Source organism: Mugil cephalus, chromosome 7, assembly GCF_022458985.1.
Source record: "Mugil cephalus isolate CIBA_MC_2020 chromosome 7, CIBA_Mcephalus_1.1, whole genome shotgun sequence".
Taxonomy (NCBI): domain Eukaryota; kingdom Metazoa; phylum Chordata; class Actinopteri; order Mugiliformes; family Mugilidae; genus Mugil; species Mugil cephalus.
Window position 1 is genome coordinate 20,616,962 of NC_061776.1, and position 562,566 is coordinate 21,179,527.

Below are 562,566 nucleotides of genomic sequence, written 5' to 3' on the forward strand. Positions count from 1 at the left end.
TAAATATAACCGTCTGATGTTATGTTGCTAAATTCTAAACGCCTCTGTATAGATATCTGCATTTAAATATGCAGCATCCGTAAGAAAGGGACGACATTGTGGTGCCGGAAGCTTCACGATTTCCTTTTGTGAAACGTCTGGAAGGAGATGTGAAGAGAAAGAAAGCAAACACTTGACTTTAATGCAGGCGTGCCAGACATATGACTTCAAATGAATTCTAACATTGCTCCCATCATACCAGGGCGACAAGCACGCGAACACGTTACACAAACAGCTCAAATGAAGCTAGTGTATTCATTTTAAACTGTTAACTGAGTGTAAAGCGTCTTGTCTCTTAACAAATTTCCACTCTCACAACTGAGGTATTTCAAACTGTGAGCAACGACCAAGCGCACAGAGCAGAAAGTCTTGAGGCAAACATCCAACATACTTTAAATATAACACATTTTTACATTTTGCTGGAGGTCACGTCAGTGCAAACATTAAAAATAAATTGCACAGGCCACTTAAAGAAGCAGTGTTTTTCCAAAGAGATAAAGGTGAGGCTGTTGTTACCTTGAATGCTCCCACCCAGAAACTATATTTGTTTAGTCATTACGTAATAATGCATATAGTCATTTTACATTTGTCTCACTTTCTCTCTATGAACTCTAACTGTGAGTTACAGTTCCTTCTAGTGTGAGAACTATCCGGGAAGGAAATTGCATTTTCTCGGTTAATAGAAACGTTGCCAAAGGGCCACAGTTAATCAACCACAAGGATCTCGCTGGGCTGCAAATTGCATTTCGTCTGATCAGTGAGATGTTTAAGTGGATCTTTAAGGGTAGTCAGGTGTTTCAAAAGGGGAAGTATCTGTAATACTGCAAATGCCCTGGCCCCTCATGTAGCATCTTGCGCTTAGTATCTCATGTTATCAACACAGCCTGCGTCAGAGGTGACAGTAGAATATGTCATCAGAGTAAATACACAGGTAGCTGCTGCTCCTATAGCCTTGGTGATAATTAATCCATTTTACATGTTATATTTATAGTGCTTTCTCAACTGACAGCTGCACCGTGAACCTCTTGAGGCTGCACAGAGTAACATGGGGCCAGTGGATGTTTGTTCTGTTTGCAATAACAGATAAAAGAAAGTGATGAAGTTAGTGAATTGTTACTACAATCAAAGGAGTCTGTGGTGAGGCCTTGTAAAGGCTTGTCTTCCCATTGTGTCCATGCCTTGCCCTTTTATTTGTAATGTAATCCTCTTCTCTCCCCTGATCTCTTCATAGTAGCAAGGAATAATAAGCGAAATAGCCCTGAGATAATTCCACCACATGTACGTATGGCCAGCATTAAAGCCAGTATTATTACAAATGCGTTTTCACCTCATGCAATGGTTTCTTCCCTCGCCTGTACCCTGACAGAGGAATGTGATCCCTCAATCCACCCGGATCTCCTGTGGACTGGGACTCTAAACTGCGCGTGAACCGTCTGACCTGAATCAGCTCTGTCAAGCCAGACGCGGACGTCCCACGCGGTGAGCAACGCAACGCGTTTGCTCGCGAAACATCCGACGGAAGTGGTAACCCTATCTGTTGAAAAAATCAGCTTTGCAAGTGATTATGTGATTCTGTGCTGAACCTGTGCTGATGTTCAGTCTGGTGAACGGGAAAAAGTTGGCCGATCGCACATTTTGTAACAGACCGCTCGACACGGCACTGAACAGTGTGGATTACGTGGGAAGTTATTGTGTTTCCTCCTCCCCGTTTGTTTGTGCGTGTTACCGCGCCTCTGAGCAAACTGATCCAAGCAGCGGACGCCGAGCTGTCCTGGAAGTCTGTCACCTGCAGGTGTCAAATGCAGAGCCGAGACCGCAGTCCCGAATAACCCCGATGATGTGTCTCATGTACTGCACTGCCCCCTTTCACACCTCCCCGCTGCTCCCGTGTGGAGCAGTTGTTTACCTCCAGCTCAGGTTACACTTGAGGTTGAGCCTCGGCGAGTCTTGTGAAACCAAAGAGATGACCTGGAATTCTATTCTTTGACCCCTGTGAGAAGGAGGAGGCACTCACATGATTGCTTTCTTTCTTGCTTTCCTCTCTTTGTTTTTAGCAATTCACCGGGCTTTAAAATATTACAAAACACGCACACACCTTCAGTAATCAATACCACAAACGCCATGAACGTTGCTAGGAACTTTCCATTCAAGGCTCTGAGCATAAACACGGCTGCCCGTAGCGCACGGTATCATATTTCAGATCACACTCCTCAAACTGGATTTACCACCTCGGAGTATAACTCGACCTTGAATGTTGGGAATGTGAGCCAGAGCTGACACAATGGAGACCGAGCAACTATCGCTCAAAAACACAGAGCAATGGGTTATTACAGCTTGTTTACAGCATAATAAACAACCCCCTAGTGGGTTCAGTTCAGGTAGCAGTTGAGCAGCAGATCAAACATTTTTAAATCCTTATGGCCACAGTAAAAGTGGCAATAACGGCCTGTTGCTTTCACTTCACAGGGAAATAAGCGTGGACTGTGGCTCTTTCCAGTGTGAGCAGGAACCACTATGGGTAAAGTTACAACAACAACAAAAGTCAAACAACCCAAGGTTATATATATATACAGCTTAAGGTCTATATATATATTGATATATATTTTGGGAATATATATATATATATATATTCCCCAAATAAATATGCTTAAATGAGATCCACCTCTTGAGGAATAATTTCTAACTGCAGGTAAATTTCCAAACTATTTCATGGCCGATGCATTCTAATCCAACCGAATCCAAGCTGTTGGAGCACAAGTCGAATTTTTTTGGTCAACTTTTGCTTCACTGAGGTTTTAGCCTGCTGGGATCCAATTCCTGTGCTGTGATTTCCCTGGATTTTACGGCCCTCATTTAAATCTTCGTGCAGAGATGTAAATCATACTGACATGATTGTTATTTTGGCTTTCAGAACGACTGGTCACATTGCTGTAAAATAACTTCCAGGCTGGAACTAAGGCGATGAATGTTTGAATGTGACAAAAGAAAACCTAGAAAAGAGAAAAGAAGAGAAGAGAAGGAGTTCAACTGCACCTCAAAACAGCATGTGCAGGGGAATAGCTCAGCATTTTTGGTACTGCAATATTCTTTGTGTTTTTGGTGAGAATATTGATACCGCTCTCGTGTTTGTATTGTGAAATATGAACACAGACAGCTGCTACCAAGCTTTTGGACTGAAATAATAAAATCTGCACCATAACCTGTGATGACAAAGGTTTTCCTCATTTTAATTGATGTATAGAAATCAGCCTAATCATGGCAACTAAATAAGAACTTTAGCACAGAGCCAAGCTAGCTGTTTCTCAGTCTTAGTGAAGCTAAGCTAAGCTGAGCTAAGGTAAGCTAATATGTGACTTAGCTCCGGCTACATGTTCACTGTTTAGATACAAGATGAAATCTTGCATTAATATGACAACAGAAGACAATGAACTGTTAATTAAACTCTGTAAGTTGTAGTAATTATAATCTATAATTATTACAACTTACTGAATTTAATCTATATCTATAACGTCTATAATTTAGATGTAAACAAACCTCTAGCGAAGTTGGCGTTTGCCAAGTTGAAAAGGAAACAAACTTTGGTTCTCACCAACAAATCCTCAATGCTAATAGTGGGCTTGCTGCGTCATGTGAATCCAGAGGGAGCGGTGGCATCATTCATGGTATTTTTGTGATCTGCTTGTTTCAGTCAGATATATTTGGGGAAATATTCAAGAGTGTTACCTGGGCAACCAGAGCCTGGAACTTTCACCAGAGCCCAACAGTCACGCAGGAAGCAATGAGCGACGGTGTATTGCTTTAATTAATTTAATTGCTGCTGGACTTTTTGGCCAACAGAGAACATGTTTGTTCGCCAGTTCCACAAGTCACTCCGGCAAAACTTTGGTTAAACTGTGAGTTTGAGTTTCAGCAAAGTCTGCATTCACTTCTCCTAGGACAATCACTCAACACGCCTCACATTTGTTTTTGCAAACAAATTTAGCACATGATGCAGAGGTTGTTGCCAATCCGACTGGCAGCTGGTTCACACTAGGCACCTGGATTTCAGGACCATAGCAGGCCTGTGTTGGTAAAAATGCCAAGAACAGTTTGAGGCACAACTGGAATAGTCAGTTTTCTAACGTATGCATTCAACTGAAAAGATGTAACATATGAAGTTAGCCTTTGAGGTGCTGGTAGGTGGTTTGTTAGGGGGGGGAAAAAAAGGTAGGTGGTTTCCCAACCTTTGGACAGACTCGGGTCTGTTGTTTTCCAGTCTTCATCCTTTTCACATGCCGGCTGTAGCTTCACTTTATGTTACACAGGTATGACCGTGAATCACCTTGGCTCAGCCTTAGATAATGTACAACTTTATCTCATATTTATAAATAAAAATATATAAAACAAAACACTACAGACAATTTTACTTTATAAACACAGTAACTTAATATTTTCTTGGTGAATCGAGTTGGCAGATTCTGCACTGTTCTCGGAGAATAACACAGTGGCATTTGCTGTTAATGTAAGAATCCAAGTACTAAAACATCAAACGCTTTGGTGCAATAAAAATGATTCAAAGTGTAACATCTGCCCTGAGTAACTGACACTCCCTTTTTTCCATGTTGCACCAGCATTCCTCCAACAGCGCATATATTTTAGCTGTCAGACACAAACCGAGCCTCGTGCATCTCCCACTCAGCCACGCAGAGAGGGACGGACGTGCTCGGCTGAGGGATATCGTATTTTCTATCTAGCAGTTGAAACATTTAAAATGACCATCTGTCTGAAATTAACAAGGGTTACACATTAACCTTGTTTTCAAGTGTCTTCACTGCAGCACAGCATTGCGTAGATGTTTCTCTTTTATAACGCACAGTAAATTATAAACGGTTGGAGACATGGAAAAGGATGAACAGCAAAAAGTGTATTTCATTAGATGGAGACCGCCAGCTCTTCTTTAAGGTGCTGACACTGCAGGATGAGGCGGTGATACAAACAAGCCGACAGTAAAGAGCTGAAGACGGCTCTGCTCGCTGTGAGGGATTTTAAGGGTTTTGTTTTCTCAATAAATAATTTCCTTGCGCTGCAGCAGCAACAGGTCATTTGGCGCTTTGAGCAGCAGCTCTACGATTACACTGGGGTCGATGTCAACAGATGTAACTAAGAGATAGCCCTAATGAAGCATTTGTCCGCCATTAGCATGCGGCAGGGCTGATCTCCTGGAGACATCTAATGACATTCATTTGATTTCTTGGTAATGATCAGCATGCATTAATATTGTTTGACTCATGTTCACACTAGGTCCAGTGTGTATCTGGGGCATGAACATGCATAGAATACTTTCCTTCAGTTACTGGGGAGCAAGTGGACATATTTGCGTCTCACATGGAGGTAGCACAGAGGAGGTGGTTACTATCCTTAATTCAAAGGTTAATCATTTCAGTTTTCAACACTTCAAAATAAAAGCTGATTATTACGTCATCACACCAATTAAATAAACTGTACTAAAAGTTAATCAGTTAACTCATTAAGTTTACGTTTACTCATTACTCAGGAAGAGAGGGGAATGCCTCATCGTCTGAGACATGTCCTCCGCCTCTGTCTTCCTGTGGCTCCGTCCTTCACTTCTGCAGCTTATTACACAACAGTTGGAATCAGCATATGTTTTTAGACAATTTATTTTTACCACTGCTGTCATAGGTTTTCCGGCTGGTGCCTGGATTTCTGTCCAAATGAACTTGACAACTTTGCTAACTAGACAAAACATCCGGGAAGTGCAAGGCATGTTAAGACAGCTAATATTACCAACTAGGTCAGCAGCAACAGGGCCAGCTCTGCATCTGTCTAGTTTCAGTTTTGTCTTGCCTCTGTCATTCCCTGCACTCTTGTTGGCTTCCTCTGTAAATGTCCTTTTAAGTATCTCTCAAGGCACCGTGTGACAAAGCATTGCACTTGAAGATGTACTGCAGCGTTCAGAAACAAAAAATAAATAAAAAAAAAAATTTAAATTGTCCTTCTTTGAATCTCTTTTGCGTAATATATTACATACATAGTTACATGTGTAATTCAGTGACACTGATTTAACAATAAATATTGGCTGGTATGTGACATACCAGCCAATATTAATAGCATATTAATAGATTTAATAGATAAGCTGTCCCAACAGATCACTACGATCTCTAAGTGCAGGTCTACTTGTGGTTCCTAGAGTTTCTAAAAGTAGAATGGGAGGTAGAGCCTTCAGTTATCAGGCTCCTCTCCTATGGAACCAGCTCCCAGTTTGGGTTCGGGAGGCAGACACAGTCTCTACGTTTAAGGTCAGGCTTAAGACTTTCCTTTTTGAAAAAGCTTATAGCTTAGGGCTGGACTTAACCATCCCTTAGTTATGCTGCTATAGGCCTAGGCTGCAGGGGGACGATGCACTGAGGACATGTCCTCTCCTCTTTCTTCTCTGGCTCCTGTCCTCTAATATCTTATCATTTTATTTTCTATCTCTTATAATTTACTAACCACTGTGTCTTACTCTCCCCCCTCCATCATTTTGTGAGGGTCTCTGGTCTGGAGTGCTGAATATCTGACCTGTGGAGTTCTAAGCTACATCTGCTGCCGTGGCCTCATCAACCAGCCCAGTCTTCATGGTCTGGAGTGCTGTGTATCAGACCTGTGGAGCTCCATAAACTGCATCTGCCCCAGTCATCATGGCCTCCTCCAGTTGTCCACTCCTACCTAGATGAACAATTCACCAACCTGCCCATGATTCCTGTTATACTCACAAACTGTCACAGATCATCAGCTATGTGTTATATTACTAGACCCTACATGTTTCCTTCCGCTTGATGTATGTATCTATGACAGAAGTTTGTTTATCTTGTTTCTCCTGCTCTTCTTTTCTCTCTATCTTCTCTGTTTCTAACCCGGCTGGCCTTCGGCAGATGGGTCCCTCCATATGAGCTGGGTTCTGCTCAAGGTTTCTTCCTGTTAAAAGGGAGTTTTTCCTTGCCACCGTCGCCCTCAGGCTTGCTCTGGAGGTTGCAGGCTGGTTTTTGTGAAGCGTCTTGAGACGATTTGTATTGTTATTGGCGCTATATAAATAAAACTGAATTGAATTGAATTGACATCATTTACATGTTTGTCAGTATTTGCTAAGTGAATGCAGCGCTACTGAAAAGGGAGCAGGCTACTTTGCACACTTTTATTAATTAGCGCAAATAGATTCTACCTGTTAAATAGCCAGCCAACTAAATTAGTTTGAAATATTTGTCAGGGGGTGTGGCCGTACCCCTATTCATCATTCATAATTAATTAATGTTTTCATTCAGTTCCATGTAAATGATCAGCGATGAGATGACGCGGCACTTGAATCAAAAGACTATATATATATATATATATATATATATATAAGTGAACTATATATTTCTAAAGCTGTTCCCATGTCACTCCTTCCTTGATGTCACTAAATTCTCCTCCAGCCAAAGTCATTCAAGTCATGACTGCCTCTCTCACCAGCATGGCATCAGATAAACCTCTGGCTTCTTCTCTAATTCACATATTACATCCAGATAAGCTGTTAATCAATGTGCTGGTCATATGACAAGACCCACAGTGTTTGCAGTTGGCATCCAGACTCCAGCTGACAGCATTAGCTCCATGTCTTCTTTGAACCTCATCATCAATCAGCAGCTTCTCTGACCTTTTCGAAAACGAGTTTACTCACTTCAGACACATTTCTTTTTTGGTCAGATTTTGTGGATCACTATTATTTTTTTTTCCCTGCATCATTCATAAATTCGGCAGTGTAAAAAACATTACATCACTGTGGATAATGATGTTTAATGATGAACGCATGGGCTGCATAAAGGCGTCAAAGGATTTCCTTTCACTTTGAAAATGTATATGTAAATAAAGATGTGTTTGCTCGGCTGAGCTGCTCAGGGATCAGGTACTACAAAACACGTGGATTTGTTTGAATTGGTAACATTATTTGATCTTGAAGATGAGGGCGGCAGCACCACATTTAACTGAAACCCGTCTAAAAACCTTTTCATTTACATGTCACGTTGAACGCATGCAACTTCACCCACGCCCTCTCAAACATTGCTTAGAGACGCCCTGAAATTCAATTGCAATTTCTTTGCTTTATCGTGAGAAAAATTCCACATATTTTTTATTCTTCTGCGTTAACGTTTCAGCTAAACTGTTTACAAAACTTTGAGCAAATGTACACAATAACACCCGGATGCCTTACTACATCATCCAGAGTCTCTGTTTACATTTCAGGGACGTTCACGTAACTTTACTTTGGCAAAGTGCTGGGAAAACACAAGGGAAGAGAAACACATGAGTTTCAATGAGAAGACGGTGTCATTCCTAATTAGAAATCGTCAGCGTAGAGGAGTGAAATTCTGAAACTTGATTGCAGTCGACTGTGTTTGTTCTAAACCTCACTGTAATATACAGAGATCAGACAAAATATTAACCCACTGACAGGAGACAACAATGACACGGACCATCTTCAGTTTTCTGCGGGGGAAACTTTTGGACCTGGCATTTGTGTGGATGTTGCTTAGACATGTACCACCCACCTAGACCAGGTGGCACCCTCTCCCCATAGAAATGACACTCCTTGGCAGCAGCCATCCCCAACCCGATGCAACGTGACACAGACACAAAAACGGTTTAAGAACAACTCAAAAAACATGAAAAACAGCACAAGGTGTTGCCCTGGTCTCCAAATTCACTAGATCCCAAACTGTATCTGTAGGATGATCCACAGAGGCCCCTCCCCTCAACCCACAGGACCCAAAGCCCCCACTAACAATAATCTGTTACCAGACACCACAGGACGCCCTCAGAAGATCCATGTAAATTCTTTGATCTATCACAACTGTTTTGGAGACACAAGAGAGACGTTCACAATATTAGATTCAAGATTCAAGATCACTTTACTGATCCAAGCGGTTAAACAAAAAAGTCCATATACCAGCATCTATATACAGATATTTTTGCTAAGGTGCAGTCGGGAAGGTGGTCATAATGTTATTCTGGTTTGATGTACTATTATCACGCACAGAACAAGCTGGTTTTCATTTTGGGCGAACCTGATGGTTGTGTCCCAGCCGCCATTTCCGTGTTGCTACACAACATAACTGATAAGGACATGTAAAGGTCATGCGAGGTGAGGTATGCATTGAAACCAGACACGCAAAAATGTGCCTGTTGTCTCTTTAAAATATCTAAAGAGATTATTCAATTCGTTAGATGGACTTCTGAATATCACAAACTATAAATGTCTCATGATGCTGAGCTCCACTTTCAGATTTTTTGGGTGCAGCGGTGTCCTGTGAAAAGCACCGTCATTCCTCATTCATTTTGCTCATCCAAACTTCCCCAGCTGGCTTATCGTTAAGATAAACCACTGGAGAGGCACCCAGGATCACATCAATAACTTCTCTCACACATACACATTCAGCTGCATGCTCTCGTGCGCGTGTGCGCGCACACACACTCCTGCGTGCACAGTGTTTCTGTTCAGCCCTTCCCCCCACCTTCCTCCTCCCCGAGGCTTTGCTGTAAAACAACAGGGGAATCTACCATAGCGACACCACATACCTTGGTACTTTTCCACACACAACATGCAGTGAGAGGCTACGTGTCGCAATACGTGTTTATATTGACTTTGCACCTTTATTACCTCACATTCCATGTAGCCAGGGTAGGGTATGTTTAATGCTCCCTTCGTTCTTCTCCTATGAATTGGCTGCCGATCAACCTCTAAAGTTTTCCACTCTCCGAATTGCAATGATCATAGAGCACATACTTAAGACGGAGTTAGGAAATGGTGAGGTTGACACAATTATCCGCAACGCAGATAAAATGTGGATTTCGAGGACAGACGGCGATAATGACGAACACATTCACAGAAAAGGAGAAAAACAAGGCAGATATTGTAGCAATGATAACAAATGGTATATAATTGATTCCTGTTTGCTCCCCACCGGGAGTTCCTGCACGTCTGCATGCATCATTGTGCATATGACTTAACGCAGAGAGGAGTAAAGGTCCTCTTCTGCAAGTACCATCCATTTGATCACTTACAACTGAAGGGGGCATTTGGATTTTGGTGCAACAAAGCCACCATTCATGTATTCCTTTCAAGCATATTATCAGAGGTCGGAGCACGAGGATACGATGTCCTGAAGTGACCCCAAATGAGATGATCCAGATAATGTGATTTATATTTTGGTTAGTGTTGAAAAACATTGTGAAAAACACTCTTAGGATCTCATTGTGTAGAGCTGCTCCTAAATGAGTTTTGAGGCTAGTGAATTATTGTTAATTAGTTAATTAACATTGTTTGCTTCTGCACTCAGCTGAAGCAGGAACCCAAAAAAAATCAAACACTGTAATTACTATAATTGTTGCTTCTGCGAAAGTGACATTTCTATTTTGACCGTCTATCTATCTATATCAAAAAAAAAAAAAAAACCTGAGATAAAACTCAAGGATAAAAAAGGAGATAATGAGACCTAGTAGAAGCATATGCTCTTTTCTCACTTTACTGCTGCTGAGCCAAGCTGACGAAACCACAGACGTGACTGTTATGAAAAGTAGGATTGGCAGCTCAAAAACCTTCATTTTGTCTGCTTTAACGTGAATACTAGTGATGTTTAAATCTAACCTATTCCCTATTTTGTCTTGATAAAAGAATCAGCACTACCAGTCGAGTGGGGTTGGTGCTGAACAAGTTTCATTACTCTACTATGAATCTCTGAAACAACTTGACCACATCAACCAGTCTGAAAACGGCTTTTCCTTTGACTGTTTCCAGTCATAGCTCATAAATAAATGATAATTTTATTAATAATAATAAGAAGAAGAAATTACATTTATATGATGTCTGCTCAAACGTATTCTCAACCAGTGACCCATTTATAGTTAAACATATTCTCTTTTAATAATAATTAATAAAGCAGCCAGGGTTATTGTCCAATTGTCTGGTTCATATACATATTTATTTATATATATATATATATATTATATATATATATATATATATATATATATATATATATATATATATATATATATAATGTGGTGTCATGTGTTGATTTTTGGGTGAGAAAATATACAAGCACTCCCAGTGACATCGGTGTCAGCATACGAGATGGCAGTCAAATTAGGACCTGTCTTATCTGCGCAGGTCAACACATTACCGGCGCTTTGACACAGTGCACTGGATCTGTGGAGTCAATTCAGGTTCAACAAGTATCACAAACCACCACTGCGTGCCACCTACAGTTTCAGTACTCCTCAGTGCGCCCCACACGGACTGCACGAAAGTGGTGCAAAGGTCAGTGCGATCGGACTTTCCACGGTGTTTCATGGGTTTGTCCAGCGCCAGCAGCCGATGCAAAGTAACACAGAACTTTGTGCCACGCACTGTCTTCAATAACCTTTGACATGTTTTTGGGTTTCTTCTGCAGTTTTGTGGATCACATGTTGCAAACACAGGTAGACCTTGTAGGATTTTCTTTTCTCTCGTTCACGCTTCCAAATCCAAGTGCATACTATTTGTTCCAGTTAGTCCCCCCCCCCTCGGGCAATGTGTCTGCCACAACTGAGCTAGTTTCAGAGTCATATTTTACCAGTGTGACCTTTGATCCCTGTCAAGCAACCATGTGCCTGGATCATGTTTTGGGACTGGCACGTTGATATCCGTCTGGGGTCTAGGTCTCAGGTCAGGCAAGTTCACGGGAGGGGGTGGGGAGCACTTGTTAACACACCGCGCAGCCTCTTAAAGGAGGAGGGAGGAACAGCAGAAAATGTGTCCTTAGTAAACCCATGAGCAGTTGTTTTCGTGACATGCATGACATTAGATAAGATACATTAGATCCGCCGTGCGGAAACTGTCTTTTTGACAGAAAAGAAACAATATTTAGCACATGATCAGAAACAAATAACGAGTTTTTTTTATTTTTTTTTCTGTTGCTGACCTTTATTTATTTTATTTTTTATTTATTTATTTTTTTGCATAGCGACTTAATCAATTTCAGTGGCATTTAGACATGGTCATTATTGATCACAGAAGTTATAAAATGTCCTCCTCAGCTCTGGAGGAAACTTAGCCCAGATTGAGGAGAGAATAACTAGATACTGTGTGTTGAAACTTTAGATTGAAGGACATGGGCTGTGGCTGGGGTCTAAAGGGCTGGACATCATACTGCACTGGCACGATGAGTGGCTTCGCCTTTTGTAGCTGTTCACTGCCACTTGGTGGAACAAGACCACCCTTGTTCGTGTCTGTGCAGTCGTTGGTCCTTTAAGTTTGGCCTCAAGGCAGCAGAGACATATAATGTCTTTGTAGGCCTGAGAGGGAGTTTTAATTTTGTTTGTGCTTCTTGGTTTGTCGGGCCTGAAGATATTGCTTCTCTCAAAAGGATGTGAAGGGGAACAACCCACACAAACCTGGGCCACCAAAGATAACCACAGGGGAAAAACATCTCGAGTGAAAACACTAACTAGAAATAGACCACTTTGTTGCCATAGTCACCTGAACAGCTGCACTGCACATTTATTTCAAAGGAAATGATTCCATCTGAGACTTTCCTAATTTATAAAGACACTATTTTCCCTGTTTTATATGTGGAGGGAGGGACGAGAGATCAGCATTTGTATTGTTGCCTGTGCTTCATGTTGGATATTAATTATAACATGTTACTTAACAGTTTTAACAATAATCTTATTCACCAGTCTCACCCTTTCTGATGGAAGCTCAGTTATCAGTATTTCAAAAGAGGGGTTTGTCGCACAAATACGAACATGAAATATGCGTGTTGACAGAGCAGTGTTGATAAAGGGCAGAAGGTAATACTGGCCACACAATAAAAGTGGATAATATACACAATGTTTGAACAAAACTCAAGGCAGTGTGTTTTTACATGTGATCTTCACTAAAGTCAGATTTACGAGCTCAGATTCTCAGTTACTGGAATATTGCTTCCTCCCCGTCAGCGGTCTGCTCTGCATGAATGTTTGCTGCTGCTCACTGGTGAGACTTGCAGAGAGATGATAACTTTGTGTATTCAAAACTACTACCTGCTTTATTTACAAAAAAAAAAAAGGTCATTTTGTACATATTCAAATTACAGAATACACAAAACCCACAAGGACTTACTACTGAATAAAAAACCCCTTTACTTGAATTGAGCCACGCAACTGTATAAAAGAGAGGTAGTAATCAGTAGGAATGACTCATTAGATGTAATTTCACACTGAATCATTAACTCGTCTCCTTAATTATCATACAGTTACATTATTATTATTATTATTTTTTTATTAGTAACTTGCTCAGGAGTTTATTCGGTAACTTCTTGCAGCATGCACATTACAAGATTTGTTGACTCATTTCTTGCTAAGTTTTTGTTGCCTCCTTGTATGTAAGCACCGGATCTATACACAGCTGTGGTAGTTAGACAGGAAGCTGTGGGAACACAGACAACTGCAAGTAGACCTTTTAGAGAGCTGAGGACTTTACACACACGCACACATATTGCTTTCAATAGCCTGTGTGTGACTTTAAAATAGGAATTCACAGCGGTGGCTGTATGCCCAAGGCCACACACTCTCGAAAACCTGAGATTATTTTTGTCCCACAATAAACGTGCAGTGTTGTACAGTTCACATGGGTTAAACAGAAAATAAATAAATGGGCCATATATGTCTAGTAAATCAGTCGAAAGAGATGAAACGTGGGTTCAGAGCAAAACAGAAACTATAGACTACAGTGAAGTCACAAGTCATGCAATTTCACGGAGCAGCATGGCTCAAACACAAGGGGGTGAAAAGTTTCAAATGACCAAACAAACATAACGTTGTGATCTGCGTCAAAATAAGTGACTTTTCGTAAGTCCACATAAAACCCTGACAGTGAACTCAGCGCTCATTTTCCCCATGGTATTTATAACTCAGTCAGGTGACCTTGCACTTGGACTCATCCACTACACGGGGAGATTAACTCACAATAAAAAACAACAACAATCCAACTGCTATAATATTCGACAACCCTCACACAAAATATACAAAAGCGCTTTATCTAAAGTGTTTATTGAACACCTATATGTTACAATTCACAGTAATGGTGACACGGGGCCGAAAAGTTGTAAGTGTCAGTGAGCGACCCCCCCGCTCCCTAGTAGATGGTACGGACCTCTGTTGAAATTCCGAGAATTGAGCCGCTGTGTTTCTTAGAACTGGATTCTCAGAACTGGTGATGCACAGAGTTTCGAGGAAACTTTTACAAGGTGACTTTTTTCCCTTCCTATTTTCTCAGCATTAGGTCAGAAGTGTAGTGGAGTAGCAGATGCTCGTGTGGCTGCCTCTGCTGCCGCAGAGGCTAGACTGTCCCCCCCAGCCCCATATTTTCATTATCTTAAAACATTTTGCAACTCTTAGCTAAAAGTGGAGTAGCAGATTGGGACTGTGGTAGCTGGTTTTGACTGATGCTCGAGTCGGTATCAGACTGGAGCGCGCTCTTAGGCCGTGCGCGGAGTTTATTTGATGATTTTTTTTAATTTTATTTTTTTCTGCGGACAGACTAAAAAAATAGTAGTTATATGGGGTTGACCTTTAACCAAGGCGGCAGTCGTCTCTGTTGTTAGTGGTAGTAGTTGTTAGTTGTTTATGTTTTGTCTCGTTGTTGGTTTTAATAATGCTGTTTACGGTCATTATCGACACACGTTAGAAGCTCAACAGGACCGGTCGGTCTGGTTCAGTCACCTCTTAATTTCCTCCGCGCATTTCCTCATATGTCTTCAACGCACCGCCGGCGACTTTTTCGGCGTCGGTCTGGACCGAGCAAACTGCGTCTAAGCACTTTTAAAGGCGTGATACAATTCTTGGACAATCCTCTTAGAGGCTCGGTAGTGTTTCTAAACCTGATAGGACTTGCGCTGGCCTACTCGGTGTGTCTTAACTTACAGCCGAAGTTACGCAGCGAGAGAACTAACCACTCCTTGAAATCACGTCCTGAAATCATGCCGCCTCGGTTCGAGTGTAAGATTTAGAGGCTCAGAAACAACTTTGCTGTTTAGTTGAGCCGTGGAGGTGTTGTAAATGATTAGATGAGTTCCACTTATCGGGGAACAGGAAACCTCTCTGTGTACTGGCAACCTAATCTGAGCAGCCAGGACGGAATGTGCTCAACGTCAAACACGCTCCCAAACAGCGCAGGCTGCCAGCACAGGCTGCGCTGTTTGTGCGCTGCTGCACGGGGCGACTAGACGAGAAACTGCTGGTTCACTCACTTCACCCCCAGAAACTCAGGATTTATTGTGTTTGCATGCTGTCTAACTTTACAGATTTGTGTTTACCGCTTTGCGTTTTTGTACGCGTTGGCCGAGTGCGAGGCGTTTACAGCCATGACTGATGTGAAAATATCGATCTTGTGTAATCACGCCTTCATTTAGGCCCAATAAGAAGGCACGTCTGAAAAGGTTTAGCGAACCCTCCCTTAAAAATGTTTCTCTTTGCAACAGCGCCGCCTTTTGTGCGAACGGGATCAAGACACTTGTTTGCTTCAAAGTTTGTTTTTGATTAAAAGCCCTGGAGGCAGGTGGCTTATATTATGCAGCAGCGTGAGCCGGAAGTGATAACAACTAATAAGAGTGTTGTTATTTTTTCATTTTACAGTTATCACCAGTGTCTCTTTTATTATTATTATTTTTTAGAAACTTTTACAACACATTTCATTGCATATTAGTGTTTCTATTTTTTTTTTCCCCCACTTGTCTGCTGATCTTGCAGTATGTTCACTACGGTGGCTCATCAATGTAATTTGTTGTTCGCTCTCACGCAGATTGCGACAGCATGGCCACAACCGCCGATGGCTGCATCCAATTCACGCGGCACGCAGGCGACGTCCTGCTCAACTTCAACCGCCTCCGCAGCAGGAACATCCTGACAGATGTCACCATACAGGTGGACCGCCAGCGCTTTCATGCTCACAAGGCCATCCTAGTGGCCTGCAGGTGTGTACATGACATCTGACAAATTGCTTCAGCAACACAGATACCAATTTACCTTCAGTGACGATGACGTTAGTTGAATTTTATTAAAGGGGACCTACACCCGACTGTGGAATTGAATTTAATATCTTCTCTTGCTATTCCACAGTGGCTTCTTTTATTCCGTGTTCATGGATCCTGACAACGCAAGCCTTAGTGCCATCAGCTTAGACCCCAAAGTGGACCCCAAGGGTTTCTCGCTCCTGCTGGACTTCATGTACACGTCCTGTCTGAACCTTAACGACAGCGTAGTTTTGGCCACCATGAACACAGCCGTCTACCTCCAGATGGAACATGTGGTTGACACCTGCAACAGATTCATCAGTTCCAGGTAAAGGAAAATATCCAATGTGAAAGGACACACTTTGTTGACTTGGTGTAAACTGAATGGATCTGACTTGGATTTGAATGTGTTCGTACAGGTGCCAGTCCCTGAATATGCAGAGTAAAGAAATGCAGAACAGCTCATTACATCTGGCTGAGGAACACTCTGCTTTAAGGCCCATAGAGGAAAAAGAGGCAGACTTTAGGAAGAATCGCACGTCAAACACATCTCCAGTCCAGCAGAGCAGGGGATACGTGTCCAATGTTTTCAGGGGGATCAACACCTCCGGCTCCTATCATGTCTACGGTGACCTGCATGTCACTGCTGTGAAGCTGGATGGTTCTCATAAGATCGCATGCTCACAGGTGCCAACCGCCAACATGGCTCACGAGTCCACCACCATCATCTCCCACTCTGTCCCATCCCATCCCAGTTTCCCCCCCACCATCATTCGGCCGCCGGTCGCCCACAGAGGCCTTCAAGGTCCCGCCGCTCCCATGGAAGAAGACGCCATTCATCACCCACAGACCAGCTGTGTGAGGCTATCTCCAGCCTTCAACAAAGGTGTCATTTGCAGCCCTCAGAGCCCCCTCAGATCCGACTGCCAGCCGAACTCGCCCACCGAGTCCAGCAGCAGCAGAAATGCAAGCATGAGCCTCCCACAGCCCTCAGACTCTCCCACAGATGCCAAGGCCCACAACTGGAAAAAGTACAAGTTCATTGTCATGAACCAAACTTCGAAAGACGACGGGAAGGAGACGCCGACGGGCAGCGCTGAAGTTGGACCCATGTCCCCCACACCGAGCCCCTGCAGGAGTGGTGCAGCAGGGGAGCACAGCGACGTGCAGACAGAAGAGGGAGCCAACGAGCACAGAGCAGAAATCCCCACGTCTCACAGCGTCGACAGCTGTGGCAGCAGCACCTGCAGCAGCATTAGGTAAAACTGCAATTCTTGTGTCAGAACTAAAAATACATTTGCATTCATTTCTGAGATTAAACGCTTTGTACTAACTTTGCTGTCTCCTTCCTGTGTGCAGCAGCCAGAGATGCTCGTCCTGTGGCTGTGACAGCCCCCGGCGAATGGAAACAGGTCACCTGTCTCCTGACTCGTACAGCCGGGATGACGCCAAGCTCCACTCGGATTACTCATCCTCCAGTTCTGGTAAGTGAACGCCATAAGCCAATACTATAACAAATGAGTTGGGAGTGTTACAGCAAATAAAGCCAGGGATTTGAAATAAACTCACATTTTGTTTTGTCTTCCCTCTGCAGAAAGCACCACCTTTTTCTGCAACGGGTGTGACTCCAAGTTCATGGAAGAAGATTCCCTGAAAGACCACATGGTCCAGGTTCACAGCGACAAGCCATACAAGTGTGACTGCTGCCAGGCGGCCTTCCGCTACAAAGGCAACCTGGCCAGCCACAAGACCGTTCATACTGGTAAGTTACTGGTGGCCTAACGTGGTTGGCGGTAACATCTGTTTGAATTGTTGGGCGTCGACGTTTATTCACAGCGCAACTTGCTTTTCTTAACGTCCAGGTGCAAAGCCATACCACTGCAACATCTGCGGCGCTCAGTTCAACCGACCAGCCAATCTCAAGACTCACACTCGTATTCATTCTGGAGAAAAGCCGTACAAGTGTGAGACATGCGGCTCACGATTTGTCCAGGTGAGAAGGAAAAAAACAAAAAAACAAAGAAATTTCATCTTTAAGAAAGTTTTGTGATTACCAAACTGTTGGCTGCATGGTTGTGACGCATATTTTTTCTTTTCTTGCAGGTGGCCCATCTTCGCGCCCATGTGTTAATTCACACAGGAGAGAAACCGTACCCTTGTGAGATCTGTGGAACACACTTCCGTCACCTTCAGACGCTCAAGAGCCACATGCGCATTCATACTGGAGAGAAGCCTTATCATGTAAGATGATGATCATCTTTATCCGCCGTGTCTGCTGGCTAAACGGAATAATTCCTTTGCCCATCAGTAGTTGTAATTGAGTACTAAATGTTTTTTCCTTCCTTCCTTTCCTTTAGTGTGAAAAATGCGACCTCCACTTCAGACACAAGAGTCAACTGAGGCTTCACCTCCGACAGAAGCACGGTGCCGTCACCAACACCAAGGCTCAGTACCGCAGATCTGGGAGCAACATCATCACAGGCCTGGGGAACTCCAGCTGAGCCCACCACAGTCCTGCCACGTGGCATTTCTGTTTTCCTTTTTCACCTTGCTGTCAAAAGATTTTATTTTTTCTAAATGCGAACAGAATATAGGCTATTTACTATATGTATTTTTAAGTGCTGCACACTTCTTTATGTAAGCTCTTTGGTATTTCAAAGATCGTAGAAGATTATGCTTTGATTGTGAATGTTTAACAGAATGTACGTTTTGAATGTGAATTTCAGTCTCTGTTTCTCGGAGTGTCTGCGTTGAAGGACAGTCCTTTTAATCGAGAATCACTGTTACACTTTTGCTTCAGATGTCGGTATGAATTTGCCCAGTAATGTGGTCTTACGGAGTTCTGTTTGATAAGGCTGCTTCTGTAAATAAGATAATATATATTTTCAAATTGCCACCTGCTGGCAGAGTACGAACATATTTGCGTTGCGTACGATTTTCTTAAATACGGTAAGCTTCACTGTTATCAGTAACACAAAGGCTTGTTATTTTGCCATGTCATAGCTTGTGGTACATACTGTTATATGTACAGACTTTCATTTATGCTTTTTCATGTTTTTTTTTCTTTAGATTGGGCTCATGTTGGTATTTTGCACATATTGCTGTAATCCATATATTTTCGTACCTTTGAAATATTTCAACTTACGATGTTCTTGAGATGTTGAAACGGCTCGTTAAACCCCATTCCCAACACTTGATATATTTATATTTGAAAAATGTCCTCGGCTGTATTTTCTTAACATTTGGTGCTGCAATGATCCTTTTTTTTCCTCAACAAGCTCATTTTTTTTTTGTATTATAGTGCCCACATACAAACCAGTGTAATCAAAGTGCCTTTCATTCACTCTTCTCTTTTGGTTACCACCCCAGACTATATATGCATTTTTACTTCTGACAATGTGACAACCACAGTAGTTATGAACTGCTTTTATAATGCATTTTGCATATGGTACTTTGTCTTGGAGTCATACACATGACAAGGTACTGTTGTTTTCAAGGCTTATAATCCATTGTGTGTAGCTCTTTGAATGCAGATACGCCAGGACTCAAGCTAAAACACTCAGGAAATGTAAGCAAATGAAATGTAAGCAAATGTCTTTGTACCTGCAAAGTATATATGAGTATATATATACTTACATAATGAAATATAAAATAAAAAGATAATTAAGTAAAATGTGTTCATTATTTTCAAATAAGACAACGTTTCGAATCATCTCAGATTCAGTAAGAACTTGGTGGAGCTCAGATTGTTTCCATTTGTGTTTAAGTGTGATCTGCAGCGGTCATGCTGACATGTAAATCCACTTTTCAAATATTGACAAGCATGACAATATGCTCAAAAATATTTCTTTTCAGTGAATCAAATCAAAAGTAAATAACATTGACCATCTTGTGACAAAGTTCAGTGTTCTGCTGGGAAACTTTTGTGCCTGTTATTCATGTGGATGTTCCTTATATACAGAAGGTGCAGAAAATATTCAGATCCCCTTAAATGTTTCACTTTTAGTTTGCAGCCATTTGCTTTAATAATTTAAGTGGATTTTTCCCTCATTAATGTACGTCCCATTTTGACAGAAAAACAAATGCAGACATTTTTGCAAATTAATTTTTAAAAGTAAATGACATGGCAAGTATTAAGACCCTTTGCTGTGGCACTCATATATATAACTCAGGTGCTGTCCATTTATGAAAAATGAGTCCAGCTGTGTTTTATTAAATTGATTGGACTTGATTAGGAAAGGAACACAACGGCCTATAGAAGACCTTAAAGCTCACAGTGCATGTCAGAGCAAATGAGAATCATGAGGTCAAAGGAAATGCTCAGCGACAGAATTATGGCATGGTCATAGTTACAAAAGACTTTCTCTTGTACTTAAGGTTCCTAAGAGCACAGTGGCCTCCATGATAATTAAATCATAGGTCTTTAACAGGGGGTCCATGACCCCTAGGGACTCCCAGACTATGAGAAGTAAGAATATCTGGTTTGATGGGACCAAGATTAAACTTTTTGGCCTTAACTCTTAGTATGTGTGGAGAAAACCAGACCTGCCCAGTACAATCCCAATAGTGAAGCATGGCGGTGGCGGCATCATGCTATGGGAGTATTTTTCATCTGCAGGGACGGGACACTTTGGTTGCAATTTAAGAAAAGAGGAATGCAGCCAAGTACAGAGATATCCTAGAGGAAAACCTTTTCCAGAGTGCTCAGGACCTCAGACTGGGCTGAAGGTTCACCTTCCAACAAGACAGTGACTCTAAGCACACAGGGGAAATAAAATAGGAGTGGCTTTGGGACAACTCTTTAAATGTATATGAAAAACTTGCATCATTCCCATGAAGGCTACATTAGCTCAAAATGGTGAGTATGTGATATTTAAATTTTTATTCTTTAATAAATTTGCAAAAATATCTACAGTTCTGTTCTTTTCTGTCAAATTGGATGCTGTGTGTACATTGATGAGGAAAAAATGAACCTAAATGATATTAGCAAGTGGCTGCAATATAATAAAGAGTGAATAATTTAAGGGGGTCTGAATACTTTGCCCCTGTATGTACAACCCACCCCATAGCTATAACACCTTTTTGATGACAGCAGTCATCCCCAGCAGGATGCAGCCTGACACACACAGAAACGGTTTAGGAACAACAACAACAACAAAAAAAAGGCTATTTTTGAATTTCTAGTCTTGCTGTGGAATCTACTTAGTGAATAAACTAACAGACGCAATCGCTAAAAGAAAAAATGGATAACCCCACCTTCTCCGAGTAGTAGTCCATATTGTGATGTCAGGCGCCCCCTAGTGGCCCTTTAGGTTGAAACCAGGTTTATGTGAACTGGTGAAAAACTACTCAATAAGTCAAATCACCACATTAATAGTTTTTAAAGAAACACTCCACAAGAGTTTTTTTCTTTATAGTGTTTAGCTTTATCGCATTCCTATAAGCAGATACAGTACACGTTTGACAAAATCTTCTTTTCAATCTTCATTATGACGAGTCACTGTAACAACAAGTGTTCCTTGTTCCTCAGATCTATCACATAAACATATACCTATTAAACACATCATTCAGCAGCAGCCAGTGTAGTCATGTCCCTGCAATACTGTCCATTAAATACAGGACAGGTGTTGTATTTGTTCTATTTGGAGGCCAGACAGGCTATTGGCTGTTGGGAAAAGCTTGTCAGGTCATACAACTATTTGGTCTGAAGCATGGCAGCTGCTTCTAATGACATGATACTGAGGACATTAGTTATGCACGCCATTTTTTTTTTGGAGAGTTCCAGTACTGTTAAGGTCTCTGATTGACAACAGTAGTATCTCCTTAGGCTAATAATACATATTGTTCCAATGCAAAGGCCTCAAACTACAATGTAAGAACAGTGATTCCTTCATTCTAACAACTAGCTGATCACACCACTCACATCTCTACCTCTCATTCATACCGATGCACAGAGTACACTCTCACAAACAAACGGTGTAGCATTTACAAAAGACGCAGGAAACAAAAGTAACCAAATGTAAAAAGTCATATATGCATGAGTGGACATATAAACTCATTGCAGTGTAATTGCAGTTGATAAAAAGAAAAGTAAAAGGTACATGAATGTTGGCATTTGGAGAACTTCAACCCTCTTTGTCCAGGATGGATTTGACATCAGCAAACACCTGCAAGAGAGCAAACAGCAGGGCGTATATATTTACTTATCAAGGGAAGAGACGTTTGAAGACGTTTGTAACATTGATCACAAGTAAAATTACTTTTTTTAAAAATGAAACATTTAGTTTTGAACATTATTTTTTATTGGCTGGGATGACATTTTATTCACTGACTTCATGGCTGTGATTCTGGGTATGAAGGGCAAAGACATTTCCATTTGCAGGAGTAGATTTGAAGAATTTGAATATTATTTTAATTAATCATTATGCGTAAAACAAATGAACACAAAAGGAGAAGAAATACTGCGCTCACGTTAGTGATTACTGTTATTTAATAGGGCCTTTCATTTTCTGTAATCGATTATGAACATGAATACTTATTTTCTCGCAGTATGAAAAGTTAATGTTAACGAGTAACTCTGCACCCTCCCAACTGTGAAGCTCTGTGAGAACTGTAGCACCTGCCTTTGTTTCCACTTTCAGAAAATAGAAAAGTGGATCCGTGCTTGATTTGTTTTGCAGTGTAAATATTGTGCTAGAAAAAAAGTAATTTCAAAACTCATTCAGCTGAATTCAGCATAATAAAGACCTTCGTGCTTGTCTGAGTTATGAGATACAGTCGGGCACTAATCACGTCTAAGGAAGTCCTTTGGATTCAACACTTTACAGATTCATTTTACAGATTAAAACAACTGTTGCATCCTTTTATTCTACCATTTCATCCAGGGCTTGTTGGCCTCGATACACAAGATATCAAACTGAGTTGTGGTCAACCACAGAAACCACCAAATCTAAACTCACTTGCTGGTTCATAAGGTGCACTGGGGGAAAACCAACTCCATTTTAGTCAGTGGGCTGGGCTAAATATAAGAAACACTTTATGATCTAATTCGAGGCAGTTTCACAGTCCCACAAACCTTTCTGTCACTGTTTCAACATAAACTGAACATTATAACAGTTGTGACGGAGGATTTAGACGGCATTCATTCTGATTTGTGCACCTAACGAAGACACAAGTGAGTGTTTGTCCACCATTCACAGGTGTTTCCCTCCAATCGATGCCACATACTCACCTCATCCACGGAACGAGAAGCGTCTACGGTGCGCACCTTGCCCAGTTTCTCATACAGGTCAATGATTGGTCGTGTGGACTGCAGGTAGGTTTGGATTCTGAATCAAAGAAAAGATACGGCTGCTTATTGGGGTCAGATGACACAGGGGACGCAAAGGAGACAAAAATTGGGTCAAAAACACACGTGCAAGTATCCAGCCAGTCGGTTAAATGGGTCGGAGAAATCTACATTGATCGGACACGCTTGTTGTACTTTGTTACACAGAGGAGGGTGCAAGTGAATGACTGAAAAGACTGCGCTCACTGAAAAACAAAATACATGCAGCTTCTAAAGTTCAAGTAGTTTGTTTGTGACAGAAAACTGCACCTTTTCTCCAGGCTTTCTCTGTTGTCATCTGTGCGTCCACTGCTCTTGCCTCTTTCTAAACATCTATCGATGCAAACCTGTGCAAAAGAAGAGACGGGTGTCCTCAGCGGGAAAACAGGATGTCAGCTTAGAAGTGTGTGGCTAAAAACAGTAATTGGGTTTGTAGCTCTCGAGTCTCGGCGACGTACCTCTTCGCCACAGTCAAAGAAAAGCACAAATTTGACATCAGCTTTGCCATCCATGACATCGTTCCACCCCTTCAGGTTGTCCTCGTTGCGGGGGAAACCATCTATAAGGAAACGAAACTTTTTCTCGTCTTTCTGCATAGTCTCCTCCATGGCCTAAGGAAACACAAACAACAACGAGGGAAGTTGAATATTTCGTTTGACAATTCGCTCAGGGTTTGCACGAGTCGACCATTTCATCAACTTCATCATCTACTGTATACAAGAGGTCTGGAAATGTTACCAAAAAACTCTGATCTTATGAAGTTTCATTTTATTTGAATGTTAACACATTTTAATCAGATCACAGTTGATCGGATCCTAAAGTGATGTCTTCAATTATTTCTGAATAACAGCCCCAAACCCCAAATCAAAGTTATATTAATCAGAAAGAAATACTCATATTTGCAAGAGTGGGAGAAAAAAAAAATGCATGATCACTGTTTTATATTGAGCTTAGTTGTTGCAGCACTGAATAAAAGGTGTTTTTCACTAATTGAGATCAAACTGAAATGTATTTGTGAATATCGTGTTACTCAAATACTTCTCAGATCCTGTGAACTGTGACAATATGGGAGTGGTGAACACATCCTGAATTAAGTGGCTCATTCATTGTGGCCCACGTCAGTATTTTCCTCCTTCTGGACAAACCTGATTTACTACTTGCTTCTGGCACATACCATCCTGAGTAAGTTGATGGTGATCTGCACTGGGACGATTTTTCCTTCCTTGATGTAGTTGTCAATGAGCTGTCCGGACTCCGATCCCTCTCTGGCTCGCTCAGCCCGAAGTAAATCCCCAGCTGACAAATGGGTGTAGCTGTAGTTCTGAGAGACACACACAAAAAAACTTTTAATCTTGTGTACTGAATATGACAACTGCAAGGAAATCCCATAAAAACTAATCATCAGGAGATGATTTCAGGTGATGAGAATGAATTGAAACTTCACAGTGAGGAGGACAGAATTTACAGACAGGCAGAATCCTCCTCACACAGGGGACAGGAAGATACCAGTCGCTGGGTAGCGAATGAAAGGAGTGTCTGTGCCTGACTGCCACACAGGCCTAACCACTGCACACGAAGCACGTTGGCCAACACCCAGAAACATCCACAAACAGTAGTAATTAGAAAGTCTCCCAGAGAGGCTCTCTCTGGCCAACACACACTAGGGTTCTTGGTTTCTTGGCAAACTACCATAACTTTTTGTCCATCCTGGCCCAGAGTGGTTTTACCACTGGAATCTTTTTCTCCCTGCGTTGTGGCAGCCACGCTCTCTGGGCCCTCCCTGATTACAGGCTGACCTTTCTCTATATTATATAAAGACTATTAATGAAAACATGGAATATGAGTAATAAGGCTGAATGCACAGTTGTGTGAGGGCAGAAACCTAAAATGAGAAGATCATTTCTTTTCATGACCAGTCATTAAGCGCCTTGATGTTATGAATAGAAACTGTAAAGATGTTATTTTTGCTTTTACAGACCATGCTCATTAAGTCACAACCACTGACCAGGCACAACATTACGACCATTGACGGGAGAAGTGAATAACACTGACCATCTCGTGACAATATTGAAGAATGACTTATCACTCAGGACACCTGAGTGAGGTTATCAGCTCCTCAACTAATAAATTGTCTGCGTGTCTGTTTGTACAAAGTCAATGGAGAAGTAGCAAAGTGCACTCCAGACTCACATTGACCATTACACAACAGCATCTGAACAGAGGTTACAACTGAGTTAATGTCAACATGCCATCTCCTGCTGGCTCTGTTTACACTGTTAAGTTCATAGACACACAATACTTCAGCCCATTCATTCAACAGCAGGAAATAAGACTGAGGCCTAACTTATGCTTTGCTACCTTTTTGTCAGAAAGCAATGTCTGTAAAGTCTCTGTACCCCCACCCCATAACATCGCCAATATTGTACTTTATATTTATTATATGCTTGCTCCTGGCAGCATATCAGCAGCCTGAACTCTACACATCTCCTGTGTGCTAGCTAGCTAGCTAGCACACAGGTTAATGTGTAGAGGACAACCGGAAGTCAATTAAATTTAGCCCTTACCTCATTTAAAATACACTACAAAGACGCGGATTCGTTCAATAATAGACACTATTTTCATAACGACATTGTCAACCTTAAGGATAAAAAAAAAATGGGGCCTTTCATTGTCCTTCCTCTCGTACCTCCACGATTCTGGAGCATTGGGTCCCTTTGCCGGCGCCAGGCCCGCCCAGCACGAACACAACCTGCGGCTTCATTATTAGCGACATCCGGTACAACAAGCTCGGCACCCTCTGAGACACGTTCCCAAACAGACGGCCGATCATAAACCAGCACCACCAGCTGCAAATGTGAACCGGCGGGGAGGGAGCATAAAATAATAAGCCGAGTTGTACGGTGAGTGTCAGAGTCACTCGACGAAGTGCACTACAGTCGCCACTTCCCCTGTTGACTCAGGCGACCAATGGGCTTCGTTCGCGGGCGTGACGCGGTGCCGTGGCCACGCCCGCTTGCACTTGTTATTTTTTTCAATGCAGAGGTCGGGTGACGCCCCTCCCCTGCCTCTACAGCATCAGCACCTCCAAACCGAACACGGCGACCCGCTGCTGGAAGAGGATGCTCTCCGGATGCTCGAGGAAACGTAACAACGCGACGGCAAACCGAGAGACTGACGGTACCGTCATTTTTCTGCTCTATCCTGCCTCGCTGCCTCCATTCATGATGCACCATTCATGCATCCCCAAGAATGGAAGCACGTCGAGAGGAAAACATTAAATTAGCCCGTTACAGCCCCGCTGCCAAGGCTTTGCAAGACACAATCTCGCTCGTTTGAAGACGCTCCTTTTCATGTAGGTCAAAGTGATGAGGACCCCGATTTTGTCTTTTGAGGGCGCCGCGCGGATGCAGGGCTAATATACAGGAAAGCCAGGCAAACAAAAGGCATCCAGCCCCCCTCCTCTGACGCACCTGGCTGCCCTGTCGCCACTTGACATGACAGCGCAGAGCCGGGAGCAGAGCAGCAGGATCAAGGGGCACCGACGTGCAGCCGGACGTGCGGACTCGACTAGGAACAGAGGAGCCTGCGGACGCTCGGCGGAGAAGCAGCAACAGCCCAGGGGAGGCCGGATTGCAGTTTCTGGGGACGAGCGCCAAGGGCAGTGCGGCAGTCAGCAGGCAGACCGGGGGGAGGAGGCTGCGGAGATCTGTGATACTTCCCCCCAATTGAACACTGCGATCTCACCTCCATATCATCCTGAATATATGTTGGTGGATGCTTTTGGGTTTGATCAGTGGTGACTGTGGTACTCACTGTTGTCTTCCTCTCCTTTTTCTTCCCTACCAATCACTGATGATGTGCAGTTGAAAGATTAGATCTGCTCTTCAGGCAAGGGTGGAACCCTGAGGGGACTGATGTGCATACTGGCCAGGTATCATTTGAACCCTTCTTCTTCTGTGGTTTTGCTCATTTTGCTTGCCGCCTGCACTATGGGCTGTATTCAGAGCATCGCATGCAAGCCCCGCATCAGGCGGGAGAACATTGTGGTGTATGAGGTGTCTGCCTCTATTGACCAGTGTCCCACCATCATTGAGGAGAACTCGCCGATTGTGCTCCGTTACAAGACGCCTTACTTCAGGGCCTCGGCAGGAGTCGTGATGCCACCAGTGCCCCGCAATGAAACCTGGGTGGTGGGCTGGATCCAAGCTTGTACGCAGATGGAGTTCTACAACACCTATGGTGATATTGGCATGTAAGTGGTCAGAGGACACCATCAGACATTTTGCTCAGTGTCAGGTCTCTAGGTGTGTAAGTGTTTGGAAGTTAACCTCTGCTTCACCCCGCGCAACATCTCGACCACAGGCCTGCACCTGGCACTGTCAGAAAAAAGTCTCTCATCCTCTCTGTGTTTTTCTCCCCTGTCCTCGTCCAATGCCGCAGGTCCAGCTGGGAGTTGCCAGAACTGCGAGAGGGTCGGGTCAAGGCCATCAGCGACTCAGATGGCGTCAGCTACCCCTGGTACGGCAACACCACAGAGACGGTCACGCTGACCGGCCCCACGTCCAAACCGTCCCGACTTACGGTCAGCATGAACGACAACTTCTACCCCAGCGTGACCTGGGCAGTACCCATCAGCAACAGCAACACACCGATGCTGACCCACATCACCAGAGACCAGAGTTTCATCACCTGGCTGGTGGCGATGAACTCCGTCACCAAGGTAGGATGGAAACGCGGAGAGCACGCCTCTCAAGTCTGCTTTTGTTTTCTTTCGCTTGTATCCACAAATCAAAGATGTGTTTTGGCCACAGTTTATAATGAGGAAGACTCATACATCTTTAGGAGCGAATCTCGTATTTCACACAGACTGAGTGCAATATAATCTGCTCCTGCTGGACCTTTCTTTTCGGGTGTAAAGTTACATGTTACCTCATCACTGGCTCCTGAATATAACCCCTGCAATGTTTATCAAAATCAGGCCCAGCATTAAAATGGATACAGAGTTCATGTGGAATTGATCTATGTTTCCTTAGGAGGCATGTTTCCTTCATTGTTGCTCATTTAGTTAAGAACACGAGCATCCCTGCGTTAGTTTTGCCTTGACTACTCACTGTAGATATGAATGTTTTGGGATCATCTTAGTGGAATGTTTCCCCTGACAGCTCAGATTAAGTGATAGTTAATAATCATTGCATATTAACTACACATCTATTGAAAGTAGAGCATATGCAGCACAATCAAATGAGGCTTGAACCGGACACTCTCACAGACCGCATCACCCACACACACACACACATACACAAGGTCTCTCACATCGACATTTTGCCTCCGTCCTCTTCCAGGAGCGTATTGTGTTGCAGACGGTGCGGTGGCGGATGCGGGTGGATATTGCTGTGGAGCCAGACATGCCCCTGGGCTCCCGGGCTTCGCTGGTGGGGCGACCCTACCAGGAGCAACCGCACATCCTCAACTACCAGGAGCCCATTCCCCCCAACGCGCTAGGGAGGCCCAACGCCAACGACGCCCAAGTGCTAATGTGGAGGCCACGGAGAGGGGCACCTCTTGTGGTCATACCACCAAAATAAGAGTCCCAAAAAAGTTGCACAAAAAAAAGGTAAAATTGTTCTTTTTTTGCAGAACAGGGGTAATTAGAGAGAGGAGATCAAGTCATGAAGCCTGATGGTTCCTCTGCAGCTCCTGGCATCTGGAAGTGGACCGTTATAATACACCAGAGTGGTATCACATCTCGGACATGACACAGAACAACAAACTAGTGTCAAGGACCCGGAGATGCATCTAGACTTGTTTGACCCCCCCCCAACAAATTTTGGACTGTGACAAAGAGTTCTGCCACTTTTTGCGGAGAAGGAACACTATTTTTAGACGTACCGCAGAGGTATTAGACCCCGACAAGAACTGCATCCTGCATCCCTTAAGTAGACCTTATTGCATGAGAGTGAGAGGGAGACAAAAAAAAAAAAAACGGTCCTTGAAGAGACGTTGAAGAAGTTTAAGAATAGCATTTGTTTTGTATAACTTGATACCTGAAGACATTTTGATTGAAAAGTCAGCCAAAAAAAAAAAAAAAAACTAACAAAAAACTACAGGCTGGTGAAACTTCGTCAGTGCCAACTAAGGCCTTCAGCACACTCAGTACCAGAGTTTAAGGATGTATTCAGATCATTTAAAAAGAGTATTATATAAATCTTTTTAGGTTAAGAACTCATACATCGACCCGATTGTATTAAGAGCACCCACTTGACATAAAAGTCTGGAAGAAGAAAAAAAAACAACCTGTAGTTTTCACTGGAGTTTTGCTAATACACCGAACTTATGCACCAACATATTTTTCCAACTCACCCGCCTCTGTTGTGCAGCTGATATTCAGATTGTTCACATTCAGATTGTTGGATCCTTTGCTACATTAAATAAATAACGTCAGCCATGCTTTCAATAAGTGCGGTATAAAATGACTTGGACTACAGCAAAGGGAGTGGTAGCAGTCAGGGCACATATATCAGAACTGGAATGGGGCCAAAGTGCTCTCAGACTAAAGGTAGATGCGATGTAGCACTAATCAGGTCATGTTACTCGTGTTACTCTACAAAGTTACATGAATCCTCTTTTAATCAAGGCATCTAAATGTACTCTTATTAATTTCCTTGGAGTGGAATCAAACCAGACACCCCTTTGAAGAGGGCTCCTTTATATCAGTGCCAACGCTAGTTCCGTGAGATCATATGGTGATTATTTGGCAGTGAATTCCTGCGGATAAACATAGATGATCCTGTGTCATGGCTTCACGTCCAGCGGCTCCTCCTGAGCTCTGTCCCAGTCCCTGCCTGCCACTCCACTCCACTCCACACACACACATACACACATACGTCACATGACTCATCCTCCTCCATCTGCGCCTCTCTCCAGGTTCACAGCTCACCTTCCCAACATGCCTTATCTTTTCCTCTCCTGTCCGTCCATCACCATCTCCACGTCCTCATCACCATCTCCTCTGCCAACTATGCAAATATTATCTGTATTTAAAATGTATCTGCTTAAAGCAACGTGAAGGAAAACAAAACAGGCGAGCTGTATTTCTTTGGTTATTTTCTTTTCTCTATCCTTTTTTTTTTCTCGTCTGCTTTACTTCTGCTTTTAATTGTCAGGGTCAATGTTGAATAAAAAATGATTCTTACCGACATTTAAAATCGGTTAAAATAGGTCATATTAATTCCACGTTTGTCACTGCACCTTGGCTCATCTGACCATCTGTTGCTATGGAGACAGGTTTTGTGTTCCTGAGTGGACTGAAACAAAACAACAAAATATTCATGGGTGTGCCTTTCTCTGTGCATACGCATTAGTATGTGTGTGTGTGTTCGTGTGCTCGCAAACACACACACTTTGATGTAAGAAAGATCAAGGGTAGGCTGGTTGTTTCAGCATAAAAGATATTTTAATTTATTTATGCCTCGTTACGTAGAGGTCTTGGTTTTGCACTTAAATAATTATGAAAACACACTCTTCATAAACAATAATCTGTGAGCAGCAACATCTCTAAGAGAGATATAATATAAGAGATTTTGTCATATAAAAACAGATATGAGTGTAGGTAACCCCTCCTCTCTGCAGCAAGCTGGCTCCTCATTCCACCACTAGGTGGAGGCTGTGTCACAGATAAAAGTTTTTTTTTTTTTTGGTCAATGCCCCGTCCCCATTTATCCCACATCCCACGTAAACACACAATTTAAACACATGAGATATCAGCTTGGAAACATCTGTGAGGCCGTAGCTTGATCACGGTCTCCTTCTGGCTCCTTTAAATTGCACCGTCGGTTCGTTTTGCTGCGCCAGTGTGTGTTGACTTGGCAACTTAGCTCCTCTGCACTTCTCTTAGTATTTTATGAGAAAGACTTTAGCAAGCAAATGTATTTCACAGTATTTGCCCCATCTTTTGTGCAAAGCAGCATTTTTTTCCCCAGAGACGCATCAGGGCCCGATCTCACACAACCGTTTGGCAGCTCTTGATGACTTTTGTATTTCCTCGCATCCTGCAATCTCTTCTGTCAGGCGCCACGGTCCACGGAAGGCTCCGGCTACATTTTGGCGGTGCTGACACCAGCAGGTTTGCTCTCGTAGCCGTAAAGAAATGTGGCAGCAACAACCAGCACGGCTCCGAAGAAAAATAGCCTGTGGTAAAGGAAGGAGAGGGTGTTCAGTTGAGTTGATCGAACAACAGGCCGTGCATTCAGTTCAGTTCATGTGAACAAGATTGAGTCCACAGCCGCGCTAACACAAATCACAGCTGAGGCTGAAATGATTCATTCCAGTAGGATGGCATCTGACACTGAACTGATTTGAATTGTGACCTCAAACATGGCACAGGAGGATAATTCACAGAAAGATTTCATCAACACAAAACCTCCTGACAGTCAATCCAGTAGTTTCCTCACTCATAAATGCCAAGAAAGATGTTGATGTACAGCCTGGAACAAAGTCAAGGCTGCTGATAACGTACTTCCAAGTCTAAACTTTGGCAGAGCCTGCACGAGCGTGAATGCATTTACCCAGTGGGGTTGAAGTCCTTCAGCACGAAATACGAAATCACCGTTGACACGATGATTGACAGAGAGGTGGCAAATCCTTTGAGGATGTTGTCTGCATATTTAATGACTACGGCGATGATCAGCCCGCCCATAGCCTGTAGACAAAGAGGACCACTGTGTTTGAAAGTACTCAAATACACACAAACATGAAGATCAACCTGTGCAAGAACAGAAATATAGTTAGGTCCACGTGTCTAGTTCATACACACTGCCCTATATTCAGGAGCTCAGGTGTGAATGAACCTAATCTAAAATAAAATGTTTATTTCAATCGCCAAAGAATGTCCGTCTTTAGCTGTTGTTTGCTCACAGATCTTCCTGCCTTTAGTGTTTGTCTTGAACATGGACCGGGTTCAGATCAGGTGACTACATTTGCTTGGTAAACAGCAAAAATAACAAAAATTGAGTCAGTGTTCAAAAATATATGCGCTCAACTGTACAAAACAATCAGTGATAGCACTTTATTTCAATGACACAAAGGGTGAGGTGTGAATGAAGTGAAACTCAAGGATCAAACCTGTAGGACAACAACTGTGCAGGCAACAAGGTTGTAGCCCTGAAACATTCCTGCCTCTCTCACTGCCTCGCCATCATACACCATCATTCCCACGAAGCCAAACACAAAGCTGAACACACCTGAGAGAGATGAAAACAAATGTGCAAGATGACGCAGCCGTGTTTTAATCGTTGGAAGGAGGCAACAATAAAATGAAAACTGACAGGAATGCACTTAATGAGCTCTATGATACTGAACTTCAGGGCTGGTGCTCTAACGTGTAATTTCACTACACCTAATTACCTCTAGAGGTCACATTGACAAAAGGAAAATGGAATCCTTCATTTTCACTTTGATACATATCCAGCCCTTTCCAGCAAGCTATTAGTTCTAAGTCCAGCCTTTAACTCCTCCCTTCCTCCTTGCGACAGACAATCTTAACAGATCATTGCATTGTAGTAACACAGTGGCACACACACCAGGAAGCACCAGGAAAAAGGCATAGTTACAGTCAGGCAGTTAAGGCTATAAAGCTCGTTCAATGATTTATGAACAGCCTTATTTAGAGTGAAACCTCATCAGTGAGATCATCTAACTCATCGGTGTTGTTCTTTATTTTGTCGATAGGGTAGATGTGCTAAGAGGAAATAAAACACTGTTAAGTTTGATAAACCAGATTATTTCTCATATAATTACAGCATAACAACACAGGGAGAACATTTCAGATAACAGATAACAAAGTATCTACCTAATCTAACTGTGAGTCAGGTGTGGATGTTAATACTGGGGCATATTGTTCAATGATTTGCTCAGACACACAGGAAATGTATCTTGATAGTTTGTCTGTTAAAGTCGAAGACAAAACTATGAACAAAATAAATTATAAGAAAATGTCTAATGATTCCCTAATTCTGCTGCAGGTGACACCAGGTTTTACTTCAAGGGAAGACGGAACCCAGACAGTTTCCAAAAGCCCAGCGATAAGGCTGCCTGTGTTGGATTTATTCTGCCGTGAAATGGAAGGAAGGTGCCTTTTCTGCATTGTATATGGTTCCAGTTTTAGTTGGTGATAAGAAACTGAAAACTGACGCCTGATTCTTGTTATCAACATTTTCATCTCTGCAAAGATACGGTGAGGCAACCTTACACTTCCACTCTCGCTTCATTAACGAATTATTTAGATTCTTTTGATTTCAGGATCAACGGCTAAAATCCAAAAGAGAAAAATGTACCGAATGTTTGTGGAGCCAGAGCTTTCCTCTCAGAATCTGTTACTGAAGTGTCCTTGAGTAAGACACCTAACCGCCTGAGCTCGCCCATGCTGCAAAATCTTTGGTTGATTAGACATTTTTATTTCCCCTGACCAATCATGGAACCAGGCCACAGTAGCTCACCTAGCTGTATGTTCCGAAGCCACACACTCTGTTTAGTCTCCTTGAGGATCTTCTCAAAGTAAACCCCAGCAAAACCACTGGACACACAGGCCACCAGCACGGCCATCAGCCCCACAAACTGGGAGCTTGCAGACAGGACTTTTTTCTCAGAGTCACCTTCCGACTCTGTCGGCCACTGCGCAGGGTAAAAACATAGCTGATCGCATACAGAACCGAAGACAGAGCACAAACAACAACGTGGCTGAACTCATTTATTATGAAAGCGTTGAACGGATCATTAAAATCCAGTGGATCCAATTCAATTTAACGCCTTACTACAACACAAGAATTCATAAAGCGGTAAACAGGTTTGTAAACGGCTCGAGGGCTTGTACCTGCACCAGGACGATTCCAGCCATGAGTAAAAGCAGAGAGATCCACTGGTAGGAGCCCAACCTCTTCCCCAGCATGGAGACGGAGAACAGAGCCGTGGTGAGGATCTTCAGCTGGTACGTGACCTTCGTGGAGCAAGTGAAACGTGAATGAGACTGGTCAAGACAGGACAACAACAGTGACATCTAACACAATCTGTTTAACTCACTGCTCCACCACACAGTCAGCCATGTCTGATGAGAGCGGCCCATGAACAATACCGATGTTGTTTTTTTGTTTTGTTTTTTAAACCTGGCTCCATTTTGATGTCACGCAGGGTGAATTAATATTAGAACGAATGAAATGACCACAGGCTCTGAAAGAATACATTGTGGGAGGTACATTTGTTCCTTTTCCTGGCTAAATGAAAGTGATGCAGCATGGATCACTTAAAGTTGAACTGGATCAGAAATCAGCAGAACAAAGCAGCTATTATGAGCAAATCAGGAAATCAGGAAATAGAGAACATTTGTAATTTCAGGACAACATCGTGAGAAATTAAAAATAATAATAATGATAATAATAAAATAAAAATGGAGGATTATTAGACCATGGCGCACACACCCACACACATGCCTGCACACGCACCAGCAGTGAACCTGAACCAGCACGTTAAGTTCAGTCATGTGTAACCTGATAGGTGGCGGCGTCCAGGTTGGATAAGGCAACATAGAGCAGATTGTTCTGCAGTGTGTAGATCCCTGCAGGAACAGCCAGCTTCATGGTCTCCATGGGCTTGTTCACAATCTCCTCCCGTAGCAGCTGGTTCATTTCCCGCAGCCTGAAATCTGACAGACAAAGACAGCGTTGTCAGTAATTCAACCCTAGGACCACCAACACAGAATATGAAGAGTGACTTCTAAGTAATATCTTGGTCCCATCAGTGCCAAGTCTACACATGCTGTTAGATGAGGAAGAGAGAGCTGAACGCGTAGCTTCCCACTCACTGTTGTCCCTGAAGACCAGGAGGGTGCAGGTGAAAATCTTGAGCAGCTCAGCCGACACGACAGCAGAGGAGGCCAGGTAGCGGGGGCCGTCTTCCTTCAGGGTTCGGGAGAAGCGCATGGTGAGCACCAGCGAGGCGGTCTGCACCACCAGCACCCCCAGGGACATGTACTTCAGCCACGGGGAGTTTGGTGAGGACACCATAGTGGAGGACTCTTTGTGCGGCTACGCGGACGACGAAAGGAGAAGGACACAAAGAAAATGGGGCAGCATGAAATTAAAGCAGGTTTCTGTAAAAGTAGACACGTTGCTCTTTGTGTCCGATTTTACGAAGCTCAGGTACAAAAAAAAGTGAGAGCACGTCCGCTGGAGCGTCCTAGAGAAAAGATCCAGCAAGGATCAGCACGGAGGTAGCAGAAAATTAAGAGAAAAAAAAAATAAAATACAAGAAACCAGCATGACTGAATACTGGAATATATGGAGAATAAATATACATAAGAGAAAGTGAAGAGTCTGAGCAAAGAGAGTGTTAGAGGAGAACAATCAAGATCTGGAAAAGGCTGTTACTAAGCAGGCAGTTCAACAGAAAGCAGCCAGAGGTTGTGTCACTTATTGCTGTCTTGTACATTCCTGTCATGAACACATCCTGTGTTAGTTCTTCACATTTTCATGATATGTTAATGACAAGGTAATTATTTCCCCTCAGGTATTAAAGTTAAGATGGTTGACGCAGGTGTCGCTGCCCCCTGAAAGACTTTTTCACACATGGTTGTGGAAGGATCTATTTTAACACCAAGCATGAACTTTGTTTGAATTTCAATCTAACTGATAACAAAAAAAAAAAAAGCTCAAATAAAATTACAACTGGAGTTTCAGCTTCAAACTGGACACAGGCCCAGTCCACCCTAAAGCTCTGGGTGTCACCAGTCGTAACTTGGCCATATAACTGTTTTTATCCGGATATAAATGGACATAAAAGGGACCATAAAGTTACACAACACTAATTCTGAGAGCCAGGCCTTTACTTGTGCGGGCGTTGTGTTACATTGTTGTACTGGTGTTCTTTGTAAGGGATCGAATTAGTGACACAAACACACACTCAGTAGCACAACACATCAAGACTGGTGTGCTGCAAAGTAAAAATGTCATTTCCACTGCTGTGGTTTGTATCTACTCTTTTAGCTTCCAGGTGAGCAAGAAAGCACACAACCTCCCCTCCAACAGTATCTGTAGCGTTTCAATGCTTGAGCAGCTTATCTGTCACAACCAAATCTTCATTCACTTGGGTACAATTATGAAAAAAAACACATGAGCAAAGTAATTAGGCAAATTTATACAATGCAATGTCACAGAGAGTCAGACTCTCAGACCTCATAAAGAGGAACAGATGAGGAACAGACGGATGTTCTCTGGTGTTTACAAAGTAAAGGTTGTGGGATTGGCTCAGGTGGCTTGTTTGCTCTGTGCGGTTGTCTCCGGATCTCCAGAGGTCTATAGCTCCTGGATTTGACTTCACCTGCAAATTCATGTTGACACTCTCAAGCTTTGTCGTTCTCAGCGTGAACACACAAATCCACTTATTAGATGTAAGTAACATGAAAGTCCACTGAGCCACGTTAATAATGGGTCATTCTACCATGCGCTCCGTTTCAGTAAAAGAAGCCACGAAGGCCGAAGCCATGTTGACAGAACCAGAGGTGTGGCGTGTTCAACACTGACCTCCTTATGCTGCAGCTCTGCTGAGCAGAGTAGCCTCACAATCCCTCTCTGTTAGTGTGTGCGCCCCCTTCTCTAAACTCAGAAAGCTGTCCTTACTCCCTAAGCAAGTTTTAAGTCGCCCTCTAAGCTGTTGCTTAAACATTTATTTGCTATATTAGCAAATAATGGCTCACGACAGCTGCAAGAATGTGCGTCTCAAAAAGCTCAGTGGGAACGCGATATGACTTCAGTTTAGAGCTAGAAAAGCCGACGTCCACGGTACCTGGAGCAGATGTGGGGCCAGCACGCCCATTCCTGGAAGCGTAAAGAGCCGAGCAAGAAACTGCGGTGGATGGGGTGTGCAGGGAGAACTGAAAACAAGTCTGTGCTTTATTTAATCACTTTCACACACCTTTATCTTGGTGTCAGACAGACAGACAAGCTCTTGCTTCCCTCTTGTCAAGGCCACCAGACTCCATTGACAAAAATAGCCATTTTAGCTCGCAGTGCACGGGAGTGCACTCATTCAAAAGCGAAATGAGAAATAACCGTGGGAACTGTTAAGAAAGACGGAAAGGGAAATGATTTGAATTTACAACTTGAAGAAATTACACAACAATCCACAACAGTCGAGGAAGGAAATACATTATTAACATTTGCCTAAAATATCTGAAAAGGAAGGTGTTCGTCATACTGCTACTGAAGAGTATCTTCCACATATAACAGTACATATATCACAGTAATCTGAAAGACACACTGACACAGTATTTGGACCATAGTTGTTCAACTGTTGTGAGAGTAAAGTTTTTCATTGGATTATTTAAAAAGTGCGCTTGAAGCCGACTTGATCTATGTTATGATATGCTGATATATGTGCACAGCAAATTGAGAAGAGTTGAATTCTTGGTGTTAAACTAGACATACACCAGTAGAGTTAATTATACTCTGGGTAGAGTTAAACCATTATAATTAACTCTCAGTCGATAAATAGTTGTCGTTAAAACCGAGTGTAAAAAGGAAGTGTCACTAAATCAAATCTCTAGGTGTAAATGTTGAAATATTAACTCTGAACTTCTTACTCTAAACTCTGATCCTGTATTTAACACCTCAAGTGTTAACACCTTTTAAGTGTTATGGGGTAACACTAGTGTAGTTAAGAAATAGTCCTCTGAGAGAGTTAATTGCTAACACTACATAAAAGTGTTAAAAAAAATAACACTGGTTGGTGTTAGGCAGTGTGTTAAATTCAACTACAAGAAGAGTCAAATTTACACTAACATAGTGTAAAGGTACAAACACTCGAAAAAGTGTTAAATTAACACACTGAGGTGTGGACCCACATAGACACTTTAAAAGTGTTAAGATCAACTCTTAAAGTGTTATCTGGGTATGCTGGTTTTACTGTGTCGTAACCACAAGCAGAGCAAGAGAGTTGTTTATTAGGGTTGATAGTGAAATTATGATTAAGAGTATGAGTAATAATGACTTATTTAATCTTTAATTAAGCTATTAGTCATTAACTATTAGCAGCGGTGTATTCAGATATTTGTTAAAGTAAAGGTAGTAATATTACATCACACTGCAAATTCTCTGCCAGTATTAAAATGAATGTACTGAAAATATTAAGTAAAAGAACTAAAAGAAAAGTGTGACTGACGTATGTATATTAGTATATATCAATAGATTATTATTATTACTCATGTCTTAATATAAAAGACACATTTTCCTGCTGTACCTCACTATGATCTAGTTTATAAAACAGTGGTTTATACACCAATCGGCCACAACATTAAAACCACTAACTGGACAAGTAAATAACATCGACCATGTTGTGACAATTCAATGTTCTGCTGGGAAACTTTTGGACCTGGCATTCATGTGGATAGACATGTAGCACCCACATAGACCAGACCAGGGACCCCCCACCCCATAGTAATGACACACACACACACACGCACACAAAAAACGGTTTAGGTACAACTAAAAAATCATGAAGAACAGCACAAGGTGTTGACCTGGCCTCCAAATTCACTAGATCTCAAACTGATCAAGTGTCTGGGGGATGATCCACAGAGGCCCCTCCTCTCAACCCATAGGACCCAAAGACCTCCACTAACAACATGGTATCTTCAGACACCAAAGGACACCCTCAGAAGACCCATGTCCATTCTCTGATACTGTTTTGGATGCACAAGGGAGACCTACACAATATTAGGAAGGTGGTCGTAATGTTATGCCTGATCTGTGTAATGCCACCACAGTCGCCCAGACTCCAAGGTTTTTGTCAGTATCAGTCTAATAATAATAATAATAATTATTATTATTATTTTTCCATTTCAGGAGAAACTTGATGAAACAGGGGAAAGGGATCAATGTGGTGGTAACACATATTTAAATATATGGGCTTTATTCTTTAATACAATAAAAGTTATAATCCAGATTTCAACCATCAAACAAAACACAAATCAAACAAAGAAACTGTCTTCCAATTTACAGTCGCTGATGAACTTCAACCACTTATCTACAACCCAGGGTTGTAAACATGGATGTGGACTGACCCTTAACCTGTCCTCCTGCTCTGGTCTCCACTAGGATGCCTCTTCTTCTTCTGCCTCTTATGTCAACATGTTAAAATATGTAAAGATCAAGTGATGCAAGTGTCTATCATGCTTTGGAGGACTGATGAACTGTTCACTTGTTATTTAAAAAAAAGTGTGAATAAGATGGTTCTTCTTGCTCAATTTTTGACAAGGCTGAAATAAAATATATGGAGATAACGTGTTGTCCAGATTTAACACAAAGAGGAGAAGAAGAAAAAAGAAAGCAGGCATGTTGAGGTGAGTAGTAAAAGGTAATCTCCTCAGACAACAATTCAGAATTGAATCCGGCCATCGCCCTGAATGTTATTACGGTGAGCATGTCAAGATTTGTAGTAGCAACTTTGAGAACAGAAATTCTTTAAAACACGATCACCAAAACTAGTGGCTCATTCAGGACTAAGACTGAAGTTCAAACTGAAAAGTAAGTCTGTGTCTCTGCTGAAGGTGTGGCCGCTACCTTTGGGACATTTTAGGACAAGTTGGCTATTCTGGGTATTTGGCACAGAGGACAAAGTAACTCAGCATTAGTGAGACAAGCAGGTCACACCGCATCACACTTGAGGCCAAATTACATCCTGTGTCTGACAAACCATCTGTAGAGACTTTCTGCTGGTGATGTGGATATAATCAGTACTGCTACAAGCACAGCTGATTTCCTGGTTTGTTTAATGGGAGTTGACTTGGGTAAATATTAGACAGAATTATCATCATTATCAGGATATGGATTGGCATATATAGCCTGCTACTCAAAGGTTACTTTTTCATAACTGGTTATTAGATATTGGCCGCTGCTTAGGCTATAACATCGCATCTGAATAAAGCGCCTCTGAAGGAATCTTAACAGGCTGATGAATGACAGAGCAGCAAACTTATCATAAATGTATGTCCCAGAAGACACTTTAAATCCTATATTTATGTAGTTGACAGAGCTGAAAGAGTCATATCACACAACTTACCTGTGGGACCAGGTCTCAGCAGAGGACGTGGATGGAAGTCATCAGACACTTCTTCACTGGATAGTCTTCTCCGTCTCTGCACTTGTATTCACAATCTTACGCTGATCCTGCTGCTAATTTTCAGGCAGTGTAGCAAAAAAAAAAAAAGGAAAGAAAGAAAAGGTGTTTCAGTAATATTTAAGAATAAAATTCAGTGTTGAGTCTTCGCGATCAGGACGGAGTCTGCTTTCCTCCGTGCTGAATGAATGAAGCCATGCGACGGATGCAGAGAGACTACGGAAGTTCAGCGACACCTGCTGGCAGAAGTAGCGACTGTGCTAAAAAAAGACTGCTCCTGGAAATCGATCACTTTCGACCAAAATAAGCTAAAAATAAATAAATAAATAAATAAATCACAAAAAAATATAATACAACTTATTTAAATATTCTATCCAAAGGCAATGGTACCTAGACATGTTATGCAAAAACGGTGACGCATATACTGTTTAGGTTACTTTGGTCTATCATATACAATGAACTGTAATGTGTTATGTATTTATTTATTTATTTGTTTGTTTGTTTATTTTTATTAACTAGAAATATGCTAGTGTTCCATTGTTGGTACAAAAATAAAACTTTACATTTTTATTCATATATTTATTTATTTTCATCAAAGTCGTAAGAAATAATTGTAGATTACAACGATACAACCAAATATTAGGAATGAATTAGAGAATGATAATGATGACAAGTCAATAGTAAACAGGTATTTTCATAAATTCTGCTTATACATTAAATGACTCAAAGCATCAGCTGATTTTCACATAAGTACTGAAACCCCAATCCAAAGAATGAATACTACAATATTTGTTTATTTGGGAAAATAAGTCAATATTACATATCTGTCAAACTGGAGTCGGCACATTAGTTGTCGTTCAGTGACCTGTTTTGTTTAGAAAATCGGGGATTTGTCAGAGTTTGATCTTCACAACACTTGTTCGTGAGCAAATGAGCTTAACAAGAACTTAGAAGAAAATGTTCAGTGGATAAGAAATGAGAACAAAGATGTTTGGTTTAAATAAGAGGTTCATGTCTGGAGATGAAACATTGAATTCGAGCATCAGAGCCTCATTCTGTCTGTGAAACATGGGGGTGGTAATGTCCTTGTGGGTCTGTTTTGCTGCATCTTGGCCAGTATGGCTTGTCATCATTGATGAACCAGTGGATTCTGAATCTTACCAGCAAAATGCAAAAGACAATGTCAGGACATCTGTCTGTGAGAATAGAATAGAATGTCCTTTATTGTCATTATACAGTGTGCAACAAGACTGGAGAGTAGTGCATACAGTATATGCATATATATGTATATGTGTGTGTGTGTGTGTGTGTGTGTGTGTGTGTGTGTGTGTGTGTATTGCAAAGAAGGTACTATATATACGAAATTATAAAATAAAATATATATTTTATTATTGCAGCAGTGGCAAAAGTGGTGAAACTGAGCCATGCAACAAGAAAACAACATCAACACACGTTGTTATACCGAAGAATAATTAATAATTAAAGAAATACAAAATGATTTTTTTGGAAAGTCCAAGTCAAATTCCTGATCTAAATCCAGCAGAAATGTAGAAATGTTGTGAAGTATATTATACATGTGAGGAAACCTACCAACACCTGACAGGCAGATCTAGACTGTGTTTGTTATTTTATTTTTATTTTATTTATGTTATTCCTGGTTTCTGTTGTATCAGCCATATTTGCGAAATTAAAACAGTGAAAAAATATGATATTTCAACATTTAAGGGGGAAAACGGGAAAACGCATACGCACTAGTGGGTTCACGATAGATGGCGCTGTGACCCGCGGTGACCCGACACTTCATCTTTCATTGTCACCGAAGAAGAAGACGAACACGTGTTTCCTGTTTCTCCAGTAGCCTGCATGGTAAAGAGTCATCTTTGTAAATAAGTCAGTAATAAACAGCGAAAATGGTTCGTAAATTAAAGTATCACGAGCAGAAGTTGTTGAAGAAGGTGGACTTCATCAACTGGGAGGTGGACAACAACCTGCATGAAGTGAAAGTGTTGCGGAGGTTTCACATCGAGAAGAGGGAAGACTACACCAAGTGAGTCTCAGCATCAGTGAGGCCACCGCTGGCTGCTATCACTCAGTGTCCATGCTGCTGGGATTGAGATCATATTTTAGCTCAAATCATTCATACAGAAATGTGTTACAATTATTTTCGATTAGATTATTCTTGTTATCTATTGTACGTAAGACATTAGCTGAGCTAGCCGAGCCCAAAAGCTGTGGCTTCAGATCTGATGGCAGGAACTTATTTGAATGTGATTATTTGGATGAACCAGCCCTTAAACAATCACACTGAGTCTAAAGCAAATCTATTGTGGTACTTGTTGTTTCCAGATTACATTCATTTAAGGAATGATAGGAAACTTTTGATATAGCGTCAACAGCATTGTGTTTTCTTCTGTTGTCTCAGGTACAACAAGTTGAGTCGTAACATCAGAGATCTGGCCCAGAAAATCAGAGACCTGGACGAGAAAGATGGCTTCAGAGCGCAGAGCACACATCAACTGCTAGAAAAGCTGTGAGTTCAATATGTTTACAAAAAAAAATCCCTTTGGACTTCTCCATTCTAACTCAAAATCCACAAACCTCTTGCACAACAAAACAGCCTTCACTGTTCTCTCACAACTGATTCCTTCAAAACTATACAGACATAGAGCTATGTGCCTATGTTGTTGTCACTTGCCAAAATATTAGGTACAATAGCGGAGAAAAGAGCCCTGCACAAAATCTGAAAGTTATAATGTTCAAGCAATTTCACCTCTGTAAAATGAGAAACACTACAAAGAAAATCAGTGCACAGGTATGAAAGGGTAATGAAACAGTTATTATTTATTTATTTATTTTTTACTACAGAAGAAAGATGAACTGATTCATGATTGAAATGTCCTTCCGATGGAGTGTTATCCGTTGCAGCTCATTCTAAATCTTCACTGATGTGTTTCTTCTCATAAGGTACAGCATCGGTCTCATCCCCACCAAACAGAATCTGTCCCTCACAGAGAAAGTCACGGCGTCTTCGTTCTGCAGGTAAATCCTTTTTAAACTCAGACCAGGTGCAACAGTTGATCGTCCGTCTGTCCATTTCCCTGATGTCTGTGTGTCTCCTGCAGGAGGCGGCTGCCCTGCATCATGCTGAGCCTCCGTATGGCTCAGAACCTGAAAACAGCCATCACCTTCATTGAACAAGGACGTATCCTTCAGTGCCAACTGATTTGATCTCATTGTTTAATTCACTTGATTAACTCTGAGACTAGATTTGTCTCCACCCAACGATAGAAATAGTTTTGCGCTGTTGTCCTTGACTCAGTAACAGATGTTCGTGTTGGTCCAGACATCGTCACAGACCCAGCATTTCTAGTCACAAGGTTGGCGTCAACATGTTGTTTTGTCTTCTCAAATTTGTTATCGAGGAACACTTCAAACAGCAACGACCAATTCACACATTCACACATGCTCTTGCATTTTTTTTTTTTAGGAATATGGAAGATTTCGTCACATGGGTGGACTCCTCGAAGATCAAGCTCCATGTCATGAATTATAATGATGAGGTGAGTCACTTTTTACAATTTAACTACATATCACTCTATTGACTGACAGGAGAGCCGTAAAAAATTAAACACGTGTTTTAGCAAGTATATGAATCTTCCATATGAACAGCTCTCCTGATTTTTTCATATTTCACATATTTTTTCATTTATATCCCTTTATTTGTCCCTGTACTCCTTCCTGTTACTCTTTCTTTTTGACCATGAGGATCAGCTTGACAATAATTCTGAGTTATGTAAATGACCGCTGCTGTGCTTCTTTTGCAGAGGGACGACTTTGACCTGGTGGCTTAAGAATATTCACCCCCATCCAACGTCCATCAACCTGGAAAACATGAACTCTGCTCTTTTAACTGTTCCTCTATGGAAAATAATAAATGCTCCAACCACTTAAAAAAACAGAAGTTATTCCAGCAACAACAGGGGGGCCTCATTTCCTGGTTTTACAATGTCCTGTTTTTTTTCTTTTTCTGGCCACTGAAGTCTGATCTTCTGGCAGTTGACCCAGTATATAAAGACTGGACTTATTAATGGTGAGCATATTGAATAGGTGTGTGATTGTGGAGCTGACTGCTCTGAGTTTGGATGCCTACATGTCAGACCCACCAGTGATACAAGAACAGGGTCTGGTTGCTTCCTTTTCATTTCTCCAGCAGAACCACTGATCAGCTGTAACCAGTTGTTAAGCTGTGTAACTTCTCACTGTTGCTTCCTCTGAACTCTGAACTGCTGGGTTCAGTGTGTGTGTTTCTGTAAGGGTCTGTTCAGACCTGGCATGTACCATGAAGAGAAGAGCTGTTGCTGAGAGCTCGTAAAACAACCAACATCTGTCAGACATGGAGATTTAAAGCAGAAACTGAGAATTTGATAAATATTTAATAATTTCCCTAAGACTTTTTACAATTGTGTCAACTATGTAAACAATAAACATTCTTTTTATCACAGTATTAAGACTTATGACTCTGAACCGAGCTCCAACATCAGTGTGTAAACGTAGGAATTAGTCTTGCATTTAAATTTTCCAGTAAACAGAGTAACATGAACTCACTGTAAAACATTTGCTTCCACATGTAGAGAGGTCCCATTATAGGGTCAGTCCATACTGAATAAAGCACAGAAAGAATATCCTAACTTGAACATTTAGAGTATAAGACAACTTGAAGGCACCCTGGTGTGCAACAGAAATATAACCGGATTAGTTAACGGTAAGTGCCTTCTTTTTGTCCAGGTCTTCGCCTGAGCGTCCGTCAGAGCCACCAGAATCGCACATAGATGATGAGTGTGATGAAGAACACTGACACAGCGGCCACCTTAGCATAGGTGGAGCGGGTGTTGAGGTACTTGGCGTCGCTGCGGTACTTTTTTGACAGGGCGGACAGGTTGATGGCTTTTGTGTCGAGAGCTGAGGAAACGACGACAGACAGATGAGTAACGACACAAAGCAGCTAAAGATAACACCACAAACTATCAAACGGCAATGTAATATGAACCGGTTGGCATTATACTGCATTTAACAAGAGTTCTTAGTATTGTGTGAGGTGCAGGTATGCTAGCGAGGACCAACTATACCTACCAGAAAGAGCTTCTCCTCTTTGTAGTACTTCCTCGATATTTGCCACCATAATTCTCTGCACATCCTGCAGCTCTGTGTTAATGCTCCCAAAGTTCCTCCGGGCCCTGCTGTCAACATACGACTTCTTTGTTTTCTGGATGTATGTGTCTGGAACAATATATGAAATGCGGTCAAGTTTTTCACGAAAAGTTCTGATGCAAGTCACCATTGCAGTTTTAGGGACACAGAGGGGGTCTATCTGTATTTGGCAGTTTAATGGCGTGGCTAATCACTGTCTCTACTTAAAAGTCTTTCTTCAGTGTTCCATAAAAAGCAGGACCAGTCTTACCAAACTCAATGAAATAATACGGCCTCGTTACTGTGGGAACTCTTCTTCCGTACTGGTCATAGAACTCGTTGTGGAGGTCTTCAAGGTAACCAAACACTAACTTTTTGGGGAAAGAAACTTCACACAGGGCCAGGTAGCATACACCCTGGGCTATTAAAAAGCTGTGGAAAAAAAAAAAAAAAGATTATTTAGAATGAATCTGACGCGTGGCGTTACATGCATCAAATAAAACCTCACCTTAACTGTACAAGAGAACATATTCTGTTTTCTCTCTAAGATATGAACAGTGGTACTAGTGTTATCTTACTGAAAGCTCACGTCTCCGGCCTCCAGGGTACAGCGGTCCGGACTCTGAGCGTTCAGTTTACGGCACAGCTGCTTGGCCTGAGTCTGGTATTGCTGGAGATCTCTTCCTGACTGGGGAAAACACACGACAGTTTACAGTAAAAATAAAAGGGTCGGACTGGTCTTTCCACAATCCAGACCTGTCATCCACTGGAAATATTTATCAAACAACACATACTGAAATCGGTGAGAAGTTGAAACAAGAAAATGCTTTGCAGCAATTATCCACTTCAGTTGTCCAATACTTTGCACTAAAAGAAAAAGCGAAGCCCCTCTTATAATATCGAGTTCAAATTTCAACAGCTGAAAATTTGTCTTTGTATCATTTTCAGATAAATATAGCATTTACATGATTTTGAACATTTTACAGAGTTTTTGCTGATGGTCTGTAAATACTATATAACTTGTGGATGTCTTATGTTGTCAGTATTATAGAAATCAACTTTTCTAAATGTTCACACCTAAAAGGGATGAAAAAATAAATAGAAAGATAGCAAGTTAAGTTGTTTTGCTAAAGCACCTGTATTATATCCATCCTAAATCCCCTTACAACCTTTCAATGCATTTCGTACAAGAAAACTTCCTCAAATTTCCTCATGGGTCTTCTGAGGGTGTCCTGTGGTGTCTGGTAACACAATGTTGTTAGTGGGGACCTTTGGGTCCTATGGGTTGAGAGGAGGGGCCTCTGTGGACCATCCCACAGATACTTGATCAGTTTGGGATCTAGTGAATCTGGAGGCCAGGTCAACACCTTGTGCTGTTCTTCATGTTTTTTGAGTTGTTCTTAAACCGTTTTTGGGTGTGTGTGTGTGTGTGTGTGTGTGTGTGTGTGTGTGTGTCTGTGTCAGGCTGCATCCTGCTGGGGATGTCTGCTGCCATCAAGGAGTGTCTTTGCTATGGGGTGGGGGTGCCTGGTCTGGTCTAGGTGGGTGGTACATGTCTAAGTAACGTCCACATGAATGCCAGGTCCAAAAGTTCCACAGCACTTCTCCTGTCAGTGGTTTTAATGTTGCGGCTGATCAGTGTATGTCCGCTCAGCTCTCACCTGAAAAACTCTGTCTGTAATGTTCTTTTAATTCACATCAAGTGTGAGCACACTCCCTCTCCCGCTCCTTTAATTATACCCTTCCCCTTCAAGTTAAACTGGTCAGTCAGCTCCTGCTTTCCTAATACCGGTATCTACGCCATTAATCACACTTAGATCACTCCCCTGTCAACTATGCCAGCTAAATGTACATTTCCACTGAGATGTCTCCAGCATGTCATGTTCCTCAGGACACTCTCAGTGGGAGTGCCTTAATCTGGGGGAGTTTCTTCTGGGGTGTTTTTTTAAATAACAGACTGCATTTCTGACATCAATTTCTAACACCAAACTATGATTTTATATTTAGCTCATCTTTGAATCTGTTATTTGAGTCTAACAACTTATTTTCCAGTGAAATAATTCAAGTACACAAACGCACAATATTGTAACTGGCTATAACATTTAAATGTTAAATTGTAGTCGCTATCTGCTATTTGTTTTTCCAGAATAAACCGCAAAAAATGCAAAAGGTTCTTAATGTGACAGATCTTGAATGGAGTTTGGTGTGCAGTTGGACTCCTACATGGCGGAGCAGGCGTTCATACCTGTTCATCCTCCTGTATGGACGCAGCGAGCGGAAGTCCGTCCGCTACACGGGCGACCATCGTTAACAAAATCATCCTGGTGCAGGTCAGACAGTGGCCGACTGGTTTAGTCGGAAAACGTGAACCAGTAAAACTTTGAATAACTTGAAATGCTTGTTATGGTTAACTTCGATGACGCAGAACGAATGCGTTGCACGGAAATGTTTGGTGCGCCGATGAATTAGGTCCGAGTAGCAACATACACCTCCGTAGTCGTTTTTCCATCGAGGTATGTTGCGCTCCTAAAATGGGCCGAATTATTTGGGATTTTCTCTGAAATAACGTCTTTGTAGAAACTCGCGTTTGATTTGATTTGTTTCCGTATTGTATAACCAAACCGTGGTGTTTGTATTTTATTTTGGCAGAGGGGAGCAGACTATGATCTCCAGCGGTCCGACCAGACAGCTGGCAGACGGACCGACTGCGTCTCTGCTGAGATGCCTGTATTGAGCCGAGAGATGCAGATGCGGTCTGACTGGTTCCTCTGTCTGGACTAAAGCCTCTCTGAACTAAAACCAGGGGACGGATCCCTGAACTATGGACACACCTGAAAGGTATTTTTACACTGGCATTGTAGCTCTGCTTTAATGTTTATCCATTTGCTTCCGTCTGATCGGCGTCTCTTGATGTCCCCGGAATGGCTGCTCTTTCTCATCTTTTGTTATTATTTGTACAAACACCTCGAGCATTAGCCCGTCGTCCCGACGTTGTTACATTAAAAGATGGATGAGATTCTGCAGCTTTAAACGCGATGCGTTCCTTGTTTATTTTCATGCACGCAGCCGCTGTAAATTGCAGTGATGCAGCGTTTACGGGATGCATCTGCAGCTTTCATCTGTTTAAAAGCCCAAATGAAAGTCAACTGTGAGGAAGGGTCTTTAACAACCTCTGCAGCTGCACTCTGCTGAGCGTTTAGCGTGCTGTATGCAGATTATTCACTCCTCGTTTACCAGAGCCTAACGCAGATCATGTAGTCGTTTGCTCTGGCACTGTTGTTTTTAGCCATATTGCTGAGGCTTTAATATCCACGTATAACGCAGGGGATGGGAACACTTGCGCGCAGCCGCTTTAATCCCCCGAGCGCCGCAGAAAACCCCCCATTCACTAATAAAAACGACCCGGCGGCTTGGCACGGTGGCACCCTGACATCCTGAAAGGCCTCATTGTTGTTGGGGTGCAGCTGGCACCGCCGTGCTCACGTTGTGATTGGTGTTTCCCAGACCGGCGAGTCCGTGACTCACAGCCAGGCTCCACCATCTATTTTACTGTCTTTTTTTTCAGAAGAGAACCCCGTGTGTTTAATGCAAGGGTGGGGTGTCTCATGACTAATTGATTATGAAAATAGCAATTCCCATGATGGAGTCCAAGGGATTTCTTCAGTTTATATACAAAGGGGTTAGTCCCTTTGGGTATGATGAATGTAGTGATCCACACCTATGCGCTATCCTTTATCAGGAGAACCTCCTCTGCCTGTTCAACCATACCAGTTAACAACTCATAACTCACAACTGTCCCCAGGTGTTCCTGTCATGCTCAGGGCTGAGGAGGAGAGCTGTTGAGGAGAAGGAGATGGGCTGCACCTCTGCTAAGCAGGTGTCTGCCGTGCCCAACGGTGAGGAGGGCCAGAATAAAGCCTACAGCAACGGAGACCTCCTCTCTGGTCAGTATGTCTATTAGTCTCTTGGACCTCTCTGTTCTTGTGAGCCTCCTTCACACGAATTAGAGTGGCCAGTTTAAAGACATTATTTTTGTGTAATGATTAGGTCATATTAACAACTGGTATATGACAGTTATTGTTTGTTAAATGCAATGCGACTTTTTTTTGTTGGAAAAGTGTTAGCGTCGGCCCCTGATGGCTCTGGTCTGATCTTATTAAGTGTTTGATTAAACAAGTCAAACTGCAGCTAACAAATCATTTTAATACTGGAGAATACACTGAGAACATTCTGGTAAATGTTTGCCAGCTTATTCTCACTCTATAGGTGTGTGAACTATTAAATGGAAAAGCAACTCAACTAATAATCAAAACTGCTGCAGATTTTTTTGAATCATTCTAAACAGTGGCAGCTCTTTGAATATACGCCCAGCACAGGAACGCTTACTAATACCAGGCTTCTGCTCTTACAAGCATTTCTTGGTGTCATGAATTCTGTGAAAATGTCTGAAACGCTGCTTTTAGATCCTCCTTCACGCGCCCAGGATTTTCGTCAGATACATTCTGCACATTTGTCAGCTGCTCTCTCCTGCCGTGAATCTTCCAGAGCGTCCCGCTGGACGCAGATCTGGTGGGCGGAGAGGTCATTTGAGTCCGCCGAACTCTCTGGTCGTGTTCCTGTGAGCAGTTTAAGATGACATTTGCTTTGTGATGAGATGTCGCGCATCATCCCGCTGGAAGCAGCCACTGTGAGAAGGAGCAGTGAGCTGTGTGGAGGGTCAGCAACAATAGTCGGATAGGCTGTGGCATTCAAACCAGGACCGATGCATTTTGAGGCTTCTCGTGAGCCTGGTCTCACTGATTCTGCTGCTAAAACCCCAAATTTCTGCTCTTGGCTGATGCGAGTGGACCCCCACGTTGTCTTCTGCTGTTGTAGCCCATCTGCTAAAACAGCAATTCTACAAAACTCACACCAGCCCATCTGGCACTAATGATCATGCCATGGTTAAAGTTCCTCCGATCACTTTTTATTTTCCACTTTCCTAAATGAACTAAAACTTTAAACCCATGTATAAAGGATGTGTTGCATTTAATCGCATGGATAAGCTGGTGGTTTCTTCATATCAACTGGAAACCAGAGTGAAGATGCGCTTTAAATAATAATGCAGCACAGATCAAGTGAAACCTAATACGATCCACTGTATTAATCTGACCTGTTATAGTGGCATCCGCATCATATTTGTGTTTTTATTTCCTCGTTTTGTAACGTGTGGGAGGTGGATGGATGCGGGTGGGTTGTCCATGTGTGAGAGAGAGGCACCGAGAAGAGGAAAATGAGGCTGACAGCTCATGTGTTTGCAGCTTGCCAAGCATTGTCGGGCGAGGATTTAGTCTGGAGCGTGAGAATTCAAGCACATAATTACTTTGCCGACCACCGAGCGGTGAGAACTATTAACCTCGGAGAGCCGGGCTGATCAGAGTGGCTGTGAGTGGGTCGTCCTCTGCGTGCCTGCCGCTCCTGTCGCGTATTAATAAGAGGAGACGTGCTCCTCTCTGCTTCTCTGTCTCCCACTCTGTCACAGATGAGTACAAGATGAAAGGAGTGGAGAAAGTCAAGTACATCAATGGAGAAGAGGCAGGAGTGGACGGCCAGGACAGCACAGTGCGTGAATCCATTTTATTCTTTTTGTCTATAATGTGACATATCATCATCTTCAATGTTTATTTCTGTGTTTGTATGAGAGAGAAATTATGACATGAACATCAGATTCAGATCCATTTGACCACTGTGCATCCCTAGCGATAACCTGTGGTTGTTGGTTGCGTAGGGAAATATCAGCACCAAATAAACAGACGTTAGTCTAGCTAGTTTCTGACGGGCTACACCCACAGATGTTCCTGTTTAAACCCTCAAGTCCCCACCAGTGCCTTAGAACTGAAGAACTACTTGGATGAGTGGGAAAACGTCTTCAGTAAACTCTACAAAGTCCAGTTGCCTTTCTTTAGACATTTTGGACGTACCATGACCTGGATGACTGACAACCTGCACAGACAGCACCAAATAAACATGTAAACGTGTGAATTAGTTCTCTCTGGGTGAGATGAACTACTTCTCCTCCTTCTGTGATATTTCAGGCAGATTCGAGGCTCAGCAGCCACTTGTCAGAACAGTTCTTTATTTCTATTGAAACACGCATATATCAGTTTATTTAGCGTCCAGATGAACAGTGACGTTTAAATCTCTAGCAATAATTTAAATCTTGTCTGTGTAAACACGACCAACACCACCTTTGACATTGCCGGCCCGTTCCCTGGCAGAAGTATGACAGCTGCTCCATGGATCATGAGTGACTAGCTGTGCACAGCTTGTCTTTTTCTGTGCGGGAATGTCACCCAGACCCAAATTCTGTTAATGAAAGGACTTTCATAGAATTTCATCATCGGGCCATAAGCTCTAACATCATTCTGTTACTGCATTTGTGACAGATTGTTAAAGATGTAAAGAACTGCTTAGTTTAATTGATCTTTATTATGATGAGTTGTCCAGGAGCTCAGGCAGCACCTATTTGGATGTGTATGATTCATGCTGCTTTTGACAACTATTTATTTATTTATATTTACTTGTGTGTGTGTTAGGAGAAAAGTGCTCTCCTTGGTAAAGGTCAATACACAGATGACACAGGATCAAATGGAAATGGAAAGATTCTGTAAGTATGGCCAAGTATCAGTACCGGTATCATTAACTATCTATTTCCAATGCTTAATCTCAGGCTAAATTGTTTGTCTCTAACCAGCTGCATTGTCTTCCTTGCAGAAGCATCCACTCCTCAGAGAGTCAACAAGAATTCTTCAGGATGCTGGATGAGAAAATTGAAAAGGTAAATAAGGACAAATCATCGCTGGAGCATCACTTAGTGGTTTTACAAAAAAAAACAGAAAAAAGAAAAAACCTAAATGACATAGTAATCCTACCTCAAATCTGCAGCCTAATACAACAGATGACATAATGACATCTGCCAGGACTAGTAAACTCCGCCAGTGTGGTTATTTAAAGTAATGTTCTCACTAGCTAAGAGTTGTCTGAGCAGCCAAATCCTTATACGTCTGTGCCATGATGCTCCACTGTGGTCCCAAACGCTATTAAAAAAAAATAATGCAACAGTGAGTCACACTGTTTCGTCGGCACTGCAGTTTATTTTGAAACAATCCCACAGACACCATCCTGCCACCGGAAATACTCACCAGAGCCCCAAATGTGTCTTAATCCACGGCTAAAAATAGTCACAACAATGTTATCGCTTCTGCTTTTGGGTCTCTCTTCAGTTACATATTGTTCTCAGAATGCCTTTCAATGGCCCTGACACAAAATGTCTTATTTTCAGCTACACACATCATGAGGCGTACCTGTGTGGGAGTGTGTGTGTACACGTATTAGGCAAATGCAATGACAGAGTGAAGAGTTGCGGAACAATGTCACTTTGGTTTAAAATTGCGTAAAGCAACATGTCCTCTTTCACAATGGTCCAGGAATACTTTCTTTACTTTGAAGACAACTACAGAAACGAAATCTTCATTGTGTTTCACTACATCATTGATTGTATTAACATCACTCCTTTGTTGAAAACCTTTTTTGAAGCCTCAAGTTTGAAATTTGTCTGTTGCAGTCTTGTTTTGTTTTTGTCAAAAACAAAATTGTTCTTGTTTTTTATTTTTTTGAGCCAGAAATAACCATGTTTAGATGAGAGGGAGGAGCTGGGGCAGAGCGATGGGTGGATCTGATGCACAACCTGGAAAGACGACTTGTCTTTAATAAGACCCGTTTTTTTCCACACACACACACACAAAAAGAAGTACACCGATGTACATAGTTGTGGAAAGAAATCATTGATTGAGTATCTCTAACTAATATGATATTTTAGTCGGGATATTCTGGAGCAAGCCCCTAGTGGCTGTTAGTGGCATTGCATTTTAAGCCACTTCTGGCTTTTCTTTTCTGTCCTTTAGTTAATCCCCCATAGTGCAGTTCACCTCTACACCTCTGGCTTTAACTTCAAACATTAACAGCAAAACTAGTCCAACAGCAAATAGGCCAGCTCAGCATTTGTCCTGCAGCTCTTATTTTTTTATTTTTTTATTTTTTTAAAACAAACTAATGTTTTATGCATTTAAGATTGTGGAGCACAATTCAGTATATTTGTTGCTGCTCATTCTGATTACCTTTTTATGATGCATACTGGAAACATTGACACTGGGCTAATCCTTCTACATCTCTATGCAGGGCCGGGACTACTGCTCAGAGGAGGAGGAGGATATGACATAGCCCTCTGGTCCCGTATCCATCATTCCCAGCGTTATGGACAAAGCGTAGAATGTGACACCATGTCCCAGGCGACCCCAGCCTGTTTTGACTGTCCCATGTATGTACACACCTGAGAAGAATGGATTGCTGGCTTCAAAAAGCACATTTTTCCCTCCCGCTCACAACCTGCGCGTCTGATCAACTCCAACAAAGATTACAACCAAAATTTATTTCAAGGTTCCCCAAAGGGAGAGGAGATTTAAGTTTTCTTCGTTAACGAAGCCATTTCTGAGGTCGGAGATCTGGGGATCTAACCCTTTTCTTTCCCAGCTGGGAAGACTCCTGAAAGGTTAGTAGAGAACATGGCTGCCGCTGAGAAACATGAGGACTGCTGTCAGTGTAGATTTCTTACAGCTGAAGCCACCAGTGCTCTCGAGGACACTGACTCATGATGAAAATAACGTCTTTGCGTCGTTTTTGAATCGTTCGTCCCTGAATGCCTCCCTGACAAGTCAATGGGCCGGAAACTTCCTGCATTCCAAGACACAGTATGAACCTCTTTTCTACAGTACGTCGGCCAGTACGTTGTGCTCGTCTGTCCATGTCCGTTTCTGTTACGATGTAGAGTATTTATGTTGAATAAGGCTCAGGGTTGAAGTGTTGTAATCATTGTCTCATGTAGTAAAGTCCCTCCTCTCATTAAGACACTGTTAACACTTTTAAAAAGACACACATGCACTCACGCGCCGGGGTTACTGATGTCAGTCCCTGCGTCAGTATCTGTCCCATGTAACCCTATAAAGGTGGACACTACTACGTCACATATACGTCTGATTATATCATTTGTTCACCAGTGTTATCTCATTGTGTTCAGTTTCTATGTTGAATTTTTTTGTTTTTTTAGGAAAATAAAAAGTGTTTTGAGTAATATATCCCCAAAGCATTAACTATTGTGCAGTTTCTAAAGAACTGGCAAGACATTTGCCAATGGTATACGTCAAGGTTCTTCAACGTTTTTCGGGCCTAGGACCCTAAACTGATGGAGAGATTAAGTAGGGACCTACCCCCTATATGTGTTCTATATTAAACTCAGCCTTGTGCTATTTATAAATATACATTATTATTATCAGCTTGCATTCAATATTAAGATATATAAATATAAGTTTTAACTTTAAGCATAGCTTCAAACATAGCTACATGTAATAGGGACAGTGAATCACCAAGACTTCTGATGGCACAGATAGTCCCAAATTAGCCAGATATCTGAACCTGATAAGTAAAACACAACTTCTAACCCTGGATGAATGGATTTTGATGGGAGATAGCTACACTGTTAGCTTGTCTTCTGCTAATTTTGCACCTGGGGACTGAATGGGCTCTGGGCCAGTTGCGGGGACCTGACAGAGCCGTCATGTAATATGTGGCCTCGTGATTGGCTCAGCAGCGATGGGGGCAGGGCTGACTACGTACAGGAGGCTTAGATTGACAGGTCTAGTGTAGCGCTCTGTGCTGTATCGCTGAATGAGTGAAATGCTGGCCGAAAGATGACGTCATCTGCCTCCATTTAGAAAGTATGTTGGATTCATGTTAATGTTTATTTAAGGAAATCTGTGGGGGAAAATAAAAAAAAATATATATATATATATATATATATATATTTGAAAAATGACTAATCAACCAAAGATTTTGCGACCCCCCCCTCCCGCATAGTACCTCCACAGAGCCTCTGTTGAAGACTTATGGTATGTGATTTATAATCTGTAGAACAAACTTGCACTGGAAAGCTGAACTACACTAAATGGAATTAGAAACTACAGCCTGAATGACCCCACTATGGATCATATTATTCTACTGCACTGCTGCATCGGTTAAAGATGGAATCTTCCAATCACTTGGCTTTTGTATATTTAATATGGAAGAAGTCAATAAAGCCACTTAATATCACATGAAGGAGCAACATGCATTAGTGTTGACGCTATCTTCCATTTATCTCCCACATCTTCCCAAGTTTCTGTCATTGTCAATAAACGTCCAAAGCAGGGGAACTGTGAAAAGACAGGTGTCACATCTGAGACGACAGGTGATCAACCTTCCTGTGAGGAGACAGCCAAAGGTCCTTGAAGTCGCCAGTCCTCTCATCTCCTGCTCTTGTATACAGGCGATGATGGATGTCACAGTGTCTCCTCCTGCAAACTTGAAGTCACGACAGCCATGTCTGAGAGGACGCCACAGAAACACATCCGCGTGTCATGAGGTCATCAGCAGCTCTTTCTGCACATTTCATCTCTCATTGTCTCAACCCGCTGCTCAGCGCTGCTGCCGTCTCTTCCGGTGCTTCCGACGTCCCACATCCTCGAAGGGCCCAACAGGAGGGTCTGGTGTCACAAGCCCATCAGTCATCCTCTGGTAGACCAGCGTGGAGTCAGATGCCACCGCACACAACAGCATAGGAAAGCCTCTGTCCAGCACGTGTCGTATGCTGCACAGCAAATAGGAGGAAGCTTTAAGTTTTGGGGAAAGTCGGTGAAAGCAGAGGAAGCGTGTTAGCTTCTGAAGTGTCCTATTACCTTCTGTGGCTCAGAGTTTGGTGAGAGGGAAGGGGAAGGACGGTCTGAACGGGTCCACCTTCCTTCTCCCTCACTTCCAGCAAAACCGCCTGCAGATCAGGAATCTTGACACAGGACACCTCTGTCCACCGACGCACTGCAGAGAAGGAGACTAGCCTATTGCTAATGGCTTTTTTTCTACATGTGTACAACAATTCTTGTCTGTTTGAATTTTAATCTTCATCCAGCGGACACAAATTTTAGGATTGAAGTTAGATATTATATATACAGAGCTGCTTAAAAGTTTTTTCCCACTTCTAAACACTAACAATTACTCCACACATCAGCAGGTTTTCACACAAGTCCTGAAAGTAGACAGTCACACAAATGAGAGCAACACACAGAAGTCGTTCCACAACAGAATGGAGACGACTGATCAGCAGTTACCGAAAATGTTTGGTTGCTGTTAAAGCTGCACGAGGAGGTCACAACAGATACCGAAAACAACTGTTCACTTACTTCTGCACCTCACAGTTATGTTCAAATGATTAGTCTTTTCAAATAAACAAATGCAGAAATATAGAAAAGACTGAGGTGAAAATACCTTTAAGCATCACTGTACGTTACTTGTCTGCTAACTTATCAAAAGAAACTCAGTTAAATTTGTCATGACTTCCATCGTCCATCCATCGCTCCACACTTTCTCTCCAAATATTGGATTTAGTTTTTTTCATGTAGAGAAATATTGAAAGTGAGAAAAAGCTGGGTCACTAAACTTTAAAATACCCCCCAAAATTTTCTTTGCCATCCCCAAAACTGTCCCTGCATGGCACACAGACAAATAAAAAGCACAGGTTCCTGTCCAGGTTAGAGAGTAATTCTCACCTTCAGTAAGATCCATGTACACGAGAAAAGCTGCATGAACCTGCGCACTGTCCCCGACCTCCAGGTCCTTCATCTGCTGGTACTGGGACAAGAAGACAGGCTGGTCGCTGCAGGTCGTAGTACATAACTGACAGAGACACAAACACATCCTGTAACACCACTCACCACTGGGTGCTGCAGGATCCAGTTCTGAGGTGGAGGCTTCTCACACACATCTGTTCTGTCTGACGCTTCCTCCATTGTCACTGCTACACGTGTAGATCATTTATCACTAGCCACGGTCTAATGTCAGGACTGTCTGACTGACTGGCTGCTAGTGATGCTGCTGTCACGGCATGCATGCCAGAGCCGTGTTTTCAGGTTTTGCCGGCGTGCACAGTTAAAAGTCGTCCGGATGGAAACATGAGTAATTTTTCGATTCCGCGCAGACCGAGACAAGAGAGCTACTTAAAGACTAAGGTTAGGGCGACATGACTGTATATTAATTCAGTTTTTCAGTTTATATAATTACTTTATAGATTTACTAAATGTTGTTTCAAATTAAAAACTACTACTACTACTACTAACAATAACAATAACAATAATAACACTAAGAAGAACAACAACACCAATAATAATAAGCAATAATAATAATGAATAAGAAGGCAAATGGTAACTTTTATCATGTCTGTGTACACTGTGGCACTGAGACTCTCTCTCTCTCTCTCTCTCTCTCTCTCCCTCTCTGTCTCTCTCTCTCTCTCTATATGTATCTGTGCGAGTCTGTCTCTCGCCCTCAGTTCCACTAGTCTGAGGCCACAGAGACACATCTGTCCTGCTGGCTGAAATATGGCTTCTGAATTAGCGGGACTCCAATTTTGTTTTGTGATTTTAGCAGGAAACCTCTTCCTCCATACCAACTCGGAGGGTCTGTCGGCTGATCAGACTCTCCAACCGGCCCTGCAGGAGTCCTCGCTGATGAAGCCCAAGGTGCTGATCGCCATCCTGGCACGCAATGCCCAGCACAGCCTGCCTTATTTCTTGGGATGCATCGACAGACTGGACTATCCAAAGGACCGCATCGCCATCTGGTAAAATGACTTCTATTCATTGCACTGGTCGTGTCAGTTATAAGTGTGTTCATTTTTCTGTAGATGACACTCATACCAGTCACTGGCACTGTAGACATTATACAACACTAGAGAAAACTAATCATTCCTAGACAAGAAAGAAAGAAAGAAGTTGAAAGCAGTAATCTGATGAACTGATCTGATCTCAGGGCAGCCTCTGACCACAATGTGGACAACAGCACAGTTGTGCTTCAGGAGTGGCTCAGAGGAGTTCAGCACCTGTACCACTCTGTGGAGTGGAGACCCTCAGAAGGACCCAGGTGAATTACCACCACAGAATTAAAAGGAAAAAGTGTCTGAAGCTGCAGATCTTTTCATTATGCACCACCAGAGCTCTGTGTAATTTGATGTACCCTCCTCCTCTGATCCTGAAATCTTTCTTTCCCCCTCTCAGTGCTTATGCAGACGAGGAGGGACCAAAACACTGGCCCACCTCTCGGTTCACCCATGTGATGAAGTTAAAGCAGGCAGCACTCAGAGCCGCCAGACGAGCTTGGACAGATTACATATTGGTGAGACACAACAAATTAGACAAGACTAGACAAACTATTCAGAGGTATCCACGATGTCATATCACCATTCTGTCATCTACTTATGTCACTCCGTTGTCTGACAGTTTGTTGACAGCGATAATTTGTTGACAAACCGCCACACGCTCACTGACCTGATAGCACAGAACCTGACCATCGTGGCGCCCATGCTGGAATCAAAAAACCTTTATTCCAACTTCTGGTGTGGCATAACTCCTCAGGTAACCACAGTGCAGCGTGGCGCATTGATGATGCAGAATATTCACTGAAAGCCGCAGGAAAGTCACTGATCTTGGTCTGCAGGGCTACTACAGACGAACCCCAGAGTACATCCCCATCAGGAAGTGGAAGCGGCGCGGCTGCTTCGCTGTCCCCATGGTCCACTCCACTTACCTGCTGGACCTGCGGCGCAGATCCAGCCAAGAACTGGCCTTCTACCCTCCTCACCCCGAGTACCCTTACCACCTAGATGACATCATGGCCCTCGCCTTCTCCGCCCGCCAAGCAGGTTAGACCTTTGTCAGACTGAGTCAAGTGTGTGCTGCACGGCAAAAGAAATCCACAGATGTTTAAGTTACATAAATTAATATTAAGATTATAAAGATTACCTTTTTTAGGCCAACGTGAGCAAAAGAATGCAATATTTGAACTGTATTTTGAGGGAAAGCTCCTCGACTTTTCTAAAGTACATCTTTATCTGCACAAGCCTTCACATGACAGTTGCTATTGACGCAAAGTGTTGTGGAAATGTCACAGGTTTTATTATAGACACCAGTGTAGAAACAGACACAAGTATTCATTAATTAAGCGTGCATGTTAGTACCTGAATTAAATACTGTTACTGTATTATCTATCTACTAACTGCATATATATGCTGGGTTTAATATGAGGGCAGACTGTTCTTTTCTCGGTGTTGACTGATTTGCATCACTGCAGGGGTTCAGATGTACGTGTGCAACCAGGAGCACTACGGATATTTACCAGTGCCTCTTGACCCAGACCAGACTCTGGAGGAGGAGCAGCAGAGTTTTACCCACACGCTGACCGAGGCACTGAGTAGGTGCTCACTGTGATTTTGTATATAACGTGGTTGTCTTTATAACTAAACGCAGGAAGAAATGTAGGTCTCTCTGATTTCAGTCTTTGCTCTGGAGCGTATTCTGTCTTTGCCTCACACATCCCTGACACATTCCTCTCTCCCGTGTTAAACCCCGCTGCCCCTCAATTCACCTCCTTGGCCCTTTTTATTTGAGAATTTGACACCAGCTATTGAACATCTCCAACAGAGAACCTTGAGACCAAAGCCTTGTAAGTACGTTTCTTATATTTCATGTGAAATATGAATGTGTGACCTACATTTCCAGTCGACTACACAATGGAGCCTTCACAGCACGTGCACACTGCACCTAAAGAAGCCGGGAAGATGGGGTTTGATGAGGTACAGATGCATTTTTAATAGCTGAGGAGATATTTTCCGGTTACGGAGTTCACGACCACAACCAACACTTTATTCTTCCACCGCGTCTAGGTCTTTCTGATCAACCTGAAGCGGCGCTCAGACAGAAGGGAGAGGATGCAACGCTCTCTGGTCGTCCTCGGCATTAATGCCACGCTGACAGAAGCTGTGGATGGCAAGTATGACAACCTGTAACAGTTCTTTTAATTCAGCATTCAAACTTGAATGAGAAATGAGAAAATACTTGCTCATTTCTGAACGTTGTAGTCATAGTTTAAAGCCCTTTCAGGGCGTCTTGTGTGTTTATTACTGAAGCATAATTACAGTATGTTTTTCAACGCTTTTTATAAATATGTTTGTATTTAATTTGGGAATCTGTGGCACATTTGAGTATTCATACCGCACATGTTTGCAACCTTCTTAGACTTGAAAGCTGGAAGTAGTTACTGCGCAGATCCAAGTTGTATGTACAAAACAAACAGTTTGTTTAAAGTATCTCCAGCTCAACTAACTGTAACAGTAAAACGGTGCCAACAATAAATCACATATAAATACTGTGGATTGGGAAACACGTAAAGTAAACTGTATGAACTATGAATACTCTAGCACAAATACCTCCAAATTATAATTAAATGATTACAAATATGACAGAATTACTAACCATGTGTCGTTGCTTTGTACCATAAGGATTACATATTTGGAAGTGGAAGGTTTTGTTGGGAAACACAAACTAAGTTGTTTTTTTTTCCTTTAAATGTGAGATTTATTTTTATGATCATGAGCAGACGTATTCCCTCGCACTGTCCACAGAGCCTTGAACTCCTCTCAGCTACAGTCCATGGGTATAGACATGCTGCCTGGTTACAAAGACCCCTATTCAGGCCGCGTGCTGACTAGAGGGGAGGTGGGCTGCTTCCTCAGCCACTACAACATCTGGAGGCAGGTAAGGACTGACCTCTTCAGATGAATCAGGGAAGTGTTATGCAATGACTGCGATCTGGCAGATACGGCCAGGCTTTGGTGAAGGTTGGTCTCGACTGCTATTATGTGTCGCCCCCTAGGCGGTGGAGCAGGAACTACAGCAGGTGCTTGTTTTGGAGGATGATGTGAGATTCGAGCCTGGATTTCACGGCCGGGTGGTGGCCGTTATGGACGACGTGGTGAGAGCAGGCCTCGACTGGGACCTCATGTAAGGGGATACCTCTTTACATTTGATTAAACCGGTGCACGTCCACGTAACAGTCACAACAACCCTGTTTGCTTAAAGTTATGTAGGCCGTAAGCGACTACAGGTGAAGGAGCCAGAGCTCTGGGTGAAGGGCGTCCGTAACTTGGTGCATCCAGACTACTCCTACTGGACCTTGGGTTACGTCCTGTCACTGAACGGGGCCAAGAAGCTCCTGCAGGCGAACCCCCTAAACAAAATGCTGCCTGTCGATGAGTTCCTACCGGTCATGTTCAACAAGCACCCCAAGTGAGTCTCACTGAACGCAAATGTTCTACTTTAAACACCAGCTATAGCCCTTTGCGATCAGTCTAAAGTCATTCTGTCAACCTCCCCTGTCCCCTCAGTGATGAGTACATGCAGTATTTCGAGCAAAGGGACCTGAAAGCATTTTCAGTGGAGCCTCTGCTGCTCTTCCCCACACACTACACCGGCGAGCCAGGCTACATCAGCGACACGGAAACGTCGACCATCTGGGACGACGAGGCCAAAGAAACAGACTGGGACAGAAAGGGAACTAAACAGAGCCGCGAGCAACAACATGAGGAAGTGGGATTTCGACACGCGGCCCACAGTGAGGTGCCCCCGCTGTCTGTCAGGGGCAACAAAGATGAACTCTGAGAAACAACAAGTCTTGTCATGTGACATGTGTCATGTGTACGGAGCCCCTATTAAACTCTGTCCCACTTCTTATTTGTCTTTCCAACACAGATCAATGTCTGGTCCCAGATTTAGACGATAGCATGAATTGAAATACTGTATACACTATCAGCCATAACATTAAAACCACTGACAGGCAGAGTAAATAACACTGACCATCTTGTGACAATACAATGTTCTGCTGGGAAACTTTTTACCTGGCATTCATTCATGTGGATGTTACTTAGACATGAAACGCCCTCATAGCAATGACACTCTTTGATGACAGTTTAAATTACTGGAATATTACTGGAAATGAAGCAGGCGTTTAGCCATGGTTCCAACAGTATGCAAGTACAATGTGCTTGAAGCCATCCGGTTAGAATTAATAATAAACTTTGTATTTATTTTATTAAGGCTGACGGCCACATCATCGCACAGAAAAAAAACACACGCACACTAATAGATGACCAACCATCTTAAGAATTTTTATTTAAAAAAAAAGAAAAGAAAAAAAGCACTGGTCAAGCAAACATAGGAACCAATTAATATTAGTACTGTTCCATATCACAAAATGAAATTATTATTATTATGACAAGAATAATTAAACCACACAAATGATACGTTTCTGATATGTAATAAATTAATCAGGATAACAAAAGAAATAAAAACATGCTTGTACTTCGGTGTTGCACAGGAAATACTAAACTCCAATGCTGAAAATTTAAGACACCTGAGAATATAAATATCAAAACAGCTTGCTGCAGCAATAATTTAGTTCCACAGTTCCTCCCATTTACCTCAACTAAAGCTTTGACAGGAGGAGTTTAAAAATTACATTAATGTAAAAATTAGGCATCAATTTAAAAAACATCCACGTCTGTACAATGTGCATATTTGAATTATTGTGGGTGACGAGGAGAAAGGATTTTCCCAGCGAGGCAGCGCAGCAAAAATTAAATCCGGGGTCGGACAATGCTCTGCTGTCATCCAGCCACATTCAGTGATATGAACAAATACATTTGGACTGAGCTTTTTTTTGCCATCATTGTTTTCAGTGAATTGACAGGCTGTGGGTATTTTTTCTTTAATTTTGTGTTTGGATAAAGCCTTTTCAGCCTCAGCTTTAGACAGCAGTGGGGGTTCCCTCTTGGTACGTAAGGAGAAGCTGGGCATTAATGACAGAATGTATCCAGTAGGTTTGTTTACTATCGTCTGTCAGCGACAGACGTTCATTGAGGCATGGTAAGAAAAAAAATTAAAATTAAAAAAATAAAACAAAAGAGAAAGTTATTCTGCTGCTACACAGGTAGTAATCACGTTGCATATAGAGTCAGTAAGGGCGAGGGTACATAACAGACCATCTCGTTTCTGAAATCCAAGGCTCAATGGCTTTATAGGACTTTTCTGAAAGACATGTTGGATGGATTTTGGATTTTGTACAGACACTGTTAAAAAAAAGTGAGGTATGTTGTTCTTGTGATATTATAGCTTTGAGAGTCTGTATAAGATGATGCTTCCATCAGTGAGGAGGGATGGAAGTCATTATTCCCGTTATTACATGAAAAAAAAAGCAGGTATATTGTGTTTGTTGCTTTGTTAAACAGTCCATGTGTTCGTGGCCGCTGCCAGCAGCAACCAAAAACCTTCAACAGATCGAACCTCCGGAGAAGAGACGCGTACGAAGTGTACAAGCATTGCATTCACTTCAATGAGTGCTGCTCCCATTAAAATGAAACCAACAGTGAACTGGTATATGAAGATGGCTTGACGTACAAGAGGAAGACATCTGTTCTGTTTGATCAATGTCAACACAGCTGGGAGTGACAATGAAGAGTATTCTAGCAAGGAAAAAAAAACACAAATTCCACAACAAGAGGTGGCCAAGAGACGACTAAGCAGACACTAAATAAACAGAAACAACCCAGTTCTTGTGTCACGCTTTCTAAAGCACTTGGAAAAGGCAGTTTTTTTTCTCTCTTCAAACCATTGGTTATCAACACATTAGCAAAGTTCTACAGTGCTTGCTTGTCTACACTTTAGTGCAAGCCATTACACTATCCAGCCAAAAACACCTGTAAGAAAAAAGTGCCATATTGCATAATGAGTTTCTGTGATACGCCCGCAAGAGGGCACATAAACCTACACAATGATCTGACTGTAAACATGGTGCAAAGTAGTTATGACATAGTTTAAGGCTTTCAGAGTTTCCTGAAGAAGTGTTGTTCACTGAGTTAAAAGGAATATGTCCGTGGTCGGGACAAACAGTGTGGGAAAGAAATCCTCTCTATAATCAGACCTGGAGACTGTGTGCACTGTTTTTTAAACAGTTAAATTACTTGAGATTTGCTGGATTTGTTACTGTTTGAACAAAAGTTCCTGAAATTCCATAAATTAGTTTACGCATTTTGGCAGGAAAGGAATATTTGGGTGCCATTATGATTAAATGTACTAACACAGGTACAAAGGTTTGGTTTTAAAACAGGGGTGGAACTAATAACATTATTAACGGCTGCGTCCCGTTTAGTAGTGCCAGCGTCAGCGACACGTCTCCACAGAAAAGAGCCAGCGTTCATGTCATTAAGCGTCGCCTGTGTTTTTGCTTCGCGGATGAGTTAAACCGGCCGGCAGGCTAATTTTAACCACGTCTGATTTCCACAACAACGGTTGTCGTGGCAACAGTTTATCACCTGGTACCCCTGATCCATAAATGTATTCTGCCACCTGGCTCCACATCCCTGATGAGCGAATGCTTTTACTTTGAAGGCAGCAGGCTGAGAAAAAAAATGAAAAAACTAAAAAAAAAAAATATCAAGCTCAACTCATGTCACCTGTTTCCCCCTTAAAAAAAAAATCTGATACCATTGCATACATACTTTTCTCAGTTCTGTCACTAACAAAAAAAGTTAATTAAAAAATAAACATACACACCAACACTCACAGGCAATGCCCTCCTATCAAGCGTATAATGTTACCCCTAATATAAGGACTACAATTCATCACATGTATTAATTCTGCTGCTAGTAGCATTACAATTTTTCTACATTAAAAGCTTAACGCTTATATACATTTGCATCAATATTAGACATAATACTGCTGCGTATTATGTGTCAGCATTTCATGGATGATAACTGATCTAGCCTTAAGGATGGCGTGCAAACAGCTCTTCTACAGTGAAATTTGATCCACTTTCTGGCAAAATTAGTATTTGATCTATAGTTAAACTGGATACACAGGAAAAATAAAATTGACAGAATTGTTTCAATAATGATGGTTACCAATGCAATTTAAAAATAAATGAAGGAATGTGTCACCTCTAAAACTTAGAATCAGCAAAGCTAAAACAAACAAAAAAAGGTAAAAGCTAAAATGCCTCTAGTCACCGCCTCGCTACCTATTATCACAATATTGTGCTACTATTGTAGTAAATAAATGGTACTGAAAAAGCACAACAACGATCTACAAATTAACCACAAGAAACCAGAGGATTTTTTGGCTGATGATGAATGTGCAGTTTTAGTTTTTACAGAAAAGTGTGAAAAAATCCCTGCAATTTTGTGAAAGTGTTTCAGTTTGGGAGAACGAGGTTTACGTCCAGGGTTGGGTTCATTTTATCGAGTGAAATCTGCTTCGTGATTCTGGTTCTTATCAAATCCTAAAAAAGGAAACAAAGTATCTTCAAAGAAAAGAAAAAAAATCAACAATATTTATTTCCACAAGATATATGCTGCCATAGACAATGAGGTATTTTGAGATTTGCTTTTTTTTTTGTTAAAAGACGAAAAAAATCACCTGTATTATAGTGTAGTGTGAGTTTTTACTGATATGGCAATAACATTGTACTATTGAGCAATCTTGTAAATCATTGATCAGTTTCCAGACTTTTGTTTTCAATGCGATGAAGTACATTGACTTATCTTGCCTTTAATTTGGTGAAATAACTCAAGGAATGAATTACCTTATCCCATTTATAAAAAATGTTTCATGATTTAATCACGACTATTAACACAGGACAGAAAGTCCAGCAGTCTTAACCCATTTTGCAGTAAAAGTATTTTTATATTTACATACTTGCGTTTATTCAGCGACTACATATCACTGCATCGTTCTGGTCTTCTGTGAAGCAACATTTTTGAGGGCTAGCTCTGCTCTGCCATACTGTGAACACATGCTTTGCTACATGTGCAGCTGGCGACATAAATGGAAGTGCAGTAGGTCCAAACTCTTGCTCTCAGGAAATGAGAACTGGAATCAAAAAGCATATTTCTTAACAAATCCACAGTTTTTGAACATGGAACGTTTTATAACCCAACCCTGGTTATGTAGAGCAGGTGGATAGTGGTCACATGACTCGTCTTGTGTTGATGATGGAAAGGTGAGGCTACTTCCCCCTAACATCCAGCTCTGTGTGTGACGGCTTGTGTACGTGCACGTTTTTTGAGTACAACACAGCAATGCTAAATCCTAATCGGTGGATCTGATCGTGGTCGGTTAACCTGAAACCAACGTGACCATCTGTGTCGACCCCAGTACGCGGGAGCACCCCGAGCCAACCGTGCTAATAGTGCAGGTTGGAAGCGGAGGCTGCGCCCTTGTTGCGCCCGAGCATGGAGGGCACGAAGTCGGGGTGGCGGCGGGCGTGCTTGATCAGGTGGTCGCTGCGCATGAAGCGCTTGTCGCACAGCGGGCACAGGAAGCGTTTCTCCCCCGTGTGGGTGCGGGTGTGGCGGGCGAGCTCGTCAGAACGGGCGAACTTCTTCTCGCAGTCAGGCCAGGTGCACGGGAAGGGCCTCTCACCTGAAACATGGAGGCAAAACAAAGCAGACGCAGTCTAAGTTGAAGTCAGCCTGGTAAATATCTGTTTAATGACCACTTATGGCAGCAGCAGTTCAGAGTGGCGTTTTCTCGAATACTTACTCTCATTTTCACACACAGTGATTAAAGCAGTACTATTCTATAAAATAAAATCTATAAAATAAAATATCAGTAGGAAATGTGTGACTAAAGCAAATAAACATCTACTACCTAGTGGCTTCCACTGAATATGTTGAAGGGAAAAAATTATATTTCTATAAATATCTACACCATTAAATGCGTGATAACACATTTAGATACTTCAGATTAGTCTTCCCACACTAGTGCGAGCCTTAATCTCGTGCAGGCAGCACGAGTCAAACCCCAGGCTAAGCCAGTGGGATGCTCGGTGCCATTTCAAGATCACAAAGCCTGGCCACGTTGTTGTTACAGAGCTTCTCTGTGGGCGTTCCCACCACAGTTTCTTTGAGCCGTTTCCTGCCCTTAATCCATTTGCGCCTGCTCAGTGACTCTGGATACACAGATTCACCTCATTTGCGAGAAAAAACCTGAAGCACATTTCAACTCCTGCGCACGGTCCCCACCGCCGATCTGACTGGGTGGGACTGTTTACAAGCAAACCCAGCTTTTTTTTTTTTTTTTTTTTTTTTTACACACAGTGACGACGCAACAAAATGCGTAATTAGACAGGGAGGTGGCGCATCCATTATCGGACGGACCTCTCTTCCTGCAGCTTCTTCAATAATTCACACCTTGCAGAGAATAAAGTACATTTCATCTAGTCAGCAGCAGATGTGAGGGAGAGGAGGTGATGTGCGGAAAGGAACCGAGCTGCACTTGCAGCGTCCGGACAATGTGTCCGACTATGAACTCCACGCAGCAGACGCGAAGGTTTCGTCTTACGTTCATTTCATATGCAAATCCGGTAGGGAGGAAGACTTTCGTCACAGGTTTTAACGTCCAGCCCAGTTCTTTTGTTACTTTACTTCTTTGTCAGAGTGTCTGAGGGGAGTTTGCCGTTTTCCCTCTTTGTATGACCACGTTTATTTATCAGGTCGGCGGAAAAACACGGAAATAAAATTGCCACCATCATTGCCATCATTGCTGATCCCTCAAAGTAAAAAGACCTCCGCCCCCCTCCCCACATTAATCTAGTGTAACAGTGATATCATGTGCGTGTAATAAAGAAAAGCAGAGCCACGGACAAAGTTTAGCTACACTGAGGGTGGCTGGTGTTATATAAACACAGTATGCGGACTACTGGTTCAACCACACTGTTTTTGTTGTCGTCGTCGTCTCGTACCTGTGTGTGTCCGGATGTGTGCCTTCAGGTGGGACGATTTCCCGTAAACTCTGTCGCATCCGTCAAAAGTGCACTGATGTCGCTTCACCGGGGACCGCGGGGTCCCCACGCCTCCGCCCCCTCCTGCCCCCCTGAACTGCTGCTGCTGTCCGGGCACCGGGGTGGCGGAGGGGGTCATGGTTGGGGTGGTGGGGTCGGACAACGTGGTGTAGCCGCTCTCCCCACCACACGAGGAGTTGCTGCTCTCCGAGTAGGCCGACATGGGGCGGAACTTGCCGTGCAGGTCGGTGAGGATACCGGCCACCGCCATCATGTTGGCCCCCTCCAGCCTCAGCGTCTCCCGCACTTCCCTGTCCTCGCTCGACCCGTCGGGCTCCCCGGGGACCAGGCCCACCTCGGAGGGCTGGCTGGCCGGGGCGACCGGGGTGGGTCTGTGCAAAACAGGACCGCTAGATATCGACACCAGACACTCGGCAGCGAAATAATCAGACGATGCAGTCAGCGACATCGTTATCTGCTGCGTTTTGTTGTCTTTAGTTAGTTAAAAAAAAAAAAAAAAAAAAAAAAAACACAGAGAAAATCCGCCAGGAGGGGCTAACGGTAACGTTGGTTTGATCCCGACCTCGTTTTCATCAAACTCGACGAACCAACCGCTTCCAGTTGAGCTTTGTTACCGCCATACAGTGTATCACTAGCTTCGGAATAACAACGTAAAGCAATGGAAAGGCACAACAGAGAGCAATAATGTGCTAAAATCGTGCGAAAGCCTCGGGCTCAACATGCGTGCCCCTCACTGTCTGACGGTTCATTGTGTCTGAGAGAAGCCGGTCAAACCTACGCCCCCTGGTCCGGACTAATGATGCCTTCAGGGCCCGTCGGCTAACACGTCTCGCTGGTTTCTGCCATTGACTGTTTCTGGAAACGTCGGAGCACAACTTGTACTTTGTTGGTAGTTACTTGAGTATCTTTTCATACATGTAACTCAGTGTCCCACGTCACATCAACAACCAAATCATCCAACACAATCGGCGACGATAGACTCTAACGGCGTTTGTTCTTTATTTCGCTTATTCTTAGATGTAATTACATTTAGAAAATCTTGCATCAATCATAATTAGTCACGCGTTACATCAAAAGCTCAATAAATACACGACAATATCTTTAGTTGTCCCACATTTTGGATCGAAATACAGTTGACCGTGTTTTTTTTTAAAGAAAGTTTCTAAAAACAATTTTTCTTCTGTGCCTTGAACGCACCGTGACCAGCAACGCGCAGTGACTTAACGTCGCAGATCGGGCGTGGACCGCGGCGGGAGCATCGTGGAAAGTAGGTGGCACTGGAAAGCAGTTTATGAAATGATGGGGGGAAGGAGACGGGGATAGAAGGCGTGCTGGGTAATTCAGTTTTGGCTCCGTCGCAGAGTGGAAAAACGTGGCTGAGTTATGGAGGTGGAAACAGTTCTACAACTCGCAATCATGACACCCTCAGTCTTTTGTTTTTCGCCCTTTATATCCACCAGACACAGACACTAGATGTCCCTCTTTTCATATGTTCACCCCCTGGCAGTCTGTAGAGAAGTTTGTGAAATCAACTTTTAACTGATAAGAACCCACAGTGGTTGTGTGGCTTATTGACTATGGTCATATTGACTGTGTGTGTGCGTGTGTGTGTATGGTGCGTGTGCGTGTGTGTGTGTTGGACGGTTTATCCTCAATTAATCTCCAGGCAAACACAATAGCAATAGCTCTTAATCTTTGTTCTGCACTGTTCTCTACGAGGTGTTGCTTTGTCCCATCACTTTTTCATGTCATCACGCCTGTCTGGTAAAAATGTGAGACCAAACAGACTGTAAGCTTTGAGATTATTAAAATTTCTTGCAATAAACTAATATTTCTCTCCTTGTGTGGCTCATGTATGTCCAAGTCATTGGGGTTGCAAGGAAACTTCATGTTTTGTGAGGCCCGCTGCCGCTGTGTCAGGTGATTGGCCCTGTGAATGTTTGTAGCTTCAGCCTGGAAGGTATTTCCTGATTGGTCGCTGTGAGCAGTATGGGTCACTGTGGAGGACCACGTACAAGCCTGGTCATTCAGCCGCCGTGAACAGTGCTTGGTTTTCATCTCACTTACATGTGGAGGCTCGGAGGCAGCCAGACCTGCAGTGACTCTGGGTTGCTATGGCCGTGTCGCTGTTACTGTTTAATTGTGTTCATGTTGTACTGATTTTCCTGCTGCTACGTGGTGAGTTTCATTGTTTGAGTTTCTTGTTTTAATCCTTGGTAAACTGTTTAATTTCCCATTTAAACAGAATTGAGTCATGCGGCGTGAGATGTTGGACCCCCTCGGAAACGAGATGGTTCATCTCAAGGGGCTTTCCATGAATGCATTTGTTATGATAGCAGATGTTCATTATAGAAGTTGTGACAAGGTGATAAGGTGACAAGGTGGCTACGTGATTTTATTTATTTATTATTTTAGATAGTATATCTTAAATTTTCTCTTCAACAGGGAGTTGCCTTGAGGTAGAACCAAATCTTTGTGATTCAAGCTGTACTGGTGAGTGTTTTGTTTGTTGCTTGCAGTGTAATTATTTAATGGAGAAAGTTCCTTGCATAGTAAGAATACCTTTCTAACAGATCTTAGCATTATCTGCATTTAAACATTTTAAATGTTTGTTTCCAACTTATTTTATGTCCAAAGGATTCCCTCCCTCTGACTTGTCCTATCGGAAAGGAGTGAGATATACTTACAGGTATAGCACGACGATTACCACTACTCTTCATGGATCCAGTGCTGGCAGGAATGGACTGGCGTTGGATTGTGTGGTTGATATCGATGTGGTCTCCAAGTGTCACCTAATGATGCAGGTCAGCTTTATTCATATTGCTTGTGCAGTATTGCAAGAAGCGTCCGAAGTGGTGATTTCAGTCGTGAATTGTTTGTCCAACAGATTAGGAATCCACAAATAAAGCGACTTTCTCCCCAGAAGGAACACTCTGTGCAGCGTTTAAAAAGTTTGAGGTAATACCCAGTCATGCAGTATATCTTCATTGTGGATAGAGAGGATATAACTGCATAATTCATCCTGTTCCTGGCATAAAACATGTGCACATGTGGCTCTCTGTGGTGTCTGTTATCTGTTTGAAAGCGTATTCCCAGCTAATTTTGGAATGCTACAACTGTTTATTCTATGAATGTGATACTCTGTTCAGATGCTCCACTTGTCTGTGTTCTCCGGTCTCGGGGGGGGCGGGGTTCATCTGGTGTTTTTGTTTCCCAGGGAGTCGCTGGAGAGAACGCGCCTCAAGTTCTCGCTCCAGGGGGGAAAGGTCACGGCCCTCTGTCTCCAGGAGGGGGAGCAGGTGTGGGCTCTCAACATTAAAAGGGCTCTACTGAGCATGCTACAGACTTCCCCCTTGGCCTCCAAACTGGGATTAGTAAAGGAGGTGGGTTGATGGAGGCCCCATTCTATTCAATGCATTATGCACACATACAGTATCTAGAAATTTGTTTTTGCAACACCTCCTCAGATTTCATGAGGTTTCAGAATAATACAGTCTTAATTACCAATTCTACACCAACTACAAACTATAACCGCTGTTAATATCCTCGTGTCATATACCAGATACACTGAATGACTAATTAACCGATTTTTAATGCGTCTTCCTTAGACGGATGTGTACGGTACCTGCACCAGCAAGTATGAGAGGCGAGGCCCTGTACTACTTAAGACCAGGGATCTAAAACAGTGCCAGCAGTCCAGGCTGGCAAACTTCTGGCCTCATTCAGTGCCTCTTACTGAAGACACAGTGAGTTTAGGCCTCTTATGCCTTTAAAAATGTTTGGAAATGTGAAAACGTCCCACATTAGTGGGAGACATGTCTCAAAGCTGAGAACATGTTGAGAAATGTATATAAAATAGTTATGTTAGGATATTTTAGATTTTTTTTTTTCCAGAAATGACTGTCTAATTCTGTGTACGGATAAAAATGCTTATTTCTGTGGTGCTTTTATTCACAGTTTTCCTGCACGACTAGTACTAGTTTTTTCTTATTTCCAGTGTCTGGGGTCAAGAAAAGTGGAAGTTGAAATGGCATAATACTTTCACTTGAGCTTTCGGCACCATTTAGTAAGAGGAAGTCTGTGTTCATTCGATACACACTTTTATGACAGGAAAAGCATTTCTTTCTTTGACAGTCAGTCCAGATGGAGCTACGCTGCACTCAGCGCCAAGGATCAACAGTCATGGAGGAGGTTAACTGCACTGAAGTTGTTTCCTTAACAACATGGTCCAATACTACAGGGCTGGTAAAGACCCAAACAGTGTCTTCACTGCTCCTGCTCAGGGCCCAGCCAGGGACTCTTTCAGGAGCAGGTCAGAGTGGCATTGACACAGTTGTCGTTACCTCTTAGCAACTCTATTCTTTAACAAACATCGACCCTGATGCCCAGTCTCGTCATTGCCCCTGCAGACTCCTTAGGGACTGGTACACGCACTGACTTACCCTTTGAGGATGAAGGAGCTGCGAGGCCGGGAAAATCCAGACCACCGACTCCACAGAAAGTTGGTCAGACTGTCAGGATGTTGTGCAGCCTTACCTCAGACCCACAACTGGTAGGCCACAAATGCAACACGTCCCAATTCAATATTAATTATATTTACCTTTAACTTTAGCTGTGTGTTTCACTTTACCTGCCTTATACTTAAAGAGCAGAAATCCTTTTCAGCATACATAAATAATAGTGCATCTCATCAAAGTCTGTTTACAAAAGAGGCATTTAAAAGCATCTTGTTTAGACCCAAAACCTGGCATGCTATTACATACTTAGGGTGCAGGGATCAACTTACTGCATTAAAAAGAATTTGCAGGTAATTCACATTCATTTTATGATGCCGACATCACAAGTCCTTATATGTGTTTGTTTTGGATCTGTTCCCAGGTATCGCAGGAGTTCCTTCAACTGGTCTTCCAGGTGAAAGATCTGACTCTCTCTCAACTCAAGACACTTTGGCAAGAAGCATCTTTCAAGTGTCGCAATGACTGGTGGGTATTTACCCAGTGTTTGACTAGTTCCTTCAGCATGACTGTTGCACATTTCCACATTCTGGATTAAAGCTAAGAAGATACATTGTGCTTAGCTACCAGTAATTGTATTAAAGCTGGAAGGCCTCTTGTTTATCGGTTCTAATATGAAAACCATACAGCTCCTGGCTATGTCTACAAGTAAACAAAGGACAGTCTGTGTTGGACAGTAGCTGAACAAGGCTGCCTAGTTAAATGAAAAGCGGTAGTATTGAGGAAAAAATGGGAATACAATGTATTCATTAAATTCGTTAGCAGAAGCTTTAGCTTTAGGCACTGTTTCGCTACAATTTCTAGTCTTAATGCTATGCTAAGCCACGTTTTGACAAAACCTTTGACATTTTAAGTCAAAATATAAGAGAATGACAAGGACAATTTAGACTGTCTGTTACACGGTAAATGTTAGGCCCTTTAGCTTCTCTTAGCATAAAAAATAAGCCTTGCACCTTCATGTTAATTCACAAACTTTCATTTTAAAAGCAGTTTTCTATCATTGAACTAGGGCAATATATAACATGTTTATTAGTGAGATATAGCTTTTGATACCTTTACCCAGAGCCGGGCTAGCTTCCCTCTGTTTTGTGCTAATCTGCTAGTCTCTGCTGGCTGTAGCTTCATATTTACTGTCATTACATGATATTCTCAGCAGTTTGACACCAGTGTCAATTTACTGTTTGGACAGGCAGCCTCTTTTGGATGCATTGCCAGCATGTGGATCTGAAAACTGCATTACACTACTGACTGACCTGATGAGGAACAAAGAGCTGGAGGAAGAGCAGGCTCACTCCTTTCTTACCACCATGGCTCTAATCCCGCATCCATCGCCACAGATCATTGGCTCCATCAATGTAGGAACTTCTACATGCCACTGGTGATATGTTAAATTTCAACACTCCTCTATTTACTTGTATTTATAGATATATTGATCAAATTGGTGTCTGCTGTTTGTGTTAGGCCTTACTGGAGGTCCCAGAGCTGCGGCACAAGGCACTGTTGGTTGGATCATCTCTGGCCTATCAGCTGTGCCAACGCTCTCAAACGTCATGCGGTAAACTTCCTCAGGTCCAGACATTCATACAGACACTTGAGAAGACCCTGAGGGAGGGCTGTGGAGGAGAAGAACCCACTCGAGTGAGAGAGGTATGGTGCTGCCCTTGGAGATGGTAGCGCTGATGATTGAATGATTGAATCTATATGTCATGTGCCCACATGGTTGAATTATAAAAGACTTTGAATAAGCAATGCCTGATTTTGGTTTATTATTGTTTGCTGTCCAACAGCTTTTCTATGCACTGAAATCAGTGGGAAATACTGGTTTGTCTCCTTCTACCTTCATCCCTCTGCTAAATCGCTGCATGCTTGGTGACTCAGCAGCACAGGATTTGAGACTTGCTGCCATCCAAGCCTTCAGACGCTTTCCCTGCTCAATGGACGTGAGTTGATTCTGGAACTACTATTCTCTATTTGTTCGTTGATGGGCTTCTTTAGTATGTTTTTGTGCTAATTTCGTGCACATCAGCCCAAGGACAGGCTAAATGGCTCGAATGAAAACTCAGTGTGTTTTCATAGGTCTCCATAAGCTGCATGTCTAATGATAATTGATTCATGATGAGCTGAGGTGGCGGTGAAGAGGTGAGGAGGTGAGCGGGTATCTTGCATCAGTCATTGACAGAAGTTTCCTTCCATCAGAGGTCTATGCTGTTGCAGCTGTATAGCTCTTCCCAGGAGGATACTGAGGTCAGAATCACTGCATACCAGCAGCTCATGCGCTGCCCTGACCAAGACGTGTTTGAAGTGGTGAAGACAACGCTGAGGCACGAGGCCTCCAGTCAAGGTCTGATTTAAACCTCTGTGGGGTGGACAAGAGAATATTCTCAGTGATAATGTTAACCGGTGGAGACGGGTACCACTGAAGTGACAGATGATTCCTGGTCAGTCTTGTCCAAGTCGTTTTTAAGTGTCTCCACAATGATCCTTGGCTTGTTCTGTTTTTCTAGTGGGCTCGTTTGTGTGGAGTCATCTGACTAATGTCCTGTGGAGTGAGGACCCCATGAAGCAGGCCCTAATCGAGTCACTGCCTGATGACATTATCAGCAGAGAATTTGAGGCTGAGTTTTTGAAATACTCCTCCTATTCAGACTATACTGTTTCCACAGGTAATGAGGCCTTAGGCTTACAGGAATTAAGATTAATGTCTTTAAATGCAGTAATTCTAAAGAAAGTGGAGATAATGTAATAATAATAATGATAACATACAGGTGTCAGTTCATAAGCTACAATAGTAAAACAAGTTGATTCTAATTCAAGACTTCTGCATGAAATCTTAGTTTAAGCTATAGTTTTCAATATTTGTTTAAAATAACTGAGAGAGCTGCTAATTGAACCTGTATTGTTGTGGATCGACACATGTTTCTATTATTTTGACAACTCCATTTTAGTCAGTGGTCTAGGCTAAATAAGAGAAACCCCTTAGTGTTTAATTCAGTCCAGTTGAACTACCACATGTTTAGACACAACCTGAACATTATAACAGTTTTGTAAGAGGATGCAAGGCAAGTGTACCTGATGTTTACATGACATGAAGAGCTTGTAGCGTTACTCCTGTATTTGAGGGTGATCATAGACAACGTGGTGGGAGGTCGTCATGCATTTAAAGGACTAAGCAGCCAGCAGCTGTGTTTCTTTTTCTGTATTTGTTCCAGGTATTGGAATCAAAAATGTGGAAACCTCCTTGATTTTCTCCCCAAAATCGTTCATACCCAGCTCTGCCTCTGCAAACCTAACGGTGTATTTTCATGGCCGAGCCCACAACCTTCTGGAAGTGAGTTGCAAGTCAGGAGAGCATGTCAGTGTTATGACTTAAAATGATTCATACATTTTGTTTCCAAACCAAGGTGGACGTTCACGTTGAAAATGCTGAGCCCCTGTTGAAGAACGTATTTGGTCACAAGACAGAGAGAGAGTCCACCGCTCAGAATGGAAAAGATGAGACGAGAAGGACAAGAAGAAAAACGGATGATACAAGAGAAAAAGAGACGTGTTTAACCAGCACCAACAGCTACCTGAACCAGGCCAGGGCGATGGTGAGGTCTCTGTGATTGTTAGAAGACAGTCACCTCTCTGTTAGTAGCAGTACTGCCAGGGCAATCGAAACATATGTGGAGATGGACAGTTGTAATGGGGACGTAGTCATACACAGAGGTGATTCAAGAGTCTATTGGGGCCCAAGGCACACATTACCACACTAGACTTAGTGACAGAAAACAGAGCTGGATGTGAGGTTATTTTATCCAGATGTCTCTCTGTCATAGTTAAACCAAAGCTACGAGTATTCAGTTAAATATTTTGTATTATTATTATTAATCGTCATGATCTGCTTCTCTTAACACTGTCTTACTCGTGTCACTTTTATCACTCACAGAACGATAACATTTAAAGTTTTGGGTGCCATTATCAAACTTTGCTGCTGAGTGTGCAGACTAGTGTCATGGTCGAGGCCCTTTAGTAAGGTAGAAAACGTAGCACAGTGCCACTGGTGTAGTTTAAAGTTTGTAAGCCTTCAGGTCACCCCTGCTCTAGCCTGTGCCTCGGGATGAATTTGTTTCCAACACACTGGCTGTAAGACTGCTGATTGGTTGTAAGATGATCCAGTTGTGTGCAGAGTTATTTTTTCTCTGTGTCAGTTGAAACATTTTTCAGATTTAGATTTTTCATGTCTAATTACCAAATGTTATAATGAGTATAATAAGCCATTCAGTAAGTTTAAACAGAGCGCTCTAACAATAAAAGTAAAATTCACAGAAATGTCAAATCCACTGTTAACAATTTATGTTATTTCATGGGTCGCTGTTTTTGACTAGGAGTAGGCAGTAACTATAGATTATAATGTATGTTTTTAACTGAGAGAGCAAGAAGAACATAACTTGATAACAAAATATTCTTCTTATTGGATATTTGTTATGTGTAAACTACTTTTCAACATTATGAATGTCTTTTGACTCACATACATTTATCAAACCCAGATTTATAAACACTTATAGCATATATAATATATATAGCATAATGACACTGCAGGGATTTCTCCACTATTAGAAATCAGTCTGTTCCACATGTTGTATGTTTTGCAGTTGTTTGGAAGAAGGAAAGTGGAGGAGAGGCCCAAGTGTTGGGTTGGTGTGAAGGTCTTTGGGAATGAGCTCAGTGTGTTTACATGTGAGGATCTCTACAATCAAATGGACCGGGTGTCTCTGAGCGTGGCTGGCCTGGCTGTCAAACTGCTCAAGGTAACAAAGTCTGTGACACCGTTGTCCTTTGACTCCCTGCCAAGCCTCTCACTCTCCCTTCATTCCTCTTTGTCTTCCAGGGCCAGGAGGTTCAGCTGAACCACAGGGCCGTGCTGATGACAGAGGAGCTGGTTTTACCGTCTCTGTCTGGCGTACCTCTCAAACTGGGCGTCAACATGACTTCCCTTCTGTCCCTGCGTCTGAAGGGCAACATAAGCTACAGGGATACTTCTCACTTCTCCCTGAGTGGATACATCAAACCTAAGTACTTCCATTTTTCCAAACGTGACAAGTGATCAAGTGATACTGTACATCTTAGATGTTTCTGTTTCCAGTCTTGATCTTGTATCAATGTCTTTATTTTCAGTGCGTATGTGGCCTTGTCGGCCAGGATGGGAGTTGGCAGTGCTTTGGGTCAGGCTGCGGTGGAGTGGGCTGCTGAGCTGAGGAGCTCCACCAGTCTGGATGGCAGCATTCAGCTGCAGGAGGGTCGGGATGTCAGGGTCACTCTCAACACACCTGAGGACTTCATGGACATCATGTCTCTCAGGTATCCCATCTTAAATGTATTATGAGAGTGATACCCCAAAGGACGGACATCAATTTACTATATGTAACGGTGAAGCTAACAAAACACACGTAAACGTCTGCCTTAGTTTAGCATGTTCAGTGTTGCAGTGTTGAGATTCAGTTGAGGTTTATTTGATGACATGTTTGTGTCCACCAGCTCCAGAGTATTTCAGCTCAGCGGGGATCAGAGAGAGGAGTTAAAGGGGTCAAAGAGTCGAGTCCAAAACACCACCTGCACACCAAAAACCTGTGAGTCCTGCTGCACTTTGAGTCTTTGTATGTCTCTGTACAGTATGCGTATTGTAGATTTTTAACTCTGAATATCTGCCTGAATAACTGAGGCTCTTCTGTTTAGGCATCATCTTTCCGAAAGTGAATGGAAAGTGCCAGAATACATCTCATTTGTTGCATTGATCATCACAATATGACGCTAATCTCTCCTTCTCGCAGGGTCCAAACTGATCGGGTGGCAGCTGTGCTCGAACGCCTCTTACCCGTCTTCTGCCACTGGTATTACGTTCCCTCCATCTGGACCTGCCCACGTCTCCCTCAGGCTACTGAAGCTGGACAGAGGACTCCATTATTATCTACTGGAGGCAGCTTACTCACTTCGTCATCAGGTGCAAGAACTCATGAAGATGTAGATTTTTCTCTGAAGTTATCGCCGCAAATGTTCTTCAGAAGCTGCACCGAGAAACTTTCTTCACTCATTCTCACACTGATTGTGACACCTTGTGTTTCAGAGAGGTGTCTGGCTTCCCAGAGAGGCCTCCCTCCACCTCCTTCTGGCCACTCCTCAGTCCTCCATTCCCAGAGACATGTCTTTGGACTTCACATTCAACCATCACAGACTGCTGCTGAGGATCACACATCCTCTGAAAACCATCCACATGCAAGGTAAGTCTCAGAGGAACACTAGAAACACTTTACTAGCTTCCCTTAGCTTCCCTCGCTGAAAATGTGTTTTTTTTTTCTCAGGACAATTTGAACAAGAGAAGAATATCAAGTCTGGAAAGCTGGAGCTCTTCATTGACAGTGCTCAATATTATATAATGGTAGTATTATTATACTGGAGTCATTTTGACATTTTGTGATATATTTCAATTCATTTCCCAGAGACCATTGAGGATAATTATGCTGTCCATTACAGGGTCTGGTCGACACTCAGACCTTCCTGTCTGAGCAAAGGACGCGTTACCACTTTGAAGTCAAGATGGCCGCTGATGGTCTTCCCATGATCCTCTCCGCTAACATTACCCGTGGACTGGGCAGGAAGACCAGCTTTTCTGCTACTGTGAAGAATGTGTTCAGAGACACTGCATCACTGTCAGGTATCTAACTTTATTTTCTTTATTTTAATGATCACCTAAACCTAGTTTTGTCCTCTGTGGACACATAGCTGATGTCTGTGTTCAGTTGTTCTGGAGCGAGGACGAGACGGCAGCAGCAGGCAATACTCTGTGGAGGCGGAGCTCCTCCTACCTGGCCTGGTCGGCAGCAGGATGCTGGGACTGATGGAGCAGAGGGGGTCGTTATGGAGCTCTGTGCTCAGGCTGAAATATGGCCTGGGAGGTGAGTGAAGAAAAAAAGTTTATGATGTAATTCTACCAGACAGTTTGAGGTGCCTTTCCTAGTGTAAACTATTAAAAGAAATTGAGGAACTGCTTCCACAAAAACAGACTTACATGTCTTCACATTGGTCTGTTCATTGATATTTCCTCACTTGTCATTTGTGGAGGTTACTGTGGTGGCCAAGAGAGCTCAAACCACTGCAGTCCAAGAAACACAAAATAAGATCTTAATCAATTTGAATAACAGATTAACTGCAAATACTTGTTGGAATAATAAAAAAAATATTATCAGTGCCGTCAATCTGCAAATGAATGTAGTTAGCAAGCTAATAATAAGTGAGAGTCTAATAATGAGTCATGTGATCAGGATGTTAAAACAATTTTTTTTAAAAAAGATATATTCCAGGTTCATCACTCTTTGGGGTTCCCTGGAAACTATTGTGCTGCATTGATTTTCTGTATTTGCTGGTGTTGTATTTGCAGAGATTACAGTTCACTCAATTTCCCTTCTTTAAAAAAAAAAAAAATATCTGAAACCCTCTGTCCTCATATGGGGACATTAAGTTTGAGGTTTATAGCAGCTTATTCTGCTTCATTTAGACCTGTTGTCCTCATACGTGGACACTTTCGTCTTCCATCTGTAGGTAGCAAAGGGTCAATACACTGGTCGGTGTAAGAACATGATAGCAGGCTGATTTGTTCTATAAAAGATCACGGGACAAAAGTAGATCTAATTTTACAATTGAAACTTGTTTATTTATGCTTATTTACCTATTTACTAGTTCGATAGTTCAGGAATGGAAATAAATAGTTTTATTCATTTATAATTTTATTTCTTAAACACTGGTGACTTAATCATATCACACAGAAAAATAATCACTGTGTCCACATATGAGGACATTTAAAAAACAAAACAAAAAAGAAAACTACTTCTTGTTCAAAGATGATGGTTAGTGGTTGTACTTCTTAGGTCCTACTAATACCAAATACCTTGGAGAAATGAAAAATGCATAGCAAACAAGAACTTGGACCTCAGGGGGTTAAACCACAAACCAAATGCACATCCGTCTATAAATAAAGTCAGAAGCGCGAATCACTGCCTCCAATTTCACACACCCCTCCTCTGGGTTTCATAACAGTGCTATTGCATTAGCCATGGTGAGACGTTTTTCCATCATACCACGCAATATCTGGATGTACAGTTGCTGCTACAATGTCACATTTCTGTTATATGCCCTGGTGACGCTTTATTCAGCAACATTTAACCTAAATCAAAACGGGGCCTCTAATTAAGAACTTTTGCATTTTGTGATAATTCGTATGGAAACTTTTCTGCCCACAGGAAGTGACTCACGCAAGAAAATGCAAAACTGTTTGCACTACAGCGTGAACATGTTCACATTAGAGCTTCCTCTTCCTTTGGTGTTGCTGCTGAAGCATGCACAAGTCACTGTTAATCAAGACACACCACATTGATTTTAGTAACAGATGCCACGACAAATCACCATCATCTCTCTCTGCCATTTAGAACAGGCAGCATGCACAGGAGCCTCAGGGCAGCTCGGAAGAAATGGAGTGACCTAATCAATGAGTAGTAAACAGTGTGTAGTGGACAATTATTACATTATTTTTTAATGGTCTGGTGTTTGGCCTCCTCACAGGAGATGCCCGGCACCTGCGTCAGGAGTGCTTCACGTCACAGAGACTGAAGAGTGAGAGAGACTCAAACCTCACATACATCATGAGAGCTGATCATGAGTTCTACTGCACCAACACTGCTCCAGTCAACCATAAGGTATCTGCAGACATGTATGACGCATGTAACATTTGGCCGTATTTCACACACACTTTAAATTGACTGTGGACTTTAGCTGAGCCGGAGCAGCAGAGGGTATGTTTTAAAGCCTCATGGTGTCCTTCTCAGATCCACCTCAAGCATGAAGAAAGCCCCAGCCACATTAAATCAGTCCTGGACGTGAGCTACGGCAAACACTGGGACGAAATAAACAACAAGCGCAAGCTTCTCCTGAGCCAGTCCTTCAAAAACCAGTCCACGTATAATTACACCAGCTACACACTGGAGGTAAACCCACCTGCATCAGTGATGGTCTGTCATACATTCTTGTAATTATGTTTTCCAGGTGCTATGTTAATATTTCTGTTTCCTCTCTCGTGTTATTCCAGTTTAATCTCCAGGTACCAGAGAAAAATTTAAACTACAGGACTCAGCTCCTGCACTCTCACCTGACCCACCTTGGCTCTGAGAGCAGAACTCACTTAAAAATCAATTACAACGACGTGATGCCACTAGTGGCTGGATTACACTGGAAAAGCCCTCCCGAAAATGCCCTGCAGAAGAAGTGGGAAGGTAAAAAAAAAACACTCTCATTGAGAGTTTATTGTCTCAAATTCCTATGATTATCCAACATCATTAGATGTTTAATACCCTTTTTTCTTTTCTTAACACCGTGAAGCTGCTTTTATCGTTTTCCAGGCACATTTAATATGGACACGCCATGGCTGTACATTTACACCGCCCACAAGCTGAACCAGCTCCAGCGCCACACATTCCAGCTCAACACGGAGCTGACAGCCAGCAAGTGGGTGACCATCCGTAACCTCATCCTGGAGGGTTTCTACAGGGACAGGGGCAGAAAAAAGGAGGCCCGTCTGGAGCTCTATACACCAGCTGTCCACTACCTCAAAGTAGGGAGAAACGAGAGACGAGAAAGAGTCACAATGCACAACAGTCACAATATCAAATCATGATTTTATTATTTGTTGGCCCACAAAATCATTACACTCACATACTCTTAGGTCAAATCCAACAAATACCATGTATGTACACCAATGAGCCACAACATTAAAACCACTCACAGGTGAAGTAAATAACGTTGACCATCTTGAGATAATACATGTTCTGCTGGGAAATGTTTGGACCTGGCATTCATCATGTGGATGTTACTTAGACATGTAGCACCCACCTAGACCAGACCAGACACCCCCACCTCATAGCTTCTTGATGACAGCAGCCCTCCCCAGCCGGATGTAGCGTGACACAGACACACATAAACGGTTTAGGAATAACTCAAAAAACAAGAAGAACAGCACAAGGTGTTGATCCACTGAGGCCCCTCCCCTCAACCCATAGGCCCCGAAGACCCCCACTAACAACATTATGTTACCAGACACCACAGGACACCCTCAGAAGACCCATGTCCATTCTCTGACGAGTCTCAACTGACACAAGGGAGACCTACACAGTATTAGGACATAATGTTATGTTCAACCAGTCTTTACAACGTCAAGATCACTACAAATATTGTAACATTTTTATCTCACCCTCCCCAGGCAGGTGGGTGGGGTGTGGTGGGGAAGCGGAGTGTGAAGGCCTCTGCCTCCTTAAGCTCGCGGTGGACTCTTCCCCTGAGAGGGGACATCTCTCTGGAGGCCTCTAAATTCAGCCACACCCTGCAGATTGCCTCCACCTATGGCAAGCAAAATGTCAGCTTCACTGCTGCCCTGAACACTGCAGATAAGGTGGGTGGAGGCACGTGGCTGCATCTGAAGAATGGATGTGTTAAATGTTTCTTCTGTTGTTTTACTGTGTCGTTCTGACAAGCTGCTACTTATGGGTTTAAGAACTTGAAAAAGAGGCAAGCGGTTTTGAAGATGACCTTCTCAAAGCCAAAGAGCCCGTCCACTGAACTGGAGTTTGAGGGTGTGGTGGAAGAGCTGAGGAGGGACAAGAAGATGTATCAGAAAACTGCGATGCTCCAGCTTAGGTCTGTATCCCAGCCTGAGTGAGTCTGTTGGTGTAGTTTAGTTTCATGTGTAGTTTTTTTGGCAGCGAGGGCGCTGTTGACTTTAACAGCAACCATCTCGCACAGACAGCCCCTGCAGACCTTCCCTCCGACCCTCCTCCTGAGGGAGACTTTCACCATCGACCTCCTCAAAGGCCTCTACATTCTGCAGTCTAAAGCAGGTTTCCATGACGACAGAGAGGTCATCCACACCCTGACTCTTGGCTACCAGCCACCGAGCCCTTTTGTAAGTCGAGAGCAGAATTATACATCATTGTATAAGAGAAAGAGGAGGAGGAGTTATTGACAGTGGTCTTCATTTTTCAACATCTCATTTTTAGGTTTGTTCTGCACTGGTCCATCCGTTCAGTTCTGACACTTTTCCATCGGACTCAGAAATCTGTGTGAACATAACCAACAACCAGGTAAAACGCTGACATAAAGGACAACGCAAAATGCAAGTCTTATCCAGAATGACTGTCTCTCAAAGTGTTTCAAATATTGCACACACACTTCTCGTATGAATCAATCTGGGGATTCAATTCCAGTCAAATGACCCCATGTTTCTAAAGATACCCAGCATGTGATTGTGAGTGAGATACTGTATGTATGTACAATAGTTTATGCTAAGTTTCACAACAATTTCCTCCCAAAACACGCGTCGAAAGTATCATCTATCCATTTCCATTTCCATTTTCTCTTGGTCAGACTCACAAAGACGTACATGGGAGGTTACGTGTTGGGAGCAAGGAGAGACTGACTTTTTTTGGGCAAGTTCAGATGAACCCTTCGCATTCACATCACCAGGAAATAAAGCTTAAAGCCAACTTTATCCAACAGCTCCAGGTAAAAGACTCTATCAAACATTTAAGTGATTGAACAACATGTGGTTAAACACTTAAACACTTACATGTGCTGATTAACATGATGCACTGTGACAAACTATGCCTAACCCAGAGACTGATGAGTAGGGATGTCCCATTCAATCTTTTGCCCCAATCAGATTCAAGTCCCTAACTGATTATTTATTGCATGTTTTCTGCATGCTCAATTCAATATGAGCCAATCATTTTAAAAGTGCTTTCATAGGCGCGTATACTATTCAGAACATCTCTAGTCTGCCTCCACTGTACAGGATAGTTTACAGTAGAAAAGGCCAAATTTGTGACCACTTCATGTGATGTTGCTGTTCCAGCTGCAGCTCCCCTCCTCTGCTATAATGGAGGGAGATGTATATTGGAACCCAAAAAACAACAAAGACTTTGATTATCAGGCCAGAGGGAAACTGAGAATAGAGCGCCAGGAGAGCCAAGTGAGTAAAACAAACACGGTATGCCTTTTAGCAGCGTCTCTGGGTAGCGTCTGGTTTATGTGTGTTGTTTCTCTTTTCAGCTCTCCATACGACTGAATGGAACGTCAGGCCGAGTCGGCTTGTATTCGTCTCTCAGTCATCCCTTCAAATCAAAGCTTCCCAAAACTTTAGAGGTGGACTGAGTTTGTCTCACAAGTCTCAACAACACATTGAAGTTATAGAAAACATTTCAAATAATCAAGTTGTTTGTCTTTAAGGGCCTTTTAGTTGTTTATCAGTCCACTCTTTGCTCTGTCAAGGTGAAGGCCACTGCAGACATCTCTACGGCGCCTGGCAAAGGGAGCAGCTCAGTGTGTGTGAAGGCTGATGGGAAGGACAGAGTGATGCTGAAGGCCCAGATGTCCCACTCCCTCCAGGGGGGAGACAAAGCCGTGGGACTGAGGCTGAACTTATCCCAGAGCCTGCTTCCTGCAGCTACTGACCTGCATTTAGACATGGCCGCCAACATGTCCTCAGACAGGTTTGATTGCTGTTATTCGTCTATTTTAACCTGCGAGCAGAGTCTGTAATTATGCCTCCAGCAATACACTGGCAATAATGTGTCAGTGTCAAACAATGCGGATGTGTTTTTGTGGACTTTTGGAGCATTTTGCATGACTGTGTTCCTTGTGTTTCCTCCAGTGTGTTTCTGCGTGGTTCCTGTACACAGGGACAGGAGGCACTGCTGGTCCAGGTCAAAGGGTCTGTGAAAAACTCTCAGGGTTTCCAGCTGGCTGGGTCAGGGGACTTGAGGAACTCCATGAGTTACCTCAGTATTCTGCCTCCAGTCCTGGGATTGGACGGAGCTTTGGGGCTATCAGAGAATTTCATTGAAGGTAGAGCTTCATACGAAAGTGTTATCATCATTTAGTGCAGGGGTCTTCAACGTTTTTCAGGGCAAGGACCCCGAAACTGATGGAGAGATTAAGTAGGAACCCCCTACCTACTATATGTGTAATATATTAAACTCACCCTATAGCTTTATATAAATATATCATTTTACATTCAATATTAAACTATCCCCAATCCCTTTACTAAAATATATTTTATTCATGTTATTGTGTATTTAAAAAAAATAAATTAGTGGGGGAAAATTAAAAAAAATAATAATAATATATATATATGTGTGTATATATATATATAAAATCAACCAAAGAAATTGCAACCCCTCTGCAGCTCCCCACGTACCCACGAGGGGTGGAGACCTGTTGGAGACCTATGATTTAGTGGAAACAAATTGTCATGTATGAATTCACTAGTATTAGACCATCCAAGCTTAATAAACATTAAATTTCCCATGTATAATTCAAGTGTGTTGTTGCAGGACAGCTGAGAGTCAGAGTGATGGAGATCATGTACAGTGTGGAGCTGAGACATGAACTGAATCCTGGACTTTTGGACACAAATGATGAAGAAGGCATGATGGGGAAAAAGTCCTGTGAGGCCAGTTATTGGATGTGTGTTTGGTCTGGTGTGGAGTATATGTGTGTGAATGTGAGCCGCCAGCTGGGAAATCCAGAGAAGGGAGAGGTCTACGCGCGACTTTCTCATTCTTTCCAACTGCTCAATGCCACAGGTGATCATTTCAATGTCCATTTAATATGTACTATATATTCTAGACGTGTTTGTATCACTGTGCCCCTCAGTGTCTCCGTCTTCTGGATACAGGTGTACCTGGCAACAGCAGTGCTCAGGTGAAGTGGACCAAGGAGGGTGGTCGACTCTCAGTCCAGGCAGAGCTACAGGCTGGAACTGAGCGTTTTGATGCCGAGTTTCACGGAGGCAGGACAGAAAGTGTCATCCCCCGATGGCAATACATCACCAGGTGGCAGCATCAAGTCAAAGCCCTGCTGAAAAGAGGCCTGTCAAGCTCCTTTCAAGCCAAAGCACATTACCAGGTGCACAACCATTATTTTCCATGATTAAATACTGAACTCGAATGGACTAATATGTTATGTTATCTTATCATGATACAGACACATTATTTGCTTTTCCTGTATTTTTGTGTCGTTCTTTCATCTGTTAGCTAGAAGCCGAAGGACTGGACACGGGATTGGTCCTTTCCATGGAAGACATGAGAATGGCTGACATCCTTTTTAATGTTGGATCAAAACAAAACAAAACAGCTTTTTTGCTAGTGTCTCTATGGCAACAAATAAAGCTGCTCCAGGGATTCATACCCGCCTCTTTGCAGGTATATTTCTCATTTCTCATTTTACAAATGTGCGTTTGCAGTGAACTACGAATGAAAGTGAAACTTCTGAGTGTATCTTTCTTTATATTTACCCAGGAATTATAAATCAACGTCTAACAGTACAAAGAAATATCAAATATCATATATATTATTATTATTGTATATATTTTCAACCAAAAAGGGCCCAAATATTGATCCCTGAGGGATGTCACACCTTCATCACCCAAGTTTACAGATATAATTTTACTCTGCTTGGAGTAACTGAGACATTTAAAACAATACCTACACATTTTTTCCTGGTTTACACTTATTTACTTTTTGCACAGTATATTTTATTTTGGATGCTTACAGTGTACTTACTTACTCTTCTAACTCAGCGTATCAGTGTATTTCACAAATCTGTTAAAATACTATTTTAAATAAGTCACCTAACTCTTGCGGTATGTCCAGCAGCACCCTGTAATCACCTCTAATCACATCTATAATCACATGTGTTCTGTAATATGTGCTCAGAATAGCATGTTATGTTTCCACAATATTGAGGAGACTGGCCTTAAGTAATTCCTCAAAAATGCTTCCATCTCCTCCTTCAGAAAAAAACAAACTTTGCTAACAGGAGGTTTTGTTTACACAGATGAACTGCACAGGGGACACCACCGCAGACCGACTCTCAGCTCACTGCTATGGAAATGTGGCAGACCGCCCTATGGAGGTACGAGCCTTTCGCTCCTATAGACCACACAGCAGGCTCTGCTATGGCCTGTCGCTCTCTCACTATAGCCTCACTGCTCAAGCTAAAGGATGCTACAGTTCCAATGGTCAGAGGGAGCTCAGAGCTAACCTCACTCATTCCTCTGTGCTCCTGCTGACCTATTTGGGCGTGCCCACCAAAACTGGTGTTAGACTCCTCCTCCGGCCTGGTCCTCAGAGGTGGGTCTTGGGGATCGGAGTTGTTGTTGGCCCTTGGACAGCAGACTTGAATGTGGGGCTAAGGCTGGAGAGACCCAGGCTGTACGGTTGGCATGGGCAACTTGAGTATGGGACTCGCAGCAAAAGACACAAAGCTGCCACGACAGGTCGGATGAGGCTGGAAAACTGGTGTCACATCTGGGCAGATGTCAGTGTTGCATGGGACTCCCTCAGCTCTAGTTTGTTGGTGTCTGTCCGATGCCCAGGGGTGTGGAGGTTGATGTGGGTGCAGGTTAGGAGCGCTGAAGGGAGTGTACCACATAAATCTTCATTAACTGTACATGGACAAGCAGGAAATGATGGACTCAAAGCATCTCTGAGTGTTGAAAATCAGCAGGACTCGCTGCAGTGCCTCATGTCTGTACTACTGAAGGGCAGTAAAGCTGAAGTAGGTTGGAGACTCCAGCACAACTGGGCCTCTCTTGCCTCAATGATCCCAAACAGAGTGGACCTCCTGGGGTCAGGTCAACTCCATGATACCTCCCTGTCTGGAAGCGCTCGAGTGTCTTTCAACACTGACTCGGTTCAGATGAACATTACTTCTGACTGGGGGCCCTCCGCCTCCTTCACAGCCGTTCTTTGGCAGAACCTGGCTGCAGCTAGTTTACAAGATGTGCTTTCTGTTAGCGTGTCGTCCACAGCAAGTCAAGCTCAGTTTGAGATCAAAAGTGACGTGTGCTCGATGCTTCTCCTTGCAAATCAACACAAGGGAGAAAGGGAAAGCAGGACAAGCTGGGATTTCTTTGTCCATCAGCGATGTGTCTTACTGAAGGTCAGAGAGGAAACAAAAAAACCTGTTTCCCACCAGATGGAAAGCAAAAGAAACATCTCATCCTGGAGATGACTCTTGCCTTTGCATTGTGGCACACGTTTCATTGATACTAATACTGTCTGAAAAAAAGTAGCAACAAGCTTAGATTCTATTAGAATTTAGTTGAAACAGACCTATTCATTATAAATATTAGTAATTCATTAATATGAAAAAACCTGATACTTCAAGCTCAAAACAAAAGGTGTTAATTTTTGACAACACAGCCTAATATGTGAATTTAATGCCTGGTTGTAATGTTTCTTTGTTTTTTTTTCCTCCTCTCCAGACTCTGCTGTCACCACAGACCTCTGTTAACATCTCCATAACCCATTCTGGCACTTTCACAAATGTCAGTGCTGTTCTCCATGCTGAGGGGGTGCAGAAAGGCAATATTAGTCTGTTCCTAACTTGCCATCCCTACCTTAGTCTGAGGGCATCTGTAGAACACTCTATAGAGGCAATAAAGAAGCTGAGATTTCCTAGCCACGGAGCGTTACTCCTGAATGTCTCGACTGCACATCTGCCTGCTGTGCAGGCTGACCTGGAAATTGGGCATTGTTATTTCCATGGTAATCTGGGGAAAATCAAAGCTTCGCAGGCAGAGGCTGAGCAGTCTACTTACACTGTCAATGTGACCAACTACTGTCCTTCGTTACAGGTAAATGAGACAGTTTTAATATAATACTCATTGTAGAAAGCTGCTTAAAGTAATATGCTTGAGAAAATATACCTCTAAATGTGACAATACATTCTCATTTCTTTCATCACAGTTAGAAGAGACTTGCTATATGAAGAGTCTGTGTTTATGTTAACAGAGCCTCCTTTGAAATACAGTTTCCGGGCCATTAGAAGGTCAAACTATAGCTCATTTGACAGAGCAAACAGAGCAGAATGACACCACAGATCATACCACTGCTAGGCCTGTCTCTTTATGCCCAGATATGCTGGACAGTACCTTAAAATAGCCTTTTGAAACTAATGAAAACTCTGTGCCTGTGTTTGCATCACAGGAAACGATCTTCCCTGTGTCCCTGGCCTTTCAGGGTCTCCTGTCGGTTGTCCCCTGTCAGCTGACTGTGTCCTCCTCTCTGAGGGCAGACAGCCAGAACCTCTCTCTAGAGCTGAGCCAGTCATGCAGGACCCCACATCTCTCTGGGACGGTCACTCACTCCTTCCTTGGGCTGAAGAGTCAGGGTTTACCACAGACCATCACCGTACAGGCCTCTGCTCCTAGAGGCCCTGAGCAGGCCGGGGTTGTGTTCATCAAAGTGGGGACATGCAACATAAGAGCCAGTAGAGTCAAAGAGACCAGAGGACGGACACAGTGGCTGTGGGCTCTAGAGTCTATTTGCCCAGTGTTACAGGTAGAGCTTTTTGGAGGGCTGCACAAAGAAATGTCTTTGTCTGTATGTCCATCAAAATAAACTATTCTTATTTGCATAACTACTGTAGAGAAACTTTGTGGAGGGTATTTGCAATTTGTTTTACTTGCGACTGCTCTGACAACAAATGTCTTCTCCATTAAAGGGTCATTTGAATGGATCAGTGTGGCAGAACCCTCAGGGTATCTGGACAGCCTCGTTGGATGCTGATCTGGAGGGCAAAAAGGGTTACCTGAGGCTTAATGCAACAACCTGGCCGGAGCTGAGTGTGGACGCTGAGCTCAGCCACGACCTTCCTGCTCTCAAAGGTCTACCAAAGAACAGCAGGCTGAAAGTAACCAGGAGGTCTGCGAAACTCGATATCACGGCTGAAGCCCTCTTTCAGATGGAGGAGTGTTCTGTTGGAGCCAGTGGAGCTGTAATGTCACAGCGTGGCCTGCAGGGTTCGCTGGTGTATCACAATAACTGTACAGTGATTCAGGTACGGACACTGCTGCCAATGCAAGCTTTCATTACTCACTTGGATTGCTATTACTAATCTAAGCTATTATCCATAATCATTTCCTGTAATCTGTGTTTCTAGGAGTGGGGAAGTCCAGACAGGATGGAGGCTTCTGGGTCCCTGGTTCTTTCCACAGACTTTATTGAATCTCTGGTCTCCGTGGTGACAGACAACACAGAGTTACAGACTTTAATGTCGCTTAAGAAAACTAAAGTATGGACATTTGTTGCATTTCAAAAATGTGAATTAACTGAATTTAAAATGATTATATGTGAAATAGATGTCACCTTGTTTTTTTTTATGTTTTTCATTTTCTGCAGGATAAAAACGAAGCATCTCTTAACCTAAACCACTCCTTGCCCCTTTTGAAGAAACTGGGCCTCCCTGTGAATGCTGAACTAGCAATGGATTTTTGGGGTCACAGCAATGGTTCATACTTTTACATATTCAACAGCAGCGCAGGAAATCAAAAGGTGGGAGTGATGTTAGAGGATCAAAAATATGTTTCAGGCAAATCTTTATAATACACTTGACCCTGAAGCCTGGGTGCACAAAAATACAAATAATAGCACAAAGGCTAAAAGCACTAACACTGAAATATAAAGAATTTGTGCTTTCAATTATCATATCTGTGATGAATGCCGTTGTTCACATTGAATCTTTTTCAGATGAGTCAACAGATGGCAGTAACAAAGATGTCAGAGACAGTGAGAGTGAAGAGTCATTTTAAACACACGATGAATCATCTGAAGAAACTGGGAGTTCCTGCAAACAACAGCATCCAGGTAAGAAACTGGCAAATGGACAATATATAAAGCCAATTATTGACTGACTCATGGCACCTCACTTAGCCAAGGCTGTTAAACCCTGTACCCCACTGTACCCTGTACCCTGGTGTGTGTGCAGATAGATTTTGGTTCTGCTGTGGGAAAGGCCTTGACCTTAGAGTCCCAGTTTGGAGGTCAGCAGGCAGGGCTGAGACTTAAGATGAAAAGCTTCACAGGGATCAAAGAAATAAGAGGAACCATGTGGCACGGCTCTTCATGGCTACACAACAGGGGACTGCCACTAAGTATCGAGGTATTCTCGTTGTAGTGTCTAATTATGTTGATCCTGGTATTTAGCAAACCATGTAACTAAGATACAAACATTTCTGTTTTTTTTTTTTTTCTCCAGGGTCTATGTTCTATCCAAGGAGTCTTATCTCAGCTTCAGTCCAGGGCTCATCTCACTGTTGACGGACACAAGCTTCTCAGCTCTGGCTTGAATGTCAGTGTCAGTGATGGACATCTAGCTCTACTACTCTCCTACTCTCCACAAGCTTTCAACCAAACGACGCCTCACAATCTGGACGGTTTTCTGACCGCTCAGTTCAAAGGTTAGATTGTACAAACATTGTGCTGCAAGTAGTCCGTGTTTAATATCGTTTCCAGAAGCCTGGGATGTCTGCATAATTCTGTAGTTGTTTATGTGTACCTTTCAGTGGCAAATACAAGCAAAGAGGACATGATAATATGGATTTTTTTTTTCTTAAATCAGAAGAAATTACAGGATCCGTGTAACCAACCGTGCTATTATTATTTTATTTAGTCTATTTGTATTTTTTACATTCACTTCCATTCATTTTATGCAACATTTGCTCAATAGTTCCTCTATTTAATTCAATTATTTTGCCTTTAGTTTTAGAAATACTAAAAACTGACCAGCAGATGTCGTTCTTTTGTAAATTACTTTATAGTACTATATTAAAATATACTATTTTCACATTTGATTTAAAGTGTCTTTACAGCTGTAAGTTGTAAGACTGTCCTGGATGTTGCTGATGAGTTTCACATTGATGATTTGATCCCATCTGCAGGTCCTCTGCGGAGCGCCTCTTTAGACCTTCACGGTCACGACCAGAGGGTCCGAGTGATGGGGGACATTGGAGGGTGGGGGACACATGGAGGGACCAGGGAGGCCAGAGTCACACTAAAACACACCGTACAAGGACAAGCTAGCCCTGCCTTGCAGGTAAGATCTGCGTGCACATTCAGTTGCCAGAACGTTGTATTTCTGTGCTAACAGCCTCACTGATGTAGGTCGAGGCCTGGGGAAGACTTACCGAATCACAGCTCAGGTGCTCTATGGCCGTGAACCCTGAACTCAGCTCGTCACTCGCTCTGATCGTCCAGGGACACCATGTACCTCATAGGTACTGTTACGACACACAAACTACAACAGCATCACTCATGCACTACTGCATCAGACGTTATCTTTTGTCTTGGCATTCAGAAAACATCTGAAAAACACGGGCACACACACACACATATATTAGAGACAGATATTCTTTTCTCCAGCAAAGACCTGATGGTGAAGGTGGTCCAGAATATCCCCAAGGTGTTGGTCTACCTGCCCTCTCAGCTCAATGTCCGCTCTCAGGTGAGTTATCAAAGACAGCCCTGCAAAATCTTCAAATCAGCTAATGCCACCAACACAAATACAGGGTGTGATTTTCTCTCTTCCAGTTGAACCAGTCTCAGTCCAGTGTGGCAGGTTTGCTGGAGGTGATGTCAGGCAGGAGGAGGCTCTGGACTCTGGGGGAGCTGGCAGCCATCGAGAGCGGGTACCGGCAGACTGTAGAGATCAAGCACTCGTACCCACAGGTGCGCCTGGGCTGAGATATTTCTTCAGTGTGAATACAGGATATAGTGACATCTAGACTATGGGTGCGCTGTCTATAAAATAAGAAATGAAGCTGCCTGTTAATAAGCTGTTTGGTTCGGACCTTACATAAGTCAAACTAGAGCACATTTAGGTAATATTTAGTAATATTTGCATGTCTTTTTATTCTTTCCACACTCTGATCATTAAGATATATCAACATCCTAAACGTGTCACGATTGTCTTGTTCTGCAGTTGAAGCCTGTCCCCAGGACCGTTGCAGTGAGAACAATATATGAGGCCAGGAAATGGAGCTATCAAGTTCAGCATGCAGCTGTGTGGGGCAGTCAGGAGTTCAGCTTGTCTGGTCTGTACTCTGCTCCTCCAGCGCTGGTGATGGGGAACCAGACACTGAAGGGTGAATTATTCCGCTCTGACTTTGCGGAGCCATTTTTTATTTTATCTCAAACTTAAACATCAAGCTGCTGTTGGATAAAGGTCTCTTATCGTGATGTTTGCTAACTAGGTGTTATACTGGTTCTCTAATGACTGTTGAAGTCTTTGTCTTGTCCTTGGCATCAGTTCAGATCACCAGTATTCCCAGGCTGACCAATTTGGAGGTGACACTGGAGCGTTCCTTACACGGAAGAGAGGACAGTGTTTTACTGGGCTGGACGAGGCACGGACAACTGGAGCAGGTCAGCCTCTACAAAGTGTGTTATGACCCTGAACAAATGAAGTGCTTCACTCAGGTCATATGGGTTCCTTTTGTGATATCTGCTTTTGTCCCCAACCCATTCTTTTGTGTCCTTTTGTGTCCCTTAGACTCTTAGATCGTCATTAAATTTTCGTGGCTCAGGAGTAAAAGTTGACTGGGTTTAAAGCAGAGAGATGGAAACATTTGCAGAATAATATGAACTGAATGCAACACTGATGCTCAGTTCCACAATATTAACCATTAATACCACCAGCAAACATATGCTACTTCAGTGACAGGCATCACAACAGGGAATAGAAAACAAAACATATTTAATAGTTTGGCAAAAACAAAATGAGCATTAGCAGCCTGTTAAAGTTCTGGTAATATTAACAGTCCTCAGATTGCTTCAGTTTATCATTTTAAATGGAAAGAATTCTTTCTTCATGGTGCCAATGTCAAGTAACTCATCCTGATACAAGCAAAGTATCACTACAGCTTGTGTTTATAGTGTGTAGCCGTCAGGTCAATATGACGCACTCTGTAAGAAATAACATATATTGCGCCAATTTAGAACAGAGCTCATGCAGAAAAAGCTTTACATTTAATGGACCTCAGTGTAAAGTGTATTTTGAAAGGGATGCAATACACCGAAAATAATCCCCTGACCTTTGTTTGTCCAAAGATCCGGGCTCTCAGCTCGTGGAGTCGCTCAGAGGAGAAGAATGAGACCAGCCTGGAGCTGAAGCAGCCCTTCTCGTCCACACTGGGTCAGCTCTCCCTGCACACACTGTCACACAGCTCACAAAGGGAACAGCGCAGCAGCCACCAGGTGAATAATATCCATCACACTGTCTCTATCTGTCTCAACAAGATCATTAATCAAGAAATTAACCTCGACACCTTTGTAACACATTCTGTAACAAATATTATACACTTTGCTACCTGAAATACATAGTTTCTTAGAAGCAACTAAACTATATATATATGTAGATTTTCTTATTTTAAACACGTCACATATCTACCCCCTCTGCTGGATTCAGTGAAATAAAAATCTACTATGTTGCTTCCTCAAATTAAATATTTTAATTATCATTTCTACTTTGTTGTTTATTCATCACCACATCCTTTTATCCAGACCCATCTGTCCTGGGACAGTGTCGTCCCCGTCAACGTCTCTCTCAGCCTGAACAAACAGTGGCAGACCAACTCCAGCAGGGGACAGGCGTGTGCTCTGTTGTCAGCGCAGCAGGTCGTTGGATCCTCAGCGTTTCTCTAAACATGAAGGGGTTGCAAGTGTGGAGAATACGAGTTTGTGCTGCATCCAGTTTTTTAATCTGTGTGCGTTCGTGTGTGCAGATGCCGGTGTCTTCCATCAAAGGCTGTGTCTCTATGAGCCAGGAGAGAAATTCATATTCACAAAATGCAGAATTAAGATGGGACGACAAGAGCGTCAAGCAAGGCATGAAGTATCAGGTATTCTGCTTTAAGCTGAATATAATGTCGTTCCACCATCAGTGGCTGATGTGTCCTTGTTGTTTCTAGAAAGGTCCGAAGGGAATGCACAGTCTTCAGCTTAACATTGGCCTGGACCAAGTGTCTCCTGCTCCCTGTCCTTCACACACACTCCTTGCCAAAGTTCAGACCAACCTCAGGGACCGTTTGGAGCACACGGTCCTGCTGGGCCTGTGTCCACCACAGCCTGTAGGTCCACACATCTCTCCGTTCCGTCTTATGCATCGGTTAATACAGTAGCCTTGGTTTCTTTCATGTTTTGGTGACATTTTGAGAGAGTTGTGACTCTGGTGTTTAATTAGTAAGAATCCGAATGTGTGTGGTTGTAGCCTTCTTCTTCTTATATTCAGCTAGTCACTTTCGGTCTGTCTCTCCTTACTTCCTGTGTGTCTCTCAGGCTCTGTCATGGTCAGGATCCCACAGAGTGAACTCAGGAGAGGATCTGTTTTTCACTCGGTCCCGTCTGTCAGTGACAGGACGACCGTACCAGTGCAGCTTCACCCTCTTCCTCACCAACTCCTCTACAGCTGAGGGGACCAACATGTCTCTGGTCTCTGAGGTAAACACCTGCCATGACCGCATGGTGTATACACAATGGTAGCATTTTAGAATTCACAAGCAAAATTTATACCGTTAGCCAATAGCATAACCGCCTAAGTCATATTTGAGTCATATTTAAGTTATATTTGTTTTTTTTTTTTATTGATATTGTAACAATCTGTCAAAACATGACTTAATTAATTAATTATGCTATTAGGCTAATGATATATATATATATACACACACACACACACACACACACATTTATTATTCAGAGATGTGAATTTATTATTTATTATTCAGAGATGTGAATTTTTATAATGAAAACAATAAATACAACAATAATACTTCTGTTATGTAATATCGTCATGATAAAATATTACAATTTGTCAGTCAACATTTTATGATACATATCTTTTAGTCGACTGACAAAGCAGTTGCTTTAATTATTCCACTATAAAAATATTTCAGTTATATACAATAAAAAATACTGTGCCTTAACACAATGTTGTCATGCAGATTATTGCTATCGTTACACTTTGATGAGTGGTAGAAGTAACTATCCTGGTTTTGTCTGAAGGTAACAACATACACTTAAAGTATTTTTAATATTTGCTAATAAACAGTGTTTAACCTCTAGTGCAAAGTATAAAAATGAGAAGTTTTTCTGTAGTTTTTTTTACCCCAGTCTGTTGAACAAGTAACGTTCTCCAGGATATTTCTGCACTTGACAAAGGCATCGTACCATCTACAACACTATAAAACCCCAAGAATGTTTTTTTTTTTCTTTCACAGTCTAGGATGGGTAATTGGAGCGTGGAGGTTGGGGGAAAGGCCCTGTCTTGGCCTCGGGGGGCCGCTCTCCAGACGCACGTCACACTGGACCACACAGAGAAGATCTGGCTGAATGGGACGGTAGAGGGACGATGTCTTCAGACCACAGGAGGTTATATGAACGGTAAGAGTAAAAGAACGTTTGGCACAAAAACAACAAAAAAATATATTAACGCTGCAATGATGCTGAATTCCGTCTGTTTTTGTTCAGGCCTAGAGAGCAGTGAGGATCTCACTCTAACAGCTTGTGTGGCAACAAATCATAGTTTGATGCTGGAGATGCAGGGACGTGTTGGCAGCAGCAAAGAAACTCTGAGCAGTGTAACACTGGGAATGTCCAGACAGCGGCTAATCCTGAGAGCAAACGGCTGTTTGAGAGGTTTAAAAGCAGCAGAGGTATCGCTTATAGCATCAACGTGTCCCAGTTTTGTCTTCGGTTCAGTATTACACTCTTGATGGATGTTTGCTTCTGTTTCTTTGACAGGAACGATTTCACTTTGTGAGCTCTCGGGTACGGAATAAGCTTCTGCAGAGGATTAAGACATTACAGCATCTCCTCATAGAATTCAGACAACAGGTAACCACAGCACACGAACTAGAATAATTCATCTACAAAAAGCATGCGGTGGTTTAGTTCTTAGCTAAGTTGCGAAGGGATCTAACGTAGTTTAATGATGTGACTGCTTCTGATTTCCTTGTTTATTTCTCTCCAGTCCAGAGACAGCCTGCTGCTCCAGGAGTTGAGTGGTGTGACTTTTCATATTTCACAGCGAGCTGAGGCTCTGCTGGGGCAAAGAGGCGTAGGTCTTTTGACCCTGTGGAAGGGCAGCGCCCTTCGTCACCTCTTGGCCGACCGCCTGCCTCACTTCCTCAGTCAGCTGCAGCACGCCTCGCTGCTTGCACAGCAGGAACTCAGACGTGAGTGCAACAACAATACTGACGAGAAAACAACACTTATGTTATTCAAAGAAATAGAGCACCCTTTGCTGCACCAGCATCTGCACTTCTCATGTAATAAAATCATATATATATATTTTTTTTTTTAGTACAGCAGGTACATGAGCTACAGAGCCAGAGTGATGTGCTGCAGAGTGAATTTAATTAAAAAAAAGTCTCCTCTGATTTAAACAGTTTTCCCTGACTTTCCCAAAAGACTGAAATGTAATTTTACTTTCAGAAAATCATAAGCTAATCCTATCTTCCCTTAATTGTCTGAAACACAAACGCCTTCATTCTGACTCCAGGATGTTTTGGTCAAAGATCACTTTGGCTTCACAAAATGAATCAAGAGCACATGCAAAACCGTGACAAAGAATCAAATGAGCCAAAAAGTTCAAGGCCAACTTCACTGCGTCTCCTGACCCCTGACAATTTGTCTCCTTTAACTTCAAACGTGTGAAAAATGTCATTAATCAGCGTGCTCCCTGTTTTAATTCTCTCTGGAAGCCTGTGTGAAACTGTGAAAAAATATAACTCAATCCCAGACGTTATTTGGCTTCCTGTCTGCAGGGCCCCTGGCCACGATGGCAGGTGTGTACCAGGATGTGAAGGGCCAGAGGCTGGAGGCGTTGTGGAGGGAGGCTGTTTTCTTGTGGACCGACGGACTGGTTGAGGTTCTCCCTGCGCTGCTGGAGAACCCTCGGCTGAGGTCACTCTCACAGGCCGGCGTCACCACACTCCGCGTCTCCCTGGATGTGGTAAGGAGTCAGCACAGCCTTATTTACTTTAATAATATATGCTTTGGCTCATCTTATAGATATCTTTGCAACGTGTGCATACGGACTCAATCACCCCAGTTGTGGTTCAGTTTTGTATATAGCCTGATCAAGCTCAGTCCTTATCCTGTAGCCTAGATGTTCTACAAACTGGTGCCAGCTATTTAAAAGGAGTCTGATTAGATTTTAGACATCAGACTGGCTTGTGCAAATCAGCCTTGGTTGTGATGTGGATCAAACCTCAAAGCTTTTTAGTAGAGCTGCAACACCTGAGCCAGAACATCAGGGTTATCCTGAACCCTGTGGATTCAGGGTGGATTCCACCAACAAAATTTAATAAAACTTCATTAAAGATATGTAACGTGTAGTTGGCAATATGATCTACCTTATTTATGTACACGTGACAGTGATAGAATAAATAAAGTAAACATCAGGCTGCATATTAAGAGTTTCATTACAGCAGTGTAGAAAGAAAGATTCTGCTTCTGTGAAAGAATTCTCCAAACGGCTGTCAATAAAACAAAAGCAGGTTTCATTTTAATGTACTCTGACCTGATCTTGTTCTTTGCATAGATTTGTGGTACTGTATGTAGTACCATTCAGAGGACTGCTTGTCTGGATTTTGTACTGTTGAAATGTTTGTATCGGGAGCACGTGCACGTTCACACACTAGTGCCGAGCACTGGGAGCTGCTCGGAGGTCAGTGCTTTGCTCAACGAGGTTCACATGACGGGGATGAAACACCCCTCTTGTTTGTTGACAACATGCCCTGTCTGCTAAATATTTACCGTGAATTAATCCTGTTTCAGAATCCTTTATTTATTTATTTTTTTAATATGATCCGATGCTACAGCCAGAATCTAATCAGGTCTGCTGGGTTTGCCCATGAATCATTAAGTTAAGTTGCATCATATTTAATCAGTAAAACATAAAATATGATAACAAACTTGTAAATATTATGATCAAGAACTGCTGAGAAGACTCCTGGATCAGACTCAACAACAGGCTACATACCGTGGAAGTATTCTCATTAAAGCTGGTTTTCTGTGTCAATCAGGCGGGCCAACAAACCTACCACTGGATTGAAACCAGGCTGGCCATGGCTCTGTCTGGACTCAGGAAACGACTTTCCTCTGTCTACAAATTCTCCCCCAGGTACTGCACGTATCCGAGACTAACATGGGGAAAAGCTCTTTATCCCCCGTCCTCTCATAAAGCAGCTTGAACATGCGAGGGAAGGGATATATTCTTCATTAGTTTATATCATAATTCAACCGTCCTGGAAAAAACTGCCCAAAAACCTTTTTAGAAGTCTACAGTAAACTACACGACTCAAGCAGCGCTTTAGTGGCTTTATTTTGAGTCACAGGAAGTAACTCAAAGAATCTTGAAACTGGAATTATATGTATGTATATGTTCATACAAAATGTGAGTTCATAAAGTTTTAACCTGGATGCCTGCAAATTAGCAAATACGTCCTTACTTTACTTTTGCATTCACTGTTAAATTACCAAATACTAATCTGGAGCAAACAATATTTTGGTGAAAAATCTCCTGTTTTTCTAGTGAATGCTCGGCGACTGTGTCGCTGCCGCTGCCATCGCTCCCCTGGTCGAGGATGGCCGGAGCCAGTCTGATAGAGGTCCTTCTGGAGGAATGGCTCCTGAGGCCTCTGCAGACCCTCGCCTCCGTCAGGCCTACTGCTGAACTTTATAGACTCAAGAGGAGGATCATGGACAGCCCCTTCATACGTAAGAAGAAACTTTAACGGGGTGGCTTTTAAAGTTCTGTCACTCTGCAGATTTTCTTTCTTTTTAACTAAATTCCATGTAAGACAAAGGCAAGCCGCCCCAGTAAATTCATATCAAGCTTGTATGAGTTTATCCAAACCCCTTAGATAACTGATGAACACGGTTTGACAGAATGTCTTTCTGTGAAGTTCTTCAGTTCTCTACCTAAAAAACAAGGCGACTGGAGTTGTAGAGTTTCCTGAAGATGTTTCGCACCTCATCCGAGGAGCTTCTGCTGCGTGGATGAGTGGCACAATGTCTTTAAGAAAGCCCAGTTAGGCTGGTTTCAGCTTGTTTTTTAGATGTGTTGTAAAACTGCCTCACTGCTTTACTGCAGCCACATTGGAGGGATTGTTAGCGTGAGCTGCTCTTTTCAGGGGCCTCATTTATCAACCGTGCGTACGCACTGATGTGTGCGTAAAGAGGGCGTAAGCACATTCCAACAAAGTATGGAATTTATGAATTTGTACTTGTGCTTAGAAGTGTGTAAATTTACGCACAACTCTGACCGTGCGCTCACACAAAATCTAGTGGTAGAACAGTGAAACTACACATAGAACCCATTAACAGAGTCACGGTGTTGAGCAGCTCTCAAACTTCACACGTTACCACTTACGGCCGGTGTCCTCTATAAAAATGTCCAGTCAGTAATGAAGCGTGTGACAAGCTATAAAAGACAACCTGAAAAGAAAAGTTGTGGTACGAGCACCATTACTTGTCTTGTGCTATTGGAGGATTTTGAGAAGCGTGCGCTCTACAGGGAGTGAGTTTTCAAAGAGCATGTGATTTGTTCAACATGCTTCATCAAAAACGTACTGATGGATTTATGTCGTGATTTAAAACTCTTGTTGGAGTGAGACAAAACGCAACAAAGCTGTCCAGTGCACATCGAAGCTCCTGTCCACCCTGGGATGCTTGGCCACCGGAGCATTTCAGCGAGAGTTTGGAGACATGTGCGGCATCTCACAGCCGACTCTAAGGAGAATCATCATCACAATTTCTCTGGGCTCAGTTTAAATCCAGTTCCCATACAGACATCACCAACAGTCCCTAATTAAACAAGGATTTCAGGCTACTGCCGGATTCCCAAACATAATTAGGAGCCATAGATTTCACTCGCAATTGCAATAAAACCACACAATGAATTCCAGTTACATGAATGGGAAAGGATTTCATTCAGTCAACACACAAATAACGTCAGATGCAACTACTCTAAAAAAAACAAAAAAAAATGATATTGATAAAATGTCCTCTACAACATGTTGGGATAATAAGACCAAATACCAGGACAAGATATTTCACATCACACAGTTTGTCAGCTGAGAAACCGAAGGAAATAATAATATCTAATAATGTCTGTTAAGTGTCTCCTTTAAGGACTCCCCTAAGTGGAATGCAGCCGTCATTAAAACATTTCTGCTTTATCTGCTGTGACAAGTCAAAGCGGATTTGTTTTTGGTTAATACGTCTTTTCACACAGGCCCAGTTAGTTTTCTATAATCTCCAAATAGTACAACTGTGATACACACACGGGTAGCCTCTGTTTTGTATAAGGGATACTAAGTATTAATCAGGAAGGGCTCAAATCATTTATCAAAGCTCTTATACACCGATCAGTCGCAACATTAAAATCACTGACAGAAGAAGTAACATTGACCATCTTGTGACATTTCAATGTTCTGCTGGGAAACCCTCTGACCTGGCATTTATATCGATGTTACTTAGATATGCACCACCCACCTAGACCAGACCAGGCACCTCCACCTTATAGCAATGACACTCCTTCATGGCAACAGCCAACCCCCCGGACACACAAAAACAGTTCAGGAACAAGTCAGAAAACAACACGAGGTGTTGACCTGGCCTCTAAATTCACTAGATCACAAACTGATCAAGTATCTGTGGGATGATCCACAGAGGACCCTCCCCTCAACCCACAGGACCCAAAGACCCTGACTACAAAAACATGTTACCAGACCCCACAGGACACCCTCAGAAGACCCATGTCCATTCTCTGATCCGTCACAACTGTTTTGGAGGCACAAAAGAGACCTACACAATATTAGGAAGGTGGTCATAATGTTGTGGCTGGTCTGTGTTTTTACTAATAATTTCTGAGACAGAGTTTTATAGTTTCAGTTTTTACTCCAGGTATTGTCTTCCAGAGAAATTCAAGCATCACTTTGTTTGTTAGACTTGTAACACAGGCAACATGCTTTTGCTTTGGACTGTGGGTTGATGTTGTAATACCTCCCAGCAACCGTCCAACAAACAATCTTCAGAGATTTATTCAGTGGCAAAATAATATGTATGTTTTGGAATCATTCATGTTTAACATATGGTCATGTACGTTATAAACCCGATCTGTTTGAAGTAATTACACTGGAGTCATTGTGTTGCATCTGTCCGTGTTAAACGTAGCATTAAACGTTCCAACTTTAGGCAGGAAAAGTCCCATTGGTGGTGGAAAAAAAAAAAGATGTATGGCGGAGACTGGATATATACAATCCACTCATGTTTTGCTGTTGACAAGAAACATCAAAATGGTCAAACCACCAGTCTCTGGAGACCTGTTGCATTTTGTGAAACTGGAAACTATTACAAAACGTAATCAGTCCAGATGTGCACAAAAAGCATGTTGCATGTTGAAAAGCGGATAGGCCAGTGTTTTTTTGCTTTTTTTTTTAAAAAATTGATGTTTGGCTTGTTTTGGAAGAACGAGCAGAGCTACATATGGTGTAAAAAAAAAAAAAGCACTGCATACCAACATGAAAGCTTCACCACAGCAGTGAGGTGCAGCCAAGATAAGGGACTATCTTGTTTCCCCATGGCCTTGACAGCTCACTGATATTGACAGGAAAATGAATTTCCAATTTCGTCAAAGTGTCTTTCTCTGTAGTGGGACTGTCCAGCCAAAGCTATGTAGAAACTTATACAGATGGAGTTACACGCAGATATGATCCTGCGATTACATTCTGTTTGAAGGACACGTGTTGAGGATTAACTTCGCCTTTGGTCTCTCTCCGAACAGACCAAGCTCTAGTTGTGGCAGATCAGTTTGTAGTGACGTTCGACGGTCACTTGTACGAGCTGCCGGGTTCGTGCCCGCTCCTCCTCGCCCAGGATGTCAGTGCTGATCCCTCGTTCGCTCTGCTGCTCGGCACAGATCCACACAGCTTCCTCCTCATCCAGATGAATAACAGCACTGTCCACATTCAGCGCAATGGGCAGGTACCGTATAAGCCATAAAGTCTGTTTACCAGTTAAACTGAGCTCTGGCTCCCATCAGTCCCAACAGTTTAGTGCATAGCATCAACAGAGGGTCCGTGGAGGAAAAATCTTAGGTTGATTAGACATTTTTTATACAGTATTTTTAATTTTCCCCCACAAATTTAAATTTCTTTAAATACACATCAACATGAATCCAACGTATTTTAGTAAAGGGATAAGGAATAGCTTAATATCGAATGTAAAATGATAATAATTAATAATGTATATGTATAAATAGCACTAGTTTAATATAGAGCACATGTATTAGGTAGGGGGTCCCTGCTTAATCTCTCCATCAGTTTTGTTCCTTGGCCTGAAAAACGCTGAAGACCCCTGGGTTAGTCCATAGGAATGTTTGTGTTACAGGTGAAGGCCGACTGCAAGGCTGTCGCACACACATTTCACGGCCGCAACGGACTGACCGTCAGGACAGGTTCGAACGCTGTGCAGGTGTCCAATCAGAATGGAGGCTCGGTGTCTTGTGATCTGTCGCTCGAGCTGTGCAGCTTCACTCTGGATGGATGGCTGCACGGTAGGAAAGATTCAGTTCGCCGCAAACACGCCTACAGTCACAGGAGTATTTGCTTCCTCACGTATGTCGTGCACCTCGTTCTTTCCTGCACAGGTGCATCCACTGGTCTGCTGGGAACCAACGACTATGAGGCAGGGAACGATTTCCCGCTCCGTGATGGATCTCAAGCAAACAACGTGGAAGAATTCTTCTACAGCTGGCAGGTGAGATGTGTGAGAGACTCAACTGACGTGGGATTTTTCCAGCCAAGCGTTCACACTCTTCACCGTCTGCCTGCTTCTTTAGATGAAACCAAAGTGTATTAAAGCTACGGCGGAGCACTTCTCTAAAGCAGCCGCAAGCCCAGTGAGCTGTGGCTTTCTCTTCTCTTCTCCCGATTCCCCGCTGAGTGCCTGTTTCAGGGTGGTAAGTGGAAAACAACGCTGACATCCATCCCGTCATTTGCTCTTTAGCTTCCTAACTGTAATTATCTTGGCCACTGTCCTACAGTGTCCTACATTCCCGTGTAGTAAGCTAAACCTGATGCATTATGTGGATATACATCGATCAGCCACAACATTAAAACAACACTGACCGACTTGTGACAGTTAAATGTTCTGCTTGGAAACTTTTGAACCTGGTATTCATGTGGACGTTTCTTAGACATGTAGCCCCCACCTAGACCAGACCAGACGCCCCCAACCCGTAACAATGACACTCCAGGATGTCAGCAGACATCCTCAGCAGGATGCAGCCTGACACACACACACACACACAAAAGCTGATCCACAGAGGCCCCTCCCCTCAACCCATGGGACCCAAAGGCCTCCACAGGAGACCTACACAATATTATGAAGGTGGTCATAATGTCATGCCTGATCAGTGTAGGACATTGAAAACACACACCTGTCATAGGGCTCACCAGCTGAGATGAGACATTTATCAACTGGAGAAATGTAATAACAATGAGATAAGCACATGTGCAGTAAGTAGAACCATGACACGCACTGCATCAGGGCAGAGGACAGACTGGTCCATGAAAAAAACAAACATGGCACTTTGGGTTCTGCCAAAAACAAAAACACTTAATAAATATGAAAATATTGAAAATAATGGTGGAACAGTTCAGCTGAAGGAGAAAGTCGTGACTCCTTCTCCACACTCGTTTGTGTTTCTGCGCTTCATGTTTAAGACAGTGTGTGTGTGTGTTTGTGTGTGTGTGTGTGTGTGTGTGTCACTAGGTGGATCCCGGTCAGTTCTTAATGGTGTGTGAGTCGAGTTCCTCCAGAGCACCCTGCAGATTAGCATCTGCTTTTGTTCATCTCTGCCAGCAGAACTACATACCACTGGCGGTCCCTGTCCAGTGCAGTAAGTCCGACTCATTGCACAATATGTGTACGATTAGACTCACGCTGCGTCCAGGTGCTGTTGGGATGTGGCAGTATATTAAATTTATACATGCAGCAAAACAGTTTTATGTTTTTCACATCTTCTTTTTCTTTTTTTTTCTCTGTTTCAGAGAGAGCTTGAAGGAAGGACGAGCTAACGAAGAGCCAAGATAAGCAATTTATGACCTCTGATAGCTGCTAAACTGGACACATTCAAACTCACACACCACTGGCTGTGCCACATTACTTAGCTTTTATACATCATTGTATAGTTAATATTTGTTATACCTCCTGTAATTTACACTTTTGTCCTGTTTGGCCGTGTAGGGATTATCCCGATGATGCGAGTGTGAACACACTAACTATAGCTAGTAGCTTTTTCTGTGGTCTGTAGTACAAACACTGAAGATGCTAAAAAACGGACTTTAGTGCAACCACAGCAGCTAATCCTCACAAACATACAAATATTTTTATACCGTCTGATGAAGTGCATTTAATACATTCTTGTCAACTATGTGTATTAATGCATCTGTGCCTCTTCATTGCTCGATTGATTTGCCCATGTGGATGGGTATGTAGTTGTGGATCTTGGACTTCTGTCTCTGTGTGACGCACTCGGCGATCCAGACGATGTTGCGATTCTCCTGCTCCTTGAGTTTGATGTAGGCGTAAAATACCCCAAAGTGGAACTGCTGCAGGAAAGCGAGAACGTTCAGCTTGACCTGGGGGAATAACAGAACTGATGGTTTAGATACATCTAGAGAGAATCATCTTCAGAGCTGCACGTATTTTTTTGTGTCTGTGTCTGTTACAAATATTTTATTTTTCTGAACAGAAACCATGTGGACGCTCAGTTCATGAGACTCTACACTCTTAGTGATAGACATGTAGGTTATATTACCTCTTGTTCAAAGAATCTGTCCTCAAGAGACTTAAAGTCTGATCCTGGTTCGGCGTCATCAAAAATAGTTTTGTAGTCCTGCAGGGAGGGTTTAAGTTAAAGTTAACCACATGTTAGCGGCGCAGCAGCAGAGGCTCTCATCAAAACAGTTCGCGGAGAGGAGATCCGACTCACTGGGTAACAGTCGGCCACAGCTTTGACCTGTTCATGGTCCTCGGCTTTAGCAAGGAGTCGCAGCCCCTCTGGGAAAAGTCTGCCACAAGTGGGATACAGCTCGGTCCTGTCCACAGCGCTCAGATCGGTCCCAAAGGAGTTCACCGTGATGATGAACGCCCGCCTGTCTGCCTCAAACTGCACACAAAAGCATTTACAGTGGGACAAATGAACTGTTTGTCAAACATCGCTCAAACCAGCTCGTTGTGGTGGATTTCCAGCATACCTCTAGGACAGGACACATTATTTCCTTTGTGACACCTCCCATGTCCTTGCAGAGAGAGTGGAAAGACTCCAAATATGCCTTTTGAGAAAGAAAAAAAAAGGAGCATGACGATCAGACCACAAACACATTGTGTGAAGATTTAGACGCCAGAAAAAACAGAAAAAACAAAAAACCAAAACAATGGTAGTTTAGGTGCCAGAAAACTGACTGGCCAGGCGTTTGATTTTTTTATGGGCGGACCCAGACAGTTTTGTTGGGATCCATATTGAGTAGTTTAATATGCACCAGCACCATGGACAGCACTAACATGCAAAACTACAGCACCATGAAGCTCAGGGGACATTTCACTGTCTGTCAGATGTGTTGCTTAACTCTGGCAAACAAACACTGACCCAATACTTTTAAGACTTTCCAGGAAAATAACACATTTAATAAGGTCTGACTGTGGGTTACATACCACACATCAGTGGCTAACAAAGCCGCAGATGCCGCGTTATCTTGCATTTCTTGGTTAGGTCAAAAGCAACCTCAGCCCCTTAAAGGAACTTTCAGTGAATTTGACTTTTTTTTTTTTACATGGCTTTATTGCAGTTTTGCAAGCATATTAATTTTTACTGTGGTTATACTCAACCCTGAAGTGAATAGTTTCGCCAGATCTGGAGAAATGTTCTCCAGATATGTCCAGAAAAGACAATGGCTCCAATTAAAAACATGTCAATTTATTTTAGACTTTTATCCCACAATAAAAATACAACGTAGAAAGTATTTGATCAACAGTTCTAATAACTTTAAAACTATTAACTGCAATCAGGCTGCTCTCCCCACCAACAGCATGTCTGGGTGGACATGGCCCATAACTCCAGGTCTGCCCCTGAGGTTGTAAAACCTGTCTACAGCAGTAAAAGGTATTATAGGGGGATTTGTATGATAACAAGCTCTAACAAAACTCATCAATATGAGTTATGGTCTCCTTGTCATTTCATGCCACCTTATACAGCTTGTTTCTGAGGATCTCAGCTTCCATTTCGTCCAGGCTGGACTCCGATATGGCATCCTGGAAAAACTGACCTACAACACAAAGAAACAACACAAATTTTCTCAGTTCGGTAATGAAAGTGTAGTGATTATTTTATGGTTTTTGGCAGACCTAAAATATGGAAACATGTTTCTGACAAAAAATATTGAAAGTGATGGGAATTAATGTATGTGTAGCAAAACCCGAACCTCAAAATCTACAGGTGGATTCGCTTCCCGTGGGAAATCAGTGGTAATTTCAGTGTTGGTCACTCAGTGTTGGGAAGTTATCGGTTGTTTCACCAAAACTCCCCTCCAACTATTCCACACATCACCATGACACCACCTTCAGTGAAATGTTTTACTTTAAAGTTAAGTTATGAGTGAAATGTTTTACTCATAGGTTCATGGAGCAAAAATCTGCATTGATGTTCAGAGCAAATTAAATTGGTTCATTCTGCCAGTGTAAGCTTGACATTTATTTATGTTATGTGAAGGACATAGGAGTGTTGCTATAGGGTGGGGGTGTCTGGTCTCGTCTAGGTGGGTGCTACATGTCTGAGTAACATCCACATGAATGCCAGGTCCAAACGTTTCCCAGCAAAATACTGAATTGTCACAAGATGGTCAATATTATTTACTCCTCCTTTCAGTGGCTCTTTTTTTAATATATTTCCTTGTATATTAGTAACTGCACATTAGTGAAAGCTTTACATTCTACTAATTCTCTTTATTAAAAACACAAATCGTTTTATAGCATTAATCAGGTGTTTCCTGCAGCCTCCGTTCCTACTGTGAGCTGCTAATAGACTGTCTCTGACCACATTTACTGAATGTGAGGATGGAAGGATAATAATCCTTTAATATTATTTAAACACGGTCACCCTTGGGAATGAAAAAAGCAAACAGATTACCTAGTGGCGTGTCCACCAGGATGGTTGAATAGAGCTCGGTTGGGGTGCGAGCGATGCCCACGGCTGCCATTTGGTCAAAAGCTCCCAGTGGGTGACACCGCGGCAGCAGCTCCTCCACGTCTCTCTGTTTCAGGGCCCCGGTGATCAGCATCACCACATTGTCGATCATGTAGCTGTAGCTATGGCAACACAGAGGATACGCTAAATGGATTTTCTCTTTTTGTGTGCATGTTATTTTGACATTTCTCCTTTTAGAGTCATGTTTCTACACAGAAATGGATTTAGTTTTCACAAAACTGCGTAGGTTTAGTGAAAGTAGTGTTTCATTTGATGTCATGTAAAGATTACTCTTCAACAGGATTCATCTAGCCACAGAAAAAAGCTATTGTAAGCTTATGAATGTTATCTCTCTGGCTTTCCGGGATCTCTAATAAAGCCCGCGTAGTGACGGAGCATACGTTATATAGTCGAGGAAAGTAGAGAGCGGTGGCAAGGCGTGGGAGCGCAGGCAGTTGAATTCAGTCACCAGGTTCTCCCTGAGCTTGTTGTACATCAGAGACACAGTCACGTCCTCGTCGGACGAGGACAGCAGTTTGCCATAGTCCGTGCTCTGAAGGTGAAGCTTCATGTCTGAGGGGCAGAGAGGAGAGACGGCTGTGAACCCTGCGCTAACATCAGCAGGGCTCGCTGCTGCACAAATATCAGGAGGAGGTGAATCAGAACAGTTCACATGAGGTTGTTCCTGACATTTCTCAAGACGGCTTAGAGCCGATGAGGCTCAAATGACTGAGACATGTTTCGACATGTCTGTGTATTGTCCTGAAAGTTCCTTCTGGGATTTTGTTAAGACAGAACTGTTGAGTGTGAGTATAAATTGTACGAACACGTCACTCTCTGTATCTTTACTGACGCACACGGAAAGGAAGTCCCGGATAGTAAGCTTTACCATCTCAGCTCCTTGATAACAAAGAAATTTGACAGATAAGGATTCCCTCTGCTCTGCTTCTAAAACACCCATATTCACAAGATTTTTTGTAGCGTGGCTCTTACCCTCGAGTGTGTCACACTGGGCTAGGCTGTGATAGTCGGTCTGAGTCAGAATCCCGGCCTTCATTCCTCGAACCAAACCCTCCAGATATCCATGATCCACGTTAAAACCGAGCTCCGCTGCCATGATGCCAAATGAGCCAGTCAGCCCGTCGGTAACGCAGTTCTAGATGTGGTGACTTCTGCATTATTCCCTCTCTGACTAACGTTCATGCAGTTATTTTTCCTTCCTCTTTGACACCAGAAATTCCATAGCTGTGTTTGCTATCTCAGTTCCTGCTCTTAAGTGCGTTGAGTTGGCCTGTGCCGTACCTGTTCTCCTCCGCTTTGAGGATAGTTATTTCTTTTAGAAGATGGATTTCCCATATAAAACCACATGATGGTCTTTGGCTTGTGTCACAGGAGGGAGGAGACGTCTACTTCACAGCTCTGCTGTCATGCAATATCAATATTTAGTTAATCCCAGTATGCAAAGTGCTGCTTAAAAGCACGACTTCAAAATGACTCCAAACAGGAACTACACTTTTCTGGTAGCTGACTTTGACTTTGACTTGGCCATTGGTAAACATCCGTTTTGTTCTTCTTTGACCATCTCTTGCAGCATGACACAGTTTCTGTTAAGATTCAGTGGAATAAACGGCACAGACATTTTATAATAGGAATAAATCAGCAGAATGGCAGAGGGTGAATCAGGAAGTTCATGGATGAACATAAAATGTTTTCCATTCATCGTGTTCCATGGCAGACAGATTTATGCCACTCATAAACCTGTGATAGCATGTCATGTGTTCCTCTTTAAATGTGTGACTTGGCATAAGCCTCACATAAGACACGGTACATATTTTCTGCTTTTCAAACCTATATGAGTTACACCATCATGGAAGCAGCTCTGCTCTTTATTAACGCTGATCATCGAGAGGACGTATAAACATGAAACAGGTTGAATGGCATTAAATGTCAATCTTCTCAGTAGGAGGCAGTGACCCAGACAAGATGATATAGTAAGGAGAGCACGGGTTTCCCGGATGGAATTTAAAAGATGCAAAGTAACTTTATTTTGGAATTCACACAGAAATCAACATGTGTCTATGAACGTCTCCGAGGGATCATTGTCTTTTTGCCTCTCATATAAATGCCCTGGAAAATACTACCAAGACGCAGTTTTCAGAATAACTTCTTAAACTTAACATTTACTGCCTTAAATCGACGAGTACGTGACTTACAATGTGTATTATTCAATAGCAAAACTACAACTTAACTACAAGTCACCAATTAGAACATAAGTAAGTGAGGACCCAAAGTCTTCAAAGAATAGCTGACACGAGTTCACAACAAATATCTTTTTTTTTTTCCACATTTAATCTGTAGAGCAAAAAATTTGTCTGTGTAAATCCTGTCACTGTGGTCCCCATGTGATTAACATGAAATTTAAAAGTTACATGAAAGCAGCGGGAAGAGCCCGAAACACAACAAACAGTTAACAAGCGATTGTCTATTTACATGACAAAGTATATGCCACACAGCGCGTGTTACACCTGAATACTGTATGTTGGGATATTTTGTGAGCCTTTCATAGTCAGGAGAGTGAAGGTAGAGAAACATCCCTTCATTCCTTTCTTTCCCACCTCCCCTGCTGTCGCTTAAGTGATGCTTCTCGTTTACCCTGGATTCACTCTGGACACCAGCGCAACCCAAGACGACAACACTCAGAGGGCAGTGAATGCGAAAATATCCGTTTCTGTGTTGTTTGTGTGTTTAAAAAAAAAAATCTGTGTGTGGTTGCCGTCTCTAGCTCCTCTTTAAGCACAGGGAGTTCGTCCTCCAGCAGTGGCAGATGGTATTAAAGAGTCGACAGCGGCAGGAGGCGCAGGGGTCGCAGCAGGGTACATACGAGGAGCAGTTTTCCATCAGGTGGCTGCAGCGACGCGCAGGGGTGAAGTTTGGCTTCTGTTTCTAAAACCACACAAAACGTTATTCATATCCCCGCAAACACTCTGACTCATGCTTCCTGGAAAAGCGTGGACCTAAGTTTTAAAGCATGCCATGCTTTGTCTTTTTACATTAGCTGGTACTGTTAAACTAGTCTATACTAGTCCTGTGACCATGATCAGTTCATAAAAAAAATGAAATTAAATTATTAAAATTAAAGTAATTAAAGAAGGCGTGTGACACACACAACACAGATGGCTCAGGAAGGACACTGAAAACTCACAAGATTGCAACTTTGCTGAGGCGGAGAAATCTTTTGCCTTGCAAACAGTCGTCTGGTCTTCGGTTGGCTCCAAACTGGGATTAGAAATAACAGAAGAAGAGTTATTTATTGTCAATAAATGTCTTGTTTTAACCACCTCTGTACACCAAATAGAGAATAACTGGCTAAGAAGTAAACACCACAACACTAGTCCCAGAAGGGTGAGCACCTAGGCTCTACCCTGGTTGATCCTCTTTGATACCTCTTCCAGGTATGTTTTCAGGAGGGAGACGTCAGACGTCCACATTACTTTAGCTTGGCCGTTTTCCAAATAGGTCATCGTCCACAGGGAGGGAGGGAGGTGAAGGGTCGCTGCAAACATCCCATTCAAAGCTACAATAGGTGCACTTTTTTGTTTCTAAACAAGGAAAGAAAAGGCGGCTTCACCAGCAAAAAAAACAAAACAAAAACAGGCATCCTTCCATGAAGAGAGGACAATTAGTCTGTCGGGAGGGGGGTTGACCTTTGTGAGCATTGTCCTCCACCAGACAATCTGTCTTTTCTTTACTAGAAAGATGCTTACAAGTGTTTTTGTCCAGCTGGAAAGCATTTTTACAACTTCATCAACTCTGGTTTCACGTTTTTTTGGGACCCCTCCATTATCCTTCCTTTCCGCCGTTATTTATTGCCCAGTAGAAAGGCTCATTTACTTATTACTTATTAGCTGAGCACATGTTCTGTCTCATTCTCACTGGATAATGACAAGAATATTTCAGTAATGGGTATAAAATTAAAACAAATTTAAAAAATAAAAATATTACTCCTTTACTTATTTAAATTCAACATTACGCATTGGTTTCTGTATTTAACGAATTATGATAAAAAGTTGACCTACGTGTTATATTAGTTTTCTCTGCTCAGTAAGGAACGTTTCCCCTAGGCCTCCATTCTGTTCTGTGCCCTATATAAAAAACTTTGGTCAGTGTCCAAAAATGACCAAAAAAAAAAAGATGAACATGGCAATCAGAATTCCTGCCACACATCAGCATAGGGTCCAGATGTTTGTGTGTTGCCTCACCAGCATACGTGTAGACACTCAGTTTGGTTTTACCACCTACTATGGTACTATGGTTTGATCATAATCAAAACAACATTTGTCAGTGGCAAGCAGCTCACCGTCAACACACTCACAATTTGAGCCTCTCCTCCTGCTGATTTTGAAGATCTCACTGACACTTTGAACCTCCCTTTTGAGATATTGCTACTAGCAGAAGTGCAGGATTTGGGAGAAACGCCATCAATCTTGTCAGCAAACATGATGAAACACTCTTTCCTCTTCCACATCCATTTCGACATCCAAAATGATTTACACTTACACTAAAATGTAACTGGTTTTCTGATTGCCTGAATCTTGAGCACATTTTCCATCCCTCTGTTGACATAAATGGATCACACCAATCAGCCACAACATTAAAACCACTGACAGAAGTGAATAACATTGACCATTTAATATTCTGAAACTTTTAGTCCTATCATTAGTGGACCCAAAGGACACCACTAGTGTGTTGCCAGATACCATAGGACACCCTCAGAAGACCCATGTCTATTCTCTGATGAGCCACAGCTGTTTTGGAAACATCAAAGTATTTCCCCAATGGTATGGGGCCTTCATTCACCAAGCGATTACAGATAAGACGCAAACGGCAACTTCTGTGTTTTTTCCCCCTTTATAAGCGTCAGTATACACATAGTGTTTGCTTTTCTTTCTTAAGTCTTATTCTTCTCCTGTATTCAATAATTTATATTACAGAGACCTGTGCTTTCATACTGTAGCTGGTCACAGTTGTCTTAAGCCAACAGTCAAATGCACACATGGACATTGGACAAGGCATTGACCTGAATTAAGATATCCCTTCATAACATTCATCCAATGCAAGTGACGTGGGACACTCTCATGTTTATCTGTGTGTTAACATGGGGCTTCAAGTGGATATTTTATCTTTTAAAGCTGCCCTTCCCACTTCCCTAATTGTGTCCTGTAATTTGTTATTACACCCTTGCAACACAAGGTGGCACTACAGAAAAGGATATTAGGTGCTGGGGTTAAAAAGAGTGTGAGAATAAAGAGATTATGGTGAATTTGACAGCCTGTAACTCTGCTCTAACGTTAGTTTTATGTGCAGACAACTGTTGTCTACTATTTCATGACTTTTCACTGCCTTTCACTGCTTTACATTACAGTAATTAATGTTGTTGCAACACTTTTGGAATATGATAATATTTCTATAGGTATAAGTGCTTTAAACACATCTTTCAGTCAATTCTATTTGACGAAGTCTACATTATGTTTGACGACAGTTTATTACAAAAGTTAAAAACGGTTACTCCCTGATGTGAAATTAATTAATAACAATCTATAATTCTGTTTCAGTTGTATTCATTGTTTATATTTTTCTTATCTGCTCTATTTTTGTATCAGCTGAGCATTATTTATCCAGTCCGTTCATTCACATTCAGATCCAGGGTATTTTCGGTGACGACGCAGTCTCAGAAATCCAAAAATAGTAGACCTACTCATACAATCAAACGAGACTAAGAAATTTTAGAATAAAGTAAGATGCAACGCGCCCCCAAGCACCGTGGGCGTCGTTACCTGGGGTGTTCTCAGGCTTCCTCCCGGTTTTCTTCTTGTCCTCTGCCCAGGACAACGGGATGACGAGGAGGAAGAAGCACAACAAGTGTTTGCCGGTGATCTTCGTCATGGTGATGATGCTGGTGAGCTCTGCTGATGACACGGAGAGAGAAAAACATCAGTCCCGCGCCCACGAAACGAAACGTCTGCCATGTGCTATAGGGAGAGGGGAAAATTAATAAATCCACGCGTCACGTACTTCTTCTCCTTCAGGTTTCTTCCTGGCTGTCCGGACGTACATCTGAATTCAACATGGGCTGATGGACGATTAAGATCCAGACGCGCCGCCCCCACATGACGGACAGAACACACGGCAGGAGGTGATGCTTGGAGAAAAGAAGAGTTCACTCACAGAGGATGGAATTTAATACAGCAGATTTGAAAAACCCGGGCGATCAGTTTCTTCTGTATAGGTGGCTAATAAGTAATGTAGTGGTTAGTACTGATGCTTTACAGCCAGAAGGTTCTGTACTTGAATGCACCTGTGTGGAGTTTGCATGTTCTCACTGAGTCTTCTCCCCTCCAAGGACATGCTCTTTAGATTAATCTGGGTACCTCGCATTTAAGATTCTTTTATTATCAAATACTCTGCAACATCACCATACCAATACTGAAATTATTGGTGAATGGGGCCCAGTCAAGAATCAAGTCTTTTGCAGAGACTCTTGTCTGAACAGGCACACATATAACACAAACATATAAAACACCCTTAGAAAAAAAATAGAGAGAGAAAATGTAAGAAGATGTAAATAAAATGCAGCTTAGTGCAATTCTCAGTCTACGGCCACGTTCACACACCGAAACGATCTGGTTTTCCTTGGCCTCCTTTCGAGAATTTCTCCATAAAGATGGATCTATTGCAAAACCACATCTAGTTGTAGAAACGCTGCAGTACATATCCCAGGCCTATGAGTGGCGCTGTTTCTGCTACGGAATTCAGACAAAAATAAAGGAAGAGGAAGAGGCGGAGCACGCGGTAACCCTGCTCGCCATATTGAACCGTGCCTGGAAAAGCTTGTCCTTGCGTTTATCTCCAGTAGGCTTGATGACTGTAACAGCGTCTTCACAGGTCTGTCTAAAAAATCGATATGTCAGCTGCGGCCGATTGAGAACTCTGCTGCTCGGGTCCCACTAGACCAAGACAACAGATGACATCACTCCAGTTCTCAGGTAATTACACTGATTCCCTGTCCATCAGAGGACAGATTTGTAAATACTGCTTCTGGCCTTTAAAGCTTTGAATGGTTTAGGACCAGAGTCAGTACCAAATATGGAGAACGTGTTTTAAGCTTCTATGCTCCACATATCTGGAACAAATCTGTAGATTAGCTGAAAAGTTTAGCACATTTAAATCAAGGCCTCCCATGATTATTGCAAATGCAAATCTACTATATAGAATGGCCCATAGTTTGACCACCCCCATATAACCCTCCTCAACAAAGACATTAACTTAGCATTTATGGTAACTTCTCATCAGTCACTTCTGGTTTCTTCATAGTACCTGTTTGCTTTAGGTCCTTCCACAAAATGCCCTTGATTTGGATCAGGACTTTGATCAGGACTTTCAACTTGTGTTCTTGACTCATTGTTTTGCTACATGGCCCAGTTTTTTTTTTTTTTTTCCGATTCAGTTAAGGACAGATGCTCAGACATTGTCTTTTTCTCCATGATGACAAGCCATCCTGGCCCAGATGCAGCAAAACAGACCCAAACTAGAACACAGACACCTCCTTGTTTCAAAGACTGAATGATGTTCAGGTGTTGGAATGTGTGATGAAAGACATGCTTCTTTGGTTCACTGGTGATTCTAAATTCACCATAGGTGTGAGTGTGAGTGCAAATGGTTGTTTGTATGTGCGTTAGCTCTGCGATAGACTGGTGACCTGTACATGGTGTACCCCGCCTCTTGCCCAATATAATGGATCAGGACCTTGAACTGCTGAAGTTTTGCGTACCTAAGGTAAGTCCATGAGATCTTTCTCTTGTCACCTTGCTCCAATCTAATCTGTGCACATTTCTGACCCATTCCGACTGCGCTCCTGAACCTTCCTCCAACGCTTCCCCAAATGCACCGCGTATACATGTGGATATTTCTTAGCTTTCAGCTGTCATCTTCCTTTAGTTCCTCAAGACTAAATCTCTCTCTCTTTGACAATAATAGCTTTTTGTCATAGTGTAGTGTAGATAATGCTTACCTCATTTTCTTTTATTCATCAAACTTCTGCCACACAGATGTCTGGAAGGCTTGCAGCCACCTGATTCGCATCTTACGAGACTTTCTGTCAGGAGACATTGCTCACGCCACATGAGTGCTCTGGGCTCTGTGGGACGTCTCTTGGCTTGGCTGCTCGTCGAGACCTATGCATTGAGATGCTTGTGTGTCATCTTTCTTTCTTATGTTTCTTCCCACACTCACACTTGTTATTGCTCATCCATGGCTTAAAGTCATTGCCCTTTTAAATATACAAGGGTGGTTTTAACTGGGGGCTTTATCTTGCATCCTTCTGTGGGTCCTTCTTCTCAGAAGGCACACTTGTAAACCCCGTCCTTCACAGTTTGCAGTCCTGATTTTGTGCAGGCTGGCTCACTGTCATGACTTAATGGGATGCTTGAATAGAGTAGAGCATTTGTTAATGTTATTAAAAGTGTCCATGCCTTTTATCAGGTTAGATTTAATTGTTACTTTATTTGTAAACTTGAGTTTTTAAACTTTTATTTTTAGGATGTTCTCCTGGTAGACGTGTACCCGGTCAGTTGGAAGATGGCACATGCCAGTCGTATTCTTGTTATGTCATCTTGAAAAACAAATACCAACATATTTACACAGGCTTAAGGAGGTTTAATTTGTTGTAATTTACAAATCATAACCCATCCACAATTCATCCCATCTCCAAAAGGATTCATTCAGCAGCAAATTCCTAGTAAAACAGAGTCATGCCTTATAAATAGTAGACAGAAAATGTTATCTTGTGACTTATGGCCTGGTACATAAGAAAAAAAGTACCAGACAAGTCCAGTTACAGTACTTGCCTGGTGATTTATAGAGAATATACCACCCACATAGTGGATCCTATAGAATCCATTTAGAATATTGTTAAAAATTAAATTTTTTTAAAGCTCATCTCAGGCAAAAACAAGCACCTCTATATGTGATAGTTTTAGTCTAGTTTTAGTCGCTGAAAACTCAAAAAGGTTTTAGTCAAGTTTTAGTAAAAAAGAGAGAGAGAGAAAATATTAGTCTTTTAATAAATTAATTTACTTCAATAAGTATTGAAATTTGGAATCAAGGTTGACAGGTTGTATCAAGCATTGCAATTCATAAAACAACAGTTAACTTTGACACTTTTGTATAATAACCTACCAGATTTATAGCTCAAGCCTGGACTTTCCCATTGATGGAGATGCAATGCTGCCGTGCTGTACTTCATCGTATAGCAACAATAAATTAATAAACTCAATTGTGTATCTGTGTGTGTGACTAGTGACGGACTGACCGGCTGCATGCGTGTTCTGGGCGTGACCAAACAAAGATAGGATGCAGCACCATTGCTGATAGTTTTTAGCTTTTGACAGACATGGTTACACACACTGTAGGCAGAAATGTCATGCATTTTGAACGTCTGACAGAGCACCCTCTAACATTTACGTTCAATTTCATCTCGTCAACGAGAAATCACACACGCCTCGTTACGTTTTAGTCATCAAAGAGCCACGTTTAGGTCATCGTGTCATTATTGTCATGATAAAAGGGGCATCAATGAAATAATTTCGTCATCGTGATTGCTGGTGAAAAAAACACTGATTTCCAGTGAAGCCAGCAAACCAGATGTAACATGTAGCTGTTTTTGTTCATATGTATAGTATAGCTGATTTGACATCTGGAAAAGTAAAATTTTTTGATGGCTTCAAAGTCAAACAAAAGGTCCTGTCAAAGCTAATATTTCTCCTGGATGTTCTTTCATCGTGGTATTAGCAAACCCCAGCTTAGCATACTGCAAAATGACATAAACATGCATCCAATTATCCTTTTGAATTATGATACTGTATGGATGGGATGGAAAAATAAATGGGCATGTAGCTTCTAAAATATCTTTCCAAGCGCGCTGTAACTCAAACAAATTTAACGTATACAAATGACACATACCCAAAAATAAATATCCAGGGAATTCTTGTTGGCCTGTGTTTGGGAACACGAGAGGTTCTGGGAAAACTGCGAGGAGCAGCAACAACATTATTCAGCTCACCACTGTCCTCTGGGTTTTATTTCAATTTGTCAAGACATGTCAGAGTTGCAAATTCAGGAATCTGAGTTTCTCCGCTATTGCTTTTCTTTAAGCAGCAGCAACAGTGTTTTGTTTGCTGAGAACTTGATGTCTTGTCGCTTGATATATCTTACACTGGCAGAAAGCCACTGTTACAGAACATATCACACACACAAAAATGTAAGAAAAGTAGTTTTCCCTCTGGGAAAAAAGTGATTAATTGTGTGACATCGTAGTACAAGATCACTAATGGACATCTATTATAAAATCTCTTTTGCACAGCTGTCTGGCTGGCTGGCCCCCATTCAAACAGAAGCCTCATTGTTTGACAGGCAGAGGACTCCGTGTCCTTAGAGTGAAATTGTGCATGAAACTGCGGCATACACAAAACCTTGGGTGGATGTAAATGTTTTTAGGGAAAATGGGAACACATAAAAACACTTATATGTTTTGGCTCATCATTACAGACAGCACTCTGTCTGTGCAGTTCACGGTAGATGGCGCCCTACATGGATCATTTCAGAGATCACTCATGCTGACTCTGCCTCAGTAAAAATGCTTAAATTTATAGACTTGAAAAAAGACTCTTGCCCTTTTTGAAACTGTTCCATCAGCCTGGCCACAACCAAAATGACTTGTTACAGGACCGGTCTGAAATAACTTGGCGAAACAAGCCCTTGGCCCCTGGTACAGTTGCTATATTCACTTAAAATCCACATCTGGAAGAAAAGAACAGTGTGCTTTTGATTCCCGTGAATTAGACCAATCGCGTTGCTGGGGTAATTTGGGGTAAAGGCCTCGTAGCTCGCGGCTGAGTTTCTGCTGTAAATTAGTTTGAAAATATAAGCGGCAATGTACAGTTGTGCTCGTAAGTTTATATACCCCAGCAGGATTTATGATTTCTTGCCCATTTTTGAGAGAATATAAATGATAACACAAAAACTTTTCACTCGTGGTTAGTGGTTGAGGGGGGGGGCTTCTCTCTCTACGCTGCAGGACTGAGAGGTTCAGGGTCAGTCCCCCTCTGTCCCCACAGCCATCAGAGTGTACAGCGCCACTGTTTAAATGTTAAAATGCTCCCTTGTAAATATTGTAAAATGTAAAGATGTCCAGTCAAGTGCACATAGTCTTCCATATGTTGATTTTGTCGATTATGTTGGTGTTTTATGTTGATGTCTGTGTTTGTTTGTGTAGAAGCTACAGGGCACTCAAATTTCTCCCAAGGGATGAATAAAGTATTTCTCTATTCTATTCTATTCTATTCTATTCTATTCTATTCTATTCTATTCTATTCTATTCTATATTTCTCCACTCTTGTCAAGGCCTTTTTGAGTTCTTTTTTTTTATTTCTCAGAACGTACCAAACTGATGATGTGGCCACTCCAAACATTTCAGCTATCTCTCTGATGGATTTCGTCTTCCTGTTTTTCAACCTAAGGTCTGTTATACTTTCATTGAAATCTCCTTTGTGGGTTCAAAGCAACAGCTTCCAAATGCAATTGCAACCGTTTGCCGGCTTAAATGATGAAGGATTCATGAGGGAATAACCCAGTCAACTGTCCAATTACTTTTGGTCCCTTAAAAAAGAGGCAGCTACACATTAAAAAGCTTTAACTCCTAGACCCATCCTCCAATGTATGTATGTAAACACACTCAAATTATAGCTGAGAGCCTACAATTTAAGTCCATATTGATTATAAGTCTGTCTTTAACATGTTTTGGTTAACAGCTGATATAAGCTAATAGTGTCCAAATATATGTGAACTTAACTGTATGTCCATATTAAATATTTTATATACAGTATATATTATGTCATATATACTGTAGATTCTTAATTTAGTTTAGGTTCATGGGTTTACTTTTTTTTTCTGGTGCCACGTGGCCAAGCCCACTTTACGGGTGCCCTGTTAGCTCATGTACAGTAAACACTGATCAGCCGCAACATTAAATCCACTGACAGGAGAAGTCAATAACATTGACCATCTCGTGACAATTCGATGTAGCACCCACCTAGACCAGACCAGGCACCCCCATCCCGTAGCAACCCATAGGACCCAAAGGACCCCACCAACTACATCCTGTTGCCACAGGATCAGGTATCTGTGGGATGATCCACAGAGGCCCTTCCTTTCAAACCAATGGACCCAAAGACCCCCACTAACAACATTATGTTCTCAGACACCACAGGACACCCCCAGAAGACCCATGTCCATTCTCTGATGGATAACTGTTCTGGAGGCACAAGGGAGACCTACACAAAATGCCTTATCAGTGCCTTTTTACATTTCTCTTCCTCCACCACGCACCTTAAAAACAGATAAATTTGCAACACAATATCTTCCTCCCAGTCCACATAAGCGTGTGTGTTAAATTGGCTGCAGGTGTGAATGTCGGTGTGAATGGTTTCCTGGCTCCCTCCCGTGAAGGTCCGTGACTCTTCCAGCTGGGACAGGCTCCAGTCCCCGTAACCCTTGGAAAAATAAAGAAGGCATCACTAATAAACATACGGATGAGTGCTAAGAGGCAAGAGGATACAGCACCTTGATGAAAAGAGCGAAGTGGAAAGATGCACACCAGCGGGGGCTCATGGCTCAGTTTAGCCCCGGGGGCTCCTTGGCCTATGGTCTCCACAACCAAAATCATGTGTGTCGGTGACACCGTGTTCTGAAGTGCAGCTTCAAAGTAGCCAAAGAGTATAGGTGGTATTATGGATGTTGTTTCAAGATTTTCTTTTCATATGATAGCACCAAGGCTGATAGAACGCAGACTTTCTCAGGTTTGTATGTGCTGAGTGATGGTTTGAACTTTACCTTCCAGGAAGGTGTTAGGACTCCTGATACTGCAATGTGAGTCGTGTGTGAAACTTTAGAGTCTAAGTTCAGATTAACAAATGCATCAGAGCTCAGTGTGTGTGCATGCATGTGCGCGTTCGTGCGTAAAATTCCCGATTCACCTCCTTCCTAAACCTCAGTGATGAAAAATCCAAATCCACAACGGTGCTCCATCATTCTGACGCTGCTCTGCACTGCACCGCTGTATATGTGGTGGGTCTAGATCCGAGGATGTGATTTTTTCAGTTTTTTCAGTTTCAGTATATGTTTATATATGTGTGTGTATAATACGTACTGTCTGTGAACACGAGGTTGCAGTGGGCTTTTATTACAAGTCTAATCAGGTATGAAATACAGATGTTTGATTAAGCTGAGTATACCTCTAATGGGCAGCTGGTAGTGAAGTACTTGAATGACTCACCATCTGGCTGGTTTCATGAATGATTTCAGAAAGAAAAAAACTTCTGGTCTTAAAGTCATTACATAACATTACATCATCAGCAGACATTTCATCATAAACCAAGTGCTTGACAAATTAACCGAGGAGGTTATCAAAATTAACACTAATGATCACATAAGCAGCTCAAATTACACAGAAACCCTTCCGGGACGGATACCAATTATAAAGCCTTTGAGCCAGCGTTAAGATGGCAGGAAGAAACCTTGAGCAGAACTCAGGACAGAAACAAGAGCGTGAGAAGAGGGAGGGGAGCAGCAGGAGGAAGCATATAAATTGGATCTTGATAAAGCATATACACATGGTACAAACAAGAGTGCAGGATATTGAGTTACACATGATCCCTGGGAGGTAGGTTGCAGATAAGTCTAATGGATACATCATACAGTGTGCCCTTAAAGTCACTCTCGTAAAGCCAAAAGTATCACGTTAATGTTAGCATTAGAGGAAAATTCAGTGGGATACGTGGGGATCAGTGCTCTGACAATCCATCCAGTAGTTTCAAATCAAAGTGTTGGTTAACCTATCAGCACTGCTGTCTGCAGAGCCAAACCATACACTGGAAAACATCTGCATTCAGCAATCAAGAAATACTCTCCCGAAAGAGTGTAAAAAAGTGATTATCCACTTATCACATCAGCCTCACGTCGGTTTTTCACTGATTATCATACTTCAGAAGATTCTCAATCATCCAGATCGCGGAATATCTAAAACAGGTAAAAAATGAAAGCAGATGGAGTTGCTTGAGTTTTTTTTGCAACTCGTTAAAGCTTTATTCCTTTTTTTTTTTTTTTTGTACTGGTTTTTGTGTTTTTGTTATGATGTGGACGTCTCCTGGGGTGTTCTTCTAGTGTGCAGCTCTCATTCAGTTGTTCATACTGTGTGTTGTCATTGCTGGTGCAAATGAATTCAATGGAGCAGTGCACACATCTGTAATTACGCCAGTGATTTAAAAAAAAATTAGTGAAGTGAACCAAAGTGGCTTTTCAGTCTGATAATGCACCTGGCATGAACGAGGTTTCACTTAAATGGGTCTGAAGCTCCCTCTCACACACACAGACCTGTGGCCCTTTCACTGATGCTGAGCTGTGATTCACTACCAGGGAGGGAAGCATCTCTCCTCTGCTCTTTCTGTGCGCTCAAGTTCTTAAAAAGATGCCCTTGAGCAAAACAAGGACATTAGGTTACTGGAGGCCTTTTCAATCACATGCAGATGCTTTTCTTTGAGGAAGTGTTATTGTATTACAGTGCCACCTTCTGGCTGCAGGTTTTTCCTTTTGCAGGCTCATGGTACTTTAAAAAAAACAGGAACAAAGAAACCTCCTCTAAATTATTTCTCTGCAACACTCAAAAATAACCATCTGCAAAGCCTCAAGGGAAAAATAATATACTGGGACAATGTTGGATATTTTGAGGTTCTCATGACTGACATCTTTTAATGAAACACCATAATGCTTCTAGTATCCTTTATCCAAAGCTTATGTCCTTTGATTTCAAGGTGAATCAGCTGTTCCCGTGTTGTCCTCTGGTAAGAACATGGTTAAGACACCAGCTTCAGAGACATCAGCTGCTACAGAGATGTTTACTTTGTCCTTTGTGACAGAATACCCTCTGCTTTCAGCTTTGTCACCATTTGTGTGTTCTTGTTTAAATCCATTCACATCTGTGCGTCCTTCTCTGTGCCTGGCGTCCGTCACCGCTGTCTCACACCTCTCCGAATAAAGTGCCAGGGATCTGCGTGCAAATAAATCTGGTCAGAACAGCGAACAATCCATGTAATACCCTACTGGTTTTCAGCCTGTGCAAAATGAAAAATGATTTTTACTTGACTTTCTTCACCAGCAGGTCATAGCGGTTCTCCGCCTCCTCCACCATCTTCTTCAACGTGTCGGCCTCTCTTTGTTTTTCCAACAGTTCCCTCTGAAGACGGTGGTTGGTTTCATCCAGGGTCTCGCAAAACGCCTGCACTTCAAAAACAGCAGCAGCCGGTGGCTGAACCGGGCCACAGTCTGGACATTTGGCCCTTGAAACAATACTTTTGTGAAAAACATGAACTCACCCGACTTTCCTCCAGACTGTCAAACAGACACGGACGGTCGACCAAGCGCAGAAAGCGTCTCACAGCTTTACTAAGGAACAACAGGATTAACTGAAAGGTCAACAATCAAGCATGGATCAGTGAGATACAACAAAGGTTACAACACACCTTCGGATGACATCTTTGTGTAACGTCAGGTTCTGCAGAAAGTTCTGCAGTCCGATCTGGCGCTCTTCTAGGAACTCCTCATCATAGTTGTCTCTAAACCAGCGCTTGTGGGGCAGTGCTAGGCGAACTCCAGGAAACAGATCTTTAAGCTGCACCAGAGTGATAACCGAAAAAGTGAGAAAGCAGAAAGTAGAATCACCGTGGCAACAGCAGCACAGCAGCAAAAGTCGAATGTGTCGGATGCTCCTCCTGATGCCACAAGTCACAACACAGTGAGGTGTCGATGGACTCGAAAAAGATTGAACGCGTGTTAATGTGTGCGATAAACGGGAGCAGATGTTTTGAAACATCAAACTGTTGTAACCCCGCTGAGGCCCTGAGGCTGTCCACTGAACTTAAAGTGTAAAAAAAAAAAAAGCAAATAATGATCATTTGACTCACAATCTCTATTATTTGTCCTTGTCCAACGTGAAGGCCATCAGCGTCTCTGCTCACAATCTAATAGTGGGTCACTTTACTAAAGTGTTGCTGCTGAGGTGAACAATGGGCTCTCACCTTGTCATTGAGGCTGCAGAAGTCGGTGTATCTTCTGAAGATTACCCAGCTGTCTCCTTGACTTCCAGTAACCAGGATCTTATAAACCTACGACAGAGATCGCTGAGGTGTAAGGTCAGAACAGAGGAACATGTAGCGCGAGCTGCACTCTCACACACTCTCTCCACGACTTAAAGGTGCTGGTGTGTGTGCGCACCAATAATACAGAGTACCCAACCCCCTTCGTCTTCTAATACATCCAATGTGATGACAGTGTGCAGTAGTAGTGTTTACTGGGACAATCTAGCCCAAATTTAAATATTTAACACGCTCTAGTCACTGTGTAATACTTTGTGAAATGAGGTCTAAAACATATGTATTTTATGGTTATTGAAGTCGTCATTATACTCTGCATACGCGACACATTTTACAATAAAAGGCAACTCTGACTTCATGAGATGTTTTTCTAGAAGAACTCACAAATAGCTTTCAACAAGAAAGGCTTTTTAATTTCTCAGCCAGCAAAATAACTCACTGTTTTATTCTTGGCGAACTAAGAACATCACAAAGGAGTACTGAACCGGAACACAGAGGGCAAATTGTGGACGCTAAATCCTTTATTTTGAAATGAAACAGCTGTTTCACCTTCCTTTTTCTCTGCTCTTATTCCTCCTGAAAATGGGGAATTTCAAGTGCAACTGATGTTGCAAAACATGTTCACATGCTCTCACACATGACTGTGACTGAATTGCTTTATTGTGCAGTCAACACACACACACACACGCGTTTGGGATTACTACATCTGTGAGGGCATTCATTAACAAAACACATTCCCGAGCCTCCGTATCCAAACCCCTGATCAACTCAACCAAGTGACTGAACCCTAAAACCAAGTCTTGATCCTGAAGCCAACATCTCCCCAAAACAAGGACTGTTCCTCGCAAATATACAAATGGTTGAGTGTCCTGTGACAGTACACACACACACACACACACACACACACACACACACACACACATGTATGTACAATACTGGTACATTAAACAGCAGTAGAAGGCAGCACACATAATAATATATATACATATATATATATGTGTGTGCTGCCTTCTACTGCTGTAATTGTTCAAGTTCAACTTTGAGCGGTTATACACTCTTAGTTTAATGTACCAGTATTGTCCAGTGAGAAACAAAAGTACAGGTCTCTTAGTGAGGTCTGTAAAACAGGCAGTTTACAGTTTTGTCCTCTATTTAGTGTTTCTAAAGAGATTTTTTTTTAGCCTAAGAAGGATTGTTTCTCAATCCATCGGGGAACAATTAAACCTTCATACACTCAAAATCACCACATTTCGAGGTACGCGGTTTTCTCTGGACCACAGTGGTACGAATAATTGTGATTTGGCATTTGTGTCAGTAAGTGAAGCTGTCGGACAAATGTAGAGGAATTCAATATTTATCTTATTATTGTCTTAGTATGAAGTGACAGTGAATTTGAAAGGTAAAGCACCTTTGTGCACAAGTATAACACTTGTATAACTGTACTAAGTTACATTTCACTACCTAGTATAGTATGTATCCACAACTTCAGAGGACATTATTGGACTTTTCTTTTTCCAGGAGACTTGGTTTGACTCTAATCTTTGATTTAATGATCATGATGTGGATCCTGTTTCCATTTTTCATCAGATTTAGTTCCCCACAATATGAATAATACCTGGATTATGCACACATTTGCATTAAAAACAAGACACTTAAGGTTTACTTAAAATCGTTTTGTGTGTGGTAAAACAACTTTTTTTTTACTACGATAACGCATGAAATACTGTACCAGATTCTTTAAATTCTTACTGTGAACTTTGCCCTCTCCTCCAGGATCTCATGGCCCATCAGTTCAGGAGTGATGGGCCTCTCCTCCCAGTTCTCCACATAGTTCCCCTCACACTCTCTGAGTGTGGGTGACCCTTCCAATGGGCCTCCTCTACTACAGCTCTCATCGAGAGTAGGACTTCCAGCTCCACCACTCCAGCGTCCATGTCCTCTCACCAAAGAATTTCCTTTTGGGGGCGAGGTCTCACGTTTTGTGGATGAGGAGTTAGTAAGTACGGGGGACCGTCTATTGATTTCAAACCGGTCCACTGGAAAGGGGACTGGAACAAAGGGGACTGCCATCTGTGTTGATGAGGAAGACTACAGGCAGTCAGGAGTCACATAAAACGAAATCATACAAACACAGCAACACACAAGGACACACATAGTGTAATATACTCACACCAGATCAGTGCAAAAATATTCCTGTGTGTCAGACCTGCAAAAATGACGAAACCATCAAAACTCAGCCTTACGTCTGACTTTCCTTAACTGCGCTGAAGAGGAACTGTCTTGTTGATATTTTTGCTGGCTCATCAGAAACAGAAGGTAAGTAGTGTAATTTCCACACAGCAGTAGTTACAGCATGCCACCTGATTTGCTGACACCATAGACTATATAGTTGACACCCTCTGCTTTACAAGGGCTTCAGGTTACAACAGTACAAGGCACGGTCATGTGCTTCACAGATTAGTAGCATTAGGTAGCAACTGCTTACTGCTCACTTTATATGTATTTTGTACAGCAAAACTTATGGTCTCACTTGTACATATCTGTACATACTGTCCACATGCTATAAAAACAATTTATACCATACCTCTTATACACCACACTATTTATCCTACTTGCACTTAATGTTTATTGCACTTCTGGTTAGATGCTAAACTGCATTTTGTTGGTCTGTAATGACAATGACAATAAAGTTGAATCCAATCTAATCTAATCTAATCTAATCTAATCTAATCTAATCTAATCTAATCTAATCTAATCTAATCTAATCTGCTTTCAAAAATATAAATAATGATTGTTTATTTTTTATCAGTTTACAAAATGCAAAGTGAGTGAACAAAATAAAAACCTAAATCAAAATACTTGGTGTTACTACCCTTTGCTTTCAAACCTTCATTAATCCTTATAGGTACAGTTGCACAAAGACAGGGATTTTTATAGGATTATAGATGCAGCGGTCAATCAAGAAAACACATAAAGCTTATTTCCCTTCGAGATCGAAAGATGTCCAGAAGAGCCATCAGCTCATAACTCGAAGAAACCAATGGGACCCAGGTACACCCATGTACTGTCTGGAGAAGTCTGGCCAGTGGTCTTCATGGAAGACCACTCCACCGAGTTCCTACAAAAACTGTGTTCAACTGTGTTCAATCACCAAATATTGATTTGATTTAGATTTCTCTTCTGTTTATTCACTGCAATTTCTTAATTCTTGAAAATAAAGTACATTCTCGAAAGTATTATTTTACACTTGCCAAACTGTTGCACAATACTCCGTGTGTGTGTATGGTGTGTGTGTGTGTGCGTGTGTGTACGAGCGCGCGCGTGTGTAAGGTCCTCTAATTCTCCTAATTCATCTCTTCTAACTTTATTTTAAACTATTGACATTGACAAGGAAAGCCCCTGGTTTGGGAAATTCCCACGTGTCGAAACCTCAATGTTTACAACTGAGTTTTTTCAAAGGAGAGATGTCCAGCGAAACTGAAACTAAATGTGGACTCAAGGTTACGACAGATGTTATAGTTATTCAAAAAACATGTGAACTCTCCGTCGTCATTTCAGGTCTCGACTCAGTTACATGTTTAATTCAGAATTTGAATTACATGCATGTGGCTGTCTGGAAAACAAATATCTTATTAAAAAGCGAAATTAACGTGGGTGCCTGAACGCATCACGCAAAACCCGGAAATGTGTCGTCATTAGCAACAACAAACCCACCTGCCTTAAATGACAGCGCAGCTCACCGGCTGTGAGTCAGCTGACAGCCGGTTTTCTAAGAGCATATCAAGATACACGGACGTGAAAGCGCCTACGTTTAACCGGGGTTGCTGGGTGCGCGGCGTTTCATCCTCGCCTCTCTCTCGGTCTCCTCCTCCGCCACATTGACGTTAGCTTAGCTTGCTAGCAGTCAGCGACATTATGGCATGCGTGTAAATGAGAGAGAGTGAGGTTCCTCATTCCGTTGAGCAAAAGAGACAGTTCTGCTTTCAGTAGCTGACCCAGAACACGACAAATCCACGGACGCTCCCAGCAAAAGACTCACAGACTGCTATGGAGCCGCACGCGGCTGTGGGCTGTGTAAACATGGGCAGCCTGACCAGCACCTTGCCGGTGATCCCCTACCAGAAGCTGACGGACCTGTACTACCTGAGCAGAGGGGGCTTCGGCACCGTGTTCAAGGCGCAACACTCCGACTGGAGGACCACCGTGGCCATAAAATGCCTGAAGCTCGACTCTCCTGTGGGGGAAAGGTAACCCGTAACTTCGTGTGGCCATCTATTGTTGTTTAAAGATTACACGCACATTCAGACATTGTATTATTCCAGTAAAATTACACAGAGAACGCATTTCCTCCACAGTGTGACACGTATCTGATACCACATGTCAGCCTGTCTGTAGAGAAGCTGCAGGATCCGTCCGGGGATGACATGATCTCTGTCCTCTGCTGTTTTAGGTAGAGGACAGACTTTTAAACTTGAGTGTTTGTTTTAAATTATAAATACATACACCAATGGAGGATTTCAGAGGGTGTCGGTCACACTTATATATATATCATACTAGAGTTTAAAAAATCAAAAATGGGAAGCGTTCTTTAACACGTGCACTACAAGTCAAACATTTGTCTGGTAGAATATATGCAACATAAGAGCACATCAGTTGAGTTTACGTCAAATTTACTACTTACTGCTCTGTGGTGATAATAACTTTGATATGGAGACAAAGTTTCTTTACAAACGCAAGTTTTGATTCAGTTTAAGCCTTCAGTCTTGAATAGCAGCCACTCAAGATTTCTACATTTTATGAACTATTCTGCAAACTTTCTTTTGGAGTTATTTTAGGTTCTGTGAGCCCTTATTACCCTGTGTAATGATGTGATTATAAGATCATATTATGATATTATGACATCATGTAACCATGCAGTGATCAGTCATTCTGAGCACAGTAGAAGCTGTGGAACGATTTGACCTAGATTTACAGTATCACTGCTGATAAAACACTGATAGCAGTCAACTGTAAAAGGGTTATTCCTTAGGTATGACCCCTTGGTATGACTCACCATCCATGAATATTATCATTGTGTTGTTGTTGTTTTGTATCAGTTGGTCTGAATTTATCACTGGCTGCGTTTCAGAGAGAGGAACTGCCTGCTGAAGGAGGCTGAGGTGCTTCACAAAGCCAGGTTCAACTACATCATCCAGATCTTTGGCATCTGCAACGAGCCCGAGTTCTTCTGCATAGTCACAGAGTTTATGAGCAATGGCTCTCTGGATCTGTTGCTCCACGAGGTAGCCACAAGCAACTTCATGTCACTGATCTGTCACACATATTATAGAGTGGTTTGATTTCCCCTTGCGGGGTAATGTCACAGATTGAAGACTTTCATAGCTTTTGTTTTTGGACTCTAATTGCAGAAATGGGTGAAGTGAAAGCCCCTTTGTTCGTCCGCTGTTTCTATATATGTGCCTTGTGTAGGGAGTTTGCAGAAATGGTTATTGTTCACTGTGTTCCCAAGGAATTCCTGCCAGCGAGCCATGAACCAAAAGTGAAAACTACAAGTATTCACAGGCTGATGAAACTTTAAAACAGTTAGTGAAAGAAAAGCCGAACAGTGAGAGCTGCGGACAGATACGTTACCGGGAAATTCCCACTTGCACTAGCGTTGTTCTCACTAGTTTAGTAACTAACCCTAACCCTAACCCTAGCCCATTTTTTCTACTTACACTGTTGCTTTTAATAATGCTTTTCTGCCTTGTTGGTTGCCTCTGCCTACAGAAGGACATGTACCCAGCACTTGCGTGGCCTCTGCGCCTGAGGATTCTGTATGAGATTGCCCTCGGGGTTAACTTCCTTCATAACATGAACCCACCTCTGTTACATCATGATCTGAAGACACAGAACATACTGCTGGATGGTGAATTTCATGTTAAGGTATGCATCTGAGACAAAGGACCTGTATGAGTGCCAGAGAAACTAGAGCATTTACTGTAAGAGCTTCCTTATATCTAGTTCTCTTATGTCACCTGAAAATGTGTGTGGGCAGGGCAGCAAAAAATAATCTCTGTAATAAAATTAGAAAAAAAATATTTTAAGTGGTTTTGCATACCAGTTCTAAGTCAAATATAAATGGTTTCTTTTATTGCAGTACAGTATGTAATAGGAAAAGTGCTGCCTTTCTGTAGTGTTGCCGCACCACTGAGATTGATGAACCAGTTTGACATCAACTAAATAAAATTTAGATATTAATTATTTAAATAGATTTTAGAATTAAAATAAAATGTAAGCATATGTCATTGTCTACATTCCTCTGACAGTTCGTCGTGCACATGCTTTGCTTTTCACCTCTTCAGATTGCAGACTTTGGTCTTTCAAAGTGGAGGCAGCTGTCTGTGAGTAAAGGCTCAGGGTCCAAGACCACAGAGATGGGGGGCACAGTGATTTACATGCCTCCAGAGGAGTATGAACCGTCCAAGAGCCGCCGGGCCGATGTGAAACATGATATGTACAGGTGAGGCAACAAATGACCGAAACCAGTCATTAAAAATAGGATGGATAGTCTTCATTCATCCTTAGTCAGGGGGAAAGCTTGGTACCAGAAACAAAAGTTTATTTTATTATTTATGAATGTGTTATTTGCAAGTACATGAAGCTCAAATTGTCACGTTGGGAAACTCTTGATGAGAGAAATCAGTGTTGCCGAGAAAAGGTTTTCCTGATTGACAAGGTGAGACAATGTACCAACATGGGGTCGGATTGTTAGCATACCAGAAGAGAACATTGCAGGGGCATGTGCCAAAGACTAAATCTGTTGTACGTGCCAGACAAAACTAGCCTGTAATGGTCTGCTTCTAGGAATCTGTCAGAGAGAGAGGGAGGGAGAGAGGGAGAGTAGCAATAGTTATAAAAGTTTAAAACAAGAAATCCACTTTTCTCTGTGGCCGAGTGTGTGTGAAGGAGCGCCTGGCCTGTGAATCACGTAATCTTTTCAGTTTCTGGGTAAAAGGTATGTATTGTTGCAACAGGTCAATCAGTCATCACCCTTCCTCAAAATGTTCCCTCCGGTTAGCTCGTCTCAAAGTCCCCCAGCTCTGTAGGGGATTACCGGTAGAAAGCAACGATGTACGTCTGATTCCCTTAACAGTTTCTCTCCTTGTCATTGCCATTACAGCTATGCTATCATCATGTGGGAGGTGCTGTCCAGGCAGATACCGTTTGAAGGTAGCTTTTATTTGAATATGTCAAGCTCCTGGCTCTTTAGTATCACTCTCTCTCGCTTGAATTACTGACATGTGTGTGTGTGTGTGTGTGTGTGTGTGTGTCTGTGTGTGTATTCAGAGGTCACCAACCCCATGCAGATCATGTTCAGCGTGCTGCGTGGGATGCGTCCTGACACCAGCGTGGACAGCCTGTCCCCCGACATCCCCAGCAGAGAAACTCTCATCAACTTGATGACCTGCGGCTGGACGTCGAACCCAGATGAACGGCCTTCCTTCCTCAGTAAGCTCATAGAAACATCTGTGCATCGGTTTCTGACACAATATTACAGATTCCACGTACTCAGATGACTAGTCCAACCCTTTTCATAGTATGGGATTACATTCATTGTAAAGAAACTGGAGGCGAGGTTATTGGATTTTCATGAACATCATCATGAACCAACCATAAATCAGTAGATCAGTATGAAAAATGTTTGGTAGACTGTAGTTAAATACAAATCTGATATTTGTTTGAAATCACCAGTTATTGTTCTGGCCTCATCTGCAGTTAAAGTTACAGTGATTGAAACTGAAACAGCTACATGGAAATGTGCTGCATTGTTGACTAGATTTAACAGTGTGATGTGTTTACTGACATTTCAGAGTGTTTGATTGAGCTGGAGCCCATGGTGCGGAAGTTTGACGAGATCGACTTCCTAGAGGCTGTGCTGGAGATCAAGAAGTCAAAGGTCAGTAAGGAGTCTGGTCACGTTCCTTTTTTTACGTTATTTTTCCGGTTATGTTATTATGGAGCCTCCAAAAGATCATGTTGGGGATTTAGAAAGGTTGTGTTGGTTGTGGTAGCTCTAAAGTAGCCAATTGTGTAATATTATATATATGAAAATGCTGATTTAAATATCTTTCTATCTATGGGTCTTGTTTCATATCTATAGCCATATAGTCAATAAATAATAGATCAGTTCCCATCAACTTGAAACACATGGCCAGCTGATGTGACCACAGTACACTACTCCATTACTCCATGTCCAAGCATCATTTCATCATTTCACATCATTTTTATTCATATGTCTGCACAGCACCAGTGCAGTGCAGCTCTTGCCTTGCAAATAACCACATCCTGAAAAGTTAGATCTTTTTGGTTTCTGTTTTCTAGGGGTTCTTTTTTTTTAGTTGAAATTGAAAATGAAATTCGAGCCACTATTTAAAATGGTTTTATTATGTTTAGATCATAATAAAAGAAAAACAACATGTATTTCCATTTTAACTTTCAAAATTAAAACACAAACCACACATTTTTTCCCTGTTTCTGAAAGGAAAAATACCAGAGGATATACTGACTATGACCCTGTGCATTTTCTGGTATTTTAAGCTTATTTTTAAAATCAGAAACGAAAACTATTAAAACAATTGTTACCTTTTTTTTTTTTTTTTTTTTAACTTTTATGTCTTAAACAAAAAAATAAACAAAAAAAAGAAACTCTTCTTTTCTCTGTAGTCTAAAATGAAAAGCAGAAAGTTAATATTGTACTTAACTTTCTTAAATAAAAGTAGAAGAAGTCAAAAAACGAGCAGTATTTTCTTTCAATGAAAGTGGAAGTAGTCCCCATCTGGAAACAAGGCCTCTCTCACAGGCGTGGGCCCGGGGCATGTGATCTTGCCATTACTTGCTGAAAAAACAGGTGCTTCTGCTTTTCTTTTAAACCGAAAATCAAATTCTCTTTTTTTTATGTTATTTTGCAATTTAAAACTGAAATATGAAAATGTACACAGGCCAGACCATACACCCACATTCATAATCAATTAATTCTGTATCTCTGTTACACTCGGTGTGCAGTGATAACAAGTGGATACTGTCAGAGATGTGCCTTTTAAAATGAGGACAGGATCCAGCATCTCTCCTTTCTGTGTCTGCAGAGCAGTTCCCTGAACTGATAGTATTAATATTATTATGATAACCCGACTGGGCAAACCCAGCGCCACACTCATGAGGGCCACAACGAATGCAAAACTAATCAAGGAATGAATTATGAGAATTGGGGGAAACGCAGTCAACAAAGTTTCCTGAGCTAACTCAACCTGGGGATGTTGGTAGAGGCCTCGGTTGAGTCATTTAGAATCAGATGGATTAGCTATTGTTCACATTGATCTAGAAATCCCCCTGTTCAGGAACTAATGCCGAATAAAATAATTGAACACACGACGGGATCTAAAAGTCGAACTGTGTGTAATCTGGGAGAGTCTAAAATTTACCATGACTAAGAGAATTTACCTCATAATGTCCGTCACTTCCTCTTTTCGATTCCGGTGTTATTTGTGTGTGTCTGCACGTGAGTGAGACAAGTGTTTCCAGTTAAAAACTGTTTGAAGAAGAAAACTGTTGTTTGCTAGTTAGATGGGCTCGATTGAGAGGAAAAGGAACAGACAAGTGGTGTGTGAATGATTAATCTAGAAAGTGACCAGTATTTGTTCCTCATTGTTCCGCCAGGCACAAGTACAGTGTAGTGGCACACGCAGAATGACCTTTAAAGGCTTTGATGACAAAAGGAGTGTTTATTTTGTTTCTTAACTGATCGTAGTTGATAGTAGGGCTGTCTCGATATCAGATTTCCACTTCACGATTATACATTATAACAATATTATCGCAGTATCAACGAGCGAAATCCAGGAAATGCATCTTAAACTTTATTCACGTCCTTTTCTCTCTTTAAGGAGATGAATTACACTCAAAATAAGAGTAGAACGGAAGAAAACGGGGGCAGATGATAAACACACTGTGTTCAAGTGGCACCGGATTTATTATCATATGTGGAGTTTTAACATGGTATTAAAATTTCATGTTTTAATACCACAAGTATCATCAATGCCGGTATAATTCAACAACCCTAGTTGGTTATTGTTCTGTTCATGCTATTGTTGTACTCATTACAATAACCGCGTTTGCATGAACTTGTCCTTTTCTACTGAGCCATGACATTATGACTAGGTCTTAACCACTGTTCAGTTGACTGACATTGTTTGTCTCGTTGCTCGTGGAACCTGTTGGTGTTACATTAGGCGGCAGGTGATGATTTTGTCCTCAAGCTGAGAAACAGGTGTGGATTTGAGCAGATAAGACAACAGCTAGACCCTGATGGCTAGTTAATGGGCTCAGAGCATCTCCAACACCACAGCTCCTGTGGGGTGATCCTAGACAGCAGTGGTCACTATCTATCAGTGTCAGTACCAGATACTGATAGATAGTATCATTCTAATCCCTGTCCACTGCTATTGGTGCTTACGATGGATACATGACTAAGTAACTAGTCTAAGTAACGTCCACATCTATAACAGGACACGGGTTTCCTAAAGGAACATTACACTGTAATGAGATCATCTTCATTGTTGTTCACTTCTCCAGTCAGTGGTTTTAATGTTGTGGTTGAAGGATGTGTAAGTGAATATCTGGTGTCGCCCTGTGTCTTCTGCAGTTGATGAGGAGATCCGGCTGTTGTTCGGCTCAGCCGCTGTGTGAGAAGAGGAGTGAGCAGGGATCTCTGAACACCCTGAAGGACAGACCCGGCCCCTGGCAGGTCAGTACCCACTCATCCTCACCCACATTCAGGATAAAGGGGGGCGAAAAGGCTGTCTACTGACAGATGTGCTCAATGTATGTATTCTGAAATGTCTGAAATATGTCTAAGAACTATCAAAGTAAAAGTCACGAAACAAGTCTGAGTAATCTACCTGCCCGGTGAAGATAACCAGTTTCTCTTATTTTAAACTAATTAAATCTAAACTTTCCGATTTGTTTTGTTGCAGGAGAGCTCCGGCTCAGGATCTGGGTCTTGTTCCTCCCAGGACACAGACATATCTCTTCCAGCCGTCCTCACCAGCACCAACACTGCACCCTCTAAAGGTAACGAGACATTTAACGTCACGCCCCCGAGACCAGATTAAAGCACTTATGTGAGTCTCTATGTAGTGTGCGCTTTAATGGACACATCACACTTCTCTGTCTGCCCTCCCGCTGATGTAGATGTGCTTCCATCATCATTCATCGCTCCTTCTCTGGAGGCTCCAGAGTCTCTGAAGGACAACTGCATAGCCAACAATCTGAACGGCTACCAGAGTGCCAGGCCCTTTAATGATTTAAACATACTGCCTGGCACCGAGTGTGAGACCAGGCTGGAAAACATGACGCTCAAGCCGAAGCCTCAACAGCAAGAGCCAAGCAGTCAAGGTACGTGACCGGCATGGACCATAGAGGACGCTGTGTGGTTGACCTGTTTTGGAAGCACTAATGTGTTTCAGGACCCACATAATTCCTGTATTTTTTATTTTTCCTTTATGTGAATCCAAGTTATCTTACAAACACGATAAAGACCGAATTCTTGATTTCTGAATTTGGGTTTAAGTTGTCGAGAATAACAATTGAATCACATGTTTTTAACATATTTCTTCTTTCTTGTAGCAGAGTACTCTCCTCCACTAAGACATTCCCCTCCTATACATGGTCCCATCGCTCAGTGGATCTCGACAAGGCGCGAGGAGATCGTCTCCCAGATGACCGAGGCCTGTCTGAACCAGAGCTTGGACGCCCTGCTGGCCCGCTCCATGCTCATGCGAGAGGATTATGAACTGGTGGTTCACCAGCCCACGCGCACCGCCAAGGTCCGCCAGCTTCTGGACAACTGCCACAGGCACAACGAAGACTTCTGCCGCATCGTCGTCCGCAAGCTGCACGACAACAAGCAGATGGGCCTGCAGCCGTACCCACCTGAAATAACCACGCCAACCGCGGCCCCCGTGCCCAGCTCACCGCCGCTGTCCATGTCCTACAATATCCCCAGGAACGTGTAGCAGCAGTTGCGGCCAAGCAATGGGAACAATCCAGATCACAGACTGCGCCAGCTTTACACTACAGTTTACTCTCACCTGCCGGTTCCGTTGTCGTCGAGACGGTCTCCAAGGTTCATGTCGGCCTTTTACCCCTGAAAGAAGGAGGACGGCTGGTTGAGCAAAAAAAGTGTTAAGGTACAAATTTAAGTTAACATCCACACATCGACTAGAGGTTAAAGGTTTTATTCTGTTGAATCAGAGTCAGTGATTTTATTTAAAATATTATGGATTTAATAAAGTAACTTATTTATATTCTCTCCAGTCTGATCGGATGTGTTGCAGGGTTTCACTTATTTTGCTCCATAGTACCTATTCTCTCCAAATACCGTTGCTTTTATTTAGACCAGTGTTTTGTGTGTAGACATTTTTGAATGCTGACCGCGATGATAAAAAACGAATTTAATTCCCATTACATTAATCTTACTTTTAAGTATTTTGTATTTATTGTTTCACTTGAGTGGTGTTGTTAACTGCCTAAGGGAATTATGCAGCTCTCAGCAACACAGAGAAAGCACACAGCCCGCATTAAATCAACCCCAAAATACAGCTAAGTGTTACTTCAAACAAGTGTTCTTGAGCATTTACAGCTTCATGTAATTCTGCTGAAGTTTTGCAATGAGTGATTTTGGTCATATTGGTCATCATTTGTCATTCTGGTCATGTGAAAGTTTATGTGGAAAGTTTTCGTCAATTTGAGTTCTTTTCCTCCTCCTCCTCTTTTTGTTGCTGAGCTAAAGAGAGACGCCGGGTTATGGTGTAAAGAGGAAGTGGAGACTGTAATGTAATGCAACACCCAGAATGAGAGGGACGTGTGTGTGCGTCTAGATTAAAAGTGGACCAAGATGGCCTGACTTTTGATTTCTTATGGTGACCTCAGTATTGGCCTCTTCTCTCAGTACTCCTAGTAATGTCCACTCCTGACATATCTGAATACTTCCAGAGCTATTTTTCTTCCATGGACTCTGAGCTGATTGCAAAATCATTTTCACACTTCAGCCTACAAACCTGCTCTGCTGCGTCATAAGACGACTGCTGTTCATGAATGGAAATAATCAAACCTGCTTTGTTTCTAGCAAATCACTCCGCTCCAAGTATTACTCCTTATTCGTTAAAGTCTTTACACTGTAGCTGCTTGAAACAGCAGGTCTCCTCTTTCGGAAACACCGACTTATTACATTCAGTAAGGCATAGTACTGTTAAGTACGAGACACAACATGTTCTTATGAGACAGTAGCACCTGTTTATTTATAAAGATAAAAGTGTCTGTCTGATCGAAGGTTCGTTGTTACTTCATTCGCACATATGCAGTGTCACATATATTCGCTCCAAAATACATTGTAGCATTGTATCGACAAATTAATTCAGTTTCATTGTTATGTATGTGTTTGTAACATAGGGTGTATCATAATGATGAGTGTAGCTGCTGAGCCTCCTTGTTAGAAATTGTGTTTTTTCTTTTTTTCCAAAATCGTTCAAATATGACTTAGGCAATTATGCTAAGACACCCCTCGCTGCTCCCCAGCTCTTCCCTCTTCTTTAAATCTGCTAACTTCAGATTAAAACCTAGACAACAACAGCCAAAAACCAGACTGGAGTCCACAAACCAGTGGATGATATAATTGTGGCTGCGTTCATGTCTTATACACAGTCTGTGGTTTGTATGTGGAGTAGAGCTGTATGGTTCTTTTCGATCATTAATTGAGCGATAGAAAAGGGTAAAAGAGGGAGGCAGTTCGTTGTCCCCCGAAGTCCAGTGTAGCATTTTTGATTTTATTTAATCCAAAGATATTCCATTTAAGACACTTTATTTTGACACTCTGATTCATCAACAGGTCATTTTAGCTCTAGCTTATATGTTTGCATGTATCTTTTTATTGTGAGCTTTACTGTCACCCTCATCACTGTCCACCACTTCTTCAAATAGGTGCTTAAATCTGCCATATTGTAGCTGTGGCATATGCTGTCTGCGTTATCTATACATCCACCACAGACGAACCTTCGCCCGGTTCTCTTTTCTATACATGCAGTAAATGCACTCATTGTGTTAATGCACAGGTTCTGTATAATTAAGATTATACCTTGGGAAGTGAGCCACAGCAGGCGCTTCTTACTACGACGCTGTTGTGAAAAATGGTACACATGATAAAGTGTCAGTTAAATATTAACACAAAGGCCGAGCGAGGTCGATATGCTTCCATTTGCTGGGCCTTGTCTTTGAAAACCGTGCCTCATGTTCTGCTTTTGGTCTCAACTCTAGTAACGTACAAAAGCCTTCTAAATGCATATCAAGAGTAAAGTCACATTTGATTGCCTGAATATGTTGTAACATATTTTGTACTGTAGATGATGTTTCATCTTTTTTATATATATACATATATTTTCATCCGTGATCTTATGATGTTGAAAACATTGTTTTTGTGACGTGTTAATTTGATATTGGTAGCAATGCCTTCTTCAGAATACTGGCCTAATTTAGTGCCCATGTCACTATCAGTGTGAGTTTATCAAACAGTAATAATGTGTAACAGAGAGTTCTGTGGATGTGTAGCTGTGATTTCAATGGATTTTTCAAATGTATCAAACTCTTCATTAAAATGGCTACGCTGTTTTTACTTCAGCCTGCTTTCTTCTTGATTTCTTTTAAATCTACAATTATTCAAGGGCTGCATTTTGTCCTTTACAACAGCTGATTCATAAAATGCACCCACATACTATACACGAACATTAAAACCCTTGACAGGGGAAGTAAAAGACATTATCGTCTTGTTAAAAGGCAATGTTCTGCTAGCAAACCTTTGATCCTGACCTTCATGTAATGTACTTAGTCACGTACCACCCATCTAAACATTGTTGTTCACCAGGGACCCCCACCCCATAGCAACAACACTGAAGGCAGTGCCCTCATCCGAAACGTGAAAAATAGCACAAGGTGTTGACCCATCCTCCAACCCACGCAGATCTCAAACAGATCAAGTATTTGCAGGATGTACTGGAACAAACCGGATCCCCTTAGCTCCTGTCCCTCCGCCCAAAGGACCTGAAAGCTCCCTTCCTCTACTAACCTGTTCGGATACTACAGAACCTCAGAGTCAGAACTGTTTTGGGGGCAAAAGGGAGACCTACGCAATATTAGGAAGGTGGTTTTAATGGTGTGACAGATTGGTGGACATAAAGATGATGATGAGCTAATGGCGACAGAAACCAAGAGGACAGGAGGACATGATCTTCAACAATGACATGACCAAAACAGAGGCACAAAAAAAAGGAAGAGATTAAAGAAACTGGGTGTCCTCCTTCTCTTTGCCTTTGGACAAAACCATTCTTAAAAGAGAGCTGCATACTTATTTTACTGCAGTTTTACTGCCAATAGCAACACTGAAGTGATATGAGTAGCCACCTGGACAGGATCACCACTTTATATTAAGAATGCGAAATGTCAGAATAAAATGAGAGATGAAGAATTATTTCAGCTTTTGTTTCCCTCATCACATTCCCAATAGTTCAGAAGTTTACATACCCTTAGTATTTGTTAGCATTGCCTATAAATTCTTAAACCTCCTGAGTCAGGTTTTGCTGTCGTCTTTGCTCCCACACGTTTTGCCCACAAATTTACTGTTCAACCGAGACCAGGGCTTTGTGATGGCCTCTCCGGTACCTCTGCTTTGTGGTCCTTTAGCCATTTTGCTACATAATTGGAAATGTGCTTGTGGTCATTGCCCATTTCCACCAGCTCCTCCAGAAGATTTCCAGGCCCTCCGAACCACCTGAACTGACTCCTCTCGACACTGAGGAGCAGCGGTTCTACTCTGGGCTCCTCCCTTTATGTCCGAGCTCCTGACCCTAGCTCTAAGGCTGCGGACCTTAGAGCGGAGGAAACTCGTTTCGGCTGCTTGTACCAATCTTGTTCTTTCAGTCATTACATAAAGTTCTTAGGTGAATGTTGGAATGTAGATCGTCCGGTAAATTGAGATCTTCGCCTTTTGGCTTAGCTCTCTCTTCACAGACGGTCTCGTTCAGGTTGTGTTGATGTCAGACTAATTTTTGATAGAAGATATTCACAGCGCCCTTTTTAGTGGTGGGGACTTTTACATATCTGTGCCAGGAGGACCATTGTCTCTCAATGCGTCCACGTGCATAACAACCAGTCTGAGGTACTGACAGATAGTGACAGCTGTTGGTCAAATCCCCGCGTATTCAGTATGCTTTACGACAGTTCACATCATAGCACGTGCCACACCGTCTATTAACTGTATCCTGTACATTGGCTCAGAAACAGCCTGGATCTCTCGGTCTTATTTTTTTGAAGGTTTCCAGGGAGCAGGAATGAGGCCTGCTTGTCTCTGAAAATAGCACAGAGGGGAACACGAGAGTGCGATGTGCCTGGTGCTGGAAAAAACACACGTTGTGGTTGTGTTGGCCTGGAGGGATTGCAACACTGACTGTTGCTGCCTCTCCATGTGATCTCACCAGTGTCAGACAGGTCGTCCAGAAGGGAGGCACCGACCTGAGAGAGACTCTACATGTTCAGAGGGACAAACAGACTTATTGATCTTTTTGAAAGCAATGTAAGTTCAGTATTGACCTTTTAAAACACTTGTCTTGCCCTGTGTCTTAAATTAACTATAGTAATTATCTGACTAAAGGGAAGAATGTTGGCAAGTGATTGCTGCATGGACATGACCTTTCCTTGTAACAGTAAGGCTTCAACAATACCTGTGTGCTACTCTAGTGGTACTCTAGTTTTAAGTTTCAGTTTGGACTTGTTTATTTAACATAAATTTTAACAGCCTTGTCTTATTATTTTCCTGTCATGTCCACATCAGCACCACTGGCATAATGGGAGAACTAAGGCAGAAGATTGGGGTAATGTCACAGACGATATGTCCAAGCTCACGGGTTTCGTCTGAGGAAGACTTAAAGGCTCCAAATGGAGTCAAAGAAGAGAAAATGCAGATGAAGAGGGAAATCTCTCTCATCAATGGGATCTGCCTCATCGTTGGCAACATGATTGGCTCTGGGATCTTTGTCTCTCCGAAAGGCGTACTCATGTACAGCGGCTCTTATGGACTGTCGTTGCTTATTTGGGCTCTCGGAGGCATCTTCTCAGTGTTTGGGGCCTTGTGCTACGCTGAACTCGGCACAACCATCACCAAGTCGGGTGCCAGCTACGCCTACATCCTGGAGTCATTCGGCGGCTTCCTGGCTTTCATTCGTCTGTGGACGTCCATCCTGTTGATCGAGCCCGCCAGCCAGGCTGTGATTTCACTGACTTTTGCCAACTATCTTGTGGAGTCTTTCTACCCGACATGCCAGCCGCCGTACGATGCAGTCCGCCTCATTGCTGCAGCCTGCCTCTGTAAGAAACACTCCTGTTTATGAATGACTGTGTGAGAGGAAGTTCAGCATCACCCGCAAAAAATGTATTTGACTGCCTTATAGTGTGGTTTCTTTTAGGCCACAGGTCTTGATATTAGCTTGGCCTGTCTTGAGAATAGTTTCACAGTTGCTCACTGAAAAAGCCTTAAACAAACAGATTAAGATACATTTGATAAAAACATCTCTTCATGACATCACAACCTTTTAAGCTCCGTTTATCGTTTGTGTTGTTGGGCATCAATCCTACACTGATTCAACTTGCGTAACTGCATAAAAGGGACATGATGTATGTCTGTGATCCAGTGTCACCTTCTGAAATCAGACTCTGTATTTAGAGTTTCTTACCGCTAATTTAAACCCAACAAGAAAAGTGATCAAGAAGACATTAGCGCATTCACACATTGTCCACACAGTCTAATACCAAACCCTGTAGACATCCGCTATAGTTAGACTGTCCTGTGAAAAATACCACTGCGGTTTACAGTCTGTCTTTGTCTTTGCTTGCCTGTAGTAAGCAGAAGTGCTATTTAGGTGAGAGAGCAGCAGTGCTTGTGAGATACGAGCTGCTCTCATAAATTTCATTCTCTGTGCCCACGTACTGAATGTGGCCCATGTGTGAGAGCAGTGTGAGAGAGTCTGGGATAGTGTCTAGGGTCTATCAGCAAAGCTGAAGCTACACTTAAAGCCTTGAGTGTATAATTTTACATATGCAAGGATGGCTCAATAATTCAGTTCTGTTTAATCCTGTGGTTTGTCCAGGTATGCTCATCTTCATTAACTGCGCTTATGTGAAGTGGGGTACTCTGGTCCAGGATATTTTCACCTACGCCAAACTTATGGCGCTCTTCCTCATCATTATAATAGGAATCTTGAAAATATCTATTGGTAAGTGTCAATTCAAGAAAAAAATAAAAACCAACACACCCTGTGCTTTAAAATCCGACTGAACTCTTTCCATGTAGGGGAAACGAAGAGCTTTGAGAACACCTTCGAGGGCTCCTCCACAGATCCAGGAGCCATAGCTTTGGCCCTCTACTCAGCTCTCTTCTCCTACTCCGGCTGGGACACACTCAACTTTGTCACTGAGGAGATTCAGAATCCAGAACGGTGACTGATACAGTCATATTTACAGAAACGCTGACTGCTTTTTACTCACTGGTGACAAATCTGCTTACAGTTTATTTTTGACTGATAACATGTAGATTAAGCAAAGACTACCAGTAAAAGTTAGTCACAGTCCTCAAACCTGAAACTGGTCTGGAGAGGTTAGCGTTTGTTGCCTTATTACTAATCACTTCCTGCTACAATTTACATTATTGTTTAATCACGCAGTTCCCCTCTTCCCCGCCTTTTTTTTTTTTTTTTTTTTTTGGCATCTTTCAGCTCACCATTTTGTATCTTTGTTTCCAGATACAGCTGTTGCTTTGAGAAATAGCTAAAACAGCAGACATTTAATTTAGGAGTGGAGTGGACCAAAAAAAAAAAAAGAGCTAAAAATAAACTGCAGTCCTTGGACTATCACTTATGGGGAGTCAAAACGGCATAATGTAAAATAATGATAAATATGTTTTGTGTACGCTGCTTCTTCCACCGAGCTAAAATAACCAATGCTAATACTAATAAATGAAAGTTTAAAATGTAGCTTCAGATTCGTTTACACTCAAAGTGGTACAGCAGATGCAAATGTGACAGAATTAGAAATGTAGTACGAGCTGTGGTTACACTGTGATTCTGTTATCCTATCCACCTGCAAAATCAGCACCTGAGCAAATGGACGTTTGCTGTTTTTTCAGCTCTAGTAAAAGTCATTTGTTTCTGTTTGTTGCAGCCTGTTAGTGAGTCAATAACTGCCCTGCTCGGCTGTTGTTTCTGCAGGAATCTTCCCCTGGCCATCGCCGTCTCCATGCCCATAGTGACCATCATCTACCTGATGACCAACGTGGCGTATTATGTGGTTCTAGACATGCCCTCTCTGCTGGCCAGTGACGCTGTTGCTGTGGTAAGACGCAAACAGTCAAGTGAGCTAGACGACGCACTCTGCTGCTAAATATAGTCCTGTTCTACTTAGAAATGGTTGACCCAAGACGTTTGACCTCGGAGATAAAAACAGGACGGCTGAAATTAAAGGAAACGCAGCACGCATGGTCTGCATGACAATGTAGTGACAGGCTCTGTGATCTGATCAGCCTGCTTTGTGTAGAGTGTAGAAGTTGTAACGAACCCTGTGACCACACAGACATTTGGAAATGCAGTCTTAGGGCCGTTCAAGTGGATCATCCCTGTTTCGGTGGCCATGTCCTGCTATGGAGGACTCAATGCTTCCATCATTGCTGCCTCACGGTAAACAGAAACTACTCAACAGGTGCTGGCTTTATGCTCTCGTACTGATTAGGATGTTTTTAACCATCCACTTTATTGATCAGGCTGTTTTATGTCGGAGCCAGAGAGGGCCACCTCCCCAACAGTCTAAGCCTGATCCACATGGAGCGCTATACGCCCGTCCCTGCACTGCTGTTCAATGTGAGAAACCACCTCCCAAAAGATTTCAAAGAGCTTCACGGTTTGGTAGTGCATGTTCTTGCAACACCTCTCATTGTGCCGCAGGGGTTAATGGGCCTGATCTTCCTGTGTGTGGAGGACGTGTTCCAGCTCATCAACTATTTCAGCTTCAGCTACTGGCTCTACGTGGGTCTCTCTGTGGCCGGCCTCATCTACCTGAGGAAAACTCAGCCGGACAGACACAGGCCAGTCAAGGTCTGATCCTTGTTTTCATCCATTCAGCAAACATGTTATCTTCCCCTGTTCCAACATACAGTTTCAGCTTATTTTTACTGCACGGTCTTCCTCTATTTGCCCACACACCAGACCGCATGGAGTGAAATGGAACCAGAAAAACAAAATAGGTGACTGAATAGTAGTGAATAGATGACTGAGATAAAATGTGGTACATGTTTCAGTGAAAAGATGCTATTGTCACAAGTAAACAGACCGTGCACAGCGGAAGTAAGTGTTTGACTCCAAGCTGATTTTTTGTAAGTTTGCCCCCATGCAAAGAAATGAACCGTCTAGAATTGTTATGGTAGTTTTGTTTTAACTGAGGGAGACCAACAAAGAGATCAACAAAAAGTCCAGACAAAAACACATTGCATAAGGTTTATAAATGGATTGGCGTTTGATCAAGTGAAATAAGTATTTGATCCTCAAACAAAACAAGGCGTAGTACCTGGTGAAGAAACCGTTTTGATCCACTCCTCTTTACACATGATTTATAAATCAATGACGTTTTGAGGCTGTTGCTTGTCAACTCCAAGTTCCACCTCCATTGTATTTTCTATAGGATTAAGGTCTGGAAACTGGCTAGGCCACTTGGGCCACTCCTTTGTTGCCCTGATTTGTATATTTTTGGGTCATTGTGATGAAGCCGATCTATGACCCATCTTCAGTATTCTGGCTGAGGAGGGGAGCATGTCATCCAAGATTATACGGTACATGCCTTACATATCGGCCCCTAAATGTGATGACATCATCTCATGCACTTAGAGGAGAGACAGCCCCAAAGCGTAATGTTTCCATTACGGTGGGGATGGTGTCCTTGTGGTCATAGTCACCATTTCTCTTCCTCCAAACATGGAGAGTTCAGGACAAAGAGATCAATTGTGGTTTCCTCCTAATGCTTCTCTGAATCATTCAAATGGTCCTTGCCAAACTTCAGATAGTCCTTCTCTAGTCCTTCGTTCTAGGTTGATTCCTTTACCTTTCTCCATGATGATCTTGCATGGGGCTCCAGACCCAGTTGTCTCCTTCTCACCAAGCTTCCTGCTGATGCTCTTGTAGCCTATTCCAGCCTTGTGCAGTCCCTGGTGTCCTTTCACAGCTCTTTGGAAGACACTGACTCTGTGGACAGGTTTTTGATCAAACTAACGGTTCAGATTAAGAGTATTTTCTTAAAGTGACAGGACCAATTTGTGTGGCTCAGAGGCACGCAGCCACGGTATGGAAGGCAGAATTCTTGCGGACTGGCAGGAGATGAAATATTTCACTTGATCAAATGTAAATCAGTGTATAACCTTTCATATAACACGCCCTCTTCTGGAGTGTTTTTTGAAATTCTGCCTCTCTCTGTTAAAATGAACCAACCATGAAAATGGCGGACTGCTCTTTTTCTTTGTAAGTGGGCAAACTTACAACATCAGCGTGGGTTCAGATACTTATTTCTCCCACTGTGTGTGAGCAATTTGCGTGCGCTCAACACAATAGGTCTGAGGGGAGAGCTTTGTGAGTTTCCATGTACTCCGCCGATGAGCATAACATGAACATGTCCTGACGTTTAAGTCTGAAACCCAAAGATTCTCAGAGGTACTAACCGTGTGTCTTCTCTCCACAGCTGACCTTGTTCTTCCCCTACATCTACTGTCTGTGCAGCCTGTTCCTAGTGATCGTCCCTCTGTACGGAGACACCATCAATTCCCTCATAGGAATTGGCATCGCCTTGTCGGGAGTGCCGGTTTATTATGTGGCCATTTACTTGCCTGAGGAGAGGAGGCCCAAATTCATACACAAACTAAACAGTAAGAGTTGGACCCAAATGTCCACGTACAGAAATAATAGATCCTGCTGTAACTTATTTCACTATCTGCTACACACTGAACTCTGATTTGTCATCATACTAGATTTATTTTGTGTCTGTTACACAGGTTTTACACCATGTTTCCATGCTGCCTAACATCTGCTCCACTTGATTTTATTTCACTGTCAAATCACCTCATTGATCTTCTTTTATTGTCGGCCCGCTGTAACTAAGCTCTCCACTCCCTCTGTCTGTTCTCACCCCTCCTCCACATCCGCTCCTTTCACCTCCTTCAGCCTTTGCCACCAGGTGCACCCAGAAGTTGCTCTACTGCTGTCTGACTGAGTTCGACCCCGAGGATGAAATACAAGCAGGCACTAAAACACAGTGAGCTGCAGACGAAAAGCCTCGCTTTGACAGAGCGTCGAGCTGGAGGGTGACGACATTTTTGACGTTTACCTCTGTTGGGTCTAGCTAACAAAAAGAAGTCCCAGCAGCTCAAATCACTCTGAGAAGAGTATGGGAAACTGAGAGCGGGAATAAATCTACTGAATAAATATGACACTGAAACTCAGATTTCATTTTTTAGGTGTGTGTGAAGACTTCATTTTGAAGTGATGATGAGCAGTAGTTTGTGCTGCTGCCTGTCTCATGTAGAGAGACACTTTATTCTCAATGAGACATTTTCCTATAAACACCTTTTCCAACAGTAAGTCTGAAATGCTACATGAGTGCAGAACTAACCTGAAGTCACTTTTTTTAGCCTGTAGATGGCGCACCCGGGCCGGCCTTCTTTCAGGCGCTTCCTTTGTGTGTTGCGCGCATGGTGGGATTTTGTCTTTTGACGTTTTCTCTCATTTATTTTGAAGTGAGGGAAGTTCAAAGATCACAATTTCCCCCTCATATGATCATATGAAAAGCAACACTGAAACAAAGCACTTTTGAAATTTTTAGTTACATATTTTTATCGGCTTATCTACATGTTGTTTTTAACTCTCCTCTTAAAACCTGAGCCTTTTTTTTTTTTTTTTTACAGTTATATGACATGTGGCGTGTTTGTGGTTTGTTGTGCAACTGCTACGGACGGACTGTGTTTCTTTATCATTTTGTATTTTGATTAAACTGCAAATATCTTTTGCATCACATTTGTGCATCTCCTTGTATTCAGTAACACACACAGACAGGCAAGTAGAGACAACTGTATATTATTTCGGAAAAAGCTACGGTGCATCAAGGGTTAGAATTTATTCCACTGCATTTGGAATGATTTTAAAGAAAATGTTACTTGAGTTTTATGATTAAATGCTAATACAATTCAAAATTTTAACATAACTTGTAATGGTGCGTGTAGGAATCAGTCTTCACACAACTATTCTTCATCCATTGACATTTGGAGTCAGGAGTATGGACTCTCATCTCAGGACAGGCTGCAGTTTGCAGAATCAAACCCAGGACAGATCCACTTGTTGCTGAACTGCTTGTATCCTTCAGCGTCAACCAGTTTGCTTCCTGAGCAGAGAGAAGCAAATGGACATTGCTGGTATGAATTCATAGCTCCGACATATTCAGAGTCCGCAACAAGATAAAGTACTGTACCATCCATCAGGTTCTGCTGGCTGCAGTAGTTTGTGCTGTTGTCCGCTGGATCTTTGGAGAACTCGGACACGGCGTCTCCCTGTTCGGTGAAAACATCAGGAGGAGGTGATTTTCCGTGAGGAATGTCGACAAGCCAAACCGATTAACCATCACAACTGATGTTCTCCTTTAACTTTCCTTGAAGTAGTGCGGAAAATGGCATTTCTCACACATATTTCTGTCCGCTTATGCAAGCGTGTCATTGAAGCCGTGTCACACGCTCAGTTGAATGTGTTCAAAGCTGATTTGTTCATATCGTTTCACAAAAATTTACACACATTTCACCAGTGTTCAGTTTGACGTATTTGAGGTCCCCTGAATTAAATGATGCGTGAGCTCAAGATATAAAATGAGACTGGTTTCAACTGAAGGTGGCTTTAATGCTGTGCAGAAATCAGAGAGGTCACACACACTTACAGTCACTTTGCAGATGGTGGACTGCTCCAGAAGAAACTCAAGGTCATTCACCTTCTTTGTTGTTGGAGACGTGTGCGTGGCCTTGATCAGGTACGGCTCCGATGACACAAGCTGACAACACGTTTCACACTCAGTCAAGTCTGACAGCAACTCTATACGCAACACGTTTCACTTGATGTAAGAGGAGATGGGCCTAAATATTTATGCCAAGTGGTGTTTTCTGTGCTTCCTGCTTATTTAAATGAAAGTGAACGTTACTTCGTACAAACATGTAATAAATATACAATATTTTACTGTCAATATTAAGCCGACTGAGTTGAATGAGAAGTTTCTGACCTCATAGGAGCACCTCTCTCCTGCGTGCAGACAGCTTTGTCTGATCTGCCAGGCCTTGATCTGGCTCACCAGCTTTTCATAGACGTCGCCGCATGAGATGCCAAACAACCTGCAGAGCAGAGCGGTCGACATTTGTTCACATGTATTTTAAAGTTCATTCAACAGCACAAGAAAATATCCATTAAATATATATTAACTTTAATTAAGAGGTTTAGAGTGGAACTTTCTAGTTCTCTTCACAGATACGACTCCAGACAAAGCATCGTCTTTGTATTCATATATTTAGAATCATATATTATTCATAATCAAATAAGATAGGTTCTCAACAAAACAGTTTAAGTCTTCCATCTGTTTCATGCATAAATAAAAGATGGACATTACCATTTGATTTTGCATTGTGCGGTGCTTGCCGCCAGAGAGATGGATAGTGTGGTTCCCAAAATGAGAGCAGACGCCACAAAGAGGAATCTCACGTCCATGCTGAAGGCAGGTGGTGTTCTGTAGGTGGTCAAGTGTGTGAGTGCTGAATATCTGCTCGATCGGCTTAAAAGAGCAGGGTGTGGGAAAGCGGAAAATTAGACATCACAACCCTGATTGATGCGGAGCGCGGATTGATGCATGTAACGCATGCACAGAGTAATTTTTTACAACAATTAGACACAGTTGTTTTGAGTGAGAGGAGCTCCCGGTGTTTGTTACAGCTGAACATTTTCAGAACATGTGGAAAGACTCTCATCCAGGTATGGCCAGGTATGATTTGTGGTTTGAGCAAAGTAGGGCAGCCGGAAACAGAAATCCATTCACATGTCACATAAGCACGTACATCACTCAGTTTCCACACTTTGGCGTGTGGAGCCATTACTTTGAATCAGAATGAGCTGGATGCAGGGAAGGTGCTCTGTAACAGTTGGAAGTTGCAAAACCACTTCTACGGTTTGGACGAAGATGGCTCAGCTCAACCTCGATCACAAAACTGCCCCTCAAAGAAAACAAAGAAAAGATGCCAGTGGTGTACAACGAACCAACTATACAAATTCATTCACAGATTCACATTTGTATGGTGCTGTCAGTGGATCTGGAAGAGTTTTATGGGGAAGAAAAAGGGGCAAGGCATGGAGCAGGAGCATACTAGGTAGTATACTAAGGAAAAGATTAAGTTAGCCTCATTGTGAGCGGTGAAAAGATGTCACGCCGGAAGGAGCAGCTTCACCGTCAGTATGTGTTGACATCTAGCGGCCGAAAGTGGAACTGCAGCAATAATCTCAGAAATCCACCAATGAACAAAGAGAAGGTGTTATTTTTCTGTTTAAACTTGGCCTCTTCCATTCTCATCGCATCATACTATCTGTACCTGAACTTACACCGACCAGCCACAACATTAAAACCACTGACAGGAGAAGTAAATAACACTGGCCGTCTTGTGACAACTCAATGTTCTGCTGAGAAACTTTTTGACCTGGCATTTGTGTGGATGTTACTTAGACATGTAGCACCCACCTAGACCTTCACAATATTAGGAAGGTTTTCATAATGTTAAAATGTTTAAAACTTAAGCAAAAGACTGGGAGTTGTTGTTATTATCAAGGTTACTAACTGAAAATGTGCAATAACTGATTGTTTTTATTTTGTATGTCCTCTCCTGACATTCATCTTTTGTCTGCTTCCTTCTTTGGTCTCACCTTTGTGTTGTGGTTCTCCCAGGTGGCCCGATGGGGTTCATTTCACAAAGCAGGTTCAGCAAACTCTAATCCTAAACTAGATAGAAAACTCTGAGTTTTCGGTTCCAAAACAGCAGATTTGAGTTAGTTTAATCAACTCAGGGTAGTTTCACCTGAAGTTAAGCGCATGTGCCACAACTATAAAAAGCCAGCATCAATGGAGCAGAGTCACCATGGCAACGGGGAAGTGGAGGGCTACGTTTTTCACTGCCTGGTCCTGAACCTGACAAAAAACCTTTTCATATTCTGTACAACTAATAAGTGGACGTGGCATTTTATACAAATAGTTGCCACTCCCTGTCACTCAACTTTGTACAGTAGCTAATGAAGCTCTGCCTCTGCTGTTGGCCTGGTATTTTTCTGGGAAATTAAACTCTGGTTCAACGTGTTTGAAGGAACAACTATGTGTGAGCTGTGATTCAAATAGTAATAACTCTTATAAAGCTAGAGATTTCTCTGCATCACTTTTATTGAATTTCACAACGCATTGATCCATGACATGTCTGTCAGTTAGCACAGATCTGATTAGAGAATACCTTAGTTACATATTTAGACATGAATTCATAAAGTCTGAATAAAAACATGGAACACCAAAAGCATTAGATAAATACAGAGAAAACATGAGTTTTTCCTCATATGCTGAGCCAGATATCTCCACTTCTCAAATCCTTCTCTACTCACAACTTAGTCACAGATGAGTTTGATCATATCACGTCTGTCTGCTGATTTATTTGACATTTTATTCCCATAAATGTGGCAAAAAGGGATTTTCCTTCCTTTTGCAGTTTTTCTCAGTAGCTTTGGTTCATTTCTCAGATCAGAGTTGAAATTCTCAAAACTACCTGTTCAATCCTCACATTATTGTGTCACTTGTGCACATCAAAAAAAGCAGTTTCTCAGTCCTTTGAACAATGCTTTGGTACATCCATGTAAATGATGTACATTTTTTTTGTTGTTGTTGTTGCTGTTTCCTACATTATCAATTGCTTATGACATGTTGATCAAAATGTATTATAATGTGTCTCTGTTAAATAGTCTCAGCCCCACAAGATTTAGACATTAGTTCATTGTATTCAAGTCTTTTCATGCAAAATGTTTGGACAAGTTGCCATAATATGTCAATCTGTCCTTAATTGCTAAACTGCTGGATTGTGAATCTTGACTTTCTCTAACAAAGGTGCATCTCATGAACCATCAACTAGTTGTCCTATGTTCACATTTCTGCTTCTTTTTTTTTTTCTTTGTGCTATGGAGTGCTGTCTTTTCCTTTCTGTATCGCAATGATATGATCTGTCAACAAACTACAGTACGAACAGTTAAAGCGCAAATGTGAATCTTGTCCAGTCTCTTGTAATCAATTTCCCACATACTCTGTGGTGTAAGTTACAATAACTGTCATTAAAACTTAAGCCATAGTTTACATCATAACTCCACTGTTATATTGACAACATGACTTGCAATCTGACTGTCTAACCCGTACATAGTGGCACAAGGACTTGTCATTCTGATGGCACTGACACGTTCATTGACACAGATATTTACTTTTGAGAGATGGACCGTGGATTTTGAGAAAGAGACAGTTTTTTTGTTTTTTGTTTTTGCTATTTGTATGAATTGTTTTGAAAAAGGCACTTACTGTTTTTGCAAATGTTGAGAATGATTCGAGATATGTACCAAAGTGACTGAGAAACGCTGGATGAGACATCCAAAAAAACTTAGTTTAGCCAACAAAAAATAAAACAATTCAGACCTCCACCACCTGTAGTGTTTTCCCTCAAATTAAGTTTGACCTCAGCTACACGCGTTTCTACTTACCTCTGTCATGGAAACATTATTCCACACAACGACTACAGCGGCACTAGGGGCCGTAACAATATCATTTAGGTATTTTTCTACAACAGGTCCATTCTCAGTTTGTTTTCTTCAAATAAAGACCATTAAATTCACCACCTTGAGAATAATCTAGAAAAGAAAAAAAAAAAGTAAAAATACACAGATGGATTAATTTCTTCAGAGACGACGGTTCTGTAGTCAGAACTGAAGCGTTCAGTGAGAGGCTTGTGAGGCTTCAGACTTTTGTGTGATTTTCTTCACAGACAGAGAGAAGGCGGCCTCTGGTCCGTAAATCTGTAACAGGGCCTCGACCTGAAAGACACGGCACATTAAACTGATTGCATTCAGGTGCTGGACAAAAGCTCGCTGTGAAGACGAGGTCAGAACGTCACCTCGGCCAAGACCGCAGGGAGTGTGGTCTCGTTGAGCTCAAGATAAGACAGGACAGCTGCCTCCAGGATTGCCACAGCTATAAGACAATTAAATGAATTCATGTAAAGCTTCAAGTTGTATCTTATTCTGCAGATTTACAAAAAAAAAAACAAAAAAAAAAAAGAAACACTCACTGTCTAAATTAGGCACGGGCTGTACTGATGTTCCCTCCATGATTGGTGTAGGGGAAGCAGGTGCAAGGGTAGTGGTTGTCGAGGTAGAGAAGGAAGCTGAGGAAACATCACACTGATTTAGACCTCATTGGAAATCTAGACAGTTTAACAGGATACACATTAAAAAGCTTTAAAGTAGCTACTAATGGTTCACTCACTTGTTTGCGCGGCACACGAGGCCAGACACCCGGCAAACAAGACCAGCAGCAGCATGTTGACGTTTTATTCCCAAATAAGAGTGAAATCTATCACGAGAAGAGCTTCCTTCTTCACCTGCTGAGCGTCCGACTGCTTGTTTTCTCCGTGTGAGAAATGGGACCGTCGCACAGAGGGGAGGGCGTGGCGTGTCAGAAACAATGCGAACTTTCTTAGAAGAATTGTCTGAGCCAGAAACACAAGCCGGAGAACAAGGGCAAAACAAACCTGACAGGGAAATTTGAGGAGGCTGTCGAGCATGAAAATTGCGAGGCTGGGCTTTTCGTTAGTGAACTGAAAGTTCGCCACGCTCCAAGAAACCAAGCGGAACTCTGATATAGAGATAGATTCATATCATTTATTACTCTGAGAATCATTCAGTGATCATCTCTGTCAGGAAAGGTAGGAGGTAAAGAGATGTTCTGCTTCTAGTAATAGGTTAATTTAGCTTAACACACTTAAAACCAAATCCCACAGACAAACAATAGCTAGAAGATTTTTTTCTGCTACCAATTATATTTATAAACGAAAAGATTAAAAAAGGAAAAGTGGGAAAAGATTATATCAGACTATATAATGTATACAACTTGATCAGAATTCAGAATGACGCCACACACACAAAGGACCCTGAACTCTGAATCATCTAAATCTTAACTAGATAATCCTCCATCATTTCCTCTGTAGCGTCTTTGACTTTCTGCTGCTGCCACCGCTGCTGGCAGAGCTGGAACATCTGGAGGTGGTGAGAGGTGGGGAGGGCGCAGTCAGATCCAAGCCCAGCTCCACTGTCTTCAGCGTGGGGGAGGGAAGAGCGGAGGCCCTGGGGCTGCTGCTGGCTGAGGACTGAGGAGACCTACAACACAAAATAAAACGTCATATTACGCACAGAGGAAGAGAAGAATGTTAAATATGCTCCATTTTTCACATGAGATAAAATGTGGGAGATAATTCACTTTGAGAACAAACCATTCAGTGATATTTCTCATCACATTTTTACCATCAGACCAGCTACTGCCACTTCAGTCAGAGCGGCGGTCAGCTAAGTGCAGACAAAGCCTAACCTGAGAGAGGCGGAGCTGCAGGCAGAACTTGTCTTTGAGCTGCGGTGACTGGCAGGAGTGGAAGGAGGAGGCGGAAGAGACAGATTGGCCTAAAGGAAAAAGAGCAGACACAACAGTGACGTTAAGGAAACTTCGACAGCGCCGTGCAATCCATCCTGGTTAAACGCCCTTCTAATGTAATGCAGTGTCAGTTGCTCTGCACCTGCAGGAAGTATTTCTCCAGCACCGGTCTGAGTTCAGGTGATTGCTCCATGGCCTCATTCAGCATCCTGTCAATTTTCTTGTTGAACTCTTTCAACTCCCTCAGCTTAATGTCCTTCTCTTCAAAAACCTCCGTGCTGCTGTTCTGTGCTGAGCGGATCTCTTTGGTGAGCTTGGTGCACTGGCAAATACAAGGAAAATACGTGAATGAAATACTATCACGGTAACTGCTTACACAACGTTCCTCTGTAACTTATAGCTGTGTGCAGAAACCGTGTGCAGAAAGTGCGGCGCAGTCGGACGTCACACCTGTTTAGTGGCTCTGTTGATTTTCTCTTGCTGGGCGGAGATTTCTTTCTTCAGATTGCTGATGAGCAGCTCCTTTTGTTTCATCTTATCTTTCTCCAGCTGCTCTTCTTGGAACAGACTCTGCAGGCTATTGTTCATGTCCTAGAAACGGTGAGCATGCCAAAAGAGATGAATCAGATCAGTCGCTGCAGATCAGTGACGAAAGTGCTGAGTTTCACCCAACACCCTCAAAGCTAAACAATGTAGTACAACTCGTAGCATGAGAGATTACTCTGTGGAGAAAAATGATTGCTGAGGGGTCAGATTAACTGTTTCTAATGTGTTGGAGTTTATTGACCAAGTTTAGCATAAATTAAATATAATTGAGACTAACCCTGGAACAGACACATTTATCCATGCATATAGAAAGAGAGATGATTTTTATTTTTTTTTTAAAAAAGCCATTGGCAGTTGGCATTAATCTTAATAAATTGTTATTTTTAATTATTATGTTACATCTCATGGCACCACTGTCATTTACTGTTTACATAGCATGTTTCCTGTTTTCCTGAATCATCCGTTTGAAACTGACAAGCAGTTTCTAATCACACAAACTCAGTGATTTGTTATGATTCATGCGCCGACTGGTAGTTCATCCGAACTCAGTCCGATCATTGCAGTGACATGTTTTTCTTTCAGATTGACATATTGTGATCGAGTGTTTTCCCTGAATATACACGACTCCACTATAAATAGAAGTAACCTGTAAGTCCTGTTGAAGCTCTGCCGCCTGTCGTTTCTTATATTTAAGTGTTTCCTCAACTGCCCTCAGTTGCTCTTCCAGCTTCAGTTTTTCCTGGTACTCTGGACCTAAAGCGAAAACAGTCAGAGAGACGTCGCGATCAGCGCTAGCTGCTTAGTTCATTTCAACAAAAAGGAAAGATACACAGGCACAAGCCACGTCACTTCCACTTGATGAATCCTAATAAGTAGATCGCTGGCTCAGTGGAATTCATACGTACTGGATTCATTTACTTTCTGGAGAGATTTGCGAAACTCAGAGTTACTGTTGTTGAACAGCTGGATGGTGTTCTCCAGAGCTTTGTTTTCCAGAACCATCTTGCGGATTTTGGCGTCCAAGCTATCGCCTTTCCGCTTAAGCTCCTCTTTCTCTTGTGCAGCCTGGTGAGAAGGACGCAGCAGTGATGTAAAGTGAAGGTGTGCAGACTCTGCGTGTGACATGACTGCGTATGACAGTGTGTGACTCTGACAGACGTCTGACCTTTGTGATGTAGTAAGCCTGGGACCTCTCCTCTTCCCCCTCAGGAGCCGCCATTGAAAATGTCACAACCTCGTAGCGTTTCTTCATCAGGTCGATTTTGAGCAGTTTCTCATTGAGTTCAGCGCTTAGAGAAAGTCATCATCGGGTGAAAAAAATAATGTGCGTAGATGATAAAGAGAGAGAGTGAAATTAAAAGTTTTCAGTTACATTGACATTTTGTGGTTGTTTCAAAAAAGGTAAAAACAAAAATTTAATTTATCTCAGTTTTACTAAATTACAATCAGCCATGTTTACAGAGCTCAGAACGGACAAACCCAACACTGAACCTAGAGAGGGCCTTTAGCCCCTACAGGTTCTCTTACAGGCTTAAAATGAGGGTCTGGTGTGAGGGTTATTCAGTTGCCTGCAAACTGCAATCTCACCACTAGATGCTACTAAGTCCAAAAGACTGTTATAAAGTTATAAATAGTTATAACAAATATAAATGTGAATTATATGAAAGAAATCATTTCACTGTGTGGAAAATCCTCTACAAGTGGTTCATATTTTAAATGACTTCCATATCTGGCCGGCAGTCCCAGAAAATCAGCACCAGATTATTTTTGCAAGAATAAGATAAAACTGACGCTGTTTCAGTGGACGCATCTACAATGAGAGAGAAATTCTAAAAGTTTAACCGGCATGTAATTAAATCCCCTTTGGGATAATGTGCCCAAATATGGGCCACAGTAACAACAGGCATGTTCAAAGACAGCTTTCCAGGGGAAGAACCTTGTACCAACTGAGAAGCACAGACTGTGTGCAAAGGAGCATGGTGGTAAAAACAAGTTCTCACACTTTAAAATCTACCAAGGATTGGCTGAGAAAGATGAAATGCAGGGTTATGGTGCAGGGTTTCATGTAGAATACGATATCTATTGATGGAAGCCTTCCACTTGAGGTAGGGTTTAAGTCAGGGGTCTTTTATATTTTTCAGGCCAAGGACGCCCAAACTGACAGAGAGATTAAGGGACCCCCTACCTACTACTATATGTGTCCTATATTAAACTCAACTTAGTGCTATTTCTAATTATATATTATTATTGTAATTTTGCACTCAATATTAAGCTATCCCTTATCCCTTTACTAAAATATGTTGGATTAATGTTCATGTGTATTTAAATAAATTTAAATTTGTGGGGGAAATTTAAAAAGATATATATAAAAAATGTCTAATCAAACACATATTTTGCGATCCCCCTGCAGTACCTCTGGGGACCCCCTGTTGAAGACCTGTGGTTTAAGTACAGTATGTTTCAAAGAGCATCAAGTCACGTTTGCCGCTGTGCATATGATCTGCATTAATCTGTGGAGTCAGAGCTTGGCTTCGTTACCTGAGCCTCTGTCTCTCCTGCTCGCTGATCTTCAGCTGCTGACTGAGCATTTCTTTGTAAATCTTGATTTCGTCCTCTCTCTCTTTTATGGCTTTCTGCATCTCCAGTTTCCTCGTCTCCAAGGACAGCACGCTGTCCGCCTTGTTGTACAGCATGTCCCTGACACGCTTGACCCTCATCTTCATGATTTTGTGCTCCACCATGTTTTCCTTAAACGGAGCACGTGAGATTAACAACACAGCCCATGACATTGTATGCATCTAGTCTTCTCTTTCAGATAAATCACAGACTTTTTAACCACATTTTAGCAAATTTAACCACAACAACTCCAACTGAATTATTGCTCTGCCTCTCTTCGGTTCAGAATGAAACATCTTAAGCCTATTGAGTGGTCACTAATTTAATTCAGATGTGAAATGCAACTGTTAAACTTCTGACTTTTCCTTCAGTGCCATTATCATCTTTTATATATATATAATACATCCAATCTCTGGGGAGGTATATTGCTCATTACAAATAATAGCATGCTAATACAATAATATGCTAACATCGACAGCATATACCAGCTCTCCAGCCTAGTTACCTGCTTCTTCGCTGCGAGGCTCTTCAGCTCCTTTTCATTGGTGTTACAGAGCAGTACGAGCTCCTCCACCTTCCCAGCTAGATCTCCCTTCTTAGCGTTTAACTTCTCCATTTCTTTACGCATATAACGAATATCATCCTGTCAGAGACAAAGACAGAATTATTTCACTGGTTCCACGTGTGTGAAAACTGCACAATGTGACTGACCTCAGATTCCTTGAGCGTGTTGGTAAGCATTTTGGCTGTGTTTTTTTTCTCCTCTAGGACTTTGGTCAGCTCAGCAATCTTCGCGTCCATCACTTGTTTTTCATCTGATTTCAGGTCGCCCTGTAGCCGCGCCAGCTTTCCGCTCAGCTGAGATATCTCCAAGTCCTACACAATGCAGGAGGAAAGCGAAAGGAAAACTGAAACGTATCTGATAACAAAGGGTCATATCTTCGAGTGCGTGTGCTGTCTGGTAAGCGTGCCTGTTTAATCACGGTCTCCTGCTTTTTTCGCAAATCCTTCTCCAGCTTTTCGATCTGGCTGTTCAGGTATTTCAAGGTGGATTTGCTCTTCGACACCTGTGCGATGAAATCCTTCTCCTTCGTCTTAACAGCCTGCAGATACTCTCTGTGTCGAAAGAGCTCCTGCATGTAGTCACGCAACTGGACATCCAACTCCTGCAGCAGAGCACAAGTGAGGTACAATTAGAGAACGTGGCTGTGATTTTGAAAACAATAAAAATGATCAAACTGAAATGTAAATTTGAGGGCCTTTCGAGTGTTTGGAGTTAACATAAAAACAAAGAGTGTATTTAATTTAAGAGTAACCTGCTCAATTGTGGATTTATTGATGTAAATGTATTTGCAGTGATAAACTTTTCACGCTTCCTCTTGTTGCTGTTAATCGCTATAACGTCTCCAGAGACTGCAGCTTAAAATTCATGCAATAGTTGTTATTTCGTTTGTTTCTAAAAGTCATGACCAAAAACCAAATATTTAAAAAGCGTGTGCATTTGCAAACACATCCAGAGCTGAGGACCAGAACAGTTTGCGCTTTAGGCTTGTCAGGGCGTTCACCTTGACGGCCTGCTCCTCCTCCTTGAGCAGCTGCTCCATCTGTGCAGCTCTCTCCTCCTCAGTAAGAGTGGTCTGAGTCACAACCTGCAGCTTCTCCTCCAGCGCAGCATTGTAGGCCCGGGCCTCCTCGAGCCTGTAAACGTGAATTTATGAAGAGAGCGTGCGGATACTAAAACGCCGCGGTGATCAGTCACGGACAGAGACGCGCTGTAATATTTCGCTTACTTTTTATCATTGTCCTGGATGTTCTTCTTCATCAGGGATATGTTGGACGTCAGAGACTCCACATCGTAGGTCGTCCTGTCCAGTGTGCCTTGCAAACTACTCAGCTGCAGAGCACACAGGAATCAGAAACAATATGAAGCAAGATTACTTACTGATACTGCTGATAACCTCTGAGTACACATTCAGCACACTTTAAGAGACTGACCTCATCACGAAGCCTGCTGCAGTCATTCTCCCGCTCCTTCAGGTTCCGCCGCAGTTTCACTGCCTGGCGGTTGGCTACGGCTATCTTCCTCTCAGTTTCCTTGTTGTTGTTCCTCTGGGTTTCGAGCAAATGTTTCTTTTCTGCAACGGTGGCATTCCTTTCCCTGATGTCCTGGTTGGCCTTGGCAAGTTGCTGAAATCATTAAAGAAACAAGATTGATCTGTTGAGGTGTTACTCACTCACTCACTTCGGTGGCTTTTACCGATTCCGTTTTATCGTTTTTTAAACCGGAATTTTGTCATCAGCAGAAATACCACGTATTACCAGTGCACACTGCTGCATCTCAGCGTCTCGCTGCTTCATCTGCTTGATGGTGTTCTCCCATTGGTGGATGAGCTGCTGCGTCTCCAAGTGAGCCTGCTGCAAATTCTCTGTAGTCTTATCCAAAGCAATCTACCAGGACAGCAGAAGAGTTTTCATAAATAGATCACAACTTTATCAGCAGACATCCCTGAGGTCTCACGTTTCATCTTCCTTCTTCATTTCAACTGAGCAGATTTTAATTGTTCCTTATGTGCTCAATTCCCAACGCTGAATACAAACTGGACCAGGCCTCTGGTCACGGTAGCAGTCTGTTCTACGGTGCTAATGTCCTGTTTTTTTTTTTATTTACCTGTGCAGATAGCGTCTCAGTCAACTCTTTGTCAAGCAATTTGCGCTTCTCGTTGACCTCCAGTGTCGTCTTCTCTATAGCCAGAGTGAGTGACTACATCAGGAGAGATTAGAAAGCAGATGAGCAGATGATGTGTCAGGGTTGTAAGCAGTAATTTAATTCGAACCATTTAACTGTTACCATCCTGCTGAAAACATGTTTCATAAAAGAAAATAACTCTCTCTACCTTGATCCTCTGCTCATCTTGCTGAGCATACTTGATGATGGTCATTATGTCCTCATCTTTGCACGCTGACTCCTCCAAAAAGGCATCCATGGTCTGCTGGTCCCATTTCATCTGGTGCTTAAAATCTTCCAGCTTCTGCTTGGCCTTGAAGATGTGGTTCTGAGCATATTAGAGAAAAGGAAAGTTGGGGAACACATTTGGCACCAACAGTCACTGCTGCTTCTCTTTTCTTTTATTTCTAAGGTATATGGGCGATATAAACCTCTAGCATGTCTTTCCTCTCTGCGAAAGATCTGTGTTCATTCTTCATCTTAGCAGTCTCTTGAGCCAGCCGGTTTGCTTCTCTCTCCGTGAGGGCTGTCAGGTGTTTCTCCAACTCTTCCTCTCTTTCCTTTGCCTTGCACAGAGCCTGGGTGCACAAAACCGAAACTGATCACTGGAGAAGAGACACTGATTACTTGACCACAAGAGACACAACTGTTTGACACAGTGTGGTCTAATAAACTTACCTCAGTGCTATTCAACTCTTGCTTCGCTCTTTTGTAGAGTTCTGCCATCAACTCCTTGTGCTCCTTGTTACTTTCAAGTTTGTTTTCCAGCTGCACCAGCTCCTTCTCTTTTTTGCGAATCTGTGGTAAAGGAAGTCGTCACATTACAAGCACAGAACGCAATCAGAAGCGTTTATGTTCATGTCAGCAGTTTTGAAATGTTTTCACACGTTACACAGTTTGAGCTGAGATGGTTCGTGGACAGATTTACCAATACAGCTTACAACTTATAGACTCTATAGGTATCAGTGCCATGTGGGATGCTTACAATGATTACTACACAAATTAACAAGTTGTCTATTCAAATGTTCATACAAATAAAACATAAGATAGTTATTCATGTGAGCCTGCTTAGTAAGATGTTTAGCTTAGAAACGATCAGGTATAACATCATGACCACCTTCCTATCATTGTGTAGGTCTCTCTTGTGCCTCCTAAACAGTTGTAACTTATCAGAGAATGGACATGGACCCTTTAGGTGTATCCTGTGATGTGAGAATATTGTGAGTGGGGTCCTTCAGGTCCTATGGGTTGAGGGAAGGGCCCTCTGTGGATCCTCCCACAGATACCTCATTAGTTTGGGATCTAGTGAAGTTGGAGGCCAGGTCAACACCTTGTGCTCATCTTATTGTGACTTGTTCCTAACCCTTTTTTGTGTGTGTTTGTGTGTGTGTGTCTGTGTGAGGCTGCATCCTGCTGGGGATGGCTGCTGCCTTCAAGGAGTGTCATTGCTATGGGGTGGGGGTGTCTGGTCTGTTCTAGGTGGGTGCTACATGTCTAAGTAACATCCATGTGAATGCCAGGTCCAAATGTTTCAAATATTGTTACAAAATGATCAATGTTTACTCCTCCTGTCAGTGGTTTTATGTACGTTATGTATATTGTGGCTTATAAGTGTAGAGTGAACATACGTATTATACAAGTTTTGAAACACAAATGCGTGAAGCAAGATCCACACTTTAATGGTTAAACTTGAAAGTTAACATTCCAAGGATTTGGCACTTTTTATTATTTTTATTCATCATATTACATTTTTGTTTATGAAAGGGTCTTTTATAGGCCTCTGTGTCAGGCTTATAAACCATTTAATAGTATTTATTTTGGAAAAGGGGTTTTGAAATATAAGTTTACATAATTTATCTTGTGCTAACATTTAGATTCATTTAGCAGTCCGTAGACATTGGATATCAAAACAGTACGACAGGCCAGGCTGATTCACTCTCTCCAACATAAACTCTCCACACTGACCTCCTCCATCAGAGCCTTGTTTTCCGCGTTGAGTTCGGGGATAGCGTAGCGCTCGTCCCAGCCCACATCAGTAATATCCGACATCTTCCTGCGCTGCTTGACTAAAAGCCTCTGTAAAGCAAACTAAACAATAGTGCAAAAATGTTTCCGATACCGTGTTGTGGACTTCGTCTTTGAGCTGGTTGCTATGAAAGCTGTCTGTTGTCGGTCGCCCGTAGCAACCACAAGTGCGTTTAAACGGCGTCGCCACAAGGAGGCAGCGCGAGAGCGGAATGATGACGGCGGATCGGCTCGAGAGCCTCCGTTAAACTTTGACTGTTTTTTTTTTTTTTTTTTTTTTTTTACGAAACAACTTAAAACGCATAACATGCGGATACTGGTTAAAAAAAAGACAAAAATATTACAAAATTAATAAACGTCTCAACGTGAGCAATTACAAATTCTTTCCTTTTGGGGAATTATTTTAAATCAGGTTGGCAAACATAAAACTAGAACCTATTAAAAAACACACGTTTATGATATCCTTACTGCAGTTATTTATATTACAGTAAAGCATAATCATCAGTATCTGCCAAAATTATTTTGTCTACAAAGTTTTATGATACCTTAATATCTGTAACTTTAAGTCATTAATAATAATTAGGGAAAATGATCCATCAGTCACACAACTTCTAAACTAGTACTTGCATTCCCGTGGGAGGAATTACACCTCTTTTGTTTAAGAAGGCATATTGTATTTATTATTCTTTATTTTATCAGTCATGGGGAAAGTTGTTTTCTGCATGTAATTCATCCGCTCATACACACAATGATCACACTTGAAGCAGTGGGGAGGGGTAGGTGCTTGCTCAAGGCGTTTCACCCATGAACATAGTGGGGATTCGAGTCGGCAACATTCAGCCTCAAAACTGCTTCTCCAACCACAGATCTTGCGTTTGAACTTAGTCAACTTACTGAGATGCCTTTTTACAGTCTTTTCTTTTTTTTTTAGCACAAATGTACAAACACTTGGCAACTTTAAAGATACCAAATTGAAACATTTATTTTATCTTTATATGTTTGTGTTTAAACAAACAGCATTATGCTTAAAAAAATTACAATCAATGTTTTATACTGACTTGTCACACAAATGTATCATAAAAGAAAATCAGGAATGCACACTAGTATTAAAATTAAATTGAATATTTAAAGAACAAAGTCCCCTGGTGAACCCTCGTGTTAATGTTACAGTTCAAGTGCATCTATCTGCCTCCTTTTGAGCTCCAACATCTCAATGAACCACAGGGGCCAAGATAGTGACTCCATTTTCCAGTTGGCTTGAGCGCACACAAATGCCCAATACTTTAAATTAACGTTCCAAACCATGACAAGTTGACCAACAAAGAGATATGCCTTTTTATATTTGTAAATACACACATATGTATATAAAGTCTCTGCTGTGTAAAATATTTCAGTCCTGAGGGTTGAAAAGGCAACATAGTTCTCAGCTCAGTGTGGTCTTCTTGTCCTCCACTCATCTACTTCTGCATTTCGTAGAAATCTCACTTTGGGTGTTCCTTCCGTGAGAGCAGCTCTTAAACTGCCGTGCTTTTGGTCCCGATGTGTGGCCGTGCAAACTCTACAAAGTCATCAATAAGAACAGGCCACGCTCCTATTGAAGAAACAAAAAAGTGCTAAATAATTTGATTCTGCACAATATGGTCAAAGGTTGTGAGGAAACATTTATGGGTCTAACACGTTCCCGCAACAGCTGAGTGATTCAAGTTACAAACCTTCCTCATCATAATTGGACATGTCATCTGTGATCATTGTGCTGAAGTCTAGTAAGAGATTCCAAGTGTCCTTAGGAATTGATCTTTTGTGGTGTTCCTGTTAAACGTGTAAAGAAAAGCTCATAAACGTGAAGTTAAATATTTGCATGTTTAGAATAGCCTCATGCGTAACTGTAGACTTACAACTAAAAATTTGTTCCACAAGTCCAAGAACTTGAATCTTCCAGCCAGTACTAAATTCCAATATGCAATTGCCATTTCTAAATCTGTAAGGAAACCAGAAATAGGTCAAGATATATATGTATATATATTCAACAAAGAAAACAAACAGTTGATGAGTAATATGACAAGAATCAAAACGTTCTTACCCAAACCTTTCTGGCCAGGATTCTTTGCAAAATTAAACGTAAACTGGTAAAAGTCCTTAAATTTCCCTTGGTCCTTTAACTCTTGCTCCATCTTTGGCAGCTGGGCTTTTAGTTTCTCTATGCTGTCACAACTGTTGAAGCAAAAAGCATAATCATTGTTTGTACTTTATCTTTCCTATTTTTTTTATACTATTATTTTCATTATTTAGTCCTCCCATATGCGTTCTGTGTGCACTGTCCATGTGATTGCTGAATGTCTCTGCTGCTGTTAACGATGAAAATTTCCCCGTAGTGGGATGAATAAAGGCATATCTTATCTAATCTTAACCATATTGTCTGGTGGACATAAAGGGTATTTGTGTGTGTGTGAATTATATTCACCTTTGCTTAATTAATCAGTAAGATGCAAACCTTCACGGATTAGGCATAACATTATGGCCACCTTCCTATCATTGTGTAGGTCTCCCTTGCGCCTCCTAAAAACTTGTAACTCATCAGAGAATGAACATGGACCTGTTGAGGGTGTCCTGATGTTGTTAGTAGGGACCTTTGTGTCCTATGGGTTGAGGGGAGCGGTGATCAAGTATCTGTGGATCAATCCACAGATACTTGATCAGTTTGGGATCTAGTGAATTTGGAGGTCAGGTTGTTCCTAAACCGTTTTGTGTGTGTGATATAATGCATGATGTTATGCCTAATCAGTGTACATGATGGAGCTGTCAAAAACAAAAGGGACTGTCTAACTGTCTAATATTTAATATCTTCCAAACAAACAATTTTTTACTGGCAAGCCATGTTTTCAGCAAACAGTCCGTGTACATAAAGTTTTACAATTTTACAAATACGTTAGAATCCATCTATAAAGGCTATATGTAAGTAATAAGTGATTATGCTTACAAAGACTGTGTTATTGAAGAAATACCCAAGAAAACATTTCAGATACAATCATGGCAAGCATTTAGAAATGCATGCATAAAAGTACAACACATAACACAATTTATAGGGACATTTCAGATAGAGTTTTTTACAGCAATCCTACTTCATGTTTTATCAACAATTATAAAGCACTTACTTCTTTTAAGTTTTAGTCTGTTAGTGTATAATATCACAACCCCCTTCAGAGAGAACTTGAGGAACAAAGGTTGTCCTCTCTTGCTTGCATCATCTGAAAATACATTCTCACCCCTGTTCTGCCATGCCATCCATGAACTCCTGTTTTGAGAACTCGCACTGTGTCGCTGCCCTGAACTTCCAGGCTATGAGGAGGACACTTATGCTGGCTGGATCCAGTCCCAGGTCATCACAGAACTGCTGGATCCCATCAATGCCTATCTTGTTGTCATCATGAGGATCTGTGTATACACAAACACACAAAGAATTAATAGACTGATTATTCATTTTCAGCCAGATGGAACTGGCATTCAACTTATGTACTTATGTAACACTTTATGCATTGTTGTAATGTGTTAAATTCCAAACTGAAAATCACTACTTTTCCTATTATCCCCTTACCTCTGTATCTGTTGTAAAGCTGCTCGAGCTTCTTCTTGTCTAAAGCTCCCCTTAGATTTGCAACATAGAGCTCTGGATTTTGGAAAAATTTGTCCGTGGCAACATCTAGTTTCCAGTCATTCTGTGACAGGCAGGTCACTGCAGTCTTCTCATTGGATTGAGTGAAAATCATGAACTGACGAACTTTATCCTTCTGTGAGGACTTCAGCTTGTTCTGCACAAAGACAAGCACACAACACACTAGGTCAACACAGTAGCATGAGCAACAGCAAAACAATTGTGTAGTCGAATGGATTAACAACTTCTATCGACCACCGTCGATAGGACACAGACCACGCAAAAACAGGCTCGTTGTAGACTAGATAAACACTGAGAGATGTTGAACCAATTTCAATCACAGCAGTGAAGGAAGTAGCAACATGCTACTCTGACTGCAGTGACCGACTTTCAATGTGTTGAATGGCACTTAGCCGGTGTACGTTGACACTGAAAACACGAAACAAGCAGCATACTCATACAGTCTCATTGATAACAAGAATCCTAGATTGTGCTGTTAAATACTGTGTAGTTCTGCTTGTCAGATGGCTTTAAGGCTAGCCAGCTAACTAGACGAGTTGGCTAGCACAAGCGTGAGCTAGTTGGCTAATGCTAACGTAGGAAGCTACATTTGTTTTCATTATTTAAGGCGGATATAAGGTCACACGAGTAGTTCTGCGTCTATATTAGTCGCCCCAAAAAATGAAATTTGCGTGCATGGTTACTGTATGTGTTCCCGCCACGGAACAAAGATACAATGAGTATTTTCTCACCATGTTTGTCTTCACCAGACTCCTTTTCCTCCCATCCAGCTGGCTAATGCGCGTCAAGGTTTTACCAATCACGTAAAACGCTTCTTCCGGTTGAAGCTTGCTCGTCAAAATAAAACTATACAATAAGAGACTCTCTAAAGGAGCCATCTCGTAAACGGTGGAACATTTCAGTTTGTTATTAAATATCTGATATATTATGCATACATATAGTATAGTTGTGTAAACAAAACGCCCAAGTTTAAATGTCTTCGCACAGATGTTTAAACAGTATCTAGTGCTCTTGTTTATTCTGAAGTAACATACCGGAAGTGAGATAAGGATTGAAGAAAACAACAACTTCTTAATGTCTGACCTCTGAGGCGCCGCTCTGGATGTTCAGAACAGCTCTAAGAAGATTCCAGGACAAATGGAAATCGTACAGACACAGGTTTGTGCCTTGGGTTGTTCTGAACCTGTCAAAAAATGAGAAAACTCTGCGGCAGGTGACGAAGTCCTCTAAAGACAAACTAGTCCCGGATGACGAGGTTTCACAAAGTCTGCTGAAGCTCTTCGGAGACCTGCTAAAGAGTTATGGGGCTAATCGCATGGAGATCCGGGGAGCGCAGGCTCGCTTCTTCCCACAACAAACAAGTGAAGACGATCAGGATGGAAGATATGCAATGTGTGTACATGATGCTATGCTACAGTCTCTGGGATTCTTTATTGAGCGGAAGCCTAGCACTTTACCCTTTGCAGGAACTGGAGTGTTTGTCACCAGGGGATTTGTACCCAAAGGAGTAACAGTTGCCATGTATCCTGGTACAATCTATCAACCATATGAGCCCATTCTCCTTCAGTCTATCAGAAACCCGTTTATATTCAGGTGTATCGACGGTGTGTTGATTGATGGAAATGACAAAGGCATCTCTAAAATGGTGTTCAAGTCATGCAGTGGACGGGACGGAATATTTCCGTTTGTAACGAGTGACACCAGCTGGCTGACAACCTGCCCACAAAACCCACTCGCCGTGGGTCAGTATGTAAACAACTGCTCCAACCACAGGCCTGCTAACGTGTGCTACCAGGAGTATGATGTGCCGGACGGGTTTCCCATCGAGCTCCGCCAGTATCTGCCTAATGTCAACTACAGTCAGGGAACACAGAGACGTCTACGCTGCGTCGTCCTTGTGTCACTCAGAGACATCACAGAAGGAGAGGAACTCTTCTCCAACTACTACACCATCGTGCATTAAAGCCAATTACACTCCATTTTAAAACTGACTTCACTCTGTGTACGCACAGTAATAAACTGGAATACAGGCAAAACATTTCTAGTGCATTTCATGTCCTGTCATGTTTGTCAGAAGCATTTTTTTTTCTTTTTTACAGCAGTCATGTGTAATCTTATGTCATCATTTGGATTATAGCAGCAAATTTACTCATGATCTGTAAAAGCCTGTTGGAAAAATAATAAAGTTTGTGTTCTCTTGTTTGTATCACTTGTACTTTTTTTTTGGATACTTTGAAGTTATGATGAGGGCACCTGTACCGTACCATCTGGGTCCGAATGCAGATTATAGAAAAAGTGATGCTGTTGGAGGTGGAGCTGATAATACTGGGTGGCTTAATGTATAACAATTGATAAATGTGTTGTATGTTTTAAATTGAAACATTAAGTGGCAAAGCAAATTGCTGTAAAAATAAGATGAGACACAGAGGAAGGTGTGATCAAATCGTCACATTTAAGCCATCTTTTAAGTATAAAGACATTTATATCATGCTTGAGTGCTTGATGAGTGGTTATTGTGAAGTTTGTCCAAATCTGGGACCATGGGACAATCTGCAGATTAATTCTCAGTTGAACTGGATCTAAGTTTATTAAGGTGTACACTAGATGTGTTCCATTGCAGATGTGTTTATTAATTGCGGATAAAGATAGAGGAGAGGTCTGTGAATGGTGAAAGTTTCATTAAGTCCACATGTACTACGGACCTCCGATAAGAGGAATTAATTTGTGAAAAAGTGTGCCAAATGAGTGGGACTGCATACTTGTTACTGTTACTTTGTTTGGTCTATTTATTTTACAGTGTGTTTTATTTTTTTTTTAATACTTTTATGCAGTTTTAATTTCGGTATAGATACCACATCTCTAATTTGTAACCCCTAACCCAACCTGGTTCTATTACACAAACCTGCGAATTCCTTTACTGGACTGCAATTCGTTTCCATGTGTTGAACCACGTTGTCTCGGCCTCACACAACCACTCTGTACAAAAATGTTGCGCAACCTTGTCAAGTCGAGTTTTGACCCTTCTGAGCCACTGTGGCAGCCCATGCACCAACTATTACTGCAATATCCTTCCGCCGAGGAAAATAGTCTTTAACATTTTTCACATTTTATCGGTTATTTGAACATATCTATGTATATTCTAAATAGTGGATAGAATACAGTGCGATCCATTCATTAAGTTGGTCAACAGAGACGACACTGACAACGAAAACGAGGATTTCGTCCATCAGCGAAAATAGTCCGGCTGAATAAAGGCAGTTGGCGTCGCCATCAGCGATCTTTCCAGTCGCATGCTGAAGTTGGGAACGGATCATGTCTAGCGATTCTGCTGATTACAACAGGTACAGTTGCATTTCTGGCCGCGTTTTTTAAGAGCACACTCCATATGTAAGTTTACTTCGCCGTGTGACGCAGTTCTAAATCCTGTGTTGCGACTGCTTGATTATTATCTGACCAATATAGGCCCTACTGCTGTGGGGTGGTCTGGCAGCTAACAGTTAGCCACAGTTAGCTTTGTGACGTTAGCTGCGGAGCTACACTGCAGTTCCAAATGGCCGTTAGAGGTAATTTGGCTCAAACGGGCGTCGTTTTCATCAAAATTACTTTAAAAGTAAACCAAAACACCAGATCCTGGCCTCATTCGTGAAACTTAATTTTACTGTCGCGGTCGATGGTTGTCCTGGGTCAGAGGAATCGCCGGGCCGGGCTACAGCTCGGCCTAGGTCGAGACGGAAGCTATCGTCGGCGGCGCAGGCCCAACCGTCCGACATATTGGCTAACGTTGAGAGACGCACCTGGCTCCATGTTGAGCTCTAGCCAACCAGTTCACATTAGATTTCAAACGCGTGTAGTACTTGGAGTGACTTGAAGTTCAGAGGGGGCGTGAGATCATCTTAAACATGGCGTGGTTACATAAGTGGTAATTTAGTGAGGGGCAGGTAGCTGAGCCCTGGACGTGGAATTTGACACGTGCGCCCAGTGGAGCTGTGAAATGAGACACTCTGGGCGTAACCAGGGCCACTGTAGACCTACTCACTACACGTCTGACATGGCCGATATGTCGTGTTTTGTTAAAGCTGTTGCGCTAAAAGGAAGCTTTTTTTGTTTTTTAAGAGCAACGTAGCAGTGTCCACAGACAAACGCCTTCACGTGGCACGTGGTTCAAGCCACTGCTTCGTGCCAGCGTTTAAGAGTCGATCCTTTGTCCCTCTGTTCCTGTGTTTGTCTTTAAACTACTAAAGTTGGCTTAAAGTAGCATTTTTCACATTTATCTCCCATAGCTCAAGAGATAGAGACCATGGGGGGCCAGATGGAATGGAGCCTGATGGTGTCATCGAGGTAAAGTCAGCCCATCAATGTTTGTTAAACAGGTGGAAATGCTGAATTTGTGTGATGTTACTCACAAGCTCCTTTTCCTCCTATAATTCAGAGCAACTGGAACGAGATTACGGACAACTTTGATGATATGAACCTGAAGGAGACTCTTCTTAGGGGAATATATGCGTATGGTTTTGAAAAGCCATCTGCCATTCAACAGAGGGCAATCATTCCTTGCATCAAAGGTACAGAAACTAAATAAACCCAGACACAGTTCATATTTGAGTGAAATGATGCTCTACCATCTTTCGGGACTTACCCAACAATGGGGATATCTTTTTCCTTACTGATCACTCAACGCATTGAAATTTCTTTAATGGTATATACCAGTCAGGTTAATTAAGTTTCATATGTCTTGTACATAGACATTTGTATTAACCTGAGTCCACTTTTTTTTTTTTTTTTTTACTTTCTGTTAAAACTGAGTTCGACTTCAGATAGTAATCTTTGTCCCCTTGCCATTAGGCTATGATGTCATTGCCCAAGCCCAGTCTGGCACTGGCAAGACGGCCACGTTTGCCATCTCTATCTTGCAGCAGCTGGACATTGAGCAAAAAGAGACTCAGGCTCTGGTTTTGGCTCCTACCAGAGAGCTGGCTCAGCAGGTATGCTGTTCCTGAGGTCACGATAACCTGATTCAGACTCTAAGGTACCATCTTTTTGTTTGTCAAAATTTTCTGAACATTTGAAAAATGTCCTCTTACGATTGGTGCAGTCTCTGTCCATGGCTGCATTGGTCTAAAAGGTGATTTGGCTCCACTGAATTTAATGTAGTTTCATATGTTGCTGTGGAAAACTGGGTGATATGATGGCATACCATCTTTCGGGACTGACTCTAAGACTGGAGAGTTCCTTTTACTCTACTGATCACAATGAACAGTTATTCTACACTCCTGAGTTTGCATGTACTGTCTTGCTATTGCTATTATTATCCTGATCTGTTGTTGGTTGGTCTGTCTCCCCTCATTAGATCCAGAAGGTAATTCTCGCTCTTGGCGACTACATGGGGGCAACCTGTCATGCCTGCATCGGAGGGACCAATCTCCGTAGCGAAATCCAGAAGCTCCAAGCTGAGGCCCCTCACATAGTGGTGGGCACACCAGGACGCGTGTATGACATGCTTAACAGGAGACATCTGTGTACGTATCCAATGCCCTGTAGAGCAGAAAATTTGAAAACTACATGCCATTAATACAGAATTTCTCTGCAGCCCCAAAATGGATCAAGATGTTTGTTCTGGATGAAGCTGATGAGATGTTGAGTAGAGGCTTCAAGGATCAGATCTATGAGATCTTCCAGAAGCTGAGCACAAACATTCAAGTAAGTAGTTTGTGTTAATTTTGTATTTATGTTTTTTGTGGAAAATGATGCTTCCGCATCAACAGAAGGCTGCTATAATTGTGTGATCCAGATTTTCTGTTTTATGCAATAATGCTAGCAGAGTATCACGTGGAAGGAGATTAACTATTGTGCACTGCACTGAAAATGAGATGTGGTCGAACCTCTTTCTTAATGTTCATTGGTCACTGTCTCGAGGTGAAGTGCCACATATGGATTTGCATTTAAATGTATTTTTCACTCTATATTTAACTTTGTATTGCCTGATATTTCTTGGCTCTCGTCGTGACGTGTATCCCTCTCCTTCAGGTGGTCCTGCTCTCGGCCACCATGCCAGCAGATGTGTTGGAGGTCACCAAGAAGTTCATGCGAGACCCCATTCGCATCTTGGTGAAGAAAGAAGAGCTTACCCTTGAGGGTATCAAGCAATTCTACATAAATGTGGAGCGAGAGGTTAGTATAACTAAAATTTAGTTAGATACTGATATGTCATGGACTGCACTTCTCTTTAAAGCACCCTGCTGGAACTGCAGGAGCCAAGCCTCACAGGTTTAGCTCATGTGGCCATGTAAGCATGGGTACACCAGGGAAGGAGATCAAAGGCACAGTATTGGAAATGAGACTGGGAGGGACCTCTTTCTTAATGTCCTGTTTCCTTTGTCTCAAGATCCTGTTTTACACCTTAGCTAATCTTTTTAAAAATATAGTCTTCATTGAATTTATCTGCAAGTTTGCTTTATGATTTGTCAGGTGGATGGTACATGACTTGCCATAACCTTGTTTTTCCTTGGTCTCCAGGAGTGGAAGCTGGACACATTGTGTGATCTGTATGAAACTCTGACAATCACCCAGGCTGTCATCTTCCTCAACACGAGGAGAAAAGTGGACTGGTTGACTGAGAAGATGCATGCTAGAGACTTCACAGTCTCTGCTCTGGTACGATATTTTCTCTGCCCACTTGATGGTACAACTCCTACGTTACACAGATCATCTTTGCCTCTCCACGTTGAAGCCGTACAATTTGTTAACTAAAATGATTGTGTGTTCACAGCATGGTGATATGGATCAGAAGGAGCGTGATGTGATCATGAGGGAGTTCAGGTCTGGCTCCAGCAGAGTGTTGATCACCACTGATCTTCTGGTTAGTATGACATGAGATGCACATGAGATGTATGTGGGTGAGCCCAAATGTTTCTAATCCTGCAACAGTCCTCACATGACCAAGCAGTCAAAACGTTTGGGAGATCAGGGCTCGCTCTCCACAATGGTTTCCTCTACTGTAGGAATCTGTTACTTATATGCGGGCGACATTCACAAACAGCCAATATGTTTCTAAGACTTGGAATGTGATAGAAATGCTTTGTTTTCTCCTCAGGCTCGTGGGATTGATGTGCAGCAGGTTTCTCTGGTCATTAATTATGACCTTCCTACAAATCGCGAGAACTACATTCATAGGCAAGTTGGTTTTCATATTGTCTAGATAACCTGTATCTGTGGCCTTTAGTTACTGGAGGCTTAACCTGGTCCATTTTCTTTCTCTCTGCAGAATTGGTCGTGGTGGCCGTTTTGGCAGAAAAGGAGTTGCTATCAACTTTGTCACTGAGGAGGACAAGAGGATTCTTCGGGACATCGAGACGTTTTATAATACTACCGTGGAGGAGATGCCCATGAATGTGGCCGACCTGATTTGAGCCCTGAGATCTTTCTTTTCCTTTTGTTTTTTTTAAACGCAGTGATAGCGATCGTCCACTTGCATTGTGCTTATATTATTCGAGGGGGAAAAACTTCTCAATGCTAAACCTTGGATCAGAATTTTGGTATGTGTTAAAAGCGAGGTGACTTGTATGTGGTCCCTCTCGGACAGTTGTAGTTTCTAACCTCGGCAGACGTTTGGTTGGAGCTACAAAGCCATGGGGTCTGTAAACATTAAAGTCCTTATCAGGTATTTCTTTCCATGTTCAATTAAGATGCGTGTATTCGATGTTCTCCACCATTTAGTAACTTACTTGTGGACTAAAAGGTATAAGTGCTGTATAAAGTCTGCAAATTATGTTATGCTAACATATGTGCGATGTATTGTGGGCCTGCTTAATAGAGGCACTTGTCATGTTATACTGTAGATTCACTTGCTTTTTGTTATCTTTTGTGAATGTGTTTAATTTAAATGTACCATATATTTTTTATCCCACTTGCTATAAAAATTCCTCACTGGTTGGCTCTATTGCTGACATGGTTTTACCCTTCCCAGAGTATATTGCTACCCCCCCACCCTGACTACTTTTCAGATTTCCCCCTCCCCTGGATTGTATGAATGTCTTAATAAACAGAAATTGCTGTAAGTAATCTTGCCTTTCTGTGTGTCGTCAAAGCTCGGTGTAATTCAAGAAGCTGATGTAATTCAACAATCTTAAATGGTGACTATTTAAAACCCGCTGTCGAGAACCTTAAGGAGACATAGCAGAGCCGTATGTTACAGAGAGTCTGGCCAACTCAAATCATGGGCGCCATGTTTGCTACATCAGAGGGAAGAGTACAGCGTAACATGAGGTGGACGTGCTGTGTTGTCTTATTTTCACCATTAACGAGCCTGTAAATGTTGAGCCAACATCTGTCAATATGTAAAAGAGCCCTCCCTTAAATATCCCAGCATCTACTTACTTTAAATATCTGAAATGAGCCCGTATAATGCTTTATAGCCCTATATGACGGTAGCCCCCTAAGCTTTTAGATAACTAGCGTAAGGTTTAATTTAAAACTTAATTTGTAAAGCGGTGTTGGGTGTTTTTGAGAACAAGGTACACATTGATGATGAAATGACTTTATTTTTCCTATATAAAATCTTAACAAACCTCAAAGAGAGACGCTGACATTTCCCTTAACGTAATAGGAAGAAATACGTTGACGTCCAGATCTTCCTTTTAATCCTCTGCTCCCATAAATTTCTCTATTTTTGTTCAATGAGGAGACGGTGGAGTTTCCCTCGTGTTTTCTGATCCTGTGTTGGAGCCGTAGACTGAGCGCTGTGGCATATTTTAACTTTTAATCCAACTTTACTCTCTGTTACTGCCACTTCTCTATGGGTGAATATTTGTTAGATGCACCTAACAAGGCGCCCGCGAGGCACGTGACCAGCTCAGAACCAATCAGCAGAGCGGGATGGCTCAGACGGTCCATCCCCTAGTTGGCCAGACTCTCTGAAATATATGGCTCTGGTTGAGAACGTACTACAGCTCCATCTGTTGGTGACAAAAGGCGATTGTGACAAACCAGGAAAATGTTATGTTGGCCTTCCTTCAACATTAAACTATATATTGACACCCTTTTAAAATAATGGCCAATGTAATTCTTCTGATAATGTGATTTTTAATAACATTATATATTCAAAATTTGGTTCAGTTTTTTGTATCCGGGGAAAAACACAAATGACTTGGGCCATTAGAGGGTGTCAGGGCCGGACTGGGAGACGTTTTCAGGCCAGGAGTCAGTCATGTAACCAGGCCAACCTGGCCTTCACCAAACACACATGTTCACACCCACATCTCCACGTATGCACACACACACACAAGCACACACAGACACACAAAATAGTATGTTTTTGGCTGATTCAAAACAAATATGCACTCCAATATAGGCATAATAGTCAACTACAACACTCACCCTAATGTCACATGGATATTTTAAGGCCTTGACCCATCTGTGGAGGTGTTGACCCACATATCTTGAAGCAAATCATTACCATGTAAAAAGGTATGTTATTCACACTATGGCAAATGGTCAATACAGTATATTCCTGTTTTCAGTCTTCAAACATACTGATGATCAGATGAAATGACACTGCAGACAAGACAGGTGAAGATCACACATACTTCAATGAGACTGAAACACACAACTTCGACTGATCTTCTACATGCAAATTATAATAGTCAAAACAGTATATGGCCTTTTCTGAATCGAAACAAACCAAATTGTCCTGGCCGCCTCACACGCTACTGGCCTGAGTGGCCTCTGGTTGGCCTGGCCTGCCTCTCTGACGTAGAAAAAAAAGTCACATAGTCACATAGAATACTCCCGGTTTGGCCAGTCCGCGCCTGTAGGCTGTCGAGATTATATTTATACTAATTATGTGGCAGATTTAAAAATGTCACTTGCAGCCACAGATACACATCATTTCCATAGCTGCATAATTGAATGAACCTGAGTGCAGACGGACAGACAGACGTAACGGAGTGCTGTAGAAAGTAAAAATAGTTAGATTCAAATTCAGAGCAGTACAAAACAACCCATCTTTTTTTGGGAACAGTACAGGTGATACACAGCTCCTTTTTATGTAATCAAATTAACTGTGTGGGTAAATTTGGGTGTCAACCAAACGCGGCTAACCAGACTGTAAACTTATGTATGTTGTGGTTATGTTTGGAGCTCAAACGCTAATAACCCAGAAAACTACTGTGAATGACATAAAATCACATTTGTAAAATGCACAAATTATATTTGCACTTGAACTTGAAGGGTTAGGATCAGACACTCAGTTGAGATGGCAAGTAACGTCACAAAGATAGCTATATATATATATATATATATATATATATATATTAAAATATATATATATATATATATATATATAGCTATTAATAAAACAACACCAAACTATTTAGCTTAAGAATATTGTAGAAAAACAGGCCTGATGACGCCACTGGCTATATAAACTGTGTACGTGTTCTATCTGACTGACCAGTTTGATGTGAAACAACATCACATGGTGAGTAATTGACACCAGGGTAAAGAGTCTGAAAAAGCTGGTGACTCAATAACTTACTGACATCAAGTCTGATGTCCTCCCATCACAATATAGTACCGTTTGTTGATCTTGTAACCTGCCCGTGGATCAGGATGTCTAAAGCTAGCATGTTTCCCTTTTGAGCAGCGTGAGAATAGAATTACCAGCATACAAATTTCAGTTCACTTCCACTTTAAAGAGCAGAAGAGACTGAACCGCGCAACAGTTTCCTTCCAGTGTGGTCAGAATAAAATGCTTAGTTTAGCAGGGCACATTTTCCGTATATGACACACTCTCAGTCAGACCTCATTTGGGATTACATTACATGAGGCTTTATTTTTAGGAACAGGAATGTAGTTGAATTAGTTAGGATTAGGGTTGAATTAGTTTCATGTTTTCTTTTCTTCCTTTTTGCCTGTTCACATCGCACTGGTATGGTGTGTTTAGTTTTGAATGCAGGCGGCCATGTGATTGCCTGACTTGTGTGAACGCTATAAGGCCTTTCCGCGCAACAGTGACCATATCATATTTCAGCAGGATGTGGTGAAACGAGGAAGTTGTTTCAGCTTAAATGTGGAACCAGCATCAAAGTGTTGCAGAATTTAGTTTCAGTTCTACAACATATGTAAAAGACTGTCTAATCTTAATCCAGCTTCAAATTATTTCAGAGACTTCACGTAGTTTCACGCGTTCTTAAAACTACCAGAAAATGACATCAAGCTCATGCCTTGACGAGTCAGTGGGTGTTGGGCCAACCCTTTTTACGGTTGACCTGGTTTGATATTTTCCTCTGTGCTGCCATCAGGCAACAAACATCAATTTGGGGCTTCACACGAATAAGATCATTCAAAGAAAACGCTACGGGATAAAACAAAAACTCAAGATGACATTGTCAGAGAGGAGAGATGACTGCTTCTAATTTATGATGTTGTCTGCAACTGAGAACAGACTCTTACCTGGAACAATCGTTGAAGGAGTGGTCAGACATTTGCAAGCCAGTACTGCCAGCCTGTGTTTGTCTTGGTATGTCTGGGTTTGTTTTGATTTGTTGCACGCTGGGTGACCCAGCATTTATCCTTCTGTGTGACGTGCCGTTGGGCCTCGCTGCTGTGACTGGTCTGCTTGGTTGTTGCATATTTCTACTTTAGTGTTTCTGGCTGCTTCTCCGTTTTGAGATTTTTGAACTGATTGTAACTTGTGTTCGGCGCAATTCAGACGAAAGGTGTCGAAAGTGATGTAGGAAGCAGAAACTAAATTAACCCGGCTGGTAAAAAGGCCCGGCGCCGACTAGCGTTTGGATAGCATTTTTACAGGGCCAGGCAGACCGACGAGCGCACAAGTGCTCACACTGGAGGAGGGTCCGTGCGTAGGCCAGCGCATCACTGTTAATTAAAATAAAAAGAATTAGGGTTGCCGTTTAGATTCTGTGAGTTGTCATAACACCATTAACACCATTGAAGTGCTAGCAACACATTGGCCACCACGATGCGTGCCTGCTGTCGCAATGGGACGGAGCGTGAAAACGGCAAAAAAGACATTTTCAAACGTGAGGTCTGCTACCGTTTTGTGTGTGGGTGCCCGTGTGTAGTGCCACCCTGGTCCCTACTGCAATTAAGAGGGTGGACGTGCCAGTTCAGTTCAATTTTATTTATATAGCGTCAATAGCAATACAAAGTTGAGCTGGTTCCACTAGAGAGGAGCCTGAGAGCAGAAGGCTCTACCTCCCATTCCACTTTTAGAAACTCTATGAACCACAAGTAGACCTGCACTTTGGGATCAAAGTGGTCTCTTGTGATGGTGTGGTGCTATGAGGTCTTTCAGATATGATGGAGCTAGGCCTTTCGGGGCCTTGTATGTTAGGAGGAGGATTTTAAAGTCAATTCCAGATTTTAAAGGGAGCCAGTGAAGAGTTTTGGATCAGTTGGAGGCTTTTTAAAGGGCTGTTTGCACAGGCAGTAATGAGTTACAATAGTCCAGCCTGAGAGACACAAATGCATGAACTAGTTTTTCAGCGTCACTCTGATAGAGGATGTTCCTAATTTTGTCGCTATTACGCAGGTGAAAGAAAGCGGTCCTGGTCACCCGCTGTATGTGAGAACTAACAGACATATCGCCGTCAAATGTAACACCGAGGTTTTTCACAGTAGCACTGGAGGCCACGGCAGTGCCATTCCAAAGAAACTCTGGCCACGCCACCAGCTCTTACTGCGTCCCACATTCTTGTGTGATTTGGCAAGAACGGACGAGGGAAACGCATATTTTAGAGAATATACTAACACACTCACTCCCCGAGATCCTGAATGTTATTTTAAAAAGTTGACTCTGACTCATGGGAGTATATCTACCTACACTCTCACTCTCCACTCTCACTGGATGGACGACTTGACCAAAGGAGGGGGAGAAGTCTGGACTGTCTTTATCAAGTGAAAGCTTCTCCTATAAACATTTTACAAGAGGTAGGTGGAATCATTGCGGTGGGTAAAGTAGTAAATGCAACTTCTGATTCTTGTCACATTAACATGTGACAAGAATCCCCTAAATAATGATTAACTTAACGTAATTTCAGTCACGATTTTAACCTATAATGTCATGCTAAATGGTCTCGCTTTGATAAAGTGCTATTCTACTCAAAGCGCTTTTACAGCCACAGACACATCCACCCATTCGCTCACACAAGCACGCACACGTTCACACACCAGTGTGCATATGGGGGATGGAGCCGCTAATCGGTTCAGTTGGTGGACAACCCGCTCTACCTACTGATCCACCCTTATCCAGGCTGAGTGACTGATGGTGCATTACATATTAATCTCATCTGATAAGGAGTGTGCACAGTGTTCATTCTCTCACCCCACTCCTTCCGTTTTAATTGCCAAACTCAAACCAAAGTTGCCCATAAATGGCAGTGGCTGGCATGTCATAAAATGTCAAGTCAGCGTTTTGGATTTTTGATTTGGCAAACCAATGTGACACCTTTAAAGCCAGCTCCCATCTTGAGCAGATAATAAAAAAAATGCTTGTAAAGAATATCTTTGCTCCCTGAAGGATGACACTGACGCTGCCTTAGTGTTTAGTAAACTGGTCTGACTACTTTGCCAGCACTGTTTGTTCAGACAAAGTAAAGACTCACCTACAGCTGAGAGAACTTGTTGAACCTCTTTCGTCTAAGACGAGCACGAAGCAAGACTGAAAAAGTATTTAGTTTCAATTTACAGGCGCTGGCAGGGAGGCTTTTGTGTTATCAGGTCGCTGAGCTGGTGACTACAATCTGTCAGGACAATGGGAGATAGAAAAAAAAAGGCTTTTATTTTAGCTTATAACAGACCCCAGTGTTCACTTTGACCAGAGCATCTGAAAAAAAAAGTTTCTCAGAACATCTAGTTTTCTTCAAACTAACTAGAACGTTCACTCCAGGATGACGGAAGTCTCTCTGTTGTGTAGTCGTGCCTCGCTCTGGCGTCGCATCCTTCACTTGGCAGACTGATCGTCTGTACGCGATGTCTGCACTTCATCCCTGGTATTTGAATATTGAAAGTGAAAATTTAGAAACAATAGTGAGAAGAGAAAAAAGAGAGGAAGAGTAAAAACAGAGAGGAGACAAAACAAAAGAAGTGAGAGAACACACATGTCTGCTACGTTCGTTCATAATGCTGGTTCTGTAGTTTTTTATTGGTTTTGATTATCTAATTTTATTTCATCTATCTTGTGGTTTTTATGAGTGTTAACTTTTATGTGCAACAAACTAACAACTTAATTTCCCTCGTGGGTCATTAAAGTTAGTAAAAGTGTAGGACAACAAGAGAATAACAATTTAGCAAGATCCATAATTGCCATAAAACAATAAACTAAGGTGACACAGCAGTGAAACAGCTAAGACTGGTGACCTCCGTGGGTTACAGCCACACAGCCGACACCGCACTGAAAAGAAGCCAGAGCCTAATAAAGTGTTCATGACTAAAGCCCTGGTGTATACAGTAACTAACAGTGTTAACAGTGTAAACTGCAGTAGCTCTGATGTGGACATAAAACACACTGACGTCCATAACGTGGATGACTGTACACTGAGGTCGCAGCTACATTAACTGTGACTGAGTCTGCAGTGTTTTCTGTTTTTAGCACCGGCCACAGATCAAACTGAAACTGCACTACAACACAAGTCATACAAATGTCTGTGTCTCCAAACTTCCTCAGGTAACCTTGACGATTCTCTATCGATCCGAAATAGTCGATTTGAGAACTGCGGAGATGGACGAGCAGCGGGAAACGCTAAAGCAGAAAAACCAACCAATCACAGATTTGTGTCACCGCACTTGTACCTAAGTGAAGCTGATTCGCAGTCTTTGTAGCTCTGAAAGAAACATTTGCCTCTGATGTGCATAAACACCACAACCTCACGTTGCGGGCGGTGTGCAGTCAAGGTCTGTGTCAGGTTTTATTAACATTATCCTCGACTGGAGACAAACCCAGTACAGTGAGACAGCTGAATAGACACACACACCAGTCAACAGTTGTGCTTGCCGTGTGTGTTGTCCCAGCACATTTTGCATGAGAAAGGACAGGCTGATTAGACAATGCACAACAGCTTTCCCAGTAAACCCACCATGGCTCCGCTCCCTGAGCCAGCCTGCCTCACCGTCTCCCCTGCAGCCGAGTAAAAACCACACCCCTCCCTCCACCATCGCTCGTCCCATAATTAAACATCCGAGCTTGAATCACGTTTTGGGATTATTCTGATTTTGGCCCAAATTGACTTGGCCTTCTTACCCCCGGTTCATTTAAAGAGTCATTTCATCTCTTTCTATCTTCCGTATGTAGAATTTCTCCACCTGTGAACGACTGCACTCAACAAACAGCGTAAGAGTGCACAGTCCCGTTGATAAACTGCACGTAGGATTTGTATAAATGATAAGGGGGAATTCCAGCTAAACATATCATGTCTTTTAATGATAAATAACAAAACATGCAAAGTAACTAATGGGCCAGGTAATACTATCTAAAGTGTTGGAACTGCTCATCGAGTCCTGACTCCAGACTTTATGTTTCAGACAAACAGGCAGATAGACAGATTATAAAAATAAGTAGTCATAGGCTATAACTTTCAGGCAGTCAGTACATTTACAGCAGGTAAAATAAGTACTGAACACATCACAATGTTTCATAGTAAACACATTTCTAAAGGTGCCATCGACATGAAATTCTCACCAAGTTTTGGTAACAACCCAACTAATCCACACATAGAAAGAAACCAAAACAAATAAATTCAGGAATAAAGTTATGTGTAATAATGTAAAATAACAGAGGGAAAAAGTATTGAACACACTCAGAAAGGGAGGTGGAAAAAGACATGGAAAGACGAGACACCAGCTGAAATCTATCAGTGATCAGAAAGTCATCCTGCTCCTTGTCAGTACAAATCAGCTGGTTCAGTCCAAACTGATGGTCTATAAACAGGTGCATCATTACCAAGCTGTCACACAAGCAACATCTCATGAAGGGTTAAAGCAAAGAACTCTCTCAAGACCTTTGCAACCTTGTTGTAAACACAACGCCATCAGAATGCAAAACATTCTGATGGCGTTGATTACAGAAGGATTTCTAAACTTCTGAATGTCCCAGTGAGCACCGTTGGAGCCATAATCCGGAAGTGGAAAGAACGTCATACAACCATAAACCGACCACGACCAGGTGCTCCTCGCAAGATTTCTGACAGAGGAGCGAAAAGAATCGTATATAATAGAATGGAGGATGAATGGAAAAATGTACCAAGACATTCTTGCGAAAGATCTGCCGCCATCTACCAGAACGATGATGATGAAACGAGGGTGGACATTTCAGCAAATGTCACGTCAATAGAAATGTGTTCCTCATGAAGAACTGTGACGTGTTCAATACTCATTTTACCCGCTGTATTGTGCAAAGCTGCCTCAAGGGAAATGACTAAAGATGAGTTTTACTCTTCTGAAGACTTGTCACTTCCCTAAAACGACGTCAGACTCAGGTGACCTCCTAAAAATAAAACCGTTTCATCTCCTAGAGAAATGACACAGCTAACACACGTTGTGGTTAGATTTTCCTCAAAGGGACACAGTGTTATCGCCTTCAGACCGACTTTGTCCAAAATCCTAGTTTGGGCAAATGCAGTTTTCTGCATTTTAGCAAACAGATGCAGGCAGCTGGCTGTCGTTTCTTTCGGGCCCCATCCTAAATCCCATTCTCATTTACACATTGCCTCGGTAACGGAGCAGCTGTTTGGAGAACAGCTAATCCAGGCAACATTGCATTTCAAGATGAGTCGCCATAAATAAACAGTTGGAGAGGGGTGACATTTTCATGACCTCAGGCCGCCTGATCCATTTAATTCTTAATATTAAGAGAATGGAAATTAGGACATGTGGCTGTTGCTTTATCAGAGAAGAAAAACAACAGATAAGCAACTACATCAGTATACATTCAGCAGTAGCTGCGTTTCTATTACAGTTCCTCGCAAAATAAAAGCGTCATTTCTGAAATTTTGATAAAGTACAATAGTGCTTTGTATGTGTTTCCATTAAAAGTTATTATTTTTTTTTTGTGAATGAGCTGTAACTCTAGTAAAGTCTCATCTCACGAGACTTCACTGTGAAGAAGATGGACTTCAAATAAACATCATCTCCAGTCACAGGGAAATGCGTGTTTCCATTGTACTTTTGCAAAAAAAAAATGTATATGGATATATTTATATTTTATAAATGTAGGCATTTCCATTACAGGTTCTTTATTGCGATAATTAGGTTTTTGCGCATTTCTAAGGGTAATGGAAACAAAGCAAATGATTACTAATCAAGTTCACTGCATCTCCTCTGACCTTTTTTAATTATCTTATCATTAAAAGCCAGTTGGGTTTCTCTGTGATTGTCTATACCATCATGTCTGTTGACACCAACACAAGAGCGGCCTCAGTTATTACTGTAAGCAATGTGCCACATGCCTCCGTTGTTCTGACACTCTGATGACGATGAGGACTTTCCGGCCGATGTCAATGGTATTTTTGGCGCCGCGTATCTCGTGTCGGATGGAAAATAGCCGGCAATAAATCATGGGGAGCCCCATGCCAGTATGCATACTGACGCACTCCTTAACTTCTAGAAAGCGCTCCATCATGCAAGATGCTGACACATCCGCTCTAATGAGGCCCACGCAACACTCATAGCCAATCCATTGGTGAAAAGAAAAAGTGGAAACATAACGAGGAACTAAGGTTTCCCGCCGCTACCTGCAGCCCACATGTTTCCAAGCGTTGCTCTGCAAGTACGTAGTACTAGACTGCATGCTCTAGACTGCGGTTTACCGCGGATATCGAGTGCAAAGTGAAAAAAAAAAAGACAAAAAAACTATCAAGCTGCAACAGTCAAACTGTGGCTAGAAGTGTTGTGCTAAGTGGCAGCCTCCGTGTCTGAGCAATAAAATCTATGCGCAATCTAAGTGAAAAAAAATTGCAGTTCATCAAGTGGCCACTTGGCTGGCGCCAAAAGGTAGCAATTCCCCATAGACTCAAGTTTTGAAAATCACAACTTTACAGTATTATTATACATGTTTACAGTCTGGTACAAAAACAATTTGGTTTCAATTTTTTATTTTATTTATCTAATTCATTTGTTTATTTCTTATGTAATAAGATCTTATGAAATAAGATTTACAGAAGACCATATTCTCCAGCAACCATGCAAACCACTTAAAACACACATGAATAGTTGCACTATTTTTCATGTGTTTTTGTTTTGTAAAAATGAAACCAACAAGACGAAACGTATGAATGTGTGAGCATTCGGAGATTACTGGCACACAAATCGTTTTCTTTGCACTGAGCTAAGCTTGCAGTCACTCAACACGGTCTTTGTGAAATACAAAAGGTAACACCTAACTGGTGGCTGCAACTTCAAAGACACATTATTCAGTCCCAGAATATCACACTTAGCAAATGATTTCACTTCTGGGTAGAGGAGCTGCATTGACTTTGCACAAGTTTATTCTGCACCAGTTTTGAACACATCTGTGATCCTACATCACCCTTTAACTCTTAAATATGTCTGACAATGCATCCAGTTTCCCTCAGGAAATTAAGTATCTAATCTAATCTAGTGCTGCACCATAAAATAACAAGTTAACATCATGCGAACATGCTGAGCAGATGAAGGCTAAACCACCTCACTCGAAAGTCATCGGCAACATGGGGAAAAAAACCTTTGCAAACACCTTACAGAAAGCGGGGTTAAAGTCACGATGTTGTAAGAACAGTGAAAGTTTCAAGTGCATGAAAAAAAGTTTTTCGTTATTTCCCAACAGGTACTTTGTGACCTCCTGTTTCTTAAAAAACACAATGAATCCATGTTGTATATCTAACAGCACAGGGCCGACTTTATTTCATAAAAAAAAGAAAGAAAATCCAATCATTTGTATAGCCCCTCTCTCGTCGTTTTTAGTATGACATGTTGACTTGCCATCAGTTTGATGGTGTTTACTTCCACTTTTCGACCTTCATCAGTTTTTAAAATGTGTCAATTTAAAATTAAAATCACAGTAAATCGAGTTCTAATGTGTGAAAATGTAACCTGACAACTAAAATCCTATTGTTGAAATTCATGGGTTGAACATATCAACAGCTTTTTGTTACAACCCTTTTCACATTCTACAGTCAACATAATGTCAGTATAACAACATTCACACACCAAGAGCACAATGGCTCTAACAGTAAGTATATCAAGCTTCTGTCGTGACGTGGAGCTTTAAAAGGGATGTCTGACAGAAAGGGCCGAGGTAATATTTGCAGCAATGATTCTCATTTTAATATCATTTACACGGCAATGCACTCTCTCTCATCCTCTGCCACACATACAAAAACTTAAGAATACTACAAAAAAGCGGCTTTGCAGGGGTAGGTGTTGAAATGGTAGGGTTTACAGAGCAGAGTCAGTTTCACAGCAGTGCAGTATAGACTGCCGCCGAGTCCAGAGGTCCTCTGTTTCACCTGTGGGTGAGTTGCAACCCTCCACAGATCATAAATGTCCTCTACGTGACCGTGTGACGTCATCATCTGGTTATAGATACACTGGTGGTAGGGCGCCTTGCCCTCCCCTGAGAAATAGACGTGCTCCTGCGGGGACACGCCAACGGCATTGGCGCAAATGCCCATGAACACATCATCTATGTAAATAGAGGCATTCAGGGTTAGTGTGGCATGGTAGATTTTGTCCGCCACATCGCTGGAGACGACATAGCCTGCCCCAGCTGTGTAGTCAGGGTAGGTCATCCATGGGTACATCTCGAATGGAACATAGTATTTGCTGTTCTTACTGCGGATGGGTGGGGCCCCTCTGTGGACCCGGCCAACCCAGAAATCCGTGACACCTTTGCTGCTCAAGTCCTGCAGGTAGCTCACCAGGTTGGGCATGTGGACGAAGATGTCATCGTCGGCGGTCATGAGGAAACGGGCGTGTGGGCAGCGGCTATGCATCCAGTGGAACTGCATGATCAGTTTCAGGGTCAGGTTGTGGAAGGAGTCTAAAAAGTTTTGTTGGATCAAATCGCGATGGACACGGTCCTCCTGGAGGAGCTGCTCCTGGAAGCCAATGCCACTCCTCTTGCTCCAAGCTGGTTCCTCTTTCTTGGTCTGAATTGTGCCCATGACAAACACCACCTTCACCGTCACTCCCAGAGAGTTTTGGATGTAGGTCTCGTTCCCCCAGGTGGATCTGATGGCGTTCCGTCGCTCAATATTCTCTGGGGATGTTTTGACAAAGAGGAGCAGGAGGACATCCTGGTTGATGCACTTGTCAGGGTGGTCCAGCAGGTACTGAAAGTTGCTGAAGCTTCTGGCCTGCTCGCGTGGGATGGTGAGGCTCTTGTTGATGAACGTGAAGCTGTTGACCAGGTAGCGGTAGGAGTAGGACTTGACGTGGCTGACCACATTGTTGTCAAGCTCCTCCCAGCAAACCATTACCACAGAGAGCAGCAGGCAGGTGGTCATCAGCTGTAACCACTGGCATTTTCGTATCCGACGGAAATTCACAAACATCCTGGAATCTGGTTACCTGGTGGTGGTCCCTGTCTGGTTGGAGGTAGTGGCAAAGCAGCTGGTTGCGTCGCTATGTTTGGAGGAAGCAAGATAACAGAGAGTGTTGTTCCAGTGCCTCAGAGCAGCAGTTGCTGGGTCTTCCATCCTAGGGTTTCCACATCCAGCAGGAGGCATAGGTAGTGGTAGTAGTCACTGGGGCTGCTCGGAAACATCCTCCATTACATCTGAATCACTCATGTGCTCAGACTCACCCAACAGCCGGAAACTCATCTTTTACCAATGAAGCTCATGGTTCTGTGAAGAGAAAAAGGTTTGCTGCTGTGAGTTCAACAAATACTTCTTTGTTGGAAACACAAAAAAAGGAACTGTCATTTGGGTCCAAAAGAAGAAAACACAAATATGGAAGTATCTGCTTGGCCAATATCTTCTGCATTTTCATGTCTGACAGGTGTTGTGGAAGTCTTTTGTTCTCATGTTACGTTAATGGTTTCACAGGAAAGATGTGTAGTACTTTGTGTAATGGCCATTAGCTCATTAGCGGCACTCTGCTGAAGCCATTAAGAGATTCCACACAAATCAGAAAAGCAAAAAGGTAAACCAACAGTGCACTTGTCAGGGTGGTCTCATCGCTGCATTTGTGACTCACTGGTGTCAAAATTAGAAATGTCAGTTAAAATGTCAAAAGTTAAGTCACACTATGTGTGTGTGTGTGTGTGTGAGAGGGGGGGCATGGTGGTGGTGGCATGAATGCAAAAGCTAACACAGCAAATGTGACAATACCAGCTCGTCCATAATGGAGGGGTTTAAAATGCAGACCCACTGAAATCGCTGAGAGTCATGGAACACGTTTGGACACAATGGACAGTGTCAGAATAGCTCGGCAGCACAATACGGGACGAGAATAGACCGCTTCCGTCTGCACGCGGGCTAAAACCAAGGGGGGATCATGATGGGCCCGGGGCCTGGGACTCCCACCGCGCTCCGAGAGCTTTTTAAACATCACTGGATGGCCTGTGCCTAATGGGGTCACTGGCTCAGAATGGCTCTGTGTTCTCTGTGGCTGATAATGAGAAAACTGTGCTTCACCTCTGCTTCGCCTCTGCTTCGCACCTGCATCCTGCTCCGAGTCTACCCCCCAGCTCTTCACACTACAGCCTAACCGCACATTTCAGTGTCGGCACATACACGACTCTGGTCAGTCATTTGACAAAGATTAATTGTTTTTTTATTGGCGTATTTGGAGGTAAACACACATGCCTGGTGGCCTATGGTCTACAGAGAAAAACCAGTAAGGGAGGGGAAACAGCTTATCTTTAAAGTGACAGTTTAGGGGGCGCTAATTCTAGATTGACGGATAACTCTGAAGATGTTTTACAGAAGGCCTACAATGCTGACAGAAACTAGGAAGTTAAAAGCAACGGACACCTAACGGACACATTCTTTGTGGAAAAAAAGTAGTTTAGCCTGAAAAGATCATCAAGGACGCAGACTATATGTGTATGTATAAGGCCATCAATGTGAAAATCAAAAGGCATTATTAAATCACTCATTCATGTGAGAGATGAACAGTATCATCTACCAGCAGGGATTCTACTTAATTAACACTGCATTTTCTTTGAGCATGAGCTCATATTTGATATTTTGGACTCATTCGAAATGTTTTCATTGACAATCATTACTTTTAGATTGTCGACTCTACTCTCTATACTGTTTTTCAGCACTGATGTTGCGTGTCAAGCCTCACTCTTCACATTTCAGCTTACATGTAAAACAAGCTCTGTGAAACTGAACCACCCCACAAGCGTGTTTTCCAAGTCACCATTCATATAAATAGATTTGAAGCAAGGAGGCAGGACAGCAGGGGGAAAAAAAATAAAATAAATAAAACCACTGCTTCAATTCCGACACTTACCGGCAAAAGGACGTATGCGCGTGTGAAACCAGCACACAGGCAGCAGCGGTCGTCTCTCCCTCGCGGAGTCTTCCTCGCAGTAGCACAAGGCCGTGTCTTCTGAAGTTTAGTGTTCCTTCAAATGACAGGAGGTGGAAACGTTTGTGAAAAGTCTGTCCTTAGGAAAATAGTTGAAACCTCCTCTGCCTGTGGCTGTGTGAAGATATGTGAAGGAATGCAAAGTGTTTTTTCCCTCCTGATCCTTCCACTAGCCTGAGTGTGTGGACTGTTAGTTGCTTGTGAATGTGCCGGCTGCCTTGACTCTGCTAGCTCCCGTCCCACCCATTCTCCCTCCCACTACGCACTTGCGGTAGTAGAGTGGGGGGAGGACGTGTTGAGGGAAAGACTGGCCTTAGGTTTTGGGCTCCGTTTGAATTTTAAAAAAAGGCAGGATTACAGAAGAGTCTATGAATGATTTCAACTCTATGTCATACTCCTTATGTTTTTTCCCCTGAGCTAAAGCTGTAATGCTGACCAAAGTCTGCATTTAAAAGCACAGAGAATTTACTGGTTTAAAGTGAGATCAAAATAAATAAAACTTTAATTTGCGATAGTTTTGATTATCCAGCAACCTGCCAAAAAGTGCACAGTGGTTTTGTCTTTCCTGCACAAGCATACGTTTTAATATAAGAGATTTTGTTTGGATTTAGAGATTTGATATCCGCTAAATTTAACAGCTTCCTGTCTCGTCAGTGTTGAAACACCTCTGTGTGAAATGGTGCAGCCCCAGGGGGCCTCAATGCAAATGCACAGACAAGCTAGTACAAGACAAAACACAGTAACCTCGTGCACACTCATTTTCCATTTAGTGGAGACAGAAAAACCCGCAGCTTCCAATCCATTAAAACTCCTTTAACCGCTACAACTCAGGGTTTCATCTGAGCACTTCATAAGTGACTGGTACACTAGATGCATGTCTAAAAATACATTAAATGACCTGATTAGAAAAAAAAAAAAAGTTTGCTAGGAGGTCATGGATGGAATACAACATTGTCGGTTCCTGTAAAAATGACTAATGCATCATGGAGAAACAACATAGTGGCACTCGATCATTAGTTTTCCATTACACAAATAAAATCTACAGATCTTTATTTCCAGTGGTGGTCAGAAACTAATAACCACCTCTCTCCATCCCTGCCACAAAGTGCAACTTAAGTGGACACATAAGAAATCAGGGACAAAACCAACAATCCTTTCATTGTACGAATGCAAAAGATCTTCAATGGATGATATGACTTCAACTACCTGGGTAAGTTTTTCAAAATTCATACTGAAGTGACTGTAACTGAGTAAAGAGAAATCGCTAAAACTTCATTGTGGTTGTGTTTGGAGGAGTTCAATTAATGACCAGTACAGACATCGGGACTGTTAGCCCTAAAATTCAGTGGTGATGCGATTAGATGCAAAGTGAGGAAGATCTATGTGAACTGAAAGTGTGAAAGTGAAAGATCTGCTCTCATGAATCCATTCTGTAAATGGACTGAAGAGAAAGTGGACTTGGGGAGAAACGACGGAAAAAAAACAGAGACATGGACATTGTTCACTCCATGCAAACATGTTCAGAGGCAAATATCTGAACCCGTTTTTTTGCATATCTACCCTCGGTCCCTAAGTGTGTGGTGGGGTTTTTTTTGCATTATTTAGCAACCTTGGGAATTTAGTTAATTTAGAGACTCGAACAAATCTCAAATGATAATTTGAACCCTGAAAGCACCCATGTGCAAAAAATGAAACTCTCCAGTATTAAATGGCACATTGAGACTTCAGTCATCATTGGGGAATTACATAAATTAATTCCACATGGATATTTGGCAACACGACCTCACCACAATTTCATTAGTTTATGCGAGTTTAGATTTATTATCATTTAGTTAGATAACAGCTACAAGCACAAAATAATTTAAAAGGTTTTCAATACTAATGAACAGACATCGGTTGAGTGCGTTGCCCTTTTCAGATGATTCATAAAACTGGTTGTGTGTATTTCCTGAATGCAGGAGACAAGAGATCAGCTGAGTAAGCGGACGAACAATGTGTTAACAAGGTGTCATTCGTTGACTCACAGTGAGATCACTTCCAAATATGTCAGAGTGGTCGGATCTCAAATGCATCCTCAGTGCATCTTTGGTGTGCTCCCACATCTACTTTTTTTCCCCCCTTGATTACACTGTTTATTGTACTAGATAATTATTTTTATTTTGTTTTAATCTAATCATATTTTATCTTTCTTGTGTTATTTGTGTGTGTTGAGTGTTTACTTTTATGTACAATGAAGCTACAGTGACAAAGTAATTTCTTTCGTGGATCATTACAGTCTGTCTAAGTCTAAGTCACTCGGGACACACAATACCAAGTCCAAACATGGCCCAGGTCACGGAGGCAACTGACACCTATGGGTGACTTCAGACAGAGCTAGACAGACTTAAATGATCCATGAGGGAAATTACTAGGTCACAGTAGCTTAGTTGCACATAAAAGTTCAAATCATTGTATTTATCTTTATCTTAAGGTTTCTAATTAAACCACATTCAACTTGTGATGGATGGATATGCACGGTGTCCTGTGTAACAACAAACGAAAACACTATCCATCTCTTCAGTGTACAATGACCAACACCCATTTCCCAGAATGTGAAGAGGAGCTGAAAACAGGAAACTTACTGCCAGTCCACGTCCACAATATGATGTAGTGAACACATTACTGTGGACATACGTTGTGTTTACAATTGTTGACAGCAGCGCATTTATTGTGAACACACATTTGAAGAACGGGGTTTACAAAAGTTAATACAAAAATACATGTTTAAAGGACATTGAAACAATATTTACTCTTCACTGGTGGATTTATTAGTAAAACTAGTGGCCGGGGCTTCGTTCTCAAGAGCAGCAGCAGGTTAACTAGTCAACACTGTTTATTTAAGTTTAAAAAAACAAAAAACACAACCTCAACAGGTGGCTGCTGTTTTAACCCCGGACTCTGGATAAGCACGTCGGTTTAGCATCTTTCGTTCTTTCTTTTTTTCCCCCATCAGGGTTTTTCAGAATGTTATGTGTGTGACAAAAACAACTAACTTACAAATGACAGCAGAAGATAACAAACTGTTGTGCTTACCTGTGTTAGCCACACACAAATTAATTCTTAAGCATTCTCTTGGTAACTTTCAAAGGTGTTAAAGTTGTAATGATTCCATGGCTTGAAATGAGAGTGGTTGTTCATATGTCACACAGGTGTCTCCCACACCGCCATCAACACACACTGCTCCTCACCGCCTCTCGCTGCCGGCACTTGTCCAGTCTCCGACCTGGAAGGAACCACTACTATTCGCAGGGAGGGGAGTCTGCGTGTGCCATATTTAAATACTAAAAAAAAAAAAGAATACGTAGACGCCCCCTTTGCGTCTTAATTATACTAGTCATCGGAACTGAAACACTAGTGTGAAAACGGAACAGAATACTGTAGACAAGCATTCATCCTTAAAAGGTTTGGGTAAGTGCTTTACCCTTAAAACAGAATGCCTTCGCCCCTAGCAACCAAAAATACGATCGAGCGTTAATGCCCTAGAAACACCACAGTAAAATGTGTTGGTTAAGTTAACTGGTACATACTTAGACAGACTTTAATGATACACGAGGGAAATGTCTTTGTCACCGTTGCTTCGTTGCACATGAGTAAACACTCATAAAACCACAAGGAAGATTAAAAAAACAACAACAAAAACAATTTGCGTGATTAGTGGCAATAAAAGTAGCAATTTATTTTAACAATTACTTCCAAGTGCAGTTCGTGTTCTCGCAACTTAGCCTATCCTTTATTTTAAATAAAAGTTCAGCAACTGCTTATAAATATTTGTAAAATTTGCAAAAAAGACAGAAATTTCTTTTTTGGGTTATCACACGTGGCAGTAAAGAATCTATTTTGTTCTAAAAGCTGTCAGTGCATGACTGCTACCTTTTAACGCTTTCCACAAAAATAACTAAATGACTAGAACAGTTTGCTTCCACCAACAAATGAATATGTAAAACCAGGAGGTGATGAATCAAAGCCTTGGCCCTGGCACAATAGGGGTTTGTTTTTACTAATGACAGAAACATATTTAATGACAGCTAAAGAAATACATGTTTCCATGAGTTGGAAATGGGACCTGTGGTTCACAAAAACAAATGCAGTCTGGATTCCTCCATTCAGAGAGCTTTGATCAGGTACTTAATCTTCATTTAAAACATTTCACATCAATCAATGTAATAGATGTTTAACAGTGGATCAACTAAATGACACTGTGACCCCTTAAGGTCCAACCACTAGCATGCTTTAAAACTGAAAAATGCTCTGGGTACATTGAATCATGCAGCTTATTTCAGGAAGCCCTGTAGAAAGAAAAAAGCACAGTCATGTGTGGATTAACACTGAATGAGCCGACACATTCATATTATCAAAATAGATTTTATTCTAGACCTTGAGATCTGAGTGATATTACAACAGTCTGATCAGGAGGCTGCAGACTGCAACCATGTGAGTGAGAGAAAGAGAGTACAACTTAGGTGAGGGAAAAGACACACAAAAAAAAATCTGCAAATTGGTATTTACATGTTCTGTGTTATACATCAACAATTAAATCCAGATTCTATATTTTCTTTGTTCATTTTCGAGTATGTAGCTACAAATAAGTCAAAATTACAAAAGTTTTGATAAGTACAAAACCTTCAAGGGCTCTCCAACATAGCAAAGATAGAATTAACGTTAGTACTTTCGGTAGGAACGAAAAATAGTAAACACACTTGAATGCAGTGTAAAAAGCTTATCATCTAAAAACAAACCATTACAAAATACCATTCCACTGTCATAGACATCATTTGAAATAGTGTCTTTGTCATACAGACCATTTACTGCTGACTGTATTAAAGCAAACTTCAAAATAGTCTTTAGCTTCAGTACAAAATGTTTTTTTTTGTGTTTGTTTTTTTTTTTTTAAAAAAACATGAAAGACAACATCTGAAATTTCTGCCGACATGTGTGTGCATCGAGCCGTTACATATTGTATTATGGCTACGAGATGAGACCTGGAATGCCATGAAGTTGGCTTGTTGCAACTGTGACGTACCCAAGAGCCAGACAAGAGACTGTTCACCCGCTGGTTTACTGCACACTTACTGCATCACTTCTGATTCTTCCCTAGGAGTAGGTTAAACATCACATGTGTCTATGATAGCCTGAATTAACACACTGCCCCGTTTCTCTATTTTTTCGTCTAAAGTGCAGGGGGGGGGGGGGGGGGCACGCTTGGCTTAGAAGAGCTGCTTTTTTTTTCTCTTTTTTTTTTTCCCAATTTAGCTATGACTGTTTAATGGTATTTCATAATAAACATTCCTCGTGGTCACAACCCTAGGTGATGCACCAGAACACCACATACTGTATTTCAAGCGTCTTTAAAGTTACTTTAAAATCCACCCTTAGCATAAAAGTGGCATACAAAAGAACCCCCTGTAATAGCACAGAAATATATTCATATATATATATATATAGATATATATATATATTATATGCAGATACCATGTTACCTCTGACCACTACAAACAAAACCGCTGTCTATCCGTGCATAGGCCTAAACACAGCCTGTCTCAGTGTCTAGGTGTGAATATGTGATAATGTTGGTCAGACAGCAAACCAAAACTAGAACCTTAGTGTACACAAGCTGCAAGTAAGACTGAAATAGTTGCTCTGCATAATAAACCATAATACTAATTTCAGTACTGTCAATTAGCCGTTGAGTTGAGTGATGTAGAGACAGCTTTTAAAAAGAAGTGTTATCAAATATCCTGTGCCTGCAAAGGAAGCAATACTCAAGATGATGGCCTGTTAAATAACGACAAAGCTTCAGCAACAAGACACAATTACACCAGATCAGTCTGATTATCACCCAGCGCTACTTAGCAAGAAGCCACTAACTGATGAAGAAAGCAGATTTACGACTATTAATTGTTCATGTCAGATGAATGCGAGCGATTATGCTTTTCCATATCTCTCTCTCAGCACGCTACACTACCTCACGTCCGACACATAAGACACACAGCAGTCTATTCATATCATAAGCTTCAGACACAGGCCCAGGACAAGCTCGGATTCAGGGATGGGGACCAGAAGCTGACAGTGCATTGAAAGCACCCATGTCTTTCAGTTAAAGTTCAGAGAGTAAAAGATTTCAGGGGGAGGATCTTAACCTGATGAACTGTGAACACCTGTAAAGTAATTTTGAGGACATAGTTTGAAAACAGGACAGTTCATCCTCCCATTAACTGCTTTATAGTTTGTTAAAAATGGAACAAACCTACTGGATAAAAATAGAGTTGAGGAAATTCTTAATCATTTCACCTTCCATAATGAAAACATCTGCATTTATTAACCTTAGAGAGTGCAGGCGAGTAAATGAAGAGATCTCCCAATGAACAACTTTGAACATCCATATTAAAAGACAACTCTCAACATACCATGTCTTCTCCCCCACCCCACATGTAATACAAAACCTATAGAGATCAGTGAAATCCAAATTCAACACAATGTCCACAGGACACCAAATGTCGACATATGCAATATGCACACATCAACAGAGAACACAAATCTTTACAATTCTGATACAAAGGATAAAAAGAGGAAAGCAAGAAGAATCCCGGTGTTTTGGTTTGCTTTTGATGGGTCCAACAAGTTTGTTCTGTGTGATAACCAAGAAATGTTCTTTATTTGCTGCAGATCTGTGGAGCAAAATGAAACGTCCATACAGACCTGTTGTGTCTGATGCATGCGTGTGAACATGCCAACTGCATGTGGCCAGGGCGTGGTCCTTGAGAGTGCATATGAGGGAGAGAGCGTCCAGTCGGCTGTAACGGTGGACGATGGCATCTGATGGGGACTACAGCAGTGTGGCGGACAGGCAGGGACAGTCATTTTGGCTATGTACACATTCGTAGTCGGTCCATGGCTCCCTCCAGATCAGTGTCATTTCCTCAAGTCTAATACACAAACCTGCGAAATGGAAAGTGGACAGTAGACATATGAGTGCTTCAGCAGCCACAAAGTTTCGGTTTCTGCCGATTCGGTTTCCAGCTATTACTGGAAAATGACAAATGGCGTATTTCTCAGATTTTACAGAGAAAACGTGGCTGGATGTTTTTGACCTATCAGACCTTATCAAAATATTTTGCTAATATATTAGCAAAATATTTATTACAATGAAGAGCTAAACTTTCCTACAGCGAAGCTAAGAACTCACAGTACTTGTGTTCTTCTTGGGTGAACGGAGAAAATGTTAAAAGTCCCCTATACTTTCCTTACTTAAAGCAGTAAAATGAAAACAAGAAATTTTTACATGAGTTTCCTGAAATGCACGCTCACCACCTGCTAATGTGGATGGAAGCATGAATAAGGGCCTTGTGTGAAAACCAAATGACACTACGATTTAACAGATAACAGTACACTCACAAAAATAACCCTCTCTGCTGCAGAAGTGTAAATAAAATGCAGCAGAATCGTCACCCACCCTAGAAAGTACACCCTTGCAGCAATGTTGAATGTGAAGAAATGAAGAACAATAGTTTAATTCATATGTAGGCCAAAAAAGCGACTGTGTGCCACCAGGCAAACTACTGCAGCTACGGAGAAGACTAGTGCATAGAAACCACTTTTCTAACCGTTACCCTACTTTACTGTGATGAACCCCTGCACCAGGAAGCATGACTCAGGACATACGTGCAAGATCTTCTCTCACCTTGTGAATGCACTGGAAGGCAGTGCTGTCGTGCTAATGATTAGCATCTGTTCGAGTCACTTGTGTTCTCAAAAACAACTGAACAACAGCAACTCCCAAGCTCTGACCACCAACCATCAAACTAAATTCACTGTAATAGTCCAAATAACCAGCGTCTCTGCTGCGTTTACATCCACATCTTAATTACTCTATGCTCGAAATTCGACTTTCTGAATGCGGCCTTTGTCCCAGTTTACATGCAACAGAGAAATCAGAAAATAACATGTTCTCTTCCTCCTCCACACTAGGTGGTGATATGTGTCTTGTCAGCAGGTTAATACGGCCTCTTTTCCGGTTGACCTATTACGTTATATAATAAAGAAGAGTCGTTCATATGGCAGACAAGCATTTCAAACAACAACAAGATGGATAATAGTTCATCTTTTATAATCTCCTACGTAATGTGTGTGCTACTTTTGGTGCCGATAGGATGGTGCTATCCCTCAGACAGCGGGTGTGGCACACGTGTTGTCCAGTTAAAGCTCAGTTAAGCGTGTACATGCTGGAGAAAACTGATTTCCATTGACATTATTTGGGTGTCTTAATTGGCTAAAGAGAACCACGATTTTAGTCTAAGTAAAGGGGTTTACATGCACTTCTTGCACTTGTCCAGTTAAAGTTGGATTAAGGCAATAATTTGTTTTTTCACATGCATGTAAACATACTGAGAAGTTTCAACTTTGGTGAGTGCGATACGTCTCCTTATTTTTGGGTTTTAACGGTTTTGAGGGGTTGGTCGTGTGCAGGCTAAAAACATTCATGACACCTGTCTCTGAAATCTCTAGGACCGTATCTAATCCTTACTTTTAGTCTGGTTCTTAAGCCATCTCTAAAGATATGGGACTCCAGTGAACCACAGTGAGAACCATTATCCACAAACGGTGAAACATAGAACAGTGGTGAACCTTCTCAGGAGTGACCGGCCAATCAAAATTACCCCAACAACTAAGCAACAACTCATCCAAGAGATCACAAAAGACCCCAAAAAACATCCAAAGAACTGAAGGCCTCACTTGGCTCAGTTAAGATCAGTGGTGGTTTGCTGCTTCAGGACCTGGAAGACGTTTTTTGATAAACAGACCCATAAATTCTGCTTTCTATCAAAAAATCCTGAAGGAGAATGTTCAGAGAATCATCTGTTTGTGACCTCAAGCTAAAGTGAACTTGGATTCTGCAGCAGGACAATGATCCAAAACACATCAGCAAGTCCACCTCTGAATGGCTGAAGAAAAAGTAAATGAAGACTTTGAAGTGGCCTAGTCAAAGTCCTGACCTAAATCATATTTAGATGCTGTGGCATGACCTTAAAAGGTCAGTTCATGCTGGAAAACCCTTCAATGTGGCTGAATTGGAACAATTCTACAAAGATGATTGGGTCAGTGCTGTAAGACTCATTTTAAACACTTGAGCGCAGTTGCTGCTGCACAATTAGGTTTAGGGAGCAATCACTTTTTCACACAGGGCCATGTAGGTTTGGATTTTTTCTTAATAATACAATTTTACAAGTAAACATTTTGTGTTCACTTGTGTTATCCTGACTAATAGTCTAAGTTTGTTTCATGATCTGAACATTTAAGCATGACAAACATTGAAAAAAAAATAAGAAATCAGGAAGTGGGTCGTTTCACACCATTGAAACTAACCAATGTCAAAGCGTCAAATGTCATATCAAAGTGAGATTTGTGTAGGCCTTTACAAGCCTAACACTTCTTTATTTAAGTCATCGCAGACTCCAAAGTGAAAATGCTTATGATTCAGCGATGTTTAAAAGGGTGAAAGTAGAAAAGACCCACTATACAACACTTTGACCTTAATGGGAAGAAAACCTCAAACTAAGGTTTAACACACATGTGACATCTGCCTCGTGGTGGAAAGGGCCTGTTTGCAGGATGACTTACACCCTCTGAAAACAAAGAAAGTGAAAAACAGTAGCCAAACTGTTTCCCCCTCCTACTTATACTATGCAATGCTCAAATTCTTCAGAATTGTACCTCTCTACCAGTCTTTGATGTTTTCTGAAACAACACAAGGCATTTACCTTTAAATGTTGGTTCAGCTTCTGCATTCAACCGACAGTTGACAGTCTTAACTAAAACATGACGCATTATTTTAAACACAGTGTTGCTTTTCATCTTGTTAATGTTGAAGATGGCACAGTACATATTCAGAACCTTTACTCTGTCTTTGGCAGGAGCACTACAGGTGGTCATTTTAATGTCGACTCGCTTATGGAACTCGACAATATTTACACACAATGTCATTTAAATTCAGATGCAGTCCTCACACCCTTTCTCAGTTAAGCCGAGAAGCATCCATGAACTGCCTGTGAACAGATGGCTGTTATAGCCTTTCAGCTCTGCAGTGGCTTCTGTTTATCCACTAGACCATAAATGAAGGTGTGCTACAGTCACCTCTCTGATCGTGGTGCTTCATTTTTGGTTCTGTGTTTGGCCAAACAGTAACAGTCCAACAATAAAAGCTATAACAAATGAGAAAGTTCTCCAGGACCTGTTAAACATTGTCCGTCACACCTCTAACTGGGTAGTGACATTAAATATTACGTTTGGGACTAATAGCTCTCTCCGGTGTCACCTTATTGAGCAGCAACATCAGCTGTTACGGTTCCACTGAATTTCTGATGCTATGTTTCAGATTTCCTGCTCAGTTTAAGTTCCCAGAGTCATCATAGCTGTGTTGAAACGCTTACATTTTTATCATTTCTGTGAGACCTTGTTCACTATCGACTGTCGATATTGGTCACCGGTCTTGTGATTGGATGTCATGCACAACTGACGGTGAAACAATGATCTCACATTGGCTTGACCTCAGTGTCAACTCTGATTTTGACCAGAGGCATTTTATGGCTTTAGCTTTTTTGGGTCAAACCATTACTGCACAGGGTTGACACACATATTTACTAGCTTAGCCGCCTGGTGTGAGAGTTGTATACACAGGCCAGAAGGAATGTGGGTGGATGCCATTTTCAGCAATGGTCACGGTGTGTGTGATTAAGTATTCAGGCAGCGAAACTCACTGATCCATCTGATGCGCTGGCTCCGACTTTGTCCCCTGTGGCGTTCCAGCACACCTCAAAGATCCCTCCCGTCCCTCTGTAGCTGTGGACTAAAGCACCAGTCTAAAGACACACACAGGGATTCATCAACAACAGGTGACATCTTCAACGTGCTTTAGTTTAATCTTCATTAACACATGTGGGGTTGTCATCCCAGACCTGAGTATTCCAGATGTGGACACACTTGTCAAATGAACCACTGGCCAGGTGCCTGCCATCAGGGCTGAAGGCCACGCTGTAGACAGGCTCCTGGTGACGGGTCAGTGTGTGGATGCACACCCCACGCTCCACGTCCCACAGACGCACTGTTGAGTCAAATGATGCACTACAGGGACAAGGAAAGGAAAAGTCATGTGTTAAAATCCATGTAGCTCAACTCTTAAAAAAAAAAAAACAGTGTCCGCTGGACATGACAAATACTGAGGTTTTTATTAAGTCGTGTATTTAATTTTCTCTTAATGATCCCTCTTGGGAAAATTCATTCTAGGCTAACAAGGGCTGGTGCCGGGGGAGCAATTTGTGGGTTACGAGTTTGCTCAAAGCACCTCAGCAGTGGACATAGAGGGATGTAAAAATGTGACCTTACAATCCCCCCAGGCTGCCTCTCAAAATGCTGCTCTACAGCTCCCTTAGCTAAAATGAAATAAAGTGTTTATTTGTGTTCATACGAAAATATGTCATCTTTTTTTGTACATCTCTTGTCTCCATTAGTGTGACAAGAGTGAATATAGCCTTTCAATAACAGACTACAGATGAAATCGATAATTCATATTACTGAAGGCTCAGAACATGCTCCTCATGTAATCTTTCCCAAACCAGTGGCAGATGTTTCAAGTCAATACTTTGTACTCTTACCTGGCCAACATGAGATTGGCAGTGGGGTTGTTGGTCCCTGGTCCTGTGGGGCTCCACTTGATGGTGTATATTTCTTTACTGTGAGCTTGGAGGTCGTGGACACATGTATCCTGCTTCATACTCCAGATCTACAACAGAAAAGATGGATGCAATAATAACAACAGCTGTAAGTCTGACTTGGGATCCAATGTACATTCAGAGCAGTTCAAAGTTCAGAGATCCGTCAGATTACGTCCTATTGTGTGTTTTCCTAGCTCTTTGTGACATCCACTACATAAGCGTGCATGTAAACTGACCTTGAGTGTCATGTCATCAGAGCAGGAGGCCAGCAAGCTGCCAGTGGGATCCCACTTGATGGCGTTGACTTCATTCTGGAGAGAGGGAGACGTGGGTTAAAACAAAAAACAGCAACTGATGTACGCAGCCTGAAAATGATAAAACTAGCTGCTTGTTTGTCAGAGGAATGAGGAGGATTTTTAATGGTTTTGAGCAGCTTCTGAATGAAGAAGCTCCAGTGGCACCTTTTATCATATCTAGTAGGAGGAGTATGTACTGTAGTACAGGACATACAGTATGTGACCAGCAGAGCATTTCTGTTTCTTTCCCTGTGGGAAGGTAGTGCTCACTCAGAAGAAACTAGACTTACTGTGTGTCCCTGGAAGGTCTTGACAGGTCTGTCCTGACCCAGCTTACATACATGGATGCACATATCTGTGCTGCAGGAGGCGAATGTGTTATTGCTCTGCCAGTCGACATCCAGAGCTGGTGCTGTTGGGAGGCAGAGACAATGTTCAGGACGCATGCTTCAGTGAGAAATTCAGACAGAATATGAGAGAAGATGCCATTAAAGTGATGGTAGGAATTTACTAACTTGTGCAGAATGCAGATAATTGTTTTAAAGCAAGATATTCATTTTATGGCTCTAGTCAGAAATATACACAAACCAAAGAGACAGAGCTTTTATGCAAAATGTTTGAAGGCAGAGTGGGTGGAATATGGCAAAGGAATCAGTCACAATGTGCAGAAAGGCTTGATGACAGAAAACGCTGGATTTATTGTCACTATGATCTCCCTGCAGTTCAGCGAAGGTAACATCTGCTAAAAACAGAAAAGTCATGTGGGACAGCCCAGCTGACTCCTGTCACTCACCCGAGTGGAAAGGAAATTGTTGCTTAGCCTCTCCCGTGTGTGCGTCCCAAATAATTGTTGTCTGTGTGAAGGAGGAGATTGTGATCATTTATAATTCATCAGTAACGTCTATGTCAAGAAATCGATAAAAACACTGCACAGAATAGCGAGAGCAGTTTTGTATATAAAAATGCCCTAAGTCGCAATTAGTTGACATGAATAAAGTACCTAGGTACAGGAGATACACAGAGAAGCTAATAAATCCCATAAATCCCATACACCGGGGGTCTTTTTATACCTCTAACACATCAATCTCAGGTATTAATATATACAGTAAACTGAAGTGACACTGTGTGTGTGTTGTTATAAGTCCGTACACTAGGTGGCAATGTTGATCTTGTATAAAATGCTCGTGGTAATTCTGAGTGCTGATTTTAAAAATGGGCCTCACTCGTGCATCAGTCCTTAACATTTGCTACATCAGTGCAAGAAACTAGCATGCACATATACACACAAACTTAAGATAATGGTTATTTAAAAATCAGCTTAAACCACTAATCATAATGTAAATGTTTCTAAAATGTAAGAGTGCTGTCAAAATGACCGTCAAAGACCCGATGTTTTCAAATTGTTGTCCTAGTTAGACAGTAGTACAAAACGCAAGGACAATCAATTTACAGTGAACAAAAAATCACAGAGGAGCCAGATTCAGCCACAGCTTTAATGCGTACGCCTTACCTTATCTACACCAGCACTGAGGATAAAGTTTCCTTTCTTATTCCACTTGAGTGCAAATATAGGGCCTTTATGTTGACCCAACGTAATGGCCAGGTTACCTGAAAACAAAATTCATCTTAGAAACAGAAAAACAATATATGCTTTCAAAGCTATGGTTTAGTAGAAACCGGGTCTTACCGTCTTTTGTCCATATTCTAGCAAAACCATCGTATGAGCCTGTTGCCAGCAATGTGCCCTCGCTCTGAAAGACAAAGAGATTTCTCCTTAAATTCAGTTTTTTTCCTCTTTCCTCTCATGTTTTGGTTCATATTCATGCCCTATTCCTATATATTCCTATATATAGTGTTTATTCCTCAGTCTTTATTTATGAGGCTTCCTGTAAGTAGGAAGACGTTAATGACAGATTAAATGTCAGTGCTTGTGTGGTGTTATCCACTGATTTGTACTACTCAGAGAAAAAAATAGTCAAAAAATAGCCAAAAAATGCAGCTAAGTAGCATAAAAGGTCTTTTCCCTTGAGGGAGTGACTCCCCCCAAATATACAGCTGGAAGGAATGCCTTCGATAAAAGCAGCAATCACAGGCATGAGCGCGCACACACACACACAAATACCAGCAGATTAGATTACTAGAAAAGGCATTCAGTGGAGCACACATACACACAATAATACCGTTGAACATACACACACACACACTTACATTCCAGTCTAGTGAGGTGACGTCTTTGTTGCTGGGTACGTCCTGGCCCCCTTCCCGTATGCAGTGCCTCAGAACCAGCTGGGTGGATCCGCTTGTGCTGTTCTCACTTAGGTTCCAGATCCGCGCTGTCGAATCCCCCGACCTGTCCCAAGGCAAGACAACCCAACATCAGGCACCATAGCACAGCTCCGTCTTCTAAATTCAGTACTGAAAATGTTATAAAACTGACCATCATTGCTCCTGAGTAGGGTTGGGGTATAAGAGGATTTTAGCGAACCTGAACCCAAATCATCAAATCCAAAACCTTTTTAAAGCCCTATCAAACCTTTTCACATCATCTGTTGAAGAAAAAGGAGAAAGACATTTTACAAGCACACAATTCATTCAGGTTCACGTGGTTGGTGTGGACATTTGCCCCCTTACGCAGATCCACTTAAATTATGGGTTTGTTCGGGGCCTAACGGCTTGAATTCTTCATTTTTATTTAATTTTAAGAAGTGTGCCCTAACAGCAGGACTACTGAATATATACAGCCAGCTGAAATCAGTACTCACCTGTATGGGACTGTCTTAAGAAATTAAAACTTCACTATGAATCCTTGAATCTGTTTTGTTTGCTACATTATTTATTTCTCCTGAATTTATCGTATTTTTAATAAGACCCTCTATTATCCGGTAGGTAGAGCGGTTTGTCCATGAACCAGAGGGTTAGCGGTTCCATCCTCAGAACCTGCCACATGATAAAGTGTCCTTGAGGAAGACACTGAATCCTCAATTGCTCCCAGTACATGGCACTGTGTGAGCGAATGGGTAGATGCGCCTGTGACTGTAAAGCACTTTCAGTACCAATAGGTAGAAAAGTGCTGGACAAAAAAGACAAGACCAAACAAGACCATTTTCCACTCTTCCCTAGCCCACGCAAACCATTTGATTGGTCCAGGCCCATTTTGGGGGTTTAGTAAAGATTGTTACATATATAAATCACACACAGTTCAACATGTTTTTATCATTCTACATGTTGCAAAAATTAGTAGAAAAATATATCTTTGGGTCCATCCACTCATGAGAACACATCAAGAGAATGTGTTCACCTGCTGAACATCTCAATTCTTATATTCAATGTATGTCTAATATATACATCTGAAGGATTATAAACACATACAAAATGCAGAAAAAGCTGCTCTAAACATTATTGCAACGTGCTAAATTTGGACAGTAAATCTGGACTTGACATGCAAACTCTTAATCTGTGCACTATGACACTGGAATAGATTGTTTTATTTTTTGGTCTACACTGTTTACTGCTTTTGACTCAACAGAAACAAGCATCTTATCTTGTTCTACATGTGTCTGTGAAGGTTCTCAGTCTCAGTTCTCAAAAGGTGTTGATTAATTCTACAAGTCCAGTTGCCCTTATTCAGCACCTTTTGGCTTGTTGTATGTATTTTGCTCCTTTCTTCATCTGCCTGACTGCTCCTAAATCTAGCCAGGTTGACAAACACTGAGAAGGGACGGGAATATAAATGTAAAATATTCTCAAAAGAGATGAAGTGAGAGGGGTTGTTTGTAAGATCTGATCTAGGCAATCTGATCACTAGTGACCAGCTTTAGGTACGTATGTTCAGACCTGGCTTTAACATGCGTCTCTAGATCCGATGTCAGTGTTGAGCTCTGTATGCAAATAAACCCAACATCTGGGGTGCAGTACAATATTTTAACAGCTGATGCTCTAATGGATCTCTACTAGAGGTCCACCGATTCATCGGTCGGTCGATTTTATCGGCCGATATTTGACATTTTTTAATCCATCGGCATCGGTCGATGGATTTAAATTCTGGCACGTCCGTGGGCAGCCCACTGTTATTGATGCAGTGGATCGCGCAGCCGCTGCGTGAGAAGGACCCAAACCAAAACTTTTTTGAATGCACAACTCTCCTGGGAGAACAGATAAGGCTTAAATTCCCATCTTTCAAAGCCATAGACAATAAGCACATATTTACCTTTTTATGGGTACATTATTAAATGGAGCCTTGAACAGTGGGTAACTTATAGCAAACCTTCCACCAACTGTAGCTTATAGGTAAGTTAACATCACGAAAGGGCAGTCTATTAAAACCATCACCCCGACGTTGTGAGAACGGTTTTATTTTTCTTTTGTCGCAGTCGCAGAATTTGAACTGTTTGTGTGTGGCGGTGATAGTAACAGGGTGTGTGTAGGCTAATACTGTGTAACGTCGCAGACAGAACTTTCAATTATCGGCCAGAAAAATATCAGTCAGCATCAGCTTGAAAAAATCCATATCGTCCGACGTCTAATCTCTACCACTGCTCCAGGACCAAGAACAGAACACAAAACTTAAGATCATAACTTCAGCCCTGGAAGTTTCCATACACACCGTAAATAAAGTCACAGAAAAATGAAGAAATGCCAAACTTAACCACACACCACTCCTCATACACCACGACTGCATCAATAATTAACCTCATGCTGATATGTTATGTAATGACAGAATCACACTTGTGTACTCATATGCACAAGGACGCAGACACATGCAGAAACATGCGAGATGGAATCTCTCAAATGTGATCTCAAGTGTGTCCTGGAGGTGTTAACACCTATACTTTACGCTGGCCACATGCGGTCAGACATCCCAGACCTGATCCTAATAAAGAATCTGAACAGGCCCAGAGCTTGCAGCTCCAGTGTACCAAACCCAACCGTACCCAAGCCCATCTGCTTGGTTTTTCTAAAGCCAAAAACACAGACTGCTCGTAATAAAGCTGCACAGTTCACTACACAGAAGATTGTATTGACATAACACACATAAAGAAATTCTTCTGTGACTGCGTTAATTGAGGGACAATGGCACTGAAAAAACAATGACTGGTCAAAGACAGTGGCGATAAAAGAGGAATGACTTATTAAAAGTCATAAACTGAGTCTCACATAAATGTGACAAACTCGCTTAGGAATCTATTCAATATTAGCTAACAAACCACATATTTGGCTTTAAATTAACTATGAGTTCATTCTAGGTTAAACAACAGGGCGTGATAGGTAAATAAAAGTCATAATGGCCTTTTGGCATAATGATGCCATTAAAGGGGCATTTCAATAGACATAAAGATGTGACGGTAACGCAGCAAATAAGTATTTAATGAACTAACGCATTAGCCCTGCAGGACACTAGTGACAAACATGGGCACAGAACGAGTGGTAGTACTGACCCAGATGCGAGGAGGTCGTTCACAGGGTTCCAGGCACAGATAAAAACTTCAGATTCGTGGCCCCTCAAGACCATGGCTTTACTTTGAGGGATCTCCACATCTCTGTCCACCTCCATCATCTCTGAGTGGTGATCTGCAGGAAGGAATGAGATAATCAAAAGTGTATCAAAAAAATATTCATTACAAGCTGTCAAACCGGCCTAAAGACAGGGAAGATGAAATGTGATGAATCACTTCTAGAATAAAATCTCTCAGCTGGAACAAACAGCCTTTTTTGTGTAGAGTACATGGACAATAAAGAAAGCAAACTGCTTCAGATTTAATAACGTCCAACGTCATTTAATTTTCCTCCAAACCAGACCCGCAGTGGTGCACACGTACGTCACAGCTTGATCGCAATTGAAACAGAGTGGCGGTGGATTAAACAACAGGTTGTGGTTAAAACCACCACGTTCACACAGAAGGAGCAGCCTGCTCTGCACGGAGAAGCTCAACCACTGTATTAGGTTGTAGGTGAGTTATAATTTGGAAGTGCTCAGAGTTGTGCATGTAAAACGCAGTAAAATAAACAAAAAACACAACAAGCCTTTGTAACAAGACCTAGTCCAAAAGAAGGAACTGGGCAAAGTAAAAGTTGTCAACCCCCCTAAGTCAGAGACACTGCAGTGGTACCTCAGCTGTGTCATTGTTCATTTGAATTCAATGCTTATTGTTACAGTGATTACAGCACAGGCAGAGGCTATGATGAAAAACAACCAGGCCACCAATTTACTCTAACACTAAAACAAACAACTGTAAGACAGGAAAAGGTGAGTGACGACATGGAAAGTGACCTACACAAAGACAACAAAGACATACCAAAACTCACAAGCAGGTTTAGTATATAACCTCACAAGTGAAAGATATTACACAATACAAATTAATGCAGGTGTCATGGGACAGAGGGAAGTCATTATAGACACACACAGAGCTTGACGGACACACATACCAGTCCACTATAGAAAACTGGTTCACAGAGAGAATTCATTTTAGCTTCATGTAATGGAAAACCCTCCGAGTATACAGAGCAGTAACAGTAATTTCCATAACTTTACTTATGAGTGGGATATAAATGTAGCTCACACTGCGCCAGCTCACGTTAACCCTTTTTTTTTTATGGTTAATTGCTTCAGGTCTATACGTGTGAAAGTCTGTAAACACTGCTTTGCAGTTTAACTCAATTTCATGGAATTTAGCCCAAACGCTATTTGTTTTTCACCTGAAAACAATGACTAAGTGCTTACTGGCTAAGGCGTGGGATCCGTTTTCCTCTCCGTTGGCAGCGCCCTCTCCATTCTTGGTGCCTCCCTGTGGTCCTGCGCTGCTGCCACTGCCTGCTGCCGCCTGCTGTTGCTGGGCCAGCTTGTCTCTGTAGGCCTGCTGCCTGGTCTGGACCACATCTGGCATGACAGCGTCAATCAGAGACAGCGACTCGATGGGCCGCCCGTCAAATAAGGTCCCGTCCTACGCAGAAAACAACCAACTTTATGTCACCAAAATACCCTTATGTAAATATCCGACGGACACACGTGAGGTGAAAGTGCACCTCTTTTTGCCAGTATAAGTGAAGTTTCCAATAATTAGTAGCTGACAGGTGATGATGGAGCCTGACCTCATTGATGCTGACTTCAGCCTCCACGTACTGCAGGCCCTTCTGGATGATGGAAATGAGGGCAGCAGGGGGCACCAAGGCTCCATTGATGTTGGACTGGCTAATGTGGCTCTCTATGCCAAAGGTGAACGCTGAGTGGGAGAAGCCTGGAGGAACGGATCATTTGGAAAGAAGGATGGAGTCAGTGGAAGCAACGTGTAAAATTATCTTTGGAGTGTTTTTAAAGTTGAAATTTAGAACCATTAGAGCTGCATGAGGAGGTTTTTACAAATGTATTTTTGTTAAACTTACCTGACTCTTGCAGGTATCTGTAAACCAGGAAATTAACCTCATCACTGCTTATGCTCATTTTTAGTCCTGGTGATTAAACCATTGGGTCAGCACAGCATAGGAGCCTGGAAAAGCAATAGACAAAGCAGAGTCTTTCAATATATATAAGATAATGATATCTTGATGTGTGAATCACAATTTTTTGATTAGAATTCAGTTAACGATTCTTTGGCACGATTTTTTTTTAAAATGTTTATTGCACTGATGAACTTTAAAAAAACAAACAAAAAAAAACATTCAAGTGGTCATTCAAGCAGAGTATCGAACGCTGAGATTTCCTTAGAATGTAAAGCATACGTTTGAACAATAGGCTTGTTAGCTTGTTAGCATCCATTTAACTGTCTTTACCGCTGACTCCTCTCTGCTTCTCTCCTTCACTGTTTCCACACACTCAACTGCAGGCGACCTTCCTCCACTGACAGAATCACGTGTTGTGAAGACGCTTTACAATAGGTCGAGGGAGGAGTTAGTGGCAGTGCTGCCTTTAGGGGCGCTTGAAAAAATACGTGAAGAAATGGGAGTATTTGTTTGTGACGCCGCTTGTGAAATAAAATGCTTATGAATCGTTGTGTTTCGAAATGAGATCACGTGTATGTGTGAATCTAGATCGCAATTTTTTTTAATGATTTATGGTGCAGCCCTACTACAAACCATAAAAATCAGCTGACACGGGTCTATAGTTGCATTTCCAACTTATTCCCATTATATCTCACAAGCATTAAAATCCAACATAAATGCAACCGGGTTGTAAACACGTTGTTCTGTGGCACTGGGCCAGATTTGAAAGAGAGTCGTCTCACATACACAGAGGATGGTGTTACACTGTAAGTTAGCTACTAAACTGGAACACAGCGAAAACAGAGAAGAGGAAAAGGTTAAAAATAACATCACCTTGCTTGAACTAGATCTTGTAACTTCAAAATAGAGAAATAGGCAGAGTTTGGTAAATAACGCGGCCTTGTTCCTCTCTACATTTGGTGGCTGCACAAGCTCCTGGCTCTAGGCAGGGCACCAGTTTCCATTCATTAACCTACAACTGGAAATAATTACTAGCCGCCTTCACAAGGGATGCTGGGTATTCTGGACTAAAACATCTGGAATACGTGGGCTTTAAACTTCAGCAATAACTTATCCAGCAGTGCTTGTGTCTGTCCTCCATGTTTGTTCATGCGGAACCCGCACTGTTTAAATGGGACCGTGGAAATAAACAAGGGATCTGGATGAGGGACAGAAACTCCACTGTTTCCACTATGCCAGCCCCTCAGAAAAGTCAACATGTCCCTGCCTCATCGGGCCATGAATCCCTAGAAGCCCTTCAACAATCCCTAAAAAGGTGGTGACAAAGTCCTCACGGCGAGCGTTTCTCATAATATTGTCAACACAACAATAACTTAAAACTCTATTTTTAAAAAAAGCCACTCGGTCAGGAGCAACAACATAGATCACTATTTACATGATTCAAAAAACGAATGGCATGTCCAGAGGGATCAAGATGTTAACGTAGACATGAACAACTAAATATCTTGACCTGACAAAATTAATTCATGTCAGGTATGGGTGTTCAGAAAGTATCTGTCTGTCCAATTAAGACTGGCACAGGGAACCAGAATGAACAGCTCTGAAGATCTAACTTACAAGCTGGGTTTAAACTCATTGACGCTGGTCTCACATTACCTCATGTCCACACTGAACAGACCAGCACAAGTCTCTCTTGCAGCTGGTCTGCATTTCTTGATCTCATAATTGACTGTCTCTTGTTGCTCATTGTTGTTTTTTTAATTTAGTTTGAAGTTGTTTACAAAGTGTAGTAATTTCTAGCTGTTAACACTGGCTGCCACTAACGTCGAACTTTAGACAGATGGGGCTCAAGTATCAAATGTACTGGAACAAAACTTGGTGGGATTTTAAAATATAAACAAGGTACTGGTTCATTTCTATGCTACAGGGCATGTTGCTCTCTCTCCAGATTATCCTGTTTTCCTCTCAGCTTCATTTACCCTCTTAAAATTGGACCTTCAACCGGGCATACTGATGGACTTAGAATGACCATCCGCCAAATGTTTTCTAAACACTATACCCGGGTGTAAAAGACAAATGAGTCAACTGAACAAACATGAAAATCTGCATCCCCACACAGTGGACAGTTCACACATCATTCACTGCAGTTCTTTGAAAGCAAGCAACATGTTTTAAAATAAATACTACAAACCATGAAAACATGATTATCTTGTTATGTCCTCGTTTCAATGTCCAGTGACGGACAGGCAATGAAAGACAAAAGATCATACTCCAAATGCCATGTACACAGCTTAAACAACACAACACAGAATAATTAATTTCCATGCAACTAGACCTCCTACAAACGAGTGTTAATCAGTGAATCTCTAAACGAATTATCTAGTTTATTAGTTAGTTAGTTAATTAGTTAGTTTTTATTGATTAAAGTATTCAAAGCTGATTCTTCCATTCACTAAATAACCAACGTAACTTCTACCATTAATCTTCCAACTTTAACACTTTACTATGAAATCTGTGAAGAAGAAGAAACCATTTCAAACTGTCGCTTCCACCCAATGGTGCTGTCATTACATTAAAGTTTATTCAGCGTAGACCTAATTAGAAAAGATGTTCTTCACTAAATTCTGACATTAAGTAGCAATAGTAAATGATAGTGCGGAGGGTGATTTAACTTCAGTGACATGTGCCGACTGTAATTGAAAATGCAGCTACATTATTTATCTGAGAACGGTTGTTTACACCCACTTAGGGTGTAATGTTACTGGAAATGTACGTTGTTCAGTTTTAAAGATTTATATGTGTATAAACTGACTGTGTATATCATCCATGCGCTAATAAGCAGCTGTATTATTGTCATACTAGTCACTAGCATTTGCTCCAAGTAGTTGAGTTGTCGTCTGAACATATAAGGATGAAAGCTACTTTCTTGCACACCGCCTTATTATTGATCAACTAGATTCCTGACATTTTGCAAGAGACATATGATCTTTGACAGAGTCAGCGCGTTTACATGCACGTAAAAAAACAAATTATTGCCATAATTGGTAATCAGACTATAACAGGAGAACTGAAGTGCATGGAAACACGTTATCTGCAGCAGAAGTAGTGCTAACATTACGAAGGAGATTAAAAAAAGTACTATTGTCCCTATGGTTGTAGTTTGAAATGCCGGTCTGCCACATGAACAAATCTTGTTTATTATATGACGTAATAGGTCAACCGGAAAACGAGCCGTATTAACGTGGTACTAACTCGCTGAAAAGACACATAGCGCCACCTAGTGTGGAGGAGGACATGTTGCCGTCAGTTATTCGATTTTCTTACGCTGCATGTAAACTGGGACAAGGACTGTAGCCAGAAAGTCAAATTTCGAGCATAGCTCGATTAAGCTCTGCATGTAAACGCACGAGTGTGCAGCCACAGAAAGAAACAAACCATGATGTATAAATGACACAAAACAATACATTACCCATGTGATAAAAATGTCTTCAGGGATGCATCATAGCACAGTCGTCCTCACCAAGAACTCTCAGCCCCTAAGAATAAAAAAGAGAGAGAAACTGAATGCCCTGAACTCATGAAGTATACTACACAACTAAATTATAAAGACTGCATGGTTTCTCTAAACAACGTGCACACAAAATCTTAAGGGTAGTGCGTCCATTTGAACTTTGTAATTATCAAGCTAAAAAGAGAAGGGAACATCTTTAATTTCAGTCAATATAATGGCAGTCGTTATATATATATAGCAACTCCCAACATGTACTGGAGTTAAACAATCTGCTCCAACTAAATAGCATGAGTTGTGTCAAGCACAAAAGAACCCCACGGGCCCAGACAAATATTCACAGGAGGCTGCTTTTCTCTATGGTGCAGTGACAAATTACAGTCATTAGAGAGGACATTTTAGCAGCAACGTGTCACTGAGTGGGTGAAAAGGCAGTCAGAGGAGAAAGTGCTATGAATACAGGGGTGTGTCAATAAACAATGAGACAAACTGGGTCAGCTATGTAAAAAAAAAAATTATGGATATTTATGCTATGCATGTTTGAACTATCCAGGCGTATGCACATGTAGTATATGAAGGAATGAGATGCAGACGTGTCAGTGCCAAGTGAATTTAATAAAACGGGTTATGCACCCACTTGCCAGTTCATTAGGTACACCAAGTACGTTCTAATAATCTTGCACCAAGTCCCCTTTCGTTACTGTTATAATGTTCAGTTTATGTTGAAAGACCATCAGAAATGTGGTGATTGCACTGTACGATCATTTATGAGGATGTATTTTATTTAGTAGCCGTTAAACTAGAGCAGTTTAAACACAAATCTTCGCCCTTTAACTAAAACAGGTGTTGGTAGAACACAACAGACTAAATAGTACTACAAACCACGTCCTCCAAAATTACAGAGTTGAACTAACAACTCTCTCAATTACTTGACGTAAATGTTGAACAACATGACCTTCACGGAGCTTAGATTTTGTGCAGGGGTGTTACAATGGAAAGCATTTATTTTCACTAGAGTAATGAACTGGAAAGGAAATGCAGATGGCTGCTCCCAAAAAGCTGTTCACCAGCATCTCATACGTGGTGCCGGATCACGAAGTGAGGGGGCCCGTGAGTTTAGTGTGTGGCTACATTCAAATGCGCAATTTCGATTTGTTTCTGTCGCCATTTCGTGCAAAAAATATCGTTTGTCTGATGCATTGGGTGCGATATACCCACACTATGCCGCCGTGCTAATCTACTGGGAGGAATATGAGGGAGATAGCGTGGCTGGACCCCAGCGCGCCCACGCGCCTCACAGCAGAGAGCGACTGAGTGAGTGGGACGTAACTTCAGCGTGTAGTACGTTCACCGACACGCTGTTTGTCCTAGTTTGTGCTCATGAATGACTGCATGTCTAAGGCGGTAGGAAAAACGTGAAGAAAAAAAGCCAGTCTCGTGTCACCAAAAGTATTGTTGGTACCGTGTGCATTAAAGGGTCGCTTAAATCGCTGTAGCGGTAGACTGGCAGTGCCCACATGTCAGGGGGTCACCGAGTGGAGTGGGAAACTGGAACGGGCGTTATCGGTCCTTATACTATGGATAACAATCAAGAGAACGCGTATCACTCGTGCCCTCTTCCATTTCCCCCCACTCACTACCGCAATTAATAATTTATAACCTTACCCCACCACTCGCTGCTGCAAATTGGGTAGCGTTAGCCCCCTGGCTAACATGCGAGCTACCATCACTTTTCCTGGAGGCGGCCGTACCCGTCAGCCTACTATTTAATTTAATGCACCATCAATTACCTACCAAGCCAGCGCGATGCAGCGCCACGCATCGGTTGTTTATTTATTTAATTTCACAGTTAACACGGTGGTAAATTAGCTCCCGTTAAAGTTTATTTGTGACCAGTACCGTGAGGTCTCCAGCCCGTTACCACAGCTATCCGGCTAACCCTAGCATGCTATGCTAATGACAGTGTGGCTACAACCTCGTACCTACTTGAATAAAACCTTTCAACAGGCGATATCTTCCGAGGCTCTCGTGTTCAAGTCAGACCATGTTATCTCTTTAATCGACTGCAGGAGTGGTCGTTTCCGCTCGTTTATAAGCTACCGTATGGTTATAATATTAAAGCTAAAGCCAGGCTGCAAGAAGCCAGCAACGGCTTCAGACGTTAGACACACTGGAGGGACCTGCCATGCAAAAATGAGCTGCCTGTAACTACTGTTATTTCAAAGCGCTTCTGACTACGGCTTAATGTAAAGATTAACCCGCGACGACTTGAATGTACTCTCCGTTCACTGTTTGCTTTGTCGAATACTGCAATTGTCGAGTGTGTAACACATGTAAGAGTAATAGCTCATATCGGACAGAACGCGGTGCTATATCGGTAACTAACCTATTTTCAAAAAGCCACCAAACACCACCTCGTGTTTTTGCAAAAGCCGAGAGTCGTCCTCCAGCTACGATTAAATATTCGCTCCTGGTCCGTTTGGCGCGTCCACACCAAAATGAAGCCGCATGTCCTCGTTGGAAGCGAGCGACGAGATGGAAAAGGAGAAAAACACACACACACACACCGAGGCCTCTGGAAGTTTGTCCCGCAGCCAGGCACCAGTCATAACAGTGTCCTCGCCCATCCCCCACTACACCTCATTTGCGCTTGGCGAGTCACCACTAGCCTTGGATTAATGACACCCCACCCCCCACGCTTTGCTCAGTCATTCAGACTGGGAAAGTCAACAACAAGCTTACATCATCATTGCAATCTGTGTTTTACACTGATTTATTATTTTTTTTGTGTTGATGTTGGTTTTTTTTTTAGCTGCACACGTAATCCATAATCATACCAATCTGTACAATGCTTATGATGAAGACAATAGTCCTAACATGTACAACGTGTACTCTGATGATATTAATATAATATCATGATGCATTCTTTTAAAAATTCAATGATTCACTTTAATAAAAATAAATAAATGATGACTTGAAAATTTCACTATCATGAAAATCTTATCACAATATAAATATTATGACTGTGATAAGCGGATGGCCCAATTCAAGAGGCACTGCCTTGGCTTTTTCCAGTGTGAGATGATGACATACAGTGAAATGCTGAACTGAGAGCCATTACATTAGTTGTACAACAGCAGAAACTGCAGCACATCTATTTACACAGCACTTTCCTGTTACCAAAAATACTAACAAGTTCTGTTTGGAACACAGTTACATTTACAGCATCCTTTCTTAAATTGTTCTTGCTCACAAAACCACACAAACTGATAATTTGTCTTATCTGAGTCTGAGTTCGATTGAACAGTTCTGCCACATCCTCTGTAACCAAATCAGCACTGATAATGCAGCAGAGGTTCCGCATTTATGGCAAACGTGTAAAAGGATTATTTATCTGTGTGGCCCATCTGATTAGCTTTGCAGCTAAGCGATGGATTCGGCTGGAGCAGATAGTGATACCATAACTTCTTTTTTCACGTACTTCCCAGCCTCAAAGCCGTTTGATCCTCCCACGCAATAATCTCAGCTCACATCTGGCCCCTTTGTCTAATATCTTATGCCATGCGTTCACCAATACTGGCAAACAGCTGGGAGGATTCTAGCTGAGATGGTCTTCGTGTGGAAAAAAATAAATAAATAAACTAAAATATTGGGGGTTTTGGACATAAAACTGTGAGCAAAATTCAGTGTTGCTTGTTTCCATTAGCTCATTTTCAAGCAATTTCCCACATCTCACTACTTTTTCCCTGAGCCATGAGAAACAGAAATATGTGCTCCATCACTCCCACCGTGTGAGGGGGTTTTGGCTGCCAGTGAAGAAATGTGAAGCGAATTCCTCATCTCCAGTGCCAGGCTTTACGCAATATATGATTCAGTCTAGAGGCAAATATTGTGAATTGACTTCTCCGGGACTGTAAATCCTACTCGTCCCGTTTCACCTACTGTACGTGCACGCGTGGTGCGCACCGTGAACAGATACGTGAGACCTGCCTGCGTACATCTGTGACATACTCCAAATTATGAGGTCTATTTGCATTGTGGCGCTCCATAAAATGAGATTAGCGCCGGCTCCTTCCATAAATGTGAGACTAGGAGTACAGCAGCGTGATATTTATGTGTGCGTGGGGGTGGGGAACCATAGTGCAGGACAGACTTTATCAGCTGCCTTAGCAACAGCAGTTTTGCCTTTTCGTTTGTGTGCAGACAAGAAAATGAAGAGGAGATTAGTGGTAAAGATTTACAACTTGTGCAGATAATAACTAGATAACAGAGGCTCATTTGTTTTACAAACTTCTGCCGGTGGCGTTACTTCCCTGCCCATCCGCACAGCTCTCACCACTTTATGTAAATATGCGAACTGCCAGGATGCCATCTTCACGCTGGCGATCGTTTAGTCATTTTCTTCAGCAGAGCGAGAATTTACATATTAATATGACATATTTAAAGTGACTGACAATGAATTTAAATATAAAACCGGGCCAAAATGGTGTCCCACATTTGAGCTACATGCAGCCCCTCATGCGCTTTGTTGCCTTGATGCGGTGCCTCGTGTGTGTGAGAAAGTGTGGGACAGAAAAATGGAAGAATGAGGGAGCAGGACGAGGGACTGCAGATCAGCTCCACTGCCTGCTCAGCAAGAGCTATATTTAGATCTCGAGAAACAAAGAAGCCGAATCGCCTTTCACCCCCCCCCCCCCCCTCCCGTTACTGCCTCGTTTCACCTCAGATGTGATACTTAAAGACGGTCTGCACACCGTTGCTATGTTTAGGCTAAAGCTCAAATAAATACAAATGCCTTTCGATGCGCCCTTGAGTCCTTTTATTCCCATCCTGCTATGTTGGTGCACGTGTCACCCTGCTCTCTGACTGTATGCAAACAGGACTGTTGCTTTGTTTCAAGTGTAAATGTAGGAAATAATTAAAGGGGAACGCGTCTGAGGAAAGAGATGGGAAGCAGCTCTGGAGTTCTTCAGGGAGATTGTCTTGTATTGTAGCGCACGCTGTGGTAATCAGCAGGACGGGGGTTTGGAGGAGGCGGTCAGAGGGGAGCGGTGAGCAGTGACTCCGAACAGTATCTGAACTGATGCTGCTGCTTTAAGGGAGAGACTTTCATAATCAGGCAAGCCGAGCAGGATGAGGAAAGATTGAAGCCAAGATGGCTCATCAGCCAGGGTCAGAGAGGGAAAAAAAAAACAATCCACCATCTGGTCCGACTGTTGAGGAAATCACTGCTCGCAGAGAAGTCCGTCATAATAGAAAATAAAAAATAAATTGCACGCTTTAACAGCATCTCACAGAGGATTTTATGTGCTGAATTCCTGCAGTGTTGCATGTCACAAACAGTCTAATCCACCAGTAATGTTCCTCTGCTCGAGGTTACCTGAAAATGGCTATGAATGATAATTTATTTACGAACGTATTGCGTTTTTTGTAGAGCGCGACCTGAGGCATTAAAAGGAAAACGAAATTGTGTGATTTCATGTGACTTCTTGCCACAGAGAGATGACAGTATCTTATATTTGCTCTCTGTATGTCTTTCCATTTACATTGAATTTTCTTGACATTTTTGCATGTATTGGATAGGACAGCATAAAGGCAGACAGGAAACCAGGGAGAAGAGAGACAACAGCAAGGGAATCACATCACTGCCTGTGAACCAATGTCCTATCTGGCCTTTTCCTCGCAAAATATTACACATTTATACTTGTATTTTTTTGTTAACCAAAATGTAAGCACCTTAGCCCAAAATCAAACGTGCTCCACCTTGCTAGCAACTTCAACGAAAATCCACCAAAATGTATATTTCTCAAGTTTCTGAGCTTGCAGAGACCTCTTGTGGCCACACCGAGGTGTTGTGTCACCGTGTTTGACTTTCAAAGTTGTCCAGACATACTGTACATTTCAGCATGGAAAGGCGGCGGTGTTTGAAATGACTGCTCCCAAATACCTCTGTGGATGTGCTGCAACGCCTGCAACAAACATAGCAGCAGGCCTCCAGCGGAGCCACTCAGAGTTTGTCATTCAGAGCTGCAATGCAGTGTCATTGTGCCGGACCAACTCATTTTAAGCATGACGGCATTGTGCGGGGAACTCATATTACTGACACAGGTATGGCAGGCATCCTGTTCACTTGGGGTAAGAGTTTAAATAAGAGGTAGCCATCTGCTGTCCCCGGGAGCCCAGACCGTGTTGGAGGGAGCCACTGCTGACAGTTGCAGACCAAAGTCTGGATTATCATAACAACTCCGTGACAAGAGGTAGGACCTCACAGATTGCACATATTACCACTGCTATTTCAATTCAGCGTTCCCTAATCAGACACAAAAGCTGGGGCTTACTGCAATTTGACAGTGAGAAAAAGAGTCACAAGCCTACTACAGTCTGTGGCACCGGAGAGAAACATGGGACTGTGAACATGGACCATGGGTTTAAATAGGATCCTGCGCACAAGAGAGGGTTGACACTCAGCACAAAGCTGAGATACAAAACCATTTATAGGACTGCGCATGTGATATCAGTTTGTAACAGATTTTGTGGCTGACCTGCTGAATTAGATAATACAAAGCACACTGTGGTTTTCTTTCTTGGGTGCCGCGAGGAAACAAAATTGCATAATACTGATAGGCACATGTTGTTTTTTGGTCCATTTGAGGAAACAGCAAGACGGTAATGACTGCGAGATAGGCCTAATTCAAATTATGAATGGATCATTTGTTTTTGACATCACGCTGTGTACGCTAATAAGAGCAAAGTGCTCTCTCCATGCTGTTTCAGTGTGCCTTGTAAAGTCCAGCTAAGTGCTGACAGCTTTGTCATACGTAATGTGCAGGAGGGCATGTGGCATTTTTAAGGTACCAGCTCGGGCACACATGACTGGCAAACAATAATAACTACGAAGGACGTGACAAAAAATACATCCCGAGACCTCCTTGATGGAGTGTGTGTTGATAGGAGTGCAGGCTATGGATTCCAGAGAGCGGTCAAGGTGAGCATAAACGCCGCCTAACGCCCATAAACTGGTTTTTACGCACACGCGCTTATTTACACGTCTAACGAGACCAATAAAATACACAAAAACGTAGAAAAATAAGAGTTGCATACAGCACGATCGTGCTTGGCCCGTCTTTTGTGTCTCATTGTGGATATATTCGAGGTTTAATTTTTGTTTCTCTGTGGTTTCTCCTTGTGAAAGTTTGTGTCTCTCGTGTGTTTTGCATGCGTTTGTTGGGATCCCATAGCTTATCGTCAATTTGTATGTCTTTGCAGTTGTTTCGCATCCCTTTATGGTATATTTGTGTCCTTTTTGCAGCAGTTTTTTTGTCTTTTTGTGGTTATTTTACACCTCTTTATTGTCTTTCTGTGTGTTTTTGTAGCTATCCCGTGTCTCTTTGCTGTTGTTTTGCAGCACTTTGTGGTCATTACATGTCTCTTTGTGGTTGTTATGCGCCTCTTCATGGTGTTTCTGTGACTCTTTTGTAGCTGTTCTTTGTACCTTTGCAGTTGTTTTTGTCTCCCTTTACTGTTTGTCATGCATCTCTTTGTTGCTTTGTGTACCTTTGTAGTTGCCTTGTGTCTCGCTACATCCTAGCTCATACCTTAATGCTTTCTTGTAGTCGTGTTGCATTCCTTTGCAGTCGCTGTTTCGGCGACATTGCGTAGATAAAGCAGGTTCTGGTGTTGGAACTTGCCGCTACTCTTTGTGTAGTAGTTAACACCGGAGAGTGAAACGCTATTGTTGCCCCTTGGCCCCGGGGCCTGCACCCAGTTGGCCCATTCAGTAATCCAGATAACACCTGCTCTGCAATTATGTGGTCTACCACATGGCATTTTGGTTTGCTATCACTCATTCAGTCTCGCTTTCAGACTCACAAGATTGGAGGGAGGCAGCTGGAAGAAATATGAACTAAGGACACACCCATACGGAGCGCACAGGGAGGTCGGCTGATCCTATCTGCCTGTGGCTCAGGATATTCATTAAACTGATAACAGGAAGAGCTGAACAATACGTTCCTGCTGTTGCAAGCATTTCCACCCTGGTGCCAGGCACTGGAGCATCTCTTCAAACAGACAAAGACTGTCACCAGGCAGTGGATCCATGTGGTGACACTGCAGACTCAGTAACTTTTTAAATGAGCAGCGATACGAAGAAGGACACAAATGTGTCCAAAAGTAAAATTTCAAGTCGGTCAGAATCACTTTTCCTGTGACTGTGATGCGGCTGGAGTTCAGTTGCGGCCTTTTCATGTCAGTATTTCCTGTTTTTCCATTAGTTTCTAATCATAATTTTGATGAAATGTAACTATGACATTTGATTTACACCAGTGCGAAATTTGTCAAATGCGTATTTCACATTCTGAACATTTTGAGTTTTAAGTTCCCGCAGTCAGTTGGAGCTCAGTAGGCCCCTCAAGGCCAGGCCCGGAGCATGAGTGAGACCGCCAGCCCCATTTATCATTAAGAACAGTCCGTGCCTCATGAGCTATTATGCTGCCGCCGTAAATCCAGCCTGCACGGAGCACAAGGCGCAGTTACAGTTACAGCTTTCAGACCCTTTACAATCTTTTGCTTGTCAGTCAAGTAGATACGGGCAGCACGGCCGTCTTTCTGAAAGTGTGTGTGCGTCCACATTTAGCTGAAATCAATACAGTTATGTGTGGAACTCGAGGCACCCAAGGAGCAGTGGTCAGTGTGCCTATCCGAGCAGGAAAGCTGGAAAGTAGCGGGGCGCGGGCGTAAAATTCATGTGAGTGTGGCTCTTTGTTGTGAGGACGCATGCAAATTCACGTGGAATGTTTTTCCGAGGTAGGCGTGTTTGTTGATGACATTTACAGTTTCCTTTGGACATCTTGTGTCACACTGGGGTCGTCTCTCAGCAACATTTCCCCTAAGCAGCTGGGAATGTGATAGAATGAGGAAATTACTCATCTAAGAGGAACTCGTTGCCTTGTTTTCTAACCATTCTGCTTCCAGCGCTCTGGCATGGTTGCTATCCCCCACAAAAATGAAGGCAGGCTCCTTACGCTGCCCAGACCGAGCCGGGAATGTAACCCTCTGTTGACCCACGACTAGTAACTCATGATGTCCCAGGCGAATGTTATTTAGCGGACCAAAACCTCCGTGTGTGGCATTAAACATCTTTTTTTTTTCACCCATGGTAGGATCTTCAGGGAACGAGAGGAGGTGTTGATGTTGCGCCGATGACTTTGTGCTGACAGCAGAAGTGTCGAGGATACAGCAGGTAGGTTTTTCACGCGCACCTCATCACCATTAACGCCTTTCAGCAACGGCTATCTGTCATCTTGTTTGCCCTTTGTGGAGTTGTCTTTACCTGGTGGAGTCTGCTGTGTCAGAGGTGTGTCCTGTCCCAGCACATCATAACAAGGTGCTGGATAGCGCTCGTAGGGCTTTAGTAGAAGAGTGTAATTTATTCTTTGAAAGAGCGTAGATACAAACTATAGTGTGTAAGACAGTAAATATGCACCAAAGGTAAACTTTGATGAGTTGTTCTCGTTACTTACATATCTGCTTTGTAACCTTGGGATTTGTGTTGCCTCTATGATCCTGGTGCATTTCAATGCGACACCTTAGCAGCATAATAACCGGCTATAACGTTTGTCGCAGGTCTTTTCACCGGTCGGACCGTTCTGCTCCTGCGGGCAAAGGAGGACACAGATCATCTGGGAAGATGTTCTTCGTGGCGGGGGCCAGGAACACAGCAGGGTCGGGGAGAGATAATGAGAGGAGGTAGGAGATTCAGGCGTTCAGAAGTTAACTGTTAAAATGTGGACTTAAAATGCAATTTGCTGTGACAAAATTCTTGCCAATCATATACTCTTGTGTTATGTTATAACATTTTTACCTTTTTCACCATCAGGTCAATTTACCAGAAATTTCGGGAGGCTGACATATTGGGCAAGAAGACTACGGAGACAGCTCTAAAGGCTGGAGAAGACAGAGCCATTCTTCTGGGACTTGGAATGATCCTGTCTTCATTCATGATGTATTTTGTCTTGGGTATCACCATATTACGCTCCTATGCAGACAGGTACAGGCCTGCTGTTAGCATACATTCTCTTTCTCGCAGTAAAGGTGCTAGCGTTGATATTACAGCGCGGAAACATCTTTTATTTATGAGACGCGCTTGTTGACAAAGTGTTTTTCTTTCACCCTGAAAAATTGTAAAAATGAATAGCCTATGAAACCAGTTTTCCAGGAACAAATTATACCCCGAACTGAGCTGATTTCATGCCATGAGATCTCCGCACTTTGTCTGCATTAAACTGGATGTTCATTTAAATGTCAACGCAGCGTGTGGACAGAGGAGGGTGTGTGCTTTGTTCTCAACTCCACGGTCATAGAAGACATGAACTGCTCCTACAACTGTGGGTCCGACTGCTGGAGAGGCTCCAAATACCCATGTCTGCAGGTCTACGTGAGCGTCAATAACACGGGCCGTGTCAGCCGTTTATCTCACAATGAAGAGACCCAGGATGCCAGCTCTGAAGTGAGTATTGTGCCAGAGGGAAAATACTGGGAATTGCTGAACTGTTTCAAATGTTGACAATGGCCGTCAGGTCCTGGCCCGGTGATAGAGGACTCTATTCACAATGTTTGCATTCAACATTGTGGATATAAAAGAAACTTCACAGAAAGTTTAACTGAGTGATTGCCCTCCAGATAACCTCAGTGTCCCTCACTCCTGTCCTTTCAGTGTTTCTATGTGCCCAGGTGCCAGAAGGACAGCACGGCCATGCACTCCGTAATTATGAACATTTCCGAACGGCTCAAACTGAACCAGCAGGTCACCTGTTACTATGACCCCAGCGAGCAGCACGAAACCGTCCTCCTGACCCGGATGTACGACCACAGCGTCATCTTCCACTCGCTGTTCTGGCCGTCCTGCATGCTGACCGGAGGGGCCCTCATCATCGTGATGGTGAAGCTCACGCAGTACCTCTCCAGACTGTGTGAACAGATAGGCAAGATCAAGAGGTGAAGTATGTCGGGTAGCTGTGAAGGCCAAGCGCGTGGCGGTCTGGTGATGGACATATGACATGAAAGGGATTTTTTTAAATCAAGCGACCTTGCTGCGTCCCTTTACAAACGTTCCTCTTTGGCCGAGACATTTGGAACAGCTGACTTTCACTCTGGAGTGAAGATGCAGCAGTTTATAAACGTGAATGGAATGTTACAAGGCTGGCAACTCAGAGAAAACTATGCCTGCATGGTGTTAAAATGCTGTAAATATCTGAGGGTACGTGTTTACAAGTGTTTGTTATATTGTGGCTATCTATCTATCTATCTATCTATCTATCTATCTATCTATATATATATATATATATATATATATATATGATATTGTATATATACAAACACTGCACAGGAAAAACTCAAAAAACATGGACTATAGCCTAAGGTTTGGCCCCTAAACGCCACAGATCTCAAACTGATTGAGCATCTGCAGGATGAACTGGAACAAGCCCAATCCACAAAGGGCCCTCCCCTAACCAACAGGACCGAAAGGCTTCCAATACCGCCGGACACCACAGGACACCACAGGACACCATCAGAAGACCCGTGTCCATTCTTTGATGAGTCACAACTGTCGAGGAGGCACAAGGGCGATCACGCAGTATTAAACAGAGAATATTTGATGGTGTGGCTTGTGGGTGTACATAACATTAATACACATGATAATACAGAGAGAAAAACAGCCCAGCTGTTAGTAGACATTGACATCTATTTGTGGTTGACGTTGAGACAAATGTTGAGAATTGCTTGTATTTTGATAATAATGTACGATTGTTTTCTGAGGTTTTTATTTTATACCGACTTCGCCAGCGACCAAATAAAATGTGGAGATTCTTTACAGTGAAGTCCCTTTGATGAATGATCTCAAGGCATACTTAACCTGATGTCATTTGTTTTTGTGTCACGATGTTAGAGGGGCCATTCTGGGAATTTTGCTAAAAAGACTATTAAAAACCCAAGGCCTAAAGCCTAAAGAAAGAAAACAACATTTTGCATCTTATCCCAACAACTAATGCATCCACCTCAAGGTTGCCTCCTCCATAAAAACAGCAATTGAATTGTGGTGGATCTTAGTGGCCACACACACCGGCTCTGCACCTGTAATGGAAGATCACCTCCTCGGGATATTTGTGAACTCAGTGGCAGACAAAATGTGCCTCTGCAAAGCCTGCAATCGTTTCTTTCTTGCTTTTTGCATTTGTTATTTAGAAAGTCAATCATCAAAACACACATGATGCTACCAGGTTGAATACCAACCTTTGGACATATGACTTCTGCAAGAATAGATCAGCAACATTGACAGGCATTACATTACTTTTTATGTTTTAACAACTTCTTGCTTTGTTTGTCACTTCCCAAGTCCCATTGAAATATAGTTCAATATAAAAAAAACATACAGTCCTGGGTGGAATCGGTTAAAAAAAATGATGCATCCACACTCACTCTATAAGAGGACCTTGCTTTGGGCTTCGCATATGACCCGAGTGTACCCAACGAACTGTTCGTCTCATGTTAGTGGTGGGCGGATCGATCCAAACATCGACGATATCGATACCAACAGTGGCATCGATAACAATCGATACTAACACAATGAGATCGATGCCTAAGTTTCAGTTTCTCTCTAGGTTCATTAAAGAGGCGATTTGTGTTTAGCTTTATAATTGTAGATTCTGAACACTCTGTCTGAAAAATTATTTTGTGTTCATTTGTTCCCAAGTGATAAATTTGTGTTGTTTCTGAGCAAAAAAACAAAAACAAAACAACAACAACAACATCAATCAAAAAACTTTATTGTGATAATAACATATTTTCTATTTATTTTGCCCAAACTCTGTTCTGGATTTCAACTAATTAATTAAAACACTCGAAGGTGCTGAAAATCCATTTAGATTTAGATTAATGAAGCATCCACCTTAACCATTTCAAACGTATCCATATCGGTATCGGCGATAGTGGCCCTGTATTTACTTGGTATCGGATCGATACCAAACCTAGAGGTATCGCACACCACTATCTCATGTGGTCCCTGGTGGCATTATTTTTAAAGAGGCACTCCGTCGAACATAATTAAAAAAAAAAACAGTGGGCGAGCAGTTCCACGTGAATTCCCGGTCTCGTCTCATGACAAACCGCTTCTCCTCCAGCCAAACTCCGTCCTGAGTGGGAGGGCGGTCCGAGGAGGCGATGAGCCCGCTAGCAGCGCTCCAACAGCATAGCCGAGCCCGAGTGGGGAGCTAGCGTGCTACCAAACACTGCAGTTTGTTTTCGGGACAGCATGATGAAGAACATTGTCTAGTATTATACGCGTAATCCAATGCAGCGTGTTGACAGCATCACTGGGAGTTAGGGGCGTCTTTTTACCCACAACAGCGGGACTTTCCCGGGCCCACGGTGTCCTTGTTTGGATGGCTCGGGGCTTCCTGACTGAGAGCTCTCCTCCGCTAGCCGCTGCTAATGGTTGTACGGGCTCGGCTGACTAGCTTCACGGCTAACCGGTTGGCGACAGCTATCTGAGACAGGTAGCTTTATATTTGTTTTTCTTAAACTATATGGTCGTCTTTACTGCGAACCTAAATAGACACTCTGTTACCCACACCAAGGACAGTCGTGTCGCACCATTTTATTATAGTAACGACACACTCACATTACCTTACGTGCGCTAATGTAGGTTTTCATATTGCAGATGACATTGATCTGCTTACTGAACTCGGCTAGCATGCTAAGAACCGACACCGAGCTAAAGTTGAGCTACTGAACAGCAGCACAGCTCCAACTAGTCAAGACTACTGTCAAGATGAAACCGAAAAGGACACCGTAGCCGTGTTAGGCACATTTAACTAATGCGTGGGCACTGCCTGTTAGCTAGCAAGTTTGTTTACGTGATTTTTGAATTCTTTTCAGTCGACATCACTGTGTCCTCTCTGAGTTAGCATGAGCTATTTTTACTCCAGCTTGCTAAAGTGAGCGTTTATTTGATCGCTTGTTCGTCTCTGGTGTGAGTATAGGTTTTATTATTGCCGGGTGAGTTGCTGGCGTCAAACGACTTGAGTGACATCTTCGACTGCTGCAAATTACATCGTCAAAGTCGGACGACTAAGCTGTGGAATATGTTCCTGCCAAACTGAACCAAAGTTACCTTACATAATGTCTCTCACAAGTATGACTAGCTCTACAACACTAAAGGCGAACTCCCTGCAGCCTGTTTTACATTTGAATATGCTCAGGGGTGTGTGTCATATTATGTCAACATGCATCGCTTAAGTCAAATATGTAGCACAAGTGTTTTGCATTAATGTATGCAGGTCAGAGGTTCTTATATAACCCTGTTTCCTTCTTGCTTGCAGTTGGTTGACATCGCTCATCTGGTAATTGCCAGGCTCTGAACAGAGCAGATTTGCTGGCACAACCATGCCTCCGAGGCCCTCCTCCGGAGAACTATGGGGGATGCACTTGATGCCCCCCAGCATCTTAGTGGACTGCCTTCTTCCAAATGGCATGATTCTCACGTTGGAGTGCCTCCGGGAGGCCACACTCATCACAGTCAAGCACGAGCTTTTCAAAGAGGCCAGGAAGTACCCTCTGTACCATCTGCTGCAGGAGGAGAGCTCCTACATCTTTGTCAGTGTCACTCAAGAGGCAGAGCGGGAAGAGTTTTACGACGAGACCAGGAGGCTGTGCGATCTCAGGCTTTTCCAGGCCTTCCTCAAGGTTATTGAGCCAGTAGGCAACAGGGAAGAGAAAATACTCAACAGAGAGATAGGTATGGCTCCTGACTTCATATGCAGTTATAAAACATCCGACTGTACTCCACAGTGATGTAATGTGACAGCCGTTGGCCTTGGCAGTGTCACAGTGAGAAGGATTAGCATAATACTGTTGGTCATATACAGCGTATTATGTTTCATTGTGTTATTATTTCACTTGTCCTGAATGCATCTTAGAAAGTTTCTCATGTAAAGGACACACGTTTGTACTAAACATTTTTTTTCCCTCGTAGGTTTTGCTATTGGGATGCCTATATGTGAGTTTGATTTGGTGAAAGACCCAGAAGTGCAAGACTTCAGAAGGAACATTTTAAATGTTTGCAAAGAAGCAGTGGACCTCAGAGACTGTAACGGACCCCACAGTAGAGCTTTGTACGTCTACCCTCCCAATGTAGAGTCCTCAGTAGAACTCCCCAGGCACATCTACAACAAGCTAGATAAAGGTAAGGCACGTTATTCTGAGCGGGACACCAAAAGTTAAATTAAAAGCCCTTTACACATTTTCTTCTGCTTCATCTGTTATTTCCTTCTCCATCAGGTCAAATCATTGTGGTCATCTGGGTCATTGTTTCACCCAGCAATGACAAGCAGAAGTACACCCTGAAAATCAACCACGACTGCGTGCCAGAGCAGGTGATCGCCGAAGCCATCCGTAAGAAGACGCGGAGCATGCTGCTCTCCCAGGAGCAGTTAAAGATGTGTGTGCAAGAGTATCAGGGAAAGTACATCCTCAAAGTCTGCGGCTGCGATGAGTACTTACTGGAGAAATATCCTCTGAGTCAGTACAAGGTAATCTAATTTAATCTTAGCTTAGCTGTATTCAATACTATTGTACTTAGAGGGGAAGAAATCCACTTCACATCAAATTACCATCCTGCGCAAATATGCTTGACATTCATGGCATGAAATGAAATGTATGAGAATATATTCTGCTTGTATAATATGCCGGTTCAAGACAGTCACGCTATGCCATGTCCTGAATATTTTAGTTGTTATTCTAAATTCTAATAATTGACATGTTGATAGGCTTAGAAATACGAATGGCTTCCAAATGTCAAACGATATGAGTAGTCTCAAAATGCCACTTTATGTGTTCTCCGCAGTACGTGCGCAGCTGTATCATGCTGGGAAGGATGCCCAACCTGATGCTTATGGCAAAGGACAGCCTGTATTCCCAACTGCCTATAGACAATTTCTCCATGCCGTCATATGCGAGGCGAATATCCACAGCGACGCCGTACATGAACGGGGAAACAGCTACCAAGTCTCTGTGGACAATCAATGGAACTCTGAGGATCAAGATACTGTGTGCAACTTATGTCAATGTCAACATCAGAGACATTGATAAGGTACAATTGCTCTGCATTGCTGCAATGCGGTGTTTACCTCATCTTACTTATGTTACTTCAAAGATTTTCTGCTCCATCTCGGTTTGACTAAAATAAATTGCGGCTGCAGTGTCATATCCCAATTCCTTGGGGGTTGTTAGAAGCTGATGTAGAGTGACTCCGTAAAAAACGTGTTAAAAGAGGTCTTTAATGCGTAGGTGTGTTGTTCTTGTTGTTTGACTAGATCTATGTCAGGACTGGGATATATCACGGTGGAGAGCAGTTGTGTGACAACGTCAACACCCAGCGTGTGCCCTGCTCCAACCCCAGGTTGTGCATAAAGAATGACTTTCCACCCCACTTTGCGAGAATTATTTGATTGATCGAACTAATGATTCATCTCCCGTTGCACCCAGGTGGAACGAGTGGTTGAACTACGACATGTACATTCCAGAAATTCCCAGAGCCGCCCGACTGTGCCTCTCCATTTGCTCTGTGAAAGGAAGGAAGGGAGCTAAGGAGGTGACATTACATATATTTACATTACAGTGCTAACAATTTCCCACTTTGTCCATATTTGCAGTCTGATTGTAAAGAAACACCTTGTAAAGAACAAATGTTCTGAGCTGAAAAGATCTGTGCCGTAGCCCTGAGTCGTCTTTGTTAATAGTTTTCACATGTATCATGTAACTGGTGTTTTCCTTGTAGGAGCACTGTCCTCTTGCCTGGGGCAACATCAACCTGTTTGACTACACCCACACACTAGTAGCAGGGAAGATGGCTCTCAACCTGTGGCCTGTCCCACATGGCCTGGAAGACTTGCTTAACCCTATCGGTGTCACAGGCTCCAACCCAAACAAGGTAAATGTCTGATACTCCGCTCCTTTAAAGCACAAGTAACAACGACCTTGTTGGACAGATTTTACACATGAACAGACATTTTTCTTATCTAGTAAGCAAAGTACAAAATTCAACACAAAATTTTTCTTATAAAAATTCCTTTGAGTCACATGGAAAAGATACAGTTACGTCCACATGTATTTGAACACCGACACAAGTTTTGTTATATTAGCTGTTAACCAAAAACATTTTAAAGATGTTCTTATATAATCAATATGGGCTGAAAGTGTAGGCTCTAATTTGAGGGTATTTACATCCAAATTGGATGAAGGGTTTAGGAATTAAAGCTTTTAAATATGTAGCTGCCTATTTTTCAAGGGACCAAAAGTAATTGGACAGCTGACTCAAAAGCTATTACTTGGGCTGCACGGTCTATTCCCTCATGAATCCTTCAGCATTTAAACAGGTAAAAGGTCTGAAGTTTTTTCCAGATGTGGCATTTGCATTTGGAAGCTGTTGCTGTGAACCCACAACATGCGGTCAAAGGAGATCTCAATGACTGTATTATCCTTAGATTTGGAAAAAAAAAAAGAGAACGATATCCGTTAGAGATAGCTAAAATGTTAGGAGTGGCCAAATCATCAGTTTGGTACATTCAGAGGAAAAAATGAGCACATTGGTGAGGTCAGGAAGTCAAAAAGTCCTGGACGTCTAGACAACAGTGGTGGATGATTAGGGGATCTTTTCCATGGTGAAGAAAAACCCAACATCCAACCAGGTGAAGAACAGTGTATCAGTACTCACACGAGGCAACCGTGCTGTGCTTTTCCCCTAAAGTCCAGATTCTGTGGACTATCTTCTGCTAAAATTCAGCCAAACGCAGCAAGTTTATTGGCCTCACACAACCAATGGGCAATGACCCAAAACATACAGCAAAACCAACCCAGGAGTGTTTAAGGTCAAGAAGTGGAATATCCTGCAACGTCTGAGTCAGTCGCCAGATCTCAAGCCAGTTGAGCTGCATTTCACTTAAGACAAAACTTAAGGCAACAGTACTTAAGAAAATGAACGTAACATTCATGGTAACGACACCATTGTCCACTTATTTTTGAGCCCCTGAAATGAGGAGACTTTGTTTAAAATTGGTTGCTATGGTTACTTTTCATAGGATATTTTTGTTAAACCACTTGAATTAAATCTGAACATCTGCTTTTCCCTTGCATCTCAGTCGTTCCATTTCGAATCCAGCGTGGTGGCACGCGAAGATTGTGTCACCGTCCAAATATTTCTGGGCTTAACTGTAAATGCGACATTAGGAGGAGTGATTACTTCACACAAACCGTTTTCCTAACGTATTCAGCTTTTCACGTGTGTATTGTGTTTGCACCAGCTACTGACCCCTAAGCCTCATGACCCAGTTTTAATAGAGGTGATGACAACCTGTGCGGTTTGAGCTGGACTTAAGCCGCCTCGGTTTAAGCAACCAAGCTTCTTATCCCACTTAATTAATTACTCATTGACACAGGCACTTTTCCTTGATTACAGTTAACACCTTGAGTGACCTTTCCCCTTCCACCACTTTCCTTCAGGAAACCCCTTGTTTGGAGCTGGAGTTCGATCATTTCAGCAGCCCGGTCAAGTTCCCTGATATGACTGTAGTGGAGGAACATGCCAACTGGAACATATCCAGAGAACTTGGCTTTAATTACTGCCACACCGGTTTGGTAAGATAACGAGCACTTTCTTTCTTTCTTTTTTTTTTTTTTCTTTTTTTTGCACAACATGCTTTATTGCACCTATCAGAGTCATCATGAGATCTGATTAATATTCTGAGGGACTGCTACAGCCTAGGCACTTTATCTCCTTTTCATTCACACAGTAATCTTGCTGTGACAACTGCCTGTAGACCCCACCCCCCCTGCAGCACTGACATGGTTATTCAGTTTTTATTAATTAAACTGTGTGTTATATGGTGTCGCAGAGTAACAGACTGGCACGAGACAACCCCCTGACTGACAGCGACAACGAGCAGCTACGACAAGTGTGTAACAGAGACCCGCTGTCTGAAATAACTGAGCAGGAGAAAGACTTTCTGTGGAGGCACAGGTAAGGTCTGTGTGGTTGTGTACCACCTTAACAGTTTTAAACATTGTATGAAAGGCCTCTTTATTTGACTGTAGTATTCTGTTATCGGGACAAAAAGCTAGCATTTATTTACTCTGTCTCCAACCTATTTTAGACATGACTGCACCAACATGCCAGAGATCCTCCCTAAGATCCTGCTGGCTGTGAAATGGAACTCCAGAGATGAGGTTGCACAGGTGAGCTCAGGTTCCTGTTGCTGACACACTCTGATGTTTGAAGGCTGATGTTATATACCACGATCTGCTCTCATTCACAGTAGGGTTGTTTTAAAGCAGCTACAAAAAATATTATTAACTGGAATGAATTACTCTTTTTTTATTTATTTATTTTTATTTCAGATGTATTGCCTTCTGAAGGACTGGCCCGCTATCAAGCCAGAACAAGCCATGGAGTTGCTCGATTGCAACTTCCCCGATCCCATGATCCGAGAGTTTGCTGTAAAGTGCCTTGAGAAATACTTAACTGACGACAAACTCTCACAGTACCTCATTCAGCTGGTTCAGGTGCGTTCTGGCCACCTCTGGCTGTAAAATAAATAAATACATCGACTAAAGCTTCTTTATTTGTGGCATATTATTCCGATAAGCCGGATGCTGTTTCAGCTTCGTACGCTGAAGTCATTTTCTGTGTTTTCTGTGCCTGTGCCCAGGTTCTAAAGTACGAGCAGTACCTTGATAACCCACTGGCGCGCTTTCTGCTGAAGAAGGCATTAACCAATCAGAGGATAGGACACTTCTTCTTCTGGCATTTAAAGTGAGTTAATTTAAAAAGGTCTCCTCTCAGGTAGTCTGAACTGTTTGTGTGTGAAAGGTTAAACTGTTGTTTGAATGTCTCTTAACTGTCTGTCTGTCCCAAGCTGAGTTGATTTTGTGAAAATATCTGACATCAGTCCGTGTTGTGAGATACCGTGTCTGTATTTCTATGGAGACTGGACACATTTTCCACTGGGACGCGACCTCTTCATGTTTTTTTTTTTGTTTTTTTTGTCTTGCCTAAATGTGTGAAGGTCAGAGATGCACAACAAGACGGTGAGCCAGCGGTTCGGTCTGCTGCTGGAGTCGTACTGCCGGGCCTGTGGCATGTATCTGAAGCACCTGAGCAGACAGGTGGAGGCCATGGAGAAACTCATCAATCTCACCGACCTCCTCAAACAGGAGAAAAAAGATGAGGCGCAGAAGGTAATCTGACAGCTGGCAGCTGTTAATTGTGATCCACTGAATCGCTGGGTTTAATCTTGACAACATCTGGACCAATCTGGCCGCAATATAGTGAAGTGATAACAATTTGGACGCTTGGGTTTGTGCTGTCAGTGAAAAACACGTCAACAAACAAGGATAAGACACTTTTAACATTGATAACTTTTAACCTTGCAGTAATGGACACAGATTGATGTAGAAACAAAGGTAGAAGTTTGTATTTATCCAAAAAACAGTAGACGGATGAAGGGGATAAACATGTGATAAACATGTGGGTCCACTCACCCAGGACTCTCCCTGATCAGCAGCCTCCCCTCTGGTAGACTGAGTCATGAGGACCTGCACAGACAGACTCGAGCACAGCTTTTCCCCCATGGCTGTGAAAACGCTGCTGAAGGAACGTTAACCCCCCCTCTGATTCAAATGCCATCTGAAATACTGCAATATATTTATAGTGTAGATGAAACATGTTTTATTATCTATTTTTAAAAGATTATTACCTTTAAACACCTGTCATCAAGCTGTTACTAGAGATTTCTACCGAACAAAATGTTGTTACAACTTGTGTGACAATTAAAGTTCTAATTATTTTTTATTAACAACATATTGTAGTTCACATTTAGTTGTAACCCCTTATAGACATTTTTCCAACCTTTTATTTTGACTTCAGTCAGTAGTACTGAATAGTACTGAAGAGTATTAATTATGGCGGGTTACCGCTTTGGTTGAAGAGCTTTTCTGAATGCTGGCTTATTGGGACACTTAATACAACTGAACCACACACCCACACTGTCATTACTGAGATGAGCCAAAATGTCTGCCGCCCTCGACTGAGGTCTTTTTTTTCTCCTTTGGATGAATGGGATTGTTAAAATGAGTCGCTGCTCAGTAGCTTAATGTAATGCTGAAATGTATAATAATTAAATAGAAAACTCAAACGAAGAGAACGGTCCTGATGTAAAAATAATAAGGCTGGGGGAAGGTTTCAACCACTAGCTAACTGGCGAGTCATTGTTAGGATTAGGATTACGTTGTGATCTGTCTCAGTAAGTGTGTTGGTTAGTGAGCTAACTAGCAAGCTGTTTCTGAATTTATGCTCTGCATCGCCGGGTGTCCATCATCTCAGCACAGAATTGGCAGCGCTCTATAGATTACTCCTATTCAACTATCCCCACCAGTCAGTGCATGAGCTGGGGGGACGTCTAAACACGGCCACCAGATGGCGTATTTCATTCCCTAAACATGTTCTGTGTAGAAGCTTTGCCTCATTATGGGCAATGAATAATTTTGCTGCAGAAATGTAGCAGAAAGTTGACACTACTTACAGCATATTTACCACACTGACCTCTTCCTTCAGCTGCACCAGAACATTAATAGCTAATGCACTTTTCTAAATCTCTTCTAAGGTTCAGATGAAGTTTCTGGTGGAGCAGATGAGAAGACCCGACTACATGGATGCACTGCAAAGCTTCACCTCCCCACTGAATCCGGCGCACCAGCTAGGAAACCTCCGGTACACAGGCGCTCTCTTATCTAACTCTGCCCTCTCGACTGGTTGGCATTTAATTTTGATTTGCTCTGCAGCATTTTTGCCTTTTTCTCTTCAATGCTTTAAATATTACAGATGTAATAAAAGTGGCAGTTTGTGTTGGGATAAAGTACATTTAGGGACATGATGCGCTGCACTCAGAGCCCGGTCTGTCTTTACAGACAATCCAGTCCACATCAGCTTAAATGAAATAACCCACAGCGTTGCTGAGAGTCCGGACTTGTTTGGTTTAACGTCCTTCTTCCTGTAATTTCTTCCTATTTTAACATATTCATGTGTCGGCTGCAGCCTGGAGGAATGCAGAATGATGTCATCAGCAAAGCGGCCTTTATGGCTTAACTGGGAAAACCCTGATATGATGTCGGAGCTGCTGTTTCAGAACAATGAAATCATCTTCAAAAATGGAGATGGTAAGTTCTGTGTACTTGGATTTCTCCTACTGCATCTTTCTCTGCCTCCCTGTGTCAACACACACACACACACACACACACACACACACGCACGCACTAAGACGTGCTCTTGCTGAGCATGCAGCATAATTCAATGTAAGCCTGTAGGGTGTGTCTTGGTAAACAAACACAACCTTATCGATGCTCTTTAAACAGAATTGAGAAAGAACAACACGTTGTTGGAATTTCACACTTCACTTCAGCCGCTACATTGTGCAGCTTCTGTGACCTCCAGGACTTCTGTCTTTGACAGCTCTGCTGCTCCATAATGCATCACGGAGTTGATCAAAGCAGCAAAGCAGCTAATACTCACCTCATTGTTTTCCGCCTCCTTGTCTCTCTCTGCCTCCGCAGATCTGAGGCAAGACATGCTGACGCTGCAGATCATTAGGATAATGGAGAACATCTGGCAGAACCAAGGCCTTGATCTCAGGTAGGCTCCTCACTTCACCATGACAGCGGGGATGCAGGTACACATTAAAAAGCACTGGACCTTTCATGTTGTGCACTGCATACCTCAATGCAGATTAGCAACAACCCCCACCAGCTACCTCAGGTCATTTAATATAAAGTCTATCACCGTCGTCCTTATTTTGATCCGCCTCTCTCATGATTCCTGCCTCTCAGGATGCTGCCGTACGGTTGCTTGTCAATTGGTGACTGCGTGGGTCTGATCGAGGTGGTGAGGAACTCTCACACCATCATGCAGATCCAGTGTAAAGGAGGCCTAAAGGGGGCGCTGCAGTTCAACAGCCACACGCTGCATCAGTGGCTCAAAGACAAGAACAAGGGAGAGATGTGAGTGACAAAAGCTTTTCTGTCTTTTATGTGAAACAGGGCTAGTGGTCTTGTTACGTCTTGATGATATGTAAAGACTTCAAGCAAAATGTCACATTTTGTTCTGAGCATATTGTGAGAATCACTGAATTTGTCTCTGATATGAAGTCATCTCCATTTGTCTGATGTCTCAGGTATGACCAGGCCATAGATCTGTTCACGCGGTCATGTGCAGGCTACTGTGTAGCCACATTTATCCTGGGCATAGGGGACAGACACAACAGCAACATCATGGTCAAAGATGATGGACAGGTAAAGATCTTCTTTCTCTACTGTGCACTTTGTGTTTCTTTCTTCAGTAAATACATGTAATGTTTTCCTGTTTGTTCACAGCTGTTCCACATAGACTTTGGCCACTTCCTTGACCACAAAAAGAAGAAGTTTGGCTACAAGAGGGAGCGAGTGCCCTTTGTGCTTACTCAAGACTTCTTGATCGTTATTAGCAAAGGAACACAGGAGTGCACCAAAACGAGGGAGTTTGAACGGTAATGACGGCAGTAAACACAAGTTTTTTTTTGTTGTGGGACAGACAGAAAATGATTTGAATGGTAAATGGTCTTCACATAGCAAAGAAAATAAGTTGATCAAGTGGTTTTTGCTGCTTTATCAAATAGTACGTTGGACTATTTCTCAGCCGCTGAGTTCGACCTGTCTTCTCACATCTTCTTTTCTCCCCCCGCGCCACCACGCCAGGTTCCAGGAGATGTGTTACAAGGCGTACCTGGCGATCCGGCAGCACGCCAACCTCTTCATCAACCTCTTCTCCATGATGCTGGGCTCGGGGATGCCCGAGCTGCAGTCCTTCGACGACATTGCCTACATCAGAAAGACCTTGGCTCTGGACAAGTCCGAGCAGGAGGCCCTCGACTACTTCATGAAGCAGATGAACGACGCTCACCACGGCGGCTGGACCACCAAGATGGACTGGATCTTCCACACGATTCGCCAGCATGCCATGAACTGAGAGTAAGAACCAAAAGAGCAGCGAGAAATTAGTTTTCCCCAAACGCACTAAGGCCTGGTTAATGTTAATCTGCTGGTGTGTGACTCTGCAATATCATCTGCCAGTGCGCGACAGAACGAAGATGCTCACCAGAGTCTTTGTCAGGGATTTAATTCCTAAATGCTCGTGTTTCTACAGAAGTCTGACATTTGTCTCCCTGCATTATGAACTTCAGAAGGCACCATGGAGTTATATTTCATTTGTCTTCGTCGTATAAAAGTGAAATGGACCTCGCTAAGCTCGGACTTTATGTGAACTGACACGTTTTATTTTATTTTTTTTCCTCTTTTCTTTTTAACTTAACCATCAGCATTAAGAGAGGAACACTGTGGGCACTGCTGGCTCCGTCTAAAGATGACCTGAAAGTGAATGATTTCTACTACCTATTTTGAACTGAAGAAGATGGAGGGAGGGTGGGGATGGGGGGGGTTATTGGCGCATGCAGCTGGGTTTGTGTTCACCACGTCAGATGAAATGAAAGGACACCGAGCTGACAGGTGCTCACAAAACCATTATTTTCTTTTACACTTGTATAAACGGCAGCACTCGAAGTACTGGACGGACAGAGGATGTGTTGCTGAGAAACCCTAACTAGCATTTAACACTTTAACTGAGATAATGACCCGTTTGTAGCCTATCAGTGACATGTCCTCACTTTAGAAATAATGTCACATCAGATGACTGACTTTTGTACAGCGATATATCCACATACTTGTATGCATTCGGTGCACATATTCCTTTTTTGAGTCTATTTTCTACTGAGCCAAAGTACTAGATGTATAACCCCACTACTCAGCAGTCTTATTGTTAAAGAAAAAGTCACTACTATTCCAAGTCTTTTTGTGTACTCATAGCACTGATCTCTGCAGTATTTGTTTCTGTTTTGTCTATCAGTATTATTCTGTGTCGAGACACAAACCATCGTCACACACCCAGAGCAGATGGACCAGAGAAAACCTTTCTGATGGCCAGCTGTATAACCTGTCATAAGTTGTTTTGCTTGTTTTTTTTTTTTTGTGAGTTATTCAGCTGACACAGACGAGAAACACATGGGGTGGGGGGTGTGTAGTGTTTGTGTGCTGTGCTGTTACACTATGCAAGTCGTGATCCTAACATGTACTGTATACTGCAAAAAAAGAAGAAGAAGAAAAAAAAAAGATGTCAGAATAAGCATAGAGAATTGCATTACCCCCTCTTCCCCAAACCTGCTGTGAACACACAGTGAAGTATGTCACAACCTTGTACACACAGTAAAAAAAAAAAAAAAAAAAAAAAACGCACAATGCTGCCGTGTAACAGTGTCATCCGCTTCTTCCCTGCAAAAAGAACTGTGAGAAACCCATTCGGACTTCTACCGCTCCCCCTCTGACTTTGGGAGCTTCGATCTAAGCCATCTGTCAAATGTCCCGAGACGTCCGGTCGTTCGCGTCTCCTCGTTCTCTGCTCTCAAATTTGCCAGATCGTGAATCCAGGTAAAGAAAAGCAACCGAAGTGATATTTCTTTTTAAACCTTCCAAGTGTCTTCTTCCCTCTCTTCTTCCTGTGATTGTCGCCCCCTTGCGCGTTGAAGAGCTGTCGCTGCCGGTTCGATTGCTGCGCGGACTCGCGCGTGAGAGGTCCCCAAGTGTTCTAGCTTTACTAAATGATAACCTAACGGGGCGGTTTCCTGGACACTTGAGTCCGATAGTCCAGTTTGTGCTTTTCTCTGCGCGGTTGAGGACTTAAAACTGCTCAGGAAACCGATCCCAGTGAGATGCATGCGTCTCTGTGCGGGATACAGAGCAGTGGGCCGGACCCCAACTGACAAAACGAAACCCCATGTATTTTATAGAAGATCTATCTAAATGACACAAGTTCCCTTTGTACTTGTTTTGTTTCTCACATTTCATTATGCATGAGGTCCTCAAATATCTACCTTTTGTTTTGTTTTGTTTTGTTGTTGTTTGACCTGATGTTGTTTACTTGAATTTCATGTATAGAAATGACCTTGTTACTTGTTTGAGGTACAACAAAGTCACAATGAAGGTAACAGATACTGACACTGCTACTACATGTGCAAATGCTTTCCTTGAATAACTACAGAGGTAATATATTTTTGTATTTTTAAATGTAAACACACTCATATATGTAACTGCTAACCAAAAAAAAAAAGAAAGAAAAAAATGGCACCATTCTCATACAAAAATCCAGCAAATGGCATCTAGTTGTTGAAATGATATGAATGACAAAGCGGAGGTGAATGAAGGACGAGGACTTTACGATGACCGAGTACCTTTAGTGGAAGTCTGTAAGCACAATAAAGGAAGAAGAAACTACTCTGCATGATTTAACAAGCACCATACTTGTGTTAGTTATCTATACATCTGTATATATCATTATGGAGACCTTCAAATAATTGTTTTAATCATCCTTGTATGACCATGTCTCATAAGAAACTGTATGCATTCATTTATTGTGCTGTTGAATAAAACATTTCTCCTAAATCTTAATAGATTTATTAGATGATTCCATTACGCTGTTACGTGTGCGTGATCGTTAACAGTGATATGACCCGTCGCACGTGATGTATATAGGCCGATTAGTCATAACATTATGACCACCTTCCTGTCATTGTGTAGGTCTCCCTTGTGCCTCATAAATAGCTGTGACTCATCAGAGAATGGACATGGGTCTTATGAGGGTGTCCTGTGGTGTCTGTCAACAGGAAGTTCTTAATGGGGTCCTTTGGGTCCTATGGGTTGAGGGGAGGGGCCTCTGTGGATCATCCCACAGATACTTGATCAGTTTGAGATCTAGTGAATGTGCTGTTCTTTGTGTTTTTTGAGTTGTTCCTAAACTCCTTTTTTTGTGTGTGTGTGTGTGTGTGTGTCGGGCTGCATCCTGCTGGGAAGTCATTGTCAATGTTATTTTCTTCTCCTGTCAGTGGTTTTAATGTTGTGGCTGATCGGTGTAGTCAAGCTGTATGCTTAATTTAAAACAGGTTACATTAGAAACAGCCCCAAAAGGAACATCCCTTCCATTGTTTCACTCTCCGTTCTCTCATGGTGTCTTTTTTTTTCTTTTTTTCTTTTGGCTACATCAGGCAGCTGTTTCCTGCGAAGATGCTCTGAACACCCGGCACCAAACCACAGACAAGACCACAGAGACAAGGAAATGGAATGTGTGTTTAAACATGAGTGGTACAAACTGGGGTCGGCTCAGTGCAACTTTCTGACCGTGATCACTTTCACGTTGTGCTGGTGTTGAGGAAGAGCTTGTGCCTGCCCAATGAGCACTTTTAAGACTGTTTGTGTTCTTTGTTAAAACAGAGGTGAGGAGGTCACCTCTCTCCTAAGGAGCCCAGTCTGCGCTGACTGGTCACGGAGAGAGAGAGACGGGATGCAAAATTGGTACACGCCCCTTAGTGCAGAATGAGTTATTTTTAAATAGTTTGAGTAAAAGACAGACTTGGGCCAGATACTGACAGATAGGTGACATATAGTGCATACAAACACTTAAAAAAAAGGGATTTAAGGTGACTTTAAGACCAGTTGTCTACACTTGTAAAGGCACTACATGGCACTTATTTATGTGAACAAGATTAAAATTATGTTTCTAATGGATTTTGAGAAGTGAAACCTATGTTTTATGGTGAGTAGCCCTATAGATTAGATCGTGTGACATCTTCACACATGCTTTCTTTGACATGTTGCGGCGCGCTGGACGCGTCATGAAGGTGACTGCGTGCTGGGCCTCCGGAGCAGTCTGTACAGTTTGCCCTGGGTGCATCTTGAAGTGAGCTTGCCCCTCGCCCTCTCGCTGCACACCTCAGACGACAGGTGGGCCAGGAACTGTGTGAGCTTTACAAGGCCCACCAGCAGAGCCCCGCCGCCCAGCATCAGGCAGGGCCACAGCAGAGCGATCAGGGTCTTCCTCAGCGTGTGCTTCCTGCCCAGGATGACGTGGCGCGTGGAGTTGCTGGTGAGGCACGAAGCGGCGCTCGCCAGCTGACTGTCCAAGCTGTTTTTCACTTTACGGACTTCGTCTTGAAGAGCCTTTTTGTCCATTTGGCACCTTGGTATGTAGAAACACTGCAGAAGAAAAGATCAGATTCAGGGCTAATTTTGATCAGGTGACCTGCTTGTTACAGTCTCCAAGTCCTGATTGCAATCAAGGTCTGGAAACAAGGCCTTCTTTTTATTCATTTTTTTTTCTGTTAAAAAGAAATCTAGGCTCTGTTTGTGACGGTGGCATTAAAAAAAAAAGAACACATTTCCTATAGCATCTCTGAACGGAGCAGAAGTGCGGCATAAGAGCATCTCCTAATGATATCTGCTGGCTTATTCACAGGGGCACAGGAATTAGAGCACTGCTGCTTTTCCACCCCGTCAGCTAGTGCAGTTATTTGCCTCCGCTGCTTTCTCACATTCTCCACCGAACGTCACAGGAGGTCCTCATTTCCCGCGGGCATCTAGTCACACAATTACTCCTCTCTCTGCTGAATTATAATTTTGAAATTTAATTTAATTTTTTTTTTTTAACTTAATTTCGCTACTGCCCACCATCCCCAGAAATTGTTACAAAACAATTTCCCCTCTGGGATTATTGAATTTATTCAGGCCCTCAAGTCCCTGCTTAAACAGAGAGTACCCTGAGTGCTGAGCAGTAAAATTAAGATCTATTAAACAGGCTGGTACTACACGTCACGGGTGGCACCTAGATAAAAAGTCTTAATGCTCCGGGGCCAACATGCTCCTCCTTGGCACTTAACGAGCCACGCCGCAAGCAAAGCAGCTCCAGACCTGCCGCCCGTGCACATATATAAGGTAAATTCTTAAAGCCTTGAATCTACAGCCACAATCCCTACCTCGGTAGCGAGCGTCACCGACTCTTCATCGTAGTGCAGAAAAGCTTCGTGGTTGAAGCCAGAGACGTTCACCGTCACCCTGAGGCAGGGCACCGTGCTCACACCTCTGCAGTCCACCCACTCCTCCAGGATGTCGGTCTGCAGCAGCACACAGCTGGCGGTCTTCTCCCAGTTACTGAAAGACAACCACCAAGAGAGGCTGAGAGCAGCCTGTCCTAAACTCTCAGCATGCAAGCCCGCACCAGAAAATCACTAACTGAAGCATCTCCACCGCGGGGGTTGCATTGCCATAAAATATTGAAGTAACAGTGAGATGAGGGTGAATGCTAATGGCCGCACTGATCCACTCGCTTTTGTCAGAGCAGATTAACACTTGGATTAAAATGGAGAGCATGGTCAGTGTCATATGTATTCAGCGTACACACAAGTGCAATTTTCATGCCACCATACAAGATACAAAGTCCACAAAGAATGTGATGTAAATGGATGATCACTGATGACACTGTGTTACGTTGATTAGTGTTGTTTGCAATGCATGGCATTATTTGCAAAAGGCAAAAATGATGTACTTGATTGTCTGTTTTGATTAGTTCATCAAAGATGTACTACAACTAGTCCTAGTTAATTGAAAGTCTTTACAGGCAAAGACAAAGTTCAAAAACAGACTGAGACATTACTGGCAAAGTGCAAAGAGGCACAAGTGGAAGGGAAGTGAAGAAATCTGAAATGTTAGAGAGTTAGTGACCAGCAAAATAAAACAGGAAATGCCCAAAACACGGAAACAGTTAAACGTGACCAGATGCCGCAGAGCTGGATGTGATGGAAGCATTATAAAAATAATATTACTGTGAAGACTCTCAGGCATCCAGGTCATGGCCATTAGCTTCTTCAGCTCTGACTGGTTTGGAGTTTTTATTAGGAACATCAGTGGGCGGCGTACACCTGAAATTCACATTGCAGTTTTAGGAAGGTCAGAATAACCTGGGTGGCATTTCTTTTTTCAATGAGTGGTTCTCTGCTGACACATCAGTCCACCTTCCCCTGTTCAGAGAGCTGTACATACTGTATGTACAGCTTTCTTTACTGCTCAGCCGTTTTCTCCTCTGTGGCTAAAATCTGGACGTTGTTGAAGTCAAAGTAGTGTCCCTTCTCTTTCAGGTGTAGGTGGGCTGCTGAGTCGTGACCTGACGATCACATCTATTCGTTTATTCACCAGCTTGGCAGTGGACATTGATGTCTAAACAATGTTCACCTGTTTCCTTCCTGCAATTCTCCTAAATGTCTAATCTGTGAATACACTGGCGTTTCTTTTAATTTGATCAGCATAAAATGCACTGAACACTGAACTGTCACAAGATGGTCAATGTTATTTACATCACCTGTCAGTGGTCATAATGTTATGCCTGATCAGTGTATATCAATAATAGACAGAATTTGCTTTTCCCCCCTAAAAGTTCTGGGGTTATTTTTGTAAGGTTCGACTCACTGAACACATTTGAATGACTAAATAAATGCTGTTGCTATTGTTGTTGTCACATGACGTCGCTCCCAGCATTAGCAGAGAAGGCCTGCCCAACGTACCTGTTGACGTAGGGTTTGACCACAGTGATGCCGACCACAAAGAACATGAGCACAGCGAAGGCCATCATGGTGAAGCCCAGCAGGATGGCTCTGTCCTCCCCGACACTTGACACCGGCATCTGGGTCCGGGCCCCCTCCCCTCCTCGTCCATCCCCTCCCCGGCTCCCCTCGTGCTCCAGCGCCACCGTCGTGTGGGGCAGCTCCCTGCGACTCCCGTACACGCACACACAAATACAGGCATATACAGGCATAATTTTGAATGATTCAGTTCATGCTAGACATTCTAGCTTCAGAGTCTTTAAAATACCAAAAAAATAAATAAATAAAAACTGAGCAGATTCACATTTTGAAAAAAAAAAACACGTAAGGAGTATTTATGAAAAACAGAGTCATGCTAGTAAGTCTGTGGGGCTTTAATTAAGCAGAGTGGGGATTTGAACTAAATATAGGGTCTGCAAGCTCACGATTACAATGCTAGCATGTTGTTTAGCAGTTATCAGCTTTTACCATGTTCCCTACAGCATTAGCCCTTTTAGCGCCTGCTAATTAGCACTAAACACAATGTAGTATTATGTACACGCATTTGTTCTCTGCCTTTAACCCATCCAAGTGAGGAGTATGTGGCCTACTGCCCCCGATGAGGAGGAGTTGGGGGTTTAACGTACAGCTTAGCTTGATGGTTTAGCAGGAATTTAGTTGGTGGACCAACTCAAAAACAAGCATAGCTTTTCGCGAAAAGGAATATTCCCAGTGAATGAACACTATACACTTGAGTTGAGATCGAAAAAGACGCCCCTTACGTTTCAATTAATCTAGTATTATGTGTATCTTTTATTAAAATAAACCTCCATATGACTTCAAACTCATCAACCCCAGCTCATGAGTCAGGCTTTGTGGTAATTTTAAAGTGGCAATCTTGAAGCCAGTTAACAAACATTAAATTAGATCAACGCAGTGATAACTGAATCAGGTAATGACTACTTAAAAGTAATTTCCACCTGGGATCAATAAAGTGATTCTGATTCTGGTTAATAATACTAAATAGCTAACTGAATGCTACTAGTCAAGCCTCAAGTATGATGAAGGAGACACATCTGGCTGAAACAGCTTCCACTAGCATCACATTGTTTCATTATTTCTTTGACGGTTGATATTAGTCAACGAAGCTAATAAAGCAGCCCGTCCAGCTCTGTTCCGAGGTGATGGCGTTTGAGACACTGGCCGGCTAATGAAATCTTGAGTTCAGAGTAAGAACCGGGTGTCTGTGGAGACATTTCCACCCAAATCACCAGTCAGATGCAGGTAAGCTAATTATCCTTCTACCACATTAGGTGCAACTAATGTTCAACTGACAATCTCTGAGAAGTAACATTCTCAAAAACACCTGCGGTTACTGAATGTTGCCATAGTTGCCGCCAAAACAGTCAGATTTTGGTATAGTATTAGCTGCAGTGTGCAGTGCTGCAGTTACTTTTCGCAAACGTTTTGTGTCTCTACCTTGTTCCTGTGTTGCCGTCTAGACGTCACTAGTTCATTACCGCCACCCACTGTTGATCAGCAGACTTTCTTGGAACTTAATTATTGATTTTTCCATCTTCAACGAGATAATGAGCATGCATATATGTTCTGGTGCAAACGCATCATATAAAACCAAACAGAGAAGTAGCAGCCTTTGTGAGTTACACAGCATGCAGCAATTTTCAGAAGCTAATGGTCCTCAAGTGTAGAATCAGTGGAATGCATTAACACATGATTTTAGTCAATACAAACCTTTCCCATCTGTGCAAGTGTTGTTTTTTTATTGTTTTTTTTTTTTTAATACAGCCTCAGTGAACACCAACAGTGGGTATAATGTGAATCAGCAGTGTTTTCCCTCTTAATGAACTCCCAGCAGTATTTTCAAGTCTTTCTGTGTGGCCCAGTCGATCATCCGCTCTTACCGTGTCTGCCGCCTGCGAGCACCGTGCAGGTTGATGTTAATGGGGATGTTGAACGACCTCCGGGGAGAAGCTGTGTTCAAGAACATGCCCACTCCTATCCCAGACACCTCCGACGCCCCAAGTACGTACAGTGGATGCTCCTAACAAGCTCCTCTATATCTGCAAGTCAGATGTCCGTCTGCCGACATCTAATCATAACCTGTCACCAACAGGCTGAGCGGACCACGTTGGAGTTTGCTCACCAGGGAAACTCCCCGCTGTTTACCAAGGCTCAAAGGTGAGCGCAACAACACCTTTCGTGCTCATGTGGGTTTCTATAGAAACCAGCACAGGTAAGGCAGGCAGGTAGGATGCTAATGGACTCTCAATGGGATGCTCAGCTGCTGCAGCTTGTCACGGAAAAGCTGAGCTGGATGAATCTCTACTTAACATTTGGCACAGAATGAAATAGCACAATGACACTGCACTGGTGAGTACTTTCTCTATGAAATCAGATAATCATGTATTGTTTGCCAAACCAACCATCTTTACATGCATAGAAGAGACACTGACCTGAACACATGAGTCCTGCGATATTTCATGCCCCGTTAAGCTCCAAACCTCTCGGATGGTCCCTCCACTGTGTGATAGGAGTGCAAGATACAGAGTGAGTTTATATGTGTTATTCAAACTATTGAAACGCCTTGTATTATTCATGGGTTGCTGAAAAACATATGGGGGTATTAACTTGATGACAGTTCTGTTAAATATAACAAGCCCAAGGCTAGGAACACCACAGCAGCTTGAAAATGGAGCGAGCACTCAACAAAACAGACAGCAATGTCATATCTAATTTATTCAGCATTAAATACAGTAGAGAGTTAATTTGAATATCTTCCTTTACCACAGGCTCTGCTGTTAAAGCACCATACTCTGGGAAGTGTAATCCTCATTTATGTGATGTGTTTTAATAGCTCATTATTTTTGTGACTCTAGCCATATGATTTGTTGTATTTGTGAGCTGGTAAATTTAGCCCCACTTTTTTGTTTTTGTTTTTTGTTTTTTTGTAAAAACAACAAAATTATTCATAAAACCCAGCAGGCCAGATAGGTTTGTCTGGTACATTCCTTCTCAGGGTTGTGGAATAACCATGTGCTTTTGATGGAACTGAAGAAAACAAGATTAAAAATGTATAAAGCTCAGGCTACTTTAGCTCACCTGGTAACATGAGACATTGCCTTGACCGTGAGGCTCGCAGCACGGTGCAACTCTGCAGACACGGCTCAAACAGAATTTCATCTTTAACATAAATGCCTGATGGAATTGGACGGCTGCAGTCATTTCAAATTGGACGGTGCTGTTTCCAGGGCTGATTTGGTATATGCTGTTGAGCTCCTGAATTTTTTTCTTCTTTTTTTTTTCACAGGACAAGCCTTCATATCAACTTTGCTGTTTGTCTTTAAGAAGTTCTGAATGACCTCAGACAAACGGTGTGACAAATTCCTCTGATTTTCTGGCCCAGAAGTTGTAATTGGATGCACAGTGTCTCCTGTTATGTGATGGTGCCTCTGAAAAACATTTCAGAGTAACATGCACAGACAGAGTTCGGAGTATAAAAGGCAGCAAGTCACAGAGCGCAATGGATAATCATCAAAAGAGGAATCTAACTTTTATAACCATTGGGCTGATATTTATGCTGAGCGGCATAGAGTACGGTAAGTTCATCATGACAGCTTTATAGACATGACCGGGATAGAAATCTGATCTGATTTGAAGTTTGACGTCACAGGCTCCATATGCTCCGCTGTGAATAAACACATTCCTCCCGTAATTCTTTGTGTTGGTGTCAGCCGTCATTCTGCCCACAATATGGAGGTATCTGCAGATTCTGGAGGCCCCGCCATACTTCCTGGGTCTGGGCCTGTCTGCCTTCAGTCTGAGTGGGCTGCTCACAGGCCCGCTGTTTGGCTTATGGTCTGACCGGAGCAAAACCACCAAGTCCATCGTCCTTTTCTCCAATCTCTTCGAGATTGCCGGTGAGTAGTTGGAGTGCGAGGCAAATCACATGACAGGCATGTGTTCGGACTGTGTGTTCAGCTTTAGCTCATTTTTGGACCCACATTTGTCGAAGGTCTTTCAGTCTGTAATTTGTCACATACATGACAGAACGATTCCGTGTTACTCCATCTATGTTCACCTTTACTTCCTGTGTTGAGACAATGGATGATGGTGTTTCAGTTGTCTATTGAATTGTACATTTCCTTTATTAGTGCATTATGGGGGGCAGTGTGAGCCTTTAAAAAAAACAGGACAAATTGACAAAAATAATAATGAATTAATGGTAGCACAACCACGCTAACTACTACAACATAATAAGCTAATATTAGCATTCTAAAATGCTTACCTTTTTAAGGGGATTTTTCTTTTTTTCTGTTTCCAGATTTTGCCTTTGTATTACATTCCAAGGTATTAATATTTATCATGGTCACCAAATACCCTATACTCCCGTGTTAACGTGCTAGCATTCGCTAATTAGCTCCAAACACACACAGCTGAAGCTCATGGGAAAATAATTAGCTCGACACCGTCAAAGAGCATTATTGTCATACATCTGGCTCAGAAACGTGACTTTGTGTTTGATTTCTTCACTTGTCCTCAGGTAACTTCTTGTATTTTATTGGATATTCAAAGTGGCTGTTGCTATGCAGTCGGCTTATAGCAGGTGACACGCTCCCACACACACAAAAACCAGTTGACACATGGCACGGGAATGTTTTGTAGGTGCAACAGATGGATACTGTTTCCCTCACAGGTATCGGTGCAGGAGCTGGCTCCTCCATCTTTGGTTTCCTAACTCGGAGCACTCGGCCAGAGGAGCGCGCTGGCATCTTTGCCGCCATCATGGCCTGTCGACAAGCTGGCCTTCTTGTCGGTCAGTTCCTCTTTTGCACTGAAGACACCATAAAGAGAAGTGTCATTTTACCTCCCTCCGACTCCTTTCCTTCTAACAAAAAAAAAAAAAAATAGAAGGAAGGATTCTATGATGTCTTCCTTGATGTTCCTTTTAAGCTGCGAGGAAAAGGAGACATTCAATAAAATCACTAAGGTGTAGGCTACTGTCTACGCGCATCTTCCATTTATCTCATCTTGAAAGCACTTCCTCCTGTCTCTCCAGGGCCGGCGTTCAACCTGTTCCTGCGGCTGTGTGATTTCAAGCTGGGGCCCTTTGTTGTGAACAAGTATACGTCTCCTGGGGTAACAGCATCCAGATAATCAGTTAATCTAAGGTTCTCGGAAAGACTCATGAATACAGAAACAAGCTTTAGAAATAGTCGCTCTACATTCTGCACTCACATGTGTTTTTTTCTTCTTCTTTGCTCTCCTCTGAGTAAGCGGAATACAAAACACCTGCAGTGAGACTCAGGCTCATAAAAACCTGTATCCATCTATTTCCATCTCACGAGTGCGACTGAATAAAACACCTGTAGCGTCGATGTAATTTAAATGAGATGTAGGAAAGTTCCTCTAAGTGTGCTTCCATTTTTTCCCCCTTCTAGATTTCTCCCCTATAAATGAAGGGATAGCGTCATAGAATTTTGATTTTAAAATAACATTTTTTGCTTTTCCATTTGAGGACTCCCATGTGTTTTTTCTCCACACTTTCAGATCTTCATGTGCCTGCTGTGGGTGCTGCTCCAGTTTGTCGTCCTGGCCATTTACTGGGATGTGCCACCCATGAGCTCGGAGGGAGGCGCCATGATGGTGGAGATAAAGCAAGAGGAGGGGGCGGAGGAAGAGGAGGCGCCGCTGATGGGGTCCGACGAGGAGCCGGCGCACACCTACAGGGCCGTCTGCTCCGGCCAATCTGAGACCTCCACCTCGTCCGAGACGCAGCCCGTCCGCAAAGCCTCAAACCCTTTCAAAAACTTCAGCGCCAGCAGAGGTGAGCGAGCAGGTTTGACTGCCTGTCCTGGCCAATGACTGTCAGCTTTCCTCTGGCCCGTTTGTGGGTTTCAGGTAGGAAGAGGTGTCACTGCCAATGCACATGTTTCACATCTGCTCTATTGATTTTCTTGCATTCACGCACACACACACACACACACACACACACCTCCACCATTCTCCATGGTCTCTGAGGAATTTTGTGCAGCATGTCAGATCAAATTCCCTGTGTATTGATTGGACCCGTGTGTAAGAGTCTGGTTTGTATCCGTGTGTGTCTACGTACACATGTGATGTCAAATTTCCAATTGAATCAGTGTCATAGTAATTTTACATGGGATATAAGCAGCGGTGGTATGCCACTATTGATTATATTTTGCTGCACTTTGTTAGACCACTGTTTGTGTGTGTACATGCATGTGTGCGTGTGTGTGTTTGTGTCAAACCTTTGTATTGATTCTCTCACTCTTTGAACATGTGGCATAGGGATGGATAGCAGACTTCCTTTTCTATTGACTGGCTTGCTGTGGTTGACTTGTGGATGAAATGGAGACAGAATTGGTAATCTGGCCAACATTCTTCTCATCGATTCCCTTTTGTTGTGAGGAAAATCTACAGCACGAGAAACTCAGGCGAAAGCGGGGAACGTCCGCTCTAGTGCGTACTGTAGAAGTGTCTGTTGGCCGTTACAGTGTGCCCGCTTTTCGGTCTCTTGAATTATTGATCTTCCCTGACTTCTTGAGTGTATCTCTGTGAAGAAGCTTTAAAAATCAAGCAGATCTTTCACTTTCTTTCGCCGAGCCTTCTTATGTCGTCGAGGTAAGAGCACAAAAACGACAACGGCACAAGTGAGGACATTTGAGAATCTTTGTGTAGCAAGGAAAAGTTTTTTTCTCTCTCTGTCGTCTCATCAACAGTTTTCAACGCGTACAAAACACTGGCTCCAATTTTCCATTTTCATTTCATTTGAATATTTATTACCATTTATAAATTGTTGATGACCTGTACGATAAATAAATTATTTTTAACACAGGCTTGGTTTCAAAAGGTTGTATGACATTTGTGGACATATCCGAGTTAGTTAAGTACTATTTAATGATATATATATGTAGTTTAATTATCCCCAGGGATAAATAAATTCAAACTGTATCAAACTGCTGTCTCAGTACATCAGACAGCAGTTTGCTTCCACGCAGATTCGTCTCCAAGTTTCCCAAGTGGTTGCTTTCAGTGTTGCAAGAAAAAGCCGCTATGAATATTTTTCCAGCAAACACGGGGCTATTAATGAAGACCACACTCCATTTTGCTTCTACCTAAAATGTCTACTGTGAAAAAAAAAGTACGCAAAGTACGTATTACATCAAGCACCAAGTGAGCAGTTTTCATCCAACCGACTATCACGGGGCGCTATAAGACATTCATGTTTACTTTATAACCACTCGACCCGACGTATGATCAACTTTTATGTGCATTGCATGCAGTATCCATACATGTAAGTGCAAACACTGAGCAGAGAGAGCTGAGTTATAGTAAATCACACACTGTAATATCAAGCCATTCTTCCGGCCATCTGGCATGTACGTCCAAATTTAGCAGCGAGCCCAGCTCCTTTATCCTCTTCTCCAAGTCCATAAGGGGGATTCTGTTCCAGGAAAAGCTGGTATCAAAACTGCTAATTTATTAAAATATATTTTTTTCTAGGGTTATCATATTCTTTTTACATAAAAAAGCAGAACTCTTATTTCTATAGCCATTGGAGTAGAGGTTCAACATGACCAACCAGCCAGGATCCGTCCCGCCTGCCTCCTTCAGTCCGAACACTGCTGTCAGATAATTTTCTTTTCTTTTTACTTTTCTTTTTTGAGATTTTTTCTTTATCTCTGCCCAACTTGCCAATCGACACTCTCAATTTACTGGCGCCGTTCGACGCTGTTGTATGATTTTCTGTTTGGGTTTTCTGGTTTGCAATATGTCTCTGTCTTTCTCTGCATAGAGTTCCTGAGAGAAGAGGTGGTTGTTCTCCTCACAGCTCAGTTCATCACTCTCTTCAATCAGACGGCGCTGGAGGTGAGAGCAGCGACGCTTGATATCCATCAGCCAGAGTTTCCAAACATTTCTCACAATGTCACAGTATTTTACTTTGGGTTTATTCCACAATGAATAAGCCTTCCCTGGAAAAGAGCTGCGCTTTGAGAAAATAATCAAGTATCACTTAATGCTCAGAGTGAAACCGGTGATCAGTCTCTATGTGTCGAACATGAAAAATGAAGAGGTCTTCCCTCTTCTCATTAAACAGGGGTGACGGGATAGTGCTTATCTGTTTTACTTTATCATTTTGATATCAAAACAGAACAACTCTTGTTTTTTGGATACATTGAAAGATTTTTTATTTTTTTTCAAAGTGCTAATCTCAGCTCTAATAACAACCTCCTCCTCATTTTTTGCCCGTCCACTGAGTGACCTTGTGAACATCTTTCTGAAAATTCCCAGACCATGGTAACTCCTCTCACACAGCGCTACTTCAGCTTTGGCGAGCTGGGCAACAGCCTGATGTACAGCCTGTGCGGGGTGGAGGTCATCCTGGGCTTCTTCTTTGTGCGCTGGCTGAGCAGGAAGGTGGCGGACCGCGTCGTGCTGGCTGTGGGCCTGGTCATCTGCTGCACCGCCTGTATCTGGTGCCTGATCTTCCTCTGCAACCCCCGAGGTGCTAACCTGCCTGCGAAAAAACACACACAAACACGCCCAGACCCACACACATGCGTAGGCACACGCAGGCCCAAGAGTGCCACGCTCTCGGAGCCAAATCCTCTCCGTGCGACCAGTGTTGGTGTGTAGAGCACAGCGGAGCCATATTGGGTTACACAGTGGCTGAATTGGATGTGCTGTCTAAATGATGTCATTCGGGCCCTGGTAGGCCAGCAGGAGATCATACAGGCAAACCGGATCCTGTATGTTCATGTTGGCCCGCGTCTGTTGCAGCAGTCACATTTATCGCTCTGATTACAAGTGACAGGTGCTGGAACTGGGTAGTGCCTGAGTACATATAAAAGGATTACAGTAATCTAATTAGACAAAAAAAATGCTATTTGTTAAAGTGTAGCATACATTTGTTACAGTTACAGTCTAAGCAACCCAACAGAAACATAAAACCCAAAAGACATATACCTAAAGATTTTTTTTTTCACTCTCTCTCTCTCTCTCTCTCAGACCTATAAGAAACACGTGTGACTGGCGACAATTCATTTTGGTCACAAGATTTCAGCTCACGTAGGAACATCCAACAATCTGAGTGGGCACAAATTCACACAAACATGTTCATGATGCTTAGCAGCAAAGAACAAAAATGGAGAGCCTGCCAGCTTGGCAGTGGTTTTGTTTTCAGATAGAGCTATCTCTGGTGGAGACAGCCTGTTTGTGGAAGAAACCTAAAAAGCCATGGACGAGGGGCTGGGTAACTGAAGTACGATCTGTCACAGTGTCTGAATCTTTATCACCACATATGAGAAATAAAAGCATCTAAATATTCGCACTCAATAGCTAATAGATCTAGCAAATATGTGTATGTATAGGGGAGTTGATACCAGATTATAATAAAAGTAAGCATTTCATGATTTATTGAAGGACACGCTATTGTAATCGATACTATCCATTTCCATCCCCGCCAGGTGGTTATGGATGGGAGCTGTCGGCCTTCATCATCGGAGTGTTTCTGCAGCTGCTGGGGCTTCCCTTCGTGGCCGTGTCTCAGGTGTCTCTCTTCTCCAAAGTCACTGCTGAGAAAACACAAGGTTGGCTCATTTTACCTTGGCAGCGCTTGCGTGGCTCAACACATTAAAACAGCAGATTGCTACTCACGGCGTGTGATACACGGGAAAGAAAACAATTACACACACTACACTTTCTAACCATATTTTAATGTTTGGAGACGATAAAAATAACCTCTAATCCTTTTGTGATGCTTCACCAAAAAGGATTCAGCCAAGGTGTCAGACGCTCCGTTGGAGGCCTGGCCACCATCTTGGGTCCCCTGTGGGCTGGAGGATTGACCAATAATTTGTACATAATGCTGGGCATGATGCTGGCTCTCCTCATAATGATCTCAGTAAGTAGAACGACAAACTAAGTAGTGTTAAACTAAAAAAAAAAAATGGCCATTTTATAATTAGATTTGAGAAATTTGCTTTCAGCTTAACTCCTTAGCATAAACACTGGGAAAATGATGATACAGCTACTCAAGGTTGATTTATTCTTATATGTTTAGGATTTTTAAAGCCCAAAATGTGAAAATAGTACTTATATGTGTTGATCATCGTCCCTTTGTCTACATTTAAAATGTAAAAGTCAGCTACTGTCTAATAGCAGCTAGTTAGCTTGGCGGGAACAACTAGCTATGTTGCCTTTTAAAAAAAACTCCAACAACCTTAATATTCACCGCAAGTTTTAATTCCTAACTCAGGTATTTAAACCTTGATATGAGAAAATGTCTGTGTCTGTATAATAAATGTGAAAATAACATAAGTGCCAGGTTAGCTTAGCATAAATACTGAAAATAAATGCTAACGCCTAGCCGGCTGTGTTTGATATAATGGTACTTGCATACAGCTCATTTGTATAAAACATTTATATGTTTATCTGTACAAAAACGTTTTGACCAAAATAAACTTCAATGATCATTTTAACACGTATTTTACTAGACTAAACAAACTACAAAAATATTATTAATTGTTTCAGAGGTGGTGATAAGCAGATGTGGTTATGGGCAGAAGCCAGATCTTTGACTTTGTTTTCATTCTTTATGCTAAGCTAAGTTAAGCTATGCAGTTGTCATATTTGCTTTACAGAAATGACTGTGGTATCAATTATTCTAACTATTCAAACTATTAATTTTAAAAATGTCAAGGAGCTGGGAGCTGCCATAGATAATAATTTGTACGGCCAAGTAAAAACTATTCTTAGCTTTTTTAGCATGTGGTTAACAGTGAAAGAGTAGTGGGTCTATTAGCAGAAATGGAATCCAATAATCATAATTATGATTTCATTAGTGCCTTAGGGTGTAATCACCCTAACCCCTGTTCACTATTTTTGTTAGCTTAGCATGATGCCCTCATATCTATATAGGGACCTGGTCCTCTTCCATAGAGTCTAACATCCTGCTCTGCTATGATTCAACAGTGGCCAAGAACAGATAAATCAAACTATAGACACTGCTTTTATGTTTCTAAGTCCTTTAAGATTTTTTTTTTCTACCAACAGTCACCTGAGAGTGTTTTCGTATGAATTTTTGACTCAGCATGCCTTTGATAGCCTTAGTACTTGGCGGTGTCTATTATCTGAAGTCATATCTTCATGTACATTTTCACAGGTTATGACTGTGCTGTCCTACGACCAGCTGACTGAGCCCAGGGCAGTGCAGTGTGCAGCCAGCTCAGACAGCGGAGGGTAGAGCTGCCGTCTGTCTGAACAACAGGCGAGGCTAAAGATGGACAGAGGGAATGCCCTTCACTTGTGAGCACAATCAATACAAGTTTACTTCAGAGGAAAGTGTATGAGTGTGGAATAAAAATGTTACACATACGAGACCTTGTCCATAGAGGTGATCACGCTTCAGGGGCAAAAACACTCTAGGTGTTAAACCTTTTTGCAATTTCTCCGTTATCAGATTTTATTTAGATCCACCGTAGTGCATGTCAGACTATTAATTTTACTTTACACAAGGGGGCACCATTGCTCCCATGTTGAATATTCAGAGCCCTAAATTGAAGATGAAAGCCATTATTTTTAAACTGAACTATTTATATTCCCAGGTGTTTATGAAAAATAAGGAAACAGTTTTCTCCATGTGTCCCTTGAATTGAAGTTTTGGTTTCTTGTTTCTAGTCTTTATTCCTCTAAAAAAGTAAAGAAAATGAAAAACAAAAACAAATCATTGACACAATGAGTGCAGGAGTGGATTTGTCAACATCTTAGAAGAAGAGGGACAAAGAGATCTTTACAGGTTTGTTGGTATTTTTGTAACGTTGGAGTGAAACTTGCTGCTTAAACTCAAATAAAACTGCAAAGCCTTGGATGTAATTAAACCAGTTTGTTGTTATCTGAATCTGTTCCTCCACAGATTGTGCAAACGAGAAGCTCCTGAATTCAGCCCAAATTTAGAAAGCACTTGTTAATTAGCCATCTCTATCTTTTTACTATGGGCAGATTTAAAGTTTAATTGCCTGTATTCATAATTCAAAACGTGACAAGGTGTGAGGAGTGTATAGTCAGCTGTTCTTGCCTATATTCTCCTCTAGGATGTGCTGCATGCTACGTGTCTGAGTATGGAAAGAAGAACACAGTAAGCAACATCAAGGCATTGTCAATTCTCTTTGTACCAATGAACATGGCTTTGGCCAGTCTCTTGTGTTTTTGCATAATTGCAGATAAGGCTCAGTAACCTTTCCAGTTCTCTACGCTCAGCATGTGATGTTTGTGTTTCTCATAGCTTTTTGCCCGAAATGGAAATTCTAATCTCGGAGACTCGAGGACGTAATATATATAAGTACTTTCATGCCCTGATCAGCGCATTCAGGTGCTTGACATTTTAAGGGAGATAACAGGGTGCAGGGAATCAGGTCAAGCCTGAATTTACTCTCTTTGAACCCGCTCGCTTTTGTAGCATGATTCCTGCTGCCTTGCGTTCTTAAAACAATTTCCTTTACGACAACCTAAATACACACAATCATTTTAAAGAGACTTGGAATATAATCTTAAGCATTTCCCTGTGATAGTAAATATTCATGGCTAAATAAGCACCAGATGGAAATAACAGAAAAAGACAGAATTTGTTTAAGATATCACACATTCCTGCTCTTACAAATAACTATTCATTTTATAGGGAATAAACAGCAAACTTGATCAACTCACTCTGGGTTTTTATTGCTACAGCCTTTGGGGCTTGTGTCAACTATCTTTGGTTGGTATACATTCTTTGGGTCCAATACATGTTGCTGCTGAAACTAATCACGTCTTTATGAGTTTAACTCTAATTTCACGTAATTAATGTGATGAATATTACAGTGGTTTTACCAAAAATACAGAAACAAATGAGTTTTACCTCACCATGCCACATGCTGTATATTCTTTTCTACAAGAATAAGCAGGAGCATGTCTTAATGTTTTGGTTTTTATTTCAGTGTTTTTGTTTAGCGTGTTTGCCCTTGTGTGATGTATTAATGTTGGGCTGACCAATACTGAGGGAGAGAGACATGCTGTACAACCACCCCCTCCACCCACACCACCCCCACAGAGACATAAATAGAAAAATCAGAGGCCTTGGGCTTTTTATGTTAAATATACCAAAGCTAGGCACAAACGCAATAAGTCATGAAATTTTAAAGATGCACGGAACGACCATTTGATGCGGCCGCACACAATTATTTCTGTGAACCATAGGTGAATTTTTGTCGCTATGGAGATGGGATTGTAGTCAGGGCGAAAGCAATGAGCCAAAGATAAAATAATATTATGTAATTGAGTGGAAATCGTGGTTATTCTGGTGGAGCGGGTCGTGGAGCAGCTGAAGGTGTTGTAGAGGTTTGGCGGAGGCATCTGCATGTTGCACTACTACGTGACTATAAACGACTCTTCTGTGCACCTTTTTTTTTCATGTCAGGGAAGAACAGGGCTGCTATATGCAGACTTTTCAGTTATTCGAGTGTAAAAATATCTTGGTAAATGTTACTCTGTGCTTTTTTTGTGCTATTGCTGCCCTGCAATGAACTGAAGTTACTGCAGTTTAGTGCAGTACATCAGTCCCTGATTGTTGTGAGAGACCAATTACACCAAGCCCTTTTTGTTCTGCATAGAATTACATGAGACAAAACCAAGTATTTCTGATGCCCTACAAAGGCCCAATTATAAAATGTTACACGTTGTGACATCTGACGCCATGTTTCCAATGAATGAGCTATGAGCATTTCTGGTTGGGCATACAATTTCAGAAAACTGCATGTGACACATAATGTCAGAAAAGATTGTCCCACTTTTACTGGTTAAAACATTTAAAACAAATATTTTATATACATTCCAAAAATCATGACTTTAATTTTAAAGATATGTTTTTATATATACATTATATATATACCCTTCACAGGGCCAGCATTTAGACTTATTAGACTTATGATACACGGTAATGCTGAAGCAATGCAATGTAAAATGACAAACTTCTCTATCCTAAAAAGCACAGTTTACCACGAATTAGATTTAATTATGATTATGTTTATGTTTTCAAACAAGTTTTAGGTAAAAGAAATAGGACTGAACAACCTTCTTTACTTGGTCATCAAAGCAGAGGCCTGACTCAAACAAAAAGCTTTGGCTGTTGGTTTATTTTTTTTTTCTGACAGGGCTCCCAGATTAGAGAATATTCAACTGAAAGATATTCCATTTCATCATCATTAAGTTCAAGTACATCCAGAGAAAGGCAGTTGAAAAATTGAGCCAGGCTGCTGTGACAGTAATGTGATACATAACTGGGTGTCGTCAGCATATCAGTGGTGCATCTCGTCTTTACTAATGATCTGACCTGATGGCAGAATGCACAGTGGATCCAAGATTGATCCTTGTGGGATACCGTGAGAACAGAAAAACTTCTATTGGAAATATACAAACATTATAAAATAAGAACAGCCCCATTTTAAACCAACCTATGGAGTGAGTGGTCTTAAACTGTGATCAAGTCAAGCAGGTGACTTTATCTTTATTTTAACTTTATCTATAATTTCTCACCATAACCACTAACTATGTAAATATATAATACTTTTTATGTGAAGGAGTTTGCACAAAATGTGAATCCTTACCCGGCTTCCTATGCTGACCTGAAACCAGAGAATGAAATCTAGATATACTGTATATGTGACCAGGTGTATCATATGTACAGGATGTTCTAAATAACCTTTCTAATGCATGTTATCAAATGCACTGTTTTCAAGGGACACATTACTAATGGTTGTTTCTGACATTGACTAACTTTGAAGCCTTACATTGCCATCTGACAAAGACAAAAGTTCCTGGTCCCAAAGAGAAAAGGATCATTTGACCGGAGCTGATGTGTTACAATTACGCAGCAGCAGAGAGTTCCTATCTTCCTGATTAGCTAGACCGAGGATGGTTGTTAATAGGTCGTAGATGATAGATGAGTTATTAGTTACGAAGTCGGGGGATGAAATCAGGCCAGCCATATTCATTCCAGGATTTTTTCTCCCTCTGCCGTCGTCCATATTTTGTGCAGAAAGATCTGTCCTTACAAATCATTTATTAAGAGGTTTAATTTTACACGGGAATATATTTATTCAGGATGTAATTTTGTTACCTTGGAGGAGACTATTCATCAAAAAATCAGTTAAATAGATGTCAGCAGCTGGTCTCCAGCCAGCTTGGTCAAAGATTTACAGTTTCACACACACGTTATTGTTGCTGACTTAAGAATCTGACTTCTGGATGTCATTGCCAGGGTGTGGCTCAGATCCAATAATGTGTCTGTGCAGGGGAAGAGATTTAGAGGAATACACACACTCTGGACTATTGGCCAATTATGAGAAAGTTTTGCTTTATCTAATTCGCAGTATTATGTGTGTATGCAGGCGTAATTAGATGAGACTTTGAATCTACACCTTATAGCAATATAGAGATGGGCAACTAATGAGCTGACAGGGGAGTGGGAGAGAAGAAGAGCGGAGAGGGGACAGTGTGCTCTTGTGCTGCAGTATCGATGAAAACAAATCACAGATTTTTTCCATTTCTCTTTCCTCATAAGCTGCTTTAGATTCAAAAACAGGACTGGCTGGAGGGAAGGCAAAAGATTTGATTTATTACATGTGACACTGGCACTCAGGGGTATATACATGTGTATGGGCTTCGGCCACTCAGGTAGCCCTTCCATCCACTGCAATTCCTGAAGCTCACATCATTGTGTTCTTGTATTCTCTACAACTGGCATTTCCTCAGATGCATTGAATCAATTGCCTCCACCCACTCCAAGCTTCCACCCACGTGCTCATATGTAAAATGAAAGCCTTTGGGACATACGCGAGCTCTGAGTTTAAGGCAGCCGCGCTCATTGATTGGAGCCCATTGTAATAGCAATGGAAATATATTCAGATAATTATCAGGCTCATTTAGATACGTGGCTTGCTTGTGAACCTGGTGCTGCTTTGCGAAGAGAGAGTTTTTTTCCCCCCCTCCTCCCTCTATCAGCAGCAGCAGCAGCAGCAAAGAGCCTCAGAGCTGACAGTAAATTTGCTCATCAACCAGTTTCGTTCCAGTGCGAGGTAAAAATGATCCAATATTTCACGGTCTGGCCCTTTGAAGGTGCCGTTGCTCACCAGAGCTCCACGAGACGCAGAGCCAAGGAGTGGCCAAGCTAGGGATGCAAACTTCCTCATGAAGAAGATAAGATATACGAAACCCTTCACATCAACTGACAAAATGAAGTAAACAACCAGTCCTCATGTATCATTGCACTTCTTCATCCTCCTGCGGCCGTGCAAATCCCAGTCAAACTTGTTGTCTGACAGCGCTAAGGTCAAGGTTTATATCCGCTTGGACCTGTGGGAGCACATTGATCTCATTACCAGTATGTGTGGAGAATATTATAGAATGATGAGAACTTCATAGGAGGTCAGTGGAGGATCAATATTAAATCCTATCTCATTTATAATCCTGCTGAGCAGAGAGGCTCCGTGGGGCTTAGCTGCTTAAAGAAGACGCCATTTGACAATTTACTTTAATGCTCACATGAATAAATGTAATGACACACAAATGCTTTGAGATGAGATTTCTTTTATTGTCTGTTTGCAGGCACTTTAGTGTTGTTTCAGTGTCAACAAACGCTCTATAAATACACTGATGGATGCCGCAGAGGCTTGACCAGAAAGCGCTTGCACAGACAAACATGATCAAGGAAAGTATCGACATGGAAGCAATATGAAATTAAAACCAATTCATCAAATGTTTTGTTTGATCTCCTGGCAGGCTGATGTTGGGTCTTCAGCTATTTTTAAAGAGATTTGGCTGCTCTTATCTGCCATTTCCACCCTGCATCTAAGCTTCCGATTATACATATCACTCAGAGGATTAACCCTTTCGCTCACTCTTATCTCCCCGAGTTAGGAGCCGAACCGCTGACGGATGTAAAACTCAATAAGGGCCGATTCAACAGAGTGATTTTGAGTGAAATTCTAGCGGGCAGCTGCAAAGAATCTTAAAAACTTCTTCTTCTACTCGCCCTGATCTAGGAATTTAACCTCTGATTTTCCATGTTCCTGAGCCAATTAAGCTGTGAGAACTGTTTGAAGTGGTGGACAGAAAGGAGAACCCAGCGGTTTCAGGCCAAAACAGTGAAGGGAGACAACAGGGGTCCAGGTTCCCAGAGCATGCATGTGTAATCCAGTCTAACATGCATGCAAATCTCATCTGTGCCCGCACACAATGGCCTGCCTGTGTGGAGGAGGGAGGAAGGGAAGGGGAAGCGGAGAGGGAGAGGAAAAGCTGTAAGTGTGTGTCCTCTGTGCCAGAGCATATGCCACGATGGGTCTACAGAGACGGAGCACAGACAAACTAAGGTTCACAGACTCGTAAGAGTCTTTGATCGGGGTTGATATTTAAACATCTGCATAATTAATCCAATATCTGCGGAGCTCTCCGAGGAGAAAAAACACAGCATCGCCTGTGGAAAAGAGAGCATTGTAAATTCCTGGCACTGCGTTGAGTGCACTTCTTCTTCTCTGCTGTGTAAAAACAAAAGTTGGCAACCCAGATCTCAGGGGAAATTAAAAATCTTTGTCTTATCCAGCCAATTAAATGAAATACAGTTTTTTTTTTCTTTGTGCGTGGCTGGAGCTGGCCCCTGGAATCTATTTATGGCCATGTTGTGGTTGCCATTTCTTCTACACTGTTCAAAGCAGAGAGCTCCACTTCACCTTAGAGATCGGAGCTGCATGGTGTGAGATACAGGGTTTTCTTTCCCAGTGCCTGACACACAGAGAACTTACTTTCCATCTGTCCCGATCATATAGATTTATAGGATTAGGCCAAATGCTGTTTTAGTCCTCAGCAGAGGCTCAACTCTTTCATGTGAAACATTGGATTAGATAGTAAGGGAGTCTTTTGTGTCTGTCGTCTCCAGTCTTCAAATGGCTCCATTCTCTGACGTCTTATTGTTATGTGTGAGGCTGTTTCAGTATGCATGGCATTCCTTGAACTTTTATTGCATTTCGATAACTTTATACATGTGTGTGTGTGTGTTTCTTTATTCTCCCAAGCTAGCACTTCTACTCTATTGGGACCCCTGCAGGGAGACCATGGCTCAGCGGGGGGCCTTCACTCCAATTTGCCATCGTTTGTCACCATTTGTTCGTCCTGACAAACAAAATGTTGGCCCCGGGTCCCCTCCCATTTGGCCACAGCAACACATGAGATCAGCTGCTGTGCTCTTCTCATGGCTCTATTTAAGCGGGATCTCTTTTGTATTTTTTTTACGAAATCATTTTGCTCCTTATTCAAGCCCGGGCAGGCATGTGCTCAAAATAGTTTCCCCCCGTCTAATTACCTCATTTCATCTGACATTAATATTGTAGCATGTCGGTGGTGCATTATTGATGGCGTGTTTGTCTTGGCGTATGAGATGGTAATTAAAAGAGAACTGGAGCTGAGGTTGTGTGACAGTTTCTTTATCTGAGAGTCAGTGGGCTTCCACCCTGTCTGCCTATCTATTGTTGATCCAGTCAGACTATCCAGACTCTGTCTCTTCTATCCTCTGCTTCTTTGTGTACTTAAATGTCTCTATTACAGCCTTTAGATTTCAAGGTAACTGCATAATGCACTTTAAAGGCAGTTTTATGATAAACTCTAGCTAGACAGACTTCCCTCTCCCAGAGGCCAGCTGAGTAGAGCACTTGCGGCTGTAGTCGAGATGTTTTGAGGAGATATGGGGCTTCGGCATAGCAGGCATAGCGAAACCTCTCCCCGGTCAGATAGCTAATGCTGAGCCTCATATCACTTTCTTGCATCTCAGCTGGTGTAGCAGGGAAACTAAAACATGGTAAATTGCTCCGCAGCTCCATAAAAACACAGGAAGGTCAGGCAGTTAAGCAGCTTTCTGTGGCTTCCTGAGAGAGTGAACGTATGTGTGGATTGGCCACAAATGGAACACGCAATAAACTTTAGGTGACTTCAGGGTGTTAACGGCAAGGAGTGATTCCAGTCAGGGGTTTGGTTCCACTCTCCCCTTTTCCTCCTTCCCCTCCTCCTCCTGTTTTCCCCCTGGTGTTCAGTGTGTCACAGGTTTTAGCTGCGACTTTTGAGATGAACAGACAGATGACCGTGCCATTAGTGTGGAGTGGCTCGCTGGCTCTGTGGTCAATGAGGCCATGGTGACAAATAAGTTGGCAAAGATTTAGACAAGAGGCTCCTTGGCACCGAAGCCGCGGCCGCTTCCTTTTCGGCCCCAATGAGGGAAGAGGAACAGATGTCTGGTTTAAAGCCACAGACTGTCTCTTGAGCTGCACATTTTGCCTTGTTTGAAGTGAGCCCCGAGGCATATCTCATTTTCAGCCCTTGTACCAAATCATATGCATACCTTTATTCACATCTTGAAGACTCTCATTACGTGAAATGAAGAGTGTCAGATATGGAGGAAGCTATTAAGGAAGGAGCAGCGAGCCCAGTGGTCTGTCGTAATTGGAGACACTAGTGCTGAGATGAGCTTTATATTACCAATGCCAGGGTAAACACTGACCTTGCTGTTTTCATGTTTTGAGGCCCTCAGGGTGAGGTTTTTTTTTTTGTCTCCGGTCGTGATAGAAAAGTAATTGTGAGACATAAATTCAGTCTCAGAAAGCGCAGATATACTGGCTTAGGACACAAAAGAGATGTATTGATCATTAAAATGATGTTTAAAGGGTGAATACAGTGAAATTTTCAGGGAGTCAAACCTCCTGAAAATGCCAATATCTTGTTGTCTTATAGGCTGCCAGTGTCAGAGGAGTAAGGTAAACACTTCCGAATTTTGGAAGAAATTTTATTCTATAGCAGCTGGTCACTCCTCTAAAGATTGGTCATGTTCAGCTAAATCAGCGCATTAGATAAGTTAACTTTTAATTGTTTGTTTGCGTTCACAAAATAGCATCTGCTAGCTCTCACTATAAATTTAGCTAATTAGAAATAATACACTATGCCGATTCTTTGATAGGAAGCTTCAGTTACTTCATATTTTGCTAAACGTAACGCTGCTAACAAGGACCTGCTTTGGAATATCCATTAGCCTATATTACTACCCCATGATATGGTTAACATATGTAATTAACTTTGTGGTTGACAAATACGAGATGTAGGTTACTTATCCAGCCATGCTCCCCGGTTTTGCGGGCCTTAGCTACATCCACGCTTGTTGCTACTAGCAACAGCGGACTACACAGAAAAGTTATGTTCCAACAACCAGTGAACGATGAAAACAACCGTTATGCACTAATGAGCTTTCAAGCACAACACAATGAACGTAGTAAAAGATAAAAACTTAGCGGAGGACTGTGGCAACGGTGTAATGGATTCGAGGTAAGCTTCCTTACTGGCGCTCCCTGGTCTGTGGCCGTATATTGCGAACATCTCCTCATACCATTTCGGGACCTTTCGACAAGCACCACTCGTATTGTTGTGCCCCTTGGCTGTCTGATAATCGGCCTTCCGTTTTTTAAGTTTCTGTTTTACTGTCCTGATAAAGGCAAGTTTGGCCATCTCAGCTGCGATCCGCTGAAAAACCTTGTCGTTCCGAGTCCAAAACTCACGTTATACTGTCTTCTCCCAACAAGGACAGAACAGCCCTCACCTCCGGGTTGGTCCAGAACACCATTGCTTTTCCAGTCATTATAATGTACCGACACGAGAGCAAAAAGTTAAAAGTGAGCAGCTTACTACTAGTCAGAAACACTCGTCTCCCTAGTCAAAACCAAAACATCCCTTTTTTCTTGTTTTTTAAACTTTATTGAAAATTGTAACAAACAAACATTTCAGCATTTTCAGCTCACATTCCATACAAAATAATAGTACAATAAAGTTACATGTATATGACATTATCAAAACCAAAACATCCTGCTTGTACCTGACGTTGCATCGTGACGATTTGTTTCTGACCAATCAGTAGTAAGCATCGTTCTACGCCACATTTTCAGCCCCAGTTCACCTACTTCAGGCCGAGGAGGTACTAAAAAGTACCCAGAAAAGTATCCTTTTGGCCTCATTCCACCCACCTTCTAGCAATGGAAATAGTGATTTTAAGTGGGTGGTGTGGAGCAGTGTGGAGGAAGGCCGTGTGTGGAAATCCGGCTTAGGTAGGCAGAACTTTGGCTTGCACAACACAAAACTCATTTGTTAAATATCTGTAAGTTCAGTCTTGTTCATGACTTTTACTTGGCGTCTACTACACTAGACGTTTGTTATTAGCTGTCCAGATGTCAGCAGTGGTGGAAAAAAAAAGTCTGCATCTTCAAATTTATCTTCATAACTGCATGTTATGCAAACTTCTTCCTCTGTGCCTCTGCCAATACCCGTTGAATGTATTTTCTCTACAATGTGTGGAAATGAGGCTGAGTCAACAGAAGAAACAGGTAACATGCCTCTACAGTACAATACACACACTGCAACAAGCTTCTGTAGATTTCATCCACAGACCTCCCCCACTGTGTCCCGCTCCAAAATTCAGCTTGTGTCGTTTAGTTGGAGTGCATGCATCGCTGGCATCGCTGGCGTTGACAAGGAGGCCTCGACAGGTTTCGGATTGCTGCTGCGCTGTTGTATCAGATGCTCCGATCAGATAAATTAGATGTTGTATTTTTTGCGGTTGAAAGCATTTTGTTGCTGGCACAAAGTTCACAGCAAATGGCAAGGTTTTTTTTTTTTTTTGCATGTTTAACTGAGACAAACTCAGAAGAAAGACAGTATCCCTACCTGCTGGAAATATGACTCTCTTTCTCTTGACCTTTCATTTGTTTAGCTTTCTGGCTTGGAGCAAACATGACCTGCCCTGATCTATGGCGCTTACGTGCTTTCTGGTAACAGGCACAGCAACTGTTTAGGAAGTGGTAATCCCTTACACTACCTGTTGATAAGGAAACTAATAATGTTACAAGTAGTAATGTACTCATTACTAACCATCACTGATGACCTATTTAGATGTAGGGTCTCTGGATCAAATCGCCTCTACATCCATGGCAGCCTCATTCCTTTCATGTGTGCATACTTGGCCAACTCTGTCAATGCCTTCATTGTTCTTCAGAAAAATTAAGTTTCTTCTTTATGAACACCAATAATGTGGGCACAGCAGTCGCTTGAGCCAATCCCAGATTCTCACTAAAACACCAAATGTATGTTAATCTGCTGCTGAAAAGAATCCTCAACAAAAGAATAGTTTACTCCTTCACACGTTATGTGCTGAAAATTGCAATACTCAGTTTTTTATAGCACATTTCTGACCCCTCTGTAACAATGCAATGAGATAAACACTAGCTGCTTAAACATCCACTGCCATGCTAGTGGCGTTATTATATTCTAAGTCAGGGCTGTGACACACCGAGCCGGCAGGATGTTGGTGAGCAGTGGTGTGAGTGAACCATAGGTAGCTTGTGGTCCTTGTTTTTGCTGCAAACAACCACCCAAACAATTCATTTCATCTGAACATTCAATTCAGCACAATGACATCAGAAGACCAACAACAATAAACAAGATTCAGAAGAGGACAGCTCTGTACGGCTGTTTGTAGCTCCTGGTTCTGGTTCATTGCTTTGAACAAAGACAGACTACTACCAACTGTAGTTATAGAAACTTTGGCCAGCTTTAGGTACTTGTATTCAAGTCTAGTTTCTGGCTCTGTATGCAATAAACACCAACATTATTTGGGGTGCAGTAGAACATTTCAATAGTGAGCAAAAATAGTAAAGACCTAGATCATTACTGCTTTATCAAGACCACCAACAGCGCCGTTTTTTTCTGTGTGATAAGATTTCTAAGATTATAAATCGACTCTGGAGGCTTCCATGCGCACCTTAATCTCCAGTAATAAAGGTAAATGAAGACACAGGTGAATGAGGGAATATGCAACATAACCACACACAGACACCATTGAGTTATTTAAAGGCAGAATCACACAGTGTACTCATTAAATTCTCTAATTTGTTAATTCTTATTTAGATTTATTTGTTATTTATTTACTTAATTAACAGCTGCAAGGACAGAATATTTTAAAAAGCTCTCATTGCTAATGAATAGATGTCACGTATGGTGCTTCTTCCTTTTCTAGCAATCATTTATAATAGTGGTCCTGTGTTTTTTTCTGAATGAATGAGGCAAAAGTTGGCTGAGGTCTTTAATGTGACTTAAGACTCATTGTGTGTTCAGACAGACCAACTCCAAATGTGGTCAAAGTTTAGATCTCACAAATGCGACCTCAGTCCATCCTGGGGGCCTGTGGGGGGGCTGTACTTTACTTGATCAGGTTGCCCAGATCGGATCTCAGTGCAAGGTCCGAAGGGGCCCTGATTTCCTCTCAGAACATACTGTATGTGCTAAAGTTAGTGGGCTAATGCCACAGTCATTCCAGTTTGGTGCATCCGAGGTTTAGCATGCCCACAGCTAACAGATGATGTGCAACGATTGTTATGTCCACCATGTTTACAGTCTTAGTTTAGTTTGCTAGCTTGTTATTTAGCACTGAACATAAAAAACTGCTGCGCCTGATGGAAATGTGATTTGTTTCTCAGGTGTTTGATCATAAACTGAAGGCCAGTTTATCATTTGTTACCTTCATAGGAATCTGTTTTTATCGGGACCACAGCGTAAAATGGAAAATATCCAGTGACAGGCTCACAAATTATCTTTTAATAATCTTGATGTGATGGTCTTTATCACTAAATATATTCTGTCAATTAAAAACCCCACTGAAGGAAACCTTTCACGCATTCAAACCCCAAATGATCCTTTATCTCGGTGATAGCAATTATTCTATCTTAATCTTCCACTTTGATCACTAAATTATTGATTTAAATGACTGCAATAAAATCTCCCCTGCAAATTTGTTTTAATTGGAACCAACAAGCTTATATTCTCGTCAGTCCTCAGTTGATTTATATCTGAAGCTCATTTTATTGGCATTCAAATTCACCCAAGGGTATTAATGCGAGATGATCTCCATTTGTAAATTCTCTTCGCCTCTGCTCCTCGGGGAGGTCACAGGTCAGAGTCAGCCTTTGGATTCAGTGTTCAGCAGGGGACTGAATGTGGCTCCCGTGTTTAAGGATCTGTCTCTGAGCTGCCATAATACCCATATGTCATCAGTCTGGTGTAATATTACAGCAAATTACAGAAATGGCTCCTGAAAATCAGCTCTCAAGTTCACCGGACGATTTCTTTTAATAACCAAAATTATTTTTATGTTTATTTTGGGGGGGTAAATTGACAGTAATGTGAAGAATAAAAAAAAATGTTGTTGTCTAAGTCAAACACTGTTGTTTTTTTTTTTTTTTAGATGAAATGCAATCAGTGACTGTCATACAAAACACTTGAATGTTGAATTAACTGAGGTATTTCAGCCCTCGTTTCATAACCATCCACCATTTTCTAATCAAATCGCTTTCATCAAGAGCTCGTCTAGGTGTTGCAAACTATGTTAATGTGTTAAAATGAGCAGAGGATCCACCAGTGTGGCTGCAATCAGCACAGACTTTCATTACTGTATGTTAGGAAATAATAGTAAGGCGCAGCAGAGGAAAAACAAGACGATTATGAGTCAGCACCGGGAAAAATCTCCCTCCTAATTAAATCAAGCATGCCCTTCACTTCACTAAACTTCCATATCTTGTTTTTGATCAGGAGATGGCTTCTTGTATCGTGCCCGGGATGTCAGAAAAAAAAAAGAAGCTACAGAATTAGATTCAACTCTGTTCCTTGCTGTTTTCATCTGCGCTCTTAAATGGAAATCACTCAGGAAAAAGGTGTTTGTTTCATGCAGACAGAAGGTCGGCTCTTCTTAGACCTCTCACTGGCAGTTGCAGCTGTAAGACGCAGACATCAAATGAAAGCTTAACCATTTCAAAGGGACTTGATAACGAGTTAATTAATCTCATCTACAAGCTTTTGTATTCATTGGAGTGGTACTAGATGGATATACATTCAGTCCTAGGTATGCATTATGTTACCCTGAAGATCATTAAATTACATTTAATTAAAGGTCTGTCCTCTACCATGTGATGGATCCATAATCAAGTATTACAGGGACATAAAAAATATTTTTTATCAATTCCTGATAAAAAAAAAAAAAGAAAAAAGAATTATCAGGAAAATTTACACTTCAGTAAAAAAAAAAAAGGGTCAGCAACAGGTGTTTTTCGTGTTTACATGGTAGTATTACAGATATAAAAAATCCTCACTACAGTCATGTAAGTGTCTCTCTTTGGGATAAACCATTAACATTTAGTGTGTTGGATTTAGGCAGATAAACCAGAAATTAAATATGATCGTGATATTCTTATTGGTATTTCAGTGGTGCATTGGTGCATTCACCTGTTACTACGAATTGCTGTGTGTTTGTTAATGAGTCCTTAATATCTACCCAGGAAGCAGTTCCTCTTCTACCATTTCTACAGTAAAATGGACAAACCAAACACCGAAACTGACTTGTTAATGAGGAACTAACAGTCACCTACAGTTGTCCTAGATGCTTTGAAAGAGGCAGATGAGAAAAGGGCATTCAAAAAGTCTCAATAAGCTTTTCAAAACATTTGTCATTAAACAATCACAGTGACAATGCACAAAAATACTGTGGCCAATCTAATGGCATACAGTATAAAAAAGATTATATATTTAGAATTTAATAAAGAAAAGATTTTTTAAAAGCGTAGACAGTTGGTTACAGTCTGCAACATCACCACTAGTTGGCGCTATATCGGACACACTGGTCCTTTAAGTCCAAAGTTATTAATGTTGTCTGTTGTCTGTGTATTGTCACAGCATGTATAATAAAAGAGTGCACTGCTTTGCTGTGATTTGGCCTCAACTCACACCATACACAACCTGCTGGAATTAAAATACATGACGAGCTGTATATAGGCTCGTCAGCTAGCTTAGCCGCCTGTCAACTAACCAAGTTGACACCACGGTCTGCATGAAAAAAGTCGACGTCCAGTTCAGACATGACTGGAATGATCAGTTTAGTTTTACTTTAGCGGACCAGGCCAATGATAAGCTGACTTGCTTGATATGCATGCAGGCCACAGCAGTATGTTCAAAGTGGCACTTGAACACTATGCATGCAGCCTGTTTTAACGCAGGCTACTTCAGAGGGATTGCCTCAGCCCATCCCTGTCACTCTCTCACTGACTGTCAATTTATTTTGAACCACGTGTGTGTCGTCTTGTGGTATAATGATAATCAGAACAACAACACTTATAATAATTTAATTTGTATTTACCACATTTTACACTTCAAGTGCTGCAGAGAAGAATAAATAGGTGGCAACAAAGAACAGAAACAGTCGTAAAAGACAGCGCTAAACTTTAAGCTGAAAATCTCTGTCTATTTGTCTTTGTTTGTCTTCCTGTCTCTGCAGCCACTTGGCTCTTCTAGATGTAAACGTGGATGTAGAGATGCTGCCAATAGTTGTCACTTAGGACATTTTGCTGTTTAATAATGTTATTGATGTCGTTGGTGGTAGCAGAGGTATGTCAAGCCTTTGTAGAACAGTTGACATCTTAGCCTTGGCGCACTTCTTTCCTGTTGCGTGCATTTTTTTCTGGCTTGATGCTTAAAACAGGCTTTAATTATTATTGCTACTACTACAAATAGCAATTACTGTATAATAGTACTGCTGCTAATAATGATAGTAGCAGCAGTAAAAAACAGCATCTCAACATAAACAACTGTTATTGGTGCAATGGGAGAAAAAAAACATGGATGTTTTGGCCCTTGGCTCAGCACGCTTCACATATTCACATATTCAGCCCTTGGGTAAAATTAATTGGGGGACCCTGCTTTAATACATAAAGTCTCCAACTGTCCAAGTCATTTCTCAAACCATCCAAGCATTCAAAGAGTAGAACGTCTACAGAGCGAGTACATCTGGGAATTTTAAGTAAGTCAGAAGAGAAGAGAAGTACAGTCCGCAGATCTAACCCTTACTAAATGAAGGTGCGCCCACAAAGGTTATTTAAGTGCAATCTACAAAGTGTTTGAAAAGGACTTCTTCAAGCATATGCATCTGATATAATGAGCTCAGTGAGGAACCTGAACATCCTGATACAAGCGACTGAAGTTTGCTCTCTGCTAAGGCCGCCCACTATTTGCTTGTGGTAATCTCCAAATCTCCAGTTACAAGTATGACAATATTTTGGTCTCTAGATGTATTTCAGAATTATTTATTTTTGTATTATTCTGCTACGTCTGCTACTACTACGTCCTTGGGTTAGTAAATTGACTTTGACATTTAAATAACAGGATCGGCCCTTTAAGCTGCAGAGATCAGTATAACACTATTATATACACATGTGACTATAGGGGTCATAGAGTTGACCATTAGGCTATTTACTGTGCGGAAAGACAGCCTTAGTTCTTGTGTTACTGCTCGTTGTTTAAATCAAAAGCAGCACGGAAGTCTCTTCTTCTACAGTACTTATTTTAATCAAGTTTCAAAGTCTGAACTCGAATACAGTTCTTGTTAAAGACAAGAACTGTATAAGCAGACAACAAGCAGTTTATCTTTTATAGAAACAGAAAAGCTCTTTAACCATGAAGAGTTTAATTTGGTAGAAAAGAAAAACAAGCACCCACTGTCTGCGTTTGCAACATTGCTAAAAGCGCTTTGCCGACTCTCAGCAGCCAGCGTCAGAAAACAATACAGATGCCCTTCACAGCAATTAGAATGAATCAAGTGGAAAGTTTGCCACCAAAGAGAAAATCTATCAGTATAACAATCAGTGACACGTTCATTATAAATTAAAAAGTTAAATTAGTTGGTTTTCTGGCATCTTACAACAAAAATAGACCAGTAAATCAACACATCTGGCATTATATTGTTCAGCTTCAGAGCCTTTTACATGAAAGACATCAGAAGCTGTATGATGTGCGAGTGCGAAAAAGAGCATGATTATTAAAATGATGAGCCTCTATTTACTATCATTATTAACCTTTTCTTGACACAAAGTGAAAGCCGTAATGATGAAACCACTGAGTGTGTCACATAAAATAAAACTATATGGTCCTTGATCAACAGACAGAAAAATAACAAGCATTTGTGGCGCGGACGTAATGATTCTCATGATCATTCTGTGCGACACGTGAAGTCACCTGCGTGTGCACATGAAGAAAACATCTGTCAGAAAACCATCCCTGGCCTGATCAAAGCCAATTATTACGTGAAAATAGCCTGTGTGAACGGCGCGTAGCGTGCTACCTGATTTAAAGTGATTCCAGAGGTATGTGTTCGGTGAAGGAACGTGAGGCCTCCCCTGGGATGCAGAAAAGACACATTTATTGTATATTACTGTCTCTACTTTGCCTTCTGGCTGTGTAGTTTATATTTTGTCATTAGCATAGTGAAAAGCTCATTTGCATGTTTTAGTAAAGTCAGGTTTGTGCCATTCATTCACATCGCTGCCGTGGCTGAGATCCAGAAATCACATTTGCTATTCTGCTCTCTTCACCAACAAAACAAAATGCGCAAATCATGCGTGAAAATAACCGGCGCATTGCGAAACGCGCATCGCTATGCTGTGCTTTATTTTCCACGTAACACTCGGTCATAAATTATCCATAAGCGGTCATGAAAATGGAAGGCTTCTTCAGCACACCCGCAGCACTTGTAGACAGGGTTTTGTTTAGCGGGGAGCCTGTCCTGAAGTCCATCTACTTCATGCTTTTCTCCCGACTTTTCATTATCCTTACAAATCTCCCAGTGTGCTAACAAGCCGCTACGCTCAGTGAGTGAACAGACGGAGCTCTGGGGGGAGAAGAGGATCAGAGAGACTTGGAGCTCTTGGGTTGGTGTGTGCTTAGAGATTCACATCTCCCCCCCCACCCCTCCACATACAGCTGGGGCTCAATTAGTGTCCATTTTTGCTAATTAAGTACACTCTGTCTGAATCAGTGGTGCAAAAACTAACGTTGTTTGTCAAATCATAGGCTGTATCCGGCTTGCTGCCCCTGAGGCAGGCTGGAGGCCCTTCTACTGTACATTGCTCTTCCTCTTCCTTGTGTTCAATCCCTTCATGTGCGCAGAGATGAGGAGGAGAGGAAATGAAGAATTCCCCCTGGTTTCCTATAGCTTGTTTTTCCAGTCTTGTTTACACAGGGACGTTCTTCGGAGGAGTGCAGACTTAACAAATTAGAGAAGAGCAAGAGCGTCAATATTTTTATTTCTTTATTTTTTTTGCCTTACATGATCTGGTCCTTTTTAAACTCGAGTCCTTGAGGCTGAACGTTCATTTCTGCACGACACAGGTTACTGCAGCACCGTGCCAAAGCCCAGCTAAAGGCGTGGTGGATGAGTTTCGTGCATATTTTCCTAACAATGTGAAGCAGGGTACGCTTGGCACTGCAGATAAATCCTAAAGGACTTGAAGAAGAGACCCGCAGTCACAGACATTTACAGTGTGAAAATACCCTCACTAGTGTCTGAAGTTAACACTTTGTAGTATGATATGTGTTAAATTGCTCTCACAGAGAGAACCGGGTCCAGGACTGTCAATCTCTACACACCATCTGCGTATGGTATTAATTTCCCAGACAAGACGACGGTCCTTCTGCAGAAGGGTCAGACTTCTCCAAAATGATCTGTCAACCCCTTCATCCCCTGTCGCACTCTTATCAATGCTGCACACTTCCCTCTCCACTGTTGCCATGGCTACGGTTTGGCAGGGATGAGCGGTATCAAAAGCGCTCTGGAGTTTAGACTCCACTCCACATTTACCTCTGTTATGTAGCTCTAATCCCTTCCTTTTGATCTCCTTTTGATGGAGACATTAAACCTGGAGGAATTCAGGATGTACCTTACAAAATCTTATGCTAGCGTTAGACTGGATGAGACGCCGATTCTCTGCGGACAGATGCTCCGGTCCGGGCTGGGCTGCTCTCTCCCTGCTAACAGATACCCCCTCATTATCTGCAGTCCACAGATAGGGAGCCTTTATAAGTCAGAGGCACACCTTTCTTCTGCGGCACTCTTTGAAGCCACAGCAGAAACAATGAACTTCACAATTTGAGCTTGACGAACGCCGTGAAAAGCAGCGCACTTTTGTGCCAAATTACAACTTTAAAATACTTTAGGACGTCATCTAAATTTCAGTAAGGCTCAGACTCTGCAGTGAAGCTAACAGCTTGGCGGGGTCCCTGGTGCTTTGAGGTAAATGCAAACGTCAGCATCTTATGAGTTTAGATAGTTGCCAGGGAGACTAATCGGGGGGGACAAAAAGTTATTTTGCAGGTATTTGTTTATGAAGCAAGGCAGTGAACACATTTACATTTCGACCTGATAGTAATGTAGTAGAAGAATGTTTAAAGAAAAGAAATGTTACAGTTTATCTGGACCAAATCTGAACTGTAGAGCTAGAGGGGAGGGCAGTGGGATTCATCCTCTGAGGATAATGAAGGCCTGTAAAGAAGCTCTTCAAGTCTGTTAGCGTGACTTGCACTACGGTGCTAATTGTTACAATCAGTGCTAAAACTGAGTCTGGGATTCATTTTTTGTGGGAAGGCAACTCCTAGGGAGCCCGCGGAGGTACTGGAGGAGGGTCGCAAAATCCTTGGTTGATTAGACATTTTTCACATATATATTTTATTAAATTTACCCCACTATTTTCTCTGACAGATTTAAATTACATTAAATACACACTAACGTGAACCCAACATATGTCAGTAAAGGGATACATGGAGGCAGAGTACACAGTAGGCCCCGCCCCTATTGCTGCTGAGCCAATCATTAAGCTGCATATTACACACTGACTATGTCAGGTCCCCTGTAATTGGCCGACTGTGCAGCTCACTCCCGTCAGGCCAAAATGGCTGGTGAATCACTGTCCCCACTACATTTATCTATGTTTAAAATTAAAACTTGAATCTGTCAATTAATACCCCTAGTTATGTTTATGTCAGGTATGTTTATGGCGGTTGCATGGTCACCCTACTGTTGCTACTGTTGAACCCGTGTATTATTTGAATAGCTTAACATTGAATGCAAAATGATAATAATAATGTATATGTATCAATAACACTGGGCTGAGTTTAATATTGAACACATATAATAGGTAGGGGGGGTCCTTACTTAATCTCTGCATCAGGGTCCTTGGCCTGAAAAACATTGAAGACCCCTGATCTACAAACTTCCACACTTATATGATCCACAGCAACAATAATGTAAATAATGTACATGTAAAATGAATTAACCACTGGATACAGCTCAGTTCACAGAGCATTGGAAATAAGATCAACGAGTGCAGAGGGAGCGTGTCATAAGGAACCGTTCATAAGCTCAAGAAATAAGACAGTGAGGACTCAATTTGCCAAAGAGAATTCACAGAACATCAGTAGCCTTTGAAGTCGTGTTATTTTCAGATGAGACCAAATTCAACCAGGATGGATCTCAGGGCAGAAAGTATGTTTTGGGAAAACAAAAGGGAAAGGGTGGAGGTGGAAAGTTTTCTTATAGAGATCAACTTTATTGATACAGGAATGAAATGTGAAGTGTTGAAGGATGCCATACGCCTGTTGAGAGAATATTTTCCCCCCAAGCGTGAAAAACTAAATCTTAGCTACAAGATTTAGGTCAAAACCTAGACCTCGTGGAAGACCAGTGGGACGAAGAGAAAAATGTGGCAGTTCATCGATTCTTCAGTGTGGCAACTTTCCCCATAGATTTACAGAAACCGGTTGATTACATGTGTTAAAGTTCTGCAAGCAGAAGGTGGGGGAACAAAATGGAGCAAAGGCCTGAGTTCATTTAAGAAGATGTGTCGCCGCATGTTCCGTCTCCACTCGTCTCTGCTGAATACGGACCATTACCCTGCTCTATCCTCTGTGTCACTTCCACTTTCCTGCCTGTCGAAAATCATTTCATTTTCAAATTCAACGTCTCTGCTCTCGTCCAGCGATGTATTTGTGTTACAGGTGTAGCTGGAGAGGGAAAGGTAGGACACCAAACACAAGACACAAAGCCAGAAGACTTAAAATTAAAACAGGAAGAATGAACAGAAAAATGAAATAGAAGCCCAGAACAACTCATGACCAAATTTCTGGACCGTGACCGTTTGTCCATGTTTTCTGGACCAGTTAACTTACAGTGATCAGCCACAACATTAAAACCACTGACAGGAGAAGTCAATAACCATCAATGCAAATAAAATGTTCTGCTGGAAAACACTGCAGCTGTGTCTCTGCCTGGCTGTCTGTGGTGCAGCCCCCCCCCTTTTTGTTGTCCAGGGCCTCCATCAGCCTGTCTGTCTCCAGTGACACCAGCACCAAGACTCCAGACGTCTTATCCCTATCGACCACCTTCATCTGCCCCTCCACTTTCTTCTTATTGAAATCCTACCACCAAAATACTTTTATCTCACAAACTTAATTAAAGTTGTTTTAATTAAGTTCGCTCTTTACTTTCACATTATCTTCAGTTGTTCAGATATCTTCAATAAAGCTGCTGCATGTCACAATATGTTTTGCCCTAATGCTGAACTATTTCATTGTTTTATGCTTTTTTTTTATGTTGTTGTTGTTGTTGTTGTTGTAATGTTTCCTTGACAAGTGTGCAATCGTTCTTTAACGTGAACGCCTCGGCATTTTGTTATGTAATTGAATTAAATCAAACTATAGCCGTTTTTCTTCGCATTCATTCCCTATGGACCGTGGATGCCACAGCAAATCCGTTTAACGTAATTAAACCACTTTGGTTCCAGCTGAAATATCCTCTTTAAGGCGCACATTTTCATGTTGCTAATAAGCAGTGGAATGTGAGAACATACAACAGCCTCCGACTAAAGCGATCCAGCATCACGATGAACCTTCGGGTCTCCGCAGCCGTCCCCAGACTCACTGTGAGGGAGCGATGAGAGGACGTGTACGGCTGCATCCCGCAAATATATCCCCACGCTCACTCCTTCCCTTCTTCCCGTGCCCTGTAACCCTGCGCGAGAAACATCAATATCCCTGACAGATGGTTGGAACACAGCAAGAGTGAGGAGGAGAGAATAACAGCTACTTACAGTAGGACTATTTATGCTGTGCGTGTGCATCCTCCTCTGGTTTAATTTAAACCCGGAGAGTTTCCCTTTTCTGCTCGTGTTAATGCTAAATGAGGCTTTGATTCCTGAATATTCATACACTGAGGCTGCACAACGCTCGGCTGACTGATATAAACTATAGCATCAAATTACAGTCAGTGCCATCATAACAAATTCACTTTCACCTGTCACATTAATGCTAACTACTGACAATTAATGCAGAGGGAGGTGCGTGATGCAACTGCCACACACACGGCGCGCGTGTGGCAGACATGCAGCAAAGCTTTAATAAGGAGATTTGATTATGAATGCATCATCATGCACTGACATGTTTTGTGCGGCTGCTCGTCATCAGCGGGTGGAAGAAGTTGACTGTGTGGCTTGTTGTTGTGAATATGCTGGAGTTTATATGGGCTGCATGATGAATAGCTGGTGTCAGGTGTTACCATGGGGATGATTACTTGAAAGCAGCCGAGGCAGTATAAGCATTTGGGATTTCTAGCCGACCCATCAAACGCTTGGCAGGCCATTTATTTCAAATATACAGGTAGTTTCAGTCGATAAGACTCAGCCCGTGTGCGTTAGCGCGCGCGCCTCCCTCTCTGTGATACAGACAAAAAGATATCAAGCATTTTCGAGCAGCCTCTCCCCGTTTAATTACGAGCCCGCGGTGACACGTGTCACCGTCGACATCGCCGCCGTTGACCCCGGTAACAGGACGAGACAGCGCGACACGCCGGCCCGTCGCCGCTCTCGGCCTCGGACGGCAAGGAAGTGTTTTCGCTTCCTGTCTCTTCTCATCTTTGCAGCGAACTGTAAAGCCCTTCCGCATGTAGAGGAGAGTCCCTGATGCCAGCCAGCCAGCCCTCTCACTCACGGCCTTGTTGCTAGCACGCCCCACAGGCCACAACAAAAGAGGCTCTGAAAACAACCTCTCAAAAACTTTGACTGGCAGTCTGGCGGAGCGATCCGCCCCGATGCTCCACACAGATACTTTTGCAGATTTGGAGAGATAGGAGTTAAGCTCGGGATCTGCCAATCCTCTTGGTCTTTCTGTCTTTTCTTTACCAATTTGGGACATCTGCTCCGAGACCACGGCATCACACCCCCCCCCACTACGTTTACTCAAAAGCCTAAAGTCTGTCTCTTCCTGCTCTCCTCTGTCCGTGGCCTTTCCCCTCCCCTGGTGAGGATTTGTGATTCAAACTGGGCTGAGGGACCTAAGCCCTTCTATCTCATCGGCAAACATACAAATGCATAATCTGCTCTTTCTTTCCATCCCTTTCACATGCATGCTAATGATCTCTGTTGGCCCCTCTTTTCACACAGAGCTCACTGCTTAGAGGCTTTGAAACACACCCTGGCAGTCAGTCGCGGCCGTCCTTTAGATGCTGCACCAGGCTGGACCAGGCTGGTTATATTTTTTCCTGCGTTACAGTGTTTTCTGGGGTGCTTCACCGCATGGCAACATGACAGCGCAGTCACTGCCTCCGAGAGAAAACAAGCACACAACTCAGCTGTGAAATGTCACGTCCTCACCCCGCCGCACTGCATGATGAACGACCGCCAACAATTAATGGTTGGACGTTTTAGGGAGTACACAAGACTCAAGGACTGATTCTGTTGGTTTGTGCGGGATTGCACAGAGCTGGAGATCTCCTGTCAGTTCTGGACAAGCCTTTCCTCACCTGGCTTATGTAACTCCATGCAATGTCGTATTCGGAATTTTCTTTGACAGTCTTTCTGTAAGAATATAAGATATATATTTTTTTTTACAGTTTCCTCCATTATTGTGGTGTCCACTTTATTATGCTCCACAAGGAAGTGGAACCTACATGAATTTTAGGAGTTGTGATTACTACTAAAATATAAATAACTAAAATATATAAATATATATATGTATATCAAAGCCTTCCTTTTGGAGACAGCAATGGTGGCTCCTGACAAATCTGTCAAGTGGCACTGGCGTTGATCAGATACAATGAACTGAAACATTTGCAATTCAACCCTTGCACTTGTGTCGTCACATAAATCACCGTTCAAGGCAACAAAATCATCAGTTGCCTTCCTATTGATATGAGCAATGTTATTGTCTAGTTTGCTCACCCTGGAAATTTGGATGTTCCTGACTAATAAATGAATAAAAATAAAATAAATATGGTATAGCAAAGGCATGTTAATGGAAGCCCTCTCAGTGTAGGAAGGTATACCTGATAGGAAGTGTGGCCCCAGCCAATGAAAGAGATGTTACATTATTTAACATGCGTGTCAATTAACACATTCCTTACATATCTCTTATACCCTATAACCTCCAAACTGTTTATGAATTATTCCATTATAGCATTTGCTACTTCAGGCAGTTTCAAATCGCTGCAAAGAAAAAAGTTCCAGGGCATATGCAGATGAATCAAAGGTCTCATTAGTAATAAATAGGCTGCGTATTACTTCATAAAACCTCTCAGCTAGGTCACATTTCAGTAACGCGAGTGTCGTAACCAGGGATACGCTTGCGGTAATTTGCGCCGTAGTGTCTTCTGTTTGAAAATCCAAACATCTCTCTAATATCAAAATCCATCTGAGACAACGCCGGGCCCGCTCCTCGGCGCCCCACGGATCACAGCTTCACACCGACTGGACCGTATTAAAAGGGACTAGAATTAAAATATCTAATGCAGTCACTGACAGCTAGCCAAACACTGTGGTTGAAAGTGTTAAAAAAAACAGAGAGAGAGAGAGAGAAAAAAAAACGCTCTTTCTTTTCTCTGTTGGCTGTGTGTCAATGAATTGCACCAGCGGAAAAAGTGTTTCCATTTCTGGACTCATGGCCTTGCGGCGGCCTGCTCTGGCAGTCGTGCAACAAAAATATTGAATCAATGTTTATGCATCTATCTTGTCAGATATATAGATAGATACTCTAAAACTTTACACTTGCTCTGTGCACTCGGGCGCTCGTGTAAGTGAGCGCAACCAGATTAGCAGCCGACAAGTTTCCCTTGGTTTCCAGTCTGCGTGCTAAGCCAAACTCACCAGCTGCTAGATAAAGCTTCACGTATAACTAACCGGCACGAGAGGACTATCATCCAACTCATCTAACTTTCCGCTAGAGAGTGAATGATTAACAAATTTCATCCCCAATCCTTCCTCATCCTCACATTTCCTCCTCTCCTAATTCCTCGCTCGCTCCCTTCCTCCCCCTGACCCCATTCGCTGCTCTGTCCCTGCTGATTCTCGTCAAGCCATGGTGGACTCTGCCCAGGGATCAGCATCCCTGGCAGAAGCGGCGGCGGTGTGATGGTGTTGGAGGTGGAGGTAGGGAGGGCCTCTGCAGCTAGCAGGCACTTTTCTGATGCACAGCACCCTGCGCTTTAAACCCGACAGGGCACCGGCACTCGTTAATCAATGGCCGGGGCTTCAGAGGCTGTTTAATGGATCGCACTGTAGAGATAGAGCCGCGGAACGGGCAGAGGTGGCGGGGAAGCCTTTCTGAGCACAAAATGCACTGTCATGCTAATCAGCCGTCCCTGCAACACCGAGGGCTTTTATGAGGGAAGTGCTGGGTGGCGAAGGCAGAATTAGAAAACGTTGTTTACCATTAGAGTGCTTCTGTGCCGTCGCTTCTTTTAATTAAAAACAAACAAATCATTTCAGAGGAAAACCGAGCGTCCATGTAATGACATATTTTGCCGCATTTATCTATTTCATTAGATGCGAAGCTGCAGCAAAGATTAGAGTAGCATTCAGTGCCAGCTGCTTCACAGAAATGTTCAGATTTAATACTTGAAGACCAGGGCGAGGGAGTAAACGGATTATCTTTAACAAGATTACAATAATCTGGTTACAAGAAATGGTAAATGTAATCCATTAATTTGGATTAAAAGAAGAAAAATGTCTCGCAACTTTTTTAGCCGTGCACCGTGTTACAAATGTGAATGTAAAAGCAAAGGCAAATTAGAATCGTATATATTTTCTAAAGGCTCTAAATGCTCAATTAGTGCCTGTCAGTGGGTAAATGTAATTAATATCTTTAGTCTGTGTAAAGGAGTTGCATGCACATTGTAATAGCAGAGTACAAGTGCAGCAATTAGATTTTTATTAAAAGTAGGATTGAAAGCGATCCTGTAGAGACGGAGCTTGATGGAATTTCCAAACATGTCTAATTCTGGTGAACATTATTAATAGTGTGGATCAATCAGAGCTTCAACGGATGGAAATATATGGTTCAAATTTTATGAACCAGACTCTTCAGATTATGTAGTTAACTCTTTTAATAATAAATGAAAAGTAAATTAGCCGCCGGGGTCGAATCAAAGCTGGTTTGAGCAAGAAAATAAATAAATAAAAAATAAAAAAAAATACAACATTTGGGAGATAAAAGTTTTCCCTCGGCTGTCATATATCATTAATGAAGCGCGTCGCTTGCTGTGTTCCGACATTGCTGCAGCTAGCTTGTGTGTGTGTTTCCTTCATTTGCTTCCTTCACACCCCTGACACTCTGCTGCACAGATTTCCAGCCTTCCACTAAAACAGAACGCATTTTACATAAAAAAAAAAAAAAAATTAGGGCTGAAAAGACTTTGATTTTCGTTTGTGCAGAGGTGCAGAAATTCCTCCACACCGAGCGGAGTGTGAAAAAACAGCCAGTAACAACTCGTTAAAAAGTCGGGAGATTTGTGTGTGTGTGTGTGTGTGTCTCTCCTCACAGTTTCGGCTTAATGCTGCATGCGCTTCACCATAAAGAGGGTAGTTTTCCATTGATGAGGCAGCGCAGGCAGCTCCAGCACCAGCAGCAGCAAATCACTACTCTGTTAAAAGGCCCTGATGCGTAGCAAACTCTCCTGCCAAGCCTCCTCGCTCCAAATCTGCCTGCTTGCAGACCCCCTGTAATTGGAGGCATTAAACTTGCTTTGGACAGGACGGCAAATGAGTGCTTTGAGCTTGGAAGAGAACTGACTGGAGCATTCAGAAGTAGCACACCAGCAGATGCAGCTCAATCTGACAAATCGCCGCCAATCCAGCAGATCTGTGCGTGACCAGGAGTGTATCCACGCATCTGAATGTGTGTTTCCAGTGTGTGTCATTTTTTATTTTTTTTTTCTCTTCCGTGTGTCCTCTCTTGGCTGGTGTCTGTGGATGATTATGTACATCCTGCGCAGCGTCCGAGCTGCTGCTAATCTCACAGTAATCGTCGGGATCAATGCGGCAATGCAGGGATTCGATGCTGAACCACAGACTGTCTGGTCAGTGGCGAGAGACCGGCAGCCATGAAGTAAGAACTGCCTGTCATCGCCCCCCCCCCACCTCATCACCACCTCAGCTTTCCCTCCACCGAGCGTGCTCATTAAAATCTCTGTGAGAAAACGCCGCGCGCTGATTTCTCATCACTTAATGGCCTGCGATAATGAGGTATTTTCCTTTAGGTTTGCTGCCATTTTGCATCATTTTTAAGGCGGTGATAAATATTATATTATATCCGGTTGCGCCGAAGATGGATGTCTGAGAGTGCTGCGAGCGGCGAGCCAGAGCGGCCTGCAAACCTGGAAACGCTCCAACTGCTTAATGTACGATACGAATTCTCACTTTTGACATTTCGTCTGATCTCAGATGTAATGGTAAACATGGTAAATGGTAAAAAAGAAAAAGATGGTGACAAAAATAGACACAACTGAGAAATAATAGTGCGCATTTCTTGTACTGGGAGACGTCCTCATCTGCAGGCTCGGGTTGAGCATCGAGTCTGAGGGAATGAACAGAAGAGGAAGGAGCCACAAAGCGTTTATCTGCCATCTACCTGCAGAGATTTGACACACGTGATAAAATGCCAGAGGTCTGTGTGTTGACCGGGCGCGTGTACATCCTGTGAGAGCGGCAGAGATGATTAGAGAACACGGAGAGATCTTCTCTTTGGTGGCTGATCATACAGCTGCTGCCGGAGCAGCAAGTCAGAGATGGTTAAGCGCGACCCACCAGAGCCCACACCGACACACGAGCCTCCTCTCAGTCAATAAAACAGAAGGCGACAGCTTTGCTCATCTGCACCGCTATGGAGGGATGCTGTTTGTGTCCTGGCTGACAGATTAAAGCCAAACAGCGCTGACTTTTGGTGTAAAGCCAGATTAACATTGCCTCCTTGAAGCCTCTCCAGCAGCAACAGAGTTGAAATCCCCAGAATAGTCCTGTGGTCTCGCTAATTGGCGAGCTGTGTGGACCGTGCTTTGATTAATCTGAAATCTTAATGAGTCCGTCCAAAGCTGCTGTGATACTCCGGCTGAGGATGAAAAAACGCGCTGGCTTCTCCCTCTTTTCATCCCTCGGCTGGATGAGAGGAGACCTGGAACCTCGGCCTAGTGAACCCGCCGAGAAATCAAAGAGAATACCAGAGATCCGTTTAATAATTTATTTGCATATGATTATCGTAAAAATACTGAAAGAGAAATGCGTATTTTTGTTCTAGTTTTATGGGTTTTCTTTCTTTTTTTTTTTTTTAGTTTGTTTACAATCTAATACACCTTTAATTGCACAGGTAAAAGTCTGCCCTAACAGACACAGTTTGTTCTTTCGTCGTGACATATAGTTTCAGATATGTAATGACCATTACACTGTAATTTCTCCATCCGTTTGCTCTGCAACAATAAAGAAACAAGCATATAAACAAGGGTCAGAGAGAGGCCAACGTCGGGTCAGATAGGTGTAAATGCTGAGCAGATTGGTCTAATACAAATATAGTGTTATATACAGGCAGTCAGTTTTAAATAGGGACTGCGCTGACAGCTGGCGTGCTGAAGAAAACACACGTGAGGAGAAATTAACCGAGTATGGAATGGGTGGTTTGTTCTACATGGGCGTTTGTAGGTCAGGTCAATATTAAGGTCAGGAAGCTATCATCTGGATTGTGACCTTTTTAAAATTCCCCCTGATCTGAAACACATTTGCCAAAGTAAAATATACAACATGGCACTAAATCGGCTTTCATTTAAAAAAAAACAAAAACAAAACCAAAAAATAAAATAAAAAACGCTGGATACACTCCACTCTTTAACAGGTGATGGATCTGTCTGAGCAGCGCGTTTCATTCTGGATTCACTCATTCATGTCTGTCTGGTTTGTGAAAAAAAACAAAAACAAAATTGTAATAAAAAAGTTAAGCCCAGGTACAAAAAAAACACCTCTTTTGCGATAACAGATAATAACTTATCATTCAAACCAAATAAGAAAACGTGGACGTTAAAGTCCGTACAGCAAAAAATGCCACCAAAGCAACAGTTAACGTGGAACTAGTACTTTTCTTGTGAAGACGTTTCCACTTTGGCATGCACGTGATGTGTCCCGCACAGTGTCAGTTACATCTCTCTTCTGGCGGAGAGACGGTGTGAAGACTCGGATGCTCTGTACAGATTTGTAACATAAATCTCCCGGTACATGTGGAAGACGGTATTTAAGAGGAAGCAGATGAAAACTGTAGGTTTCTTGAAAAAAGAAAAGAAAAAAAAATATTTGGTTGGGATTAAAAAAAAAAAAAAGAAGAAGAAGAAGGAGGAGAAATGATCGGACTGAAGGTCTGCAGAGGTCAAACTGTCGTTAGAGTTTAAGCAAAGGTTTGCTTAATCTTGGCACTGTTGCATCATTTAGACGCGGAATCGCATCATCTGCGCGAGCTCGTCCGTCCTCGGTCTGAGGGTGAAGAGAAGGAAAAGATTCCCAACCAGCAGAAAACACATGCAGACATGCAAACACAACCTGAGAAGGGGGGGCGATTAAGAAGTTTGGCTTTATGTCAACAGTCACGAATCCACAAGTGTCAAGTAATGAGCACACGCACCCACCCACACACACACACACGCACACACACACCGCAATGGAAAAGTCCTCTTTAAACAGACATTACATCTCCAGTGGGAAAGAAATCTCCAAAATTGTCCTCACTCGCTGCAGAGCTGGAGCTTCCATCTTTTGTTTTTCTTCTTTTTTAATTTACATTAGACTCTTCGCGCTCAGAGTTTCTAGGTAGTTTTTATTCGTATTCCGTATCCTTCTGTGTGCTCCGGCTCACACTCTGATGGGGAGAGTTTGGCTCATCTGTTGCCGGATGATTTCCTGGCTGTCGTCTGGACTCTTCCTGTTGTGTCCCGGCAGCGTTCCTCCCAGCCGCAGCAGGTCCCTGCCAACACAAAGCCACACGGGTCAGCGGCAAGTTCACAGCCACTTTAAACAAAAGGTAAAACTCATTAGGAATCCCCTAAGTGCTCCCACTAGAGGTGGATAAAGGTCCAATCCATCTTGGAGCTACATTCTGCACAGTATATATATATATATATATATATATATACATATATATATATATATATATATATGTGCGTGTGTGTTTACAAGTCATTGCTGTGGAAAGTAAAAACCCAGCACCATGAGACTGGCCACAAAACTGCTGATCTAGAGCTTCATCTGCTATAAACAACGTCCAACTCAAATGCCAAGCCAAATCTATTCATCACTTTCCACTTTTAATAAAAGTTCAACATATTTCTCAGCTATCTTGAAAAAAAAAAAAAAAAACGCCGCAGCCTCCGTGTCCTTTTGTTCCTCGGCCAGTGTCCTTGTTTTCGAGGCCCGCGCGGCAGAAGATACTCCACAGATAGCGCCGCATCTCATATCCTCCCCGTCCCTCCGTTATCTGGTTGCGACGTCACGGAGCAGCCAATGGCAGGTGAGGAGCAGCGAGCGCTCACACGCAAACATGGGAGACGCTCTCTAAATCACGCTCTGACAACATGATCCTTTCTCTCCCCGCCTCTTCCTCCCGCTCCTTCTCCATTTATCTCTCGCTGCCGCATACAGATGAGGCCATAAATTAATCATTGGCATGTCATCTGCACATAACGACAGCATAACATTCGCACACACAAGCGAGCGTCAATGCGCACACGCTTATCCCTTTCCCATTCGCCCATCGCGGCATCGGGCGCACCCTCCCCTGATGCATTAAAAAGCTCATTAGCAACCTAATTAAACACATTCCTCTCTTTTAGCTTCTCCTCAATCTCCCTTATTACTCACACTTCATCACCTCCTGCTTTTCCACATCAGCAGCTCTGGCTGCTGTCTGTCCTATCACCTACATTCCAGCATCCAGCCAAGTATAGGGGGAATTAAACCGAGGTCAGCCATTACATTTCCACACACAATTAGCTTCACTGAGCTCAAATCCTGGCATAGGAATCGCCCTTGGGGCTCAGTGTTAGAGTGAAACAGTGAGCCAAGATGCTGGCACCAGACCTGGAAACCACATGTATGAATTCTACCGTGTGTGTCTGTCGGAAACAGGATGCTGTCACCAGGGCAAGCGCCCAATTCATTATACATCAGTGAAGAGATGAGGGTCTCGGATCTAAACCGGGACTAATCATACTGTTGATTGGAAGCCATGCTAACAAAATTCAGAACAAACATTTTAGCAAAAATGTCTGGAACATTTGGAGTCAAAAACAAACCCGTCAGGGCGCCGACGGCTTCCTATGAATAAGTCAACTTTTACGCTTCCTGGGAGGTGTCGGAGAGAAAGAGGCAGACCTCAGTCTGGCATCAAAGCCCTTCAGCACAAAGAGGCATCCTCCCAAGTCAACTGAAAGCATAAAACAACCAAACCCAACGAGCATGAACCTTGTTGTGCTTCTCTTTAGGCCAGCCATAATTCTTTCACTGTGACATCTCATTCCAACCACCCAGAGGCACAACACTGCTCATCTCAGCTCCAGAAGTAGTCTTCATTCTGTACTTCACAGCCGTCATATACAATACAGGGGACAATTTCACACAAGGTGAAAGAGACGGAATTGCATCACCGCTTCGTTCCTCTATGTGTGGGTTTTGTGCTATTACTGCTGTTATTGTGGAAACCCCTCAAAAGCATTTTGTTCCTATTCGACAAAGCTTGAAACACGATGCCTTTGTGTATTTACAGCAAAGGTCGACTGCAGTAGGTGGTAAGTCAGTCACAATACAGCCAGTGTTATGGACATTGGACTTACTGCATATGTGTTACCAAACACTAGAACATTTCTTTTTCCTGCTTTTAACACAAACTCTGGCTGAGAAGTGAGAGTGTTCAGGATGGCCGGAAGATGTGTGTGGCGACGTAGAACAACAATTTGCAAACAAACATCCACTCGGATCAACTTTCCATAAATAGCATCGAAAAGAAAAAAAGATATTTTGCCTCAGCAATTCGGAGAGTACAGCTCTCTGAAAAGTTGTTAAATCTCGCAGCAAACTTGTCAAGGTGGCGGCAGTGAAGTGCTCTGCTCGTTCTGAGAAGGACTGAGACACAACGCTTTTCCAAAAGACACCTTCGATTCACTTTGTATCTTCTTTCCAATTCACTGCAGTGCCAGAAAAAAAAGCAGTTTAAGGACAATACTAAGGCATGGTTTAAAACATCATCTCATCTCATCTCATCTTCTACTGCTTAATCCTGCAGTAGGGTCGCAGGGGGTTTCTGGAGTCTATCCCAGCTGGCATCAGGCGAGAGGCGGGGTACACCCTGGACAGGTCGCCAGCCTATCGCAGGGCTAACACTGAGACAAACAACCATTCACACTCACACCCACACCTAGGGTCAATTTAGAGTCACCAATTAGCCTTAACGAGCATATCTTTGGAGGTGGGAGGAAGCCAGAGTATCCGGAGAAAACCCACGCGGACACCGGGAGAAAATGCTGAACTCGAACCAGGACCTTCTCGATGGGAGGCGTCAGCGCTAACCGGTTTAAAACATCATTCTTTCATTATTTCTGAAACGTGTGGCAACAAAACGCATAGTAAGGGATTCAGGTGCCAATATCCTTCAAATGAACTCATCGCTGGATGTAATATGACCCTTATGCATCAAGCTGACAAGTCACCGATCACGTGACAATAACAACGCTAATGTCTCTGTGAAGGCAGGTGAGGAGCCCAGTCATCAAAAACAAGAAAGGCAACTGGACTTGTAGAATTTATTGAAGACTTTTCGTCGCTCACCCGTGTAGCTTCTTCAGTTCTGAGACACTAGTGGGAAGTTGAGGTTTATTTAGGACACTCAGAAACTAGCTTGACTCGTTTCTGCGATATTCAGAAACTGGTGCCACTACTTCCATTAATGGCTGGATACTTACCTGTCGTTAAGGTAAGTATCCAGCCGGTGCTCTAACGAAGCCTTCTAACAAAACAACTTCAATACTTCACTAAAGATTCAATTAACAACTTCACCAAACGCCCTGTGGTAACAGAGAGAAGGGGCCACACATCAACAAATAGCTGGTGAATTTTTAAATCAGCTACTGTATCCCATCTTACAACATGCCGTGAAGTGCTATCAAATGCTATTGATGGTGCTGACTTGCAGCCAGTTTTTATACAGGTGATACATATCAACAGCATGTACAGCATGAGCTGTTCTCAGTAGATGTATTCACGACAAGAACATAGATTTTATCATTGCAAAGCATTATTTTCTACTTTTATTAGTGGTGCCATTAGCAACTAGTTGGTGTCTTCTTGACTTTTGCCAATTTAAAAAAACTTGTGCAACCCCAACTAGTCACACCTTTCTAACAACTTTCCAAAAACAACAGTGTGAACAACTCGCCCATTAACTGAGCTACTGGTGAAGGGGAGAAATGTTGCAGGAGTTTGAACTATTCATACAATCGAGTACAACACGACAAATGTTCTCCAGTGATTAATCTAGAGTCATCTTCTACTGTGGCCACTCCAAACAGCTACAAACATTGCTACCTCCAGGACTTCCTTGTGCAACACAAAATAGTTTGATCTAAGCACTCCAACACGTCCAAACTCACCCTGAGTAGGTGCTGGTCACCACCTTGAGGCTGCCGGCGTTGCGGAGCAGCTTGTCCAAGGTGCTGACGATGCGGGAGAATTTGGGCCTCAGGTTCCTCTCCTTCATCCAGCACTCCAGCATCAACTGGTGCAGCACCATGGGACAGTCCATGGGCGGGGGCAGCCGGTAGTCCTGCTCTACTGCCGTCATCACCTGGGGGACGGGAAATCATTCTTAACAAGGTCTCAACTAAGCTAAATGCTCTGTGAGGCTCGGCACAGTGGCGCTGGGAGCTACATGCTAACTTCATTATGCCAACATGATGACACAGGTGGTGTTAATGTGGAATAATGTAGAACATGTTTAGGGTGTTCAAGAGTATCTGTATCTGATAATGAAGCGAAAAGAAAAGAAAAGAAAAGAAAAGAAAAGAAAAGAAAAGAAAAGAAAAGAAAAGAAAAGAAAAGAAAAGAAGGAACGTTGACATTGTAATAGTATAATAGTGTAATAGTCAGCACTGACTGTATATAAAGATGGATGAACCATTCCTGATATCTTGCCCGACTCAATCTAACTCCTGGTTATTTAAAAAATGAACAAAGAAGAATGAGTGGAGCTAGGATGGATGGGTGATCTCTTAGCAGACAGCTACAAAAAAGATTTGACAGCACCCACATCCTGACACTAAATTAGGTGAAAGAAATATCAACCCCAGTACAAAGATTTGTTTTTTTACAATAACTCGTCAATGTATTTATTTCAGCAGTGAAGAGTTTTTTTTAGTCATTTTATCGTGGAGGTTGACTTTCTTTGCCACTCGATACCCACAGAAAATCGTTTTAAAATGTGTACATTTACAACAGTGTATCCTCCAGGGACCTTGAATATCAGTGGCCAATTTAATAGCGATCCATTAAGCAGGTGTTGAGCCATTTTACTGAAAACCAAAACCGTGGACCTCATTATAGCAGAAAAAAAAAGAAAACAAGTGAAAGCACTCCAGTCCCTCCGATGGAGACGGCAAGTGTTTGTGTGCAACGTGTAGAAATATTACGGCACCTATTCAACGGCTGTGAACACATTTCACTCTGTGTCTGAGGTCACTCGGCACTGTAGTCAGTAAAGCTATGCCACCAGCGCGTCAACAAAACACACAGAGGTGAACATGAAACTACTTCCATTACTGAGCTAAAAACATCAACTCTGAACACTGTGAACAAGGACTCAAACCCATTTCACAGTGTTGGCTTTTGGCTGTGACTCACTCGTATTATCATCATTCTGTTGGGCCTTTGTCAGCGTGGTGTAAGAATAATCGGCGGTTACTGTATTATGTCCTGCATTAGACAGTTCCTCAGCTCGTGCTGTCACATATTCTAATTTCGCCTTCGGTATCTTTGCAGAACTGTAAAAACAAGAGTTCTCAGAGTTGTCACTTGATTGATGGAAGAAACAATAAGTGGAGGAAGAGCACGTTGGTTCATTGATTCGAGTTTGCCTAGCAACTGCATTTGCCTCCATAAGCTCTGTATGGGTTTTAAGTGCCCACCAACAACAATAAAAAAATGCCATTTGGGAACAATAAAGCATTTCTGCTGCACTCTTCTTCTCCTGCTGCTTGTCCTTTGATTTTTATGTCGTGCTTCCAGCCAGCGAGTACCTCTGTTTATATCTCGTATTTGTTGACTCTGTTGCTTATTGAGCGATGACTGTGGCACAAAGGATATTGGGAACAATAGAGGGCCTCTACTTTGATGCTTTCATTACTGCATGTGGGTTTTGTTGTGAGAGTTATACATACATTACTGGCATTTTTCATTTTGTGTCCCTCTTTTTCTTTTTTTTTTGCTTCACCGCTATCAGCGTTACAAGTCTCTTTTTAAAGCACAATACCGAGCAGATATTCCCCAGAGAATAAAGTGGAGGTGTGCTACGCACCGCTTCCGCACTTTGTTCAGGGAGGAGGAACCGAGAGATTTCTTTTTCTTCCCTGCTAGCTCACTGCTGTAGTTACAATGTCTGTGCGGTGCAGATAGCCTACAGGTAACAACGCCCGTAAAATAAAAAAAAAAAAAGGAGCTTTTCCTGAGTATGTCTTTGTGAGTGTGTGAGGAGGGAGGCTTTGCGGTATGGATTTGTAGGGGGGTGGGCAGGCTAGGGCTGTAAATAAGGTGGTAAAAACTAGAACACAGGCACACAGCTGCACCAGCATCTGCAGGGAGGAGATAAAGACAGCAGAGCAGGCCCGGGTCCAACATGTCACGCAGGAAATCAAAGCAACAGCAGCAGAGCAGGGAAACTCTCAGTCGGCCCTAAACTTAGACATAAAACTCAATCCATGTGCGTTCGCTCCGCACACATGAGACGCGCCAAGCCAACTCACATCTTGGTTGCTCATGTCCCAATACGGCCTCTCCCCATAGGACACCACCTCCCACATGACGATGCCGTAACTCCACACGTCACTGGCAGAGGTGAACTTCCTGAAGGCGATGGCCTCCGGCGCTGTCCACCGAATGGGAATCTTCCCTCCCTGCTCACACACATGATAGAGAGGGAGAAAGGGCGGGGGATGGTATCAATGCCAGAGAAATGATTCTATAACAACACACACAGGCAGGAAAAAAAAAAGAAAAAAAAAAAGACATATTTCACAGGCGGCCTCGCATGCTAACGCAAATATTGGCACGCACCGCAAGAGTCGCACATGCATCCATATGCACATGTGAAACAAGTGGAGGGGATCAAATTAACAGGCTCAATTAAACATGCACACAAACACAGAGGAGCGGAGTTCTCACACACACACAGTAAACTCGCGCACATATTTCACTCACCAGGGAGCTTGTGTAAGTGGGGTCGGCCGAAGTGTCGTCCAGGAAGCGCGACAGGCCAAAGTCGGAGACCTTGCAGACCAAGTTGCTGTTGACCAGGATATTTCTGGCCGCGAGGTCTCGGTGAACATAGTTCATGTCTGACAGGTACTTCATCCCTGCAGCGATGCCGCGCAGCATCCCGACCAACTGTGTCATCGTGAAGCGGCCGTCGTTCAGCTGGGGAAGGGGAAGGGAGGGCGGTTAGAGAACGTGGGGGGATGCAGAGAACTGAAAACTGAGAAATATGCATTGAAATGTGGAGAAAAAGACAATAGAGAAGAGTATAGGGGACAAGGAGAGCACAAGAGCGAACCAATCCGTCAACGGGGCGGCATAAACATGACATCTGTCATAATGCTTCACGGCTGCTCCTGACAGTCACTGACAGCTGACCTTTTCATGCATGCTCTCCATTTAGCTGATTAATTACAGTCTTTACTATGGCACTAAAGCCATTAAGGCTCAATATTGACTCCATACAAAACAGAAAAAGGGGGCTGCAACCCTGAAATCAAAACCAGACCACAGCAGGTACTTGACTGACAAACTAGTTGCAGGCTGTACACGCCTGTTAACACGAATTCTTTCAGGCGAAAAGCTTGGTTGGCATTTTTTTTTTCTTTCTCTTCCTCGTGAACATTAAAGCACAATCGGCCTGTCAACTAAATTACAGTGGCATGTTGCTCAAAGCTCATTTTCCCCATTTGAAAGCCCTTGATTTGTAGAAAACTGCCCTTTTGTGTTAACATCTGAGAGGCATGAAACAAATCTTAGATGAGGGCTTTCAGGGTTTAATTTAAAATTCTCCACATTTGCGAAGCGTGCCTCAAACTCGAGATGGTAATAAATCAGCACTCCGACCTGCGAGGGCCCACGCACCCTGATGTGTGAGAGCCGAAACTAATCAATGGAATGTCAATATACAATTAAAAAAAAGACATTCACGAAACGACGCCGACGAGAGTTTTTCTCTCGTGATCAGAATATGCGATGCAAGTGGAATCTGTGGGAATAAGACAATCTACGGCTTGATCAATTCCTTCTTCATAATGGGAACTGGAAAAAAAACAACAAAAAAACAAAATAAAACACAAGATGTGACATGAAAAAGCCGTAAACATTCTGCTTTGTAGTCTGCGCACTCCAGTGAGGTCTGACAGCTAAACAAGTCAGCATGGATGGATGGATGTATAAACAGGCGTGATTCATTTCAGGCCTCGAAAGCCTTGGTGTGAACGGCATGTGTGTTATTTCCGTGTTTCTGTCCAGCTGTAGCATGTGCATACGTCGTGTGTGTGTGTGTGTGTGTGTGTGTGTGTGCTAGTGTGTGTGTGTGTGTGTGTGTGTGTGTGTGTGTGTGTGTGTGTGTGTGTGTGTGTGCGTGTTCATGTCTCCGGGGAGCTGAAGTTTTCACGTGGGTGACACACTCGGACAGTTTGTGCATGCGAGTTAACTCTATAGTTCCCTCGTTAGAGCAGAACTCCGAGTTCCTCTGAGTCACAGCCGGTGTGACGCTGGCGGGAGAGCGGGGGTGAGGAGAGCTCAGGCCAGGCACCGCTTTTCCGTTGTTTGTAGGACAGCTGGCCAAGAGGAGTGGGTGAGGAAGAATAAAAAGGCCGGACCATCAGATGTGGAGCTACGACCGATGATTATTTTTATTACCAGTGAAAAATGTGAAAAAAATTATAATTTTAGAAAGATTATTTCCACGTAGAGAGAAAAAAAAAAGAAGAAAATGCCATATGTTTGCAACGTAGTGCGTGTCTTTGATAATTAATGGCATATGCCAAGAGAACGGAAAAAGGAAATTTGAAGGTGGCTTTTTTCGAGTTGCAAGTCCTTAATCAGTTATTTAAGAAAATAAACAACAAATTAACTGAATGTTAAAATAACCATTTATCCACCATTCAGTTTGTCCAAGCAACAAACACATAAAATTCTAAATGAATAATAATAAATCCTGACGTTTTAGACGCTGGTAGCACCAAAAGCAGCTTTGCTTGATGAATAACTTAAATAATGAACTGACTGTCGACATTTTTATTTGACTTAATTATCCAGCCATTCTAATTCCTCTTTTGGTACCGGCCAGAGTTAAGTATTAAATTCTGTATTCACACTCAACTCCACGGAAAGACAACATTTAACATTTAATAACATGATATAAATATCAGTTACAGGTTACTAATTGTTGAGTGGAAAAAATGCCCAGGGATAACTAAAAAAAAAAAAAAAAAAATCAAACCAGATCCACATGCAGATGGTTGATTTAAGATCTTACTGAAAGGTTAGCATTCATCCAAGATAAATGATTTATACGGTTATCAAAGAGGCTCATTCATTATATGTAGGGCTATTGCTTTTCAATGAACCCTTGATCAGTGTAAAAAAATGTTAAAATGTGAATTAGAATTTCTTCAACTTCACTATCTATCTATACATAAATACATACATACATATATTTTTCTTTCATATGAACAATTCAGCAACCTAAAAAGATGAAAAAACAGGTCAAATTGTGCAGTCATTTTTAGATACTATACTTAAACACTGTTCTCGTGTGGATGCATATGTTTTGACTATTTTTTTTTTTTTTTTATCACTGGACCCAAGCTTTCTGAGCTGCTCCCCTCCATCAGGACCCAATGCCTCAGCCACAAGAACAGTTTCTTCCCATCGGCAGCTGAACTTATAAAATACTTTTTTATGTTGCGTTTTTCAACAGAGACAAAATGTGAAGAGTGAAAGGGACGTACACCTAAGCTGGACTCGATCCAGAGAAGTTTTGGTCACGGAGAGTCAAAAACTAACAGGCATCAGCGCAATCTGGTCGATGTCGGAGCCCTTCACAGCTGAAACCGCCGCCCAACGCTTCTGTTGGCCAACACGCCGCTACAAACACCCGCAGCACAGCACTGATTCATCTCCAGCATTAAGTAACCTCATTCAACCCAACAGCTGTGGCGAGTAGACGTCTTTGCCGTGCAGCCGTGCAGGAAAACACATTTTATTGAATGTAAATGACAGGTAATAGCCCCCACGCAGTTCGAAGCGTACCTCGCGACACCTCGTTCCTCATCCTGGCTTTGTTCAGCCTTTTGTGTAGGTGGTGCGGACTGAACCTAAAACTCTGATCGGTAATGTATTCTGTGTTGTACAAAGACTCTCTAATACGCTGAAGCAAACCCATCCAAAGGTCTGCGTGTGACAGTTCTCCACCAGGAGTTTGTGCAGTGGAAAAACCTGTCAGCATCAGTCAGTCACGTCAAGCAGAGACACTGTGCCTGTCTCCAGGCGTCATATTGCACATTTAATCTCTATCACTTGGCAAGTGAGCGCCTCGGGGTGTTTTACGCAGAGTAAAACATTCTGATAACCCAAAGGTATTGTGAACGACTGTCTGTGTGTGTGCTCCTCTCATCTCTGATACAAACAGAAAGTAATCCTCCCTGCCAGAGGTTGTTGCGGCACGCTCCTCCCGCCAAGCTTACCCTGAGGAAGGAATCAAGCGCTCCGTTCTCCATGAACTCTGTGATGATGAGGACGGGGCAGCTCCGCGTGAGGACGCCCTCCAGACGGATCACGTTGGGGTGGTCGAACTGACCCATGATGGAGGCCTCGGCGAGGAAGTCCCGCCTCTGGCGCTCGGTGTAGCCGGCCTTCAGCGTCTTTATCGCCACCACCATCTCCCTGCGGCCGGCCTGCTTGAGACGTCCGCGGCACACCTCGCCGAACTCGCCTGGAGTGTGAGAACAAGGAGGTGGGCGGAGGGGGTGGGTGATCGAGGGAGGGAATTTTGTGCACAGGAAAGAAGAGGGGGGATGGGGAGGAAGAGGGTGTTGGGGAAAGTGCAGGGAGAGGGAGTGTTACTGGTCGGACTCGGGAGTGATTTGAAAGAGTCGAGGGTCGGCTTCAACTGCGGGAGAGAACCAGAAGAGAGGAGTGGAGAGGACGGAGGGCGGGGTCAGGGGTCAAAGATGTTCGGGAGAGAGGGTGTGGCCAGTATTGATCGAGTGTGCAACCTGGGAGCGGTGCAGGGAGACAGAGGACGGGCGAGGTACTTAGGGGTTCTGCATTGGGGGCCTGAACACAAATGTTTGCAGGGGAAAGAAAGAGAAAGAAAGGACAGGGAGGAAAGTTGAACGAGCAGGATCAGACTGTCATCTGAGGTAAGTTAGGACACAACATGCTGCCGGAGAGAGAGAGAGAAAAAAAAACACGCAGACTAAAGGGGAAAGAGCTACAGAGATTTTCACTTCCACCCCTCCACCCACGCTGACGCACACTCCTAATCCTAAACCTTTTTCTCCCAGAGAGGCCTCTCTCACAGAGCTGACTCCAGGGCCTGATGGCACACTCCTGTTCCAATAAATGATTAATAAACTCGAATTATTCTCTGTCGTCTCGGACAAAAACAGCAGCCATGTTTACCTGCACCGATGACCTCCTCTATTTTCACGCAGGAGATGTCTATCTCTTTGGCGAACTCGTGGATGGCGTCGTTGGGGTCCTCGTAGGTGAAGGGGTCGATGTACACTTTGACCCCTGGAGAAACTGAGAGGAAAAATAGAAATCTAAAGCATCTGTGGTGACGTGACTATGAGCAATGTGACTGAAATCCTTATTCCATAATAAATTATGCAATGCCTGGTCATTGCCACCGGCTCTTAAAGACTGTGATCACCTGAAGATAGTCCGGTACTTTAGTTTCTGCAAAACGCCTGCAAAAATGTATCTTGTGCGTGTGTTAGCGTGCTAACATGCTGAACTAAGAAACATTAGCATGCTGACATTAGCGTTTATCTCAAATCCCCACTGCACCTAAGTGGAGCCTCACAGAGCTGCTAGCATTGCTGTAGGCTCTTAGACTTGTTCTAATATTGATACTGCATACATCAAGTTGATGTTTTGTCAACTGGTCTCTGGCCTGTTCGCGTGCACTCTGTATAGATAAAACACAAACAATTTGCTCATATGGTTGGTTCTTTTTCAAATTATTACGGACATTTTAATTGACAACACAACGTCCAGGGAGGGCAGGAAATGTGTACAGAGCAATTATATAATTTGTGCCTTGGCACGCAGAGCATGTGATTCACAAAATCAGCTTTATACTTTAATATAACACACTGGCCCCTGTAATTAAATTTGAGCCTTGATATAAAATAACGTTGAATCATTTGAAGCAAGACAAAAAGGTGGATATTGTGCAGGTCAAACACTGAGAGGATTTCGCCTGGCATAAATCTAATAGGTAAAAACACATTTCAGCTGACGGCTTCTCCTATTCCAACATTAAAACATGTCCCCGCTACACACGCACAATATCTGCTTTATATCTCAGCGGGTCCGCTCGGTTGAACTTCCTCTAACAAACAAGGAAATGTTCTCCTGACTCAAACAGGTGATTGGATAATTGATTGAATCAGTCAGTTAAATGCACTGGCATGACCAAAGAGCACAGAGCTCCCGATGCCGAACACATGAACATACTGTATTGCTGCAGCTTCTCGGTGTACTCCAGCTCCGACCCGCTATGCTGCTTCCTGTAAACAAGCGGCACAAAACAAAGTCACATTCACATCATCAGCCTTGGCTCTTTCCAGGTACAGCGAATCAAACTGATAACTGAGTCCATCATCGGATATACCCGCAGAAAGAGACTCACAGAGCAGCTCTGTTTTTTCTCTTTCAGTAGCCAGATCAGATGAAAGCATATACCCTTTGAGAGCATGTAAAAATTTAATGAGCGTCTTTGTTCGTAGTCTAACTAACAAAATGAAACATGTAGTTCAGTCTGTCAGTAATAAAGACCAACCACTTACTTAAGGCAGACAACAGCGATAACCACCAAGGCAACAATGACCACCAGACCCGCGGACGCCGAGCCGATGATGAGAGGCAGCTGGTCCTGCACTGACTTCTGAGGGTCACCTGGACCGCATAACGCACACAGACACAAATGAATAAATAACAGCTGAGAGATTAAAGGGTGGCTTGTCCTGCATGTGTAATGGCTACCAATTAAGGCGGCCATAAAAACTATTAAGCTCGACCCCTCATTATGAACAGTGCAGCAGCAGATCATCAAGAACAGACTGTGAAGCGGAGCAGATTTTTTTCTTTCCCCTTACTGTGAAGGCTGGTGCTGAAGTCCATGGGGTTGCTGTAGCGTCCGTATCCTGCGACAGTGCGAGCCCTGACCTGCACCACGTAAGGCGTGGCGGCCCTCAGCCCTTCCACCTTGGCCGAGCTGTGCTGCGATGTCACCGTGTGTAACATGGCCTGGCCCTGCAGGAAAACAACAGGTCATTAAAACAGCAGCAAGATGATTTTCAAATAGCGGGTAGCCACGTCCTAGTCATTCATTACAATTATAAAGCAATGCAACTTTTCAAAGGGGGAAAAAATAAATAAAAATAAATAAATCTCCCTTTAACAACATGAATTCATGATTTATGGATAATGTGTTCTGTCTGTAGCTTGTACTTTGATGCATGTTACAATGTTGCATTAGTCTCGATACAGTTTGTTTGCACAGTGCAACGGAGAAAAACTCCCTCACAACAATACCGGCTTCAAACTGTTTTGTGATAGCTTAAAATTTTGCGTGAGTGCGACACGGATCAACAGAACGTTCAGAGCCCCACTCTGGATACGTGCGTGTCTTAGATCAGGGTTCTTCGACGTTTTTCAGAACAAGGACCCTTAAACTGATGGAGAGACTAAGTAGGGACCCCCTACCTACCTACTATATGTGTTCTATATTAAACTTGGTGCTGATTGAAAGATAATCTCTTCTGCTTCCATTTATACCTTTGCTAAAATATGTTGGATTCATGCTAATGTATAAAGAAACTTAAATAATTTGTGGAGGAAAAAAAAAAAACCTATATAAAAATGTCTAATCAACCAAAGATTTTGCAACCCCTGCAGTACCTCCACGGACCCCGCCCCTGTTAAAGACCTATGACTTAGATTATACAGCAATACAGCATGTTTGCTTAAAGAAAAGAAAAAACAAACAAATGCAGCTGAATTCTAAGTACTTGTACTTGGACACTTGGAGCCGTGTTCACAAAACGCATTACAAAGTGGTGACATTGGTTTATGTTGCCCAAACACAACTGCTAGGCAACTGTCCGCATTTAAACGACACCTAGGCTAACAAATTAGCACGCTAACGACAAGGATGCCAAGGTGGGAAACGCAAAGGCACAATGAAAAGATGAGGCTGTGGTATATCACAGTTATGAACAAAAACTTCATAGGCCTAAATCACGATAAATATTAACTTAATTAAGCTTGGCACATACAGAAACTTTAATGTCAACGGCCTCAAACATTTCTGAAAACTACTACTGGAAAAGGCTGTGAAACCCATAAGAGGGGGACATTCTTCATCTGATATAAACAGAAGCATACGCTGGCTAAAGTAGCTAATGCTGGCTTACTTGACATATTTAGCTTTATTCCTAACACCAGGATTAGGACTCTACTGTTACCGGGCTGTTGATATAATCCATTTTAGTACATACATATATATGTATATATATATATATATGTATATATATATATATATACATATATATGTATATATATATATATATATACACACATACATATATATATATACATTTAGTAAAGTCGCGGTCAGTATGCATATCAACATTAGCACTACATGGAAACGATTAACCACAGCCTCATTTACAAGTCGTCCTACTGTGTACATGAATGGACTAAAAACTACCATTTGTGTCACAAATGCTGAGATGGAGGTTTAAACGATGGACGGATGATGTTGCCGGGGCATAGTCGTGGAATTCTCCCTGAAAGGCTTAGAAAGGCTATGTGTGCCTATAAAGCCATCCAACTCTTGGATCTGTAATTAAAGCTGGTTTCAGTAGAGCCGAGGAAGACCTTTATATCCTGTCAATGCAGTGCTTCAAAGGTTAGAAAATGGCCGCATTTTTATACTTTCATAGCGCGTTTGATCAATACCAATGACACAGAATGTGCATCGCTGGTTGCCGAATGTGACCAGCTAATTCTCTCCAGCAATTTAAATCAGCATCCATCATCGAGCTTCTCTCTCTCTTTGGGTCTGTAAAGGTAGAGGGGAGTACTGAGGCCGCACTGTGACCTACATAGACCAAAAAGCCAGAGCTTACCCTCTCGTGGTATTTAATCTCATAGTCCAGGATGACTCCGTTGGGTTTCTCGGGGGGCAGCCACGACAAGCTGAGAGTGTCTGAGGTGGAGCGCATCAGATGGACAGTGGGTACCGCTGAAGGTGCTGGAGGAGGACATCAGAGAGGACACACATTATTACACTGCTGCTGGAAACTTACTTTGCAAGTCAGGGGGTTACTCAAGTTGGTGAGATTTTCTCTTTTGAAGTCAGGAACTATCCCAGGCAAGATAATAATTATTCAAAATTCTCCAAGCTGAACGGTTTAAGAAAAGCGGTGCATGATTCACCTTCAGTGTTCTGCAGTTTATTGATTTGTGAGGCCTGAAAGTGACTCAATTGTCGTGGGTCCATAAACTGCAGTAAGGTGGATTAAGTGCAGGTTAACTGGGAGAGTAATTACAGTCTGTGAGAAGAGCAGTTTTGGTTGATGATGACGCTGCGAATATTAAGTGGAGATGTTGAAAGGTGACATTGTCAGTGATGTAACATAAGACACCAGGTTGACAGCGTGCTGAATGCTGACGATTGGAAATATAAAGTACGCTTTACACTTCATCTGCCTTTCCTGTGCTTTCGCACGGAAAAGCAGCACTCCAGCATAGAGTGTGTCCATCTGTCACTCTCAATGAGCTTATCCAAACAATGTTTACTCTTGGTGTTGGTTCTGCTCTGGATGCTGAAAACTCATTAAGATACTCATTGACATTGACTGAAGTAGGGCCCACTAACCAGCCTGTTTCATGGTGATGTTAAGTGGTATTGATCGGAGCTGCTCTATGAATTAACTTGTGGACACTTCCGATGCCACTGACAGATCCTTCACTAACCGGCTTGGTTGGTGGTGATGTTGACAGTGGAGTAGCTCGGCGAGACGGGGTTCTTCCCAGAAACCCCGTTGACGGCCTGCACCTCGAAGCTGTAGCGGGTGTGGGCCTGCAGGTTCCTCACCACCACCTTCTTCTGGCGCAGCCCCAGCCTGCGCGGGGCGATGTCCACGTTGTCGTCACAGCGCGTGCACGGGCTCCTGTCTCGCAGGCATTTCTTGCAAACCACGTTGTAGACGAGGTCGCTCCGCCCGCCGGTGTCCTCGGGCTCGTCCCACTCCAAGGACAGCGAGGTCTCGTTCACGCTGGAGATGACGTTGCGAGGTGCTGAGGGGATCGCTGCGCAAACACAGACACGCGTAGGTGTTTTACGAAGGTGGGCAGGCAGAGCATAAAAACACACAAGTAGGGATTTAGTCATCCTCCCTATGCATTGCTCACATTATCCTCCACAATGGTGAAAGAACTGTTGCTTTTATCTGGAAGACGGAAGCAAGAGGTGGTATTTTCTGTACAAAAAAAGTGTAATCACAAGTTCTTTCATAAAAATAAATGTGTTCAAATGGTTGACATGACCCAAACAAACCGTAGGACGCCGAAGAGCATAACCCTTTACATCTGCGCAGTCCATTCCTATGCATAGCCACTCCTGGAACTTGGCTAATCTACTCTTGAGAGAAATTCGTGTTCCTGAGTGAGTATAACCCAAGGCCACCATGTTTCAATAAGCAGTGCAGCGTTTTGAGTGAAGAGTGTTTGAAACCTGGATAAAGTATGATAAGCGCAGAGGGAGGCAACAAAGATTGGTTCAGCAAACGCGCCTTTCATCCCATTACGGCGAAAGAAGAGGAGGGCTCTGCCTCTAAGCTTCCAGCAGAAGAACGTCTAACCTGTCTCACAGCAGGGACAAAGAGAGAGAGGAAGGAAGGGGAAAGCTCCCTCGCTATCAGCCCTAGACAACTAAACTGCCTGTCCCTGGAGTTCAGCTCCTCGTCCGCCTTTTCCCCAAGCTTGGTTTCACTCGCCCTGTCCTTTCTAATTAGGCAGACACAGTTCAGAGTGGAGGTTCCTTCTAATTGGACACCCATCTAAAACACACGCTGAGCCCAAGCTGCCGGCCATTGAGCCTCTCTTGTGCAACACACAGCTTCCAACACAAAGCGCAGGCTGCCTGGCACGGGCTCTGACAGACCGCAGGGACAGAGCTGTCAGGCCTGTGTGTTTGTGTGTGTTTGTGTGTGTTTGCGTGTTTAGGCGAAGGTGGCGCTTGTGTCCCTGCCCGCCTGTCTGCGCACGCTGGTCAGTGTCAGATTGCACAGTGTTCCTGTGACGAGGATCTGGGGCGGACAGTTGCGGGCCGTGTGTGTGTCATTTAACGCGGTGAAAGGCCCCTGGGGCTTGACTTTACGCGGTCAAGGCAGCACATGTCGCTCCCCATCAGCACGACTGCTGGGACCCGTGTAGTACAAGCACCGATGCTGCGGTCAGCACCAGACCACATTAGTCAACAAGAAACGCACAATTTCCATTCGAAACACTGACATGCTGCTGTGGATTTGTCATTTTAAAGTCAAACTGAAATTTGAGCTGGGTTAAGCTTCGTGGCTCTAGAGGGGGTGCTGTGTTTGACTGACATGTGAGAGCAAGAGCTGTCAATTTATTTGATGGACTACCGACTGGAGCTAGTAACTGAGAATCCAACAAATGTAGCTATGAGCATTTTTCAACTAGCCAACATAGTATTGGTCATTTGCCATTCCTTTTAAAAAATTAAACCTTTAATTGGACTCATCAGAGGAACCATTCCCACTAGATACTACTTTTGGTTAATGATATTCCAACTACATTGATAGCCTGGTGCACATCGAAGCATTTGGATTTGATTATGAAGCACACCGTTGGGCAATCAAACAACCAGACCACCAACTAAAAAATAAATCCAACTGCATGGGCTCAGATGACGCACTGTACGTGACTACGTTGCCGTCACTCTTCTGTCCATCACTGCATGGAGACCAAATGATCTGATTGGCCTGAATGATCATTGCCAGGGCACAATCAGTCCCCAACGGACCAACCCCAGATCAACTTTGGGCTGGCAAGTAGGGCTGGCTACAGTGGCTACAGTGCTCAGATGTCGTCTCAGTCCTCTCAGTTGAAGGAAAATTGCTCGCCTGCCACATGAACCGAAGGTTTTCTAGCCTATGGTTACTTCCATGTTGATAAAAGGCCTCGCTTGTTAATGAAGTTTAGGCGTCTCTTTTTAAGTCGGAGGGAATTTTTCTGTTGCTCTACTGTGAGCGACACTAGGACAAACTGACGAGGTCGAGTGGATGCTTGGTAAACATGTCTCCTAACACGAGTTCCTAAGCTCTTTTGCACAGCAGACCTGTTAAATACTGACAATATTCTTGCAGATTGGTCAATAGCGGCTCAAAATTGACAGTGACTTCCCCGCTTGTGGTTAGGTAAGATATAGCACAGAAACATTTCAGTTTAATTACAAACAGCCTATGGTGTTACTTGTTTCTCATGGGGTTTTTGCCGTATCCTACTGTTAGCACATGGATTGGGAGAAAAAGCTGTGCCAACTGGGTTCTGTCCTCAGCCTAGTGGCTGCAAACCACTGTTTATCCCAGATGAGGTAAGTTAGCGTTAGTCGTTTCTCATGGGTCCAAATGTGGTGAAGGCAATCCCACAACCAGAGCACATATGTTACCCCATGTTCTGAATCAGTCATGCAGTGTTCAGACAGAACTTGCTTAATGCTAAAAACATCTGCCCTGACTTTTAACTGCCTGCGTGTACACTGAAACGGAGGTGATATAACAAGTTATTTCTAGCACTTGTTTAAACATACACGATCACTGGCACTGAACCACTGACAGGCGAAGTGAATAACAATGACCATCTTGTGAGAATTCAGTGCTTTGCTGGGAAACTTTTGGATCTGGCTTTTATATGGGTGTTATTTAGCCACCCACCTAGACCAGACCAGACACCCCCACCCCATAGCAATGACATCCCTTGATGGCAGCAGCCTGACACAGACAAACACACAAAATAGTTTAAGATCAACGCAAAAAAAATATTAAGAACAGCACAAGGTGTTGACCTGGCCTCCACAATAGATCCCAAACTGGTCAAGATCCCCACTAACAACATCCTGTTACCAGACACCACAGGACACCCTCAGAGGACCCATGTCCATTCTCTGATTAAATCACAACTGTTTTGGAGGCACAAGGGAGACGTAAATAACATTAGGTCATAATGGTATATGGCTTCATTGCTCAGATGAAATGACAATATTGTCTGAACAACCAAAAACATGTGTATCCACTGTGTACAATGCACAATTTTAATCATATAAGTCAAAACAAGCATGGAGGGTGAGAGTAAATGCAGATTTATAAATTATTTTACAGAAAGCAGAAAGTACAAGAACTCACAATTTACTGCATATGACCAGAGGCCTTTCTAACTTTTTAGAAGCATCTCAGGAAGAGAAATGATGTACTTCTTTTTTTTTTTTATCTGTGCAGTGGAGGATGACTTACTGGTGCATGCAGAGTCAGGGGGGTCGCTGTCAGAGCGGTAGAAACCATTCTGGCAAGGACAAATACTGGCTCCTCCAGCACTGGTGCGACTGTTGGACGGGCAGGGGGCGCAGGATCCCTCTCCGAACTTGGATTTGAAGGTCCCGGGGAAGCAAGCTGGATGCGTGGGAGAGACAGTATAAAGGACTATGAGAACAACACCAACAAAAAAAGAAAAGGGAAGTCAAAACAAAAAAAAAAAAATTGCTGCGCTGTCACTTATCTAAAAGACCAGCGGCTGTCAGATCTGTCACTGTGCTATACCTGTGAAGTACCCGCAGAGCTCAATATTTATGGAGAAAATGCTGGTACGTGCGTGAGAAATGGCAAACACTTAAGCGAAAGGGCTTATCTATACATTTGCATCTGCTCTTTCATTTTCACACTCTCGACTAGGTGACATTAATGTCCTTAAAAAGAGAGTCGAGATGACAGCGAAGTTTCATGTTGGAGAGGAGGAAAAGGAGGATGACGATGAAGACAGACTGCTGACAGCAGATCGCTGTTGTCAGACAAACAGGAACGGAGAACGCTTCTGAGGAAAGGGATACACCCTAAACCCATCAATCAGTGTCTTTTCAGTCCTCAGTTTTCCAAACCGCACTGCTGAATACAAACAAGTCCTCCATATGCATGCAGAACAGCCCCATAATAAGCCAATAAATCAATTCATGTGAAGGAACATCAGGCTGGACGTAAATTAGCTGAGCTGAGTTATTAAAAAAGTATACAAAGTACTGTAATCTCAGAGGATGTGTCCGAGCAATTCATCTGAATTCCAAAGTGTCACGCTGAAGGTTGGCTGATATCGAGTCTTAAGGATAAACCAGCATAAGCCTAGACTAAAGAAGGATTCAGATAAAGGGGATTAGCAGCAAAGGGTCTGGATATATCAGCCTCCAGAGCCCCCGCCTTACTGTTTGCCACATTCCTAGCTGGTGGTGTAAAAGTGGGCTCTCTGGCAAACATCTGTCCTGTCAGCGTGAGGGCTCATAAAAGCCAGTCAGCAAGATAGGGAGAGAAACAGAGCGCGCGTGTGATTAACTAGTTAGGCTAAGTGGTGTTTCGGTTTGAACTAAGTTCCACCCTAATTCCCAACAACGACTCTACTAATGGCCCCGCGATGGCACCGCGTGGAATAAAAAGCCAAAGAAGATAAGATGAAAATGCACCTTTTTTTGTTTTTTTTTTCTTTCATAATTCACACAGACATTTGGTCTCTGCACTCTCTGGTCTGATTCATTCCTCTACGGATACACACTGCATCATCATTTTCTTTTATTTGTTTGCTTTATTTGCTCCTTTTCGAGAGGCTGCAGAATCACCCCATCGTCCTCAATCCATTAACCTCTCTGGACGCCACCAGGATTTTTTTATTTTTTTTGTTTTAATGCACTAATACCCCCCCCCCCCTTTCCTGCCTATTGTCTCTTCCTCTTTTCTCCTCACCCTCTTTCTCTCCATCCCATGCGGCGCTTGGCTGCAAGCAGGCGGGAGACACGGAGGTAAGAAATGAAATGTCTGAGTGATTAATGTTAGCGTGGCACTGTTGGCTCACGTTGGTCTGAATGGTGTTAATGAGTGTGGCCGCCTGTAGATTAACTAACGGGAGGCCGCGGAGGAAATTACACTTCCTCATCGCGGCCGCTGGCTGAAGCCCTGGAGAGCTTTTTATCAGGCGTTGGCGGCAGGCTTTTAACCTTGAGCAGCCAAATGGCAACGAATGAGCTCTCGGCCGCATGTTAGACACCATTCCTCACACCCAGGTGAGAAGAGCCTTCGCTTGTCTGTCTTTGACATCCTGCAGCTTCCAGCCTCCCTTTCATCCCTCTTAGTTCAGCCACTGTTTCTGTCCCATCTTTGGCAATTCACACCGTTTAACTCACACTATCTCTCCTTCTCTGTTAACATCTCTCTCTTCCCAGGACTTCATCGTCCCATTCTATTATCTGCATTTCCCTAGCACAAATCTATTGGCTCTCTGTTTTGTGCCTTGCCGCTATCTTTCTCCCCCTCCTGTCCTGCTTGCACAATATTTGTATGCGGCTCCTCTCTGCAACACCTCATTAATTCATACTCTCCTCCACCCTCCTTCACCCCCTTTCAGGAGCCACACAATAAATGCAGAGAAGAGGGCACAGACTGAGGTGACTTGCACTGAGCATATAAAGGAGCTTTGGTTAAATAAAAGTCTAAATGTCTGTTAAATACACATACCCTGGCACTGAGTGCTGTCTGCTGAAGGTTCAAAGCCGGCGACGCAGGTGCAGGAGCCCACGGGAACCATCCACTCGCCGTCCCCGTTGCAGTACAGCTTCAAGGGGACGGAAACCTCCATGGCGTTGGTCACGCAGGCCCCCGGGGCGATCACCAAGGAGGTGGCCTCCGCCCCCGTGGCGGTCTCGGGGAAGACGGCGAAGTTGGCGATGGTGGTGGAGCACTTTTTGAAGAAGACCCTGACTGAGATGAGAGACATGCAGGCCCCCAGGTCCTGGAAGGCCAGGTAGAAGCCCGCCTTGGAGAGGGGGCCAAAGCTGCGCACTTTGGTGTTGATCCTGCCGGCCTCCAGCAGAGAGAAGCTCTCGTCCGGGGCTATAGTGTCCACCTTCACGTAGGGGTTCTCCCTCCACAGTGGGCTGGTGTCTGTAGCGGTGTCCCCCTCCGATTCATAGTAAAACAGATTAAAGGTCTCTTTGCAGGAGCCGGGGATGTTGGGGATGCTGGCGCAGTCACGCACAGAGAACTTGAGCTCCACGTAGACACGCAGCACACCCTTGCGAGGGATAAAGTCCGTCCTCAGCCAGTTGTTCTGGTTGGGCTGTCGGACATTGCACACTTGGTAGGTTCTGATTGGGCTCATGGAGTCGTCATAGCCGCTAACCTCCTCCCACTGTGGAAACAACAGGGACACGCTGTGATGGAGGAGTGATAACAACAGGGAAGCCGGCTGAAACTAATGACTCTAAGCAGTATGGAGGACTAATGAAGACAATGCAGACAAGAGGAGATAGGTTTAAGAGTAAAATTAGACTAATTCTAATTGATGATCTAATGTTGCTTCCTAATGAGAAAACTGTTCTATTTCTCAATCAGCAACAACAGAGCTACAGCAGAAACGCACTCATTTAACATGCTGTTAATTAATATCAACTAATGTTGAAGGCACTGCATCACAATGCAAACTGTTCAAGCAGAGAGGACGTGCAAAAACAGCAAAATGACGCCTTGTGATTACAGACACACATCACATTGAGGGCTTTAACACACATCCCCACAGCGTGTTGCGTGCATATGGGGCCTGCGAGGAATCATTTGCAGCTAAAACGCCTCTAATTGCATAAATCATTCAGAAAATTACAATCATTATCGACTATTAATAGAAGACGTTTTCCCATTAAAACACATTTCACGCGTTGACTGTTCCTGGTGCTGGCCGGAGGTTTCCAAAAGCGGGGGCATTTTTTTTTGCAGCTAAGATGGTCACAAATGTGGGGCTTCATCAGAGTCGCTAGCTATTAAACACACCGCACAAACGACTATAGGAAACGGTGATTAGATCTATGGCTGCTGCAATCGAAGCGGTGTCTAGAGGAAACGTGGTAACTTATAAATTTGATATCGGTAAAAGATATGAGAGAAACAAACTATACATTATACAATGGTAACATTCCCAGTATGTCTATGATGCAAACAGTGAGTTATTTATTAAGATTGCCATCTATGTGCAATGCTTTCAGAATGATTGCACCATCGAAGCACTTCAGGTTGCACAGGCACTACTATATATCCCCTCATGCCCACACATGCAGCTGAGATTTGCATCTGCAGTGGTTTACATACCTGCTGAGGATTTAAGGAATCGCATGACAGGGACATGACTTCTGTCTTTGTGCGAGTCCAAACAAATACAGCTTCATATGTTATTAATAATGGTGTCTGTGTCCGGTAACTAACTGGAAGCTATGACGAATGGCTTCACCGGTCAATAAATTTAGTCCATTAGGAAATAACCTTGTGAGAAGTCAATCTTTTTTGATTTTTCTTCCAAATTCCTGTTGGACCGAATGCTTCGTTTCCATAACGAATGAGCTCCCCAGGAATTGATTATTTCAACTGGAGGAAAATAATGCATAACTCATCTCACGTCTCCGAAAGCTCCCGTGCAATTTATTCCCAAACGATGAGACCACGAGTCGGCATTAGGCGTCGTAAATCACCGGCAACACGTTGATGCACTACCTGACAAATATGATAATTGCCGGCCCCTCCAACGTATGGACTTGTCAGCCGCGAGGAGAGGGGCTGCCTAGCCAGTCCTGACATATGACTTCATGGATGCTGGGACATTCAGAGCCGGCCCTCGTAGGGGAAAAAAAAAAAAAAGAAGAAGAAGGAGCCGGGGCCCTGCCGAAGATCGTTTCCATGGCAACCCACCATTTCCATTGACTGACTTTGCGCTCACGTAGCGAAGACAAATTACACTGGCCGTGTGTGGGGGAGGTCTGTCAGGCTGTTAGCCCTGGGGTCAAATTCATGTTGTTTTATTTTCTCACAATTCCTACAGGGGGGGTATCAACTGAAAACCTTAATTTCTGCCGGTAATGCGCTCTTGGGCCCACATTATAAAAGACACAGACACATGCTTTCAATTATCAGCCTCTCTATCCTGGGGAGACATGCAAGGTAAAGCCTACCTAATAGTCCTTCCACGCTGTGGGGATTTGCCCCATGTTTCCGCTGCTCATTTGTATGTTTAAAGGATAATATGCACAGATTGGACGTCGAGCTTTTAGCGCGGCCTAAAGAGTGAAACCTTCAATTCATTCCACACAACGATGCCACACAGAGTGGTTCTCATTTGCTGTATAGTAACAAAGAAAGCAAACACACACTGCAAAAACAAAGATATAAAACAGTAGGAGGTGTGCTGTTCAAGGCAGACTGGGCTCTATTAACAAGCAAATGGAACAAATGCTGTTAAGGAATGAAAAAAAGAAAATGAAAAAAAAAAAAATCTAAACACATGCACAGACTTACTCACCCCACTCTCCGGGAATGTGGTCCAAGCCAGCTCTGTGGTTGCCCACCGACTGTCCATAAGGGTTTCTGCAAATTAAGAGTAGGAGGAAGGTTCACAAGCTGGAATTAAACAGTGTGAGGAAGAAAAAACAAATTGTTGCAGAGCAATAAGGACCACACACACAAGTTCTTCAGGCTCCACAAAGGATGCAGGTAAAACTTACTCTGCCTGTCTTTCATAACCTCCACCCACACTCACTCAGTTTTTGAAAGCACTGACAATCACGGCATCTCTGTGATGCTGCCTAATTAAGGCCTCCTCTGTGTGTGTGTGTGCGTGTGTGTGTGTGTGTGTGTGTGTGTGTGTGTGTGTCTGGCACTCACAGATGCACTTCCTTCAATTTTAATTTGTGCAACTCTTAACAAAGCATCCTCAAAGATGCCTTAAGAGGGAAATATTCCATTAACTAGAACCAGTTCGGAGGGGTCACATAACAGAGAGGAAATTTAATATATCGCTTTTTGAAGAAGGGGAGGAGGAGGTGTGATTTTATATGCAAAAAAAAAAAAAAAACATCAAACGCCTCTCAGCTGGGATTTGTCAAATTAAAAGGTGATCTGAGCAGATGTTTTCTTCGCGCCGGCTGTTTACGACTTAGCGCGGAGGTGAGAGCTGTGCGGACAATCAAGGGGGCGAGGCAGAGAATAAACAGGGGGATCAATGAGCGCTGTTGTCAGGCTGTCAATCAGACGTCACCTGGACGGAGGTCCGGCGAGGAGGAGTTCATTACACCCGACCAATCCCTCTGAGGATCTCGGCATCCAGCCGCAGCCACACCGGCTCCCATTGTTCCCTTGTTGTTGGCACATAATTACTGAAACAATTACACTTTCTTCACGGTGGTTCAATGACATGATGCCTGCTGTGCACCATTTGCTCACAAGTTGTTGATAACGCTGCTAAAGGAGGGTGTGAGAGGGGGGGAAAAAAACAAATAGCGTGTCCTGTGTGGGAACAAGAGCGGCGCTCTCCCCGAGATAACTCTCTTTTTGGTGGCCGTCTGAAAGACGCCGTCACAGTACAGTGTGTCCTTGGCTTTTGTGTGTCAATAATAGAAGTTGTTTGACTGAGTGAATGGATCGCTCGTCCATCTGTAGCTGCCTAGTTACAGATATGAGCTGTGTTTACAGTGTGTGCCGCGTGCTCATTACAGCGACCACAATGGCCCTTCTTCTTCTCCTTCTTAGAGGAGATAATGGACAGAGATCTTCATGATAGTTACTCGACCACCAGACTACATGACCCTCCTGCGCCGTTCAACAATACGCCATGGAGGGTACCAGAGCATTGTCATTCCAACTGCAAAGGCTGCAAAGTGTCACGGATAATTCAAGAACTAAACATATTTATCTCTCCTTGTGTGGTCATGCTCACATTTTGCAGCGCACAAAACCAGAAGCAAGTAATCCGATTTCCCGAATCTTGGTTCCTACGCAGTTTTGCTTGGATGATAACCTGGAATTTAATGTGATAATATGTGTGAAGATAATTCCAGCTCCGCCAGATCAGGACCCACGTCGGTCAGTTGGTGAGGTAAAAAATCGGCACAATAATAATAGAATCTAGAAGGTTGTGGATGGTTAAGTGCGCGTTTAAAATGAGCGGGTCGGGAAATGTGGAACGAATGGAACCTTTTTCAGCCTTAACTGGTTTCTGGGAGATAGGAACTTGACAATAAAGCTCCATACAATAACCCTTTTTATGCTGCGTTTTCAAGTTTTTAAGAGCATCACTTGAGACCGTGATCTATGGCCTTTGTAGAGAAATTCTTATCTTGCTCCACAGGGAGGTTTAAGATCCACCTCTCTGTGTCTCGCTTCAGCATGGCGCAATCCTGCGGTGCTTGAGCCCTGTTTCTACAGATCCAGCATGATCAGCCTGCTGCCCATTCATGCCTGCATGGTGTGTGTGGACACACGCACAATCTACTTGACACATACACCTATCAGTCATAACATTATGACCACCTTCCTAATATTGTGTAGGCCTCCCTTGTGCCTCTAGAACAGTTGTGACTCATCAGGGTGTCCTGTGGTGTCTGATTACAGGATGTTGTGAGTGGGTTCCTTTGAGTCCAATGGGTTGAGGGGAGGGGCCTCTGTAGATCTTCACACAGATACTTGATCAGTTTGGGATCTAGTGAATTTGGAGGCCAGGTCAAACTCGTGTTTTTTTTATTTGTTCCTACACAGTTTCTTGTGTGTGTGTCTGTGTCAGGCTGCATCCTGCTGGGAGTATCATTACTACGTGGTTGGGAGTGCCAGAACTGGGAGTACATCCCAGCAGAACATTGTATTGTTACAAGACGGTCAGCGGTTTTAATGTTTTGCCTGATTGGTGTGGCCTGTGGCCAGTTAGCTTGGCATACTGCTGGAAACACAGTGGAAAAAGCCAAAAAGGTTAACCCAAGCTAAAGCATGACTCATACTGATTTAATGGACGGTGTATTGTGACAGGTAGAGCTCATTATTTGTGGGCCTACTTCTGTGACTCAACCACTGTGAAATGGGGCATCATTGAGCATTTTCTGATCACATAAAGTGACCTACCTACTCCTCTCTTACTGTACAGAAAGCAGGGCTTTTAAAATGTGGCCAGTTAAAGTTGCAGAATTGAAAGGGAGGAACGCGTGGCGGCTTCCATTGTTGTTGACAATTTAAATCTAATTTACCTCTGCATGACATCTGATAAGTAATATTTATACGGTAAGTAAATGTACGCTCACATTTGGAGGCATTTATTAACCCAAGCTAATAACTTCTCCAGCCCAAATAGTCCACGTTTCTGAAGGTTGTTTTACTGATTAGCGCGACTTGAGCCAGGGAGGAGGAACTAATCAGTGCAATCAGCGGCTGTTGTCTGTGCTTGGCTACACTCGGCCCTCAGCGGCGCGCACAGCTGAGTGGATGCTCCCGGACTGCGCGCCACTGATCCATGGATCCAGTCAGTCCCCGGAGTGCCTGATCCGGTGCGTCGCCTCCGCCCCTAACACTCTTTTCTCATGCTGCCCGGAGGCAACAGACGCAGAATCACTCGGCCTTGGCCTAACCACGCTTCCACTACACAGACTTCTTCACCTCACACAATGCGCACACCAAGTGGGCAGCGGGTTGACCATCCCGGATCTGTAAAAGCCGGATTCAGGTCCCTGCGCGTGAGCAGGACTGCACCCCTAGCATCGGTGGAGGCTATTTCTCCACAAAAGGTCACGCATCATAGTCTGTTGCTCGAAAACACTAAAAACGTAGCATAAAATAAGGTTATTGTTTGGTGCGTTATCGCCAACTCGCAAACTCCCAGAAACCAGTTAAGGCTGAAAAAGATCCCATTTGTTCCACAGTTCTCTCCCCCCTTTCCTGTAAAATTTACAGTGCCTCTGAGATCGCCTGGCTGCTATAACTTAAATCCAGATCCCATAAAACTACAGCAGCACTGGAGCCATTTTGCCCCTGGGGTAAAAAAAAAAAAAAAAAGTTAAAAGAAAAAAAACAAAACAATGCAGCAGTGGGAACTTAAGAGCATCACCACCCGTGGCATTTGCCCCTTTTTTATATTCTTGATCGCCTGCTGGAGCCAAAATGCCACACAACTCTGCATTCTGGGTGCGCTCGTGGGAGCTCACACATGCTAATGTTTTATTCACTTTGTGAGAGCGGGTGCATCATGAAAGAGAGGCCTCCCCTCTTGTACTACACTGACACTCGCTGCCAACAAGCAAACGCATGAAATATTAAGAGACAAACATCACCATCATCATCATCGTCACCATCACCATCATCATCAGTGATCGCAGGGTGATCAAATAAACGCGAGGCTATAAATAGGCACAGGAGAACTTGGAGCACTTCTCTCTGTGTGATGGCAGCGGTAACAGCTGAGTGTGATGCTCAGTTTGACGAGCAGTTTTCCCAGCTCAAGTCAAGCTGACCTAATTCCATCTCACCCCGGGGCTCCTTACATCTGTTTTCACAGGTCAGCAAATAATTATCCCCGTTGATGCGCGGATGTAAAGGAGGCACGGAGACGTGGATTTGACGCGCTGGATACACCGCAGCTTATTTATATTCACCGAAATCACATACATACTGTACATCCGGCAGCCCGGATTGCAAAATGCTTTCTGAGCGCTCATCCATCTAGTTTACGAGCTTCTTAAACTAAGAGTACAGTAAACGCTGACTGTAAATGAGAGCATTACAACATAAAAACGTCACCGTTGCTGAGGCTTTTACTGCAGTCTGTTGCTGCGAACCGGAGATAAGTCATCGGCGCAGATTTTTCGCAAATAGGCGCACCAACTTCCAAGTTGCGCACCATCCATGCGCAAAGCCTTGCCAAAAAACAAAACAAATAAATAAATAAATAAATCTCAGATTCAAACCATGTGTTGAAATCCAAAGGATGAGCAGCTAAATAGGGGGACGTGCAACTCCCTCATTTAAACCCATGCCATGATCTGCCCTTCATGTTTATCCTCAGAGGACAAACATTAGTTAACCCCTGAGCTTTGAGTAAGAGTTAGCGGTCGGGGATGGGGGAACCGGGCTGATCATCCCGGCGTGAGAACCCACTGGGACTCGGAGCTGCTGCTGCCGCTGCATTGATTTACTTTGCTGACACCAGAATTGATGAGGGATCAGGCTGGCCACGGTCCAGGAGAGGCAGATTGGACAGGGAGGAGGAAGGAGGGAGGCAGAGAAATGTAGCTACAGCTCAGAGAGGAGCCATTGGGTTGGTAGCAGTGTGGCGGGCGAGGGTGGGCTTCTCCCCCCGGAGCAACACTCCCTTGTCGGTGGAGGGAACTCGACGAGGGAGGGGTGGGCTGCAGCATACTTGTTAAACCATTGACCTTTAATTCACACTTGTCGCCTAATATGTTTCACATGTGCGTCCCTGCGGTGCGTCACGGACATTGATCCGCTCCGCGTTTAAAAATCCACTGACTGGTGGCTGAACCCGGAGGCGCGATTAAAACCCTGACATGCATCATACCAGGAGTCAGTGCATTTCTGTTGTATGGTGACAGCGGAGGGGACGCCTCTCCCCTCCTGGCGTGGAGTGGATCTAACCTCTCCGGTGCCGTGGGGAGGGAAGGTGGGGCAGGTGGGGCAGGTGGGCACCCTCTCTCGGTTTGTGGGTGTGACAACAAGGACAATAGCAACAGGGCAGTCCCTTCAGCCGCAATGGAAACACTGGGATGTCATCACACACACCTAACGCACCGCACGCAGGGACTGGGGCGTGCTGATGCATGTGTACACGGGTTATAATCAGGGAGCACACTGATACACAATAGTCCATTTAGCAACCCGCCTTATATTAACAGCCTTTAATTAAGGGGAACATGAATAGAGTCTTGTTTACAGATTTCTCCCGTGAAGGCAGCATATATTAGAGATCAGGCTGGCGGGATGGACTGAGACTAATATAATATCAATTGTTAGAAAAAAAATAATGAAAAATATTCACTCCACCTATTCCTGGTTTACATTACGTGTCTGTGTTGTTTTTCTTCTCTGTGACAGTGTCGTGTTTTATTGCCACACTCTAATGCATCCAAACAGTCCATTGTTCAACCGCGGGAGACAAAAGTAGCGACAGAAATATCAAACGACATACCTTCTACAGCCAGGACCACGGGGACGACGAGGCTGCACACCCACAGCAAGTAATCCATTGTCATAAAACAGGCTCCTGCAACATGAATAAAGGTGTGCAGACTGGACCCCCTCCGGTGGATGGATGGATGGATGGACGGATGGATGCACGGATGGAGACTCAAACACGGAGCACCGCAGCCGAGCTTTTTGTTCCTCTCCCAATTCTCATGCCTTCAGCTGTGGGGAGGGCTCTCACCGCCCCGTCCAAAATGAATCCTAACAATAACACAGAGCGCTTCTGGATTTTTAATATGTATAGATGTATATTATTTTTTTGCATTCAGTCAGATCCCCCTCTTTTATTCCTCTGGAGTTGGTAACGGCAATGCTACGGGAGCGCCCTTTCTCAGTCTCATTCTCTTTATCTGACTTTACCGACACCGAGCTTCTGTCCAGGGGAGCATCCTCTCATGAGCTGCTGCCCCGCGGGCTTAGATGATGGGAACCCGGGTTCGAAGCCCTCTCTGCCCGCAGAGCAATCTGTGAAGTCCACTCTGGCCAACTCCGCGTAGCTGTTGCTCCTCTGCGAGAGATGTGCGTCGGAATGGCAACACTGGGACAGAGAGAGACACAGAGGGGGCTGGGGGCTCGGGCAGCGTCAAGCCAGACTCCATTAGCAGCGAGCGTCCGGCCAAGAATGTCAAAGTAAGAGCATGTAACAACAATAAGACCACACTTAACACCACTACGATTGTTTGTAAATGCGCGCTTTAACATGTTGGTATGTAATCATTTCATTTATTTTAAAAGCACGTCTGTGATGGCAGTCTGACATTTCGTTGAATTATGCACACAATGACAATAAAGACTTTTATTTCCTTCTTTCCACTACTACTACTATTACCATTGCTATACAGTATTATCATTATAGATAGGATAGGAACTATCCGTGCTTCTGCTACAGTGGTACATTTTCCTTACATTACTTTTATATTGAATAAATAGTAAATAGTATAATGTTCATATACATATACGTTTTGCTTAGTTGTTTTTTTGTATAATTATCAATCTTTTTACCTATTCGTCCGTATGTCGTTTCAGTGCTGATAAAGATGAATGAATCTGTAGTTTAATTTCCATCTCCTTGTTTAATTTCCACAGCAGTTGAATATTAACTAAGCGACCATTCAAAGGTGAGTCACCCTAGGTGGAAAACAGCAGCACGTGAGGTCGACTGAAGATGACCTCATGCCCACCAGTGACGTCATGCCAGATGTGTTTTTTTTAAACAATTTTTGTAACGTGTAAAAATATACTTACAAAGTTACATGGACAAAAAATTATACACAACTTAAGTTATATATGTTAAAGTAAAATGAAAAAGACTAAATAAATAAATAAGTTCAAAGTATGAAATAGTATTGTCAGAGTGTATGAGCAGTATGAGCACATTTCTAAAACAGGTGAATGATTGTGTCAGTATGAGGGACAGAAAATGTACAATTTATAATCTCCAAATCCAAATTTGATTAAAAAATAAAATAAAATAAAATAAAATAAAAATAATCTGACAGGTCATGCCAGCTGTTTTTCTCACCGTGTAAATGACATCACTCACTGAGGTGGGTGACCTCTGTATAGACTGCATCATCACTGCCATTTCAAACTTAAATAACGCCAAGAATGCGCGACTTTTGTTTTTAGTTTTATTTTGAAGTCAAAACATCCACACTTCCGACTTTCTCTGAGACGTTTCTGTTTGATATGACGGTTTAAACCTGGTGGGGGGAAGAGGAGGAGAGGAGAGGGGAGCGGAGGAGGAGGAGGAGGAGGAGGAGGAAGCTTGTTGGTTTGCCAGCAGACTGAACTGACCACTAGCCTCCTCCCCTGCTTGTCCGTGCGGGCTGCAGGTAACACCGGCCCGGCCGCTGCGCTTTCCGCCGATAAGCGCCGATCGATCGTGGCATTAAATGGACTGCGGTGGCATCGGCGGAGAGCGTCGATACGAGCTTTGATGATAATGGATACACAGCGCCTCTCGCGGGTTATTGAGTGGCCTTTGAGGCTGATACCGCATAATAACCGTCTTCTGCGTTTTGAGTTGCACTTCAACAAAAGCACAGATTTCACTTTGCCTCGTCAACCGAATCGTCCTCGTGGGAGTCTGTGAATGATAATCACGGATCATATGATCAATTTCCACAATAAATGTCTATCCTACATATAGACCTACACTGAGCAGCAGCTACAGACAAGATTACTGAAACATGAGCGTATCGTTGTTGTCTCCCTTGGGGCTGTCTTTAAAAGAAGATACAGTTTACTGCTCATCCAAGTGATATCATCAGAGCAAAGTCTTGACAGACTGCCCAGCCTCATTAGTTCATGCCATACTTTGACCTTTTGCAGTCTCTCTTGCAGTGTCTCTCTCTTTAGGCCCCTTTCCACCAGACCCACCCGCTCCTTTGTCCCTTGACGGGCTCCAGCAGAGAGTGAGTGTGTGCTGGCTGGTAGCAGCTCTCAGCTCAGGGACAAGGCTCCCCTTCACACTGCCAATTCATCTGTCTGTGTGCCTCGGCTCCCACTGCTTCGCCCCCACCCTCTCTGTTCTGCTGCACCCCACACAGGAACACACACATGCAGAGTTTCCCCCAGAAAGTCCCTCTATTCTACTTAAGGCCCCCCCACTCCTCCTCCCACATCTACACCCACCACTTCCAAGTTGCTCTCCCATCACCTCTTCCCCTCCAAGTTTCTTTTGTACCCCGGGCTTTGTGTACTAATTAACTACAGTTCAGTTCCCAGCAGGCTTGGGTCAGCCTCTGCTACTGAAACCAGTGATGGACAGCTCTTTTTAACCGCTTATATTCACACAAAAACAACAACAACGACGACAAAAGACGGTTCGGTGCGGCGTTTCTGAACGGGACATGTAAGTAATGACATGCGGCAGCGGTGTGTGGTGTGTTTCTGTAGCTCATTTTGAGTTCATGTTTATCGCCGGCTGCTTGCTTGTGCGAGTTTTTTAAGAAGCTCCTGAGAGGCTCAGTGTGTTTCAGACAAATTTTAAAAATTCGGCTTTAAAAACGGTCCTCGAATTCCCCCAGTGTCTTAAAATACACAGCGGAGGGAAGAAGCTCAACCTAATGGGTAAAAGAAATCCAGTAGAAGTGCCATCCATGCTCATTCTTATATGGAAATGTTCTGACAAGCCTTATATTTGAAGGATGGGGATTGTAGCGCGCGCCCAAACCCATTTGCTCTTTTCCGTAATGAAAAGGTATCTGATTGCATCTCTTTGGCTGGAAACGGGGCCCCTGCAATCATTCCAGGTTCATCCGTACTGTATCCTCAGGTGCAGCTTCGGTGCAACCTTTCATCCCCTCCGACATGATGAACTGGCAGCTGAATCCCAGGCTTTACAGCTGCTGGCTGGACTGGAGTTGTGTGCGCGCCTCAGTTGTTCAGCCGCGACAGGTGGAATAAAGAATTGCGGCTCTGGAGAGACGTCCCTTTCCTGCCGCAGATGAGAAACCAGTTCTCAGGCTCAGAAGGAAAAATACATATTTCACAGAGCATGGAGTGAAGGCATAAAGAGAAAAGGGACGAGGTGGAGGGAATGAAAACTAGCTCCGTGGGACGGTAGTGTTAAGCCGACAAGAAGGGATGACAGAGCATCTCCACAAAGCCAGACTGTCTTCTGCAAACTACTTGTGAATTATGGAGTCTGTCCAGTCCGCCGCTCTGTGTGTACAACCAACATGCAGGGACTTGTGTGCCTGTTGCACATGTGGATTTATGTCAGACATACGCATCCTTTTTTTCTTTTAAATTTACATGAGTGCAGCAGGTTCCCCGCTCAGGCTCAAAGCTCCCTGTATATGTTCCTTTCGGTGCAGCTCAATAGAAATGCAAAGCATAAAGAGACGCTAAAATCCATAATTCATACTTATGATGCATAATTTACAATTAAACCAAACAATGGGGATACAATGGTTTATGCAAGACAATCTGTCTCCAATAAATTCTCTTTTAATCTAAAAAAAAAAAAAAAAGTAAATTAATGAATTCTGGTTAAAGAGCCATTTATTCCACTTTAAATGTACAATGTAAAAACTAAGCATAAAATAGATACTATGCTATTACCTGCTTTGTTCACATCTGATGACTGATCTCGATTTTTTTTTATCATCTTCTTCTACTGCTTGATGATCGAGTTCATGTGACATGATCAGAATCTCCAGACTTTGTCATGAGGAGATTTTATAACTACAGCCAAGAATGAGCCTCAGTTAAAGTTTAGTCATGCCTGCAGCAAGTCAAAGACCCCATGATATAATATTTTTATATGCCCTACGTCGTCAACTTCTGACCCAAAAAAGTTGGACTGTCTCTCTTGTTTTGTCATGTTACAAGTTTGTCCAAGAAAGCATTTAAAAAATGTTGTCGACTCATCCTGCACTAGGAGGGTGGGCACAAATTCTGCGTCCAATTAAAACGCTCTCTCTTTGTGTCCCTCTCTCGTCCTGTGATACGACCAGCAGCGCTGATGTCTTTGTCTTTTGGCTCAGACATGTGTGGGTGAAGTCTGGAGCTGACCATTCACAGCAGATCATGGTTTCTGCTGGAGGCATGATGGGCATCGATGGGATTTTCATTTCCTGCTGTGAATTTTCGGTCTAGAAAAAGTAGGCGTTCGTGGTTTCGTGTTAACAGCAAGTTTATTGAGTGTCTAAACAAGATATAAGAACTTGTGTAATATAACAAATAGGAAATTGGCCACTGGATCCGCTACCGCTGCTCTGCAGAGACTTACCGATAGCTGCACTATCGTATTTAATACTGCGTCGTCAACAAATGCTTCAGGTTGTCAGTGGTGTTGCCGAAAATATGATAAATTGCACATTGCGCTGTTACAGTCCCTTTTAGTGAAGTGAAGCCACACTTTAGACCGTTCCAGTCTCTCTGCCGTCCTGTCTTCCTTGGCGTCACATGATGTGAACGACAGGCTTCGTAACGATTCGTCTTCTTTCGTTTTATGGTGATAAACATCTTTTAGGTGCATTGCCGCCACCATCTGGACTGGGATGTTAAAGTTCGGCCCGAAAAGTATCGATGAGCATGAAGGCTAACGATATCGATGAGCTGAACCAGTTGGAACCGGTTCTTTAAAAGTTATCGATGCCCGTGGCCTTCATCTTGAGTAGTCGACTCCTGCGTTTCATGGATTTACAATTTAGCTTCTCTGACTGGTCCGTGCTGATGTTCCCAGTGTGGCATACAGATAAGTTATCTGTTAAAACCTTTGCATTTAGAGTAATATTTGATATTTAGTGAGATAAAAAGATGGACACGGCTGTTGTAAACCATAAAAAATGTAGCAGTTATCGTACGATAGCAGGAAGTTACAGCCAGGAAGTAGTGGTCATAAAGCCACTGATTTCCATCATTACTTGTTGATATTTTGAAGGACAAAATAATAAAAATGTCCCAAAATGTAATGTTATTTAGTGAGGCTGCTGGCAGGTCTTTCTTCTTCTTTTTTGTGTCTTCTCTTGAGCTAAGCTGCTATCAGTGTAGGTTCACATTATGTACCCAATAGCTGTGTCCCATCTTCTCAAAAAGAAAACGAATGAAAGTGTTTCATGTAGTTATTTCGAAGTATTACAGAAATGTAACACTCTACCACACATTTACTGCTAAGCTAAGCTGAGCTAAAGTAAACTAATGGCTGCTACTTCATATTTACTATATAGAAATTAGAGTGGTGTCAATCTTTCCGCCTCACTCTAATCAAAACGGTAAATAAGAGTACTCCGCGAAAGGTCAAACTAGTATATTAAACACAACATTTCATTCGCTTATTTATGAAAGCCTCTGTATGTCACAGCGCAAAGCCGAGCGCGGCTGTGGCAAAGATACGACGGCTAAATATACAACTGAATCTTATTTCCCCCTAGAAACCAAAACCCCTCCATAATCTGCTTTCTTTGGGGCTGCTGAAAATAATCTGTCAACAAACACTAGGAGACAAAGTTAATGGAGGATGACACTGACAGATAAAGAGAGAAAAACAATCAGGGAAAGACGTCGCCCAAAGAGTTCTCACATAATTCTGCATACATTTGTATATGTGTCATTGTCTGTCTGAGCTACTTGTTTGCTAACAAGACCAAAAGAAAGAGCGCCGGGTCCCCATGAGCGCTGCTGAAACAAGACATGAAATAGTGCAGGAGGGGCACTTTGCTTCATTGATTGGAGAAGTAATGATACATGATTATGTTTAGACAGGGAGCTGGCTGTTAGCTGGTGCTTGAGGGCACGGGCACTGCTGGGCTTTTCACAGTCTGCTGTCAGCATGTTCTGTGCACCGCTGATTGATTATGAATCGGTGTTGGTTTCGGGGAGCTTGTCGTGTTTGTCTCGCTGAAACTGCTCCACAATCGACTCAGCTCATGAAGCTGTCACTGGCAGCTGCAGCTCCAGGTTACTGCGCGGAGCTCCATCAAACGCCACTCGCACTTCCTGTGACTCTCAAGCTTCCCGAGCTAATGAGTGGAAAGCTGTCAGTTACTTTGTTCCACTTTCAAAACGGAAGGAATTCGGCTGGAGTTTTGAGGATTGCAGGTGATCCAAGACGTAAACGCTTGTGAATTAATGAGCGCTCGCACGGGGAGTGAGGCAATACATGTGAAAACTAATTAAGAACAATTTCATTTTAGTGAGCACAGACAGTTTTTCAGCGGCAAGTCTTTTTCTCCTCCAGAATTATTCACAGGAGGCGTTATTGATGATTCGCCACATTCGGCAATTTTCCCACCATTCTCCTCCTCCATTATTCATCCACCTCTACTTTTTAATCTCCTGCGAGCTGACTCAGAACTCCACTTCCATTTGCAGACTGTTCCTCCTCTATGCTCATGTCTGTAGCATTGATTAAATGGACTCCAGTGGGCTGGGGATTACATTGGGGTCTATTTGAAATGGCATTTCTACAGTGTTTTTCCATTACTGAGCATACTATTGGAATTTAGATAAACTGAGTCTGGGTAGGCTTTGTTGATTCCTGAGTTTATTTGCCTGGGTCACATGGGGTCCATTTGCCGCAATTTAACAATTACCGGCTTTGGCGCGTGTGCTAATTTTCTGCGTTCACGTCCCACACCAGCCTAGAGCGCAGCCAACCGGGCTCCCACAGGATGGCAGAGGAGAGGACGGGGGAATAGAGGAGGAAGAAAATGAAAACAGACAATTGTTTTTCTTCAGGAGAGATGGAGCAGGGACACAATCAAACAGGACTGACACAAATTAGATATCAGAGCGTGGAGGCCGACGGGCGGCTCTGTCGTGAGGACATATTCGGGGGTTTAACTATGAGCTGGTTGGTAATGAGAGCGAACGCCCCACTATGGCTTTACGCTGAAAACCTGCTTTCATTCCGTGCAGCCGCAGCAGGTCAGAGCGAAGGTCCCCGTGTGAGCGTCTGGTCATTAAATATGTGTCAGTTCACTGTGTTTACTCACTAAATGCAAATGTGTTAACTCAAACTCTACCATCGGGCAATTAACTCTCCGGTCATGCCGCATTTCTGAGTCTCATGCATACAGATTTGGAGAAGTGTGACATCCGGAGCTTTTTCTACATCTATTATTAACACTCACTAACGTTCTGTAGCTGGAAAACCTAGGGGGCTTTTGGCCTCTTCCTCGTACATAATTTTCCTTGACAAGTGTCCAGGTAAGCGATGTCTGTGCCGCTATCCAGCAGCCTCTCCGCTGCCCTCACCCCCACCACCCACAAGTGGAGTAATTGGTGTCACACAGCTTTGCTTCTTACGCTTCTCATTTGGAGTAAAAACTGTCTGATGCTCCGACGTGTGTTTGTGTGTGTGTGTGTGTTTGCCCACTGATTTGGCAGTTGTTCCAGCTGAAGGTCTTTGCATTAACAGAGCACCTCCTCATTCTGATTTTGATCATCCTTCTATTCAGGTTCTGCTCAGGACAGAAGTTATCAGACAGGCGGAGAAGCTTCCTACAGCAGGTCCACCCCCCAAGGCTACATTCAACGAGTAAAAGAAATCCTGCGCTCTTTTCTGTGAACACTGCACACCTGATGAACAGGTCAATCCTCAAAATGCCTGAACGTTTTTTAGTGTTTCACTGTCTATAAGCCCGTAGGTTTTGTATTTAGCCTTGACAGCACAGGATGGTTATTTTCTAAATAGAATTAAATGAAGCTGTCGATGTTACAGTGTATATATATATAAAGTAAAGTTGTTGAAAGACACAGAGGAAGAAGTTGCCAGTAGCATTCAACTTAAAAGGAACTACCACCTGAATATGTTTCATGAAAGGAAATGAAATTTATTTTTTTTGCTATTTTGTTTCCCTCTTACACAAAACCACTTCAAATAACCACAGAACAACAACAATTCATTTTTTTTTTCTCACGTTTACTGCAGTTCAGTCCTCTCATACAGATATAGTGAGCTCTTATAAATCTGGTTCTGCATGTCCGCCACCAATTGGTAGCCAGCTACTAGCCAGAGCAAGAGCCTGCTATTTCCCTCTGGAGCTGGTGGAGACCAAAGCAGAGCTACGAGAAGTCAGCCAACAGCACTTTATAAGGTGATAATGTTTGTTCTTTTGAGCCAGAATAGCTTCATTTACTGCTGTAAATACAGCTATTTGGAGTCTGTTGGTTAGATTCATGTTTTACAGTGTAACACTTTGAAATGCTGAAATACTATATATATGATGTAGAAGCTTTTAACTGAAAGACTCAAATAGAGTACCCATAAACAGCCCATATACCCGCTCACTTTGTTATGTGATGTAATGCCAGATGTAGCTCTTATAGCTCATGTGACTGATTTAGGGAAATCTTTAAATGAGGCTATAAAATACCAAACATGTCTTTTTTTTTCTTTCTTTTTTTTTTTTTTTTTTACTGTTGCTCTCTCAGTTCCCTTTTATAAACACAGACCAGACAGAACATCCCATTCTGCCACCCATAAACTTGTTTTAATTTGGGGTTTTCCGCCACATAATACGACTTCTTAGTTCCCCCAGCAGCGGCCGGAGCTGCGCATCAAAAAAAGACATTCATTTCCCCCAGAGACCCGCGTAGCGTGACCTCATGAGGCTCGGCTTGGAGAAGAAAAGCCAAGGAGTTCGACCCGCCGGTCGAAGGCTCCGTGAAACCTTTTCATAATGAGGTCAGGGTGATGCCGTGTGCCCTGCGTGAGTGTATGAGTCAAACCAAACGCCCCTGGGCAGGTTTAGTTCATGTTTGAGCGATATAGCCGCGACCCCTGGGGGACTGCAGGCCACTACAACCATAAATGACTCCACAGCTAGAATTAAAGGAGGCGCCGCTGATGCTGAGCACTCGAGAGCGCCTGCTCCCTCCGCTCCTCAACCCTGTGACGGGTGGTGACACGGAGCGGGGAGAGGGTGGAAGCCTTAATGTTGCCGATATTTGGGTTGGGTAATTTCAGGATGAGGGCATGAGGACGAAGAAAACGTTAGACCGTCATGCAACCTGCTGTATGCTTCTGTGCTACAATAGGTATTCTCCTTGAGCTGCCAGGGGAAGACCATCCAGTTATGGAGCGTGAGCGCAACCCAGTGTCTGAAAAGTGAAGTGCAAGGAGCAACCGCCTCAGATTTATTCTGGTTTACAGACTAAGAGTTGGAGAAATGACAGATGGATGACAGCTAAAATTTTACATCTAAACTTTATTTTTTACTTGTGTTGTTATTACACACTTTTCCTCTACTGTCCAATCCTCAGGGCTGTGACGCTACAGTGGCAAAAATGTTACCAAAATAACTGAAACATTCAGTTGGCTGTCACCTCTCAAGGTTGCAGTTTCATTTTGTTTTCATCAACCAACATCAAGACACAATTCATCAGTGACTTATTTGCTTACAAATACGGTTTATCGTTCCAAACAGGCCTGAGGTTACCCCGCTCACCGCCAGCTGGGAACGCTCCAGTCCCCTGACCCTCTGCAGTTTAGTCAAGTACAAATATGTTGCATGGCTGGATAAACAGTCCCCGCCCAGACTTGAGCAATGCCACCGCCATGTGTCACTGTGGGTTTGATGCACTGCAGCATCGTCTGTTTATCTCCTCAAATACACTTCCTATTACTGCCACAAAACCCACTCCAGGATTAATCAGTGAATATGACCTTTATCCAGACATTCAGTGTGAAACGTTGCAGCATCGTGGCCCTCTTCAAGTGTTTACACTCGTTCCTCTATCTGAGAAGTGGTTCACAGACACATACTCATCCTCTGAGACTCTACCATGCAGCTGTCTTTTGACTTGACCTTTGATCGTGCGTACTTTATTTCACTTTATCTACTCTGAAGTTGCCTTTCCATATCTCTCAGAGAACAAAGCTTGATGTATCGATCTCCTGATGATACGGCCACTTCGGGGTCTGCCCGATCATGCTTTTGACGCAACTCATCTGGTTTCCACAAAGCACGGCCCCTTTAGAAACCCAGCTACTGTTGGATGCTGAGTGATCTCCCCTTTGCTTAGAATAACAGTCTTAAATCTGACACTTTCACTTGGTCCCGATGACACGTTCCCCACAACTAAAGGATTCTTTGGGCCTTCTGTAAAATAAACTTAAATGTCTAAAAGATATGCTCCGGGCTGATTACTAGTCCATAAACAGTGCAGAACATTAAATATTTCTTCTTTATTTCCCATTTCTTCCTTTATGTTATCACTGTTCAGATTATTTTAAGTGAAAAAAGGTGGCAGATTTTTATCATTTACATCCCAGCGAGATTTCCTCGTCCGTGAAATTTGTCCGCGACAAAGAGGCTGCAGTTCACGCAAATCCAAAGCAAACGGGGCCGTCCTTCGACCGATGCTCATTACAATGAAACACCAGAGCGTGTTTGTTCAGTGCGCGCTGACCTCAAAACCAGCGCCGGCTCCAAATTGAAACGGACACCATTTCAGGTGGACTCAGGCCCGGCTTTGGTCGCTCACTGGAGGCAAAAAAAGGAGGCACTTGGGATGGGGCTGACAATCGCATCCATCTAACAATGAAGAGACCAGATGGGAGCTAAAATGCGGGATTTGGTGTCTCTTTCAGGAAGTCAAGCACAGGCTCAAAATAGAGCTTCCAGTGCTGTGTCCCACGAGAAAATGGGCTTGTAAACAAAGCTGTCGTGTCATTGTTGTGCCTGTGCCCGGAGGCTACCGAACCCAGTGTTGGAAGAAGAATTAATTAATGTAAAAGCAGGACCTTTGCTATGCGACGGTGTAAATAAGCCACTGGTTAACTCCTTGCGTTGTCAGTGTGAGATGTGCTACCTCACTGTTGCTTCACACGCATGTCCACTTGGTGTGATGCTTATCTCCTTATACAAATCCTTACTGGGAATTCTTGACACCGTGTTTACGTGTAACGCCGTCTGGGTGTACAGTAGTTTGTCACGCCGCTGTTTACTTCACACTTTTGGGACGTCGCTTTGAAACAGATGGGAGCAGCAGAACCACAGCAGCTAGATAAACTATTCATCCCTGGCAGAGTTTTCTGGAGAACTGCTCCATTAATCCTCCGAGTGTTTGAAGTGAGCCAAGGTCGCTGGCAGCCGCGCTATGAGCTCCTCTGTAAACTGTGGTTGAACCTAAAAAAAGCCCACGCCCAAGTTTGGAGAAGCGGCAACGGGACAGAGCGTCGCCGCTGCCCCTTTCCGCAGTTTTTTTTTTTCTTCTTCTCTTGAGGCGTCGGAGCAGACGGACGGGTGAGCTGCCACGCTGAGTGATTTATCTCCAGCACATATCCTTGAAGTCGATGCGTTCACTGCCATGCAGAGTTTTCTTTTTTTGGTTTTTCTTCCAGTTTAACAGGAGTTTAACTGCAGTCGGTTACAGTGAAGCTGAGGGGTTTTTTTTGTTGTTTTTTTTTGTTTTAAAATGTTTACTCAAGTACAACGGTATAACTGAGATTTGTAACTAGAAGACGCTGATTCTTCAGGAACAGTCCATAAAAATAACAAAAAAAAACTACTACTGACAGACTCATGATACAATACGTTATGAAAGACTTTGGCTTGTTGCCTGGAGGATTTTATTGATTGCTGATACTATTTTGCTTGTAGGCACATTTGCACTCTTACTCTCTGTTAGTCAAGAGAACCTGAATTACAATACATCACTGCCTCGCTGACGCTTCTCCGAGACGTGGTTTTTGGGTAACACACACTTGAAAATCATTAAACGTCTGAAGTGACTGTTTCTGAAGAAGACTCGCATTCACATGACAGGCAATTATTCAGCATGTAAACAGCTGGATGACGTCTACCGTAGCTCTGGAGGAGAGTTTGGAGGGGGGGGGTGAAATAAACGAATATTACCACACCGATATCATTTGGCTCGAGCCAAATTTTTATTTTATTATTTCATCGTGTGGACATTTATGAGACAGGCGAGAGTCATCACACATGCTGCCAATGTGCATGCGTGGGAAGAGTAGTATGTCACTTCTCGATTTATTTATAAAGCGCATTTAAAAACAACCACATGTGACCAGAGTGGTGAACGCACACCAAAAGCAGTAAATCAGAACACACACAGATCTCAGGCTGAATTAAATGACAAAGAACACGTTTTTAAGCCAGCCTAATTTGCAGAGGCAAACTGTCCCAAAGCTCGGAGGCTGCTGCAGCTGCTTCAACCTTGTTGGAGGGTCAATCAGAATTAAGTGGTCGGCAGCGAACAACTGTCAACGGAAGACCGTTTGGTAATTTGTAATCACTACAAATCCTAAAATCCTTCCTAACACATGCCAGGGAGCTGGTGAAGTGGGGCCAGTGCAGGGTCAAAGTACTATAAGTGATCTGACTTGTTTAAAAACTAATCTCTTATTCATCCACCAGCATTGAATCTGCTATTATAATGACTCCCAGAAGATAGTTAGGTGTAATGTCAAGCTCCACCCACCGTTCATCCAGCTCCTTAGTAACATTTTAACAATCTGATCTTTTCAGCCCGCTCATTCAAACGGAGAGAAACAGACAGGACGGACTGATGCCACGGTCTCAAGCCAATTGCATGTTCCTCTTACTGTATTCAAGAACTGATCCCAGTAGCGTCCTTGATATCGTTCACGCCTCAGCCCTCAGGTACCTGCGTATTTTCGTGTGTGCTTTTATCTCTGATTAGCCCTGTGTTGTACAAAGAGCAGCGCAGACTAATTAATGTTGACATAATCAGATAATGAGCCCTCCCGCTGCCTGACATCCAGGACGTTTGAGGCCGCTCCTGAACCGCGCCCCAACTCCCTCACTTAATCTTGCGTTTTATTTGTACAGTTATTTATCTAAAAAGTAAACTGCGCTTCATTTTATGCCCCCAGCTCCTCCTTCTTCTCTCGCTTTTTCACACAAATCCGATGGTTTTCACCACTTTAACAATGTGGGCTCAGATTCAGAGGACCTTTGGACTACAGGGACCCTCTGTTCTGAAACCGGTGTTCAGAAATCCCTCTTTTAAACCCTCAAATCTAGACTTTTTTTTTTTTTTTTTTTTTACAGAACTCTCACCTCTTCAGGGTTTTCTTCCCGAATCGAAGCTTTAATAGACGCTCTCTTATCATCAGTAGACTCCAGTCAAAATAAATAAATGCATCTCTGTATTGTAAAGCTGTCTGTCGGAGGATGAGCTAAATATGGATCTACCAGACCAGTAATGAGATCCTTAAACTGAGTTCACTCCTCGACTGTGCTTTTAGGTGCAGGACTTCAGGTTGTCTGCCTCAGGTTGAAATGTTACAAGTTCAGGTTTTATCAGGCACATCTGTGGCTGGTGTCCACCTAAAAACTCATAGGTTCTGTGAACAACCAGACACTCTTATTTCATTTTTTTTGTAATTATTGGTTCTCTAGTGATCCATTACTGGCCATTACTCCCTGACTCAAAGTGTGATTGGGGGTGAACCCTTTTAGTGCAGAGATGTTAAAACTGTTGATGAATTATATCTCAGTCCTCCTCCTCCTCCTCGGTTCAGAGAGGGACAGTTCCTCACGCCGCTCACAGACATTTATCGATCACGCTGGTCCGTCTTAGTCTTTGTGCTGTGCTCCCTTGATCTTTAAAACACCCTTCTTTTTAGTTTTGCTGTTTGTGACGTCTTTCCAGCTGCTTCTGATAAATAAAATTTTAATAAAATTAAAGTGTGATTATTATTATTTTCCGGCGACCATCACCAACGTTTCCTCACTCTGAAATAACAAGACCGGAGATGTTCAGCTCCACATTCACTCTAAATAAATGTGAAGCAGGCCTGCAGAATGGAAAAAAAAAAAGAAAACTGTAAAAATCAGAAAGCCCTTTCACTGTGTGGATAATTCTCCACGGCTCGCCCAGCAGCTGCGCCTCAGAGGAGCCACTATTCTCAGTGTGAGGCAGGACACACTCCAGCAGACTCTCCGACTGTGTCTCCATCCGTGGACGCTGTGATGGAGGCGGGCTGCTGGGACCGGACTGACTCACTGGGGGAGAGTAAAAGGCAGAGACCATCTCCGCTGTCCTTTTTAATACATTGAGCCATTGAACAGTGCACACGTATACACGCCTGTGCTTGCAAATGTACGCTGAAGAAGCAATTAGGAAGACAATGAGAGAGTGCTTTTAAATGTCAGGGTTGTTTAAAGGCGGCCGCATTTAATGGCGCAAAAATGCTCCTATAGGTTTTGTCTGATGATCCATCAGTGTATATATGTAAAGACCGTAGAGTGAAGGTTGTCAGTGGCTAAATGGCGCCACTTTCCTTCTTCAAAAGAGAACGTGATTTATTAAAAGTTTTCGGGTTGATGCAATTAAGCTGTTGCTGTGAAATGGCACACATTTATTCATTCCCTTTGCAGCTGAACGCTAACAAGAACAGCTCAGGCTGTTATTTCTGCACTGAGTTCACAGCTGTATGTCTGTGCACATTCAGTTAAATTTGCAGCTCCACTCAGGCAGGAGTAGGTTTCTATTAAGCTATAACAGGGGTAAACATGAACCTATAGAAGGCCAGCAATGAGAAAAAAAAAACACGACAGGAGGTCGATATTTGCTTTTTCATCATGCACTTTGAGGAAAAAGGCTGAAATGTCGAGACAAAAGTGAAAATACTCAGCGCAGTCGCTTCCAAGTCCTACTGATAACTGCACCGTGTTTGTGAGCTAAAACGGAAAGTATCTTTCTGAATAAAGTAGAGGTTGACGTACAGTTTCACCACTTCATCTTTCTGCACAGCAGCATTTTGGAGAAGCAGTCACATGCTCTAGTTGTTACAGTCTCAAAAGGTCGACTCTATTCTCAACATCGTATTTTCACTTTGCTTTGCTTTTCATTTTTTTTTGTTTTTTGTCTCATGGGTGGCTCTAATACTCTTCGGTACTCTTCCAGCCTCTTGAGCTGCGTTCAAGTAAAACAAGTCATCATGACAAAATTTCTATTTCATTCTCATGTGACGCTGCAGACCAACGCAGCGGAAGCGTGGAGGAAATGCCGCACTGTGTGCTGCCGTCAGACGCTGTGGGATCCTGCACGACCCTGTCGCCTCACATACGGCGGCTTGCCTTGACGCTTCTCAGAGTGGCGGGCTGCTGTGTGGGACGCGTCACGGTGCCGTTGCAACTAGTGTAGGATCGAGAATCCGCTTCGTTCCACCTTGTTTGCTGCTCTTCGACCACATGTTCCTTTCTCAGCCCAGCATCAATAAAAGGTTGCACATTTCCCAAGACCCCTTTTTTCACAAATGTCTATCATCATTAAACTCGAGTGTTTTCAGTGCTGAGGACGTCCCTCATTCACTGATAGATGCTGACGTCCTCGTTTATCGTCACTTTGGGACATTGATTTTGCCTCCACATACGGACAGGTTCAGACAGAGTTGGACGGACACAATTAAAGTTCATGCACAGCAGCACTTTCCAAATGCAATTTCCCCACTTATAAACAACAGATATTTTACCCGTTTAACTGATGAGGAAATAATGAAGGAACATCTCACATCTGTTCACGAAAGAGCTTTAAAAGTCCTGGTTATAATTCCTACAACTTAGATGTGAATAACCTCAAACTAAAGCTGAGCGTCTGCATTTTAAGTACATATTCATTATACATGGTGCAGCTTAAAAGTGTTTGGCGCCCCTCAGTGTTTTCCCAGTTAGAGATCATATGTACATATCTGTGTGATGCAAAAGCAAGTGAACCCTTGTTGAACCACTTTAGTTCTGAGATGTTGCTGGGTGTCCTCACATGAACTGTTTGCTTTAGGATCTTCCACAACATTTCTGTTGAATTGGATTAAGGGCAGAATTTTAACTTGGCTGTCCAAAACATTTCATTTTTTTTTTTTTTGTTTAATTGTTTTTAACATTTATTTAGTGAATGACTTGTGTGCTTTGGTTCACTGTCTTGCTGCATGGCTCAGTTTGTCTTAAGGTTCACCTCCCAGAAAGGTTCGTCATTTTCTTTTAGTATTCGGTCGATATTGTGTAATATTGGCTCATTTTCCTGAACATACTAACGCAAAACTATTTTCTAAATCCGTTGATGTTTCGAGTCGGGAATGTAGAAAATTCTGAAGGGCGCAAAAACAACAAGAACAAAAAACCTTGAAGTGGCACTGTAACTTTAATGTAACTATAGTTAGGTTAGAGCTAAAAGGACAGACGTCACGGCAGTGGGCAGTCACTTCAATCAGGACAGACTTCCTTCTGAGTGAACTGTAAACATTTTATTTAACAATGTGCCCAATAAAATGTCAGAGTCTCTGGCAACCTGTCCTCAAAATGATGTCATCATAATTATGGGGGAGAGGGTAAGGCTGTTATTAGATCTGGATGGAACGAGGAGAGGACTCTGATGAACTCAATCTGGGCCGTGGATGTGAAAGCTGGAGGAAGGTCGCAGAAATCTCTGACCGGAGTGACTGCTGAAAGCAGTAGAGAAGAATGCATTTAAAGGTTGACAACAACGATTGGCATGTTGACACTGTGGCAAACGGAGGCTAGGCTAGGCTAGAAACTCCCATATAGTCCCTCCGACTGAGCTTATTACATAGATTAGTCTGCCCTCATACAGTGCATGATTAATTGCAATTAGTATTAATAGCAGTGTTCTCATTAGGGTTTTTCTTTTGGGAAAATTCAGACAAAATCTGTTTCACCAAGCTCGTTTTTTACTCGCTGTGACATTCTGAATCAGGCTGCACATGTTCGTGACGTTTGCGCAGTAACAAGAGTAATGTTGCCTCTTCTGACTGCGTCATTTTAACCTGGGTCCTGAAGAGGTAAAGCTAATCCAACAGAGAGAAAAGATTTTAGATGAGTTGATAAATATAATAATAGTAATTTAGTGTTGCAGAATGATTCTTAGCCATGTTAGCGGTACGACTCTGACATTGACCGTCACAGGGCTAACACACGCACAACATTCGCATGCACTCACTTATAGCATCACCCATTAGCATACGCTGGTAGCACATGGAGAACATGCAAACTCTGCATAGAGTGGCCCCGGTCAATCCACTCTGTAGTTTAGTTCAAACCTCTGCAGTTTTTACGTCGAGGTCTGTGGATTATCCAGAGCAAGACAATTACCGGAAAGCCTACACGAAACACAAAAACACACGCAATTATCTGCATGGACAGGCACAAATATGATTTTAAATATGGGTGAAGTAACTCTTTAGGCAAGACGGTCTATTGTGACTTTTGGTTTGGAGCACATATTTCTATATTTTAAAAGCAAGGATGTCCTATCCTAAGCTTTTGGAAACATTTTTTGGGGAAAATAGTAATAATCACACACTCCAATGAACAAACAAGCTCTCATTATGAGCCTCCCGCACCACCAAAAAAATGCATTGACCCAGCAGGATTTTAAGGGATTCTGGTCACAAAAGCTTTTTTCTCTCACTCAGCCTGACACCGTAGGATAATTAATGCTTGACTAAATGGATGCAGCAATGAGAGCATGTCACTTCCCTGCCTGGGGAAGTATTGGAGCCCCTGCATTGGGGTTAAAAGCTACGATTAAATTAGACACTGTCGCAGAGGGAGGCTCAGCTATTGGGAAATGATGGGGGTAAGAGACACGCTCACAAGAGTGCGCGCAGCTGCCCGAAAATGAGAATTCTCTACCCTGCCACAGAAGCTCCGGTGATGATTAATCACTCACAGAGTCCCCTGTTCCTGCCCGTGTTTGTCTGTGAATGTATTGTGTAGGATGTTTTTCAATGGGCTCATGTATTAGCTGAATGATCCTCCGCTTGTCAGAGGTCTGATCTCTGCCCCGTGTATGTGAGAAAATATTCCATGTGTTGTTCCCAGTGACTAGGCTTTGACTTGACAGCAGAGAGTACTCTTAAGGACTTACATGTTTAACTCATACTGCTGCACATTTAATGCATGAAAACAAAGCACAGGCTAATATGAGTCAGTTGAAATAAAAGCCTCTGTTCACACATCGAGATATTTTTATGCTGATTTCAGGTCCGTGGTGCGCGACTGCAAATGTGATGAAATAAGATGTAATGAGACTGTGCTAAGAGGGGAGTGCAACGTAGATTAAGTTGTATTTAGTTACGTTCCATTTGGTAAAAACGAACAGCACTACATGTGCTACAAGTTCAATGATAGAGAAGTTTGACTGGCTGAATCCTTTCAAAGAAAGAGAGGTTGCCAAGGAGATGCAGGATTGTCCTGGTCACAGTTTGTAGCACATGCACCACCTTGGTAGTTGCTGTCAGTTCAGATTGATAATAGCGGCTTTCATCTCCAAAATAATTCAAAGTGCTCATCTAATGTGACTTCCTGGATACGTTTTTTCTCACTCTCAGTGGCTACTTGGTTGAGGCTCACCACTGTGCTTGTTTCTAAAATATATAGCCTAGATATATAGCACAGACCAACTCAATTCCTTTCAGAGTTTCAGAACCTCTGAAAACTCTGGTAACACCACATTTGTGTTTTCATCGCGGGGCTTGTTTTAACTGATGTGGAGCAAAAAGTATGTCTGCATGCAGTTTGATAGTCCTTTAACCAATTGGGCCAGGACACTGTACATAAGGGGTGTACAAAGCATCCAGTATTTGTATTTGTTGAGGGGAAAAAAGTATTTGTATTCGATTAAAATTCAAAATAGGTGTGAAAACCTTTTTTTTTTTTGAGTTATGCTCAAAATTTAGGAGATTTAAGTGTAAAAATAACTATTCTTTAATGATTCATTATAATAATTATGTATGTATATGCAATAGGGGTGTGCAAATCATCCAGAATTTGTATTTGTTGAGGGAAAAAAGTGTTTGTATAAAATTAACATAGTAAAAATCTATTCTTTGAGTTACACTTGAGTTAATTTAAGACATGTATGCTTTAATTAACTATTATTCATGAAAAATTACTTTAAAATCTCACCATCCCATATTGAAGCTAGAAATATTTCATAAAGGTGTCAATGACAAAATCTGGACATACAAACAGGACGTATGTAAAAACATTGTATCCAACATTACAAAAGGATATGTAGCACTGGTTGGTGTTTTGCATTAAAAGCAGCTAATAGAGATGATTCAGGATGACTTGAAGGGGCAGAACACGACCGTGATGATGATTTGTTGCTTGTGGGAGACAACAGGTGTGACTGTGACTCAGTGGGTAGAGCGTTTAGTGGTTCGATCCCTGGAATGTGCCGCATGCTGAAGTGTCCTTGAGCAAGACACTGAACCTCCGTGACTGCAAAGCGCTTTGAGTACCAATAGGTAGAAAAGTGCTATACAATTGCAATTACCAAAAGCATTACCAATAGACAACAGTTTGAATTACCGAGCTGACGAATGCTATGTAAGACGAACGCTTACATGAGAGAATCTGACTGCAGACACTAATGTAATGTAACAGAATAATATCCCGGTCAAACTCTGCTTAAAGTTAAGGTAAAACTTTAAAAAAAAATGACTCGTGAACATCACGAACACAAGCACAAATATTCACCGCGGTCACATGAGCAAAGGCAGCTTTTTGATAGGATGTTTTTCTTCTTCTCGAATACAAATAATTTGAAAAGTACTTGTTTGAAATACGTATTTGCAGAAAAAAAACAACAAAAAAATATATTTGTGTCTTTCTGAATACCGTATGTGGGTTCGGCTCCACCTCTACTGTACATCCTGCTTCCCCACAAATACTGTTAACTGTTAACGTTGGTTATTTTGCAGCCAATATCTTTTAAAACGGAGGCGACAGCTGATCTTGCTTCTCCAAAGGCAGCCATTTTGTTGTACACAAGATAGGCTCAGTGACGCTCAGATTACGTGCATGACCACGTTGCGGTTGCTTCAGCCCACAGCCGCTTCAAGCCTGCACAAATGATGTGGTTTTGTGGCTAGGGAAACTTCAGGCTGCCTCACAAGCTAACTAACATAACACACAAACAAATGTATGTTCAGCCTGAACTGGTAACAGAACTAAAGGTTTATAGCAATGTTTGAGACACTGTGAGATTAATATTTTCCAGTTAAATTGTGACAGTAGCACAGCAATTCATCTGTTGTGCTAACATGCTAATGCAACAATGAAGTTTATTTAGAATGATTGCTAGAACCAAACTAAAGGGGAGGGGAGCATCATTAACACTGTGGGTTTTAGCTGTAAATAAAGTACTGACATTTTAAACTGATGGAAAGAAATTAATAGCAAACTATTATAATTCATCCCAAGACAGACATTACAAACATTTATTTATAGTTTACTAATCTTCTAGGGATATGACAAATTTCTTTCATAAGTCCAATCATCATCCCCCATGCTAAAAGGTCAGGGGATCAGCAGAATCATCATGATTCAAAAACATATGTATTTTAAATGCAAAGTATACGACAACAAACATCTTTAATGTGTGGTCCAAACTTTTTTTTTTTTTCATATATAATTTTTGGATTTTTTTTTTTTTGTTGCCTTCACAGCTAAACACAGACAACTGTGTGGACAGATATCTACACAGATATGAGTGTGTTATTTACACTTTGTACATACACCGCTTTCCGGGCGCAGGTTACAGGGTCAAAGCAATCTCTACCTTCATTTTCACACCGGAGCAATACGTGCTCCCGCAATGGTAAAAGTAATAGAATGGAGGATGATGAAGTACAGAGTTTCTGTGGGTTAAGATAATCAAAGTGTGTGTGTGTGTGTGTGATAGAGTGTGAGAGAGAGAGAGAGAGAGAGAGAGAGAGAGAGAGGAAAAAAGGCTAATGGTGGAGGTCGCGAACAAGATGCTAGGGAGGAGGGGGAGAGAGAAAGAGAGGGAGAGAGAGAGAGAAGGGGAGAAGGAGAGAAGTGGGATGAACAAATACGGGAAGTCGTTCGTCTGTGACGCACTAGCGCACCAAAGCAGTCAGGATAAAGTGTCAGAAGAAAGTCCAGGATGCAAGGAAACATGGTGATTTCACATTTTGTTTCATTATTTTAAATCTGTTCCAAACAAGGGAAGGATAAAACACGCTAACTACAGGTAGGTTTTGTTTTTTTCCTCTGTTGCTCTATGACATGAAGTTATTTTAATGGGGTTGCTGCATTGTTGAATAGATATACAAATCCACTGCAGCAATCCAAACAACAGGCTCTGTAAAGTCTGGGCTCTGCTCAGCGTGCATTCCTAACAGGACAACACTACAGCGGCGTTGTTAATCCTTGACCGTTTTCTGGCAAAACTTGTTTCAGGTCATTAGAAAGCATCTTTATTCCAGCACAGTTAATGATGTTGAGCATTTTCATTTATTTATTAAACTTATTTTGGCTAAATGTCCACTGGTTAATTAGGTATTGAGACAACTGTTGGTACATAAATGAGGTGATTTTCTTTTCTTATGCACAGTTTTTGTGTAGATATGGAGCATAGCACAACTATGTAACACAACTATGTAATCAATCAAATCCAACCAAATTTCCACCCTTAACAAGACTGCAATAGAGTGGGAAGCAAATGAACCTCCTCCTTCCTGTACGGAAATTATAACACAGTTTATTGATCGATTGCTTTTCAAGGTAGACGAAGCTCACTCCGCCTCTAAGTTTTCCTTATGAAAGGAAACATTTTGTCAAGAGGGCAAAAAGGTGGCAGCAAAAATCTATCTGTACTCTTTGTAGCTTCAAGGGAAACACCGGTAGCACTGTGAAGTTGAGACGCAGCTAAAAATGCTGCAACAAAAAGCAAGACATCTGTATACTTCTGCTCTCAAGTGCATGTGAGGATTCAAACTGCTGGATCTTACAGTTCATTTAATGGCCCAAACCTGAGCCTCCGTGCCCGACAAATTCACACGTTCGATTTTACTCAGGTTGTTGAAAAATCAAAGTCTGTTGCACAGCCCAGGTCAAAATGAGCAAATAAAATATAATGGCATCATCATGATCGTCAGGGTTACTTTCTCCGTCTTTAAAAGCATTGAAAGGCTGAACAGTTGACTTCCTGACGCAAACACTGAACTCGACACTTTACCCTCTCCTCTCTCTGTTTTTAGGTTGAGTATTAGCCTAATATAACACACCAAACACCAGGATGTCGGCGCTGAACTGCTCCCTGACGGCTCTTTTCACCACTAGTGCCTCAGGTTTCAGTGACATAGGCTGCCCCGAAGGTGCTGCGCTGTGTGGGATGAATCTCTCTTGGGTGTTGGCTAATGCCACTGATCAAGATCTGAACGAATTATGCTTGAGTGAGCAGGAGTACCTGGCCAAGCACCTGGGCCCTCCGAGGTCCCCCGTGTTTCTTCCCGTCTGCGTCACCTACCTAGCCATCTTCCTGGTCGGCGTTCTGGGCAACTCCCTGACCTGCGCGGTCATCCTGCGCTACCGAGTGATGCAGACGCCCACCAACTACTACCTGCTGAGCCTGGCCGTGTCCGACCTGCTGGTGCTGCTGCTGGGCATGCCATTAGAGCTCTACGAGATGTGGCAGAACTACCCCTTCCTGCTCGGGGAGGGGGGCTGCTTCTTTAAAACGTTCCTGTTTGAGACCGTCTGCTTCGCCTCCATCCTCAACGTCACGGCGCTCAGCGTGGAGCGCTACATGGCGGTGGTGCACCCCCTCAAGGTCAAACACGTGGCCACGCGTGCTCACGTCAAGAGGGTCATCTTCCTGCTGTGGGGGCTGTCCATGCTGTGCGCCGTGCCAAACACCAGTCTGCATGGAATTATGGTGCTGCCACCGAGATTCGGCCGGCAGTTTCCCCGATCTGCTATCTGCTGTACGTACAAAGTTTAGATGTTTATCTTTCTACGGTCTCCAGCCATGCTGACGCCTCACTGAGGGTTTTTTTTGCAGTTACGTGGTCAAAAAGTAAAGCACAAATTAACATTTTTATATCCAGGGAGACATAAACATGTGTAACAATGACAGACTGTTCCTATTAATAGATGTTTCACTGAAGTCATGGGAAAATCATGGACGATTTTGACCTGCTGGGGTTGTTAGTCAAGGGGTCACCAAAGTACCTACTTACCTACCTACTCATTTTGCATTCAATATTAAGCTATTCAAATACTACACAGGTTCAAATAGTCTTTTTTATTTCAAACATGTGCAACTGTCGGGTGGCCACGCCACTGCAATGAACATAAACATACCTAACTGGCACACACAATTGACAGATAAAGAAAATAACTGACAGATTTAAGTTTTTTTTTTTTTTACCTGGAGACTGAATAGGCCAATTGTGGGGAACCTGACAGAGTCAGTGTAATATGTGGCCTTGAGAGCCCTGTTGAGACAGCTCCTGTATCACTGAATAAGTGAAGTGCTGAGTGAAAGATAACGTGTTCTTATCCCTTTACCCCTTTACTGAGATAAGTTGTATTTATGTATTAAATGGGGAATATTATTTATGTATATAATAAATAAATATTTAATATTATATATATAATATATATATATATATATATATATATGCGACACCCCCTGCTGTTCCTCCACTGAATCCCTAGGGGTTGCGGACCCCCTGTTGAAGACCTATGCTTTAGGGTTTCTCATTGCTTGCCAAGATTATGATGTGGCAAAAAACAATGGAGAGGTTTTTCAATAGTGTACGAAGCCACTTCACACGGCACGCACAGGGATACGATCTTAGTGACAACTCTGTTCTGTCCCTCATTGTCATGTCTCCATCCTCAGATGTGGTCATGCCCATGTGGATGTACAACCTGATCATCCTGATCTCCACGCTGGTCTTCTTCCTTCTCCCCATGCTGATCATTAGCATCCTCTACCTGCTCATTGGCTTGAGCCTGCACAGGGAGAGGATGATTACCGTGGTGGATACTAATAATAGTTTCAGACCTGAAAGTCTTTCCAGATCCCACAAGCAGAAGCTGAGCAAACGCAACCTACAAGTCACCAAAATGCTGTGTACGTATTTTCTAACTATTTTGTTCGTTTTTTTTTAAGCACACTTCAGAGAACAGACTTTAAATTGTGTGTGTATTTGTGTTGTTCATGTTGCTGGGACATAAGGCTGCTTACACAGAGAAAGTAAATAATGTGGTGGATGCCTTCAGTTAAGGTTAATGTAAGGGACAGAGACGTAATGTCCTTTGAAGGGACAGAAACATGGCTGTGTGTGTGTGCATCCTTTGTTCTGCCTTTGTTATTTTAATTTTTCCTACCATTTTTATCTTTGATGCCCATCTGTCTCCGCTTTGTCTTGTCTGTCGCCTCAGTTTGTCTAACGTGGCTCTGTCCGTCCAGTTGACCGTGTTTCCTGTCATTTATGCCGTGCGGTTCAGGTGTGCTGGTGGTTGTGTTTGGCCTTTGCTGGGCTCCCTTCCACGTCGACCGCCTGATGTGGAGCTACATCGACATGTCGTCCGAGCTGCACCACAAGGTCTTCGAGCACGTCCACATTGTCTCCGGGGTGTGTTTCTACCTGAGCTCGGCCATCAACCCCATCCTCTACAACCTCATGTCCACCAAGTTCAGAGAAATGTTCAGTGATATCACGTGCTACTCCAAAGGCTGGAAGGCACGCTCCAGCCTACAGATGACCCAGCGCAGCACTCTGAGCGAGACCAGTAAGAAATGGGCTCAGAGCCATTCTACAGGCCCCACAACTTAAAAGATGTGTTGACTTCCTTTTGTCACCCACTGATATATAAGCCAAGCCAGAGACATCAGATGCGAAGACCATAACTTCAACCGGAAGGATTTTACCCTCTAAGTGGTAACGAGTAATGTCAGACAAAGACGGTCGGACTTCATGAAGGATAGGCTGAACCACGTGACCAAAGGCTACATGACAGACACGCTTGAATAAACAAGCAAGTAAATTCGCTTACTGTGCACTCTCCACCTGTATCTGGAAGTGCTCCAGACTCCAGAAGACAACAGTGACTCAAATCCCATTTTGACTAATGACCAATCAGGGCAACATGCTGAAAAATGTGAGGGAGGTCAGGGTTTGATTGAACAATAAAATTACCATATAAATGATCCGATGGCATTTTCATGCATAGGAAATGTAACCCATCAACTGTCTTGAATGTAAATGTAAATGATGTGTAATTGTGAAATAGGTGAATGTACCGTACACTGTATTTACTGTATAACGAGAAAAACTGCATTTTCTGTCTTGCCTATTTACTCATGTGTAGCCAAAGAATGGATGCACAAAGGCTCCCGTTAGAAAGGAGAACATATATCTGGAGAAAATAGAAAGTCAAGACAGTGAAATAGGGAAATGTGCATAAGATTATTAGTCACATACCTTGTGAGTGTTTAAGGGACCGGTAGGGAAGATCTTTCATTTAAAACATCAGTTTAGTCACCATCCATCAAATGGATTCAACAAACCATATGTGAAATCGCATTCTGCGCGCAGTAAGTTACACTTCATTTGTCAAGCACTCCTCCGGATGGTAGGCAGAGTTAATGTTTAACCGACTGGTGACCTGTTACTGGCTGACGCTTGCAGCATTTACATGGGCTCTAACATTCAGCTGATAATAGCCGATCAGATCAGAAATGCCTCATGGAACCAACTCAGGATTTACAGAGTCAGTCTCTACCGGGAGGACTTTACAATCTGATAGAGCAGAGTGGTACAAAAGGACAAGCCGTTGAATGGAAAGATACTAGCACCTAATAACTCAGCTTCTTCCATGAAATGAAAGTAGGGGCAGATTCCACGGCGTGAAGAACCACTTTGCGTGCGCCAAAAAACTCTGCTCTGTTTGACATATCGTATTAGATCATTTTATTTAGAGTCCATGTAAACACTTGAGTTGGAATTTGTAATCAGAATGATTTTAGTTTTAGTTGAACGCATATCACTGTAAAAACTCTTGCTTGGATGTTTAAAAACACACACAGCGTCGCCAAAGAGAACAACACCGAGATGTTTGACCAACACAAGTACCCAACACAGAGGTCTACAGATACTGTCACCTAAACTCACAATAAACGAAAAATGAACAATTTGGCACCTAGAGTTGCTGTCACTCTTCTATCCGCCCAAAGAATTTGATCGGACCAGCAGTACTTTGCTGGAGAATAATCAGTTCTGTTCTCAAAGGAGAGACTACAGACCAAAATTTCCAAGACAGAATAATAAAAAAATAATAAAATAAAGTGGTGGGTGGGGAAGCTGGTCTGCCTTCAAGCCTCACTTTAAATTACATTCTGAAAATTCTTGAGGCTTGATGATATTATATTCCAACTCCCACGTTCACAAACATAGTGGTATATGTATTATGTATTTACTTTTAATATTGTTCAGACCTTGGTTTGAATGACCTTGGTTTACATGCATGTATTGCTTTCCAGATGTGAGTGGCATTGCTTCATGTATGGAATTTCACACTTTTTTTTCACTATGTGTATAAAGGATGTGTGAATTTTTATCATATTTTTTAATGATGCAGAGGATCTAATGTGGTATGCTCTGCTACTTGACGAAAACATGGACATGTACTTTAAAGAGTCCTGCAGATACTGTCACCTACACTATTGTTCCTGTTATTGGTTTAACGCAGAAATACATTACAATAATGAGCCTCTTTGTCTTCTTTCATGTTCAGTTTCCTCCGGAGCATCCAGCTCACGGACAACAAACGTGTTCTTTGGTGTTCTTTCGGTGACACAGATTGCGGAAAAAAATAAATAAATATATATGTATATTTTTTTCCCACATGGTAATGATGATGATGAGGGGTGGAAGCTGAGGGGAGAGATGATATCAGCGGGTCAATAATACGGAAAAAAGATAAAATAATGAACAAGGCGATGGAGCAAGACAGGACAGAGATGAGCCAGATGCTGAAAACAGACAAATGACTTTTTAATGATACAGGGTTATTGTGTGCCACACCAGCTCTAAGGAAGATCAATCTACTCACAACCCCTGTCACCATAACAGAACACACTGCTATGGTGTAAACAGACCCACTTGAAAAGCTGCACATACGTATCATTTAAAGGCATTCACTGAAAATCACAAGTGGTACTTAACATCAGCCCAATTTAACTTTGAAGAATTATGTGAGCAGAATGGCAGCGCTGTGAAATTAAAAGCCAAATCAACCCAAATGAGAGGCATTGTGTGTTCCTTAGAAATATGGAAACTTCTACACCATGAGTACCATGGAATACATTACTTCCATGGAAACTGGAAGTAATGTATTCCATCTTATGAAACTTCATGGAAAGTCAACATGTTTTGACGCACAACGTAATGAAAAAGTGGAGAACTGTATTTTTTTTAATATAGAAAGTCAAGCGTTGGTTAGTGCATGGGTAAACTTGGATTTAAACTTAGATAAACAGAGATTTAAGACATACAATACTAGCACAAACGCTTATCAAGAAGAGTAGGCAGGAAAAGACGTGCCAAGAGGATGATATGTGTTTAATAATGAGAAGAGTTGGGCGGAGGTTTCACTGAAGGGGAAAGGTTTCACTGCTGAAAAAAAAGGGTGCATGTGACTGTCTGGGAGGCCACTGTGATTTAAATTCAGCAATAGCAACAGCAATAAAGCATTCTATGAAAGGAGGCCTGTCCTCTCGAAACCCAATAGCCAGCAGTGGAGTGAGAAATAAAAACAACTAAGTTGAACGTGAAAGTAATAGAGCGGCATCACTCTAGACTTGACATCAGTCAGATTGTTTCACTTACATTTGGACACACACACCCTCAGTGACGCATGTTATCGTACATGCTTCAGGGAATGGCGTGTTGAATGTTGAATAGCACAGGTTGAGTGAGGATTGACAGTCTGTGTTGACTAGTATCATAAGCCAGTGTCATGTGGCAAAATTTTTTCAGCTGGGAAGCTGTCATTTAGTTATGACATGGAATTTACACTCACTTGCCACTTTATTAGGTACACCTGTTCAATTGCTTGTTAACACAAATAGCTAATCAACCAATCACATAGCTGCAATTCAATGCATTTAGACATGTAGAGGTGATCAAGACAACTTGCTGAAGTAGCATCAGAATGGGAAAGAAAGGGGATTTAAGTGATTTTGAAATAAGTCACTTAACATTCGGATGACAGGGTCAGAATTTGGTGTAAACAGCATGAAAGCATGGATCCATCCTGCCTTGTATCAACGGTTGGTGGTGGTGGTGTGATGGTGTGGAGGATATTTTCTTGCCACACTTTGTTCCCCTTAGTACAAACTGAGCATGGTTTAAATACCACAGCCTACCTGAGTATTGTTGCTGACCATGTCCATCCCTTTATGACCACAGTGAACCATCTTCTGACGGCTACTTCCAGCAGGACAATGCACCGTGTCACAAGGCTCATATCATCTCAAACTGGTTTCTGGAACATGACAATGAGTTCACTGTACTCCAATGGCCTCCACAGTCACCAGATCTCAATCCAATAGAACCTTTGGGATGTGGTCGATTCGCATCATAGATGTGCAGCCGACAAATCTGCAGCAACCGCGTGATGCTGTCATGTCAATATGGACCAAAATCTCTGAGGAATATTTCCAACACCTTGTTGAAAGTATGTCACCAAGAATTAAGGCAGTTCTGAAGGCAGAAGCAAGCTGTACCTAATAAAGTGGTCGGTAAGCGTAGGTTTAAGTAGTTATTCTTTTTTCACAAATAGGCTTGCTAAAATGTTAGCCTACAAGCTCACAACTTCAGTTTGAAGGCAGCAATTGTGTGCATGCTGCCATGCTAGTGTTGGCATTTATGATGAACTCCATTTACCACAGAGGGTGGAATTCGTCTCTGAAAATGACGTCATACCTGATCGGCTAATCGGCGTTCCACATACAGAACTCAGAAAACTAGATGGCCATGTCCATGAAAGCGCTTGTCTCGTCCGAATATAACTTGGTGTATTTAATAATTAAATTTTTGAGCGCAGAGTGAAATTGAAATTAAAACACAAATTGTAAATTGAACAGATAATCAGTATCGGTATCGGCGATACTAGCCCAGTATTTACTTGGTATCAGATCAATACCAAAATTCCCAGTATTGCTGAGGCCTAATACAGCTACATATAAAAAAATGGTTTAGTTAGTTAATTGTGACTCTACTGTGACCTTGAGCAAGGTAAGGGGGTGTTTTGCGGATGAATGACTAGATACTAGATACTAGTTACTGTGTGAAAAAAAAAATAAAAAAACCTGCCAGTGAATGACAATGTAAGAAACTTTATTTGAAGGTATTTTCTCTCCCTCCCTCCAGCAAATAGCCTGAGCTAATCAGTACGAAGATTCAAGGTTGTGCTACATTATTCAATCTGCAACCTGACGCAAACAGCTTGCAGGAAAATGTACATGTAACAGTATTGCTGACACTGACAGCAGCTGTAAGGTAAATAGACGTAGAGGCAGATTATAGGGCCACGTGGAAAATCTGAACTGTGTTGGAGGCCTGAACTAATGATAACTTGAACTTAATTCTGCTCAATATTAATTTTCTTCCATTGTAAAAAGCAGTAAATTATATATTTTTAAGAATATTTTGTAAATATTTATTTAAATTTATGAATTTCGGTGTAGGTCGAACAGGAAAATAAAACACAGTCGATCCATAGTTTTGGATATAACGCATCGGAATGCTGGAAACTTTGTCCTCTTTGGAAAGCCTCGGAGGACAAAGAAAGGGACCGTGTAGCTACACTAATTATTTTCTGCATCTCAATAAATCTCAATAAATGTTAAATAGATGGAAAGAAGCTGTATCAATTATACTTTTGTCAAAGAATTAAGGAACGCAGATTCTAACAGCGTCCGTACGTAAATAATGTGCCATGGCTTTTCAAAATAAAAGCCACGCAGTCGTATTGCATGCACAGCATAAATACTTGTCCATTTGTGTTTATGACTGACGTACCGCGGGCCAGACAGGGATGCCTGGGTCTGTTATAGAGGAATGACACACTGATTGAATTCTGGCAGCACCTCACAGTTTTCTCATTGTTATCCACTTTAGTAGGGGGTGTCAGTTCAACTTTGCAAGGTATTTCACAAAAGGCAGGAGAATACCGAGAAACAAGAATTCTGCTTTAATTTCAGTGTCCGTTTGTATCCCCTAGTTTGATGCTCTTGTCCCAGAATGACTCATACACCTCCAAAGTCAAGAGGGAGAATGTCCCCAGGAGACCAGGGATTCGTCAAAGTCCATCTCTATTCCTCATGTGTTTTATCAATCTTAAAGCAAGGCTCTAGTGACAGACTACATTAACCCGAAGACTGATATATTGGAATAGCCATTAGCTAATTGAGAAGCACATGATCCCCAGAAGATGAACTGTGAACAATTGAGCCTCTGACTTTTCTCTCGAGTGTCACCACAAAGTTCACATTTGTGTTTGTTTTTTGTTTTAAAGGAAAGGTTGACTCAGCCCTCTCAGTATGATGCACACAGTCCTGCTCTCTACCTTCCAACCATCGTTTCAAGATGCACTTTTTCATCCGTAGCAGCTTGCATAGGCAAATAATTGGGACTCTTTTAAGCCGAACAGGTCCATAAACCAGTAAATTACAGTGGAATATATCACACTGTAAACATCTTTTTTTCCTCTAACAATGAAATAATTAGCACCCGAAAGCAGAATCAAGGGAGACGTGTCCCTTTCCCCTGAAATTAAGTGAACAGAGCCCGTAGCATGAACGCGGTTTCATATTACAGTTTGTGAACTGCTGTTAGGCGTACCTATAGGGATTGTTTTTATCTACTGCTGAGAGAGGGTGCAGTTAATTAGTTGGGATAGAAGTGGGTTTTGTTTCTGTTTAATTACATCTGTGCTCAGCAAGGACACATTTGGAATCCTAATGAAACGCAGCCCTGCAGATGTGAGCACATAATACTGTACACGCTTTTCTTTTTTGTTTATTTTGGATTAAGGACCAAATGAGGTTCTTTATTATGAATGAATTTTTTTCTCATCTCTTCTTTGACCGTTTATCCTGAGTGTGCTTAAATAAGAGAACAGCGTCTCTGTGCTGACGTGACTGGATTATGTTGTTGAAACCCTTGTAGAAGCTTTACTTAAAACTGTGGCTGCAGAACTGTCATTTAAATGCCGTCAAACATTGTTCATCATGGGATGAGGGACGCTTTTAACTAAGCAAAGAATGCTTAAATTTGTCAAATGCTCGTTCGCTGCACCTCAGACCTTAGAGATAAGGTGTATGAGAACTGTAAATAAATGAAGACAGAAAGTGAACTGAAGATGGTATCCAACTGTTTAATGGTTTTGTACTATTATTTGTACCACAGACAACAAATGTCACAAGCAAAACAGTAAGTGAAAAAAGAAGTAAAAAAAAAAATGACGGTAAATGCAGATAACTTTATTCTGAGTTCAAAGTCCAGTCCTCCAGTCTTTTTTAAAAAAAAATAAATTTCTGCTCTCTTCTTCTCTCTTTATTTCAGCAGTCCTTAGATTAAATATTTAGTTCAAACTAACATTAAAACCAGTAATTATATCGTAGATGTTTCACACAAAACAAACGACTTGAACATTTGTCACATGTAGAAAGAGTGTAAAAAGGATCCCTGAGGCCAAAGTGTAGGTAACGCAGACGATCAAGGATTTCATAAACAGTACAGAGGCATCAAAGGTTTTTGGGAAAGTACTTTTTCTCAAACTGTGCAACGTTGAACTTTCGAAGGCACCCTTTGTAGTTCATGTAGCGGATTTTCCCAAAGACAGCTCTCTCTGCCCAGCCTTGGTCGTGGACGCCACAAATAGACCACATGCAGCCTGTGCGAGATGGAAGCAGAGTGTCGAGTGCATGAGACTTAATCTGTTGAAAAATAAGTGGAATCTGATCTAAGTGCTCACCGACAAAGCCGTTCGGGTCCTGGCCATCCAGCTCGTAGCGATCGTTCAGGTACAGAGCAATGGACAGCGCCTCCTCTGGTGAGGAGGTCCACTCCAGAATCTTTTTAGCCCAGTACATCCTTAAGAAACCGTGCATCTTCCCCTCAACAACCATCTGGTACTAGCGAAGAGATGCAATAACCAGTGGTAAGAAACTATACTGCACATGGACTGAATACGTACACAATGAGAATGAGAGGGACACTGAGGGTTTTGGCCTAAAGGTTATACCTGAGCCGCGTTCCACAGCTTGTCGTGTGTCTTAGCTTTCTCCAGCTGCTCACGTGTGTAGAGATAAGGCCTTTTGTCTTTAGCATGATCTTTCAAGGTCTTCTGGGCCCACTCATATGCACCTAAGAACAACACGAGATATATATATTTTAAATTCAAAGATGTTAATGAGGGTGAATCACTTCTACTTTTTTCTATTCGTTCAAATTAATTACAGTAAATTAATTGAGCTTGTGAGCCGGTGACTCGTGTGAACAGTGTCAGTAATGGGACAGCGTGAACAGGGTGCAATTTTAATGAGGTCTGCACTGACCTTCAATGCTGTCGTATTTCTTGTTGTAGAAGCAGAAGTTGTCAGTCAGCTCCCTGCGCACCACGAGCTCCTCGATGAAGGAGGCGGTGGAGTGACCCGCGCTCTTCCCGCTGTGCTGAACCTGCAGAGCCACACGCTGGGCCGAGATATGCCCTGATTGGAGTCGGAAGACACGGATAATTAGGAGACATGGCAATTAAAATATTTCCCCAATTCAGTTGATATTAGCATATTTTAAGGCTCAGCTATTCCGCGATGTCACGTCTCAGTCGTTCGGCTAAAACTCATATTTAGGCGATATCTGGGCTGCTGTAGAAGCTGTTGAGGCAAGGCATTAAAAATGAGAACGCAGCCACGTCATTCTGGATATCACCCCGACGTGTCGGCAGCGGCAGCGTGAGTGTTCGGGATGTGTCAATAAATTAAAAACAGACAATAAATTAATTCATTTGCTTCAGAAAGAGGAGCAACCTCTGCTCTGGTGTAAGAATCCTGGCACTCATTAAATTTTCTAATATAACATTTAATCCATGTATTTGGAGAGTACAAAACACTGCTGATTACTGAAAGAATTAACTCCTGACAGGGGAATGGAACCCTGACGCGCATTTAAATGGACACTGCGTTATTTTAATTGGAAAGTAAACCAACATTCTCCCTTAGATAATATAGAGCAGGGGCATTAATGCAGATTCTTGTGGTTTTATCAGCTTTATCATTTAGTGACTTAATTTAGGGGATTTAAATCAATCTTGCAACAACAATTTGCTTTTTATTTTCCTCCATACGCAGCAGTGGAGTTGACTTGTGATTGAAGGATTTCAGACACACATGAATGCTCAGATCCAGCTCATGCAGATAAGTATTTAGGTGGCAGTTGTGGGGGGCAATGGGTGATAAAAAGACAAAACTCTTAGAGCTAATGACATCACTGACCGAAACGGATCCACGGGGAAAGCTGGCTGAGGGCGGCAACATTTGGGTCATTGCGTTTGGCGTCAAACAGCTTAAGGCGTTCATCAATGAAGGACTCCAGCATGTCCAGCCCTGCTTTGGTGCCTGGCTTAGCCCATGCCGGCTCTCCCACAGTTCTGTCAACCTTCAGGGACGCTAGGGTTTTATCCCAGTCGACTGGCTGTGAGGTGAAGGAGGGAGACAAGAGAAAAACTCAGCAGAGGTCACAGCTGACAGTGATGATATAAGATATGCGCTGTGGTGATAAGAGACACCTGCCAGCTTCAAAAGCAGCGAAGAAAGGAAGTTGTGAACCTTTCACCCAGCTTCCAATATCATGAGTCTCAAACCAGTGCATGGCATATAAATGACTGCAGCAAAAGCACACACCCCTACAGCTTTAATAACTGCAGCGAGTATGTGAGTCTTCAACTTTTGGACACTTATAAAGTTTACTTTTTATACTCCGTCATCAATAAATAATGTGCAGTGAAGAGGAGACTGCTGAAGGTTAAAGGTAAAGTTTTGCTTGGAGCAGCCTGACTCTCAAACTCCCCATCAATGGGTTCACTAGACTACTTTCAGACGAAATGATTTTTAGAAAACAAATCCAAAGCAATGAATATTTTCAGGTGACCATCAAACGTAACTGTGTCGTCTCAACCTAATCCAAAAGTCCTTCATTCCATGATTACAGCAGCACTTACTTTGGCAGTTCTTGTTGCAGTGTGTGGATGGTTCTCTACTGGAGGAAAACCAGTGAGGAACTCAGGCAAAAGCTTGGTAATTTTTCCTCTAATCGTCCTGGCAGCGTACTCAAGTTTAGGTGATGCTTCCCAGCAAGGAACTACATTATGGGCATCAACCTGTAAAAGGAAAAGAGGTGTTCCACGATTACACGATGAAGAAATAAGGAAAGGAGGATACGCTGAGAATGAGAAGAGCTGCTTAGGCTTTCAATTCTAAAACATCCAACAGAAAATAACATTTAGTTTTTTCTTTTACCTGTATGATGGGAACGTCCTTGGGAAGTCTCTTTTTGATGTCCTTCAACCACTGTAGTGGTTCTCTGAGCGGGGAGAAGTCCGTCACCACTGCCCCCAGGCCGTGGTCAGACACAAAGCCAGGGAGAACGTCCCCCGGTACACCATGCAGCAAGTGGAACTGGATATTTAAATTTTCACATTCCTGTTTGGTAGGAACAGGGGACAAACTTAAGTTGTATGTTTTCAAACAACCACAGTCAGTTGTTCTTCCCCCACGATTATAATTAATTTAGTCTTTGACACATTACACAGTGATCACAAAACACTAATCAGAATGGTCCAGAATCCTGCATTTCCAAAGTGTGTGTTTTATTTAAGAATATATACTGAATATTTAATGTTTACATTTGTTCCCTTTGAATCTACATTAAAGGACCGGTGTGTGGGAAGAAGCAGCATCTAGTGGCGGGGTTGCAAACTGCAAACAAAAAAATACCTTTAACATTGCAAGTGGGTGGAAACTACAGCTGAAGACACTACTGCCAGATTTTTTGCATAATTGCCAGTTGCATAAAAAGTCTGCGTCAGTCAGGGACAGTCCGCATGGGTAGTTGGCACAAAAATCTGTTGGTGTACGAGGGGAATAGACACCTTACCAACCTCGATCCCAGTCAATAAAACATGTTCTAATGTTCGGGCAATTGAGTGCTGTGCACTGCTAACATGTATTGCCAAAACAACGATGATGTACAGCGAGAGCAGGAGGCGGCAAAGCAAACCTGAACCACAGAAACGGGGCAGAGATTAATGATGTGTTCAGTTGGCTTCAGTTGTTTTAGCAAATCATGTAGTCTGTGATCCTTCATCAGACACAGTCGTTAAGTGTGTGAACCCCAGCCTTTGAGCTGCCACAGTAAAATCTGCTGCAGCCAGTCTGTTAGCGTGTACTAGACTTTGTAAAGTTTATAAAGACTGTGAAAGTGGTGTAGCGTGACCACCACTTTCTCTCCAGACCCAGTGTTTGGATTGATTGTTCTGGTCTACTGCAGAAACCTGCCGATTACAACTTAGCATGTCTAGGTATCAAAGGCTTACTCTAGAATTCACACTTATGGGTGATTGTACAATGATGACAACTTAACACACTTGGATGCCCCTAAATTTGACACACGGATCTGAGCTAAAAAAAAAAAAAAAAGACCAAACATTGATTCTGGCAGCTAGCAGATTCTATCCATCATCCACCATCACCAGAGAGAGAGAGAGGGACGCACTTTGTAGATTTTTATAGTCATTTAGTTTGTACCTTTGCAACCTCTTCCAGACCCTTCAGCATGAAGCTGTAATGCCTCAGAGTGGACAGTTCTGATTTCGGCACAACCAGGCAAACACAGATGTGCAGAGGGAGGTTCTCCTTCACAGCAAGCCGCTGGGCATGGATCAGAGCCCAGTTATCTGATACACAAAAGAAAATCACAATCAACACATACATATATGAAAATGCAATCCAACGATGGTCTCTCTCTCTACTATTACCGCGCTGTGGGTTAAGTCTGGTGTTTACCTTGTACTCTGTGGTCTCTCAACATCCAGTACAGGACACCCTCCGAGCCCTGCTTTATCTTTTCAGCTTCAGACACAAAACGCAGGCGCTTTTTGTTGAATTTCTCTTTCATCTGGTCTGACCTATGCTGATGAACAAGGCTCTGCAGCCACCCCCCGGCCCTCTCCTTCTTCTGCAGCTTGGTCGCGGGCTCTGGAGCAGCTGCAGCAGATGTGGCCTTGCGCTTTTTGTCCGCCATAATTGTTTCACTGATGAATGAGTCTGCCGAGAGGAAAAGTGCGGTGCTGGGCCAATGAATACGATGAATAACAAGCTTCAAGAATCGCCTCGGTGCAGATGCAAAGGATGAGCTGCAGGAAACCACAAAGAGAATTGAAAAAAAAAAAACGAAATAAATAGGCAACGGTTATCAAAACTGTTAAATAAGCTGAAAAAGCATTTGAGGAGTAAGTCTGAAACAAACGCCAACGGAAACATAGTATGCCACTGCGGCGACACCAGAGAAGCGCCTCATTCAAATTATCGTAGCTATAAATACGTACCTCCTCCAAATACTCGGCAACATGCAGAGTATAAAACTTCAAGTGAGGCTCCCTCAACTCGAGGAAAAACGCTGACCAAAACCACGGCAGATAAAAAGAGTGTTGTGATAGCAGCCCAGCCAGAAACACGTAGCTATCTCGTTTCCCTTTACACAACCAGTTAGTTACATGACCACACTGGTGTTTGGGTTTTGTAACGCTGTGTTTTCGTTGGCTCGAACTCCACTTCCCATAGTGCAAATCTGCTGTCCTCAATGGGCATGCGCGACGCACTTTACGTTTGGAGTAGGCGGGGCCTGTCTGTTGTAGCGTAGCCCAAAAAGGCAAGAACGCCTAGCACGGGAGCTAACTGTGTATTTTTCTACTCCAGCTCGTTTAGAGGATTAAGTTATGAACAACGGGGGCTTCGCAACCGGTCGGGGGAAGCGGCCCGCGGTTCCCGATAAAGTCGACATGTCCTTGGGTAAGGTCCTCAAAAGGCTGTGACCAACGTTACCAAAATAGACTGCTAGCTAATGTTAGCTACCAAGTGGTGGGAGGGTGACAGGGGCAGCTAAGACAGAGTAATTGTTATAATTGGAACATTTAGGCGTCCTTGTTGATCATTGATCGTGTTTAACAGATGACATTATTCGGTTGAACAAAAGAGAGCAACAGTATAAAAGGAGACAGGCCAATGTGAACCGCCGACCAGTCAAGAAGAAAGGCCGTTTTAACCAAGGGAAAGGAGTTTCACCGAGGACTGCAGGACCTGCTCAAAGAGGTGTGTGCTGAAGGTTGCTCGATTCTTGTGCGCTTGTTTGTTCAATTGGTAGTTATTTGCTCATTGAAAACATCTCAGTATATTCAGTTTTCTCACCAGGAGGTGGCGCACCACGAGGAGGAGCACCTTCCTTGAGAAACAGAAGAGTCCCTCCGCTGCAGGGTCGAAGACGGGGTCAGGGGGTCATCACAGGCCTGGCGTCCAGGAGGCCAGCTGTCCTGATCAAACGGACCGGCACACTCAACAGAGCAACAGGCGGTCAGGTAACAGGATGCGGTGCACTGACAAAAACAGGCTCTTGTGTTTGGGCAGCTCATATTAAACACTAATGTTGCCTTGAGACCCAGGTATTTAAGCACAGGTCTTATTGCTGGGCCATAATGTTAGCTCATGTGTTAACGGGTAACATTTGTTCATTCATGCATCCATCCATTAGCCATACCTTCTTTATGCTGAAGAGACTCTGGGGGTGGGGACACAGAACATACAGTCTTCCTAAGGCTGTCAGAATGTCCTTTGGGCAATGCTAACAGATTTTACCGCTCCATTAAGAGATGCTGGAGTACCCCATCAACTCATCAGTCTTTCAACGGGCATACTTTTGAGTTCATATTATAATGATGCTTGGAGGGTGCTGGATAATGAGGCACAGTATTTTATAATCCTAAATAAAGTGTAAAGTAGCTGTGTCAGCTCTTAGCTCTACCAGTTAGACTGGCAAACATCTGTTGTAATGAGAAACACAAAACTCCATTGTTCAGGTACATTGAAGAAGGTAAAGAAAAAGGGAGAAAAGACAAGAAGCAGTACTAGAGATGAAATATTGTTGATTGTTTGTTATTGGTGTTGACCCATGTGGTGTGGGCATGACACAAAAGACCCATCAAACTTCTGCATCTCTCATACACCTGCTGACAAACAACAAATATAAAGCTCAGTTACTTTTCTTAAACTTCTTCATTGGTGTTATTACCACGGTAACCACAGCCACTCTTGCTTGTCGAGCCTGCGAGCGAGCTGTAAGAACCTGGAGGTGTCTGACCTTCATCACACCTAGAGGTAGACATTTCTCCCCGTCCTGTTGCCTGGCAACAGACATCAGCAGCCGCTGTCTGGTATCCGGGACATTGGTTGTCTCTCTTGCTGTCTGCTCCAGACAATCTGAGAAATTTCTGTTCCCCCCTTATCCGACGTTCGATTGTGTGCTTTTGATGTTCAGGCTGGACATACACAACGAGAATCTTCGCAGCTGTGGTTTCAATCTTGAGCTCCCTTATCCACCGTAGCTTCATTTAATGCTTTTTCGTCTTGGTCCTTTTCTGTTTACCACTGTTGAAACTGTATTTATATCCAGATTATTTACTTCATAATTTAAGATCAAGCACTTGCAAAGAGAAATTCAATAAACGCATACCAACGCTGGTATGTTATTAGATTAACTTTTCACAGGGAAACCATTCAAGTCTTTATTATCAAGCTCTGGCACGTGATTTTATTCTAAGCATAGCATACTTCTTTCTTCATACAACCCTCAAAAGCCAAGCTTTAACATCGGTTTTACTGTTCCAATGTGTTTATTCTACCTAGAGTTCAACTAAATGTCCTGTTTTTTGTCCATCAACTATCAGATATGTTCTATTGTTTTTCAAATGCCAGTGGGCAAATCTACAGAATAGTTAAGATCATCACCTTTCACCTCTCTCTGCAGAAGCCAAGGCAGAAAACAAGGCCGTTCATCCAGCACACAGAAGCTCAGTATGTGAAACCAGAGGCACAGAGGTGGCAGTACAGACAGCCTGATCCACAGAGGGGCCAGAATGCAGCACCAGCCAGGAGACCTTTCCAGCTGCGTCGACGGTGAGACCTACACCTAACGCGGACCACAGTGCACTCAGCACATGGAGAGTAATTGGAGTGATGCTGTTTTTTCTAAAATTCTCTTTGAAAGATTTCAGACAGGTGTAGAAGAGGCCGATTGCCACTTTGATAGACGTGTTTACACAGCTGTATTTCAGTGGGTTTGTTTGTGTTGTTTTCATGCAGACCGCTGCCACCTGTCCAGCACATGCAGAGGGAAGCACGTCAAGCCACATTTCTTTTTCGCAGGGGACTCAAGGTACTTAAGGTTAATCCATGGCATTAAATGTGGTGTGTTTGTAGATTAAGTCAAGCACGTAGTTGAACCTGTTTTATCCGAGTGCTTTAAGACTTTACATCAATGCACGACCGTTTATTCTTCACGTCCTCTGCAGGTACAGGCCCAGGTGCAGAAGCCAAATCCCCCCACCCCTCCAGCCAGCGCACATCAGTGAGTATTCTCACAGTCTATTTTTGGTCCAGTTGTTGAACTGCCTAATTGCCTGTGAATGCATGAGGAAGAGGAACTCGCACTGAGGATGTGAATCATGCTTAGGGGAAAGGCGACCATTGTTTGCCATTTTAGGCCCAGCGACGCTGTGATTGTGTAACGTACCAATAAACACCTGTTCAGTTTGTCCACCAGGTGGCACACATCGACAGCCAACAGCAGAATCCTGACAGTTTCAATTGACAACCCCGCAGCCAGGACTCAGCCTGAGTAAGTACTCACTAGAAACCCTGCAGAATCCCTCACAGTGTTTGTACGGGTCTGAAATGGTTGGAAATGACATACTTTCTCTTTCATAGGCCTCCCACTGCGTGGACTCTGCACCCTCCTCCTGCTAGCCCTGCTCCTGTCAAGGTGGAAACGGTGGAGAAGAAGATACCAAAGGGAGTACCGCTGCAGTTTGACATCAACAGTGTTGGGAGACCGGTGAGAGTGCGCTACTTTAAAACTCTGAATGGTTGAACTCTTGTCTTCTCAGTCGTAGTTATAGTGGCTCCTTCAGGCTTTAATGACTGCTGGGGAGTCTTTTTTTATGAGGAACAGCCTGAATAAATTGTTACATTTCAGTGCAGTTCGGAATCTATGTGGGCGGACTGAGACACTTTACCAGCCAACAACACATTCACCAGTCCACAAAAAGTTTCACCCGTTTACACATAAAGACTTTCTGACAATTAACGGGTCAGAGTGAAGTTACCGAACTCCAGTCATGTCAGTTACAAATAAAAACGTAAACCCCACCGCCATTCATTTAGAACTGAAGGAGCCACTCGGACGAAACCTCTTCAAGAAAACTGAAGAAGTCCATTTGCCTTTGTTTGTAGAGTAGCACTTTGACGTGTTTTTCTTTCCACAGCAAACATCAATGACCTTAAACGAGCGATTCCGCATCCTAAAAGACCAGCGCGCCGCCACAGCCAAAAACACTAAAGGTAGCAGATTTGTCACTGTGGGTTAGCCTGCAAGAAGGCAGAGAGAGAGAGAGACGGGTAATACTCGGAGGCTCCTGTTCTGCTCACACCCACACAGTCAACCCCACCTTTGTGATGGCTGGGCCAGTGCTGACCTGCTGACTGACTTTTACATAACGAGAGGAGGGAAAGCCAGAAGAGGACAGATGAGCACAACATGCTTAAGAGTGAGAACTTGCGAGCGCCGATGGAAAATAAATTCCCACTCGTTGTCCGTATCGTTGTACTCAGCTGTTTGTACCGTGGATGTTCTACACTGGGAGAGACATTTGAACTGATGACACTACATGAAGACTGAGAGGGTCCGTGTGTATTTGCTAGGATGGCACGTTTTGACCTGTGTTTTGTAACTTTTCCTTTAAATAAAAGAGTTTCTCTTCAAAGATTTGTGTATAGCTCGTAGCGCACTGATGTCATTTTAATTGTGCACCTTGTAATCAAACAGTGCCATCTGTGAAGTATAATCCAGACACTTACATGTTCGTTTACAGTAATCTATCATGTGCGTCACACTTCCTATAAAGTTGCATCGTGTTTGGACCTGTGGCGTTTTCTCATTCGGTGTTGTGGGAAGCTTGTAGCTTGATCTTCCAGACGTTGCTGTTTATTTCAGGTAGTTTTCCAGTCAACTGTGAAATGTTTACAATGTAGCTACGTGTCGGCTATATTGATGAGACTTCCTGACAAAAGCGCCGGACATATTTTGGAATCTGAATATTGCTTTTATTTAAATACATTAAAATTTGCAATGTAACAAAACTATTGGCATATGAAATTCAAACACCATTTAAATGAACAAAACATGGCTCACTTCATTTTTCTGCAACTAGTGTCAGTAACACTAGGTTATTTTTCTCTGTGGACTCGCTGCACCGCGTTCCCCCCCCCACCCCCAACCCCCGTCATTCATTTACACTGTTCACAGACTATCTTACAATAAGAGTGCTGAATAAAAATGAGGTAAGAAAGTGGTTTGAAGATTACAGATCATGCAGAAACATGCCGAACAGCAACAAAATATTTTGTGAAGGAGGAAGTAACAAAAAAAAAAAAAAAAATACATGTGTGCATTTCAAAATAATCAATTTACACAGCTTTGCATCTTTGGTTACAAAGGTATGTTGAATGATTTCACAGCTTTTCCTCCCCCAGGCCCTATCAGGAAAAACAATGGAGAAAACAAAGTAAGGAGGAGGGGGCAACACTAATTCACTTTTTAGATAAATCAACTGCCTCCTGTTGACTCCTATTTAGATTTGATGCCAACAGGTGAAGAGTCGCCCCTCGAGGCTCTTAATACTTTATACTATACAAAAATGTACATTCAGACTGGATCTTAACTCGAGCTATGGATTGACAATTGCAGCCTAAAATCTGAGTTAGTGTTAAACATTTGTCAGAATTCTTTTATTATTTTTTGCCTACATTTTTACCAAAAATAAAGCATCGCCTGGGAAGCCAATCTGTGGAAACACGGTGAAGAGGATTCAACGGGCTACTCTTAAACAGATTTTGTGAAATTGTTCATTTATGAAAATAGCAGCCCTGTAATAAATAAAACACTTAACAGTAGAACTCAAAAAGGGGTTCGATGTACGGGTTGGACTTGACGTAAAAAGTAACTGCAGCGGTCTGGTGCTCCGACACTCTCCCCCATTTCTTACTTTCTGACATGAAACGGCAAGGCTAAAAATACCCCCTTTTACCCCGATCACTTATTTCATTTTTAAAAAAATAATCGCTTTCTTTTGACAGTCACTCCCGGGCTGTTTGTTTAACGCGAGGCGGGCCCCCGCGCTTTCTGCCCCCCCCCCCACGGTCTGAGCGGGATTCAGGTCAGGTCAGGTCACGGCTTGGTGTGGGCTCAGGCCTGGACCGAGCGAAGACCTCCTCTCCACAAAGCTTCGGCCCCAGCAGTCAACCAAACTGGTAACAAGCCAAGATGAGAAAAACAAAAAAAAAAAAACAAACGAAAACACACACCTCGACCGTGCCCGATGCTCAGTCTTCACATCTGCACACACTTTGTCTCAGTCTCTCTCTCGATGATTGCATTAACACTGGAAAGGCCCACAGTACAGATGCATACACACTTACATTCCAACACCAATTCACAGTCTTGCTTGCTAACTCCCCCTGACACACACGCGCGCACACACACACACAAGCACTGTACTTTGTGGTCAAGCTGGTGGCTAAGAAGTTTTTTTTTTTTTTTTTTTAATTTCACAATGACTAATTGTAATAAGTTGTACAGAAGATGCTCTTCTTTTTTTTTTTTTTCCTGCCCCCTTGTGTAGCAGGGCAGATTTGCTTCAAGCGGAGGTGACGTTGGGTTGCGGTTGTTGTTGCTGCTGCTGCTGCTGTTGTTGTTGGCCTGGATCGAGTTGGGGCTGAGTCTGGAGCTGCTGGGGTTTGGGGTGGTGCTGGAGCTGGGGGTGTGACTGCGGCTGAGGCGGAATTTGAAGCGGCGGCTGGGCCTGCTGCAGCGGCTGGCTGAGTCCTTGCAGGGGAGGCGTGGCGCCGGAGCTGGTGGCCGACTGGGAGGACAGCTGAGACAGCTGCTCGCTGTTGGCCAGAGATTTCAGCACGGCGTTCTCCCTCTCCAGCACAGAGTTCCTCTCGTACAGCTCCTTGATCTGCTCCTTCAAGACCTCCACCTCTTCGCGCACTGCATACATCAGATGGCTTTTCACCAGGTCCTGGAGGAGCGGAGGGGAGAGGAGAGGAGAGCCGGACGTGAAATATGTCGCTGGTTCTACAGCATAGAAGAGAGACAGCACCGCTCCGCAGAGGCTGATTTATCAAGCTCTGACATGCAGACCAGGACACAAGAGAAATGCTCACGGCTAAAGCTGTTCATGTGTTCATTCTAGCTGTAAATTCACTCACTGTTTATGCTTAAAGGCAAAGACAAGCTGAATAAAAGGACTCTTTCTTGTTTGAAGAAGAACATGAATAGAAGCGAAGACAGATGTAGGTAATAATCCCAAGATACAAAAGCCAAATGTCAATCCAAATGAACTGATTTTGCCGACGTAATGCATTGGTGTATGTGTGTGTAAAGGTTGAGGCTGAACCGTGCACAGAGAAGCATGTGATCGGCGGCGAACGGATTACTCACCATTGCCTGTTCAATTTTATTATCAATGGCAACAACATTGGTTCCAGAGGCACTGCAAAACAAAAGGAAGGAAGGACAGACGATGTGGCGTTAGGATTGATCACACTGGTTTCAGCACTTAAAGCGTTGCATTTCCGATTTCATCATCATCATCATCATCATCATCATCCCCCCACCCCACAACAGGCGGTGAAATATGGAAATGCTGGGAAGAAGAACACATGAAAGAACAAAAATAAATTATATAATCTGGGGAAAACGAGAACAAAACCAAGAGGCAATCAGTCACCACAGGAATCTAGGACACATCATACAAAATGACCTGTCAGCACTCCTGGTCATACCATGCACAATACCACCGATCCAATCTAGGCCAGGTCTTAAATCAAGGAAGAATGAGAGAATCTCGACCGGAGAAACACAGCGGGTCCAAGGTTCATTTTATTACTTCCTGTACGTCTCTCTCTTATCAGGTAGAAATGCAGATAAAATATCTTAGATTATCACCCACGTAGACCTTTTATGAAGCCGTGATTAACCCCGACGATCTTTGGTCTGACCCCCCCCCCCCCCCCCGAATCCATCCACACCCACGGCTCTGCTCTTCGCGGCTGCTCTGATCTCGGCATGCGGAGTTACCTGCAGCATGTGCGGTAGGAGCGCAGCAGGTTGAGCCGGGTCGGGTTCCCGGGGCAGCGCGGGGGCCTGTAAGAGAACGTGCACGGCATGGCTGCTGCTGCTGCTGCTGCTGCTGCTGCTGCTGGAGCTACGGCGGCAGGCGGACAGGAGACCACCGGAACGCACCGGAGGAGGTTTAGTGGAGTTAGAGAGGCCGTATTTAGAATAATGAAACATGAACCGGCGGGTGGAGTTGACAGCAGGCGCAGATACGTCAGTGGAATTATTTCTGGCTTTGACTGCTTCATAGCGTCGGCTAACTGTAACTGTATTGGAGGGCACAGCGGGCCACACTTCAACTCTAATAAAGGACAACGAGTTTAGAAATAAAATGTCGTTCCATCCCTTCTAGTTACAATATGTTATTTTCACTAAGTGACTAAGTCACCCACAAGTAACCGGTAACCACAGAGACAAATAGTTTTGTTTGAATAAGAGCTGCAAGGCAGTTCATCAACCAGCTGCTTCATATCCACAGTATCACCGAAACATATTCCTCTGGGACTTTTTAATTCGTCATGTTTAGCTGGGGTTGGATCCGAGTTCGATGAATGAACTTAGACTCATGACAATTACCTTTTCAGCCATTTGATTTGCACACATGACCGTAAGAAAAAAAGCAATAAAAGTAAGAAACACCATCCAATGTTTGTAGTGACACTTGAGTCTGGTCATACAGGACACATTTACAGGAGATTAATCAAGTGAGTTGCTCAGTTATGAGACTATTCGTTGCTTTCTCCACCAGAGGGCCAAACTTGTACTGTACTGTAAAATGTTTCTCACACACACACACACACACACACGGGATCAATTATTTACTGACATAAAATAAAATCAACTCTATTTCTTTCTTTTTTTTTTTACCATAAATGCGGCACATAAATTGAGTGTCTTTGAGGAGCGACTTAAGACGAATGTATGTAAATGGTATTTAGGCCACAAATAAAAGAACACGAGCAAAGTAGTTTGATCTCAAGTGGGACAACGTGCCTTTCACCAATCAGTAGTATGATATTTACAACGTTTGACTCTGAGGAGAAAGCCAGAGACAAGGTTAGTAAAAAAGAAAGAATAAAAACAGACCACACATTTGTTTCTCACTCTTTAGAAAATAGGCTACATCTCGGTCTGTTGTCTCTAATCACCTCTGAAAGAATAAGAAACAAATGTGTGGTCTGTTTTTATTTCATTATCATTTATTGAGCCCTTGTCTATACCTCACCATACTACTGATTGTTGAAAGACAGGCTGTTCCATTTGAGATCAAACTACTTTTTTTTTTATTTTATTTATTTTTTTTTATTTGTGGCCTAAATACCATCTATGTACATTTGGCTTAAGGTTCTCCTCATAGAGACAATAGATCGAGATGTAGCCTGGTCTGAGTGTTTCACGAACTGATGATCTAATGGGATTAATATGCACAACCATCGGTGGAGTTTGTATGTTGCTAAACTACCTCAGTGACAACTACATGGCAACCGTCGCCTTCAAGTGGCTGTTCTCACGACTTAGTGTTTATGTTACCACTTTAACGCCAAGAATTTTGTCCACATGACTTCCCATGTCTCATTTGAAGACAGAGTAAGTGTCTAACTTGGCCTGGTAGCTCAACAATGTCACGCTGTGTTAGAATGTAATGAATGTTTCTGATGAAAACTAGCGATTAAGAAGAATCTCATTTTTATTATCCAAACCCATATTAATCCACACTAAATTCATTCTGCCCTTGTAAGATTATCTACATACACAGCATCTTCATTCAAGTCCACACTCCCAAAAAATAAAAAATAAATTGGTTAAATTATTAGACTTTTGACTATCATTCATACGGTCGTATATACAGTAGGGATAATGGTAGAAAACAACATGAAGCGGAACCTAGACAGAACTTAAGCCCTCTGAAAAGAATGAACATTTCAGCAGTCACTACTCACTCATTACTGTCTGTTTCTTTCCCTCAGAGACCACATTATATGACCCCCCATGAGTGGTTACATAACAAAATGCTGTAATAAAACTTTTGAACCACAACTTCACCCAGTGCTAAATGTGTGTTTCATTTAGATGAGGCGTCAAACACAGGCCCTCCTATAGTTTTCCATCCTAACACAAGTTTTCGACAGGCCTGTGCCTAGAGGAATCTCTCAAGTCTATAAAATACCCCGAGCGGGCTCTCTGGGTTACACCCTTATTGCTTCACCAGTGGCTTCAGACAGCCCAGCAAACAAAAACACTCTATTATTAACAGCATCACACTCTGGAGCACTACATGTGCCTAGCATTACATGCCCGTAGTTATCTAATAAATACTGACCTGTTCTGAACTGTTGCCGCTCAATACTTGCCTGCTTATAAATTCACACAAACCTGCTTTTGAGTAACAGTAACATAGTTGTCTGTCGCTTCTGAGACGAGCTAAAAACTTTCAAGGCAAGTCGTTAGTTTTCACCAAATAGCTACAGTAACTGAGAATTGTGCAATAATGAAGACGTTGTAAAGGAGACAGTGTTTCTGGACGTTTTCCACGAAGGACCGACTCTCCCTGGCTACGAAAGGGACCAAATCTGAAGTTTTGTGGCTGAAGTCTGGATCTCATGTGAAATCAAAATGGCTGCTTGTCCAGTTCTCTACTAATGGCCTCAGCTCTATTGTTATGTAAGTTTGAAAGTGATACTGTGCTGTAGTTCCTTGTCCGAGTAACACTGAATGACCTCGCTGCCTTTAAAGGGACAGGTCAGTGTCTTTGAAGTGGGGTTGTGTTCGATACCATAGTCTATATATTACCTAGTAGATGTTGCTGACCACCGTCCACTCCTGTTTGGTTCAGTACTGCCATGGAGACCATGTAAGGAACTGTCGTAAATGGAGTCAGCAGGGAAACAAGTTTTTCCACCTTAAAAAGTAGCAGTTTAACTACTCTTAGAATAATATCGGTATCAGAAAATCAGTGTTGGGGCCGATCCAGGCCCTTTTTAAATGATCCGATCAGCGTGTTATGTATCTGTACTCTATTGTAGTTACTTAATTGAGGACGGCAATAAATCAAAACCTTTGTCTCCTCGTCCTCTCCCATTTTAACAGCAGTTGGCTAGCGGCAGGGCTGCCGAAAAGACAACCGCTTCTTTTAAGGAGAGGGAGTCTCCAAATCACATCTGCTGCGTGGAAGTAATTTACTGGTGGAAAATCAAGTCTGTCGGTCACACTGTGCAATGTGGATGTTTCGTGAGTTGGTAGTAAGATATAGTCTCTGAATACTATCAAAAATAAATAATAAATGAAAAAATGGAATATGCCGAGTACATTCAGGCAAAGACGACACTGAAGCAACAACAAGCACTGAAAGCTACGTTAAAGTTTTGTGGGCAGCCTAAAGGTGAAAAATATTCCATGGAGGGAAACGAAGCTTATGGTGTTGGATGACCAGCCCGTTTCTGGAGCAGAGGACACCGGGTTTCACCGTCGGTATGACCAACCCTCTCCTTGCTACTTTAGCTTTTACAGCGCTTCTCGAGTCACGCGGCGCGTACGTGAACTAGGAGAATAAGGAGGATAGGAAAAGAAGTTCAGGGGAACCTGCAGGGGAGGACATTGTCTTTATTTAAGATTGGACAGGGATTTGGATTAGCCAATGCTGAATATTAACAGATTGGTATCGGATCCTAATCTGCACAAAAACTGGACAGCGACATCGCTCACTATCACCGCTTTATCGTGGCGTTATATCACATCAGCCACCAGACTCCAAACAAAAAAATAAAACACAAATTCCCCTTGCAGATGGTGGGAGTTGCAGATCTACAGCTGTGTGACTTGGGTGGTGTTTTGACATATCAATTCCTAGTAATAAACAGACTGGGCAGCAATAGAGCAGCTGCTGTTGTGAATAGGGCTCAGCATCGCTAGTGAGTTCCTAAATCAATTTGATTCACAATCAATTCCTTTAGAGAAATTTAGTTTTGGAAGAATTTTACCTAGTTGTGAAAAAGAGTTTCAAAGAACTACTGGCTCCAGAAATGTGTGGTATTTGCGCAGCTCTTCTCTGACGTCTTGCTTTTTAAATCCAATCAGTTTCCAGGCCTGACGGTGCTGTAGGAGTAGCAGGAGGCTTCGCAAAACTCTTGTACTACTACTCTTACGAGGACACAGACAGATTTTTTTTTTTAACCAGAGGACGCAGGAAGAGGAGTCCGGTGTCTTTGAAAACTTCTTCTGGGTGTGATGAGAAGTGATGCAAACATTCAAAATGTACGCAACCTTTTCTGGGGCCGTGCCGACCGCCATCAGCTGAAGATGATACACTGAAAATGGATAAGCACCTCGTACAACCCCACTTCAAACAAACCAAACTATTCCTTTAAAGCGGGGGGGGCACGAAGTATTTTCTCTTGAGACTTCCTCCAGCTGGTTTCACTGAGGTGGAGACTACCGAAACCAAACCAGGGAATAAAGAGGAGGAGAGGAAAACTCAAAACAGCCATGTGTACTGTAGTTGGGACAGCAACGGATCTGTAACTATGGAGACTGGAAAACATTAATAATACAATTATAGCCAGATAGATTTTCACAGTGACTGGAGCCAAGACTTGGATGATGAAGTGTAGTTCTTCTTCCTGGAGTCAAATTGGGTAAGACAAATATGTTAAGTCACGATGGTTTGGGCAGCTACACTTGACCTTAGTCGCAAATGTGCTCGTTGCAGTGAAGCAAGGCAGAATAACAATGAAGTCAAAGCCATATTAGGACACCATCTGGTAATCCAAGCAGAACTTCCAAGAACAACTGGCACCATGGGGGGATTTTGGAAACCACAACATGAGTGAGTAGCGTAGTGTTTTGCAGCTCCAGATAGAGCAACACTACTGACACATATGATCTTGTTTAAGCCGCTAGATCTCAGGCCTAAGCCAAGAACTGGTTTGAGCGCCTGACTTCAAAACAAATCATGATGAATGCACAGTAAAGCCTCCTGAGTTTTTACAGCATTACAAAGCAAACACTAGTAAATACTGATGTATTTAAGGACAAACATCAGAGGCCTGAGGGCAGGGCCGAGATGAAATACAATGCTAATGAGGACTTGAACCTACTCTGCCACTGATTATGCAACCAGCACTTCTGTAAACTTCACTCCCCACACTAACAGGACTGAAGTTTATAAGCTCCAGGTAGAGTTCAGTGTTTCCCATACAGCACTGGCTGTCAAATAGGAATGTCAATAAAAAAAAAAAGTCCATTATGAACAGAACAGATGACACACAAATGGACTGTGGGCAAGTGCAGAAGTCATAACTCATCTATGCATCAGCTAGTTGTCATTTCTTGCCTCTGGCGGAACTGGCATATTGAGGAGCGGTTCTTCAGTTACAAAGCTGCCCACTGCCTCCTTGAGACATGACGGGACAAGTTCAAGAGCTTAGAAGGCGAGGCCTTGTCATACGCCCGAGGACAACAGGTGCACAAATCAATCTCACTTAATCCCTCGTAATGCATTTAAAAGCCCAAATTACAGTATACCCAATTAATTCTACTTTGAGCACATACAGTATATTGTCATACATTTAAGTGCGTCTTTTTCCACACTCGGATGTTTACACATTTTTATTTATTTATATTATTTTATGAGACCTGACAACTTGACAACAGTTGCGCTGCAGTAAACAGCTGTGCATGAAGGAAGGCACCAGCCATCAGCCAGCAGAGAATAGATTGAGGAAGTGCTTAAATGACAACCAAGCAAGCATCAAACCTCTTTGTTTGCATGACTGCGTCGCAGATAGGAAGCTGCAGTACACATTTATTAACCAAGACGGCCAAACTGGGCTTTACTTTCAAAGTTTGTAACGCAGGCAAACATGACATCAGCTAATCTACAGTGATAGAAGCGGTGAGAGCGCAGCGAGAACCAAATGTGATTAATAGGAGGCAAAAGAGGGTTCAAAGTTTTCTGCTGCTCAAATACGTGTAGTTGTATCACAACAGCTTGTCAGCGTAGGGAAAGCACAGGTGTCTAAGTGAAGTGTTCCACTTTTGTTCATCCTGGTTCACTGCCCACAGGGAACTAGGAAACTTTAATTGAACTGAGCCATGATTAATTTCACCTTTCTTTCCTACTGTGTCAAGTCAAAGTCTCTGCTGTGAAAATGATGTGCAAGAAACGTAATTACATTAAAAATCCTTTGGACATCGGATGTTCCGCGGCTCAAGATTGTACGGTAGAGACATGAGTCTGATCCGATGTGAACAAACTCAACCTATCAGCACTTCTAAACCGATCTCATTGCTTTAATTTGGTTGGTGCAAAAAATAGTGTAAGAAAATGGATTGTCTTTTGGCTAGCTGCAGTAACTCCCTGGCCAACAATTGCCTGGCAACTGAACCAAAACATATATTTATGAAGTTAAATTTAAATGTAGCGTCAAAAGAATGGTCTAAATTTGCTGAGACAAAAAGAAAAACACTGGAGAGACGGAGGCCTTCTGCCAGGAACAGGTGCCAAGTGAGCCACAAGACTTTAATACTGACAAGTGGCCTCTTAAATGTATCTGACACACTTACTTTTTAGTCTGGTTTAAAAACATAAATTGCATTAAAGTGGCAGTGTCCAAAAAAAAAGTCAGACGTATGGATGAGAAACATCTCAATCTAACGGAGAACAGCGTTAATATGACGTTATTTCAAAAAGGATATGTCGGAAACGAAGAGTCGGTTTTCTTAACGCCGTGCACTGCGCCTTTTAGCGCATTTTCACTTTCACCATCACCTCAGTGACTTCATCCGTTTGCCTCCCACATGACCCCAAACGATCTTGAATAAAACAGACTGATTACAGGTCGCAACAGAAGGCCATCATCAAGATCTACCAAACGCACAACCTCAAGCACATGATCAGCTTAACTTTGCTTTGCAGTGTCGCCTCATGACGCCACTATTTGCATTATCTGACACGTTGTTGCCTTCTTCAAACATGGCCGTCTCAGTTTGGACAATGCCGGCGCAAGTTGATTTATTTATCCGCATCTAAACCAAAGCAGCTGAGGCAGAAAATGGACTGAAATTAGTGCGTGCGCGTGTAGTTCCTCAGTAGCTGGTGATGGTGTGTCAGCTGTATATTTCTCTAAAAACAGTTTCATTTCCTGTCACTCGGATATGGTTTCGTGTGCTTCTCTTTTCATTTTTGCAAGTGGCATCGTAAAAGTGTTCAGCCATTTTGAAGGCATTCCCCCACAATCCGCGCACCTACAACACTGTCGGTTATTGCCTGAGTAATTTCAGGATCATCTTTAAAATTCAACTGTGTACAAAAGCCATTCGACAGAAACAGAGACAGAGAGGAGAGAGTGCATTAGAAACCCAGCTCTGCTCAGGCTGTGTTTAAATCCTGTTAGAGGCAGCATGCACACACTCTTCCTCGGATCCGCTTTAAAGCTGAAAGTAGCAAGTTTAGAGTATGAGTAGTATTATTTTCATAGCTTTGGCCATTTTCTACAAACCTGCTTTCTACTTAAAGCAGTCGATCTCAGCTGAACAGAGTCCAGTACTGCAAAGAAGGTGAACAGTAAAATAAATAACCTATACAGGACGACTGTGTCTCCATAAACACAACAATCGATTGGCAGCTGTTTTCAATATTTGAAAGAGTAAAACACGGACGTATCAGAAGGACACCGGGGCCAATATCAATCACTTTAGATTAAGCAAACAGTCATGATATCTTTCCCTACAGATGTGTTATTTAGCCGTACAGAGTGGGTTATGTTACAGTTCACTACCTGTCAACATACTTTAGATTGCGAACACTCTTTCTGGTGTGTTTGTTTGATATCTATCCTCATCAGCTGACATTCACACCCACAGTGTTGTTTCTGAAGTCATCGAATGTTGGTCAACACACTGGCCAGAGTGATTCATCAGTCTTACTCTGATTTTATCTTTGGATTTTGGCCCGTTGACCTGACAAGACACTTGAAAAGTTCACCTTTTGCTCTAAAAACAAACATTCCAATAATTTCATTAGTTTGGGAAGTTTGATCAGATTTACTGATTAAATGATGTCAATTAGAAGCAGCCCTAACCGAGTTAAACTTTATTATCCGATGAACTGCCGACCACTCGCTTGGACTCCGTTCGATTGTTTGTCTCCGCAAGTCAAGGTCTCGCCTATTACAGAAAACTAGACACGTGGTGGCCAAACCTATGGAAGTAACACCCAGGCAGTAAACATCATGGAATTTTTAAGTGACACAGATGATATATAACATCACAGAAACAATCCGAGTCAAAGCACCAGCAGGAAAATAACAGCGAGAGAGATGAGGCTGTTGACAAGTCTATTGGCCAATCTTGTGCTTGTTGCCAGGCTTTGTTTCCAAACTCAATCCATGCACGTGGAGAAAGCAAAGCTCTCTTCTACTAAACACTGCACACGCATTGTTACACTCTTGCAGGCCTGTCCAGTCCAATCCAGTATGGTACTGTACCTATCACAGTGGGCCTTTGAGTCTCTTAATCTGCTGCCAGACTGGAAGGCCTGGTAGAAAGCCTTGGAAGGGTTCCTGTGTCAACCACATTTGGGGAAGAGAGAAAGAGACAGTGAGGAGCTGAAACAGTGAAAATAGACTTTTGCTTCCAAGAAATGCTTTTTTTTTTTACGCAACTCCAACGCTCCCGCTTTACCTGAATGTCGGAGTTATGTGGCTGGAAAGAAAGGGTCGTGTCTTTCGGTAAAACAGGATGTGCAAACAGAGTAAGGCGAATGGGCTGGAGAGAGGGCGTCTTGATGTGAACACAGGAATGCACGTTCAAAGGTGGGGGCCGCTTCATAAACTTTAAGGGCCTCCCTCAGGCCATTTACCTATAGTTTGTTTCTGTCCACTCGAGCTTACAGTAACTTGTCTTCCTTAAAAGAAACAAGCACAATCTAGGCACAGCTAAACATTTGTAATCATTCTCAGGTGTTAAACTTCTGCTCCAAACTAAACAAGTTTTTGTTGCTCGACTAATTTTAACGGAAGAACCAAATCAGACAGAAATTACTGAAACACCTTAAGCTTCTACGTTTGTCGAAAAATAACTGGTCCTTTGTCAGGGTTTAAGTAGAAAGTATGCAGCATTTCAGTTCAAAACACTGTCACATTGTGGAATCTGACATTATTTACATTTAATTCAGTCAAACCACTACGAGAACACCGTGTTCTATGCCAGGGGATGCAGGTCGAGAGGGGGGGAAGGAAACCCCCACGTTGACCCCTACACACACTCGGCACACGTGCACTCATTTCATCTGCTCCCGGTTTGTGCTTTTTCAAAACGCGCTGCTTCTCTCTCACATTAACAGGAACGCAAATGCACACCGACGTGAGCATACGCACACAGGCGCATAACAGAGGAGAAAGCCAGCAGAGTCACACACACACACACACACACACACACACACACACACACACACACGCACACACACAGCAGAGGGGAATGAGGAGTTGATTTACAGCATGTGTGTGAATATTAAAACAGCCAAGGCTATTTTCCTAGAAATTTCTGGCACAAACTCCCTTTGTCACATTACCTCATGACTAAACACTTTCACAAACCCCCTCCTATGGCTCTGCTTAATATTAGCTTGTGGGCATCGGTGCAAAAAAAAAAAAAAAAAAAGACCTCCACACGTGTGGCAGGCACACACCTCCACAGAAGCCTCTCAATTTCACAGTTGAAGCTCTTTTTTGTGCCATATGGTGAAACCAACAAGGTCTAATGACTTGGAGTCCTCTTCATGAATGAGGTAAGAAACAGAAGAGTCATCATTCGCTGTTTTCAAGAAGCACACGCTCGACTCTCAATGGATCTCTTTGTGAGTCTGAAATGCAACATGTCAATATCCATCCATGAAAGCCCCTCTTTGTGAGCCAACCAGTCCATGTGCACAGCAATGGTTAAAGTGAGGTCTCCTCCACATACGCCCCTCGCCCCAAGTGCGGAGTGTGGGCAGGACACATGTCTTAACAGATACGTGCACACAAGAAAAACCCCTTTTCATTTCCTAAACCTCTCTTTCAAAGCGTATAAGCTAACCTGTCAGAGACCCATGCTCAGGCTCTGCCCCAGAGCAACTGCATAACCTGGCAGCAGACGAAAATAACCATTTGGTGCATTTTTGCTGGTTGACGTCACACGTGTAGCCTGAGCATGACACGTGTTTTTTTTTCTGCTTCTTCTTTTCTGCAAAACAAGCATCACTTGTTCATTTTCACAGTGTTGAACCTCTTAAGAAGCCTGCTAACTTAAATGAGCATGTGAAGAACCCACAACAGATGAGTAAGTGATGAGCGGGGGAGGATTTCTGTATGTGTTGTAAAGGAAGTGCAAGTAGAAGTGAAGGAGAAAATAGGAAACCATACAAAACACAAAAGGTACTGTCACGGTTGCTTTGTTTTACTTCCGTGTCACAGTGTCATGCTTTACTGGAGGTCCTTAAGACGTAGACACATTATAACTTGACTACAGGTAGAGGCTACGTGAACTACAGAGCTAGCTTGAGCAAACCCGAACTAAACTGATTGGTAGAGATGAGCTGTTATGTTTCCACTGGCTCAAAGTAATGGCTTTAGTGTGTTCGGCTGAAGGAAAGAGAGCTAAAGGATTACTGCCAAAGTAGTAGATAGACAGGTAAAGTAACTGTTAGGTGGGGTAGGGGTGCAGAGGGAATGGGGAGAGGCTAAAAGAGGGTGCTGAAAGATCTCACTGTTACTGCTCAGAAGGCTCCAGGTTCTCTGCAACAGCCACATATCTGCCACAGAGCAGAAGTAGGTCAAAACTATTTAGAGTTCAGCGGCCTTGAGGGAGTTTCTTTCAGCAGGTTTTGAGTTGTAGTCGAGGGAGACAGGGTGCAAGAAGGACCCAGAGCGACTGCATGATTACAGTATGGCCACCGAAGGAGATAGGGAGTGCCACGTTAGTGCCAGCAAACCAACAGGCTTAATCCCTGTGAACACCATATGAGTCTAGTTCAGTTTTAGTCAAACTCTTCAGGACGGAAGAGTGAAGCCAATGCCTAAGCACCAAAAACTGCAGTTCTTCGAACGGCCTCTTAAAGCTGGCTCTCAAATCAAAGTCAGTCCCCATAAACATCCATGTACAAAAAATGTTTTTATTTTCTACAGCCAATTCATGACAACTGTTTGTTGAAATCTGATATAACTCATTTGTTTAAATTATATCAAGACTTACAGTCATTTTGGGCACGTCCGCTTGGACTGACCAGAGGGTGTTGTCAGATTTGGCTAGTTTTGTGCCTAGATGTTCCTCACCCACAACAGCTCCACTCTCGCTCTTCTGTCCATTTTTCCATTAGTTGGAGGTCAGGGGAAGTCGGGCGCTATCTAAACGGCAATGGCCTGCTACCCTAACACTGAGCTTTGCAGATGGTTTGTCCATCTTTATATACAGTCAATCATCCTAGGCCTTAAACGTCACCATGGTACTTCAAAGAACTAGGCACTGGCCAGTAAAAAGTCATCAAGTTTTTTTTTTTTTTTTTTTTTTAAAGGAAAAGTGTTCATGTGTTATACATTTAAGAGAACAATGATCACCGAGTATTTTTGTCATGTAACCCGTATGCTTTTCGGCACTGCACGCTTCATTTTCAAGGGAAAAAGACACAATAACTTAAACTACTTTTGTGATCATCGAGCTTGTCTCTACACAAGCCACAATTACAGCAAGCGGTTACTTATTAATCTGTTCTTTTTTTGACAACCCCTTTTGAGATGCAAGGGAAACTAACTGAACTTTTACTTCCACTGTGTAGTTCCTGATATTAAATTAAGCCCCACTAGTTTCAGAATGTCCAGAAAACTGCCTTTTTAAATGGATTATATATAGTATGTCATGAAAATAACTGACAGCAGCAGGGACAGGATTTACATCTAGGCTATTATTAAACCAAGCAATAATTGATCACACAAGGAATTTAGTCAAAACATACATACACTTAGGGTATTATAACCTGTATGTCACTGCTGAGAGAAAAAAACATAATTAAAAAAATAAAAAAAAAAGATCATCCACCATTATAACAACTACTAGCTCCTTGACAGCTACAGGACAGAAGTGCAACATAACTCAAAAGCAAATGGTGTTGATGCTTCAAGACACTTAAATACCACCTTCCAAGAAGAATTTTCTGAGCTAAGCTCATCTACAGCTCAGCACAGCACATCCTCAGTTTAACAGGCCATTAAAACCTTGGCCCGTCTTGGTGACGTTACTCTGCCAGTCAGAACAATGGAGGGCCTCCATACCTGGGGTGGAGCTGATGACTGACGCCTACAGAAGCCAGATGACAAACATGCTAGCAGTGTCACACTAGAGCACTGCATGTTTCTTCTTTAAAAACAGCTCTTAGGCTGACAGAAGGCAGTTGTTCACAAGTGTGAACAACTCGACTGTGTACACACATACCGTACAGTGTGAAATGATTAAAGGGTTCAGGGCAGAAGCAGATGTTATTAACCTAATCTTCAGCGCAGTAAAGTATCTCCATTGTTCCTCTGTAGCTTCTACAAGGGGAGCTTGGTGCTGTACAGCCCGACAAGTATTGCAGTATAAATGGTGGCAGCCAGATTTAAAAAAAAAAAAAAAAAGCTCGAGAAGTCAAGCAAAAAGATGTGTCTACTTCAGCGAGGCGCTCTGGATGAAATGTGCCCACCGAACGTCATATGATATGAGCAGAGAGCCCCAGTGCGGAAGCGGGGAGTGAACCAAGGAATATTAAATGAATAGGAGGTGGAGAGCTGTGTGAGGGACTCTGGCTGAAAACAGGATACAGCAGTAAACCAGAGGTCATCGAGGGGAGGGAAAGACCCTGTGTCACTCTGTCACGCACACAGCCACACTTCCACCATCACCAAAAAGGAGTACACTGTTAATGTGTATGATGAACTTGACCAAGAGGTATTGCCACACCATGCGGCCTCCACAGCGAGACCGACCCACCCCCAACATGGATGCTTGTGCACACAAACACATGTGTGGACTGAGTCAGCCCGCTCCCTAGAAGACACGCCCCCCTCATCCACCCACACGAGCACAGTATCTCAATTCACAGTGGCAGCAACTACATCGCAGACCTGGACTCCCCTGTGCTCGCTTACCTCCTAAGGAGTCTGATCTTACATAAGCTGGCATTATGGGAGGACAATAAACTAAACCTTCACAGCACGAGTTCAATTACATATACACTACAGATGCGATACATTAATGCAAAAGAGAGTCAACCCATCTGTGAGCACGACGAAGACAATCCACCAATGTTATTTTATGCCCTCAGTTGCTAAAACCATCTGGGAAACATTAAGCTGAACCATATTCTACGTATGAGAGCAAAATCGTCAGCCTCTAGTCTATATCTGCTATTGTTTTACTTTAATTACATGCAGGGAAAACAACAGGGTGAAGGCAGCTATGAGCAAAATAAAAGCCTAGACAGTCTTTCGAGGTTGTGAAAGCTGTGTAAATTAGTCTATAGCCCTCTCAGATATGCAGTGATTACTATGTAATATAAATTCTGTGCTGTCTTAAGTACTGAAGTCTACTTGAGTACAGTGTGTATTTTTGTGCAAGCAAGAGAGCAAAAAAAATAAAAAGTTTTAAACTGGGGGAGGGAGGAATGGGGTTTCAAGCATAGCTAAAATGCCTGCTCAAGAGAGGCACAGCAAGTTTCACTCTGCAGCTTCCTCTACCTCTTCTCAGCATACCACAGTTGCTGCAGCGAAAGAACGTCATTCAGCGCTCCATCTGTACATGAACAACTGTGATGCCTCGTCTGCCAGTCAATTAGTGAGGTAGTCGGTACAAAGCACGAGACCGCACGGATGCTGCGCCAGAAAACTAAAAAATAGGTAGTGCTCTGTATGACAGGGTAGTGTGGATGCTCACCACAGGTGGCGGTGCACATTTAACCATGTCTGAAGGCCTTAAACCGAACGTACAGCAATTTAGCCTAAGCTTGCATTGCTAAAGAAAAGAGCCGCGACGTGCCAACAAGCACAGTCCGCCGACACACCCCACTGTCATGTCTCTTATCGGCCGAACAGGGGCACAGTGGAAACACTACTGCTCAATGTCTGATAATGCACGGCTGTCGTAAGAGACCCCTGCCCTTATCAGCCTGGGAGCTGGATCTCCTCACAAGCAAAACCTGGGTGCTCCAAAGCTCCAAGTGTCACAACTAAACAGTGTTTGAAAGAGAAGCTGGCAGCATCAATAACATTCATAAAATACGTACGCGTTCAAAGTGACTGGCCGATTATTATTATGAACGAGTGATGTGATGTAAGGGTCAGGGGCATACTGACGTTAGTTCGTTTATTTGGCTCGTTGATTTGACCTGCTACTTACCACTGGCAACTGTTGTACAATGCACCAGCTAATTAAAAGGTCTGATTGAATGTTTTCAGTGTCATATCTAAGCCCTATCTAAACGCACAAGCGGTGACATATAAGAGAAATAATTTAGATTTTTTGAGACTCAAATATATCATTATCCAAGATATCATTACCCTCACTTTTTATTTTGATTAGACATCCATAAATTTGATTATAAAATCATCCCGGACTTAATCTACCAGCGAGAAATATCTACGATACACAGGAACAAAAAACTATTAAGTACATTTTTAAATGCCACCGGTTCCCTTAAATGCAAATAAAGTTGGCTGCAAAGTTGTCAAGTTGTAGCCTGCAAAGCAATTTAGTGAATCCGCAGTAACATTATACTTTTGAATACAACCACCAAAGCAGGAACTGCAGTACTAAAACATCACTGAACCAGAAGTTAGGCAAAGAATAGTAACAGGTCCATCAATATAGTTGATGCACATGTCAGGAAATCGTCCTTGGTCCTAAAATCACTGACACTTAACAGAACGTATGCGTGTGTGTAAAGAAAGTGGCGCAGCAATAGACTTGTGGTCAGAACTTTTTACACTCCACTGAAATGCAGTTTAAGAGGTCGTCCACCCACATGTGAGGGGGGAAAAAAGTTGTGCCAGTGTTCTGCAGTCTGCATATCCTGTCGAGTCTTTACTCCGGTACGGCTACATGACTGTAAATGGAAACCACTGAGATTTCAGGCACTGTATCATTTCCGCTCATGTGTGCCATTTACTACAACTGAGAAGTAAGAGAAAGATTACTTTTGGAAGGGAAGCATGCTCTATGAAGTATTAGTTGTCGTTTACTGACGAAATACAGCAATAAGCTACCATGGTACCTCTTGTGATATCACACCTACAGCCTTTGTAACCATTAAGCAACACTGTAAGACAATGCCGTACATATTTTAATTGTTTAATTGCGCTAAAATCCATGGTAAGCACTTTAATAAAACAGTATCTGATAAAGCTGTGAGTGCAAACCACAATATCATGAACACCGTGACGCAAAATCTAACACTCTTCACCATGTTTGTATTAGAAAGTATTTTCCAGGGGATAAACTAGCCTATTAAAAGGTCAGGCATGCAGCAGAATTTACAGGGTTGCCGTGAGTAGTTTGGGGCTAACAGACCGTTGTGTTAACTCTAAGCATAGCAGCAACAAGCACGGCCAAGGCCATTACCTCACAAGCTGTCCTAGAGGGTGATAGTAAAAGGCTGACATTAGACCTGCAACAAAATACTTACACACACTCACAGCGCAAATACACAACCGCACACACATGGAATCAAAGTAGCACAAGAGTCAAGTGTATGTTTAACAAGTTGTCGCTTGTGCTGGGGAGGCTATGGGTGCCTCAAGTAAGCCACTCTTACATCTTTAGGCCCTAATAAGAAACAACAAACATTATATGTCTGTTCTGCACACCGCTACTCTCTTCCTTCGCTGTAGGGGAAAACCTGGTCAATCTGACAAACCAAATGTCCTTAACATATAGCTTTTCACAGAAAATGGTTATATATCTGTGCTTTAACAATCTTCTCCCACTAAATTGTGGGAATTCCTCATTTGATTCAGTTCAAATTGAATACAATATAAGTTATTTTGTTCTCGGATGATGCTGTAAAGCTCAACAGTTATAATAATAATAACAATAATAACAACAGAGCACTTAAATGAAAGACATAAAATCTCGTTACCTGTCCTCCTCCCCGTCGACAGGTATGTGGATTCCAAATAGGCTGTTGACAGTCGGAGTGGTGAGCTGCAGGCTCTCGGGCATGAAGGGCTTCACCGGTTCCTTCCCAGAGACAACAGGAGACTGTGTGTTGATGAGTCCCTCTGACTTCCTTCCACCCTCCATCTGTCCAAAACCAATCGCTGGGAGACCATGCGCTCCGAAAGCCAGTGGAGACTTCATGAGGAGATTCTGTCCTGGAGGCAAACTGGGGGTTGTCACATTTGGCATGGCTGCACTGGAGGCACTGGGCACTGCAGTGGGCACAGTGGTGGGCACACTGGAGCTCACTGCGATGGCAGGCACATTTTGTACACCAGAGGACGTGAGGTGGCCATGGGGTTGAGGCTGTCCAGCTGCGGCATACGGACTCACGGTCGGCTGCTGCAGAGTGGCTCCGCCGACCAGTATGGAGCCTATGGCACCCCCCATTTGCTGCTGCAAGATGCTTGGAGCAGGTTGTCCAGCAGGAACAGATCCCACGCCTGCTCCGGCAACATCTCCAATGTGACTTGGCACAGAAGCCCCTCCAGAGGCCGGAGGCATGACTGTGGTGGGTCCTTGGCCCACAGGCTGCGGCACTGCAGAGGGGCTGGACACTGGGAGGGACTGGCCGGTGACGAGCCCTGGTGGCATGGAAGTAGACTGTTGTTGCTGATAATACTCAGTCTGGTTCTGCATCAGTCCAGGTGACTGGCTGGTCAGGTGGTGGCCCACAGGAACCTGCTGCTGCTGAGGGTAAGCAATGGGCTGGGCTGTGGGAGGCATGATGGGGGACTTCTGTGTGTGGACACCAGACTGAGGCAGGCCATTTTGCCCAACAGGTAGCACTGTCTGTGTAGGAGGAGGTTGCAGGCCTCCGACCACTGCCTGAGCTGGGACAGCTGTAGGCTTGATGCTTGAGAAAGTACTGTGAGTTGCTGACCCACTAACACCCTGAGACCGGGCGCTGTAGTTTTGATGGTGGATTTGTTGCTGCTGCTGCGATAGTGTCTCCACTGAATGCATGCGAGTTGAAGAGATAGACGTGTCTGCCATGGAGCCCAAGCCCTGACCTGAGTATGTTGCCGGGGCAACAGCAGATCCTCCTGTAAGCCCCAACCCACTGTCTCTGTCTGCAGCAGGGTCCAGCGTTACACTGGTATGTCTTATGCTATCTACAGTCCTGCTGACAACAGAGCCCTCCGAGTCTTTCTCATAAAACTCTGTACACGTCCACCTGCCTCTTCGAAAGGGTTCTCCAGTACCATGATCAAGTTTAATGACCCTGAACCGTGATGTGCAACTCACCGTGGAGGTGGCTGGAGGGGCAGCTGAACTGGTCACTGCAGGCTGGGATGTGTTCACCGACACGCCAGCTGGCCCAGCACTGCCTGTGGGAGCAGGCAGTTGCTGCTGCATTGCCCCAGGCTGGGCAATAAGGGGTAAACCGGTTGAAAGGCCGATCCCTGGTGGCTGTTGAACACCTTGATAGGAGCCGGACACTCCCACTTTGCGAAAGTCCCCAACGGGATTACTCGACAGCTGACTGGCTTGAGGTACGTTTGGTGGTGCCACAACACTGTCAACCTCTAGCTCTCCAACATTATTCAGGGCCTCTTCGGATGAACTTCTGTCACCCGCAGGCTCGTACTCGGCCCGCGACAAGTCTTCTGTCCGTGACTCGTCCGGGTCGTCTAGACTCTCCGTGTCGTCGGCGGCACCTGTAGCGGCCACAGTCTGGGCCTGAGTCACACTTGTGATCTGAAAGCAGCTCTTTTTCTTGGCCGGCATTTTCGACATGTTGACAGCCTGATTCCCAAATCCCGTTTGACTATGTTTATCCTCTGTCAGAAAGGGACGGGCCGTTTGCAGCTTTAAAAAAGCTTAGATCATATTAAACAGCATTTATTGTCTCAGCCTACCTAACTGTAATGAAGATGAATCTGCGCCATCCTCTTCCTCTGTCGGTCTCCTGTTGCGTTTCATGGGCTCATAACGCAACGCCACACTTCGTGTCGTCTTGTCCAGCAATTCGGTTTTTGACACCGATGTGAGCAGCCTGTACGGCGATTGACCCAGAGTCTCGGTCGGTCCGGACCGGCCTGCTAATGTCCCGGTGGTCCAGTAGTCGAGCGGCCGTTGTCGCAGAGTGTGTTGCCCAGCTGCAGGAGCTACTTGAGGCTGAGGAGGGCCCGCAGCCCTCCACTCACCGAGCTAGCTAACAATTCAAGCCAACAGTCTGCTGCACACTCCCCCTACGTCGGAACAAGTATGAGAGACATCTTTCCGTAAGCCGTCCTGTGTAGCGTCTCCCTTTAGCGGCCCACAGTCGTCGGCACCACTTTCTCCTAAGCTAACTACGGTCGGGGGAGAGAATAGCTCTCTAATTTCACGCTGAAGAGCAAATGATAATCTAAACAGCGCTTAACAGTTACCTCCCTCACTCAGTCACTCTTGACAAGATGGCTATGTTGTGAGCCACCGCGCTGCATCGTGGGTAGGTAGAGCGCGCAAGGATGTTGACGTAAGAAGCGTTGGAGAATCGCACCCACTGGTGCCTTCAGGGCACTATCGGAAAAATTACACTTCCAATCAGAGTTATTGCCAATTCATGCGTTCGCATGAATTTTAACATTTTCCAAGGCCTTTGACATCTCCATTATACGTATTTTTCCCTCCATGGTCTTTACTCAAACTAAGCATGTATTATCTCTTCAGCTGAAAGTGCAATATTGATTAATCTACTCTTGTGACCAGGGCCAAAAAGTGTACACATCATTCGTAGCACTAACAAAAAAAGTTGATAAATTCTATGGACAGTCTCGCATGTATTTTCCTTTTTTTATTTTTTATTTTTTCAATGAACTATCTTTAGAATTCAATAGACAATAGTCCAGTCAGTATAAGCAACTTATTTGAGAACAATAATAAACAATATTTGTTCTTGAAGAGGATGCGCCTTCCCAGTGCTTTGTGTTGTTTGTGTCAAATTTTGATTTTGTGAACCAAAATCATCTATATCAATTCAATGTCTATTGGTAGGAAAGTAGGATATGCCAACCTTGAGGACAAATTTAATTGGTCATGTCAAACCACATGCTAACTTTTCGGCCTGGTGGCTTTCATCAGAGCATGAAAGGAAAGAAAATGGAGCTCATGTCATTTAATATTCAAAATTTTAACTTTAGATTTTTTTTTTTAACATTTAAATCTTTTATTGCAAGAAATTCATTAATTCACCTCTGATTTTGTTTCTATCACATAATCACAATGAAATTTGATCATGTGACTCTCTTAGCCAATCACCTGTAAGTTCCTGAATATAAATGACATGATCTCCATTTTCTTTCCTTTCATGCTCCGACGAAGGCCATCAGGGTGACACGCTAGCACGTGGTTTGACATGGCCAAATAGATTGGTGAAACTGAGATTTATCCTCAAGATTAGTGTGTGCTACTTCCCTACCAATGGACAATAAATTGACAAAGTAACCACAATACCTTGAATTGTGGGAAATTTTAATCTCAATATTATCTGGAATTTAGTAAACAACAAAGTAGTCAATATAAAATGTAATCAAATGATCTCTTGTTAATGTTCTGCCAACAAATGTGTGCAAAACTATTCTGGATGATATCACGTGTTTCACATTCAGTTACAAATGCATTCCACTAAAGGAAAATAAAAATCACTTCTAGTAAATTAAAATAGCACAAATGAGACGACAGTATAGTCACATGCAATGGTAATAAAATGTATAATTACTGTGCATGTGCTGCCTAGGTAAATGGTACATGTTGCCCGACCATTCACTCACAGCAGCTATTTCTATTTTACTATAAAGGATCATATGATTCACAGTCGAAACTGTGCTAGAGGTCATTTGAAGGCACCTGCTCAATGTTTTTCCCATCCTTCATCCTCTATGGGTGTTTCATGTGCTGCAGTGTATCTTATCACTTCTCGATGAACATTAACATCTTCTCATTTGTGAAACGCATCACTCGGATGTAGGCCCAATTTCTGAATTTATACCCACACTACTGCATCTTGTTTTGTAGGGGGTATTTAAGCAGGCAGTTTAGACGCTGGACTGTGTGACTCGCAAAACCCACAAGCTTGCAAGGAAAGTTGATTTACTGTTTACTCAGTCTATTTTTGTAGGGATTCAAGATTGACAATACAGAGTTATTCATGATAATGCAGCACGGGGTTAACCTTCAACACACTAACATTTTATACAGATCATACAGTTATTTCCTTTACATTCTTGCTTAGTTAGTTCCGTATATTCATCAGCCTACTGCAAAGTCTGCAGTAACAGCAGTGATCAAGGCACGACCCGCTGGTGAAGCTGAATAAAACTGTTCTGAGAAAAAATGGTTTTAAAGATTGATCCAGAGGTGCTATGCACCAAAACACTGTCTTTGTATTGCATCTCATTTTTGAAAGAGTAATGTGAACCATGGGGGTTCAGTTAAGTCATGAAGTCAGAACAGCATTATTTGTAAGTAATTTTGCATACTTACGAATAAACTAAATAAATTGGGATCCATGACTAAATCGGGACAAATGCTTAAAATGTCCTAATTTGTTGTATGGCTGCAGTTTTATAATTCTTCTTTAAATGATATCTTAAATGTTATCTCTAAAGATCATCAAAGATCAAAAAAAAAATAACTTTTTGAAAAAAACGTTTTTTTTTTGTTTTTTTTTTAATGTTTCACAGCATTGAAGAGTTAAAAACCATAGACATTACTGCCCCTGATGGCCATGGAGTAGAAGACTACATGGTTCTTTTTTCTTTCTTTCTTTCTTTCTTTTTTTTGTCTGAACTCTTTACAGTGTGACTTATAGCACAATCGTCTGTGAATGATGATCATTGCCGTCCAAAATACATGAACAGAAAGACAAAGTCGTTCTTTAGTGTTCTTTTCTTTGATGACCAGCCCCTAGCCCTGTCAGAACTTTTGGGGAAAATCGTCTGGTAAAACGTAAAGTGAGTCTACAGTCAAGTTTTGGTTCGACTTACAACAAACATTTGCTCTGTTACGCTGACACTTATTACTTCCTCATTATTTATGGCCCAACAAAGCAAACTCCTGTTTATTCGAAATACCACACTTGGCAGACAGGACTTTATTAAAACTCACCATCTTAAAGTGTTGTCAGTCAGTCATGACTGACATGCCAAAAATAGGAAGACGAAATATGAAAACGAATGCAAATCAGAGTGATTACAACAAAGATATTTTATCGTCATTTTTATACACAATATTAATGTTGTTATCTACATTATGCATGTTTGTGTCAGTTAGACCTCAGATAAAACAGCCATTTAAGCTAAGAATATGTTAAGGATGTGGTTTGAGTTTGTCCCCCCGCTGAAGGTTATGGAAGATATGATTACGCTTATCTCAAACGACTAGATTTAGCAGTGGAGATTGGTTTATGAATGAGCAATTCCTAACCACACCCCTTCGCATTTTGTGACCTCTTTTTTTTTTTTTTTTTTTTTTGCAATCTATTAGACAGGGTATATTGTTTTTGAACGCACTATATACTATAGACGCACAGCGTCTGGTCTGACTGCCGTCTTAATTCTACAGCACAAAAGCATGAAGTGAATGAAAAAATATAAATATTTCATCGGTGAATCTCCGTCCTACTTTAAGTGTGGCCGAGCATTCCCTCAGACGTGACTCTTGGCTGAGCTGATAAGTCCCTCTTTATTTGGCCGCCCTCTGCCATAAAAGCGCCTAGGGGTTCATTGTGCGGAGTGATCTGACGCGGACTACACCCACCCAACCAGCCTGCCTCCCTCCCTCGCTCGCTGCCCCGGCTTTCTTTGCCGCTCCAGCCTTCGAGTTGGCCGACGTCGAAGTGTGGGTTAGACTGGAGACTCTGACGTCCAGACTTTCTTTCACCGCGGTGTCATTTGTTTGCCAACTTCGCCTCCACAATTGTAGGGGGTTCTTCTACTTTCTTTCTTTTTTTTTTACACGCTCATATCAACGATTTCCTCAACATGTCTTGGGACTCGTACGTGCAGAGCCTGATGAGCGGTGACAACTGTCAGGATGCCGCCATTCTTGGGTACAATGACGGAAACAAAAGCGTTTGGGCATCGGTTCCGGGTGGTATATTCAGCGCGATCACGGTAAGGAGTGAAAATGAGGCGAACCGGGTGAGCGGGGCTTCTCCTACACAGACACCGTCGATACCGAGCAGCGCTAAAACGGCTACTTCACAGGATCGAAATGACTAGCTTAGCCTAGCCTAGCTTAGTTTAGCCTAGCCCAGCAGTGGCCTATGGTGGCTATTTCCTGCTAAGGAAACGTTTCGGCATTAGACCTCGTGTAGATCAGATAAGGCTTCACTTAACGTGGCTTGCACTTATCGCTATGTGCCGATAACGAGGACCTATCAAAATGCCAGGCCACTGCTAAAGCAATAAGACGCAATGTGCTCATTTTACACCAAAGGTTAGACCGTCTCTGACTTCAGTTAGCGTGCATGCTTTTGTGTGCACGCCCGCTTTGACCAGCTAACGTTAAGCTGCTGCTTCTTTACCGGCTCCCTGTGGTTTAAACAACGTTTGCTCGGCACACCGTAAGGTCGCTTTACCCCCAACTTAAGCAGCCTACGTTCGAATATTTACGTTTTTATGAGAGTTAGTTAATTTTTTTTTTTAATTTAGTGAACGGGATGGCACGGGGTCTCAGCCCGCCGCATAGCCGTCACTTTACTTCCTGTACTCAGTGCAGGCAAATGCTGCAATCTTTCGGCATTTCCTGAACTGAGGATTGGGCGTGTTGGCTTCCAGTAATGGTGGTGCTGATTTCCATAGGCATGCAAGTATTAATTTTCTACCGACTCACTCACGGGTTACGACGCTGTCTTGGAATATGTTAAGATTGATATGAGATGTTCAGCTCCTCATTTGTATGTGACAGATAACACTCTGTACATGATTTCTTTTTTTCCAATTCACGTATTTCTATAATTCTGTAAACAACGCGTATATAGGAGATTGCGTTTTTCCTTTTATATATGGTGTTGAGTGCCTGTACATTGCGGCTGCAACTGAAATTTCCCAGTGTGGCATTATCGTTTTCTTAATGTAGTAACCTGTAAGCTATTCATTCACTTTCACCTGCCAGTTCATTAGGTGCACACGTGAAACAGATGCAGTCTAGTTTAAGTTCTGCAGTGAATCTTGGCTTCTTGAAGGTTATGTTATCAGTATTTGTTTAAATAACAGAGAGCTGTTAATTCAACCATGTTTTCATGGGCACTGTAGCACTATTGAATTGTGCTGCACTGACACGTTTCTCTTGTACTGACAAGCCCATTTTAATCAGCGGGGTAGGCTTAAAAGATAAACACGAATCCAGTTTAACAGCACCATGAAGAACAAACTTTAAACTGATCAAACAGGTTTGACATAACGTGAACATTGTAACAGTCAATAGGGATAATATATATTAAGAATGTATTATTATTAAGAGACATTGGTGCTACTGAAGCATGAATGTTCACTATAAAAATCTGTTGTTTTTTTTTTTTTTTCCATTGTAGTACCTGCAATTATGTGACTTTGTGTATCTTTCAGACTCAGGAAATAGATACCCTTACTGGTCGTGAAAGGCAGTCCTTTTTCACCAATGGTCTCACCCTGGGCTCGAAGAAGTGTTCAGTCCTCAGAGACAACCTAAACGACGACGGGGACTGGACAATGGACATCAGGACAAAGAGCCAATCAGGAGAACCCACATACAATATCTCTGTGGGAAAAGCTATCAAAGGTAAAAGTCAAGGCAGTTACTGTAAAGATCCTTGCTTAGGTTAATATACCATATTGTCTCATGTCATGAAAACATTTGGCGACCAACTTTACATTAACTTTGTGATGTACTTGAGAGAAATTCCTTTCCAGATAGTTGTGGTACATTACATTAATCAAAAAATTCTGTGTGTATGAGCCACACATGAACAAGAGCCTTATAAGAAGGACAAGCATTTAGGGACATTGCCACTGGGGTTTTGATTAACAGATACATTCATTATCTGGGGAGATGGATCATACATATTGGACAGTAAATATTATAAAGAGTGGCTACACACACTCACGCCCACAGTTCACACTCTCATAAACCTCATGTAAGCCAAGGGTTGCCTGTCCCGTCTGTTTGCCTTTGTGGTCCACCATGTCTGACGTTTATCCCTGTGTTTCTCATAGGATGTGAATTTGCTGGCATCTGAACCTAATTGGCTGCGGTGTGGCATTGACAAAATCTGTTGACAAAACTCTTGAATACTTTAAAACCCTAATGCCTCAAACAAAAACTTGTTGTGCAAAATAAATAAATAAAAATGTGGGAAACACAGGCTGATGAAACACCACTCTGTTCTCTGAAAAATTTCCATCTGTCACTTTCCTGTTCTTTGTGTTGTACTTTGCATGACTAGTCAAAAGAGCACAAATGAAGTAATGTGCTTATTTACATCGTAACAACAGGTGACCTGAGATGCAACGATCTTTACCAAGCTACATAAGAGATACCGTGCACTTCAATTAGTCTGTCTTTTGCTGTCAGTGAATGAGCCTGTATAGCAGAATGAGCCCGTCGCTGCTGTAAGCAGTCTCATTAGTGCTGCATCTGCTGTTAAAAGCAGATGTGGGCAGAAGCTCTCTGGACTAATTGCGTGTATGGATCTTCCTGCAGCTTGTTGTTACATTACAAAAAAAACAGTATTATATTGTCCTGCAGTGGAAGACCAGAGCTGTGTGGTGAAACTGCTCACTTTTTCTCCCACTAGACTGTTCACTTTGTTGGCCTTCTGACCAACCGGAAGATTCCTACCATTTGTCAAGTCCAACCTTCCTAAGTTGGACAAATGACAGCCACGCAGGTGTTCATTCGCATAGAACAACATTGAAAATCTGTAATAATGGAGACTAGAGTTAATGTGGAGATGAGATGGGGGGGAAAAAAACCCCACAAATATTCAGGGTTTCAAGGTTTCTTTCTTTGGGAACCACCACATTGCTACCCCTTTTGTCTTACAGTAACAGGAAGTTGAGACTTTACAAGGGCAAGAAGCCCTCTAGTTGGTGATGAGCAGTCCAATCACAAGGCCAACAAAGGGTCAACTTGAACTTTCAGTCACTGCATTTGGTATTCTTGTATTAAAGCGTCAGTGTCAAAGTAAATGCACAGTTTAAAGGCATACGCCACCCCCGTGCGAAATTTAGTCACTCCTTGTATTCCACAGTCTGAAAACCTGTCACACCAGTGTGTTGACTGACGTTTGGGTGTTTTCAGGACCTGCGTGATGCGGTGCTTTGCCGGAATATAGTCCCAAGTCCATATCTGCCCTAGGCGATCCCTTCATGTTAATTGCATTGACATTTGTACTCAGTGCGAACGCACAGGTCACAAGAAGTAATTAGGAAAATTCTTCTTCTTTAGTTTACGTATCATTTTTGCAGATGAGCAAATTGGCAACACTACATACCGCACCTATGCTAAGCTAAAGCTAAAAGCTGCTCTGCCGGATTAGGACAAAGCCATTTAAAAACGCTTTTCCTCCCTTATCCAACTCTGGGAAATACGGTGAGTAACTTAATTTCACATGGGGTGGCCTATCCCTTTAACTCAATCTATGTTGGCAAAAAGAAAACCTGCTTTTAGCTGTGTGTGGTACACAGCTGAACTCTCTAGAGACTGCACATTTCTTACTTGGAATGCCCTTCCTTTACGTCCCCCCCCCCCCCCCCCCCCTTTGCTTTTCTGAACTGTCTCTTTTCTGTCTCCTTCTGTTTCAGTTTTGGTTCTTGTAATGGGCAAAGAAGGGGTCCATGGAGGCGGATTGAATAAGAAGGCTTACTCAATGGCAAAATACTTGAGGGATTCAGGTTTTTAATGTTTTCAAGATAAAATTGAGGGACAAAAAGAAGAAAAAGGAAATGTTGCTGTTAAGTTTTCCCCAGCAAGCAGTCAACTTTTAATGGCAATGAAGAGTGGTAAGATACTGTGTCAGCTATGTTCCCCCCTTCATCTTGTAGGGGGGAGACTCTTCAATTTCGTTAATTTCTCTTTTTTTCTTTGTGTGCTCCAGCATTGGTTTTAGTCATGGGAAAGGATGGCACCCATGGTGGAACTCTTAACAAGAAAGCCCATGAAATGGCCAAGTACCTGCGCGAGAATGGATATTAAGCGATCGCTCCTCTACATTAATGCAGCTCACTCCTACTCACTGAATTGTTTTGGCACTACTTCCACGATTAGGTAGCATACAATGTTACCCAGTCTACTTTTATACACAGCCTTTTGTTTGCTCAACTGCCCCCCACCCACTTTGTTTTAAGGTCTTCCCTACTTTAATATTGTACGTCTCATGATTTTGGCACTACAGTAATGGCATCGTTTGTCCGTTGAAATGTTAATTAATCAGAGTGTGCAAAAGCAAAAAAAAAAAAAGATTACAAAGTGTAATAAAAGTGTTAAACTAATTTGGACTCGCCTTTAATAACATCCACTCCAAGACTGGCTGGTATTCCAAGAGGAAGTTTATATGAAATTATGATAACAGTTCGCATTGTTATGATATTCTGAGCATTACTAAAAGATGCTGGATTCATTTGTTTTTTGTTTGTTTTTTTTTTTTTTTAAATTGGCATGTGGGCATTTAAAAATTGCATGCATATCCTCTTTAGCGTTCAGTTCCCAGCCCTGGTCCCCCTCTGTCCTAGTCTAATGTTCCAGCCAGAACTATCTTATCTGCCTCCATCTTCAAGTCTTCATTAAAGAAATTACAAACGTCCTCTGACGAAGTCCTGTATGTGTGTACAAATTCGCCGCCATCCAGCACAGCTCCTTTTAGCCTCCATTACATGCTTTTGCTGTTGTACCTGAATGTGGTCTTAAAAGTTAATGATGTGGTGTCGGGCTGTTGTGTGAGTATAAGTTCAGCATTACTGAGATTGTTATCATATTTCACTACATCTTGGAGTCCCAGCAGACCATCCATGTGAGACATTTGTCAGTCCTCTTCTGCTATTTGTAAATTTTGATGTAAAATCACTCCACAGTCGTGAGGTTATCCCTTTTGGACCAACTGTCAATACGATAGGGTTATCAGAATTACCTCAGCTTCTTCTGATGGTTGATTGTTGGCATCACCTGTTGACTGTAAATCTTTAAGACAACTTCAGATGACTGTAAAAACAATGTAACTGCTTCTTTAGAGTTCAACACTACATAAACCTTTTGTCACTAATTGATTTGTTGCTAAGTTCCTGATCATTAACCAATGAAATGGCAGTGTCCTTTTACTACCGTGTGAATGCATTTTGACTACTACTACTACTACTACTACACCTCGGCATTACTTGCCTTGTGCTTTAGTCATCAAAGGTGTATTCACAAATTGTCATAGTACGGTACTTAGAAGTATATTTAAAAGAAAACAAATGATGCTGTGTACACTGAACATATTGCAATGGTGTTGGTTGGAATAAGAACATTTGTAAGTTGTCTTGTGAAAATTTTCTGAGAATGACTGTATTCTGTGCCATAAAATCAATATCTGGTCTACTACATGTTGGAATTTTTAACTGCTGTCCCAGCAAGAAGTAACGTTTAATGGCACTTTCCTAAGGGATATTTTGACAACTATAATCTCCAGACTTTGTGGAATAAGTACTGAATTAAACAAACAAAAGATAAGTTTGCTTTTTTTTTTTTTTTGTCTTTCTTTGAGTTGCATATTCCTTCTGCCACCAAATATCTAAAATGCCATGAATTGATGCGACATCTTGTTTACAGATGGATCAAATAAAAGTTATTCCAACCAGATGTGCAGCCAATATGTCATATGTTGCCTTGTGTGAAAACTGATTCAGACATTACCACATTCAGGGTTTGATCTTAGTCTGCTAACAATACATACACATACAATAATGAATGCTATGCATGTTTCACACTCATAAAAGCAAAACCTAGACTTCATTCATGGTCCAGGATATCCTACTATTTTCTGATCGGAGGAAGTGCTTTAGTATCAGGATTTGCTGACATTTTCTCTCTGTGGTCTTGTCACTGCCCATACAAAGTCCAATACAGAAGTGTAGCCAGAAAGCTGGGCAATGTCAACTAGTTTCAAATAAAGGGTCTCACTGATGGGAAAAATGATGGGAGAGCTTTTGCTACTGGGCTCAGAATGACTGAAAAAACAAATGGCATGGCAATTTAAAAATATTCTAAAATTTATGGTGGCATTTCTGGCTTTCAAATTAACTCTTGGTTTGACCAAAGGAATAAACTGACTTGTCGTTTTCCAGCAGTCCTGCAAAAAGACAAAAAAAGCTACAGTTTACTCCATTATCAATCCTAAAATCATTCTCCAGTCTCAGCATGTCACTCAGTGACTCACTGAAAGCACAAAATACACGCTTCTCATGGCTGCACAACGGAAATATCTGCCATGCCGTTTGTACGATATGGGCACGTTTTTCCTTTTAAAACCTCATTCACACAATGGGAGGTGCTGGAACAAGACAGTGACACCATAACATGTACTAACGTACTGATTCATTATTGCCACAGTATTTGATTACAAGCATTTCTCCTAGCTGCATAGGAAAAATGTGTCCTGCTTACAATTAATTAATTCAGGTGATAGAATGTTTTACCATTAAAATGCAAATGCTAAGGGCTATTCAGGGCTCAAACACTGAAGCCCAGCCCTTAACTGCATGATTAGCAGCACCTGTTATGGTCAGGTGTTAGATTGGTCAGAGTTGATTTAGGGTACGCAGTTTTAAACTGCCTGCTAAGAGGAATGCCCAGCTTTTGTGGCTCACTGCTGAGGCTATTTGCCTGTGTGCGGTGCTTTTTCTTTGTTCCAATGGCGTGTAGAGAGAAGAGCAACAGTGCCATTTTAGTATGTTTAGGAGTTTTTGTGTTTGCTGCTTCACTTTGCCATTGCACGAGCCTGACGAGGCTTAAAGTGCCAGATAAGCCAAGAAACAACTCGAGGCTCAGCCAAAGTCAAGCCAAAGGAAGTCAACACCACCATGGAAGACTCTTAATTGGGCAATATGTGCTGCCAAATGTTCAACTCAATGGAACCAAGGCCACAAACGACATCATAAATGTTGACACAGATTACCAAGCAGACATGGGTATGTGAAGTTCAATTTAATAATAACTTGTAATTCTGTTCAGCTTTAAAATTAAGCGAATAGAGAGTGAATCAGGTTGACACATTCAAATGTATGAGCATTGTTACAGCTTTTGGAAAACTACTGTGTATCAATTTGAACTTGTGTAAAACTTTATTTTAAAAGGTTGGATTGAAACCGAGCAACCTAGTAGACAGGGTACTATGTCAAAGCCAGACAGTGCAGCAGTACAACGACTACTTAAAATGGAACCAAACGTTGAATGCACGGGAGATTCCATGAAGCTACACGTTGCTTCTGCTCCTTCTACCTGGGGCTCTCCATTCTTTGTGGACAGGGGTAAGTTGTCAGTTCCTGGAGGAGTCTTGCATGTACTGCTCATTTATCCACAAGGGTGGTTTCATGTATATGTTATTTGTCTTCTGACTATTCCTCAGGAAGTCAACTGTCTCCCTTACCTCTGTCCAAGTTACCTTCAAGCTGTGGTTACACTGTCAGGTCGACACAAAAAGATTTAGTCTTAGCCGCACCATATGATGGCTGCTTTGTCAGCCTCGAGGTGGGACAACTTGTTCTGAAAGCACTGCACTTCTGAAGCATGTCCACACTTGTCACATTTTTCCTCTTGACTTCAGGCGGATTGTTACGTTCTACCACTGCATTGGTATGGGTTACCAGTGAAGATGTTATGTCCTTTGATGGGACCGTCATCACCTAACCCGATGGTAACCTGCCATGCTGAGGGCATGGTTGTGAAAACTGAATCGCCGATCTCTGCCTCCAATATTAAAGTGAAGTGTAAGTTTTCACCCTGTTCTTTTTTTTTTTTATTTATTTTTTTTATTTTTTATGTCCTGGTCTATATTAAGGGATAAATATATATATCATCACATGTCAACTGTACTGCACTATTCATTGAGCTTCGTCATCTTGAGAACAGTCACTGATGGCTTTTTTTTTTTCATTTAGCTGTGTTGGCCATAAAATGGATGTTTACTTGCTACTTAATTCCAACACTTTCTGGCTCTGCTAGTGACGCAGGACAATACTGTGTATCTAAGAGAGCCCCGAGGTGGTCACAGGTGACAAAATTGTCCTCTTGAAGCTAATTTAAAGTTTCTGTGGGGTTGCATTTTTTTTGAAGTAGCATAGCTGCCTTAACCTTTGCATCTCTTCTGGTAAGTTTTCAGAAATCTTGCTTCTGATTTTATAATGTAAATTAAATGTCCATTTCACTTCAGTTTTTTTTTTTTTATCGTTAAATGTTGCTCTAAACCTTGGTGAGGCGTATCAGTGATTAGAAGTACAATTTTTTTTTTTACGATTTTTTTTTTTCTTTTCTGAGAACGAGTACTGTATTCCATGTGCTACAATGGACACTAGTTTGAGTTGGTCAGGATTGTACAGTATTGGCTTTTAATTAAATAATGGCTTGTTTTGCATCCACATAATTTTTAGAGGAAAAAGGAACACTTAATGGGTGAGGACCCACAGCTCAATTTTGCTTTTTAATTTACCTGTTTAACCAAACATTGAATTTACAGTGAATGGCAACTGGGAGCCACTAATGAAGGCCTCACAGAGATGTGGGTTCAACGTTGTTGGACAGTCGGAAAGTGTGGTTATCTCAGCTGGCTATGGTACCTGCCTGGAGGAAAAGGTATAGTGCAAAAATCCCCCCCCCCCCCATCTTAAAAAAATAAATGTCTTAATTAATTTTACATTTGTGTAAAGGATGGATTTTACACGTTTGAACTGGATGGAGATGGACAAACAAAGATTTCTTGTCCACCACTGCAAGCAGTTCAACCTGAATCCATACAAAACCCATCATATGTTGGCCAAGGAGAGAATGGAGCACTAAAACCTGGAGCTACAGGGGGGCAAGTGTACCAGCCTTTCCATCCTGAAAATTTATACCATCCACCAAAACCTGAAATACCTCGATCTTATAAGCCTGTTGCTGCTCCTCAACCACACAAGCATGAAGTCCCTCAGAGCCAGTTACAACAACCATTCTACCCTCACTACTTCTACCCTCAACCACAAAAGCCTGAAGTCCCTCAGAGCGAGGTACAACAACCATTCTACCATCACTACTTCTACCCTCAATCACAGCCTGACGTCCCTCAGGGCGAGGTACAACAACCATTCTACCCCCAACCACAGCCTGAAATTCCACCAGCTACCAAACCCTCTGCTGCTCCTCAACCACTAAAGCCTGAAGTACCTCAGGGCCAGTTCCAACAACCATTCTACCCCCACTACTTCTACTCTGCATCACCGCCTGAAGTTCTGCCTGTTACAAAACCCACTAGTACTCCTCAGCTAATAAAAAGTGAAGTGCCTCAAGGACATGTACAGAAACCAATTTGCTTTTACCCTTATCCCCAACAACAGCCTGAAATTGCACCAACGGCAAAACCCATTGCTACCACGGAACCACAAAATGCTGGAATTTCTCAAGGCCAGGCACCACAACCATTCTGCTTCTACCCCTCCTACCCTCAACCAAAGCCATATACGCAACCCACCACTTCTCCTTGGCCAGCACAGGTAGATCAGCCATTCTACCCCTACCCCTTTTACCCCCAGCCAATACCTGAAATTTCAACAGGCACATGGCCCATTGCTGATCCTCAACCACAAAAGCGGGGACTCCTCCAGGGTCAGGTACAACAATCATTCTACCCCTATAATTTCCACCCCCAACCACAGCCTGTAGTCCCTCAGGACCAGGTACAACCACTGCCTGAAATTCCACCAGCTACCAAACCCTCTGCTGCTCCTCAACCACTAATGCCTGAAGTGCCTCAGGGTGAGGTACAACAACCATTCTACCCTCACTACTTCTACCCTCAACCACAGCCTGACGTCCCTCAGGGTGAGGTACAACAACCATTCTACTCCCAACCACAGCCTGAAATTCCACCAGCTACCAAACCCTCTGCTTCTCCTCAACCACAGCCTGACGTCCCTCGTGGCAAGGTACAACAACCATTCTACCCTCACTACTTCTACCCCCAACCACAGCCTGAAATTCCACCAGCTACCAAACCCTCTGCTGCTCCTCAACCACAGCCTGACGTCCCTCGGGGCGAGGTACAACAACCATTCTACCCCCACTACTTCTACCCCCAACCACAGCCTGAAATTCCACCAGCTACCAAACCCTTTTCTGCTTCTCAACCACTAAAGCCTGAAGTACCTCGGGACCAGTTACAACAACCATTCTACCCCCACTACTTGCCCGTTACAAAACCCACTAGTACTCCTCAGCTAATAAAAAGTGAAGTGCCTCAAGGACATGTACAGAAACCAATTTGCTTTTACCCTTATCCCCAACAACAGCCTGAGATTGCACCAACGGCAAAACCCATTGCTACCACTGAACCACAAAATGCTGGAATTTCTCAAGGCCAGGCACCACAACCATTCTGCTTCTACCCCTCCTACCCTCAACCAAGGCCATATACGAAACCCACCGCTGCTCCTTGGCCAGCACAGATTGAAGGCCTTCAAGGCCAAGTAGATCAGCCATTCTACCCTTACCACTTCTACCCCCAACCAATACCTGAAATTTCAACAGGCACATGGCCCATTGCTGATCCTCAGCCGCAGCCTGACATCCTTCAGGGCGAGGTACAACAACCACTCTTCCCCCAACCACTACCTGAATTTCAACCAGCTACCAAACCGTCTGCTGCTCCCCAACCACTAATGCCTGAAGTGCCTCAGGGCCAGATACAACAACCATTCTACTCCTATCCCTTCTACCCCCAGCCAATACCTGAAATTTCAACAGGTGCATGGCCCATTGCTGATCCTCAACCACAGCCTGAAATTCCACCAGCTACCAAACCATCTGCTGCTCCTCAACCTTATGGAAAGGTACACCAGCAATTCTACCCATCTGATATTCCAGGTGCTGAAACAAATGTAAATAAACTACCCATGGAAAAGCCTCCTTCCATCAAACCTCCACAGAGTGATGGTCATCGCCCGTTTAAACCATTTTACTTCCCACAGCAACCCCAGCATGTAACAGTGCCGCATGCAACCACAATGCAGCAACAGGTTATAACTCAAGCAAGTGATGATAAAGCCACAGAATCTGGTGCTTCTCAGCTTAGCGTTCCACATGTGCCGCCCATGTATTGCCCCCAGGTTTGTCCGTCCGGATTTTCCAATTGTTGTATACAAATGGCTTTTCATCAACATGTCCATCATATTATTCCGTTTGGCAGTAAAAGTGCACATCAGTTTTATCCAGGCCTGCCATTTTTTCCATCAGTTGCACATTCTGGTTTTGGCAATGGCTTTGGTGGTTCGCCCCTTCCTCGTAAGTCAAATGAAGCAATGAGGCAAACTGGCACACTTTTGTACCATTTGTCTGGAAATGAAAAGCAACCAAATCTCCAGCCACCAGATGGCGACCTTGCTGCACTACTGGGTAGTATTCCCAGCATGACTACACATCCTGAACCACCAGTTCACCGTTCACCATATTCACATTGGTCACATCTACCTCAAATTAAGTCATCAGTTCCAGGATATGAACCCATAAGTCCCACAACACATGAGTTACATAAACTTCACTCTACGACACTGGAAAACGATTGGCAATCGGCTAAAAACATGAATAATGAGCAAAATGTACCTGTAACCGAGGAATCTGGTTGGTTTAACAAAAAGTCTAGTGAAAGCATATCGGATCTTCTGGTTCCTTACTACATGCTCCAGGATGCTGCAGTGCCTACTTACAACAACTCTGCGGCCTCTAATGACTCTGAAACGCAGACATTTGTCAGCGGCTCAAACAATTTGCAATATGAAAACACTCTGAACTTGCATTCTGAACCTACGGGTTATGTGCTGCTAAAGGACAGCCGACCAGGCAAGGAGCCCGTCACTATTGGTGATTCTCAAATGTCTTTCAGAGACCTGGTTCAGAATACAAAATCTGCATCTCAAAATCCTGCAAGGCATCACAGTAATAAATCCCAGAATCCTGTGAAACTGTTGCAGGAACAATCCCAAAGCCCCAAAAGGTTGAAGAAAGTGAAGTCTCATACCTTACCCAGTCATTTTGACAGCATACAAAAGCTTGATGATTTTTCTCCAGCTTTGCATGAACCCCATTCTGAGCCATATGAGTCTTTTAGTGCAGCACATAAGTTCCGAGAGTCATTCAAAGACCACTGGAAATCCCTGAAACCTTTAGGCTATAGCCAAAGGCATCCACCGAATGTTCCTGGAAAAGTGTTTCAACGATTGAGCTCTGCATCTGACCACCAAGCACATGGTATGTTAACGTTCTTTTAAAAAGTTATTAACCTGGTATTTTGTATTAACATGCATGTCTCTTGCAGGATCGATGGAGCCCCCCCGAATAGAACTTGGACCTGGAAATCAGAAGCAGTCATGAATTGCCTTCAGTCTGAATAAATAATTGAAATGGACTAAACAAGTGTGTGCATTTCTCCTTTTATAGTCACACTGCACTCGGTATTGTCATTGTGTCCAGTTTTTAAGACTCCAAAGGTACATTGCCTTTTTGAACTTATTTGTCTTTTTGTTTTTTTTGTTTTGTTTTTTTTGCCTCACCATGAACTGCTGCTTCCTGAACATTGACCCACGTATGTAAATATGTTTACAAGAAGTAGTGCATGGCCTTGGTGTATGTGCAACATGAAATTTTCATTGCTCAGATTTTCCAAGAAAATTCTGTTTACTGTACGAGCTCTTATTCATACAATGGAGGGATCTATTTTAAAGGCAATCCCAATTTAAGTTGCAACCTAAATGTTCTATTTTATATTTATTTACTACATTCAACAGGTTTCAAAACGTGTCAACGGTCCCATGCTGACATTTGTGTATTGGGAAAATCGGTCGATAAACTTCTGGATAGGCATGTTTGAAATGCTGAAATTGAACAGCGAGCCCTGCACGATGAAATACAAGCAACTCTTTGTTTACTGTATTGGAAATGTCAATGGGTTCATAAGAATGTCATTGGCATATAGTCAATATAGTGAGCAAATAGTACTACACTTTTGCAATCATCTTATGCAGACTGCATACGTGATGAATACCTTGTTGTATAAAAGTATATTTCCATTAAACCTGTAAGAGAACTTTCACTGGCTGACACTTTTTATTGTAGTGTAAAGGAAGTTAAAGGAAACCTGATTAGTAAAAACAAGATTTGACTATATAGAGAGGGAAAGCTTTATTCAAGATTACATGAAAATCGTCTTCCATTTCAAGAGGTATTTTGTGATTCTTATGTGATTTGACATTTTCAAACAAATGGGTTATTTCTTGTCCGTTAGCGTATCTGTGTTATCTACCTAGCACAGTACATGCTTGAGTATCAAAGTTTCTTTAGTACCAGTGTAGTCAAAATAATTATTACAGAGTCTGTGAGACCTAATCACTTCAGTCAAAGAATCTTATCTTTCCTGGGCACACTGGCACAAGAGGAACAGCTTCAATTACAGGAGCATCAGTCACTGCAGAAGGAGGTGCAACGGGCACATCTCTCTTCATAACAACAATCGGGATCTCTGCACTGTTCGACGCATCTGCCCCTAGAGCGGGATCCACAGTGGGAGAAGGATCGGTAGCAGGCGCAGCAACTTCTACTTCTACTGCTGGGGCTACAGGTACAATTTCAGCTGACTCTGCTGATTCTGCAGACAGAAGGCCGCTTAAGTCAGGGTCATGGAGGCGGGTGAGTTTGTGGTGCCTCAGGCCGTGCTTGTGCGACAGGCTGCCTGTGTGTCCTTGAAACACTGGTGGCACCACAGGCCCTGCAGCCAAAGTGCTGTTGGCATCTAAAAGGGGCATCTGAAAAATTTTGTGCAACAAGGAGAAATTAATAGACAAGACATGTCAGGAATAATTTTATTCTCTAAAGATGTTATATGACTTATGTTATCAGGTTAAATGTAGCATTTTACCAGAGTGGAAAACATCCTGCAGTCCACTGTGTGGCTGGAGGTCAAACCTGTGGCAGTACAAATACCACGTGCCTGGTAGAGAAAAACAGTTTTCTGTCCTCAGTTTTATTTCTGCAATTGGAGCTTTGGTCAAGAGATTTAGAATTTCTTCTTAGATGAACTTAAGAGCAGTTATTTATATTTTAATCATGTCTTCTCTTTTTTGGAAATGTGCTGCCCTTGCTTTTTGTACTTACAGCCAAGGTGTCATTCAGGGGCAAGCAGATGTCATCAATGCAGTTTGCCTCAATTACAACATATTCTGCCAGATAGATTGGCCCACCGGACACAATCTGAAAGAGGCATTGAGAAGTACTGATGACTTTTAATCATATAATCATGGCTAATAAAACTGTAACCCACTATGCCTTAAGCTCACCTGCGAGGACAGTCTTCCAACCTCCAGAAGAGTGTATGTTGTGTTCACAGTTATGTTGTTGAAGGTAACCAGAGAGGCGTACACAAGGTCCAGTGCAGCCGTGTCATTTAGGGGAAGAAGAGTAGGACATCCCAAGCAGAGGTCCTCTGTTGATACTGTGCGTCATCAAAGAAGAAGACATAGTGATGCTTGTGCAGTATCTTCTGGATGTGCTGTATGTGTGCAGGTATGTGTGCGAGGTTGAGGTTTTGATCTTACCATCTGTTTTACACTTGAATGCAGTGACAGTCAGAGCGCCACCAACCTTCTTCAGCACCACGTCGCAGTCTCCTTCAATGGACTAAGCGAAGACAAAGAATCAGTCAGGCAAGCGGAACAGGAGACAGCCTTGAAACTTTAAAATGAAGCCGTTTTGTATTCTTGTTGATATGCACTGCATTCGGTTGAACTACCGTAAGTGTGCATCTCTTTTATTGTGATGTGGTCTCACCGTCAGTGCTTTGGGCCTGACTGTGCAGTTAGCAACGGGTGTGGGGTCCAGCACGTGACAGTCCGTCTCCAGCAGTTCGACTTCCAAGACATACGTGTCGTCTCCATCAGGCTGGAGAGGAACAAATGTGCATTGATTATTTATTTATCTATGTATTCCTTACTACTGCATCAGACTGTTTATTTCCAGCGCAGCGAAGTCCCTGAAATACTACTAATGACTGGATGAACATGTATGTGTAGCTTCTAGTTACAAAAATGCAGTCTCTTCAGACTTGAATGCTTTGTATATTCAGATGGAGTGATATGTCTTGAAGAAAGAAAGAAAGAAAGAAAGAAGGAAAGAAAGAAAGAAAGAAAGAAAGAAAGAAAGAAAGAAAGAAAGAAAGAAAGAAAGAAAGAAAAAGATTTTAAGCTTAGTCTTTTTGTTTTTACTGTATTGGAATCTCTATATTGCAATGATGAACAATAAATGTATATGATCCTCTTGTCCTGTGCTCTACAGCATTATGTCGTATATTGCATACTTTTATCCCACCATCTCCATCATGTCCCTTCCACTAAAGCACGTGCTCCCGCTGTCTTACCTTGGTAAAGACCTTGATTTCTTCGATCCTGTTGAGTGCGTACTTGTAGCCGTGAGTGTGCTGGGCATTGAGGTAATCCTGAGCCGCCAGAGCAGCCTCCTCGGCCTCAGGGGAGTCGCACGGAGGCCGTAGCACACCGACCTGAGCCAGTGCCCCCACCAGGAGTCCCAGAACTACACTGATGCGAAGGAGATTCATTTCCCTCACCGAGATGCAAAAGTTAATCGAGCAGTCGGGCAGATAAACGTAGAAGGGGCTGAGCGTGTGCAGTGTATATATCCTGTACTTTAAGCGTGAATACAAAGCCAAGTTAAACACTGTGATCATCCCTCCTGACTCTTGCGTCACATGTGGGTCGTACTCTGTTTTTTAGGACTGCGGCCAAAACAAACGGATCCTGACAAAGTCTAGATGTGGGTTGACCTGTAGTCCGTTCATTCAAGTTTTTATGCCTAACTTGTGCAACTAAATCTGCGTTCTTAGTTTGATAACTGTCTCCTAAAAGCTGTGATGACTGCTTCTTAAATTAAATATCACACAAAGAGCGTGAACAGCCCGGTGTTCAGACACTCAATATGTATAAACAGCTGTTGCCCTCCAAGGAGGTCAGAGTCAGCTACAGCGCTGGGCCCCACTGTCAGCGGGGGAGTCAATGACACTTCACGAGACAGGATGTTTGCCATTGGGGGTGCGTGAGGGGGTTGTATATATTTGTTCCGTATTGGACCATATGTACAATACACTGATGCAATTCCAGGTAAGAATCGGGCTGCAAAGACGGATACTGATGAGGGAATTTGAGGTAAAAGGGTTATTTTCTTAAAAAAGCAATAAAGTCCTTTCAAGCCTCCACACAACGGTGACATATTAGAACACAAAAGAGAGCACGTTCAGTAGTGATTTTAATGACAGGAAGGTTATTAACACTGTGTGCTTCTTTACATAATAAACAATCATGAGATAATTGCAACGGAATAAGGTCTGGACTGACTTTTCAACTTTGAATCAGATTCATGCTGTGTATTTTGTTCATGATTACATTATAAGACTTTAGCTTATCGTTAATCTTTGAGTCCTCTACAGTTAGAGTTAACACTGTGGATGTGTATCTTTCTGAAACCATTTTTATGATCAGAAACAAAATGACTGTCGCCATAGCTGCTATGTCCGAAACTGTAAATTTGTTTTCACCCAACCAAGAAAGGATTATTATTATTATTATTTTTTGTTACTACTACTACTCTTCATTTTCCAGAAAATCCATGTATGTGTTATGGAGAGAAAAATCTGATTAGCTGACACGGGGAGTTCATGGGGTTCTGATTCTGATACCCAATTAATGATCTACAGGGCAATGATACGGTAAAGTCTAGATTATGTTGTGGGACAGCAGCCAAATCCAAGCTAAAAAGGTTAAATGTAATGCAGGGTTGAGACACTCAACTTCAACTGAACTAAGATGACACCAGTGAGAGCACCTTGCAAAAGTAGCCATGGATAATGTTTGGGAATGAGGGCCAGGGAAAGGGGAAGACAGAATATTATGTATGTAATGTTCAGTTTAGTAAAACATACTTGAACCAGTATTGAATATCAGAACATGGTAAATGGGTGTTGAAAAAGAACTGGAAATATTATCCCCAGCTTTACAAACAAACAAACAAACAAAAAATAGAAATCAGGCTTGTACATCCCAAGCAACTGAAACTGTGGGACTCAGAGATTGTAGAAAATATTAGACTTAGACTTCCTTACTTACTAACAGCAGACAATTTGCTACCAAGGCAGGCATCATAACCAAACTAGGACGCTGTGGATTGGCAGTTATGGCATAGTTTTTGTAAACTGTAATTTTTTTCCCAAGTCATGCTGCTCACATGTGCCTTAAATTTCCCCTGGGGACAGATAAGGTTTTCTGAATCTTAACTTGAAACATGGTTAAACATGATATTAAATGGACTGTGTGGATCGTGCACCAACAAGCTCTTAGAGTTTACCTTATATGAAAAGAACGGCATTCTCCACAATACAGACAGTCACGGTGAGGGAGAGGACCAACCAAAGGCAGAGAGCAGTCCTTCAATGCATTACACCTGTGAACGAACGCAACACGAGCTGCAACCTCATCCTGACCAGCGGGGGCAGCAGAGTGCCACGATCCGTCTGCCCCGCTACAGTGCTCCGAAGAAAAAGAAGAAGAAGCAGAAGAAGAAGAAGTACAGTGACGCAAATCAGATGCGACTCTCTCATTTTGCAGTGGATATTATGCGTAGGCATGAATACTATCCACTAGATAGTATCCTGTAGGCTCGGAGGCTCAAACATTGTGTCGTATATAAAAAAGCAGAGTTACTGTGCAGGAGGCAGACATGGCACATTTCCATCAGACGTGAGTCGAAATCGCTCCGTGGTCTCAGTGAGACAAACGAGGCAGTGACGGACGGTAAGGCTGTGCGTGTGTGTTTTTAGCTGCGGAAACACGCGATGAGAAGAAACCAAGCCAACATGTGTTGTCTGGTGCCCTGAAGGAAATCACATGTTTATATTTTTGGCACGTGCTCGCAGGTTTGAAACTGAAAATGCTCTTGTTTATTTTAGGTTCCATGTGCTCTGGATTGTATTTGTCTGAGGTAGTCATGAGTACACTCACGTGCCAGCTCATCGTGCACACTAGGGAATATGTACACATTTTAATGAAACGGCTCTTAATGCCCTTCGTGACTGAGACCACTAGAAAGGCGGTGACTCAAACCTAATCAAGCTATTGTTTTTTGTAATCAGCAAATGTTTACAATCAAGTCCATGCTCCTATTAGTCTCTGTTGTTGTGTCTTTTTGTGAGTGCATTGTCTTCCAAGTGTTTGCTACTGTTTGTCTATTGTTTTTACTGTCTGCATACGCTTGCACATTCCCACTTCATGCTCACTCCTTTGTGTTGTACTTGGTCCTGTGTCTTCATGTCGCTCAATGTTCTTTGATCTTTCGCCTTGATTTTGGAAGCTGTAATTTGTGATGCCGTTAAACTGGATTAAATTAAACGCAAAAGTGTATCTGTTATTCTCTATAAAGCAAAATTATGCAAATGAAAATAGTGTTCTTTCATTAATTGAATCTTAGTGATCCAACACTAACGCATTGTATTGTATTGTATTGTATTGCAGCTGGTTAGACTGTGTAGCGAACGCCACAGGAACACAAGGCCAAGACAAAGACTGTCTTTGATAATTCTGCCAAATCATCGGTGATCCCCGAGACACACCAGTGTCCAGTATCACCTCTCCACTCAAAGTCTGCTCTGGCATCGCTGATATCAGCTGGCCTGAAGCATCAATGGTAAGCTAATCTGAGAGCATGGCATGGGAAGGGAGTATGTCCCCCTTACAAAAAAGAAACAAACAAAATCCAGATTCAACACTGTTGCATTTGAGCTGACTGACCCGCGGACATCGGACAAAAGGATTCCTACAGCTTCATGCTCTCATGTGAGTCTCCACCACCTTATTCAGTCTCTGCCTGATGCATTGAATGCATCGAATGACGAGCCACCAGAGCAGAGCAGAATACTTGAAGAAGGGGAAGGCATTCATGTCACCGTTCAGTGGAGTGTCTCACCTGTGTAGGCGAGCTAAGAGACGCTTATATTGCAAATTACAACTCTGGATGTGGAGGAAGCGGAGAGAGAAGTGCCGGTTTTGGGTTGCGAGGGCTAAAAAACGGGTGTGTGGGATCACCTCTGGCTTTCGCCCCTTTCCGGTTTTAAAGACACAGTCACAGGAAAGCAAAGGGATTCACGCGCTAAAAATAGAACACGCCGAGGTGAAGACTTCATCGTGTCTGTGTGGGAGTGGATGTTCAGAGGACGCCTTTAGACGGCAGAACAGCCGGCCGAAGCTGAGTGACAGCCTCTCAGGAACACTTGGTGGTTCCAGCTGCTCGCAGAGCCACATTACTGACGCAGATGTTGCTGGAGAGACCTTCAGTCAAACCACTACAACACTGCTTAGTCAAATCCCTTTAAAATGTATTCACACTGACAAACCCGTGCAGAGTACACACAGTAATGCACGTGGAGGTATTAGACAGTTTACAGTTCCAAGGACTATGCTGGCAAAAAGGCTTGAGGTTGACGGCCCATCAGGACAATACACAACTGTTACTCCAAGTAAGGACCAGACTACAAACGTGGACACTGATGAGAGAAGTAGCTGTACAAACACAATGTCCTCTCAGACTTGTATCAGCCTTAAAGCACTGAATAAAGCCACCCAGGGTAAGTACCTGTACACCTTTCTCATCTTGGTTTACTTTCCTTTCTCAGCTGTTTTAGATGACAACTTTTCCGTGTTTTTCCCAGAATTTCTTGATGACTTCTACAGAATATACGGAAGTTTCATCCCGCTACGCAACAGCGACGTGTTCCGACATCTGAACAGGAAGTTTGACACTGACCTCAGTGACAGGTAAGTCTTGACCTGACTTCAAGCCACAAGCTAACGTTATTAAGGTGAGGTGGAGTATTCAGAGAGATTTCATCCCTGGATCAAACAACATTTTCCTCTCCTCGCAGGAAAAATGTAATCTTCGCAGAGGTCGCTAGATACAGCACAGCCATCAGTCAGAAGCCTGTTATATCTTTCCGGGTGGTCTACAAAAAGCACACACTGACACTGGAGGATTTGTTGACACTGGCGGATCAGAACTGGCTCAATGACCAGGTTAGATACATAGAGAGATGAAAGTGGAAAGATTTGTGTTATTTAAAAAAAAAAAATACAGATTTTTTTTGTTTCTGTTGAAGATCATGAACATGTACGGAGAACTGATCGTGGAAGCGTCGCATCACAAGGTAAACTGGATGATATGAAGATGCAAGATCAATTTTTGATAATTATAATTACAATTTACCTACATGTGTCTTCAAACTATCACCATGTATGACTATATTTGAGGCTACTGCTGGCAAATAAGGAGTTTCTGCAAAACCATAGGTCTTCAACAAGGGGTCTGCAACCCCTAGGGGGTCTGTGGAGGCATTGCAGGGGGGTCGCAAAATCTTTGGTTGATTAGACCTTTTTTCATATACATTATTTATTTTTTCCCCACGAATTTAAATTTGTTTAAATACACATTAACATGAATTCAACATATTTTAGTTACGGGATATCTTAATATTGAATACAAAATGATAATAATAATGAATATTAATAAATAGCACTGGGCCGAGTTTAATATATTACACATATAGTAGGTAGGGGGTCCCTACTTTATCTCTCCATCAGTTTGGGGTCCTTGACCCCCTGTACTCCTTTACTTTACTTTCCTTTATAATCCAGGCTGCCCGCCACTTGTCTGAATCTCTGTGTCTGAGTATCGTTTTGTAACTTTAATCTTCTTTCTCTCAATTTCTAGGTCCATTTCCTCAACAGCTTCTTCCACCGGCAGCTCATGACTAAAGGATATGATGGCGTCAAGCGGTGGACAAAACAGGTTCGGTCTAAGATGGAAGTGATTTGATAACTGGTTGTTGTACATTCCTAACAGAAATACAAGGATGACTGAACATTTATGTCCATCTGTTGATCAGATTATTAAGAACAGAGCGTGATTGTAGTGAGCGGCTTTTATCTCTCCCACCTCTCTCTTTACCCGTAGGTGGATTTGTTTTCTAAGAGTCTGCTCTTGGTGCCCATCCACCTGGAGGTTCACTGGTGTCTGGTGACAGCTGACATTGTCAGAAAGAAAATCTGCCTTTACGACTCTCAAGGCATCGCTCTGCTGAAGGTTGCGAGGGTAATGACACATTTCCCACGTGTCTCGTCACGCTGACAGTTTTGATTAGAAAACATTGTAACACTCTTGCGTTTCTTGGTGCTTCGCGTGTCACAGAACATTCTGAAATACTTGATGACGGAAGCAAAAGAGAAGCGTCAAGCGGCTTTTGAAAACGGTTGGATGGTGTCATTTGATGAGGTACGTGTTGATGTTTTGTCCTGAAATGACAGAAGCCAGAATAACGGCCACCCACGTGCAGGCTTGAAGGAGAGTGGGGTTTTGTGAGATGTCTAGTTGAGTTTTCTTTAGTGTTTCATCTGAGTAGCTTCTCCCGTTCTGAATGTTAAAGAAGGGGGGGGTCTGGTCTGGTCTAGGTGGGTGGTACATGTCTAATGATATTGGTGGTCAATGATATTCACTTCTCCTGTTAGTGGTTTTAATGTTGTGGCTGATCGGTGTATGTCACCTCCAGCTCCCAGTCAAAATACAGTAGTCCACATTAGTTTAGTGCTTGGCATCAGTGACAGTAGTCCTGTCTGCTTGTCCAAACTGAAGGCACCGTCCACTGTAGGTAATACACTGACTGCAGCATCTCAGACTAACACTAGCACAGTTTTCACCTGCACAGTGACTGACTTCACATCTTGTCTCCTCCTGCCTCTTCTTTGCAGAAAGTTCCACAACAGACCAATGAGAATGACTGTGGCGTTTTTGTCTTGGAGGTACGTCGTGCTTTTCACGGCTTTACGCATTATTATTTCAGATACGTTTCAGCTGTTCACTCACCACATGATAACTCCTTTTGACAGTATTCTCGATGCCTGGCCCTGACGAGGCCGCTCCGTTTTTCCCAAAAGGACATACCAAAGATTCGAAAGAGGATCTACAAAGAACTCTGTGATCGCAAGCTCCACGAACAGGACTGACCCAGCACAGGTTTACAGTCGTATGTATATAGCGGTGATGATATGTGCTGCTTCTGATTATGATATGAAACCAGTGGCGTCACAGTCATTAGTAGCCTTACAGCACATGTCTGGCCGCCGGTGGAGAGCATCAGTCTTAAACCAAGTGCACTGTTCCGACTTAACTCTTGACTGCATTTATATGTTCAATATTTAATCAGGCATGTTATTTAAGAAGCTATATTTATGTGTGAACTTGGGAGTTTACAGGTATGAAGTGCACCAGCACAGCCTTACTGAATGTGTCACTGTGCGTGTGTGTGTGTGTGTGTGTGTGTGTGTGTGTGTGTGTGTCTGTCTGTCTGTGTCTGTCTCTGTCTCTGTCTGTGTGTCTGTGTGTCTGTGTGTGTGTCTGTGTGTGTCTGTGTGCGCGCGTGTGTGGGGGTGTCTGTTCGTTCTGGTGTTACCTTTTTACATGAAGTCTCCTTCCCCGTGTGTGCGCCCTAGTTTACCTGTTAGCACCAGATGACTGAATCCAAGTGAGTTCTGTCCAGTGTTTCACAAAAGTGACATGGATGTAAAGTTTTAAATAAAAGCTGCCATTTTCCAAATAGTTCAGTTTATTTCCTCATTCTTAAATATCAAGTACTGTATTCATTGCATGCAAAACAACCTTGTGTACATAAATTGCTATGAATATGTAACATCCTAGTTACAGACAAGAATTTCATTAGTGCCCAGTAGATTAGAATGGTTATTAAACTGCACCACATAAAAAGAGGGCATTTAAGGCACATAAAGAGCTCTAATGTGAGGTTTGTACTGTAATAAACATTGTGCCAACATGTTGCAGCCGTTACCAAATACAGACACATTTCTACTGCTGATACCGTTGGTAGGCTATAATAAATGAAGTACAGTTTCACATATAATGTATATAAATGCAGCTGTTCTGTCTCTTCTGGTATAGTTGTGTTTCAGTGTGCAACCTGGGACAACCTCCTTGGTTGCAGACAATACTGATCTTCAGCGTTTAATCGGTGAGGATCCTGTGAACGTTGCATAGTTTCACATGTATTTACTTGTTTTATTAGCCTAAATCAGAGTAGGCCACAAAAGAGAAAGGGTTTCCCTTTACCTATGAAACCGTGTAGGTAGATATATTTGCTCATATTGTCTATGTTGGCATGTATCTACCCAGAAGACAATTAAATTCATACGGCTAAAAGATGCCGGTTTACGTTACCAAATTGTGCACTAAAGCACAGTGTGACCCTGTTCTCCAGGTTTGGTCCAGTCGGATCATAGTAGGTAAAAAGTGGTCTAATCATTGACGTGAAATCCCCACTCAATTTCTGGCTCGTCGTCGAGGCGTATCACAAGATAGGACACCAGCTGGAAGAGATTCTGCCACAGGCCCAAGAAGAGGTACAAGTAGAAGTCGCTAACGTCCATTTGGCAGTGTATCCCCGAGTAGTTCATGTCGCACACGCACTCGAAACTGTTGATGTAGTTGACACAGAAGCCTCCGTTCATGCACGGGTCCGAGGCACATTCATCCACATCCTTCTCACACCTGGAAGGAAAATTCAAAATACAAAATAAGAATTGCGGGACAAAGACTTTCAGGTTTAAAATTGCTCTGTACTAAAATACCAATGGGGGAATCTGCTGTGTCTGATTTTCTTGCCAACTTGCGGGCAACAGCAGTAGTTGGTAACTTACTCTCAGTGGTTTATATAGATTAAATATTATCATGCATGTCCTACCATTGTCCTGTGAAGCCAGGCAGGCAGTAACAGTTGTCTCCTTCAGAGCAGTTTCCTCCATTAAAGCAGCTGTAATTCCATCTGGTACCCGTACATACAGATACAGGCAACTGAGGAAGTCTAGACAGACAAAAAACACAACGGTGGATTTATGTCTCACTACGTTTAGTAAAGTGTGTTTGTGTTTGATATTGTGTGGGAAGACTTACGGATTGATGTCAATGTACCATGGGATTTCAGGGACTTTCTCTCTGTAAGCGACAAGATTGTAAATCAGTACCACTTGTTAATATCTGTGCATTTGTGTACAATCTCTGGTGGCACAAAGTTCAACTCACTCGCAGTATTGGCCTGTCAGATTCTGAGGACAGAGGCAAGCGTAGCTCTGGAAGCCTTTGAGACAGGTGGCACCATATCTGCATTCGCTGTTTTCACACATGTTGACTTCTGCCTCACAGTGCTCACCGCTGAACCCCAGAGAGCACACACACCTAAACCCCCCGGGTAGGTTGGTGCAGTTTCCGTAGATGCAGGGGCTTGAGATGCAGCTGTCTGTTGAGTCTTGACACAGAGGACCTGTCCACTCAGAGGGACATGTGCACTGATGCAGGTCAAACAGGTCCTCGCACTCGCCCTTATTTTGGCAAGGGTTGGGTGCACACACGTTGGCTCCCCAGCAGCCATACTGGGGAGCAGCATTGTTGTCTATCCTCACAAACTGCTCTTCCTGAGGTCTGGGGAGGTTCAACTCTGTATCTAGATGGAAAGGGAGAAGAAGACCCCCAATCTCCACAGCTCCCAGACAGCCAGACAGGTTTGCTCCAGCATCCAGGCTGAGCCCCCCGAGGAAGATGTCTGCTCCCTCCCTGAGAAACTCCAGGTCACCCACAGCTGCTTTGGACATGCTTATCTCCTCCTTGCCGCCATCCACAGCCATGATCCACCTGGAGGCCGATGTCTGGTTCTCAAGGCTGAGCGCCGCCAAGTGCCACTCTCCATCACTGAACAGATCCCGGCTTTGAATGGTAACCTTGGAGTAATTCTTGCCAACCTGATGCTCCATGACTAAATGAGAGTTCAGGAGGGAGATGGTGAGGAAGTCTGAGTCCTTCTGTGCGTGGAGTATGACGGCGGCTGACTGTCTTGTGCGGAAGCTGAGAGTGACAGTGGCGAGGTGGCGGTCGATCTTGCCATTGCTGCGGTAGTGCAGAACGCTGCTTTCAGGACGAAACGTCACATTGGACAAACCTAAAGTGGAGGAAAAGTAGAGACTTTTAAAATATACGTAACATACTTGCAATGTCACAGTGTCTTGCACTACACCTCACATCACTAGAGGAACATCCTCCACGAGGCCTGCAGGATAGCGACCGGATGCATCAAGAGATGTATGAGAGATGTCACTGTCTACACTGTCGACAATCGGCACTTGCTCCATGAGCACTCTGCCACCCAGAAATGGCTCTGCTCCAGGAAAAGCTTCCTGGCCACCACCAAAGCCCTGGAGACCACTCCAAATGCTGCCAAGAATACAGAGTGCCAGAGGCAATGGAGCAGCCTTGGCAGCCAGACGACTCAATGGAGGGAGAGAGGCATCACCCCTGACAAATACCTCGCTACCAACCAAGACCAAACTTGGGCTGTCTGGAAAACTCAGAAACATCTTGGAGAAGGGCGTCAGTGATGAGGTGGAAGTTAACAACGTCCGACTCTTGTACACGAGGAGGGCTCCAAACCACGGAGCGCATCATGGAATGCAGCCAGGTCCCTCGAGTACTGGAAATGACCTGGCTGGACCTAGCACAGATGCGCTCGCCTGCGCCAACCATTAGAAGGACGTGGTGTAGGAGACAGAAGGACACGAGGAAGAAGACTACAGGATGACAAATGAAACCACTACAGCCAACAACATTTTCAAGGGGTGCTATAATTGTTGTGTGCTGTTGTGCTGTTCCTCAACAGCACACACAATATTTCGGCTTGTTGTTTTTAGGGGTGGTACAAAAGTCTAAGTCCGTCTGACTAATTGAAAAAATGCAGGACTATACAAATTAGTTTTGATCGCTTATGTTTTGGTGCAAACAATTTATATCAACCTTTTCCAGCTGAGCCTCACACACGTTGTACCAGGTCAGCTAAGAACAGCACGTAATTACAAATATCTAGTTGTGATTTAACCTATAACTTTTCTCATTTGGATCAAATAAGGGCGTATTTAAATAACCAGTCAATAAACCTTGAAAGTCTATTAAGGAAATGTACTTTCAGGGTTTTTAGACAGTTGTCTGCTACAACAGTCAAAGCAGGCAGGAGTTACTCTTGATCAGCAGCTTCTCTTCTTTTCTCTCTGTGAACATGTGACATCTCCGGAAAGACCGGTCCTCACAAACTACCACAGACATGTGGCAGTAATCTGACCAGGGATTACCAGGTCTTAGAGGAATCCTTTGGAGGATGCCTGCCTCGACTCTGTTCCCTCCTGTAATCAGCCACACTGTAATTAATCAGTGCCTTCACCAGTGAGAGTCCTGAGGGGACTGTGCACACAGTCTCTTCAGTGGAGACAAACCAAGATCAGAAATATGCTTTCATGAAGATTTACAGTTATATTATAAATGCCTTTTCATTAGAAATGTTTACTAGAAAAGTACTTCACCAAGTCCAACTTACACTCAAAGCCCTGAGAGAGAGGCTGACAACTGGCAGTAGCAGGGCAGGGGGACAGCGCACACCATTTCACTTCCTCACAGCGCTGCCCTGCAGTGTTGGGGGGGCAGTTGCAGATGAAATCGTCCCACATGGAGTAACACACTCCCGCATTGAGACACGGGTTGACCTAACAGAGAAAACAGTATGAGTAAGCGGTTCCTGTGGGTGACAGTGTCATTAGCCCTTTAATGTTAGGAATGATATTCATCAATGTAACCACAATAAAAACATTGCTATAACTCACTGCGCAGGCGTTGTCGCTGCTGCATCCTTGCGCAACGTTGACGTGTTGCTCTAGTTCGTAAGACTCCACTGGAGTTGCTATTGGATAGAATTGCAGTCGTTTGCTGTTAATCCTCAGATCCTGCACACACCCTTTGAAGTAGCCACCATACGAACCAGTGGCCCTCGAGTCTGGTAGCCCTCCAACGAAAACCAAGTCCCCAGGATGGACCTCGGTGTGCCTGATGGGCAGGGAGCCCTGGCTTTGGGCTGACTGGAGCAGGATGGCTGCCAATCCTTCCATCTTCACAGTCACCAAGTGGAAATGACCGTCACTGACGGCACTCTGACCAACAAGGGTCTCAAAGTTGTTAACCTGTACTTTGACCCTGCCCTGGTCCAACCACAGGCGGAGGTACTGGCTGGTGCTGTTGGCCAAGATGAGGAGCAGGCCGCTGGACTGTCTGGTGCGGATGAACATGGATATGGTCACAGTATCACCCGGGACATCGTCTAACGAGAACACAGCGTAACTGTCCAGGTCCTTGTTTCCAAACCTTGCTGTGATATACTCTGTAGGAGCACAGGCAGGAGAGAGAAAGCATTCAACTAAAGTAAGAAAGAATAGTGTAACACAGAAGGAAATACACTGTTGCTATACAAGATAAACAACACTTTCACGTCACGTTAGCTTTGCAGGCCCGAAACAGGAGCAACAGCAAGTTACTGTGTAATTTCTTAGCTGGGAGCAGAAATGTCTAGGTATCTAGTCTTGCATGTAAACCCTCTGTAAATCAGTGAATTGATTTGACCCTTTTTCAATAGATTAAACAAGTCTAAGTGAAGAGACATGATTCTTTTCGTCGAACCCACAATCAGAAAGTGAATACTTGTCATTCACTTTTTATTTATTTAAGTGAAAGAAGCATTCAGTTATTGAGCAGTTGTCTTCAGGACCATAAGCTATTCCTGACTTAAATTAAAGCATGTATTGACAAGCAGTTGTTAACTAAGAGAAGCTGAGGCGCTGATGTTGCCAGCCAAAGAAAATGCCTAAGCATAGCGTTAGTCCCTAAGATTTCCTGATTTGGCAAAGTGAATGCATTACAGATCAATTACTGAGAGCCACGTTCTCTTAATCCTTGGCGCAGGTGTTGCTGAAAAGATTCTGATTGCATGGCTTCTTGGCTGTATGCTGCTATTTCTACAGACTCCCTAAGCTCCTTGGAAGTCTGCAGACTAACTTTAACCTGCCGGGTGGCTCTCTTAAAAGCTACCGACTGACAGCTCTGAGGCCAAGCTTGAGACGGCTTGCGCCTATTTTAATAGCATATCCTCTAGCAATCTGCCTACAAGAAGAGTCAAGGTGTGCTACGCTCAAGTCATGCACACATACAGGCCTGAAAAGTTTGGAAACTTTGGATGGATTTCTCACCAGTTAAGTTAATTCTGTTAAATGAAATCTGAAAAAAGTGGTGTTGCCTCATCAGAGTCAAATCTTACTGAGAGCTCTTATTGATGAGACTCCTCTACCAGCACGATGACTGTAGTTTTAATTCATTTTGATAGCACCCTCTACAGTGCTGTGTAAATTATGATGGCAGCAAAGGATTAAGTGAGGGGACTAAAAGCTCAGTCACATCAAACCAACATGAGAGAAGGCAGAGAAGACTGTGGTGGCTCTGGGTGAATCATGTTGTCGTTTGAGATGAAAATGCAAAATCAGAAGGAGTTGAACAGTCAGAGTGATGCAGTGTTAACAGTGGTAACATACTCAGTGAACTTAAAACCTGCTAAAAGGGGTTCAAATTTCTGTAAAAGCTAGGTTCGTGGATGCTCAGCAGCAAAACAGTATTGGCCCGCGACTGACAGTTGGCTTGGTGTGTTACTATCTTTACTGTTACAAAGGAAAAAACTCTGCATAAAGAGGAGGCCAGGGTGGATGGATGTGTTTACAAAACATTAGATTTTCCCCAACACAGACTAATAATATTAATAATGAACAATTTCATAACCTAAACAGCATATTTATTTCTAGAACAACAAAAAATAAAGGTTTCATGTTTCATTATTTAAACCAGCCCACTTCTCTAAACGAAGAACTGAGAACTGAAGTATTTCATTAAAAAAAAAAAAAAACATAATCTAATTTAAATATGAAATGGCGACTGATGTTTTAGTGTGTGTCTGTTTCTCACCCTCTCCACAGTCGTTCCCCTCGTACGGCCTGTGGCATTCACACACGAACCTCCTCCAGCCCTGGCTCACACAGCGCCCTCGGTTCTGGCACGGGCTCTCGTCGCACTTGTCTCGGTCGCTGCACCCCACAGTGATATTTGCCTGGGCGCCTGAATTGGCTGGCCCTTTGACAGGCAACACCAGATGTGAGTCCACAAACACATCTCTGAAGCAGCCTAGGAAACCAGGCGGGTGTACTGCTCCATCCTCTGCGCGGCCAAGAGTTCCCCAGTCCCCCCCAGCTGCTCCGATGAAGAGGCTTTGACGAACTGTTCCCGGCTCAGGGAGAACCGAGGCTTGCTCAAGCAACTGGCTGCCGGGGCTGGAGTCTCTGGTGCAGCTTCCTTCAATGCATAGCAGCCTGATGAGGCTAACCACGCCGCCCAGCGATGCTTCCACTGTGTGCCACTTGCTGTTGGACACATACTCTGGGAGCTCTTGAACCACCGTGCTGGAGCCTTGGCCCCTCAGGCTGAGGAGGCAGAGATGTCCATCTATCAGTTCAATGCTGAGCAACAGGTCATCCACTCGTCGCTGTAAGAGGGTACCAATCGCCCTGTCTGTCCTAAAGCTGAATGTTACATTAAGAGGAGCTTCTGGCTCTAGAAGCTGTCTCTCTATGTACATGTAGCCCTGCGACTCAAATGAGAAAACTGTGGGAATCTGGCATTTAGGGCCCGTGAAGCCTGCACGGCAGAGGCATGTGTGAGTGTGACGGTCGTTTACAAGTAAGGGAGAGCATACTCCTCCATTCTCACACTGGTTGCCGTCACAGCCTGAAAGTGCAATTGTGCAGTTCTCCCCGCCATACAGGCGCCCATTTTGGCTCTGACTGGAACAAAGGCATCTGAATCCTCCATTGTGGCTCTCACACACACCACCATTTTGGCATGGCTGCTGTTCACATCCATTTATCTCCTCACCAAACAAAGTGCCTGCAGAGACAATTACAGTTCATTGTAACTTTTTCTATTCTCAGAGATGACATGCGTAAACAAGATTAACAAACTAATACAGCTTATGTATACAAAGCAACGGTACAAGCCTATCATGTGTATCATACTGAACACGTGCTGTTTACCTCAAGAGTATTCTCAAATGTGACAATGATCAGATAATATGACAGACAACCATTTAGGCTATAACATATAGTAAACATTAGTAAATAATATTCTGATTCAAACGCATGTCTAGAATCCAGTGCTTACCTGCATAAAGCGACCATAGTATCCACACATGCACACTGAATCTCAACATTGTCCTTTACAAAACCTCCCAAGCATTAAATATTCGCCGATGTGTTCATTTTAGGTCAAACACGGGTGGAGAACACTTGTGTGTGCAGGTCCATCTTCACCTCTGCTCTCGCAGCATGTCCAGTTTGTGCTCAGCGTAAAGCTTGGATCGCTGCATACCAGATAGGAGGGATTAAGCTAATGCACTTACAATGTCTTACACATTAAACGTGTTGGGGAAGGGAGGAGTGGATCCAGGAGGAGCAAACATGTTCCCCAGGCAGACCTCTGATGTTCTCTTATGTAAGAGATAGCAGTGCAATGTGAGAGTTTTGCCATGCGTAATTAAGCAGGGGCACAAAGTGACATTCAGTTTCCTGCACAGGAAAACACTGCTGCAGTTCAACAACACACACTGAAACGTGGACACAAACGCAACTGCAGGTGTACGGAGGTTCATGTACTGCAGATCGTGTCCTCAGTTGGCTGCAGCTGGCTGCATCCCAGTCTTTGACTGCAATAAGATGAGACCCATGGTACTAATCTGGGAAGCATCTCTTTCATTGCAGCGTCACTGAAGTAATCACAAGTAATCACAAGTAATTTAGCCCATTTAATCTGTTCACCTGTAACACTGAGGACACTGCTTCTCTTTTACTAAAGGGGTTTCATATATGTAAGAACATATATGTTTTGGAAAAGTCTGTTTGCAAATATAACTGGACATCTATACTATCACCATATTTGCATATATAATGTATAATGCTCTGGAAAAAAAGAAGCAGAAACGGGCAACTAAGAAGGTGCAAGACATGTAATGATGGATAACAGTGTGTATGATAATAATTATAATAATTAATAATAAAAGCAATGTCAGTTAAAAGCAACCCTGTACTTCCACTTCCAGTAATTGAAAAGCTCAATATAAACTTGTGCATTCTAAATCGTACTTATTTGAAAAATTATATCAATATAAAGTACTTAAAGTTAAAACAAGCTAATTTATATAGTATTTCACATGGCCATTATATTATTTTAAATACATTTTCGTGTAGCGTGTAAATTTAGTTGCCAAACACAATTAAAAAAAAAAGCTTTTAGACTACATTACCCATGATGCCGCCGTGCAATGAACCCTTATTGTCTACAAGACCTCCTACCCCTTAAGGTCGTATTTTACTTTTCACTGTTTATATATAAATTACCTGATAGTGGTATCAATTTTTATATTTACGCTTCTATTTAATTAGTGTTTACGTGTTTTTTCCGCTGAACAACGGCGTCAAAAGACAAAAGCTGAAACAGCCAATAGGCGCACGGCTTGTTTGGGAGTCCGACATTTCTGGTGGGGCGTTGCAGATATTCAGGAAATTATTATTTCTCCGTTTATTTCTCAAAATTCTTATGTCGTCTGCGGTCCACGGTGCTTCGTAAAGGTCTTCCTCATGTTGTAGGTAAGATATACTCAGCGCTCGTCCATTAAAATGTCAGTTTCTCGGGTTACAGCAAAGGTCGTTTGTCAACATTCTCCTCGGAGGGGGCCCAGCTGTCAGCCTGGGACATTACGTTAGGGGTCCTTGAGGTGGGGAGCGAATATACAAATGTCTTGATGCATTTATGGCACAGAGACTGCTGAATTTCACGTTTCCTTATAGGCTTTACTGATTTTTGCGTGCAGCTTTTATAGCACGTTTCTGTTGCATAAGTGGGACCGTAGACGGTAGTAATGCCACGTTATTGTGCAGCTTTTTATACACGGTTTACCGATTTGTGATAACTTTTTTTTTTCCATAATGTCCCCTTAATGTCACGTTTACGATGGCATCTCTTTCAAAGGGTAAAATACACTGCGACCTCCACTCTTACTTACTTACATTATTTTATGCAAAAGAAGTTTTAAGATTTTTAAAAATATTTTAACTAAGTAGCGTGCCTAGTATCTGATTAAATAAGTGCATATTTGCATAATTTAACATTCCAGACACCACAGGACACCCTCAGAAGACCCATGTCCATTCTCTGATGAGTCACAACTGTTTTGGAGGGAGACCTACACAATATTAGTCATTAGTCAGTCATAATGTTATGCCCGATCAGTGTATGAAAGTTTTAACAGAGGGAATTTAGGATCTCTATTTTCATTTGTCATTTCATAAATCAGAAAATAGTGTTAACAGCTAGCCTAAAGCTCTCTATTACAATATGTTTTGCAGTGAAATGATAAATAAAACAACCTTTAAAGTGGCCATTATTGTGAAGTTAATATATTTAAAGTCAAATGTTTACATAAGAAAGTATTTTGGATTAAAATGATTTGATATCACTTTGAAATGTCCTGATGTTGATTGCTTATATTTAGAAATTAATAATGCATCGGCTTTATATAGCACTTCATCACAGACACTCGAAGACCCTTTCATTAGCTAAATGTGGATTCTGAACGTTTTCTTTTTCCCTCAGTCTGTCATGACATGTTATTGAAACAAAATCACAAAATTGTCCAGGGCGGGAAAAAACACCTTTTCCTAAATATTACAGTTCCATCGTATCTGGTTTGAAACTGACTAGAATAGTAAACACCTAAGTATGTTCTGCCTCATAATTGTTCCTAATAATTTCTTCTGGTTTCCAGGACAGTTGGCTTACCCATCAGACACAGCAATGAGGAAAAAGCCCAGTGCTATGCTGCGTCCTAAACGTGGCAGGCAGGTCAGTTCCAGCTATGACGGTGCTACAGGCCCGTCAACGTCACTGGGCTTCAGCGCCCCGGCAGCAAACTCCGAATCAGCATCACTGGTCAGACGCCTGACCATGTCGCAGCACAGTCACAACCTCCTCAAGTTCTTGAATGAGGACCGGACCCGGCAGAAGTTCTGCGATGTGTCAGTGTCCGTGGGTGGGAAGGTCTACAGTGCCCACAAGGTGGTGCTGGCCCATGGGAGCAGTTACTTCCACGCGGAGCTGTCCAAAAACCCGGCTGCGACAACACACGTGACTCTGGACCACGTGGAGGATTCCGTCTTCCAGCACCTGCTTGGATTCTTGTACACCGCCGAGTGCATCGTTGCAGAGACGGACCTCCCGGCTCTGACAGAAGCGGCCCGATTCCTGGACATGATGGATATATTAAAGCTGTTATGCGACGAAGGGGGTGTCCACCCTGTCAGTGGGATCCGGGCCCCGGCTGAGACAAGTGGGTCTTCTGAGGTGGACATGACCTCCAGTGACTCACCAGGAGCCGACCCAGACATCCAGAGCCCACTTGACGTGAAGTGGACCCTGTTCACGCGCAGGTTTAGCACTGAAAACGTGGCTCATGACGAGACTCACGCTGATGTACAGGAAGGTTGGACTGAGGAGGGGAATACAACAACTGAGAGGAGAACCGCCACACGGAGATCAGCTCGGAGGAGGAGAACGCCCACTAAGTACGAGAGAGATGATGTGGAGTACTCTGTCACCAGCTGTGAAGAAACGCAATCAGAGAGAGTGGAAGGAGCGGGAGAGGTGGTCGCGGAAAAAAACACGCCCGAACTGGATGGGAAGGAGACATCGAAACCAGCTCAGGGGGATGATACAGCGGATGGAGACGAGCAGGGGGGCGAAGAAGGAGAAGTGGAGGAAGACACTGTTGCTCAGAAGAAAGCTGCTGAGGTTTTTGGAGCGGACAGGAGTGCAGGTCAGAAGGAGGCAGATGTGGAGAAGGCAAAACATCGGGCTGGTCGAAAGGGCGGAGTACAGCAGGCGGCAGGAAACTCTCAGAGTCCAGTGTATCCTGAGGGTCTGGCTCCAGTCATCATCCAGATCTCCAACAGGAGGACCCTCAAATGTCCCAAATGTGACAAGACCTTTGACCGTGCAGGTGGGAACCACAGAGTAAGGCCTAGATTATTAGCGTTATCATTAGTGTTACTTCAGTGTTAGTAGTGAGTGACGTATATGGACAGGGGTAGGACTGGAGCAGATAATTAAGTATCCTGAAAGGTGTTTGTATGACAAAATGAAAGTGCAGAAGATGGCTACGGGTCAGAATGTTGGCATGTGTTATGTTACGGAGTCACGAAATAATGTCCGATTATGAAATTGGTCCTGAATGTGTTCCAGACACAACGTTTTACTTTATTCACCCTTCTCTGCCTTTTTCAGGGAAATATGAGAGCCACACCCGAGTGCACACGGGAGAGAAGCCATTCCAGTGTGACATCTGTCTTCAGCGCTACTCGACCAAGTCCAACCTGACCGTTCACAAGAAGAAGCACGACAGCAATGCTCCCTTTCAGAAGAAGGAGCACAAGTGTCCCTTCTGCAACAAACTCCACGCCAGCAAGAAAACGCTGGCCAAGCACGTCAAGAGGTGAGTCACCGTCCATTCATCTTACCTTCTGTTACGTTAACATCAGACTCAGCGCGAATCCTGCCAGGCTAAACAAAATCATTTATGATATAATGTGATGTCTGATAAAATGTGTTAAGGCCTTGAAACAATAGCTTGTTCACGTTAAACTTTTAGAAAATATGTGTGCCACTGAATACAAAGATGGGTCTCATGACCACCTCAATAGTGAAACCAAAATATCTCAGAAATTGATGCATCCGTCTTGCTTTGGTGACATCCTCTGGAGTCATATTCTGAAAAGTAGTGACCAGGAGCTACATCTTCACCTCGGTCACTACTGCGCAAAGTCCATTCAATTAAATAGTTGCTGAGACATTTCACACCCTAAAAAACGAGGTCAGCCTCATGGTGGTGCTAGAGGAAGAGACTGACTTTGATCTCCATGCAGCCACAGCTGTGCTCAAACATCTACCTTTCCTATAGACCATATGTGATAAAAAAAAAGTCTTTAGTTGAGAATGTAATCATCAGTTGACGATATAATTTTTTTTATTTTTACTCCCACAATGTTTGAAATAAATAAATTAATATTTGAACCTGTGTATTATTTGAATAGCTTAATATTGAATGCAAAATGATAATAATAATGTATATTTATAAATAGCACCAGGCTGAGTTTAAAATAGAACACATATAGTAGGTAGGGGGTCCCTACTAAATCTCTCCATCACTCTGGGGTCCTTGACCTGAAATGGCGTCATCTTGTTTTGGTGTCACCAATGCTTGCCATTTTTGTTTGATCTCTGTGCAGACATTGTCAGAGCCTCAACAGGTGTTGGTACAGAGTCATAATCTATCACTCTATCAGTTGAATGAATAAGCATAACAAAAAAAGGGGTTTGCTGATGCTGTCATTGTGACCTTTATTTCACTAAAATTCAAATGTAGCTGTTTACACAGATGGGCCAACCCTCTGTGATGTCTGCATCAGTTGAAATGCGTCCAATAATGAAATCCAAAGGACGCATTACCAGATACCAGTTATCATATTCTGATAAGAGGTAAATCTGTCTGTGTCTGGCTTTGTGACAATGACTGTAGGAAAAAAAAAGTTATACAGTTATAACTTGCATCAAGTGTTAATTTGTGGAACTACAGTTTTTCTCACTTCCACGTCGGCTTTATTTTACCTCCTTGAAGGATGCCACTCTGTTGGATCCTTTGCTCTTAGCTTCTTCTCAAGTCATTGTTAATGATAAAGGAACATGTATTTTCACTGTCCTGCCAGGTTTCATCCAGACCACGTCCAAGAGTTTCTTACCAAGAAGAAGAGGAAGAGTGAAGGCTGGAAATGTGCCGTAAGTGGAACAATGTCATTCACATTAAATATTTTTAATGTTAAAGCATATTAGCATTTCGTGACAATCTAGGTATGATGCAGCATACAGTTTTTTTTTTTTTTTTAAAGTTGTCACGTGACAAAGTAAATAAGCGTGACACACGTACAAAGACTTTCCATTTCATGTGATACATGCTGACGACAGAGTGGATTTAAGTTATTAACGTATTGTCACGCTGTGTGTAAAAGACATTAACTTTCTGTAACCTTTGACCTCTGAACCAGGTTTGTTTGAAGACCTTCACCCGCAGGCCTCATCTGCAGGAGCACATGATCCTGCACACCCAAGACCGGCCTTTCAAATGCTCCTTCTGTGATGAATACTTCAAGTCAAGGTTTGCAAGGCTGAAGCACCAAGAAAAGTACCACTTAGGTGAGAAATGTGTAATGAACTTTAAATTGTATAATAAATAGAGAAAACTGAGAGGTTTTTCAGCCCTTCCATCTAGAGGCGTAGATACTAAATAGCAGACCTCACTGCTGTTACATTAGCTGCTAATGCATTTACATTGGTAATTGAATGGAAGTGACTCAATAGATGTATTGAATTGAAGAGTTTTTATTCCATCTCACTCTCAGGTCCTTTTCCCTGTGAGATCTGTGGCCGTCAGTTTAATGACACGGGCAACAGACGACGACACATTGAATGCACACATGGAGGCAAAAGAAAATGGACCTGCTTCGTTTGTGGGAAGTCAGTGAGAGAAAGGTATTCCTCTGTCTCTATCCAGTTAGCTTAGGTTCTCTCTGGAAAAGCTCCTATTATGTATTATTTAAACCCTTATTTGTGACAGGACGACCCTGAAGGAGCACTTGAGAATCCACAGTGGAGAGAAGCCTCACCTCTGTAGCATCTGTGGTCAAAGTTTCCGTCATGGCAGCTCCTACAGGTAGGCCCAGTGAGGTTCGGAGAGGACGTCCGGCTACGGGAAGCGTTTCAAGCTCAGATTGATTAGCTGTGATAGACTGGTCCACAATGAGCGAACCGTTCTTTGCACAGGCTCCACCTCAGAGTCCACCATGACGACAAGCGCTACGAGTGTGACGAATGTGGGAAGACCTTCATACGCCACGATCACCTGACCAAACATCAGAAAATACACTCTGGTAGGCAACAGCAAGATTCTACTGTGGTACCCTCTTCATTCATTATCACTGTTGACCTATGCCGTGTTTATTACAGATGAGAAAGCACACCAATGTGAAGAATGTGGCAAGTGCTTCAGGCGCCACGATCATCTGACCGTCCACTACAAAACTGTTCATTTGGGAGAGAAAGTTAGACAGAAGTAGGTTATACAAATCTTTCGTTTTGTTATGGACTTACTCCTTTCCACATTAGCCGGACAACATTATTATTAACGGTGTTTGTTTTTTTCTCAGGTATAAAACAGCCGTTCATCAGTGTGAGGTGTGCAAGAAAGAATTCAAAGGAAAGTCCAGTCTAGAAATGCACTTCAGGACTCACTCAGGTAATGGAAAAAAATACAAAAAAACGCACATACATAAAAGTCCTTGATGATACGGTATCTCAGAGAACAGAAAGGTTGCAGGTAAATTGTTTCCGAAACATTTGACTATTCGGTAAGCTAAGTCACCGCTTTGTTACTGCAGTACGTACAGATTTAACAGATTTACCGCTGATGTTCAAATAGTTTGAAAGCTAGATAATGAGTAATTCATAAGAGAGTGTTGTTTGTATTTTAAGACAATATAATATGCTTCCCTTGTACAAGAGACGGGGATTTGAAGATAAGTTTCACAAGACATAATCAAAATGAGTTATTTGTGGTATGTCTTTGCTTTATTCATTTCCTTCCACTTTATCTTGTTTTTTTTTTTTTTTTTTCGTTTTACTGCAAAGTGTTACTAAAGACCCCACCAGATTGCTCCTAATAAATTGTATTTTAGTTTATTAGTGTGGAGATTTATTGATGAAAAATCTGGATTATTTTTTCCTAAAAGCAAGGTTGCCATACAAATGACTATCTGGACTTACCCTTTTCCATGTTTTGTGCAACAGGTGAGAAACCACACAAATGCCCAGAGTGCAATCAGAGCTTCCGGATCAAGAAGACCTTAACAAAGCACATGGTGATTCACTCGGACGCGCGTCCTTTTAACTGCCCCCACTGCAGCGCCACCTTTAAAAGAAAGGACAAGCTCAAGTATCACGTCGACCACGTGCACAGCGCCCGGTTTGCTGAGCCGCCCCTCGGCGAGGACAAAATGGTCTCCAGCACGCCGCCGCCTCCTGCGAACGTCTGCGTACCTTGTGGCCCTGTCAGTGACTTGAACACTCACAGCACCGTTAGCATGCAGGCTCAAAGACAGCAGCAGAACTCTGGCTACCAGGCCCCCACAGACCTGGCCTTCTTTGAGAAGTACACCCTCGCCAATCAGCCTGCCAACATCGTCCATCCTTTGAGGCCGGACCAGATGCTAGACCCCCGAGAGCAGTCCTACCTGGGCACGCTGCTGGGGCTGGATTCAGGTTCTACTGTGCAAAACATCTCCAGTTCTGATCACACTCACTGACGCTGCTCAGCCAAAAACTGGGCCCAACTAACTTAACAAAGAAATTCACTAGGAACAACAGAAGCACTATATCAAAGTCCGACTTCAAGTCTGACTCAAGAGTTTGCATGTTCTCTCTGTGTCTGCGTGGGTACACTCCAGGTACTCTGGATTCCTCCCACCATCCAACGACATGCCCGCTAGGTTCACTCGTGATTCTAAATTGACCGTAGGTGTGAGTGTGAATGGTTGTATGTCTCTTTGTGAGCCCTGAGATAGACCTGTCCAGGATGTACCCTGATACGAGAAGCACTATATCCACATTTCAAGATGGAGAGTAATTACTGACCTCCGTGTAAAACCAAGGAAAACTAAAAAAAGAAAAAAGTACTTGATTAATTTTGCCATCCCACAGGAAGTCCACAGGCATTTTTCACCAGTATGAATTTATGTAATGTTTGAAGAAAAAGAAATAAAGGTGGAGTCATTCCTGAGTCATTCTTGACCCATCAAATAATATGAGTAACACAGGGGGTAGGTTAGCAAGCTGTAGCTGGAGTTGACGCAGGAAACCTAACATGCAGAGAGGATGAGCTGGTTAGAGCAAATCTCACCGACTCTCCTGCTGATGGATGCCTGGAATAGTGCAACAATATTTGGCTTCACTCACCATGTGAATCGAGTTTCTATCATTTTATATCTGTGTCTTTGTTGTCATTGATACAGCTTTTAATAGATGAAATCTTAAACTTGGTCGGTTTAATTAATAGACTATTGCTTCTCTTTCTTCTTCTGATGCTTTATGATGCATCATCGCTACCTTGAACTTGACAAGTTCTTTCTTCTTGTTGCTTAATTAATCAATGTCCAATCGATGCTGAACAGAATACAGTACAGATACTGGTACCAGGTCTAAAAAATAGCTTGTTTCAATAAATGTCTGTGTCTTTTGAAAGGATACGCTTATTTATTTTGTCCCCTCAGCTTCGTCTCCTAGATGATCAGTTTTTTCACAGTACAATAATTTTAAGCCTCTGGTAGCATTACACACGTAGTGTTGCCAGATCATGTGGTTGAAAAAAAAAAGAAACGTTCAGAAGAAGCATTACTGTGTAAAAACAAAAATGGAGCACGTGTAATTCAGAAGATGGAGACAAATTGCGAAACATTAGTCTCCACCTTCTGAATTACAAGCTTTATAAAACACTGTTATTTGTGTGCAGGCCATAAAACCGGTTTTTGGAATGTCAGCAGAATGTTATGTAACCAATCGCCAATAATTGGGTGTTAGTCAGGCTGTGTGTGCGTGTTTGTTTGTTTGTTTGCTAATGTCTCTTAAAGACATGTTACTAATTTGAATATTTATTTTATATTTATAATAAGGGCAGTCAAAATGGAAAACAACACAACCTACTCTGCTCCACCCAGCCCTGTAGGTGTTATTTGAGACTAGGGAAGCTCTATCTATTGATATAAAGCTGGAGATAACCAGCTCGGCCTCAGCTAGTAGAGAAAACACACTGCTAAACTTTCTTTCTTGTTACGTCTCAATATATATTCTATATATTTAACCTTTTATGATCCTTATGAGCCTATTCACATGGTTGTCCATCAGCTATGGGCCACAGGCTACTGGCCTGATGCAGATTCATATATCAGAGGGAGTCTGGCCAACTCAAATCATGGGTGCCCTATAGGGAAGATGTGCTATGTTGAAATAAATGTCTTCTTTCACTATTAACAAGCCTATAAATGTTACTGGCGACGTCTGTCAATATGTAAAAGGCCCTCTCTTAAATATCTCAGTGTCTACTTACTTTAAATCTAAAATTAGCCTGTAAAATACTGTGTAGCTCAATCACCTGATCAGTCACGTTCATCCATCGCTGTTAAAAATTGGAAATTACTCAGAAAAATTATAAATACTCAGACAAAGTGAAAATTATACTAGTCTTACTGTTATATAGTATTATCATTATAACATTAGCACGTTAGCAATAATAACTTAGTAGTAACCGAGGCAAAGTTACATGTCAATTAAATTTATCTATCTACATCAATATGAATTACATACACGAGTGGGTTTCACGGTATATATGACGGTAGCTGCTATTTTTCTAGACTTCAGTCTATAAATCAGTTGACAGTTGACATCCTGTTCTAAATATTAATCTTCTGCTCCCATAACTTTCTCCGTTTTTGTTTACTGGGGAGACAGTGGAGTTTCCCCCGCATTTTCCTGATCCTGTGCTGGAGCTGTAGGCAACGTGGCATATTTTAGGATTCAATCCAATTTTATTCTCTGTTATTGCCACTTCTGTATGGGTGAATATAGGTGACATGTATCTAACATGGCGCCCATGAAACACGTGACCAACTCTCTAATGCAAGGCTCCGGCCTGACGGTCCTTTGCCTCCATCTAGTGGGCTGACAGTGGTACTACAGATGATAAATGCGACAGCCATTTTGTACAGAAAGTCAGCTTTTTCCTGATATCAAACGGGCCTTGGTGATCTGTTTTTCTCTAAGGAGTTATATGTGTGTATATATATACATATATATACCTACGGTAATATGGAGGAAACATCACAGTGTACACAATGTTAAAATTAGTTTTTGCCAGATTTTCTTTCTAGAGGTAGGACCCCATGTTGGATAACGAGGTTATCCAAATGCCAAATGGACAAACTGTCTAAAACAATTTTTGACTACAATCATTGTAGAACATATTTGCTATATGGTATTTCTTTAGATTGTTGGTACGGTAATAGTCTAAGGGTAGCTAAATGAGTCTCTGTTACCAAGGTGTCAGTTTTCCTTTCATTTTTCACAAATTAATTCGTTAATTAATATGGACCTGATAGTTTAGCAGTCATTCTTTTAACTCCCTCCTTTTTTTTTGGGGGGGGGGGGGGGGATGCCTTTTAGGTGAGCTTTGCCTCCTAGCACCTTACGCCTTAAGAGTTAAAATTATACAAAATGTAATGAAATAACACTCTGTTAACTGAACTTTAAGGCAGATATAGGGGAGCAGGAAAGAAAAACACAAACACAAAACCCAGCAAAAGGTGGATTTTAATTCTGCACACATACAGTTTGCTCCCACGTTGTGTAGATATTCACAAATCAGAGTGAAAAGTAAACACGGGGTGTGGAAGTGCAATCATGACATGGTCGTCTCCTAAAAGCTTTCACACTAGCTTTTGTTTTTAGTCGGTGAGCAGATCCAAAGGCAGCCGTCTCTTCACCTCAACAGATACCCTGAGACAGAGCAGTGAACAATATTGAAATACAAAACATAAAAACAAAGTAAAGTAAAGAAAATAACACAAAGAAATTATGCTTTATTTATATCACTTGCAAATGAAACCAGGAGGAACACTTACCAGTCGAAACTGGGCCCGGTTACAACCTGCACACACAGAGCAACAATGGAGCACAATCAAAATCACTGCACATAACACTGAAGCTTATAGAGCATGGCGTTGTGCATACATGTGGAAATGTTGCATTAAATCAGTCAGTGGGTGCGTTTATATGGTCTTGACTAACCCGATCAGATGGTGTTTTAGAAGTAGCCTGTTTTCATGTTTGCCCATGTTAATATCTACGTAGGAACTGCTGTAAGTTTGAAATATCAACAGCCTGTTATACTTAAATACAGGACATTATTGTGCATTTTAGTTAGTGAGGTGAAATTTAACAGTGTTTACAGTACTGATAGCTCAAAGGAAAGAAAAGTAGTAGTAGTTGAGACTGTGTTGTGGGAAATCAAAACTTGTGTGTGAGTCCACACATGTTCAAGTGGTGTTTTATTCATCCGTCTCTGTGGTTTCCTCCTCTACTGGTAACACATTAGTTCATCTTGTGAACTAATGTACTGGTTTTGCTTTGCTTGCTAGCATAACATGATTGCTTTAACTGGATTGCTGCCTGACTGAGTAATACTTACTGGACTTGGATTTACATTTACACAAACAGATTTCATATTAGAGTCAGTGCATTCAGCCAACTAGCCAAACTAGCCCACTTGAAAATACAGATCTGCACAGTTGCTGTTGGTGCACTTTGATACAAGGATGCATGCTGTCGCTACTTTTCTAAAGTTGGAAAGTCGTTTGATATTTGAATACTAATAATATTTTCTCTACACTTGTTTCAGTGGTAAGCTAGGCTTGACACAAAAGAGCGTTGTTGGATTTCTGAAGTGTATTTCTTTATTAAACTAAAGTCATAAGGCTCTAATTTGTTCATTTAAGGATCATTTAAAAAGACACATGGTCACCATGGAGTTTGTATTATTTGTCTTTATAGACTGTATTAAATTGTGATATTTTTATAGCCTGACGGCCATTGAATAACTTCTGTTGAATAACTTACAATGTGTCAAAACTTGTCTAAATCTAAATATATGTACTGCACGGACACTAAATGCTACTTGTATTTAGCAGCAGCAGAACAGTAAAATCTTGCAAATATACCTCAGATATGTCCCTGTGTGAAAACAGGGGGAGCGTCAAAGACCTATTCATGGTCCTAGTAATCAGACCATAGTATCTTGTGATCTTACTCTTACTCTTAATAGTAAATGAGATTGTAATGAGCTCAAGGTGATACTCACATTCGGTTGACTCCACTCTTCCATTTTTGCAGCTGAACTTGGAAAAGTTATCAAAAGTCCACACATCTGTACAAGCCAATTCCATTGTCTCACCATCCCTTAATATTTTAATTCCAGCAGGTTTTAATTCAGGATACCTAGTGGTGTCAACACGACAGGAGGTATCTGCATAAAATGAACAGACATTAACACTTTTCTTTGACAGATTTTTGGAATAAAAGTTGAGTATTGTATTTGCTGTTACCTTTGCAAATGGGTACGTCTGACCACATGCCGTTTCTGTAACACACCACTATAGGTGGACCCACTAGTTTGTAAAAATCATTACAGGTGTATTTCAAAGAAAGTCGGCCATTTTCTGTTGGGATGCCATTTTCAACTAGGGGAAATCGTCCACATTTGTCAACTGAAATTGAAAAAAACAACAGCATTTTGATGAGCATGGAATAATTCAGAAAGGATGAAAAGAGCCTTGACCCTTATTTTCTGGCACATGTAGAAGGAGAACTGAATTAACATATTCACTTGACTGAAAAGTTCCACTGTCGCCCTCATTTGACCCAGTGCTGGAAGAAGGTCCTGTAAGATAAAAGCAGACGTCATACATAATATCTAATCATGAGCCTGAGGGATTTAAGGGCATTAATGGTTGTTATTGCTAAAATAGGCCAAAAGTTAGCCATATGGGCTTCAACTAACAATCTGTTCCCTCAGAGGTTATCCAGCCAGTGTGTCACCCACCTGCTCCTCTCACTGTGGTCCCACAACATTTAGAATTGTGCATGTCTTTTGTATGAATCGTTCTTTAATTTAAGTTCAGAACCAGCTGTAAAGGCAACACTGACATATTGTCATGTTTCCAGGTTCGTCACTTTCTGACCACCTGATCAAGTCCAGTTTTCCTTCTCATCCATTCATGTGGCGACTGGCATTTACTGCCAGGATCACTTAAATATATATCAGTGGACGTCTGAGTGTTTTGATCCACTGTTAATATAAACATACTGAAGAGCTTACGGACAATTTGTAAAAAGTAAATTTGTCTGTCGTCCACTTACTACACGGGCTGCCTTTAGTCCAGTTTCCATACAGACAATAGATTTTCTTCTCTTCTTCCCCGTCTGTTGTAAATCCATCTTCACATTCATACAACAGTTGTGAACCTTCAGCAAACACCTCTTGGGATTTCATATTGATGATGACTGCATGAGGCATCTTAGGAGGCTCACTGCATGATTCGATACTTCCTGTAAATAAGAAAATAAACCGTGAAGGGGAACAAGAAAAGTTGCTCTAACTGGAGCAACACCTCCACCAGACTTACTCTCACAGACCGGTAGAGAGGGCCATGCTCCATTCTGACATACAGCTGTGGCGTGTCTGTCTTTGTGTTCGTATCCTTCCAGACATTTTATCCTTATTTTATCTCCCTCCTCATACCAGCCCTCTGGATTTACATTGTATACTGCGTTGGGAGTAGTTGGTGGAAGGCAGGATGTTTCATCTGAGGAAGAAGAGAGAGGACACCACAGACTGGCAACATTATCATACTATTCATGGCAAGTAAGGGAAAACCTTACCTGTTGACAGGTGACAGTCTTTAAACGGTCTTGTAGTTATGCAGTATGTATCAATATCTCAGATCACATAGAAAAGAAACTGGTATCAGGCCTCCATTAAACAAGCATTCCTGGGACTAGTAACCATTACATGACTTTAACAAACTATGTTAGAGTATATATAGTCACACTATTACTGGCTTCTTGACATGTCATAGTGTATTACCAACCACTGGTTGTTAATTATCAACTGTTTAATCTTTGGAGTAATTTATGTGGTAAGTGGGATACATTGCTTTAAAACAGAACATAATCTACAAATTGTACCATGTTTACTGGAATTACTTGGGTGCGAATAAACATTTGATATTTTGTTCATCCCTTTCTGGCTTTTGCTTCCTTACTAGCTCAATGAGTTACTTCACTTAAGTGGAGGGATCCAGCTCTGCCTTCCTATTCAGCGACATGATTTTTCTGCATGAATCTAGGGAAGATCAGATCCACCATTCGGGGATCAGAGAATGAATTCTGCAAAATGTGCCCCCACCCCCATTCACATACACTGCACCTATTGAAATTATCTAAGCATAGTGGTTAATATATATATATATATATATATATATATATTTTGTAATTGTCATTCTGTCTTTACACAATTTTCTTTAGCCATTGTCCGTCTTTGCAAATGTTTGGGTAGGGGTACAGGTTGTGTCATGGTTGGATGTAAATCAAAAATTATCTTCTTGTACCATGACTGTCTTATTCATGTTTTGTCATCAATATGAAGACCTTTGAACGAAAGATCCTTATTTGCTCATAAGAATATAATTAAGATTTTGTTCTAGTGTCACAAAGAAAGAGATTGGTGACATTAATATATAGCACAACAGAGTTTAACAAGAAAGCTAAATTCGAACGAACTAGAAGACATATTACTGAAGACTTACTTATACACTGTGGATCATGAGACCATTTTCCATTTTCACAGGTGCTTGTTGCCCACCAGCCCTCCACGGCTGGTTTAAGTCCATTATCACAGGAATACAAGAGCTTTGATTCATGAGGATATGTTTCTTCGTCAGGGACAGAATATCCACCATTCAGGCTGGGAGCACTACAAGGCTCCGCTGCACTTTGTGCTGAAATACCATGAAAAGTACACATAAGGTACACATTTAACGAATAGCAATGCCCTTCTGTGTGACAAAATGTCATTTTCCTACCATGAAGCATTCCAGGAAACCACACCAGCAGAAAAAATCCAAGATACCTCGTACACATTTTGTCAGGAATTAAATGACTGCATCAGTGCTTAGAGTTAAGGGAGTTATTCAGTTCGGCACAAGTTAATCATTATTGGCTATTTAACCAAGACCTAAGTAATGAAGAAACAGTAAACATTACGCATGTTGTTGCTCAAAAGCAAACACACAATGTACCGGTAAGCGTCATGTGTTTTAGTCCCATCAGTGACATTTCAAACGTAAAGCACACGGAGCAATATAAGCACAGCTGCTACTTTATTTACTAAAGTATTTTTCTCACTTTGATGTACAGTGAACTCTACACTGTGTAGATTAAAGGGGCCACTGCTGTCAGCATAATCCATAAGATCTGTGTTTACAGTCGAGAACACAGACTCATTTCCCAGACTGCTCTGATCAGAGGTCAGCATTGTGAAAAAACAAACCAAAGTCAGGTAACAGGTCAGATACTGACTAAAGATTGTATGATAAAACCAAAATAAACAACAGAGCAGTTCAGTGTTTGCTCCTAGTCCTTCAATATTTACCTTGTGTTCGTCTATCAGTTTTACAAATCTTCCTATTGGCTGGATCCTTGTGTGCTTTTGTTTCAAGAAAATATTTTGAAGCAGTGTGTCTATAAACTATGATATTAACAACTACTGAATTCCACTGAGCTCTTTCAGGTTTAGGGTTTTCGTGTTGTGCATGATAGGTCACAGTCACATTGCCATGGGTACTTGAATAGTGCAAAGCCACCGTCCATGTTATTGGCAACACCTATGCAAAAGAACAATGCCTTATGTCATACAGTCAGAATGTCAGCAGTGGAAAAATGCTTGTGTTAAGTCCCTCTGCACCTCCGCTGTGTTTGGCTAGCACACGGTCTGAATTACCTTAAGTATCTACACCAGAAACTGGATAAAAGACATGGCTGAAAAGGTTGTGAGAAGACACCACGTTTCAGCTGCTGGGCCTCACCATGTCTCAGCTGTGCCTTTTTGTCTCTTTTAAATGAAATAAACCTTTTTGTTGTTACCTTGATGCTGGTCATCACTTTCTAAGGCGGTCCTTGAGCCGGGTTTTGTCAGCCTGTTTTAACTGTGTTATAAATTGGGCTGACACACACTGCTGGTCCAGTATGTAATCACTGGACTATTGCTGCTATGTGAACGTACATGCTATTCCTACACCGATATACATGTCCGTGCGTGTAGGCATATTTATTACTGCACACAATGTACACAACCATGTGTGACCTGTAAACAGTAAAAATGAATATGTGCAGAATTCAGTGTAAACTGTGCAGTGGCTGTGGGAAGGACAGTTGAAAAGACAATGGTGCAAATAAACGATACATCTGCAAGGGAATCATACAGTTTGTTCTGAAATGCAAGGAGCACTCATATAATATAATATAATATAATATAATATAATATAATATAATAGAATAGAATAGAATAGAATAGAATAGAATAGAATAGAATAGAATAGAATAGAATTTATAGAGGGTATGCACGTGATGTCACAGCGGGCAGATGTCTGCATGGTTACGGCCACTGAGTAGCAGCATTAGTTTGAATCATAGACTTTAATAGCGTCTAAATTGGAAAATTAGATGCTACTGTAACAACAGTACCAACAGTAAATGGATCACTGCATTACGAAGAAACAACTGGAATCCAGGCACTGAAACCTGGTGTTGTGGTTCACATTTAGTATCAGGTAATATTAATTTATGCTGCATTTTTTGAAGAAGTCATACCTTAAGTCACTTCTCAAGTTACGTTCTGGCTGGTTGTTGGCTTCACCTTCTGGGGTTACAGCGGCTGTGTCTCCCTGTTGTTATTGGTTACATTAGCATGAAGCTTAGTGGCAGTTATCCGTCGTTTGGGGAGAAACCGTCTGTGCTCCAGGGTTCCAGTGCGGCGTGCTGGGCTCAACTCTAAAAAGCATTGCTGTAAATAACAAATACATTGAAATGCAAAAAGACTGAATGGCCAGAGGACGTTCAGCTGGCATGTGTTGGGACGTAGGTTTTACTATCTGCCGAAATTCTTTTTATTCTGATCTGTTTGTACTGCCATACAACTGCTAAGGTAGATTTCTATACCAGGGCTCCAGACTAAGTTTTTTTTTTTTTTACTAGGCGCACAGTGGGCCCTAACTTAAAATATAGGGGTGCAAACAGAAAATTTAGGGGCACACTGTAAATCGATTTGCAAAGTTAATATTCACATTTCTTCTAATTTTTTAATGTATTATATGATAAATACTTTGACAGTAAATGCAGAAGCGACAATGTTTTAAATTCATGTTTTATTGTGCAACCGTTTTGACATAACCTAAATACAGGAGACAATAATTGTCGTTTATGTTTAGGTTGTGTCAAAAGCAGCCTCTTGTCTTCTAAATGCAACTGGGAGTGAAGTTGCACTTTCATCACACAGGTTACACAGGCACATGTTACGTTTCAGACTGGCATTGTGTTTGACCAATGTGTCGTGTTTTAATTGTGTAGTGCCGGTATTATCAGCAAATTTCACGTTCTCCGAATGTTCTGGGTTTCGAGAGCAGAATTTGCAGTTCACTGAATTCGTCTCTCTGAAATACCACAGCCAGGGGAACTCGCACAGCCACTCCTTGCGAAAACAGAATTTCCTACCTGTTTTTGCTGCGACTGTTTCCTCACGATCTGAGTCGGATTTATTATCAGGAACTATCTCATCTGTCACTCTGGATTTGCTGGGGAGAAAGTAATACCCCTTTCACATAGAAAATCACAGTTTGACCCGGCATTTTCAGATCCGGGTCAACTTGCCTTTGGTGCGCTTTCACATCGCCAGAAGTCCCAGGTCGGACCTCCTGCTGTGAGAGCTGCATGCCTGTTTTTTTTTTAAGGCAAATTAATTGACTCATGTGAACTTATGTCCCTCTAATACATTATCACGTACATTGCAGGTAAACAGTTGGCAGCATGGGTGTATTTTTTAACGCTTTCAGTTTGTTGATCTTGTTGTTGTCTTGCACAGTGCTGCCGAATCTCCTCTTCTCTTCGGGTGCAGAGCAACTAACAATTATTATATATTGCTATATAAGCTGTATATAAATACAGTCGCACATGCATTCCCCGATTGGTCTAGTTTCCCAAACATGATGCACACTAACACATTGGCGGTCTCCTTCTTTTGGAGTTAATGGCGGTTGGCAAACCAGCCCACTTAGTGTATTACCATCAGCTACTGGGCTGAAGTGTGGAGCAGAAGTTTGTCAGCAACAACAAAAAAAAAAATTTAATAATAATTTTTTAAAATCAGCATATTTACGCGCATGTGTGTGTGTGTGTGTGTGTACATAAACCCTATAGGCTGCTATTATTATGTATGTTTTAAGTCTGACTATAAAATTAGTAATGTAGGCTATAATAATTTCCTTGGTTGATTATTTGCATATAAGCCTACAATTTCCCCAGATACTGTTTAGTGTACACATCCAATAACATTTTCATTGTTGATGCCACGTTTATTCTCCTGACATTTCAGTAGCTGCTCTAGCCTCAATCTGTCCCTGCTGCTACTGGGTCACGTCTCTCTCGCCATCATCACCCTCTCCCTCTTTTTCCTCCTCTCCCTCCTTCTCCTCCTCCGCTACCTCTCCGACAACCACCACCACCTGTGCACTCACCGCCGGGTCCGGGACTGCTGCACTCAACAACTGCCGAGCTTGTGGTAGCAGCAAACATGTCACTTATTTTTGCACATTTTGCTGCGTTTTGCAATTAATAACTATATATAGTCCTGGGCCGGCCCAAAGATGTGCATTGCCAGATGGCTAGTCCATACAATAGAATAAAATACTGAGGCAGTAATGTCAATCTTTAAATCTGGCTCTAGATCCTTCCTGCTATCGCCAAAGTGACTGAAAAAAGGATAGCTGTCAATATTTACTAATTTTAACTTCTCACTTGAAGCCATGCAGCGGTTTGAATTGTACCTTTATGGCAGGAAACAATGTGTCTGTGTTGATGCAATTATGGTATAATCTCCTTACCGTAACTGCCCAGTCGAGTACCCCAGGGTTCAATTTTAGGACCACTGCTGTTTTCATTATATATAAACGATCTGCCAGATGTGTGGCGTACTGCCCATGCCCAGATGCATGCAGACGATGAGGTCATTGTTTCACATGACAGGAATCTCACTGAGGCTTCCTTGATCCTGACGTCTGTGTTGACTAGGATTCAAGAATGGCTCCTTAATTCATGTCTGCTTTTAAACACCAAAAAGGCAGCGTGAAGTAGAAGCAGCAACTTCAAATGTGTTTTTAGGGGTTGAGGAACATGAACTAGTGACACAATTTAAGTACCTCAGAGTCAGAGGACTGTCCCTCACGTTTAAATTACATATAAAGAAGGTCTCTAACACCATCAATTTTAATCTGCAAAATGCAAAATGTGACTGCTTCACAAACTGGTGTGACGAAGCTTTTTAACAGGCATGTGTTATATACAAATTCCTACATGGGCTATGCGCGCCACCTCTGTCAGAATTCATAAAAAGAAAGCCTGACAGGGGCTTTGGGATAAGGGCTGCTACCAGAGGGGTTTGTGTAGTGTAGTTTAGACGATCAACCTTTGCTCAGAATGTACTGTTAGTTCAGGGAAGTTTAAACAAACTACTTGTCAGGATGAAAGAATGTCCGGCTTTTGGTTCTTTTTAAAGTTTTTACAGTGGATCCAGCTCAAACAAACCTGTGAGCATTCTCAGTGTTAATCTGAAGATGATCTCACCTGCAGCCTTAGGTGGGCCAACACAGTCATCACATGGGATGTAAAGGCCACTGGGCAGTAATCACTGAGGTCAGATGGATACGACTTCTTGGAACAAGACAGGAGGTCTTTTTTACGCTTTCATTTTTATTTCTTTTGTATTTGGCTCACGTCCTACTACCGGCCTTCATTTACTGTATATGTCTTATACTTGTCTCCTTGTCTATTGATCCTGTGGATTAATGGGGCTGAAGGGACATGGTGATGTGTCAGGTGTTCATGTTACCCAGTGGACAGGCGTTAATGTCTTCATCAGATCATTTGTCCAGTTCCTTGGTTTACTAAAGACATTTCCATCAGCATGTTACTGCTGATTATATATTGTTGGCATGCTAGCAAAAGTTCAGTCATTGTCCGTTCATAATAACTGATCATCGTCAGCGGCAATTTCTTACAAACGTAATGCACATCTTAACGCAGTAATTGAGGTTAAATATTTGTTGCATTTTTGGATGACTGAGATAGTGATGCTCAAGCTTTGTTTCATAGCCAGTTAAATCTAAAATGCACTGATGAGTGTGAGCCCTTTGACAGACTGGTGGCTGTATGAGATGTAGCATGTGACCCAGAACAGGACACAAGTATAATGGACACATGGATAGTTTGCTTTCTGATACAATCTGAGCAGAAAAACTCTGACACTGACAATTCTAGTGTTCAACTGAAGACTTTATTCAGATCCACACATTTATAAGCAGTTTTAATTTTGCAGCTTTGAACACAGTTTTCTCCCACATTGTATAGGTAGACGCACATTTGAACGCTGGCATTTTTTTTTTTTTTCAGGTGGGGATCAAATCCAGAGGCATCAGTCTCTTCTCTTCGACATACACCCTAATGTCAGAACACAAAGTGTTACGAATAACAGGTGACCACAGTTAAATTAAAAAAACTAGTAAGATTAACATGAATATAAAGCAGTGATCCGCTTCATCCGTATCTTTCCCAAATGAGACCAGGAACACTCACCAAATGCAACTGAAGTCGGTTACAACCTGCACACATCCAAATGGAAGAATTTATTAAGTTGACATAGAGATTTCAGGTTTGTTTGAGTTTCAGTGGATCATTAATCATCAGTAATATTTTTTATTATTGTATTTTAAATTTGACATTAACTGCGCAGTATTATGTATGGGGAGGTTCACATTCATTGTCATGGCATGTCCATCTCTTTCTCTTTCTGGTGAATGACATTGTAATGAGCTCAAGGTGATACTCACATTCGGTTGACTCCACTCTTCCATTTTTGCAGCTGAACTTGGGAAAGTTTTCAAAATTCCACACATCTGTACAAGTCAATTTCATTGACTCACCATCCCTTAATATTTTAATTCCAGCAGGTTTTAAGTCAGGATACCTAGTGGTGTCAACACGACAGGAGGTATCTGCATAAAATGAACAGACATTAACACTTTTCTTTGACAGATTTTTGGAATAAAAGTTGAGTATTGTATTTGCTGTTACCTTTGCAAATGGGTACGTCTGACCACATGCTGTTTCTGTAACACACCACTATAGCTGGACCCACTAGTTTGTAAAAATCATTACAGGTGTATTTCAAAGAAAGTGGACTATTTTCTGTTGGGATGCCATTTATATGGCATTAATATGGAGGAAACATCACAGTGTACACAATGTTAAAATTAGTTTTTGCCAGATTTTCTTTCTAGAGGTAGGACCCTATCTTCCACATGTTGGATAACAAGGTTATCCAAATGCCAAATGGACAAAGTATCTAAAACTATTTTTGACTACAATCATTGTAGAACATATTTGCTATATGGTATTTCTTTAGATTGTTGGTACGGTTATAGTCTAAGGGTAGCTAAATGAGTCTCTGTTACCAAGGTGTCAGTTTTCCTTTCATTTTTCACAAATGCCTTTTTAGGTGAGCTTTGCCTCCCTAGCACCTTACGCCTTAAGAGTTAAAATTATACAAAATGTAATGAAATAACACTCTGTTAACTGAACTTTAAGGCAGATATAGGGGAGCAGGAAAGAAAAACACAAACACAAAACCCAGCAAAAGGTGGATTTTAATTCTGCACACATACAGTTTGCTCCCACGTTGTGTAGATATTCACAAATCAGAGTGAAAAGTAAACACGGTGTGTGGAAGTGCAATCATGACATGGTCGTCTCCTAAAAGCTTTCACACTAGCTTTTGTTTTTAGTCGGTGAGCTGATCCAAAGGCAGCCGTCTCTTCACCTCAACATGCACCCTGAAACAGAGCAGTGAACAATAATGGACTACAAAACATACAAACAAAGTAAAATAAAGAAAATAACACAAAGAAATTATGCTTTATTTATATCACTTGCAAATGAAACCAGGAGGAACACTTACCACTCGAAACTGGAGCTGGTTACAACCTGCACAAACAGAGCAACAATGGAGCACAATCAAAATCACTGCACGTAACACTGAAGCTTATAGAGCATGGCGTTGTGCATACATGTGGAAATGCATTAAATCAGTCAGTGGGTGCGTTTATATGGTCTTGACTAACCCGATCAGATGGTGTTTTTGAAGTAGCCTGTTTTCATGTTTGCCCATGTTAATATCTACGTAGGAACTGCTGTAAGTTTGAAATATCAACAGCCTGTTATACTTAAATACAGGACATTATTGTGCATTTTAGTTAGTGAGGTGAAATTTAACAGTGTTTACAGTACTGACAGCTCAAAGGAAAGAAAAGTAGTAGTAGTTGAGACTGTGTTGTGGGAAATCAAAACTTGTGTTTGAGTACACACGTGTTCAAGTGGTGTTTTATTCATCCATCTCTGTGGCAGTTTCCCCCTCTACTGGTAACACATTAGTTCATCTTGTGAACTAATGTACTGGTTTTGCTTTGCTTGCTAGCATAACACGATTGCTTTACCTGGATTGCTGCCTGACTGAGTAATACTTACTGGACTTGGATTTACATTTACACAAACAGATTTCATATTAGAGTCAGTGCATTCAGCCAACTAGCCAAACTAGCCCACTTGAAAATACAGATCTGCACAGTTGCTATTGGTGCACTTTGATACAAGGATGCATGCTGTCGCTACTTTTCTAAAGTTGGAAAGTCATATTTGAATACTAATAATATTTTCTCTACACTTGTTTCAGTGGTAAGCTAGGCTTGACACAAAAGCGCATTGTTGGATTTCTGAAGTGTATTTCTTTATTAAACTAAAGTCATAAGGCTCTAATTTGTTCATTTAAGGATCATTTAAAAAGACACATGGTCACCATGAAGTTTGTATTATTTGTCTTTATAGACTGTATTAAATTGTGATATTTTTATAGCCTGACGGCCATTGAATAACTTCTGTTGAATAACTTACAATGTATCAAAACTTGTCTAAATCTAAATATATGTACTGCACGGACACTAAATGCTACTTGTATTTAGCAGCAGCAGAACAGTAAAATCTTGCAAATATACCTCAGATATGTCCCTGTGTGAAAACAGGGGGAGCGTCAAAGACCTATTCATGGTCCTAGTAATCAGACCATAGTATCTTGTGATCCTACTCTTACTCTCGATAGTAAATGAGATTGTAATGAGCTCAAGGTGATACTCACATGCGGTTGACGCCACTCTTCCATTTTTGCAGCTGAACTTGGAAAAGTTTTCAAAATTCCACACATCTGTACAAGCCAATTCCATTGATTCACCATCCCTTAATATTTTAATTCCAGCAGGTTTTAATTCAGGATATCTACTGGTGTCAACACGACAGGAGGTATCTGCATAAAATTAACAGACATTAACACTTTTCTTTGACAGATTTTTGGAATAAAAGTTGAGTATTGTATTTGCTGTTACCTTTGCAAATGGGTACGTCTGACCACATGCCGTTTCTGTAACACACCACTATAGGTGGACCCACTAGTTTGTAAAAATCATTACAGGTGTATCTCAAATAAAGTGGGCTATTTTCTGTTCTGATGCCATTTTCAACTAGGGGAAATCGTCCACATTTGTCAACTGAAATTGAAAAAAACAACAGCATTTTGATGAGCATGGAATAATTCAGAAAGGATGAAAAGAGCCTTGGCCCTTATTTTCTGGCACATGTAGAAGGAGAACCTAATTAACATATTCACTTGACTGAAAAGTTCCACTGTCGCCCTCATTTGACCCAGTGCTGGAAGAAGGTCCTGTAAGATAAAAGCAGGCACATCAGCTAGTTTTCATCTATTATTATCTTATTTATATCTTATTAAACTAAATATCTTATTTTTATTGATTTCTTACAGAATACCTGAACATTCTCAGCACCTGGTTGAGATGATAAGTTTACCTCAGCTAAAGGCTATCCACCATTAACACTGAAATTTGAATTTCCTTGTATTTCCTCCATCTATAGTAAATCCATCCATTCCTGATTAATGATGGCAGCATGAGGGATTTTAGCGGGCCCACTCCATGTACTGATAACTTTTGTGTTTTTGGTTGCACTGTTGTCTGTAAAAGACTAAACATGCATCAGCTCAGTCACTTGGCCCCAAAATAATGCTAACATCCGGCTGTATTTTACCATGTTCACCGTCTTAATCTAGTATGTTAGCATTTTGACGGAAGCTGACTAATGATAAGAGGTTACACATTAATGTCCATCCAGCAGTTCAGTCTGGACCAAAGTGATGCACTAATATTGCCATCCTCAGAGCCACAAGAAGAAACAAAGAGGGACTACAGCATACTTATACATTTACATTCACCTGGCCGTAAATGCACGGGTATATAAATACACACATATATATATATATATATATATATATATATATATATATATATATATATATATATATAATAAAATTTTCTTTCAAGTGTTGTGAGATCCACTGTTAATATAAACATACTGAAGAGCTTATGGACAGTTTGAAAAAAGTAAATTTGTCTGTCGTCCACTTACTACACGGTCTGCTTTCAGTCCAGTTTCCATACAGACAATAGATTTTCTTCTCGTCTGTCCCTTCTGTTGTAAATCCATCTTCACATTCATACAACAGTTCTGAACCTTCAGCAAACACCTCTTGGGATTTCATATCGATGATGACTGCATGAGGCATCTTAGGAGGCTCACTGCATGATTCGGTACTTCCTGTAAATAAGAAAATAAACTGTGAAGAGGAACAAGAAGAGTTGCTCTAACTGGAGCAACACCTCCACCACACTTACTCTCACAGACCGGTAGAGAGGGCCATGCTCCATTCTGACATACAGCTGTGGCGTGTCTGTCTTTGTGTTCGTATCCTTCCAGACATTTTATCCTTATTTTATCTCCCTCCTCATACCAGCCCTTTGAATTTACATCGTATATTGCGTTGGGAATAGTTGGTGGAAGGCAGGATGTTTCATCTGAGGAAGAAGAGAGAGGACACCACAGACTCTGTCTATGTATCAATCAAGTCAGCATTCCTGGAACTAGTAACCATTACATGAATTCAACATACTACTATTACTGGCTTCATGACATGTGTTCTGTGTTTACTGGAATTATTGGGTGCCAACAAAGGTTGGACAATTGCTTGCTCATAGTTAAGCTGTTATTACATTATTACATTTATCATATAGATTCTCTTGCGACGTAAATGACATCCAGTGCATTTCTCTATTTATTCACTTTCATTTTAATCAAATATAGTATTGCTCAGGTAGGAAGAACTAAAACACAAGGTGCATATTTTTACATGAGGCTCACTGCATGAATTGACGAATGGGAAAATAAGTTATGATTAGAAACAGGAGAAGATGCTCAGCAAAAAAATGAAGTGAATCATCGAACAGACCGGCACAGAGCAGCCATGCTTCATTCTTAGATGCAGATATATTGACAGAAGATGATAAGAAGTGATAAGGGGAAGCACATTAATGCCCATCCAGCAGTTCAGTCTGGACCAAAGTGACACACTAACAGTAGCGTCCTCTGAGCCACAAGAAGAAACAAAGAGGGACTATAGCTTACCTATACATTGTGGTTCATGAGACCATTGGCCATTCTGACATGTGCTCATTGTCCACCAGCCCGGCACAGCTAGTTTACGTCCTTCATTGCAGGTGTAGCTTAGCTTCGTTCCATCAGCATAAGTCTCCTGCTTCGGGGCAAAGAAACCACCATCCAGTGTAGGAGCGCTACACGAGGTAGTCTGAGCTGAAACACAACAGCAAGCAAAGTTACTCTACAGCAGCTGCCTTTGTTTATAACTGTTTAAAAGGTTTTATGTGAAATCATTGGATGTTTTTACCATGCAGCACTCCAGGAAACCAAACTAGGAGAAGTCCAAGGAATCTGACGCACATTTTGATCTAAGAAATCATCCAATAATACAGCAGAGCTGAGAGTCTAGTCCAGATCAGAACCAGCGAGTTATTGTTGAGGGCCTTCACCTAACACTGGGTATTTGTGCAGTAAATGCTCAGATCAGACCACCCAGAGTAAACAAAATGATTACATGGGTGAAGGGGGCTGGTACACACACCTGCCATTCAGTTATAGAAAACTTCTTTCTCTGGTGGGATGTTTGTTGATGATTTGAAAAGAGAAAATACACATTTTTACCTTATTCTCCACAAGCTTGTCTCTCCTTCAAAACTCAGTTAAACAAAAGTTATTCTTATCACCATGACGGACATTTTTGTGATGATCCACATTCAGATCTTTGATCATACATTATTTTAATGATGTTTCTTACAAATATAATTTTGCTTTACGTCACAGATCCTTTCTGTGTTCACTTCAATATATTCATTTATTTTAAGTCGCATTATACACAGGGTAGAACCAGGACATTTGTGATTATCTTAAAAAAAAAAAACACTCCAAGTGCAAAAATCTATTTGATTGTTTAGAGTCCCGATTTCAAAATGGTTTCCTGGACTCCAAAGGTCAGTTGTGTGTTTGTCCCGTTTCAGTGATCCATCCAGTCAGGCAGGGACTAACTGATTTGGTCAAGAACAACACATAAATGGCCAGAAACTCCAGACCAGGAGTAAAAGCTTTTAGAGACAAATGGTCAAGAACATATTAAAATTAAAAAAATAATTAGTTGCTATTTTCCTAAAGTTTATAGGCTATAATAACAATTTCAGGAATTCTTTTTCAAAATATCATTTATTACAAAGTTATAACAATGTAACAGGAGCTCAATGCGAAAGTCAAAGTTCCCTCTTACTGCATAGCTGCAGAACAATCACAAGTATGAGTATCACCATCAAATGTATGACTTGAACCCCCATTTTTCTGGTTTGCTGGGCAAATACTGTCACACACTTTACTGCCTTCCCCGCGACCCTAGTGCAGGATTAAGCGGTATGTATGGAAGATGAGATGACACTTTTTTGCGTTTGTATTTAAGCATCATCTCATCAATTGCTTCCATTATCTGAATCAGACGCCACCACTCTCTTTCTTGTAGGCCTATGGTAGAGAATACTGAGGGAAATTCCCTATAAACATACTTACACTGGTGAATTAATTAATAATACACATTTAAGAGTTAAATGAAGTGTTATAAATATTTATCACCCTTATATAAGTGATTATCTGTAGAGTTTAGAACTTAAGTATATCTGAGAGCGACTATCCCTGTCTTCATACCTCTCTCTGGACAACGTATCCCCCAGGATACACAGGCATTTAATGCCTATTTATTAACGTTCTGCAAATGTAATTCAAAATTTTTCAACATGTGTCTTTGTCCACATAGGCTGCCATTTTGAGACTTGACATTAATGTATCGATATAGTATTGAATGCTGGCATGAAGTCACATAACCTGGCAACTTGACCCATCCCTCCTGAACCCTTATATACTGTTCATGTACAGTATGTTAGTATGGTCCCTTGTAGCAAGTATTTCCACAAAATGTTCACTACAAACCTATTCAGAATGTTTAAATAGCTTCTTTCACTTATAAAATGAATGATTAAACCCCCATAAATGTTTCAAAGAGCAGGGAAAGTGTATTTTTTAAGTTTTACATCACTTGTTTTTGGTGAAAACTATCTATTACACAGTATAATGTCATGTAATATATGCAAGAAGTAAAAAATATAAAAACTATAATGATTTGAATATATTTTATTGACCCTGAAAATTAAATGAACATTCTGGAACTTCACTGTCCTCACTGCTATATCACAAGATAAAGTACTTATCCTGAACTAGTCTCTGCATTCAAAGCAGAGGAGGGACACTTTCTGTGTGTGGATCTTGCACATATAAATGGGTCTTCTTGTCTCAGCAATCCAGAGACTGGAAGCAGCCTCACCTCGGGATCTGTACACTTCAGCCAGTATTGGAAGCCCCATGTAGGCATGTTAACTCGGTGACCCGTGAGCGACTGGATGATGTTCAAGAAAAGTTTAGGCAATGATCAGGTTTCCTGGTTTTCTTTCTTTTTATTAATCAGTACCCAGCAATAACAGAAACAGCTAAGGTTGACATGTCTCTTGTGGTCAGACCTGTAACACAGACAGATGTTAACTGGCGCTTTAAGTACTGTGCAACTGGATTAATCACCGGACTCTTCCACTTTACAGGTAAACTTAAACATTTATCATATGGCTAACTAACCATAGACAATCTTCAATGTACCCTGCACACATAATATTTACAATACTAAATTTGGCTGCTGTCGTCATCCCTAATACACCTCTAAAATATAAATACAATAAATAGAAATAAACACCATGATTTGAAATCCCCCCACTTCTTATCCTGTCGCTTGGTCTCTCCCGGAACCTTTATGAAGGTGCTGTACCGCCGGGGGAAGCCTTTGGACACCGCGAACCAGACCCCGGACTTGACAGGTAAGTGCTAAACACAAAGAATGTTATTTATCACAATAGCACTGATAATATTGCACACACATATTCCCAAACACTTCTGCACTGCTTACGGTGTACTTTTCCAATAATGTGCACAACTTCGGCCGAGCTTAACTTTTCCTCTCCTCTCGCAGGCGGAGCCGAGTGCGCACTCCTGCACTTGCCCGACGGCACGCAATCAGCCGTGGTCACGAGGTTCCCTAAAAGCTCATAAATATTCAATAAATATTAATATATAAAATTAAGTTAAAAAAGTAAAAACTTGTGCAACTTGCGATTATTACCATCACTTGAGCAAAGTTGTGCAAATAAATGCCGTTACCACTTGTGCAATATAAACAGGTAACGAAATGTGCTTCGTTACAAGGCATGTAGGTCAATTACATCCATGGTCTTCCTTTCCTGGGCATAATGATTACGCCCCTCCAGGTTTGTCATTTCAATGGTGATTTTTTTTTTTTTTTTTTCAATGACTGGAGGAAGGAAGAGCTGAAATGTTGACAAAATGTAATTTGCATGGGAGATGGCCAGTCTTGTGGGTCCTGGAGTCATTCAAATCACATTTTCTGCTGCCATCCTGCCTGTAGAATCACACCCATCTTGGAAGAGTAGATCCAAGGCCTGTTGGACAACTTTTGCTGCCATGATGTCCATCACTAAAGTGAAAGCCCATACCTACCTTTATAATGTTGTGACCCCCACCACCTCCCTCCCAACCCAAGATTCCCAGATTCTAATTTGTTACTTTCTACGTTATCTTAGTACGTGCAGTAGCTTGCAGATGCACATCTTGTGTCTGTTTGAAAGCACCGTCTGACCTCTGGATGACTTCTGTTCCAATATATGATCACTCCCATGTTTGTTGGTATTTCAATATTTTGGGATTCTCCCGCCCCCACCAAGACCAGCAGGTGTCTGTGTCTGCAGGAACCTGGGCAAATATTTCAGGAACACAGACAGTTCTCGTGACTGTGGTGAGGTCCCCTTCTCTTAAACTCTGGGACCTCTCTCACATATAAAATGCACACAAACATGAAGTGCATTCTCAGTTTGAAGATTCCATAAAACCACAATTTTCCTCTATTTGACCCACACTGGTAGAACTAAAATCCATCTGAATAGATACGGGTCAAATCATCCTCAGTGTGCAAAATTGTGTAGCACCTATATAAAAGTATAAATTTACAAAATATTTTTATTTGTATGTATTTTGGGTCACTTCAGGAAAAGTCATCAAATTTCAGGCTAAAAGAAGGATGTTTAGGGTATTTTTACTGTTGTCAAAAGTCAAAAAGGGTTAAATTTGACCCGAGCAGCTTGTAAGGCTTAAGAGATTCTTATGACATGAAGTGCATATACTTGATGTCTCTCCCCCTACAGCCTGCCAAATGTCTGTATCCCTGAGGACACAGAAACAATTTAAGAGTTTTAAGACGGCGTTTTAAACTATATTCTTGCTTCAGTCCACTTCCCCTGTTCTGAGAGGGGTTTTACAGTTACAGTACATCATCAGTCACTTAGAACTGAAGAAGTTCGACGAGTGGTGGATCGCCTTCAAGAAACTGCAAGTCCAGTTTGTTTTGGTCTTGGCTTGGCCTGGATGACGGAGAAGCCTCAATACACGAGTTTTCATGGGTACATCAGTCACAGTCGATCACACAACAGTTATGACAGCATCCGTGAAGCATGAGGTTTTTATTTATTTAGTTTGGACACCGTCATGAATCAGCGACACAAACTCTCCATGTGTCTGCACACTGCATAGTGTCTCGAGCATGTCAATATATATCTGAATGCATCCATGCTCAAAGACGCCTAGGTCAAATAGTGAACGGTAGGCTTCGTTTGTGTAAGCAAATGACTGATCGTAGTAGCAGGACTCTAGGAGCTGCAGTGCTACACATTCAAGCCAACGGTCAGTCATCTGCTCCAGCTGATCCAGGTTCCTCTGCTCTGCTTTACTAGCACTGATCCTGATTAAAATGCAGACAATAAATGATGATGATGATTGATGTAAAACATCTGGGTATAATAAGTGTCATCAACAATTACAATTAACCATCCTAATAATAACGTAATTCTTTAAAAAGTGCATCCAAACATATTTCTTACCGAAGGTCTCTGTATGTGACAACCTGAAAATATAAAATAAAAATATTTAGTTGTGTTAGTCATAAGACTGGTGTTATTTAGATAATCTTTCTGGTATGTCAACGAATTCCATGAGGACACTAGGTGTGGAACAAGTCATTGGAGCATTGGTGTTGTATTATGTATGTGTTGTGTATTCTTGAATGTTGTGAGTCTAGTGGAACAGCGACAAGTGGTGGCAGGTGGACAGGTGTAAATGCTCTAATACGCTCTAGCTGTCGCTACGCTCCAAGCCAGTCACATGCACACTGTGTCGGTGCAGCTTACATATAAATGTGAGCACACAGCTGCTGAACTCTTTTAACACCTACTCTACTGTAGATGTGTTAGTAGGACCTTTTTGTGGTTGTTGTTTTAATGGGATTTGTTGACAAAATAAGATGAAGTGATATAAAAATTCAACTTTAAATCTCCAAGTTTTAGTATTCTGCTGAAAATGATCTTACACTGAACAATTGATCTTCATATACATTAACAAATGAAAGGACTGAAAAGTTAAAACGCCCATTTATGAACTCATTTATATACTTACACTGTGTGTAAGTGGCTTGTCTATTAGCGCACTTGATGATGCTTCTGTAATCTGGGTAACGACATGGAAACTCCTTTGACTCTCCTTCCTTCAAACGTATAACTTGACTTCTGTCAAATATGTCATATGGAGAAGTATCGAATGAACAGGTATAATCTGGCCCTAGGAGGAGAAACACACATTAGGTGAACATAACCATTAAGGACAAAAGTACATACAGCACAGTACCATTACATCGTATTTGGCATTTGCCAAAAGTCTCCACACGTGTACTAAGTTTAATGTTTTTTGTTCACGGTGGAACAACAATAGGTGGGGTGGCCGTGGCTCAGTAGGTAGAGCGGGTTGTCCACAAATGGTTCGATCCCTGGAATGTGCCACATTTTAACAAGCTGCAGCTTTTTTATGTACTGCAAATTGATGTGCTCTGAAAGGTCTAGAGTTGTCCTTGAGCAAGACAGTGAACCCCCAATTGCTCCCATTGCGTGACACCACCATAATGAGGAAATCAAAGCTATAAAATCTCAAACATCTTTTGGCCACTTTTGCGACTCTCTCCATTAGCTCTGTATGTGCGCTGCATCAGATGACCTATCCTCCACAATTAGCTGATTTAAATGCCACTGGGATAGTTTGGGATGGGCTGGACCGCGGAGTGAGGTAAAAGCAGGCAATAAGTGCTCAGAAAACATTTGGCTGAGTGTGACTTGAGTTGAGTTCAGTTTTCTGAGCATTTATTTGGCCATGAATCAGTGAAACAAACTCTCCATGTGTCCGCACAGCCACATAGTGTCTCAAGTAATATCAATCAATATATAACTGCAGGCTATATTAATAATATATCAATATATGACAGCAGGCTTCGTTTATGTAACCAAATGACTGATCATGGTAGCAGGATTCTAGCAAAGGCGTGCAAAGCCTTCTCCAGTACATCTCAAAGATCCTCAGTGGCTTGTAGAGTCGACACTAGGCATGGTGGGTGCATCAGTTCATCTGTCTCTCTCCTTACCCTGATTCCCCATCACTCTGGAACAGGGTAAATCTGTACTCATCAGATCACATGAGCTTCTTCCATTACTCCAGAGTCTGATCTTTATGCTCCCTAGCAAACTGAAGCATTTTTCCCCAGTGAGCTACTCATCTGCTTCTCACTATCGTCATTCAGAGTTGAGATAAGACAATAAAAAAAACGTTTTCAGTCAAATATTATGTTGGCATGAAAACACATTGTCAGAAACATTCATTAATTTCTATGACATTCTTCAATATTAGAACACCCATGGAGAACAGGAGGAGACTAGCGCATCCATGTGAACAGTCTGGATGCAAAATAACTCTTAGTGTCTTGTGGCATTGGAATGTACCTAAAAGCTGGTTTTATGGCCTCAGAACCTGCACGTCTGAAACAAATTCTTATGAAGTGTTCGGAGAGGTTCTCCTCTTGGATCAGAGAAGAGGTCAGATGTTCTCCTACATGCCAAATGTTTAAGTGATCACCGCAAGACTGGACTGGCCATCTGGCATACCGGGCAATGCCCGGTGGGCTGATGCACATCTTTGGGCCGGCCCAGGACCGTCATAATTAAAAAAAAAAAAAAAAAAGTATATAGTTTATCGTATATAGTTTAAGTACATAGTTTTTAATCGACCACAACGGTATCTGAAACACAAAATGTGGCCCATTGGTTGATTGTCTTGAAAGACATTGGGCTAGTCCAATGACATCTCTCTGCTCTCGTTGGCCCGCCCCTCCCCTCCATCCTGATCATTTGTCCTGACCGGAGGTGGAGGGAGTGTGGTGGCTGTAGTCCAGATGGACAGAAAAAAACAAAAACAGAAGGGGGGAGCACAAAAAGCTGAGGGAAAAAATACTGAAAGATGACGCAGCAAAATGTGCTAAAATAAGTGACATGTTTGCTGCTACCACAAGCTCGGCGTTTATTGCCGGGTCGAGTGCAGCAGTCCCGGACCCGTGGTGGCGAGTGCACAGGTGGTGGTGGTTGTCGGAGAGGTAGCGGAGGAGGAGAAGGAGGGAGAGGATGATGATGACGAGAGATGCAAATGATCAACCTAGGAGTTATTATAGGCTACTTTACTAATTTTATTTAGTCAGACTTAAAACATATATAATAATGGCAGCCTATAGGGTTTATGTACACACACACACAAACACACACACACACAGCACCAAGGTCCATGCAGCCTTTTGTCTCTCAGCATAGGTAAGTTAAAATAAAATAAAATATTATCTCTTTGTTCAACTAAAGATTAACTGACCCTGCTCCTCTTTCTTTCCTTTGTCTGCCTGTCTCTGGATCTCTCCCTCTCTCTCTTTCTTACTTTAGGCCTAATTGTCTTATTTGTGTAAACTGTATGTTTAATTAAACACTAAAAAGGCACCTCCAGCAGTGTTTCTTTGACAACCACTTTCACTTCAAGATGGGAATTGTGGCGCTGTGGCCATCTCCCCCAAGAAGAAAGTCTCTGTGAGTAGTGAAAGAGCGTATCAATTTTTTTAACATGGTTACTCTCTTCCATGTAGGCTACTGCACTTTATTTTAATTTTTGAAACTTCGCAATGTCCACATACATCCTCTGGTTACACATATCGTGTAAATCACCATCTGCTTCTTCTTCTTCATGGTTTCTCTGCTTGATGCATGCCAATGATTTGACCCTTCTCAGAAGACTAACATCTTTTCCACAATCATGGGATGCGTCTTTTGACATGGTTGTTAAAGAAATTATGTGGTTTATCCTCCACCTGCTCCCCTCACTGCAGAAGTGAAGGTGAAGGATTTTCTGCCTCGAAATGCACTTTTACATTCATACCTTTGAATCTGCAGCAAACACCTCCTTGTATTCCTGACTTATACTGACTGCATGAGGGATTTTAGGAGGCTCACTGGAAGATATCTAAACATTTTCCACAGCATGTTTTCCTTCTCATCCATTCATGTAGAGACTGGGATTTACTGTCAAGACTTTCAAGTGTTGTGAGATCCACTGTTATTATAAACATACTGAAGAGCTTATGGACAATTTGCAAAAAGTAAATTTGTCTGTCGTCCACTTACTACACGGTCTGCTTTCAGTCCAGTTTCCATACAGACAATAGATTTTCTTCTCTTCTTCCCCTTCTGTTGTAAATCCATCTTCACATTCATACAACAGATGTGAACCTTCAGCAAACACCTCTTGGAATTTCATATTGATGATGACTGCATGAGGCATCTTAGGAGGCTCACTGCATGATTCGATACTTCCTGTAAATAAGAAAATAAACCGTGAAGGGGAACAAGAAAAGTTGCTCTAACTGGAGCAACACCTCCACCAGACTTACTCTCACAGACCGGTAGAGAGGGCCATGCTCCATTCTGACATACAGCTGTGGCGTGTCTGTCTTTGTGTTCGTATCCTTCCAGACATTTTATCCTTATTTTATCTCGCTCCTCATACCAGCCCTCTGGATTTACATCGTATACTGCGTTGGGAGTAGTTGGTGGAAGGCAGGATGTTTCATCTGAGGAAGAAGAGAGAGGACACCACAGACTGGCAACATTATCATACTATTCATGGCAAGTAAGGGAAAACCTTCTGAAGCGCAAACATTGACAGTCTTTAAACTGTGTTGTAGGGTTGTGAACGATAAACCGATGCGACTGGATATTCGGTTCAACAAGTGAGAGATACGGCTGCATCAGTAGCAGCCTCCTCAATGATGAATCGGTTATAGAGTCATGGATCAGGTATCGCGTGACTTTGAATCGGGCCACGTCTCTAAAACAACGTGAGAGCTGAAGCTGCCCCCGAAACGCCGTAGCTGCCTAGCTAGTATTAGAATGAGTGATAAACAAGGGACGACACGGAAAATGGAGGAGGTGGAGAACGAAAGCGTCAGCCTGACCAAAGGTGATAATGCATCACGGAAACAAAAATCCAAGGTGTGGACCGTTTTGGGGTTTTATAAGAAGGAAGGGAAGCTCGACATAAGCCATGCTATTTGTAAACTGTGCAGAGCATACTTCTACCTCTGGAGTTCACATCCAACGATTCAGCCAGACATTTTTTTGGTCCATGTCTAAAAATAAATACATTGACATGTGATTTTGTTGTTCTGTTTTTTTTTTTTTGTTTGTTTGTTTTGTGCCAGTGCCAGTCTTTTACATATTTGAAAAGAAACTATTGCACTGTCACTTTCATAGACTTGGCTTCTTTATTATATAAAATATGTACAACAAATATTAACCATAGAATCAAATCGTATGGTTCTTACACTGTATGGAATTGATTCGTATCGTATCGGTCTGTAGTCAAAGAATATCGTTTTTAAATCGAATCACAACCTGTGTATCTAGATGCATATCGAATCGTTTATCACAGAGAGATGTGCAACCCTACTGTCTTGTAGTTATTTGTATCAATATCTCAGATCACATAGAAAAGCATGGATTCCTGGGACTAGTAACCATTAAATGACTCTAACATAACATGTCACAGTGTCATGACATGTCATAGTGTATTACCAACCACTGGTTATTAATTGTCAATATTTGGAGTAATTTATACTATAAATATTTACTTTAAAACAAAACATTGTACAATTTGTTCTGTGTTTACTGGAATTATTTGGGTGTTAACAAAGTTCTGACAATTACTTGCTCATAGTTAAGCTGTTATTATTCTCCTGTTACACAGAAAGACATGGATGACATTAGTATACTGCAGAACAGAGAAGATTGTACTTATAAAAAAAACAAAAAAAAAAGCAGATTAAAAGTTCAATTCAAAACCAAACCAAAGAACGAACCAGAAGAGATATTACTGAAGACTTACTTATACACTGTGGATCATGAGACCATTTTCCATTTTCACAGGTGCTTGTTGCCCACCAGCCCTCCACAGCTGGTTTAAGTCCATTACCACAGGAATACAAGAGCTTTGAGTCATGAGGATACGATTCTTGGTCAGGGACAAAATATCCACCATTCAGGATGGGAGCACTACAAGGCTCCGGTGCAATTTGTGCTGAAGCAGTGACAATAAGGACAGTCCAATGTTGTCTTTTAATGTTTTTTAAGACAAATGAAAACATTTCTGGTTACAGAATTTAATGTTCTCACCTTGCTGCAACCCTGGAAACCAAAACAGAAGCGCAAATCCAAGATATCTGACAGACATGTTGTCAGGAATTCAAATAATCCAAAGCAGAGTGAAGAACGCCTCACAGTCTGTTCATATATGCTGAGGGCAAATCCCCTAAAAGTTAAGAGAGGTGGAGTAAACAATGTTTGTAACTGTGACTCTGGGTTCATATGTTTGCTTTGACCAATTGGAAAAACATGCAGGGGCAGTTCTAGAGAAACTTTACATCAAAATAAAGTATGTATGGGTCCCCATGTAAAAATACAGTTCTCCATCTAAATGAAAATAGAATGAATTTAAAAAGAAGGATAATCATTAACCATGTCTAGTGCTCTCTTTTTTTACACCACGATAAATCATTTAATTAGTAGTATTTATTTATTTTTTAATCTGGACTGTCAGAAACTTTTCTTGAATTTTATTTCAGTCTACATAACCCCCAGAGATTGGGTATTCATGGAACTACAGTTACATTTGTATAACTTCTTCCATTTCTCCTAGTACCAGTAAATCTGCTCGAGGTAAAACAGCTTGCCACCAATGCACCAGTGTGCGAATGTTACCACAAATTTAAAACTGATGTACACTGCAAAATTTACCTGCTGCTGCCTAACTGAATCACACATTATAGCCAGCTACGGGTTGAATTTAACACATGTTCATTTACATATTTCTTCTTCAACACAATACAAAAAAGATTCATTTCTACACAATTTGCAGCTCTCTTTAATCATTGAATCTCCACAAATGGGTTATAAGACATATTTCAGTCCTGCAGGGTAACCAAAGTCACACAGTTAACAAAAACAATCACTTAGTTGTTAAAAAAAAAAAAAAAAAAGGCTCAACAGCAGATACCTAAACCACTTTTAATAGGAACATTTGACGTTCTTGGTGACACTTTCTGTGGATTTCTTCTTTTTCATTTGAACTGTGGACAAAGCGATGTTTGTTTTATCACAGCCAAACTTTCAGGGACTTTTGCAAGGGTTGTGGTATATTCTACAAATGAACTGGAGGAGAATGATGCAACTGCAGACTGGAGTTTTTCATAAGTTTGTGACAGCATCAACAATGCTGTTTCCCTCATTGCAAATGTCACATTTGGTACATTTAGTATCCTCCATTTCAGCAATTAGATATTTTTGTAATGGTCTCAGCAACTGTTGCTGTGTTCAGCAGCGTTTGGACCAGTTCCTATCACAATCAGTCATTTGTTTGGCGTCATTTCGAAATGATTTCCCGGACTGCTGCGTTCAGAGGTCAGTGTTATGAAATACCAAGCACAACCATGCCAGAGGTCAGGCAACACTAACAGAAGTGTAATACTGTAACGATTCTTCACCTGGTTTTCTGTTATAAAGAACTATATAAAATACACTGCCTGGCCAAAAAAAGTTGCCTCCTGGATTATAGGTATGAGCCTCCTACTGGGTAATTACTGCATGGGTGATTATCTTTCAGCTGGCAACAAGTTATTTAACCCCAAAAAGATGCAATGAGTAGCTTCTCATTTCTTAAACAAACATGTGGCAAGACACGTCCCATGATTGTGGGAAAGATGTTACTCTGTTTGAAAAGGGTCAAATCAGTGGCATGCATCAAGCTAAAAACTGGAAGTACAGTGGGAACCATTGTCTTCGAAGAAGAAATGCGGTCGGAAAAAAATCCTGATGAACGTCTGGTGAAATCAAATAAAAAAAACAAAACAACAACAGTAGAACTCAGGACTATGTTCAATATTGGGCATCAGGTTAAGGAGAGAGGCAGGTGAAGTGATGCACCATCTCACCTAGTGTCTACTGTACATCCCTGTAAAGGTAGTGCTATGAACTGGGTTTGCTGCAGGTGCTCAGGTCTAGGTTAGGCAACATTACTCAGCACAAAGAATGAGGTCAGCTGACTACCTGAATATACTGAAGGACCAGGTTATTACATCAGTGGATTTTTCCTTCCCTGATGGCACGGGCCCTGATGGACTGACCACCAGAGTCCAGACCTTATTTATGAGATTGACGAAGCTTATTGAAACAAGGCAGTCCAACAAAATATTAGGCAGTATAGATAGATAGATAGATAGATAGATAGATAGATAGATAGATAGATAGATAGATAGATAGATAGATAGATAGATAGATAGATAGATAGATAGATAGATAGATGATGACTGTATTATTGTTTTTCTTTGAGCTTCATGTCAGTGTTTGATTGCCATCTGCTGGATGTACTCTGTACTATGTACAGAATCACAATTGAAACACTTTATATTCAGTGTCTTTGATTATGAAAATCTTTGTTTGACAAATCAAACAAAAAAGGAGACAAGAACCTCATTCCAAGTCTGAAGCACATATGCACTCCTCCCAGAGAATGCTTGAGAATAATGGGAAGCCATCAGTGTGGAAGTAGAAGAGAGTAAAACCAGCATACCCAGATTAACACTTTAAGAGTTGATCTTGATCTTAACACTTTTAAAGTGTCTAAGTGGGTCCACACCTCAGTGTGTTAATTTAACACTTTTTCGAGTGTTGGTACATTTACACTATGTTAGTGTAAATTTGACTCTTCTTGTAGTTAAATTTAACACACTAACACCAAGCAGTGTTAGTTTTTTTTTAACACTTTTATGTAGTGTTAGCAATTAACTCTCTCAGAGGACTATTTCTTAACTACACAAGTGTTACCCCATAACACTTAAAAGGTGTCAATATAATTCTTATATAATCCTACAAAAATACTTGGAAAATACACTTTACTAAAATAAAAATGAAGTCATGTTTGGCAGTTCAAAAACATTTATTTTCAAACTTGCACCACAAATATTAGAACATGCAACAGTAAGGCACAATGTAGCGTTAGCACCACTGTAGCACGAACCATTAGCATCATCTTATCACGTTTTATATCTATGGTTACAAAGTGCATGACTCACTCATTACTCACTTTCTATGTTACAGTGAGTGAGGCCAGGCACCTCTAACCTCTAGCTCATTAAACAGGTGTTCGGGTGGTTAACAGCGTGACGTTTCCGTGGCTCACCGCTGCAAGGGTGAAAGTAAGTTCAGCTTATGACTCGTGACTTCATGACTCTAGATGACTCTAGCAATATATTTGATTGCGAGGGCTTACTTTTCACTCCAAGGGTTGCTCACCATCAAGTGCCACAAGGTCTCTCTGGACACCATCAAAACAAGGGAGCTAAAGTGAGCACTATATCTCTGCCAAGGACAACTCCAGCATGTAACTCAAAGTACGTCAAAGGGTCAGATGTTGTGAAAGAACAAGAGGGCCAGGATGCAATTTCATTTCCTCTTTGTGCGTACGATTCTCCATCTCCAGAAGTCAGTAGTGAATTCTCCTCGATAATTACTGCATGGGTGATTATCTTTCAGCTGGCAACAATCTATTTAACCCCAATAGGATGCAATGAGTAGCTTCTCATGCCTTAAAAAAAACCATGTCGCAAGACAAGTCCCATGATTGTGGAAAACATGAAAACATTGAGATTGAAGCACAAAATAAAAAAAAAACTGGCAAGAACTGTCCAATGCATTATTAAAATCTGGAAGTATAGTGGGAACCATCTTCTTCAAAGAAGAAATGTGGTCAGAAAAAAATCCTGGATTGATTGTAATCAGCAATCACTTATCATTTGGTGAAATCAACAACTAACAACCACCAACCAAAACCACCAACCAACTACTACCAACCAACAACCAAAAACCACCAACCAACAACTAACAACTGCCAACCACCAACTACCAGCATCAGTAAGAATTCAAATTGTGTTATATGTGTATTCTCTATATATTTGATTGCGAGGGCTTACTTTTCACTCCCAGGGTTGCTCACCATCAAGTGCCACAAGGTCTCTATGGACTCCATCAAAATGAGGCATCTCCAGTGCGACTTCAGGATGTGACTCAAAGTAGGTCAAAGGGCCGGATGTTGTGAAAGAACAAGAAGGCCAGGATACAATTTCATTTCCTCTCTGTGCCTACGACTCTCCATCTCCAGAAGTCAGTAGTGACTTCTCCTTCCCATATCCGCTTCACTAATCTTGTCCTCTTGCCCTCAACGAGCAAAGCTCACTCACCAGCTTCCTCCTGGGCTTCATCTTGTTTATTTTTTGTTTTGTCACACCACATCTTACTTTGCCCTAGATTTTCCTCTCACACCTCGCACCATCCATCTATTACTGAGTGGTGAATTAGCAGTGAGGGAGATAATTGAGATGTTGTGTTGTTCCACTGTGGGGAATAAAGGCCTTGTGAATACAGTGAAAATCATTTGTCTGGTTTAACTCAAGAAATCCAAAAAATCATGATATGTTGAGGTACACTTTCTGTTTCACGTTAAAAGATTTTCTTTGTGTAGAAATGGCCTTCAGGTGAATTTATTAGATGTTTCTGCTTTGTCCAAATTCTGCCAGAAGCCTAGAAGTAGCTACTTAATCATAGTGAGGACTGAGCAGCGCTGTTGAAGTGCTCATTACTCTTCATTTAGGAAACCTCTGTGCGCGCTTCATGGACCAGTGCAGCTGGAGAATAATATAGGTTTGGCCAGGAAAGATTTGCCTTGCAGTGACTTTGGGAGAAAAACATGATAACTCCTATGAAGACATGGGCCGAGAGGAGGGGGATCCTCTATGGGTCATCCCACAGATACTTGATTTATTGATTTAGGATCTAGTGAATTTGGAGGCCAGGTCAACATGACCATACAGCAAAAAGCTATTGACAGATGTTTTTGCCATCATAGCTCTTTTTCTTCAAGCTTTGACCTTTAAGCTTAGAGCAGCAGATTTTTCTCTCTCTTACTAGTCCAGACAGGAAACCGGATGTAAATTGGAGTCTTGATGCCTCAGGCCATGTGACGTGACAGCACGAGGCTGGGAAAGACATCAGGCAGAGGATGGAGGGGAATCCGGAGGCGCCAGTTTCATGTTCCAGGACAGTCGCAGTGAGTCTCCTGAGGTCCATGGGGCTAAAGAGCATCCCTGCAAGTGTAGGACATCAATGAGCAGAGACCTCAACACAGGCTGCTCGCCAATCAAGAGGTTTATCTTTATCCTGTCTAGGGGTTTTCAGCACAACCATTCAGATCTTTCAGATTTTTCGCTGTTAGCTGTCATCATAGTTGGAAGTCATTCGGACCCTCCTCGACCCCGTTCACCTCCGGTCTTCACGTCCAGGGCACCCAGATCTCCAACAGTCTTATCTCACCACCTCCACCACCGATGAGGTGAGGTTTCCTACCACACTTTTTTACAGAAAGAAGTCTCTCCTGGTTTCTATACAAGTTCAGTGAACCATTTTGTTTTTTCCGTACTTCCATTTGGCATTTGAAAAGGTCAGCATGAGAAATGAAATGAAACCAGCATTTTATGACTACACCGGGGCAGCAGACGGAATTATCCAGCCACTCATATAAAGTCGATAATGCAAATAGTTTACTGGCCATTTATTTATTTACACATCCAGCACATTTGCATAATGCAAATCTCAGGCTCCTCAGCTGCTAAATGCTCCACCGTCAGCTGTCTGGTGCAGGGAAGCTTGTCTGCGGCGGATGTGTGATCTTTTGTTGCAAACGTTTGTCTGCTGCTGATGACCTGTTGTGGCTTTCTCTTTTTGGAAAGAGACATCTGCGAGAGAGAGAGAGAAAAAAAAGCATAGAAAAAGAAGTGAAAGAGGCAGAGAAAACGAAAGCGAGAGGTAATAGAATAAACATAATATTGCTAATAATATTACTCGTGTCATTTTCCATTCACACCGCTGCTTCACATTCATGACCGAACTGAGAACCATTTACAGGGCCCTTTCTCTAATTTACACAAGTGGTGATGTGTTTTTTTTTTTTTTTACTTCTTGTTTACACTATATTGAGCTTCATGTGACAGGAAACCTGCACTGGCTCCATTTTAATGCGAAGTAAAGTTGTGGCGCCTACTGCAACCAATGCCGCACTGACAAAATACAAACGTGTGAATGTGCTTGAATGTAGTCGCATGCTTGAACAGACTGTTGCACAGAAGAGTGCACAGTTCCTCCGTTCCTCACCTGTTACAATCACACCAAGTGATTCACTGCACATATCAGTCACACCTGCATGACTGCTGAGCAGAATGGCAGCTTCCTGATGTACAGGGAGGGGGTTAGAGCTCTACTAGAGTGATCAACACCAAACTTATTTCATTTGAGTAACATTTAGTCAAAAATCTACTGCTATTTAAAAGGTCATACTGTATATGATTCACATCATTTCAATCAGGCGAGACGTCTCCTGACTTCCTGACCTCACACCGAGTCTCTTGATGTCTGTATGGAAGAACTGACGAGTATGCTCCTCTGCAGATGAGCTCTGCCCTTCATGTTCTAGAAGTGAATCTCAAAAAGGCAGCGATCACCACTGTGAGCCATGTTGACAACTACTGATGGACGCTGCTGTTTGATCACGTGCCTTGTAGAAGCCAATAACGTAATAATGGCCCATAACACCAATGTGCACTCTCAGTGGCAGGGAAATAACAACCTAAATCAACATCAAAAGCGGCACATACCAAGGAGATGCACTGTCACTACTGCTCCTTCACAAAGGCGCTGAATAAAGGCAACTGGACTTGTAGAATTTCTTGAAGACGTTTCGCCACTCATTGTAGTGGTACTCGGATGAGTTAGGTCAACACCTTTTGGATTACCATGACCTGGATGACTGAGAACTTTCAGTGAGCATCAAGGCCACAGTCCAGGATGAAACATTGAAAATCCAAGAGTACATCAGGAAAATGGCCCCAAATGACAAACTGCTAAGACAATGTTTCAGACAACAGAAACCCAAAGAGAGTGCAGAGGAAGAGCAGCAGACAACCTTTTTGTAATAACCAGCCAATAACCTAATCAGTTATTACATTGTCGGTTCAGGACTTTTATGATGTTATTGGCTCCAGCACGCCTTCAGGAGCACGGTGGTGTGACTAGATTAACCTTGATGTTCATGAACGCACCGAGGCCTCACCAGTGGTGTCTACTGCATCCCAGTCCCACAGCACGACCTGACCTACACACAGCAACAACATCAAGAAACGTGACGTGAACAACACAAATTGTCTCAGTAGCATCTCGCCCATCAGCAGGTGGGAAACATGAAAAGTCGCTCATCTCAGATATTATTTAGACGTGCATCACCTTTCCAAGGATTGTTGCCGACCACGTACACTCATTCATGGAAACAGTATTCCTTGATAACGATGGCCTCTTTTCTGCCACAAAGCAACCATGCTTTTTAAGGTGTTGACTTAGCCTCAATGAGTCAAGCCAGTCAAGAATCACCTCCAAAGGTCTAGTGGAGTCCACACCTAGACAGGCGAGGGTGAGTAGGATACTAGAATGAGTAGAAAATGTCCATAAAGCGAGCACTATCCATCAACAGCAGCCAGGACACAAGCATGTTTTTCAGAGGCTTTATTGTCTATTTTCATGTGATGACTTAAAGCAAAACTTTTCACCATTTCTCTCATCTAGCACGACACCAAGAAGAAAAAGAAAACGTTAACAAGGTCACTGAATGACCAAGAGACGCTTGATCTGTCAAAAACCGATCCGGGCATCGACTGCTTGGCTGAGATCATTTTACTGAGGCAGAGCACAGTAGTTTTCTAATGTATTAACAAATTGCTAACCTGCTTCTTGCTCTCTGCTCAAAGAGCTTTGGCTCTCACAGATTTGATCACATATATACATTCAGACCACAAACACCCAAAATGAAAAAAAGAAAGTAAGTAAAGGAAGCGTCTTTCAGTGGCTGCTTTTGTTTTGAGTTTCTTCCCCCATTACCACTGCCAAAAAAAAGTAAACCTCCTCTCCCTCCATCCTCATTATGCTGTTTTAATATATTTAAATTGTCTCCACAGTATGTTGTCTTTTTATATAAAACATATTTTGGTATTTCTGTTTAACTACATGAGGACATTAGAAAACAATTACAACAAAAACACAAAAATCTCCTCTCTGACGTCCGGAGGAACAAATCCAGCACATTGCATTAGGAGTCCTTGAGGAAGAGCTGGAGGAAGTCCACTGGATGAGGTGTCCTCTTCCTTCTCCTGATGAAATGGGGATCAAGGGGGTAGATGGGCTGGCAGCTTGGGTGAAAGAGGTGGGCCGAGCAGAGGTGGAAGAAGAATTTGCGGGATTTTTGGAGATGGATGCAGTGACGTGTGATCAGAACCTGAGGTGAGATTTGTGTTTCACCATGTATCTGACAGACAAAGAGAAGGGGAGAAATAATAAATTGATTAGTTCTGAATAAAACATGATGAACAGTAGACAGTCGGATGGCGTGTGGAAATTGATACCTGTCAAGGGTTTCCCAAAAGCGCAAGAAGACGGGCCGGTCCAGATGGCGTCTGTGGCGGCTCAGCTCCAGGACGGTCACATCCCACTTCTGCACATTGGGGTCTGTCTTTGCCTCATCGTACTTCAAATGAAAGGCTCGGACTGCAGGGGAGAAATGCATTCACATCACCACACCTGATGTATCTGGGTTAAACTGTGTCCGTTATTACTACTCGCTTGTAAACCGGCAGACTCACACTGGGCCCTGGTGTGTCTGTGTGACTGAGAAACACTTGTAAATTATGGTTTGAAAAGTCCTTTGTATTGTTAGGGTCAGAAAAGCACTGCACTGACCTGGAGATCAGATACAGTCTTTACAGACTTTATATAGAGCATAAGCATTTTTTATTTTTTTTAAAGTACATTAAACTAACACATTACTTATAATTAAGGTTAATAATCAATTACCATCCATCTCTTCATTATCCAATTAGCAGTTTGGTCTTGTTTGATTACCGCAGGAAATAATTCGGTGACATGGCTCATTTCAGTTTGCTCTGAAAACTCTGAAACCTGAAACCACATGGTGGAAGGCACCTGCGCGGCGTAGGCAACACTTCTAATTTGATGAGCCATCTCTGTGAACACCACCCACAACTATTCAGCAAGTGCCAGGTAAATTAAAGTGTAGCTGGATGCATGATGTGGGGACTTAGGTCTCGAGGAGAATGTCATGGTTTGTCTGTCAAACTGCCCTATAGTTTGTCAATAAAAGAAACTGAAGTTTTACGTGTTACTCCTGTAAAAATATGTTTTACATATATATATAACAGCAGCGCTGCTCTGCTCCGCTTTGAATATGAATATTTGAATATGCTTTGAAATGGGGATCCATAAAATCATCAAACAGTCTTTCATTGAATAGGTACATTTTGAGAAGGTTCTGTGTTATAAACAAATCCTAAAGCAAACACTGACAGGTGTTTTGTTTTTACAGGAGTAACGTTAATGTGCGTGTGTCTCAATCAGATAATAATAACTTTGCTTTACACTTTTGTTTACAGAGCGGGTGTGCAGCAGTCAAACCCAGTGATGATATGGCTACTGCATCCTCACTCCATCACTGTTTGCTGAACATTTAAAGATGAGCCGCAAATAAAATATTTTTTATTTTGGAAGCAGTAATTTCCGAGTTTGGCAACTCTGAGCTCATTTTTTCCCCAGTTGTGTGTGTCTCAACCATGCTTCCCAAGACCCACCCCCACCCTACTTCCGATAGGTTAGTGGTGTCAGTTTGGAGAGGGAAAGCTGCGTTACTCAGTGAAAGGTAGGTGAACTCATTTTACTGCTCAAGCCTGACAATATCCTGCATCAACAAGTTTTTCTTTTTCAAAAATCTTTGATCTTTTTTTCTTTTTTTTTTTCTTCTTTCTAATCAAGATCAAAAGCGACACCCCGGAGATCCAACACAGTGCAGGAACAGGTTAAGCCCCGTATGTAAACAGGCTTCATGGCCCGCATCACTCACTCTTGGCAAAAATGTCAACAGGGGATCCGTCAGGCAGCAGCCACGGCCATCCTTTGAACTGCCAGGCAGGACCCTGCACGAACACGGCCACCACTCGATCCCTGGGCACAGGTAGTCGTGATTAAGATTAAACATTTGAGTCACCGGTTAATACCATGACTGCTGTGATGCTGCCTGATGTCAGAATCAATGTGATATTATGCCTTTCTCTTTAAACTGTGCCAATGTCAGGTACCCCCACTGACATGAAAATGAAACATCTACTGCGGTGAAAGAATGAGGCGCTGACAGTGGGTAGACATAACTGAATGGCAAACCCCGTGCTTTTAATACAGGCTGCATGCATGATCCTAACCCATGCATGTCAAATGACTACGTTTCAACAGCTGAGCCTTCTGAGAAACGGTCTGATGAGAGTCGTTTTGTGACATGACTAAGCCAACCGACACATTAAAACGGTTTCCCCCAAGAAAGATGCTAATATATGCGAGTTTCATGTCGTCCACACCCAGGATACTTTGCTTGTTCTCTCCACAGAAGCTTCTTGTGTGGTGGAAGGTTAAGCAGGCTTTAGAATAAATGCTCACCAGTCCTGTGGAGCCAGTTTTAGTGGCTGATCAATGATACGGTACGGAACAGTGACACTTAGCGTCGTGCCACCAGGCTGGATCTGGTCTTTGCGCCTCTGAAGCAGGACCTCATTGTCGCGCTGTATGCCCTGCTTCTTCTTGTCTTCTGATGTGACAAACCTGTTAAAAGGCCAAAGTTTAGACTTGTCAGTTCAACTCAGCTTTCTCAGTATACTGGAGATGAGTAAGACACTTAAACAAGCTTGTCTAAGAGTTGATTTTACTCTCTCTGAAACCAAAAGAACCAAGGTCGGAAGCATCATGGGGGGGGGTGTTACCTTAAACCTCATTGTTTGCACATGCAGGCAAAACTGCGACTACTTGAAATAAAATCTGTTAAGAAAGGTTCTTTGGACTAAATTGTCTGTTTTTCATTTTTCAATTTTTATCGTGATAAAATCGAAATCGTGATTTTATTTTTAAAAAAATCGTGATATGATTTTTCTGCCCTATCGCCCACCCCTACCAGCAATGCAGCAAAATGGCTTATAGACAACAAAGTGGAGATAATAGAGAGGCCATCACCAAGCCCTGACCTTGAACAGTAAATTTGAATTGAAGCACGTGCGAACGAGGAAAACCACAAAACCTCACTCAGGAGGAGGATTCAAATTCCTACATCTGATTGTAAGAAGACTGTGGAAGGCTGCATGAAGTAGACCCAAGTTTAATAATTTATAGGCAATACTACCAAATGGTAACTATGAGCATGTTAACAGTAATATAATATGTAGCATAGGGCTGGGCGGTATGACCAAAACTATATATCACAAGGTCTATCACGGTAGATAGTAAAACAGGTTTGCATGGCACCGTGTTAGCACTGTAACAATTATGGTTTCATTTATTCTGACATATTCATTCATGTCACATCATCATCATCATATAATCTTCACATTCATATCAATAAGTTGCCCCATTCAACAACTACCAACCAGTGTTGTTTGTGTAAAATCCACACAACTGCTTCCTGGATTGTTACCAGATATATACTTGTAACTCATGAAAACACTACTTATTGACTGTGCTGAAAGCAATAATTGTCCACTAAAATAAATATAATAGTTATTTCATTCCATTTGAGTCATTTAATGCCTGATGATTTCAAACTTTTAAACTTACTTGAGATCCTGCAGAAGATCCTTGGCATTGAGCATCGTGATGAGGGAGGTGGTGGCAGCAGGAATGATGACGATGGGTGTCCGCGACCCTGCAGAGTACGACAAAACACAAGGGTCATGAAAACAGACACAGCGTGACAGGCACCTAAAACAGAACAATATTGTATTATGCATATTGTATTTATTTAAATCCAACACCGTACATAATGTGTAAGGTCAAAATACATGAGAACATAATGTACCTTTCTTCTGATTTGGTGGAGGTCTGGCTTGTGAAACTAGAAAAACAAAACAAGAAAAAAACATTTATGGACCATACGGATATAGACAACATTAACTGCTCCCAAAGAGCAGGCACCTCATCTTTGCTTTGCTGGTACATCTTTACTGATCAATCCTGCTTTGATCAATTTTCTGCACAACATTTCATGTCATTAATACTTGAACACATCAAGATTGATGTGTTAACTACTAACTTTCTGCAGCAAAACGAGGCAAACTGATAAAAATAAAAAATGCCTTGTGTGAAGTAGTATTGTGGTGGGATTAAGATTAATGCGGTTAGTCTTTGAGTGTGAAGTGACCTCCTCTATACATCTCCATTACTGCTGCAGGGCAAAAGGGAAATGAACTGATGCAGCTTTGTTGTTGTTGTTGTCACATATCACAAGGAAAGTGCGTGGGAGTATCTCGGGTCAGTGTTCACGGCGGAGTCAAACAAACATGCACTTCTTCTTTCTGGACAAAAGTCATTTCACTGCTCTAAGCTTCGTCCAGATATCATGTGCTTTTTTTGGTCACGGTCATGTGCCTTCCCTGGAATCAGTCAGGGTTACAGAAAATGTGACGCAGTCATCTTCTGCTCAGGGCAAAATAAATAAATAAATAAATAAATCCTTGTTTTTCTACTATCCAAGCTTGTGTCATTCTACAAAGAGAAAAAAAAAAACTTGATGTTGCACAATGTTCAGCTGATGCTAATGCAGAGTAGGAGTGAATGGTCTGGAAGGCAATACATGTTGTGTCCTTGTGGGTAAAAAAAAAAAATCCAAATGATGTATTAACAGCTGCCTTGTTGTTGTCTCATTCATTTATTAAAATCACATTTGATGATTTTAATTATTCTTAATTCTATTTCATCACATTTGATTTTTATTTACGTGATTAGTGTTTTACATGGCTTTGCCTTTATTCCACTACTTTAAAATCCAAGTTTATTTACTTATAACATATTTTTACTGGATAAAGGGTGTCTTATTACTTTACTGATTTATTCTAATGAACTGATTTCCTGCTCATTAATATGAAAATGAAAGCCAGCGGGTGAGGCAACTGGGTGTATGTATTTTTGATCTATGTAAGCACAAAACAATGTAGAATTCACTGAGACTAATCCAGGGACAGTTAGATTCCTGAAGTAATATCCAAATTACCCTGCAATGAACATCCCAGCCACTGAACTTCCTCACATTATTTAAAACGGGTGGAACGATATCATTTGTAATTCTTTGTGTCATAATGTGTCAATTGGTCTTAATAAGGCATTCTTGCTTGGCTGTCAACATCTTCTTCCTCTTAAGTTACCAAAACACTAGCACGCAGCGTTCTCTCTGTAATATATATACACACATACACACTTCTCTTTTGTGCAGGGATTTACAGGACTCGGTAGTTCCCAACCATACCCACAGAGAAGTCCATACTTCATCTCCTCATTGAGGCAAGGATCAGTTGAGGCCAAGCCGTTTAAACATCGGATAAAACACTGTAGGGACACAAGTGGTTTGACATGAATATTTAGAATTCCTCACTGACCTGGACGAGGCACGGGTTGCAGAGCTGGGGCCTGGGCCTTCCGAGCAGATGCTCCTTCCTGAAGAACAACAAAACATTACTAAATGTACCATTCTGCGTGTCTTAAGGCTGTCGAACACTCTGCAAGAAGCAAGAAGTTTGTTTTTTCTTCCTGCATACTGTGTGTGGGCGCATGCTGAATGAACGCTGCGGCGCCTCCATCAAGGTGGCTGACATCTAAAAATAATAAGATATTTGGCGCTTGTCATTCTCCAGCGTCTCCCACAATGCTTAGCTTATGTGACGTATGCTGCAGTTGGAAAGCCCCTATGACTTCACGAGAATCTGGGACGGGGGGAGTATAAATGACTTGTTCTAGCAGTTCTAGGAGCGCGAACTAATTTCTTGCTTCTTGCCGAGCGTGTAGCTCAACACAAAAAAAGAACACAGACAGCGCAAAAACAAGCGACGCTACAGTAAAAAAAATAAACAAATAAAGGAGGCAATCTCCAAACAGCATGACTGGTCCACGTGTCCATGTTTAAACAAATCCTTCTATGTAAATAATTTGAGCACTCTGCTTAAAGATTGGGTTTTAGCCAAAAACCATGTCCAGTATCTACTGTGTGAGTGGTGAGTGTGAGAATAGCAGGAATAGGAACCGGAGGGGTAAAAGGTCGCCCACTGCAAGGAAGCATGGCAAGAGTCTCGGGTGGTTAAAAGTAGAGGAAAGAGTTTCACAGATGGAGCTGTGCGTAGGGATGTCACCAGTACAGTTTTCCTTAGTACGATTATTGTCAGAGAATTTATCACAATAATAACGATTATTATGCGTTGATTGATATCACAACTCCATTCATAGGTAAAAATCACATGAACACTCCCTGAAGGTCTTAAAGTTTCCTTTATTTCTATCTTTTGATGGCAAAATATAATTATATTACTAGTTATATGACCCAATATTATCTATTTATATGGGACCAATCATTAATCCTCCAGGAGAATTGTTTAAATTATATAAGTCATCAATTGTCATCTATACCAGAAGTTTAAGTTTATTTTTAATCGTTTTAATCATTCGTCTAATTTTATGTGGCTACAAATAAAAGCGTATTATTTTGGTTAATTTATTTTATGTTTAAATTACAATGACATAAATAAATTAGTAACACATGAAACGGACTGGAAGCACAAGCCCAACGTTAATGCACAGATGGGAGAAAGCAAAAAGAGGCAATGCTAAATGTTCACTGAGTGAGGACCTTGACTATGTGGCGTTTTCTTCTACACGTCACTACAGACACATTCCACACACTGACACTGAGACTGTCCGACGACGAGAAAAATAAATGAAAAAGAAGAAAGAAAGACAGGCACCCCACAAGCAGGGACCAAAACAAAGCAAGAACCCGTTTGGGTTGCCCTTAACTATGGTTCCGGCGTAATATTTTCTGACGTTATTCAGGAAACGTTACGATCAATTAATCGTAGCGCTTAATACCGCGATTAATTGTGAAATCGAGTAATCGTGACACCCCTAGCTGTGCATGGTACAAAGAATTGTACATGCTGACGTCCCTCAGTACTTCACCCACGTAAGAGTAACGTGAGGAAGGAAAGTTCTTTTCTACGTACCAGTAACTTTATGAAATAGATTTCCAGGAAATCTTAAAACCAGTAGCAGCTTGATAAGTTTCAAGTTGGCACTTAAGACACTTCTAACAGCAATATATTAAGTCTGATGATGCTGCACATGGTTACTTGTACATTTTAATTACTTCTTGATTGTTAATGCAAAAAAAAACTTGCTGAGTGTAACTGTAAGACTGTCTTTCATTAATGTAATGTATCTGTCATACTAGCCCTGTTAGATCTGCTGTTCTGACCTTTCATTTTCCCAGCAAAATGTCTCATGAGAAACTCTGCGAGTCCAGTTGCCTATCTGTAATGGTCACGCATATCTGTGCCTTGCAGCATGTGCCACAGTTCAAGTAAGAACATGGGCAGCTGACAAACACCATGAAGAACCTGGTGTTTTTTCTGAACATGCTGCCCATGTTCGGTCAATGAGTCTTGGGGCAGCGCCAACACAAAGGCTCCTCTCTCCCCTCTTACCTCAACTGCTTTACTCCTGCTTCTAGAGAATGGGTGTGAATACAAATAGGTCAGTAGCCCAGCCCACCCCCACTTCCCTTGAACAGAGCAGGCAGCAACAGCAGCAGAGGCGGCGTGACGTGTTGGGAGAGCGTAAAGCTGCTTTTCTCAGACCGAACACTGAACTCAGAGAGAGCTACCTCTCGTTCTTCTTCTTCCTCCTCCCCCGCCTGCTGCTTTCACCCCTTCACGGAGACAGCACATCGACAGAGCAGAGCGTGAGGAGCTGCTAAATGAGGAGCGTAAGACAAGGACACTGAAGAGGGGGGAAAAAAAAAAAAAAAAGAAAAAAGGACGCACGCTCGTGGTGTGGAAGATGGCAAGCGAACATGGGAAGCAGAGACGAAGGCAGAGAAGAAACGAGGATCAGCACGGGCATGGGAGAAAAAGCTGAACAGAGAGACGTAAGGCTTATGCACGATTCAGCTGGATCTCCATCTAACCACTGCTGCTTTGATACACGCCATGACAACGAGGGCAGCGAAAGGACCCTCTCCTCCCTTTAGCCAGAAGCAGCAGCGTTAGTCGCGAGAGCACCGTTAAACGCAAACCTCTGGGAACAATGCGGCAAGGCAGATAAAGAAAGCTGCAACGCTGTGACACATGCAAACTACGCACACATCACTGCCTGGAAAACTGAACTGTCTTGTGATGAACATGTTGGAAAACAATTCTTCAGCCCAACAAGGGGTTTGGGACATGCATCAGAGGAGAGGAACGAGGATATGAGCCATCAAACTGCAGCGACGCATGATTCTGATTTAGACAAGAGCACAGGAGAGAAGGGGGCGACCACTGTGTGAGGAGCAATCACACAATCACACACAGGAATGACAGACACCAATGAGAGAGAGGTACTTGAATCTTAATGTGTGAGTTAATACTGTGAGGACTGACATTGTCACACAGTCATGGTTGAGCTGCTGTTTGAAACTACAGCTTTACTGAGGTTTTTTGGTAGTTTTTGCAAAAATGGTCAGTTCACGTGCTCCACAGGATGAGTAGGGTGTGTCTTTTCAGGAAGTTTCCGTTTCCTCCGATACATGCAACAGTTAACACAACTCTGAAACCTCCAGATAAGAAGTATCCACTACTATACTACTATACTAGTGTAAATAAAAGAAAAAAAAAGATAGAATTCATGTTGTAAACACAACAGTCAGTTGAACATGTGCCCGACAGAAGGATGTGCCTTTAAATGAAGTTTCCGTTTCACAGTTATTGCAACTCCACAGCTCTCACAAACCGTTCTTTGTGTGGCTGGGGAGTGTAATTCAGAGAAAAATAAATGAGAACCCACTGCACTTCCGGGAAGTAGTGTCACTGAAATGTTCCTCATCTGGATTCAGTTCAACAACGAAAGGATCTATGGTTCACATATCCCGAAAGTAACATCTGTCAGGATGTTTGTATCCAACTGAAGCTTTAGCACTTGTTTTGCACTGGTCCTGGTTAACTGAATCAAATACTGAAGTGTATAAAACAAGAGCCTGCTATAGATTAGAAAGGTTGAATTTAGTTACCTAAAAATAACTGACGGAGAGCGAGAGGGACCGAACGGGCGAATGGGTCTTGGTGGCAAACCATACACAGATAGCACAAGGGAGACCTATATATTACTAGGCAGGAGGTCATAATGTTATGCCTGATATAACATATATGGTGCAAAATGAGAACAACAATTACAGAATAAATTGAGAAGTAAAACCTGTCCATTTTGCGTACAGCTGGCCAGCACAGCAACACTATGCAACACAGTGATGCAAAGATACAGAATGAAGTGACATGTTGATATTTAAACACTGTGTTACATAAACTGTTTAGTTAGTAAAGCCACTGTTAGCATCTCTCCTCACTGCCACGCTCCAAGTGCTCTCTTCATTAAACCCTGTTCTCCTGCAATGCATTACAGACAATATTACAGCCCGGCTCAGGGGCATGACCAGTGGCTGCTTAAGATGATTAAGCACAGACCACAGACACTTGCAGAAAATGGAAGCGCAGAGAGGTGTAACACTTGTCTTTCTCTTCTAGGAAAATTGCTGGACAAATTCAGCACCTCGTCGAACCAGCCGATGACTGACCAACCACCGTGACCGAGTGAAGCGGTGCTAAAGGAACCATGCAGTGGAGACGCCGCCACTGCTGTACGCACACAGCTAAACTTCTTTGTTTCCTGTCACTGTCGGGCGTTCTGCTCTTTCTGGTTCAACAGGTGTGGCCGCCAAGGCTGGCTCGTATGCTGCGGTGGCGAGGTAACCCCGTGGTGTTCGGAGGTGGAGGGCTTCACAACACCAAAGCCAAGTGGAACGCCAGCGCCAAACATTCAGCGTGGCGCTTTGTGATCGTTCCTCAGCCAACTTTCAACGCGGATGCCAACATCAGCTCCCACGAGAAGCAGGGTCTGTCCTCCCCTCAAGGAGACCAAGGTTTTGACAACACCTTGGCAGCAAACTCCAGTCAAAGTCAAGAGAGAGACGTTACAAGCACAATAACACACGGGCCTTTTCCTTATATCATCAACGAGCCAGACAAATGCACAAAGAACAGCCCTGCACCGTTTTTGGTGTTGCTGATCGCCACAGAGGCTCGGCAGGTGGAGGCAAGGAACGCCATACGGCAGACGTGGGGGAACGAGAGTATTGCCCCGGCTTTGGGATTCATCCGCCTCTTTCTGCTGGGGAAAAAAGACGGAGAGCTGGGCCGTCTGCAACAAAGCATGCTGGAATCAGAGAGCCGGAAGCATCACGATATCGTTCAGCAGGACTTTCTGGATTCCTACAAAAACCTGACATTAAAGACACTAATGGGAATGAACTGGGTTGTGATGCACTGCCCGCAAGCCCGATATGTCATGAAAACCGACAGCGACATGTTTGTCAACGTGGAGAATCTCATTTATAAGTTGCTCAGGCCAGAATTGCAACCCAAAAAGAACTACTTCACGGGCAATAACATGAGAGGTTACGCACCCAACCGAAACAAAAACAGCAAGTGGTACATGCCTCCAGAGCTGTACCCAGAAGAAAAGTACCCGACGTTTTGCTCGGGGACCGGCTACGTCTTCTCTGGAGACATAGCGAGGAAAATCTATCAAGTATCTCTGAGCATCCGCCACCTGCACCTGGAGGACGTGTACGTGGGAATATGCCTGGCCAAGCTCCGAATTGAGCCCATGCCTCCACCCAATGAGTTCTTGTTCAACCATTGGCGGGTGTCTTACTCCAGCTGCAAGTACAGCCATCTGATAACGTCACACGGATTTCATCCCAATGAACTCCTTAAATACTGGCACCACCTTCAGAGCAACAAACACAACGCCTGCCTCAACACATTTAAAGAGAGAAACAGCAAGACGCACAGAATGAACCAAGACAAACCAGCCCAGTGACTTAATGGTACATGCACAAGCTCCTTGCCACATAATGATCTGTAGCTCAAGCACATTTTCCTAACTTGCCATCAAAGATTTATTCCTCTCTTTATCCTTATGGAAACACAATACAATATGGGTAAATGAGTAAAACTGTTGCCAATTTTGTACGAAATACATATTAAAAAAATTGTTTTTTTTTATTTGTCAGTTAAACCATTTGGGGCGTTTACCTACAGAGTTTTATTTTATGAAAGAGGATGCATTTCAATGTTCGGTGATAAACTGTGTGATGAACAGACTGTGTGAAGAAACGAAAAAATAAACTTTTCCACACATGCGTCAACTTGTGAAAAGATGTTAATTTCACTTTATGTGAAGTCACCAGTGACTGAGACTGTTGCTAATATGTAATGACTTGTATTTCTTAGACTGTCTGTGGTAAAGTAAAGTGCTTTTTCATTTATTAAAAAAAAAAAAACTATTTAAAGAACAATGAGCAACTGGGCAGCAAGAGACAGAAGCCAACAGTTATCACATGATAATGACCGAGTGCTTCACTTCGTCAAAAATAGGCTTTGAGTTCACACTACGAGCAGAGTGAAGAGCTTCATTCTTACCGTCACCGACTTCAGGGTCATGCCGTGGTAGGTACCCATGGTATCAATCTTGAAACCCTCAGTTTCTAAGGAAAAAAACAAACAAACAAACAAAAAAACACGCATCACAAAATGAGATTACCAGCATGAAAAATGTTTTCTTACTGATACAAGGCCTGTGTGCTATGTAATGTGTTTGCACCTTTCAGTTCTTGTCAGCACACAATGTCATCACTTGAGGCAAAGTTGGCAACTTTCCAACCTTTTCTCTACTGATTTTTGTTGCATGATCCCTATTGTTTGCACAGTGATGACAGGATATGCTGGAAATGGGAAAGAGTTTAAGAGTGCACTCACACTAGGAAAACCGTGCTTTTCAGTTCAAGTCTGGAACATATGGCTAGTGTCAGCGAAAACGCTGCCCTGGCACTGAACGTACACAACGATAACTATTTTGAAGATATTTTACAGAGAACAAGAAAGTCATTGGAGCCGTGTTGTCAGGTTCCCTCTATGTCGCACTGCTGTAACTGTGTACAAATAACAGTCACTTTAGTGTGACGTTGTGCCATGCATATCAGCATGATGACATGTGTGTTGCAGGCAACCGTCCCTCGGCCTACTTGGTTCAGGGTAATGCGAGTGGGGGCCAGCAGGGGACGGGGGAGGGGGGGAGTGTCATTTGTGCCTCGGCACAGCAAAGGACAACTGACCCTAGTGTGAGTGCACCCTAACAGCACAATAAAATATATATTGTATCTGTATATGCAACAAGAATAAATCCCCTTATTATTAACTATTGCAAAAAAAAAAAAAGTATACAGTATATGAAATTCCTCCACATAGATTTAGCGACAAATACATTAATAAGTACTTCAGTGTTCCAGTGTCCTAGTGGGAGGAAATGTAACTGCTCTGTGGTCTCTCCAAATACACACTTCTGTATCTGCCCTGACTCTGTATGTGTCAACACACGATTTATTTTTTCCCAGAGCGCACTGCTTTGACCGTAACAATCGCATTCTCTCTTTAAAAAGGAAGGTAAAGCATCAACATAAAAATTAGCTAGAGAGGCACAAATTAAACTCACCCTCTTTTCCTTTGAATCGCTCCTGATCGTATCTGTTATAGGCAGCTGGGACGGGCTGCTTGGTCCTCAGGGACGGGTCCTTGAAATAATATAAAATAAACAATTAATTCCTGTATACACACCTCTGAATACTCTCTGCTCATTTGTGACCAATGCAGCTGCAGTTAGTACTATAGAGCGCAGTGAGTACTACAGTGGAATTAACGTTGTTTGGGGCATAACAATGACAGTAGACATAGTCTATACTGTCCTTCCCTTTACGTTACCATATATAGTGAGGAAGTCAAGAAGCTTAAATGTAAAATGGAAACATTTATGATATGATTGCATATCTTGTTTTTTTTGAGGGTGTGGGCGTGTTGGAAGAGGTAACCACTTTTGATAAGAGCATTAAGCGTGCCCCTACAGCATCAATCACTTGGCACAGAAAGTGCTGGTGTATTAATGACGGCTCTGCTCCATTAAGTGTCCATTAAATAAGCCATGACCCCATGACACTGAACTACACCGCACAGGACCTTTGAGTGCAGTCATCATTAATAGACCTGCGTTTTATCCTTGCATGGCAGGTCAAGATGTTTGCTGTGAAGAAGGCCTCACCACGCTTCAATAAAATTTAAGTAGACAGAAGGTGTTGTTTTTACCACTTGAGTAGTGTTCTGTGCTGGCCTCTGCTCTGGTGCTCGACCCTCTTCTCTGGCTTTCACTGACTGAAGGATTGCAAAGATGTTCTTCGAGAAGTTCTGCGGAGGAGAAACACGTACAACGGGTATGTGATGAGTTCAACACTGACACATGACCCCTTGATTAAATACACTAAATAGAGATATGCTATGCATTCCTTTGTGTGCACCTTTAACCGAGCCACTAAATGTTTCACTACTTCTAAATCTTTCATCTCGTTCAGAAAGACGTGTCTGAATGAGGCGTTTGTCACTGGTGGTACACAGTTATTACAGCATTCATTAAGAATAGTGTTAAGCTCTGAGGAAGAATGTATGTACATGTATTGTACTTCAATGGTTAAGTTGAGATGTCTGACAACACAAATTTAGCATAAATATTATGACAATATAAATGTAGATCAGTGTGTACACATATACACTCGTAAGTGGTCCCTGAGAAAGATGTAGACAAAGCACTGGTGGTTTACAAGAGTTTCCTTTGTATATGTGGGAAAAAAACAACCCTGTTTTGCCAAATAATCAAAGTATTGGATCAGTTGTTTGAGTATGAAGTAAAATCCACACTAACTTGAGTATATCAGAGGCTTAGTGAAAATCCAAGAATTGAAATCGGGCTTTGCTGCCATCTAGTGGTTGAAAGTTAGCCTTGCTACACAATTAAGAGTGTTTTCAAGGTTGTGCCATGTCAATATTTTCATACCGCCAAAGGCCATTGATTCTGAGAAGTACAGCAGAACTGGGAAATAAGAAAGCTGCTACAGTATCTGATCATAATTACAGCTGCAAATGGAATTTCCTTCTATGGTTCAGGTCATTCTACACCAATGGGTTGATGCCACAAAATGCCCAACTGTTACTGCACTGTTGCTGTTCACAAAATGTAATTTACATCTTAGTCATTTAAGAAAAGTCATTAGTGTAATTATCTTCAAAAGCTGAGTTTTATTTTAAATAGGGTCAAATTTAAAAACACTGTCAGATCGAAAACCAAAAGTAACACAACGGATCAGTTGCAACATTACTGCTGTGTGTGATTAGAAGTGTAACAAGACAGGCACTTTGAACCCCACAAAAGCCAGGGGAACAATGAATTCCTGACATAAAGGACTGTGTGTACACTGTGTTTATTTGTCACACCATCTGTGAAATTGCCACAGACATAATATAAGTCCAATGTCAAACAACTGTCTCCTGCTAATCTGACAAAAGTGTTTTTGTTGGGAAGGTCCAGCATTTTGTGACAGATGCTTGTTTACACAATGAGAAAACACACTGTTTGCATAGAAAGATCAGTCTGACTAGATACCATTAGCTTAAAGTGGACTCTGACCTTTCCAGTACTCTGGAGAATAGTTGTCCTCGTCCTCCAGACCCGCTCCCTGCTGACAATGTCCCTGGTGACATCAACTTCTGCATCCACAAAGCTTCTCTGTTTCAGGGTTATGTCATCATCCAGATCTGTTTTAATGGTTGAACGTTTCTTTGCCATAATTTTGGCTTTGATGGCTGCGATTTTCTCCACCGACATGGCCTCAGACAGAGATCTGGAAGAAGAGGATTAATCATTTGAACATTAATAAGCGTATCCGAAGGATGAAATGTTTTACATGGGAGATGTTGTACATAGAAATCTCACTATATATGAGGACTTCTGGTCCATTATCCATTATACCTGATCTGATCAGTCTGCACGATGCCCTCTTTGTGGCCCTCCAGACGGGCAGCCAGACGCTCTTTGTCCAGGCGCACTCGTTCCTCATCCTTAAAATATAAGTGGTATTTAAAGTATTTGGTACAAAACAATAAAATACAACGTAATATCAAACATCTGGAATTTCTAAAAGTTCAAAAATGATTTTGTCACCTTCACTCATTGTAAAATTGTTGTTAAATTGTTTCGGAGCATACACAGTGCCACTACATTTGAAGTTACGGCTAAACGTTTTACCACCGTTAGCCTTTTACCAATAAAGTGAGCAGACTGTAATATTTTGGCTAAATTTACACTAACTTTTTCCAAATACCATCAGAAGGAATCTAATCTAAATTCACTGAACACCACGCAATCTGAATATGTTTGTACAAAATGTCTTTGTTGTTATAATGCTGAGAATTTGAAAACAATAACACTGCATCATCACAAACACAATCACAACAGACCACACCTCCACTCAGTGACTGCATGTTGAAGTTGTTACCTTCTGTGGCTTAGAGATTCAAACTTAAACTGGGCTCAGACTACAGTTTTAAAATGCTACCAAATTTTCAAACAGGATGCACCATACATTTAAAGTAATTTAATCAAGGTGTCATTTAATCAAGGTCTAAGTGTCTAAGTGGATTGTATTTTACGTCATATCGATGACAGTGGAAATTAATATGTAGTTTAGGTTTTTGCATTAATTTGACACCGTAGCTGCGGCGACAGAACAGACTGTACACAGACCTTATGCAGACGCTAATGCTGTAGCCTGATGTGCACCCCGCAGGAAAAGATTTTAAAAAAAGTAATAAATAACAACGGCTTCATAACAGTTGAAGACCAGAAACACTGAAAAATTTCAATTCAATAATTCCAACACAGTAAGACAGTGGATGTTTATTTCCAATTTGCTGCCACCACAAAACAGTGTGGAGTTGGATCAGTGCCATGATTGGCATACTTGACAATTATTACCAATTCGCCACCTGATCCTGCATTGTAGGCGCCATTAGAGGTATTTTTAACACTTGTGCTACTCCACAGCGATACTGAACCGCAGCGACCAACATGAAATCATGAATGTCAGCAAAGGCTACTGGTGTTCTGCATGACGAAAGAGTTACAGTAATCCTGTCAGTTTACCTCAATCCGTGGTTTTTTGGCTTCAGAAGATACCTCATCAGCTGCTCTTTTGACTTAAGAAACAAAATAAAACAACTGAGTTACTTCATTGTCTAAAGCTGTATGTTTCCAGCTGGATAGATTAGGACGTTAAAAATGGCGTGAACTGACCTTGCGTTGGCCTTTGCAAACCTATTTCTATAGGCGCACTTCTGTCGATGCTCGTCGATGTAGCTGTAAATGAGTAAAAGCAGATTTAAATGGTTTCTTATTAATAGTGTCCTATGTATAAGAACAGACCCAAACATACGAGGAATCAAGACGTCACAAATATGCCAAGATAGTGTTACTTACAACTCTCGCCATTGAGATATGACAGTAAGCCCTTTCGATCAGGTCGCCTGACAACAGGGATGTTCTCTGTCTATAAACAAACAAGGCACACAGAAACTGTTTGCAACTGCACACACACAATAAAAGAAATATACGACATATGGGACAAAAAAAATCTGAAGGGAGGGGGTGTACTTACTGCAGCTCTTCGCACATAGGATGGATGCGGCAAGTGTACATTGTTTAGCAAAAACAAGATCGAGTCCAAAGTATAGTACTCTTTGGGCTGGCCCTCTTTACCAGTACTGTAGGCAGAAGCAGAGAAAAACTAAAATTAATTCAGAGTTTGTGAGAAGCAGTCCATGACTGAAAATGCACACATGGACTGCAGCACACTGCACCTTTAAGTTAATCTAAATTGCGTAAGTCTATGATTTGAGAACAATATGGTAGAGCCCTCGTTCTGGAGTCACATAAACACGGAACTATCAACAGTTCTCCAACTCATTTACTCTCCCTATTTTATGAGCAAAGTTTACTATTTGCACTGTAAAAAAAAGTTTCAAATAGTCATGAGTGCAGATATTAAAAACACGAGTGTTTCTCCTTGAATCTCTGCATCCATGACTCCATGAGAACTCAGAGGAAGCTAACGTTGCTAATTAGTTAGCGTCACATCACCACTGCAACTTTCCCTGTATCTTTATCATAAACACACAATTCGTTTAAAACGAACAGCTGTTTGCAGGTTACTACGGCTAGTAAAAGTGACATTGGTCTACTGCACAACACCTGAATATCACGCCAAAGTAAGCACAGAGTGCTTCAAGTTTTTAGAGAAGAGTTGGGTTAGCATCTTAGCATCCAGCAGCTAGCGAGCTTTGCGCCGTTGCGAGCAGCGGAGTGTCAGCGGGCCCAGAGAAGCCACTCACAGATAGTCTGAACATTGACATACCCCCAGATTATGTAGTTGGTCTTGACATTTTTCGGCCAGGAGAACTCCCCAAATATGACTTCATCCCCTTTAGCGACGATTTCCTTTTTCTGGATATTATACTGACGAAGAACACTCAACACATCCGCCATCTTCACTTGTCTTGATGTAGTGTGTTTGCAAGGCCCCCAGTTATCAACATCATGCGGCCTCGCAGGATGCCTGATCCGAATTAAACTTGTTTTTTTTTTTTTTGTTTGTTTGTTTTAGCCACTCGGTTACAATGGGAGTGCTGGTGTGAAACCGGCTTTTACGGACTTCCAAGAATTCAGATAGAGGTTTATAGCAGCATGTTTATTAGGGAGGAGTTTACATTGCCACCAATGTCCAGTACTTACATGTTAAGCAAAATGGATACAACAGACAGTGTGATGAAAAAAAGTTAACCATGAGGGTGAAAAATGTACGAAAAAAAAAACATAACAAACTCTTCTGTCAGACTACAAACGTTGTAACAACGGTCAGTTTATCATTTCAATACTGAAAAATATAAAGTATGAGCATGCGTGGACAAAACATTCTTCAGTTACATGGCAAGAGCTGTTTCTGAATTTCTTAATTACATCAGAAGGAATGACAAACAACATGTTAAGTGAATGCTGTCAGTAAATGCAACAATTACTGTTGACTACAACAAGAAGCACCACAGTAGATCGTTATCATTTCTCCAAACAGAATTGGCCCCCCCAATGCTGAAACATCGTATGTGTTTGTTCGTTCTGTGCTTGGAGAAATATAAAGCACTGTGCTTTAAGTGTCTACCGTTACATTGCCTCACAAAAGTACATTCACTTAATCTTACTCTGGGATGGCAATATTTATAACAAACATATAGAAACATAATTGTAGCAGATTTAGTCTTAGTGCTCAGGTGTCCTTTGTTGAGAAAATACAGTAAAATCCCAATTACGATGCATAGAATTCAAAGTAAAATATGAGGAAAAAGTCCTTTCCTCCAACTTACAGTAAACCGACTTAAAGTCAAGATCAGCTCTTTGAAAAGGACAATCCAAAACAACATGTAATCCAAAGAACCGCCCTCAAAAGTGCAATGTCACATTTAAGAGGGCAGAATAGTCAACATGGTTAATAATATTGGCTTACGGGAGAAACAAATGTTAACACAACTGAAGTGTAGCGCTACATTAAAGGCAAGGGTTAAAACGAATCCTAGATGCAGCTATTAAATAAAATAATTTCTGACCAAATTTCACAGAAAAAAATCAAGGTATTCTGTTGACATTTGGTTTCAATCCTCCCTGTTATACATGTTAATAATGTATAATAATGCTACATACAATAAGGTCACGCTCTAAGGTTTAAAATCCCTCTACACGTTACATGAAATCTGCTAAGTCTTTCCACAGATATATATTGGAAACCACAAGGTATCTGCTTGAAACAAACCTACAGTTGTACTAAGCCGCTACCATTTTGACTCCTACATAGTTCCACTTGTTTTTACATAAGGAAATTCTTGAATGGGTTAGTGTCTTTCCAAGATCCATCAAAGCACTAAGCGTCCGGTCAGAGACACCTCGACACACCACCTCTCATCACCCTTCTAATTTCACAAAACAAATGTAAAAAATGCACATAACATTTCCCAAGCACAGTCCAGCCCGCTGGACACTTTGTCTATTGACGTGTAAGCGTCATTATGCTCCTATTCTTAAAGGAGAACTTGGATTTGTAAATGTCAGCATTTTTTTTTTTTTTTTTTTTTTTGGATTAGTGCTGTTTTAATGGCACTCCACATGCGAAGTGAGCCACGGTGGTCCACTTTGTGCTGCCTTTTCCTGTTCTTGCAACAGGATTCAGTGACAGTCCCACTTCTTGATCAGATCAGGTCCTGGGCCACGTTACGAATGACGGTCAAAGCTCCGAGGTCAAAGCCACAGATGCTCAGTAAACCCCTGTCGTCCGTCTCCGCGATGGCGTGTCCGATGGACGTCAACCCGCACATCATTAACTTGGAATTTGCTCCTGATGCCTGTTGAGAAGACACAACAATTTAACTTTGCTTTTGTTAGTGATAAACAATATTTCTTAATGTAATAAAAGATTACATCTTAACATAAAGCACTAACCTGGTATAGTGAATACTGATCAGGTATTATATTTCCCTGCATATAGCAGAATATAAACATCTTGCTTCTCAGACTGCAGCTATTTTGTGAAAAACAAAATAAACTCAATGCAACTCAGAGGACACGTATGACTAACGTAGATGCTTCTCTTCTGTCACCATGTAAAATCTTTGCTCTTAACTGGGAAAAATGAATTCCAGACTGAAATTCCCCAACTAAAATTTTGTGGGTGGGGGGAAAATGCTGCTTGTTTCCAGGCTAATAGACCAGAGGATAGTGCTGTAAATACTAACATCAAAATGACAGGGCTAAACATGTATGCAGCGTAGAATAACTTTTCTCTGAAAAATGAAGCTAGTCAGATGGAAAAGTATTCATTATGCAATGTGGATGTTTGCCGGAAAAAAATACATGTCAACTACATGCAAAGGCTGCACCACAGCAACAACAAACACTGAAAGCTGCATTTAAAAGAAGAGAAAGATTTCCTGGAGACAGCTTCAAAATGAAAAATATTACAGAAGTGTAGAAGAAGTAGAGTCTGTGAGTCGCTCCAACCCTCGCTACAGTAGCTTTGACAGCACAATTTAAGCTTTCACTGTACTAAATACAGTCATGCAATGTACACATGAATACAATAAGATGAAAAAGCTTTTATGAAGCTCGTGGGGAGGCAATTTGTTTAAGATTGGATTTGGATGTGGATCGATACCGATACCAAATATCAAAAGATCAGTATTGGATCGGAGGCAAAAACTTGATTGGGACAGTCTGTATCATGGTCCATAAAGTGTGGTTTCTACCTGTCACACTAAACAAATCTGGACTTTTCAAACTGAGACATGATTTTGAGATCCTAACACGATGCACGAGGCACAAAGCTGGTGTTTTCTAAATGCTGTGCAATTGCAGAAAATGAATAGCATCCCATCAACTGATGATTATAATAACCTAATGCATGACAAAATATGCACTGGTAAAATGCCATGCTGCTCAGTAAACTGCACAGATTCTGCTTGTATTTCAGTAAAGATGAACCTTATCCTATTTCTCTGACTAAATTTGTGCCCATCGACTTACCATCTCAACTTACTCCGTGTGGTATAATCACATTTTAAAAAACTGAGGACATTATTCAATGAAATCCCTTCCCCAAGCAGACATGAATGAATGAATGAATGAATGATTGAATGAATGAATGAATGAATGTACTTGTCTGTGCTTCTTCAGAGACTCTACTGGGCTGACAGCAAACATCCACAGCGGGTTGTTAGTCAGAATGATGAACATGTCTACAGACTTTCCATTCTCTGTGGCCCATGTGATGGGAAGCGTGCAGTCTGTGCTCCCACTCGGGATCTGGAACGTAAAGGTCAGAGGTCAAGAGAAACACAAGCTCAGTGAGGTCATTGTGAGCACAATAACCAGTCGGGTGCAGATATAAGCTCTACTGTGACTGACGTTCTGTTATTACTAATAGTTGTTTTTCAAGTTGAGTTCTTATCTTTGATACAGTGTCGCGTCTTACCTTAACCAGCTCAACTGTAGTGTCTGCGAGAGTCATGTCGGCAGAAATGGAGCACGGGACCACAGCTCCTTCAGAGTAGACCAGCACCTGTGTGTCTGCCTCTGTCCTCGCAAAAATCTGCACCGAACATAAAAACCTATTTAAAAGCAAGTTCCTCTAGTTTTAAAAACATCTCTCACACTCTTGTACAGAAACAATGCTTCACAACACAAGAGCTACACATCCAAGAGGCACTGCAATTTTCTTTACAAATAACAACTGGAGGGAATGGGGACTAAAAATACTGTGGAAGGAATTTCCCAGGAATCTGCAGTATGTGTCAACAGACCAACTCCTTCGTCTAGGCTTCATCCGAAGATGGGGCGGCCCAAGACCCAGCTGTTCCAAACTGAAACGACAAATTACCCGCTCAAAACGTGGGGTCATCTGGCTACGTCTTACCATTGTAATGGCTGCAGCAGCAACAGCAGTGCTGATGGACATTCCTGGGACAACACTGCTCAGCGACGTGCTCACATCTACCGCCACGACAAAGCGTTTTCCCACAGGCTCTACGTTCTGAGGATAGAACAAGAGATTATTCGTGTTATCAAACAGCAGCTGACTGCCGCCTTGTCTACTGGTCTGTGTGAAGCTGTGAAAAGTAAGAAAACATACCATGAAACTCTTGTAAAAGGCAACGTCCAGAGCTTTTAGGATGCTGCTGTCTGGATCCCATTTTGTTTTACCCTGAAAGCCTTGGCCTCTTTTGTAGTTTTCTGAAGCCAACAGTATACTGAAAGGATGGATCTTTGCCTGGGGATTTCAACACACATTAAATGCTTATTGCGCAGTTAATTTCTAACACAAATGAAGCTTTATTAAAGACAAACGTTGTGGGTCTTACCTTCTTTAATGCGGCCTCGCTCTGGATTCTGTCACATATAGTTTGTGTTTCTGAGCTTCCTGGTTCAAGAATTTTATTTGAAGTCATCTTTCCCAAGATCCTTAGCACTGACGGGAGGGGCATTTCCTTCAACAAAGCTCTCCATACCTCCAGGAAACAACAACCACACGTCTCCTTATCAGCTTCATGCCAGAGGGAGAAGAGCACTACATTTGCATAAAATTTCCACTTCTAATCCATTCGTTTTTCCTGTGTCTAAGATTTATTTGGGCAGCCATGCTAAAGATGGGTCACCGCCCACTGTCATTATTCCCTTATTTGAAAAATAAGCAAAACAGCACATTTCACTGCGGCTGCGCTGATAAAGACAAAATGCTTTGCAGAGGACAAACACCCTGACAATGGTTCAAAAGTGTTCCCACCAGCAGGAACCACTCTTACAAATAAATCCATAACCTGCAGGGAAACACTGACAATTGTCATTCACCGCCATTAAACAGTGTCACTGGTGTATTAACACAATTTGCTGGTGACAATAGGGAGCTCTGAAAAGTAACCCCCAGGCCAATAATCCTGAGAACTATGAGAACTTTAAGGACGCACTCACCTGTTTGGATTTGAGGTAGTCTGTCCGCAGCTGTTCCCTCTCCAGCTTGTGTTCCTCTATTAAATTGACGACCTCTGTTTCGTCACAGCTGTGCTTGACCTTCTCCACCACTTCAAGATATGAAAGCACTTTGACAACCTCTTCGGGGTTCTCTTTCTCTGCATAAGCAGCCTGGACCTCTTTCCATCCTTTTTTTACATATTTGCTGATCAAGGCAATTGCTGAAAACACAAAGATGGAGATATCACGAGCTTAACAGCCACCAAACTGAAGTGAAACAGGAAAGATGGCACAAGAAAAAGACTGGTTATCCATGGATATTAACTCCATCTAATGGCTGTTAAAGTGTGTGTTCGCTCTTTGTGAAAATTACAAGACAACTGGAAAGGTGAAAAGTTGGTCTGGAATCGCTCCATTAGGAACAAATTAAATTCTACTGGGTTTTCATGTCAGACGCATCATCTAAGCGCTGTGGAGTTGAACCCATTGACAACAAAACGACTGACTGGTTGTGGGATATTGGATATTCTGATATGCACTGAGACTGGCAAGACCAGGCTGGTTCCTGCCAGCAACAGAAAATGCACGTTAAAAGTTTCCTAATATATAATGACAAACAGATTAACTCTGCATCTTGGGTCCTTACTCAAACAGCACATTTTCACAAACAATGACCAACAATGTAAAACTCTATAAGCACTCTACCTTCCCCAAACAACGGCAAAATGTTTTCACAAATTGTTTTGACAAATCATTTATAAGGCGCAGATAGTGTAATGATACTGTAATGTCATGTTGTTTGCTAATCCTGTGTAAACTCACCATCTTTCGCTGGTTTAGTGTGTGCGAGTCTGAGCAGATCTTGGTGTGACCAGCCCTCTCTCCGTTTACACTTGGTCACAGCTGCAGCTAGACTCATGGGGTCCTGCTCATTGTACCAGTCAGACACTGCTCTCCTCAGGCCGCGTCCCCATATCCCACATTTCATTCCCTCTTTCAGTTCCTTCTTGTACTGGATGAAAGAAAACAGATGGGCAGGGTCCCGACAAACTTCCTTCAGAGCTTTGAACGCAGCCTGTCTGGTGTTCGTGTCGGTGTGCTGCGAGCACACCGCCAGGGCAAAAAAGGAGGGGCCCGGTCTGACGGCTCGCCCATCCTGAAGGAACCTTTTTATCTCCTCCACCACTTCTGCCCCTCGGCCCTCCTGGAGCATGGATCGCAGGGCTTCGGCGTTGTCCATGCTGACACGACCCTCGTCTCTGGCAGTGTATACGTCTCCCTCTGAGCCGTAGCAGAGGAAGCGACACAGTCTGGCCTTGTCAGTGATTTCCCACGGACCACTGCCACCTGTTGAATTCAGGGTGTGGTTGCTGGACGAAGATATGTTGCTTCCTGAGGGCTCCATCTAAACCGTAGAGAAGGGCAGAAACACAAAGCACACTGTAATGAATCTCCTCCCTGCCCGGATGGATATAATACATTTTCTACTTCAGATCCAAGTCACAAGAACCAAAATGAAAATATGTGGCTGAATGTACTACTCAATTAGAGCTCCAGTGAATTCTCAGCAACATTACTTTACTCAGTGCCTCAGCACACCGACAGAAATAGCTTAAAGCCGATTAAAGGGCGTGATGATACACATAAGGCAGATACAGGCCACAGCGAGCTGTCATTAGAAGATGGTAGAAAACGTAGTCACACACAAGTTAGCTGCAAAGAGATAGTAGCAGCTAGTCAAGCTAAGCTAACGTCCCCAGATGTGCCAATTTCTCTAGTTGAGCTAACGATAAAGTCCGGCAGGAAGTTGGGAAAAGGTTGGAAAATGTAATTGTTATTATGCCATTGTGACAATACTGTTTAGCTAGTTATGAAAGAAAACATAACTACCCCACTCGCGTTTCGGGTGTAACTTAGCTCCACAGTGTGTTAACCATTGACTGTCCAGAGCATTAAACTATGAGCTCCTCTCTAGCCGGACACCGGGACGCTGAGCTAGGCGTGTGATGCAGCCCTCCCGGTACGGGCAGCTAGTCCCTGGCATATATTTAAATACACGCCTAAACGCTGGTCGCTTTAACTACCAACATAGGCCTGTTTGCATAATAAAACGTATCTGGTAGCCAGTACGTGAGATAAATATGCACTTACCACAACGTATATGCACAGTGCTCAAGTTTTTTGATGCAGCTAGACGGAGGGAGGCCTCCCTAGAGATGTTCAGCTCGGCACAGTCTCGAGCTTTCAAAGCACAAGTATCGCGACAAGATGTTTCGAAGCCTCGCTCCATCAGGAGAATGATCACGCCCCAAATGAAGCCTCATTACGTCACACGCGTATCGGCAGTCGGTACAGCACATGGTTCAATAGGTTGGAGAGTGAGGTTTAAGATTAGTATAACATTAGATCAACTTGCATACTCATATTGGCACGTAGGTTTTCACACATTATTGATTTACATGCCTGTATACAGAGACATGCACACACATGGACTAACCGCACATTAGTTAGTTGGTTAGTCAACGTCAACGTGTGACTGTAAAGTGAGTGTGAGAGCATTAAGCGTTTGTGTGATAGTCTTGAGTGTTTTAAAAGAGTTAGATCTTTTGTTTGGGAGCACTTTGACGTTATTACCCCAACCTTTGCCCAAGAGCTGCCCTTTAATAACAACACTGCTTCAATGCGTTCCAGTTTCACAAACATTTTGTACAACTACTGTCATCACAGTCCCTAGTTGTAACGTTTGACTTTTTAAAATTTTATTTATATATATATATTTAATTTAATTTAATTTAATTTTGTAATATATATACATATATATGTGTGTGTATGTCTATAAATTTGACAAAAAGCTTATATCTAAAACATACAGTATTATATAATGCCGCAATCACACAAGTATATTATTATTTTCTATAAAAGAAAAAAAAAGTCAAGCATTTCAATATGCACATACTGTAGAGCCTTGATTGTTAAATATACACAAGAGCGCCTTTCTGTTTCATGACCCGTTGCCCTTTGCCTTGGTTTCATGCAAACGATATGTATAATTTTATCCAGCGGATGTCGCCACATTTTATTGTATCAAATTGTTCTCTTAGTCACCATTTCCAGAATCAGATTAGAAATGTCGGCTGCAGAACATGGTGATGATGATGGTATATTAAAAATGCTAGACCAACAAAATACACAAGCAAAGAAAAACAACTGTCAGACAAACATATTTTGGCCAGCGGTCTTCATTGGGATGATTCATAACATTATCACGTGTGTCTAGAGGAAAACACAGATATGTAAATTATAAATGACTGAATTCCACAAATATCATACTATATGTTAAAAGTGGAGACAAATCCGTTCCTGCGTTTAGCATGTATTTCTCCCAAGCACCACTAGGTGGCAATAGCACATCAACTGTAAGAACACGAGATGCACCTTGATTACACTCAAGAACAAACATACTGTACATTGTTTATGTTCAGCTTTTACAGACCTGTAACCACAAAATAAACCCTTTAGTAGTGCAGCCCTTCATGAAGTATACGTGACAAGTTCATTTCGGTTTTCACTTATTTAAGATGGTTGGGTGCATAAAACAATCGTGCAGTAATATGCATTCCCCTTATAAATACTAATGTCCACATTCAAGAGATGTCTTAGCTAACACCATCACAGCATTCAAAAACAGTTTCACTTTTGTTGACGTCCTATGTCTTCTGTGCACCAGATGGCACTCTCTGCAGTCTCTTGGGCACATTTCACTGGCGCAGCTTCCAGGTTTGTCAGACATAATGTTCTTGAGATATTTTAAGAGACAGAGAAGTGTCTGCACAGTGACTGTCGGCAACACTTCCTCAGTCTGTCACAGCATGTATGATGTCAGTGCATGTGGAAAAGACGCAGGTCACTCCTCAGGCTGACTGGTTTGGAGCCATGCTGTATTATGTCTCCAGTGCTCTTTACCCTCAAGACCTTACGGTGCTTCCCAAGGCCTCTCTGTTTAGAAGTTGCATTTAAAAGGGCTTTGTACTGCTCAGACTGAATAAACCGTGGGAAGGAGCCATTCTCCATCAGGCTGTAGATTTTCTTCTGTGCAACAACAAAGCATGACGGTCTTGGCTGCTTCAGACTCTGTCTGATGATTTCTCTTGTGCAGAAATCCAAGTTTACCTGTAAAGACAGCACAGCAGTAACACACAGCTAAACTGAAGAGAATGTCCTTATTTAGATGTCATGCAGCACACAATGCACAGCATGTGCAGCCACCTGCATAACTGGAGTTACAGTTGAAGAGTGTTTTAAAATTTTGATTGATGTACAGCAAAAAATTATACACTATGCCTTGAATTAAGTTAATATTACTCCCTAATTTACATTAGGATTTGAGAACATTAAAAATAAAATGTTGTCCCCTATCCCGTGGCTATCTCATAGACACTATCTTACCTGTTTGGGAGCCTCAGCCATGATGAACTCTTCATAAATACTCGCCGCTCTCTGTTTTAGGTAATCTGGACTGTCGAAAGTTTTAAACTCTTGACAGGCGAGCCAGAAGTCCAGGTTTTCCTCGCAGAACTCTGACTTTAGAAATTCCCGAAATGCCATTTGTCCACCTTTTACAAAAAAGAGCGTTGTTAAAAAGAAAACTGTAACCAACTATTATATGAGTTTTATAATGCTTGGTAATAGAAGAACATTACTTTTCTTGTAAAGGAAAGTCTCAAGAGATTCTCTCTCTGGGCTTGCTTCATTTTTTTCCAGTCTGCAGACAAGAGAAACCAAAAGGTTTATGAATATCTTAAACAAAACATTAGACAAGATAATGTTAATATGCAGTTTAATTTGATGGAAAAAAAAAACACCTGTGGATTTTCCTCCATGGCAAAGGAATGTGTATTAAGGTGTGTATTCTCGATTTCCATGCTATATCTCTATATGAGAGGGGAACAGTTGCAATATTAAAAAGTGTAAATTTTGCAAGAGCATAAAAAGCCTTCAAAGAAGGCCTCGTTGTATTACTAATGAAACCTACTGCACTTACATTTTCTTTGCGTCCTGGAGGTCCATAGGTGATGTCTCAGAGATCCTATTCCTTATGGAATTTGAATTCCACAAGTATCTCTCATTATGCATGATGCTGCTGGATCCTCAGAAGATTTTCCTTAGATTTCCGTTAGAATCCAACTTCACTGCTCCACCTCTGGACCCCGAGTGTTCCTCCTCGCTGATGAGGTTCAGAGTAGAATCTCACAACACACGACATTTCTCCTTCAATTACAGGTTCCTGCCCTCACCCCACACCCACAGTGTATTGTTACATAATTGAAGGGAAGCACATGAACCCTCAAAGTATGTCAGGCTTGTGCTCCTTCCTATGTTTAATTATAGAACAAAACCTTTCTGTGTCACAACCCCCATCACATTTTTCACGCATAAATGTTACGTAGCCTGTAAAAGGTCATTCAGTCCCTACGTCACCATTCAGACTGTATTTTTAGTCACAGGCCAAGTGGTCACAAGGTTTGCTTTCTCTTTTTCGTCTCGGAATATTGCGAGTTTTGGTACATTCAATAGACTCTTAATTTCACAGTGTTACTAAAACTGAATAGCTTTTTCAGTGAACTTTTATTGAGGACGTCAACAACAATTTGACTGGATTACATAAAAGTGACTGGAACAGACAAGGAAATGATTCAGCTGCAGATGGCATCTTTACAAATTAATCATTGCACTGATGAGGCGTAAGATTAAAATCATGGACAGGACAGATGAATAACGTTGATCACACACACTAACAAAAAAAAAAAAAAACGCTGTAGGAACAACTTAAAAAAAAAACAAAAAAACATGAAGAACAGCATCTGTAGGATGATCTACAGAGGCCCCTCCTCTCAACCCACAGGAGGCAAAGGCCTCCACTATCTATTGCCAACACAGGACACCCTCAAACGGCCCATCTCCATTCTCTGATGAGTCACAACTGTTTAGGAAGCACAATTGAGACCTAGTGTTGGCAGACTGTGGCCTTAGAATCAGGATTTCTCCATGATAAGATAAGTTTTATTTGTCACATGCACGGTTATACATGGTACAATCTACCTACAATTGATATTTACATCTTCAGTTTTTTTTAATTCTTGCACTTGAATGAAAGTTGTAAATGCAGAATCCTATGACAAAACTAACCTGCTGGTGCCAGGAAGGTAATGTTCATGAAGTTGCCTGTGTTAGTTTTCATAGTAATTAGTTTCAACGCTAAGCAGAGATGACCGCCCACTCGAATTTCACTCAGTCACAAATGTCACCCTGATGGTGTCACATGAAAAGTCAGGGGATTGACCAACTCGGAGGAAAAGCCTACATCATTAGGACCCAATGGATGTGGTCTTCCTTTTACTAGTCTGGACTAGTGTGGTTAACCACCAGTTCAAAAAAAGCGACAATGGCACTGGCATTGCTCACAATGTTTTGTAATGATGGACAACTCGTCCAACTCGTTGCAATGATGACAATTCTGTTTAGGCAGAGAATCTGTACAAATGTGACCACATCTTCAAAGAGATACTCAGGCCACTGGTCAATTTCTGGGGCAACTTTAACCCATCAGTCATGTCATTAAAATGTGCTCAAGTATGGATTAACTGAGTAGTGAATGCGTACACAAGCTGATGGAACAGAAACATGTCATGAATGAGACATGTATGAACCACATAAACCAAACAAAAACCGGTACAGACAGGATTGATACTGAACTCGTCAATGAAAAGAGGACATCATGCGCATGTGTGTGGCTTTGCAGGACCAGACTGGGCTGTGTTTAGCAGGAAGTGGTGCACAGCGATAAACCCAGCAGTTTAAATCACATGCGAAAGGGGGCTGTTTAACTTTGTATGTGAGAAAAAGAAATAAACGATAAACCAGTTAGGAGCTCATCCAATTATTAGTTCACATCCTTAGTTTTTAGACCTATAACATCTCCATCTGTGAAACTACATTTTTATTTCAACATTGATATTTTGATCCTTCAACACAAAGCCACATCTGCTTGTCCTTAGCAAATCCAAACCAACAGACACAAGGACGTGAGGGCAGAAGAAGTGACACTTAACTGCAAACATTAAACTATTTAACCTGCTTATACTGTAAATGACAAGAATAGGACCCTGTGATTAAATGTGCATGTTTGTGACCCACATGACGCATCATTAAGGTCATACTGAGGAAGTCAGACATAAGCAGAGCAGAAAAGAAGTATCTAGGTCTGCTTTCACAAGCCTGTTACACCCCCACAACACAAAACCACTGTAATCACTTTTATTTAGGTCACAGGATACTTACAGTTTAACTTGTGACTTTAAATTATAGTGGGTCAGCACCATCTTGGGCCATCATCACTATGAGCTTTTTCGTTGTATGGAACAAAATACAACGAACGCTGTTGTGGCCTTTGCTATCACTCAACTTTGCATGTCTGGCTTTAAAATTGTGGTCACCAGGGCATATCTTTAATCATAAACTTGTTTTTCATAGAGGGATGGAAAAAGTTTAACAAGTTTTCATTTGCATTTTGCATCAAGGCTTTGTTGGGTTTAGCATTGCTAATGATGATTGTTGTGACATGGTTTTTAACATGACCAGCGAGGGGGGTTTTCTTTTTTTTTTTTCTTTTTTTTTCTTATTTTTTTATTTTCTTATTATACCCATCGTGACGTCACTCATTGGGTTCTGAACCTCGAAAATGAAGCCCGAAGTGGGCGGTGTTCGCCGTCGCCAAGTTGGATGAGCTTTACTCCACCCACAAGCGAAGGGGTCGTGTTGCACATTGAGACTCCCTTAATTATGCAGAATTTTAATCCTTAATAAAACTTAAACGAAAAAAATTCTCCCCCCGTCCAGTTGTCATGAATAGTGAAAGAAACCATTGAAACCAAAACCGTTTTTTGAACCAGGCTATAAACATGTTTGATAATGCTGTAAAGTTGAGCTTTTTAACATTGGGGTCTATGGGGATTTGCTCCCATTTGCAATCAGCCTCAAGCGGCCACTCGATGAACTGCAATTCTTTGCGCTTCCGCATGGGCTCCATCGCTCAGCCCCGGAGGCTGCCGCCTGGTTTGTCTTCATAGTCAGGTAAAAAAAAAAAATATGTCCAACTTATAATCAGAAATAAAGGTGTTTATGAACTGTGAATGTTTCTATATTTTCTATAACTCATCTTACCAAATTTTTATGTATTGTTGTAAGCACGTTAGCATAGCTATCATTTACCTCAATGGAGTACTGTGATGAAGTTCATCATGGTACAAACTCACAGTGCCGTTAATATGGCTATAGACGTGACTTGTTTCTCTGAATGATTTGATATTGAGGCCTTAGTGATTTGATTTTAGTTTTATGTGTTGATGGAATTTTTAACCTCATATTATCTTTAAATAGACTTCCATCTGACAGAGATTTTCCAAAGCGGAGCATTTTCACCTGCCTCTGAAATAGCCCTGAAACAAAGCCTCGCTTGTTTGAACTGGTTGCATAACATCATACTGAACCTCCTAGGCAGATCATGTGGTTGTAAAGGGATGACTTCTGTCTCATGACACACACAGTGGCTAAACCTATGGGTTTCACAAGTCAAGTTTAGTTTCAGTTGGCAAACAGTTATCTGTAGTAGATATCCTCAAAGTTTGCATGCGTCATCATGCAGTGCAATGATGAGAACCAGTTTTGTTGTATTTTATAGATTTGCATGGTCACATGACTGATCAATCATCTAGTTACCAACAGAGTTGTGTAAATAAAGAAATGATGACTAGTCAGTATCTGACATAACCCATGAGAGCGACAAATAAAAAGGGATGGTCTAATCATTTTAAAGCTACACTTAGTCGTGGAATGACTTGTGTACCTCTCCTTGTGTGTTTGTTTGTGCAATTGCAAGGTACACAAATGAGATTAAAAGAGGATGTGGTGGAGCAGTTTGGTCCAAAAAACTCTTCCTTATTTCTGTGACATTTAACAATGTGAAACCTGATGGGCTCTCACTGAAAAACTTCCTTTTCTGTGTCCCTTTTTGACACAAATGAAGTTTCAGTGTTAAACATTTCCCACTGTACTGAGAGCACTCTGTGTAGGTGATGTTTGGTTTGTTTGCTAAATGTAAGAACGTAGGGTATTACGAAGGCTGAATGAATAGTAGGAGGTGCAGGAAGAAAACCCATTCAGATGCATGAAAGCCCGGTGAAAGCCCAGAACAGATGCTGCGTAGGTGGGAGCATTAGACAACACCCGTGTTAGTGTTATAGAGAATCCTCAACTGTTTGAAAGTGTTTCTGTAGAATTCACAAATCACTACGTTCAAGAGCCATTCCCACAGCACTTCCTCTTACCGGAAACAGCACTGATCTGCATTAACGGACTTGATCATATACGTGGCAGACACAGCACTGCCAAAGATACCAAATGTGAAAGGCTTCAGAAGACACTGAACAACAAGACATCTAAATATTTGATTTAATGGCCCAGCCATAATAACCGTGTTGGATCTTTTCCTCAGTGTAAACACGTTAAACTAATAAACTAAATGAAAAGCATAAGTGTCAGTGTAAAGGTTTATTTTTATTGTAGCATCTGGGCGGGAAATATGATGACGTTAGATGGCAACATCAAAATCAATTTGACAAGATAGCCCACACAGTTTAATGGAAAATGTTTTAATTCAGGTTAAAAAAGTATAATTCAATAATTAGGTAGACCTTGTTACTTCTGGACTAGCTGTTAACCAAGTTTCAGTGTTGTGTTAAGCTAAGCTAACTAGGTATGGAGCTGGTTGCAGCTTCACATTCACTGAACAGACTTGAGAATGATAATGATCATCTTGTGTGTAATGAATATATTTCCCAAAGTGATGACTGGGCTGTAATATACATAGAAGGAGAATGAAGCATACTGTCAGACGCACTTTACTCAACTGTCTGCTGTGCTGCTGACTGCATGACTAAGTTATCCTGGCACACTGTGCTACTTGTGGGCTTTTCTTTACTCATTCATACCCTTAGGTAGTGAAGTCTGTAGCTGTGTCTCAGTATATGAATGAATGAAGAACATAAATGAATGATCTGGTGACTAAGCCCCTTCCTGGATTCGTAAAGTGTGTCTAAAGATTGGTGACAGTGTGATCTATTGCGGGTGTCTCTCTGATAAAAGCAGATTTCAGTCATTGTTGCATCGTTTTAATTAAATACCAACACAAATCCCTTATAATATTCACATTTACACCTTTTTTTTTTTTTTTTTTGTTTTTTTTTACAAACAAGGTTACATTTTCAGTTAGCTTATAACAGATTATCATAGTTGCAAGGTATCGCTTCAGTGTGTGACGTCAAAATGTAAATGCAAAAAGCCCGACAGTAGGCATCTAGATAACATCTATTTATCTGTTGCTTTGGGTGAGATAACAGTAAACGTAAGATGATGTGTCAATGCAGAGACCAGCTCTTGCACTTTCATCTTGGGTACAAGTTGTTGTATGCACCACATACACTTCCTGGTTCCTCTCACAGAAAGTCCCCAGCATTTTCAGTGTACATTCATGACATCTCTGGGAAGTTTTTTTTTTTTTCTCTCTAATTGCCTTACAGCGACTATCATGACAGCTGTATCTGATTATGCAGTCATTTTTGACCTAGACTCATCACATCGTTTCCCATCGTGACTGTGTTCAGCACAGTCATTTGAGGTCAAACCCCAACCCGAAGCACTCTCCGGCTCAGAAGGAAGGCATGAAAGTATTGGTAATGTTTTTGGTTTAGTCCAGTTTTCATGACCACCAGTCTCAGGACAAGCAAACATACACCTTGGCATCTCTCAGGTAGTCCAGCGTTGGGCACAGCTTTACAGTCTAGCTTCTGCAAAAGCAATGTGTTTGCCATCTTTACAGCTTCACAGATTCTGTTGTCGAGTCCAGTAGCGTCCTGTAGATGTCAGACTTGAGGAAACGCGGGTAAGAGTCCCTCTCCATTAACCCATAAACAATCTTCTGGGCATCATCAAAACACACTGCAGACGGCTCCTTTATGTTCCGCCTGATTATCTCCCTGGTCTTGTGATCAATGTTAATCTGTACGAAGAAGAAGAAGTCAGGGTGAGTGAGGTTAAAAAATAAAGGGGAAGTAGCAGTGGTGCTCCTTTATTGTGAAAGCATCTGTCTGCGTTACAAAATCTGCGTACGTACCTCTCTGGGAGCCTCGGCTTGAATGTAGCGTTTGAAGATCTTTTTGGCTCTGGAGGACATCTTGAAGGAAGTCTTGATCTTCTTATAGTCCTCACACAGCGCCCAGAACTCAATGTTTTCATCACTGAACTCTGACTGCAAGAAGGCCTGGAAAATCTTCATTCCATCTAAACAGATAGGAAAAGTCAGCAACTGTTAGCCATTGTTTAGGACACACGATGAGCCTTAAACTTGACTCTGATGATAATCGTACTGATTAACTTACATTTGGATGCTAGAAGTCTGTCTAGTGAATGTGACCACTGTGACACGTCTTCAAAGCAAAGCCTGCAAAAGAGGGATTCACTGTTACTCAAACATGAAACAAGTACGTAAGAAATGTGGATGTTTAGTTTCAAATTGAGAACTTTTCTTCTCTTACCCCTCGTTATCGGCGTCTGGAGACAATCGACACTGGAGCCGAGACTTGAGGTTCCCTCCCCTGCTTTACGGAGCAAACCAATACAAGTTAGTAAAAATATATATCAGGAATGAAATAAAACAAAACAAAACAAAAAAAAAAAAACGATGGAGCTGTGTATGTGTTAAATGTTTACCTGTATTTTCTCATCTTCTTGTTGTCCGAGTCCATGTTCAGCTGCTGCAGCTCCCTTGGTGGCAATGTGACTGCACTTGGCATGGCAACGATGCTTGTGTGGTTATACGTTAGGCTGTTTTCAGAGACTTGTGTGATCTCTGACTACAACTCTTTCATTGACCCGCTCAGTTTCAACTTATATACGTTCAACTGAACCCGCGTCACAGCTAACCACACACAAAGAGGAAGTTGGGGATGACGCAAACGTGCAAGCAACAGTGAACCAAACAGTCACAGCTGCAAGCCTGTACTGTACACAGACCTGCCTCGTTACTTGTTTGCTTTAAAGTCAGGGGATGCAAATAGGCCAGTGGAAAATTCAGCAACAGATAGGCAAATGCTTGAGTCTACGTTCCACTTCATCTTGAACACCAAGCTCACTGTTATAAGTTTTGGAAATGAACTGGATGCAGATGCTATTTCAACACTAAAATTGAAATTAAAGATGTTGCTGTCTTGTAAGCGTACATGTCGATGTCTTATTTACCCAAGTCCACCACTTGCAGGACTAATTGCTTATCATTGCAGAAACTAAAACAGTAGCATCCAAATAATATTCCTTTTAAAGGGCTGTTTTTCTGTTCAATATCTTTATTGAGTTCCATATAACAAAAAATACAAATATAAAGCAGGAGGCTGGAGAGACACAAATAGAATGTTATGCCGTATGTAACAAATATAAAGAGATACCATTCCCGTTCCTTCAGATATACATGTCATTATGAGTAGCCAGATATATAAACACATACCAGACGGTGCTGTAATATGGTGCTGGCAAAAACAACCAGAATAACAAGAACAAGTGGGGATGGGGCCATATCATACCTAAGTTTTAACGCCACAGCAGCATCATTAACATCAAGAGTATAATAACTCATGTAACGCACTATGTGTTGATCCGTGCTGTATTTTCTCACTGTCCACCAGGCCCTTCAACACAATGGCTGATAATCTTGTATGAGTATAAGTCAGGAGTGGACCACACTTTATAGAAAACATCAGCCAAACATCTGGACCTAGGTATTCCATGGGTAACGTATCAAAAATAACCTTATGCCGTCCAGCTACTGTTGGTGGATTTACAGTCTGGCCACTTCAGGGATATATTCTTCCTTGCACAAAAAGTGACAATAGAGAAGAAAGGGCTGTTTTTAAAAAAACGTAAACAACACACACTGGCATGCTTTCACTATGAAGCTATGAAATGCGTCCCCTTGAGGAACACTGCAGGCAGGGATTTTTCTGCTACAGCCTCGTGTGACCTGGCATCATAGCAAACTGATACATTAGATATTTGTGCATTTGAGGTGTCAAGCTGCTCCTTTAATTTAGATATTGCTCTGTAGCCGACTTTACGACTCTTCTGCTCTGTAGTTTAATACTCACATACTGTTTTAGTATATATGTGCTACCTTAGTATGTGAGTAGCTGAACCTCAAATCTGTTTAAGCTAAACTATAAACTTTATTCAAGTCTGTGTTTCCATTTCACACCTTCTTGTCATTATTTGATCTTTGACAGTGGAGGCAGACAGGAAACATGAGGGGTGGGGGGCAAAAGAGGATTATTTATGTCAAAAGGTCGCACGCCGGAACCCAACCAGGTACGGTGTGGTTAGGTGGTATGTCTCATAGACCTCTAAGATGCCTCAGGGTTTCCATTTTAGACAACAAACATTCAGGCTTGTAGGCGCAGAAAGCATAATGCAGTCTCCGTATTGCACACGTAGAGAACAAACCTCCAGAGAGAGATATCATCATCTCTGTTGTGTGATATCATAGAAAGTTTTTTTTATCTCAAATCTGGTCTCTTGGTCAGTTCTTCCATGCTGTTGTTCAGCTGTATCACTGGCCCTCTTCCTGCTTCACTGTTAACAGAAATCCTTCCTCTTTCCTCTGGACATTTGTGTGGACCTTTTAAGAGTTTTTGAAATTCCACAGGAACCTGAGTAATCTTTTGTTTTTATAAATATCAGTTCCAGTTTCTCGGGTTTCCAATGCTGTAGTGAAATATGACGGTGAATTGTTTTGAGAAGGAAATAGGTGCAGGCGAAGTTCTGTTTTTTTCATAGCCTTATGATACAAATGATTCACTTGAGGTTTGCAGCACTGGGGACTCCATGACTGTCTTTGTTTAGACATTTTTTTATACACTCAGTGTTAAATAATAGAGAGTATGCACGTGACGTCACAGCCAGCGAAGTCTCAAAGTGACAATTGAGCATGAGTTTGAATCATTTAACAGCATCTTAATTGTAAAATTAATTAAACAAAAAAAAAATGCAAAGAGTTGTTGTGTGATTGACTGTACCAACAGATTTGAAAAGCAGTCAGATATATATTTTTACATTTCATGTACACATGAAATGTCAGGTAATATTGATTTATGCTGTATTTTGTTTTTATGAAGTCATACCTAAGTTACGTCCTGGAGGGCTGTCAGATAACTTAATGGAATATCCTCGTCATCTTTTTAACATCCGGTCAGATATACAGTCAATTGGTCGGACGCTACAGTATTGTATGGCTAACGTTACTTCTCAGTGAAGCTCTTAGCATTAGTATCTTTTATTTAGATACATTTATCATAACTGAAATGACCTAAGACTAACTGAAACTGAGGCTAATCCACTTTTCCAGGTCCGTACTAACGTTGTTGCGACGTAGGGGGCGTGGCCCCAGGCGACAGTGACGTCAGTGGATACCCTCTACAGTAAAATATACAAAAAACAACTTTTCAACACTGACTACCTAATGGTAGCTCGAGAAAAGACAGTGGTGGATCCGACCTACACTAGTGAATAGTTAAAATGGTCTTGTTATTTCCATGCGCAACACTCTAATTTCATTATTTGTTGTGCTAAAAACCGTGTTATTTGTCAGTCTACTTATCAGTCTTCTCCTTCTCCACAGCCTGGAGGAGGATCAAACATTTGGCCAACCCGCATCTTTCAGGACCAGTATTCATGTTTCCTGTGAGGAATGATTTGATATAATTCTCTGTGCTCAGACACCGGTAAATTGTCCCGCACTTGTTTGAAAACCTTATTGCTGAGGTCCTTTAGCTGCGCTTGGATTTTAACCACGCTTATGCAATATGTCAGTAGTTACCTGCACACATCAGGGTCGGCCGCACTGTAGAGTAATAAAGCAGACATAAGTCTGTCACAGTTCAGCACCGTTGGTTTGACGGTGTGCATCTTCCCTGGATGTTTTAAAGGCCTGGAGCAAATGTTTAGCTTGTTGGCCTGTGTTAGAAGTTAGAGCTTTGTAACAGAGTGTTCAGCCAACAACGAAAACAAAACTAGTATCTACAGAAAGAAAGACAGAAATTGAAAAAAATGCAAAGGCCCTAAAAAATAGATCCTTACATGTATTTATTAGTATCAAAGACAGGAAATGTATGTGCAGCATGGCTAGTTTGCAAGCTCCAAGTGTCATGTCATTACGCATAAAATGTACATGAATTGAAAACATGAAAGTAGAGAGAGTAAGCACTACTTTGTCAAATTATCTGCAGCTACTCCTGTTACTGTGACTGCCAGGAAGTGTTTTCTGTCGGAATGTAGATGTTGATCGCTTGCTGTGTGACATTAACCTTTATCTCTTTTTTTTCTTTATCGGTTGCAACACCCATCTGCGAATTTCCTCCACAGACTGTTGTCACTGTGAAATCCCTACACTTGCTCAGTTTCTGTCATTTTTACGTCGTCTTTACTTCCTACATGCAATATCCTGCAGTTGTGCTGGGCTATGCGTTGGTATACTGCATAAATCCTAGATTAATCACAAGCCCCTTCTTTTTTTTTTTTTTACACCACCCAACGAATTAAACCTTCCTCCCACAGAGCAGAGCAGCTAGAGTTGACAACTAGAGGAAGTTGCGGTGACGTGTCTGCACAACACAGAGAGGTTTCTGCCAATCATATGAAACACCTCTTAAAATAAATCTCCTGTATCTTCTGCGCCATACAACATAAACTGAACAAAATGTTCATCTGGCACTCAGCAGTCACATGGAGGGACCATGCTGTGCATGCTTCTACCTTCCAAACAAACACACACACACACACACAAAATAGATCAGACAATAAATATGTTAAAGTTGTACGTTTTTATGCTTTACATTCTTTTAATATACAGCATATATGAAAACATATGTATATATAATATATTTTCTGTAGGAGACATCTTCTGTGGATCGAAAGTTTTTGACCTAAAGTAGTGAAAAGCCTGCTTTATTGTCCTCCTTTGTATTTGCATGCTTTTTGCATAGACTGTTGCGTAAGATAGTAAAACACAACCTGCTGGCACCAGACAGACGACAAAAACAAGGACCTGATACAGGGATGTATCTTACACAATACCCTAAACCTAAACCGATACTCTGTTTTGAAGGGAGATTTCCAACAAGGATGGTACGCTTAATTGGAGGGGATTCTCCACACCAGAATTAAAGTTGCGTTGTCGATCCCCTCATACATAAACTTCTAAAGAGGAAGGATCTCGCCTGGCAGCACAAACCTAAATAAAATGCAAGTGCCCACACACACGCCCCCGATCCTGTGCCTGGCATTACAGGCAAATTTCACTTGTGGCAGAGTCGATTCACACAGTTCCTCTTCACGTTCCTCACTGCACATGTCTTTGCTGAAATATTGCAGAGACGTAAAGTGAGCAGAAGTGTGGCCCTCCGTTGTGCCCGTCTTGTCTTACTGAAAGTTGTCACTTGAAGGACTCTGTTGCCCTCTGCTGTTTGTGTTTGACCAATGGCCACGTTACATTTTAGAGATGGTGATTTGCATTGCATTCAAAAGGAGGACCACACCCAAATGTCAGTCGGCTGAATATATTTTGTTGTTAAGATCTTTTTAAACTACAATGCAAACAGACAAAAAAAGTATATAATAGCGAAACTAAGCCAGAAAACTAACCATTTTTATTTGCACATGCAAGGTGAATTTCTATGATCAATTGGATGATTGAAAGTTCATTGAAAGTTCAAGTGTTGATAATACTTCACAACAAAGGGATCTTATTTATTATTCACCATATACGGTAGGTGATAGAAACTTGATAATCATCGTAGAAGGGCTGTGCACAATCTCAATTTATTTGAACCTAAACATAATGGAAGAGATGAAGTATAATACAAGCTGCAAATTCCCCCCAAGCTGTAACTTTCTACTGAATCACACAGGTTGAGAAAAAACTACATCTGCTATACTTATGGCCTGGATTGTATGGCATAAACCCGTTATCCACACCGAAATCAAAGAGTGCTACAGCAGATCAGGGTTGAACAGACGATTTCACAAGCCCGTCTGAGAGGCTGTCAGTTTTAATACAGTCACCTTGACTCGGTTCTCCTCAGGAGTCCCTGATAGATGTCCGATTTTAGGAACCGTGGGTAGCAATCCCTGGCCATCAGACTGTAGATGAGCTTCTGCGCTGTATCGAACGAAGTCAGGGTCGGCTGAGAGATGTTCTTTGTGATGTTTTCTCTGGTAGTGCAGTCTATGTTGATCTACAAATCAAACAATATCAACCACAGGTGCATTACACCCGCTCTTTTCATCATCATTTACTTCTACAGGAAGCCATCTGCACCGTAAAATGAACAAATTTGAACCCCTGAGCCTTTAGATTCATATCTGAATTCCTAAAACCTCCTTTACCTGCCTGGGTGCCTCTGTTTGGACGAACTCGGAGTAGATCCTGTTGGCAGAGGAGATCATTTCTGGCACCGTCTTGATTTTTTTGTACTCCTCACAGGCGAGCCAAAACAGTATGTTCTCCTCGCTGTACTCAGACTTCAGGAACTCCCGGAACGCTACCTGTCCGGCTGGAAACCGCAAGCAACAGTGAGCAGAAAGCGCGGTAACAAGAATAGTGCCACCACATATATGAGCGTTCAAGAGGGACTCACACCTTTGCAACCAAGCACTTTGTCCACAGACTCGCTCCAAGTCTCAACATCCTCCAGCGGATCCTTGGGAAAGCAACACAATCTACCCTTGAAAAAAGCATCAAAAGATCTATCACTAGCCAAGTTATCTGAGACCTCCGCTGCACCTGAAAACCACACTTACACACGCGCACATTTCACATTCACAGTGTATAATATGTTATCAGATGACATGTTAACACAGAGTTTAACGCAGAGAGCAACTGAGAGGAGCCTAACATCAACACAAAGAGACACAAAGCAGAGTGAGACTTACAGTGAACGAAAACGTCCTTGATATTTTCCACATGGCTGCGGTAAGTTGTTGCCTGCTGAAAATGGTAAAGGCCCAATAATCAAATATGCAGTAACTCACTTTATCGCCATCTCCTCGTCCTCTACAAAGGGAGACAGAGATAAGATCCTGCCAGGCTGAAGATGGGGCTGTGATTGTTTGGAGATGAGGGAGTCAAGTGACTGAACAAATCTAAATGACCCCCACCCAGCAAGAATGGAATATATGGAAATCTGTATGCAAAGTGTTGTTGTCGATAGAGTCAGGGCATCCTTCCACGTCTGTCGCACCTCAAGAAAGAGAGAGTGCGGCCGTGACTGAGGCTGACCTCATCTGCTGCTAATATTACCGAAGAAAAAATAGATGACTTAACGAAATGAGTTTCTGACAATGAAACAGTCTAATTCTTCACAATCTAATGGCAGCTGTTGTCCCGGGATTTTTATTCGTCTAAGCGGGAATGCGCAGTATGTTTTAGGACTTGCTGTGGCGGAGAACTACAAGTGAAAGTCAGAACAGGATTTAACTAATGCAACAGGCAATGGTCAGGAAGCTCTGGGAAAAGATCCTGACCATAAGCAAATGGCCATAAACAAATTCACTATTAAGGAAAAGACTCATCATACTGGCATTTGCATATCAGCAGTGTGATTTAAGTGACAGAAGCATAAACAGGCAGTGATTTATTAATGCACACCGCATGTATATTAAATTCGGGTTTTCTGACTTGAAAATGCGAGGTGAATCTGAGCGAGAGCCTGCGTGAAAATCATGCACAAAACAAAGTACTGAAAAACGGCCGTTCCGCAAAAAGGGTAAGCAATTAAATGAGTTTTGTGATTAACCGCAGCATGAGCTGAGTCAGCTGCGGCATTCATAGTAAGTCCGCTGCATAATTGTCATTGTTTGTGAGTGGTTTCAGTTAATTTTCCCTTTCTCTGCAGATGCTGTTTAAAGAGGACTGGTACTGGTACTGTTCCAGCAGTGCACGGTACTTTACTGCTAATCAAAGAATTTTAAGATTTAAGTTCGATTTACACCAGGAAGATTGTGACTTGGCACCGCACCGCTTGGTATTTCCAGGGCATTTTAAGCCATGCTGACCTTCTTGACCAGAGAATGCGATGGGCCCAAACAAACCAAGAATGTAAATCGCAACAGGGGATGGAAAACACCCAGGCAGCCCCTATTTGCATGTGTGTGGACGCACAGAGCTGAGGAATTTGTTTTTCAAAAAAGGTACTGCTGTGGAACATAAAAAAACCTCAACAACCTAGGAGGACTGCGGCGAGGTGTGCAGTCTTTGTGCATTAGCTGCTGAGCATCCAGGCTGTTTTGTCTTGTTGAGATTTAGCCTTTCATGTTCTTACATCAAAAGTGACTCGGGCACACTTGAGTGGTCACAGTTAATAGAATCCAAGGACAAAGGGACTCCACGGGAAAAGGCTCACTTTGGTTTCATGCTCATTTGCAATGAAATCTGTGGCGTCTCGGTGGGGACACGCTGAACCAAAGTGTCGTTTTTTCACCACGCACAGGGTGGCACTCTAGCCCTCTGTAGGCCTGCTGTCTCTGCTTATGTGCCGGGTATATTCTCTGTAATTATCGACGGCACTGACTTTGTCCGCCTGTCTTTGTTGTTGGTCCTCCTTGCTTGATTCATATGAACCTGAATGGGGTCTCGCCCCAGTCTGCAGGGTGGAGACTGGTGTGGAGTGAAGCTGTAACTGAAGACCCATTTAAATCAGATTTCAGACTGTTGAGAGTGATTCGGTAAGCTAGTATGTTATTTAGTTAGGAAGGGTCTTGTCTGTTTGTCTTGACTTAAATCATGAAAATTGAGAGCATATTCGTGACGACTTTAAACAAACCTTTTGTCACTATTACAGTTGCTTCTGAAAACATGCGCAGAGATTGTTTGGGCTGCACAGCTAAGAAAAACACTTCATAAATAAAGATGTTTTTTTTTTTCGGCATGTCTCCACAGAAGCTACGCTGACGTGGATCCTTTCTCACAAAATCGACTTCTGTGACAGCGTTTAGCCTTCAGTGCGCACAAATAGTCCAGGAACCTGATGCCTATTCACACGCAAACGTGCAGCCGCGTGAAGAATCGAAGGGAAGTTCGCATCCAGCCGGAATTTATCTTTTCAAGCCCTCATAAACAGGCGCCTCCAAATACACGTACTTCAGCGGAGGTTTAGTGTTTAGGAGGGAAGATACAAACTCTCACCTTGAGACGTTCAAACCCCGCGCAACTTTCTGGTTGCAGCTGCTCTGACATTTATTTAGGTTGCGGGCCGACAGCGTCAAGTGCAAGTGGATTTATAAGAGGAGAAAATTTCACAGCTCAATATCGGGGCTTGGGAGTCTCTAAGTTTGGTTCAAGTACGGTTGAAAAAAAAAAAAAGTGATTAAAAAGGCGATTCAAGGAAAAGACAAAAAGGCTCTTGAAATGGAAGCTGTGGTGTAAAACTTTAGAGACCTGAGCCCAAGGGGAACAAAGATACTGACAGAGTTTGGAGGCTGAGACTGAAGAACATTTAAAAAAGAAACTTGTTTGTTTGAGAAAACCACTGATGAGAAAATCCACTAACTGCCACAATATGCCTTTTGTTTTAGACCGGTATTCATCTTGTTTTACAAGCCTCATATCTCCAGGCAAACTGTTTTTTACTCCTTTGTTTCCCATCAGAGGCTCTTCATCTGTAACTTGTGGATGTGTTCGGAGGCTTTTAGCTCCGACTGAGTTACAAATTTAAATACCAATGGGGGAAAAAATAAATAAAACACAAAATCTGTAGCGGGCAACAAATCGGATTCTGCGATCGATCTTTATTAACAGACCATTACGATAAATCCGGCATTCCCTCCCCCTCCCCTACTCGGAGTATTTGTGTGAGAAGACAGTAAGAACTGCAGCGTATGCATGCTGACGATGTCTAGGTGGATGCATAATTAATGTGAATTGTGAGATATTTCACACAGGTTCTGGACCAATAGCAAGAAACTTGAGCTAAGATGGACTTTTTCTCTTTGAAGGCTACCTCTGTGTCACTTAGCATAAAGAGCCTTATGTACAGTGATGTTTTTTCTTCTTCTTCTTTTGTTGTGTACATATTCAGGAGTTCTTGGGTGACAGTTCTGAATCCATATATGTTTTCTCTTCCTGAGAAGTACAGCTTGTGCGTACATATACAACAGTATGAATAATTCTGTACCAGAGCGGTGGGACTTGATAAGGTCTGTTCATTTTTCAGTGATTTGGAATGGAAAGCTACGCACGATAACAATTTCCCCCACTAGTCTAATTTGCACACATTATGGCTCCATTTGTCATATTCAGCTATGGTCATTGGAACTAATTAATGTCACTAAAGGCGCTGACTAAATATAAGAAAGTGTTTATTTGAGGCACTCCACATATTATAGTATGTACATTTTACAACAGCAAGTCAACACGTATGATCACAGGAACACTTAAATTATATAAGATGAATGCAAACGGAAGAACAGCAATAATAATTAATATAACGCAATATTAGTATTCAAATAAGATACATGAGTGTGAAAATGGAATACTTAAATTAATAACAGAAGTAAGAGATTCATATCCTTTGTTAAAAAAGCTTCAGTGCTTTGCAGTAACTGTGTCTGGAGACTGTCACAGCAAGTTAGTCTGGAGGGGACAGTGCAAGGAATACAATCATGGATTCATTTTAACGAGATACGGTCAGATTAGCCTGTGCACCTTAATCATCGACTGTATTAATGTCGTATGCGAGTGCTATTGCTGGATTGGAAGAGAAGTGGAACACGTCTGAAGTCAGGAGAGTTGCCTGAATTGCAGGCGCCTGTGCGGCCGGCTGGGTACTGTCAGTAACGTGCAGGCACTTCCTCTGAGATTCTGTCGCCTTAATCATTCAAGTTTAGACAGATCTGAAAAATCATCACTGCAGGTCCAATCAATAAGAGGTGCTGCTCCACAGATGCTGTAGAGTAACCTGACTTTATGCCACAGTCGAGTCTGATTGGCCAGACTGTGGCCTGTGGCTCCTCTGAATGTATTCTTGCCCCTGAAGGCTAATGGTGTCAGCTGTTATCCTGCTGTGCAGTACAATACACACCGAATTTTAAGAAACAAGCCATACTTTTTTTTTTTTCGCCGAGGCTTAGATGACAAGATTAATACCAGTTCCATGTCAGCAGCCAGTTGGCTCACCTAAGCACAAAGACTGGAAACAGGAAAACTGGGAGACATGCTTCATTAGATGCTGTCATTCCTGTGAGGTTGCCAGGCAACCCAGGAACACTGTAGAAATATGTTGGTTTTACTCTCAGTCCAAATGAAACAATCAAGACATTAAGGTTTGTTCCGGGAGCTTTAGTGCAGCCGGTATTTCAGCTTTGTTTCTGCTGACCGGAGCCAGGCTATCTGTTTCCCTCTGTTACCAGACCAGATGCTAAGTTAAGATAGCCAACTGCAAGCTGTAGCTACACATTTACCTTTCACACATGTATACAAAAATATTGGCAATATTTTCATCTAACACTGCAGTGTATGTGGAATAATGCACTGTGACTGCTGTGGTTATGAAAAAACACATTCAGCAGAAGCAAACCTGTAGATTACAAACCTCTCCATCACACACTACGCTTCGACAATTGTGCTGCAAAACATGGGTCATCCCCTGCGTGATAATCCATTTCGCAGTGTGAGCTACTGCTCCTGCTACGCTACAACTACCAGGCGGAAGTTTCCGTCGTGGCCTCTCCCCTGTTGTTGAACACACAGGAGCGTGACCTTCTGCGAATCATGGGGCCACCGGGTCCTCTCCTCCCGGTGAGGCGCATGTAAATGTCAGAGTGCAGGAACCTGGGGTAGGAGTCCTTTTTCATCAGGCTGTAGACCTTCACCTGGGCCGCTTCGAAGCAGCTCTTTGTGGGCTGTGCTATGTTCTTCTGGATGGCCATCTTGGTGTTATAGTCAATGTTGACCTGGGCGAGAGGAAAGGAGGTCGTCTTGAAAAACCATAGAGAAGGACAGCTACTGGCATGGCTAACATCAATCACATAGATAGATAGATAGATAGATAGATAGATAGATAGATAGATAGATAGATAGATAGATAGATAGATAGATAGATAGATAGATAGATAGATAGATAGATAGATAGATAGATCGATCTAGTAGCATCATCAGGTGAAAAAGTATAGAAATGTTTCTGTGTCAGGGATTTTTTTTGTGCTTTCTGTGGTAGATTTGTCTGAATAACATAATAGTAAATGAGGCTGAACTTGTATTGACTGAGAGCACCACAGACATGCCGAGAAGAGAGGGGAAACCCCAGCATTGACTATTGATAACAGTTTACGGTACAATCACTCGAAACAGTGGAGACAGTAAATATCTTCATGTTTTAAAGCACTTAACACATCCACCACATGTAAGAACGTGCCTCCTCAGAGGATATTCCACGCATTGCTATGTTGAGTCGGAGAATATCTTCTAAAGGTAGGTCATGTGAATCTAAACTAGGATCTGTGGTCTTTGAAAATAAATAAAGATGAGACTCTTTGATTCTCCTTTGGCACCATGTGAAGAATATGTTTAAACGAGCTTCATCAGATCTTTATGTTCTGTCCCAGGTGAGTGGCCTTTTTTAAAAAATAAATAAATAAATAAAAATAATCATTATATTCTAGCTATACACGTTAAATGTTTTTAATTTTATTTTGCCTTTAAATAGCTAATGGTAGTGGACTTACTAGCCAACTAACACAGCTCTCGAAATATGCATTAAACTGCATATGTTTCACCATGTTATTGAAAATAACATCCATTTACATTTTATCTCCCTGCACATCACTATACGCTATAATGCCTCTGCAGCATGCTCAAAAAAAAAAAAAAAACTTTCATATTTACATATGCATTCATCTGAGACTGAAAGTGTGTGGGAGATGCTCTCCTCTGCTCTGCGGAGGAATTTCAAAACCTTCAACCAGACACCAGACACCAGGCTCTTTAACGGTCCAATGTGCTGCAGGCCCCGAAAGTGTATCAGATGGTGGTCGCATCCTCGCTGCAAAACGCTGCGTGAGACGCCACAACCGTCTCGCACAGAAATAAACCAGACCTGCTTTGCACCCGTGCATGCACTGAGATGCGTGACCTCAGAGAGCTGTGGCTCCTAATGACTGTTCGCAAAGGTCAATTTGCCGCTGGCTCATGACAATGCTGCGGCTTCAACTTTGCATCCTGTTATTCTTATTACAGTGACATAAATATTTCAAACCTCCGACAGCCCTCTGTGACAAACAGGTGAGAAAAAAAATTAAGCTAAACTACAGGGGTTTGCAAATGCTCATACACATACATACAGTCACACTTGACAATGCAACATGCATGCAGTTCACAGTTAATAAACAGGCCATGACATACCTCTTTAGGAGCCTCCGATTCAATGAAAATTGTATAAATGTATTTGGCTTTGGACAGCAGCTTGGTTTCTGAATCAATGGTCTTGAATTCTTCACAGGCCAACCAGAACTCAATGTTTTCTTCACTGAATTCTGTCCGCAAGAACTGAGCGAAGGTTTCCACCCCATCTAAGGTAGAGATACATAAAATGGGACACAATGTTAGTTACTACCATGACAGAATCAGCCACTTGCGCAGTCGGAACTATTCAGTTCTACAGCTTAACTACATAATAACGGGGCAATACTGTTAATATGGTTTAGTATAATCGGTTAAATCAATAATACTTGAGCATATAAATAGCATCAGGGACTTTCAACCAATCCTACATGAGCACATACAGTGGATTACAGAGTTTCACTGTGGCACCAAAGTGCAACTTCTGTGATTAGGAGGAAGTTGCACAGTTCTCTGTTACTGTCCAAGCAAGCAAACATTAAAAGATGTAGTGAAACTGCTCTTTGCATTAACTATTTATTGCCTCCAGCTCACTTTACTGTTCAAATGACGTAAATAGTTTGACAGCAGAAGATATTGTTTTGGGCAGCAATTTGACACATTTATGAAAAAAAAAGAAAAAAAAAAAGATTCTGGCAATTAATCTGACCTGAGTGCTTTAGCAGTTCTTCAAAGGAGTCGCTCCACTGCAGAGCCGTCTCGGCTGGGATGCTGGACAAAAATAAATATAAATAAATAAATCATGCAGTTAGGTCTTCCTAATGATGCAGCTACGAAAGTGTTTTTGGATTCTCGCAGGGACGTGTACATGCCATGCCTCTGTAAGTGTGTAATGATTCACAGAGAAACTGGATTTAAAAGTGTCTGAAACTATATCGCCCGCATGTGAAATTAAAGGATTTGGCCTCACTTTCTCGATGTCGTATTTGTCTTCTTGCTGGGACTGACGTTTTCATGAGAGCCTGACTTGGTGAGAAAAAGGCTTAGTCGGCTCTTCCTCTCCTTGTCTTTCTGTCTGCAAACAAGACAGAAAATACATCAACTTCCACAAACTCGTTTTTTTTTGCAACTGTAGCGCCGGTCACCAAATCAGCAAGTTAACACAGACTTTCCTCCCCAAACACACATTTTTGGGTGGCTCACGAGACACGCAGTAGAATTTCACAACATTTTTGCGATACAATATGAAACGCAACACAAGTCAAGTACGTGTTCTAGCAAAAGGCTTTTAAAAACTTTTAAAAGCCTTGCGTAGTGTCAGCTGTAGTGACGTTTAATCCCCCTCTGGCAAACTATGACATTAAAACATCACACTTCACATCTATTATATATTATATCAGTGTTGATAATACTAGAACCTCTTTGTAGAAAACTTGCTGCTTGGTCGTTTTTTTTTTTTTTTTTTCTGATCGAACTTGAACTACTCTTCTTGACACTAGCTGCAGTATTTCTAAACAAATAGATAAAATTACTCCCAAATCGAGTAAACGTTTGAAAAAAGAAGAAGAAAAGAACGCTCACACACACCAACCTGCTACTGTCGTCCTTCATCTTTGGTGGCTGTAAGTCTTCTGGACCAAGCATTTTGAAATACGCTTCCTCCTTTGGGGCCATGTAGTTGAATTGAGGAAATAGAAAAAGAAGCGTCTCCATGCTGTTCTGTCTGTAGCTGGCGTGCAAAGCAGAAGGCCACAAATAGCTCGCTGAAAAATGTTTAACCCATCACTCGTCGAACCACCTCATCTTTTATAAACACGACTCCAATTGCATTTCCCATACCTGCTCTACTTCCTGTAATAGTGTGACTACTTACTGCTAACGGCTCTATCTGTGACACAGAAACCCCCTGGCTCAGACATCCTGTTAAGAAACTACTTAGAATTTGGAAGAAAAAAAACAACACACATCTGGTTATGTTCATTCAGATATTAGATTTTTTTTTTTCTCTGTTTGTGCTTTTACTTGAGATAACATCTTGATCATTAGAACACATTGTAAGCATTCTCTGACGTATTACGCCGGGACAATACTGACTTCATCAGAATTTTAAAAAAAATTGTGCTGTTGTCAATGTGAGTTTATACGCTCTCATTTCCAGTGTAGGTATGTACTCAGTGTTGCCTGAAAACCATCAAGCTTGCTGATAAATGTCTTCTTTAAGTGTGCAATCCAGGGCATTATAAGAGAGGTCGCTTATTCCGCCATTCCGCTGGTGCCACCAACAAGGCCAGACACTGCAGCGATGGAAAGAATGGAATGTAATGAATAATAAAATGTGTCTGCGCTGAGTCTGGGCTTAGCTCTTTCCAGGGCATCAGAGCCTTAATGGAGAAAGACAAACTCATTGTGACACGGTGAAAAAGCAACAGGGAACAGGTGCATTCTGGGGCAGATGGAGACAAATGTGATGTCTGTGTTAGAGAGAGACTGAATACGTCTTTAGCTCTGACTGCGAACAAACAAATGAATGGGTTCCTAAATGAACGTAATTAACTCGTCAGGATTTGTGCGGTTCGTCCAGCCTTTTAATTAGATGTGGTCTTTGGGGGAGGATTTGAGATGTAGCTATCTCATGCCAGCAAGGCAGGTGAAGGTTATGTAAAGATACCATATCCACTTTCTGAAATGCCATTAAGAACTGAAAGTTATCGATGACTGTAGGAGTCAGGGCACGAGTAAGACTGAGAAAGCTTGCAGATGGAGCTGTTCAACTGCAAAGCAGAGCTCCTTTAACACATGCCACTTGGTAATTCAGCTAAAAAATGATCATGCTGGAGTTTTGGGAGCTTCCTAACGTTCCCAGCAAAGGGCAACACGAGCCAATGCTATCCAGAGTGTGTGGCCAGAGAAGCCCCAGAGCTAGTAAAAATAAGGGATCATTTTACCCACTTAATTGCTACTGGTCACCTGCCATTGTCCTTTTAGGGTGTTAGTTTTCCAGTCTTCTTGGTATGAGGATTTTTTTTGTGTGTGTGGAACAGACACAAAACAAATGTTCAGTGGCACAAAAGAGCATATGATGCAAATGTAAAGAGGAACGTAGCTAAACACTGGAAAAGGTTGCTTACGCTTTTTTTTTTTTTTTTTTTTGTGGACTTTTTACAGTGGGAAAAGAGCAAATGTATAAACCAGTGTAGTTCATGGTGGGCATTTTTAGACAAAACACATACAATAAATATACATAAAAACAACAAGTGCTAATGGTAAATGCATGAGGTTGATGGGAGTGTCAGCATTGTCCTCTGACAGATTATAGAATGAAGGGAGCTGTTTACGACTAAACTGCAACATGTTGACCATTCACTTCCACCATTTTTCTGAAAGCGTCAGCAAGAACATCACAACTTGTGACCTAGAGCCTTATAAATAATGTTCACTTCCAAGGTCCTGAATATCACAAGAGGGATCCAGTGACGAGGACTTTTTTTCAAGAATACTGAAAACGATGAAGGCAGCATATGTGGCCGTTTGCTGGTTAAACTGTCAAACTCAGTGACTTCTAGGTGCTACTCTCCTCTTAGCGGCGGTTTTCTTATGACTTATGGCTGATATTACCACTTGAATGCCTGTTTGGGCACATGACTTCCCGTATCGCAGCCACAAGCTCACGAGTTCCATTTGGAGGCAGCAACAACACAACTACACACACTCTGCAAAACACAAACGGTTGGTGCTTAGGGTTCAGGTGACTGAAGCCACTGTTCAGGTGCAGCTAGTAAGCACAGACTGCACAACCTGTGCAGCAGTCAGAGGCACGCAGTTACTGCAAGGTTAGAATTCTCTTTACCTGTCACACAGCCTTGAGACTTGCAACAAGTTAAATAAAGTCCCTTGTCACATTAAAAAACAATATCCATTGATTAAGAGACACAAATTCTGTAAATGCAATCAGCCACAGCCCAGTGGTCTGATAAACTGAACCTGCAGTATCCGTCCCCTGCAGTTAAACAGCAGACTGCTGAATCAGTGAAACCAAACTAAATAGCAGTCGCTTACTCTCTGCATGTATTTGCCTCTCGTCAACATACAGGACGAGAGAACCTACAAAATCAATACAAACATGAGCGCACAAAACGCTCAAAGCGGTCCCAGTGACAGTCGAGCACAGAAGACTGGGTGTGTCATTTGATCATTTTGAAATAATATCCCTATTTGTAGTTTTAATTGTGCAACTGTTTCACCAGCACCACAGCCCTGTGGTGGGCTCACCATACAATAGGCTGATGCTGCTGGCAAAAACGAGAAGTGAACAGAGAAGAAGTTTGTGTCAAAGCAGTTTGGCTGTCACTAAAAGAAATGCCATTGCTCATCTGCCACAATATCAAAAAAATACAAAGTGATAATATTCATAAACATTTATGAGCGTGTCTCGGGTTGTTGCCATGTGAAAGGGGAAGCGATTAAGTTGAAACAGCAAAATGCTGACAATGGTGAAGGTGGGGGAGGGGGGGGCTTGTTTTGTTACTTCCTGTCTGAAAACATCTGCTCACGTAAGTCCATGTCTGCATGGGGTATGTCTGTACATAGGGTGAAAATAAACCAGCTCACACGTCAAAGTGTCACAGACTCACAGACACGTAAACACAGATACACGCACAAGCACACAGGCAATCGCAAACAAACAAACAAACAAACAATGCAAAGAAGTGGAGCTAAGGTTGGAATTAATTTGAAAAAAGGCGTGTGATTTACAATATGCTCTTTGTGTTCCTGCGTTCGTAACAATATGCCTCAGTGGAATCGCTTTCATCTAAAAATGAGATGCTGCAAGCGTGATGAAGGGAAAATCATTTGAGAGCTCAGCAACTCGGAGACCGGGCAAGGATGTGATCTTTCCCCAGTGGATACAGTACAGTATGTCAACCCACGACGGATGAGTGAAGACATTCCACTTCTGAGCTCCATCTGCCATATTAGACATTCTTTTTAATGATATCAGCTTTGAATCGTGATCTGTACCATTTTTTAAAATTGAATTTGCACTCATCCATTCACTGAATGATTAATAATTGAAAAAAAAAAAAAAAAAAGAGAAAAAAGTTTTAACAAAGAAAATATGTGTCAGTTTGGGATGCAAAATTCACGCTTGGACAATTTTTAGCCAGCATTGCTGTGATAGGTGCAGACAGACTGACTTTAGATTTATGGGATGTTCAGGTTGAGTGTGACAATCATCTGACACTGGATGATTTGTGGTGGATGGTCATGTATGACATCTGACGTTATTATCAGAGGCCATAGGTGACAGAAATGAGATTGATACGTTCTCATTTATTTATCAGTAACACAATTGCAGTTACCACTTTCTGTGCTGCCTTGAGCAAACACCATAAAAAGAGAGAGTTGACAAATCTTGGCAATGTCGACCTTTTGTCCAGAATCTCCATATTAACTTCTTCTTCTTTTTTTTTTTCAAGCAGCACCGTTGGGAACTGAGAGGGATTTCTTCCATTGCTTATACATAAAGGAAAGCCTGTACACCGCTCCTGCACTATTCACCACCTTCTACCTGTAGGAACTGAGTCTACATTTTTCCGAGTAGGAAAGTTATAATCATCAGTTCCCAGTCTGTGCTGTGCTGAGCTTGGCATTTCCTTACAGGGAGTGACCAAGTCAGAGCTTAGACTCCAACAGCTATTACCATAACATTATGTTGTGTGTAAGGTGACTGATTTCGGTGACATTGTACATAAATGCGACTTTGAGTATTATAAGGTCTCTCTATGGATGTTGTCTTCCACTTCTACACATGCTCCTCAATGTGTGCTGGATGTAAAAGGTATATGAGAACAGGTGCACCGGGTTCCATTGGAACCTATATGTACCTATAGGGGGGCCTATAGGTAAAGCAATTGTTCGGCAAGGCTGCACATATCTATATGATAAACCACGTCCAAACGTGTTCCTCTGTACTGTACGTGGGCCTCTAATGAGGGCAAGCGGATCATAAGAGAGATTTCTCTTGGTTGCCATGTGGGTTAAACATGAGTTGGTGTACTGTGAGATCTAAATTGTAAATCGACCTTTATTTGCAATTCTCTACCACTCCCATCCAAGATGTTACTTAATATTAATTGCTTCCGCGAGCTCTCGGCCTACGTGTGTTTGGCGCTTGTGTGTTGGGGAGGATGAACGATTTGCCCGATGCTGCGACGAGCTAAGTTCAGTACCCAGCTGCGGAGCTTTCCACCGTTGAGCTTGCAGTTGTGCAGATGGCTGCGCAGCACTAAAGGCTCCTACTGGGTGGTTGGGCTGCAATGTGCAGTGAATACAAAACAAAAAGTCAGATAGTATGCATACATCTTGATGGGCAAAATCTGGCCCATTGTGTCTTAATTAAATTTTCGGAAAAACGCTCCATGCGAGACCTGCGGTCTACCCACAGGGTGTCCAGGTCTTCATGGAGCCACTGCACAAATGGGACCAATCACCAGTTTTAGTTGCCAGAAGCCACAGGGCACCTTCAGAGGTCTTCTTTAAATATGCAGTGTATGTTAACAGTAAAGTGGTGGTTTTGATACATATGCATAAAACTGACTGGTTCATATATCATCTAGAAACACCGCGTTCTTTTGAATTTTAAAAGCTGTGCAACTTAATTGCATGAACTGTTTTTATAAACGTTACTCCAAATCATCAGACAACATCCTGTGATGGGGTTTTGATGGGGTTACAGTAACACGAGCACCTCAGAGAATTAGATCCGTCGAGGCGTGCTATTCGCACAAAATGGTTTTCACAGGTCTGCCTGCTTCACAGCTTTGTTAAAGCGTGGGATCTCCCTCTTTAGACTTTACAAGAAGGTTGAGAGCTTCCAGGAAATGAGCTCCACTTTTAGCTGATGCGCCTGAGAAGCAGACGGCAGAGGCTATACACGGCAGCAACATGGCCGCAAGCTGGTGACATCATTTCCTTATCAGTGAGTCACACAGGTGTCCCCTCCACCCCTGCGTGCTAATCGCTCAAGTGAAAGGGGAATGTACAGAAAGAAAAAAAAAAGAAAAGAAAAAAAGAAGCTTGCCAGGGTTTCATGTGAAATGGTTGTGATATGGGAAATGAACACACACTTAGAATGTGTTGATTCGCCAGAACTGAAATAACAACCAGATTCAACTGGATTTAGGAAGTGACGCTGAAACATTTTTTCTCAAAAAAATATTTTAAATATTTTAAGAAATTAGTTTGAACCAACACTGTGGTATGATCCACAAAGGGCCCTCCCCTCAACCCATAGGAGCCAAAGACCCCCATTAATAACACTGTGTTACCAGACACCTCAGGACACCCTCAGAAGACCCATGTCCATTCTCTGATGAGTCACAACTGTTGTTTGTTTTAAAGGCACAAAGGACACAATACTCAAGCCAAACTAAACAAAAACACCTGAAACACTCTTGAAAATGTGTATATTTGATCATTTAAAGTTATTTCTGAGACTGCTGAAATAATGTTTCAACCAATCAAGGAAATAATGAAGATAATGAAGCTAAATGGCTCAATCCTTAGTTTAACACCAACATGAACGTATCCTTTTCTGTACAGATCCATCACTGACTGGACATTTATTTTAAAATACAATGCAACCGGCTGTCAACACAGGCCAGTGTTTCTTTTACCCATTTTCCTTTTATGAGACGCTTTGCCCATCAAAGCAGACTCAATGCTGCCACCCAATGATGTGTTCAGGAATCATACTACCACCAACATAATCACAACATCAAAACCTAGGCTCTCATGACTAATCTGTTAGGAGTTACAATAGCAGCCATATGACATAACAGTGTATGTTCCTCCATTGGGAGTTTGGCTGGAGACTCAGAACAGGACGATGCATTTATGTGTGTCACCCGTTAAGATGCATAAAAGATGTAGCGTCCTCACTGGCTCCATGAGTCAGGACCTCAGTCAGACTAGGCTTTTCTGCCTGTATTTGCAAAATGCTAACTCCATCCTGATTACCATACACGCTGCTGGAAAGATCGTTTTTCACATTTTAGTTTTCTTCTTTTTGCCAGTGTGGCGTTTCAAATCAAAATGGACCACCTCGTCTACTCTCGCAAACAAATTGGCCGTGCTACTGAATCTTACTACCATTTCAAATGAGAATCAAATGCAAGCGCAATTCCGCCACACTGCCTCCCCATGAATATTACATCTGTTTTCACCGACAAGCCACATTTTTTTCAGACATTTGTGTTTTAATGGAATTTTTACATTCAGGTTATAATCTTATTTTACTATTCTTTCGCAAAATATACTGTAGACATTTTTTTATCCAGGGATTTCAAATGTCACGTGAAAGTCTGCTGGGACAGAGTCAAGTTAAGCCAATGCTGCCAAGATGAGGCTCGCAATGTGAGGCATTTTTTTGTTTTTGTTTTTGTTTTTTATTTTCTGGAATGCTCTGTTCTTTTGTGCAGACACCCTGAGTGATGTGGTTGTAAAGAGGCCTGGACAGAGTTCTTTATCATACGTCTATGAGACTTTCAGAGTCTCTCCAGTAATCAGGTCCACATGCCAATAGTGATGGATTCTACTCTGCTGCAACCCGGCAGACAACACACACATACAAATCAGAATTTACATGCCTAAGTCTTTCTTGATCAATAAACATTTACTCCTGAGGAGAGACTGCATCTGCAAGCCTGTCCACATAATCAGATCAAGCCTTTGAATTGATGAATGAGAAAATGCATAAATTGGTTGAACTCTCAGTCAGTCTGCTTTTGTTTATATCTACTGTATATCTATATATATCTATATAGATAGATAGATAGATAGATAGATAGATAGATAGATAGATAGATAGATAGATAGATAGATAGATAGATAGATAGATAGATAGATACTGATTAGCCATAACATTATGACCATAAGAGACACATTAGAGAATGGACATGGGCTTTCTGAGGGCGTCCTGTGGTGTCTGGCAGCACAATGTTGTCACTGGGGGCCTATAGGTTGATATGGGTTAAGAGGAGGGGCCTCTGTGGATCATCCCACCGATACTTGATGAGTTTGGGATCTAATGAATTTGGTGCTGTCTTTCATGTTTCACGAGTTTTTGTGTGTGTGCCTGTGCCAGGATACATCCAAGAGTTTCCCAGCAGAACATTGAATTGGTCAATGTTATTTACATCTCCTGTCAGTGGTCATAATGTTGTGGCCGATCAGTGTACAAAAAGTATATAAAAATCCTACTGTCAGTAGGACGTGTTGAAGTTGCCCTATTTCAAGCCAAGACAGATGTCGGAGCATGGCTGGACGCCGCTGGACTGCTAAAACCTTGCAGCCACACACTTGATATTTCACATGTGACCTCTGTGTGTCTCCGTTGCAAGAAACATAACACGCGTTTGACTGGCTGACTACAGACTCACGCCGTGACACTAGAGTTTGGAGTTTGAATTCAAGTTTTTCTACTGAACCACTGACTTGTGCAATTCTGCTGTCCTATGCTATTAGATTTTTTGGTAAAAAATAACACTCTCTGTTGCTCTTCCTAGAATATTAATGAGCTACCTCCACGGTGAATGGATTGCAGCCAGAAATGGACTTTCTTTCTATTCCTGTCATTATTATTTTAGGTAGGAACGCTAACGCGTGTCAATTTAGCCATTCCAGAGAGAAAACCCTCTGGCTTTTGAAGATAAATACTAATTTCTCACATGCATAATTCTGATTGAATGCCCCTGCTTCTCACTGCATCATCTTTTACCGATGCAGCTATCTCACTCGTGCACAGGCAAATGTAGATTTGACGCCTAAAAGCAAAGAGTTTTTTTTTTTATGCTTTCCCTCCTCCTCTGCAAGGAGGGCAGAGGTCGGAGTCAGCTACAGGCCACTAGTCCTGGAGCTGGTAGGGATTCAGTGTCGAGCTCAAGGGCGTTTTGGTAAGATGGTTTCTTGCAGCGTCTTCTGGCATTAAGGTCAGCGACCCCCGCTCAATGTGCTATCCTGCTGCCCAAAAGTCACCTTTCGAAACACTTCCTCTACAGCATGAATAACAAATCAATCCCAGTGTTTATTCCTTTGTTGATTTGATTATTTGTCACTTGTAACATATCTCAGGAAACATAGCAGTGCTTGTGTCTGTTTAATGATCACAGTGAGTAAGTGAACAATGTTGCTGAGCAGAAATCACTCCTTATCTGTTCTTTGCAAGAGAAAAACATATTCATCCCACCTCTTTCTGTTTATTTATGAATGCAGATCACGGCCATCTTTTCATTTGGACTTTTTATGGTAAATAATGAAAGGCTGCCATAGCGCCACCTGCTTTCTCTTCTCCCGCTCTCTGACGTACTGTCAAGGTTTGAATGTTTCATAACTCGTCGTTGCCGATTCTCTTCCTCTGCTCCCTCTCTGCTCTCTGCCTTTCGTCTCACTCTCCGACAGTCCACAATCTCTGGAAGTTCATTTCTTCTGCTCTCACGTTGCATGAGGCCAGTCTAATTACAGTGAATTATTTGGCTGATGGTCTGTGAAACACATTGCACCAATTATCAGTGTACTATAAACAGACCGTTATCTGTGAAAATCCCTCAGCCTGGGAGCGTGCGAGGATGGAAGCAGAATTAATATGCACAGAAACCAGGTCACAGATAAAACTATGCCTCGGTCAAAGCAGCGACTCGGACTGCAGGGGATGACTGCGTGCTTGTATTTTCATCCTGATGGTGTGTTTTTGTCCTGACCAGTGGGATTCCTCAGAAGGAAGCGCAGCACACTTACTCCCCACATAGCAGTTCATTTACATGTGAGCTGTTTATCTGACATCACACATTGTCGTAGTCGTTAAATCATAAACGATGGGGTTACAACCTGTAAACGTGAGGACTTTTATATTTGCTATCATTTATTTAATAGTTGACAGCTGGGAAAGGCTCCAGCAACCCCCGTGACCCTAGTGAGGATAAGCGGCAGAAGAAGATGAGATGAGGAGAGATGAGATATTTAATAATTACATTAATACTGAATTTGTTTGACTCAGCAGTCAGCACTGAATATACTTCTCTGCCCGCTCTACCCTACCGAATGAAAGAAACCTAATTGTGTGTTTGCAAAGATTTGCATTAGGATCTCATTGTGTCATTCTTTTTAGGAGTCTGATTACTAATTACCAGACTAGTCTTGTACGCCAGTAAAATCCCCATGGGATGTATGGTGTCTATTTTCGAATGGTTTCATTGTAATGTTTGGTGGAGATGTATGAGATGGGGTGGTACATTATAGATTGCAATTCAGTTGTATCGGGTTTTCTTAAAAATTTTTGCAATATGCTTCAAATGTTGACGGCCTGACGCCTTGGCACGTTCTATTTATCTTTTCTATCAGACGTTAGCCTGCACATGTGTTAGTGTCAGTGGCTAAGTTAGACGTCTAACTTACCGATGCTGTCATTTGAACGCAGCATTTTTCGTCAAGACTTCCCAGAAGCTCATGTGTTTCATTACAATTGGTAGTCGCTCAGCAAGTGTGAAAAGGAATTTCAGGTCAGTCATGGTTTTTGAAGTTTGTGCAAAGTGACTCTTGGACTGTTTCAAAATTTATGAAGGCGCAGTTGAGAGTTGTTATTTAGCTCTCTAATTTAGAGTCTCACTTAGATGGAAGAAAAATGTTTTTCACATCTTACTCATTACTTTGTCCAGGTTATTACCTGCTGAGGAGACACACCATTACCTAACCTCATTTTCTTGTTGGGTTATAGATTTTGGTAAAAAAAAACACCATTCACAACTAGCACATCCACAGTGCTGTGCTTGGATTCCATAACAGATACATTACCATGTCTTTCTTCTTCTGTTTTTGAATTTGGAACGCTTCTGCATTTTTATGTGTGTGCCTGTGTCAGGTTGCCTCCTGCTGGGGATGGCTGCTGCCATCAAGGAATGTCACTGGGGTGGGGCTGTCTGGTCTGGTCTATTGGGTGGATCATGTCACAAGTAACAAGTAACATCCACATGAATGCTGGGTCTAAAAGTTATCCCGCAAAAGGTCGCAAGTCACAAGAAGGTCGAGGTTATTTACTACTCCTGTCAGTGGTTATAATGTTATGCCTGATCAGTCAGTTGGTATAATGGTCTTACACACCATCTTCTCCAACATCTTCCCCACTCTTTTGTGCTGCAGTGATTTTTAATAAAAGTACAACTACTGGTGAACAGTTATTAGCTCCTATTCCAGTGATCACCTGCTTAATTCCAGGTGCCATAGTTAGCAGTACCTGATGAAAGTCTACACAGTGGTGCCAGAAATCTCACCACTGGTGTCTAACCCCACAGTGCACAAGAGTAAGAGGTCACAGTGGTGTAGACCATCTGCATAGACTATTGCACAGGACTGGTATTTCTTGGGGACGTCAGGTGATGGTGTTTTATGTGGTACTGTTTATGCACACATGCTAAGCAAACTCTGAGTCTCTGAGACTTTAACTTGTGTCTATTGACATAATCTTGACAGTATTTGGTGAACACATTAATGCATCAATAAATACAGGTCAGCATCAAAATGTGCTGCTACGCATGTCATCCATCTCCTCATCCTTCAAGATTTTTGATGGGTCTCCATTCATCCATCCATGATGTGCAGAGACATCCTTCTTTAGTAAGAAAGTGACAGAAAAAACACACCCTATATTACAGAGATGCCTAAACACAGTGGTTGTGTTACCAGCGGACCTTTGTGTTAGGAATGCGGTAGGTAATTTGCGGCGTCATTTTCACTTCACAAGTTGGACATGGCTGATTCGCACAGGATTCGAATCATGGACGAACCCCTCAATCGTTACAAACTACTAGTGTTCACCAGGTAATACTAGCCCTGTGCAAATAGGGCATAAGACACTGCATATATTTTACCAAGCTTTCTTCTCTTAATCCTGAGACAAGCTGCTTCTTTACAGCAATTTGACAATATATCTGTTTTTTCATTTTAATTCATGGCTTTCAGGTTTAGCAAAATTAATTAGGCAGCCATCAATTACATACAGTATGCTGCCGCATTTTGAGATGGCTGGAAACAATAAAAAGTCAGAGATGCCTCTCAAAGAACTGATGTCAGCTTTATTTTCTATATAGGTACACCAAAATATTCTAATACAATCGTATTTCTGTAAAATCAGCGATCTTAAGATAAAAATGAGAAGCTTCTTTTGTCTACATCTGCATGTATCGATTGAAAAATATTGAAGAAGTGCAAAATCTGCTGTGTGTAAATAACAGCCATCATTCATTCATCAGCTGATGAATGAATGAATGTTCTTAAGTTATCTCAGTAATGTGTTTATAGCTATGCTCAAATCCACACATCAAAACTGAACTGAACTGAAAAGCAGTGTAGAGAAAGAGGCCACGTAGCAGCTTATCTCATTATATCATGGCATCCATCATAAAGTCCACACTGTAGTTTTTAGCACTAGAAGCCCACAATACAGTACTATGGCTTATTACTTATTCTAAATAGCTCATGCTCCAGTTAACACAATTCATTTGGGTCTCATTAAAGTGTTTTTAATGAATAAAGAAGTGATTTAAGGTGCTCCGGTGGTGACCTGTGATGATTTAGAACATCATTAGAATCACCAGCCATCAAAGTGTAGGCCGATGCTGGGTGATTAGCATTAATGTGGACAAAGCAATTTTTAAAACAAATTAAGGGAGATGTGGCTTGTTTACAGTTTACTTCTTGTAATTATCCACAATGAGCGAATGCCTCTGCACTCTATTTCCTTTACTTTATTAAAAAAAGTTAAGTCAAAAAAGAAAAAGTGGTTGGAGTAATTTATAGATTCAGTTCCTGCTGACTGCATGATAGTGTGCGTGTGTGTGTGTACCACTGATGTTTCTTAACATTAATGACATATTGATGGAAAAATGGTTGATTAACACAGCTACCACATGTACATACCCTCACGTCTTGCCTGATGAGTTTAAACGATCACTGACTGCTGGTATTTATGATTCCCTTAGTATGACAAGGATAATATGACATGACAAGTGGCAATTTTTCCATTGGGATGATGGCTGGTTCTCTATCAAAGGGAGACAGAAAAATAAGTTTCAGCCAAAGCGTTTGGCTAGCTGTCAGTGACTGTCACTACTGTAGGCTGCCCATGTGGACGTCTATGTCCTTCGGAGTGCAGGGAGCACACCTGAGGTCCTTCTGTGATACTGTGTTGCCATCAGACACCTTCTATGGAGTGGTCTGCTGGAGTGGCAGCATGTCAGCGGCAGACAAGAGGAGAAGAGGTGAAGAGGTCCAGCTTGTTCTGAAGACAACACACATAGATACAGAGAGAACATGCAAACACTACACAGAAAGACCCCAGCTGTATCGTATATTGTATCGTATCATATATCATATATCATATATTATATATCGTATCATATCGTATATAGATATATTGTATCGAATATCGTATCATATATCGTATCTCATATCGTATCTCGTATCGTATCCTCATATATCTTATCGTATCTCGTATCGTATCTCGTATTGTATCTCGTAGTGTATCAGATTGTAATGTATATATCGTATAGCGTATATTGCATTGTATCGCATCGCATCATTGTTGGTCCTCCCCTTTGGGTAATTTAAACATGGCTACAAATTGCTCAGAATGTTGTCACACACTCTCAAGTAAAAGTTTCTGTTCTGTTTCTTCCCGGAGGGCTTAAGGTAACCTTTAGGTAACCTGTTTTTTATTTTTCTTTTAATTTTAATTTCTTTTGATCGCTGCTACAACCAGTTAGCCACTGGCCCTTGTCAAACCTTGTGCCCCTTGAATTTGCTGCACCTAAAATAAAATGTAACATCCCATGATTCAGATAGATCTGACCATCCCAGTCGCATGACCACAGAGAGTCATTCATAATCATAAACATCAAAATCACAAAAAAAAAAAAAAAAAACCACGCCATGTGACAATATCTAGTTAACCTGCTGTTAGCATATCCATTGATCAGGTAACATTATAATAGTCAGACATCATAGTAACAGCTCCTCCTTGAGACTATTTGGTGGGAATCACCAATGATCATCTCTCTTTTGACAATGACGATACACTGAGGCAAGGATGGGGCTTTTTCTAGCTTTGCCAGTGTGTCCTGCACTAATGGCACTTGCTGGCAGTGCAATGAGTGGGTGAGAGGGATCTCTATGATTGGCTGTTCAGAAAAACAGTGCATGAAAAGAAAAACAGTATGTAATCAAGTCAGTTCAAATAAAAGAAACATTAAAATACACAAATGTTTAAATATTTTCATAATGATGTCATCTAGAGAGATTCAAGTAGCTTGTTTATATCTGTAGTCACTCACCAGACAAGGGCTATGTATTTATGTGTTTCTCTCCCCCTGTCTCCATCTCATGCTTGTTTTTTGTTTGTTTGTTTGTTTGTTTTGTTTTGTTTTTTGTTTGTTTGTTTTTTGGTGTAGATTGTGCACTTGGTTTACACCTATGAAGTCTGGCAGTGCATGTTAATTGGTTGATTACACCCCAAACTATCCATTCACTGCCCAGAGTCTTTGTGAGAAGGGACCCAGCCGGAGGATCCAGTATCTGCTGCTGTAACTCTAGTTTTGCTGCTTACTCAGCTGTTTACTCTGATTACTGTTCTCCTGCCTGTGTTAGCCCTGGAGATGTGTGGACCTATACGCTCCATCTAGTATTGATAGAGTGGTGGAAGGTGTGTAGACTATATAAACTGGGGTACCCTCGACACCTTGCACATGTAGGCAACTTTTGTTACACACACTGGGATTGGTGGTTGATATGTATATTTGATTACACCTTTTTTTATAGACACGACAGGTAGGCCTACTGATTTCTTATTTTCAACATGGAGAAGTTTGTTAGTCAGGTTTTGTTTGTTATATGCGGAACACATGGTCTAATCCTTCCCCACCGTTTGTGTTAAGACTTAAGTTTGCCTTCCATCTCCTCTTGACTTCCTTGATTTTCATGTGTCCATCCCTAAATTCCCCTAATTCAGCCTAAGGCCATAACACCATAACACCATAATTAGCCTTTGTTGCTGGTAGGACTGTTCAGCCTATATGCTGCCTTTGGGTCAAATTCTACAAAATTCTAATGTCAACTACTAGTTATGCAGATGACACTCAGATATATGTCATCGCTGCAGCTTGAGTTTTAACCAGAACAAAGAGATCAGATCATATCCCCCCAGTTCTCAAGTCTTTACATCGGGTCCCAGTCAGCCACAGAATAGATTTTAAAGTTCTGCTACTGTTTTACAAATCACTAAATGGTTTAGGTCCAGAATACATGAATGACATGTTAACAGAATATAAACCCAGTAGAGCTCTGAGATCTACTGACTCAGGTCAGATAGTGGAGTTCAAACCAAACACGGTGAAGCAGCATTTAACTGTTATGCTGCACACAACTGGAACAAACTACCAGCAGAACTCAAATCAACCTCAACTGTAAGCACCTTTAAATCCAGGATAAAAACATTTCTATTTTCATGTGCTTATGGCTGAGCTGTTTTAAATAATTTTAATTCGTAATATTGAATCTGCACTGTAAGTTTGTATGTATGTATGTATGTGTGTATATGTATGTGTATGTATGTATGTATGTATGTATGTATGTATACACATGTGCGTATATATGTATATATATATTATTTCTTGTACTTTTTTCTGTTTCTTTGTTAATTTTTTTCTGTTTTATGCTGCTCCTTTTAAATGCTTTGTCTTTATGTATAGCTGAGTTGCGTCTTGGTATGAAATGCGCTATATAAATAAAAATGCCTTGCCTTGCCTGGTTTCTCGTTATTCGATAATGTGGATATATTTGCACACAACACACAAAACTTTCTGTTTGAATAATATTAAAAACTTCTCTAACTCACTCACTGTCATTGTGTGCAGCTTCAGCTTCTCGTGTACAGTGGACTTATACTTTGAAGATGTATCTGCTAATGTTTTAATATCTGGAGAATAGCTGAGTATGGTAGTCTTGAGTTCTCTTGAAGGTAGTATAGAACTGATAGAAGCACAGTTGCTTGGAGGTGAAAGAAAGAGGCTTATAAATAGAAGCGTGATAATTTGGATGTATGAAGTAAATGAGTAAGTCTAATGTGGAAAGCAAAGTGCCCTTAAGTGTGTCCTTCAGCACCATATGATGTACTTGATAATGTATTGGACATCTGAAAGACCAAAAAGCCCACTCACAAAAAAGATTAGAGGAAAATATATAGTTGATATATAATGCGAAATGCCTTTTAAGTGCATCCTTTTGAAGTTAACATGTTCCTGGTCTATGCCTTTTTTATGTGTGGCGTTTCCACCCACATTTCAAACACATGCAGGCTAGGTGAACAGGAGAAATGGTCTGTGACTGCAGCAGTGAGTATGTGTTCGGCTTGTAACAGACTGGCAACCTGTCGGGGGTGCCGCTGAATGCATGCTGGGACGTGCTCCAGCAATCCTCTGCAAGCCTTCATAGGATAAGAGAGTACGGAAAATGAATGAGTATTTATTCCCAGCATAAATGTATGTGGGGAAGTAAAAGGGTCATGCTCAAGTAAAACGATGCAACTTCTTGAAGAATAAATGCATCATCTTGCAAACAAAAACTTGAATTAATGAGCAGCTGTGCACCCAGAGAGTTCTGTACTTGACCTGTAATAGTAGATGCATTTCCATAACAGTTTCTCGCAAAATAGAGGCGATATTTCTGAAAAAGTGCAATTGTGCTTTGTATGTGTTTCGCAAATTCCTCACTTTTCAACTGGTCACATGACCCCCTGCCTGCTGTAGGCGTTTCCATTACCTGTTCAGTTAGTATGTTAAAACAGTGGCATACTTCGACATTGTCATGTTCATTGAGACTGTTTGTCAGGTGGAAATACCACCTCTAACCACTAGTTGCTTGCAATTTATCAGATTAGGTTAACCTACTGCCTCCTAACAATCCTCTCATTCAGTTCATCATGTAGATTTCACTTTATATGCCACAAATCCAGTATAAAAAGCAAATGAAATCAGACGTGTCAGAAGTGTGTTATTCAGATGTTAATGAATCAATGCATTTGGTAGGACTAGTTATGTCATGTATGTCAAAAGTAGATTAGTGGTACAAAGCCCTCCCAGAACTCAAAAAATGCTTTAATATGAGAGTCTGTGTGAACAATCTGGGCCATTTGCAGCCAACAGTGGCGGGCCAGCACTGGAACATGACTTTGAATGATTGGATGATATTCAGAGGCACAAGGATAAATTGTCAGCAGCAGTCATTGACAGCTAGCTGAACACTGGTGGCTGAATTTGGGGGTAAATAAATCCCTTTTCTTTCCTCCTCTTTTCTTTCACCGTGTCACCCCAGTGAAGAATTGGAATTAAAAATGGAGTAACCACTTTCTCCACAAGCGGGGCTTGTCTGAACTGAGTGGTGCAAACTAGCTATGGCTCAAGTGATCCAGGTGAAATGTTTTTAAGTTGGCTCTTATTACTTCATTTTTTTATTTTATTTTTTTTTAGCTTCCCGGAGAGAGGTAGCACCTTTTACTGAGTGATTATTCTCTCACTGCTGCATGACTATGCTGTGTAATCACCATTATTTCCAACCTTTCCAAGTGGAAATGAATGACTCCGAGATCTATTTTATGACATGCTTAGGTAGTTTGGATTATCTTGTCTTAGTGTTTCTGTGATGATAACACTTATGCTGCATTACTGCTGTTCGTTAGAGTACCCAGACATTTGTTCATACATACATTTGTGATGTACTCTGCAGACTCCTAGAAGAATATCCAGAAGTTAATGGGGTGCCATGGACAGTGCCACAGTTTTTGCTGGTAAATTCACATTTAGTTCTTGAATTACAAACCACAGACAAAAAGCTTCTCTAAAATATGTTACTATACACAATCTCAACATGTTTATCCCTGCAATATTCTGTAGCTCTGATGATTTTAACTCATCATATTTCATAATAAATGAAGGAATAAAAATAATAAAACAGTACGTACAAGTAGGTTGTACCATGTAGGTGTGTGGAATGGCAATAACTTAGTGGTCATAAAGTAATAAGACACAACTCCTGCAAAAAACAAAACAAAAAAACTTCAGAGTGTGCAAAAGGTGTAATGATTAATGAGTAATCAATGAGGCTTTACTAGTTTAGAGTTAATCCCAAATTCAGCGTGGAATACGCAGTACTTTATTTTTACCATTATTCCACATTACAGTATCCAGTCATTATTATCCCTATAGGCCTCGGCTCAGGGTTATTCATGAACTACTCATTAACAATTCCTTAATTATCAGTCCCTCCCTGATGCCCTTTAATAGCACAAAATATGCTGATCTAGACTAAACTTACAATGTAGCTGCGGCACCACTATGGGTCATTCTTTATGCATATATGCACTTAGTCTTAATTCTTAAGAGAGGCACATTAAAGATTAAACAGTGCTTTTTACTGTATTTGACATGTTGATCCTAAAAAGCTGTTATGGACAAATTGTTTGACGAATACAAGGGAAAAAAGAATGAATTACTCAAGGTGTGTATTTGAGGGTTAAATGTGACAGCACACTGCAGCAGGTGATTCATATTCATGTGCATAAAAGGCTAAAAGACGTTTTACACGCCCACATACTCATATGAGATATCCTACGAGCTACAGTGCAGATTCATTTATATATACAGCATGTACATGAATGGAAAATGTCACTGGCAAATTTCTCGTCTTCACACCCACACACTCACATGTACGCGCTGGATACTCACAGTGCCAGACATCACACAAATTTAGTATATATAGAATTATAGAAATTTCCTTTCCTGCATTTATGCGAGTTTCCTTCAGTGCTGCACATGTCACCCACACATCAAAGCCATGCAAGTCATTAACTGCAAACTGAAGACTCCAAATTGCAGGAACGCGTTTGAGTGATGGACTGTCAATGTGCGTGTTCACTGACGAGCTTTTCTCTGTTTCTATCTTGTTAATGCCAAAGGACACATCAACCCAAGTTTAGCCCCTGCAGCTAAAACAAATGGTAAGACTGACCTTCTCATTTAACTGTTTGAATTGAAATTGAAAGGTTCGATACTGAGACGCATCACATTGGTTTTAGTTGCATTAGTGATGTAGTTATAGGCAGTTGTTTTTTTACACCACTCATAGTGGAATAGCTCAACAGCTGTTGATGTTGATCATCCAGAGGTCCAGAGGTTTTATGGCAATGATCCCAGATCAGCACCACAAGTAGGCCAATGAATTATGCAGTGACATTTACCTCATCTAAAATGATGGGCTGGTTCCTGGTTCATGGGCCTCGCTGTGGTTTTCCCCAAGGGGAAACCCCGAGGTCGACGCTGGGTGAATTTCAGACAAATGTCTCACCAACTATCGGATGGACTGCCATGAAATTTGGTTCATGTGCCTCTCTGACTAAACTGAAATAACTTTTGTGGTCCTTCAGGGCTGTGACACACCAAGCAAAGGGCACCGATGGCAGTAGCTGGACTCCTGTCACCGGCGTTTTGACCGAATGAGCACGTTGAATCAGCAACACAGCCCTTCGCCAAGAGGGATCACTCAGGCAGGTCATCTTACGAAAAGCAACACGTGAGAACGGAAGTGACAAAAGTAAGTAAAGTTAGAAGTCAGTATGGCACATGCAGAAGGATCTTTTCATTTTTTTTTTATCTTTCTCTCATTTGAACATTCAAATGTGCAAATATTTTCACAAGTATGTGATCGCCTGGAATAAAGAAACTGCAGCCAATTTGATCAGCAACATTCAAGAGATGTCAGCTCCATAGGAGTCACATAGGAGTTGTACAGTCTCGTCGACTAGTCCAGGGATCCACCACGTTTTTCAGGCCAAGCACCCCAAACTGATGGAGAGAATACGTAGGGACCTCCTACCTACTACTCATTTTACTGCTATTTATAGATCTAAATTATTATTATCATTTTGCATTCAATATCAAGCTATGCCTTATCCCTTTAATAAAATATGTTGAATTCATGTTAATGTGTATTTAAAGAAATTTAAATTTGTGGGAGAAATATATATATATAAAAAAAAATAAAATGTCCCATCATCCAAAGATTTTAGACTCTCCTGCAGTAGCTCCGCGCACAGTTTAGTCAGTTTGTCTTTAAGCGACTAGTCACTGATTACATGACAACATTGACGCCTCTGTGAAGACAGATGAGGAGCCCAGACTTTGGAGAAATATGGCTATTTATATTTAACCCAGCTACACTATCCCATCTAACAACGATGGCGCTGAGTTGCAGCCAGTCTTCATTAGGTACATATCTGAAGAGCACAGTATGTAGCACATGAGCCGTCTGTTCTCAGTCTCATGTGTTCAAGTTAAGAATATAGATTTCACTGTTGCGATGAAAGCAGTATCTTTATCAGTGACTAGTCATCGACGACTACGTGGTGATGGTGACTTTCACCAACTAACAGTCGACTTTAAAAAAAGCTACAGTCGTGCAACCCCTGATGCCGCAGTAGTAGCTATATAGCCTCCCAGCTAATGTCATTTTGAATAACTAATACAGACTACCGCCACCTCCACTTCCTTTCCTGCGGATGCAAAATGCGTGTGCCGTCTGGCTGTAGTCAACTGTCTGGACTAGACACTGATGACATGAGCAGTTGCTGAATTCAGTGTGGGTCGGGTGGAGCCTCAAATTTTCGTGTGGTGCAAAATTTTGACCTGGCAGTCGTAGAAATGCAGCTTCTCAGCATGCTGTAGTTATCATTTATCCAAGCACTTACACTATAGATTTGTTTGGCACGTACTACTGTGTGATTAAAGCGAAGTACACGGCAGATTTGCAACGTCAGTAAAATAGCAATACATACAAATACATGCACCACTGCAAGTGCACTACTGTTGATTCTTATATGGGAATTTCTCTGCGGCTTCATCTTTTTTTTTCTTTTTTTTTTTTTTTACTTAAAAAGCATCTATGCAAATCATCCCAATAGCCATGCATCTGAGATTGTGCCCTTGTTGAGATGTATCAACAACATCTTCCCCGTGGTGGAAGGAATGGTATTTTGCCCTAATTAACCCACTTAGATTGTATCCGAGGCCAAGATTAAACGATACCTTTCATTCTGTGCCAGCAGCCAGCCTCATTTGTCTTCGGGACACAGTCTTCTCTGTTTTAAGTCAAGGGTAAAAGAACAACACGCTGGGTGGTTTACTAATTGTGTAACTCTTGAGTCTGGCCAACAGTGCCGGCACAGGACAAAAATGCGTCAGGGCTCGCTTATGAGAGGATGACTTGTACATCACTTTCCCAGGTTCGTTCTTTTCTTTGCATCGTTTTGTGAGACGGTGGAAGGCGATCTCGCCACGTGACGTGAATTACTCTCAATGGAGAAGCCTCCTATCACAAAAAACAGGAAATTAGATAGGTGAGGCATTCTTCTTTCTTCAAAAAACGACCATCTTTGGTATTCATGTGAGGCCACGAGGGACCTGTCGAGGAACCTCCCTCCTAATATTCAGGAGGATTAACTCTGAGTATGATAGAGGACACACTTCCTTTCCCACATTCCAGTTATAAGGAACTAATTAACAGGCAGGAAAAACATTCAGCCTCGTACATTCATTCTATTCAATTCAAAGGACTCGCTCAGACCACTCATCCTGAAAATGTCAGTTTGTGCCCAATGGATTTTTTTGGTAAAGTGAATTAGTCTGCACTTCAAACTGTGCGTCAGTCAAACACTTGAGTAATGAATAAGTAATTCAGGTGTTTGCTGTCTGAAGGGGGAATAGATCAATTGCAGAGATCTCCAAAATGCGGCCATATCACTCACTGACAGAAGAAGGGAGAGAAATCAATAGATCAGCTTTAAACCTAAATCAGTGTGTGTTTTTTTTTCCCCCAGCCCGGACTTTCTGACAACTGATAAACAAAACACGTCTCAGCGTGCAGTCAATAATGTCTGAAGGGCCGTCTCAGACGCACTGATTTCAAAATTAACTCTTCACTCCAAACCAAAGGCTATACTTAGATCTCGTCAGCGTTTGACTACACAAAAATATAAATGAAAGCAATCTTGTTATAAAACTGTAATATATTTTCCCAGAGTTCCCTTCTTCCGCTACACATGGCCCTTTTAGATTCTGCTCACAGAAAACTGAGGGTAGATAAGGCGAAACTGGTCCTCCGTAAGAAATAAGTGTGTATTTCTCTGCCTGTGCTTTTAAATACTTCTTATTTATGCAGTAAACTACTTTTGTGGAGAGACAAAAGGGCTTTAATATAGGGACTGACAGTGGCCTAGTGACACGGTGTCGGAGCAACGTCACGGCTGCAACCTGAAAATAGAACCTGATGATGATAAATATTGAATTGAATATAAGATTACTGCTATATTCTTAAGTAAACTGGTTTATACTCTTGTGCCTCAAAGGTCACATCTGCAGTTGCATTTTTATATATAAATACAGCATCCAATGATTAATATAACCAACAGTATTTTCTATTACTAAGAAACCTTTCTAGCCGAGGATCTGTCAATATTCCACACAGATGATTTATGATGTGTCAATACCAGAACTAAACTAGTTCATTAATGAGCAGTTGAGTACTTTATTCTAAATGTCACTTGCTACAACACAGGGTGCTGACTTCTGATGGACTGAGACTGAATTGAAATGGGGGAAAAAAAGCAAATAAAAGCCGTGAAGATGCATCAAGGAAACAGGCAACAACACGTGGCGAGCTTTTGTCCACGCTAGATGTGGTTGATAGATAGCAAGCCCATCCAGCACCCAAAAGACACTCTGCCGCTGTGAGGTCAGTGGGCGTGCGAAGGGATGGAACATGTCATCTTTTCATTTTATACAGTCAGCATTTAGCAATTAAAGAAAAAAGAACTTCATTCATTTTATACAACCATTGTCATTGAGCAAGACATCTATGGCCAATTTAGAATCACCAGTTAACCCAATGAGCAGGTCTTTGGACATACCCTGCTGTAACTAACCAAACCGAATCAAAACAATAAGCTGAAAGGTACTAAAACAGTTCACTGAAAATGAAGATGATTCTCAATGTTTTTGTCATTACGTGCGTCCCACAAGCGTTCCTGTCGTAATTTGATTTAATTTATTAATAGAATATTTAATTAGTAAAATAAGACCAAAAATACGTATGTTGACATAACTAGCAGAGCCATGTTGTATTCTAAATGTACGCATGGTTTGTGTTTTTAAAGTTAGTATTCCCTCAATCCACTCTGTCCCCACTACTATGCTGACATGAAACATGAATAAATACTGTGTTTACATGAAAGTATGTGCTCCAGTTAAGCAATGGCATGACAAAACCCAAATTAAATAACATCCCTGTGGCTCATATCGCAGACAGTTGTTGCGGGTTGTCTGTTTTCATGTTACAGTCGAGGATGCGTTCTCGATGTGACGATCAAAAGTACAAGGAAAACTTTGGCACTGTATGCAAATCTTAAATTAAAAAAAGTTCAAACATCATAAATTACAGATGTAAAAACATGCCTGCACTGTGAAAGATGCTCTAAATCTGGAATAATGCCCCGCTTCTTTTTGGTCCTTTGTTCATCAGGAGGAAAAAGTTGAAACAAAATGAGTTTTCTGTGCTCGCTATAGGGCCAAATGGTTGCTGTAGTCTTTTTGATCTGCGGAGTGTGCGTCCTAGAAAGGATCTCCACTGGGAGCATCTTGAACGCCTCATGCTCGAATGCGATACTATGAATAGAAAACATGCCTTAGATGACTGACGGACGCCTAAAGGTGAGAGACGTTGTGCCGACGTGCAAAGGGTGTCAGGGTGGATGGGAAAATATGGGCAAGCTGAGTAAAGGAGTGAGACTCTCTCCACCCTCAACTCATGATCGTCAAGAAGTCAGCCCATCACAGCTAAAAAAGAAAAAAATATCCCATTTCAAATTAATCTGGTGCCACTGCTGTACTCTGTGACAGCATCGTCTTGCCACTCAAGCGATGAAGCCTTTGAGCTGTTTTGAGGAAGCTAAGTGATGCAACCTTCTGTCTCTCATGCCGAAGTGTGGCAGGGCATGTAGATGAAGTGCGCGCAGTCTCTCAGATGTTTGGGCACGGGGACAAGGGTCTCTGCTCACATCATTGTTTCAACAACGCAGGATAAAAGGCTATGAATGCATCTGAAATATTCACAGACTTTCACTGGCCGGCATTGACATGGGCGCTCCTCACTCATGTCTGATGTGTCAAAGAAAGATGGGAGAGGGAAACATTTGCACATCTGTCATTCCTTCTGTCACAAAAAAAAGGGTGAGCTTGCTGTTGTGCATCAAAGGAGGGCACAGCATCAGAAAGTTCTGAAAATAAGTTTACGTGAAAAAGCGGGAGATATTTGTGATTCGGGGGTAGAGATTGGGCTTGTGTGCCGAGACAAAAAGTGCGTGAAAACAACACAATCCCGTAAATGCCTGTATGATTCCTGTAGCGTGTTACACAAGGACACAGAACATGGGAGATATCACTTCAAAATGTGGAGTTTTGACTAGCAGCTGGTGTTGTTTGTGTCTCAATCTTCACTGATAAACATTCAAATGGAATTATGAAACCACAACGGTGGGAATTTAATCAAACATAATCACAGCTTTTCATTACTTGCTTTCCATCAGTTAATGAGGTGTAGCTATTCAAACTTGATCTCTGATGGCCATTCAAGTTCCACGCTTTCACTAACGATCTTAAATCTAATTAAAGCTGCAAGCAGTGAGGAGCAGCCCCTCGCACCCTTTCATCTGCCTGACTGCGCTTCAGTTGGACCCTGGTGCATGTTGAGTGGTGACTCATTGTAACCCTCGAACCCTTCAGGGATTCAAATGTTATCAAATGCTCAAATTTCAAGGATCAACTTTCTAGGAGGATAATGCTGTACACTCAAGTTCTTTGTCACTTGCTTTGGCTTCAGTGTGGCACTGGAGAACACCAACTAATTAGAAGACTGGACCAAAACGTGAGGGGACGCCACAACAGTGGAGTTCAACTCAAGCTCGGGACTTTAACTTTAGATGTGTCATGTCTCAGGTGAAGAGGTCTAAAGAGGTGTACAATTTCATGTGGGTGGGATCAGTTGTGTAGGGGAAGTGTAGGGGAATTATTCTTTTGAACATAAAGGTCTGAAGATTGGACTGACCAAAACTGAAGCAGATTTTTCCAATCAGTGCCAAAAAACAGCAGGGTCCTTTCAGACTCAGCACTAGGGATGTAACAATTCCTTGAAAAACAACAGCAGGCCCTAACTAGACCTTTAACTGATTTTTTTACTGATGTATGAAAAATATGTTACAAACCTGTAATTTTGTGGTGTTCAACCCAAATCCAAAAGAATTATCATCACCTCCACCAAGGAGCACATGTTTGTGAAGATGTTGCTGCTGCTACCAGCAAAAGATTTTATTTTTTTAACTGTTGAAAGAACAGCCTGGGTCACATCAGCTTTCACAACACAGCACAGTTTATTTGACTGGAACCGTTGGGATCTGCAGATTTCCCAACGCAGTCTAAGTGAATCTGCGGTGCTTTTGTGCAGAGTTCACATGTAATGAAATGGGAATTTGCAAACCATTGTGTGTGGACCTCAGAGGATCCCTGCAGCTGACAGCCTGAGATGGTTCATTAGTAGAAGAAGTATGAAACCTTTCAGTGCTGGAATACACATTCCCATCACAAAAGAAGAAGTCTGAGGTTTGCGTTCAGTCATGAGATTGCGCAGATACATGTGGAAGTGACTGTTACTGCCTTCAAAGGGAACTTGTTAACTTGAGGTTACAACACATTCAGTGAATTAATGACCAGGAAACTCAATGTAGGAAATGCAAAAATATAATGAAATGGTGGTGCCCCTGAGAACAGAGGTGAGGCTTTTTAACTGGTAAGGCAGGCCACATCTTAGGACCTGACACACTTTAAACTACAGCAGTGGCTGTGCTAAGTTTTCAGTAGTCAGTGGGAAACTTTCCTCAGGGCCCATCACCTGACACATCTCTTCACACTCAGTCCCACTACATGTTGTGTACACCAGTCTTTAAAGTAGCTAAGTTTGACAATGGCGACCAACTTCAAATGAAAAGTTGTCACTCTGGAAGTGAAAAAAAGAAAGAAAGAGGAAGAGAAAACAAGAAAGAAAAGAAGCCGATAATGAAGATTAATAATACTAAATAGCTAACCGAATGCTGCTACTCTAGCCTTAATTATGGGGGAGAGACATTTGAATGAAATGATGGATGTTGCGTTTGAGTGCACACAGTAGGTGGTCCCAAAACAAAAGACTGAAATCCAAGAAGGCGATAAGATAAGGCTCAAACTAAGGCTGGCTACAAACGTGCAATGAAAAGCTTAAAACAAAACCAGGAACACAACAGATGTAGCTCAAGGAACACAACAAAACAAATGCACGCCAAAGGACAAAGCTAGGAAAAACATCAAGCTAAAACAAATGAACTGGTGACTGACACAGGTGAAACTAATGAGAGAGGAGCACGCAATCACACAAGGCTGCAAACCAGTCAGGCTTCCTTTCAAACTAAAACAGGAAGGAAACACAAGGGAAAAACTTAAATGAATAAAATAAAACGTCCTAAACTCTCTAATCTCATGACAGTTCAGACAACGCCACAGTTCAACTATCAGCAACAAAGGCATCAGTTGCATCAGTTTTAAAAATGTCACCCAGATTTGATCAAATGACACACATGAAAAGCAGCTTACGGCGTTCCATGACTACTACTCGAGTGACATGACAAGTAACATGATCTTTTGGGCTTTCGCATATTATTTTATTCTGTTTAGTGTTGATGAGGGGCCGCTACCCCTGAAGTCAGCCCTTGTTGTAACCATCACACATTCACCCATTTTGTCCTCCAGTAGAGTGAGTTATATGGGTGCCCTGCATAGGGATGGGCATCGATAAGATTTCATTGAGACCGATGCCATTATCGATTCTGCTTATGGATCCGATTCTTTATCGATTCCCTTATCATTTCCTCCTGTCAATTTTTGGTCTAGAAAAAGTAGACATTCGTGGTTTCCTGTACACAACAGCAATTTTATTGAGTTTCTAAAGAACATATAAGAGCTTGTGTAAGAAAACTACCGGTAATAGGAAATTGGTCACTGGATCCTCACTAGCACGACTCTGCTGAGACTTCTGCAGCTGCACGCATTGACTGGAGACTGTCGAACATGTGGGACTCTCAATTGCCGCCCTTGCTTGAAATTATGGTGGTGTATGAACTGCATGTTGCGCTGTTACAGTGCCTTTTAGTGAAGTGAGGCCACACTCTGGACCATTTCAGCCTCTCTGCCATCGTGTCTTCCTTGCCGTCACGTGAATGACGCTTTAACTTAAAGATTCTTCTTCTTTTGTTTTATGGCGGTTGGCAAACAACTTTTAGTTGCATCACCATCTGGACTGGGATGTAAAGATTTGGCATGTATCGATCAGGGGAATTGATAAGTATGAAGGCTGATGAATGGAACCAGTTGGAACCGTTATTAATGCCCATCTCTGGTCCTGCATAGTCAACAGTCAGGATTTGGGTATTCTCCAAAAAATGAGGATGATGTCACTTGTGTGGATGCAGACCTAATTCCAGATGCAACTACTCGACGTTCTCATTTCTCTTTTGTGCAGTCTTGGCAGAGCTATGCCCTCTCTTGTTAACCTTGATTTAAAAGGCACAACAGCATTTGAAAAAAAAAAAAAAACTCTGCGATATCAAAGAATCCACGGGGCTCTCAAGTCTGTTTTTTTTTTTTTTTTGTTACCACAGGACACCAGATGGCCACAAAAAGGCTCTCTTTCATGGCCTGAGCCTTTTATCCCTGCTCATTAAAAAAGGACCCTTTTAAAGGAGGAAAAGCCCCAAATGCATGCCTTTGACTTCAATACAAAAACTCTCTATCTGCCTGTGTTTGTAACAAATCTAGATAAAGGGGGTTTAGTGAATGAAATATTTCACCCAGCCTCGCAGACCAATTATGTGACAGTGTTGCACAGGTATGAATTGCTGACCTCAAAAACCAGAGCAATAAAGACTGTCAGTGTTTAAAGTGATAAGTATTGAGCAGCCTGGAGAGTCATTGGCCTCTAATGCCCTGACTGAGAGGGCTGAGAGATGGAGGGGAAATAGAGGAGGGACAGAAAGCTCTTTGGGCCCCAACTGCCTGCCCAGCGCCTCTCGTGGAATAAAAATGCTCCTCTTATCTCTGATTCTGTGGCTTCTGCTTGATCCACACAGATCTGAAACGACTGCGTAGCTCCAGAACATTATCCTACCTCTCCACAGCCATCAGTGGCATCGGCCAACACACAAGCAATAATTATAAATCCATTAAAAGGGCTAGTTCGTCAGCAATGCAGCCATTATCAGATGACATGTCATTATTTTCCCTCTTCACCGCAGCACTGAGCCGTGGTGGCTGCCGGCCAGTTCACTGGAACAAACATCTCATCTGTTTAAGAGTGCCGGTTTGGGAACACATAATGCATGGTGAGTGGGTGACGGGTCCCTCGGGGCAATGTGGCATTCAGCCCGACGGTACAATGACAGCGGTTAGGATATTAATTAAATACCTTCATTTGTCGGCTCTAAAATCTGCGCACAGGGCTTGAAGGAAACATCTCGCCGCAGCATCTGAAGACACAAGCAAATGATAAAAACTCCTTCACTGCTTTCAAACAGTGATTAATTGTTTGACTTGATGGGATACTGAGAGTTTCCTGAAAAAGCCTAGAAATGGACCTGAAATAGTTTCGTTACATCAGTATTTCCAAGAATAAACTTTCATTGTGAGAAAGCCAATGCAGACGATTAGTCCTTATAGTGCTTTCCATAACAAGAGCTGAGCTTGTACATCTTGGGGAGCACTTTACAAACTCAGTCTGTCGATTACTAACCCTGAACAGTGAACCTTGGGAGTGCATTGTCAAAAACCATAAATAGCATTTTACACTGAATATGGATTGTTTTGTGTGCGTACTTGCAGCATTTTAATTGCAACCTTCGTTTTCTACAAACTGGTGAGGTTATTTCGTTCACTTGCTTTTCCTATTTGAATATGTTTTCTTAAGCTTTGCTCTTTCAGCTAACAAGCAAATCCTAATACAAAGCCCAACTCTGAAAAACTGTAAGACAAAATAAGCTCAGCCCTTTTTATTATTCTTCAGAGGGAAGACTAGATCAGAGGCAAATCTGTTCTTCCCAGAGCTCTAAGACTTGTCATGTTAAAAGTTTCGCGTTGCTCAGACACAAGAGCTCAGATGTTTACTCAATCAATTTGGAAAGGGATCATATGTCTGTGTCAAATTATGCCGTAGCTTGTTTGTGTAGCAGGTGGACTGCGCGTTTGCAATAAGAACCCAACCTAACCAATCCAATTTGATTTTAGTTATGTTGTGCAGCACAGATAAACTGTAATCAAACGGCGTGTTGCAGCCCAGGAACAGGGAAATCATGCCTTGGGAAATCACGTACTGAAGGCTTTGCTCTGTTCTGTGGTTTATGCTCGAAGGCGCCAAATGACATATTCACATTCATGAAAATACATTAAAAAAAAAAACTTTTTAAAAAATACTGTGACCCGAGATGACTCGACTTGTGTCTCCCCTCAACGAGATAAAATTAAAATAACTAATTAGTGCCAGGCAGATGGGCACCTAAAATGAAGTTTTGCCATATAATAATAAATGAACAACTACTTAGAGGAATTTAAATCCCCCTATCTTCAGCACAAATTTTCTCTCATTCCATAAAAATGCCAGTTTAAAACCACAATGAAACAGGAAAACGTGCCTGTACAAAATTAGCCCCGGGCTTATCATAAGTTGCCCTGGTTCAGACTCAAACATCTGAGCCTCAGGGCTGAACGCAGAGACGGAGAGAGACAGAGAGAAAGAGAGAGACACAGAGAAAGAGAGAGAGGGGTGCATGCTCCTTCACCTTCACCTTCTTCTATTTATAGACTTTTGTTCTGTCAATAGTTCTCAGGGGCTCTGTTGAGTAGATGCCGTTCTCTGTTATGCTGTCATTTCCCTGGTGGGGCATTCTAGGGGGACTAATGATACCTACGGTGTGTGTTGGTTTCTACTCTGTTATCCTGCTGTCCTCATTATCTCCAACTGCGCTCTCATAGGCAGAACACCTGAGCTGTAATTCTTATCCTTGTTAACTCCTGCAGGCTGGAGCAGGTATTCATTATACGTTGATTATGTTTACTTCGGCACCATGCTGTCTTTAAATGATGCAAACACAGCTGGAATAATGTGATGCTGACAATCTACTTTAGACTTGATTTTGCATCTTTCTATAACAAATATGTAGGAAACAACCACCGTTCTTAAGCCTAGTGCTCAAAGACAGAAAACAAGGCACTTTTGGAAAAGGATTAGGTTAGAGATGGCATATAAACGTATAACATGTAAATGGTGGCTTTACAGTGTTTTTTTTTTACAGGCTTTACAGGAGACAGAACGCGGTGTTTAAGTGGGACCTCAAAATTAATTACAAGTATTTAGTCCAGAGTGCAGTAAAAGTTAGACATGACTACAGGAAAGGGGAAGTCAGGAAACGTGATAGCAGTGCAGATGGGGTAAATTCTGTGATGACAAATTTTATTTTTCTCACGTAAACTGAATCATTAATAGTTTAAAATAAATTGAGTACTTTGCTTCATTACTATAATGTACATTGTTATTGCAGCTGGGGAAGAAATCCTTTAGCAAATCCCAGTAGGACTGGTGCAGTCCATCCACCCAGTTTTGTCCAATTATCTGAAGGTCTGTTGTCGTGGCAACAGGCTAAACAGAGGATTCCAGGTGCCCTTCTCTTTACATTAGATTAGATTAGATTAGATTAGATTAGATTAGATTAGATTAGATTAGATTAGATACTTTATTCATGCCGAAGGATAAAAAAAGTCTCATACATACATGTAACAATATAGAACTGAATATAATAATAGCATACTACTACTACTACTACTACTACTACTACTACTACTACTAATAATAATAATAATAATAATAATTATAATAATAACAATTCACTTATGTATCAGTTTGTCCAGCTTAGTATCCTCAGGGAATAGAGATGGCTCTGACGTTTTTTCCTCTTCATGGAGCTAGTGATGGCCTTCACGTTGTCCCACACCTCTTTAGTGCAGCCTTCGTTCAACTTCTGTATTTCTCCTTCGCCTCTTTCAGTCAGACCTTGAATTCCTGCTGCACGTCCCGTAATAATTAGTGGGAAAGCAGCGCACAGTTCTGGTGGGTACAACGACATCCATGCAGAAGTTGATGTAGTCAGTGGTGCATCTGGTGATCCCCTCCTAGCCCTAAATGCCGGCCTCCTGCAGCACTCCCCAGTTCGTGGACCGGAAGCAGTGTTTGTCGGTGGGCTGCCTTGCAACCAGTGGCCTGTAGTGAGGTTGGAGTAGGATCAGATTGTGGTCTTGTTTCTCCAGCAGTAGTAAGGTTGTGACCTTGTAAGCATCTAGAGGTTTGCTTAGGCCACATATTTTATCCCTCTAGCAAACTCTGGGTCTACACCCTACACCAGGTTCTCCTTTAGTTTATAGTCTACACATAAAAAAACCCCCCAAAAAAACAAGCTAATGTCAACCACTTGTTTTGATGTGATTCATTCTGTCACTACCCAAAGATCATGACCATAGATGAGGACTGGAATGTAAATTGATTCTTCTCAACTCTCCAATACAGCACCCGCATTATTGCTGGTGGTAAACTCATCCATCTGTCCATCACACACTCCACTCACTCCACTTGTGAACTGCAACCTAAGATACATGGACTCCTTCTCCGTAGGGTTGGTTTTTACACATAAATAAGAGAGTAGAGGGTTGATGCCACACATGTGACTCCAGGCTAAGTTTGAACAAGTAGCTGCGTATATGAGACTGGGGCAGATACCTAACCCTGCTCTTTCCAAAGGTTACAGCTCAGCTGCAGGTTTACTCGTCCCAACCATGAAACAGTGAGACATGTGAATCCTGCTGTTAAATAAGAACCTCGTGTTCTCTTATATCCAGCATCAGAATCATAGTTATTCCAGTTTTCACAGTTGACTGTTGGGCACGTCAGATAGCGTCAGTTGCATTTGTCATTTTTCCTCTGGAGGGTCTGGCTTCAGGATGCTGTCCATATGTGATTTCAGACTCTTTTGTTTTTCATCAACACACAGCATATGCATCTGCTCTTCCTTGGTTTTGCTGAATTATAAATGGTGGTGATAACGAAGCTCTTCAGTGAACCTATGCATCGACTGAAAAAGCCAGGAAAAAAAATAAAATAAAAAAATAAAATATGTTCTTCACAAGGGACAGGCCCTGTTAGATACTATTTCTTCACCTTCTTACGAATGCATTTGTAGGGAAGAACTATTGTTCATCAGAGATGGATGCCATTTACACTTTTAAGCTCCTGGCTAGAACAACAGAAACGGCTAGTGAAGTGATTTCAGCCGTCACATTTCAATCTGTGCTTCATGGATAGATTTATACTTAGCTGTGTGATCCACTCAAGATGCATTAAGTGGCTTGTTTCCTGTTGCTGCTCTTTAAAGAGTTATCACTCTCCTCTCTTTGCCTGTTTTGTTTTTTTTTCGTGCACATACATACGTAATTCCCTCTCTGGTGACGCCTGTGAGGAAACATAATTTGTCGCATGCCAGCTCACTTTGGGAGCCATTAAGGTCTAAAAAGCTAACAGCTCCAAACACAGGGGTATTTAACAAACACAGCAGCACGTGAAATGTTTCAGGTGAACTTGCTATGTGTACCCCTGAGCTGGCAGCATGACGGGAAAGGTGAAAATCGTTCATGGGGACAATGGAACTGGCAGACTGGGTTAAGGTTGCTCCTTAACATGAACTCTGAGCATCCAGACAAACATCATGGCCTACCCTTGTACTAAGAACATGGCTGTTTGCCCACAGATTTAACTCTAATCAGTCTGCGTTTGACAGTGCTTCCAGATGGTAGTAGGCAAGGGGACATAGCCACATGACTGCTTCATTCTGTGCCGTCTTTGCTGCAAGGATGACAGCAATATGGTTTCTGTCTGTTTGACAGATTGTTGGAAAAAGACGCCTGTACAAATAAAGTATAAATATCTGTAATGAACCTTATCCCATATTTGGGCTACGGAGCTATCTCTGCATACAGTAGAATCAACTTTTAAAGTAAAAAGTTTTCTGACTACTGTGTGAATACTGAGGGAATGACTCATACGAACGAAAGATACTTTACAGTATATATGCCATACATTCACGGTGCATCGATGAGGCTTGCAAATGCTCCACTTAAATTATGCTCACAAGGCTGAGAGGAAATTGCTCTCCTGCACCTCCACGTGCATAATTTCCCTTATTTTCTTGACTCTTGTTTTGTGGCATTGCTGCTCATTTCTCAGTGTTTTAAAGACATCCCTACCACTGTCATTACCGCGGCGAACACAACCAAACAGCCGTGAGACTTCATATGTGAATAGAAATGCTTTTTGAAGAAATCACAGGGTGAAAAGCCTGCTAGACAGCACAGAAGCCACTCTGCGTAGCAAGTAAGTTCTGTAAAGGTCTCTTTGCGGTCAGAAATGTCCAGAGGGGTTCTAACGTTCCAATGAAAGCATTTCTTTCTTTGGGCTTCACTCACTGGTCTCTCAGTGCTACTCAGAGAGTTGTTTTATAATAGATAACCTGTAACTCATGACCCACTGGGTTTTATTGCATTTGAGGGAAATAATGGCACCCTGCAACGCGTGTACAAAAGGGAGAGGATTTTTTTTTTTTTTTACCAGATATTATGAACCTGAAAGCTTACATAAATCATATTGCATCTAATCCACGAGCTGGCCACAGAATGAAAAATTGTTGGCACTGTAATGAGAGACCGGCGAAGGAGCCATCTGGTGATACATGGTCTGGAAAGAAGACAAGCAATCAAGACCTTATTCTCAGCTGTTATGGCGGCCTAGACACTGAGAGTTCGCATGGACTCAGATCAGTCCGCCAGCCTGAAGGTGAGCATTACAAAAGACGCGATGTGACAGGACGGAAACTGACACAGAAAACAGATGCTGGCACGAACGCCAAGACACGCAGTGGGAGAAGATCAATTGTGTCTTCTTAGCTTTCATCAAAGTTTGTCAGGAGAGAGAACGTCTGTGCTTTCTCACAGCCCCCAGAGATTTATTTGTAAATGTCACACTTGTCAAATCATCAGCCACCAAGTCTCCCGTGGATGTCACATCACACACACCAGCAGATGCAAATTACAGAATAACCTGCTGCTATGTTTTTTTATTTTCACGTTTGATGATTTTCCTGGTCATTTGAAAGGAACCCTAAAAATTGAAATCTCTACTGTAGTTCTTTTTATTTTTTTTTTGAAGTCCAGTCCAGTCCCGTCATTGTGTAGACACACACACACACACACACACACAGGTACACAGATGTTACAAGAACCTTTCTGCTACACAACACCACACAGGCTGTATTCAGTCTCAACCACAGTTTGTTTCTCATTAAAAATATTTGCCTGGATGACACAGTTGTGTCTTTAACCAAGTGTGACCATGTCATCTGTCCTAATATTTTTCCTTTTTTCTTTCTTTTATTTTTTAGCTTCACATATCAAGTATAAACTGTTTATGAACTGCAGCTGCAATTGAAAAGTAAGATGTATATTCCAGACATAATTATCCCCTGGACTGTATTATTAACCATTAAACACAACTAAACTGTTACACTTTTCCTCATTTAAATCATGTTTATAATATTACAGTGACGGATGTTCATATTAAATGTGGACAAAGTCTGAAATATGAGGCAAATCTGTATAAAATAGGGTTTAAACTGTGTTTGAGATACTCTGGATGAACAGAGGAGATGTTGAACAAGCCCAGTATAAGGCAAAAAAGGGTTTTTAAACTGTGACCCAAGCAAAGTCACTCTAGTCGAGTCCCAGAATGAAAATATAGACAGGAAATAGGATAGGAAACAGATCCTCTTACAGAGCAATGCAAAAAGTAAAACTAAGCTGATCACAGAGAATAACGACTCCAAGAATGTGCTGAAATAAAGGCGACACACAATTATTTTTTTTTTAACAAAATAATAATTTGTCATGGGTCGATTAGGCAGCAAAATGAATATATTAAGATTGAGAATTTAAAATTCACAGTTCAAGTTAAGTATCCAAATGACTGGCTCATTAGGATTATTAGAAAGAAAGATTTTTGTTCACTTTTTGTTCACAAGTTACGTGAGTATCTGTAGACTCATTCATTATTCTTTCATTATCTGTAACTGTCACACAAACATACAAACAAATTCACATGCACACCTACAGCCAATTTAGAAACACTAGTTAATCCTAACAATGTGTTTGGACTACAGGAAGAAGCCAGATCAAAATGGATTTAACCCTCTTGTCCACAAAATCGTGCACAATACAGCTCCTCCCCCTCTTAACTCCCTCATAACCCAACGAAATAATAATAGGCGAACCATAAGAAGGACTTCACATGGTGACCTGTTAGTCTCCTAAGTCTAGAGGCAGATTTGGTCAACTATCGTTTTCTGTTAGAGCAGTTCAGGACTGGAATTCATTGCCCACTCCAATTAGAGACACACATACTTACTCCACCTTCACTGCTAAACTAAAAACATGGCTCTGGGACAGTTGTATCTGCTCACATTAATCATGTATTCATTATGGCATTTGTGCTAAATGAGACACGTTCATCTCTATTACTCTTCATTGCATGTCCTGCATATTTGATGTATGTATTGTACTGTGCTGCTGTATGACATTGTCTGTGCTTGTGTATTGTGATGTACGGCATGTGATTGTGTCTCTGATAATACTGGGGAAGGTTTAGTGTATATAATAGCCAAATGCTTGTGGCATGCTTTCTGTGATGTGTTGTTGTTTAACTGAGCACTACTGTGTCTCTTATGCACTTGCTTGACCTACATTATATTTCTAAATTTGTGCTGCTTTTTAAAATATATTTTTTATTGTTTTATTTTCCATTTTTATAATCTATGTAGATAATATCTTGTATTGTATTTTACTTTTATGCCCTTTATCACCTGGAAATATTAAGCTTAAGCTGCCCTATTTACTGGAACCTTGTACATTTGATTAATAGGGACTGTCCATGTCACAATAAACTAAACTAAACTAAACTAAACTAAACTAAACTAAATTAAACTAAGGACTAAGGGAACTCCACACATAAAGGCCCTAGACAGACACAAAAAAAAACTTCTTGCTGTGAGGCGACGGCGTTAACCATTGCTCCACTGTGCCACCCTTGTACATTCACAGTAAATAAAAACTGTACTACACAATGGTATCAGGTGGGCTAAGCTTAGCATAAGTCCTGGAAACATAGAAAAAGGCGCTTGGCTGGGTCTGTTCAAGGCAATACTGTACGGTATAATAAAACAAATCAATCAATCCACTCACCAGGACCTACAATGGTCGTATAATGCCTCACCAGGAAGCCAGCCAGACTGGTGGGAAGATGGTCAGGAGTTTGTATGTCGGAAACTGACAATGATCTGGCAACGACCTGCCAGAGAAATCAAACAGTCTTCAAACAGGGCTTTATGTTGTCATAGACAGAGAGTCGTAGGGCTACAGTTGTAGGACTATCCAATTTCTTTTCTCTGTGACAGTTGAAACACGTCCCATAATAAAGTCCATAGTAAAACCAAAATGGCCAGACTCAGACTATCCAGTATGAACCGTGTCTGGTTATGGCCAGCTATATAAAGCCGTATATTGGTCCTATAAGTCTATATAAATTTGCACACAGCGTCTTACGGATGTGACGGTACCACTAGCCAACGCTTCTTTCACTATCTGTGGTTGAGGGTAAGACCAACTGCTCAACAGGTGTGTTGTAGTAACACAGGTAGTAACAGCTAACTAGAACATGATATGACCTTTTTAAAACAAAATGTTTTAGTCATCATTAACAACAACAACATAAGGGAAAGGGGTAAAAACAATTGGCCATGGTTCTCAGTGTTTTTTGTTTTTTTGTGAGACTGTTTTATGAGAAACCCACCAGCACCAGTGTCTGGTGACATCCTCACAGTGACAACTGTAGGCGCTGGCAAGTGAATTTCTGTCAAATTGTTGCTTCATTCACAGTTTAAGCTCATGAATGCAGTCATCAATCATCATTATACCCTTTAACTGTGAATCTATCCAGAAATCTACCATGTAACTGTATTTAATGTGTTTAGAATTGCAATTATACTGTGTTTTGTTTTTTTTTTTGTCAACATTTTTTGACAGAATCTGGCCTTTAAATAGTTGACCTGTCAGTTCCTCAGTATGCTGGGGGATGCACTTGTGATGCCTCTACAACTCCCTGACACTGTGTAGCTGTAATCTTGCGATCAAATCACCCATTTTGATGCCAAGTGTGAAGGGGTCCATGAGCAGCGGGGAGCCAGACACATCCAGCCTGATTCAGAGTGCGAAGGCGTACAGCATTCATCCCTGCTTTGACAGACAACACTTTTAACAGGCCCTTAACACGTCTGCTGTGGTACGGGCAGAACAACTGTAGAAATCATAAATCAAGCCGTCTATTGTTTTAACACGGATGACTCAGAGAGAATGAGAGACGGAGAGGCAGGGAGACTTCACTGCTGCAATCCATCATGTAAAGTTTGCACTGTGTAATTGCTTGCATGCAAGTTTAGCCGTTGTAAATGGACTTCGCTTGTTACAGGAGCTGATCTGCTGCTGTGTCTTTGTCCACTCTGGCCACCTGTTCATCACATAAACCATCTGGGAGGTTGCTAGATTATTTAGTCTTTGGAGCGCTGGAAAATCGTGCATTTCATTTAGAGCTGTGTTCTTCTTTTTTTTTTTCATAGAGCTGTGTTCTGACTTTGACTCTTCCCCAGGTGTCATACCTTGAATTTGATACATTTTAAAGAAGATTTTGAAGAAACTTACAGAACGTGATCAGGTTATAAAACTGTAGGGGAGCGCCTAAGTGTACATTAACCGCAATATGTTTAACTGATCTGGACATGCTTATGTCTCTCTGCCTGTATCCAGTAACCAAAAAAGTAACCAAAACCTACTTAGTGTAGCATTCCTGTTGCAGAATTCATTGCATGAGCATCTGATGGATATCAGTGTCAAACTGTTAAATTAACACAATGAGTAATGACAGCTCTGCCCTTCAACTTTACGGTGCCATTTGTCATTTGCAAGCGGTGTTACCTGCCACCGTGTCCGCACGCCCACATCCTGTAACACTGTCATTGAGGAAACACGGCACAAAACCTTGCTGTTTGTTTTTTATTCCCATCCATCCATCACAAGTCCTTCAGCACTGATCAGCAACCTATACAGATGACTGGTGGCAAGGGACTGCCCTTCACCTCACTTGACCACCAAAGAGTGCTCCAGAGGAGAAATTATGATCCCAGTGCTCGCACACACACACGCGCGCACACACACACGCGCGCACGCACACACACACACACACACACACACACACACACGTTTCCATTCGGCATCCACAAGCTGTTATGCAAGTTGGATTTCAATCTCCAGTTTGTGTTTGGCATCAAATATCAACATGAGGCAATTGATGAATGAGGGGCTTATGGGGGCAGTGGCCTACTTGAATGTTAGCGTGTGACTGATGGCTGCATCCATCACTTCGGTGTCATTATTCCGAAGACATCAAGTAACTATCGAGAAAAGTGGGTCAAAAGAAGCAGAAGTTGGCAAGTGGACTGATTCCACATGAGGGAGTGTTGCATCGGGGCATTTGAAGTTTAGGTTTGGCTCTCCGCCCCGTGTCAAATCGCAGCAGCTCTGGAGTTAATGTCAGCGCAGTTAACTAATTATATGGGCGAAGCCACGAGCAGAGACAGCAACGGTGGAATTTACCTCAGGGTCCAGAAAGTTAACACATAATTCTGGATTGGAGGAATACCTGATGAGGACATGTTTATATGTATGAGGGTTGCTGCCACTTTTTATATCCCCATGAAATGGTGCAGCAGATGGTAATAAAATTCACGCGCCTTCATGATAATGTTTCATGCTTGGTATACGTGAGTGTGTTCATGCGTGCAAGAGAGCCAAACATTGTCAAAATATCTAGACGTCTTTTTTTTTTTTTTTGGATGATACACCCAAAAAAAGGAAAAACTGAAGTAAATAAACGTATTAATGGCCTGAAAAACTGCTTTATTTTTAGTGCCTGATTTTAAATTATGTGGCAGTTGGTTCAAATCAAAACAGCCATTCAGACCTCTCAGATATGCAAAGTGACGCAGAGGGTAATGATTACATTTACATGCACACAATAAACCATGTTACCAGGAGAAATCAGGTGAAGGCGTGAAATCGTTTGCATGTGCTAAAAGAACCTGGATGCCATCGAGCTTACGATGCTTCTGCCAAACTTTCTGAAACTGAGATTGCCCCACTGTGAAATATGACCTCCTAGCCCGGAGGTTTTTGATGAGGCCATTTCCACCGATGACGCCGCATGAGTCGAATGTGTCTGCAGAAAGTGTGCACAGATTTTTCTTCCTCACCAAATGTGCATGAATTGTGCAAAAAGCCATTGATTTCGGTTGCATCTGAACTTTAGATTTTTCATTTCAAAGACAAGGGCACACGGGTAATGTTCAAGTACTGCAGCAATACAGCAATACCTCTCCTGTAAGTGTAGAGAAGATGAAAATATCTTACTACATGTGAAAGCTTGTAGCTAATTTAAACCACTAACATATTCAGTCAGAATCAAAATATTTAATTGCCTCGTCTGCTTCTGCTGGATCTGAGAGCAATCATCAAACAGCTGTTTCTTTTCCTGATGTGCTTCAAGATGAGATTGTTGGCGAACATGGAGAGTGATTTACATCCACACTGCAATATCATGTAATATCAAAAAATCACATTCATGTACGTTTTTCTCTTCTTATCGCATCCAAAAAGCTACTTAACGCAGAAAAGGATCATTGTTTTTTTGTCTGCTGTGTTGTTGTGACAGCTCACATCATAAGAACAGATGTGAATATTAATCCTGAAACCCCAAGAAAAGGAGATGTGCTGAATGACTGACCTCATGAGATAATAGTGCTGCAGTATCACAAAATGTTAATTACATGAACCTTTCCAAAAAAAAAAAAGGAGTCTATGATCTGCCCTGAGCACTATAGGCAGTATAACTTGACAGAAAGCTGTAAAGCAAACACAAATGCAAAAAAGAATAAAGGATGCAACAAAGCAGAGAGAAATATAAAGCCAAAGTCGACAAATTTCAAAGGTACTGCAAAACCTTAACAAAGAGAGGTCTGTTTGTTAAGGTTTTGCAGTATCAATAGATAGACCAAACAAACAAAGCAAAGATCTGATAAGTAAAGCTCAGAAAAGAAACATGCAGAAAAAAAGAAAGATTTCTGTGTTCTGAAGCATAATGACTTAATGGGGCAGTGGGAAGGGGCTCTGGAAGGAATGGAAGTGGTGCAACTATGCAAGAAAGCATCTAAAAATACAGCAAATGTACAAGGATAATGCAAAAACACACTCTGCAGCACCTGTTTGAGTATTATTCATGTTGCTGGGACATACAGTATAAAGTATCTGTCTACACAGTCACATTATGGGGATTATTCCTATCATGTACGTATAAGGTAAAGACATGATTTAATGTTAGATTTTCTGTGTCTGTGAATGATACATTTGAACTCATAACCCGCTGTTTGTGGACAGTTGAATTTTCTGTCTTACTTTAAGTTTCTGTTAAGCAGGTTTCACACAGCCTTTGGTAAGAGCAATTGTGCTGAAGGTGGCAACCCATGGGATAACAGAAACACAAGATCAAGTGTGAGTGAAACCACAGGTGTCTCTGATGGTTTGGCTTTGGTTCCCAACCCTGTGATCCACCCAGGTCCACACTAGGGTAATTACTGAGGCAGCAAGACTGAGGCAAAACCTGTCGGCCCACATCACAACAGACCAATTAGTACACTGTCAAACAAGGACTTTTTTCTTTGGGCAGCTTATGCCACTAACTTACATTTAAGTCCTATCATCTGCTTCAAAAAATAAGCACTTACATTTTAGAAAATCAGTTCTAAACGAGGATAACTATTCAGAAATACTAATAATAGTTTTGCTCAGGCTGTTCTCACCTGCCAAAAAAGGTGGCATTGGCAGTTGTGTTGCGCCACTATTGCTTCAGCACCATGGACAGGGCTACTCACAAGTCGTCGTGAGGTTGTTGAGAACATAAATTGTCATGATTGGTCCTTAACCAAAAGTGACGTGGAAATATATCTCCATGCCGTTAGTAACTGGACTTAAATGTGATACTTTAATGAAAAACCATTTTTTCAAGTTACAGCACAATAAAGTGAGGAATAACAACAATTAACCTCCCGAGACCCAAGCATTTGTTTGGAATGCAGCTTCATTTCTTTAAGATAAGATTAAGATCTTTAGCTTTTTGGGATTAGTAGAACCTAAGAGGTATATATATATATATATATTTATATATATATATATCTATATCTATATCTACTATATATATATATATATATATATATATATATATATATATATATATTATATATAATATATATATATAAATATAATTAAAGAAATCGTGAAAGAAATTGTGTGTGTGCACAGGGATTATTTCAGTGTATATCACAATTTAAGTCACTGGAAATTATGAAATCCCTACGTCCTCAAACGAGTACCTGTTAATTTGTTAAATGTGCATGTCCATATGAGGGCACTGGGTCACAGTAGGTCAGCACAATTACATCAGAGGAAGACATCATTCATTCCCTCCCATTTGATACCACGCAGCACCAAGTCAGAGAGCTGTTCCTGCATCAAATAGGCCACAATGGTTTATTTTGTCCCTCACAACTTATTTCCATATTGCTTGGGAGATAGTCAAATAGTGCACACATTTTCCTACAGTTAGGTTGGATTTAAACTTGATTCAGCTCACCTTTTAAACACCAGCCATATCGCTACCTCACAAACTAACCTGTAATTTCGCTGCATTTATCTGCACTTTCCTCCACAGCTTTTCAGCTTTTAATGTTCTCCATTTTAGCTCCCCTTTCTGTCGCTGTCTCACTCACTTGCTCTGTCCCCCCCGCCCCACCCTCCTTTTTTTTTTCTCCTCCACACGTATCAGCCATTCTCACTCCGAGCGCTGACTGAATGTGTGACTAATGGAGTGTGATGGCAGGCAGAGATCATACCGTCAGGTTAAAAGGAGGGTGGAGTGAGGTGGCGAAGGTCTGCACTTTTTAATGTGACTGTAGCTGCCCCATGTCATTTTGGATTTTTAACGCTGGCCTGAAACTCCTGAGCAATCAATTGGATTCCTCCTGACACAGCAGTTTCAGTCATGAATGGAATGTGATCATTTGAGCTGATCCCAAATTGGAGGTTATCTAACACTGTCAGCATCAACTGCAGTATGCATTGGCTTCGAGGACAAGGAATCTCACACTTCAGTGTAGGAGATTTCCAGAGCTGTTTCACTGGCATTTCATGTCCTCGTGAAACAGCTCTAGACACATGCCTGATGTTCCTCCAGCAGATTAAAGAAAAACTGAAACAGTGTTTGTTAAATCAGAAGAACGCACGAGTTTGACTCGACTTGACTTTTTGTCTTTGAGTGCAAAATCAGGTCAGAGCCCCTGCTGTTATCACGGAGTTCAAATTTGCCTTAAATCCTCGAAAAAGGCTCTGAAGAGACTGTGGCACTTTGCAGGGTGGAAAATAACAGAGTTTTTCACAGCAATTCAGCCATGTCAAATTCCTGTTTATGAGTTCAAAAAAAAAAATAATCTGAAGGAAAGTGAACACATTGCACTAGTTGTCTCTGAACCGCTCTGAGTGTACCACTGAATAGTTTAATGCTGATTGCATCACTCAGTGTCCATTGGTTACGTTGTGATGTTTAGACATTGCTCCACAAAGCTGGAACGAGCAACTGCAGTGTGTTGACATTTTTGTTCACTTTGTATATATTTAAAAATATATTTAAAACAGGAAAACAAAAAAATGTCTTCTCATGTTTCCAACTGCATCATAAATAGAAATACATATAGTACAATACACCGTGGACACCCAGACTACATGCATGCATTTGCTGATTGTTTCGTTGTTTTTGGTAGCCCTTTAGTTCTGATGTTATTATGTATGTGTGGTAGTGTAGTTATGCATGCAAACAGGTTCTAACACTGTATATTAAGAATGGATCACCTCAAACTTCTTACCCTGTTTTAAGCTTTGGAAAGTGTTCTCTGTAAAGTACAATGTTATTTGAGATTGATAAAGAAAGATAGAACTCCATTCCTTTGCATGCTTCCTTTTGACAGATCAATTCTTTTCACTAAACACAAAGACTTAAATTAGCCTCAAGGTTTCGTTTCTGTTATTGCTTTCCATTTGTTCTTCTGCTACATTGTGCTGTAGGTGTGTTTAGTCAGTCAGCAACAGCAACAGTGTCACTTGGACAATTCCTAATTAACTCTGAAAAGAATATCAATTTATCCATTTGCGTTTGTCACATAATTTATTTTTTGTCAAACAAAACATTTACACGAGTCATATAACTCAGTGTAAATGCCAGTCTAAACTATATAGGCATAAGTAAACACGCTATCACGTTTTCCATTAATGTGAATTCATTCTACTTACAGGAATATATGTAATAGCTCTGACTACATTTAAATCCAATCAGTAAATAAGGGTCTTATAATCACTGTTTTTATATTGACAATTAACACATATTGTTACATGAACGGTGATGCTTTCCAAGACAAGGCTGTAGACAATGATCATGAGCATTATTTTGGTTTTACAGTGTGAAACTTGACTGTTTGACTCACCCACCTGGCTTTCAAAGCTTTTTCTGCCACAGCAGGCAGCAGTGTACAGTGAATAGGCAGGAAAACTGACTGTACACAAACTGCTCAGGACCATTTTAACGTTGAAGTGATTAGAAATTACCCTTGGAAGTGGAGGTGAGGACGAAAAAATAAATAAATAAATAAAAAGAGTAAAAAAAGAACGCTAAAAGCGAAGTTTATACTGGGCTTTTTGCCAGGTGAACACAGATATAACTTCAAATGGAGGATGCTCTGTTTTTATATTGTCTGTAACTGTTGTCATTAGAGCTTTATGTTACTGGAGCACCAGGCTACAGTGCACTTTGATCGGGAGCTGGCGAAATGGTGCGTCCACCAATCATTTGCTTGATCCAGTCCTTGTAACGATGAACTGGTTAGAGGGGAATCAAATGCATGACTCAGAACTCCTCTTTTAAGTCTTTACTTCCCAAAGGAGGCAAGGACCACTTCCAAAAATAACGAGGAAATAAGTTAGAAACCACACTAGGAAAAGACATTGACAATGACGAACTATCAAAGGAGGAAGAAAACACAAAGTCTAAATAAAAAGGGAATAATGAGGCACAGTTGAGACGTATCAGGGCAAACAATATGATACACAAAGAAAGGACATGAAACAAACGGAACACACACCAACATAGAAAACGTGTACATATTTTAAACATAATACTGAAATAAAATGATGGAAGTGATGTAAAATTAACAGGTTTCTCCCAGCCTTTAACTTTATAAAACGTATGTGAACATCCAGGAGCAATGCAAAACATGCCTCTTTTAATTGGCTTTGTAATCTGTTCCTCCTGTCATTTTCAATGCTAATTGAAATTGACGTAAATGGTAGGATTTTGAAATTCCTTTCGCCATCAATGTTAAATTTTCAAATTTATCTAATCTTTTAGGCCTTCTTTAAATAATCATAACTACCTTTAGTGTTTCATGTCCCTGATGTCTTGAAACGTTTCATAGACTGTGTAAGAGAAGCTGTACCATAAAATCAAGTTAAAGCACAAGTGCCTTAAATTGACATGTTTCTTCTACAACTATGACTCCACAGAAGTTTTTTGCCCCTTTGACATTGGAAAAACATCTGGCTCCTCATTCTGGTGTCAAATATGCACGAGCTCCAGTTGGCTGAGGTGAGAAGATGTTTGGACACAATAATGGAAAGCCTTGTCAACACTGTCTGTACGTTCTGATTCTTTGCCATCTCAGTGACGCTGACGGTCACGAGCAGTGCTCAGCATTATTCAGTTGGCATCAAGTCTGAAGAGACGTAAGTAAAAGATATCTTAAAAGAAGTAGCGTAGCTGCTGGTCTCCATGCTATTTTCTACTGAGTCTACTGAGTTTGACATACCAGAAAAAAAGGAAAGAAGTCAAACTTGCCTTCTGGCAGTGGAAAAGAACTTGCCTTTTTAGCAGTATTTGCACTATGTTCCCTCCTTAATCTACTTCTTGGTTCATTTACATTGTCTCCTTAGTAATTTTTCTTCATGTTAAATACAGCTTAATCGTTACATTTGGAGTAAAATTTAAAAGATAAAGCATAGTAGGTTTTAGCACTGCGCGTCACTATGGGTAATGTCCCTCTAATCGTCATTTCTGTTCCAAAAACCAAGACGATGGGGTTTTTCCAACGCAACTGCAGTGGTCTCTAGAAAAACATCAGAGATGCGCACTGTTGATTGACTCTGGTCTGGTGGCACATCAACAGTGTGGTTTCATTCCGACTACAGAGCAAAGAAGAAAACTACATTATGTGGTGATGCTCTGATCCTGACAAATCCACTGAGCAACCCAGAGAGACAGAGGGACTGCACCATCTATTTCCAGGGCACTTCAGCCATTTACATCTTAATAATCATTCCAGGTTATTGCACAGTCGGAGTCATAAAGTCATCGACAGATTTCTGTGCTGAACATATGGTGCTACAAACTACAGTGTTGCCAAGCCGCCGAGGCTATAAACTCCAAATACATTAATTAATGGCGAAACTTTGACATCAATCATACTAAAAGCGTGCTCTTCCCCTCCCAGTGAACACAAGTCGCATGAAAAGCTGACTTCTGCAGTCATTATAATGGTACGGTAGCTGCATTTACGGTCTGTTTTATACGTAACAAATGCAAATTGCAGGACTTAACAACATAATTGTATGCTTTAGCATTCTTTCTCCTAATTGTTACATTTGGTCAATCCCCCACACTTGATGTGAAGCCAAAGTGCATTAGGAAAAATAAGGTACTTATAGGTCTCTAATGGCCAATTGTTTGACATTGATCTGAGGAGAGGGTTTTGTTTTTTTTGGGGACGTGTTATAGCTGAGCTCCTTTATCTCCTCTGTGATTGTAATGGTTTATAATCTCTGCCTTTTTGGTTGCGCTACGCCAAAACGGAGATGGTGTTTTAATGAAGTATTTGACGCTTTTTATTTCTTCATTCCTGCGGGCTGTTGTTTCATCACGAATTGCAAAAGGACGGTGTCGATGTCTGTTTGCCTGACAAGTAAATATTCATTCAGAAATGGAACATTGTTCAGTGTGAAATAGCTCTTTGGCCTTCAGGCAACCAAGCCTTGAACGCTTTTTACGGTATACCATTGTGTTCAGCTTTGAAAACACAACATTAAAGAGTGGCTGACATTTTGTTGCTGTTTAATTAGTTAAAATGGCATTTATTTGAATGAGAGATTCTGTAAATGGAGGGTATGTTCCTGAATCATATCCCATTAAACTGCAAATCAGTTTTCTTCAAGGTCTGTTCCGCTAATTAAAATTACTGTATTCAAAAACCCCAACATATCTTAGCTAGACGAACGGGTCTGACAGGGAAGAACATTTGAAACAACTCTCACAACAACTACTCACTCCAGGCACAGCAGCCACAGAATGTAAAGAAACAGAGCAGCGTCCTTGCTTAAAGTGGGTACTGGTGAATGGTTTTGTTGGCCCCCTGCACCTTATAAGCTACACTCCAACCTTGATGCTAGCTGTGCACAGTGTCAGCGGCACATCTCAAGTGTTTGTCAAGCTGTGAGTCCCGGTCAGTGACAATAATGACTCATGTTTACAAGCAGATTAAGGTCATTCACATCCATTCGCTAGAAGTCACAGTTTTCTTAGCGATCAGTGCAGGAATAAACATTTACATTAGATCCTTTACATAAGCATAAGGCATCAGTATTAAATACTTCACTACGTACTTGAGCACATTAGTGTATAATAATATAGGAAGAAAGCACTTAAGCATTAGAAAACAAAACAAAAATTTTTTTTTTTGATTATTGACACCCATGCGTCAGTTTGTTAGATCCTACTGATGTAGCTGGTAGAAGTGGGGACTGGAGAGATCTGCAAAGAAAAGTTACTAATGTGACTAAAGTTCTATGAATTCATTCTCTCTGCTGTCAAAAGAGGCATCCACAGAAAAGAGTATGATGCTCCAAATAATATGGAAATCAGCAGTCAGAGGAAAGATTACAGTCAAGGAAGAAAGAACTGTTGGTGTGGAAACAAGACAACGGACTGTAGGCACAGGTCACCTGAATGTGTCACAGCGTTGACTCTGAGGTTTCAGAGGAATGAGTCTTCGGTCAAACTGCTTCCAATTTCCACACCATAACAATGAGTGAGGAAAACGTCAGCATACAGACCTGCTAGAGCTGATCAGCAAAGGTGAACCTTACTGGACTGTGACATCTGCCAACAAGAAACTCAAACCTGTACCTCACTGTACTGCACAAGAGTAAATGAATCAGGATACCAAGCTACTTACCATTGCTGCTGTGAAATCGTTTGCTGCAATGGACTTAAGATGAACAAGATATGAAACGGGAATGATAAGAGTTCGGATTCATGCCACAACAAAACCGAAGCTTGAAAATCCTTGAGTTGCGTCAGTCTAAATTTTCTCAAACTTTCTTTATGCTCCACTGCTCTTGATATTGATTGTGAGTGCTCCACGGCTATAAGAAATATTTTGATGCTTTTCTTTTTAATCTGCAGTGTGAGCTTATGTTTGTGCATCGGCCTGTGTATGCAGAGGGTGCAACTGTGCGCGCGCCGGGTGTGTGTGTGTACACAAAACCTTCCTTTAATTTAGCTTAGTGAAGCATGGGGACTCACGCCTCGCGCCGGTGTTCATTTCATACTCCCATTTGTGCTGCACATTTGGAATGCAGATGAGCTCCAGTGCTGGTATTTTAGCGCTGGCTGTTTGGCTTTGTCCTAATGAGGTATCAGTAAATGGGTTTCTATTATGTCAGATATGGAGCCCAGAGGCAAGACAGAAATATGTTGACAAAGGCCATGACGATAGCCTTAATGAGCTCAAGCTGGAGATTTCCCAATTTAGATATGCAGATACAAATCTTGTCATTAGGTGTGATAACTTGCCAAGTCCAGTGATGAGTGGACTGTTTAGTCTTCCTTCGGGCTTGTGTTGTTCTGATGTTAAACTACTGTCGCAGCGCACTTACCCATAAAAATCAGTACCAAGCTGCTGAGTGTCACATTCTTCCAAACAAATATTTGTTCTCGAGCCCCGGCAGGACTTTGGCTCTATTTTAAGATGCTGTAAGTGAGACTGCATCCGTACTCTTCGTGACACGCAAACACACACACACACAGGCACACAAGCTTTAGGAGCACTCACTCAAACGCACATGCAGGCTACTCTCAGATGTCCCCACTCCAGAGCTCCCGGGGATGTAATTGAAAGGGATCGATGATGGTGTCTGCACCTTCTGACCTGCGCTCCGAGTCGTGGACTCTCCTCCAGCCTCCAACAGCCCACAGGCAGAAAGGCGCACCACAAAGAGACACACTGCCTTGTGCACTCCACGCCGCGGAAGGTCCTTGAGATATACTTATATTTGCAAGAGTGCCACCTTATACAAAAGGTTGAAAGAGAGGTGGTGATATACCTTAAAGTGCTGCGGGACTTTGTCGGGTTTTCGCAGTGCGTAGGATGTTGCGCTGGTGCTGCCGACGAGCTCTCTGTCAACGTTAACAAGATGGATTCATTTTATTGCACAGGAACGAAGTCGGAGGAAAAAACACAATTAGAATACAGTGGCAATAAACACACAGAGGGAAAACAGAGGGAAAGTTGCGCAGGTGATACTAAAATCCCAACGGGCTCATGAAAGCATCTCACTTCAAAACAAAGAAGATGGAAAAAAATAACACTTTGATACTCTTCTATTTATGTCCTCACTTAAACCCAGCATTTTAAGATGAAGCTTGTTTGTCTTAATGATTAAAGCTGTGAAAATGAGAATCCGTTTGATCAGAGTTACTGTAAAGAGGCCATCACATGAGGTTGCTGTGATGTAAAAAAGATTTCTTTCATGTGGAGTTCTGTGTTTGATTCCCTTCAAAAAAAACACCATTCCGGTGGGATTCCAGTATTCAACTCAAGAAATACCTCTAAAGTGTCATTCTATGTTTTCAAATGAGATCCTTAATCCCTGATGAGAGGTGTTCGTGGCTTCTCATTTAATGTCTGCAAGTGCCACATCAGCAGCCTCACCTGCAGAATAACCGCCTCCTCTGGGCTCTGATCTGTATGCTGGCCACTATTAAATAAACATTAGCGGCAGTAAATGACAGCTACCAGTCAAAGAGGCCTGCGAGCCCCAGCGTTTTAATTTTCGAAGCGAAAACAAATCAAAACACTGCATGACTGCACTCTTTCACAAATAGAAAAAAGATGTGTTTGTGTACACCTTTGGGGAATGAGAGATCTCAGGTCAGTCATTAACAACACAGAGGCAGCAAAAGCTGTTTTTTATTTATTATTTTTTTTCCTTTTTGATAAACAGTGACTAATAACCAGAACTTTCTGAGGGAGCATTGGCCACAGCCGATGTGTCACAGGTTGCTTTAAAATCCACTCACCAGTGAGCAACACAATTCAGATGTGCGTCTTTCTGTTTCAGTTCATGCACTGATGTGTTTTTAGGTTTTAGGTTAAACCAGGGGAGCAGGTCTTGTCCCGTGCAAGATGAATAGGCTGTCTGTGAAGGTTCTCAGTCATCCAGGTCATGGTAATCCAAAAGCTGTGTGGTACAAAAGTAAAATTTTAAGGGTTTAAAACGCTCCAAGTCCAGTTGCCTTTTTAAAAAAACATATGTGTTATTAATTTTGTTCTCACACACAGTAGTAAAGCATAAAACCAGAGAACTCAATAAAAGAAAGGTCACGAAAGCTACAAGCTCAAACCACGGACCCCACTTCAGAAATCATGTTGATTTAAACCAACAATATAAAGTGCATGAACACAAACTGTGAATCTCAAGACAAGTAAAAACGTTTGCTCTAAAATGCATGTGGCGAATCGGCTCGGTAGAGTGTAAAGATATTTTGTAGTAGACAGAGTTGTTTCGTGTGAGACAGCTATCTGCCTACAGGCAACCGAACTGCACACTCTGCCTGAGTTAATGAGTCATGATAGTCCAAGCAGCAGAGTCTGGGTCTACATGAGTGTATCTGCTCTGCAGAGGAAGAATTTTAATAGACAGGTTCACCGCAGGACAGCGTTTATGTCAAAAAAAAAAAAAAAAAACTGTAATAAGGCTTTAACAGGTAAAGCCGTATCATATTGATACTGAATATTGTATTTAATAACCAAAATAACCCACAGAGCACTGTTCAGGACCATTCAGCACTTTCATTTATAATGAAAACGTTCAGAACTGAAGTAACTTCCTGGATGAGTGGTGACATGTTTTTGAGGAAACACGATAGTTTTAGCTGCCAGGACCTGGATGACTGAGAACCTTCACAGAGATCAACACATAAACAGCCTTTAACAAACGTATCATGTGTTCAGCTACAGTATGTGTCAGTATAACCGTTTCACGGTGACTGTATTGCTCCATATTTAATTGCACGCCTTTAACTAAATTGACGTGAGCGGAGTTTGGTGTATCTCTCCGACTGCAGGGGTTGTTAAACGGGGTGTCTGTTTGAGTTTATTCTTGCCATGCCGACTGAGCAAAACCTAATTTTAAAATTAATCCCAAATCCTAATCCTCAACTATCAAGTCAGTCGAGTGAGGCGAGGGCCGGCCGAAATGACCCCACTCCCAAAGCTTGAAATGACACTCACAGGCAAAACAAAACTAGTCCACAAAACACATAAACTCTCCCTGTGCTGATCTCTTTTCCAGGCAGGGGATTGGACACACTTCATCCACTGGACAGAATAATCTCACTCCCGCTGTCTCCAGTGCACTAAGAACTTACCCCAGTAAAGCAGGGGAGAATGCTGTGTGTGTGGTGCCACGACAAACATACGGACGTGGGAGGTTAATGAAGACTTCCAGCTCCAACACAGGTGACAATGACAGAGAGGGATTTCAGTTTAATGAGTGCTGTGCTGCAGACCAGAGGGGAATGTGTGAAATGAAAAAGTTGCATCTGTTCACAGATAATTCCAGATTTTTAACTAACTTCCGAGTAGTGGGGCAAGGGAACTTAAAACACATTTTCTTCCTCCTTAAGAAAGTTTTAGACATGCTTGTGAGTGAGAGTCTGGAGATCAGATTACTAGATAAGAAGACAGATATACACAGAGACAGGGAAAAGGAGAAGAAGAGCACATGACAAGAGCAACGACTTAAAATTCCCATAAGAGGCTTAGTTTTAGTCAGAGGACTCCTTTTAGTGTCCTTTGGTTCTTTATGAAAGCTGACAGGGCAGATTATCCTGACAGCAAAGAGGTCAGAGTGAATGTGATGTCATGTCTCTCTTAAAGCAAAAGAAAAAAACTACAAAAAAAACCCCAAAAAAAACCCCACAATTACTCACATCAATATTCCGCTTAACATAAATAAATCACTACCAAATGTAAAATGCTACAACGCGTCTGTGTTAAAGGAGTCCTATTTGATCTGTTGAGACAAGGACAAAAACAGGTGCTTTATCGGAATAAAACACAAAGGAGACAGCGAGACTCTAAACCCTGTTAGCATATTTGTGAGACTCACTTAGACGGAGCAGTGCTTTCAGTTAAATGCAGCAAGCTATATGCTGAAAATGATAAAGCATAACATAATGATGCTTAGCGGGTATGACGTTAACCTGATTACACCTGTAATGACTGAACATAGAAATAAAGGCATATGGTGGGCATATCTCCATGTACGCACTCTCTCTTTACCTAAAACCTGTCAATGGAATCCATTGTCAATAGATTCACAGCTGGTTAACTCTGAATACCACTAAAGACCATTGGTCTTATGAACCCTTCTCATGAGCAGGCTAAACATGGTTGCATTTGGAGGCAGCAGCAGCAGTTATAGGGGTAACTTAAACTATTCACTACATGACAAAGTAAATCCAGAGGGGAACCTGAATGGGTTTACCAAATTTCAGCAGCAACATGTCTGATAGTTGTAGAGACATCACACCAAAAACCAAGAAGTCTGCCTTTTGGTGGTAGAAGCAGACACAGTATCTTCTGGGATCTTCAATGTCTGTAAAAGAAAATAAATAAATAAATTTCACCAAACTATCTTATCCAATGTTTAAAAGTTGATCTTGACCTACTGGTGACAATAAATGAAATGCCAATGGACCAGTTGTATAAATATCATGTGTTCTAGAGGAACAGGGATGTTCCACAGTCAGTAGGCTTCAATATCTCTAACATGGACTTTATGACAAACTCGGTCTAAACCATAGACTGTACATAAAGATGGATGAAGGTAAAGCCAAAGTAAGTAGAACTCTGCCTGGTGGCTGACTGCAGTATAGATGACAGTAGCAAATTAGGCCATGCCTTCATTTGGATGAAAACAAACCACTGGTGGTAAAGACAAATCCCACCGTGGTCAGTATTTATCTTGTGATGCTAGCATTCATCAGCTAGAAAGTGGGCTTTTCAATGACATAGGGTTGCTCTCTTCCACAGGTCATAAGCTCCACCCCTCCATGTTAGTGGATGGGCCAAACTAAAATTCTAAAGCACACTTTATATATATATATATATTCTTTTTTTTCCAACAATAGTTTCTCTCATTCTAGGTAGTAAATATTATGCTCATACAGGTTCAGTTTGCTTTGGTTTTAGTTAGTTATTTGACGCTATTAAAACAGGATGTGATAACATGACTACCAGTTGCCATGCCAACAGTCTATGAAGCTGAGAGAAAAAAAAATACTAATTATAAAGTTGTACAGTGTATAAACCAATATGTCCTTGTAATTGGTAGAGAAAGAGCAGAGCGAAGTATTAATCAAACAAAAACGTGACTGAGTCTGGAGGAAGTGCACCACTCTCAGATTGTACTGATCAGACTCTGGCTTCAAACCCACAAGGCGGCGCCATCCGTATCCCCAGGAAACTAGCGTCAAATGCCAATGCAAGAAAGTGGGGATGCATTGTCTATGCTTATTTACAGTCGATGATTGAGACTGAAAGGGGGCCCGAACCGACACTATCTCACACACTGTAACACACACAGCCATCTGTGCTTTTGCTAGCATAAGTACAAAACGCTCCTCCCACTGTGTTAACAACAGAGTCTAAATTTTGTCAGAATCATGTAAAAATAAGTTATGAGGCCATGGGGATAAAACTGATGCGTCTTTATTTTCAGAACAAAGGATACAGGACACATCCGACCTTGTAGCTACAGTATTATTATATATTCTTTTGGCGTAATGTGAGTGTCTCCTGCAGAGTTATTTTCGGCGACTCACTGAATTTTTCTTCTCAAGCAAATTAACAACACAGTCTAATCTCATGAGAGCTGAAGGTCACGCTTTGGTTTAGAAACATGTCACCTGTGCAGTTGAAAAAATTTTGGAGGTGCTCCAAAGGCGGCTAACACATTCATTTAAAACCAGTGCAACAGGTTTTAGAGTGTGAACACAGCGTTGCCCACCGTGAGGATGGATACATTACCAGCTGTTTGGATTAGATGGTAGGTAATATATTCAAATAACACCACCGACAAAATGCTCATAATGTTTTCTTTTCACGTGTTAATGCGCCACTGAGTGAGGAATCATTACATATTCACTAAAGCTCTGCAAAGCGAGGCCTGCGCTAACCCTCACAAAAATGCAGCATGAGAAATTATGATGCATGTGCAGCATCGAGACCCTGTCAGAGATGCAGCACTCGAAACATTTATCTTACATGATAATCAAATGGTGGCTTTGTTCCTCCGTGTGACTGAGGAGACTCGGAACTTCGTCATATGTCCTCGTTGGCTCCTTTTGTGTCTCTGAAACACGTGAACTGAGGCCGACTGTATCGATCAATGGAGCAGCCCAGCATGCGAGGTGCAGGTTCATTAGTGTTGCACAGTTGCAGCTGAGGGAAAGTAATGATTCGGAGCGATTCCGAACGAGGGGGAAAAAAATAAAAAATAATAAATCACGGATGTTTTATTAACTGTGGCATGGAACTGGCAGTTTTTTTTAAATATGTAAAATAACTAAACCTGTGTTTTTTCAGAGAGTTGAAGTCAGTGTGATTCGTTCTTTTCACTTGGGTGTAAGTATCAACTGGCAGAGGCTTGTAACCTGCTCGGGATCGATAATTCAACACAGTGAACATCATACAGTATGTGGTTTTGTCTTTATCCATGTTAAGTGCAGAGTGGTGATATAATGCCTACTGCTTTACTGTACAATAATAGCACAAGATTATATCATAAGAGTGCAACACAAGTGCAGTAACTCAAAAAGAAATGACCTTACACGTACTTATAGCTACCTTTACAGCAAATGATCAATGACTTATACGCAGACACAAGAAATGCTGTGTACATGTGACGACCACAGAGTATAATGACCAGTGCAAGATATCAACTTCCATGGCAACTTAGTTTTGGTTTTCCTATATTTAGCTGAACTCTGAGCTCTGGTTAATGAATGAATGAATATGAATACAGGAAAAAAGCTCCCAAAAGACACACTGCCTACTCTCTACCAAACAGCAGGAAGGTTGTAAGAACCTAATGAATATAATGCAACATACATGCTTAAAACAGATTCATGGTTAATAAGGAGCCTGATGGTGCTTTGCAACTGCTGTACGTGTGTCCGCTTTTGACAAATTTTGGTTAAGCCGTGAGTCAGGGACATACACACTACAGTTTTAAATATTTGTATTTTTTATCATTATTGAAATGTATGACGTTTACTGTCCCATTTTATTCTGAAACGGAAGCATAGACCAAATAAACGACTGAAGTTCAAATAAATCATGGAATCAACATATAACCCAAAATATATTCTAGAAGCATCTTTGGCTGATTTGTCATGTGAACACACTCATGACATTCTTTCTTTCTGAAATGGGAATCCAATATTTTTCAGAGTTCTTCCCAATTTTGCTGCAGAAGTTCCCAGAAATGTGTGGCACTTGTAGGGTGCTTTGCTTTCACTCTTCTGTCCAGTTCATCACAAACCTGCTCCATGAGGTTAACGTCTAGAGACTGGGCTGTCCGTGTTTTCAAGCTCTCCATCTTGTTTTTATCCTGAGGTAGTTCTGGTGCAGCTTGGGCTAAAGTTTTGGGTCATTATCTCGCTGTGGGATGAAGCCCTGACCAACTTTACCAGAGGATACCGTGTGCTGTTCTAAAACTTTTGACCAGTTGTGTAAATGAACAGCAACTAATAGTGGCTGAAATAATAGGCTGCATCGTAATTGAGGAACACATTAGCTAATACATTTTCCAGGTGACAGTCAGCCATCATGATTTTACTTTGAGCAAGTGAAAGTTTTTCCTTTGCGACAGCCTTCTCTGTAGTAGTGTTCAGACATAGCTACGCTTGTATCAATGTGTTGAGTTTTAGTATGTGTGCATGCCGAGTCGGCCAGTTTCCACGTGGCATCTGCAAAAAAATGTATGAATAAAGTTACAGTATTTTGCATATTATGAAGTCAACCATCCCTGACTCTTCTAATATCTAACAAATAAGGGGTGAATTTGATTTTCTGCTGGGATGACGGATTCGAATATGCAAAAGCCACTCAGTTCTGAATGCAGGTTTGACCACCAAAACAGGCAAAAACAGTGTGCGCTTTAAGGTAAGAGTGTGCAGAGAGAGGTTCCTGTAATCAGAACTGATTGCGGCACGGAACAATTATTATTATTATTATTATGCACTTTCTAGTCTTTTATCCTGACTGAGGCAGGAGCCCATTAAACTGAGAGTGAAAGCAGCGCGTGTTAACTGATTAACGTCCTCAATTGCTTCTTTCCTCCGCTGCGCTGATGTCTAAAAGGTACGATCCAGACCCAGGGAGGAACAGATGCACGGTTAGTTTTGGCTTTGTCAATCAAGACCAGACAATTTCTATTGTAAAAGAAACAATAAGACAATCAACCTTAATATGAAGTTCAAGTTCAGTGACTACCTGACTTTCAGTATGAAAAGACCTACAGTTTAGTCTTTGAAGCATTACAGGAACATATTAAAATCCATCAGTCAGTAGCTCACAGCATTCTGGCTGTGTGTAATTTACAACAAACTGTGACAATTTCGAAACTCTTTTACCATAAAGTATGTTCTTATTACTTTGTGCAAGCCAACATTCACTTTTTGAAAAAAAAATTGCTCACTCATAAATTACTTTGCGCTCGGTCGGTTTAAAATAAGCTTCAGTTATATAACACAAAAGGAACGTAGGAATTAAATGGTTTTTCACAAGAACCTTCCATTATTATTTAAGTGCAGGAAAAATTCTCAACCAACTCCTGAAAAATTATCACATTTAAAGAGCTAGAAAGAAGAAAAACCTCCTGCGAAGGCACAAGAGTGGATGAAAGTTTCTTGTACGTCCTCTTTTGAACTTCTGTAACTGCATGGACATCCCAGTGGGAGGTCCTAATTTACATAATGTCAGTTGACATAGTTCAGATTATTTTTATTCCATTTCCTACTAAACCACTCTATGCACTTATACCATTCAGTCCATTTTTTTTCCCCGTGCACACTTACTCTTTCATTACTTGCCGAAAGTGAATGTGAAAGACAGAAAAAGAGAAAGCTTAGCTTGGTATTAAGGCTGGAGGAGTGAAGAATGACAAGTCTGACTCCGTCTCGTTTGATCACAAACTGAAGCGATAAACTGATACAATGTGGGTTTACTGGGCTTTACTATAAATGTCATTGACTGTAAAAAAAAAAGAGGGAACAAACCCACCTCGACGTCATGCATCGCTTTATTGGCCACTGAGGCCTCAAGGTTATTTTATGGCCGTCACCATGTGGGATTTTTGATGCGGCCATAATTTGAGTGGTGGACCTGACTAAGAACCCAAGGACACTACGCATGCCCAAATGGTAGCGACTTGACAAACGCGAGGTAGTAGTCACACCCTAAAGCGGACCCAGCTTTTTCATCTAAGTCAGGCGTCTTCAACGTTTTTCAGGCCAACGATCCCAAACTGATGATAAAATTAAGTGGAGACCCCCTACCTACTGTAGGTGTTCTATATTAAACTCGACCTAGTGCTATTTATAAATACACACGGCGATGCTACTGTG

The 562,566-nt window shown here is 42.2% G+C and overlaps 48 protein-coding genes and 4 non-coding genes across 75 annotated transcripts; 24 read left to right on the plus strand and 28 right to left on the minus strand.

Annotated features, from left to right (window-relative positions):
* Positions 1-14,240: 14,240 nt before the first annotated feature.
* bcl6ab (BCL6A transcription repressor b) lies at positions 14,241-19,755 on the plus strand. The gene is made up of 9 exons (XM_047590477.1): positions 14,241-14,318; positions 15,872-16,043; positions 16,189-16,410; positions 16,502-17,341; positions 17,442-17,566; positions 17,677-17,844; positions 17,945-18,075; positions 18,186-18,323; positions 18,440-19,755. The coding sequence occupies exons 1-9, from the start codon at positions 14,288-14,290 to the stop codon at positions 18,581-18,583; spliced, it is 1,971 nt and encodes a 656-aa protein (XP_047446433.1). The 5' UTR covers positions 14,241-14,287; the 3' UTR covers positions 18,584-19,755.
* Positions 19,756-21,456: 1,701 nt separating this feature from the next.
* Positions 21,457-26,363, minus strand: cmpk (cytidylate kinase). Its single transcript, XM_047589248.1, has 6 exons — positions 26,096-26,363; positions 24,584-24,730; positions 23,868-24,020; positions 23,680-23,756; positions 23,314-23,410; positions 21,457-22,249 (listed from the first exon to the last, which is right to left on the minus strand). The coding sequence occupies exons 1-6, from the start codon at positions 26,237-26,239 to the stop codon at positions 22,208-22,210; spliced, it is 660 nt and encodes a 219-aa protein (XP_047445204.1). The 5' UTR covers positions 26,240-26,363; the 3' UTR covers positions 21,457-22,207.
* Positions 26,364-26,466: 103 nt separating this feature from the next.
* fam78ba (family with sequence similarity 78 member Ba) lies at positions 26,467-29,850 on the plus strand. Of its 2 annotated transcripts, none has more exons than XM_047589247.1 (4): positions 26,467-27,340; positions 27,486-27,661; positions 27,850-28,129; positions 28,752-29,850. In XM_047589247.1, exons 2-4 carry the CDS (start codon positions 27,567-27,569, stop codon positions 28,992-28,994), a joined length of 618 nt encoding a protein of 205 aa, XP_047445203.1. In that variant the 5' UTR covers positions 26,467-27,340; positions 27,486-27,566; the 3' UTR covers positions 28,995-29,850. The 2 variants fall into 2 exon arrangements, with proteins under 2 accessions (XP_047445203.1, XP_047445202.1); XM_047589246.1 differs by having other exon boundaries at positions 26,467-27,134; positions 27,273-27,661.
* A 1,165-nt stretch (positions 29,851-31,015) lies between these two features.
* slc35a3b (solute carrier family 35 member A3b) lies at positions 31,016-40,776 on the minus strand. Its single transcript, XM_047589245.1, has 8 exons — positions 40,513-40,776; positions 35,261-35,483; positions 34,947-35,101; positions 34,277-34,399; positions 33,903-34,077; positions 32,530-32,648; positions 31,974-32,107; positions 31,016-31,596 (listed from the first exon to the last, which is right to left on the minus strand). The coding sequence occupies exons 2-8, from the start codon at positions 35,460-35,462 to the stop codon at positions 31,503-31,505; spliced, it is 1,002 nt and encodes a 333-aa protein (XP_047445201.1). The 5' UTR covers positions 35,463-35,483; positions 40,513-40,776; the 3' UTR covers positions 31,016-31,502.
* A 1,604-nt stretch (positions 40,777-42,380) lies between these two features.
* On the plus strand, positions 42,381-45,073 carry imp3 (IMP U3 small nucleolar ribonucleoprotein 3). The gene is made up of 7 exons (XM_047589328.1): positions 42,381-42,616; positions 42,992-43,099; positions 43,534-43,608; positions 43,692-43,771; positions 43,895-43,946; positions 44,057-44,129; positions 44,394-45,073. Exons 1-7 carry the CDS (start codon positions 42,480-42,482, stop codon positions 44,418-44,420), a joined length of 552 nt encoding a protein of 183 aa, XP_047445284.1. The 5' UTR covers positions 42,381-42,479; the 3' UTR covers positions 44,421-45,073.
* sec22ba (SEC22 homolog B, vesicle trafficking protein a) lies at positions 44,984-48,145 on the minus strand. Its single transcript, XM_047589326.1, has 5 exons — positions 48,002-48,145; positions 46,335-46,444; positions 46,028-46,188; positions 45,700-45,846; positions 44,984-45,528 (listed from the first exon to the last, which is right to left on the minus strand). The coding sequence occupies exons 1-5, from the start codon at positions 48,074-48,076 to the stop codon at positions 45,374-45,376; spliced, it is 648 nt and encodes a 215-aa protein (XP_047445282.1). The 5' UTR covers positions 48,077-48,145; the 3' UTR covers positions 44,984-45,373.
* Positions 48,141-54,926, plus strand: zgc:55943 (uncharacterized protein LOC406337 homolog). Its single transcript, XM_047589329.1, has 7 exons — positions 48,141-48,269; positions 48,406-48,594; positions 49,559-49,700; positions 51,278-51,357; positions 52,332-52,402; positions 52,510-52,573; positions 53,974-54,926. The coding sequence occupies exons 3-7, from the start codon at positions 49,610-49,612 to the stop codon at positions 54,013-54,015; spliced, it is 348 nt and encodes a 115-aa protein (XP_047445285.1). The 5' UTR covers positions 48,141-48,269; positions 48,406-48,594; positions 49,559-49,609; the 3' UTR covers positions 54,016-54,926.
* A 943-nt stretch (positions 54,927-55,869) lies between these two features.
* Positions 55,870-57,814, minus strand: tsen15 (TSEN15 tRNA splicing endonuclease subunit). The gene is made up of 4 exons (XM_047589685.1): positions 57,591-57,814; positions 57,426-57,507; positions 56,562-56,697; positions 55,870-56,473 (listed from the first exon to the last, which is right to left on the minus strand). Exons 1-4 carry the CDS (start codon positions 57,663-57,665, stop codon positions 56,302-56,304), a joined length of 465 nt encoding a protein of 154 aa, XP_047445641.1. The 5' UTR covers positions 57,666-57,814; the 3' UTR covers positions 55,870-56,301.
* A 408-nt stretch (positions 57,815-58,222) lies between these two features.
* Positions 58,223-64,233, plus strand: colgalt2a (collagen beta(1-O)galactosyltransferase 2a). The gene is made up of 12 exons (XM_047589476.1): positions 58,223-58,495; positions 58,684-58,794; positions 58,929-59,046; positions 59,151-59,285; positions 59,368-59,572; positions 60,001-60,120; positions 60,429-60,502; positions 60,593-60,699; positions 61,331-61,463; positions 61,582-61,709; positions 61,788-61,994; positions 62,093-64,233. Exons 1-12 carry the CDS (start codon positions 58,254-58,256, stop codon positions 62,364-62,366), a joined length of 1,854 nt encoding a protein of 617 aa, XP_047445432.1. The 5' UTR covers positions 58,223-58,253; the 3' UTR covers positions 62,367-64,233.
* On the minus strand, positions 62,852-69,607 carry zgc:153115 (uncharacterized protein LOC768186 homolog). The gene is made up of 2 exons (XM_047589477.1): positions 68,503-69,607; positions 62,852-67,181 (listed from the first exon to the last, which is right to left on the minus strand). The coding sequence occupies exons 1-2, from the start codon at positions 69,008-69,010 to the stop codon at positions 66,943-66,945; spliced, it is 747 nt and encodes a 248-aa protein (XP_047445433.1). The 5' UTR covers positions 69,011-69,607; the 3' UTR covers positions 62,852-66,942.
* Positions 69,608-69,782: 175 nt separating this feature from the next.
* Positions 69,783-106,438, plus strand: LOC125010660. Its single transcript, XM_047589420.1, has 74 exons — positions 69,783-70,740; positions 71,008-71,055; positions 71,200-71,366; positions 71,450-71,520; positions 71,780-71,945; positions 72,171-72,308; positions 72,697-72,874; positions 72,972-73,114; positions 73,441-73,544; positions 74,266-74,431; positions 74,538-74,723; positions 74,864-75,016; positions 75,273-75,417; positions 75,581-75,739; positions 76,286-76,404; positions 76,478-76,666; positions 77,711-77,866; positions 77,947-78,131; positions 78,234-78,416; positions 78,594-78,685; positions 78,887-79,056; positions 79,180-79,333; positions 79,415-79,491; positions 79,587-79,767; positions 79,853-80,008; positions 81,669-81,802; positions 81,932-82,090; positions 82,192-82,375; positions 82,502-82,713; positions 83,359-83,547; positions 83,650-83,792; positions 83,898-84,057; positions 84,152-84,235; positions 84,519-84,656; positions 85,006-85,122; positions 85,203-85,295; positions 85,422-85,642; positions 85,804-85,997; positions 86,486-86,737; positions 86,830-87,059; positions 87,188-87,355; positions 87,990-88,067; positions 89,422-89,793; positions 90,146-90,499; positions 90,663-90,998; positions 91,101-91,232; positions 91,340-91,492; positions 91,688-91,804; positions 91,926-92,099; positions 92,196-92,397; positions 92,878-93,032; positions 93,101-93,213; positions 93,359-93,440; positions 93,527-93,664; positions 93,918-94,080; positions 94,245-94,360; positions 95,045-95,191; positions 95,498-95,611; positions 95,719-95,835; positions 95,905-96,063; positions 96,272-96,433; positions 97,210-97,372; positions 97,460-97,644; positions 97,733-97,825; positions 97,962-98,166; positions 98,758-98,945; positions 100,021-100,118; positions 100,530-100,714; positions 103,785-103,984; positions 104,390-104,555; positions 104,649-104,758; positions 104,841-104,960; positions 105,776-105,902; positions 106,054-106,438. The coding sequence occupies exons 1-74, from the start codon at positions 70,677-70,679 to the stop codon at positions 106,062-106,064; spliced, it is 11,463 nt and encodes a 3,820-aa protein (XP_047445376.1). The 5' UTR covers positions 69,783-70,676; the 3' UTR covers positions 106,065-106,438.
* LOC125011449 (V-type proton ATPase subunit d 1-like) lies at positions 106,153-110,770 on the minus strand. The gene is made up of 8 exons (XM_047590675.1): positions 110,241-110,770; positions 109,649-109,820; positions 109,191-109,369; positions 108,251-108,330; positions 107,263-107,340; positions 106,998-107,174; positions 106,824-106,901; positions 106,153-106,644 (listed from the first exon to the last, which is right to left on the minus strand). The coding sequence occupies exons 1-8, from the start codon at positions 110,362-110,364 to the stop codon at positions 106,462-106,464; spliced, it is 1,071 nt and encodes a 356-aa protein (XP_047446631.1). The 5' UTR covers positions 110,365-110,770; the 3' UTR covers positions 106,153-106,461.
* Positions 110,771-111,263: 493 nt separating this feature from the next.
* On the minus strand, positions 111,264-115,452 carry asip2b (agouti signaling protein, nonagouti homolog (mouse) 2b). Of its 2 annotated transcripts, none has more exons than XM_047589662.1 (4): positions 115,320-115,452; positions 115,082-115,210; positions 112,450-112,523; positions 111,264-112,190 (listed from the first exon to the last, which is right to left on the minus strand). In XM_047589662.1, the coding sequence occupies exons 2-4, from the start codon at positions 115,188-115,190 to the stop codon at positions 112,026-112,028; spliced, it is 348 nt and encodes a 115-aa protein (XP_047445618.1). In that variant the 5' UTR covers positions 115,191-115,210; positions 115,320-115,452; the 3' UTR covers positions 111,264-112,025. The 2 variants fall into 2 exon arrangements, with proteins under 2 accessions (XP_047445618.1, XP_047445619.1); XM_047589663.1 differs by having other exon boundaries at positions 115,082-115,213; positions 115,320-115,422.
* Positions 115,453-122,520: 7,068 nt separating this feature from the next.
* Positions 122,521-129,359, minus strand: LOC125010145 (sorting nexin-16-like). 2 transcript variants are annotated; one of them, XM_047588521.1, is made up of 7 exons: positions 129,221-129,359; positions 127,256-127,576; positions 125,432-125,518; positions 124,877-125,025; positions 124,730-124,799; positions 124,496-124,632; positions 122,521-124,404 (listed from the first exon to the last, which is right to left on the minus strand). In XM_047588521.1, the coding sequence occupies exons 2-7, from the start codon at positions 127,574-127,576 to the stop codon at positions 124,164-124,166; spliced, it is 1,005 nt and encodes a 334-aa protein (XP_047444477.1). In that variant the 5' UTR covers positions 129,221-129,359; the 3' UTR covers positions 122,521-124,163. The 2 variants fall into 2 exon arrangements, with proteins under 2 accessions (XP_047444477.1, XP_047444476.1); XM_047588520.1 differs by lacking the exon at positions 129,221-129,359 and adding an exon at positions 127,677-128,166.
* Positions 129,237-140,212, plus strand: LOC125010143 (receptor-interacting serine/threonine-protein kinase 2-like). Of its 2 annotated transcripts, none has more exons than XM_047588517.1 (11): positions 129,237-129,753; positions 130,635-130,788; positions 131,276-131,431; positions 131,851-132,008; positions 132,669-132,718; positions 132,836-132,997; positions 133,360-133,445; positions 136,185-136,286; positions 136,516-136,612; positions 136,733-136,936; positions 137,171-140,212. In XM_047588517.1, exons 1-11 carry the CDS (start codon positions 129,554-129,556, stop codon positions 137,554-137,556), a joined length of 1,755 nt encoding a protein of 584 aa, XP_047444473.1. In that variant the 5' UTR covers positions 129,237-129,553; the 3' UTR covers positions 137,557-140,212. The 2 variants fall into 2 exon arrangements, with proteins under 2 accessions (XP_047444473.1, XP_047444472.1); XM_047588516.1 differs by having other exon boundaries at positions 129,241-129,753; positions 137,168-140,212.
* Positions 140,213-141,989: 1,777 nt separating this feature from the next.
* LOC125010144 (Y+L amino acid transporter 2) lies at positions 141,990-148,683 on the plus strand. Of its 2 annotated transcripts, XM_047588519.1 has the most exons (11): positions 142,052-142,160; positions 142,239-142,290; positions 142,419-142,951; positions 143,731-143,856; positions 143,934-144,078; positions 144,847-144,970; positions 145,208-145,311; positions 145,395-145,491; positions 145,576-145,725; positions 147,356-147,539; positions 147,835-148,683. In XM_047588519.1, exons 3-11 carry the CDS (start codon positions 142,432-142,434, stop codon positions 147,927-147,929), a joined length of 1,545 nt encoding a protein of 514 aa, XP_047444475.1. In that variant the 5' UTR covers positions 142,052-142,160; positions 142,239-142,290; positions 142,419-142,431; the 3' UTR covers positions 147,930-148,683. The 2 variants fall into 2 exon arrangements, with proteins under 2 accessions (XP_047444474.1, XP_047444475.1); XM_047588518.1 differs by lacking the exon at positions 142,239-142,290 and having other exon boundaries at positions 141,990-142,160.
* Positions 148,684-148,720: 37 nt separating this feature from the next.
* On the minus strand, positions 148,721-150,558 carry wu:fc46h12 (uncharacterized protein LOC568958 homolog). The gene is made up of 5 exons (XM_047588523.1): positions 150,308-150,558; positions 149,927-150,035; positions 149,591-149,701; positions 149,135-149,213; positions 148,721-149,047 (listed from the first exon to the last, which is right to left on the minus strand). Exons 1-5 carry the CDS (start codon positions 150,403-150,405, stop codon positions 148,956-148,958), a joined length of 489 nt encoding a protein of 162 aa, XP_047444479.1. The 5' UTR covers positions 150,406-150,558; the 3' UTR covers positions 148,721-148,955.
* A 1,537-nt stretch (positions 150,559-152,095) lies between these two features.
* On the minus strand, positions 152,096-164,120 carry ccdc39 (coiled-coil domain containing 39). The gene is made up of 23 exons (XM_047588515.1): positions 163,251-164,120; positions 161,964-162,083; positions 161,717-161,863; positions 161,455-161,613; positions 161,229-161,321; positions 160,880-161,008; positions 160,556-160,747; positions 160,351-160,454; positions 160,126-160,258; positions 159,532-159,726; positions 159,272-159,436; positions 159,066-159,203; positions 158,483-158,691; positions 157,110-157,233; positions 156,850-157,009; positions 156,591-156,697; positions 155,849-155,989; positions 155,541-155,720; positions 155,339-155,427; positions 154,241-155,130; positions 154,044-154,139; positions 153,870-153,946; positions 152,096-153,789 (listed from the first exon to the last, which is right to left on the minus strand). Exons 1-20 carry the CDS (start codon positions 163,332-163,334, stop codon positions 154,947-154,949), a joined length of 2,853 nt encoding a protein of 950 aa, XP_047444471.1. The 5' UTR covers positions 163,335-164,120; the 3' UTR covers positions 152,096-153,789; positions 153,870-153,946; positions 154,044-154,139; positions 154,241-154,946.
* Positions 164,121-164,266: 146 nt separating this feature from the next.
* Positions 164,267-167,795, minus strand: dcun1d1 (DCN1, defective in cullin neddylation 1, domain containing 1 (S. cerevisiae)). Its single transcript, XM_047588522.1, has 7 exons — positions 167,712-167,795; positions 166,903-167,116; positions 166,574-166,742; positions 165,391-165,521; positions 165,206-165,288; positions 165,023-165,119; positions 164,267-164,901 (listed from the first exon to the last, which is right to left on the minus strand). The coding sequence occupies exons 1-7, from the start codon at positions 167,712-167,714 to the stop codon at positions 164,825-164,827; spliced, it is 774 nt and encodes a 257-aa protein (XP_047444478.1). The 5' UTR covers positions 167,715-167,795; the 3' UTR covers positions 164,267-164,824.
* Positions 167,796-168,019: 224 nt separating this feature from the next.
* Positions 168,020-169,186, plus strand: setd9 (SET domain containing 9). The gene has a single exon (XM_047589522.1). The coding sequence runs from the start codon at positions 168,083-168,085 to the stop codon at positions 168,941-168,943; it is 861 nt and encodes a 286-aa protein (XP_047445478.1). The 5' UTR covers positions 168,020-168,082; the 3' UTR covers positions 168,944-169,186.
* A 1,015-nt stretch (positions 169,187-170,201) lies between these two features.
* Positions 170,202-175,038, plus strand: eif4a2 (eukaryotic translation initiation factor 4A). The gene is made up of 11 exons (XM_047590199.1): positions 170,202-170,321; positions 171,261-171,318; positions 171,410-171,542; positions 171,823-171,962; positions 172,328-172,496; positions 172,568-172,677; positions 173,005-173,148; positions 173,494-173,631; positions 173,747-173,836; positions 174,071-174,150; positions 174,242-175,038. The coding sequence occupies exons 1-11, from the start codon at positions 170,293-170,295 to the stop codon at positions 174,384-174,386; spliced, it is 1,236 nt and encodes a 411-aa protein (XP_047446155.1). The 5' UTR covers positions 170,202-170,292; the 3' UTR covers positions 174,387-175,038.
* LOC125011511 lies at positions 171,581-171,653 on the plus strand. The gene has a single exon (XR_007113201.1). It is a non-coding gene; the product is annotated as a small nucleolar RNA SNORD2 (small nucleolar RNA).
* On the plus strand, positions 172,156-172,230 carry LOC125011512. Its single transcript, XR_007113202.1, has one exon. It is a non-coding gene; the product is annotated as a small nucleolar RNA SNORD2 (small nucleolar RNA).
* On the plus strand, positions 172,727-172,909 carry LOC125011510. The gene has a single exon (XR_007113200.1). It is a non-coding gene; the product is annotated as a small nucleolar RNA SNORA81 (small nucleolar RNA).
* On the plus strand, positions 173,195-173,378 carry LOC125011509. Its single transcript, XR_007113199.1, has one exon. It is a non-coding gene; the product is annotated as a small nucleolar RNA SNORA81 (small nucleolar RNA).
* A 10,804-nt stretch (positions 175,039-185,842) lies between the features above and the next one.
* Positions 185,843-192,755, minus strand: b3gnt5b (UDP-GlcNAc:betaGal beta-1,3-N-acetylglucosaminyltransferase 5b). Of its 2 annotated transcripts, XM_047590319.1 has the most exons (4): positions 192,586-192,755; positions 192,135-192,174; positions 189,436-189,550; positions 185,843-187,817 (listed from the first exon to the last, which is right to left on the minus strand). In XM_047590319.1, exon 4 carries the CDS (start codon positions 187,521-187,523, stop codon positions 186,360-186,362), a length of 1,164 nt encoding a protein of 387 aa, XP_047446275.1. In that variant the 5' UTR covers positions 187,524-187,817; positions 189,436-189,550; positions 192,135-192,174; positions 192,586-192,755; the 3' UTR covers positions 185,843-186,359. The 2 variants fall into 2 exon arrangements, with proteins under 2 accessions (XP_047446275.1, XP_047446274.1); XM_047590318.1 differs by lacking the exon at positions 192,135-192,174.
* Positions 192,756-193,898: 1,143 nt separating this feature from the next.
* On the minus strand, positions 193,899-215,122 carry tbl1xr1b (tbl1x receptor 1b). Of its 3 annotated transcripts, none has more exons than XM_047589525.1 (16): positions 214,882-215,122; positions 212,457-212,523; positions 208,931-209,034; positions 208,640-208,785; positions 208,272-208,491; positions 206,989-207,121; positions 203,762-203,903; positions 203,241-203,304; positions 203,064-203,161; positions 202,347-202,407; positions 201,844-201,965; positions 201,494-201,568; positions 201,198-201,325; positions 200,502-200,667; positions 200,304-200,405; positions 193,899-196,488 (listed from the first exon to the last, which is right to left on the minus strand). In XM_047589525.1, the coding sequence occupies exons 3-16, from the start codon at positions 208,986-208,988 to the stop codon at positions 196,462-196,464; spliced, it is 1,542 nt and encodes a 513-aa protein (XP_047445481.1). In that variant the 5' UTR covers positions 208,989-209,034; positions 212,457-212,523; positions 214,882-215,122; the 3' UTR covers positions 193,899-196,461. The 3 variants fall into 3 exon arrangements, with proteins under 3 accessions (XP_047445481.1, XP_047445482.1, XP_047445483.1); XM_047589526.1 differs by lacking the exon at positions 214,882-215,122 and adding an exon at positions 214,482-214,763; XM_047589527.1 differs by lacking the exon at positions 214,882-215,122 and adding an exon at positions 214,478-214,763.
* A 3,415-nt stretch (positions 215,123-218,537) lies between these two features.
* On the plus strand, positions 218,538-224,364 carry kcnmb2 (potassium large conductance calcium-activated channel, subfamily M, beta member 2). 3 transcript variants are annotated; one of them, XM_047588573.1, is made up of 6 exons: positions 218,538-218,752; positions 221,654-221,733; positions 222,117-222,239; positions 222,370-222,540; positions 222,804-222,999; positions 223,207-224,364. In XM_047588573.1, the coding sequence occupies exons 3-6, from the start codon at positions 222,181-222,183 to the stop codon at positions 223,489-223,491; spliced, it is 711 nt and encodes a 236-aa protein (XP_047444529.1). In that variant the 5' UTR covers positions 218,538-218,752; positions 221,654-221,733; positions 222,117-222,180; the 3' UTR covers positions 223,492-224,364. The 3 variants fall into 3 exon arrangements, with proteins under 3 accessions (XP_047444529.1, XP_047444531.1, XP_047444530.1); XM_047588575.1 differs by lacking the exon at positions 218,538-218,752 and adding an exon at positions 221,007-221,238; XM_047588574.1 differs by lacking the exon at positions 218,538-218,752 and having other exon boundaries at positions 221,311-221,733.
* Positions 224,365-225,466: 1,102 nt separating this feature from the next.
* Positions 225,467-239,126, plus strand: LOC125010793 (phosphatidylinositol 4,5-bisphosphate 3-kinase catalytic subunit alpha isoform). The gene is made up of 21 exons (XM_047589613.1): positions 225,467-226,045; positions 226,871-227,286; positions 227,524-227,733; positions 227,829-228,079; positions 228,394-228,639; positions 228,863-228,948; positions 229,035-229,140; positions 229,327-229,479; positions 231,048-231,182; positions 231,440-231,564; positions 231,698-231,779; positions 231,942-232,106; positions 232,253-232,356; positions 232,610-232,781; positions 234,206-234,312; positions 234,637-234,758; positions 235,152-235,230; positions 235,425-235,595; positions 235,769-235,886; positions 235,968-236,119; positions 236,328-239,126. Exons 2-21 carry the CDS (start codon positions 226,935-226,937, stop codon positions 236,596-236,598), a joined length of 3,207 nt encoding a protein of 1,068 aa, XP_047445569.1. The 5' UTR covers positions 225,467-226,045; positions 226,871-226,934; the 3' UTR covers positions 236,599-239,126.
* Positions 239,127-239,705: 579 nt separating this feature from the next.
* Positions 239,706-245,243, minus strand: kcnmb3 (potassium calcium-activated channel subfamily M regulatory beta subunit 3). The gene is made up of 4 exons (XM_047590090.1): positions 245,005-245,243; positions 243,065-243,268; positions 241,484-241,658; positions 239,706-240,707 (listed from the first exon to the last, which is right to left on the minus strand). The coding sequence occupies exons 1-4, from the start codon at positions 245,088-245,090 to the stop codon at positions 240,345-240,347; spliced, it is 828 nt and encodes a 275-aa protein (XP_047446046.1). The 5' UTR covers positions 245,091-245,243; the 3' UTR covers positions 239,706-240,344.
* Positions 245,244-246,163: 920 nt separating this feature from the next.
* On the plus strand, positions 246,164-255,003 carry mfsd8l2 (major facilitator superfamily domain containing 8-like 2). The gene is made up of 11 exons (XM_047589697.1): positions 246,164-246,699; positions 246,835-247,020; positions 247,644-247,706; positions 247,797-247,916; positions 248,160-248,239; positions 248,651-248,927; positions 250,920-250,993; positions 251,417-251,630; positions 252,592-252,714; positions 252,898-253,028; positions 254,289-255,003. The coding sequence occupies exons 1-11, from the start codon at positions 246,624-246,626 to the stop codon at positions 254,367-254,369; spliced, it is 1,425 nt and encodes a 474-aa protein (XP_047445653.1). The 5' UTR covers positions 246,164-246,623; the 3' UTR covers positions 254,370-255,003.
* Positions 255,004-282,661: 27,658 nt separating this feature from the next.
* Positions 282,662-314,878, minus strand: ephb3a (eph receptor B3a). The gene is made up of 15 exons (XM_047590182.1): positions 314,215-314,878; positions 308,557-308,621; positions 305,733-306,405; positions 303,477-303,632; positions 299,920-300,255; positions 299,070-299,194; positions 297,033-297,189; positions 296,724-296,832; positions 296,392-296,444; positions 295,330-295,452; positions 294,390-294,637; positions 290,860-291,075; positions 290,406-290,555; positions 288,042-288,235; positions 282,662-284,365 (listed from the first exon to the last, which is right to left on the minus strand). Exons 1-15 carry the CDS (start codon positions 314,276-314,278, stop codon positions 284,254-284,256), a joined length of 2,781 nt encoding a protein of 926 aa, XP_047446138.1. The 5' UTR covers positions 314,279-314,878; the 3' UTR covers positions 282,662-284,253.
* Positions 314,879-335,588: 20,710 nt separating this feature from the next.
* LOC125010222 (neuromedin-U receptor 1-like) lies at positions 335,589-341,273 on the plus strand. Its single transcript, XM_047588630.1, has 4 exons — positions 335,589-335,741; positions 336,751-337,476; positions 338,400-338,633; positions 339,011-341,273. The coding sequence occupies exons 2-4, from the start codon at positions 336,789-336,791 to the stop codon at positions 339,337-339,339; spliced, it is 1,251 nt and encodes a 416-aa protein (XP_047444586.1). The 5' UTR covers positions 335,589-335,741; positions 336,751-336,788; the 3' UTR covers positions 339,340-341,273.
* A 4,659-nt stretch (positions 341,274-345,932) lies between these two features.
* On the minus strand, positions 345,933-351,353 carry LOC125010264 (CPD photolyase). Its single transcript, XM_047588740.1, has 10 exons — positions 351,176-351,353; positions 350,634-350,983; positions 350,376-350,524; positions 349,089-349,271; positions 348,791-348,949; positions 348,066-348,264; positions 347,130-347,282; positions 346,817-346,938; positions 346,547-346,706; positions 345,933-346,465 (listed from the first exon to the last, which is right to left on the minus strand). The coding sequence occupies exons 1-10, from the start codon at positions 351,196-351,198 to the stop codon at positions 346,317-346,319; spliced, it is 1,647 nt and encodes a 548-aa protein (XP_047444696.1). The 5' UTR covers positions 351,199-351,353; the 3' UTR covers positions 345,933-346,316.
* Positions 351,354-351,448: 95 nt separating this feature from the next.
* On the plus strand, positions 351,449-355,660 carry LOC125010266 (UAP56-interacting factor-like). Of its 6 annotated transcripts, none has more exons than XM_047588744.1 (9): positions 351,449-351,638; positions 351,798-351,938; positions 352,017-352,201; positions 353,647-353,795; positions 353,982-354,054; positions 354,191-354,246; positions 354,442-354,516; positions 354,606-354,732; positions 355,163-355,660. In XM_047588744.1, exons 1-9 carry the CDS (start codon positions 351,566-351,568, stop codon positions 355,262-355,264), a joined length of 981 nt encoding a protein of 326 aa, XP_047444700.1. In that variant the 5' UTR covers positions 351,449-351,565; the 3' UTR covers positions 355,265-355,660. The 6 variants fall into 6 exon arrangements, with proteins under 6 accessions (XP_047444700.1, XP_047444698.1, XP_047444699.1 ...); XM_047588742.1 differs by having other exon boundaries at positions 351,450-351,638; positions 354,430-354,516; XM_047588743.1 differs by having other exon boundaries at positions 351,450-351,638; positions 352,026-352,201; positions 354,430-354,516.
* Positions 355,661-355,978: 318 nt separating this feature from the next.
* On the minus strand, positions 355,979-378,247 carry LOC125010263 (TSC22 domain family protein 2-like). 3 transcript variants are annotated; one of them, XM_047588738.1, is made up of 4 exons: positions 375,218-377,731; positions 367,563-367,637; positions 358,402-358,453; positions 355,979-357,979 (listed from the first exon to the last, which is right to left on the minus strand). In XM_047588738.1, the coding sequence occupies exons 1-4, from the start codon at positions 377,035-377,037 to the stop codon at positions 357,593-357,595; spliced, it is 2,334 nt and encodes a 777-aa protein (XP_047444694.1). In that variant the 5' UTR covers positions 377,038-377,731; the 3' UTR covers positions 355,979-357,592. The 3 variants fall into 3 exon arrangements, 2 of the variants coding, with proteins under 2 accessions (XP_047444694.1, XP_047444695.1); XM_047588739.1 differs by lacking the exon at positions 367,563-367,637 and having other exon boundaries at positions 375,218-377,727; XR_007113036.1 differs by lacking the exon at positions 367,563-367,637 and having other exon boundaries at positions 357,872-357,979; positions 358,402-358,606; positions 375,218-378,247.
* A 2,778-nt stretch (positions 378,248-381,025) lies between these two features.
* Positions 381,026-387,102, plus strand: LOC125010267 (profilin-2-like). Of its 2 annotated transcripts, none has more exons than XM_047588749.1 (3): positions 381,026-381,398; positions 382,854-383,046; positions 385,071-387,102. In XM_047588749.1, the coding sequence occupies exons 1-3, from the start codon at positions 381,267-381,269 to the stop codon at positions 385,166-385,168; spliced, it is 423 nt and encodes a 140-aa protein (XP_047444705.1). In that variant the 5' UTR covers positions 381,026-381,266; the 3' UTR covers positions 385,169-387,102. The 2 variants fall into 2 exon arrangements, with proteins under 2 accessions (XP_047444705.1, XP_047444704.1); XM_047588748.1 differs by having other exon boundaries at positions 381,036-381,398; positions 385,364-387,102.
* A 923-nt stretch (positions 387,103-388,025) lies between these two features.
* LOC125010262 lies at positions 388,026-393,897 on the plus strand. The gene is made up of 7 exons (XM_047588736.1): positions 388,026-388,430; positions 388,596-388,769; positions 388,868-388,989; positions 389,066-389,228; positions 389,975-390,090; positions 390,165-393,735; positions 393,803-393,897. The coding sequence occupies exons 1-7, from the start codon at positions 388,088-388,090 to the stop codon at positions 393,856-393,858; spliced, it is 4,545 nt and encodes a 1,514-aa protein (XP_047444692.1). The 5' UTR covers positions 388,026-388,087; the 3' UTR covers positions 393,859-393,897.
* Positions 393,898-394,650: 753 nt separating this feature from the next.
* Positions 394,651-397,182, minus strand: LOC125010265 (alpha-2-HS-glycoprotein-like). Its single transcript, XM_047588741.1, has 7 exons — positions 396,893-397,182; positions 396,307-396,417; positions 396,075-396,156; positions 395,817-395,971; positions 395,635-395,730; positions 395,399-395,470; positions 394,651-395,285 (listed from the first exon to the last, which is right to left on the minus strand). Exons 1-7 carry the CDS (start codon positions 397,088-397,090, stop codon positions 394,875-394,877), a joined length of 1,125 nt encoding a protein of 374 aa, XP_047444697.1. The 5' UTR covers positions 397,091-397,182; the 3' UTR covers positions 394,651-394,874.
* A 1,915-nt stretch (positions 397,183-399,097) lies between these two features.
* Positions 399,098-404,181, plus strand: LOC125011387 (sentrin-specific protease 5-like). 2 transcript variants are annotated; one of them, XM_047590580.1, is made up of 10 exons: positions 399,098-399,457; positions 400,053-401,161; positions 401,246-401,351; positions 401,459-401,606; positions 401,690-401,737; positions 402,301-402,378; positions 402,544-402,681; positions 402,778-402,861; positions 403,335-403,385; positions 403,473-404,181. In XM_047590580.1, exons 2-10 carry the CDS (start codon positions 400,417-400,419, stop codon positions 403,587-403,589), a joined length of 1,515 nt encoding a protein of 504 aa, XP_047446536.1. In that variant the 5' UTR covers positions 399,098-399,457; positions 400,053-400,416; the 3' UTR covers positions 403,590-404,181. The 2 variants fall into 2 exon arrangements, with proteins under 2 accessions (XP_047446536.1, XP_047446535.1); XM_047590579.1 differs by having other exon boundaries at positions 399,098-399,335.
* Positions 404,147-411,870, minus strand: LOC125011386 (protein crumbs homolog 1-like). The gene is made up of 8 exons (XM_047590578.1): positions 411,715-411,870; positions 410,467-411,441; positions 408,291-408,841; positions 408,008-408,173; positions 405,676-406,585; positions 405,547-405,588; positions 405,338-405,457; positions 404,147-405,144 (listed from the first exon to the last, which is right to left on the minus strand). Exons 1-8 carry the CDS (start codon positions 411,761-411,763, stop codon positions 404,892-404,894), a joined length of 3,066 nt encoding a protein of 1,021 aa, XP_047446534.1. The 5' UTR covers positions 411,764-411,870; the 3' UTR covers positions 404,147-404,891.
* A 1,154-nt stretch (positions 411,871-413,024) lies between these two features.
* Positions 413,025-420,948, plus strand: zbtb41 (zinc finger and BTB domain containing 41). The gene is made up of 11 exons (XM_047588531.1): positions 413,025-413,195; positions 414,374-415,603; positions 415,888-416,095; positions 417,366-417,435; positions 417,702-417,849; positions 418,056-418,185; positions 418,271-418,366; positions 418,477-418,583; positions 418,660-418,765; positions 418,860-418,948; positions 419,500-420,948. Exons 2-11 carry the CDS (start codon positions 414,403-414,405, stop codon positions 420,012-420,014), a joined length of 2,670 nt encoding a protein of 889 aa, XP_047444487.1. The 5' UTR covers positions 413,025-413,195; positions 414,374-414,402; the 3' UTR covers positions 420,015-420,948.
* Positions 420,949-423,051: 2,103 nt separating this feature from the next.
* Positions 423,052-427,569, minus strand: LOC125011336 (complement factor H-like). Of its 2 annotated transcripts, none has more exons than XM_047590497.1 (9): positions 427,398-427,569; positions 427,122-427,313; positions 425,940-426,119; positions 425,674-425,862; positions 425,141-425,194; positions 424,860-425,021; positions 424,616-424,780; positions 423,381-423,406; positions 423,052-423,255 (listed from the first exon to the last, which is right to left on the minus strand). In XM_047590497.1, the coding sequence occupies exons 1-9, from the start codon at positions 427,453-427,455 to the stop codon at positions 423,244-423,246; spliced, it is 1,038 nt and encodes a 345-aa protein (XP_047446453.1). In that variant the 5' UTR covers positions 427,456-427,569; the 3' UTR covers positions 423,052-423,243. The 2 variants fall into 2 exon arrangements, with proteins under 2 accessions (XP_047446453.1, XP_047446452.1); XM_047590496.1 differs by having other exon boundaries at positions 424,860-425,027.
* Positions 427,570-432,949: 5,380 nt separating this feature from the next.
* On the minus strand, positions 432,950-438,668 carry LOC125011335 (complement factor H-like). 3 transcript variants are annotated; one of them, XM_047590494.1, is made up of 9 exons: positions 438,497-438,668; positions 438,217-438,402; positions 437,430-437,609; positions 437,164-437,352; positions 436,352-436,405; positions 436,200-436,238; positions 433,714-433,842; positions 433,470-433,634; positions 432,950-433,241 (listed from the first exon to the last, which is right to left on the minus strand). In XM_047590494.1, the coding sequence occupies exons 1-9, from the start codon at positions 438,549-438,551 to the stop codon at positions 433,177-433,179; spliced, it is 1,062 nt and encodes a 353-aa protein (XP_047446450.1). In that variant the 5' UTR covers positions 438,552-438,668; the 3' UTR covers positions 432,950-433,176. The 3 variants fall into 3 exon arrangements, with proteins under 3 accessions (XP_047446450.1, XP_047446449.1, XP_047446451.1); XM_047590495.1 differs by lacking the exons at positions 432,950-433,241; positions 433,470-433,634; positions 433,714-433,842 and adding exons at positions 434,268-434,471; positions 434,597-434,622; positions 435,827-435,991 and having other exon boundaries at positions 436,071-436,238; positions 438,497-438,667; XM_047590493.1 differs by lacking the exon at positions 432,950-433,241 and having other exon boundaries at positions 433,265-433,634.
* A 4,092-nt stretch (positions 438,669-442,760) lies between these two features.
* Positions 442,761-449,058, minus strand: LOC125011338 (complement factor H-like). Its single transcript, XM_047590498.1, has 7 exons — positions 448,890-449,058; positions 448,603-448,794; positions 447,110-447,289; positions 446,844-447,032; positions 443,764-443,925; positions 443,193-443,215; positions 442,761-443,053 (listed from the first exon to the last, which is right to left on the minus strand). Exons 1-7 carry the CDS (start codon positions 448,945-448,947, stop codon positions 443,042-443,044), a joined length of 816 nt encoding a protein of 271 aa, XP_047446454.1. The 5' UTR covers positions 448,948-449,058; the 3' UTR covers positions 442,761-443,041.
* A 7,301-nt stretch (positions 449,059-456,359) lies between these two features.
* On the minus strand, positions 456,360-474,514 carry cdc73 (cell division cycle 73, Paf1/RNA polymerase II complex component, homolog (S. cerevisiae)). The gene is made up of 17 exons (XM_047588633.1): positions 474,334-474,514; positions 473,578-473,683; positions 473,400-473,469; positions 473,217-473,279; positions 473,067-473,119; positions 471,894-471,982; positions 471,552-471,765; positions 470,180-470,278; positions 469,536-469,614; positions 468,467-468,531; positions 462,341-462,398; positions 460,768-460,803; positions 460,527-460,614; positions 459,363-459,524; positions 458,776-458,876; positions 457,268-457,409; positions 456,360-457,170 (listed from the first exon to the last, which is right to left on the minus strand). Exons 1-17 carry the CDS (start codon positions 474,462-474,464, stop codon positions 457,134-457,136), a joined length of 1,593 nt encoding a protein of 530 aa, XP_047444589.1. The 5' UTR covers positions 474,465-474,514; the 3' UTR covers positions 456,360-457,133.
* LOC125010225 (beta-1,3-galactosyltransferase 2-like) lies at positions 464,059-468,187 on the plus strand. Its single transcript, XM_047588634.1, has 2 exons — positions 464,059-465,327; positions 466,508-468,187. Exon 2 carries the CDS (start codon positions 466,596-466,598, stop codon positions 467,862-467,864), a length of 1,269 nt encoding a protein of 422 aa, XP_047444590.1. The 5' UTR covers positions 464,059-465,327; positions 466,508-466,595; the 3' UTR covers positions 467,865-468,187.
* A 133-nt stretch (positions 474,515-474,647) lies between the features above and the next one.
* ro60 (Ro60, Y RNA binding protein) lies at positions 474,648-481,762 on the minus strand. The gene is made up of 9 exons (XM_047588632.1): positions 481,635-481,762; positions 480,306-480,888; positions 479,484-479,704; positions 478,877-479,023; positions 478,648-478,785; positions 478,432-478,548; positions 477,991-478,107; positions 477,675-477,821; positions 474,648-476,365 (listed from the first exon to the last, which is right to left on the minus strand). Exons 2-9 carry the CDS (start codon positions 480,886-480,888, stop codon positions 476,213-476,215), a joined length of 1,623 nt encoding a protein of 540 aa, XP_047444588.1. The 5' UTR covers positions 481,635-481,762; the 3' UTR covers positions 474,648-476,212.
* A 676-nt stretch (positions 481,763-482,438) lies between these two features.
* On the minus strand, positions 482,439-484,787 carry LOC125010844 (regulator of G-protein signaling 21-like). The gene is made up of 5 exons (XM_047589703.1): positions 484,525-484,787; positions 484,346-484,414; positions 484,184-484,245; positions 483,930-484,096; positions 482,439-483,653 (listed from the first exon to the last, which is right to left on the minus strand). Exons 1-5 carry the CDS (start codon positions 484,614-484,616, stop codon positions 483,363-483,365), a joined length of 681 nt encoding a protein of 226 aa, XP_047445659.1. The 5' UTR covers positions 484,617-484,787; the 3' UTR covers positions 482,439-483,362.
* Positions 484,788-489,693: 4,906 nt separating this feature from the next.
* Positions 489,694-491,477, minus strand: LOC125010082 (regulator of G-protein signaling 21-like). Of its 2 annotated transcripts, none has more exons than XM_047588427.1 (5): positions 491,307-491,477; positions 491,132-491,194; positions 490,976-491,037; positions 490,711-490,877; positions 489,694-490,596 (listed from the first exon to the last, which is right to left on the minus strand). In XM_047588427.1, exons 1-5 carry the CDS (start codon positions 491,387-491,389, stop codon positions 490,411-490,413), a joined length of 561 nt encoding a protein of 186 aa, XP_047444383.1. In that variant the 5' UTR covers positions 491,390-491,477; the 3' UTR covers positions 489,694-490,410. The 2 variants fall into 2 exon arrangements, with proteins under 2 accessions (XP_047444383.1, XP_047444385.1); XM_047588429.1 differs by having other exon boundaries at positions 491,132-491,191; positions 491,307-491,472.
* Positions 491,478-496,263: 4,786 nt separating this feature from the next.
* On the minus strand, positions 496,264-498,176 carry LOC125010858 (regulator of G-protein signaling 21-like). The gene is made up of 4 exons (XM_047589733.1): positions 497,571-498,176; positions 497,278-497,362; positions 497,025-497,191; positions 496,264-496,873 (listed from the first exon to the last, which is right to left on the minus strand). The coding sequence occupies exons 1-4, from the start codon at positions 497,601-497,603 to the stop codon at positions 496,697-496,699; spliced, it is 462 nt and encodes a 153-aa protein (XP_047445689.1). The 5' UTR covers positions 497,604-498,176; the 3' UTR covers positions 496,264-496,696.
* A 2,800-nt stretch (positions 498,177-500,976) lies between these two features.
* On the minus strand, positions 500,977-505,840 carry rgs18 (regulator of G protein signaling 18). Its single transcript, XM_047590633.1, has 5 exons — positions 505,562-505,840; positions 504,941-505,045; positions 504,680-504,741; positions 504,034-504,200; positions 500,977-502,586 (listed from the first exon to the last, which is right to left on the minus strand). Exons 1-5 carry the CDS (start codon positions 505,681-505,683, stop codon positions 502,332-502,334), a joined length of 711 nt encoding a protein of 236 aa, XP_047446589.1. The 5' UTR covers positions 505,684-505,840; the 3' UTR covers positions 500,977-502,331.
* Positions 505,841-562,566: the final 56,726 nt, after the last annotated feature.

Coding starts and splice junctions, on each gene's coding strand:
- bcl6ab (XM_047590477.1), top strand. CDS start 14,288: ATGCACAGAGTTTCGAGGAAACTTTTACAAG. Junction 17,342..17,441: donor AGCACCTGCAGCAGCATTAG/GTAAAACTGCAA, acceptor TCCTGTGTGCAG/CAGCCAGAGATGCTCGTCCT. Junction 17,845..17,944: donor CCACAAGACCGTTCATACTG/GTAAGTTACTGG, acceptor CTTAACGTCCAG/GTGCAAAGCCATACCACTGC.
- cmpk (XM_047589248.1), bottom strand. CDS start 26,239: ATGATCGGCCGTCTGTTTGGGAACGTGTCTCAGAGGGTGCCGAGCTTG. Junction 23,757..23,867: donor TCTTTGACTGTGGCGAAGAG/GTACGTCGCCGA, acceptor TCTTTTGCACAG/GTTTGCATCGATAGATGTTT. Junction 22,250..23,313: donor CTTCTCGTTCCGTGGATGAG/GTGAGTATGTGG, acceptor GCTCTCTTGCAG/GTGTTTGCTGATGTCAAATC.
- fam78ba (XM_047589246.1), top strand. CDS start 27,324: ATGTGCATACTGGCCAGGTATCATTTGAACCCTTCTTCTTCTGTGGTT. Junction 27,662..27,849: donor ACCTATGGTGATATTGGCAT/GTAAGTGGTCAG, acceptor CCAATGCCGCAG/GTCCAGCTGGGAGTTGCCAG. Junction 28,130..28,751: donor CGATGAACTCCGTCACCAAG/GTAGGATGGAAA, acceptor GTCCTCTTCCAG/GAGCGTATTGTGTTGCAGAC.
- slc35a3b (XM_047589245.1), bottom strand. CDS start 35,462: ATGGTGTCCTCACCAAACTCCCCGTGGCTGAAGTACATGTCCCTGGGG. Junction 34,400..34,946: donor TGGACGCCGCCACCTATCAG/GTTACACATGAC, acceptor TGCTCCACGAAG/GTCACGTACCAGCTGAAGAT. Junction 31,597..31,973: donor AAGGACTTCAACCCCACTGG/GTAAATGCATTC, acceptor CCTTTACCACAG/GCTATTTTTCTTCGGAGCCG.
- imp3 (XM_047589328.1), top strand. CDS start 42,480: ATGGTTCGTAAATTAAAGTATCACGAGCAGAAGTTGTTGAAGAAGGTG. Junction 43,609..43,691: donor ACGGCGTCTTCGTTCTGCAG/GTAAATCCTTTT, acceptor TGTCTCCTGCAG/GAGGCGGCTGCCCTGCATCA. Junction 43,947..44,056: donor CCAGCATTTCTAGTCACAAG/GTTGGCGTCAAC, acceptor TTTTTTTTTTAG/GAATATGGAAGATTTCGTCA.
- sec22ba (XM_047589326.1), bottom strand. CDS start 48,076: ATGATTTTGTTAACGATGGTCGCCCGTGTAGCGGACGGACTTCCGCTC. Junction 46,189..46,334: donor GCCGGAGACGTGAGCTTTCA/GTAAGATAACAC, acceptor TTTTTTCCACAG/CTTTTTAATAGCCCAGGGTG. Junction 45,847..46,027: donor GTATTATTTCATTGAGTTTG/GTAAGACTGGTC, acceptor ATATTGTTCCAG/ACACATACATCCAGAAAACA.
- zgc:55943 (XM_047589329.1), top strand. CDS start 49,610: ATGGGCTGCACCTCTGCTAAGCAGGTGTCTGCCGTGCCCAACGGTGAG. Junction 49,701..51,277: donor CAACGGAGACCTCCTCTCTG/GTCAGTATGTCT, acceptor ACTCTGTCACAG/ATGAGTACAAGATGAAAGGA. Junction 52,403..52,509: donor AATGGAAATGGAAAGATTCT/GTAAGTATGGCC, acceptor TCTTCCTTGCAG/AAGCATCCACTCCTCAGAGA.
- tsen15 (XM_047589685.1), bottom strand. CDS start 57,665: ATGGAGGAAGCGTCAGACAGAACAGATGTGTGTGAGAAGCCTCCACCT. Junction 57,508..57,590: donor GGATCCTGCAGCACCCAGTG/GTGAGTGGTGTT, acceptor TTCTTGTCCCAG/TACCAGCAGATGAAGGACCT. Junction 56,474..56,561: donor CAAACTCTGAGCCACAGAAG/GTAATAGGACAC, acceptor TTTGCTGTGCAG/CATACGACACGTGCTGGACA.
- colgalt2a (XM_047589476.1), top strand. CDS start 58,254: ATGGCTTCTGAATTAGCGGGACTCCAATTTTGTTTTGTGATTTTAGCA. Junction 59,047..59,150: donor CTTGGACAGATTACATATTG/GTGAGACACAAC, acceptor GTTGTCTGACAG/TTTGTTGACAGCGATAATTT. Junction 59,573..60,000: donor CTTCTCCGCCCGCCAAGCAG/GTTAGACCTTTG, acceptor GCATCACTGCAG/GGGTTCAGATGTACGTGTGC.
- zgc:153115 (XM_047589477.1), bottom strand. CDS start 69,010: ATGTCGCTGACTGCATCGTCTGATTATTTCGCTGCCGAGTGTCTGGTG. Junction 67,182..68,502: donor ACACATCCGGACACACACAG/GTACGAGACGAC, acceptor TCCATGTTTCAG/GTGAGAGGCCCTTCCCGTGC.
- LOC125010660 (XM_047589420.1), top strand. CDS start 70,677: ATGGCCGTGTCGCTGTTACTGTTTAATTGTGTTCATGTTGTACTGATT. Junction 75,740..76,285: donor AGACTATACTGTTTCCACAG/GTAATGAGGCCT, acceptor TATTTGTTCCAG/GTATTGGAATCAAAAATGTG. Junction 93,441..93,526: donor AGCTCAATGTCCGCTCTCAG/GTGAGTTATCAA, acceptor TCTCTCTTCCAG/TTGAACCAGTCTCAGTCCAG.
- LOC125011449 (XM_047590675.1), bottom strand. CDS start 110,364: ATGGCAGCGGAGCTCGGTTTTAACGTGGATCATGGATATCTGGAGGGT. Junction 109,370..109,648: donor ACTTTCCTCGACTATATAAC/GTATGCTCCGTC, acceptor GTGTTGCCATAG/CTACAGCTACATGATCGACA. Junction 107,341..108,250: donor TCAGAAACAAGCTGTATAAG/GTGGCATGAAAT, acceptor CTTTCTCAAAAG/GCATATTTGGAGTCTTTCCA.
- asip2b (XM_047589662.1), bottom strand. CDS start 115,190: ATGACGAAGATCACCGGCAAACACTTGTTGTGCTTCTTCCTCCTCGTC. Junction 112,524..115,081: donor GAAGCCTGAGAACACCCCAG/GTAACGACGCCC, acceptor TTCTAATCCCAG/TTTGGAGCCAACCGAAGACC. Junction 112,191..112,449: donor CTCAGCAAAGTTGCAATCTT/GTGAGTTTTCAG, acceptor GTGTGGTTTTAG/AAACAGAAGCCAAACTTCAC.
- LOC125010145 (XM_047588521.1), bottom strand. CDS start 127,576: ATGGCAGTCCCCTTTGTTCCAGTCCCCTTTCCAGTGGACCGGTTTGAA. Junction 125,026..125,431: donor TCTGCAGCCTCAATGACAAG/GTGAGAGCCCAT, acceptor ACTCTGGTGCAG/CTTAAAGATCTGTTTCCTGG. Junction 124,800..124,876: donor CACAAAGATGTCATCCGAAG/GTGTGTTGTAAC, acceptor GTTGTTCCTTAG/TAAAGCTGTGAGACGCTTTC.
- LOC125010143 (XM_047588516.1), top strand. CDS start 129,554: ATGGAGCCGCACGCGGCTGTGGGCTGTGTAAACATGGGCAGCCTGACC. Junction 132,009..132,668: donor GTGAAACATGATATGTACAG/GTGAGGCAACAA, acceptor TTGCCATTACAG/CTATGCTATCATCATGTGGG. Junction 136,937..137,167: donor GCAAGAGCCAAGCAGTCAAG/GTACGTGACCGG, acceptor TCTTTCTTGTAG/CAGAGTACTCTCCTCCACTA.
- LOC125010144 (XM_047588518.1), top strand. CDS start 142,432: ATGGGAGAACTAAGGCAGAAGATTGGGGTAATGTCACAGACGATATGT. Junction 145,312..145,394: donor TCCATCATTGCTGCCTCACG/GTAAACAGAAAC, acceptor TTTATTGATCAG/GCTGTTTTATGTCGGAGCCA. Junction 145,492..145,575: donor TCCCTGCACTGCTGTTCAAT/GTGAGAAACCAC, acceptor ATTGTGCCGCAG/GGGTTAATGGGCCTGATCTT.
- wu:fc46h12 (XM_047588523.1), bottom strand. CDS start 150,405: ATGGACGTGAGATTCCTCTTTGTGGCGTCTGCTCTCATTTTGGGAACC. Junction 149,702..149,926: donor GAGAGAGGTGCTCCTATGAG/GTCAGAAACTTC, acceptor ACGTGTTGTCAG/CTTGTGTCATCGGAGCCGTA. Junction 149,214..149,590: donor CCACCATCTGCAAAGTGACT/GTAAGTGTGTGT, acceptor TTCACCGAACAG/GGAGACGCCGTGTCCGAGTT.
- ccdc39 (XM_047588515.1), bottom strand. CDS start 163,334: ATGTCGGATATTACTGATGTGGGCTGGGACGAGCGCTACGCTATCCCC. Junction 161,614..161,716: donor AGAGGAAAGACATGCTAGAG/GTTTATATCGCC, acceptor TAATATGCTCAG/AACCACATCTTCAAGGCCAA. Junction 161,009..161,228: donor CTGAGACGCTATCTGCACAG/GTAAATAAAAAA, acceptor CTGTCCTGGTAG/ATTGCTTTGGATAAGACTAC.
- dcun1d1 (XM_047588522.1), bottom strand. Junction 166,743..166,902: donor GCTTTACAACAGATACAGAG/GTAAGGGGATAA, acceptor GTGTATACACAG/ATCCTCATGATGACAACAAG. Junction 164,902..165,022: donor GTCCAATTATGATGAGGAAG/GTTTGTAACTTG, acceptor TTTCTTCAATAG/GAGCGTGGCCTGTTCTTATT.
- setd9 (XM_047589522.1), top strand. CDS start 168,083: ATGTTCAGAACAGCTCTAAGAAGATTCCAGGACAAATGGAAATCGTAC.
- eif4a2 (XM_047590199.1), top strand. CDS start 170,293: ATGTCTAGCGATTCTGCTGATTACAACAG. Junction 172,678..173,004: donor AGCTGAGCACAAACATTCAA/GTAAGTAGTTTG, acceptor CCTCTCCTTCAG/GTGGTCCTGCTCTCGGCCAC. Junction 174,151..174,241: donor CGCGAGAACTACATTCATAG/GCAAGTTGGTTT, acceptor TTCTCTCTGCAG/AATTGGTCGTGGTGGCCGTT.
- b3gnt5b (XM_047590318.1), bottom strand. CDS start 187,523: ATGTTTGTGAATTTCCGTCGGATACGAAAATGCCAGTGGTTACAGCTG.
- tbl1xr1b (XM_047589525.1), bottom strand. CDS start 208,988: ATGAGCATAAGCAGTGATGAGGTTAATTTCCTGGTTTACAGATACCTG. Junction 203,162..203,240: donor TAGAATATGGACAAAAGACG/GTAAGACCCGGT, acceptor TTTTGTTTTCAG/GTAACCTGGCCATTACGTTG. Junction 200,406..200,501: donor TCCACATCTGGAATACTCAG/GTCTGGGATGAC, acceptor GTGTGTCTTTAG/ACTGGTGCTTTAGTCCACAG.
- kcnmb2 (XM_047588573.1), top strand. CDS start 222,181: ATGTTCTTCGTGGCGGGGGCCAGGAACACAGCAGGGTCGGGGAGAGAT. Junction 222,240..222,369: donor GGGAGAGATAATGAGAGGAG/GTAGGAGATTCA, acceptor TTTCACCATCAG/GTCAATTTACCAGAAATTTC. Junction 222,541..222,803: donor TTACGCTCCTATGCAGACAG/GTACAGGCCTGC, acceptor ATGTCAACGCAG/CGTGTGGACAGAGGAGGGTG.
- LOC125010793 (XM_047589613.1), top strand. CDS start 226,935: ATGCCTCCGAGGCCCTCCTCCGGAGAACTATGGGGGATGCACTTGATG. Junction 231,565..231,697: donor GACTTTCTGTGGAGGCACAG/GTAAGGTCTGTG, acceptor AACCTATTTTAG/ACATGACTGCACCAACATGC. Junction 236,120..236,327: donor AAAACGAGGGAGTTTGAACG/GTAATGACGGCA, acceptor CCACCACGCCAG/GTTCCAGGAGATGTGTTACA.
- kcnmb3 (XM_047590090.1), bottom strand. CDS start 245,090: ATGTTCTTGAACACAGCTTCTCCCCGGAGGTCGTTCAACATCCCCATT. Junction 243,269..245,004: donor GCTCGCAGGCGGCAGACACG/GTAAGAGCGGAT, acceptor CGGGAGTCGCAG/GGAGCTGCCCCACACGACGG. Junction 241,659..243,064: donor GTCAAACCCTACGTCAACAG/GTACGTTGGGCA, acceptor GTTGTCTTTCAG/TAACTGGGAGAAGACCGCCA.
- mfsd8l2 (XM_047589697.1), top strand. CDS start 246,624: ATGGATAATCATCAAAAGAGGAATCTAACTTTTATAACCATTGGGCTG. Junction 248,240..248,650: donor ACAAGTATACGTCTCCTGGG/GTAACAGCATCC, acceptor CCACACTTTCAG/ATCTTCATGTGCCTGCTGTG. Junction 248,928..250,919: donor AAACTTCAGCGCCAGCAGAG/GTGAGCGAGCAG, acceptor TTCTCTGCATAG/AGTTCCTGAGAGAAGAGGTG.
- ephb3a (XM_047590182.1), bottom strand. CDS start 314,278: ATGACAATGGATTACTTGCTGTGGGTGTGCAGCCTCGTCGTCCCCGTG. Junction 300,256..303,476: donor CCCTGACTCTGCATGCACCA/GTAAGTCATCCT, acceptor GTGTTTGCGCAG/CGATCCCCTCAGCACCTCGC. Junction 297,190..299,069: donor AGATTAAATACCACGAGAGG/GTAAGCTCTGGC, acceptor GTTTTCCTGCAG/GGCCAGGCCATGTTACACAC.
- LOC125010222 (XM_047588630.1), top strand. CDS start 336,789: ATGTCGGCGCTGAACTGCTCCCTGACGGCTCTTTTCACCACTAGTGCC. Junction 337,477..338,399: donor TCCCCGATCTGCTATCTGCT/GTACGTACAAAG, acceptor CTCCATCCTCAG/ATGTGGTCATGCCCATGTGG. Junction 338,634..339,010: donor ACAAGTCACCAAAATGCTGT/GTACGTATTTTC, acceptor CGTGCGGTTCAG/GTGTGCTGGTGGTTGTGTTT.
- LOC125010264 (XM_047588740.1), bottom strand. CDS start 351,198: ATGTTGCCGAGTATTTGGAGGAG. Junction 350,525..350,633: donor GAGAGACCACAGAGTACAAG/GTAAACACCAGA, acceptor TTTGTGTATCAG/ATAACTGGGCTCTGATCCAT. Junction 348,950..349,088: donor AGGACGTTCCCATCATACAG/GTAAAAGAAAAA, acceptor TTCCTTTTACAG/GTTGATGCCCATAATGTAGT.
- LOC125010266 (XM_047588742.1), top strand. CDS start 351,566: ATGAACAACGGGGGCTTCGCAACCGGTCGGGGGAAGCGGCCCGCGGTT. Junction 351,939..352,016: donor TGCAGGACCTGCTCAAAGAG/GTGTGTGCTGAA, acceptor AAAACATCTCAG/TATATTCAGTTTTCTCACCA. Junction 354,055..354,190: donor TTTTTCGCAGGGGACTCAAG/GTACTTAAGGTT, acceptor CGTCCTCTGCAG/GTACAGGCCCAGGTGCAGAA.
- LOC125010263 (XM_047588738.1), bottom strand. CDS start 377,037: ATGTCGAAAATGCCGGCCAAGAAAAAGAGCTGCTTTCAGATCACAAGT. Junction 367,638..375,217: donor GTCGACGGGGAGGAGGACAG/GTAACGAGATTT, acceptor TGGTTGACACAG/GAACCCTTCCAAGGCTTTCT. Junction 357,980..358,401: donor ATAAAATTGAACAGGCAATG/GTGAGTAATCCG, acceptor CCGCTCCTCCAG/GACCTGGTGAAAAGCCATCT.
- LOC125010267 (XM_047588749.1), top strand. CDS start 381,267: ATGTCTTGGGACTCGTACGTGCAGAGCCTGATGAGCGGTGACAACTGT. Junction 381,399..382,853: donor GTATATTCAGCGCGATCACG/GTAAGGAGTGAA, acceptor TGTATCTTTCAG/ACTCAGGAAATAGATACCCT. Junction 383,047..385,070: donor TGTGGGAAAAGCTATCAAAG/GTAAAAGTCAAG, acceptor CTTCTGTTTCAG/TTTTGGTTCTTGTAATGGGC.
- LOC125010262 (XM_047588736.1), top strand. CDS start 388,088: ATGCCCAGCTTTTGTGGCTCACTGCTGAGGCTATTTGCCTGTGTGCGG. Junction 388,770..388,867: donor TCCATTCTTTGTGGACAGGG/GTAAGTTGTCAG, acceptor ACTATTCCTCAG/GAAGTCAACTGTCTCCCTTA. Junction 389,229..389,974: donor CTCCAATATTAAAGTGAAGT/GTAAGTTTTCAC, acceptor TTGAATTTACAG/TGAATGGCAACTGGGAGCCA.
- LOC125010265 (XM_047588741.1), bottom strand. CDS start 397,090: ATGAATCTCCTTCGCATCAGTGTAGTTCTGGGACTCCTGGTGGGGGCA. Junction 396,418..396,892: donor AAATCAAGGTCTTTACCAAG/GTAAGACAGCGG, acceptor GTTCCTCTCCAG/CCTGATGGAGACGACACGTA. Junction 395,471..395,634: donor CCCTGAATGACACCTTGGCT/GTAAGTACAAAA, acceptor TTTCTCTACCAG/GCACGTGGTATTTGTACTGC.
- LOC125011387 (XM_047590580.1), top strand. CDS start 400,417: ATGCATCGAATGACGAGCCACCAGAGCAGAGCAGAATACTTGAAGAAG. Junction 401,352..401,458: donor GACACTGACCTCAGTGACAG/GTAAGTCTTGAC, acceptor CTCTCCTCGCAG/GAAAAATGTAATCTTCGCAG. Junction 401,738..402,300: donor TGGAAGCGTCGCATCACAAG/GTAAACTGGATG, acceptor CTCAATTTCTAG/GTCCATTTCCTCAACAGCTT.
- LOC125011386 (XM_047590578.1), bottom strand. CDS start 411,763: ATGTTGAGATTCAGTGTGCATGTGTGGATACTATGGTCGCTTTATGCA. Junction 406,586..408,007: donor TCTCTCTCAGGGCTTTGAGT/GTAAGTTGGACT, acceptor CCTCCACTTTAG/GTTTGTCCAATGTGACGTTT. Junction 405,458..405,546: donor TGGTACATTGACATCAATCC/GTAAGTCTTCCC, acceptor TTGTCTGTCTAG/ACTTCCTCAGTTGCCTGTAT.
- zbtb41 (XM_047588531.1), top strand. CDS start 414,403: ATGAGGAAAAAGCCCAGTGCTATGCTGCGTCCTAAACGTGGCAGGCAG. Junction 418,186..418,270: donor GGGAAGTCAGTGAGAGAAAG/GTATTCCTCTGT, acceptor TATTTGTGACAG/GACGACCCTGAAGGAGCACT. Junction 418,367..418,476: donor CGTCATGGCAGCTCCTACAG/GTAGGCCCAGTG, acceptor TTCTTTGCACAG/GCTCCACCTCAGAGTCCACC.
- LOC125011336 (XM_047590496.1), bottom strand. CDS start 427,455: ATGTGTACGAGGTATCTTGGATTTTTTCTGCTGGTGTGGTTTCCTGGA. Junction 427,314..427,397: donor GTTTCCTGGAATGCTTCATG/GTAGGAAAATGA, acceptor ATGGTATTTCAG/CACAAAGTGCAGCGGAGCCT. Junction 426,120..427,121: donor TCATGATCCACAGTGTATAA/GTAAGTCTTCAG, acceptor CTTCTTCCTCAG/ATGAAACATCCTGCCTTCCA.
- LOC125011335 (XM_047590493.1), bottom strand. CDS start 438,551: ATGTGCGTCAGATTCCTTGGACTTCTCCTAGTTTGGTTTCCTGGAGTG. Junction 438,403..438,496: donor GTTTCCTGGAGTGCTGCATG/GTAAAAACATCC, acceptor GTTGTGTTTCAG/CTCAGACTACCTCGTGTAGC. Junction 433,843..436,199: donor ACGATTTCCCCTAGTTGAAA/ATGGCATCAGAA, acceptor AATGCCATATAA/ATGGCATCCCAACAGAAAAT.
- LOC125011338 (XM_047590498.1), bottom strand. CDS start 448,947: ATGTCTGTCAGATATCTTGGATTTGCGCTTCTGTTTTGGTTTCCAGGG. Junction 447,033..447,109: donor CTCTCTACCGGTCTGTGAGA/GTAAGTCTGGTG, acceptor TCTTATTTACAG/GAAGTATCGAATCATGCAGT. Junction 443,926..446,843: donor GACTGAAAGCAGACCGTGTA/GTAAGTGGACGA, acceptor TTCTCCTCCTAG/GGCCAGATTATACCTGTTCA.
- LOC125010225 (XM_047588634.1), top strand. CDS start 466,596: ATGCAGTGGAGACGCCGCCACTGCTGTACGCACACAGCTAAACTTCTT.
- cdc73 (XM_047588633.1), bottom strand. CDS start 474,464: ATGGCGGATGTGTTGAGTGTTCTTCGTCAGTATAATATCCAGAAAAAG. Junction 471,766..471,893: donor GTGCAGACTGATCAGATCAG/GTATAATGGATA, acceptor CTCTTCTTCCAG/ATCTCTGTCTGAGGCCATGT. Junction 458,877..459,362: donor AAACTGGCTCCACAGGACTG/GTGAGCATTTAT, acceptor ACCTGTGCCCAG/GGATCGAGTGGTGGCCGTGT.
- ro60 (XM_047588632.1), bottom strand. CDS start 480,888: ATGGAGCCCTCAGGAAGCAACATATCTTCGTCCAGCAACCACACCCTG. Junction 478,108..478,431: donor CTGCTGCAGCCATTACAATG/GTAAGACGTAGC, acceptor TGTTCGGTGCAG/ATTTTTGCGAGGACAGAGGC. Junction 477,822..477,990: donor CTACAGTTGAGCTGGTTAAG/GTAAGACGCGAC, acceptor TTTACGTTCCAG/ATCCCGAGTGGGAGCACAGA.
- LOC125010844 (XM_047589703.1), bottom strand. CDS start 484,616: ATGCATAATGAGAGATACTTGTGGAATTCAAATTCCATAAGGAATAGG. Junction 484,246..484,345: donor CCATGGAGGAAAATCCACAG/GTGTTTTTTTTT, acceptor TCTTGTCTGCAG/ACTGGAAAAAAATGAAGCAA. Junction 483,654..483,929: donor TGGCTGAGGCTCCCAAACAG/GTAAGATAGTGT, acceptor CTGTCTTTACAG/GTAAACTTGGATTTCTGCAC.
- LOC125010082 (XM_047588427.1), bottom strand. CDS start 491,389: ATGCCAAGTGCAGTCACATTGCCACCAAGGGAGCTGCAGCAGCTGAAC. Junction 491,038..491,131: donor CCAGACGCCGATAACGAGGG/GTAAGAGAAGAA, acceptor CCTCTTTTGCAG/GCTTTGCTTTGAAGACGTGT. Junction 490,878..490,975: donor CAGACTTCTAGCATCCAAAT/GTAAGTTAATCA, acceptor CTATCTGTTTAG/ATGGAATGAAGATTTTCCAG.
- LOC125010858 (XM_047589733.1), bottom strand. CDS start 497,603: ATGTGGAAAATATCAAGGACGTTTTCGTTCACT. Junction 497,192..497,277: donor CAAAGTGCTTGGTTGCAAAG/GTGTGAGTCCCT, acceptor TGCGGTTTCCAG/CCGGACAGGTAGCGTTCCGG. Junction 496,874..497,024: donor AAACAGAGGCACCCAGGCAG/GTAAAGGAGGTT, acceptor TTTGATTTGTAG/ATCAACATAGACTGCACTAC.
- rgs18 (XM_047590633.1), bottom strand. CDS start 505,683: ATGGAGACGCTTCTTTTTCTATTTCCTCAATTCAACTACATGGCCCCA. Junction 504,201..504,679: donor AGAACTGCTAAAGCACTCAG/GTCAGATTAATT, acceptor TCTCTACCTTAG/ATGGGGTGGAAACCTTCGCT. Junction 502,587..504,033: donor AATCGGAGGCTCCTAAAGAG/GTATGTCATGGC, acceptor CCTCTCGCCCAG/GTCAACATTGACTATAACAC.